Source organism: Dama dama, chromosome 18, assembly GCF_033118175.1.
Source record: "Dama dama isolate Ldn47 chromosome 18, ASM3311817v1, whole genome shotgun sequence".
In the NCBI taxonomy this organism is placed as follows: domain Eukaryota; kingdom Metazoa; phylum Chordata; class Mammalia; order Artiodactyla; family Cervidae; genus Dama; species Dama dama.
In genome coordinates, this window is record NC_083698.1 from 87,461,237 (window position 1) to 88,037,952 (window position 576,716).

Below are 576,716 nucleotides of genomic sequence, written 5' to 3' on the forward strand. Positions count from 1 at the left end.
AGCCCAAGAAAATTGGAATAGGTAGCCTATCCCTCTTCCAGGGGATCTTCCCGATTCAGGAATCAAACTGGGTTCTCCTGCATTGCAGGAGGATTCTTTACCAGCTGAACTATCGAATCCTCTGAACTCCAGTCTGCTTGGAAAGGCAACAAGTTGGTGGGGTCAAAATAGCAAAATTACAATGTGCAAGTAAGTCCTGCCTCCTAGTTTCTACATTCTTCCTCTCCTAAAGCACTCTCATCTTTCAACAACTTATGGAGGAGGAGATGAAAGGGGAAAGCTTGAAGTAGAAGGAAGCAGTACCCTTGGTAGGCACTCCAGAGCAAATGCCCAGCAAGGCAATAGTCCAAGGCTCTCACCAAGGTGCCATTTCTCCTTATGCCCTCACTGCAAGTTCTTCCTTATAGATCACTCCATGGGACCAATACTTTGTGCTGACTGTCATATTCTCGTCCACGTGTTTAGCTCTCCTTGGAGGCTCATCCTCCCCTAGGTAAAATGAAGATCAGGAGCTGTGCAGAACCCATAGGCAAACAAATCCCCAAGTTAACCGAATACTTTCTACGAACAACTTGACCATCGTATGGTATCCTGATATGTGAGCTGGGTACAGAGGCTGTGGGCCAGGTCCTGGGAATAGCCTGCCAACAAGGCCTCAACTGGGCAGCCAGGGGGCAGTGTTTGGCCACCTAGTACCTGATAGGGAGGCATCCCTTAGAGGGGGTAAAGGCTCAGAAAATGGGGTTGAACCTGGGACCAGCAGGCAATATTAAAGCAAATCACTCCCAGGCTCTAGAGTACACACGCCATCACTAGGGAACCTGCATGCCACAACTAGAGAAACCTGAGCGCCGCAGTGAAGACCCAGCACAGCCAAAATGAAAAATAATAATAAATTTTTAAAAAATCACTTCCAGGACTCCTAAACCCCTCAGTTATATTCAGCTCTGTCTTAACCCCAGGAGCTTAAAGGAGACTCCCTCTAATCACTACTTTCTAGGAACAGAAATTTTCTTGGGAGAGAAAGGACAATCAAGTTGGATAAAAGAGAAAAAAAAATGACCCAAGGTGCTAGATAACAGTTTCTGTAGGAGGAACAGAGAAAATTGTCATAGTGGCTTGAAACAATGACTCATCTAGCCCAGGATTTTGGTTCTAGGACTGAATAAAACAGGGATCCTTTGATGGAGAAAATAAAAGCTAAGTGAGTAAAGACCTTGTAAGGTAAGAAAGAAAGGGTGATAAGGTGAATGTTATTAAATGTTTCTAAAACGATGTCTTTGACAATGACCTTAGCCTTTGTGTGAGGTAGGATGGCCTTTAAGGGGCTTTCTAAAGCATGCTTCATGAATAGATTGACAGACGGACTGGGTTCTTGTATTTAGGACTCAGTAGACCTGGGTTGGGACTTTCCTGTGTGTCAGTGGCTCAGTCGTGTCTGATTCTTTGGGATCCCATGAACTGTAACCCACCAGGCTCCTCTGTCCATGGGGGTTCTCCAGGCCAGAATACTGGAGTGGGTTGCCATGCCTTCCTCCAAGGGAATCTTCCCAGCCCAGGGATCCAACCTACACCGCTTATATCTCCTGCATTGGCAGGCAGGTTCTTTACCCACTAAGCCACCTGGGAAGCCATGATGCCAATGCAGAGGGTGTGGTCTGCGAACTAAGATCTCACAGGACACATGCCCCGCCCCTGCCCCTGACAAAAAAAAAAAGACCTAGGTTGGAATCATATCCTCGGAGCTTCAGTTTTATTGCTTTCACAGTGGAAACATTTCCCCCATGGGAGATTATTATGGCAATTTAATGAGATAATATGATAGTATATAAAAATATCTAGTACTATACCATACCATCCTAAAGACTGAATAAAAGGTAGTGTTTATAATTTACTTAAGCACCAATAGAAGGGAAAATGGGGTTACTTAGTTACCAAAAATGATGAGCACGTGGCTATGCAGGCATTCTGAAGCGATGTGTAATAAAACCAGGCCTGAGCAAAAGCTCAAATAGCAAAGAGGTTTTTGCTGTTTTTCTGAGCTGTTGGTTTGTGATCACACAGAACTCTCTCATTTATTCTTTCTCACCCAGATGAATTCTGGCCTGGAGGCTAGAAAGGCATAATTGTCAATCATGCTGTTGCTGAAGAGAAGCAATTCCAGGGTACACTTTGGGTGTGTCGGCCAGCAGACAGGGCTGGTGGGATCAAGTCCTGCAGAGCAGCTACATCACTATTACCTGAATAAGTGATCACAGCTGCACTTCTGGGCAATCTTCTGTAGCATTCTTCAACCAGCACCAGCTATGGGGTATGGACCCTTAGAAAGGCACCCCCCAACCCACTTGTGAACGAGGCTGGGGGTGGGATGGCCTCTGTAAGGCTGCCTTCTTGGGAAAAGTTCATGAGTACCACTTACTTCCTACCCAGTCACAGTCTTTTGTAAGCATTTATTATGCTCCGGTACTGTGTTCTGACTCCTTTTCTCTCTTTTGCATTTCCTGGCCCTAAAAAGGTTATTTTTAAAAGTATATATATATAAATACATGTACATATATTTGGCCGTGCTGGGTCCTAGTTGTGGCATGCAGGATCTTCAGCTGCAGCATGTGGGATCTAGTTCCCTGATCAGGAATGGAACCTGTGTTCTCTGCATTGGGAGCGAGGAGTCCCAGGCACTGGGCCCCCAGGGACGTTTTTATACTGATAGGAGATGGAAGTTGAAAGTCTTAAGGAAAACAGTGCACAGGGTGGAATTTTTGTAAGGGTGGGGTGGGTTGTTTTTTTTTTAATCATTGTTTAAGGTTTTATTTTCTTTTCCTTTTTTTTTTTTTTGGCTGTGCTGAAGGACTTGTGGAATCTTAGTTCCCCAACCAGGGATTGAATCCAGGCCATTACAGTGAAAAGTGCCAAGTCCTAACCACTAGACCACCAGGGAGCTCCTAATTTTTTCTTAAGGGTCCATCAGCAGGTGGACTGGAAGATCCCTGGCACCTTGGGTAACCAAGGCATTATCCTGCTTCATGGCTTATTCTGTCTGGAGGGCCTGCACATCAGTGCCTTGGTTCCCGAGTTGCTTCCACAGTTGATGGGGTACCTTCAGGTCCTCACGTAACATATTCCTCAATCAGTCTCAAGGTTCTACACACCTGTCTCCACAGCTTCCTCCACATTTGCGGGCTGCACACCAGAATACTCGGTTTCTGTCTCTCTTCAACCTCAAGACCAACTTCCCCCAGCCACACTTTGGAGCCGTCGGAGATTTGAATAGAATCTTGTATTTTCATTTGGCCCCATGAGAGAGAAGCAATTTCAGGGGAATAAATAAGGAATTTAACTGAGCTCCAACATCCTCTGTCCATGGACCTGCGACCACCAATGACTCTGTACTTTATCTCTCACCTTGATTTGTTCAGGCCCTCTTGGCTAGGCCAAGGGTGCTTAATTATAAAAGGTTTATTTTTAGTTTGGGGGAAGAGACAAATTCATTTAGGAATATGGGGGAGTTATAAGCAAAAAGGAAGATAAATGGGAGGAAGAAAGAAAGGAGAAGGGAAGGGAATGCCTAGGGGAGTCTGTTTAGCTGTAAACATTAGGGTAACTGCACAGACCTTTCCACTTGTCTGTCATGGCTAGGAAGAAGAACTTGGTCTCACATCTTTACAAAAGAACTGGCTGGAAATCTAATTGCCTTGGAATTCCATGGGTAGTAACTTCCAGCAAGAGAAACCATCCTAATCCTTCCAGGGAAACACAAACAACAAGCTAGAAAAGTCTAAAGTTACAGTTGAAATGCACTGGCATCCTCTTGTTTGCCCTCCAATCTGGGAATCCAGAGTTCAGGAAAGACACTCCTCTTAATCCCCTTGTCCTGGCCACAGGAGCTGGATGGGAGTGGGGATGTTTATGCTTGCTTGGGAGCACAATGAGAAAGAGGAGGAACCATGCTTGAAACTGAACTTGGTTTGGAAACCAAAACCAAGTTTTGATTTTGGTCAAAGTGTGAGATGGGGAGAAAAGAGCAAGTGGGGAGCTGTTCTGCAGAGGTTCAGACTCAAACGAGTTAGTGGAATTAGGCTGCTTGAAGAATAAAGAGTTCTACTCTCATAGGGTCTTAGGGTTTTAATTTTATCATTTGGTACAATGAAGAGGGCTTCCCTTGTGGCTCAGCTGGTAAAGAATCCACCTGCAATGCAGGAGACCTGGGTTCGATTCCTGGGCTGGGAAGATCCCCTGGAGAAGGGAACGGCTACCCACTCCAGTATTCTGGCCTGGAGAATTCCATGGACTGTATAGTCCAAGAGGTCGCAAAGAGTCAGACATGACTGAGCAACTTTCACTTACAATGAAGAATTTCTAAACTCTGGGAACAGCAGAATATTCCAGGGTTAGACTCTCTCATTTTGGATTAGGAGAGCATTGAAATGGCTTCAATCCCAAAAGATGATGAGTCAAGGGCAGACAAACACAAGGATGTCACAGTACCTCCTGGAATTGTTGCTATTAATGTGGAAGGCAAAATAATAAAGCTTCCAAAAGGGTTGCGGTCCTTTAGTGGACCAGGACCTGGCGGTCTGGAGTCGACGATAAGAAAGTGAAAGAGAGAGCCAGAGGGAGAGAAAGAGAGAGAAAGAAAGAAAGACAGAAAGACTACAGGGACCCAAGCTCTGATAGAGCAAGGGTGCTTTATTAGCAGAAATGCAGGCTTATGTATCTTTAGTAAGATGATTACTCAGCTATTACACAGGATGAAATTTTATCAATAGCCACAATATGGATAGTCTAATACATACAAGGTCACTGACGCTGAAAAGAGTCACTGAAGGGGATTCATACATGTCTCATCCTGTGACCTCAGTCCTGGGAACAGCGTGCTGTTTCGCTCATTCCCAGAATAGGAACTGATAAGGAACAGCGAATCCTTGAGAAATGGCAACATATTGGATTCCTTAAAGTCAAACATCCCCTGATATAAAAGATAATACAGGAGAACACCTCTATGATCAAATACCAGTTACACATATTTTAAAATGCTCAGCTGCAGGTTTTCCCTCGTGGTCCAGTGGTTAAGAATCCATCTTGCAATGCAGGGGACACTGACTCAATCCCTGGTCCAGGAAGATCCCACACGCCCTGAGCTACCACTAAGCCAGGGCACAATTACTGAGCCTATGTTCTGGAGCCTGAGAGCTGCAACTACTGAAGCCCACACACCCTAGAGTCTGTGCTCTACAGGAGGAGAAGTCACTGCAATGAGAAGTCCGTGTACCACAACTAGAGAGTAACCCCTGCTCACCACAACTAGAGGACACCTACGCCCAGCAGTGAAGACAGACCCAGCACAGTCAAAAAAAAAAAAAAAAAATTAAAATTAAAAAAAAAAATAGAAAGCAGGCAGATGCAAATTAAGTCCATAGGAGATACTACTGCACATCCACAAAAATGGCTGGAATTTTATTTATTCATTTAAACTTTTTATTTCATATTAGAGAATAGGAATGGCTGGGATTTTAAAACATTGATAACATCAAATGCTGGTGAGGATTAATGGAATAATTAGGACTCTCATGTACTGCTGGAGGCAGTCTGAATTGGCCCATCCACTTTGGGAAAAAAGCTATCCACCAAAGTTAAGGTATTCATAACCTTTGACTCCTATGAATGAATGAATGAATGAATGAATGAAGTCGCTCAGTCGTGTCGTGACTCACAGTCCAGGTGTGACCCTGTGGACTGTAGCCTACCAGGCTCCTGTATCCATGGGATTCTCCAGGCAAGAATACTGGAGTGGGTTGCCATTTCCTTCTCCAGGGGATCTTCCCGACCCAGTGATTGAACCCGGGTCTCCCGCATTTTGGGCTGATGCTTTAACCTCTGAGCCACCAGGGAAGCCCCCTTGACTCCTATAGATTCCCCCAAAGAAACACATGTTCATGAGTGCTTATTTATAATAGCTAAAAACTAGATACAGTCCTGTTTCTGACACTACTGCTGTGTATTAAACCACTTCACACCTAGTGCATAAATCCATCACCATTTTATGATGGTTGTGGATTCTGTGGGTCAAGAGTTCAGAAAGAGCCTAGAGAGGATTGCTTATCTCAGCTTCGCCAAGTCTGTGGCTTCTGCAGGGAGACACAACGGCTGTGACTCAGTGGTGAGGGGGCTGGAATCATCTAAAGGCCTTATCCTCATACAACTAGACTGCCAGGGAATGCCCAAAATGGCACGGAAGACACACATATACGCATGCTTCTTGATTTCTTTTTGGAGGGGAGGGGACCATGATGCATGGCCTGTGGGATCTCACTTCCCCGACCAGGGAATGAACCTGGGTCACTGCAGTGAAAGCTGAGAATCCTAACCACTCAGCCCTCAGGGAACTCCCCTCCTACAGCGAGCTGTTGGTCAGGATCTCAGCTGGGGCTGTTGGCTAACGCACCTGAACACAGCCTCTTCATGGTGTAGTTTGGACTTTCACCCAGTTTGGCAACAAGTGCAAGCATCCCCAAAGAACAAGGTGGAAGTGCAAGGCATATTTTATGAAGTGACTTAAGAAGTCACTTTTGCTGCACTTAGTTGGTTAAGACAGAGCAACGGCCTTCAACAGGAGGGGACATAAATTCCACCTTTTATTTTTTTAAAAATTTTGGCCACACCTTAGTTCCCCAACCAGGGACTGAACCCATGCCCCCTGAGTTGGAAGGTAGAGTCTTAACCATTGGATCACCAGGGAAGTCCCAGATTCCACCTTTGAATGGGAGGAATGTTGAGGTCGCTTTATAAAAACAACATGTATGTTGAGAGATATTTCTGTGGCCTTCTTTGGAAAATGCTATCTGCTACAAGCCAACTATCCATCAACAGGAGAATGGATAAACTAAGTATGGTATGTTCATTATGAAGGAATACTATACAATGATGAAGATGGCAAACAACAGCCATATGAGATAGTGTGGCTGGATCTCACCAACATAGTGTTGAGCTAAAGAAGCCACATGAAGAAATACATAGCTTAATTCTAGTTATAAATTTTTAAAAACACAAGCAAAGCTATAAGTCTGTTTTGAGATACAGACTTAGGAAGAGCAGCAATTAGAAGGACAGTTTCTGAGAATGCTGGCCATTCATCCTGACTTGGGTGATAATTACATCACGAAGCAGTTCATAAAGAGCTGTACATTTTTGTTTGGGGCACTTTCTTGTGTCTTACATTTCACAATAAAAAGGGTAAGAAGTTGTGATCTTCTGGCACTGGAAACTAAGTTTATGTGAAAAGAATTTACTCTGAACTTTAGAAATGATACCTAGCAAACTAACAGAACATTAAACTCTGTCTCCATCTCTGTTAGTTTCTTTTTAACGTACCCGTGTCTTCCTACTTTGTTATAATCAACATGCAAAACTATTTTGTGTCCTGGTTTTTATGCTGTGCTATAAAGGTAGTTTACATACATGTCATTTTTTAAAGCTACATGGTATTTCATTGTTTACAAATCATAAGGTTTCTTAGCTATTTTCATATTGTTCAGACTATACGTAGCTTCAAATTCTCTAGATCATCACTGTTATCACTAAACTTATTAATAATTCCCTGGTGGTACAGTGGTTAAGACTGTGCTCCCAATGCAGGGGCCTGGGTTTTATCTCTGATCGGGAAGATCCTGCATGCCACATGAGGTGACCAAAAAAAAAAAAATCTAAGAACTCCCTAGATCCTAGACCTTGTAAATAGATCTCTTCATTCATCTTCTCACATCAACCTAATGATTAATGAGACAGGCATGACTTTTATTCCCTTTTTTACAGATGATAAAACTGACACTTATGTGAAGTAAACCTGTAAGTTTCACAAAGTATAGCTTCCACAACTATTCATACCTTGGCAAACACATTCCAGAGCACTTCCTCTAGACCTTTTGACACAATACTTGCCGTGGACTCCTCCCACCCTGCCCCAGGACATTTTTTCCCTTGTTTTTCAGTCGCTCAGTTGTGTCTGACTCTTTGTGACCCCATGGACTGCAGCACACCAGGTTTCCCTGTCCTTCACCATCTCCCCTCCTTCACCATTTTTCCCTTGGGATTTCCCAAAGTGGAATTGCCAGTTCAAAAGTTGTGAGCAATTTTAGGGTATTCCAGACTGTTCTCTAGAATCCAGATGGTTCTCTATACACCCTGAACTGATATTAGGAGGGTTCGGTAAAGGGTCAGGACCATGTCAAGTTTATTGATTCCTTGATTCCATTTTTAGAGCCTCTCTGTAGGAATTCCCTCACCAAAATGGTGTAGGCTAGGGAATACCTAAATATTATTCTCACACTTGACCTATTTAGAATATTTTAGAAGCTCTTCCTTTCCCTTTTCTTGACTGTTTTGGTTGACTATCAGTACCTTGGAGGAAATAATAGTGGGTTTTTTGTTTTTTGGCTGTACTGCACAGGTTGCAGAACTTAGTTCCCCAATCAGGGATTGAACCGGGGACCTCAGCAGTGAGAGCACCAAGTTCTAAGCACTGGACCACCACGGAATTTCCAAGAATTAGGTACTTTGACCACTCTTTTTTTAAGCAGATTTTTTTCTTTATAATGATTACTGTTTTCTACCACAGAAACTTTCACTGAGTTACCATCCAATAGTATTCCTTTAGGTTTGATGTGACCTTTTAGTAAGAAAAAGTCATGTTTCTGCATCTCTTATAAAATTCTACTGCAAATACTGCACATTATATTACTCATTGTTCTTTTCATAGTCATGTAATGACAACTTTCTAGAACTCAATGTCAAAGGAAAAGTTTGTCTCTTCCCATAAAATCATATATTTCCTTTGATCAGACAGTGAAAATTATACAGCCTAATGTATTTTTTTATTTCTGCCTTGGTTGCAAGTATCTCTAATGCAAATGTAAAGTTCAGCCATCATAATGATCCCCTTCTGAGTTTCCAATATTAAAATGTAAGGTTGCCCCCAAAATAAAGTAATAAGTTAATTAAAAAAAATAAAATGTAAGCCTCCAAAAGGCAGAGATTTTGTCTATTTTTTTCCTGTTGAAGGGGCAGACAGAGGGAAACAGCTCTAATGCTTTATATTGGGAAAGAGACTTTTTTTTTTTTTTAGAAAAAACATCACATAACTCTGTGGCTGTTTAGCCCATTTCCATTGCAGTATAAAGTAACATCCTATCCTCTGAAGTCCTCTTAAAAAAAGCAAACTGCTTTCCACCGAACCACAGGGTATAAAATAAAGTTAGAATTATCTTGCCTTCTCATAAAATCGTTTCTCATTGGTATTTACATCATTCACGAATACATAAAACAAAGACTTGGGATAAGAAGAAAAAGAGATTTTCTGGTTTTTGATGTCTCTGTGGTTTTGTGCAGAATGTGGCTGAAATAAGGTGTTATTTCACCTGAAACAGCAGTACCTTGGTGAATTAAGCTGGAAGAGGTCCAGAAAAGGGTGCCTGAGAAAAATGCCTGGACCATCCTGAAGTCCACCTTTCAGTACATGGGTTGCCCTTTTAAGGTGTCAGTTGAACTCTGGTCTCCTGCCTTAACTCCACCCCTATCCTTTCACTACCAGCAGATGACCTATTGGCCTAGACTTTGCTCATTGAACGCTGGCCGCCCCACCCCCATGCATCCAGCTACCCTCTGTCTGTTTCCCACTCTTCATCTTGCCCCGGCATTGCCCACCATCACCACTCATTCAGATCCTGACCTCTTGCTCTGCTTCTTCTTGGTTGCTCTGACCCCTCAGCTTTGACAGCTGACACTGGCTACCCTAGTGAGGCCATGCAAACCCACTCGAGAGACCCAGCCTTACTTAGTTTGGATCAGTTTCTGGCTATTCCAGGCCACTGCCCTCCGTGGGAAGGGCCTCATCTTCAATCTTGGGGTCACTGCTTCTATAGAGACCCATTCTGCCTTCTGAAGACATGATACCTTGTGATAAAGGTGTTACCACTGGCTGGAGCTTTCTTTATGCCTTTTTTCGTAGAGATATGAAGGTGGCAGGCAGGGTCCAAGGGGACACAACTGGACACTGGTTAAGGCCAAAGGCTGTAGCAGGAGTAAATCAGTACACAATTATCTGAGGCTACTGAGAATCCAGAGACATTGATTAATAGCTTTGGGGAGAATGAGATGAAGGTAGGTCACGCTATTAAATGACAATAAGACAGGTTGCAAAGTCGGTCCATTAACCAAAAGTTTACAACCATTGCCCAAATTACATGGCCGTATACACGCTTATTACACCTTTATAAATCCTTTATTATAAATTGACTTACTATATAGATAGGGAAAATTGGAAAGAGCAGATTATCTTTCTTGGATTGATATGAATTTTGTTCTGCTCTGTGAGATCTGAGAAATAATGTCTAAGTCCAAGCACTGGATACATTCTTTTCCTTTTCTTTCTTTTTAAAATAGAACTTGAGTTCTACTTCTAATGTTATAAACTTTTTGTTGTTTCTTTAGATTAAAAATAATGTTTTATGCTGTCATGCATTTTAATCAAGTTTGGTTTACATAAGGCATAGAGAAATAACTTAAAAACCTACATAGAAGATTCTGGTATTGGATATGACAGCAGGATTCAAGTTTAATCACCTAGACTAGTGCTGTGGGATATATTCATCACTAGCCTTGGGTGGCTATTTAAACTTAAAATAATTAAAGTTAAGTAACATTAAAAATCTAGTTCCTCAGTTGCAGTGGCCACATTTCAAGTGCTCACTGACCTCATGTGGTTGATGGCTACTGTGTAGGACAGAGCATATATAGAATGTCCATCACTGTACAAATTTCTTTTGGCCTGGGCTGACCCAGACAACTTGGGTTTGTGAAGTTTTCTTTCAAATAAACATGTAGTAAAACACTGCGGCCTCCCAGGTGGCTCAGTGGTAAAGAATCCACCTGCCAATAATGCAGGAGACGCGGGTTTGATCATTGGCCCAGAAAATCCCCTGCAGAAGGAAATGGCAACCCACTCCAATATTCTTGCCTGGAAAATCCCATGCACAGAGGAGCCTGGCTAGCTACAGTCCATAGGGTCACAAAGAGTCGGACACGACTGAGCACATACACCTAGTAAAACATTGTATTAGTCAGCTCAGGCTGTCATAATAAGATACCACAGACTGGGTGACTGGAGAAACAGAAATTTATTTTCTCACAGTTCTAGAGGCTGGAAGTCCAAGATTAAGGTGCCAGGGTTGGATTCCGGTGAGATTTCTCTTTCTGCCAGCTTCTTGCTATCTTCACATGGCCTTTCTTCTGTGCACTACCGGGGCTGGGGGAGAGAAAGAGAGAGATCTATTTCTCTTCCTGTTCTTATAAGGACACCACTCTATTGGACGAGGGAACCACTCTTCTGACCTCATTTAACTTGAATTATCTCCATAAAGGCCCTATCGCCAAATACAGTTAGGGGATTTGGGCTTCAACATATGAATCTGGGAGAAACACAAGCTTGTCTGTAACAAACTTTAAAAAGAAGGAGAAGGAAGAAGGGGAGAGAGGAGAGAGGGGAAGGAAAAGTAAGTCAGGGCCAGATGGTGAGGGCCTCATTGCTATGCGAAGGAGTTGAAAATCTGTCTGAAGCAGAAGGGGAACCTCTGTAAAGTTAAGGAGGGAGTCTACATGATTGAAATGTGTGTTTTAGAAAGAACAGCGAGCTAACAGTATGGAGGGTGGGTTGAAGTCTGAGGGTGGCTTGGAAGAATGGAGACAGGAAGTTACTCCAGTGTTGGAGTTTTCTCCTGTTTACCCAAAGGAAGCTTACTGGAGAGTGGAAAATGTTTTCTTTGAAACCTCTGGACCCTACAGGTGCAGATCCAGGGTGAGGGGGCAGGTTTGGCCCCCTTAGAAGCAGGCTAGCCAAACGGTTAGAGCAGACTAGGGTCAGAAAGTTCAGGGTTCAATCTTAACTCCATCCCTTATTCCCTATTGACTTAGAGTTGGTTCACTCAGCTTCTCTGAACATTGATGTCCTCCTTTGTTGAAGGGGATTGATTACACTATTTCATAGCATTGTTCTAAGGATTAAATTATGCAATGTAGGAAAAAACATTTAACACACAGCCTGTTTAGTGTTTAGTGCTCAATATATTTTGGCTATTACTACTACCAGGGATGTATTTCCTAAATTTACTCTCAAAGGAATATAGGAAATAGGGTTTTTGTTTGTTCAAATGAATCTTGTCTATCTCAAGATTCTCTGTGTGTGTCTGTGTGTCTATATGCGTATGTGTTCTCTACCACACAGCAGTCACCTTAAGGCTTTTGAAGTCACCATCCTGTATTGGTAGAGTGAACATGCGCTTCAGAGTCACAGGAACTAGTGTCAAATCCCTTCCCTGGTGGTCCAGTGGCTAAGACTCAGTACTTCCAATGCAAGGAGCCCAGGTTCAATCCCCAGTCTAGATCTGGAATCTAGATCCCAAATGCTGCAGCTAAGAGTTCTTAATGCCACAACTAAAGACTGATGATCCTGCATGGTGCAACCAAGATACAGGAGAGTTAAAAAAAAGAAAAATCCCTTGTCTACCACTTCTCTAGCCCTGTGACTGCAAGAGACACCTTACTGGAGTCTTAGAACTTCCCTGGTGGCTCAGATGGTAAAGCATCTGCCTGCAATGCGGGAGGCCTGGGTTCGATCCCAGGGTTGCGAAGATTCCCTGGAGAAGGAAATGGCAACCCACTCCAGTACTCTTGCCTGGAAAATTCCATGGATGGAGGAGCCTGGTAGGCTACAGTCCACGGGGTCACAAAGAGTCGGACATGACTGAGTCGACTTCACATTCTTTCTTTCAGTTCCTTATCAGTGAAATGAATATGATAATACTTTTCAGTCATTCATTTATCCACAGATATTTACTTATATTTACTGCAGAGTTGGGCTATAAAGAAAGCTGAGTGCTGAAGAACTGATGCTTTTGAACTGTGGTGTTGGAGAAGACTCTTGAGAGTCCCTTGGACTGCAAGGAGATCAAACCTGTCAATCCTAAAGGAGATCAGTCCTGAATACTCATTGGAAGGGCTGATGCTGAAGCTGAAACTCCAATACTTTGGCTACCTGATGTGAACAACTGACTCATTGGAAAAGACCCTGATGCTGGGAAAGATTGAAGACACGAGAAGGGAATGACAGGGGATGAAATGGTTGGATGTCATTACCGACTCGATGGACATGAGTTTGAGCAAGTTCCAGGAGTTGGTGATGGACAGGGAGGCCTGGCGTGCTGCAGTCCATGGGGTCACAAAGAGTCGGACACGACTGAGTGACTGAACTGAACTGAATTGAACAGCACCAGGCACTGGGCTGGGAATTCCACTGTAAGTATATCAGACACAGTCCGATGACATTTTTGAGGGGAAAGAGACAGTTATACTACAATCTTATAAGTGCTCTAACAGGTCAAATGTAGGAGAAAAGACAAAACTAATCCTGCCCAGAGGAACGGCATTCCTGTCAATGCCTTCCAAGGCTTGCCTTCTGGTTTTTAAGTGGTGAGTTGAAGGATGGGGAAGTGACAACCAGGTGAAGCAAGTCGGGGTGGGAAGGAGCAAAGTGGGGGTGGGAAGAGTGCTCCAGACAGACAGAGAAATAGGCACAAAGGCCCAGAGCCAAGGAGTGCCATCTTGCAAAGTCAGAACCAAGTTCACCTGTCCCGGGCAGACTGTGGAAGGGTAGAGCTGAGAGAAGGGCTGTAGAGAAATCGTGGGAGGGGCTGAGGGAGTAGAAAGACATGAATAGATCTGCATTTTAGAAATACGGCTTCAGCTGTAGCAGAAAGAATGGGTGGGCTGTAAGTAAAGGCAGGCTGGTGTCAGAGAGCTCTAGTAAAAGCCCAGTGCAGTGATCCAGGTGAAAATATGCCAGGCTGAAGCAACAGGTGATACATAATAATAATCATAGCAAATTTAACACATATATCCAGGAAGTGTTCTACGCATTCAGCATACACTAACACATACAATCCTCAAAACCAGAATAAAAGGCCAGTCCTATTAACATCTTTATTTTATAGAGGAGGAATCCATGGAATAGTCTGCTTAAGGTTATACAGTGTTGGGATCGAACCCAGGCAGTCTTGCTCTAGGCAGGGCTTCTTCTGTGCTATACTGTGCTGCCGAAGACCTAACAGATTTCTGAGATTGAGTAAGAATTAAGGAATGAGGTAGAGGGAGGAGTCACATAGATCTCCAGATCTCTGGCTTGCTACTGAGTAGCTTTTTGAGTCATTGTTTGGGCTGAAACATATACTAGGGGAAGAGCAGATTTGGGAGAAAAGATAACAAGTTGCTAGTGAGACATGTTGAAATGAATTTCTAATGTAACAGCCATGGGCAGATATTCAGAGTATCATTGTACATATGAGTCTGGAGCTCAAGAGAGAGTTATTATTACTAAATGTTTTATTTTCTGGTTGCACAGTGTAGCATGTGGGATCTTAGTTCCCTGACTAGGGATAGAACATGTACCTGCTGTGTTGGAAGCTTGGAGTCTTTACCACGGGACCACCAAGGAAATCTCAAGAGAGTTATCTGAACAGGAGTTGTATATTTGGGACTCATTAGCATGCAACCATGGGAATGGATTAGATTTCTTAGGAAGAATGTTTTGAACTAGAAAAGAAGATACTTTGAGAAGAAAGCGGAGGAACACCAGTATTAATGGGTAGGTAAAAGGAGAGTCACTTATAATGGCAATTAGGAGGAACAGTAAAGAGATGGGAGGAATATAGGGAACAAGGAAGGAAAGAGACATTTTGAGCAGTATGGTGTCAAATGGTATGGAGAGCTCAGCAAAGTGACCACCAAATGTGAAAAGTGTCCATTGAATATAGTTACAAGGAATTCAGTAGTGACCTTGGGGAGAAAAGTTTCAGTAAACTGATAAGAACAGTAGTCAGAGTGCAGGAGCCGGAAGACTGAATGCAGGGTGAGGATGTGGAGGCAACAAACACCAAGAATTTCAGGGACTTCCCTGGTGGTTCAGTGTTAAGACTCCCTGTTTTCATTGCAGGGGGCATTGGAACTAAGATCCCACATGCTGAATAGCGTGGTCAAAAAAAGGAGGGGGGAGAGTTTCACCAAGAAGATTTGCCTATGAAGGAAGAGAGCTATCTGGAGAGGGAGGTGGATTAAAGGAAAAAATTAATTTTTATTATGCTAGACATTTGAGAATATTTAAATATTAATGAGAAGAATCCAGGATAACCTGAGAGGCTGTGAAATCAGGAGAGGGAATTATCTGAGAACCCTTGAGAAAGTGGAGGGGGTAGATGCAGAACATAGATGGAGAGTTTAGCCTAAGCAGTAGGAAGTTTTTTCTTTGTAACAAGAGAGATTCAGAGAAGAATGAGAAGCAAAATTAGAGTTTGTGGTGGGAAACAGAGGGAGTTCTTGATGGCTTTTATTATCTCTTTGAAGTAGGAGGCCTTATCACTGTTACAGAGTGTGGGAGACAGTTGAGTCGAAGTTAAGAGGAAAACAGAGAAGGTTTAAAACAGATCAGGGATTTTTAGGGCATGGAAAATACTGTGTATGATACTATACTGATGGAGGGGTGGATGGATGTCCATTATACGTCTGTCCAAACTCACAGAATGTACAACACCAAGAGTGAATCCTAATAATGTAAACTATGGACTTGGAGTGATTATGATGTGTCAATGGAGGTTCATCAACTGTAACAAATGTACTTCTCTTGTGGGGATGTTGATAATTAGGGAGCACATGTGGGGGGCAGGGGATACATGACAAATCTCTGTCCTTTCCTCTCAATGGTGCTGTGAACCTAAAACTCCTCTAAAAAAATTAAGTCTTAATTCAACAACAACAATAACAAATCAGACTCATGGAGGTGGAGATCAACGTGACTGAGGAAACAGAAAAAATTCCCAGCAATGCATGAGGACCTATGAATTCACTATGGTAATAACCTGCACGTTTGTTCTAGTTAAGTGGTAGGTTTGGAGAAGACAGAGAGAGCTAGAATTGGAGTTTTGACAGCTGAGTTCAACAGAAGACAGTGGGGATTAGAGATGAGGATACTGGTAGGAGAGCGGCAAAAAGAATGGAGACCATCCAAAGGACCAGAAGAGAGCAGAAAAGAGCTGATATAAGGAGGATAGATGGGAATTCCTTGGCAGTCTAGTGGTTAGGATTTGGTGCTTTCACTGCCAGAGCCTGGGTTCAATCCCTGGTTGGGGAACTAAGATCCCACAAGCTGTGAGGTGAGGTTAAAAAAAAGAGACATTTAGGGTCTTCGAATTCTACTTAAAGAACAGTGTGTGATAGGTAGCCTCTAAGATGAACCCCTGTGATCCTACCTCATGGTATTCATGCCCTGGAGTAGTCTTCTCCTTTTGAGAGTGAGCTGGACCTAGTGACTTGTCTAACAAACAGAAGGTGATGGGATGTTACTTCTGAAATTAGTTTCAAAAAGACTCTTCCTGTCCTCTATGCTCTCTCACTCATTGGCTCTGATGCAAACCAGTTACCATGGTCTGCACCCTATGCAGAGACCCACGTAGCAAGGAAATGAGGGCGTGAATCCTGCCAACAGCTGCCTGAGTGATGTTAAAGTCAGATCCTCCCTTAGCCAGATAAGGGACCTTCAGATTAAGACCACAGCTTGTGTTGACACCTTGATTGCGGCCCCTTGAGGGAACTTGTGGCAAAGGCACCCAGCTAAACCCTGCTGAGATTCCTGACAAGCGCTACGAGATAAAACTAATACAGAATATAAGTAACTGAGAGAAGGGAAAAAGGACAGCAATTAACCATCAGAGATGGGAGTGTTTGAGGTTACAGTTTCAGCTATGTAGCTAAATAGATGCAGAGATCCAACTCAGTGAAGATAAGTTTCGAGGCCAGGGTACTGGATAAATCAGGTGCATAAATGTGGGAGTCATTCAGGATCACTGGGTGGAGAAGAGTGTGCACAAGGTGTCAGTTTCAATGAATGACAAGGGACACTGGGGCTCTTTGCCTCTTTGTCCTCTTTGGAGAGGAAACCTAGTGAGATGGAGAGTAATGAGCTGCCACAAAGTTTTTTTTTTTTTTTTGAAGACGATGGCAAATTAATAGTATGGAAGGAACACTAGGAATCTAGGAAGATGCTGAGCCCAAAACTGGACTCTGGGATAAGCGTGGGAGAATCACCTCTTCTCAAGAGCATAGGGGAGAACTGTCCTCAATGTAGGAACAAGTTTCAAGATTAACTGGCATGAAAGTAAGGTTCTTGTCCCCTCATCGTCGGCACTCGAGGAATATTAGCCGTCTCTCAACATTCAGGTAAACATGTATACGTCTTTGCTCTGCGCCTCCCTCTCCCCAATCTCTATGCAAAAGACTAGGGCTAGGTAAAGGGGTGGGTTCGGGTGGTTGGAGGCAGCGTGGCTCTTCCTTCACTCGGTCAACTGAGAGCGTGTTTAGCAAGGCTTTCCGTAACTTCACTGGCGCACAAGACATATAACCCCATAAGGGAGATTTATTCCTTTCACCAAAAAACATTAATCGAACGCCTAACATGTGTAAGACACCGGCTCCATAAAACACGAGCGAGGTATATTCCCGATTACCGGGGGGGGGGGGGGGGGGGGGGGGGGCGTTCGGTCACATTCGGTGTCAAGGCCAACACAGGTAGGTTTCACACCGTTTAGACGTTTCCAAGTTCTCCCCACACTTTTAGCTGAGGTAAAATGTCGAAAGTCGCTGTGCACCAGAACTGAGATCCCTCCAGAATTCGGCCTCGCTGTCTGGTGTTCCCAGCTCGCGCTTGCGAACCTGGGTGCGCCCCCCGGGAAAGCTAACGTCCACGTGGGCTCCCCAGCCGCCCGCGGGGCGGGGCGTAATGGGCGGGGCCAGGCCGGAGGGCGAAGCTGACCCCGCCCCTGGGGCTCCCAGGGCCCACTGCGCCCCGCGGCCAGATGCTGACGTGTCCTTTCCTTTCCACTACACCTCCCGACACCACCTACTGCCACTGCCCCGGAAGTCCCGCCTCATACTTAGCCCATCACTGCAAATCAGCTCTTTCAGCGCTTCCTGAAGCTCTTGACCGGTTTTGAGACTAAGGGGCGGGGCTCCGCAAGCAGGGTGCCTATTGGCTTGGGGCCCGGCGGGTTCTGGGCTCCAATTGGCCGGAGGGCGGTGGCGCTCTGGCACGCTTGCGCGGCGAGTAGAACGTGTGGCGGCGGTGGAGATCGCGTCTCTTTCGCTCCCAGTCCTGCTGCTGCTCCAGTGAGCGCCCAGCGCGTCCGTCCAGTCTATCGCCCACAGCTGGTCGCCCGCCCGCTCCTCTCCGCGGCGGCCTCTCACCAACACCGACACCCACATTGACACGTCCTAGCCGGCCACCGCCTTAATCGCTGGTTTTCCATCGCTACACATGGCCTCCTCCGCGCAGAGCGGCGGCTCCTCCGGGGGACCCGCGGTCCCCACCGTGCAACGGGGCATCGTCAAGATGGTGAGAGCGGGGCCCGGGACACCGATCTCACTGGCCGCCACCGTGCGGGAGTCTGGCGCTGGCTTCTTCCCCTACCGCCAGCTTGCACTCTCTCCCAGATCCTCTTTCCTCTGCCCATTCCTCACTTTTCACCCGATCTCGGAATCCCCTCCCTAGACGCCAGTCAACACGGACTCCCCTTTGGTACTTTGCCTCCGGGACACCCTGGCATTAGGGGGTCACAGTGATTTCCGTGATCGCTGCACTCAAGTCTCCTGGCTTTTTACCGGGACAGATCGATTACTGATTAGTTAACGGGGATTTGTTGGTATCAGTCCTCCGATTCAGCGTCCTTCTGTCCATTTTGGCATATGCGGAGTAGTTTGCAGTTTTTCGTAGATCCTAACGTCCGCTCTTCCGTGAAACTCTTGGAGTACTTGGCCTTCTTGAAGCTATTATGTTTCCATCGACGCTCAGTTACGCCAAGTTTTCTCGCTCTCTGGACCTCATTTCCCGTCTTTTCCCCTCCACCTCTTGTGTCAAGTCAGTAGTCCTGAGAGCTCTTCATATCTGTGCTCCCCCTCTCTTTGGCCCTCAGAGCCTTAGGCCGGTAGGAATCTTAGCGATCCTTGTTGTTCCTTCACTACGGATGAGACAGCTTTGAAGAGGACAAGTGACTTGCCTAAGATCATATGGTGGTTTGGGTTGGAGCCAGGACCCGAGCCTAAGTGTTCTGATTCCCAGCCCCCTGCTGTTACTGTAAATTCTGCCTGATTATATATCCCCTCACTCTCTACATTCTTGAATGGTGAATTTAAAACCTTGCAAGTTTCATTAAAAATTAACCCCCATCATTAATTTGTAATATAAATTCTCTTTATCATTTGTCCCCTCTGTTGGCCTCCCCTCAACATTCCCCAGGATTGGAAACTGACATTTCTTCGTTGTTACCAGGATTTCTGGTTGTGATGGCCGCAGGCTTATAGATTTCATTTCAGGCCGCAATTCTGACTTTTCCATGTGGTAATATTCTTTATGACACTTTGTCCCAAAGCTCTGCAGCCTTTTATAGTTGTAGAAAGTTTGAAAAACATTCTACTTTCTTGGCTCATTGTCTTTCACAGGATTATAATTTTTCCCAGCTTGTGTGTGAATTAGATTTCAAGATTTTTTTCCCCCTGATCCTCACACAGTCACTTCTTAAGCAGTATTCTACCTTCAACTGAGATTCATAGCCTTTTCAGTATTGCTTTTCCCACTTAATTATACATAAATGATTTATCAGAAACTGAATGAGGAGGGAATTTCCAGGGTCCACATAGTTTCACCTCTCTGAAATATTGACCTGACCTGTGAAAGGATTATCCTGAAGTGGCTCCTCTTAAATTAGCTTTTTCATTTGCGCTGATCTTTCCCTTCACCGTAGGAACAGAACAGTGCTTGGTGGTCTGGTAGTGGGATTGGCAGCACCAAGTGAATCTTGTCTGAGTTTTTTTCCTTTGCTAAGGCTTGAATTTTTCTTAAAGTCCCCTCTTATTTGTAGAGTGGGAGTGGAAAGGGGCTGATCATATTTTTGCTTCTATAAATGCTGGAGGTTTCCAGGGCATCTGGATTCTATGGGGTGACCATACCTGTCCGCAGATTACTCCCATGGATACTGAATATCAACAGTAACTTGTTTATTAAGGCTCATGTCTTGTGCTGAGTTCTCTACTTGTATTATCTCATTTATAATACTGAACAAGTGGATAGGATCATTGGCTACATTTTACAGATATGTAATCTGAGGTTTCGAAAGAATAGTTTACCCCAGGACAGGTACTTTTTAATTGGTAATGAGAGGCAGAGCTGGGACTTGAACCCAGACCCTGTTGGCCAAAGCACAGTCTTTTCAAAACATTCGTGGTTTGATGACTCTGACTCCAGGCAATGATTTTAACAGGGCAGGCCCAGTGATGCATGGCCGCAAAATTGCAGGAAAGTGAAGCTGACTGTAATTGAGCCTAGGAGAGATTAGATGTTATTCCTGTCTTGTCTGGGAGCTGCTGTTGCAGTAAGTGACTTTATTTGGTGCTTATGGTCCTTAACATAAGCAAAGGAATGTGGTGTGGAAGACACATTAGGGTGGGAGCAGGCTTTGAAGAAGGTGTTAAGAGTTGCCGCCACTGCTCTTTTTCTGTTTTCAAGCTGCAAAGGGGTGGGTGGGTGAGTTCCAGGCAGAGATTAGGGGAGGGAAGCCGGGTGAACTGCGGAGCCACTGGCAGATTTGTGCCAGGCTTCGAAGCCTGTCTGGAATGAAAAATTGACCCCTGGCAAATTGCTGTGTGTGAAGCTCTTCTGCTTAGCGAAGTTGTATTTTCCTGGAGAGTAATTGTTTCCAGTGGTACCAGGAACTGCTTTGTAAGAACTCTGTGAAGGAAGATGGAGCTCTATGACTGAGGGAGGTGAGGAGGAAGGAAATAGTTTGATGAATAGGCAAAGAGTAATTATCAGTGACTGCTTTTCTGCCTTTGGGTTGAGGGGCAGAAACTGACCAACCGGACTCGGACCTTTCAGGCTGAGCCCTCCGGATTTGTCTGGACTCAGGCTGAGCTGAAGGTTCGAAGTGGTCTTGGGTTGAAGTTTGCTGCAGTGAAGAGGAATACTCATTCTTCCTCTTTTGGGTAAAGAACGGGTTATAAGGCGATGGAAGGTGCATGTTTCTTCTGGTCTCTGCCTTGCCATCTTAGTAAGTCCTGCGTTCTTTTTTCTAAGATTGAAGCAGAAAGAACTTGGGACTCAAGTAGTAAAAAAATGTTTGCATTTGATGAATTTTTAAAAATAATGGTAGGGGCTGTGTCTGCTGTTGACAGTAAGAGCCAAGGGACAGAGTTGGTTCTGGAATATGTTGAAGGAGGAAGTGGGCAGTGAGTTGACACAATCATTGTGGGGCTCTTCTGTTAACTGAGAAGGCAGTGAGGATGATGGAAAAGCTGAAGGTGGATTTATATATTTTTTGAGTTGGGGTAAGACTGGCAAGTGTGTGGGCAGGTGAAATAGAACCTGGGAAAGTAAATGCCTGTGTCACATCAGATCTTTTCTCGAAACCCTGGAGGATTCTATCTCTGGGTTTCTTGGGTAATTTGCTAGACTTTCTTTAGCTGTCTCAGAATATTGTCAGCCCATGTTAAATAGAGGTTGGGCGAAGTCTCCGGGGTAGTGAGTGTGAAATTCAGTCACCCCACTTAGCAGCTACTTAGAGATGGCAATTTTCTCTCGTTTTGCTGACCCCATTTATTTCTGTCTTGGGGGACAGAGCCCTTTTTGAAGTCCTTAACTCTCCTATCTTACGTCTGAATATCTTTTCAAGGAGCACACAGCAGAGTGAATCTGCGGCAGTTCTTGAATCTTCGGTGCTCAGCAGAAGCAGTCATGGCAGCAGCCTATCTCATCCTCCTTATGGTGTGGAAGGCCAAATCCCAATTCCCATTTCACTCCATCCCATTTGAAAGGGGAAAGGAATCCCCCTGCTAATCTTTGGCTTTATGGTTAGAACCATGATCCTCACTAGATGACTTAAATCCCGGGGCACCTAAAGAAGAAGATGGCCATAACTTCCTCCCCTGACAGGAATTGTGCTGCCAGGCTGTTGGGAAGCGGGCTGTAGGCTTTTTGGTGAGGAGGTTAGTGGGAATTTCTCCAGTGTACAGCTTGTAGGAGTTGCTGTATGTAATTTAGATCATTGCAGCTAAATGTTTCTAGATTTCTGAGCTAAGAAGTACGTGTCTTCAGAGTATAGTGAGGATAGAGTGGTAGTCTGCTGATCTGTTCCTTCCTATGTGTACTTGGCTCATGCAGACTGTGAAAGAAAATTACCTTTCCTAAGCTACTTAAAATACCCTTATTCTGCCACTCAAAGGGACAAGGTAGGTGAATAACAGTATTTTACTAGGGTCATTTGCAAAGATTCCCAGGTGGCTTAGTGGTAAAGAATCTGCCTGCCAATGCAGGAGACACAGGTTTGATCGCTGGGTCAGGAAGATCCCCTGGAGAAGGAAATGGCCACCCACTCCAGTATTCTTGCCTGGGAAATCCGTGGACAGAGGAGCCTGGCGGGCTACAGTCTGTGGTATCGCAGAGAGTTGGACACAACTTAGTGACTGAGCACGCATTTGCAAAGCAGTAGGTGGAATAGGATGGAAGACTTTGCCCTCTAGTCTTAAAATTGTCTATTTCCCAGCAGGTTAGCATGAGTGAGTGAGTGAAAGTTGCTCAGACGTGTCTGGCTCTTTGCGACCCCGTGGACTGTACAGTCCATGGAATTCTCTAGGCAAGAATACTGGAGTGGGTAGCTTTTCCCTTCTCCAGGCGATCTTCCCAACCCAAGGATCCAACCCAGGTCTCCTGCATTGAAGGTGGATTCTTTGCCAGCTGAGCCACAAGGGAAGCCTGCAGGTGAGCATGGTAGCTTTCAATCAAAATTGTAAGTAAAGGGGCACCAAGTTTTTATTCTGTCTTAAAGACTTCCTGTCATTTTTCCAGTTTGAAAAAGAAGCATACATTTGGCTGTAGTCATGCTAACACTGGCCGCTGCCATGTACTAATGATAGAGATGATGCGCAATCATATTTCCTTTCTCCAACGAGTTTTATTGATCATCTGTGTCAAGCGCTGCCAGTGTATTGGAAAAACAGTGGTGAGAAAGTAAATCATATCCCTGCCCTTACAGTTTATGGAAGAGACAGACAAGTACATAAGAAATAAGCATATGAGAGCGATTTCCAGTAGGGGAATGGGACTGAGTAGTCGGGAGTAAGGGAAGGGGTGGCTCATTTAGATTGGAAGGCTTCCTTCAGCTGAGATCTGATGGACGTGAAAGAACCAGGCACAGAGGAAGAGTTCCCGGCAGAGGGAATAGCATGTGCAAAGATCGTAGGTATCCATTGGTGATTATCTTCAGAATATTTACAGTAGCTTTTCAATTTCTTGAAGTTCAGTGTTCCACATACATGGTATGGGTTTAACCTGAGCTGTTAATATATGTGTTTTAGGATAAGAAAAGGCAGAAAGGCAGCAGAGGTGGTGGTGGTTCTGGTATCCTGGTGAGATAAGTTGTTGTTTCATCACTCAGTCATGTCTGACTCTTATGACCACATGGACTGTTGCCTGCCAGGGAAGCCCTGGTCAGATCAGTAGCAGACATTAAGTCTACAGGATAAATATAATCAATAGGAGACTGACTTAAAACAAAATGCTTGCCCTTGGTCATGTTTCTTACAGGGCCAAGACCAGGGTTCTTTGACTTCCTACCAGTGAATCACGTGTATTCCCGAGGTCACCACCTTTCAGTGGATAGGACCTAGATGAGAAGATAAATGCCAAGAACAGGCTCAACAAGAGTTGCATAGCATCTAGAACCTGATAAAGTTTATGCTTCTGACATCATTTTATTGCTACCTGGAATGTAGTAGCCCTGGCCTCTGGCAACACTTTTAACCTAGCAAGCTGTAGGTAATAGTGATGTTGAAAAGCAGAGTAGCATGCTTGAGAGCTCAAAGTAATATTAGGTCAGGAAGGAAGGGCTCATGCAGTGTTGGGGACTCCTGAGGCTGCATTGTTCTCAGTGCTGGTGATAAGGAGGCAAATGATTTCGTGGTCTATGCCCAGTTTACTTGGAGAATGAAATTGGGGAAATACGTGAATATTTTAGTTTTCATTTGTTAAGTTCAAAAGAGAAAATTGGCCAGGTTTTTTGAATGCAGTTAAGGATTCTCTGGGCTTCCCAGGTGGAGCTGGTGGTAAAGAACCTGCCTGCCCGTGCAGGAGATGTAAGAGCCTCGGGTTCGATCCCTGGGTCAGGAACATCCCCTGGAGGAGGGCAAGGCAACCCACTCCAGTATTCTTACCTAGAGAATCCCATGGACAGAGGAGCCTGGCGGGTTAGGCTTAGTCCATAGGGTCGCACAGAGTCAGACATGACTGAAGTGACTTAGCATGTGTGCATTTAAGGAGGAACTAAGGCCTGTTGTGAAACTCACTTATCAGCATGGGCTGTCAAGCCAGCTGACAGGTATGATTCTAGCAGTGGGTACAGCAGTAGATATCCTTTGGAATCTGATGTTTAGATTTTATTTCATTTCTTCAAGGAAGAGAATAGCTGAAGATTTTAGGAAATTCTTTGCCTTCTCAGGGGCAAGGAATGAAGTAAAGGGATTCAGCTCTCACTGAGCTTATGTAGCTTTTTCTCCTATTTCTTTGGAAGTAGAGACCCACCCAGGTTTGTGGGTTTTTTTTTTAATATTTCTTTCTTTATTTGGCTGTGCCAGGTTTTAGTCGTGCACACAGGATTTTTTTTTTTTTTAATAATTTTACTTATTTATTTATGGTTGAGCTGGGTCTTTGTTGCTGCACAGGCTTTTCTCTAGGTGTGGAGAGTCGGGGTTACTCTCTAGTTGTGGTGTGCAGGCTTCTCATTTCTGTGGCTTCTCTTGTTGTGGAGCACTGGGTCTAGGGCGTGTGGGCTTCAGTACTTGCAGCACGTGGGCTCAGTAGTTGTGGCTTCCAGACTTGGGAGCACAGGCTCAAAATAATTGTGGTCCACAGGCTTAGTTGCTCCTCGGCATAGGGAGTGTTCCCAGAGCAGGGATCGAACCTGTGTCTTCTGCATTGGCAGGCTGGATTCTTTACCACTGAGCTATCAGGGACAGTCTCAAACAGGATCTTTAATTGCAGCATGTGTTAGTCGCTCAGTCGTGTCTGACTCTTTTCGACCCCATGGACTGTAGTCCACCAGGCTACTCTGTCCGTGGAATTCTCCAGACAAGAATACTGGATTTCCTTCTCCAGGAGATCTTCCCAACCCAGGGATTGAACCCAGGCCTCCTGCGTTGCATGCAGATTCTTTACTCTCTGAGCCACCAGGGAAGCCCTTAGTTGCAGCATGGGAAATCTTTAATTGCAGCCTGTGAGATCTAGTTCCCCGAGCAAGGATGGAACCCCTGGCCCCCTGCATTGGGAGCGTGGAGTCTTAGCTACTGGACCACAAGGGAAGTCCCAACACCTAGTTTTTTTGGTTTTTGTTTTTTCCCCACCCAGTTTCTGTTGCTATTCCTCTCTTGGGAGACCAACATATGCTTTGTTCTTACGGTAGAAATTGATGCAGAATCACAGGTTGTGCACATTTGATGCAGATGGAGTGTTGTGGGGTTTCACTTACTTTCAGTGAGACTCAATATGATAAATTAATGTTATGTTTTTCTCACTTAGCTCTAATATTTAGGGGAATAAAAAGAACAGTGGTTTCAGTTGGCATTTTTTAAAAATTAGGAAGTTAAGCGAATTACAGGAAAAATAAACCTAATGGCAATTTAGATGACGTTTTTCAGATGTTGTTTTTGAGATGTTCTGTCTCTGAGGTAAACTGGGCTGGCACAAATTTTCTCCATTTACGTGCTGTCTTTCTCCTCTTTATGAGGTGCTTCAAGTTCTCTTTATGTGGGAATTATTCTGCTGTGGTCTTGTAACACCAGCCTCATGTGTAATAAGGGGAATTGAGGAGATTGGGGAGTCTGTGGTTCGTTATTAAAGCCCATATATTGGATTGGCCAAAAAGTTCATTGGGGTTTCCCATGGCAGCTTATGGAAAAACCTGAACAAACTTTTTGGCCAACCCAGTATTAACATTGTCTCTGGGAAGTAGCCTGGTGGAGAAGAGAGGTCATCGCCCTGGGATTCAGGGGACACAGCTCTAGGCCAGCTGCTGCTGATCTCCCTATGGGCACTGGGGTAAGGTAGTACAGCTTTCAGGCTCTTTCTTTTTCTCTTAAATGAAGTGGTCGGACTCTGAGGCTCCTTGCAGTCCCCAAAGGCTGCAGTTGTATCAGAAACCCTATATTATGTGTCTTTTAGGCATGAATCAAAACTGAGGAATCTCATACCTTCTGCTAGTCTTCACTTTGAATTTATGCTTTCCTTGCGGGAGACATATTTTCTGTTCCCATTGCTTGTTTTATTTTTATTTATTGAGAAGGTAGATTAGTCGGAATATGATTTTCTAGTGTGGAAGACCAGAGTTAGAATTTGAATTAGAGTAAGTGACCAGTTACTGGAGTGGCTGGAGGGTGGGTAGAATTGGACCAGGGAGGCTCCTGGCTTCAGCCGTGGTGTCAGGGTAGACTAGTGGGAGTGGTTGCTTGGCACCCAGAGGAACGTGGTACCAGTGGGTTTTATTTACGCAGTCTCACCTCTGTTTCTGAACACCTTGCTGTTCTCCTGGGGCAGCAGGTCTAGACCTGAGAAAGGTGGGGATGATGAGGGCACTCTGGGAGTGTGTAGCTCACGGGGAGAGTTTATCCTGGCCCTTTTGTTTGGGTGAGTCTGGCGGGAGCTTGGGGCTTGGTTGGGTTCTGAGCTCTGGCTTTCACGCTCTGAGGCCAAAACCTCTTCCTTTAGATTATTCTCATTGTCCTGCAGATCTTTTCCACTTCTGTTTAATGTACAAGTATAGGAATCCTCTAAATCTATTCTTGGTAGTTCCTCACAGGGTTTCTTTTCTTTTGAGTTTATTTTTTATTGTAAGCTTTCTTACATTCTTTTCTGGGAGGAGATTTTGAGAGAGAGAGTGAGTTCCTAAGAGCCCAGTGATTTTCTAAACACATCCTTGCCTCAGGACCACCTGGAAGGTCGTTCTGAGGCACTGAATTAGAATCTGCACATGTGGCCTGAAAATCTGTATTTTTAAAAAGCCACTCCTAGGTGGCTTTCTCTCCTGAAAAGGGACCCTTTGGGATTGATCCAGGGGCTGGCATTTGAGACCCATTGATCTTATTTAACTCCTGTGCTGTATGTAGTTGAAGGGTCAGGACATAAAATGCAAAAGGAGTGTATGCTTTTGGGGCTAGTGCACTGGAATTGTATATGAGGGGAGATAGTAGCTTCTTTTTTTCTTTTTAGCACTTACTTGATGGCTCCCAGAACACTTTGCATTGCTTTTAATCTGTAGCTCAATATTGGGCTGATGTCCCCAGGAGTCCATTTACAGTGACTCTGAGAGCATATTCCTAGGTCAAAACTGACAACTGAGAAGTTGTTTTATGTGCCTGATTTAGGCCATATGCTCATTTTAACACTCATCTGCCACTTTTCCTTCTATTTGCATAGATTCCCCAGATCTTCCTATAATTTGGCACCAATACCTTGGCACATTATTACTGTGGAAGTCTTTTGTGTCATCCACAAGCATGAAGATTCTTTGTTCCTCACTTTCTGCCCTTTTAATCCCACAGAACCACACACGTGGGCTTTTTGTTGTGTCTATTTATATCCATCCTGTTTCTTGTTTATAAACCCCGTTCTTAACAAGAACACCAGTAAAACCCCAAATGACCTCTTTGGTGGTCTTGGTCTTTAGTTTTTATTCCACTAGCTTGCCAAATATGGAGATAAAATTTTCCTATCGTTCTCAAGCCTTTGGAGGCCTGAGGATGAAGGGTCACATTTGCAGTTCATTGATGGCCTTTCCTTCTCTTGACCAGCTTTTCTAGTTCATCCGAGAAATCCTTCCAAATGCTCAGGTGAGTGCCATCCAGTGTTAGTCATTTCACAATTGTCGATGTTTAAAATTTGGACTTAATGCTTGCTCTTAAGACTTCAAACAGTACAGAACTATGTAAAGTTGAATGCAAAAATCTTCCTCCCTACCCTCCTTATGAATTTTCTGCCATTCATTCTCATCCCTGTAAGTAAATGTACTTCCCAGTTTTTTTCATGCAGATTTATACACCCCCCCTCCATTTTTTTTTTAAAGAAACAGAAATGAGGTTATAATGAGTTCTGTAACTTCCTTTTTAAAATTAATTGTCAAAACTACTTTTCAGTGTCATGATTATACGTCTGTCTCATTCTTTAGCGTTTGAGGAGTGTTCTGTAGTTTGGGTGTATTTACTTACCCATTTTTTTCTCTGTTGATATGTCAGCATTCTTTGATACATCTTTGTGTTCTTGTGTTAGCATTTCCCTAAGACAGATTCCTGGAAGTACACTTCGTGTTTTTGGTGGCTGCAGGGGGTCTTTATTTAGACTTTGCCTTTTTATATCCTACAAGGATCATCTTAGATTCGATTGAGGGCAGAATGCAAAAATACTGGAATGGGTAGCCATTCCTTTCTCCAGGGGATCTTCCCAGGAATCTCACCCAGGTCTCCTGCATTGCGGGCAGATTCTTTACCATCTGAGCCACCAGGGAAGCCCAGCAACCTCCTTACACTAATTAATTGTTTCACAATTGGTAGTCTACTTCCCTGGTCAGTACCCTTGAAAACCACTGTCTTCTCCAGTGGAGGGCAGGGTTCAGCTCCTGGGGACCATTAAATCACCATTGTTTAATTGCTTCAAGGCCCCCCAGGGGTTTTAAGGTCTTGAACTTACAGGAGGGTTGGCTCTGAGGGCTCTAGCCGTGTCTACTCTCTCTGGGTTCTAGAAAGCTCCCTCACTAAGAAGTGTGCCAGTGCCCAACGACGGTGACAGGAGGAGGTCAGAGGCAAGGTCCTGTGAGAGGCCTGACTTTTTTTTCCCTACAGACTGGTATTAATACGTAGCTCTTCCTCGTCTTTCTTTTTTTCTACTTGGATTAGAAGGTGGGGGTGCTAGTGGTGGTGAATCTGACCACATCCTGCTCCGAGAAACCCGGCCATTTTTTAGAGTTCAGAGAGGCTGAGCCAGGGCCAGCTGATTTCAACCCCGGAAAGGGTTTACCTCCAGTTTCCTGGGTTTCAGGTGTGCATGTGTCCCTCTCGTGTTTTTAGCATATCCGAACACCGCCTCTACTTTTATTTAGTATGAAAATCTTTGGGACAATCAGTTGTCTTTAAAAATCATCATATTATTTTAACAGGAAATGGTTTCACCATTGAAAATGGGAAACCAGTGACAACTTGCTAGTTACTGCTTACTAGAAAGTACCTTCAGAAAAACCCCACAATGAAAACAAAATAGCGAGTGTTATTAAATTCTAACTAGGTTAAGCATTTTGCAGAAGACTCTGAAGGAAGTGTGTAACAGGTGGTAGAGATGTGTTGAAGGCTTCCTGCCTCTAAACTGAAACTGCATTTAATGGGAGGGATTAAAAGAGAATTGAAAAGAAGACAGGAGGCAGCTCTTATTTACATATGAATATTAAATGCTGGTACACGCAGGGATCATATACTACGGAAACCAGTTTTCCTTGTTTTGTTTTTTAAACAAGCCCACACTTTGGGAAACAGACACATAAATTGTCTCTGGAGACAGAACCGATCTGATTTTCCGGGGTGGCTGTGCCCACGTCATTAGTGTCACGGACTACTGGCCACAATACCTTGGGCAAGTCACTGACCCTTTACCTTCCAGCTTTGCCTGTAAATGAGCAGTGCTCGCCTCTTCCTGATAAGATGAAAGAAGGCGGTATTCCGACCACTGGCTGGAGTTGTTCCCAGCTCAGACGGGGGTGGAAATGGAACCAACTGAGGCAACATGAGGACAAGAGTGACACCCGGCAAGTTTTGTAATGTTAGTTAGTCGCTAAGTTGTGTTCGACTTTGTGACCCCATGGCCTGCAGCACACCAGGCTTCTCTCTCCTTCACTATCTCCTGGTGTTAGCTCAAATTCATGTCCATTCAGTTGGTGATGCTATCTAATCATCTCATCTTCGGCCACCCCCAGTTTGAAAGACTGGCTTTAATTTTAAGATCATATTTTTTCTATTATTATTGTTATTTTTTGATTAAAATGTCCTTTATTTTATAAACAATGTGATGGCATTTGCTTTCTTTCATGTCCTCGGCACAAATAAAAAACGGATAACATATCAGTCCCTAATTTTGGCCTAGCAGAAAGGTATGCACCAGTAAACGTCTAACCTTCTGAGCTTTGGAGCCATCATTCATGTAACTGTTAGGGAAGCTTAAACAGATTTAGGTAGTGCATGGAAAAGTGCAGTTGTATGTGTGAATATACCAGGTGGAGTTCAGTGGCACAGGTGAGGCTAGTCAGGCAGAAATGCACCTGGCAAAATTTTTAACTCCTTTGGCTCCTGCCCTCTCCTCCCTGCGACCCCCTAGCTTCTGGTACTTCAGAACTGGGCTGCATTCCATCTGCACCCCGCCCTCCCTTCTAAATGATCAAAACTTGATATATTTAGGAAAACTTTGCTACTATAATGTAAAACATTCCGTTTTCTTTGCCCCAGCATGGACTAGGTAATTCTAATTTGTCTGAGCATTTTCTGGTCCTCTTTTGGAGACTGGGAGAGAGGAACAGTGTGTGTAGGATCAGCATAAATTGGTTATTTGCAAGGAATATCGCCTTACCTGGCCTCCCACCTTTGTAATGACAGGGCAGCTTACATCCCAGTTTGCCTGGGGCTGTTGTCTTGGCATGACTGTCAGTAACACCCCATTTTCACTCTTCAGAGTGTCCCAATTTGAGTGATAAAATGTATGTTTAGGTGATAAAATGTACAACCCTTTTGGTAAGAAGGGTTAAGTCTGGGGGAAGGATTGGGTTGGCTTAGTTCAGAGAGGTCAAAATTAACTGAGAGTAGATGGTTCCATAAGTCGCTGGGTGGATGGCCCAAGGTGTGGGGTGTCTCCAGGCTTTTATGAAGCACAGGCAGCTTCGATTTGAGACCAGGCTGTGCGCCTCATGCTGGGTAAAGCTTTTTAGGCTGTTGAGATATTAGATGTCTGTCTCATTGAAATGCTGTTTAATAGAGGCAGGTAACCATGTTTTATGGTGGAAGGGGGAGCTCGTGAAGTGAAATACTGAAGCTTTTCTTGGAGAATGGATGGGTTGGAAAAATCAAATGTCATATTTCAGGCCAGTTTCTTTGCTTTAAACTTCTTTTCTGGGGAGATGGTGAAAGTGACAAGTCTTGACAGAGGCAGAGGAATAAAATGGGGGAGATAAAAGACAGCAGAAATGAGTAGGTCCAGGTGGGTATACTCAGATGTTCCTGAAGGCAGCTGCAAGCAACCTGCAGTCGAGGTACCAGTTGAAGGCAATGTGCCTAAAGGCCTGTTGGAAGTTTGTGGTAGAGAAAGGAATGAGAAGCGAGACGTTTAAGTCTATTTCCAGTCTCTAGAATGCAATGCTACAAACTTTTAAACTAGGAATTCTGTCCCAGGAGAGGGCGTTGCTTTATATACAGCCTTTAATACCAGGGGCATTTTTATTTTTGGCAACCACCCAAAACAGTGACTTACTTTGCCAAGTGTAATTTATCTGCTTACCTAATAGGACTGTCCCAGGTCTTCATGGAAAGTGCGGCTATCTTCCTTCCATTCCGTTCCCCTGTGTGTAGGTGAATGAGAGGGGAGACCTGGGTCCTGGGATCCCGCTGAGCTCTATTATTCTAGGTGCAGTAATTGCTTGTGTTGTTACTCCTGGCGGGTGAGCCCTTTCGACGCCTGGAAGCCAGGAGGCTGCCTCTGCTACTTAAAAGCCGAGTTATCTTATTAAACTCCTCTTATGAGAGCTTTAGACTCTCCCGAGACCTCCCGCAGGCTCTCCGTGGGGTCCAGGCCTGGCTCCCGGTTCAGCCCTCCTGCCTGCGTGTTAGTCTTCTCCCTGCCAGCAAGTCACACAGCCAGGCGGTGCTAGGCTGCTGCCATTGAATTCTTTGTTGTCCCCAGATTGGTGCTCTTAATGAGCGTACCTCCCTTACTCTCGTACCTCCCTTACTCTCGTATTGTAAGAAAATGTGCTTCTTTGATTATCAACAGAAGTGGAAAACCAGTGTAGAGAGAACAGTAAACTTGCGACTCAGATTATCTGAGTAACAGGGAAAATCGGGTTTTTGAAAGGAATTGATAGCACAGGGCTAAACGTAGTAAAGATGCCCCAGGAGTCTGAGCTGTCCATCAACTTGCTCATAAAATTTTTGTGCTTTATGTGTCAAAGACGTTCATTTATTTGGTAATACATTGGAAAGAGTATGCCCGCCCCCCTCCTCCCCAAAAAAGGGTGAAAGGAATCATGGAGTTGGGTTTTAGTGATAGTATAGGGTAAGTAGAATATTATTGCATTTTTTTTTTTTTTTTTTTGGCCTTGCGGTGTAGCATGCGGCATCTTAGTTTGCTGACCAGGGATCAAACTCATGCTCCCTGCTTTGGAAGCACAGAATCTTAACCATTGGATGGCCAGGGACGTCTCTGTTGTTGGTATTTTTAATGAAAATGGAGGGACAGTCTCTCCTGGGCAGTAATTGTAAGCAAATTCCAGATCATGGCCAAATGGCCGCCTGTTTCACTCCGTGAAGAGGTGTGCAAATCTATGCACTGCGGTGGAGGAGGGGGTGGGCTGGGGCCCCAGCATATGGTGGAGAAGGAGGGACCCCTTGTCGTGTGATCTCCAGCTGTGTTAGGGGATAAGGGACTTCATCACACACTCAGAGGGATTTTAATGGTAAGGAGAATTCTAGGATGGAACATTAATTTAGCAATAAAGGACCTGAAAAATTTATGGTAGATTTGTGACATCCACTTCTTTATTTTGACATCTCAAATTGACTATCAACATTTCAAATAGGAAAAGTTTCCAGAGAAGTTTGGACAATAAAATGGGAAAATTAACACCTTTCATGGATAGCAGAGAAGTTACCTGACTTCCCCAAGGGAGGTCAGGCTGGTAACAGCCAGCCCTGCACATAAGCCAAAATAAATGTATTAGCTCTTCTTACGAAACGGTTCATTCTGAACAGGATTGGGTATTATGCTCGATGACCTAGCATCCCTGTTGCTGTCAGTTGTAAGAAAAAAATGCACATGGCTTTATGGAAGCAAAACCCAAGGAGCAGTAAAGGCAATAATCTTTATTTCTCTCGGATGTTGCAAGAAGTCTGATGTTCTTTCACTTGGCTGTATCTGGTGCAGGTCTCCTGCCTCCTTTTTGATCGTGGGATTGTGGTTTGCTAGTTTGTATACTGTACTCATTGCTCATTGATGGCAGTGCTGTGAAGAGAAAGAAGAGATGACGTCAGCTATGGCCATTGAGGCTGGGAAAGCAGTAGCCGTGCCCTCTCCCATTTATTTCTTCATTCATTCGTTCATTTGGCTGTGCCAGGTCTTAGTTGCTGCCCTTGGGTCTTCGATCTTTGTTGCAGCATGTGGAATCTTCTTGTTGTGGCATGTGGGATATAGTTCCCCAGCCAGGGATTGAACTTGTGCCCCCTGCATTGGGAGCTCAGAGTGTTTGCCTCTGGACTTCCAAGGAAGCCCCTCTTCTCCTTTCTGAATGAGGAATCGTGGCTAGATTTCTCTCCTTCTTCTGAGCACTGGAATTGAGGAGAAGCAAAGAGAGCAAAAGGGTTGGGAGGGCGGGACGCACCGAGCCCAGTAACTGAGTTGTGCCTGGAGTGCACCCTCTCACCTGACAACCGGAGTTTCACCTCCATTCGTCTCTGTGGGTGGGAGGAAAGGTCTTTGTCATCAGAACACTTTTTCTTGAGCTTCCTTCACAGGAGACTTGTCTTTGGGGAGTTGCCTCCCATACCAGCAGTGCCAGCACATCGATTCAGAAGAAATAAGACTTTCAACCTTCCTGTCAGGTTTTCATAGCAATTCTGCAACGCAGAGTGGGCGGGTATGCAAAGTGTATCTGAACCACAAAAGGCATTGGTGATTTGAAACCCATGAGTAGGCTAAGGCCAGTTACCCTAGAAGTGTGTATTGAAGCATTTAAGAAAGCAATTGGTGACTTTTTAAAGTGCTTTAAAATTTCTCATAGTCCACAAACCAAATCTTTGGACTAGGGTTCCAGCCTGTTGTTGTTTGGTAAACGGTGTTACAGACTGCAATGTGGAAAATATTCAGAACACATACCCTTGGAATTTTTAGCCCCATTCATGACAGGCACTTGAATATCTCTAATACTTGGTGCACAAACAGTGCTTAGAACAGATCTTTACATCAAAGTCATAGAATCTAGAATTTGCTGTTTTCAGTGGCTGCATCGTGTTCTAATGGGGGCCCTGGCTGGGGAGGTGGAGTGGATTCTGAGCCCCTTGGAGAGGGCCGGGAGCTGCCTTGATTTTTTCTGTCTTCTTCACTGAGCACTTGCTACCCTGTCAGTGTGTTCTTTGCCTCCACTAATGTTTCTCTATGAGCTTCTTCTCTGGAGATAAGTGAAAACGTGTTACTGTCACTGCCATCAGTTTAGGCACTTAGATATGTTTTTGTTACCATGGTATTTGGATATTGGCTTTGGGATGTAAGTCTATCAAGAGATCTTTGTCTGTTAAACAAGAATAAATTAAAGAACCATGGAGAAGATAGTCCTAGAAGAGATGACAGCATTTGTTCGGAGTATCTCTTTGCAACAGGTAGGAAAAGGCCGAGGAAAGTGGGAGGACAATTGAATGATGAATAGTTAATTGGGAGATTTCGCAGTGTGGTCTGGGATATAGATTTGAGTGGTTTCTGTTGACAGTAGACCTGATAGCTCACAGGAAATAATCGAGTGGTTGGAAATGAGTTAGGTAAAACATTCTGAAAGGTAATAACAAGGGAAATTTGACATCTCATAATAAGAGGGCTGATGAAGAACGCAGGTTGAAGAAAATTTCCCAGAGGAAGCACGAATTTCTTAGGGGAGAATGAAATACTGCTGAAGACTGCTGGAGTTGCCTGAGAGAGGGCAGAGAGGGTGGACTAAGTTTTGAACTCTGGGAGGGGAGAATCTTGGAAGGGAGGGTTAGGTGAGGACCTGCTTGCCTGTAGGTCTTCCAGGGCCTGGAATGGGTGGTTCCCTGAAAGGCCTGAGAGAACTTTTGGTCTACCTGTTGTCATTTGGCAGAGAAACAGGAAAAACACCTTGAGTGCGGTGCATGCTCTCAAGAGCTTGGCTTTCATTAGCTTCAACAGAAATCCACTAAGCTATGAGCTGCTTAAGGACAAGGACTGTGTTTTAATTGTTTTTGTCTCTTCTTTCCAAAGTCTAGCACTTGATACTTGTGCTTGATACATACTGGGACCATTCATTTACTCAGGAAAAAAACACATACTGAATGCTTACTTTGTCTCTGTTCTTGTGCTGGGCTCCGGGGCTACCATGGTGAACAAGATAGATGGAGTCCTTGCCCAGAGAGAGCTTGCATGGAGGGGTGGAAAACTGCTACTGAACAATTCATTATGCTATTTAATGTGGTGGTGAATTCTATGGGAGAGGAAGACAGAGGCTCAGAGCATATGCAGCATCGAGCTGACCTAGTCTGGGGAAGGCCTCTCTGAATAAAAAGTTTGAGCCGAATTTGCTGGAGGACCTGTCTGAGCCAGGCAGATTCCCCAGGCAGAGTGGAGAATAAAGGGGTGGTGGTGGTGGATTAACCTGTGCGAATCCATCACCCAAGGATCTTGTTAAAACAGATTCTGAATCAGGAGGTTCAGGTAGGGTCTGAGCCTGCAGTATCAACAAGTTCTCAGGTGATTGCTGGTCTGTGAGTGCCTTCAGGAACTTTCTGTGCATCTTCCTTCTCCCCTTTCATTGTTACAGTTGAAAGTTGGTGGGTTTCAGCTGGGTCAGCACCCTCCCCTCCCCAAGCCCCCCACTCCACCCGATCTGTAGCCATGTTGGCTGCAGTGATATAACTTTTCAATGTACTCAAAGCATAGTTGTTTAGCTGTAGAATCTTATTGTTTGTGCCCTATCTCTGTGCTGGCTAAAAATACTCCTCTACTCCCTTGGCATCTTGATCCTGACAGCCTGCATTGTAGAGAAGGCCAGAGGTGTGGCAGGCAGAAGGAGGAAATTAGGATTTGGTAAGGACAAGAGAAAATAAAATCTAAACTCAGGATCTGGTGTCTTGCAAATTAACACATTTCTCTTGGTATTTCCCAAAGCATCTTTTCCTTTGTTTCTAGACTAGAGAGAAGGACCCAGGCGTCGTTTTTGACAATCAGATTCTTTTTTGATAATAAAGAAGGCCAACTCCCTGGGGAAAGGGATTACCATCAAGATTACAAGATTTTAAACCAAAAATACTTTGGCCACCTGATGCAAATAGCCAGCTCATTGGGAAAGACCCTGATGCTGGGAGAGATTGAGGGCAGGAGGAGAAGGGGGCAACAGAGGATGAGATGGTTGGATGATATCACTTAGCGACTGAACAACAACAAACCAAAAATATGTATGGTGCTCTTGCCTCTGAGAGAATGTTCACACGTTGTATCTCAAAACTTTTGAGACGTTAAGGGGTTTTCAGCTTTTCTGAATGTAAAACCTAATTAGATCACACATGCAGGTTTTTCAAATCCCCACTAGATAAACTCGCACTGGAAGTTTTAGGGCATCTCCCTAAAATTCAAGATCCTTTTTGGGGCCTATAGCCTTTTTGAACTGTGTGCTCAGAGGTTGGAATTCTGTGATTGGAACATGTCTAGCATTTTATTTCATTGGGGAGAGGAACATGAAGTGATGATGAATGGATCATGGGAAGATATGATCCTTCATTATTGCCATTATATGACAATAATGATTTTGTCACTGAACTCAACTTGGATCCGCTTTGCCACACAGCAAAGCCAGTTTACTGACTGGGTTGTGGTGAAGTACAGTGTTTGTATGTTGGGTGCCAAGCGAGATTGCTTGTGCTCAAAACACCTGAATTCTTTGATGGCTGCCAGGAAATGAATTTTTGTTTTTTAATTGGACTGTAGTTGGTTTACAACATTGTGTTGGCTTCAGGGGTAGAGTGAAGTGAATCAGTTACAGTGATGGATACACATGTATCCACTCTTTTTTAGATTCTTTTCCCATATAGGCTATTACAGAGTATTGAGTACAGTTCCCTGTACTATACAGTAGGTCCTTGGTAGTTATCTATTTTATGTATAGTAGTGTGTATCTGTCAATCCCAGTCTTCCAGTTTATCCCTCCCTCATTTGGGGTGAGGGCGTCATGGTGTATGACTTCTGATTGATTGGTGGTGAGGTAACATGGTGATGTGAGTTTTGACCATTGACCCTCTGGTGACAATCTACACAGCCTGTTGTCACCATACTCGACCCGGGTGAGGGTCTTAGCTTCTGCAAAACAACTCAAAGATGTGTGTCAGATGTTTCTATGTATTATCGCTTGAGGAGGAACTAGAATTCTGTTTTATCACTGAACTGTTGCGTTACTTTTCCTACTTAACTTTTTTTTGTTTCTGCACCCCCTCACTTCCCTAATGAGTAACTGCTGGTGCCTGCTGTTTGGAACTCCAGAAGGCCTAGGAGACCACTTTTGTGAAGGCCATACAGAGTCCTGCTCGATTTCAGTTTGACTTTCATTCTCTTAGTTGTGTGTGTAGAGGGAGGGGAGCAAGAGAGGTTTTCAGAACCACCAAGGAGATCTAGTTCTGGGGATTTGTTTTGTAATTGAGACTCTAAAGCGGCCGGTAGTATGTTTTCCACTTTTGAAAAAGGTGTTGAAATTTTAGTTTAAAATAATCTCAAACGTTCAGGAAAGTTGTGAGAATAGTGCAGGTGACTCTTGTGACCCTTTCACCCAGAGTCCCTGGTTGTCATAATCTCTTCTTTGTATTTATAAAATAGTCATCATGTTCTATAGGGGATTTCCGCGGTGGCTCAGTGGTAAAGAATCCACCAGCAATGCAGGAGCCGCCAGAGGGTTGGGAAGATCCCCTTGAGGAGGGCATGACCACCCACTCCAGTATTCTTGCCTGGAGAATCCTGTGGACAGAGGACCCACAGTCCATGGGGTCCCAAAGAGTCAGACACAACAGGATGCATGCACACATGCCTGCTCCATCAAGTCATCAGCACTAAGTTAGTGGATTTCGAACCATTGCTTCTCTGGGAAATACTGAGTTCGTTCCTATGAGCCTCTGGTCACTGCATTTTCATCAAGTGATAGATACATGATCTTGTGTTGGGCTTCTCTGATAGCTCAGTTGGTAAAGAATCCGCCTGCAATGCAGGAGACCCTGGTTTGATTCCTGGGTCAGGAAGATCCCCTGGAGAAAGGATAAGCTACCCACTCCAGTATTCTTGGGGCTTCCCTTGTGGCTCAGCTGGTAAAGAATCCGCCTGCAATGCGGGAGACCAGGGTTCGATCCCTGGGTTAGGAAGATCCCCTGGAGAAGGGAAAGGCTACCCACTCCAGTATTCCGGCCTGGTGAATTCCATGGACTGTAGAGTCCATGGGGTCCCAAAGAGTCAGACATGACTGAGCAACTTTTGATTTCACTTTTATTGTATTGTATGCTTCTGTTTAAAGTCTTCTTACTTAATATGTAGTGTTGATTCATTAACATGGAACATGGGAGCACTATGACTATGACTTGTACCTGAATGAAAATTGTCGAATATTTTCTCTGTAGGGCACATTACAGCAGCTTTCTTTGTGCCTAGGGAAACTTCAGGCACATGATGCCCGTGAGCCATTTTAAACAGCAAGATCACCACGCAGAAGCCCTGATGACTGCAGTAATTTTCCTTTAGCTTTAACAGTATGAGTGTTTGGTGTTTTAGTCACTCAGTCGTGTCCGACTTTTTGTGACCCCGTGGACTCTAGCCTGCCAGACTCCTCTGTTCATGGGATTTTCCAGGAGAGAATACTGGAGTGGGTTGCCATTTCTTTCTCCAGGGGATGTGTGTACTTGACCCTAAATGTTCGGTTGAGGGGTCAAAGTTCTGTGATGCGCAGATGATCACTTCTATGTTCTCCTTCTTGTTCAGTCGCTCAGTCGTGCCCAGCTCTTTGTGACCCCGTGGGCTGCAGCACTCCAGGCTTCTCTGTCCTTCCCCATCTCCTGTGCTTAGAGCTGGGTTGCTCAGTCGTGTTTGCCTCTCTGCGAACCCATGGACTGTATCCCGCAAGGCTCCTCTGTCCATGGGGATTCTCCAGGCAAGAGAATCCCGTGCCCTCCTCCAGGGGCTCTTCCCAACCCGGGACTGAACCCAGGTCTCCCACTTTGCAGGCGGATTCTTCACTCTCTGAGCCACCAGGGAGCTCACCATCTCCCAGAGTTTCTCAGACTCGTGTCCACGGAGTCCATGTGTCATCCAACCGTCTCATCCTCTGTTGCCCCCTTCTCCTCCCGCCCTCAATCTTTTCCAGCATCAAGGTCTTTTCCAGTCAGTCTGTTCTTTGCATCAGGTAGCCAGAGTATTGGAGCTTGGAGTCAGTTAATTTTTGGTTCTTCCTTTGATAATTTTCACACATGATGGTTACTCTGAAAAACTTGACAGCTGGAATGGATTTTTCGGGAATGACACTTTGCCTCTGCCTGCCACATAGTTCCTGCTGAGTTCTGATTTCTGAGTGACCCTGGTTCCTCGAGCACAGTGGAGCTCAGCGTGGGTGGTGAGGACTTGGCTCTGTAGAGGATCATCGTGGGGTTTCTGGCTTCTAGGAACCTGAGCCAGTTCCTTCCTGGTGAGGCTTTCTTTGTGCAAGTTACAGGCCTGGTGTTTTGTATGTGTTACCACTTTTTGGATGCATAATTCTCATAGCAAATGTTTAGTATTTGCGGTTTATTAGGAAGTGCACTGGGAGAAGTTGTGTTCTAGTCCTGACGTGCCACAGCTTTTTCATCTGTAAAATGAGTGCCTGCCCTGCAGAGCATTGTGAGGGTGGCAAGGGGTGGACAGTAGAGAAGGAAGGGAAGAGAGACTATTGTGTTCTTATTTCTTGAGTATCTGCTAGGTGTCAGCTACTGTGAGGCATCTCAGTAACCACAACCTGCAGAGAAGGTGGTGGTAATAGTGTCCTCACATGCAGATGAGGGAATATCACAGTGTTTCACTTAGGACTCCCTGATTTCACAGTCACGCTCATCTGAGGCTGTGATTGTCAAGACAACTTGGTCACGTTTGAAGCTCACTGGTGGCTCAGTGGTAAAAAAAACCCATCTGCCAATGCAGGAGACACAGGTCAGATCCCTGGGTCAAGAAGAGCCCCTTGGAGAAGGAAATGGCAGCCCACTCTAGTATCCTTGCCTGGGAAATCCCATGGACAGAGGACCCTGGCAGGCTACAGATAGTCCATGGGGTCTCAGAGTTGGACACGACTTAGTGACTAAACAACAATAACGATAGACATAAGATATGACATTTATTTATGATAATCTCTGAGAACAGAGGTTCAGAAATAACTTTCCTAGAGAGTGGAAATCTTAGGTGGTAAAGGAGGGGAGTGAGATCATGGGTCGTTTCCCTGATTCTTTCTGGTTGAATTCAGTGGTGGAAGAATTTCCATGAATTTGGTGTTTACTTTTAAATCCCAGGAGGAAATGTTTCTTTTTTTATGGTACATTTATTTTTTCCAATCTTTACTTCAGACTACACTTTGAGACGTTTCATTTCTTTCTTTTTTTAAAAAATTCTGTCCATGCCAAGCAGCTTGCAGGATCTCAGTTCCCCCGGCAGGAATTGAACCTGAGCCGCAGAAGTGAAACTGCTGAATTCTAACCACTAAACCACCAGGAAACTCCCGAACCATTTCTTATCACAATAATATTGGCTATTATTTATTGGGTCTTTTTGCCAGCTTCTGTGCCAAGGGCTTTATTCCCTTGTTTATTCCCTTTATTCCCTTGTTCCCATGACACCTCTCATGGATGTTCTGATATACTTATTAATGAGGAAATTGAGGCTAATAGAGCCAAGGAACTTTCAAAAATCACCACTGACGTGGATTTGATCCTGAAACTAAATTATTTTGTCGCTTACCACCACCCTTTCTCTGATTATAAAGATGAGCAGTCTGTGTAACTTGAAGTGGTCGTCCAGAATTTATTTTTGCTGTGCACATACCGTTTAGACTACCATAAAACTAGTTTTCATCTCACTCCCTGTCATAATGTTTTATATCAGAGGCTGGCAGGCTGACTCTGTGAAGGGCCAGGTAGTAAATACTTTAGCCTTTGCAGGCCATACGGACTCTGTAGCAACTACTCAGCTTTGGCGTTTCAGTGTGAAAGCAAGCAGATAGACAATTACATAAATGAATGAATGTGGCCATGTTCCAATAAAACTTTATTTATGGATGCTGAAATTTGAATTTTATACTCTTTTCATGTGTTACATAACATCTTTTTGATTCTTCTTCTTTTTGCTTTTAGCCATTTAAAAATGTAAACACCATTTTTAGCTCGTGGGTTGCGCAGGAACAGGCGGTAGGGCGGAATTGGCCGGTGGGCTGTAGTTTGCCGATCCTGCTCTTTCTCAGTCTGAAGTTTACTTCCTTTGTATCTCTTTTTGGGTGTTTTGTAAAATTGGGACTGTAAGCCTGCTTTCCCTGCATATGGCAGTGTTTAATAAGTGTTGGTTTGGTTTGGGGCAGCCAGCTCATGGAAGCTTTGCTGGCTTAGTGACAGGCTTAGTGACACCTGCTCGGCTGGCACACGGAAATGGAGATTTTTAACCGAGGAGAAGATTTAATCAGTAGGTCATCTCACCTACCGTTTTAACAGATAGCAGCTCCTCAAATGCTTGTTTCTACAAGTGACATAGTGGAACATCAGAATCAGACACTTCAGGTCTAGTCCTTGCCCTGCCATCAATTTCATTTTAAGCAAAAGTCACCTTTACCTGTCTCACATGCAGATTTTTCGTCTGTACAATAAAAGGACCTTGTTGAGATGCTCTCACTTAGCTGCTCTCTTGTTAGAGTCCCCTTTGAGATTTGAACTCGTTTCTTTTCAAACTGAGGTCCAGGTCTTGGTATAGCCGGCCCTGGAGCAGCTGTTTGAGATCATCTGTCCTGAATGAGTCTGTGCACCCAGTGCAAGTGAAGCAGGCTGCCGCAAGGCCACGGGCTTCCAGGGCATTGTGCCGGGCCCCTCTTATTTAGGTTTGCCTCTGGCTCTTGCCAGAAAAAAGAAAGCAGAAGCTGGCCGTGTTGGCATGTATGCTGGGAAAGACCTCCCAGGTCACAGGGCTTACAGTCTTCTGGGTTGCTTGCTCCTTGTCCAAATGACTTTTTAATTTTCAAGAAAGAGAGGCAACAGCTCTGGTTGCCAGGAATCTTTTTCCTGATAGGCTTTCTGAGATTTTTCTCCAAGTTAGTTTTTTTAAGTTCTACACGTGCCTTAATTCCATTTCTTTAGGTGTTTTTTGTTTCATTAATGTACACAACAATTCTTCCTCATCCCCTGAAGGCATTTTTAGGTGGAGAGGGCACCTTGTCTGGAGAAGAGTCACTGGCCTGCTCCTTTGTCCTCGAAGCAGCCTCTGGGTGGTGGCCCTGGCAAGCTTCCAAATGGCATTATGAACTGTTTAGTTCAGTGACCTTCTTGGTTCTTCTTTTTGTGCCACAGAGGGAAGGAGTTCATTCTACTTGTCTCGAAGAAAAAATTTGTATTGTTTTTGGTCATCTTTCTCCTTTTTCAGGCTTTGTAGATTTTACTAAAGTTTGGCTTCTTTCCTATGACTTCTACCTTGTTATTTCTCAAGGCTTTGAAAGTTTACAGTAGCCCTTCATTCTGTTGTGAGTCACCATGCCTGACTTCTGGGTCTGAGTCAGCTGACTATTGGTGTTGTTTAGCTAGGGGTCTAATCTTCCTGCAAGATATGGAAATACCTGTTTGGTGAAATAGACATTTTATGTCATATTAATGTACATCCATATTGAACCTTAGCAGTATTTTTAATTGAAATAAATATGAAAGTGAAAGTCACCCAGTTGTCTCTTGACTCTTTGTGACCCCCATGGACTATACAGTCCATGGAATTCTCCAGGCCAGAACACTGGAGTGGGTAAATGTTCCCTTCTCCAGGGGATCTTCTCAACCCAGGGATCGAACCCAGGTCTCCCACATTGCAGGCGGATTCTTTACCAACTGAGCCACAAGGGAAGCCCAAGAATGTTGCAGTGGGCAGCCTATCCCTTCTACAGGGGATCTTCCTGGCCCAGGAATTGAACAGGGGTCTCCTGCATTGCAGGCAGATTCTTTACCAGCTGAGCTACCAGGGAAGCCCAAATAAACACACACCCTAAAATGATTCACAAGACTTACAACTGTCTAATTCTAGAACATGTTTCATTGGTACTCAGAAGGAAAAGAAACCCTGGACTCACTAGCAGTCACTCCCTTTCTCTTCCTCCAGCCCTTGAGAACATTCATCTACTTTCCATCTCTATGGATTTGCCTATTCTGGACATTTTGTATGAATAGAATTATTCAGTATGTGGCTTTTTTGTCTTGACTTCTTTCACTTAGCATGTTTTCAAGATTTATCCATGCTTTAGCATCAATCAGTACCTTATTTCTTTTTTATTTCTGAATAATGTCCTATTTCATGGATATACCACATTTTGCTTATTCATTCTTCGCTTGATGGACATTTGGATTGTTTCTGCTCCTTTTGGCTCTTGTGGATAATGTTGCCCTGAACAGTTGTGTATAAGATATTGTGTGGATGTATGTTTTATTTTTCTCGGGCATGTACCTAGCAGTGGCATTGCTGGGTCATAGGATAATTCTTTGTTTGACTTTTGAGGGACTGCAAGAGTGTTTTCCAAAGTGACCGTATCACCAGCAGTGTATCAGGGTTCTAATTTTTCCACATTCTTGTCACCACTTGCTTTTGTCTGTCTTATTGATTATAGCCACCCTAGTCACTATGAAGTGATGATATGTCATTGTGGTTTTGATTTACATTTCCCTTATGGCTAATAATGTTGAGTATCTATTCATATGCTTAATGGCTGTTTGTATATCTTTTTTGAATAGAATCTGTTCAAATTCTTGCCCATTTTCAATTGTTGAATTACGATATTTCCTTATTCCAGATACTAGACCCTTATCAGATATGTTTTGTGAATATTGTCTTTTCGCTTTCTTGATAGTATCCAGTGAAGCATAATATTTTTGGTGTTTGTGCGTTCTAAGATGGTGTCATTGCCCAAGCCATTGCATTATCCACCATCACAATGTTTTCTTCTAAGAGCTTCATATTATATTTAGGTCTTTGATCCTTTGAGTTAACTTTTGTATTTGGTGTGAGGTGGAGATCCAGCTTCGTTCTTTTGCATTTGGATATCCAGTTTTCCTAGGGCTTCTCTGTTGGCTCAGTGGTAAAAAATCCACCTGCAATGCAGGAGACTCGGGTTCTGTCCTTTGGTCAGAAAGATGATCCCCTGGAGGAGGGCATGGCAGCCCGCTCTAGTATTCTTGCCTGGGAAATCCCATGGACAGAGGAGCCTAGTGGGCTATAGTCCTTAGAGTCACAAAAGAGTTGGACTAGACAACAATAACAGCAGTCCAATTTTACTGGTGTGATTTTTGTTGAAAGGTTCTTTCCCAGTTATCTGCGTACTTGTTTTGAAAATCAGTGACCATACATTTTTGAGTTTATTTTGGGCTTCTTTTTTGTAACATTTCGGTATTTGCCAGGTGACTGTCCTTACTCGTTTTTTTTTTTTTTTTTTTTCAAGATTTCTTTATTTTTTGCTGTGCTGGGTCCTCGTGACTGCGTGTAGGCTTTCTCTAGTTGCGGAGGGCGGGCTTCTCTTTGAGGAGGCTTTTCTTGTTGCAGTTCACAGGCTCTAGGGTGCATGGGCTCAGTAGTTGTGGTGCTCGGGTTTAGTTACTACGTGATGTGTGGGGGTCTCCCTGAACCAGGGTATTAAACCTGTGTCCCCTGCATTGCAAGGCGGATTCTTAACCAGTGGACCACCAGGGAAGTCCTATCCTTATTTATACTGGATCTTCAGATTGGCAGATATGACTGAGATATTCTTGTTATTTCTAAACAGGCAGATAAACCTGTTCAGCTTGTCCTCCTTGCAGAGCTAACAAGATACTCTCACCTAGTAAGATATGATCTTTAAGGGAAGATTTTTGCTCTTGGTGCTGTGAAAAAAAAAATTCTGGTTTTATTGATGTATTTATGGTTTTCTATGGGGCTTCCCTGGTAGCTCAGCTGGTAAAGAATCTGCTTGCAGTGCAGGAGACCTGGGTTCGATCCCTGGGTTGGGCCGATCCCCTGAAAGAGGGCATGGCAACCCACTCCAGTATTCTTGCCTGGAGAAGCCCCGTGGAGAGTGGAGAGTGCATCCATGGGGTCGCAAAGAGTCAGGCACGACTGAGCAACTAAGAACAGCATGTGGTTTTCTGTACCATCACTTTTTGCCCTAAGTGTAGTGTGGCTAGGTTTTTGTGTAAGAGATTTTCTGTCTTCTGGTGTTTGTGGTCTGGGGGTTTAAGTGTTAAACCAAGTCGTTTATCAGTATCTAGTGATGATTTAAGGTGGGATTGCTGTTGCTGAGCACAGCTTGTCACTGTTAGGTAACTCTCCTAGTAAACTCTTACTGGGTTTGATCCGTTTGAGTCCCCATTTTCCTTCTCAGCTGACTTGTTTCAGTCTTTGTCAGCCTCGGACTCGTGACCTGAAGCCAGGTCCTCTGAATCACACCACGTTTCTCTGTAACCTTTATTGGCAGAGCTGAGAACTGTCTAATTCATAACCTCAATCAAACTGACTCGTTGTGACAGCTGTTTTCACAAACCTCCTGGTGTATCAGGTAGGGCTAAGATCAGATCATTTCTCTAGAATATGTCATTTTATTAATATAATTGGATAAAGCAGTTACCATATGAATTGCTTTTTATGCCCTATAAATTAGCAATTAAGGATAATTACCACATCCATGAAAGTTTGCAACATGAATCAGTACAGCTTTGGCAGAACAATTACCCCTGACAGTTTCCTCTCAATCTTAACGTTATTCTTCTGAAATTAAAATTCTGAATAACAAACAGTATTTTACTTGTTTATTGTTTATCTGACTCCCCCCACTAGAATGTCTGCTCTCCAGGAGCAGACATTTTTGTCTGTTTTAGTTCACTCGAGGCATGTTACTTGCCTGGAACAATGCCTGGCATATAGAAGGCACTCAGTAAATTTGTGTTGAACGAATAAATGGATTAATCAATGGATAAAATTGTAAGTAATCAACTTAGATGTCAGATCTAGTGACTTATAGAAGAAAAATGACTTGTTTTCATGCCATATGAGATTCATGTTAAGTTTGATACATAGACCGTTGGTCTTTTTCATATTTCACTTAAAGACATTTAAAATATTTTCCCCCCAAAAGACATTTCCCTTGGCTTTATTCCTTAAGTAAACTTAGGCAAGAGAAGACCATTAAGTATTTTTATTGAGAAAGAACTTGAATAAAGACTTTTGACAAGTGAGACAGGTGGAGGGAATTGAAGAGTACTTGTAAGATGATGAAATGGAGAGAGCAAAAAAACGGAGATGGACTGTGTTTTGACCTATTTCAGTTTGCATAAATAATAGGAAGGAAACGAATTCTTTCGATGCAGACAGGTCTCTTCCTTCCATGATGGTCTGTAGACAGTCTTTTCCTATCTCTTCACTAAGGCTGTGGCCAGATGAATGACAGGGAGAGAGTTTCAGAGGAAAGATGTAGGCATGTTAGTCCTCTCCTCCTGGGGGAGCAGGAATAGCAGTGCCCGCCACAGGGAATATCTGCCCTTGGAAGGTTGACTTGCTGGTTGTTGCTTATGTTTGCACCTTCAGTAGTATTGGGTCGGCCAAAAAGTTCATTTGGAATTTCCCGTAAGAGCTTATAGAAAAACCTGACAAACTTTTTGGCCAACCCAATCGGTGTTGCACAGCCTATAAAGTCATCTCTCTCTAAGATTAATTCAAATGTGGACTGTTGCCTGAATGGCCTATTTGGTGCAGAGAAAGCAAGGAGGCTCTGAAGCAGTCTTCAGAATAGCTTTCAAGGTGAAAGGGGGGGAGTGTACAAAGGAGATTTTTCAAAATTCCTTCATATAAATTATTTACTAAAGCTCTTTATGGGGCTGGGATAATAGTTATAGACCCATTGTCCCCCAGGAGTCTCATTTACTAGATTGAGGGCGTTAGCGGCAACACCTTGCTGGTATTTAAGGAGAATAAGAGGGTACCTATCAGCCATTGTGTTCTTGAGCTTTTCAGCAGGCTTTGTCAGGCTTGAGAAATAAAGATTGTTTTTTAGCTGGGGTCAGTGCTCATTGCTCAGCCACGGCGAGCATCTAGCTGGGCTTTCCAAGACGTACTAGGTCTGCCGGGGGAGCTTTATGAGTTTTCGTGAAAACTTGACAAGAATCGAGGAGTCGGCCTTTGAGACAGGAGCTCTGCTCTGTACGCTGTGTGCTGCTCAGCCCTGTTGGAGACTGTACGTGGATGATTTCAAGGCAGGCATTCAACACTGTGCTGTTCATCTGCCCCTTGGTGAAGAATTGACTGTAAATGAGTCACTTCGAAGTTCTTTTCTTTCTTTGGCCCTTCTCATTTTAGGAACATTAGCCATCCTGTGCTGTGTATATCTGTTCTTTGGCTTTACTTTGTTTGAGGGCTTGTCTAATTTTTAGAGTGTCAGATCCCTGGGATGATGCCCAGGGCATGGGGTCTCAAGAAAGGCTGTTTTGTTGGAGGCTGTAAGGTTTTGATTGCTGGTAACACTCAATCACAGAGGATAAAAATGAAAAAATTACTTATAACTAGATAAGGAAGGCAGTCTTTTATTATGTGTGCCATGGTGTAGCCAGGGAGGTGTAGACCATGGTGTCGACCAAGGTCTGTGTGCTTAAGTTATTGGGGATAATGAGATGTTACTATTTTTTTTTTTAATTAGAATGTCTGTATTTTTCTGACAGAGTTTCTGTAAGAAAGTAGGATAGATTCATACAGTGGAATACTGTACAGCCACAAAAGTGAATAGTGTTTTGGCATGAATGGGTTTTACCAAAAAAGGGCAAAAGAAGCAAGTCAGTGATGGGTGTACATGCTGTCAACTCAGTGTATATAGAGATTAGAAACAGGAGATGAGGAAGCACCATATTGCATGGAAACATATACACAAATGGTAACACTGTAGAAAAGCAAGGGAGAGGTTATCACGGTAGTTAGAATAGAGGTGGTGGTCAGCAAAAGGGACTGCGAGTTAAGAGGGACATGGCATCCGAGGTCCTGCCAGTGTTCTAGTTCTTCTTTTGTAAATTTGGCTGCAGTGGGTCCCACTTGCAGCCAGGGGGGTCTTCACTAGTTGTGGCACTGGAGCTTAGCTGCCGCATAGCATGTGGGATCTTAAGTCGGAGATCAAACCCAGGTTCCCTGCATTGGAGGGTGGATTCTTCACCACTGGACCACCAGGGAAGTCCTCAGTGTTCTAGTTCTTAGCTTGGGTGATGGTTACTTAGTTGTTTCTTATTCTTTAAGATGTAATGGGTTGGCCAAAATGTTCGTTCAGGTATTTCCATAAAAAAAAAAACCTTATGGAAAAACTCGAAGGAACTTTCTGGCCAACCAAATGCACATGTGTCTAATGCAGTTCTTTATTTGTATTACTTGCCCACCATTTAGAGCGTGAGTTTGGAGAGGCGAGGGAGACAACTCAGCTAAGCAAATGACTATTGAAGTGGCTTCCCTTCCTATTCTTTCTTTTTTTCCTCTGAGTCAGCTTCTCTTCCAAGGACTGTTTCCTGTACAGAAAACTCCGTGGTCTAGTCTGCCATGAAGTTCTACACTGGCAGGGCTCTCCAGCCTTCTAACTATTTGTTCAGCAGCTATTTGTTTTGTTTTGTTTTGTTTTTTACTTTTTTTTTTTTTTATTATTATTTTTATTTTTTCCAGTGGGTTTTGTCATACATTGATATGAATCAGCCATGGATTTACATGTATTCCCAATCCCGATCCCCCCTCCCACCTCCCTCTCCACCCGATTCCTCTGGGTCTTCCCAGTGTACCAGGCCGGAGCACTTGTCTCGTGCATCCCACCTGGGCTGGTGATCTGTTTCACCATAGATAGCATACATGCTGTTCTTTTGAAATATCCCACCCTCACATTCTCCCACAAAGTTCAAAAGTCTGTTCTGTATTTCTGTGTCTCTTTTTCTGTTCTGCATATAGGGTTATCGTTATCACCTTTCTAAATTCCATATACATGTGTCAGTATGCTGTAATGTTCTTTATCTTTCTGGCTTACTTCACTCTGTATAATGGGCTCCAGCTTCATCCATCTCATTAGGACTGGTTCAAATGAATTCTTTTTAATGGCTGAGTAATATTCCATGGTGTATATGTACCACAGCTTCCTTATCCATTCATCTGCTGATGGGCATCTAGGTTGCTTCCATGTCCTGGCTATTATAAACAGTGCTGCGATGAACATTGGGGTGCACGTGTCTCTTTCAGATCTGGTTTCCTCAGTGTGTATGCCCAGAAGTGGGATTGCTGGGTCATATGGCAGTTCTATTTCCAGTTTTTTAAGAAATCTCCACACTGTTTTCCATAGCGGCTGTACTAGTTTGCATTCCCACCAACAGTGTAAGAGGGTTCCCTTTTCTCCACACCCTCTCCAGCATTTATTGCTTGTAGACTTTTGGATAGCAGTCATCCTGACTGGCGTGTAACCCAAAGCAGTCTATAGATTCAATGCAATCCCTATCAAGCTACCAACGGTATTTTTCACAGAACTAGACCAAAGAATTTCACAATTTGTATGGAAATACAAAAAACCTCGAATAGCCAAAGTAATCTTGAGAAAGAAGAATGGAGCTGGAGGAATCAACCTGCCTGACTTCAGACTCTACTACAAAGCCACAGTCATCAAGACAGTATGGTACTGGCACAAAGACAGAAATATAGATCAATGGAACAGAATAGAAAGCCCAGAGATAAATCCACGAACCTATGGACACCTTATCTTTGACAAAGGAGGCAAGGATATACAATGGAAAAAAGACAACCTCTTTAACAAGTGGTGCTGGGAAAACTGGTCAACCACTTGTAAAAGAATGAAACTAGAACACTTTCTAACACCATACACAAAAATAAACTCAAAATGGATTAAAGATCTAAATGTAAGACCAGAAACTATAAAACTCCTAGAGGAGAACATAGGCAAAACACTCTGACATAAATCACAGCAAGATCCTCTATGACCCACCTCCCAGAATATTGGAAATAAAAGCAAAACTAAACAAATGGGACCTAATGAAACTTAAAAGCTTTTGCACTACAAAGGAAACTATAAGTAAGGTGAAAAGACAGCCCTCAGATTGGGAGAAAATAATAGCAAATGAAGAAACAGACAAAGGATTAATCTCAAAAATATACAAGCAACTCTTGCAGCTCAATTCCAGAAAAATAAATGACCCAATCAAAAAATGGGCCAAAGAACTAAACAGACATTTCTCCAAAGAAGACATACAGACGGCTAACAAACACATGAAAAGATGCTCAACATCACTCATTATTATTTGTTTTGAAACGTGGGATTAAGCCTTTCAGCTCAAGCAAAGGCGCTGCTCAAGCCTCCCTGGTGATGAAATTGTGTGAAGAATTTGAATAGCTTGAGTGATGTTTGTCATTTTTGCTGTGTGCCTTTGCTTCTCTTCTGCCACGTGAAACCCTTTCTTCTTCCGCCCTGCAAATATTTTGAAGTGATCTTTAGAGCTCTTTGCATAGTTGCAAGTGGGTGGTATGCTAGACATCCTTCTTCAGAGAGAGGGAAGGAACTATTGGGCTTGGGAGCCTGAAGGTCCTTCTTGGATTGCCCTGTTTTCATCATGGAGGTCATGAGTTTTCTAGAGGCTCTCCTTTAGCCTCGACTGTGAGCACTGTGTTTCTCTTTTAGCCTTGACTCTGAGCACTGTCTGCAGAGGAAGTATTGAGTCCTGGACTCTGGCCCGCACTACTTGCACGTTAGCCCTGGGCACCTCGGGTCCTTCCGGCTGGTGTGGGTGGCGTGTCAAGGCTTCTTCCTTCAACATCCACTTTTCTCTGGCTTTCTTCCGTTGTTTGCCTTTCCCATCGTAGAACAGCTTGTATGGGTGGACACATTAGCTTCTTAATCATTGAAAAGAATACAAGTGGTGGTCTTGCTGGGATGAAATTACAAAGGCTCTCTCCATGACTCACATGCCTCTTCACCCTCCAATCTTTTCTGACTTTTCTACCATCTTGTTTAATTCTCATTTGTATTTCTGGGTCAGTCCCTTTAGAATCGAGCCCAAGGTTTTATGTAGGTATTTCTCTTAAAAAATTGAAAGTAATCTTGTTCATTCAGTCATTCAATAAATGTTTGAGTGCCGTGTACTGTTCTAGATGTTGGGGATACAGTAGTGGACCATATCTGTTATGGCGATGTTACCTTTCAATGGCTAAATTTTTCTGTTTCTCCCCAACCTAGGTGCTCTCAGGGTGCGCCATCATTGTCCGCGGGCAGCCTCGTGGGGGGCCTCCTCCTGAGAGGCAGATCAACCTTAGCAACATTCGCGCTGGAAACCTTGCCCGCAGGGCAGCTGCCGCACAACCCGATGCAAAAGACTCCCCGGACGAGGTAGGTGCTCTTCCTCACAAGCTGTGCTCTTCCTCACCTGCTGACAGTCCCGCCTCCTCCCCGACTGCACATTTGGGGTGCTTTCTTTTCTGTATGTTTGAGTATTTTATGTCACAGGACCAGTGATAGACCCACAGTGGCATGCCTCAGTTTGTGCATTCACTGCCTTTAATCCCAGTAACCCCCCTTCTCTTTTCCTCATATACTGTCCCATAAGTTTAGAGCCTTTCCAGGTTTATCAGCCTTTTCAGGTTTACCCTCTTTCTCTTAGAACAGGTTAGAATATTTCCTAGGTAGTCTCAGCTCTTTGAGGTTGGTATTGGTTATGGCCCAGCTCCTTTATTTATGTTTAAATCCTTTACCTTCAAAATTCAGAGGGATGCACAGCAAAAAATCTAGTTCATCTCCCTGGACACTACAGGTCTTGAGTCTCCAGAGACATTTACCATCCATATAAGCAGACATTTAAGGAAAAACATGTAGTTTTTTCATCTGTAATAAAAGGCATTTTGTTGGACTTAAGATAGTGAAACATTCTTCAGGAAATAGAGAAAAATCATCCCCAATTCTGTCATCAACAATTAGATTCTTGGGATAATGACTAAATAGAAGATCAGTTATTTTCCATTGGTCTTCTCTCAGTAAGCACAAGTATTGGAGATAACCGTACTGTATATCTCAGGGTTGTTCAGTGAGGATTAAACAAGACAGTGGAGAATACTTCACAGGGGCCTATAAGCTACTTAACAGATGTTAGCTGTGCTCATCTATATGTGCTCAGTCACTCAGTCGTGTCTGACTGTGCGACCCTATGGACCATATCCCACCAGGCTCCTTTGTCCATAGGATCTCCTAGACAATAATACTGGAGGGAGTTGCCATTTCCTCCTCCAAGGGATCCTCCTGATCCAGGGATCAAACCTGGGCCTCCTGCATTGCAGGCAGATTCTTTATGACTGAGCCACTGGGAGGTATGTGGTCATCACTGGTGCTGTTTAATTTCTGCAACTACAAACACTTCTCATACGGTTAGCCCAAGTACTGAAGAGTAAATCTCTCTCAGCACTTTGCAGATTTTGGCTGCTAAGTGCTTTTCTTGACCAGTGTTTTAATAGTTCTTTCCTTTCAGTTTTGTGTTGTGTAACAGCTTGCCTGCTTTGCACAGAAGAGTGTTGAGCCTGGTTGGCTAAAGCCAATCAAGCTTATTTCCCCAGAAGGAAGAAGCAGAGTCGCCTCTAGGAAAGAAGGGTTGGGTTTTCATTTCCTGTTTTGTGGGTGAGGATCGAGGCCAGTTGGAGCTGGTTCTAAAATCTCTTAGCTGTAGCCTGTGCAACAGTACAATGAAATCTTACCAGAACTATCCCAGCTGAAGGAACACCATGTAATCTGACCCCCATTCTCATTAGTTTCTTATATTTCTATAGCCAAGTTAGTGGGTTTTTTGTCTCTTCCAGACCAACTCAGTTTCTCCTAGCAACTCTTGAGAGGTCCCTGTGACATGAAGTGTTAGAATCCTGCAAAGTTCACCCTTTGTCAGCCACAGTCACTATTTCTCTGTCTAATGGTCTAGTCTCTCCCTGCCTTGCTGTGATATGATTTCCTCCTACCATGCCCTTGAAGTTTCTCTGCCTCAACTAAGGAGTGATGCCAACTAGTAACCCAATTATGAAAACACCCCCAGCTTTTATCGAGGACTAGAGATTCTGCCTTCTTAAAAATCTTTCTTCGCCGTTCTTGAAGCTTCATTGCAACTGCCATTGTTCTTTGTTCAGCTCTCAAAGTGTGCTTGGAATATTGAGAGAACAGTCTATCTGCCTTCATTTTCCTGTCCTCTAATCCTTTCACTGATACTGTTAGATCTTTTTGAAACACAATTTCATTTTTTCCCTGACTCAGTGTTACTCCCAGGTATTTCAGCGATTCCTCATCCCTGCTTGGATAAATGTAAATGCCTCAGCCTGGGATACAGTCCCTTCTGTAATTTGGCTTCTAGTCTTCTCTCACTGAACCCACTCTGGGATGTGAAGTCCCAACCCCGAGGAAGTATTTGGGTCTCCTAAAAGGCCACCCAAGTCCTGCCGACTCATGGCGTGGCTCAGGCTGCCCCTTCCATCGGGAGCTCCTTCTCCGTCTTGTGCCCTGGTGATCACCTATTGTCTGTTAAGATCTAGCCCCCTGAGAAGTCCCTCTTGACATCTCCTTTCATTATCCCCTTTTGGTGCTATCATCCTGTGCAGTGCTCCTGTGTCTCTCTACTAGATTGTCAGCTCCTCGAGGGGAAGGACCGTCTCTCATTATCAGTGTTTTTCTGCCTAGTCAGTGCCTGATGTGAAGCAGGTATCCAGGAGGAAGCGTTTCAGTGAATAACAAGGAGAAAGAACCTGAGCATCTCCTTTTGAGGATCAGTAGATTGTGGAACTTGGCAAGGCTTTCTCTCGGGCTTTCTATTGTTTTGGAGCAGGTCTAGTTTTTTTTAACATTCAGACAGAGTCAAGAATGTTTTTGCCCATTTGCTTCCCTTTGTATCACTGTCCCAAATATCATGCACTTGATTATTCTCTGCCTTCTTTCATATTTGCTTTCAAAGAAACTTAGCTCTCTCCTAAGTGCTGTGGCAATAAAAGCAGCTCTGCTCTGTGTCCCCAGCCATCACTGTCCAGTTCCAGGCTAATCCCTGGCGTTGCCTAGCTACTCTAGGCAGCCTGGATACTGCATTTACAGCTATTGTGGGAATTATATATTTATTTCTCACAGATTTATTGAGCTTTCATTATGTGTGAAGCTGTGCATTGGTTTCATGTGAAATACAGAAATGAACGTCGCAGTGGTCGTGCGTTCAGTGAAGCCTTTGAAAGTTGGGATGGTGAGGTGGCTGGGCCAGAGGGATTAATTACATACACAGGTGGTACAGTGGGATGATGGACTAGCTAGCTTTGAGGTCTTACATTGTTGTGGGATTTAGTGTTGTTTCAGTAGTTTAGGAGTCTACCTGGTGCAAAGAAAAAATGGGAATTAAAATTCCATTCATCACGGTAGACACCAGAACCTTGTGGTGGGTCTGGGAGAGCAAACTGCTAGATCACCTCTTACTGGGCATTCTGAAGGGAAGAGGCAGTTTTGAGAATCAGCCACTTAACAGCCATTGCTTTGTAGATGGAACTCTGGGACATCACTCGACTACATCACAGTGGTTCTTCTTATGGGGCCATTGTGGACCATGTGGATGAATGTGTGCATACTCAGTCATGTCCAACTCTTTGTGACCCCATGGACTGTAGCCCGTTAGACTCCTCTGTCCATGGGATTCTCCAGGCAGGAATACTGGAGTGGGTTGCTGTTTCCTACTCCAGGGGAATCTTCCTGAGCCAGGGATCGAACCTGCGTCTCCTGCACTGGCGGGTGGGTTCTTTACCACTGAGCCACCTGGGAAGTGGTGGGTGAATGCTTTGAGTCAGCTTCCCTATATGTAGGGTGGTTCAGGGAGGTGCTGTTGTGATGGCCTTCTCCATGGGGTGGCCTTCTGCTGACTGTCCACTGTGTGGACAGGACTGTCTCCTGGAGTGCTCTGTTGCATTGGGAGCAGTGATGTGGCCAGCTGCTTCCCTGAATATCCCAATTGCCTCTCTTCCTGGCCTGTACCTTGTCCAGTTATTGAATTTGCCCAACCCTGGATGGAATACAACTTGCAAAGGCTGGAAGATTAAAGGAGCTAGATCATTTTCCTTCCAGGATAAGTTATGTGTCCTTCTCAGGACCTCCGGTGTGGCTTTCTCTTACTGCCCAGTGACTGACCAGCTGTGAAACAAGTCCGAGAGACGGGTGCTCCTTCTGCAAGCCTTAAAAGCTTTTAGTAATTTTGCCTAGTTGGTAGAAATTGGAGGTTTCCCCACAGGGGTTAGCTATTTCTTTGTGAATTGACCCTTGATAAATGAATTTTTACCGAAGTCTTGGCTTCCTTTAGGGGCACTTTGTTTTGTCAGAGCTTTTCATTTGGGGAAGCAGTATATTACTGAACTTTGGGTATTAGTGTAGTACTCAAAACTGAAGCCTAAAAAAAAACCCACAAAAACTGAAGCCTAGACATTCGATCTATGGCTGAGGATGTTTTTAGAGTAAGTGAATCACTAAGGTGATAAAAATGTACAAGGCTCTGTTAATTGGTTTAGTACTTGTTTTTGTGATGTGGCTGGTGTTTGGGCTCATTATCAGTCATGAGACTCCCTTTGGTTACAGGTATCTGCTTCCATTATTATGGTGTGGGACAAAGGGTGGAAACAGGAGATAAAAATATAGTGAATTCCGAATTGCCTTTGAGTGGTTGGCTCTTTTGCTTATTGGTGCTTTGAGAAGAGTGTGTTAAATGAGTGAGTAGGCCTGTTTTTGTGTCTTGAAGAGCACTTACTCAGGATTAGTTCTTCCCAGAACTGTCCACAGTTGGTGTTGGCTGACAGTACTGGTTTTGTGAACACGGGCCCAGCAGGTTGGTGGACTGCCACCTTTAAATTGGCTTCTGGTTTCTGGGAAGTCATGGATGTTTTTCTTCTAGAAAAGCTTCTTGGCTCACCCTGTGGAATAATCTTCATGGACTGAGAAGGTAGGCAGACACTTCCTTTTCCAGTCAGTGTTGGACTGTTTTGCCTTTACTATGCAGAGCCCATGTTCTGGGGCTCCAGGAGGTAGTAGTGCGTGCATATTGTATACCACCCTGCCCTTTTATATGTTAACTGTTTCTGCCCGTGAACTTCTGCTGATCATGTCCTCCTTGAACTCTTACCCTCTCCTTCCTCATTTCTGTTCTAAGGAAACTTAGGGCACCGAGCTAGGTCCAGACTGTAAATTCAGGTGCTAGTCACCCCTGACTGCAACAGGGCTTCTTCAGAAGAGACATCTCCCTTTGTCTGTACCATCCCCAAAGTGATGAGGCAAAACCATCCTTTTGCACAGCATCTTAAAATCACATGGGGGCTCTATTTGTACCCACTGTGGATGTGTGGCTCAGCCCTGTGTCAGGGTCTTCAACGGGTGATAGGAAAGAATCACTGTTGTCAAGCTGATCCCTTATCAGGGCCTGTTACCAAATAAGAAGTAAACTGTAGTTCTGAATAGACAGTGATGGAGGTGGGGAAAGTCCTAGCGCTGGTGTCTGGGAAACCATGGTGCCTGTTTTTTGGGCTGGTGCAAGTTGCACCAACAATTAGACCTTGATTTTTCAGGAGCCCTCTAAGTGTGTGAGCTGGGCTGTGCGTTTCATTTTTACCTTCTTCTCAGGGCCTAGTGTGTTGCCGGGTTGTTGAAGGGGTGAAGTTGCTTGGTTGATGATTGTGCAGTGTGAAAACGGCCTGGCTCCTGATCTTGATGGTTCTGTCTTTCAGCCCTGGGCGTTTCCTGCTCGAGAGTTCCTTCGGAAGAAGCTGATTGGGAAAGAAGTATGCTTCACGATAGAAAACAAGACTCCACAGGGGCGAGAGTATGGCATGATCTACCTTGGAAAAGGTGAGTAGCAAGGGGGAAAGTTTCTCCCAAGATCAGTTTTCACCTGGTGGAGGTGGCTCTGGACGGTCGGCTGTGGGGTCTCACTGGGAGGGTGCAGAGCTTGGGGTACATAGGTGCAGAGGAACGGCCCTGATACACCTGCTCCTTGCTCACCCTGTGCCCGCTTTCCTGCCTTGGTTTAGGTGTGTGTGTACAATGTAGTATTCGTTTTCTCCATATGCGGGCCATCAGCCCATCAAACTCGTTGGCTCTGTGCTTCTAGGTCAGGGTGCTAATTGAATTCCTATAGATTTCCTATTGCATCTTCTATTTCCTTTATCTGTCTTGTGGCTTTTCTTCTCCTTTCTTTTCTCTTTAAGAAAATAGGATTTGTTTAGGGCTTGTGGTTTTTTTGCAGACCACATGATTTGTAATGGAGTGGAAAGAACACAGGTTTCGGAGTGGTATGATGTGGGTTCCTGGCTCTTCTACCGTGTACTGTACTTGTTTTTAGTCTCTATGTCATGTCTGACTCTTTGTGACCCCATGGACTGTAGCCCACCAGGGTCCTCTGTCCATGGGATTCTCCAGGCAGGAATACTGGAGTGGGTTGCTGTTTCCTTCTCCAAGGACAGAGTATGCACTCAGTAAATATGTTTGTGTGTGCACACACATACGCCTGTGGTGTAGCTGTTTAACTGTAGCTGCCATTTGAAATTTAATTTTATTTATTTATTTAATATTTTCAAATGCGCAGGATCTTTGTTGTTCCGTGGGCTTTCTCTAGTTGTGACGAGCAGGGGCTTTGTTGCGGTATACAGACGTCTCATTGAGGTAGTTTCTTTTGTTGCGGAGCACAGGCTCCAGAGTGAGAGCTCAGTAGTTGTGGCACGTGGGCTTGGTTGCTAAGGGGCACTGCCATTTAAAATTTAAAGTTGTGTTTAGAAATTGGCTTTCTAAACTGACCCACATGACAGAGTGGATATAATTTAGTGTGTTAATAATATACTGTTCGATTTGATAGAACCTGGCACATATGAGATGATTGGTAAGTATTTACTAAGAGTAATTTTGAAATTATCTTCATCTTTCAGTTTCAACTGCTTAATGGCTTAAAGTTTAATATTTTCACATGGATATTTTGACTGACTCTCAGTGCCAACTGCAATGAAACAGTGCTTTCGCTAATTAATTAGCGTTCATACATTTATCCTATTTTGTGGCTACTCTTTTTTTTTTTTGCTATATGTAGATGGATTGAAATATTCATTTAACTATAGTTGACTTACAGTATTATGTTTCAGGTATGTAGCTTCTGATTCTTTTCCATTATAGACTATGACAGGATATAGAATATAATTCCATGTGCTGTGCAGTAAATTCTAATTTACATGGCTACTGGGGTTTGTTTTTGGCTGTGCTGCACAGCTTGTGGGATCTTAGTTCTCTAAGCAGAGATTGAACTTGGGACCCTAGCAGTGAGAGTATGGGGGTGTAACTACTGGACCTCCAGGGAATTCTCCTGTGAATACTCTTTTTATGATGGAGGAGAATAATAGAATATGAGAATTTGTGGTTAACCTAGAACTTATTTTTTTTTTTTAAAGGGAGAGATGATTGATTAATCTCCAAATTGTGGGATAAATACAGTCACCCACCTATTCTGAATACCAGCCTCAATTGTGACTTGATCAAATTTGTACTTTGATTAGTAATAAGTGAGTAGCGTATCTTTGTCCTACAGATTCCCCATTTTCAGTACTCTATCCATCACATTTTGTTGCCTTCTCTTGGTCCAGAGAATTTTGTTTTTCTCCCTTTTGAAGGAGCAATCAACTCATTTAGAAATGAGCCAGCCAACAGCCCTTTCTGCTCTGTGCCAAGGAAGTAGAGCTATTGGGTTTGCTGTTAACCAACTGGTTTTATGGCCGTTCACCTTCATTGTACCTTGCCTTCATTCTTTCTACGCACTGACCTGTTGACACCTTACTGCTTAACTTTCCCCGTAATTGTGGAGTTCTTCCTTTTGACTTCCCACTCTGTGGGATTATTCCTGTTGCTCTGAAAGATTCAGTGTAATATTTATTGATGGCAGATAGCTGTGTGCGTCTGTGTCTGGCCTCAGCAGTCACTCCAGTGCAAAGGTTCTTGTGATTCGCTTTCATCTTCAGAACCTGAACTTTCTTTGTATGAACAGCATTCATCTCAGCCTTTTGTGTGTGTGGTAGAAAAAGGGGCGTACGATTTGCCTCAGAAATTTGGACAAGGCTAATGGCAGGGCATTTAGGTTGGGTTTGGGCCTAGTATGTAGACTTCTTGTTGCTTGCAGAATTCAATGAATGCATGGCATACTGAATATAAATCTTAGAGAATTTTATTCTACGCTGATGTTACCTATCAGCTAGACTGCTGTGTTTCAGTTTATCGAGGAGCTTGTTCTCTGCTATATTAAAGATTTTTATGTGGTGATTCCCTCATAGATGTCTTCTTTTATCGTTTTGGCTGACAAGCAGAGATTTAAGAATACACCGAGCCTAAAAGCTTTTTCAGTAGCATGGAAATGCAATTAATGGTCCTGGTGCCCAGGTGGAGCCTAATCGGGTTGTGTTTTTTGTTTCACTTCATTTTTCTTGCCTGCTCTGAAGGCTGCTGTGTGAGATTGGAAGTCTGGATTCTCTCCCTTGCATCTCTTTAGAACACGAGAGTGTGTTTATCAAATGATGTAGCTTGTCTTGGTGGCCTCCTGGAGCAGAGAATAGGACATCCTGAGAGGGACTGGACTCTGGTGTAAAATGTAAATGGGCCATGCTGAGTGCCTCTGCTGTCTGATTGTCCAGGTGTGGGGCTGCCTTTGCATTCTGTTGTTTTATTTTTTATTTTTATTTTTTGGATTCTGTTGTTTTAATTCCTGCTGTGTGCTTGGCACTGCACTTGACGATTTACACACATTGAATTCCCATGAGAACCCATCTAGTCAGGTTCTCTTCCCATTTTATAGGTGAGTATGTGTACTGAGGTGCTGAGAGAGCTGTGAAGTGGCAGCGTTTGTATTGGGCACCAGCCTCTCCTCCTTAGGTCAGTGTTATTTATCCTCTCCCTGGCTGCTACTTGAGCCTTGCTTTCCTGTCAGTCTCCTGGAGTTCCTGAGATTGCCTTTGGCTCGGGAGATACACTAAGAAATAAGTCCAGAGAAGATGTATCGACCTCTGGGTCCTAGAGATGAGACATTTTGAGGGAGAAGAGGTTTTTCTGAAAAACCCAACCCCAGCCTGCTGCCTTGTCCAGTTAGTGGATAACATTATTCCTTGAAGAGCTGAGGGTGAAAGTGGTCCCATTAGGAGCCTTTTTGCTATTGGAGATGGATTTAGACCCAAGATTCATGTCTCTTTTTTTTCCTTCTCAGATACCAATGGGGAAAACATTGCAGAATCGCTGGTTGCAGAGGGCTTGGCCACCCGGAGAGAAGGCATGAGAGCTAACAAGTGAGTCTGCGCTGCTCTCCTGACCCTCAGACTTCCTCCCCTCCACCGTGAGAGCTGGGGGAGTGGATTCTGCACTCGCTTTGATGCATTTTCATTCCTGCCCCCTGACATAAAATGGGTAACATCTGGGGTTCTCCTGGCTTCTAGAACATTCCTGCCCAGGTGTAGGTGTGTATTGTTCTGAGTGAGGAGGTTTCTCAGCATTCGTGAATGGCAGTTGGTATGTGTAATCAAAAACTTCTTTGCTTGGCGACAAAGAAGTGCTGTGCTTCATATCATAAGAGTCAGTAGGCTTGTTTCTTATACCCCTGATATTCGGTTCCAGAGTGTTTATCTATCCATCCCCAAATATTTGTTGAGCATGTATCCCAGGCTGTGTTCTAGGCACTGTGCATATAGCAGTGAACAAAGACACTTAGCTTCTAACAGTTTAACCGGGAGACAAACAACAAACCGATCAACAAATAGATGTACAATATTATATCAGGTATACAAGGAATAAGTAAAAGCAGAATAAAGCAGAGCGAATAAATAAAATTCAAAGCAACATCTGCTGCTTGGCATATAGGAAAACTGACAGGGGCTGAGTGGTTGTTTTCAGGGAAAATTTCTGTCTCTCCAAAGCCTCTTATGTCTGTTTTGGCTTATGGATCTGTAGATACTTAAGTAATAAGGTAAACGTATTTGTTGTTAATAGCAGTGTGAATTCGTTAGAAATGAGTATTAGGTTTATGGACTTCCAGGTGACTCAGATGGTAAAGAATCTGCCTACAATGCAGGAGACCCTGGTTTGATCCTTGCATTGGAAAGATCCCCTGGAGAAGGAAATGGCAGCCCACTCCAGTATTCTTGCCTGGGAAATTCCATGGCCAGAGGAGCCTGGTGGGCTACAGTCTGTGGGGTCACAAAGAATCAGACTGAGTGACTTCAATGTCAGGTTTATAGTGCATCTGTCAGGTTCAAGTTCACCAGTGTTGGCTCCTCAGAAGGATGGGGGTGCAGCTGGCTTTGTTTAGCACATTAAAAGTGCTAATCTGAAAAGTGCACATCGGAAAAGTGATAATCTGCATCAGTAATTTGGATGCTGTTTAGCTATTATTTTTTGGCCAAAATGGCTTATGGAATCTTAGTTCCCTGACCAAGGATTGAACCTGGGCCACAGCAGTGAAAGTGCCAAGTCCTGACTACGGAAGGTCAGGGAACTCCTGCTGTTTAAATCATTAAGTCCGTGCTGTATTACGACTGTAACTGTAGGAGAAGCTTTAGATAAATATTTGCGTGAACTATGCCAATGAGAGGGACGAGCAAAGGCCAACATGTACAATTTGCATCCTTCTTTGTGATCAAGTCATTCATCCTATAGTTCTCTGATCCTTTCCAACTCAAAAGAGTCGTTGGCTGGAGCTAATGATTGGAGTGTGAGTGAGCACGTGGGAGTTTGCTGAATTTTGACACTTGTCTTAGGTGCCGTGTATGGAAGCACGCTGAAGCTGTATTTTAAGGACAGTTGCTGGCATTTTTACCGTTGTAATGTTTTTTGGAATCCAGTTTGCAGCCAGAATGAAGAATTATAAAAAAGCCTACAGCAGTATTGTACCACCTCAACAAAGAAATCCCTCCAGGAGTCCTAGTCTTTTTTTACTCCAAAGTTGTCTTGACTTCTTTTCTCAGTTTCAATGTTTTTGCTTCTATCTCAAGCTACATTCCACCACTCCCCCCCCCCCCCCCGCCCCCGTCAAATTCTGACAGAAAATTTGGATCTCTGAAGATGATAATTGTCTCTATTTATTTTTTTCTTTTTTTAATGGGGAGGAGGGAAAGAGCCATACTGAAGACCTCTGGTTTGAGAAATTGTAGGTCGTGCTCCCTGTTGAAAATCCCTACCGATCAAGGTGGGAGGGTCAATTTCTCTAGATACCTGTTGATGGAACGAGGTGTTGACATTGTGGAAAGCCTTTCCAGTGTTCACTTCAGCTCAAATTCAGATGAGAGAGTGAAGAGTAGAGCCATTTCTGGGTTTGGTTGTTTTTGATGGCTTTTTTTTTTTTTTTGGAGGGGGAGGGGGTGAGTGGTCTATCTATTGGGTTTCTGCTCTTGTGCATAGTTTGGTTTCTTGTCTGATGAAAGAGTCTTCCATCTTCAAACTCCTTTTGCTTAGCTGGCCTTATGGCAAGTGTAAGTAGTGTTGGGGTGACACTGTCTGTAATAACGATATTCGTTCTGTATTCCCCAGTCCTGTTCTGCAGATGACAGGGAATAAGGGTGATTCTTAGTCACTTTTGCTGTACTGCATCTGGCTGAGGTCTGCCTGGATTCTAGTTCCTGAATCTGGGGTGGTTAAATGAAACTCTCCTACCTGGAGTGGCTCCCTTGTAAGCCACCAACTTGTTCTTTTGTAATCACTCATGGTGGCAGTACTGAGAAGAGTGGTCTGCAGATATTCTCATTAAATGCTGTTACAATTGAGTCTTTTATTGGAGGGAATCAATCTGGAATCTGGAAGTTGCACTCCAGATAGGTTTCTGGTTACAGGCCTGGGTCTGAAACAATTGCTTTGGTTTTTTCCAAGCAGAGAAGATGCTATAGAAACCCAGAATCAAAGATGACCCTGATATTTCTGTTGTGAACTCATTAACCACACTTATTTCTTCTTTTTCACGTCCCAGTCCTGAGCAGAACCGGCTTGCGGAATGTGAGGAGCAAGCGAAAGCAGCTAAGAAAGGGATGTGGAGTGAGGGGAACGGTTCACATACTATCCGGGACCTCAAGTATACCATTGAGAACCCAAGGCACTTCGTGGACTCCCACCACCAGAAACCTGTCAATGGTGAGGCTGTCGGGGAAAGACAGATATGACTCAGGGTGATTTCTCTCTATTTGCTGTCGAGCTCCTTGAGATTAATAAAGCAGATTCTACTTTAGTACCCATGGAGAATTGTTAAGGGTAGAGCAACACCATGGTATTTTGGAAGGGAGCTTTCATCCAGTTCATATAGGGATCAAATGTATTTTGCAGAGAATAGTCCTTTGCTGCTACAGAGTAGTAAATTGCTGGTAATTTTGCACATGGGGGATCTTCCTGTTTTCTCTAAAAAATGGCTATCTCTAAATACCACCTCTAAAACTTCAAGGTAGAAATATGTATTCTTTATATATCTAAACATTTATGCATGCACACACGCCCCCACACACACTATATAGTTCTCAGTTCTACTTTGAGACCTTATTAACTTGCAGACTCAGTAAAATAAAATGATTACCGATCCTGAATTATTGTTAGTTTTTGCCAGGCACTCAGTATACAGATGAGCAACCTGGCTTATGGCTAACAGAGCTTAGGTATGAGCCAAGAGGTCCCAGAAGGTTCAAAAGATGTACAGTTGGTTTGAACCAAATACTCCTGGAGTAGCTTGGGCAGGAGTCTGTGTGAACACTTGTGATCTGCCAGTGCTTCATCATCTCCCAGGGTGGGGATTTCTCGGGATTTGGGAAGAGGAACTGTGCTCCGGGCAGTTTGATGGGGGCGTTGCTTCTCCTTGGCACTTCCTGTGTCACTCAAGCCGTTCGTTCTGTCCCGCAGCTATCATCGAGCACGTGCGGGATGGCAGTGTGGTCAGGGCCCTGCTCCTGCCCGATTACTACCTGGTCACGGTCATGCTGTCAGGGATCAAGGTCAGCTCATACGCTGGGCTACGGGGTGGTTCCTGGAAGTGTTCAGTGTTGGGGGGACTTCATACATACCATTTCTTTTTAGTATGGGCCGTTAACATTGACTGGAGTACTTTAAACTTTGCAGTGGTGCAGTTCTATTTAGATCAAATAAGACTTTTTTAAGTACTCAGAGTCTGTTTGGAGTGGGCTGTGCAGAGATGGTTGAAACCTAGAGAGGAGGGGGTAGGAAGCCAGTCCATGGGATCACAAAGACTGAGTAACTAGGTATGCACACGCAAAGTTTGCCGAGTGTGTTGTCTTAATGTAAAATAACCATTTTGATTAAAAAAAAAAAAAATCAGGGACTTAAAGCGAGACACTGGTGAATCTCTTCTTTGCAAGGGGTCATTTTCAAGTGTAATTAATGATTTTCCCCATGTTGTCGTGAGTTTTATTTTGCTTTACCAAGAAGTCTAAGAGGATGATATTTCCAGTTGCTTTTTATCAGTGTGTTTTTAGGAGGGTTGGAAGACCTGATTAGACACCTTTCCCAGCCCAGCTTTGTGGGTTTGTGCTGTTTGGACTGTTCCCTGTGGGCTGAGCTTGCCCAGCACCCATGCACCCGCCTCACTTGTCCTTTAGTGCCCAACTTTTCGACGGGAAGCAGATGGAAGTGAAACACCAGAGCCTTTTGCTGCAGAAGCCAAATTTTTTACTGAGTCTCGACTGCTTCAGAGAGACGTCCAGATCATCCTGGAGAGCTGCCACAACCAGAACATTCTGGGTACAATCCTGCACCCGGTGAGTGAGCCTGGCAGACTGGACCATGCGGGGTGGGGGTCCCCTTGGGGTTTGAAGAGGTGCATTTGACTTCTGTTCTTCCTCTTTGTGTTTAGGAGCCATTGAAATATCTTGGTAGGGTTATCATCTACTGACTTTGAGACCTTTTTAGGAAGTTATCCGTTCTCTGATAGAATTGGACAGATTTGCAACTTTGTACTTTTAGAAAACTAATTTCAGTTGTGAGGAAGGATGCTTGCACTTATTTTCCCAGATGCTAGTCCTAAAGATTGCCAGTAAGAAAGGTAGGAGGTTGCCACATCAGTTAAGAAGTGGCAGTGGAACTTGTAGAATGGGATTGCTGAGGTTTGCAAGTAGGTTAGCTGTTTGGAGTACAGTAAGTCCCCTACAGAGGAAGGAGTTCAGTTCTCAGAGTGTATTTGTTAGGTCTAATTTGTTTGTAAGTACAACAAAGTTAGCCGTGGTACCCAAGTAACACAGTTGGCTATATGCTGCTGGCTTCTATGCTTCTTCCCAGATATGCTGGGCTTGAAATGAAGTTACTGTACTCCTGTACCTTGTACAGTAAAGTGCACAAAAGCGCAACTGCTTGTGGGGGATGCACGCACGTGACAGTGCACGCTGCACTCGTGAACTCACTTGCATGGCTGGACGTGCAAACGCACGTTCACATTGAAAGTTTGAAACTTGACGGTTCACACGTAGGGGACTTACTATATGGGTAGAACTGTCATGAGGAAACATTCCTTTGGAAAAACTGTGTCTCAGGCCTTATTCAGTTGCTGCCTAATGCTGCTTTTGAGTAGGAAGTAGGTTAAGATCTTGTAGTTCTGACTACTGGGAGTTTTACCCTAGTGTATACTTTGGTAGGTGGGATATTTTGGATGGGAAATTGCTTTTTAACACCCAAGTTTAAATAGATTGTCATTGTAACCCGTATCCAGTACCAGAATAAACTACCGTTCTTCTTTGGCTAGAGAATTCTTCCATGATGGCAGTTGTGGAAGGCTGGGAGGCTTGGTTTGGAATGTGCCAAGGTCATGTCTATTTCTTCTGAAGTGCTCGCTGTCTGCCGGGGCCCTGCCAGATGGCTCTGCGTCACTGTCGAATGTGAATTGTAATTCACGGGGCAAAATGTAACTGTAGTTATTCCCTTACTCAGCCTGTTCTTTGGCTCTCCCCTTATGAAAAGGGGAGTAAATGCTGATCTCAGGGAAGGAAATAAGAAGGTATAATCTCTACTGAAGATTAACATCCTCTGTCCACAAGAAGAGCTATTGAAATGCCGATTCCATTCAATGCCACTGACATTTATCCTACCCCTGTTAAGCGCGAGTTACTGTGTTGGGTGCTGTGGGGATATGAAGCCAGGGCTGTTGAAGGGAGTCACAGAACAGCATTTGCCCTCATAGGGCTGGTTTCTTCATGAGAGAAATGACTCTACTTCATTTTTTTTTTTTTTAACTACAAAATAGATTGTGGCTATGTTAATCATGTCAGAAGTCAAGAGAAACGGATTCCCTTGCAACAGAATCTAATCTGTGTCTGCCTTATTTTTTAGAACGGCAACATCACAGAGCTCCTCCTGAAGGAAGGTTTTGCCCGCTGTGTGGATTGGTCTATTGCAGTCTACACACGGGGTGCAGAAAAGCTGAGGGCAGCTGAGAGGTAAGGCCTGTCACGGAAGCCTTCTAGCCAAGGATCTTGGTGTAGGGGACTCCAGGGGAAGGAACCTCGGGATCTTCTCTCACCCAGCCACGTCAATGTACAGGACTGGGGAAATGCCAGAAGAAACTGGGATCTCGTAGAGGAGTGACTGGCTTACAATCTCTGGGTTCAGTCTAGTTCAGGGCTGTCTACTGATTTTTCACTCAAACATTGGTCACCTGATTTGCTTTATTAATGTTTTCATTTCACTTTTTTTTCCAAGCCTCTCGCTTAAATTTCAGGTTTTAGGCATTTGAAGTGAAATAAACTTGAGGCTTATTTGAGGGCAGTGAAATAACTTACCGGCTCCTTCCTGATGTGCAGGCTGGAGCCAAGTGTATGATGGAAAGACAGAGCCTGTGGGTCCCTAAATAGGACTATCCAATGTTGCTGCAAAGCCTGATGCCCTAATTTATCGAACTGTATGCTGGAGTTATAAATGCTAATACAACTGTAAGGTGTCGTGTTTTTGGCTGGGTACCCCGTAGTTAAAGCAGATGGAGCAGTAACTGATTTCTAGAAAAATGATAGTGGATATGCCAAAGATCAGTGGCCATTTCAGGTGTTTCCAGGTATAGGTGAACTTGAGTCTCCAGGTGGAAAAAAATGAAGCAGATAGATGAATAGAGATGATATCATATTCATAAAGTCACACCCACTACCTCCCAGGATACGTTTAGGTAGAAGGCCAGGACCACTGGTGCCATTCCACTCAAGCCTGTGTGGTTTATTTCAGAGTCATACAATTTATAGTTTTTTGCCTTTGAGGTGCACAACGAAGAGGTGTGTAAGAACATGAATTGAATTTCTCCTTTCTTAGGTCTCTTACAGCCTTCTCTACTTGTAAGCAGAAATACTTAGAACTGTTTGTAAAAATAGATTTTAATCTGGGCCATTTAATATGGCATACCTGACAAAGGTAGGTGCTTGGAAAAAACACAGTGATTGTATACATTGTTTAGTCTTTTTATGTTCCACAGTTAAATTCAAAAGATACAAAACGCGTATCGAGCACAGCTTTCCAAATATTTCTGATTATTTTGTGATGCTCAGTTTTTTTGTTGTTGTTGCCATTGTTCAGAAAATCCTGTAGGTCTATTTTTCTAAATTATTATTTTGGTTGATGATTCTTTTTGCATTCTTTAAGTTCCTTCCTCTCTTTGAAGAAAGTGAGTTACAGTGACAGTAGTTTCTACATGTTTTATAACATCTACAGGAGATTTTTAAGATGGCTCATCATTAAAAAACAGATTTAGACCAAGGAATGCAGATCATATTTCAATGATATGATTACTTGCCTACTGTTTTGCATGCTGTGTTAGAACTTGCTTGCATTGTCGGTAAATCTCTGTTGAGGTATTTCACGTGCTTTTACAACTACAACATGCTGTTTTTGTCTTTTCACATTTTAGCACTGCTTTGAAAAGTTGCAATACCATTTTCAGAAATAACAGTTTAATAGTTCCTTTGCCCTACATCCTTTTATTTCTAAATAAATACTTTGACAGTTTTTCACTGATAGAAAATATATGTGTGTGTGTGTGTGTATGTATATATGTAAATCTTTGCACATATTCCCTGTCCCTCTCTTACTGTGACTCAAGAAGTCTTTTCTGGGCTTTGTACTCTAAAACAAATGTTTACCAACATGATTTTTTAACTTTTGTTTAAATTCTATTGGATTATTGTCCATTTTTCTTCCTCATTAGATGCACTATAGTGACCATTTTGTTCATGTTTTCCACATGGGATTTGGGTAGCTAATAACCTTTTTATATATTTAAATATTTCCTTATACATTCATTTTATTTATTTTTTATTTTTTTATCTTTTGGCCACTCTGTAGCATATGGGATCTTAGTTCCCTGACTAGGAATTGAACCCATGTCCCCTGCACTGGCAGCATGGAGTCTTAACCACTGGACCAGGGGGAAGGTCACAGTGCTCTTTTATTTTTGAAGAATGTTTGTCTTTCATAATGAAACAATAAACTCAGAGCACAATGACTATGTCCTACTCAGTCTTTGTAGCATCACCGACTCAATGGATATGAGGTTGAGCAAACTCCGGGAGATACTGAAGGACAGGGAAGCCTGGTGTGCTGCAGTCCGTGGGGTCTCGAAGAGTCAGACTTGACTGAGTGAACAGCAACCTTTTTATAATTCAAATAGAAGTGAGCAGGCTTATGTCTTAAAAAATACTTTTGTTAGATGTGTGCGCTCTTCCCTCCCACTTAAGAGAGCTGTTCCTCTGTCACCCCAGCGCCTGGCATTTAGGGATCACTTGAGAGGTACTTGATACGCCAAAGAGCTAGTTAGCAAGATGGACTTCTACCTTCCAGGCTTGAGAAAGGGTGTATCCAGATCCCAGCCTGTCAGCCGTGGGTTTATGGCATATATGCATGTGGGATTGTTTCAGCTGCTGTATAGTTTTCCTTGTGGCGGTCACACTGTGTGCTGGTCTGATTAGCCTTTTCTCCTGGGTGCCTTGTCTGTGAGATAGGGTAGGGTTTTGTGCCGTTTGCTCCTGTGATGGTGGTGGATTCCGTCGCTGCCCTAGTCCCGCTGAGTGATCTGAATCCTTGCTTTGTTGCCAGGTTTGCCAAGGAGCGCAGGCTGAGAATATGGAGAGACTACGTGGCTCCCACTGCTAATTTGGACCAAAAGGACAAACAGTTTGTTGCCAAGGTGAGTCATTCTCAGCATCTGGCGCTGCACTGTGCACGCTGTCAGGCTAGTGATAATACAGAGATCTGAATAATCAGTCAAGGGCTGAAGCCTTTCTCTTGAAAGGCAAAGCACTGATGCGTGCATATGTGTGTGCCTGACTGCCTGCACGGGTGTGTTTGTTGTAAGGAACTTGGAAACTATAAGAACGTAAATTTCTGCTGTAGATTTGCATAACTTCATTAGAAATTCATGGGTTAAAATTGTGCACCTTGACCCTTTGAAATCTCTTATATGCTGGAGGTTCTCTCTGTCTGCTTAGCAAATGACGTTCTCTTAGATTGCTTTCTTTCTTTCTCACTTGCCTTTTTTTTTTTTTTTTTTTTTTCCTGCTTGTGCTGCGAGGCTTGCAGGATCTTAGTTCCCACCAGGACTTGAATCCCAGCCATGGCAGTGAAAGCGCTGAGTCCTAATGACTGGATCACCAGGGAACTCCCTCTCTTAGATTTCTTATGCCCAAGGGTATAAGACCTCAAATTTCTCTTCTTTCTGGTTTGAGACTCTTGTGGTTTTTTATTTTTTTCTAATGTGGAATGTGTTTGTGGTTTTGAATTTTTTCTATTGTGATGTGTTTTTCTGAGGGCTCTCCACTTTGCTGGGATGGATTTCTCTGAAGGGAACTGAACTACTGAATAGATTGTTTGGATCCAGCAGCAGTGCTGTAAAAGTGTTTTTTTTTAAAAAACTTCATCACGGGGTTTGGTACTTTGAGCGGTAGAACCTATAGTAGACCTCGCTTTCCCAAAATTGCTAATGTTTTTAACTTATTTTTACTTTTGGCAAGACATGCTGGAAGCTTTGTCATAATGGACTTAAAATAGTTAAATATCCATATCCTTGGACTGAGAAGTGACTGTCCTAAATGTCCAACGGTGAGTTTAAGGTGGAGAGCCACTAGGTGGCGCTGTCAGCCTGAAAAATTTTGGAATGCTTTCTCTCAGAATGGTAAAATTTTAACAAGTCTCCAAGGAATTGACTGGAGTTCTTCACTTTCTTTTTTATGATGCCCAAAGCAGTAGGTCACGGAGCGCTCAATCGGCCCCTTTCCTCTTCGAGTAGACGGTCTGTCTCTACTCCAGCTGTCGGGTTAACTGTAGTCGTGCCTTTCAGCGGACGTTAGTTGAAGGAGCTCCTGATTGGATTCTCCATATGTATCTTTCACATCTTGATGCAGATCAGAATGGACCGCTGCTTCTTTGTGTGAGAACCACACCAGCTTGGGAACTTGGACATAGCTGCTCTGCCGATTGGAATTTATTTGTGTTTATGTTTTCCTGTAATCTGTCCTAAGGCTATAGAAGGACATAGCTACACAAGGAAAGCATGACCATTCACTCACCAAGGAGGCAGGCCTTCCATTTTTCACCATCATCACAATTCCAGTGATACAGATGACTCTTGGGAGAGTCTCATTACACTGTCCTGTCCCTACCTGCCCCTCCTCAGTTGAAACTGAATTGGTAGAGAAACCTGGAAGATTTGGAAGGGTTTTGGGTCTTGGTTACTTGGGAAACTAAGGCTCTGCTGAAGAAAAATTCTTCATCTAAAGAATTAGATGATTGAGCCAGCGGCTTTACATTTATCCTGAGTATGATTTTATTGGTAACTTGAGAAAGGAGAGCTTTAGGACATATAGCACATTCCTTCTGTTTTGAAAAAATCCAGGATCTCAGGATCTATTTTTGTCTTTTTTTTGTTTTAAAACAAAGTGAGCCTTTTTTTTTTTTTAATTACAATGAAGTTTTATTTTTTACAATGCCAGAATAGAGGAGAATATCTCTATAAAAGCCATCTGATAAAGGATCCTGTAGTATCCTAAACATAAATTTAGGTCATTCAGATATAGGCCTATTCAGAGAGTAGAGAGAAAAAGGTTTTCACTGAATTTTTTAAATCCTTCAGGATTATTTTTGTTTTTAAAACAGGAAAAAGCACAAAAAGGAGGAAAAACACACTTACTAGATGAAATTACTATGAAAGAAAAAGTTGATCATACTGTCAATTGTGGGTGTTGGCAAACTGGCCCATGGGCCAAATATGGCCCACCATTGTTTTTGTGTGGTCTGTGAGCTAAGATTGGATTTTACATAGAAAGAAGGGTTTGTGGCACGTTGGAATTATATGAAATTCAAATTTCAGTGTCATGAGTAAATTGGAACATAGCCACGTCTCTTCGTTTACATATTGTCAGTTTTTGTGGTATTGTGGCAGAGGTGAGAAGTTGTGACAGAGACCATATGGCCTGCCAAGCCTAAAGTATTTGTTATCTGGCCCTTTACAGAAAAAGTCTGCTAACCTTTGACCTATACCAGTCCTCCTCAGAATGGTTTGATATGATATAAGGAACTTGAGCCAGAATGTAAATCAAGGCCTTGCTGCTTTCATCAAGAAGATCTTGCTATGGAAAAAATGTCAGCAATGTTCTCAGTGATGTAGTTGATTTATGTTCTGGTACAAGCGCCTTATCTCATTGTAGACTGGCAGTCACTTTTTGAATAGTACTGACTTGTATTCTTTTGTATATAATTTTTAAGTTGGTAATTTTTACTTTTAACATGTAGACATTTTTATTATTTTTTTTTTAAATTTTATTTATTTTTGGAGTTCTGATGTCAGTGACTTTATTACACCTGAATTTCCTTAACTTTGGACAAAAAGAGACATTGACTAATTTAGCAGGCTACATACAGTCTTACAGGCACATTGTCTTATAGGAATGTATCTAATACCAACCATAGCAGGTTAGATTAGTGAAGGATTTGACAAATTTTAACTCTAAATTTTTTGCGTGGACATTTTTAAAGAACTCTGTGGGCTTCTTAAGAGAAGTGTACTCTTTTATTTCACTCTCGCTTGAGGCAACCATTTTCAACTCTTGGCTAATCCACGTCTTTGAATAAAATCTTCAATTGCTTGCTCCTAATTTTTCAGGCATAACCCCTTTTTCTTCACACCATGGAAGATGAGGATTTGGTTTTTTCATACATGGGTCTACATGTACTTTTCTCCGTGCCTTCTAATAAGACTATATCATAACTCTGGATCAGTTAATATTCAGTGTTTACTTTGTAAATGCTAATCACTTCCGAGATATATAGCATGTTATGACTGCTTTTCATTTCCTGCATGATTTTTTGTTTTTCCTGGAGTTAATTTTTAAATTTTGTGTATATATCTTTTATGTACTTATTAATTCAACCCCCACGTTCTGTCATCTGTTTAAATCTTTTCTCAAGACATGATTCAGGTCATTATTTTTATCTTTTTCCATAGTACTTGCCTGGAGCCTTGTGGCCTGTAACAGTCTAGTTTAGTTTAGTTCTTCTTTTTCCTTTTATAAAGGTGTCTTCTTTGGATTTCTTTACCATTATCTTGAATTTTTCTTTGCCTCACTCCTGGATTGGTGCTATGTTTGCTGACTCTTATGGCTTCATTATGATTTACGACTTTGTTTTGGTGACACACATTCTGTTAGCTTCTTGGGAAAGAAGTGCTTAGAAGGTAGATTTTTTGAAACTGTTCATGTCTACTCTGTTATTACATTTGATAATTTAGATGGGTATAGAATTTTGTTAGAAGCTATTTTCTTTTAGAATTATGACAGCATTGCTCCACTTTTATTTGTTAAGAGTTTTTGTTTGTTTTCTTTCTTTCTTTATTTCTTTAGTGGCCTGAAATCATTCTGATCTCCCATCCCAGTGCTATGTTTTTTATTTCTATAAGCTCTTAGCAAATTCTTTATTCTGAAATTTCACAATGATGTGCTTTGCTTATCCATGTGTGATCATGTTGTGGTTTAAAAATGAAACCATATTAAAAATTAAATTTTAACTCTTTTGTTGTTGGTTTCCATCTAGTTTCTCTGCTGTTTTTCTAGAATTTCTGTTTGGATGTTTAACTTCAGGGACTAGTCCTAATTTTTTCTTACTATTTTCCATTTTTTTGTCTTTTCTTCTTTCTAGATATCTTCATGTTTATCTCTCATCTCTTCTATTAGATATTTTATCATGCTGTATTTTAATTTCTAAAAGCTTCCTTTGCTCCCTGAATGTTTCTCTTATTGCTATTAAAAAATAACATGTAATACTTATTTCAGAGATGAATATCATCTGTTAGGATTTCAGGAATTAATAATAATTTGTTAAAGATTTTTCTCTCCCTGTATAGTCTGTGTTCTCTTCAGTTGTTTTTAATTCTGTTTGGTTATTTTGATCTCTTATTTTCCATATTAGAGACTTTCTTTAGATATCTGGTAACCTTTGGTGGTCTCTCAAAGAACGAGGTATTCAGCACTGGTTTAGGAGCAGTATGGAATTTAGGTATTCAACACTGGTTTAGAAGCAGTATGGGATTTAGTGTCTCCATTTTGAAATCCAGGTGCTTCTTACATTTTAAAACAGTCCTAGTTTGGGGCCTTATTTTCATTCCCCCTTGAGATCCCTGATTTGATAGTTTCTCACTCTTGGTGAGTAGGGGAAGTCTGCAGTATAAGTCAGAAAGACTGTTTTCTTTTCTCACCACTAGCTCAAGATTTAGCTTTCCTGAGTCTGTAGAGTCAGTTACCACTCATTCCTCTGCTTTCCAGCTTCCAAGTTTTGTTGCTATATTCTTCTCTCTCATTATCTTTGTCCTTTCGGGCTTTGGCAAACAACAGGACAAAGCAAAATGAAAAAACCGCCCCTCAAACCTTTTATTTTTGTGTAGAAGTATTTAGGGAGGGTAACAAAGTAAATATATGAACTTTCTTTTTTGTTCCTTGTGTTCCATTGTAAGACTGCATCATAATTTATTTAACTAGTCCCCAGTAGGTCATTATTCATGTCATTTATCACTTTTCCATTATTTAATAAATGGAATAAATCTCTGCCTAAGTGGCAGTTATTTCCTTAGAAGTATTTTGGAGTATATTTGCCAAATAGCTCCCCAGACATTGGTAACTAGTGTATATCCCATGTGTGTTCATTTTAAAATATGTTGTTAGAACAGAGCTTGACCACAATTTTCTTAAAGGACCATAATAGTAAATATTTTAGTCTTTCTGGGCCATATAGTCTCTTTGCAACTGTACAGTTCTACCACTATAGCAAGAAATCAGCTATTGGTAATGCGTAATGAATGGGTGTGTCTGTGTTCCAAGGAAGCTTTATTTACAAGAGTAAGTGGTGGGCCCTTGGCCATAGTATGCCAAACTCTATTGTAGAACACAAGATGTCAGCATTAAATGTAAAAGGGAAGATGATTTCTTTTCCCAAGCTAGAACCCAGCGGCAGTTTTGTAGTTATTTTGCCTAATTTAAAACATTTGTTAATGACAAAACTACTCTTGCAAGGAAACCTAAAAAGGTCCTAAGGTGCCTTGGGCTTTCCTGAACATAGTCTGGCAGTCCTGCAAATTTTTGCTGAAGGATTCTGCTCTGAGGCTGGTGTGACCATAAGGCCTAAACAAATAGAGTGCCTACTGAAGAGAGGACCACTGTCTCCTAGGTATTAATTTATTCCCTGGTAGCTCGGCTGGTAGAATCTGCCTGCAATGCAGGTGACCCTTGTTAGATTCCTGGTTCAAGAAGATCCCCTGGAGAAGGACAGGCTACCTACTCCAGTATTTTTGGGCTTCTCTGGTGGCTCAGATAATAAAGAATCTGCCTACAATGCCGGAGACCTGGGTTCATAATTTTACAGAGAACAGCTAAATAGCTAAAAAGCCTGCTAAAGGTGACCTATGAACTCTAACTTTGTGCCCCTGGGACCCTCTGGGTGACTTCTGGAACTGATGCAAAGCTGGAGGTGGGAGTTGGCCAAGAGTCCTACTCCTGAGAAACTTGAAACTCAGCCAAGTGTTCTCTGGATACACGGGGCACTGCAAGACTGGTTTGTGTTCTCCTCCTCTTAGGGAAGGCAGTGCTAGGGAACATTCTCCTTGTCTCTCCAGGTTAGCAGAGAGACATGTTCACTTCACAGCGATTAGCTGAGCCTGCTTGAAACTTTTGTGCCTGTCGTGGCTTGCCAGTTTCCTGCTTGCCTTCCCTGTGGCGTTTTAGCTGATCTGTGCTGTTTGTAGCCATATGGTCCCTTGAGCACGTGGCTTGGCTTCCCTGTCCCTGCTGCTGAATGCTTGGGCCTTGCAGATTTCACAGACCTGAATAACACTTGGGGGTGGGGCGAGGGGGCTGGGTCTTCTCCCTGCCCAGCCTGGTTAGATAGAGGCAGCCAGCTTGGTTCTCTGTTCCAGCTGATTGCTTAACCAACAGAGCCCCGAACTAGGTGCTTTGAGAAGATGCAAAAGAATGAGAAGTGGTTTCTGTTTCAAGGAGCTTACCCTCTGGGGCTTCGACTGGGAGAACCCTTAGTTAGCTGTGTGATACTGTTGACTGTGTCCAGTTTTGGAGGTCAGGTTATAAGCTGTCCATGGGTGGGGCACCGGTACCTATTTGGTTTGACCCTGCTGATTTTTTGCTGTTCAAAAATGTCATGGCTTTGTATGGAGTTCATTACCATGTCTTCTCAGATGGTGGCTCAGTGGTAAAGAATCCTCCTGTTAAAGCAGGAGACGAAGGAGACGTGGGTTTGATCCTTGGGTTGGGAAGATCCCCTGGAGGAGGAAATGGCAACCCACTCCAGTATTCTTGCCTGGAGAATCCCATAGACAGAGGAGCCTGGCAGTCTATAGTCCACGGGGTTGTAAGGAGTCAGACACCACTGAGTGACTGAGCATGAGCTCAGATGAGCACAAAGATGGTTTTTAAGCAAGGATACTTAGTATTTTTGTCTAGACTTTTATGTTCTTGTTTGGTAATATGGAGAGAACAAAAATGACTAGCTACTCCCTTGATCTTTGGTTTGGTCACGTGGCTTTCAGATGAAAAAAAAGTTCTGGGGATGTTCTTTCTGGTTAGGAAGGTGGCCCTCTTAAACCAAAAAGAGGTCAAGACTTGGTTTGTTGCTTAAGTTAGCAAACTAATTTGCTGATGAGAAAATGGTTAATTTAGAAAACATTTGTAAACATTTACCTACTTTTAAAATTGAGACTTTTTTAGAACAGTTTTAAATTTACAGAAAAATTGGCAGATGCTACAGAGTTCCTACGTTAGTGGCCCCCCCCCCCCAGTTTCCCCTATTATTATCTGACAAGATTATGGCACATTGATTATAAGTAATTACTGGTATTGATACATTAACTGAAGTCTATACTTTAGTCAGATTTTCTTAGCTTTCCTCTGATGTCCGTTTTCTGTTCCAGAATCTCATCCTCAATAGCATGCTAAATTTAGTTGTCAGATCTTGTTAGGCTCCTCTTGGATTTGGTAGTTTCTCAGATTTTCTTTGCTTTTGATGACCTTGACAGTTACGAGGAGTGCAGGTCGGGTATTTTGTAGGCTACTCCTCTATGGGAATTCGTCTGATGCCTGGCTTCCTTTTAAGTACCTATTAGAGCATCCAGTTTGTTGACTCGGGCTTAGGTACCTAAGGGTATTGGCCTCAGCAGGTTGTGCTTCGTATCTTGTGAGGATGCAGGGTGGTAGCTGGGGTTTTCTGGGGGCTGTGTGGGGAGCCATGGTCATCGCTGAGATAGGGTGGGGTGCTCCTGATATCCCCCACTGCGGTGTTGCTTCACTGATGCTTCCAGGTTTAGCTTGGGGAGAACAGACCTGGCAGATGAAAGCTGGGGAAGCAGGAGAAGCAGCGATGTCCTGAGTTAGGAGAGTAAGAAGGGTGTTTGGTGTCCCCTTTCCAGTGGCCCCTTCAAGGGCGCCCACAGGTGGTGCCTGTAGAAGCCTTGTTTGAGCGGCTGTTCCTTTCCTTTCTGTCCGGTGCCGATCACCTCGGCCACGTGGGAGGACTGCGGGTTGTGTTCGGGGCTGTCCTGAGGGTCTTTCTGTGTCTCAGAGATGCTGCAGGTTTGAGAAGCTGAGCATCAGCAGCCCTTTGCTCAGCTCTGTAGACGGGCGCCGCAGATGGGGGGATGTGGCAGGAGGCCAGGGTGATGGCCAGATGTCCCCTGCCTCCGACAGCGCTCTGCCGTTCTCCTGACCTGTGGCAGCCCTTACCCTGCGCTGTGTTGTCATTAAGCCTCTCATTTTTCCTTTTGCAGTTGGGCTCTAAGAAATGCAGAGGGGATTGGGTTTAGGTCTTGCATCTGGAGTCCAGCTAGTGACCTTTTATTCTGTGTAGATTCTGCTCTTGGAACATGTGGTCAGTAGGGGTGTGTGTGTGTGGACTCGAGGTCAGTCATATGAGGAGGTGAGCGATGATGTGGGCATACTTCAAATTGCCCTGATGGAAAGCACCATCAGAAACATCACCGTTATAAATGTGGCCTTTGACGGTGCTGACAAGCAGGCTTTGGATGGTAATCCACTCTGCATTTTACTTATTGCACTGTGTGACTGTAACTGCTGTTTGATTGCTTCTTCCATGTCTCTGCCCAGGAGCTGCTTGTTCTCCGGACAGCTATGGCACAATTTACCCCATAAACCCCACTTCCATGCACACACGCGCAGATAGGCACACTCACCCCGCTTCTCCAGGAAGGCAGGCCTCGTTTAGCTGGCAGCGTCAGAGCACACAGTTCCTGAAGAGGAGGTTGCTAATCAGGGAGATGCCGAGCAGAGAGAGTCTGCTGCTGAGGCCTGAAATTTACAGCTCCGAGAAGCCGCTCGCTGCTGCTGCGGCTGCTAACACGTTATAAGGGGTGACGAATACCAGTAACTTGTCACCAGGGTATACTTCGAGCCTCACATTCTGTAATCAGAGGGTAAAGGTGTGAGCGCTATGATACTTTCCTTGGTTTTATTTCTCTGTGAGCATGAGTAGGGTGTAGAGAATGTCTAGATATTTCTCATGTCTTAATCATAGGAAGCTTCCCTATGTTTTCAGCAATGGACATTTTAATAGGAATTGATTTTGGAGGGAGAGGAAGGTGCAGCTTGATCCATCATTGAGATTTGGAAATCCCGTGATGTGTGTGCAGTTGAGATGTCTGTTGGGCCGTGGTTCTGTACCTCCTCTGGAGGGAGGAGCAGTACTGATTTGCTGTACTAGCTGTTGTGCTTGGTATGGCTTTATGGAATTTTTGGCTTGAAGGCGGGATAGCAGTATAACTGTGGATACCACGTGGTCCCCTCCCCTACCTCTCTCTGCTTTTAATCGAGGGGTCCCCGACCTCCGTGCCACGGACTAGTACCTCCTGTCAGATGAGCGGTGACATTAGATTAGAGATAAAGTATGCAACAAATGTAATGTGCTTGAATCATTCCAAAACCATCCCCCAACTCTTGATCTGTGGAAAAATTGTCTTCTACGAAACTGATCTTTGGCGCTGAAAAGGTTGGGGACCTCTGCATTAATCCATTTCATATACATGTGGGATTTTGAAGGATAGGGAAATCATTAGCTGAGGTCTTTCTCTTGTGGTCAGTTGGCCAAGCCACTGCTGCTGTCTTTAGGGAGTGAGAGAGATTCCATTATGGCAGGCATTTTTACTTTGGCATTAATGTGTCTAGATGGTAATGGTAGCAAGATATACTCTTTTTCTTTCAGTTACTGAATCCACATGCTTGGTTGTATCTTGGCTGTTTTTAGTTCTGCACTTAAATGATAGGGCTGCTGTAAGGGGGGGTCTTTGTTTTGGAGAGTTCCAAAACCACCCATACTAGGTAATCATTTCTGACCTTGGCTTCGTCCTCATGTGACCACACATCATGCTTTTGATTACCCTTGGGCTTCACTAAGGTTTTCTGGCCAGGTGAGTTTTGAGGCTCTGACTCTCTGGGCTTTAGTGTTAGCCTTTGTGTGATTCTCAACTCTAAAAAAAAAGGTTATAGCAGAATGGCTGTAGTTATCTGAGCCTGGTTTTTTGCTGCATTCAGGTTTTGCAAGTTAATCTTAGACCTAGTTGAAACTTGAAAATAATTACCCCCTCTCCTAATCTATGGGGCTTCCCCTGGTAGCTCAGAGGGTAAACCATCTGCCTGCAATGTGGGAGACCTGGGTTCAATCCCTGGGTCAGGAAGATCCCCTGGAGAAGGGAATGGCCACCCGCTCCAGTATTCTCACCTGGAGAATCCTATGGATGGAGGAGCCTGGTAGACTACAGTCCACGGGGTCACAAAGAGTCTCCTAATCTATAGAGCTCTTTCTCAGACCTTTACTACCCTTGTGGTCCCTAGCCTGTTTTTCTCTATACTGCTTCCATTACTAATGGTGTGAAAACCCCAGGTTATCTTCCCTATCCACCAGCGGTAGTCAGCCCTCCATGGACTTACAGCTTGATTCCAGCTGTCATCTTTCTTTTTTCATTCATTCTGTTTGATGGCGCTTTCCTCCTGCTATTTCCTGTCATGTATAATTTCTCACTTGGTTTTTGCTTTTTTGCTCCTTCTTCAGATTGTCCCTTAAATCACTCTTTTTTTTTTTTCCTGTGTGATTGGCTGGTTCTCAGGAAAAGATAGAGGCTAGCCATTTTTGCAGGAGTCTGCAAACGAGTGGGTATATTCTGTTGTAAAAGGTTGTGAGTCTTCCAGGGAATAGTTGGTGAAGGCTCCTTTAGGATTCTTAGCAGTGTGATACCCACCACAGCGAAGGAGACTCTAGCTCCTTTTGTTTCACATATAAAAGATGAGGGGACTTTTGCAAGCCTTCCCTCACGGTGGCAGCTGACCCTGTAATTTGTTCAGCTGCCTGTTTGCTCCTGATGGGGTCTGATTGAAGGCGGGGAGAGTGGGTTTTGATTCATCAGATGAAGTGGATGGTGACTGTGTTTTGTAGTCAATAGCTTCCTTGTAGTAAAGTGTTACTTACCAAAAACCCCAAATGGCCTTATAACAACAAGTTCTGAATAAAATCAGGTGAATTGTAGACTGCTGGCTGAATTATGAAGTCTGGTTATAACCCTGATGTACTCTGAGTGTGGTTTTGAGGAAATTTTATTCTGTGCACATTGGTGGGGTGTTCTGATAACCTCCACAGAGGAATATTAGTGCTTTTGCTGTTGAATAGATAGCCTCGAAAGCTTGGGAGTTAGTTACTAGCTGAGAGTGGGGTCCAGTGTTACTGTTTTGGGTTCCAAAACAGAGATGCCCATAGTAGTGCTCTGAAAAGGTGGCTTCCAGAGTAGTTGCTTCCAGAGTAGTGGCTTCCAGAGTAGTAAGTCATATCTTAGCAATCTAACGTTTCTGCCGGTGAGATCAACAACGGAACATCTCCTTTCACACGCTGAGATGACAATACTTTTTGCCCTTCACTTGCCTTTTGATTTTTCTGCTCTGTGTTGGGGTGTCCTATTTTGGTTTTTTCTCGTCTAGTGCTGGTACCTCCTAATCCAGCCCTTGCCTCTTTTCGTAGAATCATGTTGTGATAGGCATTTTGATTTTAACTTAGAACCTGTTTCAAGGAAAATCTTCAGTAGCACGTAGAGACTAGATTTCCAGTTCTTAAGCTTTGTAGTTCCCCACCAATCTTGGTCAGGGCAAAAGATAAAAAAGCTTGGCCATCTTTCTGAGTGATACAGATCGTGCCTTGCTGAGAAATCATCATATCTCTCAGGTCTGCTAATAATAGGATAGTTTCCTTCAACATTGTTGTACCGTAAAGAATGATGTTGGGTCTATCCCAATGGCTGTTGGTCTCAGCCTTCTTCCTGTGACCGGCGTGCCTTGCTCCTTAGCACACGTGCTGCGGGGTTTGGGCCGTTGAGGCATGTTTCAGCATTTCTGCCTTCTTGCCGCCCACAGGTGATGCAGGTGCTGAATGCCGACGCCATTGTCGTGAAGCTGAATTCCGGGGACTACAAGACCATCCACCTGTCCAGCATCAGACCACCGAGACTGGAGGGGGAGAATACACAGGTGAGACGAGAGAAGCAGCAGCACCTCTTTTCTGAAACCAAGAGGGAGGAGCTGGACGATCATTTAGATGTGGTTCGTGTATAGGCGAACACTAACAGACCAATGGTGTAAATCACAGAAGTATGATTTCCTAGTATTGGCAGCCTAGCCCCTGGGCAAGACTGTTTCTCTTGAACCACACTCACTGCTTTCCTTTGTTTTTGATGGGCCCCATTGGCATTCCTTCCTAAGGGGCTTGAGAGGAGGTAGGGTTGGTGTATGTTAGGTGGTGAATGAGTCTTGTTAACGAGATCTTATTCTCTGAAGATAAGGAGAGGAAAGGTCCGTGTCTCACGTGCATGATAGCAAGGCCTGTTCTGCTGGCCATTTTGATTTGCTCTGTGTTTTTGCTCTAGGAAGAAATAAATCTTGGTATGTATATATATATATATACTTACATATATATTGTCTGGGGTCAGTTACTCATCTTTTCCAAGTGGTGACTAGAATAATTAGTTGCACTGTTCTGTGCTATTTGCTGGGTCTTTGGGCAGCAGGGGTGCTTGGCTAGCCAATGTGTACGATTTTGGTATGTCAATTTGAGAAATTATGCTTAGGATGAAAACTGCAGGCAGTTTTGTTTTAAATTTTGTGGTCATTTTCTTTCTGTTGTTCCGACTTATAAGAGGTTGGGGAAAGGGATTGTGGTTGAACTTTTTTGTTTGTTAGGCTGTCTTGTTTCTGTAGACATTTTTTCCAGCCCCTGTTTTTGCCTCCTGATAGTTAAAGTGTGTGAGTGTGTGGATTGGTTGTAGAACTGGGTCCTCGGGGAGAGCCGGTGCCACAGGCAAATTAAACAGTGCGGTTGAACTTGGTGCCATGTGGTTTTGTAATGTATCCTTTTGTAGTTTTAGAGATGTGAAGTTTGCTTTTCTCATGTTTTCCACGTACCCGTGTCTCAGTGCATTCACGAGTTGAAATTCAGGCCCCGTTTTCATTTGTGTGAGAGTTTATAGGCAGCCCATAAGAGTAAAATAAAAATATTGTGATTGTCTTTTGAATCAAATCATGCATAAGAAATCCATACAGGATGGATTCTTTGAATGTCTGGCCAATCAGTTCATCTCCACCCCTCCCCTCCATCCTCCCAGCCTTTTTCCCCCCATAGAAAAGGCATTTTAATGCAGCAAACAGTATTGTGGTGAGCTTGAGAATTTAAATGCACGGAAGCTTAGAAATGCCAAAATAAGGTTCTCTCAGTAACTGTAGCTCTGCCTCATTGCACAGAGTAAATATACATCTCCAATTTTATCAGTGTTGGGAGTAGTCCACACTTCTGCATCTGTGCCATGCAGTTGGAATTAAGGTTCCCACAGCAACCACAACTTTGGAATTCTTGAACGTTAATTTTTGTGCCTGCATCATCAGCCAAAGCATTATGTTAAAGTAGATTCAGGAGCTGAATTTTAAGCAGTTTTTAGGGGTGTGGGGGTGTTACAGCAGGTTGGTGATGATAGACTACCACTGAGAAGTTTATGTTTTTTGTAGAATCCTTTGTAACTTCTCAAGGGGTAATGGATGGATTTCCCTTAGCCGAGTGGACGACGGAAAGTTGTTGGAATATATTTCCTAGTTTAGGCAGGGTCCTGTTATAAAATTTCTTGTTCTTTACCAAGGTAGGTTATCGCTTATTTCAAACTCCTGTTCATTCCTGAGATCTTCCTCCATTTTAAGAAAGCTTTAAGTGAGGCTCAGCTCTAAGAGTCAACATATAGCTTTTGAGTGAATTGAGGAATGAGTTCCCTTATTTGTTCATTAAATTCCTTTGGAAGATCTTAGTGAGGGTCACATAAGAGATGACTGTAACCCCCTTTGAGTACAGTGATGGAGGTGCTGTGCGGAGCCCTGTTGTGGTGGGTGCTGGGGAAGTCTTCTCGGGAACAGCTCCAAAGCCTCTTGAGCGCTCATGGATGAGAAGTAAGCAGGTGGGAGAGAGGGCCTCATAGACCAGCACTGTCTGATAGATGCATAATGCAAGCCACAGATGTGAGCTCTCTGTGTTATTTAAAATTGTCTAGTAGCTCTGTTTTAAAGAACATTAATTTTAATGCAGCTTATTTGACCTACTATATCCAAAACAGTATCATTTCAGCATTTATTGAATATAAAAAATTCATGAGATATTTAACTTTTATCTTAACTGTGTCTTAGAAATCTGGTGTATATTTTATACTTGGATCTCAGTTCATCCTAGCATATTTCTCGGGTTCAGGAGCCACAGGTGTGTAGTGACTATTGTAATGGACAGCACAGGTTGAGGAATTCTGATGAATAGGTTCATTGTCCTTGATCAGTCCTTTCCCTTTGTACCAGATGTTGTGCTGGGGAAGCCATGGGGAATAAACCCTCCTAAAACTACTCTCACGGAACTTTATAGTCTAGTAGGGGACATACGCACGTAAGTGTGTTTATGTTATGTGCTGTGGAAGAAAACGTTAGCGTTCATAGGAATGTATGATCTGGGAAGGCTTCTTAAGGCCTGAAGGCTGACTAGGAGTTAGCTAGGTAAAAAATGGAGAGAAGACAATTTCTGACCAAGACAGCAGCAATGACAAGAACCAGATGAGTTTGGTCCTAGGGAATGGGTGGCCACTGTGAATGGTGCATGTGTGGTGTGATGCTCCGTGGGCCGCAGGGCAGGGCAGGTAACACATGTTCTGTAAACATTCCCGGTACTCATGAAGAGAGACTGCGGGCCATGTGATCAACTGCCGGCAGTTTTGTATGATTGGAATAGAGGATACTTAATGCTGGGGTCGGGGTAGGGGAAAGCAGGGTAATAAGAAATGGGTTTGGGAGTTAGGCATGGGCCACAGGTTGAAAACATCTATGCCATGATTTTTATATTTCTTTTGCCTTGAAGAATTTTAAGGGACGACACCTTTCAGATTTGAGCGTGCTTGTGTTGGTGGCTTGCATTTATAAAACATGAAAGTAACTTTGCATCTATAAAGGAAAATCATGCTAGATGAAAACTGATCTGTAGTGATGGGTTCTGGTTTTGTTTTTGGTAAAACTCGCCTGGAGGCGAAAGGAGTGGAAAATGCAGGGTTGTGAGTGTGGCTCTAGCAGCCTCTACACTAGAGGAGTTAGGGTTCTTGCCTTTCTACTTCCCCTGGAACTCTCACAGTGAGGGGAAGAGACCTAATGCTTATGTTAGATTTACAGTATAGGTGTAGGAATAGGCGTCATCCAGGGATCCCAGCCAGGCTGTAAAGGAGTCCCTTTGGAGTCCTTGGTTTCCCTAGTGTTCTTTACTGTATACAACAGTTTTTGTTTTTTTTTTTTTTACTACAAGGGCAGTCCAGTCAAGTACTGAAGGCGTAGATGTCAGGACATCTGTGAGGCCACATTGTACCCTTATGCAAGTTAGAGAAGACCGCCCCTTGCTTCAGGCAACCTCAGGTCAGGGCACACGGCTTGGCAAATAGAGTGGAGGCTGGATTTCAGCTCCCATTTTCCCTCCGTCCCCCTGGCCAGGTGCCCTCGTTCACGGCACAGTGTGTACAAGACGATGTGGCTGTCCTAGTTAGAACAGCCCTGATGGACTCTCCAAAGGAAACGTCAAGGATGTGTTTTGGGAACTGGAGGATGGTCTCGTAGTTAACAGAAACAAAGGATGCTTGGCCATTGTTTGGAGATGACAGATGGACCATGGAGGGCATTGAATGAAACCCTTAGGAGATTGCCTTCTCTCGAAGTCTGGGACACTTTTGGGAGAGGGTGTCAGTGGCTTTGAAATAGAGAAAAAAGTAACCTGGCGGCTTGTTCTAAACAAAAGAGCAGAGTGGAGAAGGTGCAGATCAGGGAGTGGGAGGAAGAGAGGTAGGGGCCAGTCGCTTCGCAAGCTCGAGCTTCCTCACAGGCAGGCTGATGGCGTGCAGGGACTCCTGCTACGGACAGCCTCCTTCCTCCAGGTGTCCAGGTGATGACCCAAGGGGGTTTGTCCTTCAGGTGAGGATGGGGAGATGCTTCTAATGTTTATCTTCTCCATATCCTGAAAACTCACATGACATCAGCTCACACAGATCTTCTGAGACATCTCTATATTGTGACGATAGTAGTGCAAGTTGGATTTTCCTTTTTTTACATACCGAGACAAATTCATTTCTGTTACATTATACATGAAGGCAAGGAGGTTTTGCCCAAGGCTAACTGTACTTCCACTCCCCCCTTTTGGTTACTTTCTAATTGCAGCCAGAGGAAGGGCTCTGGACAGAACCTCATGATCAAAGGAACTGCTCTCCTTCTCTGCAGCTCCTTTCTGGTAGTACGGGGAACTCAGGAGTAGCCATGGCTCCCAGATTGTGGTTGGAGCTTGATTTGTTGCTGGAACACGTGACAGAGTTAGAAGCTAGAGGGTGTAGTGTCTCTCTGAGAAGGAGTACAGTGTCTGATGCTGTGGATTCTGTTCGTGTGGCACCAAAGTATTGGGTTATTCAGGGAAGATCCAGTGTTAGCTCTTTGGAGATGTAGCTCCTTGGCTGAGATCCTGTTTGGACATCGGTTTGTGGTACTCCTTTGGACCTGAACATGTATCAGGATTTCTCTAAAGGTGTGGTGTGCGTGTGCTAAGTCACACGGTTTTGTCCAACTCTTTATGACTCTATGGATTTTAGCCTGCCAGGCTCCTCTGTCCATGGAAATCTAGGCAAGAATACTGGAGTGGGTTGCCATTTCCTCCTCCAGGGGATCTTTCCAACCCCAGGATCAAACTTGCATCACTTACATTTCCTGCATCAGCAGGTGGGTTCTTTACCACTGTGCTACCTGGGAAGCCCTCTCTAAGGTGTAGTCTGTATTATCCAGTTGTTTGCCACAGAAATACAAGTGCTTAGTCTTGGAGAAAGGCTGTGGGTTTTCCAAGCTACTGCTTAAAGGAGATAACACATTGTGCAATCTCAGGACTTCCTAGAGAGCTTTCGACTTTGATCTGAAGCTGGAAAACCTAGTGCTCTATCGCCCAGGGCTGCTGCGGGCTTTGTGTTACAGTTGGAGTGTTAATGACAAAGGAAATACAGCCCCTGGGCATCCGATGAAGGGGCTGACTTATTTCCCCATGAAGTCCAATCGTGCGGTGCTATTGTAGCGGGCAATCACCCACACACACACACACACACACACACGCCCTCTGGGAAGTGGGGAAACCCTTCACACACACACACACACACACACACACACACACACACACACACACGCCCTCTGGGAAGTGGGGAAACCCTTCACACACACACACACACACACGCCCTCTGGGAAGTGGGGAAACCACACACACACACACACACACACACACACACACACACACACACACGCCCTCTGGGAAGTGGGGAAACCCTTCACACACACACACACACACACGCCCTCTGGGAAGTGGGGAAACCACACACACACACACACACACACACACACACACACACACGCCCTCTGGGAAGTGGGAAAACCCTTCACACACACACACACACACACCCCCTCTGGGATAGTGGGGAAACCCTTCACACACACACACACACATGCCCTCTGGGAAGTGGGGAAACCCTTTACACACACACACACACACACACACACACACACCCTCTGGGAAGTGGGGAAACCCTTCACACACACACACACACACACACACACGCCCTCTGGGAAGTGGGGAAACCCTTCCCTCATCTCCTGTGTGGTTTCCTGCTTTCAACTTGTATTGGTTTCCATCACCCTGTCTTTCAGCCTTTTCCCTTGAACTAACTTACCACATAAGTGTTCTTTCACAGCAGGGCTTCTAAATATTCAGACCTGGGCACTGTAGGATGAGTTTTGTTAAAGCTGCAGTCTGCCTCGTCTCCCAGAGTCACTGCTGCCTGTTGGGGGTTTGGTTTCCCAGGTCTGACCTCACTGGGTCTGCCCTGCAGGCAGGTGATGGGAGACCAGGGCTGCAGGCAGGCACGTTACTAGTGATGCCCTGCGATGCTTAAGGGCATTTCCTCAGAGGCAGGGTGGTTGGGTGGTAATATTCCCTTTTGCAGAACCCCAGGGTGCTTTGCTATTGAAACACGATTAAAAGTGGTTTCTCTACCTATTCCCTTTAGTTTAGATTTCTGAAGGCTCAAGCTTTTCCTGAGACCCTAAAACAGATGATGCTGCCTCTGAGATGCATACCAACAGGAAACTGTGGGACTACAGTCCCTGCATGGAGCAGGGGCAAACCAGTACACTGCGATCTCAGTGTGTGACTGGGAGCATAAGGCAAACAGCAGGTTGGGGAGGGACTCCATCCTGGCATTGAGCACCTTGGAGAAATGCAGAAGCTCTTTGAAATGGATCTAGCATCTCACTGGTTTCTAATGGAGAGATTTGGGGACTGCAGCAAAGTGATCAAAAGACACAGAATGTGTCAGAGCACCAGCAGAGGCATTCTGTACCTGTTTCAGATTTGTTTGATCTGAGTGTTTTTGAGAAGAACACTTGAAACTTCTTTGTTAGAGGACTGAAAATAAAATTACTATTAGGAGACGATGGCTTGGTCTTAGCTCGTCTATTTAAGATACCAGGATGTATGTATGCTGTTGTTTTTTAAACATCAATACCCGTTGCTTGGCTGGAGTGGTCACTGGGGTCAAGACATTTCATATTTGAGTGGAGATATATATACACACACACACATATTATATATTTTTATATATTATATATTTATATGTATTATTTATTTTTATATATTATATGTATTTCATATATATATTTGCACTGTCACTCAGTTGTGTTTGACTTTTTATGACCCTTTGGACTGTAGCCCACCTGGATCCTCTGTCCAGGGGATTTTTCAGCAAAAATACTGGAGTGGGTTGCCATTTCCTACTCCAGGGGATCTTTCTGACCCAGGGATTGAACCCATGTCTCCTGTGTCTCCTGCATTACATTCAGATTCTTGACCCACTGAGCCATCAGGGAAGCCCCATATATGTATTCCAGTTCAGTTCAGTTGCTCAGTCGTGTCCGACTCTTTGCGACCCAATGGACTGCAGCATGCCAGGCTTCCCTGTCCATCACCAACTCCTGGAGTTTACTCAAACTTGTATTTAGATAGAGCTATATCCAGAGTTTCCTAAAATGTACGTTCCACTGGTCTGTATAAGTGAATTATATCCTAGAGAAGACAACAAATGCCTATTTGCCTTTGATTTAGTTTTTTTCTATTACAAATTATATTTTCTTTAGTTCCTTGTAGTTAACACATCCCCTTTCCCATGATACTGCTTCTCCCCTGCAAATAATTTTTGGGTGAGTTTAACAGTCTCCTAGTGGATCTTGCTGGTTAATCTTTCCCCAAGCCATGTGCATTGATGTCTTTCAATCCATCTCTCTCTCTCTTCTCTCTTCATTTAATCATCACTATTACACACTTATATATTTTCAGTTTATCTAAGTCGTCCCAGCGCTGCTTTGTTCATATTTATTGCCTCTCTTCAGTCCTGTGAGCTGCGGTAATCTTCTGTTGTTTCCAGAGTTGACAGTCCCATCGTGTTTACTGTCCTGTGACCATTGAACACAGATGCTTTGCTGAGGTAACCCTCTTCCTTGCCCTGGTTCTTGAAATCCTCTTTAGGCCAGAAATGTCCATACACAGTCCTTCCCTTTCTCTGTATCCTCCTCTTCTGATGGTGTCTGTCCCAGCCCTCCTCCTGCTGTGAAGCCTAAACTCCACTGATGGCAGGAATGGTGTGGTTTTCTCGGCTTCCTCTCCCCTCTATTTCTAAAGCTTGCAGAGTGCTGTGGCTACTGGAGGCTTTTAACAGATGTTTAAATCGACATGTCTGCTGAGGCTGAAGACCTAATCCATACATTAGTTTTGAGTGGCATCATTTTTAGCAGTCCCAAACCATCGCTAATCTCCTTGACTGCTTCTGCTAGCCAGTGTATTGGTGTCGAAAGGCCCCAGGAGAGAGTTTTTGCAGTCAGGTTTCTCCTCCTTCCTAATTGGATTGCTTGTTTTGATGGTCACGTCACACATGGCTTGGTTTTCTGCGGGCACTTCCTCTTCCCCACTCCTGGTTTCAGTCTAGTTGCCGCCATTGGGGTGACGAGCCCTGCCTCTCTCTGAGCGGTGGTTTTCCTCATAATAGTATTTCATTAGTGCGGGGCAGATTGGGTTCAGGCCACCAGAGGGGTTAATTTCAGGATTTTAAGTGTTTTGCAGATTGGTCCCCAACTGACTTTCTTTTAACACGTCTCCTCTTAGTCAGGCTTTCCCAAATAATCCCTCTTTCATAGCAGTTCAGAGGTCTCGATTCATTGGAGTTTTGGGGTGCGCTTCCACCCGAGGGCCATCTTTTTCCTGTTATCGACCTTGTTGGTTGTCAGATTATTTCTTTGCATGGAACTAATTTTAAAATCAATTAGAGAAGCTTCCCCTTCATCTTTCTCTCTTTATTTATGAGATAGTGATTGCAGAGCTACCTACACTGTGTTTAGATAAATTACTTTTTTTCCATAACATTTATATTCAGGGCGAGCTTAGTGCAGCCATCCAGTGCCTTGCATTTCTGTAGGCCAAGGCTGTAGGTTTCATTCCTTGGTGGACTAATTAGCTTTATACTGGGAAAATTGTGTTCCGTTCAAAAACCCCAAACGTCCCAGTTCCTCATGTATTATAGGCACTGTGGATCTGGGAAATTATTTTGATTAGTAAGATGTTTGTAATTGTAGAAGCTGAGTCTCAGATCCTGACCAGCATATGCCTGGTGTGGTCACAAGGTGGACTTTAGATGGATGGTGGCTTGTGGATGAAGCAGCATCAGGTCATGTCACTGCTGGGGAAAAGGCTTTTCAGAACCGAAATGAGAAGGGAAAGCTGAAGGACACAGATGCTTGCTTTCCCCCCCTGCAAATGACAGGTCTATTGCTTAGGCATATTTTTAATGTCACTTTTCATTTCAGTCCTCCCTTGAAATCCATGGCCAGTTTATGGGTTGTTCACGTTTTATAGGCCTTCATCTCACTACCTCTTGTGATCCGAGCCTGGTTTTGACGGCCGTGTTGGTGGCCGCCTTGGCATAGTGCTGCTTCACCAGGAGGAGCTCTGTTCGGATTAGCTGTGGAGACATCCGAGACTTTGTGCTCCTTACTTTTTCACTTTTCTGCTAGAAGCCAGTGGATGTTGTCTCCTTTATCCTCGTCTCATTGTTTTGGGCCCTTCGTGAGGCTAAGCAGAAACATTCCCTTTCTGGGGCGTCTGCTGAGTCTCCGTGTTCAGATGTCAGTCCCAGAATTTGGTTCCTTTTGCGGTCCTACTGTTTCTGGTTAACCCACTGAAGGGATGCCTGAGCACACAGCCAAAATAGCAGTAGTTGCCAGCTCAGCCCCGGCCCAGAGCTTTCGATACTCACATGTTTGTGTAATGTCTCATTTCATTCTCACTAGCTCCTCATGGTTCATAATTGGGGCAGAATATACCGATACTGGACTTTCTGAGTTGCCCTCTCTACACTTCTAGGACATCTTCTGCATCATTACTAGGGGGCTGGTAGGAAGGCTTGGCTTTTTTTTTTTTTCTTTAAATGTGCTGTCGTCTTCTGTGAGATGGTCTGGAAACAGGAGAAAGCCACATCCTTTCATACAGAACTGCCTTCAGCGTCTGCGTATGCAGCTGGAGGTGCTTGTTTTAGAAAGCCTGCCGTGCACAAGCTGTTGGTGGATATCTACAGAGGGGCTGCTGGTGTGCCGCGGGCCCAGGCCAGCTCCCTCAGGCCTTGGCTAGAGCAGGAACCTACGGGTGGGGGAGCAGATGCACCGCCCACCCTAGTCTTGTTGGCCCCCTCTCCCTCTTAGTGTGACCTCTGAAGGAGCACGCTGTGTTCTGCATGGGATGGGTGGCAGCCAGCTCCCTTGGCTGGTTTTGGCCATTGGGATAGCCAGGACTATTAGGACAGTTTGTACCCTGGTGGCTCAGACTATGAAGAATGCGCCTGCAATGCAGGAGACCCGGGTTCCATCCCTGGGTTAGGAAGATCCCCTGGAGGAGGGAATGGCAACCAACTCCAGTATTCTTGCCTGGAGAATTCTATGGACAGAGGAGCCTGGCGGGTTACAGTCCGTGGGGTCACAAAGAGTCAGACACGACTGAGTGACTAACACTTTCATTCTATTCTTAACACTTTGTACTTTAACAGGAGGGAAACTTGACATTCACTCAAAGCAGCTTATTTCTTTCTTATTTCTTATAAAGCACAAAGAAGTCATCTCAGTCCCTTGCTGTTCCTTTCAGGGTGTAGTAAATGAACAGCTCAGCATTTTCTTCAGGAAAACATCTGGGTTCCTCCCTGGCCTTGACCAAGCTCTGCCTCAGTTCCCAAAATCCTCTGCTATGCCCGCCTCCTCGCTCTTAAGCCTTTTGGCTTCACCTCTTCTTCCCTCAGCCCCTTCTAACCCTCTTCTCGTGAGGAGTGAATGCTTCTTTCAGTCTAGATACTCCTGTTTGCAAGCTGAGTTACAGTCACTCTGGAGGTGCTTGGACTCCATAGTATCAACGTTCCAGAAAATGTAAGCTTCTCAGTTGAGAAGCCATAAGGCAGTTTCTGTCTGTAACACCCTTGGGTCCCTGGTTATTATTAGATATTCATAAAATTCCACAGGGGGAGAATGGTCATTGGGATTCTATTTGAGAGAGATGTCTCCATCCTAAAAGATACAGGTTAGTCCCAGGGTACCTGAGGTAGTAAATGGGACTTGACAAACTGAGAATTCAGTGCAATCAAATCCTACAGCCTTTCATCTCTCACCCTCATCGCCCAGGGAGAAATGAATTCCCAGGGCAGAAGCCGATGGTGTTGAATATCTCTGTCTTGGACTATAATTGAATGTGCGCAAGTGGGAACACGCTCTCCCCTTGCTCCTCTGGCCGCTCTGGAGACTGGTGGCCCGCGTTTCTGTGTGTCTCCCCGTTTACCTGCCCCCCACCCCCACCCCCCGCCCCTTCCTCAGCACTCTGTCTCCCTCTCTCCTCACCACAGGGTTCTCAAAAGTTCTAATGCAAGCTGGTGCCCTTTCTTTTGTTTGCTTTTGTGTTTTGACTTGGAAGTATTTCCGCAGGTATCTAAATGGTGCGAGTATAGATTTGTGCTCCTGCTAGTCTAGTTTCCCTTTGGATTTCTTTCAGTTACCTCTCCCAGTCCCTGCTGGGGTGCCTCCCATTTCCCCTACCACCACTGGAGCTCAGAGAGGGAGTTTGTAAACGTTTTTTAAAGATATATTTGACTGCGCCAAGCCCTAATTGTGATGCTGGGACCCTCTAGCTGTGGCACTCCGGGGCATGTGGGCTCACCGGTTGTGGTGTGTGGGCTTAGTTGCTGTTCGGCGTATGGGGTTTTAGTTCTCCGACGAGGCGCTGAACCCATATCCCCTGCTCTGCAAGGCAGATTCTTAACCACTAGATGACCAGGGAAGTAAACTTTGATTTGAATGATGATGTCACTCCAGGCACTGGCATCTTGGTCATTCTGTTACCATTGCTCACGCCTTCTAAGGAGCTCCTGGCTGTCCCTTGTATCGCCCTCGCCCTGAAATCCTCTGGGTGGGGTTTCGGATGCTGCATGAGCTGGCAGGGAATCCTCATTTACGTTCTACAGAGTTGAAGTTCACTGTCATCCTGTGGATGCCTTGCTTTGGGTTCAGCCTGAAGAAGCAGCATCTTTCACCTGAATTCATGACTTAAAATGTGAACAACCAGACTGGCTTGCCCTGGTTTTCTTGAGTAACCACATTTAAGCTGCTTATTCACTGTAATTTTAGGTTCTAGAAAACTTCATTGACTCAATTGAAAGCAGGCCAATATACCTCTGCTCCAAGAATTTACATAATTTATATCTTTGTTGGTCAGTTCTCTAAATTGATAGATGATGGATACTGATTGGAAATAGGCGCCTGATGGATCGCAGTCGAGTCTGCTTTTAAATGAGTGCTCAAGGCTGTGCAGGGTGCCTGCGGCAGGGCAAGAAAACATCCTTCTGACTTCCTTGTATTAAAAAGTTATTCATGGTACTTGTTAAAAAACAGTAAGGTACCCTCTATTCAGCACAATTGTGATAGGTGTAGGGACATACTCCAGTGGGGTTTTGCAGAGGAAGAGTGAGATTGGGCCCTGAATGCCATAAGAAGGGTGGGCGTTTATAATCAAGGCAAAGAATGGGGCTGGGGGATGGTGAGAAACCCAATCAGATCTCCAGGGTGATCAGATCTCAATAGGAGATCTGATTGTCCTAAAATAGGACAATGCAGGGGTGAACGCAGTGCCAAGAAGGCAGGGTCCAGTTGAGAAGAGAGCTCGGAGGAACCTGAGTAGTGTTTGGTCAAGGAGAGGATGGCATTCGTGATGTCAGGTTTCAACCTTGATAGAAGGTTTCAAAACCGCTGTAGAGGCTGTGGTTCACTTCTGGGGTGCCTATGGGAGGAAGCAGGCCTCAGACAGTGGAGCTTCAAGAGACTTTTCCCAGCAGCTCTCTCATCCCCTCTTCCATTGCCGTCTTGACCTCGCCCTCTCTCCAGCTTGGTCCTCGTTATTACTTTGGTGGTCTTTGGCTTTGGTGGTGGTCAGGACCATAAGAGGAAGCCAGAACCTAAGAAGGGAGTTTCCCCTTTTCTCCTTTTATTTTCAGTCCACACTATCTTCTCTGCTCAGTGACAACCTCCTGCCATGGCTAATTCGGGGATGTAGAGCCCCTCATGGTAGTAGAGGTAACTGAGCTCACTACAGCAGGAGACTTGAGGGTGTAAAATCTCAGGAAGCAGTTTTTGACTTGCCCACCCTCATGCTTGTATACCTTTAAGTGTTGAGGTGACGCTGACGTGACTTGGAGTTCAGAAGCTGGGGAGGAGGGACTCACTGCTATTTCTGGCTTCTGTTTAACCTTGGTCCATCTCTTCTACCTCTGCCCCCTTCCCTGCTAGGAGAATGATGTTCATATGTGTGGTTCAAAGGTATCCCCTGATGGGAAGTTCTACAAGGGCAAATCATTTGACTGTTAACTGTTAAATTCACTGCCAATATGGCTGCCAGTATTATTGCCTCTCATTTGCTACAGATGAGCTCTGGCCTTCTGGGTTTGCACAGGACTGCTCTGAGGACAAAGATTAAGTGGCTGTCTGTTAATGCCGTATCTTTTAATTGAACAGCCGACTTGCAGTGTGAATAGGGGTTTGCCACAGCCCTTCTCTTTCTGGTTTCCCTTCCTCCCCTCTCCCTCCAAGCCCTGGCTCAGAGGCAGAGGCATGTACCCTGCTGGTTCGCGCATGAAATCCAGGCTTTAATCCCAGAGTCAAGGCTAGACCAGTTTTCCCTACAGTGTGGTTTATAGGCTACCTGTGTTCGAATCTCTGTGGTTGGAGCCTGGAGTGTTCATTTTGCACAATTGCCAGGTGTTCTGTTGTATTTTAGGGTGACTCTGGTGTTCTAGAATGTTGCTCCTAGCAGGGGGAAAGTGGGGGTTTACTTCTCCAGGATTTTGGTCTCTGACAGTACTGTTTTTCTTCCCAGAGCCAGACTCAGACAGTCTGTAATATCTCTGCTCTTTTCCGGGTGAGCTTTTTTCTCCCCAGGTCTCAGAGCCAGCTGTGAACCAGATGTATCCCTTCTTAGCTTAGAACATCTCCTGAGGATTTCAGTGAAAGGAGATACGAGAGTTCCGCCTGAAGAAATTTGTCTGCCTCGGAGGGTGGAGCTCCCTGGGGAGCAGTGCAGTCTCTTAGGGTCTATGACGTACTCTTTGAGCTGATGTGTAGTTGCGGGGAGGCCTGTTGATGATTTCTGGGTGAACTTCATGGTAAAAACTGAAGAGGCTTATGAAGCGGTGCCCTGTTAGAGCTGGATTCACACCTTATATAAGGTGGAAGAAGGGGTGCCAAATAAAAAGTGTGCTTGCCTTCGACACGTGCAAGCAGCACGCAAACGAATGGGAGAAGATCCAGGTGTTTCCTGGCACGTACGGCGGAGTCAGGAGCTTGCTCACTGTTCAGGACGCAGCCATCACAAGATCCTGAAGAGCCTTCTGAATCATGACAGGCGCACGTTCGTTGTGGGGTTATGACAACCCTGTGTTAAGGCTGAGGAGGAGGCAAGCTTATTCCTTCTTTAAGGTCTTAGGGAAGGTCGTCTGCCCAGCTCAGCTTCTGTTTAGGGCTCCGCTCTGAGTTTTTCACGTTGAGAAGTGCTGTCTGTTAGACTGGTTAATTGATTCACACTAAAAGAACTCACAGAGATGTGGTCTGAAAGTCACTTTGTGGATGTATTCGTTCATGATACGAAGTCCAACTGCCAAGTAGACTGGAAGGTTCTTATGCGCCTGGGTGTTTTCCCTTTTGTAGGGAAGTCTGTTTATTGTCCCCAGAATTGGAAGTACAGGGGGTTGCTGGATCCTGAGGAAGACTCGGGGGCCCTGGGTGCCCGCGTGGCCCAGGCAGAGTGTGGGGGCACAGGGCCTTTGCTCGCTCCACCCCACCCCTGTGAGAGACAAGGAGAAGGAGACGTGGGAAGATTTGAGAACTGGCTCAAGGTGCCTTCCCCAGTAAGCAGAGGAACCAGAATCCCAACTGAGATCTGTTTTACTTGTCTTCAAGTGTGTGTCTTGAACTTTCATATTGGCCGGACAGGTTGGTGACCCTCTCCCTTACGTTGCGTGAACTTCCCTTCAAACTCTAGTTTTTTTCAGAATATCTGCCAGCTACCAGAAGCTGCAACTGGTTGTCTTTGCAACACAAGTTTTCTTATCTCAACTATTTTTACAAATGAAAATGTTTTCCTGCAACTGTTTTGGAAGTACCATAATGGATATCAAGAGAGATTTGAATTTACATTTCTGCTGAGTGTTTAACATCAGAGAAGTGGGTAAACTGGGTCACCTTAATGTTTTTGTCTTCCATGTGAAGTTTTTGTGGCAGTAATTTCACTATTTGAGAACAGTCAGGCCAGCTCTGTGAAGAGACTGGATTCTCCCTTTTTAATAAAGAGTATCAGTACTTGTCAACTTTGTATAGGTTTCTGAGCCCTTTGAACCTCTGCTTCTGGATCTTGCATTGTATGTGCTCAGTCGTGTCTGACTTTTTGCGACCCTCCATAGACTGTAGCCCGCCAGGCTCTTTGTCCATGGAATTTTGTAGGCAAGAATGCTTGAGTTGGTTGCCATTTTCTTCTCTAGGGTATCATCCCGACCCAAGAATTGAACTTGTGTCTATTGCGTCTCTTGCATTGGCAGCCGGATTATCTACCCCTGTGCCACCAGGGAAGCCACTCCACCTGTGGGCGTGCATGCCCCCCCCCCCACCCCCGCCCCAGCTCCTGGATACTTCATTATTTATACACCGTAACCCCATTAGATGGCTTAAGTTTCTGATTTCATTTTTACATACATTCCCTACCATAGACATTTTTTCCCTTGTTATCAATGAAACATACTCACTTTATAAATTTTGGAAAATTTTTAGAGAAGAAAATATAAATTATATCTCACCATCAAGAGGCAACAACACCACTGTTAATATCTCACAACCTTCTTAGCTGCTTCTGTGTTCATGTTTTGTAGCAGAACACTTCCCTTGGCCTTTAGATAATTTTCTAAAACATGATTTTTAGTGGCTGTGCTGTTTTAAAAAATGTGAATCTACCGTAATTTACCAGTTTCCACCAATTTTGTGAAGATAAGTTGTTTCTGATCTTTACAGTTATTCTCATTCATAAAAGAGAAAGTTTGCCTGGAGTAGAAAGCAGGAAAAGGTCCATTCAGAGCCGAGGCTGCTCTTGGGCGGGTTTTGCTGTAACACCGTGCAGGAGATTCCCACCGCAGACGAATTCCCAGAGGGGCTGATATTTCACCCCGTTGGCAGGAGACTCTAATCACCTAATTCCTTAACTGTGTGCTATTTAGAAGCAGGCTGCGGTCCAGGCCCTTTGTGTCTTATTGCCAGAAGGGTTCCCTTCCCACCCCACCAGCAACTGAACTTGCTGCTTCTGAAATAAAGCATGGAGTAGATGGTAAATCTTCTCCCGGGGACCACCGCTCTTTTCTGTTGCCCTGGCTGGGACGTGGGGAGACACTTTAATGGGAACACAAAGGCTCCCGCGGTAGCTTTGTGAGCGCGGCTGGCAATGTTTATTTGTTTCGTCCCATGTGCTGCTCTGTCAGTGACTTCCTTCCACTGTGCATGCCCTTGTGCATATTTGCACAATTACATTGTAGATTATTACACTGCAGCCTATTGTGATAAAAACGATTATCCCCAGGTAAATGTATAGGAAGCAGTTATATTTAACTAAGCTACAACAGCATCACTGACCGGTGGATATTATACTATTGCTAATTCAAAGCGATATTACCAACGCTTCTGGGCTTCTCAGGTGGCGCTAGTGGTAAAGGACCTGCCTACCAATGCAGGAGACGTGGGTTCAATCCCTGGGCTGGGGAGATCCCCTGGAGGAGGGCATGGCAACCCACTCCAATATTCTTGCCTGGAGAATCCCAGGGACAGAGGAGTCTGGTGGGCGACAGCCCATGGGGTCACAAAGAGCTGGACACAATGGAAGTGACTTAGCACACACGCAGCAATGCCGCCACCCTGAGGAGGGTGCTGCTCCTTCAAGGTTCCAGGAAAGGAGACACATGCAGGTTCTGCGCTGCTCCGCTGTCTCTGTGTGAAACCTCGGCACTGGCTACAGAGTCTTTCTGATCTGAAGAAGTGGTGTGTTTGCAGAGAGATCAGGCTCCAATCGCTGAGGTAATAAGCTACAGCCAACATCTCAGATACACTCTCAGGCAAAGGGCAGCCGTTGTCCCCCAGGCCCAGGTGTGCTTGCCACGTGCCTGTCCCTCCGCAGCTGAGCTGTTGTGTTTCTTTACTTGGCCAGAAACTCTGATTTGCTGCCTTGGGTGCATCAAGTGTATAATGCAGTGACCCAGAAGTTACTTCACATGGTTAACATCTGTATGTATAATCAGAAGACACTCAGAAGACAGTTCCTCTCAATTGTTCAAATGCACTTTTCTTGCATATTTTTGTGTGTGTGTGTTCTCTGAGGATCAGTACTTGCTATGGGCAAGTTTCTCCCCCACCCTCAAATCCCTGCCCCAAGACTGGTCCGTTGTTTACTCCCATGGGTCCTCTTGGCCAGGGACAGAACAGAGCGGTTTCTTTCAGGATCAGTTACTTGTCTGACCATCAGCAGAGGTCAGAGGACCCCAAATTAAAGTTGCATGTATTTACTATTTGCTGTTTATTTTTTCTTCATATCTCTCTATCCTTTTGAGATGATAAATCCTGGTCCAGGGAACAGAGGAGACCAGGGGAGGATGGAGGGATAAGAGCTGAGTTGCCAGTCTGTCGGAGGTGTCCTGTATGACACATGCTCCTCCCTCTTCCTTCCTCCACTTGATAAACTTTCTCCCTGTTTCCCTCCAGCTCTGGAGGGCTGCCGTAAAGAACGGTAGAGGGCTTTGGAAGGACACTTCCAGGCTTACTTGTGTCTGTGCACAGGAAGTGTGAGTGGAGAGATTTTAATTTGTGCACAGGTGTGTCGCTTGGAGTGACATTGGCTCCCCCTGGTTTGATGTTGATGAGCCTGAGAGTGGTGGGTTTGTGCTGAAATGAGGCTGCAGTTTCTTTCTGAGGGGAAAGAACAGGCCAGGCTGGTGATCATCTGTGATACGGTGTCATGTGTGTGGGTTCCTCCCTGTGGTCCTGAAGAAGAAATGAGTATATTGGCCATTTGAAAAAGTAATTTTAGCTCATAGACTCCGTGTCTCACTTGAGTAACTTTTGGAAAGTGTAATATTTTTCCCAAATCCCATTAAATGTTAGGCACTCTTTCTATATTCCCTTTACTGTCCTTTAACTGATTAGCGAAATATTTATGTGAACCCAGAAGGCTGATTTATTTATTTTATTGTCTTTTTTAATAACTTGCTTCTCCCCAGTGCTGGGTGCTTTCTGAGGGCCAGACAACCGCCATGATTTCTTTGGTAATAATCATCTGCCGGCCCCTGGCCTGCACCCTCTAGGGACAGCGTTGAGCTCTTCCGGATTTAATGAAGCCTCTAGCTGTCCCTCCCCCTGGGTAAGTGGTAATAAATCCACCCAAAATGCCCCCTCCAAAGGCCAGTAACTCATTGAATGTATACAGCTGATCAGTGGATAAGACTTAGCATCCTGACCCCACCCCCCATCCCCCGATCCCAGAAGGACCATGGAAGAGATGTAGAAATGAAAATGCCCTATAGCAGATTGGACCCAGACCTCTTGCTCTGGGGGCTTTTCTTGTCTGAGGTGTGAGAGTTTTTGCTACGATTAATTTCCTGGCCAAGATGTTCTGGAAATTCCTCAGCACCTGCCTCTGCCTGGGTAATTGCCGATAATCATGGTCTCTGAGATGCTGCTCTGGAAGGAGATGACGGATCTTGGGTTCCAAGTCCTGAAATCAGCGTGGTGAAAAGATTGGTGAGGAGCCTCTGGGTGGGAGACACCCTTCCCATGTACACGTAAGCCCTCCCTCCTACCCCTACCCACAATCCCCAGTGTCTGCTAGTCGCTAGCACAGCAGCAGCTTTTGGCAGATCCCTCTTGGTTGAGCCAGTGGTCAGGTTGCTGTCCATAATTAAATTCTTTTTGTTGCCTGCAAGCACAGATTTTAGGTGTTAAGATTCAGGGTAAAAGAGGTTTCTGCAATCTCTCCTGCTGTAAGGATAACTGGCTACATTTGTTTGTAATGGACACATGCTTGGAGGTGCCTCTGTGTTGGGGTCGGGGGGAGGGTGGAAATGGCTGGGGATCTTTTATTCATCAAGCATCTTTTGAAGGCAAAAGGCTAAGCAAAAAGAAGACCACAGCCTGGGTATTTTTTAAACACTGATTTTTTTTTTTTTTTTTAAGTGTTGATTTGGAATCATGGAAAGAAAAGCAAACACAGCTTGGAACACAGTAAAAGATTAATGAGAAACAAAGCCATGAACTCATCAGTGTCTCAACTCCACTAAATTACAGCACCAAAGAATCACAGTAACTCATCTGTGTGTCATGGAACAGAACCGATTATGGTCTGACTCTGTAGCAACACGGCTCAATCAGTAAAGCAATGCAGAGTGGAAATGTTAAGTGTCGATGCTGTTAATGCAGAGATTTTCAGCCCTTGACTGCACATCAGATCATCTAGGGATCTCTAAAAAACCTTATGTGCCCCAGGTCTACTGAGTCAAAATTTCCAAGAATGGGTCCCAGATAGCTTCTCTTTCCTCCTGCCCCCTTCCTTAAAGCTCTTCAAATGCTTCTGATGTGCCACTTGGGTTGAGTACCACCTTTTTTGTGTGTGGGTTTCCTGGGTGGCTGTCGTAGATGTGGGAATCTGGTGAGATGGATTCTGGGTGGGGGTCTTATGGTTAAAAGCAGTGGCATCTAACTCAAATAAATCTTGTAGCTGTAAATTTTGTTAAGTTTGCCTTAGGCATTGCTTGAAACAGTCATTTTTTTAACAGTTTGGGGAATTTTCAGTTATTTCATAGTAAAGATGTCGTAGCCACTCATTTCTTGAAAGTTGAAACATTTCCCTTCTGGAAAGCTCTTTCCCTATAAAACATTATTGCATATTCTGTCTCCTCTGGAGAGAGGGAGAGAAAATCATTATAGTTCTGATATTATTGTGATTTATAATGCACATATCTTTTAGTCTGTGTCCCTGTTTGGCTCGAAAGCTGCCTTTTGTTATGTTAATAAGGCGACTTTGGACTTCACCTGAGGATGGAGGGGGAGGAACATGCTGGAGGTTGGACCAATCACTAGTGTTCAATGATTTAATCATTCATGCCTGTTTAAGGAGGCCTGCATAAAAACTCAAAAGATTGGGTTTGGAGAGCTTCCGGGTCCTCGAACACTGGAGAGTAGAGATTGGTGAGGGCTTGGAGAGAGTATGGAGGCTCTGTGCCCTTTCCCCAGATTTTGTCCTGTGCATCTCTTCCATCTGGCTATTCTTGAGTTTTACCATGTTAATCTGGTCATCTAGTAAGTAAAGTATTTCTGGGTTCTATGGACTGCTCCAGCAAATTAATCAAATCTAAGAAAGTTGTTGGAACCTGTAGTTTGTAGCCATTCGGCAAGGAACACAGGTAAGAACCTGGACTTGTGATTGGCATCTGAAAGGTGGGGGTGGGGACGAAATCTTGGAGGACTTTTCCCTTAACCTACCTCCAGGTAGTGTCAGAATTGTGTTAAATTGTAGGACACTCAGCTGGTGTCAGAACATTGCTTGGTTCCATAGGGACTCCTCCACTTCCACCCCACCCCCTCCCTACACATTAAACTTGGCATAAGAGTGGTAATCATTAATAGTAGTAATGTCTGGCTTTTTTTTTTCTTGTGATTTGGGCCACTGGTTGCCTTAAAAGCAATAATGCATCCTGATTTGTTCACAATTTCAATTTATGTGGGAAACTTTAATTTTCCGTCAGGAATGCCTGTAACTTTTCAGATACTTACGTGTTTCACCCCAGAATTGGCTTATCCTGTGTATAACTTTCTCAAGAAATTAAGATGACTCTTTTAAATATTGAATGTGATTTTGTTACCAACCTGGCTCCTTGAACTGTTTCATCAAGAGAGGGTTAAGAGGCCAGACACATTTAGGGGCTCTTGCTGCAGCAGGAGGGAGCGAGAGCAAGAAACGGGTGTGCTTGCTTGCTTGCTGGGGCAGGTGGGTGGGTTGCTTGTTTCTTGAGGTGGGTTGAGGGCGAGCTGGTTCCTTAACTGGGGGGAGGATGGGGGAGGATGGGTCGCTTGTGCAGAAGGCTTACCTTGGGTGGTCTGTTGTCCACCCCTCGTGGTGCTGTGTGTAGGCACCCAGAGCTTTGGCACCTCCAGTGGTGGTGAGTTTGTGGCCTTTTGGTATCTTGTTCATAACTTGCCCCAGCTGCACACAGTTCATACATGCAGTTACTTTTAGTCCCTTATAGTTTCTTTGTATTCTATTGTTCAGGAGCCGTTTGTCTACGTGCGAGCAGTCAGGTAGAGGGTCAGGTAGAGGGTTCCAGGTCCTAGCCTGTCTCAATTTTTTTTTCCCCTTCTTTTTTGGTTTCTTCTTCTTTTGAAATGCCCCTTTCATTTTATCCTCTGTTTATTCTTTTTCTTTTTTTACTTTTTGGCTACACTGTACAGCAGGTGGGATCTTTGTTCCCAGACCAGGGCTTCCCAAGTGGCTTCTATGGTAAAGAAGCTGCCTGCAATGTGGGAGACCCGGGTTCCATCCCTGGGTCAGGAAGATCCTCTTGGAGTAGGAAATGGCGACCCCCTCCAGTACTCTTGCCTGGAGAGTCTCATGGACGGTATACACTTCTGAGTGACTAAACCCTTTCACCCTTTCTTTCTTCAGCCAGGTGAAATTGCAGCTTTAGCCCCTGGGCAGTCAGGGAATTCTCTGCTCTTTTTAACAATGTTAAAATTACCTATGGGACTTAAGGACAAAAAGGTCCAGGAGTGAACCAGAACCATCCCTCTCTGGGAACGCAGCGCAGGCTCTGTTGTCCCCACAAGTGACTCTTCTCAAGCAGATTGTAGATGCCTGAGCTTGTCGTTGTGCTTCTTGGCCAGCACTTATCCCCCTCGCCCTCACTTTTTAATGTTGCCTAAAGCTGTGTGTCTGTTATGGCCCTTATGAGAGACCATATTTTTCTTTTCTCTTCTGCAGGTGACTTTAAAAGACCACTTTGTTAAAATGGAACTCAGTAGATTTTTCCACTTTTGAACTTTGTTTGTAATAAATGATAACACTGTACTATTTAGGATTCTTTGGGGGGAGGACTTGGATATGTTTAAAGGCCGCACAATTAATTCCCGCAGTGTTTCCCCTGAGTCAGGTAAGGGATTCCTTATTGTTAAAACTAATACCCTGAAATTGCTGGGCTCTGTTGTCTTGTTCTCCATTGTTGTCAATTTGAATGCTACCCCTGTGGGGTTGGACAGTTTCCCAGATTGTCTTTCTGGTAATCTGAGCAGAAAGACTCACCACCTAGCTTTTCTTTAGCTGGAAGATAAGTCCTACAGGGACTTCAGAAAGGTATTCTTTCTGATTTTAGGCAAAGAGCTCTATCTGATAGGCATTTGGTGGCTGATGTGGCACGAAGGATGTTGTAACATTAGGGTCAGTGTGTGAAAGTGGGCACGACAGCTGGACTGAGCCCAGCCAGACCCACTGAGACCAGAGGACACGCTTTGCCTCCGAGATGTGTCTTTGGCTGATGTTTAAATTGCTTCAAATTAAAGGGTATTTCTCATTCGCCACTGTCATGTCACCAAAGGGCGGAATTAGTGTCATTTTCAGCAGCTTTGAGCTTCTGGAACTGTCACTCTCCCTGAGGGCCACTAGGGGTAGTAACTCGGCATTTCACATTCTGAAGAGGCAAGAAGCTTCTCTGGAGGACTTAGGAGACCTACCATTCCAGGTCCACTGAACCTACTCATCTGTGTTGCAATATTTTTCTTTCTTTCTTTCTTTTTTTTTTTAAACCCTGTAGTATGAAGTTCATATTAACTTGTCATACTTAAAAGAGCAGTTTGGCGGGGATGGGGTTGGGGGAGTGTGGCAAGCACCATGTACTGCTGTGTGTATGAAAGTGCTCTGCAAAGCATGCATCATAGGGCTGTTTGCAGTGATCAGTCATTTTCTAGTCATTCCTAGATCACCCACTAGTGATCTAGTCATTTTCTTCTGGTGGGTACTTAGTCCTTAATGTGAACAATGTATTGTGTTGGGGATGAGAGAGGGCTACAAGGTACAAGAGGGAGCCTCCACGGTCAGAAATTGACAGTCGGATAGTGGAAAGATTTCCAGCACAGGTTAAACAAGGCAGCATGTGCTCCCTGCCGGAAGGGATGCAAAGGAGACTCAAAGGAGAGAGAAATTAGGTTTGACCTGTTCTTTCCACTTGGGTTTAGGGGATGGTCCTGCTTGTGCCTCTCATGAGATGGAAACCCAAACAGAGGCCTGTCTCTGACAGGGATATGGCGCTAACACGTGTCACCCCACTCCACCCGATTTTATTTTTACTTCAGGGATTTCTGTTTAAACCTTTCAGGCAAATCCAGTATTGTAGGACCCAACCTCTCATCCAAACAATTATTTAACTTCCCTCTGGGGGAAAAGGAAGATGATGGACAGGAAAGATTGGTGCAGAACTTATTGCTAGGATTGGAACTAAATTACATGCTGGTCAGAAGCCCCACAGACTCATAAGGTGTTGATCATTTGTTGGATGTCTTCCACTTGAAGACGTGCTTTGCGGTGTCCAAGAACCTTAGTCTGTAAAGCGTTTTCCCATAAAACTCTGCTTTTTACCTAGACATTTTGTGAAGGCCACTCCTTAGGCAGCCTTTGTCGTCTTGCTGAATGTCAGCAAGCATTTACTGTCGCTACTCAGATGCCGGGGAGGAAGGTGATGTTATTACTTTCTAGCAAAATAGCCCCCGGCCTTTTGGTAGCTCTACATTGAAAGGTCAGCACCTCTCTCTCCTTCTCTTGTCTCCTCTGTCCTCACTGTCATCTTTATAACTTGTCCCTCTGGAAGCTGTTTTTGTGAAAAGCACCGGAGCCATATTTTACAGAGAATGTATTCAGTAAGTCTGAAGGTTGTTGTGTTGAGATGGTCACCTTGGTCCTCAGGAAGAAGTTGGTTATTTATGGTTTCTGGCTTTTGGAAGAAAGTATTGACTTTTGGTGTGGTGTTTTTTTCTTTTTTGCTCACTTTAACCATGTATGCCAGTCATTCCTGGACTATCTTACAGCTTGAGCATACTGTGATTTTGAGTGGTTTCCTTATTGAAATTGGCCAAGATAATCATGGTGGTTTGAGTGGGAGAAGTCTCACCTGCTGTTGAGGTTCCTTTTCATTTCGCAGGCCGTGCACCTGTCTTTTATCAACAGCTATGTAAATTGCACATAGGTACAAATATTTTTCAAATGTGTAATGATGCTGGTTTTAATGAAGAACTTGGAGTTGCCCTAAAAACCCTTTTAAATTACATTTGTATGTGGTGTTTTTTTACTGATAGTAGATTATAATCTTTCATGGTGGTGATTAAGTTATAAGTTTAGTCAAACATCTGTTTATTTGGCAAAGTGATCATGAATATTCCCTTTGCAATTAACGCTGATTTAGGGAAGATCTATATTTGTAATTAATAGATATTGAAGGTGTGCTAAATATACTTAGGCTCCTCTTCTTTCCTAGTTCCTCCATGTTCTTTTAATTCATTTTGTTCTTTTTTGTAACCTTACCTGTTCGTTTGCTTCCCTTTGTGTATTGAAGGTATAATATTAACTCATTATTGACCATCAGTGGCTGGTGAGTCTTCTTTTGGCCAGCCAAAATTCATTCTGTTATTTCACTAACACTTTGCGGCCTGTTGGATTCAGAGACACACCTATAAAGTCTTCAAATTTTCATGAAATGTTGTCTTCGATTCACTCTTTTGTAGAAGCAAAGGAGTGTTCTCCAGCACCGTGAGTTTCATTTTCACTTTCCTATCAGAATCAGTCACTGAGGTTTTTTTGACTTTTTGTTGGTCCAATATTCACATTGTCTGAATCAGAACTATATTCTGAAGAAGTATCATCTTCTGAGACACTAGTATAAATGTCGCTTGGACAGTAAGAAAGTATCTGCATAAAATTCACTGAATTCTTCACTCAAAATTTTGCAACGCATCATTTTTGAAAATGTAATGTTTTTAAGCAGAGTTGGAACAAAAACCTAACGGAGCAAACTGAATGATAATGACGATCAGAAGTTGTATCATGAACCCTTGATCACTTTTAAGCTCTAACAGCTTTGCAGAGTGATGTTAATTGTATCACTCTCTAAAAATACATTGATACATCTCCAGTCAGTGACATGTTTTTAAAAAATCAGTGTACTTTATGGTGAAATGTTCCTTTACTGAGTAAGTCAGTTTTTACCCTTGACCACCCCTGCATGACCGAGGTAGAGGTGTTGCACACACGGTGAGCATGAAGTAAATGTTATTGCTTGAGAAGACACTTTTGTCTGTCTCTTGGCCTGTCCTGCACAAGAAACACTTTGAATTAGGTTCTCATGTGAATCTGTAAGTGATGTGCTCATTCCCCCTTAGCTGTCCCGTCTTTTCTCTTGAAAGAATCACTGGTGTGTGATCAAGAAAATAATGTACTTGATAAAGTCCTTTGTTAGGTTATGACTTTAAATCTTGGTCCCCTTCCTCTAAATTCAGATGTATGGGTGGAGAAAGAGAAATGATTTCTGTGAAGTCCCAAATGGATAGTGGAAAGACAAGAGTTTGGAGAGAGAATAAATAGAACTCTTGCTTATTTAAAACAAAAAGCCTCACTCTGAATGGTAAGGATGGCTTCTTCAAGTAAATTCTAAGATAACCACAAGTGCAACTTTTTTCTCTAAGCCTTGTCTCTGTATCTTACAAATTATGTAGTCCCTGAGCAAGCTTTCCTTTTTTAAACTTGGTTACATTCATAAATTGATATTTAGGGAGATTAATTCCAAGAACCTTAAACTATAGAAAAATAGTACTGTTAATCCTTTAAATACCCTTGATAAGTAGAAAGATACTCATGGGAAGATGCAGTCACTCAGCTGTGTGAAGATTAGGGAAAAGGATGAAGACAAGGGACTTAATTTGTCCTATAGATTCAGGCTTTTCCCCCCATGTTTCCTTTAGTAGAAGCTTTAAGGATGTTGCTGTGTCTTATTTTCAGAATTTTAACTGCTTTGGCTACCAGAATCTTCTGTGTGATATGCCTCTTGTAGCATGCCATCAATGATTTGTAATGTTGCAGAGACATAGCTTCTTCTTAGCACAAGGATTGGTTGGTTTGGATTCCATTTTTTTTTATCTGTGAGGTTATGACTGATGTACTTCACTTTCTGTTCTCTTTCCAATGCCTGCTACAAATTTACCTAAAAGTGGTTTTTTATCTTCCTGTCTGGAGTGAGTAGCTCCATCATAGACATAGTTAGATCTGTGTTAACCCTTCCAAGTCCTGAAACCTTGCAGAGTCTGATCAGTAGTAATCCTGGGTGGCCTGAGCCACTAAGGGTCTGAAGAATGAGGGCGGCATCAGACCTAGGGGCCAGCAGCAGCGGCCCCGCATCCCCCCACCATAGCTCCTGTGTGTCTGGCCTCCCAGCAGGTGCTCAGAGGGTGTTCTCCACCATCACTGCCAAAGCTGTGATTGTGTGTGCACCTGAGTGTCGATGATGCTTTTTGTCATACCCTAGAGGCAAGTAGTAAAGTACCTGTGAGAAATGGTCATGGTAGAGAATTACACATTTTTTAAAAAAAGCCCTTTTTGTTTCAGAGCACAGTCTCTGCCTGCCATTGCAGTGCTTCGCAATTTTAGAAATAATTAAAAAACTGTCTAGTATTGGTCATAGAACTGTCTTAGAGAATCTGGCAGAGGTCTTCTTTTTCTTACACATTCCATTCAGCTCTTTCTCACCAGCTAACCTGACTTTGGAGCCCTCATGGTCTTACATCCATTTCCATAACAACCGGTTGTTGTCCCTTCAGCTGTAGGGATTGTGATTTGAGGTGGGAGGGAAATAGCAGGAACCAATGAAGGCTTAAATGAGAAATCGGTTTGTAATGTCACACATTCATCAGAGGAGGGCATGAGAGATGGAAAGGAAGAATGGAAACAGACATCCTGCTGGTGGAGTGAAGTCTCCCTCCTTCCTGATTTTCTGAGCCTTATTTCATTGGGAGATGCTTCTGACTGCCCTGTGTGGCTGCCCTTTTCTTTTCCTTGCATCCTTTGAACGCAGATGCTGTGAGTGTGGGGGTGCTTTAGGCTAGACAACTGATGGCTGGCTTCTGGTAGTACAAAAATACCTCTTGATGCGCTGGCTTCTGTGGCTTTGTTGATGTCCAGTCCCTTTTCCCCTCAGCTCCCAGCAGTGACTGGCCACTTTGAGCCTGTGATCAGTGAGTTGCAGAAATGGCTAACAGGCTGCTAATGTTCCATCTCAGAATCTCAGCCTGTGGTTGTAACATGTAACTCTAGGTAATCAATATGACTTAAGAGGCAAGGTGTGCTGTCTTCTTTACTAGTACATTTTGTTCTGTATTTTCTCTGGTCTTAAAAAATAACTCTCTTAAAAATGTCAGAATAATAAACACTTTATACCTTTGCATTCAGTACAGATAAAGTACCTTTTGTGTGTCTTGGGTGGCAGAGTTCATATAGAAATGGAGGGAAAATGTGATTACCAGAGCTGTTCTCCAGACTGGCCAACTTTTTCAAAGTGACAGACATTTCTGTTCCTTTGAAATTTGTAGACACATTGGAGTGCCCTCTGATTCAATGGCCAAGGTCCATGTGTCCTATGCTTTGGATAGGAGAGCACGTGTGCTATACAAAGGACTCTTAATGTGTAGGACTGCCCATGTAATTCCAGCCCTTGTCTTTCTGAGGAATCATGGACAGGAAATCATTCTTGCTTCTGTTTTTCATGCCTTCAGATCACAACACTCATACTCACAGGCCAGTTTGCATAATGCCTTGTTCCAGACATGCACGGTATTCCAAGGAATTGGCGTTGGGAATTGAGGGACATGTCTGTGGTCTTGTGTACTCTGGATATGACTTGCTCTAGCTACAGTCTAGGGACAAGGCAGTGGCACCCCACTCCAGTACTCTTGCCTGGAAAATCCCATGGACGGAGGAGCCTGGTAGGCTACAGCCCATGGGGTCACTAAGAGTCGGACACGACTGAGCGACTTCACTTTCACTTTTCACTTGCATGCATTGGAGAAGGAAATGGCACCCCACTCCAGTACTCTTGCCTGGGAAATCCCATGGACGGAGGAGCCTGGTAGGCTACAGCCCGTGGGGTCACTAAGAGTCAGACACGACTGAGCGACTTGACTTTCACTTTTCACTTGCATGCATTGGAGAAGGAAATGGCAACCCATTCCAGTATTCTTGCCTGGAGAATCCCAGGGATCGGAGCCTGGTGGGTTGCCGTCTATGGGGTCGCACAGAGTCGGACACAACTGATGTGACTTAACAGCAGCAACAGCTACAGTCTAGAGGGAAATTAAGAGTCAGATAATCCAGAAACTTGATGCTTGGCCTCTAAAATCCTTTAGAAAACTTTTTTTCCCCCTCTACTGACAGCAGCTATCAAGAGCCTGGCTGACACATTGGAAAATACTGAACATCATGGTTTGAGGAAATGATTCTTGCTTGTGTAGGCCCACAGCAGGGTGCTTTCGTACACGGACTAATTTTTCAGGACATGCCACTGTCGTGATTTTTAGCAGTGCTTTAGCTGAAGGCTGCTCATGCCTTTCCATTATCAATGTCACTGCTTTGTATTGTCACTTGGTCTTTCTCCTGTCTGTTTGCCTTTTATTTGACCAATGAAAGAAGAAACTGTTGTTTGACAATAGGGGAGAACAGTGTGTCTTGATGATAGTACAATTAATATATTTTTGTATGATGACCCAAATGTCGTTACTGTCCCCCACATCTTGCTCCTTTTGTGTGTATGTTTTGTTGCTTTGGATTAGAAAACACCTTGATCTTTTGATAAGTTTCTTAAGTGCCTAGGTATCAGTTGCCCAAGTCAGTGTGTGCTAACCTGTTTTTTCAAAATTAAAACAAATTTTATTGGAGTATAGTTGATTTACAATGTGTATTTCAGGTGAATGGCAAAGTGATTCAATTATACATACATCCACTCTTACGATTCTTTTCCATATGGTCATTACAGAGTATTGAGTAGAGTTCCCTGTGTCGAACAATAGGTCCTTGCTAGTTATCTAGGTAGCCTCTTCCTTTCACCTTGTTTCTGACTCAGTGGAAATTCAAGCTTGTGAAAACAGGACATCAGAGCGAGGTTTGGGCACTCGGAAGAGCCATTCCATCTTGGCTGACTGGGCCTGCAGTTCTTCTGCTCTCCTAGCCTGGTAATGTTCATTTTGTGACTTCTTGTCTCCTGCCTTCTGACTCCATGCAGACAGACCATAATGCTTAGCAATATGATTGCTCACACTCGGTCTTTGCACCTTTCTTTGATGTGCCTGAGGTGTGAAGCTGGTGTGCATGGCAGTACGCTTTCAGGACACCACTTTCCCTCTTTAGGTACTGGACCGTAACCTCCCCAGCCAGGTGTGTGTATCTTTTGTTTTGTTTTGTTTTTCATTTTTTTTTTCCAGGTGTGTGTTTCTTGCCTGGCACTTACTGTCTGATTTGATAGCCATGAAGTCTATTACTTCTCTGATATATGGCAGAAGTAATTTTAAAGTTAGTTTAGAGGTTTTCAAAAGATACCATAATTACATGTGTGAGAATTAAGCTTACCATACTTCATGAGACTAGGAAAGGGTTTAGAAGTCTTCCTCTAAATTATAATCTATTAATAGTTGACCAATAAGCTTAAACACAGTTTTAAAAACAAGTGTCTTATAAAACATTCCCACTTCAGTAGAATATAATATCACATACCTTCATGAATTAGTTGTTTAGAGATTGCTGTAATTGTTAAGAGGCAAGAGAAAGTGTTTCAAGATATGTTGAAAGAGGTGGGCTTAGAAGAAATGGGTGGGTAGGTGAGTGAAAGGTGCAAAGCATAAGTGGGTGCTGGGGCTAAAGTTTTTCTATGGAAATGGCATATAAATCATGAATGCACCTGGGAATCATGGAGGGGCTTTAAAAAATAAAGGGACAAAGCTGCAATGACAGAAAGAGCGTGATACAGCATCCCTCCTGTTTAGTTGCTCGGTTGTATCTGATTCTCTTTGCGACCCTGTGGCCTGTAGCCCACCAGGCTCCTCTGTCCATGGGATTTCCCAGGCAAGCATGCTGGAGTGGGCTGCCATGCCCTCCAGGGGACCTTCTCGGCCCGGGATTGAGCCTATGTCTCTTGAGTCTTCTGTGTTTGCAGGTGGAATCTACCACCTGAGCCATTGGGGGAGTCCAGCACCCCTCCTAACTAACTACAAATATCTGAGGAGGGCGGGAGGATATATAGACATGGGTGTAATAGATCTAAAAATCTTCCCTGTTAATTCAGATGTCTGTGTAGCTTTAAGAAGATAAGCCTGCCCAATGTTGCTTAGAACCAAAATTGAAAGCTCTTGATAGCTACCGTAAGGGTAGTTTGGGCTTCACTCTGTGGGCTGAAAAGCCTTTGAAGGTTTTTGAGCAGGTGTTGTGATAAGAGAGAAGAATGGGCATATCCAGAGTGCCTTTTATTTTTTAACTTTTTAAATTTTATTGGCTACACTACGCAGCATGTGGGATCCTAGCTTTCTGACCAGAAATTGAACCCATGCCCCCTACAGTGGAAGCACAGAGTCTTAACCACTGGACCACCAGGGAAGTCCCTCTGAGTGCCCTTCAGATGGAAGGAGGAGACACTCCAGTGGAGGGTCAGTGAGGTGGCTTTGGTGGTATGAACAATGAGGTATGGTGACTCTGAATTAGGTGGTAGACACAGGAAAGGAAAGGAGGCCAGAATGTTCATGCCAGGAAGAGGCAGCAAAGTTCAGTTGTTTGGTTAAACCTGGGGAAAGGGTGGTTAACTTGTAGCTCAGTGGATGTGAATTTGTCAATTGAGACTTCTGATTTTGCTCTGGGGTTATAAGTGTTCATTAATGAAATTAGGTGGATTAGTAGATGTGGAACTGGTTTGGGAGACTGGGTAACCCCAAGAAGTTCTGCTTCAGGTAAGTTGGCACACCCACAGGTGGGAATGTTCACAAAAGGGGTTTGAAATAAGTGAGGTGTAACTCAACAAAACATGTGATGACAAAAATGTTTGACTCCCCTGCATACAGGTTGGTTAATCCAGTAAAGGGTTACACATACTGCAGATGGTTCAAGCAGTGAATCCTGGAAAGGCTTGAAGGTTGGGTTGGAGAGGATTTAGAGGCACTCAAGGGCCTTCCCTTGTGGCTCAGCTGGTAAAGAATCTGCCTGCAGTGCGTGAGTTCTGGGTTCTATCCCTGGGTTGGGAATACCCCCGGAGAAGGGAAGGGCTATCCACTGTAGTATTCTGGCCTGGAGAATTCCATGGACTGTATATAGTCCATGGGGTCACAAAGAGTCGGACGTGAATGAGCGACTTTCACTTCACTTCAGAGGCACTCATGTGCCAGTTGCCAGGAATAGAAGGATGGAGAGCTAGGGGGAGTGATGAGGAAGATATGAGGAAACATAGGCCTGCAATCCTTTCTTTAAAAATCATTAGGGTCATATGTATTTGAACTCGGGAGCAAAGGTTTTATGGTCCAAATAATATTAATTCCATACTGCCCTCAGTGGGGTGTTGGATAATAATCCCACAATTAAACAGATTAATATCTGCAGTGAAACTTGTGTGTTCACACTAAATGGGATAAAAGACTTTAAAGTAACCTCACATCTGTTCAGGTGAAGTTTTGCAGCATGTAAGTTCAGGTTAGGTGAAGATTTACTATCAAATATGTTATAAAATGCAAATTTGGGCTTTCAGAGCCTCTTGGAGTTCACAGTAGTGAACAAGGGATTTTAGACCTGCAGTTTGAGGTTTACTGTGTTAGAGAATTCTGACAAGGAAAGGATATCACCACCACCATCTACCTTCTTACTGCACTGCCCCGCGCCCCCCCTCCCCCACCCCACCCCCCCAACCCAAAGCAGAAACAGGCAGAAAGTCAAAAGTACAAGGTAGGAAATAACCTCTTAAGAGATGAATTTGTACTGGTATCTTTGGACACCACACTGGGCTTCCCTTCAAGTTAGTCATCTTTCTGGGGTGTATATAATGGTAATAGGTAGTTACGTAGGTGGTGGGAGTCTTTTCGTTTACCAGTGACTTGGATGAGGGAGACCACTCTAGGCGCTTTATTGATGTTATAGAGGCCAATCTGAAGAATTAGCAACAAGATAAACAAACATCCGTTTTAAGTGGCTGCAGTGTTGTTTTTTGGCAGCATGTTCTGTCAAAGCTTGTTCAATCTCTCCTCTTTTGTTTTACCTCGACTTCCAGTCAGGAAGCATTTTCACAAGCATTTTTAGCTTCTGTAGGTGACTTTCATAGATCCTGGCTTGGCTGTGGTACTATACTATACTATACATTTGGTATAGTAGCCCGTGGGCTAGGACAGTCTTGTTGTTTAGTTGTTATGTCGTGTCTGACTCTTGCAGCCTCATGGACTGTGGTCCGCCAGGCCCCTCTGTCTGTGGGATTTCTCAGGCAGGAATACTGGAGTAGCCATTACCTTTTCCAGGGAATCTTCACAACCCAGGGAATGAACCTGAGTCTCCCACATTGGCTGACAGGTTCTTTACCACTGCGCCACCAGTGAAACCCCTCAGACAGTGCAGAGATCTGTGTTGTTGAGAAGATCAGATGAGGAGTGGAAGCTTGCCTTTTTGCCTGTGTACCACCCCCTTTTGTTTTCCTTGGTTTTATATTTATGTCTTGAGGGATGAGTTAGAATGGGGAAGGTTTTCAAAGGCAGACAAATTTATTGATTTTAGAAAATACAAAACTTAGTGGAAGGAACCTTGGGTTAGAGCCTCCTTTGATCTAGGGATGCTGTTTGTAGAGAGACAGGCCTCAGTGTCCTCGTTTGTTTGGAAGATGATGCTGTTGAGGTTCTGTGGAACTCACAGCAGTGTTTCTGCTCTGGCAAGTCCTTGGTGAGGACAGGCTTGGAAAAATCAGGAGTGTCCTTGCAGTTTTCCAGGATTGTCACGAACAAATGACCCCTTTGCATCCCTGGTTCCTCAGCACCCTCTGGGAACTGGCCTGGTCACAGGCAATTGGCTGTCCAAACAGTGTGTGCAGGTTTGCAGCCGGAGCGCTTAGCAAGGATGAGGCCCGGCGCTTTCCCGGCCGGCTGCCCGCGGGAGCATTACCCCGTGTGCAGCTGTCGCCTGCATCTCAAGTAGCAGCCGAGTGTGCGACCGACGCCAGCCCTGCTCGCCGTCCTTTCTGCTGGCTTCTCTGTGACTATCTGATCGATGGGGCCACGTGCTGGCGGGGATCCAGCTCGGCCAGGCATGTTGTGGGCTGTGGCCTGCAGCCTCGCCCCTTCTCATCTCCTCCTCTCTGTCAGCATCCTAGGAGACTGTGCCCCTAACAGAAGCAACGAGTTGATTCCGGCAGGGATTGTGGATGGGGCATGCTGGTCTCCATATAAATCGAGAGTGGGTTTTCCTTCAATTGTCTTGGTGTCTTGTGGTTTCTAAAAATGAGCGTGTAGAAATTTGGAGGGTAAACCCTGTGTGGTGAGTTAGTTGTAGAACCGTCCTCATGTTTAGGTTCACGAGCCATTCAGAGACACGCATTTATTAAGTACCTGTCGTGTGCCAGGCGTGGGAAATGTAAAGCGGAGCCAGCCCACTCCCTCAGGAGCCCCAGCCAGCTCCTGGCTGCCGGGCAGACTGCTCTGCTGTGTTCCTTGGTGGTTCCAGTGGTGAGCTCTGGGCTTCTACACACTGTTTCCTTGGGGGAAGCAGAAGGGGAATTGAGAGAGCATAAGGAAGGGGTTGGCACATTTTTTTTTTTCCCTGTAAAGGGGCTAAATAGTAAATATTTTTAGTAAATATTACGCTTTGCAGGCCATTCGGTTTCTGTCACAACTATTCAGTTCTGCTGTTGTCGCTGAAACCAGCCAGAGACACCACCTAAATGGTGGCCACGGCTAAGTTCCAACAGAACTTTGCTTACGAATACTGAAATCTGAATTTTGTATAATTTTCACTTGTCTCCAGATACTCCTCTTGGACTTTTCCCTGACAAATGTAAAAACCATTTTTAGCCTACCAGCCACACAAAAACAGATTAGCAGTGAGGCAATGTGGCCGGTGGGTGGAAGCTTGTCCACCAGCCCCTGGTGTAAAGTGTTGGGCTTTGGCCTCTAACTTGGCCTATTCTGCTTCCGCTGCTGTCTTGAGAGTTGCTCTTCAAGACAGCTGGCTTAGCATTGATCAGGTGCTTTTTTTTCCCCTCGCCCCACCTTAACTCTTGTTTATGTGGTTTGGCTGCTTGAAGACACACTTGGTATTGACCCAGTAGTCTTAACTCACTCTCAGCTTTGAGGGACAGGTAACATCCCTCTTCAGGGCTGCAGAGGGCCAGAGGTTCAGTGCCTCCTCCCGGATCACGAATTCCTATCACGTGTCTCAGCTCAGAGCTTCGTGTAGAAGAGACTGGGTTCAGAGCAATGCGTTTTAAATTCTTACAGGAGTACTTTGCACTTTCGGGAGGGTAATCAAAAGGGAGACTTTATAACAGCCATCCTGATAATAGAAAACAGTATTCTTGAATCTCTCGAAGAGCAGAGGTCGTGTACAACAGGCCCATAGGAGCCTTGGATGTTAGGAGCCAGATGTTGTGTGTAGGTGTGCTAGGCATGAAAATTGAGATGATGTTTTCTTGTTTTAAATTGAACTCCTTCAACTCCCAACCCTCTGCCTTCAACCAAATCCTTGCTTATTCTGATTATTGATGGTAGAACAGGACTGGGATGAGGGCAGGACAGCAGAGGCTCGTAGGATGTCTAGACATATAGTGCATCCTGTTTCTGATGTCTTCTGATTCTTTGGCAGAAAACCCAAAGTTTATAAGCAAAGTAGAATGGACCAGTCTGGTCTGTGCATTTTCCTTCCCTCAATGTCATCTTCGTTAAGGATTATCCTTCATTGTTGTTTGTTAAGATACCGTTTGTTGTATCCTGCCTTCTGAGGACTCTGAAAAATATTTTTGACATTGAAATGCACTTCAACTCTTATTTTCTCTTGAACTCGGCACAGCTAATGTAATTTTGTGCCAACCAAATCCTGCTAAAATGGTTACCACTTTGTTATACCTTACTTATCCAGATGACAGTGAGAAAGGAAAATTTTGACTGCTGAAGAGCTGAAATAGTTGTCTTCATAAAAATTAGCTTTCAGTAGAGCCACCTTGACAACTCAGCCTATTTGTTTATATTTTATTCACACTTAGCCCAAAGAAGATTATCAATTAGCAGTGAGTTGGATCTAACAGCCTTACAGCAAGATAGGAAGCAGAGAAAGATGAAACAGATACTAGATGCTCTGAATATGATGTGTCATTTTGTGCCACACTATTTTCTGTTTTGAGGATAGAAAATGATCTCACTGTTGGAACTGTATAGATTATCTTCTTGAGTGCAAATGGGGCTCCAGTTGAGGAGGTCAGATGGAGTAAAAGAATGTTGCCTTCCTAAAATGAGCCATCATTCTGTGGAAGATGTTTTTTTGCCTCTCTGGATGTTTTGTTGCCTTTCACTGTAGCGTCAGTATCCTGATGGGGACCAAATTTCCTATAGCTTTTATTTGGTCCACTTAAGCTAAGTTCTGTTTCAGTAACAAAAGCTCAGTAGCTTTCAATAATAGAGGTTTATTTCTCATTCATACGTCCATCCTAGGTAGGCTGTAGCTGTGAACCAGATCATTCATTATCTGGGATTTTACCAATATCATAGTGGAGCGAAAAGAGGAAATGGCAGTCAAGCACTGACTTCATGGCGATTTAACTGGCCCCCTCCACATTGAGCAGAACAGTCATGTATAAGCCCTCCTTGGGAAGGGCCCTCTAAGCCACATGGCCAAGTCTGATGGTGAGATGGGAGATGATTTTCTTCTCCCAGAGAGAAAAAGGCACTGTTTCAAAACACTACCACAGACTTGATGGATGACCAGATTTCTCCAGCCCCAGTGTGGAACCCCTAGTCCTTCACTTTGGGAAAACTATTTTTGGAGGAGGGCAGGGTTTATTTATTTATTTTTTTTTAAGATTTTATTATTTTGGCTACTCCATGCAGCATGTAGGATCTTAGTTCCCCAACCAGGGATCAAACCTGAGCCCCCTGCACTGGTGTAGCACAGAATCTTAACAACTTGACCAGGAAATCCCTGGGGAACGTTTTTGGCCTGCAAAACTTTTACCGGTCTGATGGGTCAGTAACGATAAGCATTAAAAGATAGTATTCAAGTTGTGGGTCTTATTTTTATTAGCCCTTTCACTTCCCAGAAAGCATTATTTCTTTTAGACCTGGATAAATGCCTCGGGGTCCACAGACTTGTTCTGATTTGCATAGCTGTCCTTAGCTCTGGGGCCGAGTTGTAGCAATGATCTCTGTAACCTATAAAAAAGCAATTGGAATATGGTCTTCCATCTGCCACCAATTTGTGTTCTGGGTAAATGATGCCAAGAGGTATACTCTGCACCTGACATCTACCTCCTTTCACCAGAAATACCCGAGTAGGTTCCTGCTAACTTTATTCAGTGCAGCATCGCCTGCCTTGGGTAGCACGGAGCCCAGTGGAGTGACAGCTAGATGCCTACCTGTATGCAGTTGCCCTATGGAGGTATGTGATGGAAGCGAAAGCAGAAAGACCTTCTGCTCTTCAGGTGGGGTTACGCATGCTCTGCCCCCCAATCTTTGCTGTAAAAGAATAACATTTGGTGGTTTCATATGAGCCAAGCATTTTAAAACCTCTTGTAAAATCTGACCATAGCGTTTACCCTTGCCAGACAGTCTGAAGATCAGAAACAGTCGAGTCTGTCTTGTCTTTTGAGAAATCCCAAGCAGTCCTTCCGATGCTGGGCAGCCTTAGGTGCTCTGGATCGGGGAGTGAAGTATAAAACCTCCTTGGCGGCTGGTGAAGAGTAGGCTGCGTGCAGACTTTCCGTGTCGGTGCCCTTCAGAATGTGCAGCAAGCGGCTGCAGACGCTGCTCTCTTTGATGCGGTGGCTCCGTCTGCGAGCGGAAGCTGCTGGTTTTCAGACCGGCTCCCTGTAGGATAATGAATTGTCATGCCTCTGCTGATTATCTAACAAGTTTGTACAACGTGTAACACAAGCTGACAAGACAAACAATTTTATTAATTTAAGCCTGCTGCTAATGGGATTGCAGCACTATATGAATGTAGGAGTATTAGACACACATACAAGAGTATCCAACCCCACAAATAGTCGTACGCTGCGTTCGGTAATGGGCAGAGTCTAGTCATTGAAAAATAAAGTTTGGTATTTCCATTTGTCCTTAATAAAATACTATTCATTTGAATGGTGAAATACTTAGGGATGTTCAGGGATTTATAGAGCTCAAATCAACGGCTCAAATGAGCCATCGTATCAGCCTTTGAAGTACGAGAGCTAATAGATGCCGGTGGGCAGTAGATAAACTTCTGGTTTTTACAAACCAATTACAAGTAGAGGAGCTTTTGTCGTAAATCTGTCTGAAGTTTTGGTCTTCAGCTGGGAGAGTGCTGGAGCCTATGGGGAGACAAGCTAGACTTTTACAGCCTCTGATCTGCAGTATTTTCATTTCAAATTCTCATATTCTTATATATAAACTTGACAATTTGAGGCCATTGAACCTTGGGTTGTTGGCTGGAATTGATTAACCGTGTTTATGAAAGGAATGCATCATCCAAAAGAGAGGGTTAGTTCAGGCAGATAAGAAAAGAGGTTTCCTATGAACTCTGTGTAATCTGATTTTTGGCTTCTGAGAGATGTGTTCCCAGCATGGAAAATGATCTGGCCTACGAACCAGGGAGTTTCAGACTCCGCCAGAGTACATGGTTGTGGGGATAATTTCAGCAAGCATCCTTCTATTTCAGAGACAATAAACGGGGGCCTTTCCTTTCAGGACCCTGGGTAAGGAGTGTAGCAGCAGAGCAGGTTCCCATCAGCCTCCCAACATCCAGACGTTTAGAGCACAGGCTATAAACTGTGCCAAGCTAATGCGGCAGGCAGTCAAGAATTTAGGGCGCTGGTATTTTAAAAAAATCACTTAAAAAATAGTAGTAAATCTAAAGCAGCGAGTGACTGAGGCTTTCTGCCCTAATTGTGTCAACTTTATATATCATTCTGTTTGGGGATTATCCAGTGTTTGCACCCCAACAATTGTGGTGTTGCTGCCTGTTCGTCCTCCTTGCCTCTCTCCCTGGTGCCTCCCTCACATCCGCTTTCGCAACAGCTTCTGTACTTCAGACCTGTGTATTGTCTTAAAGCAGATTGCCACAGGGCAGGGGGTGTTAGCAGGCAAGTTCTATAAGGGCATGTTGTATAATGTTAAAAAAAAAAAAAAAAAAAGGAACTAGAGAATCCTAGTTGATATTTCCTGTTTTGTCTTTATTCTTCTGAAGCAGAGGCTGTGTTCCCAGAGTGTCGAGCCTCTGGTTCTTCCAGCGTCCTTCCCCTGTCCCTTTGTATCTTAGGCCTGCATGTCTTCAATTTTTCTTACCACCAGTCTTTGTTTCAGCCATTCCTCTTGGGATTCTTCACCTGCAAGGCTCATCGCCTCTCGGGTACAGAGGCAGCATAAAACCTGGGCTCCTCCACCTTGTTTACTTGTCCCCAAACAGATTAGATACACAGCTTCATTTTCTAAGAGGTGGAATTGCCAGCTGCTACCAGAAATAACAATATTTGCCTAATGGTACAAATACCAAGTAGCTTTTGGATTCTGCTCCTGTTACCAAATCCAGACTCATGCTGCTCGCCATATGATAGGTCAGTAAACCAAGAGATAAGTTGTTGAGGCAAGAAACAGCGACTCTTTGGAAAGCCAGGAGACTTAGAAGATGGGTGGATTACTGTCCCGAAGAACTAGAATTCAGACTTCTTTTATACTAAAAAGGGAGAGGAGAAAGTCCTGGTTCTGGCCAGACTCTGGAGGGAATGTGTTCATTTCTTTCTTCTTGGAGCCATTCTTCATAGGTAGGCGTGGTCAGGATGTTTCTTGTGAACTAAACAAAGGCAAGTTAGCTTAACACTCATTACCTAGGAGGCAGGGTTCCCAGAGATGGCCCTACATATAATTTAAGAATAGGCAGCATCCCATAAGTCAGTGATTAACTTGTAGTAGGATACAAAGTTTCTTCCCTATTACATTCATAGTACTAATACACTTTTCTTCATTAAATTGTAAATGGTATTTACTTTGCCTATCTTTGCCATTTTCTGAAAAGAAACCTCTTTGAGGTTTAACACTCAGTCATGTGTATAAGGTGTAGTAAGTGTACAGCTTGATGAATTGTTAGGTAGGTATACACTCATGTATCTACTACCCGGATCACAGTATTTTAGCATCCCAGAAGGTGCCTATTCCCAGACCATGTGCTTTGTGTTAGGTAACTGCTGTTCTTAAGGACTTTCCGGATAGCTCAGTGGTAAAGAATCTGCCTGCCAGTGCAGCAGATGCAAGACACAACAGGTTTTGATCCCTGGATCGGGAAGATCCCCTGGAGAAATGGCTATCCAACCCAGTATCCTTGTGTGGGAGATCCCATGGACAGAGGAAGCTGGCAGGCTCCAAGGGGTCACGAAAGGGTCGAACACGACTGAGTGACTAAACAACAGCAAACCACTATTCTTATCATCATTGATTAGTTGTGCCTATCTGTTCTTGAACTTCACTAAATGGAATCATGCAGTTTGGGTTTGGCTTATTTTATGCAACATTGTGCCTATAAGATTTATGTGTATAATATTCCATTATATGAATTAGCTATAGTTTGTCTTTGAGGTCTATTATTGGACAGTTAGATTATTTCCAGCTTGGATCTATTATGATAAAATGCTGATGAACATTCTTGTATATGCCTTGGACATGCACATCTATTTTTCCTGTGTACCTAGTAATGCTTTTGTTTGATCACAGGGATGAATGTGAATGGATCTGAACTTTTTTGTTTTTTTTTACTCTACAGCTTCATTAACCTTCCCTGCTTATTTATTCCTTGAGAGACTTGATACTGAAGGGAAGAGGAGTGGACTTGAAAGGATTAGGCAAGTTGAATTAGGCTGGTGTCTGAAACCAGCCCACCACTAGTTCTGAGACATTAAGAGGATAACTAACTTTTCTGAGACATTAAGAGGATAACTAACTTTAAATCTGTTTCTGAATCTGTGAGATGGGTGTTACAGCGTCTAGTTGCTATGTAGTAAATGAGGTGGTGTAGTAAATGAGGAAAGATAATGCATTGTTGAGTTGCTTAGTTGTGTCCGGCTCTTTGCCACCCCGTGGACTGCAGCACTCCAGGCTTTCCTCTCCTTCACTATCTTCTGCAGTTGGCTCAAATTCATTCATTCAGAGATATTGCATAGGGGATATTTATTTAACACACATTCCTTTTTTTTTTTTTTTTTTTACTTTCTAGAGAAATCTGATTGCTCATAGCTAATGAAGAGGAAAATATTTGTTTGACTTTAGCACTATTAATTTTTAACTTTCCTAGCTTTGTCTTGGATAATCATCTCTGTGCAAACGTGACAATGATAAAAGTTAGTAAAGAGGCTAACATATAGCTTTTATGTAAGAAGTCTCAAAAGGCATCTTGCCATGTTTTGTCATCCTACCTTTTTGCTATTGTAAGAGACAAGCCTCTAAAATTTTAACCTAATTATTTATTCAGTAGTTCTTTTAAGTGCTACCTTTATGTCTAAAGGGCTTCCGTGGTATCTCAGAGGGTGAAGAATCTGCCTGCAACGCAGGAGACCCGGGTTCTATCCCTGGGGTCAGGAAGATTCCCGGGAGAAGGCAATGGCCACCCACTCCAATATTCTTGCCTGGAGAATTCCATGGACAGAGGAGCCTGGTGGGCTACAGCCCATGGGGTCACAAAGAGACACAACTCAGCTACTAATACTACAGTTTCACTTTAGAAATACAGTGAAAAGTGAAGTTACTCAGTCATATCCAACTCTTTGCAATCTCATGAACAGGCAAGGATACTGGAGTGGGTTGCCATTGCCTTCTCCGGGGTATCTTCCCGACCCCAGGGATTGAACCAGGGTCTCCTGCGTTGCAGGTAGATTCTTTATTGTCAGAGCCACCAGGAGTGGGACACGACTGAGCAACTAACACTTTTACCTTTTTATCTAACATTTTCCTCTTTTGGTTATTTCTTCCTACCTTCAAACATTGAGACTCTGTGTCCAGACATGTACTAATAGCTGACTTTGTAATAATATGGACTTGATGAACTACAAACTGCATTGTAATCATAAACTCTTCTGAACAAATTTGTATGTCATCACAGTGTTTTTATAGCACAATATAATTTTTAGAGCACATTTTAAAAGTACATAATGATTTCAAAGATAGATTTCATGTGATTGCTCTCCATGTATACCTTAACGAGGGCTTCTGGAAATCACTGTTTTCATCTTTTCTCCATATGGTTTTCTAGGCCACCTACCATTACCATTTTGATCTACTACCATTTTGGTCATCGTGTATAAGATTAGCATGGTGAAGAACTTGAATATTTTGCCTGCCTCTAATTACAGCTCACTGTCCCTTACTTTAAGTTAATCATCTCCAAACCCAAACAGTTTCTTCATGTGAGGGATGAAGAATTTGGAGGAGAAAAGTGCTTTTTAACATTTGTATGGAAGTTCCTTTATCAAGCAAATTCCTAGACTTAAGGGGTTAATAACTAATGTTGTCCATGCTTATCTGTCATTTGGCCAACTGTAGTTTTGTGGATTATTTTTGGTGAATTTCAAGGTGGAAAAGCTTTGGCCATCAGCTCATCTGCAGCCTTTTGCTTCCTCATTTAGCTGAGAAAGCGTCAACTAAGGGAGGAAAGCTAAACAAATAACGTGCTAAGGATAGATGTTGTACAGAGACATAGACATCTGAAATACGTAGTCATGCTTAAACTGTTCTTGTTACACTCAGGAGTCTCTTCCATTCTATTAGGTGCTCAAAGCTAAAGATTTTAAGTTCCAGGTTTGATTGCATTTCTTCATCTATGGGGTTTCCCAGGTGGTGCTATTGGTAAAGGTTCTGCCTGCCAGTGCAGGAGATGCGGGTTCAGTCCCTGGGTTAGGAAGAGCCCCTGGAGTGTAGGAGGTGGCCACCCACTCCAGTATTCTTGCCTGGAGAATTCCATGGACAGAGGAGCCTTGTGGGCTACAGTCCAAAGGGTTGCAAAGAGTCGGGCACCACTGAGCACTGCACCTGGTTCAAAACTAGCTTCTCTCTAGTCTTACTAGCTGTTTGAACTTATTCAACATCCATTTTCCCCTGAAAGCTGTTAAAATTAGCTTCAGCTCCCTGCCAGAAGCAAGTCTTCCTTTTACTCGTTCAAAGCCTTTGTGTGACTTTTTAAAAAAAAAAATACCCTATTTCAGTTTTTCTTTGAAGGCACAGATCTTGTGGAACAGGTATGTTTGATATAGGATACTGCAAATTCTTATACCTAGAAATGTTGTTGGTCAAATCTATTGAATGTTTTGAGCGCCCTCAAGACTCGTGTTCCAGAAATTGAAGATTCAGTTGGAGATCTTTGATGCTCAGAAGTATCTTGGAGTCTCTTGTATCTTGGAGTTCTTGTAGGAGTTCTTGTAGGATGGTAGAAAGCGGTTTGGTGTGAGAAGAAATCTAGATTCTCGTGATCTTCCACTTGCTTTGCGGTCGCAGGTGAAACCTGGCCTCATGGAGCTTGACTCCAATATCTGGCAATGGAAGGGTTTGGAGTAGAGTAGGGCAATGTCCTTAAGGACAGGTTGGTACCTACTCGTTTGCTAAGGCTTCCATAACGTACCACACACTAGATGGCTTAAATAATACATTTACTATCTCACCATTCTGAAGGCTTCAAGTTCCAGATCCAAGGTGGCACTGGGGTGGTTTCTTTTAGGCCTGGTTCCCTGGCTTGCAAGTGGCTGCCCTCCCGAATCCTCTTCATATGGTCATACCTCTGTATGTGTGGTCTGTCCTCACCTCTTAGGCTGCCACCAGTCAGATCAGGTGAGTGCCCTCACTATGTCCTCTCGTTTAACAGGTAATAGCTCCAAATATAGTCACATCCTGAGGTTCAACATGTGAATTTGCAGGGGAGAGATCTTAACTCATAACAGTCACGTCAGTGTATCAGGCAGCTTAGTCTGGCGGAGAAGATTTTGCCTTAGACCTTGTCTCCTGCTCAGACGGAGCTCCGTATTAGGCTAACACGTGATGCTGACTCTCATCCGCAGAAAGCTCGACCCTCTTAAGCAACTTCTAAATTGAACTCCTAGTGGTTTCCTGTTTGTAAAATCCTCTTTATTTTCAAGAAATAATTGTGAAAGAAATTGGATATGCAATGGCATAATATTCTTTGCTGTTGGGACCAAGCAGTCAGACTGGCTAAAGATGTGGATGGCTTCATAAAATGTGCATAATCTGTATCAGAGTTGTCACCTCTTAAAGCTCTATTTAAGGAAAGACTTGAAGAGCCAAGCTTTGTATCTGAAGATGTTCTCTGTAGGACAGTCTCTCAGAAAAAGCAGAAATCGTTTAGCCAGAAGTAGAGGCCCAGTTCAGTTCAGTCGCTCAGTCGTGTCCGACTTTTTGTGACCCCAGGAACCACAGCATGCCAGACCTCCCTGTCCATTACCAACTCCCGTAGTCCACCCAAACCCATGTCTATCGAGTCGGTGATGCCATCCAACCATCTCATCCTCTGTCGTCCCCTTCTCCTCCTGCCTTCAATCTTTCCCAGCATTAGGGTCTTTTCAAATGAGCTCTTCGAAGTAGAGGCTAGCTTATATAAATTCTTGAACATTAATGGTGTATTAAACTTTTTAATTGAATTATTATTTCAGTAAAGTCATAAGTGTACAGTTTGAATTTTTACATTTATATATAATTACACATTCTAATTCTGTATCTACCAAAAATTATAAAGATTATATTTCTGCTGGGAAAATTAGGATATGGTGTTAAGTTGATCAAAAAGGCATAGATCATTCTGTTTGTACTATTATAATTGTACAAAAATCTAAACTTAGGATGGGACTGAAAGGGAACTGTTTTTAGAGCAGGGTTAAACAGTCGTTTGGGGAAAAAGGAAAGTGGATGTTTTCATTTTGATTTTCTGTAAGGATTTCTTTTTACTAGATTTATCTATGCAGATGACACTCCTGTTTAAAAGAGTTTTGATAAGGCAGTTTCACATTGTGACTCTCCTGCATTGGGCCTTTTTTGTGGCATCAGCAACTAGATTAATCTTTCAAGTCCTTCTAAAAAAGTGGTTCTCAGCCTTTTTGCTTTGAAGACTCCTGTATATTAACAAAACTTTTTGAGGGCCCCCAAAACTATTGTTTCTGTATTTTATATCTATTGATACATTAAATACATATTAGCAGTGAAGACTGAGACATTTAAAAACATTTAAGTCATTAAAAATTCCGTTATATGTTAATATAAATTTTTATGAGAAATAACTGTTCTCTAAAAAATAAGGAGTTACACGTTACTGTTTTATGCAAATCTGTTTACTGTGTGACTTAATAGAAGACAGCTCGAATCCTATCAGCTGCTGCATTTTCATTGTTTTGATGTGTTGTTTTGGTTGAAGTGTTTGAAGAAATTCTCACCTCATGCACAAACAGTGGGAAAAGGAAGAAAGGAGGAGCCAGGAGTCTCTAGTTTACATTTTTGAGAACCGCTGCTCTAAAACAATGGTATTTCCAAAGTAGCATTGTAAATCCTGTTGAATGTACTACCTGAGCCTTGAGAAAATCTTCTGGCTTGAAGTGTGTGTGGCTACAAATTTTGTGAGGTACATTCAGTAAAGTAAGAGTATCATCTGGAAATCTATGTCTCTGACAGTCCACTTATTTTGTTCACTTACTATGAAAACTTAGATGAAAATAAGAGCCCTAAAGAACAAACACCTTCTCTAATTATGTTTAGGGAAGATAAGAGATCCCTGGAATTTTTAGCCTATCTCTGTTGTCAGAGAACAGAATACTGAATCTAAAGTCATGTGTCTTGTTCCTTGTTTAATATCTAATGGGAGCTTTTTTCATAAACATTTAAGACTCTGCCACTGTTAAGTTTTATAAATATATTACTGGCTCCCAAACATGTTCAGGTGACAAGCCTCCTAGAACTCATGGTACATAGGAATGTTTAATACTCTCATTTTGATTCAGGATAATTCTCCAGGTAGAGAACACATTATATATGTTATATAAAATCAAGCATATGTGTGCACCAAAGTATTCATTCTATTAATAGTAATTCACAGCAGTGTTAATTTAATGTTGGTTCATTGATTTATTGAGGTTTGACATTTGATAGTAGATGTTCTTCTTATCAAAGAAAAATGTGTGGACAAAAATCTCCAACTGAGACTACTACAGTTACTAACTTACTTTTTGGTAATGTTATTTTTAGTGGTGATGACACTTTTTCTACATTGTTTGAGAACAGTGAACACCCATATCCTAGAGAACCAGATTGAAACTTATTAAAATACAGTGTCAAGGCCTATTAAGTCAATTTGAAATAATGATAAAATTGCTTATGGGCTAAGACTTAATCCCAATCTGAAGACTGTGGCTTTTGCAACAGTAATGAAGGTAGCAGCTACCTTTCTACCTATTGAGATAAAGTGTTTCATTTCTCTTGCTAGAGTTCTCTCCCATCTTTTTGCCCATTTCCACATAAAACATGCTTTCACTTTGCTTTTGGTTATTAACTCCATGAGTCAGTGCAATGTGTGTGCGCATGTGTGAAGTCCTTTAGTAGGATGATTTGGCTTTCCATGGTCCTTTTCTCTGGATGCAACTTCACATCCTCATTGGGTTTCTGATATTGCTCTATTGCAGATGCTGCCGAGGGCTTCCTTTGCTCTGGGCTACCATCTTCAGTTTGCTTGGTGTAGAGTCAAATAACGAAACCAGACCAAAGCAGAACCTTGACATGCATGGAGCAGGCTGCAGTTTTATCAGAATGTCTTTTAATGTTTTTATATTTGAGATATTTTTCAGACATTTTGTCCTTATTTCTTTGTTGCATTTCTGTATGCAAGCGAAGAATTTGGGATGAGAAAACAATAATTTGTTGGTACCAGATGATGTTTCCAGGACTGGTTTGTAGGATCAGATGTGAGTTTTTCAAATTGGAACCTTTTCTAATGGGCCCCTGGGAAATGTCTCAGCTAAATTGCAGCAGTGACTGGTGAAGTCGATCGAGGTAAATTGCTCCCATTGCTGAGGGTTCAGAAACCAGGCAGTCGAAGCTAAAATTCCAGGGGAAATCGGGCAGAACTATTGCAGATGGTTTCCCCCTTGAATAGTGAAGGGGGTTGGTGTCACTATTGATGAATGAGAGGAGATTAAAGCCTGATTTTTTTTTTTTTTTTTGCAATGACTCGGTAGCCTGTTCCTTGGAAGGTTAAAGAGAAATTTATGAAAAGACCATCAGAATCAGTTAAGTGATTCTTCTCAATATTGGCTACAAATGTTAAAACACACCATGAACATATTGAACTCTGTTGCTTAATAGACAGGTACCACCCAGAAACTTGTGTATGCCCTCAGTGACCTGAGAGGTGGAGCGAGTCCTTAGGTTGTTGCTAGTTTCTAGGTGATGGTCAACTACTGAGCACTTCCGATTTGCCTTTAGGAAAATGAACCTGGTTGGTTTGGACTGGTTGTGGTGTTATTTGAGAATTGAGGTTATCAAGAAAGTATTTGTGATTGGTATTCTGAGGGTCTGGCTCATGTCTTTCCCACACACCTACTGTGTATTTGAGAAAGTCCTTCAAGTTCCCTGCAAAATGGGGAATAATAATACATCACAAAATTGTGTGATGCTATCAAGTCTTTTGTAATAAAACTCGGTGCTATAAACTGTCCATTGTGCCGAATCCCTGATAAGTGCAGAGAAACACTAAATTAAGGTCTGGCCTTAAATCCTTAAGCATTGAGAGGCCAAGGCCTTCCTGGGCTGTGGCTCATTCAGTTGATGGCAGGGTACATTGTGAATGTCTGGGAATGCAACTTTTTATGTGTTCTCTGTGCAGAGAATTTCTTATGTTTTAGTTCTTGGTTTCTTGGAAAATACTTCATAGACATTTTAGAAGCCCAGATCTTGTATTTTGCTAGGGGGATAAAGGACTTGATGACTTCCTTAGTTGATGAAAATTCTTTAACTGTCACTTATAAAGGCTGAACTTAATGTAATTTAGGTTTGCAGCTTACCAAGACCATAAGAACAGTTTTTTACTTGTTTTTCTTTTCTTACCTAAGTATGTGGGTGTTTAGTCAATGTTCTTATTTTAATATCACTTGGATGAACTTGGCATCATATAGTATATAACTAAAATTCATGTATAATGCCAAAGGTGGAAGTGGCCACGGAATTGCTGTGATGGTATCAACTTTTGGCCTTCAAGAGTTAAGGCTTTGGATTACTGATGAGTTGATTCTGGTTCCTGTGAACTCTCCTTCTACAGATCACTGCTTAATAGTCCCTGTCTTACTGCCTCCCAGAATTATTCTTGCCAAGAATTTGGTGCAAGTAAATATTTTCCTGTTTTCCTCACCACTCTGTCCATGTCTAATTTAGGCTGAGTTCCTCCAGGCTCTTGTGCCTATGTTCTGTGGTTTGTAAAGTGCTGTGTACTTTTATAGCCTCTATAAATAACAAAATATAGCTCATGGCAATAACACTGTGGCACCCTACACGTTTAAAGAGTGTGTGTAAGAGAGAAAGGGAGAGAGAGACACATTTATCTTGAGTAGAGAATGTCTGGCATGCAAACCTATTCATCTCATACAAATCTGTACTGCTTCTGATTTTTGTTCATTTATTAGTAAATGACATCCCTTTATCTTTGGGACATTTGATGGTGAAACTAGGTGTGATGCTAGTCCCTTCCTCTCTCTCTTTTTATCCTTTCCCTCTTTTAACATAACAAGGATGAGGAGAGAAAGGCTGTTTGCCAGCACGGTGAGATTTCCAACCAGATGCTTGTGTGCTACGGGCTTAGCTTTCTATCCTGGTCTTTCTGTTTTATTCTCCAGTGGATCGCTGCAGATGTCATCACATATTTGGGAGATGTGAAGCTAAAAGTCTATTTCTATTAGCCCTGTCAATATAGTTTGATAAAATGCAAATATCTTTAAAATGGTAGACTTCCAATTAAAAGGCTCCAGCAGGGAGTCTGTTTTGATAATGAAAGTGATTAAGAAGGTTCTATTTTTTCCATTGGTATGAATATTCAGCTAAAAGAGCATGGATTTCTCTCTGTAATTGGACTCTGCTAATGAAGTTCTAATAACTCTTAGGTTCTAATAATGATTCTAACAAATCTATTCACTATATTCAGTGAATAATACTGGACCAAGAAGACATAATATCCAGATGATGGTGGCATCGTACAGAGTTTTCATCACAACCATTTCCTCTTCTCCCTCATTCTAAGGAATGACTGGGAGTGTAGGGTTTTTCAGTGTTTGGAATTGCCTTCAAAACTTGGAATTTATAGGCCTACAGGTGTTGGTTTTGATGTGAGAAGGGAAGGGACAGTAAACACAGCCACAACTGATTATAAGACTAAGCTTTATCTGAAGACTAATTTCTAGAGCATTCAGTCTCTTCAGACCAGGTCTTCCTTGCATAGCCTCAAGCAACAACATGAAGAGGATTTTCTGGTAAAACTGGATTGAATAATTAGATATGCTATAATGTAATCTGAGACATGTTTTTTTATTTTATTGAGGTATAGTTGATTTACTGGGACATGTATTGAGCCAGCATAGTTATCCAAGATCGCTGCCTTATTTCTCTCTCAGCACCTCATCAACAGCCTGACACCCTTCATCTTTCCTTAATAGGGTCAGTGTTTGGGCTCTCTGTGATTTTCATAAGTCTGTCCTTTCACTCTCTGTTTTTCTACCTTTTCCTTTCATTGCTCATCCTCTGAGAGCCTGTTTGTTTGATATCAGTTTTCCCTCCTAACAAACTTGAGGCAGAGCATAACCTCTCTAGTACAAGAGGATTAAAAGGCATGGGCTTCCCTGGTGGCTCAGAGGTTAAAGCGTCTGCCTGCAATGTTGGAGACCCAGGTTTGATCCCTGGGTCCGGAAGATCCCCTGGAGAAGGAAATGGCAACCCACTCCAGTATTCTTGCCTGGGAAATCCCATGGACGGAGGAGCCTGGTGGGCTACAGTCCATGGGGTCGCAAAGAGTCGGACACGACTGAGCGACTTCACTTTCACTTTCAAGGGGCAAATAGCTGTCCTGGGCATGTTCAGTGACTCAGGATGCTTCCCCATTTGCTTTGTTTTGTTGTTGTTGTTGTTTGGTGAGGAGGCACGAAGAATTCAGCCGGTGGGGGGTGGGGGTGGGGATGGGCATCTTGGTCTATAATCCATAATCTCGTTTGATATGTTGCTTTGTTAGTGGCCCTCTGAGTGGCATGAACAAAGAGGTTTTTTATGTCTTTGATTTTGAGGAACAGTTTTTAAATGAAAGGATAAAACTAACTTAAAACTTTGTAGGTCATGAGTCTTTTGTAAGAAAGGATAGTCTTTCTCTTGTTTAAAACTTATAGAGATGGTATTTATATTCTCCACAGCCAGGAAAATAGGAATTTTTTTTTTTTAAATTTCAATTTGTCAGGAGACAATTGTTGTCTCTTACTGGGGACTATAAGTCTAAGGTCATAGTATGAGATAAAATATTGTATAGTGAAAATGACCTTTAAAAATCTCTTCTTCATTGTCATCTTGTACAAACAAAGCAGTGCTTTCAGAGTGGTCAGGACCAGTTTAAAATCAGTCTTTTCTGAGTGGAATTGGCAGGGAACAGGGATAGAAAGTAACGTTTAAAGTTATAGTTACCCCACTCCCACCCCACCCAACCCCTGTCTTTCTCTCTGAGAGAATACCAGCTATGCCGGTAAGTTAAATATGTTTCAGAGACAAATTCTTTGTCTTCATTGTACCTCTGGAGTTCATAAGGACCTGCCCCTGGAGAAATAAATCCCAGAAGATTCCATGAGGCGACTGAAGTGGGGATGGACAACGTCTTAGTGTACTGCTAGTGACAGCGTGCTAGACCGCAGCTGACGGTGGTCAAGAGAGATGCTTGGGTTGGTTTTCCGAGGCCCAGAAACATTGAGTAGAGTGTTTTGGAAAAGTGGCAGTGCTGCCCTCTGCTTTTTCGGGAGGGTAGGCTGTCTGCACAGGCCAGGCAAGTCTGCTCTTGTGTGCCCAAGGCAGGCTGTAAACGTGCTGTCAGCTCTGTTGGATGCTCTGTGCCATTATAGGGTGACTTTCTACCTAGGACTACTGATTGCTGACTTCTGAAGGCTGTCTTAGTTTCTCTCTAGCAACATATCCAACTGATTCTGGTTACTTATTTTAGGGGGCAGTCCCTCCCTGGTCATGCTTCCCTGGTGGCTCGGTGGTAAAGGATTCGTCTGCAATTCAGGAGATGTGGGTTCGATCCCTGGGTTGGGAAGACAGCCTGGAGAAGGCAGTGGGAACCCACTCCAGTATCCTTGCCTGGAGAATCCCATGGACAGCAGAGCCTGGTTGGCCACGTGGTCACAAGAGTCGGACATGACTTGGTGACTACATCACCACCATCACCCTCCCTGGTACTTGTTTTGTCAGGTATATCCCAGCCAGTTTCTATTTCTTGGCCAGGTCTGTTCATTCCATGCATCTTGTTACCGAAAGGGTCCTTTGAAATGTCTCTCCGTTTTTGCTTACATAATGTTGGCAGACTCTTAAAAAAAAAAACAAAAAAAAAACACTTTCTTTGTATATATGTATTTTAATATGGGATTCCATATGCATTCATCGTGTATCTTCTCTGTTCCTCTTCCATTGCAGAGGCAGCTGTATTAACTGGAACAGTGCCCTTCTGTAGCCCACTATTGCAGTGTGCATTGCTTAATCCTCTCCTGCTTTTTTAGACTCGCAGCCTCTAATGAATTAAATAGTTTTTGACTCTTCCTGATAAGGATATTTATGGGTCAGACTGGCAGAGTTCCACCGAAGCACATTAGTGTCTCCTTTGAGTGGAAGCATTTATACAGAGGTGTCCTTCTGTATGGAGGGAAACGGCAATGCTGTGGGACCTCTTGCTGCCTGGCCCTACTCGCCTCCCAGCTTTGTGTCACTCACCTTCATCGGCACGAAGGGTTCCAGGCAGTGGATACCAGGTCTCAAGCCCACAGAATTATTGTGTTCACTTATGCTTCATTCACTCATTGCCCAGGTATTTCTCTAGCAGTGCTACAGAACTTAAATATTGTTTTGATATCTTATTAGTTACTGAGGGGCAGGGGTGTTCAGAGATGTTTTTGAAAGTAAGTGGGGTGGGTTGAGTCAAGTTAAAATAGGAATAAAGACAATGCCAGGTAGAATAAAAATGTAACAGGAAAGGCACAAAAGCAAAGAACTAATGAAATTCAGAGCAAGAAAGATGTTTGAGAAATAGGTGCCTGATAATGTTATAACTGGTATTGATGATAAAGAGCACATACCATTTTGTATCTTTTTCCCGGTGCCAGGCAGTAGGTAAGAGTTTTCCTGCAGTAATTGATACCACACAAGCCAAAGTCCTATGAGGTGAAAGTTTTATTATCTTTATTTTTCATATGAGGAAACAGCTTGGTAAGAAATGTCATCTTGCTTGTGCAAGGTCAAATACCTGGTAAGTGGAACATTTGGGTATAGACTCCAGGCCTGACTCAAGGGCTGTACATTAACCACTACATCTTGCTGTTTAATTTTTTTTGTTTTTTGATGTTTCAATTCAGTGTTTTATCTAGGTCACCAGTTCTTTCCATTAAAAAAAAAAGTGTGGTGAAATGAATGTGTTGAGTAATTTGTGTTGTGCTGAATGCTTATTGCTATTTCATGCTATACACTTAATTGCTTCTATATGCTTATTGCTTAATTACATAAAATGCAGTAGTCCTTTTATCATCTTTCTGCAAAACTGCCCTTATTTATTATGACTTAGATTAAAAAAAAAGTGTGTGCTAATTTAATTTTGGTAGTCAGAGTTCTTTTTGGTAATGTTGTCTTTGTGAATGCACTGATGTCTCCTGGTCAAAGCGTGTGTCTGGTCAGAATGCAGCTCTTCAGTTGGAAGCATCAAACAGCTGTCCCTGTGCGGCGTCTTTTCCAGGCACCAGGTTGACATCTGGACTCAGTATTTTGGTGTAAGAGAAATGGTTCTTGCTAATCGTGTTGTCACAGATCATGCATCACACAGAGCTGGGGGCTGTGTGTTTCTGCCAATTGCCTTTCCATCATTATTCACCCCGAGTTAATGCAAAGGAAATGATCAGCTCAGGGGCCACCGGGTAATACTTGACATACACATGCTCTTGGTTTCCCAAAGGGCCAAATATAAGTTTATTTTCCCTAAATGGGTGTCAGTGATTTGGATGGGTGGTGTTCGGCTAAGCTAGTCAAGTGCCTTCTACGTCCTTTTCTATATGGTTGCCACAATATCATCTTAATTCTTAAAGGTCTATTTGCTGTTTGAGTGATTGTAATGGATACATAATGAATGTTCGGGGTAGGAATAACTGTGAACTCGTGTTTGCCAATACTTGACATTATTGGAAACACACTGCATTTCCTGAATTCTTAAAAGGTATCTCTCTGCCCATTCCCAAATTTTAACATCTGGCTTCAGGACGAAACTTCTAGTTATAACTGACGGCTTTGTCTTTAATGGTGTATAAAATAATGTGTCTTAAAATAATCAGGATCTGACATTGAATTAAACATGGTAGCTCTTCTATGCACCATTATTTTGTTCTAACCCCCACTGTCCTTTCTATTTCTGTTGACCTGGTAAATTGCTTAGTTTGTTTAGAACCCCGGAGTTCTGGTTCTGTCTGGCCTGGCCATTTGCTTAAAAAGATGTGTTATTCATTGTTCATCATTGGTGCTTTCCTACCCATTGGATAATGTATGTAGCACTTCAGAGTTCATGTGACATTTGAGGATTGTAGGTGATGGAAAAGATGGTGTCTAATTTAAATGCACCAGAAGCATAGTCTTCACAAATATAGTCAATGCAAAGGGACGTTAGAGGAGGGGAGTGGAGCAGAGCATATATTTCAGCGAAAACTCATTTAGATTTAATGCTGTTTACCTTCACCAAGAGAAAGGAAGAACAGTAGCTGTGTCCTTGAATCTTAGACTTAGACCTTGAGGGGACTTCCCTCACTCATCAGAGTTAGATTTGAGTAGCTCAGGCGCATGGCCCTTTTCCATGAGTGCAGAGGTTTGGTATTTCATCACCCGTTCTGTAAGACCACTTTCCTGTGCTTGCAAAACCTTTATAGTAGACAGTGGCCTTTGAACTCAGTTCTAGAGAGCCTTTTTTATTATATGTTTGTCTTTAAAGACAGTGGCCTTTGAATTCAGTTCTAGAGAGCCCTTTTTATTATATGTGTGTCTTTAAAACATTATGTTTTTAGATATTTTTCATTATTGATGGTGATTTTTAGGATAGGAAGAAATGGACTGTATTAGATCTAGTGCCTGCTTATACCAGATCTAGATCCATTCCTTAAACATTCACTGTATTGTGCTTAATATTAGAGGTCATCACAAACATTCCCCGTTTCTGTGTTGCCACAATGCTGATGCATGTTAAAAGGTTATGTAATAGAGGCTGTTTTGATATTGTTTACATGCTACCTAAAAATAAGCAAATTATGAAGCGTGCAGTTTTCCTTTTTTTAATTACGAAGTAATATACTAAACAGACGTCTTCCAGGCACTGTCTGGCAAGCAAATCATATGAACCGGAGGCATATGCTTCTGAAATCAGAATGAACCCTCGGTCATCCATCCGAGAGGTCACTTGAATATCAGACAATTTATAGCTTAATCTTCAATATCTTCCTTAGTGATATGATCAGTTTAATCCGTTTCAGTTAGTACATATATTTTACTGTTTAACAATGAAATGGTTTTCATTTGTAAATCTAAAGGATAGGAATCAAATTTTTATTATGTTCTGAATTATGCTAAGCTTATTTGATTTGTACACATTAGACACCGCACAGAAAAGAATGTTTGAACTACAGTAAAATCCTTTACTCTTAGCTCTATTAGAATGGAAGTGAACACTGTAACAAGTGTTGTGCCTAAGTGTGAATTAAGTGTACCAACACATGTTATATTAAAGATCATAAAACGCCTTTATGATGATGATGGGTTGAAAGGACAAGACCCCTTTAGAAGCAAATTGGTGTCTGACTTTACAAAGAAAAAAAATTAACGGTTTCATTTATTTCATTTCCACTTATAAAAATAGTCTCAGCACCCCCCCCCCCCCAATTCAAGCAGTATATTTGTGTATGAATATTCTTACTAATAAGAAGGGTTATAAATCAGGGATGTTTGTTGCAAATATTTTCCATTGAAAAAAATGAAATCAATTTAAAAATTATCAATCGATATAAATATTTTGTTAGCCATTTTGAGGTATTTTGATTCAGTGTGAAATGGCCACAGATATGTATATAGAAGTGAAAATATTACTTGCTACAGTAACCGAAATCTCACTCCTTCATTATTATCTACTTGAAGAGAATTTTACTGTTAGATATTTGCCCCCCTATTGTGTGTTAAGTTGTGACCCTCCCGCAAAAGATATGTTAAAGTTAGCACACTAAGAACCAACGACTGTGACATTGGATCTGTGAAGAGCCTAATTTCAAATGATCCGTTAGGATGAGGTCATATCTGGTGAGGCTGGGCCCTAGACCCATGAGAGGGTCAGACACACACAGATGCAAGAAAGCCCTATGGCAGAGCAAGGGTGATGCAGCTGCAAGCCAAGCATCGCCAGGGACTGCTGGCCGCCACCAGAAGCTGGGAAGAGGCAGGGAAAGAAGCTGTCCTGGAGCCTTTAGAGGGAGCATGGCCCTGCAGCACTCTGAGCTTTGGACTTTGGGCTCGGAACCAGGAGACAATAAGTTCATGTTGGTTGCCGCCATCAGTGTTGGGTAATTTTTATGTTAGCCCCAGAAAATGCATACCTGTGTCTCCTGCCTCTTTAAACATTTTATGTCTTGTGATGAAGAATTACTTTCCCTTTTTTTTTTTTTGGAACAAAAACTACACACTTGGCTTTTAAGTGAACGTCATGTCTGTCAAGGCATGTTAACCTGGAGTTTTGAAAGGTTGCTTTGAATGCTGAGCCTGGGCGAATCTCCAGACATTGTCCTCCGTCCTGTGTACAGGGTTCCCTTCTTGCCTCACCCTGGGAGCACTGTGGTTGCCCTGCTGCAGTTGCTCTGGTTTCCCTGTTTGCAACCCTTCTGAAGCAGCTTTCTCTTTCCCAAGCATCTTGGGATTCTAAGTGTGTAGCATGTAATGTAGAACAGAGTTATGTGGTCTGTTTCTGTTGTGTGACCTTTTCATATGATCACGGGCAGATCTCCCAGCTCTTGTTTCTAGAAAATAAGAATGGCTCTTTAGATAAACTCAGTGGGTTTACATTTTTTACAAAGGTAACTAAAACCTCTATATAAACTTTATCTCTGTAGATGCAAATTTGTAGTTGTGGCCAGTGTATACATGTTAGTTTATATTTTGATATTCATAACTGTTCATAAAACAGCTCTTTTCCTTCTGTTTTTACAAACAGCTTTATTGGGACATAATGGATATGGAGGAAAAGTGTGAAATTTGGAAAACTTTGAGAAATGCATATATACCCATGGAATCATCACTGCAGTCAAAATTGTGAACATACTCATTACCTGTCCCCTAACCCCCCAAGTTTCCTTGTACCTCTTCCTATCCCTTCCTATGTACCCTGCAAGCCTTTGATCTACTTTCTCTCATTATAGAATAGTTTCATTTTCTAGAGCTTATATAAATGGAATCATGTAGTATCTACTTTTTAATCTGGCTCCTTCACTCAGTTAAATTATCTAGAGATTCATCTGTATTGTAGTTTGTGTCAATAGTTCATCCTTTCTGTTGCTGAACATTATTCTACTGTGTGGATATACCATGGTTTCACATCCATTTACCTGTGGTGGTCATTAGGACTGTTTTCCGTTGCTTCTAGTTTTGGGCTCTTGACGTATAAAGCTACAATGGACATTTGTATATGAGTCTTTGTATGGGCATATATTTCCTTGTCTCCTGGATAAATACCCTGGAGTATAATGGTTGGGTCATTATGGTGATGGTAGGCACTGTTGCATGGAATGCTTTCCCATGGTTCGTTCCCTGGGCTGATTAATACTGTGCTTGACCCTGTGTGGATTTCAGAGGTCATTTCTCTGCTGCTGTCTTTTCCCTAGTCCTTTGTGCCAAGAGCTGTAGCTGCCATAATCTCCCCCAGACCGTCCTCACTAGAAACTCTAGGCATTAAGCAATTGTAGGAACTCATTTGTGTCCTGTCTGTCAGGGATCACTGTTCTTTGTCTGTTACCTATCTTATTGAAAACCCATGTTTTAGAATGTTTGGGGGTTTTTTGTTTTTGTTTTAAGCAGTAGGGTAGGTATGGTCCTTGTTTCATTTTTGGAAGTTGGACGTTTTTATTGAATTATGGCACTTTTAATTTTAAACACACATATATTCCATTAAACAAATATACTATTTTATAATTATGCCCATGTTCCAGATTTCTTTTTCGTAATAGCATTAAATATGTACTTTTCTCCCCATTTAGGATTATTTATTTTAGAAATACATCCACAAGGCGATATATTAATATGTAGGTATAACCTAGTTAGTAGGTTAAAGGGTATATATTTCAGAATGTACCCCGTAAACGTTTAAACTTTCCTACGTATAACCCAGTTTTTGTTTAGTCTCTGTTCTTTTTGCCTTAGATAAACAATTTTAGAATTGTTTTCATCCGCATGTAAGATTACTAGTAAGAATGTGTGTTTTCATATAATCTACATTTGATTTCCCTTCATGTAAATCATTCATCTCCTTGATTACTTTTTTTTGAACTACTTTTATTAAAATTTTTTTTTATTTTGTTGGAGTGTAGTTGCTTTACATTGTGGCGTTAGTTTCTGCTGTACAGAAAGGTGAATCTCCTTTGATTATTTTCAACGTAGAATTATTTAGTTGGTTATATGTCTGTATCTTCTTACATGGGTTTCAGATGGGTTTTATTGTTTTTCTATGTTTAGATACTTTTTCAGTACATTTTATTTTGTAAAAATACTGTTTAATTCTGTATCATTTTATGTCTTTCCCCAAGTGGGCTTAAATCATAAATCTTTCTCCATGCTATGTCATGTTTATTTGTTTAATGCTTAATTATGAGATACAGTGGGACATTTATTGTAATTCCTTGGTGAGATAACCAAAGTGCTTTTTAGAAATCAACTCTTTCGATAGAGGAGCGATTGGTGTCCCCACTCATTCTAGCCCAGCTCAAACTATATTTTTCAACCCCTGGAAACCTTGGCTTTTCACAATCTACTGCACTGAGACAGTTATACAGATATTCTGGAAACCTGCCAAGCTTCAAGAGCTTCTTAACGACAAAACACTGTTTTGTTTGATAGGTGTAGTGAAGAAATTAAGGGGAAGGACTATCACTGTGTCGTTTAGACATCTGAGCACAGTGGGTGGTCTGAAACAGTCGGTGTTTCTGTTTGGTTTTTGGACTCTACCTCTTTTTCTTTTCTTCTCGGTGTTGAGTCGCCAAGTCATGTCTGACTCTGAGACCCCATGGACTGCAGCACGCCAGGCTTCTCTCTCCTTCACTATATCCCGAAGTTTGCTCAAGCTGATGTCCATTGAGTCAGTGGTGCCGTCTCATCCTCTATTGTGCCCTTCTCTTGCCTTCAGTCTTTCCCAGCATCAGGGTCTTTTCCAGTGAGTAGGCTCTTCACAAAAGGTGGTTAGAGTATTGGAGCTTCAGCATCAGTCCTTCCAATGAATATTCACGGTTGATTTCCTTTAGGATTGACTGTTTTAATCTTTGCAGTCCAAGGGACTCGCAAATGTCTTCTCCAGCACCACAATTTGAGAACATCAATTCTTTAGCGCTCAACCTTCTTTATGGTCCAACTCTTACAACTGTACATGACTACTGGAAAAGCATAGCTTTGCCTCTACGGACCTTTGTTGGCAAAGTGATGTCTCTTTTTAATATGCTGTCTAGGTTTGCCATAGCTTTTCTTCCAAGGAGCAAGTGTCTTTTAATTTCATGGCTGCAGTCACCATCTGCAGTGATATTGGAGCCCAAGAAAATTAAATCTGCCACTGTTTCCACTTGTTCCTTATCTATTTGCCATGAAGTGATGGGACCAAATGCCATGGTCTTAGTTTTTCGGAATGTTGAACTTTAAACCAACTTTTTCACTGTCCTCTTTCACCCTCATCAAGAGGCTCTTTAGTTCTTCATTTTCTGCCATTAGAGTGGTATCATCTGCACATCTAAGGTTTTTTTTTTTCTATAATTTATTTAAAATTTGTATTGGGGTAAAGTTGATTAAAAGTGTTGTGCTAGAACAGTGGTATTCCTTAAAATCAAGAGTTCAAGGGCTTCCCCTGTGGTCCTGTCGTTAAGAATCTGCCTGCCAGTGCAGGGGACACGTGTTCAATCCCAAGATTGGGAAGATCCCACATGCCTTGAGACAGCTATACCCTTGTGCCACAACTACTGAGCCCATGCTCTAGTGCCCGAGAGCGGCAACTGTTGAGTCCATGCGCTGCAACTACAGAAGCTCAACCTCCCTGGAGCCTTGTGTTTCACAAGAGAAGCAACCACAATGAGAAGCCCATGCACCATAACTAGAGGGTAGCCCCCTTCTCAACTAGAGAAAGCCCTCTTGAGGCAGTAAAGACCCAGTGCGGCCAGTGATTAAATAAATTTTAAAAAGAGTTCAAGGCATTTATGGCCAGGCCACAGGGAGGAGGATGTTGGGGTGGCAGTCACTTTCCAGACGGACGAGTGCTTATTTGAACGTGGCTCCGTTTAAATCCAGCTCAGAATGGAAATTTCTGCTCAGGGACAGATTAATTTTTAGAATGTGTTGGCCTTTTATCCTTTGGGATCTGTGGGTTCAGGCAAAGCACATTCTTACTCTGTTGAACTTGGGTATATGTCTTCTGAGGATTTTGCATGCTCCCCTCCTGATTTTTAGCCTTTAAGCCCCTTTTTATCCTTGTTCACCAATAGTGGATTTTGTAACTGTACGATGTTATCTCCAGCAACCCAACTTGTTGAGAGGGATGTCACAGTCCTTGCAGCTTTGTTGTAAAATCAAGGCCCTCACTGCACTTTCTCATCTCTTAACACCTGCTTATAACAAGTGCATACATTCCCCTATAAAGAGGAAGTGATGCTTTCGTACGGCAGAAGTGGGGTTGAACTTTATTGCTGTTAGACTGATGTCTTAGCATTATATTCAAAATACCATCATGGCTTTAGCAAAAATAAATTCTGAAAAACTCCAAAGAAGAATTGATAAAGTTGTTTGACATGAGTGAGGATTTAGTAAAGGAAGCAACTTTTGGATCGATATTATTTAGCCTGTAGCACAGACTTAGGTGTCTGCATTTTACCTACTGACTAGGATACTTGTAAAAGCAAATTTGGGTGTCCATACTTGGGGACAGTGACAGGAATGGACAGTAAGTAAAGCATAGCTACCATACTGGATGATACCGGGACATTCTTGACTTCAAAAACACATAACCACAGTATACTTCCAGGGTAGAGTGTATTTCAGGATGCTGAAAGAGAAAAGCCCAATGTATGTCAACTTACAGAAGAAAATTGGTTGACTATTGAGATCCGTCCCCTCCTCCCGCCCTCCCCCAGCCCCCAATGGCTCAGTGGTAAAGAATCCACCTGCAATGCAGGAAACACAGATGTGGATTCAATCCCTGGACTGGGAAGACCCCTGGTGGAGGTCCCAGACTCTCCCTCCTGCCCAGCAGGGAGCAGGGGCAAAGCAGAAAGGGGGAGGGGGCAGCCCATAGGATGAGTCCAGAAAGACAGAGGGGGGCAGGGATTCCTGTGACACTTATTGCTAACCTCCTAGCCAAATGCGAAAGTCCTCAAGAGCTGGAGGCACTGTCTACCCTTCTCCCTGCCCAGATCACAAGACCAAATCCAGCTTAAGTCTACACTACCCCTCAGGTCGGAGCTTCCCAGGTGGTTCAGAATTCTCCTGCCAGTGCAGGAGATGCAAGAGATGTGGGTTCGATCCCTGGGTCGGGAATATCCACTGGAGAAGGAAATGTCAACCCACTCCAGTATTCTTGCCTGGAGAATTCCACGGTCAGAGGAGCCTGACGGGCAAGAGTCCATGGGGTCTCAAACAGTCTGGCATGACTGACTGACTGCACGCACACACTATACCAAAGACAGTTTTGACTATCACAGAACATAGTGAGTCTTCCAACATTTTATGGGAGGATAAAGACACTGTTTTTGTTGTCCATTCTCTGTTCCCCAAAGACCTTGCTGAGAAAAGGTACCTTCCTTTGTTCATAGCCATTCTTGCTCAGCCCTGTGGCTCTGTGACTTTTCTCAGAAGTTTGCCCTTGGTGTTGCAGCCTGTCCCTTACCCTCCATGTCGGGGCTGTGTGTGTGAGTCCCTCGGTTGTGCCCAACTCTCTGTGACTCCACCAGGCTCCTCTGCCCATGGGGTTTTCCAGGCAAGGATACTGGGGTGGTTTGCCATTTCCTTCATCAGGGGATCTTCCTGACCTAGAGATCAAACCTGGGTCTCTTGCACTGCAAGCAGATTCTTTACTGACTGAGCTACCAAGGAAGCCCCCATTTGGGGTTTCTTGACCCAAATTGGTCATGTTCGTCCACCCACTTGCCAATCCATTTTATGTGTGTCTTCAAATCACTTGCCTTGTCCTTGTTATATTGTTACAGTAACTTCTGAAATGAATGGTCTAGAAAGAGGACAATTTGCAGTCAGAATGATCTCGGTTTCAAGTCTGTGACTTGGCAATGACTAACCTCAGGTGAGGTATTCAGCACCTTTGAGCTCTGGCTTCTTTATCTGCAAAATGATGATGTTGAAATTTTGGTCTTTGTGAAAATTAAATGGAACTCGCATTGTCCTTATGTATTGCATATTCAAATATATGTAGTTATTAATTGTTCTTATCAAGCTTACGTAGTAGCTCTGGCTCACTTTGGATTGCTAAATAAGAAGGTGCCTCTGGCATTTCATTTTGTACATCCATCTCACTGAGAGCTGCTGACCACTTTCCTTAGGTCAGATGCTTGGTTTTTTTTTTTTTTTTTTCTTCCTGTTGAAAGACTTAGACTTATAATTTTGGCTTTCACTTTGAATGGCCTAGTCTCAAGTGTCATTTTAAGTTGATTTGTTATGCTAGTGCCTTAACATATAATGTGTCTCCTAATTAGCCCACATGTAATAAGGCCAGGTACCTGCCTACATACTTGCATGCAAAATATTCTGTGCAAAAAACCCTTGGCTCAGCTTCACACCATGAGGGAGATTGTGGCAGCCCATGAGGAAGTCTGGTCTCTGACTTGAATGGTGGTGACATGTTGCACTAGAGAACATCATGGAAGCCAGGGATCCATGGTGATGGGAATCATTTAAAATGGGTTTGAGCAGTGTGCTGTTGAACCGAACACCTTGTGAATAGTTCTGGTCTTAATTACATCTTGCCTCTACCGCTCTAATAGCCTCTTCACTGGCCTCCTTATCTCCAGTTGTCCCCCCTCTAATCCCGCTCTATATATGGCTGCTATGTTAATCTTCCTGAAACATACCTCTGATTCTGTCACTCTCTTTATCCTCAACTTTTTAAAAAGCTTCCCATTTCCTGGAGAAAAGGGCTGAACTTCTGAAATCTCATGATGTGGCCTAAATTTCCAAACTTTATATAACACTTGCTTTTAGAGTGGGTATTAACAGTGGGAAGTTGGAGATGTGTCCAGACATTGGGTGCACATCACTGGGGGATGTTTTTACTGGGTAGGGGGCTTAAAGTGCTAGATGGGATAGTCCTACCAATGATTTGGCTAGAACAACAGTGGAACATCCACTGAGCAGACGGCAGGACTTTTGAAAAACTCAGATCCATGTGTCAGAAGTAATCTCTCCTGCTCAGCTGCCACAGCACTTTACCCATGACTTATTTTATGGTGCCATTTTCTGTTTTGTGCTGTAGGCACATGCCTCGTCTCTCTAACTAGGATTCTAGCTCCTTTGAGGGTAGATTTCATGTTTGTGTCCCTAGTATATGCAGAAGGGTTCCTTGCGGGGCATGAACACTTGTTTTATTTAGTGGATGAAGTTTATTCCTGTTTGAAAGCAGTGATAAGTTCAGCAATTGCTGCTTGTTGCTTGAAAATCTTCAGTAAAAGGGGGTGAGGGAGTTGTGGTTTCTCATGTTTTATAATAATTCTCCTGATCACACTGATTAAAATGTGGTAGCTTCAAGACTTCACTGGCAATCCAGTGGCTACAACTCCACACTTTCAATGCAGGGAGTTCTGGCTTGATCCCTGGTTGGGGAGCTAAGATCTCACATGCTGCATTGTGGCATGATCAAAAGTTAGAAAGGAAAAAAAAATGTTTTTAATAAATTAAAATGTGGTAGCTTCTACTTGTGAATTCCAGCCAACACGTGAAACAGGATTGTTTCATCTTATAGTGAGTAGGATCGTATTCTTTGCAGGAAGCAGTAGGATGTGTGGCGGAGTCAGAATTCCTTTTACCAGTTACAATATTAGAGTATTAAAATTGTCAGTCTTGTTAAAATGCATGGGTCCAATCTCCCGATGTTAAAATTATTATTTTGTAACTCACTGAGCCTGACTTGTCTGAGGCAAGAATCTGAATCCCTATGGAAATATCTCAGCACTGTTGTATTTATTTTGTTAGTTTTTGACACCTCTAATTTGTATTTAGAATCACCTGCCTCTTCAAAGATGGCTTCCTTTGGTCATTTTTCTTCTTGACATAATGAAAGCGTATCCTTGTGTTCTCTGTTTAGGGTTTAACTCACTGATTATAATGACACCATTAGTCTTACCTCTAGCTAGAATTCTTTTCAGTGCCTTAACTGGCAGATGAGACAATGCAAAGAAGAAATCCTTAATTTTAGATCTATTTTTATCTAGTTTGGTCATTTAGAAGATCAGAGCGACAGGTGGTGTAGTTGATGAAGAATGAGTTTCACAGTGCAGGGGGATTTAGTATCCTAAGCTGCCCTATGGCTGAAAACTGAGTTCTTTATTTTTCTGGCAACATTTTATTTTATGAAGTTTTATGACCTCTTTGTTAGGCTGCACTGCAAAGAAACTGTAATACTGACTAGTCGGTGAGGGAGTTTACTAGGTTCATTCTGTTGGACATCAAGGAGTAAAACTAGGGCCAGTTATAGGGAAACATCATTAAGTTTAATACAAAAAAAAGAGCTTTCTAAGAAAGATGTTCAGTAGGGGTGGGCTGTCCCATGAAGTTATAGTTTCTTTTCATCAAATGCCTTGACACATGACCTGAATAACCAGATGGTAGGAACGTTGTGGAGGGGTTTTGACTGCATAGAAGGCTACATGATGTTTCATTTTGATTGCTTTTAATTATTAAAAGAAGAGAAAAGAAAATTAAATATAAGCTTTTATATATATAAACTTTATATGAATATATAACTTTTAAGTTCCCATCCAGCCCACAGGGCCTGTGATTCTGTGGCTTATAATTCATGAAAATAAGCCTGATTAAGTCCCCATAGAAACAATGCACCTGTCCTTATGTCTATATATATCCAAGACAAGTGCAGTGGGTGGTTCTTGATGAAGCTTGCTTATACCATGTGGCAATGATCCTGCCTTTTCTTTTTTCCTTCATTATGCTAATTAACATAATTGAGCCCGATACATTAAGAAAAATGGAAACTGGTTTACTGCCTGTGATATTTAGTTCTGTTTTTAATTGTAACTCATTCCAGTTATACCAAGTTGCTGGGGTGGAAGGGATAGCAGCGTTTGTGGTTCTTTAGGAATTAAGAAAACCAGGAAACCTTTTCTTTGGAAGTTTTCATTTGGAGTAGAAATCAGGGTCAGAACCTTATTTCATGATTTGACTTATAAATTCTACTTTTTATTCCAGGAATGACTTTTGGCTAGCCCTAGAGCAAATTAGCCATGTGCTTATATTTAATTTTCTTTTCTCTTCTTAATAATTAAAAGCAATCAAAATGAAACATCATTCCAATAATAATGAAAATGTTTGAAGTATGTTTCCATTTGTAATCTCACAAAATACATAACTACCTCGCTTATTCACAAGAAACATTTCACAGAGAGGAAGCCCAAGATACTGAAATTAGAGAATTATTTGCAGAACCAAGTCCACATCCCCATCTCCACTTAAGACAAGTTCCCACAAAACTGTCACGAGTTCCTTTCAGGTATTTTTGTGATCAACTGGCAAAATCTGTGATGCTGCTTAAAGGCTGTGCATCTTTAACAAAGGAGGCAGAGAACAGTTCCATGTCCTGCCTGGCAGGATCCTAAGTAACAGTCAATACCTTATTTACCTGTCTGATTTCCTGTTTCTTGATCGCTTCTCCCAGGCCAGGAAGATTAATTTAAACACACTGACTTCCTTTATGGTCGTCGAGGATGATTACTGTTGGAGTCTGATTGTTTTCCTGGGGTGGGAGGGAAGTTAATTTAAAAAGATCTTCATCAGAGTAGTAGTTTCAGTGATACATGTGTATGAGTTTAAAAACCAATACTGGGGCCCTGCATCTTGCCATGGGCCTGCAAGCTTGTGCCTGCGATTCTGATAAGATACTGGTCTTCAGAGGAGATGTGCAGTTCCTTTGAGGTTAAGCACTCTGAGCTGTTGAAAGATGGCTTATTTTTCTATTTAAACCTCATTCTGTCATAGGTTACAGTCCTTTGGGGGCAGATACGGGTTGTTAGTTTGCTGAAAATAGAACTTAATTGGCTACTGTACAAAGTACTGATTTTTAATTTGGCAAGAGAGTTGTAATTCAGTCAACCTATTAGGTCCTTAAGGTTGTATGGAAGTGAGAAAACATAACGAAAACCCCACCTGGAACTCTGCTCCTGCACAAACGCAAGAATATAGCCCTGTCTGTGTGATTGTGGGTTGTGCACAGTAGAGCTTCTGCCGGTTGTGTAGCTGGAGAAGCAGTGTCTGCCCCAGCCCTGAGGAGTGCCCACGACGTGTTCACTGAGTTTCTCAACTGCTGTCTGTTTACTTGCCGTGGAAGTGTGGAGGAATTGGACTGTCCCACAGATGTGGAATTATCTTCCTGATTTGGACTTTAGGGTTCCCTCTTTTGCTAAATAGGAAAGAGACCCATTGGGACAGTATAGTAATGTACATGGTCAGTGATTTTTCTCACGTATAATTCAACAGATATTGCAGAGGTATGAGTTCTTATGATAGGCTGCTGCTCATAGAAAACTAAGGAGGGATATCACTTCTGGCTCTGTTTCCTTTATTTTTTATTTTCTAAAAATTTTATTTATATACATTTTTGGCCATACCACACAGCATGTGGGATCTTAGTTTCCCCCACCAGGGATCGAACCCTCAAACTCTGCAGTGGAAGCATGGAGTCCTAACCACTGAACCGCCAGGGAACTCCTGGCTCTGATTCTTCTAAAGGGCGGTTACCTCCTCACCTTCTGAGGCTGCATGAAGCACTTTCCAGTGGATGCATAGAGTTGCTGTTGCCAGTGGACCTTGAACCAGATGTGCTTGCTGTTGCAGAAGTGAAGTCTTACAGCTGCTACCTAAACTCGTCAAGATCATTATTCCATCTACTTCAACCTTTTTAGATTTTTGAAGCCTTGTTAGATATGAACAGTTTTTGCCCAGAGGAACTGGCTTCTTCTCCCCGTTCGCTGATGAGACACAGGTCATCAGACAGGGATTTGCAGAAGGTTGGGTTTCTCCTTTCCCCTGATGAATATTTGTGTTCACAGAGAAACAGCAGCTGTAAGCACTGTTGTTTAGAGAGACTGTAGAGAAGATTGGGTGCTCTTAGGTTGATAATCAAGGTACTGACTCTGAAGAGTGGTGGTGGTAGGCCAAGCATACTTGTGTGTTTCTGGGGACTCTTCTAGTAACCGAACTTGGACGTCACCTGAGCCTTTCTTTGCTGCTTTGCTTTATGTGAGATTTCGTGAGAGTCATTTATCGTCAGTTATAATGTATTTATTGAGCACCTACTGTGCCCAGATCTTTTCATGCTCTGCCTTGAAGACTTCTTAAATTTTCCCTGATTATATGTGACATGCTGTGGTTTGGATAATTAGTGTTCATGAAGGTGCATGCATACACCAATTTTTTTGCTTTTTGTGTGTATGGAGAGGAACCACGTTAACGCAAAGCCTTCGGGTTCTTACCTAATGGCTTACCTTCTTACTTTATGGCTAATGGAACCACATCTAGACAGCATTCTAGGTATAAAGGGAACAGAAAGATACTGGCTTTTGAGTTTCTCTATGTGGGTCATAGCATAGTCAGCCAGGCACTTTATACATGGTAACTGATTTAAGCTCCAGAATACTGCCTCAGGTTTCCTCTAACCCTTGCTGTTGAAGTTTTCATTTTTTGTTTTATCCATTGCATTATCATCCATTGCCAAGCTTTTGGGCCCCAGTTTCAGATAACACTCTTCCGTCTTGTCTTTCCACGTTGCTGCTCAGTTGGTCTTTGTAAAATTCCAGTCACGTTCTTCGTTTTGTAAAATGGTAATGTTCTGGTCTCTCCCCTTCATTTCTCTGTTGCAGAAGTTAACATCTGTGCCTGGCAAACAGCGCCAGGCCCTGGCTGAGCTTTCCCCCCGGCTCCCTGTCCAGCGTTACCTCCGGTTTGAACTCCCCATTCTTTCCTACTGCTTCTCTTGTGTCTCTCCCTCTGGAAAACTAACTTGTCCTTCCAGTTTCAAAACTTGAGAAAATGCCTCACCTCTTCTGACGTTGTTTCTTAGAAAAGTGAACAACTAATTCCCAAAACTTTATATATTTGTGTGTGTGTGCAACACATATTTTTAATAATAATAAACAGTCCTTCAGTCTGGAATAGTTGACATTAAATTTGGTCAAATTCAGACTTGACATATTGTTGTCTTTTTTTTTTTTTGGAAAACTGGGGCAAAGTTCACCCCAAGCCCTAGTTTCTCAGACTTGTGTTTTTGAGTCACTTGTGTATGAGGTGAAATTGACAGAAAGGCTGGAAACAGTGAGGATGGGAATGAAGCAGGAAACATTTTCAAAGGTTCTGCTTACTGAAATATAGAATATTGGAAGAGCAGTGAGAGTGGAAAGAAGTGAAGAAACCTGCTAATCATGCAAAGGGGCTGACTTAAAGGAGGGCATTGTAATTGACCTGGTGGAAGGGAAGAAAGAGTTAAAAGGGAAACTAACTGGAGAATGAACAGCACTGAGAAAAACTGAGACATGAAGCCCTCCCCAAGATTGTCTAATGTCTACTTGAATTTTGTGAGCTGGTTCCTGATTATACAGAGATAGAAATGATATTGACTCATCTTGGGTATTCTGATGAGTGCTCTTCAAAGAGGAAGGAAAGACCATTCTCTATCCCGGTTTATTAGTTGGTGAGATGACATTCTTTAAGAAATATCACCCATGGTGGTCACTGGGGAATTTGAGCCATCTAAGCCTTTTGGCCTAAAAGTAATTTAACAAGTCAGTATCTTTCTGGATGACTGTAATTGCAAAACGTTCGATAGGCATGAAATTTAGTTAGCATTCTTGCTGTTGAATTGATTTTTAATGTTTATTTGCAAAACCGTAAATGTGTGTCCAAAGTCTTGAGTGCTTTCCCAGGGTTATCCATTGTACACTCCCCAGATATGAAATATCAATTGTACAGGCTAGCAAAATGGTATTTAATGGTGGCTGACAGGATAGTGTTTAAGGACAATATGTATTGGATACTTAAATTTTTCTATTATCTGACTCTTGGCACAGATCATTGAATTTAAGTTGTACTGAGATTGCAGAAGATCTGGCTGCCTTAATAACCCAAGCTGTGCAGCATGTTTATTTAATCTTAGGACCTTCCTGTGTCTTCTGCTTTCCAAGCATGTACAGAAGAAAATAAAACAATTTTGGTTCCTGTTTTCACATCTACTTGTATTAGGAAAGATGTCTCTTAAAAAATGGTAGGGACATTTTCAGGACACTTCTTGAAGCCTAGGGCACACCGGTTTTTTGTGATTTGTTGACATCAGTCATTTCTTCCCCCTCCTTCTCTACTGTTTGCCTTCTTTGATTATACCTCAAGACCCAAGGTTTCACCACATTTCAGTTTAAAATTTTGAGGCTAAATTTGGTCAAGCTACAGTTATAAAGGATGTTCTGTTTCATACCCATATCATTTTGTCTTGAATTTCATTTAAATTGATCACTGTATTTTAGGCATATGCAATGTCTTCTTAATGGCTTCTTGGATAAAATACATTGTTCAGTTAGAGAAGTAAATGAAATCATCTGGGTTACCAAGCATGACTCACTTAAAATCTCATTTGGAATAGTTTCTCTGTCCACCCTTTGTTAACCATATATCCTGCTGGTTCTGTAGTACTGGGACTTGCACAAGAGTTAAACCACGGAGATCTGGATTTGGGGTAACAGTCCCCACTGTCAATTCAAGGACTGTGGATGGATCTCTCTCCTTTCTGCTTTTTCTTTGATTTATTTTTGATTTTACTTTCATCCTTTGCTGTAGGTTTCTTAGCTGCTTGTTTATTTTTTCTTAGAAAAGTATGAGCATATGTGTTAAACTACAAGGAGTTTTGGAATGATTAAATGGATATGATATCATATACATAACCCATATGGGTTGTCTGAATAAGATTCCCCTTTATAATAGGCCAAAATTTGCATTTTTGCTTATAGTTTCTCCACCATATCTTTGCGAGGGTGCCTCTGGGACATACAGTAAGCTTCCCATCCTTGTCATGCGTCCATCTGCTCGCTGGAACCCTTCCTTACTTAGTCCTCTGTCCCACCACTCAGTTTTTAGGTTACAGTCTTGGTACAGAATGGCGGGGGGTACTATCTGTTACCATTGGATACTGTATAAACCTGTTGGAAAAAGGGTATAAAAAATTAAATCCTTCAATATTTTCTTCATCCCTATATTCTTTTTATGAACAGTTTAGCCCTGCTGATGCTAAATTAAATAATGATAATCTGTTAACTTTACAAGGACATAGTTTAAAGGCACTGGAAACACAAAGGGAAAAGGTATAGCTCTTTGTAATTTTTCTAGAATGCAGCAAATAAAATTGACTGGTAAACCAATTTGTTGTAGGAGCACTGGGGAAAAAATTGTAAATAAAATGATTTTTAAAGTTATAGAGGAGTCTTTTTAAATCACAAATAATCACTAATATTCTGTTATGTTGGGAGTTTTGTTTTCCTGCAGTAAATCAATGCTGCTTGATTTCAGTTTGGATCGATCAACAGGAAAGTGAAAGTGAAAGTTGCTCAGTCATGTCCGACTCTTTGCGACCCTGTGGATTATACAATTGTGAAATTCTCCAGGCCAGAATACTGGAGTGGGTAACCTTTGCCTTCTCCAGGGATCTTTCCAACCCAGGGATCGAACCCAGGTCTCCCGCATTGCAGGCAGATTCTTTACCAGCTGAGCCACAATATAGTCAGTTAAATATTTTCGGATAGGACAAAGTGTTAATTACCAAGTGAGAACACATTGCCACTTGGTAATTAATTCTCTATTCTTTGAAAATTGTTTCACGCCATAGCTTTATTGCTAAAACCTGTAATCTAAATATTTCCTGTGGATTAGGCTAGATTAAATTGTTATTTGTCCCATCTGTTCAAAATTCATGTAGAATGAGGTCCAATTATTTTGTAGTTAAATTCTCATTTTGCAGGTTGAATAAAGTTCTAGAAAAGACTGGAGAGATTGGAGGGGCCAGTGGAGTTTTTAGGGTTGTAGGGTGTGGTGATGGCGAATCAGTCCATTTGTCTTAAAACAACTGCCATTGTTTGTGGCTGTTTTAGCCACAGGGCCCCCCCGCCCCCCCCACATATTTGGTGGCAGGTGAGGGTGGGGCACAGGTTTGAGTCCTCTTCTCCCCAGAGTCTGGTTCTATCTGGCATTTTAGAGTAATAGCAGACATAATTGCCTTCTGATTTTTAAGGTTGTGTGGCTTTCTCGATAATAGTGGGAAAATGGTTATTCATTTGAGCGCTGTTGGTCAGTGTTGATGTTTTAATGTCTCACAAGTATTTCTGTTATCTGTCTGCTGATACCAGGGGCACCTCTACTCTTAAAGTTGGGGCTTCATTTATTTCCCTTCTCTCTGTTCTTTCCTGCTGCCCTGGCTCCCAATTTGGATTAACACTTAAACAGCTTAGGCCTCGAAGAAATAAGACATTTACACAATTGGAGATTTATTACTTTTGAATTTTTTAAAATGAACTTTAAAAGGGTTCTTTTATCTTTTTAAGGTTTCCCAGTATTTCCCATGTCTGAAGAGACTGACAGTTATCCTGGGGGAGGGGAGGGCAAAAGAAACTCCTCAGAACGTTCTGTGAAGAGATCAATCTTCTATTCCTTTCTGTGACCTGATTTGGTGAAGATATTTCCACCTCAAAGGAGGATCTTAAGAATACCATATATTCTCATTTTTAGGTGAATGGATGCAGCTTTGATGTTATCATGCTCTCGCTTGAATGTGAATGTTAAAACATGGCAAATTTTTGAGGAATCATAGCGAATTGATCTATTTTATGTAACATTTACAGGCTGATGGGCATTTAGAGATAGAAGGAATGTCATTTAGACCCGGCCACTTTTTTCCACCTTTTCTAACAAGAGGAAATGGAAGCCCAGAGAGATTAAGTAATTTTATTCAACAAACATTAATTGAATGTGTTCCATATGTCAGACCCAATCCCTGAAGCTAGGGGCTACAGAGATGAATAAGTTTAAGTCCCTGTTGGAAATAAAATGCATAGTTCTCAGATCGTACAGTTTGTAATTAGAAGGATAGGAAGTAGAATATTTATGAATCATTCCTAGTCAGATCTTTATATGTTAATTGTCAACTCTCTGTGCTTCCCCTTACCTTTAATTTATTAAATCATCCAATAAGGATGATTTGCACTTATTTACTTACTTTGTGGGGCTAAATCTGGGGTTTTCCCTAGGCCTCTTCGATTCTTTTAAAGTCTTCCACTCTTTCTTTAAGATGAGTAGACACTAGCCATCTCCATTTTATCAACTATTCAACCTGCAAAAGCTTACTGAAACTGACTCTTGCTGAAGTTTATTGCCACCCTGAGTGGCCACATTTTAGTCCTTACTGTGACTGTTTTGAATGTGCCGACTCTGTCTCCTCTTCTTAAACTCCATTCTCCCTTGGTTGCCCCAATTCTCCTGCCTCTCTTCCCTTTTCATTTTCCTTTTGTGTTTCCACTGCCACTTCTTAATTCCCTGAATAGGCCACACTTTCCCACCTCTCTGTAGCAGCTGGTCATCCTTCAGACTCGGCTCAGATCTCATCTCCTTGGGAAATGCTGCTAACCTTTTGAAGAACTGAGCCCTTTCCATTTCTTGGCTCTTCTTTTGCACCTTGTCTTTCTTTATGAATCCTGTAATTTGGTTTATAAATCGACCTTCTCCTTTTGAGATTTTTATTTGTCTTGATGGAGAACAGGGACAGTTTTACCTACAACTGGCACTTGATACTGCTTTTAAAACATACTTTTGCACAGAACGACTTCTGTAGCTCAGCCCACCGCGGTCCATCCCTCTTTTTCCAGTGCTCTACTGGGGTCTGTGTGCTAGGCCAGTACTTCGCTGCCAAGAAACAGTCTGTGGTGACCTGCTATTAATGGTAGATTTATAGTGCTATCAATTGTCAGTATATTAATTCACTTAAGATGCTTAAACATAACCCTTAGTTATACTCAGATCGATTGGCAAATCTTTTTTAAAAATTCATAAATTATACATGCATTAACTTGAGCCTAACTCTGATTAAATCTTAGTTCATAATTAGTGTGAGGTAACTAACAAATTTTTTACAGGTAAAATAAGTGGTTCTCAACACAGTAGTGATTTTCTTGCATAATGCATTGTTTCCACATTTTATTATAACCTAAACATTTATGACTCCGGTGTGCCAAGCAGCACCCCATCCTACCTGTGTATCGCAGTTAAACAAGAACATACAGATTAGTTTTCCCCAGTGCCTAATTCTCTGTGTCATGTGACCATGATAAGACTTTTAGACCTCTTAATAAAATGATCCGTTTGCCAAGATAAAATGTTTTTCTCGTTTCCCCATTTCATTTGGGTTGCTGACCTTTTATCCTTGGGTGTACACTTGTCCTTGATTAAAATTAGATCAATAAAGCTAAATCAAGGTAAAAAGAAGAACATCCTCAGTAGAGTAAGTGACCATATATTACCATTAAACTGTTCAGAAGGAAATACCAGGTGACTTTTTGGTTTTGTTTTTACTTAGAGCCTTTTATTTCTGATTTGTACTGATAACCAACCATATGCATTATACCTTGTTTTGTGAAAGTATGGCAATAGGGATGTAGATTTTTTTAAGCTGCTGGTTCCGAATTTTGTGTGTGTTTGTCTTTTCCAGTAACCTCTTGGTCTTGGGTGGCGTTCAAATCTCTAAGATTTATTAGGTGAACATTCTGTAGCTAAGTGGCAAGATGTTCTGGCTTCTCATTAGCAGTGACCCTGAGTAGTTTTCTCACATTCAGCAGCATTTGTTGAGGCTACCCAGCATCCCTGTCACCTAGCAGTGAGGCGGAGCTGGGGTGCTGGGTGAGGAGGTCGCCTTGTGAACGTCTCCACTGCGGGGGGGCTCTTTGTAAGGAGTGCTCAGGCCAACTGGTTTCTCTTTTCTTTTTGCATGTGAACTCTACTCCTGTAGCCAAGAGCTTATTGCTTGAAAGAAGACTTTTCTTTTGCTCTAAACTGGAGAGGCATCCTAGAGTCCTTAGATGCCTTGTAATAGAATTCAGTGGCCATGGATTTTGAAGTCAGTTAAGAGCCACTTAAACCGGAGGAGCCTGGCATGCTGCAGTCCATGTGGTTGCAGTCAGACACGTCTTAGCAACTGAATAGCAACAAGTTAGAGTTCGATTTTTGCCCCACCCATTTTCTACTGTTGTGGGCTTTGGTCTAAATCACACAGTACCTCTTTTCCTTCATCTGTTAAAAAAAAAAATTGTATTTGCTGACTGTTGGATTCTATTGAGGATTAAATGAGTACAGTGGAATTAAAATGATGAGTCAGATGCTGTTTTTAAGCTTAGTTTCTAATCACCTATGAGCTGTAAGAAGCATAGATACTGACTTGGGCCAGATGAACCATGAGAGAAAACAGGATATTTGAGAGAGCTCAGACGGTTTCCTTGGGATGGTGGGTGGCATTTGAGGATGCCCTTACAAAATGTTTGGCATTTCAGTAAGCAAAGTCTTTAGCACTGAGATAGCAGTCACATCCAGGCACTGGAAATAACATAAAAAGGGGAGTAGAAGATTTAGTCATGGGCTTGTTCAGGAAGGAAACAATTTGGAATACAGTTTTTGGGATCAGAAGTGGGCTAGCATGTTTGATTGTATCCATAACTAATACCTTCTTGTAGCTAAGTAAAGATCAGAATTCATATCTGAAAAGTCTCATGTTTACTTGGGTTTTGAATTTTTAATGTGCTATGGCTTCTTGCCACTTAAATCAGAATATTACCTTGATTGAATTCCACTTTTCTTTTCCTTATGGTTAAATAGCATAAAATTTACATTCTCAACCATTTAAGTGTACAGCTCAGAAGTGTTTAGGATATTCACATTGTTATGAGACAGATCTCCAAAACTTCATCTTGCAGAACTGAAGCCCTTGTACCCATTAATCAGTTCCTTTTCCCCTTCCCCTCAGTCTCTGGTAACCATTATAGGTCTACTTTTTTTGACAGTTGACTTTAAAAGAAGTTTCTGGAATTCACCTATAGCGTTGCATGATAAATTATATGACAGCAAATCTGGTGCTATTTATTTCTTTTTTCCGTCTGGCTATAGTGGAAAGATGACCTTTTGTGGGTGTTCTGTGAATTTGGCCACCCTCACTAACCCTCACATTGTGTATATGTGTTTCTTCATGCAATATGGTAGCCTCTCTGACACAGTGAAAGTTTTTACTTTTCCATCTTTTCCAGATATATGCTCGTTATGGTTGGTCTTTAAAATCATAAAATGATTCACTACTCAGGAGGGTCCAGCAAACTGTTGGGGAAAAAAAATAAAGTACATTGTTCTCTTACTGCTTAAATTCTCTATCTTGTAGACTCCATGGATTTGACACCTACTGGTTTGGAAGTCTTCCCTATGCTAATGTGATGCTTGTGCTGCCAGCTGTTAAGTATTGAGGCATTTCTCTTCATCAGCCGTTTTAGCTGTGGAAGCTCTTTGTGTGCACTCCAGCCATTTTTCTTGTGGGTTTGTGTGTGTGCACATGTGCACATTTTACATTGTAGGTGGTCCTGCTCTATGGGGATTGGCCAGGTAGATATCTGGAACAGGTAAGAGGCATTATTCTCTCAGGAGAGAGTTGATTATCAAGAGGTGGACTCTTCCTCTCTGGTTGCAGTTTTTGTTTAGTTATTTAGAGAGGGTGCTTTTGGCCATTATGGTAGTAAAGAAACCACAGCAGTTATTTTAACAAACAGCTTAACATAAAGAATTATTAACTAGGAATGGGAATACTAAAAAGGCAAAAAGAGAACCATAAGGGTTACATGGAGGTTTTAACAACACCACACAGGTACAACCTCTGGACACAAGTGTGAGATCGAAATGTGAGAACTCAGGCATTTGGAGGATGGACCCATTGGAAGCGGGACTCAGATCTCTGTTGAGCCGATGAAGGGTGGAAGGGGAACTCCGTGGACCTGGGACCCAAGCCTTCCAGGAGGGGCTGCCAGTTGATTGTTCTGGTGACTCTGAGAGGGTGTGTTGAGGATGTTTCTGGGAGTGTCGGGAAAACTGCAAGCTGGAATCAGTTGGTGCTGCTGGAACAAGCTGCCATTGCAGAGAACTGCTCTGGAGAAGCTGACTGAAATAGGAAAGAGTTTGTCCCTTCTTCCTCCTGTCCATTCTCCCTTTGACATCCCCTATTTGCAGAGCCTAACAGGGAATCAACCAGCTGGCAAAGCAGAAACAGGATTGGCAATTTTCCCACCCCACAGAGTGGAGTTTTTAAAAGGCTAGGTTTGGAACCTATTTTCCAAGCTGTTTGGACAGTGGCTTCACAACTGGCACAAACTATGTCCACCTTTGCTTGAGCTTCCCGGGAGATGGTGACTTTGGGTGGGCCTGCATTCCGTGCTGAAAAGGGACCCTTTCAGGTCTGAGGAGGGTTGCATGTAGAACCAGGTGGGTCAATTCTTTCTTGCTACCTCAGTGGTTGGGAGTTAGGTGAGAAAAACTAGTCTGAACTCTTTTGGGCCCTGCTCTGACATATGTTATGTGGGGCATGCTTTTTATCTGGACCCTTAACTTCTCAGTTGAGTAAAGCTGAAAAAAGTTCCAGCTTTATTGGTTGCTGAGGGGATTAAAAGTAATATGAAATGTAGAAAATTATGGTGGAGAGACAACCTTTTAAGGGTGTTAAGTCAGAAGCCCAGCTGTGGGAGAGAAAAGTGTGTGGTTATCAAAATTGGATGGTGACATGATTGACCTAAAAACATTAAATAGGCACAGTTAACGTGACATTACATAAAGCAGGCTTCCCAGATGGCGCTAGTAGTAAAGAAACCACCTGCCAGTGCAGGAGACATAAGAGATGCAGGTTTGATCCCTAGGTCAGGAAGATCCCCTGAAGGAGAGCATGGCAATCCACTCCAGTATTCTTGCCTGGAGAATCCCATGGACAGAAGAGCCTGGTGAACCACAGTCCATGGGGTTGCAAAGAGTCGGATATGACTGAAGTGACTTAGCATGTAGGCACTTAAAGCAGGACCTAAAACTGCCTTCTCACAGACCAAGGCCCTGGTCTCAGGTCCCCTGTCCGTCCACACGGAGACAAACAGCAGTGGGTGACAGCCCTTGGCATAGGGTGATACGCTCCTGCTCACACCCTTCTGCCCCCCACATTCTCCTGGCTGTTCTGGCAACCTGGTCACTTGTCTACTTGTTCCCTAGGCGCCAACACCTGGTGCACAACAACCCCATTATATTCCTGAGCCCGTTCCTTTCATTTGGGCGGAGGATAGTCTCTTGCCCAGGGGCAGCCTCTACCGGGTCTGGCTTCAGGTTTGTGAAGGTCCCCCTTCCTGCAGTCGGCCAAGCCATGGCATGTGTACATGGTGAAGTTGCCTTTGCACCTTGCTGCAGCTGTGCTGTTCACAATTCTGGTAACTTCCTTTGCCCATATTTCTTCATGGTGGTAGTAGGTGGCAGATGTTATATTTTTCTTATTGATGAGAGGTTACACAGTATGAGAGAGTCATCTTTGTTTAGAGTTAGAATGATACCTGTCCTAAAAAAAAAAAACCACAGGCCCCATTTTGCTGAGTATTTAAACACAGGCTGAGAGTACTTTGAATTTGTAGATAAAATATGTGGCGCTGGACCTGCAGCCTGATTCAGATGTGGGACTGATGCAGCAGGCAAGGCAGGAGCCCTGTCTACAGGGAGGCCTTAAGCCATGCACTTACATAATTCAGTCCTGTTTTTTTTCGAACTGCACTACAATGTATTGCACAAATTTGACTGGAAATCTGACTGAATTGGAGATTCCACTGGCATCAGCTAAATAATGGTGTCATACCCAGCATCATTGTCCCCTCCTGTGTTGTTCCAGGAAGAAACTTTAATAATTATTATTATTTTTTAACATGGTGAAGAAGGGAAGGCATTCACAAAGAAATATTTCTCTAACAAAACAGTGTTCTTTTCTGAATGGGCTCACCCGAGCCCGCGGTCTGTTGCAGAGAAGATTGCCTTCCTATTGCAAGAGATTTATTTTCTTTTCCTCCGGGACCTTCCCTCTCTTCTAGAACTGTGGGAGGGCCGGTGGCACATCGCCGCGTGCTGGATGTGTTTCATCTGGCCTGCAGCCTGTACTTTAAGTAACGGGGTTGTCTCTTCAGAGGGCACGGGCTCTCCATTTTTAGCCCGGGGATGAAGGGTGAGAAATAGGGAGACTTGTCCTCTGTTACTAGAAAACAAGATTCGGGGCCAACTGGTTAATTATGAGCTTCCAGTGAAAAGGAAAGATGTTCCACAGGGGCTGAGCAAGTTGAGATAGATTGGTTCCCATGACTTTCCAAGATCTCTTAGACCCCAGGCCTGCTCTGGTCCTTGAAGACCCCATTTTCCCTTCTGCTTTTAAACTCTGGTTTCTTATTCGTAGACCATTTTGTGTGTGTGTGTGTGTGTGTGTGTGTGTATCTTCTCCTATGTTAACATTGATTTATGTTTGCAATCCATCTTCAGAACTATTAGCTCTGTAGAAAGAAGGCCTTACTAGAGAGACACTAATTATTTTCATTCTCGGCTTCCTTTGCTCATTTGAGCAACACATGAAGAGTGCATCATTCAGCAGAACCTCACACCTTAGTACTGTCAGAGACTAGCCTTTTGAGGACAAAGGAACAACTCTACAATCTTTATCCTTTTCTTTTTCTTCCATCTTAACCACAAAAAATACTACCCAGGCAATTTAGGCTTGGTATAAACTCAGATTGGTGAATTAGTTAGGAAGGTAGGCTGCTGGTACTTTTGAGCCCACATTAAGGGCTTTTAATAGGCTTTTTATCCCTTTTAATAGTAGGGCTTCCCTGATGGCTCTGGCAGTAAGAGAATCTGCCTGCAGTGCGGAAGACTTGGGTTCCATCCCTGGGTTGGAAAGATCCCCTGGAGGAGGGCATGGCAGCCCACTCCAGTATTCTTGCCTGAAGAATTCCATGGGCAGAGGAGCCTGGTGGGCTACAGTCCGTGGGGTTGCAAAGATTTGGACACGACTGAGTGACTAACCCTTTCCCTTTTTTCATATTGTAGCATCCTATCATTATATGTAGTGTTGAATTCTCACAGTCTTTTTGTTTTTGTTTTTATAGTATCAGTTCAGCTTTACTTGAATTATTATATATGTTCTGTAAGGATAACCATCAGCTAATGGTAGTTTTGCAAGTGTGTTATTTCTCAGATCCCAAGTAATTGAATTATGTCAGATTTGTAGAGAGCAGAGGATTGCCTTGAAGTCTTAACCAGGTAAAAAGAAAACACTAAGTATTCAGATTTTGTCAAATAGCTTCCCCCCGCCGCCGACATAACACATAGAAACTATCAGGAGTACTGCTTTTGCATGACTGCTTGCTAAGAGCCTCGTTTTACGGCTGTACAGTGAGATACCTAGTATAGAGTCTTTTTAATCATTATTCAGGAATATACTTATCTTTATGTAATACTGAATCATTTCTGGTAATAGTTGCTGGAAGGGAGAGACATTAGAAATAGTTCACATTCAACTGGTGCTATATGAGAGACATTCATTACTAACAGTGATGTGAATCCACAGTGATACTGCCTCCTCCTTTTTTTTTTTTTTTTTTTAACGTTCTCTTTATGTACTGACCACTTCCACTTCTTCCCCTAATCAGAAGTGCAGTTTGAGTTTTTTAAAAAATAAATATTTTAGCAAGGCCTTTTTTGCATCCCCCATCTTATTCTCTGTGTTGGCACGTTCTAGGAAAATGGCACTATACTAGGCACTTCGTAGGTATTATTAAGATCAGTTCTCCTCTCACATAAATCTTCCTTCCTGTCTGGTAGGGAAGATAAGGCCTACAGGAATTAATTAAATTACAGTAATACAAGGAACAAAGTGATTAGTGCTGTAACTTCTGCTTATCTCTTCTGTTGCTTGATATTTTAGCATTTGTTAACATCTATGTTAGATGTTGTAAAATTTTAGTTAAGTAGCTTCTTAAGTTACACGTGTAGATCTGTTTTTTCCCCACAGGGTTCTTATTACCTGAAATATTCCTTGAATGTGAACTTAAGAGTTGCTTGATGATGTATTAGTACATAGGTTTAGTGCCTTCGTTATTCTGACTGGACTTTGAAGTCATTTCCCCCTGGGTTTTATGTGTTCTGTGTGACGCCAGGTTATTCTTAACTGGCTGACTCTTGGGAGGAAACTGAGGCAAGCCGGGAGCTGCTGGTGCAGAATCATTGTCGAGAGCCTGGGCGTCTGTTCATTCTCTGGGTGACAGCGAGCTGCCCATTTAACTCTTGATCATTTGTTGCCATCAAATGCTGGAGGAATGTTTGATTTCAAGTCCAGGACAGCACTTTCTGTCTGATTTCAGGAGTGCTGAACTTGAGCTTTGTTCTCTTCAAGGATCTGATGCCCTTTCTGTCTCATTATCCCAGTCTGCATCCTCACCATTCCTCCAACTTGCCCTTGGAGCAGATCTTTATTTTCAGAGTGCTGGCTGGGTGGGGGAAGTTTTTGTCCCCTGTGCTGGGAAAGGAAGATGGGCGGGGCTTTCTCACCTTTTTTTTCCTTCCTGGGTCTGGAGCCTCCTTGCAGCTGGTTGCATAGCTTCCTACTTGGGAGCCTTTGACTTGGGGCCTTGCGGTCTGTGCGGGGCAGTGTTGTTCTTTTCTCTTTTTCTCCTGGCCAGCAGAATTTGTAGCTGAGTGAAAATGTCAGTTGCTCAGTCGTGTCCTACTCTTTGAGATCCCATGGACTGTAGCCCACAAGAATTCTCCAGGCAAGAATACTGGAGTGGGTTGTCCTGCCCTCATCCAGGGGATCTTCCTGACCCAGGGATTGAACTTTGAACTCGCACATTCCAGAGAGATTCTTTACCATTGGAGCCACCAATAGCTGAGTGAAGGCACCCCGTATGGTTTGCTACTTGGATAATGGTTTTGGAGCCCTTACAGCCTTAACAGTATTTAAAATCTTGACAGGGTCTTGATGGTGAAAAAAAAAAAACCCTGATACTTGGCCTCTTCTGTCCCACCTCCCTCCCCTGTGCTTACTGCATCCACAGAATAAATAGCAAGAACTTCTGAAAATGTTATTAATTGGTATGTAATTGTGTAGGAGAGCCATCTCCAGAGACAGATGTTTTGCTCTTTGCATAATGGTCTTGCAAAGGGACTCTTCATTTGGGGAACGGCGCCTTCACTGGGACATGATGCTCACTGTGCTCTGTAGATGATCGGCAAATCCCTTCCTGGAACGTGAGGCTGCCGAAACCTGCTTTGCTTCTTTTTCCCTCTTCGGATGTTGCCCACAGACTGTGGTAACTGGGGCTGTTCCTCAGACTTGCCACTTGGTCTGCTGTCACTGTGGCTAGTGTAGGTGTAGACCGCTGGATGTCTGTACGCAGGGCGGAGAGAGGGCTGCCAGTCCTGCTGTTCCCTGGCATGGGCAGGTTGAGGAATATTTAGTAGCTGTGGTCAGAATCCTAATTCTGCTGGTTAACCTGACTTGAGGCATATTACTTAACCTTGAGCCTCACTTTCCTTGCTGTAATTTAAGTTCATAATCCATTTCATAACGAATGGACTCAGAAGCAGACCCAGTGTTTTTTGTCCTAGGTCTGATGAAGTGTAGGCAACTGTATAGAAACAGTGGGTCGAAGAGTATGAGAGAAGTGTAGTCAACTAAGGGTTCTGTAAAAGCAACAAGATGCTTCAGGGGCCCAGTGTCTTACATAATCTCACAGTTCAAAGTCCAGCCTTCTTCCATTCTCCCACCTGTAAATTTTTATAATCACATCTCAGTTTTGTTTTTTTTTTTTCCCTTCAGTTTTTATTTAACGTTCTTCTTTGCCTCCTTGGAGATATGTCTGAAATGTATTGCATTGTTGCGAACTCAGGACTTAGCCAGACCTCATCTTTTTAATAGACCCTATTTATGTTTAGGGGCTTCCCTGGTGTTTTTTACTCAGACAGTAAAAAACCTGCCTGCAGTGCAGAAGACCTGCATTCAGTCCCTGGATTGGGAAGATCCCTTGGAGGAGGGCATGGCAACCCACTCCAGTTTTCTTGCCTGGAGAATTACATGGACAGAGGAGCCTGGAGGGCTGCAGTCCGTGGGGTTGCAAAGAGTCGGACACAGCTGAGCAACTTAGCATGCAGCACACATTTACCTTTAAGAGGGATTTTTTAGGAGGAAGAAATAGAGTTAATTGGGCAAGAAAGCATCTTTTTCTTTGAAGCAACTCTTGGGGAGTATTGGTTACATGAGTCTTCTGTGTGTGCTCCTGTAGATAGTGTAGATATCTTCCGTTTGGTCAAGGTGGTTATGATTTTGACCCTTCCCCTATAGCTGCTGGCTGTAGATTTCCATCTAGTTAGATCTGTCTTTTATAAAAATGTGCTATTGTATGTGTTAAGGATAATAAATAGTGGATATCCCTGTGGATTCTGTCTCCTGGCTGCCAAGGGAATTGAAAGGCCCTTGATTGTAAATATGCCCAGGGCATGTGGTAATGTTCCTATTTTAAGTCTATAATTCAAATGGAAATCACAGCCTTTTGTTTATTAACAGAGCTTGTGTGGCGGGGCAATTGGGACTGGTCCATTTACCTTTTGAAATTTTATCCATTTAAATCGAATCGTGTCTGTTCTTATTTTAATTCAACAGTCTGTTTTAAGATCTTCATAGAGTATAATTCTGCTTGGCTACTTGTAGTGTATTTCAAGTCTACTTTTTAAAACAAACAAACAAACTTGTTTTTGACCCTGGTTATTTGAGAGCCCGTTGGTAGTTAAATTATTCCCTTCTGCCTCTTGGAAAAATACATCTGTGAAAGAATATTATTTAGAGAGAAGGGGTGGGGGAAAGGGAATTTAATGCATTTCTTATGAGGAAAGGGATGGCCAATTATTCTGCCTCTGAGTGAAATAAAAGTATGAGACATTGAGAGCCAAGGGAAAAGCTGACCAAACCAGGTGTGGAGTTTTCCTATCCCTAAACATTTTTTAGTCTAAAAAGGCCCTGACATTATAGAATAATATAGCAAACTTTCCTTCTTCTGCCTTGATGTTGTACCATGTTGCTCAGATCCTCCACTTTTTAAAGACACAGCCGTGCAGGTAAAGTGCCTGGGCACTCATCCTCGGCCCTGTTTCTTTCCTCTTCTGTTTCTTCCTCTGCCTATCCTGCATCAGTAACCAACCATTAACCTTCGTTTCAAGGTATTTTTGTATTTTGGCTGTTTACATAGCTCTAGGAATAATGTTGTTTTTTAGTCTGTATTTAAATCATTATCATTCTGCACCTTACTTTCCTGCTCAGTGTTTTTCAGATTTGTTTATTGTGTTGCTCTCATTTAGACTAACCGCTCTGTGTTCTGTTCTGTGATTGTACCATAAACATGAGCGCTGTCTTCCTTGTCTTGCATGAGCCAGGCTTCTCTTTGGTACATACCTACCTGTGAGAAGAATTTTCTGGGGCTTCCTTGGTAGCTCAGCTGGGAAAGAACCCGCCTGCAATGCAGGAGATCCCGGTGTGATTCCTGGGTCAGGAAGATCCCCTGGGAAAGGGATGGGCTACTCACTCCAGTAATTCTGGGCTTCCCTGGTGGCTCAGACAGCGAAGAATCTGCCTGCGGTGCAGACCTGAGTTTGGTCCCTGGGTTGGGAAGCTCCCCTGGAGGAGGGCATGGCAACCCACTCCAGTGTACTTGAATGGAGAATTCCCATGGATGGAGGAGCCTGGTGGGCTACAGTCCATGGGGTCGCAAAGAGTTGGACACGACTGAGCAACTAAGTAAAGCACAGCGAGGAGAATTTCCTAAGTATTAGGATGTATATCTCTAACTTCAGCCTCATAAGAGTGTAGCACCATGTGAACGTGCCATAGTGGCCGAACCATATTATATTCCCATCAGTGGTTACAGCATACCCATTCCCCTGCATCCTCATTTTTAGAGTTTGACAGTATAATCAATGTCCTATAGTATCTCAGCTTATGATGCCCTGATTATTAATGAAGTGATACCTTTCTTCATACACTGAATGTCTTGCTGCCGTTCTTTCGTGAAATGCCTGCTGATACCTTTTGGCCACTTTTTCTGTTGGATTGTTTCTCTTAATGATTCCAACAACTCTCACTACCACGCATGCCCACCTAACAGTATCTGCTTTAGTATCACTTTAGGGTGAATTATTGGAGCTCCTGTGAAAAGCCACCCCCTCCTTCCCTATGTAAAGACATTGCCTTAACAGTTCTATCCTCTTCATTCTGCATTATCACATACTTGCTTTCCATAGGAACTGTGCCTATCATTTCCTCCCTCTAATACCAGAAACCGAAACCCCTTCTTTTCACCCTGCTTCCTCTGCCAACTGCCACATAATGTCTTTGTGTTTTGTAGCAGAACTTTGTGAAGTATCACATCTCTTCCCATTCCCAGTTCCCGTCAGGCTTTCCTACTGCTTCACCATAATTAATCTTGCCAAGTTACGGATGACCCACACTTAGCTTAATCCAAGTGGATCTTAGTCACTTGCCTTGTGCATTGAAGCAGCTGGTCTTTCCCTCCTCAGTTCACTTTTTTTCCTTGACTTGGACGAAACATTGGTCCTTTGTCCTGCTGAGATCACTGATTGCTTCTTCTCAGTCTCCTGTTGTTCATTCCTTCACTTATTCCTTACAATTTAATGTTAAAATGCCCCAGTCCTCTGTGCTTCTCAGTCTCTTCGCTTTAAGTACCACCTATATGCTAACCAATCCCAAATGTAACTTACCAGCTCAGAGCTTTTCTCCAAACCCACACTGCCCACGCAACACCTCAGCTTGAGAGTTCAGCGTGCCCATAGTCGAACTCCTGTTCTTCCCCCGCTCCCTCTGCCTGTGGTCTTCCTCATCTCAGGTGATGACCCCGCCACCCCACCAGGTATTCCTTTACCTTTGCTCATGCTTGACTTCTCCCTTTTTTCTCTTCTCACATTCCATCTACCTGCTTTCAGAATATCCCCAGATTCTAACCACTTCTTACTCTCTCACTGCTCCTTCTTGATGTAACCTGCCGTAATTTCCCACCCGAGGTTAATGCCATTATCTCCTAATCAGTCTTCCTTTGTTTTCTCCTTTCTTTGCTTTAGTGTCTGTCCTGAGCACAGTGGCCAAATTAATTCCTTTAGATGTTAAATCAGACGTGTCTTTGTCTGTTGTTCTTCCCTCTTGCTCTGTGCTATAGCCACAGTGATGCCTCTGCTGTTCCTTCAACCCACCAGACATCTTCTAACTCAAGGCCTTTGCATTGGCTGTCCTCTCTGCCTTTCTCCAGATGACTGCATACCTCTTTTGAGTCTGTTAAAATGTAATGTGATAAGGGTAGGCCTCACTGAGAAGTTAATGCCTGTGGCTCAGTATTCCAGTTCTCTCTCACCTGGGTCTGCCTTTTCCTCTATCCGTTTCACTTTTCAGCTACTGAATCTGTGCTTTGGCTCGTCGGTTTGTTCATGATGCCTTTTCAGTAAAGAACTCTACAATTTTATTGGAGTCACATTTATTGATCTTTTCATGGTTTGTGTTTATTCAGCTTTGTTTTAAGAACTCCTCCAGGATCCTTGGGTTCTGTAAAATTTTTGGCTACAGCTTTTTGGCTGCAAGATGGGCTGGATAAAATTTAGGCCTGAGATGGGGCTGAGAATAAAGATCTTGATTAGTGTGTGTTAGTCACTTAGTTGTGTTAGGGATCCCTTCTGTTTCCTCCAGATGAGTGTTGACCAGAGACCTCATTTTAGGAAGGTAAGATCCTGAGCGTGGGGGAGGATGCCAGGCATGTCTTTGGATGCTGAGATGCTAATATTGGGCTTCTTTCCCCAGCCACGAAGAGGTAAAATGATTGAAGTTATCTATAATGTGAGTCATTGCCAGGCTTACATACAGAGTCACTTCCCAGGATGAACAGTGATTACAGCACATATTGGTTTGTGTATTATAAAAATCAAGCATTCTTTTCTATTTTTATTTATTTATTTATTTTTTAGAAAAAGCATTTCCATGTAGATTAGAATCTAAACTAGACAGTCCATTTTAGCAGGCAAGATTCAGCTAAAGTCTTGTTTTCTCAGAATACATTCCATACCTCAATTGCCTCTTAGAGATTTCAAAGGCTTTTATGTACCTGGTAATTTGGAGGAATTGCTTTTATTTTGTAGTTTCTTAGGGACTTCTAATATCTCTCTTGTAAGATGTTTACAGATGTCAATAGCTACTAGATCTGAAGGGTTAGAGTAACAAGATCATTCTGTTTTCACTTGTGATATCTTGTTTTCTGCTTGTGCTATTAGTTCTTTCCTAGGTTCATGAGAGACATATAATCAGACTCAAGTTGCCCTGTTTTTTATTGGGATGTCTGATGTACTGTTTTCTTCTTTTGAGAGTGTCTTGGCTCAGCCCAGTTCTGTCGAGCACCTTTCTTGTTGAGGCTGCCATGTTCACACATTTAGGTGTGTCTCATCCCATGGCCCTTATTTAAAACGCTTGTTGAAACTGTTTCTTACCATTCCTCGTTTTAGAGTTCCAGTCAAGTGACCTTGCCTTTAACCTCGGTGGTGTTTCAGAATAAGTAGGGTAAGCTTCTGATATCAGGTTCTATGGTATATCCTAAGGCTGTAGAAGGGAAATTTTGGTTGTTTTAAGTCATTAAAAAAAGCAAATGTTCACTTAGTAACCACATACCACCTCTCCGAGTAGATTGCCCTATATTGCTAGGAGAATAATATGAATCCATTGGGACCGGTTCGCTCCTGATGGCCGATTCTGATAATCATTGATTTTTGTCTTTATTTAAAATTCTGTTCGTTAGTGACACCTAGTATCTTCTGTCTAGCAATCTTTCTTACACTATCAATAGTGCTGTCATAAACTCTTACTTTAGGGCTTCTCAATAGTGACCCACTATAAGGAAAACTCAGTGTTAGGTTATTTCTTTAAAGAAGTTCATGTTTAGGGCTATACTTATTAGGCAGGAGACATGCCACCATATGACTTTGATCAGAGTTTAGAAATCCCCGTTGTTCCTGTGTAGATTCTCACACCTCAACTTGCAAAAGGGGTAAAGACTCACCTTCAATTCTGAAGGTGTCTTCACTTCTTTGAGGAGCACTGCAGTTATCCTGCTGCCTTTATTTATTTTTTAACCCAGAGAAATGAGAAGACAGTTGGTATATATGAAGCTCAAACCCAAAGAATTGTGCATATTCTCGGTGATATCAGTGAACTAAAATGTTTAAGTGATGTGTTCAGGAGGCCAAGTCTTGCTTTGGGTCTAGGGGGAGACCTCTATCTTGATGCCTTTGACTTCAGAATTGTCATTAGGATGAAAATGATAAGTGTTCTTAATTTGAGTGTAGTTGGCTGCTTAAGAGAACGTAATTTGAATACTATAAGTACAGAATGAATTATGTAGAGATCTTGTTGTGTCAGTTGTATAAGAGATGGCAAAGCAAACTTGAGCCCAGGTGGACTAATCATACAGAATGGGAAGCAATGACATGGCATCTGGGTTGGAAGTTAATTGCTTAATTTTCTCTTTTTTTCTGATTTTTTTCCCCTCCAAATATCTGTTCGAACAGTCCTATTCCTCTAGCATACTTGTTCTTGTATAACATTCTGCGTATTTCTTTTGTTAGTACCTCCAAGTATTTGAATATATATTATAAGGGAGGTACTATATATTTGGGTCTGGGGTCACAGAGGACAACAGATATGAACAGGGTTTCTGTTCTCATGGAACTCAAGGGGCTAGCAGGGGAGAAGCATTAGTCAAACCAACCAATCTAGTCAGCGTCTCCCAGTTTCTTATTCACATGGTCTAGTCCTGCATACCAGAGAAGGCAATGGCACCCCACTCCAATACTCTTGCCTGGAAAATCCCATGGAGGGAGGAGCCTGGTAGGCTGCAGCAGTCCATGGGGTCGCTAAGAGTTGGAGATGACTCAGCGACTTCACTTTCACTTTTCACTTCCATTCATTGGAGAAGGAAATGGCAACCCACTCCAGTGTTCTTGCCTGGAGAATCCCAGGGATGGGGGAGCCTGGTGGGCTGCCATCTGTGGTGTTGCACAGAGTCGGACATGACTGAAGTGACTTAGTAGCAGTCCTGCCTACCCTGTTCTACCCCACCCCCAAACTTCTTAGGTTCCTTCTCCTTTATCCCCTCTGTCCATTCCCCTGTCAGTTGCTGTTAATTCATTTCTTAAACTAGTTCTCATGTCTCTCAAGGTCCTGTCAGTTCCCAGTTCTGTTTCCTTTATCTGGACCCTCTCTCTTCATCTCAGTTGTTTTGCTCAAAGCACCTCTTTTGGGGGCAGTCTGAGCTCTAAGAAATAACGAAGGGAGGGATTGATTGCGTTATTTATGTGTTGAGATACTGTTTGTTCCTGCCTCTCTGCTTGTGCTTGTCTTGCTTTTTTCCCCATCTCTAGTTTTCTTCCTAGTTCATTCCTATCCTGCAAACTCATGTTAAGTCCCACCTTGTCAATGAAACATCTCCCGATTACTTCTTTCTTTCCACTTCCCTGAATTCTAATAGCACTTAGTCCCTCATCTGTATCACATAATTCAGCACTTATTCAAAACTGCTTCGTGTTACTTCACAGTTACAGGATTTCTTCTATTATTATTGTTAGGTTACAAGGATTTTAAGTCCAGGATTATAACATACATTTACATTGTGCTTTGTCTGGGGCTAATAGTTGGTACGTGCTTAATAAAGGCTTATGGAGTAATAGAATGAGATTTATAGTGTATCTGTAAATATTAGAAGGGCCCTGATAACTCAGTGAACTGCTTTTATGTTGCAGTTTATATAGCTATTTCCCTGTTGATGAACATTTAGGTTGTTTCCTGTTGCGTAAACAATTCATTGCTTATTTTTGAGCCTGTCATTTGTGAAAGGTAATTTTGTTCCCTGTAAAGCAACCAAATTCTTAATCACTCACTGTCTATCCAGCAGTTATTCAATATTTGTGATACTGGAAGATAGAGCCTCCTTCAGGTGCATTGTCTGTATCTTGTGCTCTTGGCTGTGTTCCTATGTCGGTTTTTGCTTTGATTTCCCATTCCTGATGTGATATTTTATTTTGCTTTAAGGATAAGAACAAGAAACTCCGTCCCCTCTATGACATTCCATACATGTTTGAAGCCCGGGAATTTCTGCGGAAGAAGCTCATTGGGAAGAAGGTAAGCGATGACAGAAACCTATTTGCGAATAGTTGTGTGTTGTTTTAAGCTGGGCCCTTGTGACGGAATCCCAGAGACCAGCAGATAGATGACTTGCCTCCCCCAAGTCAAGCGATTTTGCTTTGATAGAAAGAGAGGCGTGCCTCTGTCTCAGGAAGTGACATCCCTCGGGAGAAGTCTAAAATTGGGGCCCTGACCACAGTGTGATTGCCAAGGCGCTCACGGCGAGTTCTTTCCAGGGTCCAGGCTCAATTCCAGTTTCAGTAATTGCATATTGCCCTGAGCTCCATTCACTTGGCTCTCTACTTCTCTCTAGCCACCTCCATTAAAAGTTGGGGCTGTGGGATTTGCTGGGGAAAGAAGGTGGCTGCTCTGTACTGCCTTCCCTATTTCTGTGGAGAAGAGGGAGCCTGCCTTGGTGGGGAAGAGAGCATGGTTTCCTGGTGGTTCTTGGGGAGACTTTCTGGTGGAGCCCAGAGGCCCTCAGAGGGCATTTCCTTGGGTTGTCAGAGCAGAATGTTCTAGGAGCTTCAGAACTTGCCGTTCTGTTGAGTGGATCATTAACCTCTGACCTTCTGCTGACTTCCCTTCGACCTCCCCACCCTGCCTGTGCCGGGCATTTCTTTGTGTCCTGGCTAAAGAGAGGGAATGAGTTGGGAGTATTTCCTTCAGTAATTGAAAGTTGTGGAGAAGAACTGTGATTTGTCTTCTCCTTACTCCTTACTTTGTTTTGGTGGGAATTCTCCCAGGAAATTGTTATGTTTTTGGCCAGCTTTGGTTGTGGGTTCAGAAAGGTCAGGCCATTTGGTTCTAAGTCTGGCTTCAGCATGTTGAAGCCATATTAGCATTCTTTACCTCCATGCAGGTTTTTAAATGATGGGAGTTGTGAGAGGTTTGTCAAAGTAGTGTAAAAATAAATATAAGCCATTTTATTATATACCATAGTCACTAGAATGATAAATTATAACAAGAGATTTTGAAGCTGGGCATAAGATGAAATTGCTAATTTTGAGGTAGAGACACCAAACTGGATTCCCTAACATGAGTATTAAATCTCCTCAGGTTCCTTCAGAAAATAGGCTCATTTGTCATTGTATAAAACTTGACAGAATGTTGTATTCATTCATGAGGTGTAGTGCGAAGGATGGCTTTAAGCCTCTTTCAATTTCTAGATCTCCTGTTATCTGATCGAATGTCTAACATCTCTATTTCACCAAGTTGATACCATATCACTCATTTACTGGCTCATAAACAATGGCATAGAGACAAGCACGGAATCCCATTCCCCACCCCGCCAGCCCCCGTACGTACGCGTATCTATTGAAATCCATCCAAGAATCACATTGAAAGGGGTGGCAGTGCATAGTCACTTCGTGGGCAGCCAGTTGTGTGGCCTGTGTTACGGCCTCCACCTGCTTGGTTTGAATATTGCCCTCCCAATTCGATTCTGCTTCATCTCTGGGAGCATAGATCACAGCTCAGGGTAGCAGCTGCTGAATGGTTTTAGGTTAGTCCAGGGCCCTGCTCTCAAACACTGTGTGCCTGCTGGGCCTTTGTGAAGTCCTCCGTCTCAGGATAAAAGAACTAACCTCCGGTGTCAGATTTGGTGGCGATTCTTAAGCAATTAGTCTCCTTCTTGGTGGGAGAAACCTCATTTACTGGTGCCTCTGCATCAGAGTTGATTGGATTCTGTTGTGCTGAGCCCAAGTTTTGTCCCCCACGGTGACACTGTATAAATGATGAATACTGTATCCCCGCATAGGGAGAAGGACGAAGCTCAGCTCTGCTGGGCTAGAACACTCCTGATGCAAACTGCTTTTCCTGACTCGCCACCTGAAACCACTTGCCTGTCTTCTGGGCCCATCAGTTGCAACAGCAAACACCCATGTGCTCTGGAGTCTGGGAGCAGACAGGGCAGTGGCTGCCTCAAGGGGATAGCCCGCACATCATCACACATTTCTGCCAATTCCCTTCAGACCTCTACAGCTGTTGAGAGCAGCATGTAGTGATTAAGAGGCACCGAGAGGGTGCATGCGGGCCTGTGTGTGCCCGTGTGCACAGAAGCTGATTAGGGCTGCCTGTCACAGCTTAAGCAAGATAATGGAGGTAAAAATCATCTTCTCTGCCCAGACTATTATTTGACCATCCAAGAGAGTCTATAATAAGACAGTTTGGAGGGATTTCTAGAATGCAGAGAAATAAGATTGAAGGTGAAGCGGTGCAGTGCTTCGTTAGATTCAGTGGCCTCCATTTCAGTTATGGAAATGCACTTTGGTTCACTCCCCAGATTTAATTCTGGCTAATGCCTTAAAAAGTAACCAGGCACCTCTCTGAGTCTTGGTTTTATCATTTGTGAGCTGGGAATATTATTTGCCTTTCCTCTCATGGATGAGATTCCAGCATAAAACTAGTCATTCATGTTTTTCCAGATGCCTATTAAGATTTTGTTTTGATTAATGATACTGATTTCATGTAGAATCTAGCATAGCCTGACTTTTTCAGGTGAGGTCAAGAGGTGTGAATCGGTGGGCAGCTAATTTGCCCTTGCCCAGATTTGGGTGTTACCCTGATACCCACTTCCACAAAATGAGTATGCACTTATGTTAGAGTATATATTTGTGTGTGTGTTTGTGTTTTGTGTGGTTTGAGGAAGAGGTAGAATACGTGTATATCCTGGAAGAGTTTCAGAAGCTGTCTGAATTGCCACACTGCCTGGTCGAATGCCCTCCCCATCCCCTGTTTACCATCTGCCATCTGTGCATTCACTCAGATTTGACTCAGGGAATATGCATGGAGGAGAGAACTGTCTTACTAATTTCTTCTGAGGTTCTTCATGGTCCCAGTGTAGTGGACACATGGAATCCTTGGTAACTTCAGTATGTCCTGTAGTTTTCCAGAATGCCATCCTTACTTTGTGTAAGATGATGAGATTGTGATGCCCTTCTAAGAGAACCAGAGCTACAGTCCTGTTGTGATCGCAAGAACAGCTTCTTTCTCTGTGTATTTTTTTTCCTTAATATTTAGAGACTGTCAGCCCTGGGAAAGGAAGAGTTTGTATGTCGAAGTCATTTTGCTCCAGTGGAATAAGGTGATGGTAGCTGGGAATCTTCACTGGGAATTTCCCACAGCTATTTCATAGAATCTCTAAATATTTTTTAATCTGTTTAATACAGCATTTACAAATGACATGTGAATCACTGTAACTTCTATCCCTTGATTGTGGAATTTTTGTCACCATGGGAACCATTGCATTCAAAGTTGTAACTTGTTTGGACCATTGAAGGGTCATAAATGGTGGATGAAATGAAATTCCAAAAAGTAATGAAGCTTCAGCCCTGGCAGTAGGAAGATGCTCAGTCCAGGCTGTCCTGTCTCTAGAAGTTCTACCCCTACCCCGACCCTCCACCGGTTCATCTATTCCCTAAAGATTTTACCACTGTTTTTGTTGAATAAGTAAATTGTGGAATGAGACTCCTTTGTAAACCAGTAGCTGACTTTGTGTGCTTTTTATGTCATTAAATTTTGTTCTGTAAACTATGCAGACTCTTTTTAGGCACTCGAAATTAGGTAGTTTTCTTGATAAATGCAGACATTTAGAAAGTTATTGGGCTATAAATTAGGGAATTATTGCTTTAGATTGTTCTTTTTTTGGAAGCCTATTTTACTTGAGGGTCATGCTTTTTGGGGGTGTGGAGCTTTTGGGGGGTGGGTGGGAATGATTTCCGTGTGTGCCAGACTTAACAATTCCAGCAGGTTCAAGACCGAACCTCATGAAAAATCTGTTCTCACTTTTTAGAATGGTTGGTGTAGTATGTAAACGATATTATCTCTATTCTGAGTTAATGTGCTTTTATGAGCCAGGCTGGCAACCCAGGCACTGTTAATAGCCTTGCTTCTCTGGGATAAAATATTCTGAATGTCTAAGTCGACTATAGAAGATAGAGCTCATTTGTTCTTTGGTGGCTACCTGTGTGTGATTTTCATGCCATCCCAATATGTATGTAGCATGAACTAAAGACTTGTGTTTTAACAGTACTTTATATAATGCTCATTTTAGCTTAAAAAGTTAGAGCTGTCATTGAGTTGTTTCTTCCTGGTAAACACTGGATTTTGTTTTCACTTTTTAAAATCTTCACCTCTGCCCTGAAAGATATATGTATCATTCCTATTTTATAGACATGGAAACCGAAACTTACCCCAGATGTCCATGCTTTTAATGATGATTCTGATGATAAAGGGCATCCGGAAAGGCCTGCTTTCCTGTTGTGTGTACTGACTGATGTGAAGATGGCCAGGGTCGGGGTGCTTTGGGGGTACAACCGTTCTTGTGTATGACACCCTACCTGCTGTGAGAAGTTGATTTCTCTGCCGCCACAGCATACTTGTCCACAGATAGCCGCAGGTGGTCAGAGCACCAGGGATCAACCCTCTGAATGCCTTCAGCCCTCTAGACATTATCTCATGAGTCTTTGAGATGTCCCTGTGAAATGATGTTTCCTCAGATTGCTCCTCCGAGAAGCCCGTGTCAGATTACATGATCTTCTTCAGTTCCACAGACAATGTGAGGTCATAACAAACAGTGTTAAGCCAGTGTGGAGCTCGATTTTACTTTCTCTGCCATCTCCTGGCAGAGGTGAGGCTTCTGGGAGAAGGGAAAGGGCAGGTTACTTCTTTTTTTTTTTAATCTTCAGCAGGGCCCCCCCACCCCAGGTTGAGGAACACACTCAGTGCTCCAGCCGCTGTGTGAGCCCTGGACCCTGAGGAGACCCCGTGTAGCCTTCTCAGCCGAAGCAGCAAGCACTCGCCCTAGCCGGTGGGTGCTCTTCAAGGGCGTGGGGCTTCCTTGAGAATTCATTCACTTTTCTCACAGGCTGCGTTGCAAATATACTTTTGCTGTATGTTAACTTAATCCCCTGTGTTAAGTACAGAGCTGGCAGTCTGGGGATTCTTGTTCTTAATTACCTCTGATGCAGTTTAGCTTGGCTTTTATAAACATTTCCTTTGTCATCTCCACATTTTTCACTTCATATTAATGTGATTCACTCACGCCATGGAAAAGTCCTCTACATTAATGATCAAAACAGGCCCTAAGGTTGTGAATGCATTGTGATTTAAATTGACAGGTTTATGCGAGGTTGCTTGTCCTTGCCTTCTCAGTGCCAGCTGTTACCATCAGTGTGGCTGTAAATTTTTTGAATAAATGGCTGAAGATATTCACCAAATCGAGATGTTTTGAATTGGCTCGTGTTTTCTGACCATGCCTTTTCCGAGTAAGACTTCTCCCACTTAGATGGGACGGGAGCATGTCAGTGCACCACTGGAGACCAAGGGTCACTGGAGATGCCATTGACCTCTTGGCTGGACTCATCAGCTCTCTTGTCTGGTGTAGGTAATTAACAGAAATGACTGTAGAGTTTCTGGAAACTCAGTTGTTCCCAGCAAGGTAGCATTCTCCTGGCTGCCACTTGAGAGCTTTCTTGATGAGGTTTTGGTTTTGTTCTGTCTGTAGGTGGGGCAGAGCACCTTTGTGCTTTAGGGACCGTCAGGGTGTTGAGCTGAGCACGTAGCTCTTTGGTGAAGTGTGGTATTTGTATGAAGTATATTCTTATGCCTTCTTCAGAAAGGACATCTTATATAAATGAAGAAACCAGAAATTGAAACTGCATTCCTGGAAATTTCTTCTGTAGGCTCACCTGTGGGAAATGGTTTATTAGGCACCAGGATCCTCAAGATCTCCTGTCTCTGGGTACTGTTAGACCTTACTTGGTTTAGAGACCTTCTTCCCTGGACTCCCAGGTTGCTCGTAGGTTCTGGTAAGAGTCCTCACCTTTATAACTGATTCTCAATTGGCTTGTCTTAAGCCACCCACTCCTGATCTTTTCAACCAAGATTCTGAAATATCGTCCTTGGGGCTGGAACTTTCCATGCCTGTTCTCTGCAAACAGGGCTTTTATTTTAGGGGGAGATTTGTGCTGAATCAGCTCAGCTGTGTTTGGGGGTAGGGAGAGGACAGGCTTTTTTTCCCTACTTTAAAAATAACCCTTATGTGCCAAAAAACCCTATAAAATGTGCTGAATTGCAAATCTTCCAACTTCCTATACCTCCTGGTTTACAGCGAATAGCTTCTTTTGAGCTTGGGCTCAGTGATAATGTATAGAATATCTTACAGTGTGTGGAAGAGAGTAAAGTGAGACTACCCAGACGTGCTCTGTTGGGAAGCAAAGCCAACTCTTGTTATCTTTTCTCACAATATTTTTTCCCTAGTAGTTTCATCTTCTAAGGGTTTGTGTAGGGATAGTACATATAAATTTTCTAGGAAGAAAGGTTTTGGTATATTTGCAAAATCAGACATCATTCCAAAGTAGTGAGTCCAAATTTTAGGCATAGACTCTTTAGGATTTCTTTCTGTGGCCTCTGTTTTTGATGTGTCCAGAAAGTTAGGCTAATATTTCCAGTTGCTTGAGTATCTTTCCTAAGGACATGAACAACTTGTGGGTGTACAAAAGGGTAGTATGAACAATTGTCTGGTTCTAAGGTGGAAATTCCTCCAATTCGTTACAGTTGGGTGACTCAAGTGGTGTCTTAGGGCTTCATAATTGAGGTCATACGGTTGTGAACCCAAAGGCTATGCACTCCTTGTTTTAATGCATTTAAAATCTGAGCAAAGGTTTTGTTCTTACCGAATCAAGGTCTTTTGTTGATACCTAGAACTGCCTTCTTGCTTCCATTGACTAGTTATCTTTCCTCTGGCAAGCTTTCAGATATTCCTGTGTGTGTGCACAGTAGTGTCTGACTCTCTGATACCCCATGGACTGTAGCTTGCCGGGCTTCTCTGTCCATGGGATTCTCTAGGCAAGAATACTGGAGTGGGTTGCCATGCCCTCCTCCAGGGGATCTTCCTGGTCCAGGGATCAAACCTGCATCTCTTAGGTCTCCTGCATTGGCAGGCCGATAAGCACTGCAGTTCTACCCTATAAGGACTGCTGGCTTGGACAGTCTTTCCTGGTGATTTCATGATAATTGGTGTAGTGGGCTGAGTAGTGTCTCCTTAGAATTCATTTCCTTTTGGAACCTCAGAATGTGACTTTATTTGGAAATAGTTTTTAAAGATGTGATGGGTTACAGTGAGATCCTACTGGTTTAGGGTAAGGTCAAAACCCAAAGATCCATGCTCTCATCAGAAGAGGGTAAGACACAGACGGAAGGGCATAGGACAATGGAGATGGAGATGGAAGTGACGCAGAAGGGGCTAAGCCATGGAATGGCAGGGGGAGTGCCAGGAGCCCCCAGAAGCTGGGAAGAGGCTAGGATTTCAAACCCGAAGCTTCCCAGATTGTTACAGTCAGTTTCATTGTAAGCCAACCAGTTTGTGGTGCTTGGTTACAGCAACCCTAGCAAAGTAAAACAGTGAAAATGTAGGTTAGCCTCTTTATCTATCTGGCCAGTTGATTCCTGACTGGAGTTCTCGTTCTTTAGTTTTGTACTTTAGTGATAAGCTCCTTTGAAAAGTAATCCATCAGTTGGGGTTTTATGTTGATGTTCTTTCACCTCTGACCCTCTGCCTGTCTTGTATTTCTTACATTTTTTCTTTCCTTCCTTTCTTCTCCCAGGCTTTAATGCCTGTGATCTCCAGACCAGCTGACAGTTGATACAGAATAACCAATACTTGGGCTTCCCTGGTGTCTCAGTGGTAAAGAATCCATCTGCCAATGCAGGAGATGTGGGTTTGATCCCTGATCAGGGAAGATCTCTGGAGAAGGAAATGGCAACCCACTCCAGTATTCTTGCCTGAAGAACCCCATGGACAGAGGAGCCTGGCAGGCTACCCTCCCTGAGGTTGCAAAAGTCAGATACAACTTAGCGACTGAAAGATGACTACAACAACCATTACTTGAGCACATTTCTAGTGTTGTTGGCAGGCTCACCCGAAGACTTCTGCCTTGTTTCCCTTTCTTGAAGAATGAGTGCCGATGTCTATTTAAGAAGGCTGCTGTAGGCCCTTCTCTCGCCAGGCGTCCTCGTGTGAGTGACATCGTCTTTAAACCCTGCGTGGCAATCCCTGACGCACAGCCTTGATGCCCAGGGAAGACAGGGCGACCTGGAAGTCCAGCTACTTCCTTAAGATCATCCAACTTCTGGATGATTATCCAAAATGCTTCATTGTGGGAGCAGACAACGTGGGCTCCAAGCAGATGCAGCAGATCCGCATGTCTCTCCGCGGGAAGGCGGTGGTGCTGATGGGCAAGAACACGATGATGTGCAAGGCCATCCGAGGGCATCTGGAAAACAACCCAGCTCTGGAGAAACTGTTGCCTCACATCCGGGGGAACGTGGGCTTCGTGTTCACCAAGGAGGACCTTACTGAGATCAGGGACATGCTGCTGGCCAACAAGGTGCCAGCTGCCGCCCGTGCTGGTGCCATAGCGCCATGTGAAGTCACTGTGCCGGCCCAGAACACCGGTCTGGGGCCCGAGAAGACCTCCTTCTTCCAGGCTTTAGGCATCACCACCAAGATCTCCAGGGGCACCATTGAAATCCTGAGCGATGTGCAGCTGATTAAGACCGGAGACAAGGTGGGTGCCAGTGAAGCCACACTGCTGAACATGCCAAACATCTCCCCCGTCTCCTTTGGGCTGGTCATCCAGCAGGTGTTTGACAATGGCAGCATCTACAACCCTGAAGTGCTTGACATCACAGAGGAAACTCTGCATTCCCGCTTCTTGGAGGGTGTCCGCAATGTTGCCAGTGTATGCCTGCAGATTGGTTACCCGACTGTTGCATCTGTACCCCATTCTATCATCAATGGGTACAAGCGGGTCCTGGCTTTGTCTGTGGAGACTGATTACACCTTCCCACTTGCTGAAAAGGTCAAGGCCTTCTTGGCTGATCCATCTGCATTTGTGGCTGCTGCCCCCGTGGCTGCTGCCACTACTGCTGCCCCTGCCGCCGCCACCGCAGCCCCAGCCAAGGTTGAAGCAAAGGAAGAGTCGGAGGAGTCGGACGAGAATATCGGATTCGGTCTCTTTGACTGATCACCAGAAAGCAGCCAACCCGGCCAGCATTATTTGTGAAATGAGAAAATAAAGGCTTACTTCTCTTTAAAAAAAAAAAAAAAAAGAAGGCTGCTGTAGTCACAGGGCTTCCATCATTTCGACTTTGATCATTAGCATTTTGAAATATGGCACGCCCTGGGAGAAATCATTCTGGCAGGAGCTTTTGATGAACTATGCTCATCCCATTTAAGACTGATGAATAGGACATTAGGAATAATTAGCAGAGACCTGGTCTGCAGCGCCACATGAAACAGGTCACTTGCGTAGGTGTGTGCCACGAGAGCTGTGCCTGAGTTTCTCCTGGCACTATAGGAATCACAGTTTTTGTCTTCAATCTAGTCTTTTTGGACTGGATAATTTTTCTATGGCTTTGCCTTCCCTCCTCTTCTGGCTGTAAAAAGTGATTGGACTGGGCTGGGCTAATGAGCAGGTAGCCCTCTTCTGAAGACAAAGGTTGAATAGGCTTATTCTCTTTGACGACTTAGCCCCTAAAGCTTTGATCATGCCTCATCACTTGATAGTATAAGAAAGCCAGAAGAGGACGCCTGGTGAAATCAACTCATTTTTATTATTCAATAAATAGTTCTTGAGCAACTACTCCATACCACACCTTGTTCAAGACATTGGGGATGGAACCTTAGAAACACCTGTGCTCATGGAACTCATAGTCCAGAAAAGTCGCATGGTGGTTGGGTGCCTTTTGGGAGGTAAAATGTGAATAAAGTATCATCTCTGTCACAAGCTGCCTACAGTCTAACTGCGAGAAGGTTACATCAAAATGTGCAAAGTTGAATAAGAACAGATTTGAATATCTGGTGAGATAAGAAATGTGTCTCTTGGCAGGATTGGATTAATATTAATGTGAATTGTACAGATCATAGTTGTCTTTCAGAGACAGGAGAGGTCCCACCTGCTGTGTGACCTTATGCACTTAGTGGCTTCAGCGGCCTCTTACGTATGAATATTTCCACCCCTTGCTTCTTTCTCTGCCTTCAGATGTACTTCCAACTGCTGAACACTGGATCCTCAGATAGAGATGCCAGGAGATAGGTGTCAGCTATTAGGTCTAAAATGTAGTTTTTGGCTTCCATGTGGTTTTCTTCTGTGCCCACAAACCGCCTTGGTACCTTTTGGTGGTCTTAAATACTGTCACCACCCAGCCATCATCTCAAACTTTAGTATCGGCAATCTCCCCATCCCATTCTGCCACAGTTATCACTTCCAAATCTTCCTTTTCCCAGTGTTACCCATGGCTATGAGTCTGTGTGCTCCTTATCTCTCAGTTACTGCACTCTGTCTTAAGTGGTTCTGCTCCTTCTAGTTCTGCCATCTTTCACAGTGCTGTCAGAATTGTGGGCATTCTGTGGGCAGTCACAGACTAACCTCACAGACTCTCGTGTACCCAGATGCCTGCAGGAAAGCTCCTGCCTCCTTAAATGAAGAGAAAAGAAAACTGGTTGTGTATAAAATACCATAATGTCATTTAGGGATGTTTCCATTTCCAGTCTCACTTCCTACTCTACCCTCCATATGATACATCACAAAGAACTTCTCACCCTTGCATCGACGTGCCGAGCCCTTTCACAGCTTCCTGCCTTCACACTTCTTTTTCTGTAAGGATCTTAGCACGGTCCTCTATTCCTGGCTCCCTGTGTAATGTTGGGGCCCCTCCAACCTGTCATTCCCCTGTGCCGGTTTCTGGAGTATCCTTTCCCAGATCTGACCTCCCTCCCTCACCCCTATCGGGCAAAGAGCCTGTCTGACCTTTTCTTCAGCTCTCAGCTCCTGATGTCAGGAATCACATTAGGATCCCCCAGTAATAAGTCTCTACAGAAGCAGTGGAATTTGTCCTCCACCTGGCAGTTCTTAAAAATCGTAAGTCTTTGGATATAGAGAAGGGATGTAGAAAGCTCATCGCATAGCTCTGAGCTAGGCAGATGGTTTTTCTGTCACCTGTCTTCTTCAATTTCCTCATTCTAATATAGACCTCGAGCCCCACTCCAAAGAGACTTTAGGCGTAGCTCTGTCTGACAGATAAAAACCATGGCCTTACAAATAGGTAGGATGAGGATGTTTCTGGTGTGTTTTTCTGGATATGAGTTGTAGTTATTAACTGATGACTCCCCCTGACTGGCAGTGTGCTGGTTTTTCTGTGAGGCACCCCCCTCCCCGGGGGCTGTTCCTGAGGCAGCCGGAGCAGTCACTCCTTGGTTCAGGAGGTCTACTTTAGGGCTGTTTCTGCGTCCTTTTGAAACCTGTGCAGCATTTGTAATTTGTTCTCTTTAAAAAAACGATTTTTGACAGAGGGGCTTACTCAACTAGTAGGCAGTAAGTGAATATTTTTCACTTGAATCCTTCATTATGATTTTAAACCTCTAAATGACAGATGCTTGATGGCCCCTGACTGCTGCCTGCCGTGCTCATTCCCAGGGACGTGGGCTCGGTAATGTCCATCTTCCCCAACATAGTCCAGATGAATTGGAAATAAATAAGTCCCTGACTGGCTCCACTTGGCCATTTCTGCGGCGTATGGCTTGCCTTATAGCTTGGAAGGTTGCTGCTGAGCCTGGCTCCTCAGAGCCTGTCAGGCTAGACTTGGATATGGGGAGGAGGTGGGGAGGACTGTTGAGCAGGAGAGGCCAGTTGAGCATGGGATTTTCCTGCCGGGGGCCTGTAAACCTGTGACACCCCTTGAGTGAGTAAGTGAAGTCGCTCAGTCATGTCTGAGACTCTGCGACTCCCTGGAAGTAGCCTACCAGGCTCTGCCATCCATGGGATTTTCCAGGCAAGAATACTGGAGTGGGCTGCCATTTCCTTCTCCAGAGGATCTTCCCAACCCAGCGATCAAACCCGGGTCTCCTGCATTGCAGACAGATGCTTTACCGTCTGAGCCACCAAGGAAGCCAAGCTCATTGTAATATAGACCTTGAGGGAAAGGAGGAGAGGAGGGAAGTAAATAGTGGAGTGACCTGGGCCCTGATTAGGAATTGGTGAAATCTTGCCACATGCAGCTAGAGAGCTGCAGAAGCTTCTTTACTCTCCTAGTGAGTCTTAAGAGCTGAGAGATGCATCCCTAACCAACCATATGGTCTGCACATTCTCACAGCCTCTGTTTCTCCATTTGTAAAATGGGCATGGTTATTTCAGCAGCTGTGACTCCTCAGGTGTGCAGGTATAGGGAAGCGATGGAAGCAGCCCGCTGCATTAGGGATAACTTTTGGGGTAGGGCACAAAGGGTGGAGCCGTGTAAGCTCCTCAGGATGGAAATAGAAACTAGCACCTCAAGTGCCGCCCTGCAGCCGCATCCACGGTTGTCAGCCTGCATCACAATGAACAGGAGTGACCTCAGAGGCCGAGAGATACACAGCTGAAGATTGTGTGTTTTCAAATTCTTATCCTTGGGGTGAATTTCTTTCTTCCAGTCTGCCTTGTTTTCTTGATCTGTAATATACAAAGGAATCTGCCTTTGTAAGATCTTACTTAAGAATCCAGAAAGGATCATTGGTCATCCTGGTATCTCTGATGAGACTCTCTGACGTAATGGGCATCTCCTTCCTGGGTTGGCCAAAAAGTTCATTTGGGTTTTCCTGTGAATACAGTCAACCCAAATACCGATCACTGTGTAGGGGAAAGGGCAGGCTAATTTCCCTTGCCTGGGCCAGATGTGGGAAAACACCATTGCCTGGTACCCAGGGACGTGAAGTACACCTAGTCCTTGTTCACTTAACCCCATGACATTGGATTATGGTTCCTTTTATTTCCTTAATTTCCTTGTTGGCAAAGGGGGAATGAACATTTTTTTTGCCCTGTTTTTGCTGAATTGATTGATCTACTTGATCTTTTTATAGTCCTTAGAGTTTAATTTTTTGACACCAAAGACATATTTTACTTCAAATAACAATATAATGTGAATACCTGCAGTAGCCAAAACACAAGATTTGAGAGGTGCTTTTAAATGTGTGAAGATAAATCTCTACCCCCTATATGGCGTGGCTTTAATTATCCTTAACCTACCAGACTCCTGCTTCCATAAGAGAAAGCTCGGAGATTGAATTCATTCTTTTCCCCTCTATACTTATATTACTGTTCTGGTCAGAGTGTTTTTTCTGTCTTTTCATCTGAAATTTAAAGTTTAAACTGTTATGGTTGGGGTCACAGTTTTCCCAGTGGGGAAAGCACCTCTTTTCTCCCTTTTCTGGAACCTGTGTCTTCAGCTGATTGTTTCCCTCTATCATTTGTCAGCTTGCTACATTTGGGGAACATGGCTTTGGAAACCAAATGTGTCAGAATGACTGACCCCTTGAGGTGGCCCAGAGCCTTTTCACATTTTCTACTAGTTTCTTCCATTGCCAGTGGCGCTGCCAGCCATGGGGAAGAAAAGCTGTGTGTGATTTGAACTCCACAGCATGGGAGGGTTTTTGAAGATGAAAGACAAGGATAAGTTGTATTGCTGTTCTTCAGTACTGCTGGTTTGGTGGTCGCTAATCAGAGTTTCTGAAGGGAAAATGGTAATACGATCACTGAGTCTAGATTTATTGTGTCTCTCTTGCTGTTCTGAGAGTGAACATGGTATTGATAGCCTCTCATATTTTCTCCTTTTCACACACCTACTCCCTCTTCCTTTCCTTCTGTCTCTAACCTTCTGGTGGTTTCCTTCTTCCCGCCTGTTCTGCCTTCCATTTTCCATCCCCCTCCTCAGAGGTGCTCAGACCCACAACACGAACAGTTTCAGAATTCTAAGCTTGTAGTAGCTCTCCTGTTCCAGTTCACACGCCCATCTGCCGTGCTGTCTGACTTGGCCATTGCACTGGATCCCTGGGACCTTTCTGGCCTTAACAGGGAAAAAGTGATTTGCTAAATGTCATCTTTTCTTGTTTCTGTTCTTCCTCCCAGCAGCATGGAACTTGGTCGATGACCAAAGCTGACAAAGCATCAGCTTCTGTCTGAAAAAGTCCACTCGGTTTGCTTGGCGATTCCAGTTTCTCCCTGGGCTTGGGCCGTCTCAGATGAGCTTAGAATTTGACAGGCTAGGTGATGCTGTGTACATTTTAAATTGCCTGCTTGAACCGTCACTTGCTCTGTTTTTGGAAAAGGGAAAGCATGCATGAGGAAGAAACTGTTGGTCACCCCTTCTAGCCAGGATTGGGCCAGGGTATGTGTGTGCTTGCTAGGTGCTCCAGTGATAGGTCAGCTCGGTACTACCCTGAGCTCAAGATCTTGTGGATGCTTGGGTATTGTACTCGTTAAGAAAAGAGAAACTATTTGGTTGACACTGGGACCTGCTTCCAAATCTGGGAACTTGTGTCTTCTCTGCATGGTCCTCCTTCCTGCAGTTGATACTTGGATTTGTTTCTCCCCCGACTGCAAGCCGTTGTCCCTGTCCTCCACCCCTCTGTGTCCAGGTTGATTTGGGGGTTCTTTCTTCCTTTTCTTGCAGAGATTCCTCTTTGCATTGATATGTATCTATGGCAAGGCAAAGATACTTTTTAAATTTAATTTTTAAACAGCCAGGAAGCCATAATTTGAAACATTTTTTGGTTGTTTTATATAACATGTTCTTTACTTTTTTAAAAAATAGATGGAGGTTTCATTTTTAGAAAGGACGTATATGGATAAAGCCGTGCATCTTTTTTTATTCTCCTGAAGACTTTCAAAGTCAAATCAAGAAATTAAATCTTCTTTGTTGTTTCATTTGCTGAAACAGATATTTTGAAGTCATTTGGCAGGAAAGCCAATATGGAAACACAGGATATTTTTGACAAATTATTGTATAAAATAGGCAGACCCTTAAATTAGTTAACATATCTTTTAGGCATTTGTTGGAAAGTCAATAACATTGTTTTAAGTTTTTCTTGTGTGTGTGGGGGTGCGTTAGTCTTACTTTTTGTGTTAGTTGAGTAGGTAATACGTTTAAAAGTCAAAGTGCTGACAAAGGCTGTGTTAATCAAAGAGCTCCCTTCCACCCTGGTCCTTCAGCAGTTCAGTTTACCCCTTCAGAAGTAACTAGTATTATCATTTCCTTGTAAATCTTTTCCAGAGATATTTTAGGCCAGTATAGACAGATGTGTTTGTGGGTGTATATTCTTCAAATACTGGTATCATAAATAGTTAAAATTTTATATATATTGCCCAAAATGATATCTTTGCATTTGTATTTCATTTTTATGTACTTAAAAGTACTAAAGAGTTTTTGTTGTTATTCAACCTAGTTTTCTCTATGACCATAATTTTTCTACTTGAAAGTGTAATTATGAATTCAGCTAATATTGGGGAGAATGTCCATTCTGTATGACAGTGTATTTTGGTTTTGCTGCTTTGCTATAAATAACACATACTGCCTGTTTTATCAGTGACAAAAGCAACACTTATTCACACTAAAAAAAAATATTTCTGAAAGAAAAGTTAAAGCAAAAAGAAACTACCACCCAGGGTAGCATCTGTTAATACTTAAGTATGTATTATTCCAATCTTCTTTTTATGCATTTGGGTATTTGCATAATTTTCAACTTAGCTAATAATTATATGGTACTTAGTGTTTTGTAACCTTCAATATGATGGTTTCCCTGTATCATTTAAATAGACTCTTACACGAGGTACTTTTATTATTTAACATCAGTTGAGTATTTAGTCAATATCCTACTTTTGGCTATTTGTCGTGGTTTAGCATATGGACTTTTGGAAGCAAAAAGACGTGGGTTTGAATCTCTGGGGTGGCATTACCTAATTCAGTCCTGTCATGAGCATTAAATGAGGTAATATATGGAAAGTACTTACTGCAGTGCTCGGCACATTTTAAGAGCTCAATCGATAATAGCAAACTACTGAGTCAGGGCTTGGGAAAATGAAGAACAGGGAGCAGTATATAATACGACAAAATGTGAACTTGTTCTATTCTGTGTCCTGATAAGGTTGAATGAGAGAAAAGGAAGATGGCCATTCATTTTATTTTCTTTGGCCTCTGTTGGCTTGAAAACCAGTCTTAAGAAGATGACACTGAGTTGCTTTCCCTTCTTTTTAAGAAATCTTTTTGATCCCCAAGTGCCCAGTGGCCCTGGTTTGTATCTGCCTGACTCATGAGGAGGTGGGAGTGGGCCTGGGGAAGGAAGGGCCTGGGGAGAACTCTTCACATCCAGTTTGCTGCTTTTCTGAGATGCCTGGTACATTTTTTATAGCTTGATAATTTCCATGGGAACTGGCAGGAGATCTGATGAGAACTGAATTTTCTATGACCCAAAGTAAGCTAAATAAAGGACAAAGTATGCCCCAACCAGCATTTTTTTTGCCCCCCCAGTTTCTCTGAGAGTCTCAAACTTGAAATCCCAGATTGAAGTCTCTGTCTCCTGCACTTACCTATTCAAGAAACAGCTGTTTCATTGTCAGTTAGAAATAAATGTTTGATGTCCTGCTTTTCAACTCCCAAATGAATGCTTAGTTAATCTAACACTTTAAAATATTATTGCCACTTTGATTTACTTTTAAAAGGTTGAATTCGGAGATTGATTACATTTGTGATAATGCTATGAAACAGGTTCGTTCCTAACCCCGTAGGTAGCACATTTTAAGTACTTCACTGATGCTTCAGGTGATTTGTTATTCTTTGTATTATAGAGTGATTCTTCGTTTCTCAGAGCAATTAATAAGTTATCTTAATACTAAATAAGAGAACAAAATGAGGTAAAAATTTGGCGTTATTAAAAGATGTACGTAAACGGGTTATGAGTTCGTGTCATATTGTCATTTCTCCATAGTGTTACCCTTAAGGTTTCCACTGATTCTAAATGATGTCCTTTTTACAATAAAGTGCATATTAACCAAAATTGATCAAAAAGAATTAGGCCAGGTACATCCTCAGCTGTATTGTTATTTGTTGGTCTCTCTCCCCCTGCCCCACCTCACCCCCATTACAGGCCAGTTCTTCTAAGGACTAACTAATTTAGGGATAGGATTTACATTGGTTATATAGCCTAGAATGTAAATTCTGATCTACATTCATTTTTATTTGTGCTAGTCTTGTCATCACATAGTAGCACTCCCACTGCTAGGAAAAGATGGATTCCTATGCAGTTTGCACAGATAACAAATCTCCATCTGCATTCCCGTTGGTATTTTACCTGTTTGAGCAGTGGAGTGTCTTCGTTTCTAGTAGTTCTGCTCATCTTGCTACTGTTGATCATCTTATTTCCTTAGTTCTTCACTTGGCAAAGCTTTTCAGATCTCATTCTTGACCCTTCTTCTTTGAGAGGGACCCCACTGACTTTCTTCTCAGGTTAAGTATTTACCAAATATTTTCTCTGGTTTTTGGAATGTGGTACACAATCACTATAGACTTGTAAGTTACTTTTGAAAATGGGGAAGTAGGAACATGCAGGCACAAGTCAGTTGATTCTAAGCCTGCTGGAGAACTGGACCTGGGAAACCAGGCCTCTCCTGTTACCAGTGACACACAGGTTACGCTTTTGGTGAATGTGACTATTATCACTTGAGACCACACCGTAACTAAGATGATCTTTTGTTTTCCTTCTGTGATTTTTGTTTGATTATAAAAACAATGTATGTTTGTTATATTAAGTTTGGAAAGTATAAAAGAAAATTAAAAGTAATTCAAAGAACTGTTAGCATTTTGAGATTTTCTTTGATTCATATGTACACAGATTATAAATAAACCTATATGTCAATTTACAGCATAACCTGAACATTTCCTCACAAACTTAAATGAAATTTTTTGAAGTGATAGTTGCAGTGGTTATGTAATTTTATTTCATGATTGTGTGATAATTCACCAATTTGTGTTCATCTTAACTTTTTTGAACTATGGTGCTGTGGCTTTATGTTTTGATAAACATACTATACTGTATAATCAGCTAGATTCACTAGCATGAAAATCAGGCTTCTCCATGTGGGAGGATCTAAAGTTAAGGGCAAAAAAGCTTCTATTTATATATAATTTATATATAATTATAATTTGTATATAATGTCTATTCATTGATGTTGAGTGCTTTATTTACATAGGATTTGGCCATTTAAGAAGTATAATAGCTTCCCCCCTTTCAAGTCTCTTAGATTTTTCTCATTTAAAATCAGACATCTGTTTCTCGAGATTTTAATTATTGAATTTTGAACTTTTATTTTTTTTTCCATAGATTTCATTTAGTCTAGTTCTTAATGCTTAATTTTAACCTTCTATTATTCCCTTATTTTAGAGCAACTAAGCAATAGAATAGGTTTTTTTTTTTCTATATATATTCTTGCTTATAAATCAGCAGGAGATATGGCAATAAGCTGGATAGTTCTGGAGAAAACCAGAAACAATAACCAAAGTTGGAAGTCTTTCTCAGCGTTCTCATGGATTACTCCTTCAGCCACCTGCACTGTATCATGTATTTAAGGGTAGCTTCTCAGACTTGCAAGACCTTAGGCTTCTTAGACTGTAAATCTCTCCAGGCATATAACAGACCTAATTTACTGAAATGACTTTTTATTGTGGATTACTATTTTTGTAATTTCAACTCTTACTTGTAGGATTTAGTGGTTATAACTTTCATTGAATTGCTGTTTAAGTTTTGGTAATTCATGTAACTTCTCTGAATCTGCTTTTTCTTACATAGTGGTGTATGTTTGCCCTAGGTAATAACTGTGATTACTTTCATTTGGTTTAAAATAAAGTCATTCATTTTACTTTATGCCTTAAAAGCTCAGCTAACTAAGAGTTGGAATAAAAAAATAATCTCAATGTAATAAAAATTTTAATCATTAAAAGTAACTTACTACTGAGATATATCTTCCATTTTCAGTCTTTATAATAAACTAGCCTGTTCCAAATTGTATGAGTTAGCCGTTTTGTATTGCAGAAGAGACCCTTCTTGCATAATTTTTGGACAGATTATATAATCTTCCAGAATAACTGTCATGTTGCAAATGTTATTAATGTTATTAATTCCCCCTGCTCCACAGCCCAGACACCTCTAAGCAGTTAAAATACAGTCTCACAGTTCAAGAGAATCGAGAATGTGTATTTTTTTAAAAAAATTCTCACAGATAGATTACCAATATATTGTAGAATTATTAAAAATTGGTTATGGGAGTTGCTTGTTAGATCAGTGCCAGTTATTGGGTTGGCCAAAAAGTTTGTTTGGGGTTTTTTGTTACAGTTTATGGAAAAATCCAAGTGAATTTACTGGCCAACCCAATAATTTTTCTCTTTTCCCCCATCTGCTCCAGATTAGGGTATCTCTAACATGCCTGTCATTTCCTATTAACTATGGGATTTGTTTCCTAGACTTTTGAGCCTCATACTTACCATTGGATATTTTAGTGATTACTGTATTATGCTTATTGTGATATGTACTCAAAAGAATTTTTATCAGATGTCACTAGAATGCTCATTTTATTCAATGTTTCTGTTTCTAGCCTCTGTCCGTTACAACCATTTGTTACGCAGGATGTACGTATGAGTGGGTCACTTCATTTGATTCAAACATGCCTGTGCATCTTAGTGTATCTTTTACAGAGAAAATAGACAATATATTCAATATGTTATGGACCATCCTTTCTTTTTCACCTAAGGAACCTGAATTTTTTTTTAATATATGCATTACTGTTCTGTTTGATTTCATTCATATACATACATATATATGAAATTTAGCATGTATGTATTGCAGTTTTGTCTGCCCTTTTTGTAATGCAGTAAGTTTGATTTCTATTTCCTACACCTACTAGATGTTCTGAAATGTTTTGAATGAAATGAAATGTTTGGGCTTCAGACCATTCTTTTGAGATTATTCAAGAAGTCTCTCTTTGGGGTGGTTTGCCTAAAGATCTTGGCTACTGATTGCAATAAACTCTTGGCTATAGATGGATTCCTCAGTTGCTGATTTTCTAGTGTTTGGAGGTTGGTACTGTTGTGTGATCCAGGTGCTTCTATCAGGATTCTACATATGCTCACCAGGCATTTTCCTGTTACCCTCTAGACCTGCTAGAAGTTTTAGCTTAAAATTCTTTCCCACAGACTTGTCTAAACTTCTGTGGTGATGCTACAGTGGCAGAATATTGTTAAATATCCTCACGATATTCTTAGGCTGGTCTTTTGATGATCAGATTAGTAAATTTATAGCTCAGACAGTTATGTAATGACTAAACCAATTTTCCTATTTTGAGTTTATCTTATGTGCTAAAAGACATGGGGACTTTTCTTTAGTAGCAAAAGAATAAAAAAATCTTTCTGTGCTAAGTTATGGAGGAGGGCTCATTGGGTCTTTCTGTTTATTCCTGTCCTTCTGTGCTGTAGAATAATTCATCGTTCATTTTCCGCTGTGCAATTGGTGCAGGCTGGAGAGGAATTGGGTCAGCTGGTATGTAGACCATCACATAGAAACGAGCTCACGTGACCCATCAGAGAGTGATACATTGCTGTGGAAATCAAGGATGTATTCAAACAGGCTAAGTCATGAAGATCCGAGGATCCTTGAAACCGTGTTACAGTCTGGTTCATTGTGAGTGAGTGTGTGCAAGGAAACTGGAAAGCAAATGCAGCCAGTGGGAGGCTTAAAGCTTTACAGGGATTTCATACTTTGAAAGAATATTACCATAGATGGTATCTGCATCATTTTTGCCATTTTAAACAGTGCCTGAGTGCCTGTGCTGTTGTCCTGATCACATGATCTGTTGGGAAGAAGATTGCTTTCCTCAGAAATGGCTGGCTGGTTGTTTGTTTGGACCATCTCCCCAAGACTTAGGCCCTGAAAGATTTCTTCTTCCTCTTCATGAGAGAGTGGTGCTTTTTATTTTTTTTACATGGATTTGGTTGAAGTTCTCTGAACCAGACAGGTTGGGAGATTCAAATATTTCTTTTATGTGATTTGACTCCAACTGTTTAGTTATTTGTGTTAATGATAGTAGCTTTTCTGCATATGGCATCAGATAGAGCCTTTCTTTTCTCAGCTGATTCTCAGTTATATTTTCTTGTTATAAAAAATAAGATTATTTTTATCATTATAATGAGATTTTATTAAAGTGGTTCTCAGTGCACTTGCTGTTATGGCTGCAGTCTCAAAAGTATATTTTCATGGATAAACACAATATGGTATATGAACACACTATATACACTCTGCCATAGAAAGAAATAAAGTACTGACATATGGAGCAACCTGGGTGAACCTGAAAGCATAATACCACGTGAAAGATGTGAGACATGAAAGACCACTTATCTTATGTTTCCATTTAAAGGACATGTTCAAAACAAGCAAATGGGAAGAGGCAATAAGTAGATGGGTGATTGCCAGGGGTTGGGGAGTGAGTGCTCAGTGAGTAAAGGGTTTCTTTGGGATGACGAAAGTGTTCTGGAATTATAATGGTGGTGGTTGCACAGCATTGTGGATATAACAAAATTTATTAAATTGGTAAACTGTTGACTGTTGGCAGAATGGCTGCTGAATGAAGGACAAGGAGTAGTTGGTGTTTCCTTCTTGATGTTATTGCTGGTTGGCGTCTTATCCAGTGAGTTAAGTGTGGGTGAGAGTGGGGATGGGGGTGGCTGCTGAAATGTGTGAAGAGTCCCCTCATTAAGGGAAGCATCTACTTGTCTAGGGATTTGCTAATTCATAGAAGTGCTTTGGATAATTATCTTTATGTTCTCATTATTAATGGGAAAGCAAGACATTTGGTTCACATGCTTGATTGATTTCACATTTGTATGTTTGCTGTCTTTTGCTTAAGAAGGTAATTTCAGGTTTTGAAATTTTACTTTCTTTCTTTTTTGGAAACTAGTTCCCAATTTGTTGACTAGATGTGGCAACAGGCCTTAAACTGATATTTGCTGGTTCATATAGACCGAAGTTCTAGTAATAGGAGCAGTGACTGTGGAGGCAGTTTAGTGGTACACCCAACATGTTCTGTCATATTTCATCACCTTCAGATTATCTGCTGCTGTGAGGCAGTGTTTCATCACCGCTAGTTCTTAAACCCTTTGCTGATCTGTGTGTTATGTTAGGGGCTTCCCTGATGGCTCAGCGGTAAAGAACCCACCTGCATGTAGGAGATGTGGGTTTAATCCCTCAGTTGGGAAGATCCCCTGGAGAAGGGCACAGCAACCCACTCCAGTATTCTTGCCTGGAGAGTCCTGTGAACAGAGGAGCCTGGCGGGCTTCAGTCCATGGGGTAGTAAAGGGTTGGACATGACTGAAGTGAATGACCATGCACACACACATTATGTTAGAGCTAAAAATGGAAACCCCCTGGGTTGTCATCAGCCTTTATTGACTGTACCCTGATGATGATGGGAGAGAGAATGAATTTGGTTTATCGGAGTAGAAAATCTGTCTGTCTTCTCTACTAATGGGAAACAGGGTTGCAGGGCATGAATTGAGGATGGAGCACAGCCCTTCAATGAGTAGCTCTTGGATGTAGGAGTAGAGGAAGAACAGCAGGGGAAGTCTACTGTAAAATGTTGGTGCTTAGTCAGTGGTCAGTTGGTAAAGTGGTATTTCATGTCCTGCATCCTATGAGGCATCGTGTAGCAACCTCAGCTATAGGAATTGCTGCAGATAGTTCTAACAAACATGGACCAGTAGTATCAGACTTGTCTGTCAGTGATCAGCGTGCCAAAATGCAGTTCCTTGTTACGTGACAAGTAGGGAAAACATATGGCAGGCAGGTGGCGGCGGCAGCATCATTATCAGCGCACAGTGAGATTGGCAGTTCATTTGCAGATAGTGATGCCCACCTGCCATGGAAACAGCGCACCACTGGGCATCCGGAAGTGTCCTTCTAGCAGTGTTCTGCTGGCCCTGCATCATCCTTACTGGTTGGCCTGAGTGGTGACCCTGGAATCATCCTGGGAATTAGTCAGAAATAAATGTTCAACATTGAAATCTGGTTAGAGGAGGCCAGGTTTTTTTGTTGTTTTTTTTTTAATTACGTGTTTCTGTTGTCTATTTTATTCCATCTACCACTGGTTTATATTTTTAACTTACCTTTTTCTCCTTCAAATGTAATTTTAAATCTTAGAAATTTATGATGTGAAAAATTGAATACAAGGTTACAAGGTAAACCCTTGTAACAGTGTTAGGTAAGTTCCACCAGATTGTTTCTAAGTATGTCCCTGAATTCTCCCAAATGAGATTATAGCTACCATTGTGTCTTTGCTTTTTAAAATTTGAAAACGTTGCCATAGCAGAAGATACAGATCTCCCTTGTTTTCAACAGCTACAGCATATTTATCGAGACATGCTTGTAATAGGGAAAAAATGGCCATGCTTACTGCCAACTTGGAACTTGGGCTAGTGCGAGAGTTTGATCACAACTTGTAATTATGCATTTGTGTTAAACCACCATGAATGCAAAGGACAGAATGCTTGTACATACGTCTTTGTTTCTATAGAACTATATTCCCTGAAGTGAAATTGCCAGGTCAAAAGACACTGCATATTAAATATTAGTACAATTGCCAGTTTGACCTCAGAAGATGTACCCATTTAGGTTTCTGCCAACAGTAAAATTGTCGCTTAGAAATGCATATGAAACTGAATGTTGATTAGATAAGAGCATGGACAACAGGGATTAAATTCAACTGGAGAACTAGGTAGAGGTGGGGGATTATGGTGGAACACAGAAGTTTCCCAGAAGTGTAGACAGGCCTCCACAGAGAACTGCTTCTCATAGAGGGCTTCTGTCAGAGCACAAGACTTCCAAAATTGTGTGACAGTTTTATAGAAAGAGAGTGAGCTATAGACTACTACTCCATCCCTTTCTATAGCTGCCTCTAAGAATTGGTGACACAGGTCCATCTAGTTAGACTTGTGGTACCTAGGCATGCGGCATTAGTTGGCTGTCTTTAGGAAGCAGAAAAATAGCTATTTCATATCCTAGGAAGATAGAATGATTTGTCCTCCATGATCGAGGCTTCTACTCTGTTATTAATGGGTTTGGAGATGACTTCTAATGACTGCTGCCGGTGGGTAACCATCTATTTTCCTGGGAAAGTGATAGAAGTATGCTCTTGAATTCTTCAGAGATTCTGGAGTAGTCTGGGCTCTGCCTGGTTTATGTGGGTAGAATACCCCAAGTTTAAAAATATACACACACGCACATTTAATTGTTAGATGCACATTACATCAAATTTACCATCTTAACCATTTTAAAGTGTATAATTCAGTAGTGTTAGGATATTCTCATTCTCCTGCAATCAGTCTCCATCTTGCAAAACTGAAACTATACCCATTAAACAATGACTCCCTGTTCCCACCTGCCCCCAGCCCTAGGAACCCTGATGTACTTTTTTCTTGAAGTTTGACTACTCTAAGTACCTCATTTAAGTGGAATCATGCATTATTTCTTTTTTGTGTGTGTGACTGGCTTATATAATTTAGCACGACATCCTCAAGACTCATTCAAATCATAGCATATGTTAGACTTTCCTTCCTTTTTAAGGCTGAAAAATATTCCATTGACCACATTTTGTTTCTTCATCCGTGGATATTTGGATTCCTTCTCCCTTTTGATTCTTGCGAGTAGTGCTGCTGTGAATATAGGCTACAATCATTTCTGAGACCCTGGATTGAATATGCCCAAAACTGCTAGATCTTATGGTAATTCTATTTTTAATTTTTTTTTTTTAAGAACTCGAGAAATATCTTTGCTTTGTGTCTCTATATGAGTAATGGAAATTGAAGAATTGTGAGTCTGGGAGAGGAATTCTTTGTACAGCTGCTGAGAGGTAACTTCAGGAATCTAGGCTGTAACTGGTCCCTTTAACCTAGGTTTAAAATCCAGTGCTAACCACCTAATTTCCTAATATGTATTTGTAGGCTGGAGACTTGGCTGTGTGCATATACGAATACTGGGTTTTTGGTTTTTTTTTAAGGACCTAGATTTGAAGATGAACACAGATGCAATCAGGATGGTCTTTGATCAGTGTCTGTGTATAGTTTCAGACACCGACCTTAGGTGTTCCTGCTCTTTGCACTCTGTGCCTTTGATCAGGGAACTTCGTTTCATTTAGTAGGCCTCTATCTTATGTGTGCAATGCTGGAAGAGGAAGGTAGTCTAAAGGAAGGCTTATGATGGTAACACCTGACTATCTTGGAATCTTTTCTTAGCAACACAACCAAGAATAATTTATGTAACAGAAGAGCTATATCTTTGGGCTGTTTTTCTTTGTGCCATTGGCAGGTATTCCTTAAGAATTAGATTTTTTCTTTGTATTTCTCCTTTGAGGTCATGATACATTTCTCTTTGTCCAAGTTACCATTCTTTCACCTTTCATTAACTTACCTGAGTATATATTTGTTTCCTTGGTCTGAATGACTTCTAAATGCCACCCTGTGGGCATGCTGGAGAAATAGGTATGCCCTGAACTGTGGTGGACACAGGGTGGCTTTTCGGAACTGATTTTGCAATATCCAGCCCCCAGAGCATTAGGAATCGATCAGAACTCTTGCGCATACTTGAGCTTCAGTTTCTCAGTTTGGCTTTTTGGTGAGTGGCCTTTTCCTTTGTAGACTGGCACAGATTTGTGGAGAAAATATAATTTAACCTTTTTGTTTTTATCCATGTCTTAAAAGCATTCTTCTTTTCCTCCAGTAACATGACTGAGATGCCATTAAGCAAATACTCTTTCTTCATATCCCTGTGCTTCTCATCTTAGTTTTACTATAGCTGTTGTTTTCACGACTGGGTGACATTGTGTGTATTCTACACAAAGGCATGAGTATCTCTATATATTTGTGCTGCTTGTGTGGCTGGAACTCCTCCAGGGAGAGTTCTGGACGGAGTGATTTAATTTCCCCTGACTGCTGCTGACCTTGGAAATTTTGGACACGGATGACTGTGACTGACACTTGTATAGAGGAGAAAAAAGACCCACACTCACCCTTCACCCTCCAGAGGAAGGCAGTGGAGACGGTGGCTCTGAGGACAAGAAAGAAGAGACATGAAGGGGCCCCATGTGACAGTTTCCAGTAGTGTTTTGGGGGCCGTTGGCATTCTTGGGTGTGGATAGTGTGGTATGACAATTAGGTATCGGGATGAGTTATACCATGATGCGTAAGATAATGGTTAGAACACTGATGCAAACACAGGTTATGCTTCTCAGATGCATCTGTAGGTTTATAAGGACTTGGGAATCAAGAGCATTGATGAAAATACTTGTAACTGTGAGGTTACTTGCAAAGAGTGGTTTCTGTTCATCTCTGATCCTCCTCAGAGTTACTTGAAATATTTTCAACAGTCAGAACTTCCTCTCCTTGATGATTTTATATGTGCTTGTTATCTACCTTATACATAAACAGTGCCTCATTTCTGACCATGTTAATGTTCTGTTTTTGTCAGGGTGTTATCACTATTTCTAGAAATCATTGCCCCCAGCTCTAATGACCTCTTACATAAAATGTTTTCACATTTACTTGTGAATCTCATGCCTGGGTATGCTTCTAATTAAATATTTACCAAACTGAGTATTTATCAGGAAATAGTGATGTCCACTTAAATGAATGCCTAATGTCAGGTAGAGACTCTTAGCATCTCCACAGGCCCCATCTGAAGTTGGGTTTTACCTTTCCTCTCAAAACAGATGAATGCATCTGCCCATCCAACAAGGGGGTGGGAAGTAGTGGTTTCATTTTGTCAGAAACATCAAATAAGAGAACTCCTTGACTCTGTGCTCATCATAGAGGCTGGGAAGCCATGGAGGTTCATGTTCCATTGATGAAAATGAAATGTGCTCAAAATAGTTCTGACTCTGTGGGGAAGTTGGGAAGGGTGATTGTAGATCAGAGAAAGCAATATAAATACATGTGAATAAACAGCCAGCCTTAGCACCTAATTACAATGATTTTGAAGGGGGTGTTACCAAATACATCTAGGCTGGGTTGAAGAGGTAGGAGAGGATCATTGCTTATGTCTCCTTTTCTTTGCAACATCAATGTATAGTTTTTTGACAGTGTACTTGTGAAAATTCTTTTAATTTAAGACATGCCAGAGCTAAATGATGTCCTAGTGGGACACAGAGATTTCAGCTTTTGTCTGTGCTTATAAACATAAATGGTTCACATCTATCAGTTGCTCACTTTCTAATAACACCATACTCAACAGAGGCATTAGTCATAACTACAAAAGCAGGTGTTTCTTTACCATGAGTTTCTAGTTACCGTCTATTGAATACATTGGAAACATCAAGGTGAGGAATTCTAGACTTGGGTCAGCAAATCAAGGATAAAGTTCATCCACTGATTTCGTAGAGAAGTTACTCAAAAGTATCTTCCTCAAATATTGAACGGAATATATTCCACAATGACAGTTATAAATTGGAGGAATTTTCCTCCTTTGTGTACACATTTATTCACCCCTGAAATGTTTTTTAGAACCGAAAATTATATAAATACCTTGTCTTTCTAGTCTAATTAAATAATAGATTTTTTTTTTTTAGTCAGAAAATGAATGATAAACATTTTATTTTTTATACCATGTTTTTTCGTATTTGGTTTGAGTATTTACAAGGATTCCTAAGTATAAGATAACAAAAGTTCCTGGGAGAAACTAGAGAAGGATAGAACCACGAAAGGTAGGATCATGTTTAGAGGATTGAGGCTAAGACTCTGGTCCCTTAATGAACAGTCTGGGCATGTACAGTCCAGTATTGCAACTGCAGCTATAAGTGGCTGCACACTCGAAATATTGCTGGTCCAGACTGAGATGTGTTTTTCTTGCACAACACACACTGAATTTCGAAGTCTTTGTCAGTGAAAGAAAAGAAACCCAGTTCCTTAAGAAATACTGGTTATATGTTGATTTGATAATGTTTTGGGTGTTTTGAGTTAAATCAGAAATACTTTTAAAAACTGACTTTCTCTTTCTTTAATGTCACTGGTAGCTCAGCTGGTAAAGAATCCACCTGCAGTGCAGGAGACCCTGGTTTGATTCCTGGGTCAGGAAGATCCCCTGGGGAAGGGATAGGCTACCCACTCCAGTATTCTTGGGCTTCCCTGGTGGCTCAGATGGTAAAGAATCCGCCTGCAGTGTGGGAGACCTGGGTCTGATCCCTGGGTTGGGAAGACGCCCTGGAGGAGGGTATGGAAACCCACTCCAGTATTCTATCCTGGAGAATCCCCATGGACAGACGAGCCTGTTGGTCTATAGTCCATGGGGTTGCAAAGAGTTGGACACGACTGAGCGACCAGGCACAGCAGAGAGAATGTCAGTGTACCTATGTTGCTCTCATTTGTGACTCTTGTCGTCGTCGTCGCCTCCTGAACAACAGGGGTACATTTGACATCTCCTTGTGAAAGTTTAGCTTGTGTCCTAGTAGATAGCAGAGCTGGGAATCAGCGTGCCCAGAAGCAGGACCAAGAGACCCCTTGACAGTTTTGTTAGATGCTCATCCAATATCTAGATGAATGAGTGACTAAAATGTGTTTCAGATTTTAAGAAGATAATCTCTGATACTTTTAAAATAATTATGTACACTACTTGTTAGCAGGGAGAAAAGATCAAGAACGCATAAATTAAATACTGTCCTGTTATGCCCAGAGCAGATACCAACTTGGTTGCTCTCTGTTTGTTATCTTCCTGATTTTGTAAGGCAAAACACCTCTAGTAGCCTATTAGTTGAGATGATTCCCTACACTCTGCTTCAATTATCTTTGGTAAATACAGTCTCCACAACTAGTACCTGCCAATTAACCTGGAGAGTGTCTAAATAAGTACTAAATAGTGTATCATTCTTTAAAATAAGTCCTATTTATCTGTAAGTTGGGATGAATATGGATGAGGTACATACTCTTGTTTGCTGTGGCTCCTTAAGGAGAAAAGTGTATTTAATTGAGTGTTTCTGCCTAATGACTTAAAGTCAACATGTGCCTTATTTATGCATATATGTATGTGTGCATGTATTTATGTATTTACCTCACAGACACTTATCACCTACCATGTACCAGGCTCTCCTCCAAGAAAATCAGTATGTTTGTCTAAAAATAACTGACACATAGAGCTTATTATGAGTCAGGCCCTGCTCTAAATGTTTCATGTATATTAATGCATTTCTCTTCTAACAGTGAGATAGGTAGAGTTATCCATGTTCAACTGAAGCCAGAAGTGAGGTCACTTCTCCAAGTTCACAGAGCTCAGAGGTAGAACTGCTGGGAACCAAACCTGCAACCCTCCTGATAGCTCAGTTGGTAAAGAATCCGCCTGCAATACAGGAGACCCTGATTCAATTCCTGGGTTGGGAAGAACCCCTGGAGAAGGGATAGACTACCCACTCCGGTATTCTTAGGCTTCCCTTGTGGCTCAGCTGGTAAAGAATCTGCCTGCAATGTGGGAGACCTGGGTTCGATCCCTAGGTTGGGAAGATCCCCTAGAGAAGGGAAAGGCTAGCCACTCCAGTATTCTGGCCTGGAGAATTCCATGGACTGTAGAGTCCATGGGGTCCCAAAGAGTCAGATATGACTGAACAACTTTCACTTTCAAACCCGCAGCCAAGTGGCTCCCAGAGCCCATGCTCTTACCCAAGCTGTTGAAATATTTTGTTTTACTTACTTTTGTCTGCCTGCTGCCTTAACCAGACTTGCCCAGATGATGTGTTTTCTGTTTCCGTCTTGAGGATGACAGGTCACATGAGAGCGTTTTTCATGAGGTGGGGTATTTTTTTGAACATCTCTTTGTGGGTTTATGATTGGCCATGTGGAATAGTGGGTGGGATTATATAGTGATAGCCTCATGTAACAGCCCAGATTCAGGCTGTGGCCTGGAAATGTTAGGTATCTTTTATGCACAGGCCTTCAGATTATCATCAGCATCATAAAGTGTGCGGAGTTCTTTGGTGGTTTGACATTACTGAAGTATGATGATACTACTCACTCATCATCTAGTGAATTAGTTTCATGAAGAGTATCCACAGATTGAATTCCTTAGGTGTGACCTGAGTGTTTTCTGTTAATACTAAGCTGTTTTCAGACTTTATATGAGATTGGAATACAAATTTGGTTTTAAGTTCTCATCTTAATTCTCTGAACGGTCTTTGAAATTGTTTTCAAGGAGAATTCCACAATGGACCACGGAGGAATCAGATTGCCTGGTACCCTTTCTTTTTCTCTGAGAGTTTCTTTGGGGGAAAAAAAAAGTAATGTGCAGAATTACACTTTTCTTAATTTAAAGCTTTATCCCAAAATATCTTCAAAATATTTCTTCCCTCCTTCATGCTTTAATATATAGAACAGAATGGTCAACAGCTTGACCATGTGGTCCTAACCATCTCATTTAGTGTCCTTCAGAATTTTATGTCTGAAAGGGTTCCTGATTACATGTATCCATTCATCAAGAAAATATTCACTATATATGCTCCTACTGTATAAACCCTGTGATGCTATATAGCACACAGTGTCTGGCTAAATTGTCTTCTAGGATTCTTGAGTTCAGTGGTGCTCTAAAGTTCTAGTCTAGTGCTCTCATTTACCAAGTGAATTGCCTGAGAAAAGGGAGGCCCAGAGAGGTTGATGTGTGACTCATTCATAAGACAATGACAGGTGGAGTCAGCACGGAGCTGTGGACTCCTTGTGGGCCTTGCTGTAAGGAGGGCCAGACCCTGCCCTTGCGTCCCGTACATGTAAATTCTTGCATGTACCCAACGTTCCAGGAGCATCTTTGCTGGAAAAATGAAGGAAACGTTTGCATTAACCCAGTACTTCTTTTCAACTCATGCCATCCCATATGTAATCACCCACAAGCCCAAAATTCAGGTTGTGATTATTCAGATGAAGACTTTGATAAGATCTGCCATTGTTTAATTGAAACTGCTCTTTATAAAGTGATTGACAAGTCAGGGATGAGTATCTGGAGATGAGAAACTCCAAGGCAGGAGAGCAGAGCTCAGACTCCCCAGGAGAGGAACATAAATGCTAATTACACATTGACTTTAATTCCTGGTTTGTCATAGCTGTCTGCAGGTGTGCGTCTTGGCTGTGGGCTATTCTCAGGGCCTCATTTGTTTTTGAGATTTTCTTTAATAATGTTACCTCCCCCAATGAGCTCTTTAATCTCTGGCTTTCAGTTCTTTCTCTAGATAGAGGAAAAAATTAATTGGCAGGTGAATGTAGAATGTAGTTACTGGTTCTTTTGCTGATTGAAGAGGAAAGATTTGGGGGAGTGGGGTCTTTTCACTGATTTCCTTTCAAGACAGTTTGGGGATAGCATGCCTTTGGCTTGGAAGATGAGATGCGGAGCTCTTTGTTGCCAGCACACCCCTCACCACAGCCATCACCACCACCACTCACATGGCCTTCCTGGTGAATTAGCATGATTTCTGGGGAGAGCTGATGTTACTGTGTGCCATGTGCTTGCACTAATGAGCCGCTGCCCCACTCCCATCTCCTGAGGAGGAGGCCTGTCATTGGCAGATGCAAGGTAACCTTGAGATTCACTGAGTTTATTTTTAAGCGGGATGAATTATATTTTCCCCCTGCTAGTGGAACTGAGGACTTGAGCTTGTTACTAGATGGACTGGGTGAAAACACAAAAATAGGTGAACATCTCTACATACTTTTTGATTTGCCCCTTGATTGCCCCAAATTGGACCATGCCCACTGTTGGTGCGCTGCTGGGCCCTGAGTTACTTCATGTACTCCTGGGTGGGTACTCTTGAGGTTTAGCTCCTGTTTAGTGTTGATTTCCTGTGTGATTTTCGCCATAACTTCAAGTATCGCAGCCTCTTCCTTCTCCCAGAGGTTAATTATCTGCTGTTGCCAGAGGAGAGTTGCCAGAGAAGTTGGTCAGAATAGATAGCATGCATAGGACTCTTTCAGAGAAGGCAATGGCACCCCACTCCAGTACTCTTGCCTAGAAAATCCCAGGGATGGGGGAGCCTGGTGGGCTGCCGTCTATGGGGTCGCACAGAGTCAGACACGACTGAAGTGACTTAGCAGCAGCAGCAGCAGCAGAAGACTCTTTCCCTCCCAGGGATTGGAGTCAGCTGTGCTTCTGTGTGTGTTGACTGCCCATTCCTTGCCCTCTGGGCTCTAACAACTCTAATCAGCTGCATGTGGGGCAACTCTGAAAACCTCTTTGTTGGCGGTGATAGTTTTTCAGCCCTGCACCCACCCCTACTCCCTGTCTGTTCACATTCCTCACATTTATCCATCTCCTTAGCTTGGACAAAGTGATAAGGCTGAGCAGTAATATCAGTGTGGACCTCTGACCTGAGGAGTCCTCTTTATGATTTCTTCTGAGTTGTTGTATTATGACAGTACTTCTCATGAGAAAGATTTCCCTTGCCTTCTGTCCTTAATTGGCTTTCTCACTGATAGGGCTTCTTGTTGCTTTTAAAACGTGATGTAGGTAGAGTGAGTGATCTGACAGTCAGAATTTGGAGGCAGCTGTTCTTCTGAAAATTTCCATATTAATTTTTAAAATGGATTTTGGAGGAACAGGCAGTTTGAACGGATTTTGGTGGTGCTCACCAGCAGTGTGGTTGATGCTCATATATCGTGCTATCTTCAAGTAGCTCAGTGAGAACCAAAGCGGTTTTTAGGAAAGGTGGTTCTGGACTTTCGGGCTGTGAGGATGGCCTCAGGGTGCTTGCCTCCTCAGTACAGGTATATAAGCTCAGCCATGACCGAAGTCAAGTATATATGCCTTAATGCTGTGATGCAGGCTCTGTAGGTTTCCTGATGGACACGGCATGCCACTTTGTTTTGACACACAAACATGGTCATCTTGAAAGTTTTCATAAAGAAAAAGCATTGCTCCACGTGTTTGTGTCCCTATGTTTTGTATATACTAGGATTAGCCCAGTATTAAAGGTTCTTCTGGTCCAGTCCATCCTCCTCTCACCCCACCCCCGCAAAGTTCCCAAGTCCACCCCTATTGGTATTCAGTGTAGTCAGCTGTGTTGTTTTGATTCTTCTTGATGGTTCTTAACTTGGACCTTGAGAACTTATGGCAGACTGAAACTACATGTAGTTATTCTATTGAAGCATTTCATATTTTTAAACAGATTTTCAAAGCAGTCTGAAAAGGTTAGAGAGCTGCTTTACCAAAATGTCTAGGGATCCTCCAGGAATGTTCCAGATTTCTTCTCTGTCGACTGAAGTTTATGTGGGACCTTAAAGGTTCAGCCATTTGTCCTCTCTTGACATCAGTCATCTTTAAGGTTCTACAGCATCTTTTAGACTCAAAGTAGAATTGAGCAGAAAGTAAAGAGAATTTCCATGTCCCCGCCCCCACCTGCCCCCCCCCCCCCCCCCCCCCCCCGTCATGTACTTCCTCTTCTGTTATCAGTAGTCCCCCTCCAGAGTGGTAAATTTGTTATAATTGGTGAGCCTACCTAGACACATCATCATCCATGGTCCATCGTTTACTCGGGTTCACTCTTGGTGTTCTGCATTGTACGGATTTTGACAAATGTATAATGACATGTATCCATCATTATAGTATGATCCAGAATAGCTTCACTGCTGTCAAAATCCTGCCCCCACATCTGTTCATCCTGTCTCATCCTGCTAACCCCTGGCAATCACTGATCTTTTTACTGTCTCCCACATTTTTGCATTTTCCAGAATGTCACAGTTGGAATCATACAATAGATAGCTGTTCGATGGGCATTTTTCTCTTAGCAATGTGTATTTCAGATTCTTCCATGTCTCTTCATGGCTTGACAGTTCATTCTTTTTAAGTGCTGAATAGTATTCAGTTGTGTTCATGAACCACAGTTTCTTTACTCACTTACAGAAGAACATATTGGTTGCTTTCAAGTTTTGACATTTATGTATAAAGCTACCAGAAACATCCATGTGCAAGTTTTTGTGTGTGGACTTAAGTTTTTAACTGGTGGAACATATGGTAAAAGTTTGTTCTATACAAAACCATTGCTCAGAGTGGCTGTATTGTTTTGTATTCCCAGTAACGGTGAATGAGAATTCCATTTGTCCATACCCTCACCTCCATTTGTTGTCAGTGTTTTGAATTTTGGCTATTCTAATTGACATGTTAATAGTTGTCTTAGTTTGCATTTCCCCAATGACACGTGTGGGGCATATTTTCATATGCTTGTCATCTCTGTGTCTTCTTTGATAAGATATCCAAGTCTTTTACCCATTGTCACATTGAGATTTTGATTTTCTTACCGTGCAGGTTTAAGGGTTCTTCCTATATTTTGGATACTATAGTCCTTTATCTGAGCTGGCTTTTGGAGGTGTTTTCTCCAAATATGTGGTTCAACTTTCAGTTGTTTTTTAAAATCTTAGACCCACAAAGTCATACCGTGAGTGAGCTTTTTCAGCCAGCACACGGGGCTGCTAGTGAGCTGTGTTGCAAATTCTCAACCTTAATTACCTTGATTTCTTATTTTCAGGTCAATGTGACTGTGGACTACATTAGACCAGCCAGCCCAGCCACAGATACGGTGCCTGCCTTTTCAGAGCGTACCTGTGCCACCGTCACCATTGGAGGAATGTGAGTGTTCTGGCTGGTAGCAACTTGGCCATGGCTGGGAGTTCTCTTCTCATTCATATCTCTCCTCCCTTTCACCCCGATTTGCTTTCTGTCACTCTCAACACAGTGGCTTGTGATTGTTATATGCCTGTGTAGCACTTTGTTTGCAGAGTACTTCATAATTGCTCATTAGTTAATCATATACTTTCATTATTGTCATTATTTAAGATTTATTGGGTTCTGTGTGCTTGGCACTATGTAGCATTCATTATTACTATTAATAATGCCATTTATTGAGTGTCAATCAGGCCCTTAGGTACTATGCAAAATTAGAAAGATTCTGTGTGTATTAGTTTAGGAAGTTTAATTGTAGGCCAGAAAAAGAAGAGAGGTTAATTGGACATATTCTTTGAATAGACGTATGTAATCAGTAGATGACAGGGTCTTCATCTTGTGTTCCACCGGCTGTACCCTGGTTACGTTCCAGAGTCTCTTGGGAGCTTGGTTGACGAGCAGCCTTCCAAGGAGGTATCTGATGGAGGCAGGAGGAAGCCCGCTGGGCCATGCTTCCACAGTGAATATTAAAACAGTCAGTCAGTCCCCAGTAGCAATTCTTACTTTGCGTAAAATATGCCCGCATGCTAATTGTCTCCTTCTCTATTTAACAGTCTTAAATGGTGTTTGTTACCAAACTGGTATTTTGCTTTTGTTTTAAAAGGGGGCATGGTGGAAGGGAAGAAAAGAATAGGTTTCTCATCAAAACAGAGATTGTCTTATTGCAAGTACAATGGAGCCCATTGGGAGAAACACCTTTCTCTAAGCTATAGCCTGTCTCTGACAGGAAGGATATGGTAGCTAATGTGCTTTCCAGAAGCTCTCCTACCACATAGGAGCTTCTCCAGTCCACGTTCCAAACACCGCGTCCCCCCTCCCCCCCTTCCTGTTGTCACTTTTGGAAATAAGTATTTTTAGGTGCTGTTACCACTCTCATACCTGTCAATGTTGTTGATGTTCACACAGCAATCAGGGGTTTCACTTTTGCTGAGAGGAACTGAATATAGGATTTTGATGTCATTATCTTAACACCATCACAGGCGTTCGGTTATTTTTAGAAGCAGGTTCTTGAGAAATTAGATAATGTTTTCAGAATGGGGAAAACTGGGAAATATTTTGCTCATTCTTCTATCTGTCTAATTTGCAGTAATGGTTATTACCAATTTGTCACCAGTTCTTAGGAGCTCAATGCATGCTTTCCTCCTGTGGAGAGCTGGAAAGTGAGTATTCCCCTAGACAGATTTAAGACTTTTGCTGCCACAAACAAGGAGTCCTCTCCAATAACTGCTCCTTCTATCTACTGATGGTAAAGACAACACCACTACTGTCAAAATGCACATCTTTTTGGCAGATGGTTTCTATTCATGTTTATCTAATGACCCATTAGAGTGGAGGGTTTGTTTGTTTGTTTTTTTCTGGTTACCACAGAGGTATATTTTCAAAATTTATGCTGCTTAAAATTAGATATTCTGAAAGTGTTCTTGTAGGGAGTTAACCTTGACCTTTCTCTCTCCCTGTTGTCCTAAGATGGTATCTGATTTACCAAAGTCCTTACCTTGAATCAGATCAACCTAGCAGGGTACCTGGGGTGCCCTGCTATCCAGGGCATTCCAAATACTACTGTAGGAAAGTTGAGGTATGAATAATACCAATATCCAAATACTCAACTTAGATTTAAAAATTATATTGAAAGTCTCCTGATTTCAATAGTTTTTTGATAACATTGGCTGGAACAGAGGATTTATTTTTTATCCCAAATGTTTTAATTCCATTTTTAACATAATGAGTTAAATACACTGAGTTTCCTCATGGATTTGTTTCTACTAAACTAGCTGTCTTGAGTAAACTACTAGGCAGTAATTGGGAGAAATGTGAGGGTAGCCTAATATCATTAAGACCAAACTTCACTAGATAGGGCTTATTGCCTCTTTTATTCCCTGCTGTAGTCTCAGTGTTCAGCAGTTTGTAGGAGTTCAATAAATTTGTGAGTTATGCATTTACTATATTTCAGTGTCCCTTTATGAAATAAAATAGGGAGTGCTTAGATGTCTCATAACCTGGGACAGCTGTTTCTTCTGAGCTACACGTTGGCTTTAATCTGATAAGTATATACGTTAAAAAACTTGTATCTGATCCAAAAGTTTTCCCTGTTTATTTGGTTATTGGAAGGTCTGTGCCAAAAATAATGTGCTGTGCTTAGTCGCTCAGTCGTTTCTGACTCTTTGCAAACCCGTGGACTGTAGCCCACCAGGCTCTTCTGTCCATGGGGATTCTCCAGGCAAGAATACCGGAGTGGGTTGCCATGCCCTCCTCCAGGGGATCTTCTCAACCCAGGTCTTGAACCCAGGTCTCCCACATTGCAGGCAGATTCATTACCATCTGAGCTACCAGGGAAGCCCATGCCAAAGATAGGGTGACTCTAGAAAATGTATCTGATAGCATGCTTCTGATGTTTGGGTCTTCCTCAAAGCTTCTCTTTATTTTCCTGTGGCCTTGATTTTGTTTTCATTTTTCCCTCAATTTTCTCTGCTTAAATCATTCCAAATACTACTGTAGGAAAGTTGAGGTATGAATGATACCAATATCCAAATACTCACCTTAGATTCAGAATTTTATCAAATGCTTCCTGGTTTTAATAGTTATTTGAAAACATTGTCTAGAGCAGAGGATTTATTTTTTTTATCCCAAATGTTTTAATTCCATTTTTAACATAAAAATGTACTTACATTTCGAAATCTTTGATGTATGATATCCTGGTGGATTAAATAACTTCTTCTATGGAATGATGACTTAAAAATACTACTTATGGAACCCTAGATCTTTGTGATTTACATCTCCCTCTTCTTTTGGCACATTTTGTTGCCATTTAAAAGCCATGTAAAAACCTTTTGCAACAACTTGTTTTTGTAAAGGCTTGTTCCTTTTGTACTCATATTTCAATATTTAGTGAAGTACATAATAAAAATGACCAGTGTAAATCCGGGGACAGAAACAGATTGGGACAGAAGTGTACAGGTGTGTTCGAGTGGTCCTCAGTTACTAACTGGTGTCAGCCTGTGGGTTTTGAGGAGGTTGTAGAATGTGCAAAGGTTGCTGGGAGAGCTTGTCTAGTAATGCACCACGTCTGTTGTGACAGGCTTTAGACTTTATTCAGCTTTTAGAGATGCGGTAGAATTAAGAAAAGATCAGTGCTATGTCTGTCGTTACCTGTAGGCTCATACCCCTTCATATTGGCCTTTGTAGTGTCTAGAGGCTTTCTCTTTAGTCACAGGATCAGCTGTGAATCTCTGATTCTCCAGTAGCTTTTCTCAAACTGCTCAGTCTAGGGAAGGAGAAAGAAGAGGCAGACGAGATGGCCTCTTTGACGGTTATTTCAAAGGGGATATTTTTCAGTGGATTTCACATGCCCAAGTGTGTGAACTGGCCTTGTCCTCAGCAGGGTTCTGTCAGTTCTCCCATGTTTTCTTTTTTTTCCATGTTTTCTTTTGCTGTGTGGGACGGCATTGAGTTGCATGGCCTTTGGGAGGCCCCTCTTGTGAAACAGTCTTCAACTCCCTCTCTCTTGCCCTCTGGGGAACGAATAAAAATGAGGTTCATCATTCCTCTAATAGATTAAATTTTTTTTCTTGATTAGCTTCACTCAAGTTGGTGAAAAGTTGTTACCTTTTAATCAAAGCAGTTTAAATAAAAAATAAAAAGATCCAACTTTGAGTTGTTTCTTATTCTCTGGCTCCCAGGTTGGGAATTAGCTGATCCTTTTAGGCCTGGACTGTGACAGGAAGCTGTCAAGATGGCGCTTCCTGTTAATTACTTTTTATTGTATTTAAGACATTTAAATAACTCTTCTTGTGATTTAGTCTTCTGTGTAATTAGCTTCGGTGATTAAAATCTCATTCTTCCGTTATTGCCAGCGACTTCACGAAGAGCAGGTTTTGTGGGGTGACCTCTACTGTGCTGGACTTCACAATTGCTTTGAGCTCCAATTTGGCAAACCCATAGTATCTGTTAGCTGATTGCCCATGTCTTCTTATACATCACGTTTTCAAAATGAAAAAAAAAAAAAAGAAGTTAAAATTCTTTGGTCACATTTATAAAGGGGCACCTAAAAAACTAACTTGGGGTCCAGCTTCACACCTACACACTCATAATTACCACCACCACCCCATCCACCATCCATGGAAAATTGTCACGTATCCAGTAGGTACAGTGTCACTGAGGTATTGCCCCATTGCTTCTCATTATGTTTAAAAGTATTTCACAATAATAGGCAGACATTTTTCCATTTTGGAAAAGTGAAAGATGGCACAGAGATGGAAGTGTGGAATAAGAGCAGTGGGAAAATGCCTATTTTCTGCACAAGGTCAGTTTTTTGAGAGGTGATTTGAGTTTTATAACATTGATTTTTAAAACATTGTTGTAACCTCTGCTTCTGACTTCAAAGCTTTGCTCCCTGCTATGGCACTACTGTCCAGCTTAATGCCTGTGTGGGGTCCTTACTACCAGAGATGCTGTGGGACATCTTAGTTACCTCTTTTGAGTAATGACTGTCATCTAGTAGGTGTGAAGCCATGTTTATGAACTTCCTTTGAGGCTCTTTGATGTCTTCATAGATAGTTTGCCTTTATTATGTTTATTTAAATCAGATAATTACTTACAAGGAATCCAACTTCTTTTGCTTTTTTTTTTCATTTTCATTGGTTCCAGCTTGCAGGCATACTTCCTCAGCTGTTCTGTTAGTCACTGAACATGAGGTTAAGATATTCTCCTTCTAGAATAGTTCTTTTCTAATTTTAGTTCGTTTTTCTCGGCCATAGTAGGAAGCCGTGTCATACCACCCTTAATTTTTCGGGCTTGAGTTCTGTAGCTGTAAGGCTTTTGCTGTCTAGTCAAATCTTAAAACATACTAATGTCTGAGCTAGTTTAATACATTGGTGTGTCTTAAAACATACTAATGTTTTCTTAGCTAAACATGGCTGAAATCCCAATTTCTGTCCTAGTGTTCTTCCCCACCAGGTTGCCCACAGCGTCCTGAAGAGGTATTCTTTCAATAACCGACATAGTATTAATGTCATTGTCTCAGCCAGGAGATAGGATCTGGGTTGTAGCCACCTTTTCTCTGCACAGATTTATTGCTTACTGTTCATCTACTTTAGTGGATTCCCCTACTCCAACCTTTGCTTTGAAGGTGAAAGAAGACATCAGAAGAAACATTCCTTTTCTCCTCCCCCTGAACCCCCTAACACCTAAATCATAAACACTTAACCAACCTTCTCTTCTCAAAAGAGCACCTTAGATTGTTTTCTCAACCTCACAGGCTGCTTGATTTATATAACTGTGCTACTTCTGCCATGCGGAGTAGTGGAATTACGCCTGTTCACCATCCTGAAGACACTGGAAGCATCTGTGTCATTTGGCTTAGATTACTTTGGAAAGAATGGTTAAATAATTTCACATGTCTCCTGCTAGCTTGAGCACAGTCATCATTTTAAGAGAACAGCCCCATAAAGCACCATAAGAAGGAACTTGGTTTTTGCAAAGGGTTCAGGTGGGAGTCAGGAGAACACTGCAATTTTAGATGGATCTTACATTTTGTAGCCATATATATGTGGGACTATCATGCTGCTGAGCCTTTTTTTCTTTCTTTTTTCTTTTTTGCTTTAAAGCCCTGATGCTTTCAGATTACTGTATTACCCTCATCACTATATGGAAGTTCAATTAAGCTTTACATAATGGAGCACTTGGCTCTTATAAATCAGCCAAATCCTTTGCTGAGCAATGTGTGTTCTTGCACTTTTTTTCCCCCTCAACATCAGTTGAGTAGAATATCAAGTACTGGGTGACACTGTTTACTGAGCGGATCTTTAGGAAACTCCCTCATCAGTTTCACAAAGTATACCATCGAGTTTCCAAAGTATACCATGGGAGAAAATGAGGCTTTTCTCCAAATAAGAGGAGCTCATTCTCAGGGAGGAACATTCTGGAGTACTTAGAGAGATGGATAAAGGTATTCAAAACCATAAGTTAAAGGCCCTGTTTGGGAAAAGTAGGAGTGCTGTCCATTTCATTTCTGTGGGCCCTAAAAATAGCTCAGCGAGGGTCTGGTCCCAGACAGGAGATGAGTTGCTGCTCCTATCTGCTATGAACAGTAAATTTACCAGTTATTCATCAGATATTTGCTGAACAACTACTCTGTGTCAGGCACTGGGAATATAGCCGTGAGCATATCCCTGTGCTAAGTCCTCCTGGCTACACTTCATTCTTGGGAACCTTCTTGCCTCTGGTGGCTGAGACAACAAGAGTCCTTAAGGATATTCACTGACTTTGCTGCCTCCCAGAATCTTGCTTGGGTAGATTTTGACTTTAAGAAACACAAGTGACTTTATATAAACAATACCTGAAAAGGCTCTTTTCTATTCAGGTCTTGCCTGGGACTTTTAGCGAATTTACCACTCAGAAACAGATTAAAATGAAAGATAATCCCTCTTATATCTTTATTTTTAGTTGAGTCGATAACTGAACCTGTCAGTAGACAAAATGAAACGCTCAAGCAACTACCCATTGGAGGTGCTTTGCCCTTTTTCCCCTCACATCACCGTTCCTGACTCATTCGGCGCTGATGGACCTCTGCGAGTCTGGCAGTTCGTTATGACTGCCCCCTCTCTCCCTGCCCTTAAAGACCTGCTTATCTTATTCCTGCCTCACCTGGCAGAGGAGGACCCAATGTTAACTTCCTGACAGAGTCTGCTTCTCACTTTTGTGGATGGTTATCCTTATAACTCTATAAATCAGCACTCCTAGATTTAAAATTTTTTTCTATTTTTACTTTGTTCTAGTATTTGCACTATAATTTCTACCCTTTAACCCCTAGTTATCTAGTTATCTTATATTTGTTTTGTGTGTGTGCTCAGCTGTGTGTCTCTTTGCGACCCTGTGGACTGTAGCCCGCCAGACTCCTCTGTCCATGGGATTGCCCAGGCAAGAGTACTGGAGCAGGATGCCATTTCCTATTCCAGGGGATCTTCCCAGCACAGGAATCGAAACCACATCTCTTGCGTCTCCTACATTGGCAGGCAGATTCTTTAACACTGCACCACCTGGGTTTTACCAGTGGTAAACTTGATAATGTTCAGTTTCTGTTTCTGAGTAACTTTATATAGTATCTCTGTACTGCTCACTCTGAAAGATTTGGAAATTATAGTGGTTACACTTCTTTTTTTTTTTTTTTTTTTTGCTGTCACATCTCTCTTTTTTTTTTTTTTTTTTTTATTATTATTATTATTATTATTTTTTTCCAGTGGGTTTTGTCATACATTGATATGAATCAGCCATAGATTTACACGTATTCCCAAGTGGTTACACTTCTTTAAAGAGGTTTTATTTTTTGGTTTTATCAAGATGGGCTTCCCCAATGGCTCAGTGGATGAAAAATCCACATGCAATGCAGGAGATACAGGAGACGCAGGTTCAATCCCTGGGGTGGGAGATCTCCTGGAGGAGGAAAGGGCAACCTACTCCAGTATTCTTGCCTGCAAAGCCCCATGGACAGAGGAGCCTGGTGGGCTACAGTACAAAGGGTCACAAAGAGGCGGACATGACTGAGCAACAAAGCACACAGCTTAGCACTTACTCAGTTTCTCCTCTTTCAATGTAATTGTCTCCTGACCTTTGCTTGTAAGTTGATCATAAATACTTAAAACCTGTCTCCCATCTCCATAGCTGTTAGAATTGTGTGTTACTGTTGGAACAAAAGACACAGGGTGATTAGTCCTATAGAAAAGGAACTCTACCTTTAAATGCAAAGAGAAATGCTGAATTAGTTAAAGATCTGCTCAGTAAACACTGTCACCCAATACATTAATTCTGTGTCTGTATTTCCTTCTTCCATTTTACATTTCTTTATATGCAGTTGCCACTGTATCTCATGTCATTCTTTTTGTGGTTTTTCCTCTCGTTTGTTGAAGAACCTTGATTTTTCTCATGTGTTGGGTGGTCAAGTTTCTGAATTTCTGAATGTCTGAAATGTCTAAATATTTTTACATACATTTTTATTTGTTAGTGTTATTATAAAATTGTAGCTTGAAAATTGTTTGCCTAGAAACTTTGAAGGCATTGTGCTCTGTTGCTTCAACAATGTTTATAAGAAATCCAATTTCTGTTTCTTTACATGTAACTGCCCCCCACCCCCCATCCCCCCCCCCCCCCCCGGCTTTGGAATTGTTCTTACAGTTTCCCAGTAATTGGTTTTCTGAAATTTTATCAACATATTTCTATGTCTGTTTTTTTTTGCTTCATACTCAATTGTCTTTTCCACTCTGGACACCAAAACAATTTTTTTGTTGTTACTTCTTGAATTATTTTCTTTCTCTCTTTTGCTACATTGTATCTTATTCTTCATATATCTAACTTCTCTTCCAAATGTTTAAGACCTCCTTTGCATTTTTGTTCTATGTTCAAGAAGATGTCTTCATTTTTGCCTCTTGCTTAGTCAGCCAGCCATGTATATTGATTCATTTACATTCGTAATTATCTCTTGTTCGTTCATCTCACTCATTCATATACTCACTTGTTAGTTCATAGGCCCAGTATTTCAAGAGTGCCTGCTATGTACTAAGCACCAGGAATATATCATTGTTCTAAAATGGAAATGATTTGTATCCCATGAAATTTACATACTAGTCTCTTAATCAAACCCATTTTACTTTTTAATTGCAGCACTCACATTTAAATTTTCTGTTCTTTAAGTGCTCTATTTTAATAGCATCCTCTTCTTAGTCTATGAATATAATATTTTCTCTATCTCTGAGAATCTTATTTAAAAATTAAACACTTCTTCCAGCTTTCCCCCATGACTAAATGTTCTTTACTTTGTTCTTTTTCTAAGTCCTTAAGCATTGTGTGAACCTTGACCTATATTTATGAAGGAAGGATCAGGTTGGAGTTGGCACAGCTGTTCCTCTGAAGTTGTTTGTGTCTCGCAGACATCTCTGTCATAAAAAAGTCATAGGAGAGCAGAAAGTATCAGAGGAAGACTTCCTTATATGGTGCCTGAAAGTGGAGCTGGAATGCAGAGGAAGCAGGCAGATTGCAGATCCCACCAAAACTGTCAGAGCTTGGTGGCTTTCATCACCTGTTAGGGAGCCTTAGTGTATTTTCCTGGCCTATAAGGTTGAGGGGTGGGGAGCAGGGATAGGATGGGTCTGTGATGTGTTCAGCCACCTCTCTCTAAATGTTATGCCTCGGCTTAACTTTGAGGCTACACAATCCATCTAAATCACCTGCCCTCTGTTCTGCTAGAACACATGTTTCTTTGAAGTGAATTATCTTGTATGACATTGACAGTTTAGGGAAACACATTGGATATAAAGTAGAAGTCGTGTTGGTTTGTAAGTGACATTCCCAAATACATTGAAATATTGAAAGGGTAAGGGATAAACTCTTAGATTTAAAGGGAGAGCTTTAGAAGGTATAAAGACTTAAGAAAAACCTCAGTGTGAAGATGAGACGTTTACAGTAGGAACTTCCTTTAAGTCATGAGTGCTTTAGTGGCTTCAAGAACCTTTATGCTGTTCACCATGTTTAGCTCAGTAGCAGCCTGTCAGTGAGGTCGGAAAGGCTGTGAAGACACTTTTGCCAGTATTCAAACAGTGGATTAATGAAGGAAATTGGGCTTCCCAGGTGGTTCATTGCTTAAGAATACACCTGCCAATGCAGGAGACATGGGTCCGATCCCTAGGTCAGGAAGATCCCCTGGAGGAGGAAGTGACAACCCATCTCCATATTCTTGCCTGAGAAATCTCATGAATAAAGGAGCCTGGCAGGCTCCAGTCCATGGAGTCGCAAAGAGTCAGACAGGACTAAGCGCAAGCACAATGAAGAAGGCTACACTCTGCCTCAGACTTTGTCTCTATTGATAGCACAACATTGTAAATCAACTATACTTTTAAAATGGTCTCTGTTGAAAACAAAGCGCTATAGTCCCTCCTCTAGAGGTAGCATCAGAATGCCAGAGTTCAAGACTACTCAGCCTATAGAGATGTCCATTGTGCACCATTTTTATTAGGGTTGTTTTTGCTGGTGCTTAGGCTGTAAAGTTCCATAGGGTTTAAGGGGACCACCTGTAACCCTGTTTGCTCAGGAGTTTTGGTGCTTTTGTGGTATATGAACTGATCAGGATCACACAAACAAATATGTGCTGGAAAAAATGCCAAGTGCTTGCTGGTTAGGGTATTTCTCTTTTACCAAGGGTCAAAGCTCTCTGCTCCTAGCGCCTCGATGGGCATCGTAGAGATGTGTGGGGAAGAGGCGGCCTGGCCGGACCTGCTCTCCTGAACGCTGTTCCTGATCCATCGCTTGGATGATGTGCCCAGAACCTACTCACTGTGTGCTTCGTATGTGTCAGTAAAAGCCCTTGATGTGCTGTGCTTAGGTGCTCACTCGCGTCCGACTCTTTGAGACCCCATGAACTGTAGTCTGCCAGGCTCCTCTGTCCACGGGGCTTCTCCAGGCAAGAATCCTGGAGTGGGTTGCCTTGCCCACCTCAAGGGGATCTTCCCAGCTTAGGGATTAACCCAGGTCTCCCACATTGCAAGCAGATTCTTTATCGTCTGAACCACCAGGGAAGCCCTTGAGGCGCCCCCAGTTTGTCACCCATCTGATCCCATCTGTTTTCTGTCTTTCAGGATTTGTGCAAACTTTCTGATGTGCTGTTTACTCACGTTCTTATTCTCTGGCACCATTAGGGCTTTATTCTTGTGCATATATGTCTTTAGCATCCTTTCAGTGGGACCTTGTAAAGAATGTCATGTGGATGTAAGTTCTCAGTCTGCCATTCTGAACCCCTCTCAAGCATTCTTTCTTTCTTCCTTTGGAGAATGAAATTGATGTGATGAGGAGAAGGGGCATTCGACATGGTTACCAATGAGCACAAATTGTGTCTTTTAATACCATTTCTCAGCCCCTTTCTCTATACAGTTCTTGTGGCCAGCACAGTGCACAGTGGCAACGGAAATAGGAATGGATTTTTATCTTCCATGGTGATGCTGCTTAACAGGGATTTGCTCCAGTTCATACTGAATGACTTTTTTAAAGTAATAAAAATTGTAGTAGCATTTTCAAAAGTTTAAAAAATATGAAAGAATCACTCGTTACATAATCATGCTAACATAAGCCTTGTTTGAAGGGTGTGCCTTTTGAGTGCTGGTTATTTTTTAAGGATGTAATTTTGAACAGGAAACTTTGACCATTTGGCATATCGTTGGATGAAGGCTAGTTATTGCTGGATCTGAAGATTCTGTAGCTATTTTTTTAAAGTGGGCTTTGGAGGTAAACACAATTGAGATGAAAACTCGGTTCTATGCATGGCTGATTCATGTCACTGTATGGCAGAACCCACTACAATATTGTAAAGTAATTAGCCTCCAATTAAAATTAATTAATTTAAAAAAACTCGGCTCTATACCTCGATAGCTGCGCAGTCTTGGGCCATAGTTTTTCCTATGTGAGTTCTATACAATAATACTACACTTGTAGGGCTGTTGTGAGCATTAAATGTATCAATGCATTTAATGTTTAGCACAGTGACTAAGCCATAACAATCAAATACATCCATGGGTCCTAAGTCTGGCTTCCGAACTGGTCACTGGCCTAATTTCAGACCTAGTGGTCTCTTTTGTCCCCGCTGTCACCTCTTCTACGTCTCTGGCCATCTCTTTCACTCAACTTTTTCCTTTTTTAAAGGATTTTCATTGACTGCTTTTATGTTCCATCCTCTTCACAGTTCCCCCTCCTGCCCCTGGCCAAGCCCACCTACTTGATAATGTTGCTACCTCACAGATGTACTTGAATAAGATATAGAAAATGCCTAGTATGTGCTACATGCTCAGAGGCTTAACAACAAATCACCCATGGGATTATGATTAGATGTTGTTATCCTAGTCTGTTTCTTGTTTGTTGTTTAGGCTGTGCCACTCGGCACACAGGATCCTAGCTCCCCGACCAGGGATTGAACCCTTGCCCCTCCCTGCCCTGAGAGTGAGGAGTCTTAACCACTGAACCACCAGGGATGTCCCCTGAACCAGTCTGTTTTTATTGTTCCGTGGCAGATGCTTTGGTTTTAGACTTCTCTTTTTTCATCTTTTCAATTGCCACTAAATCATATCATTTTTCCTCTAAGCAGTGAATGTAAATATGTTTACCTAAGTAGTACTGTAAAAGAAGTAAAAGATATTCATGAGTAATTTTTAATGTTTCAGGGAGTTTAACATGCACTTACCATTGAGTAAGGACAATATATATTCCTTAGTAAAAGCAATTTATTGAATAATCTTTCAAACCAAGAGGTATTGCTAGCAAGCAGACTCCCTGGGTATACTTGCTTCATATACATATTTAGTTACCTATTTACTTCCTATCTGTCTATATGAGTCGTTTTAAAGGCAGAGGGCTATTGACTAAGTGTTTTAGGAGATGCTGCTATTCTCTATCCCTACATTGAAAATCTTACTGAAAGTCAGATTCTGTGTATTGCAGTGGGGGTTGGGGGATAGCTGCAGAATCTTAGTTCCCCTACCAGGGATTGAACCTGGGCCCTGAGCGGAGAAAGTGGGGAGTACTAACCTCTGGATCTCTAGGGAAGTTCCCTTTGTAGATCTTTCAGGGATCCACATCTCTGCTGTGATGCCTTTTTTAAGTTTTGTGCCATCATTGTGTTCACAACAAGTCGAACATGGAGGGATTTAACAAAAACCTGGACCTTGGAGGTCAGCACGCGTGGTAGAATTTGGAGACATTTAATGGCATGAGCTTCATAAAGGCCAAAGAAAACTTGAAACTGCCTTTCATCAAGTTTACAGTGTCAGTTTTCCATGGAGCCTTCTGGCTTTCTGATATATCTGTTTACATAACAGCTGTGATTCAGCTAACTATTGCCTTAATGTGATCTATTGTGTTAAAATCATGATTTATAAACATGTCATGTATCAGGTCATTAACAAGGGGAATTAATTATATTATTGTTCTTACACCATCTCGCCTCTTCCCAAAACAAAACCACCTTGACACTGACTACAAAATCACCTTTCTTTTTCTTTAAAGTAGGAAGCACCTATGTGAAGCACTCAAAGGCTTGTCACCACTTTCTTAGAAACCTGGCTTTGAAACTGTCTTCCATTGTGTGTCGCTTAGCACGGCCTGTGGCTACAGAGCGATCAGACCATTTAAGTGAGGCTTGATCGCAGAGACTCCGGAGTGGCTTACTGTATTTCAAAGTTGGGAACCAAAATAATCCCCTGTTCTCCCCAAGAGGAGGGAAGAAAAGGAAACCTTGAAACCCTGATTGTGTTGCTCGGTTCATTTGTTGCTTCTATTAAAATGAAGAATCCTTAAGTTAAAAAACAGTTTATCTTCTAATCCTTAGGAAAACATTGACCACCTGAAAATATTTTTGTTTAGACTTGGTTGCAGAGGTGGAAACTCATTTCTAGAGCCGTTACCCACTGCAGTTGTATACTTTGTTTATGCAGTGAAAGTCGAAAGCCGCTCCCACATTCAAGACCTTGTCCACACTGACTTTGGGCTTGGTCCAGTTGCTAATGGATTCCGGGGAACAAAACAGGACTTGCCTGTTCGTGTGGTGCCAGCTGGCTGGGTTATGGGCCATAAACCACAACGGAGCCGTTAGTAGAATTCTTACTCGGCCCATTTTTCCTTCCTGACCCATATGAAAGAACTTCCCTTGAGCCTCCACCCTGAGAAGCCACCTGTGCCAGAACAGTTTTTCTTCTAAATTATCTAGAAGAAGATAGTTATTCTTCCAGTTACCAGTGGCTGGGTTTTTCTTGTAGCAGACCGACAACCCTCCAGAATCTAGGGTATTATCTTGAACACCTTCCTCTAAACAAAGCATTTTCAATATATATCAGCAAATGCAAAAAAAAAAAGCAAAAACTACAGAGGATTTGAAAAAGGTTCTCCCCGTTGCCATTTTGGTCTTTACCGGACCTTGCGATTTGGCTGGTTCTCCTCGTGCTGTCGGAGCCGATCATTCCCAGTGCCATTATGTAATTTGCTGTCTTGGGTGCATGTTTGTGTGGGCGGGTGGTTTTGTTTTGTTTTTAAGTGGTGGTTAATGTCAGGCTAATAATAAACTGGATACGTAGGCCTGGTTTTGTCATAATGGCCACACATTTGCTTATTTGTCCCCTATCCCCCTGAGAAGTGGTGCCTACATCTTGGAGGGGGGGGCTCTTGTCATCACAGCTGCCTAGAAAATGCAGCACAGCGACTGGCAGCTCTGTCCTAAAGGGACAAACGTGAGGCGTCTTCTCCCTGGTTGCTGTCACAGCCAAGCCCTTGTCTTCCTGCGACCTGAATAGAGCCAATAGGAATGCCTTTGCTGTTCCCGAGCCGGTTCCAAAGTTTGGTCTGCTCTCTACCCACAGTGCTTAGATTCTGTATCTTTGTGAAATGCCAGGACCTTTGACACGTGACGCTTTATGAATCTGGGGGCCTTAAGCTGCATTCCATCATCCTTGGCCTCTTGAATTCTTGTAAAGAAGACTCTGTTAGTTGTCTGGGCTGGGTTTTGTTTTTTTTTTTTTTTCCCACACAAAACTGCATGATTGAACCACTTGGGACTCTTAAAAAATAATGGTATCCTATATTTTAAAAACCAGGTACTAATATTTATTGTATTAAAAATACCGATTTTTACCCCTAGAGATGCTGGTTTTCTTGGCCTGGAATGGGTATTCTGAATGGTGATTCTAATGTGCCGCCAGTATCAATAAGTTCTAGGAAAGGAAGGCCAGAGGAAACAGAAGTTTCCAAAACCAACATTCTCCTCTACTCTCAGCTAAGTTGTAGATACAGGTAATGGGAAGAATAAAAACAACACCGCACGTGTGTGTTTTCTCAGTTCACTTCACTCCCTAAGCTCAGCCTTTTCCCTCCATTAATTTCTGTTATACCAGCTCTGCTTCGAAAAAGTGCAGAATGGCAGAGTAATGTTGGGTCGAAGGGGATAATGGTTATTTCTAGCTCTGCCTCCAGCTTATTGAGTGACCTTGGCAAGTCATTCACTCTCTTTTCCTAAGGCCCTAATCTTGCCTTTTCTGAAGGAGAAAGTGGCATAAGCAGTATTGCTAATATTATGCCTCCTTCATGTACCTCTTCTTAGTAATGCAAAATTCCCTTAAACTTGTCCTCAGATTCCTAACAGAAGTTTAACAGGGAGTGTTAAAGCCTTGGCTTTAAGTCTTGGTATGAATTTGTCTTCGTGTGTAGCCCTCCCTGCTCAGCCTCCAGATCATAAATGCTGGGTTTACTTGGAAGTCTGTGGATTTGCGAAATCAGACTGTTAACTTCTAGTGGTCACTACTGACTGAGTGGTTTCATTGCTACTAGCTGCTGTGGTGTTTAGTCACTCAGTTGTGTCTGACTCTTATGTGACCCTATGGACTATAGCCCTCCAGGCTTCTCTGTCCTTAGAATTTTCCAGGCAAGAATACTAGAGTGGGTTGCTGTTTCGTCCTCCAGGGAATCTTCCTGACCCAGGGATCAAACCTGTGGCTTCTGCATTGCAGGCAGATTCTTGACCACAACTGACATGACCTTAAATTGTTTACCGTGGGAACAATATACAATATTGTGAGGTGATTAAACTTCTGATACTCCTTTTACACCTATCTCTAATTATCCAATTCAGAGATTTTTGTCTGCTTGGTGGCCGTTGTATTGTTTTAAAATTTTCCCCTTAACAGAAACTCTTAGGCAGTAAAGGGTATTAGTGTCTTTTGTTGGTGGTGATATTGTTGATACCTAACCAAAACTGTGTCTTTTAAATACTTTGGGGAACAAAAGAAAATAGAGTTGACTGTGTTCTATTTTGCGCGGTAGACTGACGTATCTGAAATTAATAATGTGTATTTAGATGACTGAGGCATAATTATTTGGCTGCATTTAATCCAAACTAATATCCTCAAGTGATTTGCTGTTTCTGTTGATGCCCTTCTTGATGTAACCCCACTTATGACCCTGACTGTTTTCCTTCACGCCTTACTATTTATAAACAGGGCTTGTACTCAACTAGTATTCACTTGTGTGACAAACTAGCCCGTACTATAATGTTAAATATTTTGAATATTACCCCTGCTTATAGCACACAAATGTTTGAGTCTGTTCTTAACCTTGGAAGACTTGTTTTCCAAATTTTGTTTCGTTGGCAAAGAGGAAAGAGTCAATGACTGGAAGTATTTGTTTTTGGGGGCTTGGGTAGTTTGAATTGGCACTGTCTTCCATACCTTGTTCTGCATTGTGTTTGAGAGGGTGTGGCTGAGAATCTCAGCCTGAGCTCGAGTAGAACTTGGGTGGTATGTGTTTTTCTTATAAATGCAATGTCCCAGGACAGATCCATAAAAAGTATATAGAAGTCCCTAGAGGCTGTGTTTTTCCCATCAGAAACTCAGGAAAATTGGAGTATATAGTTTGAACTGTGCCCATTCTGTTTTTCTTCTTTAGATCCTTACAGCATTAGTTGAGACCTTCCTTTTTGACATTGATAATGTTCAGCAATAAGACAGTGTTCATTGTGGGTTACAAGAGCATTCATTAGGGTCAGTGCTCATCTCCCTTCCTCTCCCTAGCCAGCTCTCTGCACAGTTTACCTTCCATTTTCATAGCTGAGTAATCTTTTTCTGGAAGGTACACTTTTTATGGCAGCTCCAAAAAGCATGAGCTGAAGGATGAGTTCACTTTGCCTAGAGTGTCCGGGACAGTGGGATTGAAAGCAGATTGGAGAATGAAATCGCGTATACTAAGTCAGTTCAGACTCATTGCAGCCCACCAAACTCCTCTGTCCACAGGATTTTCCAGGCAAGAATACAGGTAGCCATTTCCTCCTCCAGGGTATCTTCCCGACCCAGGGATTGGACACAGTCTCCTGTATTGGCAGGCGGATTCTTTACCACTAAGCCACCTGGGAAGCCCTCAGCGGACTGGGATTGTCCTAAAACTTCTCTAGAGTAAACTTGTTTCCAGGGCACGAGGCGATAGCAGCCTCACAGCCCACAGCCTCCCAAGAAAATCTAAGACGATTAAAGAGGTGAAACCTGACCAGGGTATCTGGAATCTCTTCTCCCTCTTGTTTAGGTCTTGAGGGTGTTACTCACTCCCGATTTTTGTTCATGTGATTTCAGGAGATGATGATTTCCCATTCATGACATAACTTATATGTCACCCCCTCTGTCTCCCCTGTAATAACAAAATTGCTGGGATAGCTGTCCAACCAGTTTAAAAAAAATCTGGTAATTCATTTCTAAATTGGAACTTGTTTCTTTCTAATCAGCCTTGTAATGTATTACAGACATCACTCTCTGCATTGGCTACAGAAGTGATTTAATGCTGGGTTTTTAATGACTCCTTCATTAATCCTGGTATTCTGGGATTTAACACCCGCTGGCCTTTGACCAGTGGAAATGATGAAAACTTAGATTTCATGCATATTGGATAACACTGGCCCGTTGCGGGAGCCATGAATCTTGCCACTGCAGCGGGTGCATGTGATATAGAGGCTGCAGCTGGGTGGGTACTCTCCCAGGCCACGCGCTGCTGCCCACGAGGTGAGCGCGACATCTCTATCAGCCCAGGGTGACCTCCTTTCAGGACAGCCGGGTTTGGAGTGGGAGCCTGTACTGGTGGCTCTATCCACCAGACAGGTCTCTGGATTTGAGAAGTAAGGCTCACCTTTTCAGCGTTTCCTCAAAGATGCTTCTTTGAGGAAAGCATCATATACCTTAACATGATAAGGTACATGTACCTTAATATCAGTCGTTTTTTTTTTCTTCTAGTAAAGCCCCAGAACTTTGCAGTTCAAGACTGATCGGGAAGGGGGATCGGGATGGGGAATACATGTAACTCCATGGCTGATTCATGTCAATGTATGACAAAACCCACTGCAATGTTGTGAAGTAATTAGCCTCCAACTAATAAAAATAAATGGGAAAAAAAAAAAAAAGACTGTCTAGTCCGGAAATTCCCCGATGGTCCAGTGGTTAAGACTCTGTGCTTCCACTGCAGGAGTCACAGGTTCGATCCCTGGTCAGGGAACTAGGATCCCACATGCAACAGCCAAAAAAACCCAAAAAGCTATCTAGTCCACCTCCCTCGTTTTATAAACAAAATGTCTGAGTTCAGGAGGAGTGGCAGAACTAGGCCACTGTTGAAGGTACCAGCAGCCAGAGTGATCCCACCGGTGCAGTGCTCGCTGCGTGCAGCAGAACCTCGGTGTTGTCATTTACTTACTTCCTCACAAGAGCTTCGTGAAGGGACCTTGCAGAGCAAGCCCAGGTCTCCACAGCTTCTCTCCCACCTCCTGCTGCTGTTGAAGGTACAGGTGCCCCTGTTGGTGGCTCTCCTCACTCTTGATGGAAGTGTTGGGAATGCTCTTTCGAAGAGATGGGCTAGTTTATTTGTGGTAGAATCTTGTGGGCAGACTGAACACCACGAGCAGGTGCCAGGCTCTTTTCTTCTCCCCACAGATCGCTGCTCAGGAGAGAGGATGTCACCTTATACTTGGCGTCTTCACAGGGGCTCTTGTATTATTACAAAGTGCTCCCTCAGTTTATTTGGAGCACATCAGTTAGCCGGCTGCAACGGCATGAAGGTCACATGGCAGCATTATTAAAAAAGGAGCCAGTAATTTTTTTTAACATGAATGAAGCAATTATTACAGTGAATATGACCCCCAAACTGTGAGAGCCGAGTGTCACAGGAATTACCCTCTTAAAGGTCACTTTAAAAAGCAGTGCTATAAGGCAGGAGAGACAGATTTTTTTTTTTTCTGTAAAGGACTAGATACTAATATTTCAGCTTTGATAGCTATGTGCTCTGCGTGGAAACTATTCAACTCTACCTTGGTAATCCTAAGGCAGCAAGACAATATGCAGACAGTTGGGTGTGGCTGTGTTCCAGTGCAACTTTAATCATACAGACAGACCTTGAGTTTGCATCCCCTATGCTATGGAGATATGAACAGATACTTCTAGAACAACTAGTAAACCCAGTCATCTGAATATTATGAAAATGCAGGAAGAATTTCTGAAGGCATAGAGCATGTTGAAAAAGTGAGATGGGTAAGATGAGAGAGAACTAGCTCAGAACTGTCTGTAGTGACAGTGTACGTTCTAATATTAAATACCTTTGTGCAGAGTATTGAGGGGGTAAAAAGTAGGGTTTTAACCAAAATAATACTTCTAAATTTAATAAGTTATAAATAAACAATTTCACTTATATCCAGAAACTTGATACAGATGCACAATCCCCTACCCAACCCCTCTTCACCAGCAAAAGCAGCCCTGGTATCACGTTAAGTGCAAGTACATTTTCTTGAAATGTTTTCTCTTAACTCTTACCGAGACTCAGATTATGTGGAAGTGGCTGTATTTGAAAATTGTTTTCTATACAGTCTCTTAAATTTCACTTCTGTCTGATTGAACTGTGGCTTTGCTGGCCACTGATGACAGTACAGTTCTCTCCCTGCCTTGGGTGCCCCGGGCAGCCATCCATCCACTCCTCGCTGAATGTTCTCTCCTAGGTGTTTGATCCTGTAAGCATGTCCTTGTTTTATCTGGAAGTCCAATTCTCATTCTTTAATGCTTCCTAAATCTTGCTATTTGGCACACTTGAACCTGGAGAACAATAGTCTTTTACTGTGCTACCCACTTAATTTCTTGGTTTCTTTTTCTTCCATCTGTCACTCTCACCAGATCAGCACTGACTTAACCTTGGCTTTGTCTTGGTTGAAGTTCTCAACCGGGTCTCATTTATGAAGGAAGGCACTGCCCGCATGAGTCGTTTTTGCTGGTCTCCTAGTGACAATTTTTCTTTCTTTTTTAGCTGCATCTGGAATAACAGCTGCATTCTCACTCCTGAATAAAATGGGTTAGCACAGCGTCTCATGGCAAAGCACCTGGACTCTTAGACAAGATTGGGGGTAAAATCCGGACCAGCTTCATTACCAGCAGGGTGGGAGGATCAATTTTTATATAAGGGGTGGGGATAGGACACGTGAATGAGGATGTGAACAAAACTGGCGTTGTAAGAGCACCACTTGTATCTGTTAAATGTAAGGGGTTAGATAATCCATCATTATGCTAATTCTCAGTAACAGATGGTGGAGAGTTCTGCCTCTCAACAGCAGTTTTCACCGTGGGGGAAATTAGCTTGCACCCAGATCAGCAGACAGGCAGGAATTCCATTGAAAGAGAAACGCTACTGGTGATTGCATTGGTGTGTCCCTCTGCACATGTGCTGAGTTCTTGTATTTCTCTCTAGTTTACATATTCTTGGCCAGACTTCTTTGCCCCTTTCTATAATGTAAAGAACTTGAAATGATTTCTTCCCATGCAGTTTATTTGAAAAGATCAATATTGGAAGTAGGTTAAGTAAATGTGTCTCAAAGCATTACTATGTCATATTTCTTGAGAGAAAAGATGCCATACAGATTATCAAAAACATTGCTGATCATCAGTCTTCATAATTGAACTTCAGAGATGACATGCTAAGTACTGTAAATGCCCCATCTTGCCTTGATATAACACTTAAAACAAACAAGCTCTAATTAAGCCCTCTGGCTTCATCTTGTCCAAGAGTTGCCTTGATCCTGCTATTTTCTGTCTGTAAATGATTTCTCTTTGGTGTTTTGTTAAGTCATAGCTTCACCTATCCTCTCTGTGCTAATGGCTTTCCACTTTTTATTTCTCATTGCTTATTCCTACTCCTGACTTAACCATGTACCTGCTTCTCATTTCCATTTGTACTGTCCTAGTCTCATTTCAACACCAACATGTTTAACACTAATGCTGATTTTAAAACTCACTTTCATACTCATCTGTATCCCAGAGTCACCTGTACAGCTTATTAATCAGCGGTGATCACCGCTCATACAAGATGTAGCTGGTTACAGGTGTGCTTTAAATTGTCAAGGTCATTCAGATTCAGTGGTTCACTGAATTTTTTTTAAGAAGTGGTACAGCCATCCTGGACTGGGAAGCCTAAAAGTCAGGGAGGGACCAGCCATCCATAGTTTTAGTTCCCACCAAGAGCTGAAATTAACAATGTTTGGTCCTGCCTTGGTGACCCATGGAGTTTTGGGAGAAAGCAGTTTAGTGATTAGGTGATGATTTAGTAAAATTCCCTTATCAGTTCTTTCCTATTTCTCTTGCTGTTGCTCTGCTTCGTGCAATCAACAACTTGGATCTATATTAACACAATAGCCTTCTAGAGATGCCTTTTCTAACGGCAGAGTTTCTGCTCTCCCATTTCTTCCTGCATAATACAGCTGGATTAATTTTCCATAAATGCTGTCTTTATGCTGTTAATTCACTACAAACAGCCATTTTAGATTTTAACAAACGTCTTCAGTCAAGCCCCCTACCTCCTTCTCTCTCACTTTCAGCTTACAAACTCATCTATTCTCTGGAGAAAGACACCGGCTTATCAGGAAAGTGCCTTTAATTCCTTAGTCTCTGAACCCCAAACTTGTCTTCCTCCTGCCTGCTTTATTATCTTCCCCTTTCCCATCTCTGCAAGATTTCACCGTCTTTCTTTCCAAACTCATTTTTCTACCCATGTGCCCTGAATTCTGTTTCTTTTGGTCTAAGGATTTTGTGCCCTTCAGTTCCCCCCAACCTCCCTTTTAAAAGCAATTCTTAAAAATTTGTCTTTAGTCTTACTACAATCTGCTTTTCTTATTCTTCCCTTCTCTTCATAGCCAAGTTAATTGAGTTGAAAGCAATTTTGACTCTGCGTCCATTCGCTATGCATTCTTTACCATCTGGCTTTGGCTACTCCATGGTGTTGAAGCTGAACCTGCCTAGAACACCAATGCTTCCCTCAGAGACACTTCTGAGTCTTTTATGTGCTCTCTCTGTAGTATTTAAAACATCACAGTCTTGTTCGGACTTTTCTCCCTCCTTTTCAGTACACGAGACTTGACTGAATTTCTTTCTATGATTCTGATTATTCTTCTCTGTCTGCTTTAGAGCTACTTAAATATTTGTGCTTCTTAAGCCTCTACCCTTGACCCTCTTCCTACCTTTACTCAGTCTCCCAGGTTGTCTGATTCATCCCCTGGCTTCAGTTTGCAGGTAGATGTTGCTAATCTACCTGAAATCTGTGTCTCCAGCCCAGTTCTTCCACCAGTATATCCAGCTTTTGACTGGGTGGACATCACCTTTTACTGAAGTTCAGTATGACTGAAATGGAGCTCACGATCTCCCCTTGAAAAGCTGTTTCTTTACTCAAATGATCACATCTTGATTGATGGTGCCACCTTTTACTTAGCCTTTTATGCCACAAATCAAAATGTCATCTTTATCACCTGTCTCCATAGCTGATTGCCTACAGGTATATCTCAGGTTCATTGCAGCCTTTCTCTCCTCACTGCCTGGTTGATGCTGTCAGTCTTCCTACTGGCCTTTCTGTTTCTAGTCTGAATCCCTTCTGATCCATTTTGCACACAGCTGTTGCAGTTTGCTTTCTGAAACAAATCTGATCTCCTGCTTAAAGTCTTCATTAATCATCCCACAGCCTTTTGGATTAATAGAAACCCATGAACTGACCCTAGCCTACCTCTCCATTTTTATATTTAATATGCCCTGGCTCTCATCCATTTCTGTAAAAATAATAATAATAAAAACAGAACACTATTCTTTTTTGTTACTGTTGCTGTTCAGTCACTCAGTCATGTCTGAGTCTTTGCAACCCCTGGACTGCAGCACAGCAGACTTCCCTGTCTGTCCGTCACTGTCTCCCAGAGTTGGCACAAACTCATGTCCATTGAGTCGGTGATGCCATTCGTCCTAAATTGTATTATTTTTGGCTGAGCTGGGTCTTCGCTGCTGTGAGCAGGGAATACTCTCTAGTTCTGATGCACAGGCTTCTCATTGCGGTAGCTTCTCGTTGTGGAACACAGGCTGTGGGCTCCAAGTCTTAGATGCCCCTAGGGTCATGCAGTCCTCCCGGAGCAGGGATCGAACCCACGTCCCCTGCATTGGCAGACAGATTCTTGCCTTTTATTTATTTTTGAACTGAAGGCTAATTGCTTTACAGAATTTTGTTGATTTCTGCCAAGCGTCAACATGAATCAGTCATAGGTATACATATGGCGGACAGATTCTTAACCATCACACCACCAGGGAAATCCCAAAACACATCCTTCTTGAAGTTAGTTTGCTCTGTGTGCTGGGAACATAATTTCCACTCACCAGCTCCGACTTGCCCTTTAGCTATTGACTTCTTAGTGAAACTTTACCTTTGCGAACCAGGCAGACCCAAGACCCCAGTTGAGCATCTGTGTATGTCCTTACTCAGGACACTATGCTTTCTTAATTACAAGGTTCACAGCATTTAGAATACTAAGTCACAGATACTTTGGATTTTAATTCCTAGTACATAATCCAGGAAGGTGGGAGGGAGACACGGCAGGAGACCATGTAGGTTTTCATGGGCCATTGATAGTACTTGGCTTGTACTTTGAACAGGACGGGAGACATTGAAGAGTTTTGAACAGAAGAGTGCTGTGGGTGTCTGAAAACTTTTTAACTTTAAAAGAAAAAAAAAGATTGTGAGATTTCTTTCTTTTTAAACATTTATTTTATTTTTATTTGGCTGCGCCAGGTCTTAGTTGAGGCATACAGAATCTTCAGTTGCAGCATGTGGAATCTAGTTGCCAAATCCAGGCCCCCTGCATTGGGAGCGTGGACTCATAGCCACTGGACCACCAGGGAAGCCGCCTTTTTAAAAATTTGATTTTGAAGAAATTATAGGTTCAAACAAGAGCCAGTCCCAGGTACCCTTTACCTAGTTCCCCTCAGTGGTTATGTCTTACACAATTACTGAACAAAAGCACAGATAGGACCTTTGGCCCTAGGACAGCATGTATGTCGGTCTCTTTTTTCCTGTGTGTGGATTCATGTAACCGCCTCCATAGTCAAGACTGACATCTCTTCAGTTATCACAAGATCTCCTTTGTGCTACTCCTCCTAAGCCTTTCCCCTCCCATCATCTGTGACAACCACTCATCTTTTTCCATCTCTATCATTTTGAGGTCCCTCTGAGTTGTTCTGTGTATCCATAGCTTTTCTAGTCTGTATATGGGAACTGGAGGCAGGCTGACTGGGTGGAAGGACTTGAGACCTGAGTTCTAGTGCAGTTCAGTCACTAAGTGCTATTTAATGTCTTAGTTCTCAGAGTAGCCACCTGTAAGATGAGGAAATTGGACTTTTCAGCTCTAAGCTCTATGATTATAACAAATGAAGTCTTCATGATTTTTTTTCCCCTGTCATAATGAGGTCCATTTTCCTTGTTAATACTTACTGTGCCATAATCTATAGTCTTTTGTATAGTGTTAAGCGCAGAAGGGCTATTCAAACATCTCATAATTGTTTTACTGACATACTGCTGCTACTTATACTCCTCAAGTATAAACTTGATACACCGAAGTAGTAGTAATACTTGGCAAACCATGTAAATATGAAGATTCTTCAATTTTTTTTCCCCCTATGTTTTGTAATAAGACACAGAAGTAAACCTCTAGCTCTCTATAATCTTGTGAGCCTCAGAGTTACAAGAAATGTGATAAATTGCCACTAAATGTCAAGTCTACTCTTGAGTCAGTTCTTTGAACACATTTCTACTAATGAGGTTGACCGGTTTCTTGCTGTTGATAAAAGTTCTTAGCCAAAGTAGAAGGTCCTAGACAGTACAGAATCTGCTGAACTTTAGTTTTGCTGGTAGAAAATAAACTTCGTATTTCTTACTTGTTCATCACTCCCTACTTTTTTTTATACTCTAGAACATTTAGGTAATACATTGTATCTTAAAGAAGTGATCAGCCTTGAAGAATCCTCTCAAGTTTGGGGAGCAGCCTAGACAAACCCTTCACCCCCATGTGTGCGCAGAGCATGTAGGGCACACAGTCCCCGGGGCAGGGATTGGAGACAGTTGCGCTTGTTGCCACAGTGCCTGACCACACTGCCTACGGCCACAACCAGAGATGTGTTTAAGCCCTATATGTGCTATGTGCTGAGTCACTTCAGTTGTGTCCAACTCTGCGACCCTGCAGACTGTCGCCCACAGGCTCCTCTGTCCATGGGATTCTCCAGGCAAGAATACTGAAGTGGGCTGCCATTTTCTTCCTCCAGGGGATCTTCCCAACCCAGGGATCAAACCCTAATCTCTTATGTCTCCTGTATTGGCAGGCAGGTTCTGTTTAATACCTATTGAAATGATACATAATCTGGTTGGCTTTGAATATTATCAGTTATGGCTGTATAAAGATATGTAAGACTATTGATAAGTAAAACCTAGCTCCCTTTAAAAATGACATTAGAATGTCTGAGCTGAAACATATTGCCTAGAGCATTTGGATCTACCTTCTCATTTTATAGATATGGAAACTGGTACAGGCTTAGCTCTTTTACAAGAGTTTAAATGGCCAGAGAGCTGGGTAAGAACCCAGGTCCTCTGGCTTGAATCACAGCTCTGTGCCATGGGTTCTTTATGAAACGAGCTCATAATTACTCTCTTTGGAGGGAGGAAGTGGGAAACATTAAGTGGCTTTCACTATTGAAAATAAATATAAATGCTATGTGTAATGTATCTTTGTTGATGAGGGAGAATTGGAGATAAACATTCATTTTTAACATTTTTGTTTTACGATATTCATCTTTTCCTGTGTTATTCAATCTCTTCACTCATTTTTTTATAACTTAGATGAGGATTTTTTCCTTATTAAAGTGTTGATGTGAGATGTGATAATTAGATCCTCCTTTTTAAAATTAACTGTGCCCCACTGAGTGTCTCTTTTAGAAAGTTGGTTTCCTCTTTGTGTATTTTGGAGCGCAAACAAACAATAAGCTAAAATCGAACATGTTTTGGGTACCTAATGCTAAGCAGTTTAGTGCCTCTGATCTGTTTTTTCCATTACGAAAATGAATTATTTCATTTTTGTTTAAGAACTTAAACTAGAAGAGTATCTTTCACTAATGATAGGCCCATTTCAGATTTACATTGTTCATTCATTCTTACCATCACCTCTCATCCATATATCTGAATATAGTAGTGTCTTTGTAAAAACAGAGATACATATTTTCCTAACTTTTAGAAATTTACCTTTCATATATTTTGCACTTTAATATTTTCGTAGATATTCCTAAACTGGTTTTTATTCTTCACTTGGAAAGGGGGGACGTAATTGCCTCTTAACATCCTTTTTTTTAACACGTAACTGTTTGGCTCTCAAACAAATACGTAAAGACCAATTATGCAGTGCAGTGTGGGATGACTCCAGTCAGCTTGTGTAGCAGGAGCCCTCCTAGGTCAATGAGTTGATTCAGGAGTCAGGGTGATGGCAGTGGAAAGAGTCATCTCTCCACCATCACTGAGGGAGAGAAGGCTCGAGAGGTTTTCACCTCACACCACTCAATGTTAATTTCTCAAAGGAAAGAGGAGGAAAGAAAAGGGATGAAGAAAACATGCTTATGCCTACAGCCAGCATTTATACCTTGTGTTGGAACATAGAGAAAGAAAAAAGTCCTCTGAATCCCCAAAAGGCAAGCAAATTATTATAATGAAATGTTTAATGTATATTTTAGCTAGGATTATTAGTATTAGAGTGATCAAATTTATAATATGATGTGGATGGATTATTTTTAGCATGCTGATAAATTTTTAATGCATATCTTGGATAATTCATGTGCACAATATATTTACTCCTATTTTATAGAAATGTAAAGGACAGCAGCATAGTAAAGGGATATAGGCTGAGAATTGGAAGGCTCTCAGATGCCCACTGAGATGGTGTTGCTCTGTTTCTTTAGACATCTCATTTCACAATTTTCAGGGTTTCTCTCAGGGTCTGTCTTCATCTATATATGGAGATTTGCAGATTAGTTTATCTCTATGGACTCTTTTTGCTCAAATTCTATGACTCAGTCAGTTATTACTTTTGTTTTCATCCAACCGCCCACAGAACCCCTGGGAACACTGAGAATGCAATCAGTCAGCTAGCCAATAAATATTTATTGAGTGCCTACTAAGTGTTTGGCTCTTTTTTGGACCAATAGGGAATATGATCTGGTTGGGAAGACAAGATACGTACACAAAGCAAGATAATAATCTGCAGCAGTAAAAGATAAGTGCCAAATGAATGGCCCAGCCAAAGGAATTGAGACGACGGACTGCAGTGCTTGACTGCTTGGATTAAAGCAGAAGATTGAAAGACTTTATAGAATCAGGTTAGAGAGGTATATGTGAGCTTTGTTGTAGAATGCTTCTTTACCTGCAGTTTATAGCAATGTAGTCAAAAAGAGAACTGGATTTAAAATTCTTAAAAATCTAGCTTCTAGTTTTGATTGCCACTTACTAACACACTAACAGGATTACTTGTAGCAAGCCTGAAACTGATTACTTTTTTTTTTTTTAAGAAATACATAATTATCACCTTTCTATTGCTATAGAAAGATTAGGTTGTGTGCCCACTCAGTTATGTCTGACTCTTCGCAAATCTATGGACTTTAGCCCTCCAGACTTCTCCGTCCATGGGATTCTTCAGGCAAGAATACTGGAGTGGGTTGCCATTTCCTCCTCCAGAGAGGTCTTCCCGACCCATGTCTCCTGCTTTGGGAGGCCGATACTTTATCACTGAGCCACCTGGGAAGCCCATCAGATTAGGTTAATGTGTGTTTAAAAGCATGGCCTGTAGCAGACACCCAGTAAATGGTCATTAAATCTAAAATCATTGCAAAAGTTCAAACAAGGTTTTTGTGGTTGTGGTAGATTGGAGCATGAAGATTAAAAGGATTCAACTGAAAGTGATCAGGATTGGAAAACTTTGCAAGGAGACCAGATTTGGGGGCGGGTTGCGGAGGGGTGTGGACAGGTAAGTTAGAAAGAGCAGGATAGAAAACAGTCATGGGAGAAACACTGGAGACTTGAGTTCAAAGTTTGGACAACTAATTTTATCTGGGAATGAATACAGATGTCAGCCTTAGGTGACTGGGAATCTGATGGTCCCACAATTAGAGATGTTAGGGAAATGAGCTGATTTGGTAGATTTCAGAAAAGCTTAATCTGGGGAAGTGAGTTTTATTTTTGAAATGCTGAGTTTTACATGGTGATGAGTCATGCAAATTCACATGTCCTGCAAATAGTTTGAAATGTAAATGTATGGCATATTTAGCAATGAGTGGACCAGTTTGGATATGAAATGCATATTTGTTAGACAGCTTGCTTATTTCAAGCTAGATCCTTGATTTAATTGATTATCTTAATTGTCTTTTTGGGGTCTAATTGTCTCCTGGGAAAGAAACATGGTTGTCCAGTAGAGCAAGTGTCACTTTGGGTATGTACCCCATGTTCTGTCCTGCAGGAGAAGGGAGATTCAGCTTAGTCCATGAAGCTTCTATGAAACAGACATTCTTCTTATTATTATGAGAGGTGGAGACTGGGGTAATACTTGAAGGCGGTGTTGTTTTCATTGCTCCTTACACTTAATACGCCTCTCATACCTCAACCAAGGTTCGTCACTGGACTAATAACCTCCTCTGATATTTTGCTGACTTGAAAGTACAGCAGTACTCAGAGAAGAGCTGGCATAATAGAGTATAATACCACAGTTTTTCTTGTCTTATAAAGCCATAACCAGGATATTGCTGAATAAATGGAGCTATCATATGAGAGGTGGCAATAAGATTACAGTACTGCAGAAATCCTGGGGGCAGAATAAAATTGTCTATTTAGTAAGCATAAGCATTGGGTGTTATGCCTTTTCCCCTTCCTTTTTAAAATTGTTTTGACCCATATTTCCAGCACTGTTCTCTCCCCTAACTAGTTAAGAAGTGAATTAGGTGTTTAATTCTCCTGTTTCCAAGTAGGTTTCTGTCTTCTTTTCTGTCCATTGGTGTTTTCAGGAGGTGAGGTTGGGTGAGCCCTCATGTAGGACTCGAGTGGGATAAGATAATGAGGACGTTAGGGCTCAGACACATAGTGGAGAAGAAAAATGGCTGTTCTTGGAAGGTCGAAGGAGAAGTCACATCTTCATCACCCACATTGTTACGCCCTGGTCCCTAAGTATCTTTGCTTTTCTTTTTTTCCCCAACTGAAGAGCGCTCTTGGTGTGCAGTAGGTCATGGCCCCTGAAGCTGGTTAGGCTTTTGCCCATGTCCAGGGGTAAGCCACCTATTGACACTGAGGGTTGGATGGATGTCTGTGTTGGGGATTCAAGGATTTATTTGTCCGTGAAGCAGTAGTTTTTTCATGGACTGATTCCCTTTCCCCTTTCTCTTTCATCTCCACTCTTCCCTCCCTTCTTCCTTTCATTTCTTTGTTTCTGCAAATCTTGTTTGTAGGTCTCCTTGGATTTCATTTTAATCATGCATCCTTCTGGATTCTTCCAGCTGGACTAAATCCATATCAGTCTTCATTGTTTTCTTTCCACATCACCCTCCCTACGAAGGAAGAATGATTAGGATTTATGAAAGTACAAAAATAGAGTCCTTGATCCTAAGAAGTCTTGATTTTCATATCTCAAGTCCAACCTCTAGAAAATGCTCTCATTGGTAGAACAGCTCTGTGTAGAACCTGTATGTATTCTGAATTAATTCTCACTAAATATGAGCTACTTATTGAGGGTGTTTTGTTTGAAAGGGTCCTTTTTTATATATTAGTGTATAGCCAATTATTGGAGAAGGAAATGGCAACCGACTCCAGTATTCTTGCCTGGAAAATCCCATGGACAGAGGAGCCTGGCAGGCTACAGTCCCTGAGGCACAGAGAGTCAGACACGACTTAGTGACAAAATGTCAGACATGACTTAGTGACTAAACAGCCATAGCCAGTAATGTTGCCGTAGTTTCAGGTGGACAGCAGAGGGACTCAGGCATACATGTGTTACATATGCATATGATCCATGTATCCATTTTCCCCCAAACTCCCTGCCCATTCAGGCTGCCACATAGCATTGAGCAGAGCTCCCTGTGCTGTGTAGTAGGTCCTTGTTGGTTATTCATTGTAAATCAGCAGTGTGGACATGTGAATCCCAAGCTCCCTAACTCTCCCTTTTCCCCACCCTTTTTTTGCTTGATTAGCTTCTAAAGCTGCTCAGATCAGCCCATTCTATACCTCCCTGCTCTTGAGTCCAGCTTCTGAGGTCCTGCTTCTTTGAGGATGGTGCCATGTTTCATGTTCATAACCACAGCTGGGCTGGTGGGTTGACAAAAGCAGTCACCTTTGGCTCTGTGTCTGGAGTGAATATATCCTGCCCTAAGACACTCGGTACCTAATGCCATGCTTGATAATAACTTTTTTCTCCTTCATTTCACTGTAGTTTCTAAAGCTGCTTCCTTTTTGGTTTTGATCTATGTTACGAGTTCTGGGAAAGTCCCTAGCCATCGTTCAGACCCTCTGGTGACTATCCCGGTGACAGGACTTGTTAAACAGAAAAGGGAACCATTAAGAGTAAAAAGACTCAAAAAATCTATTTTAGTTATTTTTAGAATTACATTAGTTCAAGGGGTGAGTGAAAAAATAGGGAAGACGGTGGGGGAGAGATTTGGGACACATATAAAGGAGGTTGTGCCACCTCAGATGTTTCTAATTACTGATGCTTCTAAAACAGAGTCTCCTGTCTACATATGCTGCTTGGTCATGTGGGAAGTGCCTCCTGGATATATTTTAAGGAAAAAAAAAAAAAGGAAGTGTCATTGTTTCAGATTCTGGGGAACTCAATCTGAAATCGGAGGATAAAAGACAGTTTACACGCTAGATGGGACAGGCATAGCTCGACCCCTTGTAGACACTGTTGTACTGGCTTTCGGCAGCTCCCTGTTGCTCTGTTGGGCTTTTTCCTAGTTTGAGGCCTGGGGAAGAAACAGCAGTCAGTAAAGATCCTTATTTATGGCCCATTGTCTGTAGATCCCTCTCACCCAGAATTCCACTCTCACCCTTTACAGTCTTATTTTGCGAGTCTATAAAAGCCAAGTCTGTCTTAAGCCTGAAATTGTCAAGTTCTTGCCTGGTGTGCATATTAGAGGTCTGAGTGTGAACTCATAGAGAAGGTTGGAGGGGAACCTGGCCTTGGGGCCTTTTAGCCATTAATCATCACCCCCCTTCTTCACCCTCTTAGACTGAGAAGCCCATGTTTTCTGTGTATATGAGCAGAGGTAGCCCTCGTACTGTGAAGAAAGGCACTCTGTCCAGTGCTTGCTTCCTGCCTCATCACCCAGTCTTGGGGTGATCTCTCCCTCCTTCCTGGTCTCTAACCAATTTGCAAAGAAAGACATCAGCTGCCCCCTTCCCTCCGTAGTTTCCCTGTGGTTCAGCCCCACATCACTGAGATGTGAGATGAGCCATCTGATATATTAGAAATAAATTGGGGAGCCCTGTCAGCCAGGGTGCTCCATCTCAGCACTTGTGAGGGAGTGCGTCCTTGTGGTGAAGTTCCAGCCAGTGTGGAAGGAAGTGGAGTCAGTTTCCCAGCTTAAGATACTGGAGCTTTTATGGGTCGTGGGTGACAAAGGCCTTGTCTCTATGCCTCATGCCTTGTTGGATCATATTCTCACAGTATATAGCCGTGGGGTGCATTGTACGCTCAGTTTATGAAATTCGACCCATGGGACCTTGAAGTTATTGTAGAAAAATCATACGGGGAATGCATGCATGTGTGTGCATGGATGTGCACACGTGAGACAGTACCTCTCCTAAAGGTGATGTGACTATTATAAATGAATTGAGCTGTTGTCTTTCAGCCGTTTCCTTTAGCCTTGACTCCATAATAGTTAAAGACATTTCTTTATGGGCTTACTTTATTCTGAATATGTGTCCACGTGTTCATTTGCCTCAAGGAAATACTCTGCTTTGTAATCTCCATGGACACCTCAGTGACTGATAAAATGTTGATGGTTTTTAAGTGGAAAATGTTAAGCTCAAATAGCTAGATAGAGATCTATGAGCCAGAGCCATTGAGAATTATCTGTTATCCCTACTCAGATGGAGAATGAAGTGTGTTTGTATGTGTGTGTGTAATGGTATTACGCCTTATGTGCACTCTTGAAATTTACTTATCCACTTACCCTAGCTTCTCTTTTGACAAGTAGCATATACCCTTTCAGTCAGCTCTCCCATGTGTTGTGCTTGGTCGTTCAGTCGTGTCTGACTCTTTGCAACCCTATGGACTGTAGCCTGCCAGACTCCTCTGTCCATGGCAGTTAGGACCAAATTGTGGAAGTCAAAGAAGGTGTAAGTGAGATGCTGTATGTGTATGCAGAGAAGATTATTCACGTAAGTAAAAGTATTGAGGATAATGGAAGGCAGGCTTCCCACAGTCAGAAGGGATGTACAGATAAGGAAAGGAAGAGAACTGCACGTGCCCTGAAGTGTGTTGAATGGGATTGTAGTATGTTTGTGAACTCATGGTGTGCTAAAAAGCTGATGCCAAGACAGGATGAAATAGACAAGAGGTTAATTGGGGAAAACATAGAAAATGGGAAGGGAGCTGGCGGAGGCTGTGAATGCTTAACCTCTGTGGGAAAGGGAAGGATGGAAGGTTGAGCTGGAAACATCTAATCTGGGGCTGTGGGCAGTTGTAAGAGTTCCAGCGAAGGTGAGGGGGCGTGCTCAAAGCCGCAGCTCCCTGTCAGAGCTCGCCCAGGTCTCTGAGCAGCAGGCCAGTTGTAGTGTCTCCATTGCACTCAGTCATTGGCTGGAAGCAGCTGGGGGAAAGCGTAGCTTTGGCGGAAACAGCGATGGGTTTCAGAGCATAGCAGCTGGGGCTGTCAGTCAGTTATGCTTCCTGCAGTCAGAGATCCAAGAGGCACGTTTTCATGACTGCCACACATGGTTTTCAATGGTTATAGATACAGAAATAAGCGTATGGAGATAAAAATGTAAGTGTGGACTACTTGGATAAATGGCTGGTTTCGGAGCTGCAGAAAACAGTGGAAGATGAGCCTGGAACACATTGTGGCCTGAAAGCAAGGAAGTGCTCGAAGGATGACAGGACACAGGAGCCAGCTTGACCCAGATCCCACTGGCCAAATTGGGAATAATTTCAGCATCAGAAACAGTTACAATTGTAGTGGATTATATGGCTCTTTAGATAAAATATTTCATGACCATAAACCTCTACAAATCAATAAATGAATAACTTGGGAGTTTAAAAGCTACACAGTTTTTCAATACCTGTTATAAAGAGGAAGAGAATAACTTCATAGGGGAGAAGCCTGGTAGACACTGCCTGAATCAAGTGATCAAAATTAACATCATCAGTAAATTACACATCATTTCAAAGGAGGCCACGGGAACAACATAGCATCACTTCTGTGACACATTCCTGCCAAAGATTCATAACTTGCCGCTGATCACAGAGACATCAGACAGTCCAAAATCACTGGCCTGTACTCGTGAGAAGTTTCAGGGCTGTGGTAGACTAAGAAAGATTGAGCTTCTCCAGACTGAGTAGACAGGGTAACAAAATAAAAAAACCTGATTTTGCTCTAGATCCACTTTCCCCTAAGTTCTCTATTGGAACAGTTGACAAAATATGTGTAGGGTTGTAGGTTAGATGGCAATAATGTGTCAACATCGATATCCTGGTTCAAGTCATTATTTACTGACTATGTCGGAAAATATCCTGATTTGTCGGAAATGCACATTAACGGTTTGGGGGATGGTGGTATAAACAGGTCATTTGCTCTCAAATGAATCAGGGATCAGCATGTTCTTTGTTATTGTACGTGCAATTTTTCTGTAAGATTGTTTTAAAATTACTTATCCCCTCCTTCCCCTACTTTTAAGTAACTAGTTAATTTTAGTCAGTTATCTGACCTTCTCTATATAGTATTGCTTCCAATCTTGGATTTGGGGTGTAGGGATTAGGGAAGGCAGGCAAAAGTGTGATCAAGTAATTATTGTGAGTGAAATCTATGTTTTAAGAATCCTGTTCTCATATATGGGCACAGCATACCTTTTCCAGATTGGCAGAATATAGTACCCCCTGGTTTCAAAAGTATCTTATAATGAGAAAGTAAATGCTTTCCACAACCTGCTAGCTGTGGAAACAAGTGGGCAGGGAGGATGTCAGGTACATGGAGACCTTTTGAGAAAGCTCAAGAGACCCATGTTGCTTGTGTTTTTCTCAGGAACATCTGATCCTGCATGGTGGAAACAATTCACTTCCCATATAACCTAAAATTCTCCTTGAGCTTGGAGAAGCATTTCAAGTCCAGCACTTATTCTGTTTCCAGCTGATACAGAGAGATGATTTCCTGTTAGACTTTCAAGACTGTTAGGTCCCTTTTTGTATGCTGATTGTGAATTATCCATTCGAGCCAGACATGTGTAATTGGAGTAGAATTACTGATACACTCAAGAAAGCAGAATTTATAAATTTGTCTAAAGCAGCATAATGTCATGGCACATAATTTAATGTTCTCTTTTCTTACTGGGCAACTAATCAGTACACCAGTGTCGAGTTCTGAGCCATCTTTGGCCAGGGGGAAATCTCCTGACCTTTCATTAGTGGCCCAAAGAAATGAATGAGAGAATCAAGTACACAGATCTCAGCTAATTCCATTTTATTTGTCTCCCTTTCATTCTCTTTAAATACAAGTCTTAGATAATGGGGAGGAGAATGACAAAAGCTGGAAAGGCATGTTGAAAGCTTTTGTTCTTAATTCTATGCTGGGCAAGCTTGGCTAATAAATGCTTAGGATAAGAAATAATGTTCCAGTGCTGTATTTCTCATACTTGGCTACAGAGCAAGAAAGACACAGCCCTTGCCCTCTTTGACCTCATCAGTTTGAGTTGGAAGATGGATGACAAATTAATTGTAATATAGTGTGATTTCATAGGGGAACACATACCAAGATGAAAATGCACGTGGTGTGATTCTCACACACCTGGCTCATGGGCGGGGCCCTGTAGTGATATCTGTCATTGTTTCCTGTGTTTTTACCCTCCATGCAGCTGAGCACTAACATTGCAGCCGTTCTCCAGTAAAAGTCTGTTGTTTAGGGAAAAGAAGCTAAGAAAACATGGATTGCACTGAAGCTTTGGAGAGAAGGGACAGGAGGTGATGGGCAGGTGGTGGAGTTTAGAATCTGAGGCCCTAACTGGTTTGCAGATATTTGCTGGCAGGATCCTGAGGGTGAGAAGCCCACAGGAGAGGAAAGGGTTGTGTCCTTGGTTCTGCTGGCCACGCAGGAACTCAGTTCGATACTGTGAATTGATTGGAGCAGCATTAACCAGGATGAATCATTAAACATTTGTGCTGTTTTGCTTTGTATTCTCCAGCTTTTCATATAGAAGCTTATTTGTGTGGGTTTTTCCCTCGCCTTCTCTGTCACTCCAGCTTTCTGCTCCAGACCCCACATATCGACTGTAAAATGTCAATGCTTTGTTATTCCAAACACAGCACCAAACACGTCTTAGTTGTTGTCCTGGCATTTCCAATCACTAAGCCCTCACAACCTGTTGCAGGTGGGCGTGTCCCAACCATGCCTCTGGCCTCTTGGTGGGCGGAGCCTCTCCCTGCCCTCTTGGGCCTTGGGCTGCTAACTTGGGGCTGCTGGCATTCTCCACCCTGCCAGACCCAGCTCGGTGATGATGACAGCGTTTGCCAGCACACTTATGCAGTGACTCAGGAGACAGGGTAGCCAGCAAAGCAGCCTCTTTGTGGGAGTGGATTTTGAGAAGTGCTAATTCCGTGGCAGTTTGGAGATATTAATATCGTGCTGGCAGTAGATAAACAGGCAGCAGAGGGGCACATAATGAGAAGAGAATCAGCCACAGCATCTTTTCCTTCTTTATCTCCCTGCACATATTCCCCCCTCTCTTTTTTTTCTTTTTTCTTTTAAAGTAAATCCCTGGGCCTCGATGAAGAGAACCCTTAAGTGGCTTGAGCATGCCCATAGACTGGTTTAGCCCAGCTCACAGCATCTCCATAGGCTGGGAGTCTGAGAGCACCAGAGTGCTGAGAGTTAACCGCCTTCCCCAGCAACACTAAATCATAGCATATGGTACAGTAGCCTATTCCTTACCATCCCTCCTCCCTAAAGGGCAGCTCACCAGATGGTCTGAGCGGGTCCTTTGGTGTACTTATGACAGACACAAAGAAAGACATAACTGCCGCTCTCCCCCAGTGATACCATGCCTCTTGTCTTGCAGTTACTTGGTACAGGTAACTTTTGAAAGTCTGTTTTTGCAGTTTCACTTTTGCCCATCGAAGTTCCCTTTTCGGGTTGGGGAGGAACTAGGCGAACATGCTTCATTAGCTGGCCGAGCATCATTTCCAGTGTATTCTTCTGAGTAGATGGAAGTCACTTACAGTAGCCCCACTATCTTATTCTAGTGAAGAGAACGTGCAGCACGTTGAAGATTTTTTTTTTTGAAGCCGGATTCTAATTTGAATATTCTGTGGTCCTAAAAGGACCGGAGTATTGCTTCAAAACTGGTCATCTGAGATTTTCTACTTTTTTACTTTGTTCCCTAGCTCATGCCGTTTTTAATGAAGATGTTTCTTTCCATCCCAACACCACCCCTCTGCCACCCCACATTTCCTTCCTGACCTCACCTCACCCAGGCCCCCTTGGAGTCAGCGGAGAGTCAGTGTCAAGGGTTCTAATGAGAAAAGACACACTCTTGAGTATTCCGTGAAACCAGCGTTTCTTAAGTTTGCCAAACTGGAGCACAGTATTTTCTAGTTCCAGTATAGGCTAGAAAAAAAGGGGATTTTGAGAAATTTAGGTCATGCTTTTATGTGCTTTGTTTTTTTATCTGTGTGCCTGGTATTTTAGAGCAGACTTTTCTTGAGGGTAGTGGCTTGTTTATACCATTCTGTAAATAGCCCTGCCTAATGTGGGCTTTTTACAGATATTTTCTGCCAGGTTTTATGTACGGATTGATATAGCATCTGACTGTACTAACCAGAAAAAATGCTGAGCCAGGGGACTTGGTTATTCCCCCTTTTTGTTTGGATTTCTAGCTTAGCAACTCATTGGTCTTGAACTCCCTTCCTCTGCCAGGATGCCTTAAGACCTCCAGGTGCTAACTGTTGTTATTGCTGTTGACTGAGCCCCGTATGCACCTCAAGTGCTCACTGACCTATCTTTTCTGTTGCAGAAACATTGCCGAGGCCCTTGTCAGCAAAGGTCTAGCCACAGTGATCAGATACCGGCAGGATGACGATCAGCGGTCCTCTCACTATGATGAACTGCTCGCCGCTGAGGCCAGGTGAGATGCCTAATTATTAAAGTGAATGCCTTGGGTCCCCCAGCCCCACTTTATTCTTTCCCACTCCTCTGCCTGCCCCTGAGCAGAATGTGATGGAAAGCAACGTGCTGAGAAAGCCCATATTCTTTTATGATTCTAGCTTTTCCTCAAGATAAAAGGGGCCTCACTTCATACTTGCAATCTAACCCGGGTTAAGCACACTGGGGCCTCTATTTTTTAAAATTTGCAAAATTTAGGCATATATTAGACATAATCTTCCCAGAAGATGCTGTAAAATGAACATATGAGTAAATACTATGTGGAATATTTTTATCTCCACCGTCCTTTCCTTCCCAGGAACAAACCGTGGAACCCTTCTTACTACGCAGGACATTTGCCTCAGGTTCATCCCTCCAGGGGCCTCTGCTCCCCAGCCCCTCCCACTTACCACCTCTAGACCTTTCGTCATGTACAAAAGAAATGAAAACATTTATTAGGAAATGAGTTTGGGTGTCACACTTCTGACAGCTGGCAGGAGAGCGTTTGTGAGAAGCCCCGTGACATTTTCCTTTTGTCCTTCATCCCTGTGGCTGGTCGCCCCAAGGACATGCATGCTGCTCAGCAGTATTTCTTAGCAGGGGCCTTCCTCAGGGCTCTTTCTCATGGGGCCTTCTGTCACTGGAACGGGACTGGGAGCAGAATAATTCCTCTAGCCTTCCCAGGAAACAGCAAGAGCTCAGTGCCCATTGCTGGATCCCTGTTCTGATCCAGAGCTCAGCAGACTGCTGGACTCTACCAAGATATACCCATTCTCTCAGAGCAGCTTCAGATACTTGTCTCATGCAGACACTCTCCTGTGACCTAGGAGTTTGTCCTAGAAGTCTGCTAGTTGCCAGCCTGTGCTCCACGGTTCAAGGAGGACTGGGTTTGAGCCCATGTTATCAGTACCTCAGATTTTGTCCCTGACATCACTTCTCTTGCTCTTTGGCCCATAACATTGACCTGATAGGAGGCATTTGCCTCTAACACCATGTGACATCCTGATGGATAGGGCATCTGTAGGATGTCACACGATGTCAGCTAAGAGAGCAACCTGTCAGCTCATTGCTATGGCTTTGTGGATTCTTTTCTTGTGGGATTTTCCCCGGAGGACCTGCCTAAGACTTCATTCTTAAGCACAAAGTTCAGTGTCTTTGGTTGTTGAATGTCAAGTGTAAAATAATATGACATGGACTTCCCTGGTACTCCAGTAGCTCCCCTCTGCTCCAGTGCAGGGGGCCCAGGTTCAGTCCCTGGTCAGGGGAACTAGATCCCACATGCTATAACTAAGACCCAGCACAACCAAATAAATACATTAAATATTAAAAAATACTAATACAATGTGTAGCCCATAACTGATGTTTCTCTTCAGTCCTCCCTCACTCCTTATGCTTCTCTCCCTGCCTGTATTATCATTAAGCCAGTGGGTTGAAAGGACCCATAGTGGGAAATGCAGCTCCACATTTCAAGTACTTTTGATGATCTCGCTATTCTAGGAAATGGGCAATGATTTGACTGTTCTTTATGTGGGATTCGGGGGTGGGTTCTTGCTGGGCATGCTCAGTTGGTCTGACGGTATCCTGAAGAAGCAGTCACGCCTTGCCAGCGTAGCAGGAACCCTTAGCCATTCCATGGGATCTTGAGTCCCATTTTCTGCTCTGCCTTCTCTCTGCCACTAGTGAATGTTTAACTCTGACAGGCAGGTAAGCATGAAAATAATTTGCCTAGCTGCTCCGGAAAGTGAGGCCACAGCAAGCTCTTATTATGCTGTCGGAAGTAGCTGTGTTGTGCTCTAATGTTTAATGAGTACGCAGAGTTGGTGAAATTTTTTAGGTTTTAAGAAGAAAACAGTCCGGTTCTCATTTTGAGCTGATGGAATGTAACAAGATGCTTGCCTGTTAAAGCAATGAGCTGCCTGGAGATAATTGTGTTGAGCCACCGCTTTCAGACCGATGGTGGAAAAACCAGCTTTGGGGCCATGGCCCTGTGGCAGGTTGACTAAGCAGAGAGCAACCAAGTGATTCCCCTGGCCGCTGAGGCACCGCCGTGAGGCAGTATGTACCTCACGATGTGTTAGAAGCGGCCCGTGTGACCTGCGAGTGAGTCCTCTTCAGGAGCAGTGCTATCCATGAGCCCCAGGAAGGCCACCCCTTACCATCTTCTAGATGCCAACCCCAGCGAGAAAGACAGGAACACCTGCCACATAGAAATGGTGGCCTTATAGCCTTTGAAGACTATTTTCAGTGCAGAATGCAAATACACACACACACACACACGCACACACACACACACACTTTTGGGGAAATGCTTGTCGACCTTACTGCAAGAGCAGCTCTTTTCTGAACACTGCTTTATCTAAGGTCGCACTCCGGCCCCTAGGAGACATTCCCTGTGTCACCTCAGCACTTCCTTGCTCATGTCATGTTACAACATGTCAGAGCGCTTTGTGCTTGCTGCCTCTGCCCCTTACCCTGCCTGTCTCGTGAATGTGTGTGATCTAGTTCCCGTGGATAAGCTGTATCTTTTTTTTCCCAATTGAACTCGGCCTTGTAATTTTATGTCCCTGTCCATGTGGTTCCTCCACCTCCCATCTGAGTGTCCTCTGCAGATCTCATTAGCAAGTTGTTTACTCCTTTCCTTGGCCCTGAATAGAACCCCTAAACAAGAATGGCTTTGCTGTTGACCCCCAGTCTTTCACCGCCTGGACTGTCACTTAACTGTCTTTTGTTTATCATCCTGCAGCCACTTTTTAATCTTCAGTGATTGTGTACTGAACCACGCCAATTTGAATTAATTTCCCAAGTAAAATTTCTGGAGGTACTGTATCTAATGCTTTGGCAAAGGCCGAATGAATAACATCTGCTGTGTTCAGGGCAAGTCACTCATCTTGGAACTCTTTGAATGAATAATAAGTGGGTGAAGGTAACATGGCAAGGCTAGCAGTCATCTTGAGTCACCCAAGGATGGTGATTCTGAGAGAATTCTCTGTCCCTGAGCCCCAGATCCCCGTTTTCCTCTCTGGTTGTCACTAGTGGTCTTGGCCATGGTGCCCAGTGCTCTTCCATTGACTTGGCTTCCCGGAGCGCTGCTCAACCATTAATCCTTTTAGAGAAACATTGTAAGCTTTGGGGAAAGGGCAGCCTGTTAATTCGGCTGACTCTTTGGGTCAGCACAGCTGCCTGCGCAGGAGCTGATGAGCCCTGCCGCCCCTGCTTCCTCTGTGAGGGGCTATGATCTGCCGACCTTTCTCAGATCATCTGATGGGAGCTCAGGGAGTGACGCGTCAGACGCACATCAGGAGAGCGGGTGAGACCGAAGAGGAAGAAGAATGCCAATTTGCAGTTCTCTATGCTTTCAAGCATATCCACCTGCCCGCCAGAAACGAGCTCACCGTACCCTCTGCAGCTCTGTTCTGTGTGCGCCTGACCCTCTGCGGCGCCTTCATTTGAATGGCACTTTGCTTTTGGGAAACCCTCAATACTCCTCAAACACAGGGCGCATCTTGAGGAACCCACATCTTTTTTTGTTTAAAGGACAAATGAACCCCTAATTCCCAGCAGGCGGCCTTCCTTTCTAGTTCACTTGTCTGTCATCGGCTGCCTCTTCCCTCCTTACCTTGTGTCCTGGCAAGATAAGGGTTTGGCACTTCTGTGTGTATTTTTGGGCCTCGCTTCTCTCGTGGGCTCCATTGAAAAGCCATTGGTTGTGTCCCAGCCTTGAGAGCTCCAGTGTGTGTCCTCAACATTTTTAGTAAAAAGAGCCTGGGTCCAGCTGACCCACACTTTCTGATGACCTCCTGAACTGGATGCCCTCTGTTAGGGACATCACGTGGTCTCTTTCGGCAAGTGTGTCTTTCCCTTCTGCACCATTCTAATTTTTCACTCCTATACTGACTTCTAGCACTTCTCATCCTTGTCTGACTTGAGTATTTCTTGGCCAGTGGGCTGGCTGCTTTGTTTATCTTGACCAAGTATTCTAAGCTGAAGGCAGAGCTCTCACTCCTGCTGGGAGTCACATATCCTTCTGAGGTATTTCCAAGATACTGGGTCATTCATTATAGGAACCCTTCTTATTTTCTAAAGTATTACACAGTCTCTCAAATTCTGTGTGTTTGATATAGCATGTCCTGTTTGATTTTAAACAGTACAGAATGTGAATTCCCCTAGCGTTCTACAGGTCTTCCTGCTGGACTTTTGTCGAACTCACTGTGGACACTAAAGATAAGCTGGTAACGCGTGGAGTCAAAGCCTGGCTGTGTGTCCTGTTTTCCTTGGACATCCCAACCTGTAGGATATCATCTGTCTGCATTCTCCTAAAGCTACTTAATATTAAAATGTAATATTTTAAGGTTTCCTGGAAACTTACTCTGTGGTTCATTGCAGGACAACACAGAAGTTGGGGCTTTATTCCTTTAAGGCACCTTTTAATTCTAAGGATTTTGTGATTTCAAGATAGGCTGTATATATTCCGAAAAGAAATTGATGCCCCAACTTGACAGTGGGAAAGCAATTGTATTGAACAACCTAGTGTCTGAGCAGATTTAAATGAATTTAGATTCATTCTGGACATCCATAATGAGGTTAAGGTTATCTCGGGAGAAGAGAAAAGGGCAGGCTCTTATCTTTTCCTGTTCTCTTCCTTGCCAGCTCACTGCAGATTAAGGAAATGGGGGGCCTGTCCTCCCGCTTGGTGAGGCAAGCATGAGCCTGCCCTGTCTCAGCGCTGTGTGGACTCCTTGTCCTCCCCAGCCCTGCAGGGAGTCCTGTTCCTGATTGCAACTTTGCTTTTCTTTAAAAACAAAAACAACTAGTGTTCCTGCCTTGCTAACTTCGGCATCTCTAGTCTCTCAGCCCTATAAATACCAGTCAGGGAAGGACAGAGGATGAGATGGTTGGATGGCATCACTGATTCATCGGCCATTAGTTTGAGCAAACTCCGACAGATAGTGAAGGACATGGAAGCCTGGTGGGCTGCAGTCCATGGGGTCGCAAAAAGTCAGACTCATCTTAGTGACTGGACAATAACAACATTAAAATCCTATCAACCCTCTCTTGCTTTTACCCATTGTGGTTGACAGCACCCTCCCTGTTGTGGAGTTCTCTCAGCTTGAACCTCCAGGAAATCTGTGTTGGCATTTCCATCACAGACTTTGATTAGAAGGCTATAACCTTAACTCTTTCCTAGGCCAACACCTGTAGTCATTATTAAGAGGGAAACTGTTTCAAGTAAAGATCTCTTTTGGTGATACAGTTACTGAGTCTGCAGTGGGCTTACTGACTTCCATGTAGCAGTGAATTGTAAATGTATTTTGCATGTCTGTTGAAGTACTTTCAATACCACTGGGAGAGAAATGTGCTTGAGCTCCTACTCCTGATACAGCCAGAGCAGCTCCACTTTTTTCCCCTTGATTTATAGAGGGATTTTCCCACAAAATTTAATAGGTGGAGGAAAAAAATGCCTTGTGCTTAGACAAACACAAAACGTTTTGATAAGGTATTTCCTATCTGTGCCTTCAATTTAACTGGCATTTTCAGTGCTGGTTATGAATGAAATGTGAAGAATTACTCACCAGTGCTTTTTTGCTTTCTATTGCTTTAATTGGAAGAGGTCATCATTGCTGGATTGACACAGTTTTGACTTGTGAAATGCTTTGGTATGAAGCAGATTTCATCTTTGTACCAATCCAGTGAGAAAACTGGTGTTGAGGTTGAATCTGTTTTTCGAAAATTTGAAACTAATATATCCTATCATGGTGTACAGACTGCATGAGTTAACCAGTTCTCAAAGAAAATGAATCATTCCTCTAGTGGGTACAGTTGTTCAGGCTGGTTTTCTCTCACACATGATGGCTTTGCTTTCATTCCTTTTCTTTGCCATTTTCTTTAGTGTATCCTGGATCCTAGGCATTGGGGATAATGGTGGTGAAGAAAAAAGATATCAGACTGGAGCCTTACAAAGCATGCAGTCTCGGAGGAACACACGTTAAATAATTGAATAGGACCTCTGGGTGTTGCTATTTTTCCTATTCTCATTTTCTTACCTGTTTTCTTAGCCCCTCCTCTTTTTTCCCTTTGCATCATTAACACTGCCCTCCTTACATCTTCTTTATTCCTTTTCTCATTTCTATTAAATTTTCCCAGGAGAACACCTCCCTGAAACTCATCTCCTCCATCCAGCCCGTGTTCTGCTCAGTCATTTAATGGCACAGCTTTAAATAAACCAAGATTTCACACTTTCAATCTAATGACCTAACCAAGTGAACATTCCCTTTGGATAAAACTAGATCCTACCGAATACTGCTGAAAACCAAAGCTTTGATTTGAAGTTTTTCTCTTCCCTTCCTGTGGCACCAGAGTGCAGCTGGAGTTGGGTAAATTGTCTGCTGCCCTCTTCACGTGGCTGTGTTACAGGATGCTGGTACAGGTTGGATGCCAGCTCGAGAAGGAGATTGGTCCTGCTCTTAAGTAACTGCTGCTTTTTCTCCGGTAACCCCAAACGTGCACACCCTACCAGATTGGGGCTTGCCTGTAGGTGGCACAACCATAGGTTGCTAATGATATTCAGCACACGTTAGTGTTGGGGGGTTTCACCATGGGGGAGTAGGGCACATCAGCTCCTGCAAGTGGATGTGGTAACAGGAAAATGCATTACAAGAGCGGGTGTGGGGAAGTGATTTGACGATACAGCTGAATGTGGGGAAATTTAGCTTTTCCCTTTCTTCAGAAGAGATGATGCACTCAACATCCAAATAGCAGTAATCAATCTGCATTTAAGGCAGCACAAATGGCCACTTCTGGAGAGCTGTATAATATCTCCATTTCCAAATAATTTTCTCTTTCAGGATATTAAGAGGATCTGTTCACTCTTCATCCTATCTTGCCTCCCGACTCCCAGTTCCAACCCATACGACTCAAGCTGTAACATTCTTCTCAATGATTAGTGTGAGAGGTTTGGGGTGAAGTCAGAACCTGTAAGCTTCAGCTCCTGTGTGTACACAAGGTGTGGGCAGTCAAATCATGAACTCATAGTAAGAAGCCCTCGTTGCCCAGTCTTTTCTGTAATTATTAATGTGCACTGATTGTATTCTTTCAGAGGAAGTTGTTCTTGACTAACATTTTTAATTAATTTGGTGTTCACTGCCCCTTCCCACCCAGCAGTGACCATTTATCTGCCCACAGCACCTCATCTGTTCCCACCATCTCATTGTTCTTTTGGCTAAAATGCTCTTGCTCCTCTCAGATAGCCCCTGAGTAATTGAGGTTTCAAAATAGTTCCAACATATTTCAAAATACATTTGAAGATTATCATACTGGGAATATAGTTTTAATCCCAAATAAATAAGTTGTAGCAATAAATTGATAACATTGCCATTTTTGAATGTCTCCTAACTTGATTCCCTAAGCCACTGGTTCTCACAGTCTGGTCCCCAGACCAGCAACATCATTTTCACCTGGGAGCTTGTTAAGAAATGTGAATTCTCAGGTCTTGCCCACGTCGTCCCACCCTAAACCTATGGAAACAGAAACGGGAATTCAGCCCCAGCCATCTCTTTTCACATGTCCTTCAGGTAATTCTAACACACTAAAATTTGAGAACCAGTGCCCTAAACAATTCTTAACTACTATTTTTTTTTTTTTTTTAAGAAAAAAAATCAAAATTGTGTCCTTTTTGCGGCACATTAATAAGTTAGTGGTTGGCATTGTAATCATTAAATAAAGGTAATAGAGACTGAGGCATGGATGGGATCAGCTTTGGATCTCTCTGGACGCCTGTCCTGGTGGCGCTTCCCCTGGCAGCCATACTTGTTTCTCAGCAAGCTTGTTGACTAGCTCTGTATTCCCTTTAACTCATCTTTCCCCTTCCTCATACCCTGCATATGTGACTCTTTAAACAGATTCCTTCTGAGTAGCCTCTACTGGCTCTTAGCTAATTTAGTGTGAAATCATTTTGAGAGTTGCTGTTCTCACGTGATTTGCCTCCTCTGTGGTATCAGGGGGCAGAGTGGTTGGGGAGCTGAGTCTCTATTATGGACGTCACTCTCCTACTTTTGCTGTAATCCTTGAAAATCTCTCAGGAGGACTGGAGTTCAAATAATTAATCACTGATACATCAATGCCCAGAATTTTATAGCTGCTTGTGAGAGAGAAATCTCCTTCAGAGCTTTCTTTCATTTGTAGATCTCTTTGCATCTTAAGTTTCCTGTAAATTCCCTCATGTGAATGTGATCTTCTACGCTGCCCCCAACTCCCCTCCTCCAACTCTGGGCCCAGAAGTTGAGTAGGCTTACTTCCCATGCCTCTTGCTTCTGTGTCAAGTTCAGAGAGCCAGATCTGTAGCAAATAGCAGTGAATCTTTTCCAACAGGTCCCTATAAATGTACTCACATTGGAAAAGCCATTTTCCCAGCAGTAAGTCTGTTGCATCTTTTGACTGAGTAAAAGGCATTAAATTTTTCTCTGATGTGTTGTTTTTACAGTAACAAATAGCAAGTGCATTGGAGGAGAAAACAAAAACGCATGGTCTGGTGGGGATGTGGATGAGCAAGTAAACAATTGTGAACATCGTGATGAGCATGGATATCCCAGTGGGCATGTGGGATGTGTGGGAACGAGCACCTAAATCGAAGGGTTTATCCACAAATAGAGTCCATGAACCAAGGCATGCTCTGTCCGGGTTGCCTGGGGAAAGGAGGTGAAAAATAGGAATGGTGTTTCACTGACCCATGATACAGCCATCCCAGTTGTATGAATTTATTCTAAGGAATAATTAGTAAGGGGCCTGACAGTTTAAGAGTTACTCCTTTGGTGTTATTTATAAGGCTGGAAATATTAAACTGGAATATTATAGTCACAGAGATACCCAGCAATAGACAGTTGTTAAATTATTGGATGTGCAATGCTTAGAAAATGATGTAATAAAACTAAAAACACAAGAAAGTGTTCGTTTAGTTACTGTTTCTGAGGGGGGAAAAAAACAATTGCTAAACTTTGCCCACAATTTTCTTTAAGTAGGCAGGTATGGTAAAGAATCTGCGTGCCAGTGCAGAAGACGCAAGAGATGCAGGTTCGATCCCTGGGTGGGGAAGATCCCCTGGAGGAGAGAATGGCAGCCCACTTCAGTATTCTTGCTGGAAAATTACATGGACAGGGAAGCCTGGTGGCCTATAGGCCGTGGAGTCACAGAGTCAGACACAACTGAGCAACAGTGCACACACACGTGTATCAACACTTAAAAATTATGTTAGTGGTGCTTTTGTCTTGAAATTGAATTATGGATTGTTCTTTCTTGTACTTTCTCTGTCCCTGTATTGCCTCTGTGATAAAGACATGAAAAAATTATAAGAGCCAGTGTCATTGAGACAGTTTTCAGTTGTCATTGCCTCTGATCTTCCCTTTCTGCAGCCTTGTCCCCACAAGGAGACTTGAGACTAACATTTCTACCGGGCACTACTAGTCCTGTGGCCCTAACCTGGGATAGCATTGTTTGCTTGTGTTTTCATGAATCTAATATTGCGCTGCCTGGTGGTTCTCTTCCACAAAGCTCAGTTTTCCCCTCTTAACCTGAGCACAGCAGATCGCTTGTCACAACTGGCACAACAGAAATACATCTTCATTTCTTTTTACATTAGTTTTAGATGAGGTTGCCCAGAGTTCCTTGTTATTTGCTCTACTGCCTCATAAGTCCGCCCACCTCCCCTTGACCGTAGGGCTCAATTTCCTCCTTTCCTGACTATGTACGCTCCATCTTTTCTGTCTTATCAGTGACTCTGATTTCATTGACAACGCAGCTGCATCGTCTTAGCGCACCCGCCCCACCATTGTGCACCTGTGCCTGCTCCGCATCTCATTTTCTGAGTGTCAGGACCTGGTTGCCTCCTCCAGGTGCCAAGGAACCAGTTAAAAAAGCTGAAGAAAGTGTTGCTTGCTGCTGTGTTTCACTGCTGTGTTTGTTTTAGTTGAAACTCTGTATTCATCAATGTGAGCTAAAAATACGTTGCAAGATCCTTTAGAAGTTTAGCAAGTTAACTGGCTCTTTGTTCTGCTTTTCCTCCTTTTCTGTTTGAATTCTTTCCCTCTCTCCACAGTTACATACTGTGTACTACCCAGTAGGTGCTTCTGACGGTCCTGCCACTCGGTCCTGTTTTATTGTTCATGGTAACTGGGGCTTTGCTCCCATCACTGCCTTTCAGATGGCCAGCCACCTCCTCTGGCTCTCAGGGACCTAAGGAGGGGAACACGAGGCTTCTGATCTTGATGCCCTTGTGTTTCTGCTCAGAGGCCAGGCTTTCAACTCTTCTGCCTTGCCCCGCTCCAAGTAACGAAACCAAGATGCCTGCAACCTGGAGCATATATCTTACCACAAATCTGCACTTCCAGGAGAGCCAACAAGCTCACTCTTCTGTGCTCTGTGCTCACTTTGGCATTATTCGGTCTCCAGTCTGAAATATCTTCACACTCTGTGTTAGTCAACGGACATTTGTTCAGGCACATTTTACCAGACACACGATAATTGAACTAGGTGAGCCTCAGTTTAAGACTATGTGAATATAGCTCTGTATTAAATACTGTAGCAAATATTAAGGCTAGAATTCAAACCCTCAAAGGGCCCATAGTCTAGAAATAGAAATAAAGTGAATGCATGATGCAGTTCAAAAATACTGCATTGCAATTTGTAACTGGATGCTCAACTGAGTTATGCACAGACATGTACCCATTCACATATATAATTCTACTGCTTCAGAGTAGTTCGTAGAGACTTCCAGTATTCAAACAGACCCCCACCTAGGACCCCCAATTTAGCAGTTTGTATGTGACAGCTGTTTTATGATTGGGATGAGGTGGTGGCTACAGATAAGCTGTAATTCTTTTTTTTTTCTCTAGTGTGGATCTGTGAATAACTTGCACGTAAGGGTCTGGAGAAAATGGACCCCACTGGATTAGAAGGAGTAATGTGGAAATCGTGGGAAGACAAATGGGCCCGTGAAAGCCAGGTTACACTTTCCCCTTGATGGCACAGGCTGGGGTCTCTGTTATGGGTATAAGCAGGGGAGCAAAGTGATGAACTGATTTTGTGAAGAAGTCATGGAGCAGTGGCATGCACTCTCAAAGGAGCCTGAGTGGATTTAGTTAAAATAGTCCTGATGTTATCTTGGAATAAATTGATGTGGGCCTGGCCCAAGAGGGTTACAGCAGAGCCAAGTGAGCACAATTAGGAAGGGAGAAAGGCTTGGCTGTAGGCAAAGACGCAGAGCAGAGTGAAGGGACAGCTTGGTTTCCTGGTTAACAAGACAGTGCTGTGAAAGGGGAATTGTCGGTCAGGGCCTCCTCATCTTGCCTTGTCGTTTTCCTGTACCTCTCTGTCGTCACTTTCCATCTCTTTGTTTCCTTTAGATCCCTTTTATGTATAACTGGTTCTTTCTGTGAAACTGTTGGAGTTCCCATTCCCCAGAAAAATTCACATATATAATTCTACTATTTCAGGTTGGTTCATAGATACTCCTAGCATTCTCCCTGAAGCTCACCTAATGTCACCAGGTAGAGAATTACTGGGACTTCCGTGGTGGTCCAGTGGTTAAGACACCATGCTTCCAATGTAGAGAGTTCTGGTTCATTCCTTGGTTGGGGAGCTTAATAAAATTCCACATACTGCACTGCATGGCCAAAAGATAAATTTTTTTAAAATCCCAAGAAAAGGGACTTCCCTGATGGTCTAGTAGCTAAGACTCCATGCCCCCAATGCAGGGGGCTTGGGTTCTAGCCCTCATCAGGGAACTAGATCCAGGATGCCATAACCAAGACCCCATGCAGCCAAATAAATAATTGAATTTTATTTTTAAAAAATTCCTCCTGTGGCAACTATTTTATGATTGGGTTAAGGCTGGCTCTAACCATACATTCTTTTAACTTTTTTGGTAAACTTACAAAAATATTGAGAATACCAGTCTACCGTTGTTGCGTTGAAATTAAGGTCATGGCCTCTTTGCCACACGATGAACTAATGATTCAGGATGTCAGTGGTGCTTAGGCTTGTGCCTTGGAGATGGAGGCTTTTTGCAAGGGGCCCCAGAACCGAAGAGCAAATTGTTTCTTTGTACAGAATGTTAGGTTCTAATCCTTTTATGCTAAGTAGTGGGCTAATCTCCCTTTTAACAACACCCATGTCTGCCTTTGCAGAGTTGATGGTTTTATCTTCTAATGGGAAAGCAGTAGCATCTCATACAGGAGAATTTTAAACTTGGCAAGAAGAGTTTTCTGCTGATCTGAATGGGGTTCCTGTCCCATGCTATAGCTTCTAGAAGCTTCTAGAAGCAACCTAAAAAGCAGAGTTTTTAATCCCTCTCCTTTACTGTTGCCTCTGTGCATGTGTACAGACGTTACTCACTTTTCCCGGCTGGCGATGATTTCTGTCCATTATTGACACTGCTGGTTGTTGGCATCTTTGTGCTGCGGCTGCTTGGAGAAGAAAGCCTCCGACAGGCACAGGCTGCGTTCTGCCCCACTCTTCCTTTCTCTCGGCCGGCCTGAGCTCCAGCCTGCCTTTGTGAGAAAGCAGCTATTAAGCAGACACAGCAGGCGAAGTTTAGAAGTCAGGAGTTTCATTCCTTGCCTAATGAAAAGGGATGTTGAGCTGTGGTTTCAGCCTGCAGGAAGCATGGGGAGAGGAGTCGCCGTTTGCTCGGTAGAGCGGGCATCGGTGGAAAGCAAACCCACTACCTTCTATACCCTCCCAGGTCTTAAAAGTCAGAGTGCCCCCAAACCTAGGCCACAGAGGCTGGCTTGTGTAAGATACGGAGATTGCCCTGCCGAGAAGTCATGACAAGGCAGCAGAAGCAGGATCTTGTTTTCATTTTCTGTATGTACAGCTGTTAGACAGGCATGTCATATATGTCCTTTGCCTCCTGAAAGAAAAAGGTACATAGTATATTCCTTTCGGGAACAGCACTGTGGTAAGTCTACCGCTCTTGTTGTTTGCTCCTCACTTCTTTGAGATAAGAGCAGGTATTTCTGCACTGGGTCGTTCCCCCAGATCCTCTCTCTAGAAGCCCTTGTGTCAGACTGATGGAGGTTTTCTGCGGATGGCTCACCCGGGGCCCTTTCTGCAGCAGTGGGCAAACCAGGACCAAAGCAACCGCAGCACAGGGCGGGAGACCTGGGTCTCCCTGAGCGGGCAGGAGACCATTTAGCAACTTTGTCAGTGAGCCCTCATGCTGGGCGGCCTGGGTCCAGTGTACCATTTACTCTTCAGAGGTTGCCCTGGGCAGGCAGCGTTTGTAGTTAGTATCTACAGATAATAATACAAAACTTTCACTTTTGTCTCTGTTTTGTTAAGAACTAACAATAAGAACTATTTCTCAGCTTAAGTATGATCTGTTGTTGTTTAGTCGCTCAGTCGTGTCCGATTCTTTGCGACCCCATGGACTGTAGCCTGCCAGGCTCCTCTGTCCACGGGATTTCCCAGGCAAGAATACTTTAGTGGGTTGCCATTTCCTTCTCCAGAGGATCTTCCTGACCCAAGGGTTGGACCTAGGTCTCCTGCATTTCAGATAGATTCTTTACCACTGAGCTACCTGGGAAGCCCTTAAATATGATATTGCCTCCTGAATATAAATGAAATTTACAAAATGTGCCTGAAATCTTATCTAACTTAGCAATTTTATCTAAAGTATGAAAAGAGGAAGTCTTTGAAGGTTTTTGCAAAATTAATGCCTCAATGCAACCAACTATCTAATAATAATCTTTTTAGGAACAAGGTAAGCAGCCTACTCAAACTCATGTCCATCACGTTAGTGATGCCATCCAACCATCTCTCCTCTGTCGTCCCTTCTCCTCCCACCCTCAGTCTTCCCCTGCATCAGGGTCTTTTCCAGTGAGTCGGTTTATCACATCAGGTGGCCAGAGTATTGGAGTTTCAGCTTCAGCATCAGTCCTTCCAGTGAATATTCAGGACTAATTTCCTTTAGGATGGACTGGTTGGATCTCCTTGCAGTCCAAGGGACTCTCAAGAGTCTTCTCCAACACCACAATTCAAAAGCATCATTCTTCATTGCTCAGCTTTCTTTATAGTGCAGCTCACACATCCATGCAGGACTACTGGAAAAACAATAGCCTTGACTAGACAGACCTTTGTTGGCAAAGTAATGTCTCTACTTTTTAATATGCTGTCTAGGTTTGTCATAGCTTTTCTTCCAGGGAGCAAGCATCTTTTAATTTCATGGCTGCAGTTACCATCTGCAGTGATTAATTCTGGTTTGTTTCAAATGTCATATGCATACTGTTATCCATATTTTCTGTTTGGGGTATGATGGTTTTTCCCCTTGGGTTAGTATGTTTAACCTTGGTTAAGTCCTAAATTTCTGCTTATGTCATAAAGCTCCTTTGGGATCACAGAGAGAAAGAAGAATTTTAGTTTACCACCTCACTGCTTTTACAAAGAACCTGTTTTCTGACTTACTGCCCAGACCCTATTCTTTTCTCCTCATAGTATATGAGGTGCTCTCCAGCCCCCAGGAGAGGCCAGGCATTCAGCGGTGTTCTCACATGAACCATCTGTTTACTGGGTAGGTCCATTTATTTTGGTTGTCCTGATTGTTAGAACAGGAGAAGGCTGTAGGCAATTTGTGCCCCCACAGGACCTGCAGAAAGCTAAGCATGCCTAGCCCTGAAGGGCGGCAACTTACAATTGGGGTGACGGTGAGCTTGTCTCACAGCAGGTTTGTTCCCAAGACTCCTCCTTCGAGTTTATGGTAGCAAGATGGGGAAAGCTTGTTGGTGGCAGGGGAGACTGTAGTAACATAACACCGTCCGGATACACACAGGGCTCAGGAGCTGAAAGAGTTGGAGCTACTATTGGAGTGGAGATCCCAGAGACCAGGGGCTAAACCTTGAGAATCAGCCCCCATCTGTGGTCATCATCAGATTCCCTGAATGATAAAGCACTGGACGAAAATTAAATGGAGGAATTCTGACCCACTTGGAATATCTAAAGCCCTTGCCTTGATTCACATTCAGGAGGAACTGTGGCGTTCAAGGAACTTGTAAATATTTTCTTTCCATTAACAGTTCAGAAGAGAGCGAGTTACAGTTTTTTTAAATTCTGTATTTTGATTTCTTACCCTCATCACGGAATGGAAACTGAGTAGAAAGGGAAGTGTTTTGTTTGTTGTTTCTGAACAGAAGGTGTTTCAGATAAGTTGAGTGAGAGATAGGTCCCCTGGGTGGAAAACTAGGCGAGTGATGAGGGCCACATTTGTAAGAAATGACTCTTCCACTTTGCACTCAGCAACTCCCACCCAGTTTGATTTGTGAATTGGATTTAGAAAATTAGGACTCGAGAGTAATACCTCTAGTTCTGGTTGTTTGTGGAGCCTGAGTGCAAGGAAGGCTGCAGTGTGGTCTGGGCAGTTTAACACTTTCTCTGGGATATGGAAACCCTAGAAAGTCTAGTTCATGAAGCAGACACATTCCTGAATCTTTCTCTGTCCCTAAACACAAGTGTTCCTTACATGGCAGTATGCACAAAGTGTTAATCACTCAGTCGTGCCTGACTGTTTGCAACCCGATGGACTATAGCCCGCTCTGTCCATGGGATTTCCCAGCAAGAATCCTGGAGTGGATTGCCATTTCTTCCTCTAAATATGTGCAAAGGTTTTAACTAATTGCTTAGTGCTGTACCACCACCTTTGAGTCTGCGGTCCTTCACTGTTACACTAGTGATCAGGTCCCTGAAGCTACCACTCAAGGGATTAGGATGCAAAAGGTGGGAGATTGGACCAATTCAAATAGGACACAACTGGACCAGTCCAATTAGGGTGCAAAAGGTGGTCAGATGTGTGTTGCAGGATCCCCTGCTAAACCCATTGTCATTACAACCTGAGAATGATTGAAAATGAGGCTTATTCTCAATTATGCACCTTTGCTAATTTCTTCCCAATCTATTTATTATTTATTGGCCATGCTGCACAGCTTGCATGATCTTAGTTACTCAACCAGGGATGTGAAAGCACTGCATTCGTACCACTGGACCGCCAAGAAACTCCCTTCTTCCCCAATATTAAAAAGACTTCTGTACAATATTGCTTCATTCAGGGCAATTTATCTTTTTACCTGGGAGAAACTTATTTCCATTAGAATTGGAATGCTAGGTACATATATTGCATTGAAAATGTTTCATGTGATTAAACCCAGAAAGAAACATTATTACTTCAAGAAACATTATTACTTCTGTTTTTTAGGGATGTGCTCTTCCAACTGATTCTTCTTTTATGCCTGAAACAATGCCTTTCATTTGGAGACAAGTTAGGGAGCTCTCTCTGATAACGTGGCAAACAGCTGGCCATAACTAGCAGCCAAGTCATGGTTGCTGGGCTTAGGGGAAGAGCAGACGTGTACCCTCCCCACCATGGAATGTTCTGGACAACACTAGCTACTCAGCAGTATGCCCTCTGTAGTCACACATGCCCAGTGAACTGACTGACCTCTCTTCTCGACCCCTTTCCCACCCTCCTTACCCCTTCCCACTGTGGTTTGTATTTTCATTGGGCTTTTTTTTTTTTCCTTTCTCTTTCTTTACAGAGCTATTAAGAATGGCAAAGGATTGCATAGCAAGAAGGAAGTGCCTATCCACCGGGTCGCAGACATATCTGGGGTGAGTTGTGTCGTTGAATGGAGCCATGAGACTTCGAGGCGCCAAGAGCTTGGCTGCTGCTTCACTGAAGGGCCTCCGCTTATGTGTTTTCTGTAGCCATTTGTTTTCAGGCACTGAATGTGAGTTTTTCCACGGCTTCTGCTAATGCCTCTGTAGAGATCCTGTTTTATTCTTTGGGAAAACAGAATTTAAACCAGGGCATAAAACCTCCCAGCTCTCCACCTGAATTTTTACTGAGTTGCTTTTCCTTTTTCTTATGATCATGAGTTAGAAGATATTTCTCTTGAGCTGTGTTAAAATGAAATTATCTTAAATAAAAAAAATTCCCTGTTTAATTCTGTGGCTGCCAAGTCTTAGTGGAAAAAAAAGTCAAATATAGATTTTCGGACAAGTTTAGGAATTAATCCTAATGAATAAGGCTGGAAGGGTGTGAGCGTCCTTTGAGCTAACAGATCTACTAGATGATAGAAAAGAAGAGGTGATGTAGATACTTTTGAGCTGCCTAAAGGCTGTGTCCAAATGACTATTTGTGCCTAGGATGTTAACTTGCATATTTAGGAGCTTCTGTGTCTGAATTAGATACCTTTGTTAGTTGAGACGGCTTATTCATTTATTCAGCAGGTGCCTACGGTGCCTGGAACTGTTCTCAACAGTGAGGATATAACAGTGAACAGGACAGATAAAGACAGATAAGGTCCCTACATGCAAGCACTGAAGAGAGACAGCGGTTGCCGGGGGGGCGACCGCTTGGAAGAGACATAGAGCAGCCCAAGGCGGTGGTGAGGGCTGAGTTTGATTTTGTTCAGGGGGCCAGGGAAGACCTGTTGGCTATCTGTTTCACCCTCTGTTCCTGGGACACACACCATCCAGTTCTGCTGCCGTCGTCACTAAGGGGTAAGGAGGGCTCCAGGTCCTGTGGAGAGAGAGCACGTAGCCCAGGGGACGTGACAGAGGAAGAGCTTGTCAGCTCAGCTTGGACAGCTTGCCCTGTGCACCAAGAAGAAAATACTGTTGTAAACAGAAGCTCAGCCAAGCCCACAGCAGTGACGAATTCCAGTGTATCTTGTTCTGTTGTGTTCCCAAGCCTGACTCAGGCTCTACCTGTGGTTCCCGGTGATGGCTTCTAAGCCCATCTGGCCAGCTCTCTATTGCCTGAGTGTGGTGTTACCCTGTGGCCTTCAGTCACTGGGATTCTGCTCAACTTTCCCTCTCTGTAGCAGTCACTGCATACTACAGATTGTACAGTGTGGCCTATATTAATTGGACTTCAGTCAAGATATCATGCCACTGTTTATCAAGTGAGGTACACTGTTACGTGTCCCTCATAGCTGAAGTCTGGGTTTTGAGCTGCAAGTGACTATGTTGTATCTATTGAGGCTCATGTTTCACAGGTGATTTTCCCTGCAAGCTGGTATCAGGCCAATTTTCTTTCTTGTTTACCATGCTGAGTAATTGTTCATGTATGTATTAATTTCTATCTGTATCTGCTGTGGCATTCTCAGCCCTATTTCTTTTAATATCATTCTTTTGGTCAAATCAAAGGTTAATTTTTGTTTTGATTTTTTTATCTGCAGGGGGGGAAGTGGTAAGATACCTATTTTGGAAAACATAGTGGTAGTGCTGTCTCCTACACTGAGAACAGATATGCCCACTCCAAAGCCCTTTGTTCAGCCCACACTCTGGGGCCATCCAGAAGCTGAATTGAGCCTTGAGATGGTGCTCTGTTTTGGCCTGCGGGGTTCATGTTCATGCTTAGATTTCCCACTGGGATCGAGGTGAGGCCCTTGACGGGTTTTTGAGGCAGAGTTACACTTGTTTTGGGATTATCCTCTTGGCATCCCCAGCGAAGTGTCCTAGCGATCTCTGATGCTATCTTTGAATCTCACGCCACCTCCTACCTTGATGTGTTTCCTTTGTGTGTGTTTTGTGTTTTGGTAGCCATGAATCTTAGGAAACTTGCCTTCATGATCCCCCCCTAAACTGTAGTTCATACATACCTTTATTCTCTTTTCTGCCTAGATATTGGAGAATCGGTTTGCTGTTACATTACTCAAAAATAAATGCAAGTCAAACTCCTCCACTTACCAAATAAATAAAAGAGGATAGCTGGATCACGTGGGAGAGTGAAAGTGAAAAAGCTGTTCAATTCAATAGATGTCAGAATGACCTTGTCCACCATCATCACACATTATTCAGTTTAGATTAAAGGTTTTTTTGGTGCCCTCTCTAACAGAAGAGTTTTGTCTCCCTTTTCTAACCTTCCCTTCTTGCTGTCACAGTATCATGTTCAGTATGTGTGTGTTGATTTCTCTTGAGCTATTTAAGTGTGATGTATGGGTCTCCAGTTTCCTGAAGTGTTCTGGCGCTGTTACTGAGGGACCTGTGGTCAGGTGGGGTCAGTCAGGTCAATGGTTTACATCCAGGTAAACTAACAAACATTGGAATAAAGGTCATCTAATACAAACATGTGTAATGGTTTCATTAAAGTTTGTAAAAAAATTTTTTTAAATCTTTGTGTCGCTCCCTCCCCTCATTGGCCACCCTCTCAGTTGCAGGCTGTGGTAAATGGCAGTGTTCATTGAGCCAACAATATATGCCGTATGCCACCACGATATTGACTATGAACTGATACTCGTGCATGACCTCTCACCCCACCCCAGGACACATCCTTGGAGGAGAAGAAGACATATGCTCTTAATATTTTGTTTTCTAAACACACTCAAGTAATATGCTCTGTGGAGGTGGTTATATATCATGATTGGGAGACAGATAACCCATAAACTTGTTCTAGTCTTAATGGCCTCCCACTCTTAGAGATGGGTTTCTACCCATTATTCTTATATCTTCTCTTCTGTTTTGTAAAAACGACTTCAACGGGTCAGGGTTGGAGTGCCCGAAGATACCTCCTGTGGAGAGTTAGCAAGTGCAAGACCTGCTGGGCTGACTCCCTGCTGTGGGGAGTTAAGTAGCCAGGTGTAGGAGTGAGTGGCTGACTCTCTGCTTGGGCAGGTGAGATGCTGGCCTCATCCTGTGGTGCTGAAGCAAGCAGGCCATTTCATGTGCATCCATCAGCTCTCCCCGGGACTGGACTGGACTGATCAATGTTGGCTACCAAACATGCTTTCTTACTTGGAGTTCTCTTGTCCCCAGTTGAGCTCTTACATGAGAGCTCATTACAGTTTTTCTCTTCTTTTTGACTTTTCAAGAATGTTACAATGGCTCCCCAGTGTTTAGGTTGTGTTGGGTTTTGATTTTTGTTAATGGAGATGATTTTTGACATCAATGTCAATGGAATGTGGTGTTTTTCATAAGGTTCATGGCCTCTATAATGCCAGGTGCATGAACCTACCTTTTGACTGGGGCTAGGATAAACTTGACTCTTCTGCATCTCTGTTCCTGTTTTTCAGGGTATCCACTAAGGGAAAAAAAATCTGAGAGTTTGGGTCCTGAAACAGTTGCTGGTTTCCTTTATTTCTGATTTTTGAAAGGTGAAGGAAATAGGCTATGACAAGCACCTGTCACCGTGGTCCTTGCTCCCTTGTCCATTTCCCCTCCAGGCCAGGACGGTTCTATGAGCATGAAACCCACTGAGAATCTGATCGACTTGGTGCTAGATCTGATTGCATTTGGAGAGTGGTTCTGTGGCGACTGCTTCCCTTCTTTCAACCCTGTTTTCATTATTCGTGCCTTTTCTTTCTCCCTGATCCTGTCTCCACTCCCCACCTCTCCGACACACAAAAAGTCAGAATGCGAGTTAGTGGAATGTAAGGCTGTTGCTTATCTCCGGGTTATTATTGTTTTTGCTGTAGCCTGCTCTGTAATAAATACAATCTCCCGCAGATATAACGTGCAAAACAGGCAATAAAATGTGGCTGGTGCATGGCTTACTGTTGTTCTGGTAAATCAGACAAATCAATTATAGTTCTGAGGTAGGAGAGAGCTCCCCGCTCCTCAGGTTGCAGCCCATGGTGCACTGGTTTCATCCTCTGCCTCCCTCACTGGCAGTGGGTGAGTCCTAGTGTCCACTGGACTGTCCCTCTGTCCGCTGTTGTGTGTCCTTTCCTCTCGGGTGCGTGTGGAGTTATGTGTGTTTGTTGACAACACCACGAGAGACTAGAGCCTCGTCCAGCATCCTGTCCACTCCAGCCACATTTCTAACAGCCCCAGAATGGGTCCGATTACTAGGATGGGCCAGTCCACCTCCTGAATGTCTTCTGCCTTTCCGTGGTGTGGAATCCTGACAACTCGGAAGCAGATTTTGCTGTTATTTATTCTGTTCTTCTGTCCTTTCTTGTATTCCCACAGGGCTCACTTCAAAATTGTCTTCTTTGCTCGCATTACATAGTCACTTCCTAGTAACCTCCTCTGGCCATGACTGGTTATTGTTGGAAATGCATACTATTACTAATATGAATGTGCTGAACTGTGGCCTGGAGTAGTCCAAAGACTGGCTCTGGGGGTGGGAAGTGGATGGGGTGGGGCGGTGTTAGGTTTTCAGGTCCTTATTTCTCCATTAAATTGTGAAGTAAAAGGCCTGCAGAGTTGGCCAGTGAGGGTCTCACATGTAAATACAGAGGATGGAAGTACTCCTTGAGAATAAATAACCAGGTGGGATGTTAAGTATGTCCTCCTAACCTCTACCTCCAGGTTCTTGGTTTTCAGAACCTTTTTCAACTTGAATAGCCCTGTTGTCTTGTCCTCAGGGTATTGGCAGCAGCCTTTCTGGTGGAGGCTTATGAGCTGTTATAGAAGTTGTCTTTTTTTTAGCTCCCAGTGGAGTTGGCCTCAGTGTAAGAGTTTTAAAATATTTTTGGCCAAAGAGATTTAAAATGTGGTTTGTCCAGCAAGTCTGGGGAAGTTGTACAGTCACACGGGGGCTTTATAACTTAGGTCTGTGTTAACCCGCAGTTTCCCCTGTGTGTATTCCGACTTGTTGTTTAGATTGCTGACTCCTGCTTCTGTGACTCTTAAGTTTCCGCTCAGCTTCTCATCACCAGTGGCTTGCTAGTACCAACACTCCTTTCTTGTCTGTTTTCATAGCTCTTCCCTCTTTTACTCTCCCTTAGCCTCTGAATAACCTCCTTAACATTCGCGGGTCCCTTTTGTGCTGACTGCACAAGGTCGCGGCCGAGGGCTCTGCCTGGGAGTTCGGTTGCTTAGCTCTCGAGCTCCCTTCACACCGTGTATTTGCTCCCCTGGGGAAATCCCAGAGGAACCTCGTCCTGCGAGAGCCAGCACCCTGGCTGCTGACCTTGCTGCTGGAAGCCGTATGTGCTCCGTAAGGTTGACATCCCCTCATGGGGAAGGCATGCTGCGCGCCAGTGCTGGGTTCTCACGTGCTCTTTGGCAGCTCTGGTTTTTGCCAGTTTAGGGGAAGATGCCGTTCTCTCTGTTCCACTCCTCCTCCTTCCCCACAGAAGGTTCTTGAACTCCTGTCACTCTAGTCGGACTGCAAGGTGCAGCTCATCGACCAGCAGTCTCCCAGCTCAGAAATGCGAGGCAGCCCTGCGGTCCAGGCAACTGCAGCAGCCGAGTGGCAGCCACACTGGGAGTCTCTTCCTTCCTCCCATCTACTGAGCCCCTTTCCTTTCTTCATCCGCCCCCCCTCCTCCTCTCCTGTTCTCGCCTGTCCTCCCCATCCTCCCATCTCTCCCCACAGCTCCCTTCTCCCCTCCCCTTCTGCAAGAGAGTTTGTAAGCAGACCTTGATTGTAGGGAATTTGGCTTCAGCTGGTCACCCTCCCTAATGGCCAAGGGCATCACTTTATGGCCTTTTGTCCATAGGTTTTGCAGCCCTAGGAGTCCTGGGTGGCCAGCTCTTGTTTTGTAAAGCTCTCCTATTCACACTCCCCAGAACTGCAGCAGTATCCGTCTCTTCTTCTAAAGAAACCCAAAAGCATTTATGCTTTCCATGGGAATAAGAGAGAAGTCTATCTTTCTTAGACTGAACGTGTTTCTGAATGAAATTGCAAAGAAATGGCTGGAATTTTAAAAAGATTGTATTTCAGCTTCTATCACAGTTAGTGGTTGTATTTAAGCACCTCCTTTTACAAATTTATTCCCATTTTCAACTGAGTTCTTCTATTGTCAATTTTTTTTTTGCACTGTCAGAGACTAAATGTAGGACATATTCTCTCACCTCTTTTATTTAGTTGGGAACATCACAAGAAATTGTTAGTAGACTTTGAAACTGGCAAGATGATTATTGAGTATCCTTTCAGTGGAATGCTGGGTGCTCCCTGGTAAACCCTTTGGGATTATCTGATTCTGTAGCCCCTTTGCTTCTATCTGGATTGTTTTGCATGCCTATGGAGAGAGAATTTCACTTGAAAACCTGATAAGGAAGCAAATGATTCCTGTTTGTCCAAATGTGGTCCTGCATGAAAGTGGAAGCATTAGTCACCAAGTCATGTCTGACTCTTTTGTGACCCCATGGACTGTTAACTCACCAGGCTCCTCTGTCCATCAAATTGTCCAGGCAAGAATACTGGAGTGGGTTGCCATTCCCTTCTCCAGGGGATCTTCCCAACCCAGGGATTGAACCCAAGTTTCCCCCATTGCAGGCAGATTCTTTACTTTCTGAGCCACCAGGGAAGCCCCTAGTCCTATACAGATAGTTAATTGCCACTCTGTAAAAGAAATGTTTTCATATTTCACATGTTTACTCTATAGTTTTGCTCTACAGTTTTGCATCTTTAGCAAATTCGGTTCAGCATTCCTAGTTGCCTATATATATGTGTGTGTGTTCAGTCACTCAGTCGTGTCCCACTCTTTGCGACCCCACGAACTGTAGCCCACCAGACTCCTCTGTCCATGAAATTCTCCAGGCAAGAATACTGGAGTGGGTTGCCATTCCCTTCTCCAGGATATATATCTATATCTATATATCTCCTCCAGACCCTGCTTTGAACCGCTTATAAAATCTTTCTGATTCCTTCATTAATAAGTGGATTAATAAAATTTTGACACATCTTCATTTTATATTTGTATAGAAGTCATGATTTTACTAGTTCAAAAATTATCCTTTAAGAGGGGAGGCAATTGTAAGAACAGGAGAGCAGCACCAGACTACTTATAACATGGTTTATATTGGCTCCTCTATACCTGAAAATGTGGAGTCATTTGGTTGTAGAAGTTCTTTTAAGAAATAAAGTTCTAAAGTGAATATGTCTCTTTCATCTGCAGAATTCCCCATTCCATGCCCCTGCCTTTCTGGGTCTGCTGTTTTCTTCACCAACAGGCTTTTGTGTTGGAAAATTCAGGTGTCTTAGTAAGTTGACATAGAAGGATTGGACATTGAGCACAGGGCCCTAGGTCTAGACATGTATTCCAGCTCTTAAATTCAGCACCTCTGAAGATATGTTTGATCAGGTGACTTGCCCAGAGGTGGAGCATTGTTAGAAACAGGTTTTTTGTTTGTTTGTTTGTTTTTTCTTGCTTCTTACAGTAAAATATCTTACTTCCAAAATAATCTAGACTTGATGTGCTCCTACAGTGAATTCGTTTTCAGGAAGTTTTTCTGCCACACATTTGTCTAGTTCCCTTCTGATTTCGTGTTTAACTGACTCCACTCAGAGGGATGCATACAAATGAGCTCTAAGAAACAGAGTCTTCCCTTTCATTTAAGTGGCCTGAGCTATAGTTTTTTTGTCTTTCTTCCTTTGTTCAAAGAAAGGAGAGAGGAAATTGAGGGAGTCCTGGAGCATTTCTTCCAAAGAAAAAATGTCATCTGTTTTCAGAGAGTTGCCTGTAGCATAGATTCTGCTTCCACTGATTCATGCTCTTCAGTTCTGTTTTCTGAGCGTATGGGGAGATTGTTCTGTGAGTCTGTTTCATGGGTCCAAATTGGCTGAATGAGCCCATTACAGGCCTGGCTAAATGAGTGTTCGGATATATAGGAGGCAGTTGATAAAATTCCTGATTCCCAGGTTCAGGTGTGTGATTGGGTTGTTCGATTTGTGCCATGACTGCCACGTGATGTGATAAAACCTGAAACGTTTCTGCCCAGCCATGGCTTCACTCTCCACTTCCCCATCATAACACTACTTAGCCCTAGATTGAACTCATTTTGTCCTGTGGCTATTGCTTATATAAACATCTCAAAGTAAGTCATTTTACTAACACAGACATTCTGCTTACTCGAGTTTTAAGGCTTTATTTAGCATGCTTCCACTTATTCCCTGCAGAATGTTCTACAGAATGTTGGACACTCCTCGCAGTGTTGACTTCCAGATAAATATCCTCGAATCAGACCTTAGGGCAACTTGGGAATTACCTAGTAATTTTGTGCCTCAATTCCTCATGAAAAGGGTATTCTCAGGAATAAATGATAGAATTTGTATTATAAGATTAGATTTGGGAGTGTTTGAATTTGGAGGAAGACCTGTGTTCGCTTGTAGGACATTACGGCAACATGCCTGGCTACTTCAACCACCGTAGAGAATATTTTCATATTCATTCTATTCCATTATTTCAAGTTGTCAGTCCGCTGACTCCAATTGCATTATTGATGAGCTCTTTTTGAGTAGCTGTCTCTTCTCTCCTGGCCACACACTCCTCCTTCTTCAGGCTCTTTCTCTTTTTCCTGGCAGTTTTCCCCTTTGATCTTCACTGGCTTCTCATCATGCCTTCCTTCAGCATTTACACAATCACTTATTGCCGTAATTTTGTATTTGTTAATATATTGATTGGTAACTGATCTTAGTTGACATATGTACAATGATCTTCCTCAGTAGTTGCTAAACTCCTGAGAAAATGATATCTTTTTTATATCTCTTTACAGAGCCTGATTTAGATTTGATTTACCAAGGGATGACATAAACAGAATGAAACTGTTTGAACGAATGTGACCCTCTAGATCCTAGATGTATGGTTAATTGTGCTGGTTAGTAACTAGAAGTGAGAGGCTGGAAGAAGGATGCAACAGGAAGGATGGCCTGTTTTCTAGAATACAGCAGCAGTATGGAGAACCTGGTTAGTAGCGTGAGCCCGAGTATTAGATCACCAAGTTCAGGTCTTGGCTCAGGCTTTTTATTACTTTGTCACCTTGAAGTTATTTAACCTCTCTGTGCCATAGCTTTCTCATCTGTAAAATGAATGTAATAAGGGCCCTTATTACCTCATTAGGTTGTGGTGTGCTTCAATGAGTTAATACATCCAAAGTATTTAGAACCATTGACCTAATGAGAGAGATCAATGGTTCATGTGGTAGTGGTGATTAAAAGGCGGGGCATTCTGCCTAGCATACGGAAGTTCCTTGAAAATGATCCATCCATCCTCATTGGTAATATTTGTATTGCAAACTTTTTATCTAGTTCAAGTCCCAAACTATAGTCCTTCTCTCTTGAGTTCTTTTACTGCCTCTTTCTCTCTCCTTGGCATTTAACATATGCTGTCTGGTTTGTGTTTTAGATGCATTTGACATGTTGAGTCATGAATGAATGATCAAACAATAAGTATTGAAAGCTTATTATAGTCCCTGGCTTCCTTTGTGGCTCAGACAATGAAGGATCTTCCTGAAATGCAAGAGAACCCCCGGGGTTCAATCCCTGGGTCCGGATGATCCCCTGGTGAAGAAAATGACAACCCACTCCAGTATTCTTGCCTGGGAAATTCCATGGATCGAGGAACCTGATGGTCTGCAGTCCGTGGGGTCCCAAGAGTCAGACACAACTGAAAGACTTAAACTTTTATTATATTCCAGGCACAGTGCTGGGTGTTGAGGATGCAACATTACAGAAGACAGGTGCAGTCCTTCTAGGTCATATGCAACTGGGTCTCTAATTAGAGTTGTAATAGAAGTATGAAAGTGTTTTAGCTCAGTTGTGTCTGACTCTTTGCAACCCCATGGACTGTAGCCTACCAGGCTCCTCTGTCCATGGAATTCTCTAGGCAAGAATACTGGAGTGGGTTGCCATTTCCTTCTCCAGAGAACCTTTCTGACCCAGGATTGAATCTGCGTCTCCTGCATCGCTGGCAGATTCTTTACCATCTGAGCCACCTGGGAAGTTATTGGCCTAACTTGAGACTTGCATCATCACAGTTGTACCTTCTTCCATGTGGTCAGAGACCATGTTTTAAGTGATTCTAAATTGAGGCCTAAAGAAGAAATTAGTTGGAGGTTTCATTCAGGGCTGAAGGATATAATTATGTACCAGAAGGTCCCGTGGTGGAAAGTGACACACAAGTGTAGTAATGAAGTCAGCATCTCTCACTTCATTCTGGCCACTCTGTGGAATGAACAGTAGCTTTAGTATCTTTACCTGGTTGGGGGAGGACTGAATGGTGGCTGGAACTAGGTTTTTGGCAGGGAATGAACAAAGATAAGTGTGAGATCTACTTTGATAGAAAAACTAGTAGAATTGCCATTGCCTGGATCTGGAGGTCACGGGTAGAGGATGAAAGGTGGGTGTCATGCGTGTGTATCCTAATGTCCAGCGCAAATAACTTGATGCTGCTTTTCCCGTATGATGATTTTCCTCCCAAATATATGCCACAAGGGTTTGCGATTCTAGACCTTTTAAAATTGAGGTAACCATGGACTGTTGAAATGGTCCAAGGCCAGAAAAGTGGATGGGCTTCATGCATGAGTTAGTCCTGTTGGGTGAGTGTACAAAATTACCCAGGGAATTAAGGAAGAAGAGGGGTCCCTAGGCCGAGCCCTTTATCTCCAAATTTTAAAGAATCTTTAAAGGGAATTTCCCAAGCTGTGAGGGGAAAAATCATAGAGACTAAAAAGTAAGAGCCTCATGACACTAGTGACAACCGTAATTATTAATACATATGCACCGTTGGAGACAGAAATGGCAATGATACGAGGTCCTTAGCTGAAAAAGAAATATCTTGACCAAAACCCTTGGTCTGAATTCTCTGCCATCACTCACATATTCTGGGGTACATAACATATTCTGAGGTACATGGTTTCCCCTGGTAGTATACAACCTGGGAGTCTCACATTGGGAACTTCAGTACAGTATCCTTATGCAAACACATCATATCCAAGTTGTAAAGTCACTGGTTGGGGGCAGCATGAAATCTGTATTTTTCTTTAGGAAGAATTACAACTCCCAAGTGTACCCCAAGACACAACATGTCTAGCAACTTTTAAGTTATTTTTCTTTAAGGATAGTTTCATTATTGTTTAGCCTGTTATTACACATTTTTCTTGTATATGTGGAATTCTGGTACTTTTTTTTTTTAATTTTTATTAGTTGGAGGCTAATTACTTTACAATATTGTAGTGGGTTTTGTCATGCATTGACATGAATCAGCCATGGATTTACATGTATTCCCCATCCCGATCCCCCCTCCCACCTCCCTCTCTACCCAATCCCTCTGGGTCTTCCCAGTGTACCAGGCCCGAGCACTTGTCTCATGCATCCCACCTGGGCTGGTGATCTGTTCCACTATAGATAATATACATGTTTCGATGCTGTAATTTATTTTTGGGTGCACTGGGTCTTTGTAATTGGACATGAGCTTTCTCCAGTTGCAGTGAGCATGGGCTACTCTCTGGTTGCAGTACATGGGGCTCTCATTTTGGGGGCTTCTCTTGTTGCGGAGCACAGGCGCTAGGATGTGTGGGCTTCAGTGGTTGCAGCTCAAGAGCTGCAGTAGTTGTGGCGCACTGGATTAGTTGCCTCTCAGCATGTGGAATCTTCCCGGGCCAGAGATTGAACCAATGTCCCCTGCACTGACAGGCAGATTCCTAACCACTGGACCGCCACACTTCTAGGTACTTTTAGTTAAATATCTCTGAGCCCAGAGTCATGCTCGTTACATCATACTGCTGACTTTACTAGGAACACATTTTTCTTATTCTCACATCGTGTTAACACGTGATTTTTGTTTTTCCATGTAATGTCAACACTCCTTTTGGCTCTCCACCACAATTATCTAAGTTAAACGTTCATTCCTCAGAAGAGCTTAGTTTGCTGTCATCAGTGCCATAAAGCTCTGTGCTTCAGATGCTGTTTTTGAAGGAGGATCATGTTTCTCACACAGTTTTAGGTTGGGACGTTTTCCAAATCAGTTTCCAGGCTTTATTACAGTGTCCATAATATTTATTTGTCTCAAAATATATGGAACAATTAGGAAGAACTAATTCACTCAAGAGAATGTTGACTCTTGGCTCTTAAATTATCTGACCAGAATAATTTGCAAGTTTATCTGGGCAAAATCAAATCAGCCCCTGAATGTTAATATATTTTCTTCTTTAAAAAACAAAAACTTTCATACTTCTTAACACAGGTTTTCTGTCAAAATTTTTGTTTTTAAGTGCCTCGAATATAAATAAGCCAAAGGAAGACAATCATCTCTACTAGTACTACCAGAAAATTTTCAGTAAGATTACATCTGTCATCAAAATATGGGGTTGTTTTCTTTCTTCATTTTCTCTTCTTTTCCTCCCTTCCCTTTTGTAAGTGATGGAAGGTTTTTTCAGAACTGAGACTTCCACTGTTGTATTCTTAACTGTGGAGTCAGTGCCTGGAACAGTGACACATAATGGGTGCTTCATTCCTTTTTCTACTTAATTATCTTCCACACGAATATTCCTCTTTTACCTTACTATCTACCTAGTATTGTCTTGCATGTTGTTGGATATTTAGTTTATTTGGATTATTTTTTCCTTTCACAAAAAAAAATCATTGGTTCCTTTAGCTAAATCATAGTCTGTAGTTAAGTTATTTTCTTAGAGCAATTCTACTTAGAGCAAAATAGATCCTTAGACTAAAGGTTAGCATGAGTGATTTAGCAGTATCATTATTTACCTATAAATCTTTATTGAGTAAAATGATTAAGTTTTAGTTTAATGCATTCTTATACACTGACCATTTTTGTCTTAATAATTTCTACCATAATGGATGTCCTTTTTCTCTGTTTCAAAAACTTGAATTTAACCTTCCAAATTTTATAATAGTTTCATTAATGCTTTGAAAATGCAAATATTATGTCCTCCACAGTGCTTTTTACTTAAATTTGTTGAACCTAAATTGGTATGTCTGCAAGCAGAGATAAATGTTCCAGGTAATGGGTTGGCCAAAAAGATTGTTAGGAAAAAACCTGAACCTTTTGGCCAACCCTATACTTTTAGGGGATGTTGAGATTATTTTAATCACCTAACCTTTATTTAACATTTATCTTCATTTTTTTATGTCCTAGGTTGCTTGATTTTTTTTTCTTTCCCCTCCTCCATCCTTTTCTGAAGTTGTGTTCTTGTCTCAGGTGGGGCAGAGTTTAGCATGGCATCAATTTCCTTGCCTCTGAGTTCTTGATTTGCCCATGAAATGAAAACTTGTGCTTCATAAGACCGTCTTTTAAATTCTTTACTCTGCACGTATTATTTTAATTATACCTCTCAAGCCATTTTGTGGTTCTATAATAAATTCTCACCTCTTGCATATAGAGAGTTCAGAAGTGATACAAATTGATCTAAATTTTTCTTTTAAATTGTGTTTCAGACCTGTGTGTTACTTTTTAATCATAGCCTCAGAATTGATAATTCAGAGTTACAGACACTGGCTGATGGGCTTTGTTCCATACTCACACTGTCACATCCCATGTATAAGCCATGTTTTTAGACCTTTCTCATGTCCTTTTTCTGGAAATGTACATGATGGTTATTGCAGTATTCCTATGATAACTTAGAATTCTTTTTTTCTTAGAAAAGTAACAGTAGCATTGTTAAAAAAACAAATGGCCCTTTTCTCATATTTCCGTTGGTTGTGTTTATCTTTAACAAGTTAAAATAGGAATACTACCGTTTAACTATTATCACTGTAATCATCTATTTGATATAAATTGGTTTTTCTACAATTTGGGTAAATTACTTGTTTTTTGAGAAATAACTAGCCTTAAAATAATGGGAAGATATACCTTCCCCTTTAAACATTTTTTGTTATAAATTGGTAACATTGCGACCCCATGGACTGTAGCCTACCAGGCTCCTCCGTCCATGGGATTTTCCAGGCAAGAGTACTGGAGTGGGTTGCCATTTCCTTCTGCAGAGGATCTTCCCCACCCAGAGCTCGAACCCGGGTCTCCCACATTGTAGGCAGACACTTTACCGTCTGAGCCACCAGGGAAGTCTCTTTTGTGTCCATATTCGTGAGCAAATATAACTGTTTCATAATAAAATCTTTCTTCATATCATAACTAAAGCACCCAGTGGTGTCAGAAACAGAGTATATTGCTGTGCTCATGGATTATGAAAAGAATTTATCTGTTGTTCAAAGTTCTCATGATTAGGATAGTCTTTTACCCAAATAAAATCTACAAAAGCAATCCTATGTTTACTTACCTGACCTAAGATAAAACATTTGCTCCAAAAAAGAATAGGATTTCTTTTTTAAAGGAAAAGGTTGTCAGGAGGAAGATTTTTAAGGAGGGAGACATGGATTCAGGAAATACAGCCTAGGAAAGGATGTGAAGGGAATTTCCAAGGTCAGCCCAGGACATCTGCTGTGTATCAGGCCCCACGGGCCACCGTTCATGCAGAGGTCAGTAGGAGGACTGCGTCACTCCAAGGAGAGCTGGAATTTAAAAAGTCATGATTTTAGAAACACGGAGTATCTTTGTGATTTGAGAAACACTGAATTCTTTAACCAAGGATTGTAATAGTCATCTGTCGAAGAGCTAGAGTCTGTAGAAATGGGGATGGGGTAGTTCGGGTGAAGTAGTGGGTGGGAAGAAGGTGGAGTTTATTTGTGAAAACCACAGACTATGAGCCATAACTCTGAGACAGTTGTGGATTGGCACACTGGAGCAGGGATGTGGCTTGGCACTGCCTTGGTTATCTACGCGAGGGAAAGAAGATTGAAATAGGAAGAGAGCAGGCTTCCTACGTAGGTGTAGACTCTACTCTCTTTGTCTGAGGCATAGAGATATCATCAACTGCACTTTCTATACACTAAACTTATAAGTAGATTTTTTTTTTTTTTTTTTGGGGGGGTCTTAGAGAATAACCAAAGGCATTGTATTTCCTGTTGGTGATCAAGTGCAGGTTTTTCCTCTCAAAGGCTGTGACTTCATTTCTAAAGTTTAAATTGAACGGTTCTTGCAGCATAATTTCAGCCAGTTAAGTTTGGGAAACTGAAAGTCATTTCAGTAAAAGAATTATCTTTGAGCCTATATAGAATGTTCATTTGATTGGGAATTGGGTATTATTTTATGCACGTTAAGCCAGATCACAGAATGATTTTATTTCAAGGTAGAAAAGAAATGTCAATAGACGTATGTACTTAGTACTCTTTTCATTGCTTGAGTAGAACATTTCCTCTGTATAGCCAATTGAGGATGGCATCATGCTTACTCTTAGCCATTGCCTGAGAACTGATACTTTCTTATGGTGCTTTTGGGAAATGTAAGTTTTTTTCTATGCTCTTCTAACCTTTTGCTTTCTCATTCAAACTATTTTCAGTTTAAATTTTTAAAAGTACTTCTAAGCATTGAATAGCTAAAGTGGTTTACCTACTGAGTACTGAATTTTGAACTTTTTATTCACTGTGAAATACTTATAAACTAGTTGATTAAGAAAATTTTCTTGAGTTAAAAATGAAAACTTGCATAGTCTACCTACCCAAGACATTTTTTTCTTGTTTATTTTTTATTGTTGTTGTTTTATTTTTATTTGAGCATAGTAACTTTACAATGTCGTGTTAGTTTCTGCTGTATAGCAAGGTGAATCATTTATATGTATATATATGTCCCCTCATTTTTAGATTTCCTTCCCATTTAAGTCACCACAGAACATTAAGTAGAGTTCCCTGTGGTTTTTTTTTTTTTTTTAATTTAGGTGTAAATGGACTTTTGATAAACATGGATATATGTAACCATCACCACAGTCAAGATAAAAGGCTTTCATCATTTCCCACCGCCCCCACACACAATTCTTCCATCCTCTTTGGAGTCAGTCCTCAGCCCTTCCTCTGGTCCATGGCCACCACTGATCTGTAATGTATCTTTTCAATTTAACCTTTGCAAGAATGTCATAGAAATGGAATCATGTATTTGAGATCCATCCATGTTTTTACCTCCTTTTTATTGCAGAGTAGTAGTCTATTGTGTGAGTGGACCACAATTTGCTTATCCAGTCCCCTGTTGAGGGAGATTTTGGCTAGGGGTGATGACAGATGAAGTTCTGACCATATTCTATGAGTCCTCTAATCTCTTTCTGGAACAGGATTTGACTTTCTTTTAATTGAGCTGCTATGATTGTTGTAATGCTGCTTTGCGTGTTTTCTTCCTAAACACGATTGTGTCTTTTCTTCTTAGCATTTGCCAAGTCCCACTTTCTTTTCTCAGTGTTGTACTTCATGGAACAGAAATAGATGGTGGGCAAGACCAACCCAATAAAAATATCCAGACACCTGTTTTTTTCAGGGTTGTAGAGGGCAGACATATTCTCGGTGTTTCACGTCTGGTGGTAGAAAAAATTTCCCCTCCATGTTGGGGATACAAAGAAAAGAAAGAAAGTTTAGCCACTCAGTCATATCCGACTCTTTGCAAACCCATGGACTGTAGCCTAGCAGGCTCCTCTGTCCATGGGATTTTCCAGGCAAGAGTACTGGAGTGGGTTGCCGTTTCCTTCTCCAGAGGATCTTTCTGACCCAGGGATTGAACCCGGGTCTCCCACATTGCAGGCAGACGCTTTACCGTCTGAGCCACCAGGGAAGTCCTTGGGGATACCGAGGAGGTCTCCTTCTTCCAGCGTGGGAAATGCACCCCACAGTCTCCTTCTGCCGTTTGGTCTCTGATTTTTAGGCTACCCTCCCTTACTATTTGGTGAAGAAGCAGAAGCAAGGAAGAAAACCGAAGGTCATGTTCTCTGAGTGTGCTACAGATTAGAATGCAGCCTCTCAAGTTTAGGGCTTTCTTCCAACATAGTGCTCCTGCAAATGTCCTCTTGATTCATTCCTCCCAGGAATGGAGCCCAGAGCCTGAAACATGGTTTCTCCTATGTTCCAACACTTTGAAGGCCTGAGTGAGGCACTGTGCCAGCTAACTAAACTCTGTGAGAAACTGTAAACCACAGACAACACTTAATGAGAGATTATTGATGGCCCAGCTGCAACACCTTTTTTATTGTTTTTGGTAGTGTGCGTGGCTTCTTGGATTTTTTTCCCAGCCAGAGTGGTTTTGTTTCTAGGGTTCTCTCCTGTGTTCACTTCATCGCTGGTAAACTTGACCTCACTGCTGTTTACACCCTTCACCAGCCCCCTTTACAGATGCTTCACCATGGAGCATGGCAGACCAGCCAGGGAAGGGGAACTTTGTGGTCATGTTGGAGCTGGGGGCATTCCCAGGTGTCCCCTCTCAGGGCTCCACTGATGTCAGGAGATTGTCTTGCTAGACAGCTGGTTCCTTGAAGGGAATCATAAATTTCCTCTGTGAATTGAAAAATCACTTGGGGCCCTGGAGCCTCTGGGTTGGGAGGGAGGGAATGTGGAGTGATGGAGGTCCTTTTTGCCTTTCTGGTCAGGAATGTGGTTATGCTCTGCCTGCTGTGTGATTGCAGAAGTGATTCTTCTGGGCTGGAGTGCCCTGACCGCAGAGATACCTACGATGAGAAGTTAGCACAGTACAGCTTAAAATGAGGGTGTGTGTTCGCTTCAGTAACCTTAGAACTGACTTCCATGTTCTCTTTTTTCTCTCTGTCTGTCCAATTGTACACACATACTTTGCTGCTTCAATATTAAGGTTAGTTGGACCCAAACCGCTTTATGCGCCTGAGTCCTTTAGCCTCAGGTCAGCCCTGCAGCTATAGGATTGTCAGCTCTTTTAGGCGGGGGAACCCTTCTGGTTTGCTGGAGTGGGCAGTTCAGGACGCAGTTGTACCTGCAGGAGGCTTCATCATGTTTGAGTTCTGTTTCCCAAGTGCTTGTGGAGTTGAATACCCCCATGGTACCATTAAAAGCTCTGCATGTATTTGTTTTTAGTTCTTTTTCCTATGATGTTAATCAAAGAGTGATTGTGATGATGAGAACTAATTAGTGAGTTTCATTATTAACAGTTCCCATCTGAGACTTGCACATGATAATCCTGAGTGGTTAATTGTTAACTAATAGGTTTACTTATTCCCATTTCCCTGTGCTGGTTTGTGTGCTGTAATGGCTGCCTCTCTCCAGTCCCAACGATGTTACGCCTTGTTGTTCAGTCACTCAGTCATGTCCGACGCTTTGTGACCCCATGGACTGTAGCCCCCCAGACTCCTCTGTCCGTGGAATCCTCCAGGCAAGAATACTGGAGTGGGTTGTCCTTCTCTAGGGGGTCTTCCTAACCCAGGGATCAAACTTATGTCTCCTGCATTGGCAGACGGATTCTTTACCACTGAGCCACCAGGGAAGCCCATGTTAAAGCCTACTCGGTGGCTATTTTCAGTGGAAAAATCATAGATTTCACTTTGCTGGCAACTACTGTAAACTGACAACCAAAATCCGTGTTCCAGAATTTAGAGAGATTGATTTGTGTTTAGTTCTGCTCTTGGAGGAGACTGGGGACCTACCTGTGTGAGTAGTGTTCTTGTGGCTCTCTGCCCTGTGACCGCCACGTAAGGGTTCTCCTTTCCTTGCTCTCCTCCCCACCCTGTCCCCCTCCACAACTTACCCACTCTCCCAAGCTTGGTAATTCACTATACTCAATTATTTCAAACATGTGTTTGCTTACACAGCAAAGTACTTTGTTAGAGGTAAGTTACAGTCTCACTGATGAAGGGGATCTTTTATAGGCATTGACACATGCACCCACATTTATAAGAGGTTTAGACTGACCATCAAAGTGAGGGCAGAGTAGGAGTGTGTGCTTAAGGTGTTTTTATAACCTTTCCCACTCTCTGAGGATCATCCTGCCTTTCTTCAGGTCCTTCAAAACCTCACTCCTATAAACTTGAGGTATAGATATTAACATCCTTTGAAATGAAGCCACCCCAGGCACATTTGTTGCATCATTACTTTCTCAATTTCAAGGTGCATTGAGGAAGCAGAAACATTCCTTAAAGAGATGCCATCCACAATAGCAGGTTAAATGTAGCTAATGCAACCTTAAATTAGCTTTTCTAGGAGGACAGAAAAATACTTAATATTTGGTTTGTTTTGGAGCACAGGTAATGTGAAAACTACCAGTGCAACAAAGAAGACTTACCTGGTCAGAATTACAGTTGCTTCTTGATTATTTACACTGGTGGAGGGGAATATTAGTACAGAAAACTATAGCTAATATAGCCACATGCATTCTCAAAGCCTTGAGACTGTGTAACTCAACTATGATAGCTGCAGCGAATAGATTCCCAGACCTCATGAAAACCAGCCTGAGGATGGTATACTCCACAGAAGGCTTGAGGATGAGGGTCTTTGTAACAGTATTTCTAAACAGAAATATTGATATTTAATAGTCTTACCTGTGCCTTAAGTTTCCATGTTGTTATTTCTTTAAATTTGAGGCCGTTAATCTTTATTTTAAAAAATATGTTTGGAGTTATAAGGAAATCTGTCATTTCACCAAGTCTTAGAAGGTCCTGCTTTGAATTATTGGAAGAGAATTTTGAATGTCATGTTAATGACATCCTTTCAACTTTATCATTTGGCTGCCCTTGAGATCCACCTGCCATCTTCAACTCTTCATTAGGGCCTAAACTGGGCTCTTATTATACTGGTTCTTGTAATCATGTTTTCTCTTATTTACCTATTGCTGAAACCTTTAGAAATGAGTATTGGAGCCTAGCACATTGCTGTACTTTCACAGGCTCTTAGGAAGGCAATCGTTTAGCCGTAACATTTAGTCCATTTTCTAGTAAGATAAGCAAAAGTCCTAAAATTTAAAAAAAAAAAAAATTGCATCGCTAAATTCACAGAGAATGACTTATAACTATATCACTTGAGGGAACCTGTCAGTCCGTCTTTCCAGTCTTTTCATTTGAGCCACTGAAACAAACGCTAAAGATTTCGAGAATTTTTGTATTGAAAAGGAACTTGCCAAGCAAAGGAAGAACTTGAGATGACAAAGAAAGACAGATAGCATTGTCTGCCTGTGACATGAGTTTTGAAAAAGCTGATGACATCTTTTGGTGATTGCATTCAATTTAATTGGCTTTATAAGAATTTTTTATTTCAAAAACTCTACCACCTTGGGCAAGATTTCCATCTTTTCCTTTAATGGATGGTCCATGGGCATATCACCTGCTCAAGAGAATCAGGAGATTCACATTTTGTCTCACAGTTTTACCTCTGGAAAGAGACATGGCCAATTCTCGTGTGCTTTTAAAATTTGCTTTCATGGCTTCGGTTGTCACAGCTGGCTTTTACTTCTCATCATCATAATCGGTGGCATGTCACATTCCCTTTGCTCTCTTCCCATGTATTTCTGGAATAGGATTAAATTGTAGGTTGAGATTTAGGAGGAGTGAGGAACATCCATTGTTTTATTTTTATCGGTCCATCTGTCTTTGTCTGTCTTACATGGCTAATAATAGGGCCCCTTCATGTCTCTCTGATTCTCTGAGTAAGTATCCCTTGATAAACTAGGTAATCATTTAGCAAAATAGAAGTTTGCTGCCATTTACTTTTTTAGTATTAACATTAGAGGTGTACATGTGTGTATGTGTGGTTTTATTCCCATAAGCATCTTTCTCTCAGATAAATACATCTAAGAGACAGTGATGAGCAAACGTCTGTTTTTGAAAAATATAGATTACTGTGGTCTCGAGGGAAAGGCCTTCTCTTTAGAGACCTTAAGTTGCCTCATGATTGGCGATAATCAATTTGATAATTGTTGTTGACTTATTGGCTCAGCCCAGGAATAACATTGCAGATTTAGACTAGCATGCACAAGGGTTTTAATCAGGTGGTGCCTTCCTTCCTGTGGAGCATTTGTCTTGCTTGGCTGTTCTGGACCTCAGCCAAGCGCCAGAAAAGCATCTTCACACTGTATATGGATAGAAGAGTGTGTGATTGTTTAAGTGTTCATTGGGGGAGTTTCCAACCCACTAAAGCTCATTGTTACCTTACCTTTTACCAATGCGCCCTTAGAAAAACATTGAGAATGGATGACTGTCTCTCCTTTTCTCCGAGAATCTGTTTAAAGAGAAGGATGACTCTCATTACTATAAATATTGCTTTCATCCCAGCCTACCTCACGGCTTCTGAATGAGAGGAGCCCCTTTGGCTGCTGTGAAGACTCTCAAATACTTGATGGCTTGTTAAATTTTCATTATCTAATGTGCATTAATTTAGGTACAATAGCTCTGTTGCTAGGAGCAGAGTTAGGAAGGAAGAGCTTGGCGAGTGCAGACGGCTTCTGTCGTCCGAGTTGGGCAAGTGTGCAAAGCTTGCTGTCCTCTGAGGGAGCTTGGGGCTCTGCTGGCCATGCTGCAAACCTCTGAAATTCATCCAGTGACTATTCCCCCAGCACATGCCACGTGATACCCGATGCTTGCTTACTCTGTCATCTGTTTAATTAGCTAGAGAGACTGAAAGGATTTGATGGCTCTCAGCTCCTCCAAAGCTGAGAGCTCTGAGGTTCAGAAGGTCCATGAGTTGGTACTCTTGAGGGTAGACGCTTGCACTTTGGGTTGATGCATGGGAAAAGTTTTTTTTAATCCCTATAAAGTTTCACATGCTTTTATCATTTCTGTAATTATTGGTGCTGACATGATGTGGTGTTTTCTGGTCCCCATGGATCACATCCTGCTATTGCAGGTTTCCTGGGCTGGGAACAGGAGCTGCATGCCCCGATCTCTCCTCATCTCTGGAAAGACAGAGAGCAGGGCTTAAAGCATTGGGTCCTCCCCACTGACCCCCTCTCCCCCAAAGCCTACACTCTCCTCCTTGTTAGGAAAACACAGCCTGTTAAAGACTGACAATGAACTGTTCTGTGTTTCCTGGAAAAGGGATTTAGGGGCTGTGTCAGGAACCTGGATGTTATGTTTTTTTTTTTTTTTTTTTTATAATTGAAAATAAAAGATTAGATTAAGCTTTGAAGATGGTAGGTCTTTTCCTTTAATTTTCTATAGGAGGGAAAAGAGCCCTTTTTCCTGTCCTGGATGAGTGAAATTCTCATTTCAAGCCACCATCCTAATTTCTTTAAAATTATTTATTTATTTATTTATGGCTGCACTGGGTCTGTTGCTGTGAGAGGACTTTCTCTAGTTGCAGTGAGCATGGGCTAATCTTCATGGCAATGTGCGGGCTTCTCATTGTGGTGGCTTCTCTAATTGCAGAGCACAGGCTCTAGGTACACGGGCTTCAGTAGTTGCAGCACTTAAGCTCAGTAGTTGTGGCTCTTGAGCTTAGTTACTCTGCAGCACGTGGAATCTCCTGGACCAGGGCTGGAACTCCTGTCCCCTGCATTGTCAGGCAGATTCTTATCCACTGCGCCACCAGGGAAGTCTCTTATATCGCTGAATGCTTTAGTAATGAAACAGAGGAGAGAAGAGAGTCATTGAGAATGCTCTAGAAGCTTTTGGTTAACTCTGTTTCTCCTGTGAATGTCACGTGGGTTTCCTGTTTTTGTCATAGTTTCAGAAATGTCTGATATTCTAAGGTTATTTACCCAACTTCCTGTGATCTGCCAGACTTTTTGCCCCAGACCAGAGAGAAAGAAACATTTACTTTGATTCCATTGTTTTTCTGATGGTTCTTCTTTTCTCCCCCAGGACACCCAAAAAGCAAAGCAGTTTCTGCCCTTCCTTCAGCGGGCAGGTCGTTCTGAAGCTGTGGTGGAGTATGTGTTCAGTGGTTCTCGTCTCAAGCTGTATTTGCCAAAGGAAACTTGCCTTATCACCTTCTTGCTTGCGGGTAAGTCTCCTGTGTTATGTGATGTTCTGGAAATTCTTCCTGGAGCTCAGGAGTCATCCCTGGAGGTCACATGCCCTCCTTCCCACTGGGTTTTCCATAGGACTTGGAGCCCATGTAGGTGCTTCAATCTCTGATGGAGACATGAACACAGAGCTCCTAGTCTGATCCTGCTGTTACTGCAGACCCAGCACTGGTTCCATCCTGCTTCTCATTCCTGCCAACCGCAGGATGTGGGCACATAGGACAGCGTATAAGACACATACCTGCTCACACCCTGAGTGAAGGGAATTCCAGACCTAAGACAGTGTTCATCATGGAGTGAGTGTTCATGGCTAGCGTCTGCCATTTGGGCTAGACCGCCCTGCTGTGTTTGTGAACCATTTTTAAAGTCTTTATTGAATTTGTTACATTATTAGTTCCATTTTACGTTCTGTTGTTTTGTTTGTTTGTTTGTTTGTTTGGCCGAGAGGCACAATGTGGGATCTTAGCTCTCTGACCAGGGATTGAACCTGCAGCCCCTGCACTGGAAGGCAGTCTTGACCACTGGACTGTCAGGAAAGTCCCAAGCCTTCCTCCTTTTCTTTGCTGACCAAATGTCCATCTTTCTTACCTTATCTTTTCTAATAATATTTCACAAGCCAGCAAGTCTATGTGTGAACCATGCTCTGTGAGCAGTATACATGTATGCATTCAAGGAGCAGATGGCTTCATTATTTCCCTGCTGGCAGGCAAGAAAATTATTTCCATCAGTACTTTGCAGAGCCTGTGGTCTTTGAGGGAGAGGGTCACCCCACACCTGTGCACACAAACTTTCACTCACTCCCAAAGGACATATCCCATTGTGTTTACCTGCTGCGCGCTGCCTTCTCTGGGGCTGTCCTGTTGCCTCAGCCCTACTTCTCTTGAATTCCTGAGTAGAATTTGCCACAGGGGAAGAGAACCAAGGGCCCCCTTTGCCTTCTCTGCCACATTGCCTCAGCCTCCCTTTTGTTGAAGGCATTGATAGTGTCTTCCCGAATTAGGGTCTCCTGCAGACCCCAGCTGAATGGATCGTTAGGTGTGATCAGTGACTCCCTAAGCACGTGGCCATGAAGCTCACAGTTGCTGCTTGGCCCTCATGGCTCCTTGAGTCTCCTGCAACATCTGATCACTGCCTGGCTCTACAGGCCTTCTGAAGGGGCCAGTGGATATATGATATACAGCTCAGGGGCAGCTCTAGAGAAGGAAGGCTGCAACAAAGCCACACCTCTCTGGAGGCCTATGCTTTCGTGTCTGCACATGTGTGCTGTAAGTGAACGGAGGGGCAGGACGGCAGTGTGTGCGAGTCCTTTCATGGAGCCGTTCATGTCCTTTTTATTAAGGTTCTCGTAGTGGAGGAGTTTCTTAGCAGTGAATTCTTGTTGTTACAGGGTTTGAGGTATGATATTCCACTCATTCTTTGCTCACTGCCTGCAAAACAAAAGCATCATTTTGGCAGCGTTGAGCTTGATCCCAGAGGTGTGAAAGAGAAACGGCATTATTCGTTCCCGGAAACTTGGCCACAGATCTATAGAGGAAAGAAAACATTGAGGTTCTGGCTTCCCAACATAAAACCACCTGAATGGAGCCTGCCCAGGGCTTTAGACCTGTCTTGGCTGGAGTATTCCTGCAGAACCTTTTGGTCGTACCTTGCTCAGACACAGGCAGCCTGATCACTTGGCCTTGGTGTCCACTGGTTCTCCTGTGTATTTGGCATTCTTCTAAGCTTAGCAATTCAAAAGGCATTGCTTGAGTTACCTTACATAGTGAAAGATAGATTACAGAAGCTAATACCTGCTAAAAATATAAGCTTTTACATTTTTCTCCTGCCATCCTCTATGCAGTTGTGTTATGCATCTTCTGATTTCTTTAGAATCCTGGCAGGGATACAGAACATTGAAGAGTCGTGAGAGAGAGAGGAGGCAGGGAGGCCTCAGTTTGAACCATGGCTCTGCTGTTTATGAGCAGGGGACTTCAGCGATGTTTGTTGTTGTTTTTCTTACTCTCGTCAAGCCTTGGTTTACACATTGGCTAACTGGAGAGCATTTCTTGCCTTTTAGGATTTTTGCGAGAGTTTAATGAGATGCATAAATGTTCAGAGCAGGCCTGCCATAAAGTAGATCATCAATAAATGTTTCCTTCCTGCCCTTTTCACAAAGACTTAGTGACTTCATAACCAGAGCTTTCCTTAACTCCGTGTGGAATGGCACAGTTGTGCACTGTGTGTATCTAGGAGATTCTGCTACCACATTAATTGAAATAAATCAAGAGAAGGAGCTGCCCCAGCTGCCTCCTGACTTAGCAGAACGCTCACTGAAAGAAGAGCTACTGGCTTTCCTCTTTGAGTTTGGAGCAAGGAACTCTGCATCCTGGTAAGACACAGGCCTAGGTCTTGAGATGCTCTAGAGGAGAGACAGGCACGTGAACAAACTGTAGTTTTGGGTGGTAGGCAAGAAAATAGAATTACTTACAAGACACAGAAGTAGCTAGCACAGAGGAGGGAGTGGTTGGTTGGGTGGAGGTCAGGGATTGTGTATCTGGGCTGTGTTTGAAAGGAGATATGAGTTTGTAATGTTGTAAGGACAGGATGAGGGGGGAAGAGAAGGAATATTCTAGGTAGAGGTACCAGCAGGTACAAAGATATAGAGGTACAGTATATTGTGATGTGTCCAGGGAACCATGAATCCTTTGGTACAGTGAAGAGTGGGGTGAGGCTGGAAATAGAGAAGGAAGCTAGTCTTCCATGGAACATGCTATGGACCCTCAGAGTTGTTTAAGATATGAGGAGCATGCCATGCTCACACTTGGTGTTAAGACAGTTTATCTTGGTAGATATGTTAGAATACATGAGGCTGGAGGCTGGGAGAGTGGTTAAGAAGCAAGAGGGACAGAGGCCCAAAATCTGGTGATAGAGAAGAGGAAAGGTTAGAAGAGTTTTTAACAGGAAGACTTCCTGTTCCGGGGGTCAAGGATAGGGGGTGACATTGAATATAGGAGAGAAAGTAAACTGGCCCAGGGCTTGAGTTTGGGGGCAGAGTTTGATGTCCACCAGCAAGGGCAACACTAAGAATAGGTTCTTGAAACAGATGATTAGATGGAGATGATTAGATGGAGAATCCTGAGAGAGCAGTCTTCTGGAAGCCAAGTGTTGGGTTTCACCTTAAAAGATCGAGTAGGTAAAAACTGTGGAATGATTTATACTACTGATCGATTACTAAGTCACAGATTTTTCTTCCTTTAATCAGGGTTGATTCAGCTAACAGATTACAGACTATTGGGGAGTAAATGTGGGTAAGAAGAAACAGAATTTAAAATAGACGGCTCTTCATAACAGTCTAACAGAATGGAAAAAGGAATGCAGAAAATTGAGTGCTAAAGGGTCAAGGGAACATTCTAAGGATGTCAGCATCTTGAGTACCTTTATAAAAACTGTAATTGTTAGGATCAGAGCAGAACATGACATGAATACTTAGAAAAGCTATTCAGTATACCTATTGTCTTCATAGTGCCAATTATAGAATGTAAAACTCAACGAAGTCTTCTTGGCTAGTGAGGACATTAAAGAGATGAAGTGAGATGATACCAGGACCTTGAGAATCACTGGTCTGAATTCTCACAAGCAGGAACTCAGAGGGGATGCAAGTCAGTCATCAGTCGGGCAGTGACCTAGTGGAAACAGATTGAATGAGAGGGAGAACAGGGCTGGAGATCCTAGAGAGAAGGGCCCTTCGGTTATCTGAGACCAACCCCAAAGCTGAATGTGAGTGTAAACAGACATGATACTCACAGCTTCCAGCTGCTCACCTGGACAGTGGTCCACATGACACAACTTGGTGACTCTCCGTGGAATGCGCCCTGCACCTGGTTAAAATGGAGTCTGCTGGAAATGACGTTATCGTTGTGATTCTCAAGGGAAAGTCGAGAGAATTGTTCAGCAGTCCCATATGTGCTGGTCTCATCACTCCCAGCCTCTTGGAGAGCCCTCTGGACTTCGAGGTGGGGTGGACACTTTCCACTTTCATGTGGCCTTTTTGGGGCAGACGGCCCCACAGCTTGATAGGGAGTGGCATTTGGCCCGAGCCAGCTGGCCTCTGTCACGGTTCCTGCACCCCTGTATGTGGAATGATTGCCTGGTCAGATGGGATAGCAGGTGGGGCTAGGCAGAGTCAGCTGTAGCTAACAGGTCAGCGCCTCCTGAGAGCGTTTGCCCTTCAGTCCTCCCAGCACCTGGCTCAGGTTTGGCCGCGGAGCAGGTGACCTTACCCCCTCAGAACTGACAGTGCTCAAGGTCCCCCACCTACTGTGGAGGCCGCCTCCTAGGAGCACTTATTTCAGTCTTCCAGGCAATCATGGGCAGTCCTTGTCCTGAGTTAACAAGGCCAACATTCCCTGGGCATTAAAAGCATTCCTTCTCTTCATCTAGCAGCATTTAGTGAGCTCCATACACTATCTCAGGGCTTCCCTGATAGCTCAGTTGGTAAAGAATCCGCCTGCAATGCAGGAGACCCCGGTCTGATTCCTGGGTGGGGAAGATCTGCGTGAGAAGGGATAGGCTACCCACTCCAGTACTCTTGGGCTTCCCTTGTGGCCCAGCTGGTAAAGAATTTGCCTGCAATGCAGGAGGCCTGGGTTCAATCCCTGGGTTGGGCAGATCCCCTGAAGAAGGGAAAGGCTACTCCCTCCAGTATTCTGGCCTGGAGAATTCCATGGACTCTGTAGTCCATGGGGTCTCAAAGAGTCAGACACAACTGAACGATTTTCACTTCACTTCATACACGATCTTCTCTTAGAACAAAAGCAGTCTGGTGGTGGTGGGTTAGTCACTCAGTCGTGTCAACTCTTGCAGCCCCATGAACTATATCTGTCCATGGGATTTCCCAGGCAAGAATACTGGAGCAGGTTGCCTTTTCCTTCTCCAGATCTTCCCAACCCAGGGATTGAGCCCAGGTCTCCTACATTGCAGGCAGATTCTTTATCCACTGAGCCACCAGGGAAACAAGTTTACTTTGTCTTTATTTTTAGTTCATTTTCACTTGTCCTGTGTGTCATCTTTACTTAGTACCTTGTCTAAAGGAACACTGAGGCACGTATTTGCAGATTGCATGGCCCATGTTTCACATTTTTATTTCAGAGCACCAGTGGGCTCTGGAGTGTCTTATTGCTGAGACCTTTGTATGACATTGCCTTATTTTGCATGACTTTCTTAGCTCTGGGCTGTCTGGGTCATGCTGAGGGCACAATTCAGGAAGTTGTCCTGTTGGCTAAGCATAGCAGGTATCAAAGTGTCATTAAATCAAATGTCTGAATGAGAAGAGAGTAATAATTTGAAATTTCAGTGCAAAATATTCTAAGAAGTCTTAATATCATCAGATAGTTGGACTCTTGTAACTCAGCAGTCCCCAGCCTTTTGGGCATCAAGGACCAGATTTGTGGAAGACACTTTTTCCATGGAAAGAGGGGAGGGGAGGTGGTTTTGACATGATTAAGGCATATTACATTTATTATGCATTTTCTTCCTATGACTGCTACATCAGCTCTACCTCAGATCATGAGGATTAGACCCCTGTATTTAACTCACTGATCCCACCTCATTTACATTTCCACAGTCTTAATGGTAGGGCAGCAACGTGTCCAAGGAATTGTGGACCAGGACAGGTTTGTCTGTGTGGTGGGCAGTGGATGGCGGTCACCTGGTGTGGAACTCACAGTACAAACCGTCTAGGATGCGGCAAGCCACCTGGCAGGGTGTTCCCACGTGGATCACAGCAGGCGACTTATAATTAACCAGTTACCTAGTCATATGAAACAAGACTAGGAAATGAGACTTTTCTTTGCCTGCCCTTTGGCATTTTTCAATTTTTTATTTTCTCTTTGATTACAAGTGTCCTCTTGAAACTGCCTCCCTTGTCATAAGGCAAGGAGGAGAGCCTCTAGAAGTCTGGGGTTTGATAAATGATGGTATGTGTGTGCCCGATGAGCTAAAGGTTGGCTGTATGTCCTTCCACCTTGAATGCCTTTGAACAAAGTACCACATTTCCTTCCCTCTGTAACGTCTCTTCTCCAGTCAGTCCTAATAGGACTATCAAGTGCCTGTTTCAGCAGAGCCAGAACTTTAACGAGAGAGGAGAGGGAAGGTGAACAGGAATATCGTCCTCAGGAATGGTGGATCCCCATTGATTACCAGTGCCTGACCAAGTTACACAATTAACGCCAGTGTATGTTTAAGTGAGAAATCCCACTCTGCTACCACAGAGGTGCTAATGAATCAGGCTGTTACTGTGGTTGTGTTTGCTAGGCTTCTATCCTTAATTAAGCAATTACAGGGTCTGCTGATACTTATGAATTCTTTTCAGATACTTTAATTGAATTGCAACTTAATGGATATTTGTAAAGTGGGGTAGTCTTTCTCTTGGGACTTGCCCATTTGGTTCTGTCTCCTCCGCCTACTTGTTTCCAGTTGGGTCCCATTACAGGAAATGGGCAGCTGGGCATGAGACTTTTCGAGGGCTGTTCTAGTTCTTCACTTTTAAAGATATTATTGTGAATTATATGAGTTATGTTGGTATCAGAAGGTCTTCAAGGGTCACTTGTAGTAATTAGCACAATAAACAGGTTTGGGGAGACTTTCTTAATGAGGCCAAGATTTTTATTACAAGTCCACTAAAAGAAAGGCATTCTCTGATAGGTTGTGGCTGATGATGAAATTAATGAGATAATTTCTGCCTTCTTGAACGCCTTGTAGTCTTACAGTTGAGACAGCCATGTGAAAAACTGCAACAGGGAAAAACAAAATAGAGTTGTGAAGAGTATAGGTGGCATGAGAGTGCAGAGGAAAGAACAATTAATTGAGGAATGGGAAAAACTTCCCAAGGGAGATGGCATTTGAGTGTCCAAGAGGATCTAGGACTTTTTTTTTTTTTTTTTACCTTTTTGGTCAGCTGTGTGCGATTCATTTAGGCAAAACAGCTTTGCCTATATTAGTTCTCAGGAAGAGTCACCTAAAGAAATGAATGGATTCATCCATCATTTTTCCCTCTGCTTTTGTCTGGGTGTATAAATCTCCTTCTTGGCCTTAGAGCGTTCAGAGCTCTGCCCTCAGCTCCCCATCTCTGCAGTCAAACCATCACCCATGATCATGTGGATGGAAGTGCAAGCCTACGATTACCGCCTGATTATCTTCCATCTTTAGATTGTGAATCATCCCCAGAATGAGCCTCCTCATGCTTGTGGGTCATTCAGTCACATGGCTATTTAATAATTTTTTTATGTCTACTGGGAACTTTGCTAGGAATATTGAAAAGTGTAAGATAAGGTTCCAGCCTTCTAGCAAAGTATTTGTATCTACCAAGGTACAAGATGCATATACATGAAGAGAAATGTATTTGTAAGAAGTTTAAGGGGAGGAGGAGCAACCCTTACCCTTTTATAAAATTATTGTTCTTCTGTGATTGTGTCAAAAAGATTAAGACAGTCCTGATTCATAGCCCAGAAATATGGGATCTGGGAAGGCAGTGAGCTGAGAGCTGGTTCAGCCGTGTTAGTGTGGGCCTGGAGTCTGATGTTCTGTCTGAGGACCACAATTTTAGGGTGGTCATCAGCAAACTTAAAAGGGTCAGAAGAGAGTGACCTGGGAAGTAATACCTTGGGAGGCCAGTACCTGAGGACTGGTAGAGGCATCAAAGGAGATATTCTCGACACAGTAGAGTGTCTCTGGGTAAAATAGGCAAGGATTCAATTATTTTTTAAGTAATCATTTCAAGTTTTTTTTTTTAATTGAGACATAGTAATAAATAAGGGGGCTTCCCAGGTGGCACAATGGTAAAGAATCTGCCTGCCAATGCAGGATATGCAAGAGACACGGGTTTGATCCCTTAGTGGGAAAAATCCCCTGGAGGAGGGCATGGCAACCCTCTCCAGTATTCTTGCCTGGAGGATTCCCTGGACAGAGGAGGCTGGTGGGCTACAATCCGTGGGGTCTCAGAGACAGGCACAACTGAGCATACAGCACAGTAATAAATAAAGACATCAATAAAAATAACATTTGTTCGGCATGGTTTAATGGCAGCCACAGACCTTGGAGCTAGAACATTTAAAGATGCATTCTTGCTCTCCTGCTTCCTAGTTAATTATTTCCATCAGACCAGCCTGCTTGTCTTGGTGTGATGCTGGGACCTAGAGGTGCAGGGAGCAGCAGGGCACATGTGGCAGCTCCCAGCCAGTCAGGCCAGAGACTCCAGCCGCTGAAGGAGAGAGGGTCCTAGGGGTGGCCCTGCCTTCTGTGGAGTCAGTCTGAGGGGTGCTGCAGCCTCCCATTTAGGATGTTCTGCCCTCACCGTCAGTTGGATTTCCTGTGCCAAGGAAAGAAAGATGCGGATTTTTATCTGTTTATCCTGGATAAGCCCATTGATTGCCTCTGGGTGGGTAGGTCAAAGGTAAGTGAAAAGAACCCTTACTTCCTCAGTAACCCTTAATTCTGCCTTTTAATGTCACCTTTTCCTCTTGCTGCCTTGGGGTCTCAATGTCTATCAGACAAGGGAAGAATGTCCTGCGGAGGTATCAGGCTATCCCTGCAGAGCTAATGAGAGCCAGTAGAGTGGAACAAAAGGGTCAGACCTGTGAGTTTTCCCCCAAGGAAACTCCATTTTTTCTATTCCTTCTCCTCGCCTCCTACTGGAAGGTTCTTTCTGAGTCTGTTAAAGCTTTTTTCGGCTGCCTTCCACCTGGTGGGCACGGTGGGGAGGGAATGGGAAGCTCACAGAACTCTAGTGGCTGTTCTTTGCTGGATTCTGTCCAACAGCAGCTCCTGTCTCTGGTTGTGCCCAGATGCCTTGGTTCTAATCCCATTCTTGCGGTGTCCCCAGAGAAATAAATCTCAGTGTGAATATTTCACGGCCATCTTCCCAGCCTGCTGGCATTTCCCACCAGCCCTGTAGTGGTGGTGGTGGCCAGCAGCAGTGCCCAGGACTGGACTGCCCACCACTCTCCCCACCCTGAGAGGGAGGGGTCTCTATTTGGCCAGCCTAAGAGTAGGAAATGACAGGACCTTGGATGCAGGAGAGGGAATGTAAATGGTGTGGTAATTTGAAATTAAAGGGAAATGCTTAGAAATCTGGTAATGGGCAGCCCTGGGGTGAACAGTGCTCACTGTGCCTGTAAGACTTAATCTTGGTTGCTATGGGAACCACCTCTCACATCCCCCTTTCAAACAGAGATATGACTGGATTTCTAAAAAGCAGAGAAGTACTTCCTCATGGAAAAGTGTCCTTGCCCCCAAGCCCCAGGTCTCTGCACACCTTGGGTTCTTTCCAGAAAGTTCTCCTGAGGCTTCCCCACACTAATGGGCTGGATTCGCCAGACCCCGTGCCTGGCTGTTTATGTAACAGCACTAATGGGGGCATTAGAACCCGTGGTATCCAATGGGGGCAGCCAGCCTATGTACACTCTTCTGGTGCCCTGGGAGGGGTGCCATGGGTTTCCACTTGACGGACAGGATAGGACCACTGGCCGCATCGTAAGGGGCTGTGAGGAACCCGGGCAGCTGGGCCTGGTCTCGGTGCCATGGGGTCGGTCCCAGAACCTGGTGTAGGGCTGCCAGACGCAGGCCTTCTAGGAGCAAGAACAGTCCACAGAAGTTCCTTTCATGTTCAGAAGACAGCTGAGATTCAACTGCATTCTCAGTCGTGGTTTTTCATCATTAGCGCTTTTCCCCATTTATTTAAATGACCCGCTTAATCCAGGCCTGGTAAGTTTTCAGGTTCTTTTAAACCGTCCTTTGCCTATGATAAAAATGGATGAGATCTACATCTGTCTTCAGTGACCTTTGGTTTCTAGACCTACAGCTCCCTGCAAAGTTGACTTCTGGGCTTCTAAGTGGGCTTTGTGGAAACTTTCTAAGTTTTTCAGATTCCCTGAAGTTTTTCCTTATTATACTCACACATTACAATAGTGGTCCTGAATAAACCCTAGTAACTCCCATGCTTACCTTCACTGTATGTAGGAAGATATTTAAATGGACTGGTTCGTCTACGGCGGGTGGAGAAGTTCTCATTTCACTGCCCTGGTGTGCCTGCTTTTCCTGAGCTTGTACATCTGCTAGTGATTTTTCTAGGGTTAATTTGGGTGTTTTTATTTTTAAATTGGAACATGGTGTCTGTCTCTTCTCTGTGTGTGTTTTGGATGCGGCCCCTGTGCTAGGCATGCGGTTATTAACTCCACTGATACACCAGTTCGCTCATTAGCATTTGCATTTTAAATTACAAGCTAGAGCAGACGACATTTATGCTATATTTGTACCTCTGCCTTCTTCATGAATGATGTCGTATGTGCAGAGACTGCAGAAATAACTCCTCTGGGGCCCTGAGGTATTTTAGTCTCTTCTTCAACAAACTATTTCTTCTTTACTCTTGATTCTCATTGTTTGATAGCAAATTGTTAAGTTCTTTTCCGAGTTTAGCTTTATTTGTGAGTGCTGCTGATTACGATGTGCTGATGATGGTCTCACCCTTCATATCAAAATAGACCTGCTCTGTGGAGTGGCCTCTTTCCTCTCACGTGATGGTCCTGGAGAGCAGTCTGCTTTGACTAGAGAGGAGAGAGTTTCTTCCCCATGGGTGGGTGGGGAGACGTGTTAACAGATATTTGTTCTTGCTCGTATTCAGGCTCACACCCCTCTTTTCTATCATTGATTAGTCAGAGGTTATTTTTTTTAACACCTGTTACTGCTTGGCGCTGCAAGGAGAAAGAGAGTAGGCTGAGAATACATGCCTTCAAGGAGCTTCTTTTTGCCAAGAAAGATTGATATTGCACTACAGAGCAACATGTACTTAGATGCCAGGAGTTATGTTCCCTTCAGGGAACGGTTTCTCTTAGCAGATGGAAATGTTAGCACCTAGATCACAAGATCTGAGTCAGAAGTGCCCAGATGTGGATTGGGGACCTGGGAGGGGAGCGTCCGAGGCCCAGCTCTGCCCCAGCCAAGCCTTGGCTGGTTTCTGACGGCAGACTGCGGGCGGGCAGGAAGCAAAGCACTGGTAGGTAGCTACGCACTCATGTCCTCCTGCTTCCTCTTTGTGATGACGAGCTTCAGTTCTCTGAAGGTCTGTCACAGGTACCCTTCCTCTTGATGAGTTCTGCTTTTAAAACACATCATGAAAAATCCAGGGAAGTCGCACTGGAAATAGTAAGTGTGCATTCTAGGTAATACATACAGAGGTAGGTAATGGTTCTTTAGCAATTTTATCTTTACCATCAACTCTTCTTTCAAAAGAAGTTTAAAAAGGTTGGAAGGTTGATGGGCATGACAGAGTTGATGAAGAACTATTACCTCCCTCTGCATTTCTTTACCCCCATGATGGTTTGTGTTCTGTGCATACTGTTAACAATGTCCTTCAGTGGCTGCCCTGAGCTCTGGGCTCCAAACATGGCCCTTTGAGCCTGAGTGGTTTCCCTCTGCCTCTGTAGTCTCCAGCTTCTTTTGATCACTGTGTCTGTTACCTGCAATATTGTTCTCCAGAAGCTAAGTCTGATAAGGCAAGTATAGATAAAGTGGAGGAGATGAGCAGGCCCCTGGAGGCTTTGGAGTGGTGAGCAGAGCAGGAGATCCACTGGCTGGGACACAGTGGGTCAGGTGAAGTTTCCTTGGGGTTGTATGGTGGCAGGCATCTCCATGGTACTCGGAGTGTTCAGAAGTCTCATGTGTAAATGCTTCTTGAGGATGCTCATGGAAACAGTGGAAGCAGACAGCTCAACTGAAGACCCACGGAGTCCCACAGACTCTCATGGTAACATCTGTCATCAGGGGAAGGCCTGCCTGCTGCTGCGGCTCCAGGGGAGGGGAGAGGGCTTGACTGCCCGCACTCCCCTAGCTGCTGAGCCATCCCCGCCCTCTCACGGTTCCCTGCACCTTCCTCCACTCTGTCGCTGGGTTCTGACAGAGACCTTGAATTAAGTGGGTTAGGAATAAACTGCTTGAATGCGCTTGTGCAGCTAGCTTCTCTCACCAGCTATCTGAAGTGCTTTTGGAAATACACGGGAGTCCTTTGTAAGCTGCTTTATAAGCTGTGAAGTCCATTGTTGCCACTCTTCACAGCCAGCGAATCTCTAACCTAAGTAAGGTGGACTTGGCCCCCGGCCAGGGCTAGGAATTGACACTGTCAGCAGCAGCAGCGCCGCCCATCAGAGTCACCAGCAGCTGTCGCAGGTTGGAGGATTTGCAGAAATTGAGATGGCTGTTCCCAGTTATTGGCACTTGCCTGGTGATGAATGACCGCGTCTGTGCGCAGCGGCTCTGTGTGCTTTCCTTCGGCCTTTTCTTCTCAGCCCCCGATTGTGGCGCCCGCTCAATGGCCCCGTTGTGGAGGAGGGCGCTGAATGGAGCGCCGAGTGGCCTGCCTCTCCCGCCATCCCCTCCCTCCATTGGCCTGAACCGAGCCAGTAAGAATAGCTCTTTGATCCCCTGAACTGGTTCTTGGGGCAGGAATTTCGTGGCACATAGTGCAGATGCCAAGGGGCTAAGAAGCTAAACTCCAGAGGCCAGAGAAATGAACTTCACCTGAAAGAGTGCCATGTGATCCCAACTTCGATTACTATGGGGTCCTTTGGCCTTAACCCACACATTTACACCAGAGTGGCCAGAGAAGGAAGACCAAAGATCAGTAAAGGTCTATCTTGATAAAGTCGTTCATGGGTAGCATGTTTATTTCTGATATGATTGCCCCAAGAGTGAAATTTATAGGGGTTTGGCACCACTTTTGTATAACTTCTTATCCCACAGTCATGCATATTCGTGTATGCATATGCTGCAACCGGGATTACAGTGCCATCTCCTTAGAGATTAAATTGCAAAGAAAGCTGGCATGAATGACCTCTTTTAAGAGACTTACACCCTCCCAACTCTAAGCTCTACTGTGATTCTCTCATGTTACCTTTTAATTTTCTCTACTTGCTACTCTCTGAAATTTTCTAGTATATTTACTCTTTTGTTTTTGGGTTGTTTTTTTTTTCTTTTTTTTCTTTTTTTGGTGACTCTATTACCAAGATGTAAGATGTTTGAAGGACAGGGACCTTGTCTCGTGACTGCAGAACCTCTAAGTAGAGCCCAGACAGTATGTGATTCGAGGTCAGCATTCACTGGACAGTTCTTGGGTGAATGAATGCACACTGGTTCTGGGCTAGCACTTAGTTTATCTGGAAGTTCTGAAAACAAAGCAACAACACTGTTACCCTGGAGAATGAGTGCTGGAGCCACAGCAGCACCAAAATGAAAAACAGGACCAAACTGGGTACCTGTCTAGAGAACTGAATTAAGGCTCAGAATTGCCCCACAAAGTCACATAACCTCTCTGGGCCTTGGACTTTTTCAAAGAGAGAGGGGATCAGATTAGGTTTCTCTAGGGTTCATTAGAGATTTGAATCTCTAATAATAATAATAGCCATAATGGGTATTATTTGTTGTTTAGTCACTAAGTCATGTCCAGTTCTTTTCTGACCGCATGACCTGCCAGGCTTCTCTCTTCATGGGATTTCCCAGGCAAGAATACTGGAATGGGTTGCCAGTTCCTTCTCCAGGGGATCTTCCTGACTGAGGGATCGAACCCACGTCTCCTGCATTGGAAGGTGAATTCTTTGTCACTGAGCCACGTGAGAAGCCCTTAACGAGTATTATACGCTTTGAATTAACTCAATCCTTACCATAGTATGGGCTTCCTTGATAGCTCAGTTGGTAAAGAATCCACCTGCAATGCAGGAGACCCCAGTTTGATTCCTAGGTTGGGAAGATCCACTGGAGAAAGGATAGGCTACCTTCTCCTGTATTCCTGGGCTTCCCTTGTGACTCAGCTGGTAAAGAATCTGTCTGCAATGCAGGAGACCTGGATTCTATCCCTGGGTTGGGCAGATCCCCTGGAGAAGGGAAAGGCTACCCACTCCAGTATTCTGGCCTGGAGAGTTCCATGGACTGTATAGAGTCGTACCCGACTGAGCGACTGTCATTCATAGTATTAGATGGATACCATTACAACCCCCATTTCATTGATGAGAAAACTGAAGCCTGGGAATGTTAACTTGGTAAACAAAGAGCAGAACACATTTTTTGTCCATATCATGTATACTGTCAGTTAGAATGCAGCACCCAGCTTGACACTGACTGTACTGAAGGTCTTAGCTCTTGTGTCTCCAGTCTTCCATCCTTTCATGTCATCTGTCTGCACTCTCTTGCTGGCTGGGAATCAACCAGATGCTGTCTTTCCTTGGGGATGACCGACAGCAAAGCGTAAGAAGGGAACAGTGGTGGCCTGTTCGGTAAATGCAGGAGCGTGGGTGTGAGATCTTGGTTGATGTATTAGAGTCTGGGTTTGTTTCTCGGCCCTGCCGGTGTCACCAGTAGGAACATGTCTAAGCCCAGAGCCTGGCTAGGACATGTGACTGGGGACGAGAGAGCAGGTCAGACCTGTGGGATGGGCTTATGAGCAGGGGCATTTATGGACAAATTAAACTTTAGCCCTGAGTAAGCAAAGTCCTAAGCCAGTTATTACTGCTCTGGCACTTCTAATGGGCCCTGTGCAACCCTTATAAATTATTCAGCTGCTTTATTAATAAAAGGCCAAGCAACTTGCCTGGTCCTGGCGATACTTAAGTAGAGCTCAGAACAGGTTAGAGGGGTAGCAGTACTTACCCACCCCCAAGGAACCCTCCTTTCTTATTTGGAGATGAAAGGGTTAAAGCAGAGTTTTGACAGATAATGCATAAAATTGGTGTTGAAATGTTAATATTGGAGATAGACAAAGGGCTTTCCTCTGAGGAGGTGCCTGCCAAGGTTCCCTGACTGCTGCATCTGATTCACGTTTCACAGAGTCTCTTGATTCTGGTGACTAAATGTCCCAGGATATCTAGCACTTAAGCATCAGAAGTTGTTGGGTTTTTCTTTAATAATTCTCATAATATTTTGTTTTATTATAATGTCAGATTTACAGAAATATTACCAGTTCTGCAAAGATCTTTTCCTTTTCCTTTGTTGAATCGTTGACATACTGCCCCATTTGCTATAGAATCAGGAAACTTGCCACGTTTCCCGTTACATCCATAAATGATGTAAAATAACTTTTTCCATCTCACACAGGATATACCATAAAATAATTTTTTTGTCTTATGTGGTCACTGAACTTGTTCCCTGATAGCAACTCTGATGCTGCCCCAGTTTGGAAGGTGTTCTCCAACAACTGTATGTACATCCTGGCTTTGCAAGGAATCCCCTGCTTTCAAGTGCTCCATTTAAAGTTTGGGCCAGGTGTCAAGCTGGTGCATCTTTTTAGTTCCAAAGATATCATTATAATAGCTTTGGGGGGGCTCTGTCAGCCTCAGATTTCTCCAGAGGTTACAGATCCCAGAAGCAGCACTTGGGGAGGTGGTCTGTAGCCCAGTCTGGGTGCCCCTGGGAAGGTGCCTGTCCCAGCAGGTCAGTATGTTTGTTCTCTGAGCCCCTGGAAACTATCAGGGCTTTCTAATCTTCCTTCATTTCAGATTTCAGTTTACAATGGACCTGATTAAAGCGAAGTGACTCATTCATACACACATCCAAGAGTGTCTGGGTTCTGTTTTCTTAAAGGTGTTCTGAGAATATCAGTGGTTTCTTAAGGAACCCTACATTTATCTGGACTCTGACCTGCTGCAGGGCACCACGGAAAGAAGACTCAAGGCTGAGGCTTCCCATCGTGCCCTGTAAATGCCTGACACTCCTGTTCAAGGGCCTGACGTCTTGTTTCACAGTACACAGAACAGAATTTCCAAAGAGGGATTTTTTTTTTCCCAGCTTTGTGCATTCTTGTCACCCTATTTGCTCTTCTGCACCCACTTCCACTATTATGCCTTTGTGACTTTTCATGAAAATGAATAATACCGTGTTGGTATTTGTGCTTGCCCTCATTGTCTCTTTCCCCTTCACTAGACTATATTTTCATCTATTGGTGAATGGCCTTGATTTTATAACAGCAAGAATTGTCCCAGTAATGTTACCACCATTATTGGCGTTTGTACCTAGTGAAGCACTTTGTCTGCATTGCTGTCTATGATCCTGTAGAGGACTTGACAAGACTGTTACCTTTTAGTACAACATGAAGTATTCAGTTTAGTAATGTTGGACTTGGAGGCCTAATTCTAGGTGGATAAAATGGGTGAAAAATGATTTAGAAATATTTTTAAAAACAGTCAGTCACTGGACAAGGAACGGGAAGACCTTGTCTCTTCCTCCAGACCCTAGTGCTGCCTCTCTGGCCTTTGACAGGCTCACTTAGGTGTCAGTCCTCACTTCTGTGACTCCCCTTGCCTGGTCACTTGTAGGCGCTACCTCCTGATTGTTAACTCCGGATTAGGGTCCCGGCTTGTGTGGCCTTGGATTATGTTCAATGAGAGCTGATGTTGTTTCTAGCCCTAAAATGCCATGACCTTGTGAACTCTCCCCGTTGCTCAGTAAGTTGAGTTGATTGGATTTTCGCCCTGACGTGAATGTGATCTGTCTGAGGAGGCAGTGACAGCTTAGAAGACATCTGGTGTCTTCCCTCAGTTCATCAGATAAACACTGTAATTGGATGGCAGGACCCAGTTTTAAAGTATCCTGTGCTTAAAGGTAAGCTAGCGAAGGGCTAATGTTAATCGATCTAGATCTTGGAAGAGTAATTAGGGCCCTAATGAGATGAGGACCACGTGCATCTAGGATGGCTCCAAGGAAGCTGAGAAGCTGCCTTGGACTTCCTTGGGGTAGGCTTCTTCTTAAGGGCACACCCTTTGCTCAAATTTCTCCCACGTGTTCATGTAGGACCTGGGCCCCTTGGTAGCCCAACTGTCTTATGTTCCTAGGTCAGTGGGATTCGAGATTTCTTGTGCTAAGCATTGGCTCATAAGGGGTTTGTTTTTCTTCACGTGCCCACTTTTTAGAGCTACAGGTCTAAACACATAAGCTGAGAAATACATAAGTTTCAAATGGTGTTGGAATGCTGGTTCGCCCACTTCACACATGCGGTATATTAAGGGTTCACCTTTAGCAGCAGCCCAATTAGTGACTGCTGATACTGCTGAAGGACGTCAGTGTGGGATTGTTAGCCGTTGCTATGAGAATCCTCACTTTTGCACCTCCTGACTCATTTTACACTGAACAGTGCATGTGTGCAGAGATCTGAACGGGAGGGCTGATGGGATGGGGAACTGGCAAGCACATGAAGATGTGTTCTCAAGTCCCTTTGAATGGTGCGTTCTCAGTGCTCATTCAGTTCCTCCACCTCCTGCCCTCATGGAAGCTTGTTTTCCCTAAATCCTTAAACAAATAAGTAAGATAGTTGACCTTTATTTGCAGCCAGCTTCAAAGCAGTTCATTTTTTTTTTCATTTATTTTTATTAGTTGGAGGTTAATTACTTTACGATATTGTAGTGGTTTTTGCCACACATTGACATGAATCAGCCATGGATTTACATGTGTTCCCCATCCTGAACCCCCCTCCCACCTCCCTCCCCAGCAGTTCAAGTTTAATCCTTAGCAGGAAGATTGCCTTTAATGAGCCAAGTTTAGAGGAGGTGGATCTTAATCTCTTAATGTTTTGGCAGATGAGATGTGTATGCACAGTGAGAAAATACAATTGCAGCTTTCTATTCTTACATCTGAAACGGAACCAGTCCCCCAACAGCATTTAGGAACCCCCAAAAACTGTGGGTTCCTCTTGTTGTCATTGATTCAGTTTTTTTGCATGTAGAAGCACCACTATAGCCTGTGTCCATGTATAGTCTTGCTTAGATTAAAAATAAAACAAACATCCTTTGCTCAACTCACTCAGAGGTCATCTGGACTTAATTTGAACTTCGCCTAGGGAAGAAATTCCCATTCCAGAGCAGGCTCCTTTGCCTGCTTCCCGAGCTCCCTGCTTTCTCAGGATTTGGCCCCAGCCTGGGGTGAAGTGCGGGTTAGATTCCCTCCGGAAGGAAAAGGTGCTTCCCTCAGCCTTTGTCAGCGCTAATTGCCAGCTGTGTTTAGTCCCTCTCTCACTTTGTTTTTCTTTCCCTGGTTGTCTGGTGGGCCTGGTTTTATGCTGAATAAAAGAGAAAGCCTGCTTGCTGATCCCTCCCCTTCCCTCTCAGCTGTCCTCTCACTGCACTGGGAAGAAATTATGGATTTGCGGTTGGGAGCGGAGGCTTTAGAGGGCCTGTCATCACCATGCCCCTGATGGGAGCCCACTGGCTCTGCCCACTTGCTGCTGCTGTTTCTTTAGAGTCACAGAAGGGTTCCTGGACACTTCCACATGGTGCTGAAACCCACTCCCAATAAGTTCTAGCATCCAGCCAGCTTCTCACACCAGCAGGTCTGGAAGAAGGTCAGAGACCTTACATTTCCGGTGATGTCAGCACTGCGTATTTACAGACTAATCTTGATTGGAAATGATCTAAATCACCTTTCCCTTTTTTTTTCCCCTTCCTCCTAGTCTTGGAAATTATGAAGTCTCCATTGCACACTCAAAGCCTTAGTGGCTATGAGAACAGGTTTAGGGAACTGGTCCCCATCTAGTCTACACTCAGGCTCCCCCACTTGCTAGATATATGTAGTTTCCCCATTAAAAAAAGAAAAAAGTGGGACTGAAAGGGTGTTAATTGTGTGATGAGCAACTCAGTGCTGTGAAGTGCTGCTAATCCAGTGAACAGCAAAGCCGGAAATGGCCATTCTGAGCCCAGACTTGATGGAATGATTTGGATTCTGTTCGCATAGATGCCATCATCTGGGGAGGCCTCAACCTGGAGGTGTCAAGGCAACACCTTCTTTCCCGCCCACAAGACTAAACTGGTCTTATCGTGGCGTTCCCTTTCCTCTGCTGGCATTAGCCCCAGCTTGCTGAGGGGTGTTGGGGATCCTGAGCCGAAATGGGTCTTTTATGCTGTAATACCTGTGTTTAGATCGTCTGTGTGGTACAGCAGAGTGGGGCAATTAGCTCTCAATGACGGGTCCCCAAGCAGTATATTCAGGAGCCATGGAAGTTCCCAATTAAATTTCAGCTGTATAAGTTACAGTCTCTTAACCTGGAGAGATACTCTGAAAAGGAATTCCCAGGACTTCCCTGGTGGCCCAGTGACTAAGTTTCTGTACTACCAATGTGGGGGTACCAGGTTCGATCACTGGTCAAGGAACTAGATCCCACATGGTGCAATAAAAGATCCTGCATGCTGCAACTAAGACCCGGCACAGCCAAATAAATATAATTTTTTCTTTTAAAGAAAGAAAAGGAATTCCTTCTAGGGGGTAAAGTTACATTGTTTGGGATAGAATGTGATGGTTAAAAGTGGAAGGTGGAAACGTGGGGCTGGCTTGGTTGAAGAATGTGCCCGAGTTCCTGGGGCCTTTCCCAAATCCTGGTCCCTTCCTTAGTAGTATGGGTGGGAACCTCAGCACATGCCTCAGCTTCTATCTTTTATTACTTAAAAAAGAAAAGAATGCTGCTTTCTCCTGCATGGGATTCCTTAGTTCTTATTTGGCCTTGTTTCAGGCCACGTGTTGGAAAATCCACATTAGTCACATCCATCTCTTCTCAGCTTCTGCCCTTTTCCCAGAGAACTTAACTGACTTCTGGACTAGGGTGAGCCCTTCCCCCTTGTAATGTGTTCCCAGAGTTCTCTGCCTTATGCCTAGAATACTGTCCAATGTAGACCTCCTCCAGTTGACTCGCAACTCCCAGACTCTTTGTTTGTCTCTTAACATGCTGAACACAGTCCCTGGCACATAGTAGACACTCCATAAATATCTGTTGACTAACTGCAAGAAACCTGAGCGCTGAAGAATTGATGCTTTTGAACTGTGGTGTTAGAGAAGCCTCTTAAGAGTCCCTTGGACTGCACGGAGATCCAACCAGTCCATCCTAAAGGAGATCAGTCCTGGGTGTTCATTGGAAGGACTGATGTTGAAGCTGAAACTCCAGTACTTTGGCCACCTAATGCGAAGAACTGACTCATTTGAAAAGACCCTGATGCTGGGAAAGATTGAAGGCAGGAAGAGAAGGGGACGACAGAGGGATGAGATGGTTGGATGGCATCACCAACTCAATGGACATGAGTTTGAGTAGACTCTGGGAGTTGGTGATGGACAGGGAGGCCTGGCGTGCTGTGTCCATGGGGTCGCAAAGAGTCGGACACGACTAAGCGACCGAACTGAACTGGAAATTCCACTTCCCTTCAGGAGCCACACATTCTTCAGTAAAAATTAGGGATCAGGAAGGTCACTTATGTTCTTACAGGTTCATCCTGGAGCAACTTGTATGTGTGTCTCTTTTGATACACACACTTCTAAGAAGCTCCTGGGCTTCTGTTCTGTAGTTGTACTACTGCCACACATTTGTAAACTTCTCTCGGGACCATACCCTACCTCCAGGAACCAGGAATGCACTTAAATAGAGATCGTCACTGATTTCTAAAGGGCAGGTAGCAGTTGCAGAAGGTGCAAATAGACGGAACCCACTTGGGGAACAGGAGAAAGCCAGCTTCACTGAGAAACTATTAGCTTTAGGCTGAAAATTAGCTTTGCTGTATCTTTTCAGACCCTTGGTCTTAACAGCCTCCGGAGATTCCCAAGTGGATCCATCAGCCTTTGAGGAGAGCAGCTCTGGTAGATTTTTATGGCTGTTTGCTTCAGCTTTGCATGCCAGTAACTCATTTGTGACATGACAGGCTACACCAATCCATGTTTTTTCTGAAGTTGCTTATCAAAATTGAAAGTGTCAGGTACCCAATATTTCGAGGCCAGTAATTAACTAGAACATTTTTATTTATGTAGATGCCTGTAAAACATCTTTATCGATATATCTTGACCTTTTTTTTTTCCCTAGTGTGGGTGATGGTAAGACAAGTAAGAAAAGCAGGTAGTTAGGAAAGAAGAAAGCATCTGTGTGATGAGATGTTTGACTCACTCTGGCACCCCACCCCACCCCCTCACCCCCAGCCTCTGAGGTCTGCTAATGGGAGCAGAGGGCCATGTGCTAGAATGTTCTCTCCCCTCCCGTTGAAGTTTTCCTCCCTCTGGCTTCACCTCCCACACACAGTTCTCATTCACGATTCCTTTTCCTGTCTTCTATAGTTTCAATTCCATTTCCTCTTTGTTTATCCAAGATAACTTTTATTTTTCTCTTGCCTTCTAGTAGGCGAGGAGGGCAGGCAGAATGCTTTCCATGGTGGGGCCTGAGAAACAGCACCTGTGCTCCGTGCTTTTACTTGGATTCTTCATTTACTCTCCCTTAACTCCGTCAGTCTGCCCTTACTTAATTTACCGCCATTATGTTCCTTTGGGGGATAGTAAGAGGAATTCCTGTAGCTCAAATGGTAAAGAATCTGCCTGCAATGCAGGAGACCAGTTTTCAATCCCTGGGTCGGGAAGATCCTCTGGAAAAGGAAATGGCAATCCACTGCCGTATTCTTGCCTGGCGGATTCTACGGACAGAGATTCTATGGCGGGCTACAGTCCGTGAGGTCAGAAAGAGTCAGACACAACTGAGCGACTAACACACAAGAGAAATACCAAGGAAAAGCTCTAAATGCTTTGAATCAAATGAAATTTTTTCCTCATCCTATCAGTGATTTCTTTTTCACTTAGATATAAAGCTGTTGCAAAACAAGTCTTGTTAATTTTCATGTATTCAGAGACTGCTTATCCAATTTGGCAATTATCACTTCCTTCCCCGCTCTCTCCTGCTGCTGCTCTTACCTTAGCCTTTTTACTGTTCCTTCTGCACCGGAGGGATGGAGAGGGGAATGGATAGAAATTTTCAACAGTGAATGTTGCTACTTACTGTTTAATTAGATTATTGTGAGGCCAAAACTGACAACAGTTGCATTTGGCAAATTGGATTGACTTCTAAAAATTCACTGACAAAGACTTCTTGGTCCTTTGGGTGAAGACAGATTGGCTGATTGATGGAGAGGACAGAGGGCAGCTAGGTGAGTGGCTTTTGACGCGATGAGTCTGGCACAACCTGTCTTCCTTCCTCATCCCTTCAGCAGATATTTATTGAATGTACACTGTGTTCTGGGGACACAGCAGTGAATAAGACAATGGCCCACCCTCCCAGACCAGCAGTGGGTTTCTGTCAAGAGGTGCCATGCTCCAGATCTCACTTGGAAAATACACATCTTCATTCCCCACAGAATGCAGCCCATGAGCCTCTTAAGAGCCTGAGCGTTTTTAACCTAGTCAGGAGGATCATCCATCCCTCCCTCGCTTCTGCTATATTTGCTCTTGTCCTCGATGAAGTAGTGGCTCTGCTGGTCTCACAAAGCGAGGCTTGAGACACACTCTGGGGAGATCCCTCTCACCCTGCAGTCTATTCTGTCTCCGCCTTTGTCTCTTTTCCCCTGGAATCTCAGTCTCCAGCCGTGTGACTACTCTCCAAGAGCTTTGTTATTTGTGTTGGCAGAAGTTCGGATCTGGAGAGCAATGCTTCTTATGGATTAATTGCCAAAGTAATTATATTGTAAAATAATATGCATGATTGATACTTAATATATCCCTCTCCTGGGAGCTGGAGAGCTTCACTGATTTGGAGAGATGAGCCAGTTGCTGGTTTAGGAGCAGAGCTTTGTATGAAAAGCCAAATTGATGGCCTGGGCTTAAAGACAGGAGTAGATGATGGGAGGTGGTTAAAGGATAACCAATGTAATCATGGAGTGTGTCGTCCTAAGAAGGCGTCCCCCGACATCATAAATCTTCAGGAGATGAGAGGCAGCAGGGTGAGATGGGGTATCCTGTTCTCCCACTCAGGCTTACTCAGAACGAGCCTTCCTGTGTCTGCAGTGGGGTCGTGTGGTTGAAGAATCTCCTCCCCTGCCCTCCAGACTCAAAAATAACCCTCCCCCCGCTCTTCGCTGCTGAGCAGGGCGCACGCAGCCTCTCCACATGACGAGAGCGCCTTATTTATTTGGGTGATCTGTGAGTTTACCTAACATGCCTCTTTAAGGCCCCCCTGAAAGCACTTTTTGGTCCATGATCATGTAAGGAAGCCCCCTAAATCCTGGGCCCAGTGGGCTGTTTAAGGATGTTCTTGCCGCTGGGTATTTATGGACAGCGGCTGGAGTTATGGCATTTATGTCTGTTGGTTAGGACACTGATATACATCTGCCGCATCTCCCATGGAGAGCTGCACCTTATCTCGAGAGAGAGCAGCTGGTGCATACCCATCACTCATGCTCCCTGCGGGGGGCGGGGGGACAAGCCACTTGGCCCCCTACCTGGGTGGGGCAGCGGATGAAGTGAGCTTCGTGGCACCTGCCAGGGAGACTTGGACGGAAAATCGTCAAGGAATTTTTTTTTTTAAGATTATTTATTTATTTGGCTGCACGGAGTCTTCGTTGGTTTGCACAAGCTTTCTCTAATTGTGGCAAGCAGGGCCTACTCCCTAGTTGTGGTTCTCGGGCTTCTCACTGTGGTGATTGTGGTGGCTTCTCTTGTTGCAGAGCATGGGTTCAAGGGCACGTGGGCTTCAGTGGTTGTGGCTCTCAGGCTCTGGAGCACAGGCGCAGTAGTTGTGGCCCGCAGGCTGAGTTGCTTCTCAGAATATGGGATCTTCCCAGACCACTGATGGAACCCACGTCTCATGCATAGGTAGGCAGATTCTTTGCCACTGAGCCACCAGGGAAGCCGCCATCAAAGATTTAAAGCCGGAGAGGGGACAGTACAGTGCTTAATAGCTTTCCTCAGGGAGGCATGTTTTAACCAGCTTCCTTTTTTTTTTTTAATGTATATATTTGTTTTTTAAAGAGAAGGTTGAGTGGTTTCCTTTTTCTGTTTTGTTGTTGTTTTAAAGAAATAACATGATTATTGACAGTTTTGTGAAAATAGAAAAATTAAGATGAGTAATAACTTCCATCATCCAGACAATCTCCAGACATTTGTGTGCAGCTCCTTTCCTGTTGCTTTCTTCACCGATTCCCTGCTGGCTCTGAGAGCCAGGAAAGACCTGGTATGATCTCCATGTCTTATGCAGGGGCCCTCACTAACTTGGATTAACTTGTCTGTTTCTCCATCCTTAAAATATAGGACTGGTAAATTTAAAGGAGATTAAAAATAGAAAAGTAAATGGAGAATGAGCTGGAGAAGAGACAGGCTGAGTTCTGTTGTTACATTGTCCTTGGTGCTGGCCCTTGGAAATTTGTGGTTGAGTAGAAATTTAAGGCTCTTTGTGAGCTTCTGAAACCTGGCCTTTCAGGACCAACATCCACTCCATTTCTTGGGCATAGCACCAGGAATCCATAGAGTGTCTAGAATTGATTTTTTCTAATGTTTCTTCCAGACAGGATCCCAGTCTCCTAATGGATCTTCCTGCTTGTGTTCTTGTAGTCCTTCTGGTCTGTCCACCCTATAACAGAGACTTGTCTAAAATGCACCTCTGCTCACATCATCCCCCTACTTATAATGTCTCAGTGGTTATTTTGCCTTCAGAATAAGGCATTTCAGGTTCTTCATGGTCTGAGCCCTGTTCATCTTTTTAGCTTTGCCTCCCTGCACCCCCACCAAGCCCTCCTCCTGACCAGAGGCATTTGAAGTGTTCAGAACCACATTCTGCTCCCTCAGCTTAGAGTGTCTGGCCCCTGCTCTCCTTTCATCATCACCCCTGGGAGTCCAGGTCTAGGTACGTGCTGTCAAGGAAACCTCGGTTTAGCATCCTGATGATCTGTGTACATGTCTGTATGTTCCCTGCCCATCTCTGTAAGCACAGTGCCTGGTGTGGAGCTGGCGTGCCATCCTTGTGTGCCAAACGAACCAAGCAGTGCACAAAGATTTGCATACGATCATCACCTGCCGGGTCTCTGCTCCCATCTCCTTCCTCCATGACCATGCAGGCTCCCTGAAATGCAGAGCCCAGGTACCCCACTTGCTCTGATCGTCCCACTGTGTGCACAAGAACTCTGGAGGGTACGTTAGGTGGCCTGGGAGTGGCAAGTGCACTAGAGGAGAATGGTCTGGTTGTGAAGCCAGATTCAAATTGTCAAGGCAGCAAATGAAGATGTGGTCATAGAACATCTGCAGGAGTTCGTGGGAGAAAGAGTAATCAGGAGGCGCTCCGAGGAAGGCCTGGAGCTTCAGCTGAGTCCTGAGGGCCGTTTCCTGGTCTGGCAGTGATGTTAGTGGCTTGCTGCTGGATTCAAGGTCGGGAGCAAACCTCGACAAGTCATCTCTTCCCCCTAGGCCTGGCTGCTCCACCGCACACACTTTGGTTCATGCGTATGCACGTGTGTGTGCATTAGGGGCAACCTCTCCCTGGCATGATCTCCCTTAGTTTTTACCGCATATCACTCATCACCTTCCATCACGCTGTGCAATTTCCTCGTTTAATATCCTTTCCCTTTACTTACCGTGCAAGTTTCAGGAAGGCAGGGATTTTCCCTCTGCTACCATAGAGTGAAACCTGGTACCTGGAATATTCCCTACTTTATAGTGGGCCTTTAATCATTAGGGAGCATTTCCCAGAACAAGGAAATCCTGTGTGAGGGGACATGTAGCAACTGAGTATTTACCAGTCCTTATTTGTTCTGTGGCCAGGGGAACTGGAAATGCGTAATTAAAATGCACGGTCCTATGGTTCTGTCCCCAGCTCTCCAAAGAAGTAAGTCCAGGTATGGATTTTCATCAACACAACCATACCGTGTGGTCCCTGCTACTTCTGAGCCAATGGAATAGAGATGTGAGTGGTAGGACCACACTGGCATGGTGCTTGGGGCCAGTGGTAGCACACTAGCTAGCATGCTCTACTGCTGAAGTTCTCAACATCCTGATGGAAACTTGTCCTGCTGGAGCCAGCACCATCCTTTGGAGGCCCTGGTCCTGTGTAGGTGGCGGTGGATTCGATGACCATGTCCTGTGACAATGCCTTTGATGAACTGGAACTTACTCCCTCGTCTGGTTCCTCTGATGCTGAAGCTGTTGTCTTGTTGATTCCAAACCCGGACTGCGGATAAACAGCCCCCTAAGTTCCTGTTTCTGACCAGTGTGTTCTGTGGAAGGCTACCATTTCTATTCCACTTGGTGTGTACCTTTTAAACAGCAACTGGATTGTGGGCTTGTGCTCATCAGTCTTGGCTGAATAGTAGAGGATCGTTCAGAAAAGGGTGGCTCAGGAGTCTTAGACTAGAATTGTGTGATGAGGGTAATGGCTGCAGCTAACTCGGTTGTGATTAGCAAGTGTTCAACTGCATAATCAGCTCATTTTCGAAGGTGGGGAGTGGACGTGAGGATATTTGGTGAACCCATAGACCCCAGGAAAATCTGCTGGAAGGCTAGTAGTGCTTGGCCAGTCCATACTGAAGGTTCACATTGCCTGTTGGAAGCTATCGTATCACGCTGTTCCTTGCCCCACCAGGGGTTGAAGTTGAAATGGTTAACTCTTCTGAATTACTTTAGTAGACACTTAATATTTACCGATACTGGTAGATGCTTCTTAAATAGTGAATTACCTGATTTAACATGCATGACAGTCTTATAATGCACTTGAAATGTGATTCCTGTTTCTCGGGTGAAGAACATGAGGCCTGAGGCCATCTGCACAGAATGAATCAGGGCGTATAGGGCACAGCCATACGTGGTGGCCCTAAGAGGCAGAACCAGGACTAACCCTACAGTCCTTCACTCTTCCTTTGAGGGTCAGGGCTGACAGGTATGACAATGAAAGTCCTGTAACACTAGGGTTCTGGTTCCCCATGGAGATTCAGGCCTCTGTGAAGCCCCTGGATACAGGTAACACATCGTCTTAGACCGACTACTATTCTGCCTTGTTTTCCTCCATTATTAAATATGCAGAGTGCATGCGCCTGCTCTCTGGCCCTCTGTCTGCTGCACTGAGAAAGGGGCACATGGGGCTCCCTGCAGCAGGAGCAGCAGTCGCCTCCCCTGCCTTCCCCCAGCCTGTGTTGTGTGTGTGGACGGGCGACCCAGACGCATCAGGCGTGAGTACCAGAATAGAACCAGTGACTTCTCAGCCACCTGGACTCTCCACACACATAGGAAATAGGACCAGAGTTGCAAGCTGAGAGTATGGGATGGAGAGAGAAAGGACCATGCCGCACACTGGCCAGTTGGCTGATTCAGTTCAGTCGCTCAGTCGTGTCTGACTCTTTGCGACCCCATGGACTGCAGCACGCCAGGCCTCCCTGTCCATCAGCAACGAAGGGCTTGCTCAAACTCGTCCATCAAGTTGGTGATGCCATCCAACCATCTCATCCTCTGTCGTCCCCTTCTCCTTCCGCCTTCAATCTTTCCCAGCATCAGGGTCTTTTCAAATGAGTCAGTTCTTCACATCAGGTGGCCAAAGTATTACAGTTCTAAGCCAGCCTTAAATTAACCAGTTAATAAAAATGAATATACTGTCGGAAGCTAGATTTGTGTGGGGCTTCTTGTTGTTAAATGGGCTGATTTAACGCCATCCAGGAATGGTGGAGATGGTAAGAGCGGTAGCCCGCGAGTTCAGGAGGAGGTGGGTGACGCCCTCCAGGCTGCTTCTCCAGGCGGTGCCATATGCCCTGTGTCTTTGTTCAGTGAGAAGATGGGATAAACAGTATCTAGACATCAGCTGCCAGGGGCCCTTGGGACTCTGCTTCATGTACATGGGGACACCACGTAGGAGTCTCGCCCCAGCAGGCTACATGGCAGTCATTTTTATGTACACACTTCTACACGTGTAGCTGTCCGTATGTTTATTCATCCCTGGATGCCATTCTTACAAGGGCTTCCCATTTCACTCAAAGTAAAACTGGAGTTCTTTGTGTGGCCTCCGAGCGTCCTGTCCACCCCTCCACAGTAAGTACATTTACAGCATGTACAATGGTGCCTGACACATTGTTGGTGCTTGGTAAATATTTGTTAATGAATGAATTCCAACGGATAGCCACAGTATTCTCCCATGATACAGAAATCTAGACCAGTGTGTTGGCAGTCATGTTGTGAGAGTAGATTTTCTTTTTATCTCGGTGCTGGCAAACATCAGCCAACAGGAGAGTTTGTTCATGTTCTCCCTCAAGTTCCTGTGCCCTCCAGTCTACTCAGGTGGAGAGGAAAGCAGAAATAGATCTGCTTTTCTCGCTGTGGCCCGTTTGTCTTCTGAAGCCAATGGGGTCAGAATAGAGGGGCCCACAGGGCCTTTGCTTCTGTCACTGTCCCCTTTCCCAGCCCTACATGACAGGATCTGGACCAGTATCACAGTTATTGGCACAGATGCCCTGTTTTTTTTCCACTTTCTAGAATGGATCTCCATTAAAGATTCCCAGTAAGTTGATGGTGTGGGACTGCCCAGTTGAGCATCTTTAAATGCCCTTAGCAGCATCCCTGCTTTCAGCCACTGCAACAGCAGAAGTGTTCCTCACATATGTTGCACTCCCTTTGGGGGTTAATCTGCTCCTGATTAAAACCACTAATCTCTAACAGAAGAAGAAAGAAAACATTCTATTATAGTTATCTAGAAAATGGGAGGATGTGCAGAAGTTTTGCTGTGTAACATAGCTTATTTTTTTTCTTTCTTTTTGTGAGGTTCCAGCTGAGGTTAAGTAAAGATGAATTAATAACGAAGTCAAATCAGCCTGGTTATATGACTTATTCTATTTAGCTATGTTCTACAGCCCCAAGGGTATCAGTTGCCAAGAAAATAGACATTAAATCTGATTTCACCATGATCCTTCTGTGTTGATCTGTGCAGAAAAATGGACCATGTTGCCATCTATATTCACATCTTCTGAGTTATATTTTAGGAGGGAGATTAGGGCCAGACTCTGAGAGTCTTTAAGGGATTATATCAGATGCTGCAGTGCTACAGTGAAATTGGAATGAAAGCTCAACTTCTGAGAGGTTCAATACCCGCCTGCTAGCTACCTAGGAACATCCTGGGATGGAGCTTAGGGGAAGCTCAAGGGAAGTTAGGTCCTACAGAAGAGTTTTCTAGCGCCAGATGTGTCCTTTCTTCCCAGATAGACTTGGGAGGTATAGGCAGAGGTGGCTCAGACCATAAAAAAGTCAGTTTTACTTCTTTCTGGCAAGAGGGAGGACGTTGATTAAGTGCATCCCTAGCCTTCGGACCATGTAAATCCTCTCACATGTGAGCCTCTAGGTTTTTCCACAGCCAAGCATTCTATCCAGATAGTTACTGAATTCATGGATAATGTTGATGCATAACTGTTTTTCAGAATTAAATCACCTACTTGGGTAACTGGGGAGCATGAAGTTTTAACATATCACCCAAGTATCTTAAGTATATTTCTAAAATCTTACTGTAGTTAATCAGTGGCCTTTTTTTTTCCTCATGCAGTATCTTCAAAGGGTGTTTTCTTACATTTTTTGTTTTCTTTCTTTTTAAACAAATGAAGCTACATGGTGGTGAGATCTGGATTCAGACATCTTCATTTTGAGCTACTTGAACAGCCAGCTGAAACATGAAACTAGAAGAAGCCTTAGGATGATAGCAAAAACAAATAAAAATTAAATTCTTTGAGTGTTTGCCACTGTACCAAACACGTGCAAAAAACCCTCCTTTGCAGGAAAGAAAGACCTAAAACCAACACAACCAAAATTTAAATACCACTTTTGCCATGTGAGATTGTCTAATCAGCCTCATTTTCCTCTATTGACATCATCATCTTCTGTTTGTTCTGATGCTTCATTTTTAGTATCTTTATGGGCTTATGAAAGCAGTAAGATTGCCTGGGTTGAAACAAGCTTCTCTACCATTTCCTATGTGTCCGTTCACCACCAAAATAAATCAACACAAATGCCAGTGTCCGCTCCTTACCAGGCCTTTGAGACCTACTGAAAAGGAAAAGAGTATATCTTATCAAGCTAGCTGAAATCGACAAGCAGGACACACTTTAACAACAGTTGTGTTGCCCTTTATAGAAAAAAAGGGCATCTCTCTTAGCATTACCTTTGAGAGCTGATTGACCTGACCATTCGTAGCATGTAACCTGTGTGTTCCAGAGATTTGATCCTATCAGCATATTAAGATCATCTTGCATAACTCCTAGAATTTGTTAAGGGAGTATCACAGTAGGATAACCACATTGGTGCACATTATTTATATACCTTTTCTCATCATTATTAAAAAGAAAAGGTAACTTCAGAGTTCTAATGTAAAACCAAAGTACACTTTGCATAAAGAAGTATGATGGGTTTTCTTACTACTTTGAATTGCTGGACTTGAAGGAAAATAGGGAATGGGAATGAATATAGCCAAATAAATTAAGCCTTGAAACCCAAATAGTGCTGTGTAAGCAAGCTGACGACAAATCAAACACACGTGTTTGCTGAAGAATACGTGATCTCAGTTGAGGCTGAACAAAACCAGCCTCTTTGTATATATGTGTATATTTCTCTTGACACGTGCAGAGACTTGTCATGTGTCCATTCCTGTGCCCTCAGATCTCTCTGGTGAAAAGTATCATTCATCCATGAAGCAGAAAGCTTGCAGAGTAAATTTTACCAAACAGCACAGAATAATCATAATCAAATGTTGACCAACAGTAGGTGGGACCTGGGTGGGTTTTTTAGCCTTAAGGATCCCCAGATTTCCGATGTTTGTTTTTTAATATGTGGTTCTCATTTCTTAACTTTGTTCTGGCTAGCCTATACCAGTACTGAAGGCCTGGTCATGGTGTGGGTCACAGTGATCAAACCCAGTGTATTCATTCTTTTCAGCCCTGTCTTCCAGGCAGCTTCTGATAGCCTTTCTGGAGCAAATGCTGAGAACTATCCACGTCTCATTTTACAGATGAGGAAACAGAGGCCCAAAGAAATGGAGCAGCCTTGTCACAGTCACAAGCTGCATTAGTCGTAAGGCAGGGACTTCTCCCCATGGACTTTGATCTTTGTGCCTTGCATTTTGGTGTAGTATGTTGTAAACTCACCTTTTTTGAACAGATTGCTCCCAACTCAGAGCCACAGCTTCCTGAAGCATCAGTTCAAATGACACTGTGATCTCTTGGAGTCTATAGAAAAGTTTGGAGTGGAGCATATCTTCCTCTTTAGAACCTCATGTCAAATCTGCAATTACTTTTTAGCTTATTCTAATGAGTGCATTCCATTTGATCTATTTTTCTCTAGGTTGTTCAACAGCCGTAGGCCAAAATCATTATGTTCTGACCTGAGCCAGGAGATGGAGGCAGCTAGGTTTGAAACTGAAATTCAGAGCATGTACAGGGCGCGCAGCATGTCGTTTGCTTAGGGTGAGTGTAGCTGAGGGTGGAGGGGAGGCCAAATGCATTTTTCCCAGCAGGAGGCAGTTGTGGCATTTGGGGTAGAACTTTTCCCTCCTTGCCTGGACTTCCCATGAATTGAAGGATGTTTAGCATCTTAACTCCCCCTCTGGAATGCCCTAGCACCCTCTCCCAGAGGAAACATTGAGCACATCAGTAAAGGACTCCCACGGTTTTCTAAATGCTCCCAGGTGGTGTTTGCACAATCCCTGAGTGAGAGATCTATTGGTTGGTAGCAGCCTTGGGAAAGGAAGATAGGAACATTGAAAAATAGTTCTCCTGCTTTAGGAGTTGGCAGTCTCTGCCCTGGTGGCTTAGTGGTAAAGAATCACCTGCCAATGGAGGAGGCAAGGGTTCAGTCCCTGGGTCAGGAAGATCCCCTGGAGGATGAAATGGCACCCCACTCCAGTAGTCTTGCTGGAATAATCCCATAGACAAAGGAGCCTGGTGGGCTGTAGTTCATGGGGTCTCAAAGAGTCGGACACGACTTAGCAACTAAAAAGCAGCAGCAGTCTGTTGTTCAGTAGGATCAGGATTTAACAGTGGCTTCAATGGAGAGGACTCCCATGCCACCCTGATGCCTTGTGCACAAGTTAGTGGCAGGGACGGGGGTGGTGGAGAAAAATGTGTTAAAATGACAATGGGGAAAATCAGCAAAGAATGTAATTTCTGCTTTCCTGTAACTATCACTTGTTGCTATCCATGCCTTTTCTTTCTGGGAACATGAATAACAGCAGCTTGATTTACTCCCTTCCTAAATTCCCAGCTGTTGTCTGTTCTTCATGCTTCACAAACCTCAGTGAGAAATAAGTCCTGGCATCTAGGAGATGCAGACCATTTCTTCCTAATCAGCACCCTATCCCTCCTGGCTGCTTCTTACTCCTGCCATGTTCTTTATAATCAAAAGTATTAGCGTTGTGTTTTATTTTTCTTGCAGTATCTTTTTACATACGAGTATGGTAACTCTGCATTTGCCTGGAAGCTAAAGTTCCTAAAAATATTTCCAAAAGGTCCAAGAGTGTTTTGGTGGTCATTGGATCTCCCATGAAGCACTGGTTTAGACCATGGTCAAATATACTAAAACTTTTCAGGATGATTATCCTCTAAAAGATTAAAAAAAAAAAAAGATAATAAAAGATAGCTTGTATAGTAATACATACTTTCCAGTGTTTTCATGTACTTTCCCTGCTGGGTGCTTATTACTACGCTGTGGGATCGGATGGGTTATAGTTCTCACTGTTTCACAAGTGAAAACATTGAGACTCAGAGAAGTTATTACTTGGCCAAGGTCACATGGCTTAATTAAAGGATGAAACTGGCACTTAGTCCTCCACCATTTCCTCCTCCTCCTTTTCAGGAACTGAGGGAGGAGACCAATTTGATTTGTCCTCTTTGGATGTCAGAACAATGTTTCTTTTTTTGAAAGAATATTTTAAGCTTTTCAATTCTGATCTTCCATTGAGACAAGTTCTTTATTCTTCTGCCAATGGAATGTGACCTCCTGTCAATCAAATATCTGTGTCCCCCTTTAACCCACTCTACTCTTGGTTTTGAAAGTTGTTTCAGTAGAACAGACCTGCAGTCCCTTTTGCCTGGTGTGTGTGTATAATGTGGAAGAGAGCCAGTTCCATGGTAGTAGGAAGTTAAAGATTTTTGCAAACTGCTGATGAGTTAGGAGTCCACTTTTTACTTTCAGTCCCCCTTTGGATGCCTCTGCAGAGGTTTGATGATTAGACGATGACAGAGGGAAGAAGAAAGCTGTAATAATGTTTTTCAAATAGATCATAATTTTAATTAGAAAGAAATCTGGCTGATAACATGAAAAGCTGTATTTAGATAGTAGATATGTACACAGTGTTAGAATAATTATTACCTTTTAGATTCTGTGAAATTATAAAAAAATCTGTTGGGAGAAAGAATGCATAGGAAGCAGTTGTGTGTTCTTAATAAGCCGGTTCCTTGGTTCATTTTCTAGCTTAGAAGTGAGTGCAGTAGGAAGAGCGGGCATTGTGCTTTCCAGGGATAACATATCAGCTCTCAAATGTCCTGACCCGGGCTGTGGTTCTCAGAAGAAACTCAGTGCCCTGCCAGGCACACCTGTAGAGTACTTCGCTCCTCCTCGCTACTCTGCCCAGCTTCAGGCCACCCTTTGTAGCCAGATTATTTCTCTGGCTTCACTTCTGAGTTGTTTCACCTCTGAGTTGTTTCGTTTGCCCTACGTTGTAGTTCAGTTTCTTTGCTATTTAGAGTAATCACCAACTGTTTTGTACGTCTTAGGGAGCTATAGGCCTTCTCTCCAAAAATGCCAGATACAGACGATGAGGAAAGGGGTATAACCTGACAAGGAAAGAGGAGAAACTTGAAAAAGCATTGTTACTCAAAATGCAAATAGTTTAGTATGACTAACGTGTCTCTTGTAAGAGGGACAGTGGTTTAAGATGAGTTTGGAAAGTGAGACTCCCCGTCTTTGAAGGGCCCTGTGTCTATGCTGCTTAGGTTGTATCTCAAAGAAAAGTCATAGGCATTCTCTATGAATGATAAATCTGAAGAAGGCTACCAGTTTTCTGAAAATACATGACCACACAGAGATTTTCATACAACTTCATTGGATGGGCAAGCCCTAGCCTAAGCCTGTCTTAGGGCTTCCCAGGTGGTACAGTGGTGAAGAGTCCTCCTGCCATACAGGAAATGACAGAGACTCAGGTTCGATCTCTGGGTTGGAAAGATCCCCTGGAGGAGGAAATGGCAACCCACTCCAGTATTCTTGCCTGGAAAATCCCCTGGACAGAGGAGCCTGATGGACTAAAGTCCATGGGATTGCAGAGGCAGACACCACTGAGCACAGACACATTCTTGAGACACACCCTGTCCCAGCCTCATCCTCCCCAGGTTAGTAATTCCTAAGATAGGTAATAGGAAGCAAGGAAGCAATGAATGGTGGATAATGCATCATCTTTTTTTTTTTTTTTAAGCTCTAGGAAAGATTATTACATAATAAAGCACACAAATCTTAAGTATATACCTTTATTAATTTTGTGTTTATAACAGTACATGTATAACTCCAGGTCACCACTACCCCAGTATGGAGATGCAGAACATTTCTCGAATCCCAGCAAGCTCTATAATGGCCTTCCCCTCAGAGATAACCACTATTTTGACTTCTGTCACCATCGATGAGTCTTGCCTCTCTTGGCCATCATACTTGGAGTTATGGTCTTATTTTACCCAACTTTATTTTACCCAGGTTTTGTCTGAGTTTCATCCATGTTATTAGATATAGCGAAAGTCCACAGAATCCCTTAAAAAGAGATTGGTTTTACCACAGTGCAAAGACTACAGTGGGGGAATCCACACTGAAGTCAGGAAGTGCGGTTGGGGGACGCCTGGACTTAGGCTACAAGGAAGGGATGAAGAGGAAAGAACAGATCTGGCTAGGAAGGTTCCGATGTAGAATTTTGCTGGTTATTTGATAATAGAGGATGGCAGAGAGAGGTCACTTTTCTGGCTTGTAAATAATAGGGTGTTTGCAAGGAGAAGGTTGTTAGGTCAGCTTTGAAACCTTGAATGTTAGACGCCTGTGGATTTTTGCAGGTCCAGATGAATTCGATAGAAAGGTCAGAAGTAAAGATGAAAACTGAGAGGCATCCACTTAGAATGGAATTTGAGGCACAGGGCGTGGATGTGATTGCCCAGGATTGGGGTTTCAAGGAGAAGGCAGCTGCAAAGGAGCAGGTTGAAGGAGCAGTCGAGAGAGGAGGTTCTGACTGCAGAGACTGAGGGAAACAATAGGGCACTGAGAGGAAGGGTTAACAGGGAAGCCCAGCCAGGCCCAGCAGGTGTCTCAAAGGCCTGAGGTGTGGCCTCGTGAGGTGTCCTGTGGCCCCTCTCCCCTCCCACTCCTCCTGTGACTGTGTCCTGTCTGTGTCTGTCATTCACCCTGAACCGTGTGAATGCTCAGAGGAGAGGCGCTGGGTCACTTCCCCTACTCATCACTTTCAAAAAATCTAAGAGTCAACCTTTTCCCTGGAAGTACTCGCAGAATGTCCCAGTTGCACGATTTCTAAGGCAGCCTGGAATGGGATGACCTTCCTGAGGGGCCCCTGAATCCCCTGGGGGTCTTTTCTTGCTGAGGGAGCCTGGGCCTGGGGACAGAGCTGGCCTCCAAGCCCGGGTGGTGCTGAGCCTGAGGGGCCGCGGGCAGCCGCATTCTGGGCACTCCCTCCTCTCAGCAGGCTGGGCAGCTCCTGCTGTTACATAAGACATGTGTGTTCTGACAGGGAAGAGCTGCCCGAGTGAGTGGTTAGCAAAAATGATGTGTGTGAAGTTATTTTGAGACCCCACAGGAGGGAATGGCAGCCCAGGCCGACAGTATTTTAAACCACATCACCCATCTACAAAGATTAATACGTTAGAGACTCAGAACACAGGTAACAGGGAAATAAGAACCTTTAGGGTCCTATCAGATTATTAATGCTGGCTCTCCTGGTCCACACAAGGTGACTTCAGTGGTTTAGACTGAATTCAGTGCCTCCAGATTTCCACCATATGTATTCTTTGATCCTGTCTGCCCCAAGGGCTGCAAGTGGCCATGGAGGCTTCTTTCCATGGGGTTGGCTTGGGTCACTGAACAGCAGCAGTTTGGTTATGTTCTCATTCACGCTATAGGATACCAATTGGCTTTATGATAGACAGAGGAAGGAACACCCTTTTTGTGGTCCCCAGAGTCATCATTTAGTGATTGAGCTCCTTGTGGTTCCAGGCTGGCTAGGAGAAATCCCTTGTTCCCCACCCAACGCATTCTCCTTTCTCCTGACACAAGCGAGAACAGCTGGCTAAGGTTGGGTGAAATACAGAATATAGAATTTTCCAGTTTAGTGACACGAGGGGAGACAGCCTCCATACGAAGCACTTCTCTTTGTTTTTGTTTTTCTCTTGGCTGTTATGCTAGGAAACTTGCCTCCTCACAACACCCCCACCTTCTTACCAACAGCTGTCCTCTTTGCCATTCAGGAGTCAGTGTCTCCCTTGATGGCTGCCCTAGGATGGAGAAGGCTTTCTCCTTTTCTGTCCCTGGGTCCACAGGTGTATAGCCGGAGAGTTCCTTGTGCCAGGACACCTGATTGCCTTCTGACCCCGAGGGGTCCATCTGTGCTGGAGGACTTGCTAGAGTATGGAGCAAGGGTCCAGAAAGGAAGAACCCAATCCAAGACTGTCGTTTTGTTGCATTTTTCAAATTTCTTTTTTAAAGTTTTTTTCTTTCTTTTTTTTTATGTTTTGGTTTTTTTGGCCAGGAGGCATGTGGGGTCTTAGCCCCCTGACCAGGAATTGAACCCACACCCCCTGTATTGGAAGGCAGTGCCTTAACCACTGCACCATCAGAGAAGTCCCTGTTATATATTTTAAGAGAACAAAGGATTATTTAATGACACAAACTATGGAAACAGAAAAATAGTCACATAAAACAGGCGACCACATGGTATACTGCATTTCAGAGCCCCCCAGATTCCTTACAAGAATGGGCCCTCTGGCATTTATTATAAACATAGGTGCCTTGTAACAAGCTTCTGATTCCCCAGCACTGGTCCTACCAGGCAGATATGGAAGGGGGCACACTTGAAGAAACAGCGCTAACACTTGGGTGTGTGTTTATGTGTGAGCAGGTACTTCTAACCCCATAGGAGCCGCTGTCCATGGTCTGAAAGTCGTCCACCAATGGCATTTCTTTCTGGTTGTGATCCCGGACAAGGCTGGCCTCCTGGGGAGTGAGGCTCAGATATGGTGACACGTGAACTGAGAACAGAGACAGCACAAACAAGCTGGCACTGTGAGTTTTCAGAATGATAGAAGGACCCTGTAGGCAGCCTAGGGCTTGGGAAGACATTGTCCAGGGCGGACACCGCAGAAGGGCAGCTCATATCTCCTTTCTCCCTGAAACAAAACTTGATTCTCACTTTCGCTTTGCTGAGGAATCCACCCATTCCTGTCTCTGGCCTCTACCCTTCACGCCTTCTCGCCGAGTGTCTGTGCCCATCCGCAGGTGGATGCTGCCCTGGTGTCACTTTCCCCGCAAACAGCAGTGTCTCAGGGTCGTTATGACCCCTGCAGCCTCCTTAGTACCTCCTTCCTCCACTTTGGGTCTGCCTCCCCCCACCCCTTTCCTCCCCTCTTTGCACCACTTTCCTTGGATGTGTGAGCACATACAAGTGTGTGCATGCGCGTGCACACCCCCCCTTGGTTGTCACAGCACCCAGTCATCATCGGGCAGCGTGCTTGATTGCGAGCTGTGTTGGGGAAATTGATCGTCCCCACCCACCCTAAAGACACCTCTGCCACTTCCTCGCCAGTGACTCGCAGCCTTGTTAGAAATGTGCACGATTCAGGGCAGGCTTCTCGTCCCGGGGCTTGTGGCACAAGCTGTCCCGCAGCTGTGAGTAATAAGCCCACTGGAGCAGCTTTCCTCTGCCTTGAAGACAGGCCCAGCCTGGTGACAGGTTAATATCTCCCACTCACTGCAAAAAATCAGGCAGCCTGTGTGTCAGGTCCCTGATTCTCTCCCTCCCTGCGCCCCCTCCTCCCCTGCTTTTCAGCTAAGCTTTGTATCCTGCGTCACAGCTCAGACCCGGGCGCTCTGCTGCCCCGTTGCCACACTGTGACAGGAGCTAAAGAGCCTCAATTAAGTGCCAGCCGTGCTGTCAGTGTCCCACTGGCCACAGTGATGGCTGCAGTCGTCGTTTCTGCAGGAATGCATCCATGGCAGGCACTGGATGCCGAAATCCTTTTCTTTCCCTCCGGTCTCCCAAACAGAGCAGATAATCACTTCAATAGAACTATCTTTCCCTGAATTCTACAAAGTGGATTCGAGGCAGTGGTTTGGATTTGCTATTCCTTTTTATCCCCGAGAGCCCCATGAATGAGAAAGGAAATGAATAGACGGCTTGTCACAACACCACCAGGGTCTCCATGGTGCCTGGGGTGACTGCTGCCAAGCAGAATGGACGCGGGCTGGAATGGAGGCCATAGAGGCTGCTGCCTTCCTCGGGATGGGCCCCACCACTCCCCACAGCCCCTTCGAGAGCTCCCACATCCCAGGAGTTCCTTCTGCACTGATGGAGCTGTCTCTTGCTGCAGCCTCCTGCCCAGAGGAAATGTCCTAACTCTGCCTGGTCATGGGGTGGGGGGGTGGGGGTGGGGGTGGTGCACAGTCTCTGCACACCCCTCCCCAATCAGTCCAACTTGGCAAGTTCACCTCCAGAGATGCCTCTCTGCAGCATGCAAGAAGGGCTGCTCCCAGTGAATGAGCCCCACTACCCCATCAAACCTCTCAATGAAGTCAGCTCTAAAGGTATTTCCTATTGGATGATGTAAGTTCCCTGGTGGCTCAGAAGGTAAAGAATCTGCCTGCAGTGCAGGAGACCTGGGTTTGATCCTTGGGTTGGGAAGATCCCCTGGAGAAGGGAACAGCAACCCATTCCAGTATTCTTGCCTGGAGAATCCCATGGACAGAGGAGCCTGGTAGGCTACAGTCCATGGGGTTGAAAAGAGTTGGACATGACTGACTACACTTTTACTTTCAAGGAATGTTAGAATGGTAGGAAGTCAAAAACCGACATCTTGTGAACACCTGGGGATGCTTAGTCTGGAGAAAATAAGACATGAGGATGAGAGAAAATAGATGTTTTACTGTCTTCATGTATTTGAAGGGCTGTCGAGTGGGTAATGGATGTTTCATATGGTCCCAGGGAGTTTGACCAGATTTTAGAAGGCCTAGAGTGTCTGGTTGTGAATTTCTGATTTTATATGGTAAACCCTTGGAAGCCACTGAAGAGTTTTGGGGAAATCAGTCAGGAAGGAAGAATCAGGATGGGGGAAATGGAGGGCAGGTAGGTAGATCAGAAGACTTGGCCAGAAGTGACAGGAGCCTGAACAAGCAGATTCAGGTTGAGGATTGAGAGGATCCCATGGTTTACATAAACAACTGTGGAGGTAGAATTAATGGGATTGATAAGATGTAGCAATCAGTAGGTTATGTGGATAAAGTAGGGACAGATCAAATATAGGTGAGAATTTTAGACTTAACAGGTTGCTAGTGGTGCAGTCGGACTAGGGGACAGTGAAAGAAGCGGAGGAGAGTTAGCAGGAAGATGAGGTTGAGTTTGACGGATTGACAGGATGGTCAAGGGGAGATGTCAGACACTCCTTGAGAGCTTAGAGGACAGTTCAGGCTTACCTGTCTGTGGGTTCCAGGTGATCACAGTGATGGAGAAGGTGAAAATGGGTGGGCTTTCCAAGGGAGGCTGCAGAGAGTGGAAAGGAAGGGGCCCAAGACGTAAGGGCAACAGCAGGAGACAAGACGAGCAGCCCAGAGAGAGGACCCAGGAGAAAGGAGGAAAGGGAAAGACCTTCACTGTAGGGCTGGCGCACAGTGTCGAGTACGTACAGAGATACAGTTACTTTTCCAAGAAGAGCAGACAGATGAAGTCTGAGTACCAGCAAGAAGTGTGAGAGTGAGAGTTTGCTGTCATGGGCTGGAAGGAAGCAGGTGTGGGGAACGGAGGAGGGCAGCTCTGGAAAGTTCACAGTTTTGAACAGGGTCTGAGGGAGCAGAGTGGGAATACAGGGGGAGACGGTGGATACTGGAGTGAAGACGTTCCTAGAACGGAGTGCGGGAGAGCCAGCGAGTGGGCGCACGCCCACGCTTGCTGTTGGCTACATCGGCTTCCCATGAGCCGTGTGTGCTGCTGGCTTCTTACCTCTTCAGCCACGTGACCATGGACTATTTTTAGTGTCTTTGTTTAGGATATCCTCATGCCATCACCTGTACTGATCCTCTGGTTCTGAGAAGTGAAACTCTGCCTTGTCTTGATTTTTTTTTTACCCAGTTTTACAACAGGCAAGAGTCAACCCACCTCTTCTGTAAAGGGCCAGATAGGAAACAGACACTGAAATTTGAATTGCATCCAGTGTTTCACATGTCACAGAATATTTCTTTTGCAACCATTCAGAAATGCAGACACCATTCTTAACTCATGGGTTGTACAAAAACAGGCGGTGGGTTGGACTTAGTCCTCAGGAAGCTGTCTGCTGACCCCTTTTTTGTGAAACTAAACAAAAAAAAAAGGTGAATGGTGGTCTTCATCCATAGCCCGGAATTCAAGCTACTTATCAGGATAGGATGTATTTCTGCATACAAGATCAGTCTGTGCTCTTTAAGAACCTTGGTTTCTCAGAATTCCTCTCTTTTTTGGCTTGTTTTCATTTCTGCCTTTAAGTATAAAGAGGGTGAGGTAGAGGTCTCTTCCTCACAGCATCTCAGCTCACAGTCTTATTCATTCTCCTTGCTCCAGGGGTCTTAGTATTCCTGCCAGTCGCTGGTTTTTCTCTTCTCCAGTTCCACTAGCTGAGCATACTAATCTCTAGACATGGGGCTTTCACTTGCCTCGGGAGAAGAAGCTCAGAGAAATTTTCTGTGAGTGGAAAGCTCAAGAAAGGCAGTGGTTTGAAAGTGTACTCCACACATCTCAGAAGCATTTTGTTCAAATAACAACACAGCTTGGTTTAGAAAAAGTCACTCTAAATTTATGCGAGTAAGCAGCTTTTACATTTGGCGGCCAGGTGTATGGCAGGATACCTCCTGGAAACTGGTACTGCAGGATCCACGTGCTCGTTTCCCGTGGCTTTCCCCCTTCCCTGGAGCTCATCTCTACCAGCCTGAACAGGAGATTCAGGTTGGTCTCTTTATCCACGAACAAGAAATTTAAAAGACCAACACGAGGATTTGGGGGTACCGAAAATGACATTTATGTTTTCGAAGTCTAAGTTTTGATTCAGAGATAAAGTTACATGTTTAAAATAAGTCAGAAAAAGCTAACGTTGAGGTTCTCATAGAAACCGACTCCCCCTCACCACTCAGACACGGGTTTGGGCTTGTTAGGTTCGGTCTCCATGGTGCCACGGTGTTACGTAAGCGCTGGAGTCATGTGGCTCTCTGGTCTCTGGAAAGACCATTGTGGGCCTAGCTCTTGACCTCAGATGCTTTGTTTTCTATGTAATGAGGTTGTGAGGTGGCTGTGTTGATAGGGATAATTAGGTGAAACCCAATGGAAAGCATTTTTAGAGGGCATGGTGGTTTCATTCTGCTCCTTGTTGGTGGTGATATTATTGCAGCTGCTGCTTGCAGCAAACCCCCAAATGAACATGTGTGTCAGGAAGCAGACAGCCTGCCATCTCCACCCTCCCCTTCACAAACACACCCCCAGAGAAAGCCTGGCTGGCTTGTTTACGGCCGTGCACTTGGCATGTCACGGGACGGGAACAGCCTCGTTTGTCAGTGAGTTTTTTCTCCCTTTAAAAAACAATCATCGTTTTCCATCTCTTGCTCTGCGGTGGGACAAATCATAAAAGGTTATTCTGATGCTGGCCCCATTATTATCTGCCACCCCAGCTCCATCTGAAAAAGCTCCTCTCCCTTTGGGGAATGATTCTTCGGTGTCTAAAGCCAATGATAAATCAAATTGGTGAAACCAGTTCTGCACCCTGCCTGTCCCAGCCATCCAGCGTGAGGCCTGTAAGCCATCCCTTCCTTGTCTCCTTCTCAGACAGCGGTCAGTGATTTAGCACCTAACACTCTCTCTCCTTAAAGTCCCAAAAGTAAGAGTTATAAGATTTAGTGGTAAACTCACCAAGCATTAACTAGTATGTTTGCAGGAACTTGGAAGAAGTCGTTGTTATTATAGGTTTGCTGAGTCTATTTTTACTCTCTGGTATTTGTTTGGCAGACAGTTATTGAGTATCTACTTTCTGGGGCTCCAGAGAGGAGTGGCATGTCCGTCCCCTCAGGTAACTGCAGAATGGGATCCACCAGTGATGGGCTCACAACCCATAGAGATGAGACTCAAAACGTCACCCTCTCCTAGTGCTCACATCGTGTGTAACTCTTGTGCCAGAGAAACTTGTTCTTCCCTATGGTGGGCCTCCCCCGACCCCTCCCTTTCTTCACGGGAAGCCAAAGCTCCCATCACATTGTGGAGACTGGATCTCATTGCTCCTGTTTGCCAATTAACTTCACTTTCTGGTCTCTTCAGTGAATGCATCAAACATGACCAAATCAAGCAGCCTACTAAAAGTCTCCCCCAAACAGTTGGAACTATGAACTGAAAACAGCTTCAGTCTCAGCTCTTGCCCAGTGCTGATTCCCCTGACTTCAATTACCTGAGGAGTGTGATCCCTTTAATTAGGATTCCTTCATTCTTCTTTTATCCCTTTCTTCTCATCACTGAAAGAGCCTTACCAGTGACATGTTCCAAAATTGGCCCAGAAGATGCTACCTCCCCTGAGGTAACAAAATAGCTGTTTAGAGAACAAGAGAGAGAATAAAGAATCTGAGACAATGCAAAATCCTCGTTCCTTTCTGACCCTTTCAGTACAAATTGAGGCCTTGTATGCTATCGAACTCTTAAGAACCAATGGTCTGTGGTTTGCCTAGCTCCTTGGGCCATTTTGGGACTGTGAAAACATATGACCAGCTGGTCCTAAGTGGGATGGTTTGCTGTTCTCAATTGTTAACTGACTCACTGATGACGTTTGCAACTTGGGGCCTCCAAACGATTTCTGCTTTATATCTTATGAGAGAGGACTATAAACAAGCTATTTGGTACATGAGATGTGTTACATTTCTTCTTCTTCTTCTTTTTTTAAACAGTTCTATTTATTTATTTATTTATTTATTTGGCCACACCACGAGGCACGTGGGCTCCTAATTCCCCAACCATAGATCACCTCCTGCCTTGGCAGGCAGAGTCTTGACCACTGGACCACTGGGAAAATCCCGAGACGTGTCTTTGTTTCTGCAATCCAGCCACGTGCAAGGGTTTGGCTTGGCATGCGGATTCAGATGATAACTACGTTCCTTACCATCAGGCAACTGGCCTATCTGCCTCTGTGTTTTGTGCTTAAGAGTTCTAGATTCTGTTTTTGATGCTTAGGGAGAGAGTAGAAAAATAAGAAAGTGTTAACTTTTCTTGGACTGCTGTGTCTTATTCTCTAAATATGGAGTTCACTGTCTTACTCTCTGGGTGACATGGGTTGTTTGTTATTGTTGTTCTTGGGGGTAAGGATGGCAGGGGAAAGCAGAGAAATGGAACTAATTGATTGTTAGTCGCTCAGTCATGTCTGACTCTTTGCAACCCCAGGGACTGTAGCCCACCAGGCTCCTCTGTCCATGGGATTCTCCAGGCCAGAATATTCGAGTGGCTAGCCATCCCCTTCTCCGGGGACTCTTCCCCACCCAGGGGGTCCTGCATTGGCAGGCAGGTTCTTTACTGTTTGCCACGAGGCAGGGAGTTATGAATTGGCCAACTGCAGCAGCAAGGACTCAGGCAGAGGTACCGGAGCGCAGTCAGTGTGACAGGCAGCTTATTTTGGCTTTCTGTCTGTGCCTTGTCCTTGACGTTCACTCAGGGGACTGTGTTTATATAGCAAGGAGGGAGAGTGTCCGTCCGTGGTCCTCTCTGGGAAGCTTGCAGCACTTCCCTGAGTGCTCACCCGGGTCTTAGAGTCGGGATGAAGATGCTCCAGGACGTGAGATGATCCAGTCCTCTGCTCCACCCAGCTGTCTGTGCCCTGGTTCTGCTTAGTTCCACTGTATCTGCTGGCCAGGCATGTGTCACATGCTAGCAGGTGAAGCCTGTTTTTATTCTGAAAGCCCCACCAGAACAGTCATTTTGTCTCCTCTGTGGTTTGACCAACAAAATTGGTTAAAATTTCAGGAAGCAGTATTTAAAGCAGAATATTTTGACTTAGATTTACTTAAGAAGTCTCTCCGTAAATGTAGAAAATAAAAGTCCCCTGGTCCAGGCTGCTTTCCCAGAAGCAGAGGGATGGCCTTCATGGCCACTTTTCAGCTTTAGGATCAAATAATTGCCTTTTCCTTTCAGGAAACTTATTTATAACCCCGTAGTCATCCCCACACTAAGTTTTTCCGATATTTCATCCAGATTTTCTTTCCCCTAATAATTACACCCCCTGTTTTCAGGCTGAGCATTTCCCCTCCTTTTTGTGTTTACACCTTTCAAATATTTGCAGATTGCTGTCGTGTCACCCTCTTAGTCACCGTTTAGCTGAGCTGTACGGATTTAGCACCTTTTATTTTTTCCTTTCAAGGCAGGCATCCCCGCCCCTGAGTCATCTCCCACTGCTCTCTAAGTGCGCTTCAGTTTTCTGCTCTTCCGTCTGGCCACATGACTGCCTGGAACTGAACAGGGGGTCACGGGTGGGCATTGTTTTCCTCCTCTGTTGCATCGGAAACCAAACACGATTGCGGTGCTCCAGCCTCAGGTCTCACTGACCTTGCTGGTCAGTTCAGTTCAGTCACTCAGTCGTGTCTGACTCTTTGTGACCCCATGGACTGCAGCACGCCAGGCTTCCCTGTCCATCACCAGCTCCCAGAGCTTGCTCAAACTCATGTCCGTTGAGTCAGTGATGCCATCCAACCATCTCATCCTCTGTCGTCCCCTTCACTTGCCTTTAGTGTTTCCCAGCATTAGCAGTGCTGGTCGGTGCTGCACATATCCCCTGTCCATTTAAATTTCTTTTCCCAAGTGTGCCGATTCAAAGACCAGTGGGGCAAATGAGTGTAGCTGTGTTTTCTTTTTGTCCTTCAAGAGTCACCATGGGAAAATTGGATATGTGTAGTTCGGGACCCTGTCAGCGCCTCACTGGTATTTGCTTAAGGTCTATTACCCTGACTGTTCATGAGCCATTTCCTTCTCTGTGTATGAACTTCTTTCTAGAAGTTCAGTTCAGTTCAGTCGCTCAGTCGTGTCCAACTCTTTGCAACCCCATGAACCACAGCACGCCAGGCCTCCCTGTCCATCACCAACTCCTGGAGTTCACCCAAACCCATGTCCATTGAGTCGGTGATGCCATCCAACCATCTCATCCTCTGTCATCCCCTTCTCCTCCTGTCCTCAATCTTCCCAGCATCAGGGTCTTTTCAAATGAGTCAGCTCTCTGCATCAGGTGGCCAAAGTATTGGAGTTTCAGCTTCAACATCAGTCCTTCCAATGAATTGTCAGGATTGATTTCCTTTAGGATGGATGGGTTGGATCTCCTTGCAGTCCAAGGGACTCTAAAGAGTCTTCTCCAACACCACAGTTCAAAAGCATCAATTCTTCAGCGCTCAGCTTTCTTTATATTCCAACTCTGACATCCATACACGACCACTGGAAAAACCATAGCCTTAACTAGACGGACCTTTGTTGACAAAGTAATGTCTCTGCTTTTCAATATGTTGTCTAGGTTGGTCATAACTTTCCTTCCAAGGGGTAAGCATCTTTTAATTTCATGACTGCAGTCACCATCTGCAGTGATTTTGGAGCCCAGAAAAATAAAGTCAGCCACTGTTTCACTAATATTTTATTCAGTCTTGATTGAGGAATTACAGCGCTGCTCTGTGCTAGGCAGTGTGTTAGATGCCTAAAAAAATAAAATTGGACTAAGACACAATCCGCAGTCACCTAGAGACAGACATCCTGGAGTGTGAAGTCAAGTGGGCCTTAGGAAACGTTACTACGAACAGAGCTAGTAGAAGTGATGGAATTCCAGTTGAGCTATTTCAGATCCTAAAAGATGATGCTGTGAAAGTGCTGCACCCAATATGTCAGCAAATTTGAAAAACTTAGCAGTGGCTACAGGACTGGAAAAGGTCAGTTTTCATTCCAATCCCAAAGAAAGACAATGCCAAAGAATGTTCAAAGTACCCTACAATTTCATTTATTTCACATGCTAGCAAGGTAGTGCTCAAAATCCTTTAAGTAATGCTTCAGTAGTATGTGAACTGAGAACTTCCAGATGTAAAAGCTGGATTTAGAAAAGGCAGAGGAGCCAGAGATCAAATTGCCAACATACACTGGATTATAGTAAAAGCAAAGGAATTCCAGAAAAACTTCTGCTTTTTACGCTAAAGCCTTGACTGTTTGGATCACAGCAAACTGTGAAAAATACTGAAAGAGATAGAAATACCAGACCACCTTACCTGCCTCCTGAGAAACCTGTATGCAGGTCAAGAAGGAACAATTAGAACTGGACATGGAACAACAAACTGCTTACAGATTAGGAAAGAGTACGTCAAGGCTGTATATTGTCACCCTGCTTATTTAAGCTAAGCACCGAAGAATTGATGCTTTTGAACTATGGTACTGGAGAAGACTCTTGGGAGTCCCTTGGACTGTAAGGAGATTCAACATCCTAAAGGAAATCGGTCCTGAATATTCATTGGAAGGACTGATACTGAAGCTGAAGTTCCAATACTTTGGCCACCTGATGCAAAGAGCTGATTGATTGGAAGAGACCTTGGTACTGGGAAAGATTGAGAGCAAGAGAAGAAGGAGAGCAACAGAGGACGAGATGGTTGGATGGCATCACCGTCATCAAAGGACATGAGTTTGAGCAAACTCAGGGAGATGGTGAAGGGCAGGGAAGCCTGGCGTGCTGCAGTTCATGGGGTCGCAGAGTCAGACACATCTTAGCGACTGAACAAAAAGACACAGTACCTACCCCAAGAAGCAATTTCACCTTAGTTTTATTTGGGTTGGAAATACCAAGTTCTCACATAGGCTTACGTGTGGTAGCAGTGAGAGGAGAGAGGAGATTTATGGGAACATCCAGTAAACTCTTAAACAGGAGCCAAGCTAAGACCGGATCTTCGGATTCTGGAACCCCTGAGGGCAGTCTTTGGTCAGAGGTGGTTCGCACCTCCCCGCTCCAGTGTTTGTGCTCCAGTGGTGAAGCAGCCCCCGCCCCTCCTTCCTCCTCCTGATGGCCTCATGTTCTGCGCGCTGCCCAGTTTCCAGAAAGAATCTTTCTCACCTGGTATCTTTTACTTCTCTTTAGACAGAGCTTGCTTCCCCTCTGCCATCTGCTATAAATTGACTATCCTTGAATCAGGTACAGGAGCAACTCTGCCCTCTCTCCCTCATTTCTCACCTCCTGCTCTGGCATCCGTCCCCAACTTGTGACCCGGGAGAGGACAGAAGCCAGGGGCATGTGCGGGAAAACAGCTGCCTGAGGCTGCCTCTTAGCAAGGGACGGGCCAGTGGCGAGCCCGTGATTGACTTGTCCAGTGCATCGTCCCAAGAGTCTCCTAGACAGAGGCGCACCTGCCTGCCGTAATCCAGATATGGCGTGTTACTGCATAACACCCAGCACCCTACAGACTGATGATAAATTCCGTCACCGACAGCATACTTCATACAATGGTGGGGAAGATGATATTGTCATGCTGCTAATTAGGCTTCATTCGGACAAAGTCTGTCTTTTTCATCATTGAGTTTTCACCTCCCAACCCAGTGCCTAACCCAGAGTAGGCAGTGATGCATATTTGTGAAATAGGGAGAGAAAAGGTCTGCCAGGGGATCTCGGCAAGTATCCAAAGGCAGAAGGCTCCATCCTTCCCCCCGTGATGTCCAATGCAGTAACAAACACACAGTAAACAAGTGATAAACACCATCGACCAATCCTTCCAATTGGTTACTGTTTCCACTAGAGTTCTGTTTCCAGCTGCAAATGCCGGGCTCTTGTTTGCTGGACTAAGCCATTGGGAAGCTGTCACTTCTAGCTGAGGCAAATTTGTGATACTTCCGTCACTTCAGTAAAGAAACAAGGCACGATGCTTTGAGCCCAGAGGCTTAATTATCATAAAATTCAACATGTAATGTAAAATATTCAAGCAATACATGACTCTCTCACATGGCCATCAACAGAATCTTATGTAGCCATTATCGTATCATTTACAACAATTTGTACTTCTTGCTCCAGAGCTGACTGACCGAAGTGTTTGTGTTAATTGACCTAGTTAGTCAATGTCTCTAAATGTATAATTTCTTTTTAATAGAATGCTCGTATATAAGCCCAGGATTTGACATATGAAAGGAGTCACCCTGTACTCCCAGAGTCGAACCTGACATGGGAAATCGCAGAAGGGCATGATGCAGACAGTAGGATTTCCTGGCCAGGAGAGAATTTTGGAGCTCCTTCATTTTACAGAGACCTTGAGTCTTGGAGATGTGTGATACACTGTCAGCAGCAGAATAGAAACCAGAAACGATGTGCCGATGGCTTGTGATGAATTTTCTCTTTCTCAAATGTACAGGATCAGGCAGATTCTCTTCTGGTTCTGTTTTTAAGTAATCTTGGTCAGCCTTCCTATCAGCGTAGAGAAGGTGTGAGGGATAATGGCTTTTCCCTTAGGCAGGTCTGTCTGTCAGGCTTTAAAGAGGTCAGGGAGCCTCTGGAGCAGAAGCAGGCATGTCTGGCCTGCCTCTCCTGTGTCTGCCCTTGGCAGAAGTCAGCTGTGAGGGCCCCATGGAGGTCTCTCTCTTCTCCATTCTGCCCTCCCCATTATAGGGAAGAAAATACTCAAGAATGTTTGGGATTTAAAAAAAATAAATGACAACAGTGTTTTCAGTATTCGAAGCTTGCCTGTGTCAGGGGTCAGCTTGGTGGCTGACCTGCACATGTGGCATTGGAAGCTCAGCAGAATTAATTGTGTCCTCATGAGTAGGCAGGGCAGCCCTGGGGCCTTAGTGGGGAAGAGCAGATAGTGGCGATTGAGCCCCAACCAGAATTGTAGCTCTGCCTGGCCTGCCTACCGAGAGCTTCCGGAACCCGATAACACGCGCTTCCTTCTCACCATCTGGGGCACTCACCTTTGTGGCATGTGGGCCGGCCCAGCTTGGCCTCTGCAGCCTCCGGGTCGCTGTCAAGGAACCCGGCCTTCTTTCCTGTGATATGTTTTCTTTAACCTTCTCTAAGTCCATTGCATCAGTAACAAAGCAGCACACCAGGGATGCCAGCCTGGCACCGAGGGGCATTTGAGTCAGAGGTACAGTGTGGACGGGCTTCCCTACTGGCCAGCCTCTCAGGAGGGGAGGGCGTAGCAGGATTCCCCTCGTTGGCTGCACGTGGCCTCCCCCTGCCTTCAGCAGCTACGTCTTATCTCTCCTACCTTACGACGTTACCTTGTTTGACTTACTCTGTTAGTGGGCCACATATTTCTTGTCCTGTCCTTGATCCCTTGGGACACGAAAGCCAAGTCCCAAAGCTGGTATGTAAGCACTTGGTGTAGCCTTTGACCTCTCAAAGAGGGCCGTCAGGCCACCCAGCCTTCTGTCTTCACACCTCAGTCTTCCCCAAGCCCTAGACCTTGCAGCTCCTCCCCCTCACCCCGAGGTTTTCAGTTAATTCAGTGTCGTAACTGTATCTCGTTTTCATTAATGAAATAGAGAAGGGAGACAGAGTATCACATGTAGTCACAGTTGACCACTCTTTTGTGGAAACTGTTGTATATATGTACATCCCCATATGTGAGTGGGGGGAGGAAATCATAATAAATGATAAAAGTTTGAAAAACACTCATCTACTCAGTCCATCTACAGAAGTAGCTTGGCTCATCAGGTTTCTAACATGGAGATAGTCAATGTTGTAAAAGCCCTTCCTGCTTTCCTAGCCCCAGCTGTGAGCCCTGGTCTGGTAATAGATTCCGCCTCACCCACCCACTCCCTGTTTTGCGATCCTGCCTGGGGCCCCCCTTGTATCTAGGGATCCCCCTGCCTCTGCTATCGAGGACCCCAGTGCCGCAGGCACGTCTGCCATACATGTCAGCTCCAGCTGTTGCTGCCGTCACCTGCCTGACACGAAGTGGAGTCCCCCAGTCCTGCACTCCTACTTGTCCAACACCGTCTGGCGACAGCAGTGCTTGACTCCAGAACTGGCCTTTTTCTCAGTAGCTTCAGCGGCTGACAATCTAGGGTTCAGATTGGCTACTTGGTGACTTGGGGACACATGTCAATTCATAGATAGTCAAGGATGCTCAGTAAATACTCACTCCCTCCCCCACCTTTATGCTCCTAGAACTTATACCTGGGTCCACCTGGGTTTCAGTGTTTGGTACTTGCTCCCACCGGATAGAACCTCTCTCTGTCCTATAGCATTAGCTAAGCCATCCTGACCCAGACCTCAGATATGACGTTGAGACACTTTTGCCTCAGAAGGGGTTACTTCAGAAGAGGCAGGTCAGAGTGAGGGACGAATCAGCCCAGGAGAAGGGAGTGAATGATAAAAGCAGCGAGGATATTCTTGTTCTCAGGCAACTTTCCCTTCTCTTACCCGCCTGCCTGATGGGAATTGATGTGCTGGGATGTGTTTACTTTTCCCATTTGAAGGGCAGGGAGACAGCCTAGTTCAGCTTTGTCCCCTTGAAGAGCTGGAGCCCAGCTCCTGGCAGGTGGAGGGGGTAGCAGAACTTAGGCCCGCCTTTGCCTCTGAGTCCACATGCAGTGGTTAAGGTGTGCTCACCACAGGCCCAAGAGTCTCTCCAGGAAGCTAATCTGAATCCATTTCAGCTTGACTTATTTGCCTCCCCAGGCTCAGTGGGCCATCCTGCCTCTCCAGTTAATCACTTGGTGATCTCCCAGGATTCAGAGAGGGATAACAGGGTGTTTTGCCCCCTTGAGATTTCAGAATACCCAGGCAAGGACAGGAAGAGAGTGGGGACATCTGGTCACCTAGAGTGACTCTGTGACACCGCAGCCCCGCCCACAGCACCCCAGCCACGTCCCATCCAAGAGTCACAAACAAACTGAACACTTGTTTTTGCGGTACTCTTGTTTCAGCAACAGTGTTTTACCTATGCTTATGTGGCCAGAATAGAATGGTTTATTTTCCTCTGATAATTACAATTTTTGCTTAGTGTACACATATAAAATGGGAAGGGTTTTTGGTTAATAACATTGTGAAAGTCATGGATAGGCTGGCTTTCATTTTTCTGGAGCCCTCATCTTCTCTCAAAGTGAATCTTAGGCTTTTTGGTCCCATGAGTTTATTGATGTCTTTTTCAAAAAATCAGTTCCACTTCTCCTTCATAGCCTGGCACTAAGGTGCAGGAAGGGAGAGAGGCAGCCCTGGTGACCTTCTGCCCAGGTGGCACTCGGGTAGGGCCTTCCGCATCCCATCTCTGCCTGAGTGGGGGAAGGATCCTGGCACCAGCTCCAGGTACTCCCCTGCTGTGGTTTCTCTCCTGGTGCTATGCTCCTTGTCCAGAGTTCTGTTTGACGTCGTGTGTTCCTTTTCTGAGGCCTGGAGGCTTGGAGAGAAAGCTCTGTTCTTGAGCTTCTGAAAACCTGGGGTATAAACTATTACCTTTCCTCTGAGCTCCTTGACCTTGAGTCTGTGTTGCGGCCAGAAACATGCGCAGCCACCTGGCTTCATCCGTAAGGGGTGTACCTTCTGTCCCAGCAGCGGTGGCCCCTGTTCTCCCAAAGGCTCCCAGCAGGTGACTGCCCTATGTCACCTCCCCGAGCCAGATCATCTGTCACTGTCCCTGAGGCTGTTTATAAATAAGAGGTCACACCTTCCAGCAGAACTGCCTTATTGCAGCAGGAGAGGCCAGCAGTGGTTTAGATATGGGCACTGAGTGTGTCCCGCCTCCCCATATTATGATTACTTTCCTTTCCTAGGTCTCTAACCTAGGTCACATTTTTGGCTTCGTAATTACAGCTGCAGTTTGAATTTTGGGGAAATCTAATTCAGACATCAAAATGTGACAGTAGTTCGTGGCCTGTCACAGGTGACCACCATCGATGATAAATATCTGCAACATCAATGATGGAAACAGAAAGAAAACGCAGTCTGCTTTGGTTAGTGAGCACCCATATTGTATACAGTGCTGTCCTTGAGTACACAGGCATGTGAAAGGGGAGATTTTGTCCTCAAGAATCTTGCAGGCTACTTTGTAGAATGAAAGATGACTGAGATTTTGAGCATGGGTAAATGTGTCCGTGATAATAATGATACAATAATAAGAGCTGAAATGTATTGAACCTTTCCATATGTCAGGCATGGTACTAAATATTTGCCGTAATAATCTCCCCTAATTCTGCCAACAGCCACGTGAAGTAGGTTTTACAAATAGGACAACTGAAGCTTTGAGTGGGCTCAGTCACTGGGCCATGGTCACAGATCTAATAAATGATAGCTAGGATGTGAATCCAGGTCTGTCTGGCTTCAGATACCTAATATTTCATCAAGATTCTGTTTTTTTTCTGTCTCCCATTCTGAATGAAATACTGATGGTACTGTTGTCCCAAATATAGCCAGCGGACAGAGGGGGAAGCTTATTTGAAGAGGAAAATGGCACCAAGTTAACACTTTTGAATTGGATGCGCAAGTCAGATAGTAAAGAGAAAATGTCTAGGCATCAGCCAGAACGGCTCTCAGGAGGCAGAATGGCTGGGGATATCAGTGTAATTTAGGTGAGAGAGCCATTTGTGTAAGTGATGGTTGAAGCGGCGAGACTATAGGCCCTTACAGAGCAAGGAGTCCAAGACAAGGATTCATCCCACATCTTGGTGGAGTGGGGGGTGTTTCCCGAATATCTTACTTGGAACTCCCCTGGTGATCTTAATAATTTCCAGACCCTGTGACCAAGATCCCCTTCTCTGCTGTTGCTGCCCTGATAGTGGTCATTTTTCCTACCTCAGGTGAACTAAACACCTCCCCTCCTGCCACTTTTCAGTCCTACCTCATGTCATGCATTATCATCTAGCACCTATCTGGCTATCACAAATTCTTCCTTTCTCCTGACACAGGTATCGAATGCCCCAGAGGAGCCCGGAACCTCCCAGGCTTGGTGCAGGAAGGGGAGCCATTCAGTGAGGAGGCAACACTTTTCACCAAGGAGCTGGTGCTGCAGCGAGAGGTAGAACATCTTCCAGTTGCTTCTTGGATGAGGAGGGCGGAGGGAGCGGGGCTCACTCAGTCTGGTGTTTTCCTGCAGTGTCGGAGATCAATCTGCCCCTTTCTCTGGCGCTCCGCCTTCCATGTCCATGATCCATTCCGTGTCTGCCCACATCCTGTTCCTGGAGCCCTGCTTCATTGACCAGCCACCCGCCAATTGCTCCTCACCCTGGGTGTCCTGGGATGCGGGGTGAACGTCGGCCTGCCCAGCCAGGATGCCGAGGCGCAGTGAGCTTTCAGCTCTGCAGTCTCCTCCTTGGTGAATCAGCCTAGAGCTGCCTGCCTCCAGCTGGATTTAGAAGCTTGACTAACCCTGTCAGGGGCCAATTTTCTTTGAACATTTATTTGTATCTTTGAGTAATTGCATTTTCTGTAGCGGGTTTTCTGACTTAATTTAATTGTATTTCTGTTTCTGCCTGTTGGGCTGGCTCTTGCAGGCCGGAGTGAGGCTCCTCAGCTGCCATGGTGCCCATCTACCTGCTAATTTCTATCAAGTCATAGTCAACAGATCCATCTTCTTTCCAGGAGTATGCCTGTCACTCATTCTGCTAGGGGGGCACAAAAAAGGAACAGTGGGGAGTGTGCTGGACTCAGGCTTAGGGTTTTAGATCTGCCTTTTTCCTTTTTTTTTTTTTTCCTAAGCAATCAAATCCACAGGATACCTCCTGCTTTAATGCAATATCATATTTCATAACAGTGAAAAAGATTATGGGGATCTTAGAGGTCATCTTGCTCATGGATCTTTGTAGATTCCTGGGAGCAGTAGTGTGGGCTTCTTTGGGATGTTAAGTGCTACAAATTTCTGTTTATAAGCTTTCACATCTCTCATTTTGATTTGAAATGTCAGTGAATATATTAAGGGGGGGGGTGCTTAACCTCCTTAATTGTCTCATCAGTATCACATTGCCCTCTATTTCATGTGTGGTCAGATGCATTTGTTCGTGAAGAAGCAGTCCTTATGTTGGTATGCAAGGTGTCTTTCCCCGCTGTTTTGCAACTGCACAGCGCAGGCTGAATTGTTATCAATTAAAGCTACCCCACCCCCCGCATGCCAGAGAAGTGTTCCCAGAATCCAAACACTCCTGTTGTCAGTAGCTGTTGACATTTTTGACCCTATAGGAATTGAGTTAAAGGGGCGGATATTTTAGAATTTCCCTCCTGCAATATCCCCTTTGAATAAGGAACTGCAGAACTGTTTCACGTTGGAATAAGCAGGTGAGTCTACTCAAGGTCATGACTTGAAGACTTCACATAGGGAGCAGGAACAAAGGTTGGTTGGTTGGTTATGCTTTGGATGGGGGAGGAAATCCGCTCACTGGGCTGCCTGAGACATTTATTGGTAACATCCTCATCACTTACTCTCTTAGTCACATTTCTGTTCATTTCTCACCAGTATCCTCTTCCTGTTGTTTCACGTCTTCTAAATCTGCTTTCCCTTTTCTTTTTCAACTCTTGTTTCGCCAGCCATTTTTCTTCTTGATCATGTTTCTGACCCACTGGTGATATCCAAAAGCACAAGGGGGTCAAAGAGAATACTGACCACTGAGAGGAGTGAGTGGCCCAAAGCTCTTTTACTGTCTCATGGTTATTATGACCTTACCTTTGTCTGTGTACTTGCTGATATTTGATTGTTGAAAAAGCTAAAGCTTCTTCCCCATCCTCTTTGGTGCCCCTGGCACATAAGTGAGTTTGCAGATCCTTAATCTTATCCATGGTTGATATTGATCTTTCTTAGTCGGAGTGTCCCAATCTTTCATACCTGTAAGTTGGGGATTCTTGATAGAGAAACATGGAGCCTTTCCACATTTTCTTAGCTGCTTGGATGATTGTTGGGCTGATGGGTTTGAAAGGTCTTTATCCAGAGGAAAGACAAGTATGGCCTAAACGGAGGATAACTTGGGATCCTGACTAAAGGAACCAGTTATAGCCAATTCTGGGCAGTTTCCTTCATAGTACATGAAAACTCCTTTCTGAACGGTATAGGAATGAAGAGAGGGTTTTGTTTTGTTATAGGCTTGTTCACTAACTTTTGGCTGTATAGTATCCTCATTTTTATTTCAGGAGTTGTCCTGGGGAGTGCTTCTCTTTGCCATCTTCCCTCTACCCCACAAGAATGTAGAAAAGCCCGATAGATTGGTCCTCAAGTGTAGAGATCCTTCCCACCCTTAGGAGAAGGGCCATGTGGTTGCCTGGGTGGCCAAGCATGGGACCACAGATGCGCACCACACGTAACTCTCACCTTCAGGGCAATGTCCACTGAAGACTTCGTTCCAGGAACTCTTCAGGGGCCAAACGCTGCTGTGATGGCCGCTGCTGAATGGGTTTTCTTTCCTTGTACCTGTTCCCTTGGTAATCACATTTAGCTCAGTAAAACAGGTGTGGTGATGTGATTGTCCTTGACCCTGCCACATCCCCCTTTTTTTATATATATATGTGTGTGTGTGTGTGTGTGTGTGTGTTTGTGTGTGTATATATATGTTTTATTATCATATTTTGGGCCAGGAGTTCTCCAGCCCCTGCCTACCTTCCCCAGTCACTACAAATCTGATCTCGGAAAGGAGCAGCACTCGGGTCTTTCGTTGATTTCACAGCACCTCCTGGGGCCCATGTGTGACCCCACAGAGGGAGGCATGGCCATCGAGCTGGACTTAGGAATCCAGAGACTGCCTTGAGAAGGATGTGAAGTAGCGGAGGGGCTGTGTAATAAACACCCGGGCAGGGAGCAGACAGAAAGCTCAAGTATGGGGCACCTGGCCCTGAAAAGTGTCTCCTTGTTCATGAGGTGCACTGTCTTAGCTTTGGGTCGATGGGGCAGGAAGTGCTGCCTGTCTCTTTCCCAGTTTCGGGTGGAGACAGACTTGCAGTTTTTGCATCCCATATCCTCTTGTGGAGCCTGCACTGTCACACACAAGACCCCTCTCATTTCAGCCAGCCCCCATTATCTTGAGACCTGAGCTCCCTACTTTGCCAAAGTGTGTTTTTACAATCACACACGTCAGGAGAGAGTGCCTGGTATTTTTGGCCATCACGCGGCTCATTTTCCTGAGTGTCTTCCTGCCACCTCTCATTGCTTTTCTGCTTTTTTTCCATCTTTCTTCATGGCCCTTCTCCTCAGCCATTGGTTCCTCTTGGCATTTGTTCCCTTCCCTGAGTCGGGACCCTGGCAGGACTGTTCAGGTCAATGGTCTGGGTATCCTGGTGGTGCTGCCAGCTTCAGGGTATTAACTATAGGCTAGACACCACATTGTTACCAGGTTCTCTTTGTAACCTGGAAGGCCACAGCAGCCCAGGAACTCTCAAAGGACTTCAGCTTTTCTTCCCAGCCTCGCTCATTTGGTGTAGAGCAAGGGTGGGCAAGCCCGGCCCACTGCCAGTTTGGTAAATAAAGCTTTATTGAAACACAGCCACACTAACCTTTTTACATACTGTCTATGGGTTCTTGCATGTTATAACAGCAAGGTTGAGTGGTTCCGACAGGATATATGGTCCACAAAGCCTAGAATATTCACTATCTGTCTTTTTATCAAAAATGTTTGCTGACTGTACTACACAGGTTTTGCTGGGTTGGGTTTAAATGGCTGGGTATAGCCCTGAAAATGGATTTGTTCTCATGTCCCCTGCCTTTGAGGCTGGACCACTTCTGGATCACACAACATGAGATCATTGTGTCCCACTGGACAGCATGTGCGTGGTGACACCCCCTCTGCCAGGCACCCCCCCGCCCCCCAAATACAGCTGCCTCTTTCAGGCAATTCCCTGCCACATTGCCAAGGACAGGAAGATCCGGTGTAATTTCCCAGATGGAGAATTGTGCCCGTTGCTAGCATCTTCCCAAAAGTAGTGGTGAGAGAGAGCATTAGATAACCAACCAGCTTAAAAGTGCAAACTCCGAGTTTTTCACACCCCAGTTATCATGTGGTCCTGGGTAAGTGATTCTTTTCTGCCTTGGCATTGCTGTCTAAAACATTGATCCAGTGATCCCAGGTCATCCTCTTCTTTCTGAAGCCCTTCCTGGGAGTTAAACAGTCGTTGGGGAATCTCTCCACACCTTTGTGTCAGAAGGCCAGCTAGCTAGCCCTCGCTCACTGATCCGCTGCTGCCGCTGCAGCAGGAGAACCTGCACTGTTAGAGAGGGAACCAGAAGGTATTATTAAAAGAGACCAGCACCACAGTTGAACCCTCTTCGCAGTTCCCGGCTATAGGAAGGCAGTTCCCGGGGGGATGGGGGCATCATTTCCAAGGCCTTTCTGAATGACCCCTTTGTCCTGAGCTCTCCGAAATTGCCCTTTGCTGCTGCCTGGAAAATGACATCTTCATGCTGGAGAGTGAGCCGAAAGCTCCGGCTGCTGCCCTGACCTATTTCCCTTCTTCCTGCCGGCATCCACAGGGAGGCTGTCCCCCTGGGGAGCTCATTCTGCAGTGGCCTGGGCTCAGTCCTGGATTCCCTCCCTCCCACTACCCCTGCTTTTTAAAAAAAAAAAAAATACAAAAATACACAGAAGCATCGCAAGCAACTGTTGCTGTTTGAAGAGCAAGTATTTATGTTTTAGAAAAATGTGGGCTCAGCATTGAATACTGGTGTCTTATTCACAGAGGGGTTTGTCTGGGAAAGAATACTTAATTAAAAGGAAAGTGGTTCCTTCTCCTTTGTTTTAGCACCAAATGTACTGCGTCAGATCAGAAAAAGGTAAACCGGTCTAAGCAGTTCACCGCTGATCAAAATAGTGTTTTCCCTCATGCCCTGTCTTTCCCCCAGAGTTCTTGGTACCTGCCCTCTCGTCCTTCCTTTCCCGTCTGTCCATGCAGGCCCCTTCCCTGTCCAGGAGACAAATGTGAGGAGGAACAGTAGCCACATTACTTGTCTGGATCAAAGCAATGAGGATGGTTCAAGCCACGGGAAGTCCACTAGGGTGGAGGACACCCACTGCTCTCCAGCTCTCACCAGTGTCTTGCCCCTTGGTAGCCCTCGCTGAGCTGGAAAGAATAACCTGCTGGAAAAACAAGCCAGCCATCCGGCAATGTTGCACTTATTTAGACAAAGACACCCTATTCTAGATTATCTTTACCACTGCCCAGGAAAGAGCAAAGACAGCAAGGCCAGCTTTCTAAACACCTCTGTTATCCCCCAAGGCATTAAAGGCTGATTGAAGGGTTGAGTCTTTTTCTCACCTCCCCCACATATTCTTGACAGTTCATCACCCACCAGGGGTCTTTCCTTTTTTTTTTTTCAATTAATTTAAGGCTATTTTCTTTGATAGGGGCTCAAGTAAAGATTTTCTGTCTTAATAGTGATCAATTTTGTATAGCATTTTCTAATGTAAAAGTGCTTTCTTATATAATACTTTGTTTTACTCTCACAGCAAACCTATAAGAAAAATATTATCCCCAGATTTACAATTCTAGAAACTGAGATGCAGAGTGAACTGCCGCTATTCACAGAGCTTATTGTAGGACAAATATCAATACCAAAATTCAAATGCCTGCATTCCCAAATGAGTGTTTTTTCTCCCCAGATTTTGCCAGTTTTGCTATTGTAAGGTGGTTATTCTTTTTAGCTATGTTGTATATTCCTCAGCCTTCAAATATCTGGAACTAATAAATTTGTAAAGGATCTGCCTGGAGGTCCAACACTGGTTGAGTGGTCAGAGTCTCTGAGTCTGACTCTAGGGGCTCACAACTGCAGAGGAGCCATGCCTTCCCGAATTACTGACTCTCCTCTTGTCATAGTTCTTACATCGCTTATCTGCTTGATTCCTGCTTCATCCTTTGTTTGGCCTTAGTGGGCCTTAATTTTTGTATAATTTCTCGCTCACCTGCCTTGCTTCATATTAGTTTGATCATGTATGTCCATATTTCTATTTTTAGCCTTTCTCAAAAGATGCATCATTTATAAATATGTAACTTCCCATTGCCTCTGGGATGAAGTTTAATCTCCTTAGTTTACATGTATCTGTGATAACCTCTGAACTTCAGGTATCTCCACTATTCGTTTCATAATCTGCACCTCATCACAACTGACATTATAATTCACGATTCCCCAAAAAAACGTGGGATATGGATTTCATTCCATATCTCCCATCCGTGAGGTCAACTTAAGCTCTCCACCCAGTGTATCAACCACCCCCTTCTCTTGCTCTCTTATTCCCAACTATCCATCCAGATATACCCTCTTCTCTCTCTTTAGCGCTCCCTGGATCTCTCAGGCTGGGCAGATGGCTTTCCTTCAGTCCCCAGAGTGCTGTGTCCATATAGACATCTGTCACGTACTGGCCAGTGATGTTGAAGTGATCTGTCTATGTTGGCCTCCCCACTAGATTGTTAGCTCCTCAAGGACAAGGAGCATGCTTTCTGCCTTTGTGTTCTTTGTATCTTGCCTCATGTGTAAGAGAATCTCAACTGATAAATGTTCATGAAATCAACTCATTGATTCCCTGTGACTTAGTTCTAGAGACTGGGAAGAAGGCCTGTTCTTGTCTGTTCTGGTTCTTCAGGAAAGCTAAGCTTAACATTTGTGGGGTGGAGAGGAGGTCTTTGGAGTATTGAGGTTGGACATACAGCTGCTAATTTAAGATCTTCTCATAGAAAAAGTCCATTACTCAGGCCTGACTGTGAGCTTTCTAGGGGACTCTGACCTCCTTTGGTCTCCCCGTCTTACAGATGGGGTAATGAGATAATGGTATTTGAGCGGTTTTTTGTTTGTTTTGTTTTTAATTCCAGTGTTCAAATAGAAAGCATTTGTCCTTCCCCACTATCCTAATAGATGCTGCTTGTCTCTTTCCCTCTCTGGTGGTTTCCATACTCTGCTTTTGTTGATCTAACTGAGGTGAAGGGTTTATTTTGAAGTTCAAATTTCTGTTCAGAGATAGGCTACAAGCACCATGTGAATACCAGGCTGCCCACTTACAGCCCCTTCATTTATGGGCTCCTGACTCTTGCCAAGTTATCTCTAAAAGCTCTAGGAGGAGGGCCCTCAATTCCCGTTCTAGTCCCATTCAATGAAAATGACATCAAAAATCAAAGAGGTGAGGCTAAATATAATGAAGAGCGTCACATTGCCCTTTTCTCCCTCCTCCCCGTGGCTACTGGTCTCCACACCCACCCCCAACGCCCCGTTGGCTTTTAAACTCCTTGGGAGCCAGTCACCAATTGCCTTCCCCAAGCAAACTCAGCAGCATGCGCTGATGGGAGCCGGCAGTGTGCTGGCTCCAGTGGGATTCCTCTCAGCAAAGCTGCTGGCTCAGCTGGCTGTTGTCTGTTTCCCTGTTCTTCTGCCTGGAACTTTCATAGCTAGTCAAGCATAGAATTGCATCCATTCTTCTGAAATAGCTGCTGGGCCTAATTCTTCATTGGCTTGGCCAAGATCCTATTACCTGTAATTATGTCATACAGCCCGACTGGTATAGGTTTGATAGGCCTCACTGCCCTCCAGAGACTAGTGTTTGCATCCCGGGCTGGATGTTGGGATTTGGGGGCAGAATAAAAGGTCTGCAAGAGATGCGGCCTCCTTATAGCCTCTATGTGCGATATATATATATATATATATATATATATATATATATATATATATATATATAGTGGGAAGGTCTCAAGGATGCCATTCTGTCTCAGGGGAGAAAATCCTTTTCAGCAGAGAGACTCTTCCTTTCCCTGGGTAACAGGTCCTTACTATGGTGGACTCTTCCTTGATAAACTTCTGTGTTTTTTCTGCCACTTTAGTTTGGTTTTTCTTAATATTCCTTCCAGCACAAGAAAATTAGAGGTGTAGACCTAACAAATTGTTTCCTCCATAGGTAGAAGCCTTGGCAATGCTAGGGCAGTCCCTGGCACTGGTTTTTCCTTTCCATCTTTAGTCGAACCCACATCAGTCCCAGAGTAAAGATGTGAAAGGCTCAAACATGACTTCCCCTTGCATCTTTCTGCTGCACTAGTCCATAGTCCTTACTTTGAACCTTATCTAAATTGAGGCTTGGAAGTGAGTTATAGTGAGCAGTGATTGCCACTGGAGAATGCATTTACTGGTTCGCTAACAGATTATCACTACAAACGTAAGGTCGTGAAAATCCTTCAAACAGCCTTGCTAAGCAGAACCCCTGCCACCTATGGTATTCGATACTATCTGCCTGCCTGACATAAAATGATGTTCTTTATGAGCCATCCCTGTGGAAGACGGCTATTGCCAGGCACGTTCAGCCTCCTGGTCTGCTTTCTGTAGAACTATGGAGAGCCTCTGGCCTGGAACAAATGGAGAATTGCTATCAGGAGGTAAGAGACTGCTGGACTCCTCAGAGGTAAAAGTGCCGAGTGAGCTGAGTGACATTTATTTTAATTTAGATTTCTCTTACCTCTTCAATCATCCTGGGGGTTCACTACTTCTAAGCTTTGGTTACAATTCTCTTTAAAAAAAAAAAAAGGTGGCATGGGGTGGGGGGGGAGTAACATTCTTAATGACAAAGGGCTAAAGAAAAGGGACTTGGAATTAGCATTTTTCAGGTGAAATCCCTTCTTATGAACTCTGTCCACTTCTTTCTGGAAGCCTCATTTGGGAAATAGTTCTATTTCATTCATATCTCTTGACTAGCACATTGTGTTCACTTTCCACACAAGAGATGGCCTCATGCAGACTTGCCCTGTCTGTTTCCAGAAGAACTTCACCTCAGACCCTGACACCTTGGCCCACGCCCATGTAGACCTGAGTGTGAGCCTTCAAGCTGGCATGTTCAGGGGTCTTCAGGCCTCACACCTCCCTGTTCTGTTTGTCCTAACTGTTCCCTGACGCACCCACTGCCTGAATGTTCATCATTTCCCCTTGGAATTATATGATTCAACTGATGCCATTTTAAAGTCCGTCTCCTCATAGACAATAGCAGGGCTGTCCACAGAGAGGAAGCAGCTTCTCTTCCTCTCCAGCAAATGTGGGTTGCATTTGATCTCCAGGTAGTATTAGTACTAACTTTCTAGCATTTCTCATTCGACTCCCCCCAGGGCATAGCCCTGACCGCTCTGGTGGATGAACCAACCTCAACACCACCCTCTTCTTGCCTTTAGCACGCCCACTCCCTGTGTCTATTGCCAAGGACTGGACGAGATCCCACGGGTTCCAAACCTGACTTTAGTGATGAACTTCCCACTTGCCGCTCCACCCGTGACCGTTTCTGGTCAGCTGAACTTAAATGGATTTTGAAAATGAAAGTGACCAATGGTCTGTTATGAAACGTGGTGGTGCATGAAATAAGATTATGAGCAAGCTTGAGAATTAACAGCAGAGATCCCCTAACCTGGTCTGAACAGCATGTCTCACATATTCAGCAAGGATAAGCTCATTCTTTAGACCCATCTCTTGAACACTGAAGGACATCTTTCCCTTCCTGGCCACTTAACAAAGACTGTTAGTAACATGTGCAGAGTCAGACCTCAGTGCTCATTTCAGCTTCACCATTTATTGTGTGACCTTGGACATGATCCATAGCCTCTCTAAAACCTGGGCAATCTCAGCAAGTAATAGAATTCAGTATTCAATAGAATTCTGGAACCCCAACGGTGCTCCTGGGGTTGTGCAGTGCAGCCATCCTACTAAACCTAAGCCCTTACTTATAACAAGGGTACCTCTCTGTAGGGTTACCATGGATATAATGAATATTTGCAGTGTGCCCAGCACTGGTGCCCTGGTAGATAGGAGATTCTCAGTGAGCAAAAGCTCACAACATCTTTTATATTGCTCACAAGAATTCTTACCGAGTTGAGCTAAATCTAGGATTGGAACCTCACTGAGGACAAACCACCATAGCCAAGGCAGGCAGGATGGACTGGACACAGGCCTGTGTGTTGGGAGCATTTAAGTAGAATCAGGGGTCAGCCAGTCTCTTTTTCTATAAAGAAGAGAAGAGTCTGGGTCTCTTTGCTACTGCTCCCACATCCTCCTGCACATTAGAACAACTTCTTCCAGGCAGCGTTGCGTGCAGTGGAAACACTAATGCTCAGAAGTCCTAAACCTGCAAACAGAGCCTCTTCTCAACTTGACTGTGGACCAAAGATAAGCCACCTGTCACCAGTGGGGGAAGCTAGGATTCCACATATGTCATATGGACATCTAAGAAGGAGTGACTTGAGGAACTGTGCCATGCACCCCGACTGCCATGGGGTATTTGGAGAGTGATCTGCCATGCTTTCTCTGTTTACACTGGACTCTGACCTTACTCATTTCCCAGTGTCACTGGGACTCGAAAATGAGGGCTCCCAGGATGACTTATTTAGAGCCTGGCTTGTCCATGCTTCCTTATGCTCTGATGTAGCAATGGTCTTTTTTGTCTCCATACCACCTTACCATGACCATAGTCATCTGACTGCCATGAGTTTATCTTTGATTTGGGTAAAGTTGGAAGGCTAGAGGAGGGTGTAATGCCAGGCAGGAGCTGTGAAGAAAGATCCAGGCATTATCCAGGATTGAAAGGGACAAGAAAAGGACCCACGACAAGTCCTTTGGGACATTAACAAAAGCTGTCCATTGAACCAGGAATGAGAAGTGAATGTGAAGCTGCACAGTGAAACTCATTTTTCATTCCAGGTTAGCCTAATGCCTTCCCCTTCTCCCTCTCCCTTCTCTTGATGCAGTGGATTTCCTTGTAACGATCACCAGAAAAGGATCTTGGCACTGAACGTATACCTAGAGGTGGAAGATCATGCAAATAAGACCAGCAGGTCCGTCCTTCCCTGCCAGAGCCTTCCATAGGCCACTGCACTTCAGAACCTCTCCAGTGCTTGCAGCGCTGGGCGGCCGTTGCTGCTCCAGTTAAATCAATCTAAAACTACTGACCCAGGGATTTTATGGCAGTACTGCAACCTTACATGAGGAGATGCAACACATAGTCCATTACCACTGATTGGATATGGATTTTTGGCCTGGCCAGTTGCCACTTGGTAATTTTAGAATAGGGTCACTTTCGGAGTTGGAAGATGCCTTGTAGAAGGATACTGGTGTTTGCTAAATAGTTGTTTCTTATCTTCATGCCCTCTTACAGCTCCTGCGGGTAGGGCCAGCGGTCTCTCTTGTCTGCCTAGAAGAGTTGGCCAGAGCTCATCCTTCATCGGCTTACAGGGCTGCAGACGTGGCCGTTTGTAAACGCCCAGGGTGCACTTAACCACCTCCTCCTCCTAATCTCAGCACTTCTACTCTAAACACATCAGCAGCTTTGTAACTTGCATTCTGTTTCGCTCTACGTTGTGGGCCTTCAGGTATTTGTGGGAGGAAGGTGGGGAGACTGGTGAACTGTGTTGTCATTGATTTCGGAATTATACAATCACAGCCTGAGTCACTGTCCCTGGAGAATCATGCCAAGAGCTCCCGGCAGGGCTCTCGCTGCTTTCACACGTGGCTTTTTATGGTTGGGTTCTGCTTTGTATCTGCCATGTGACTGCCTGCCAGCCTTGGTTTTTACTGTCTGCACAATGGGAACACTTAACCCTGTTCCACCTGGAGAATGCTGAAAGGCATGGGGTGGGGTTCCTGGGGAGCCCCCAGTTATTCCCATGTATGTAGAAAAGGGTTGCCAGGCCCCCAATGACATAATTACCCACAAGCTGAGGGTACTCTGTCACCTGGAGAGGGACCTATGATCATACAGTTTTTTCCCTCATCTGCCTCTGAACAGTTAGACCCAGTGGATAAAAGAAGAGAACTGTTGTTCCTGACCCTGAGGTCTAAATATCTTTGACCTCATTGAGCCAACCTTGGGTAGAATTTCCCTTTTCCCTCTGCCATGCTATCTGTCTGTTACATTGCCCCTTTCTTGACATGACTTTGGTTCCAGTAAGCACTGCTTCCTAAACAGCAGCTGTCCCCAAGTACTAAAGTGTTCTCAGTCTTCCTTAAAGCCAGCTAGTTGGTCCAAGTCCTGAGAATCAGACAGTCCGTGTGTGTCTTGCTGTTATGGGTTGATATGCCTGTCTGTGATACCAGCATGCCCTGTTTTCTGCTTCACGGGGGAAGACTATTCACATATAAATAACATCGTCAAGCCTGTCTGCACACAATCCCAGGATCCAGATCTAGCTTCTCACCTTCTGATCTTTTTGACACGTCTTTCAGCCCAGAGTGTTTCAAAGGTCAGGCTTGAACCCCAGAAGCCATCATTTTTGTCATTATCAAGTATGATAACATATGTAACATTATGTAACATGCAGACTAGTTTCAACTTTATCTGCTGCCTGTTTAGTTTTGTTTTGCCAGTTGACCCAGAGGTGGGGTTAGTACAGTGAAGCCAGAGTTTATTCTCGAAGCGTGAGACCTTGGGATCCGCAGTACCTCTCAACCTACAGACTTGAGACCTCCTGTCAGGAGGAGCCATGTGGCTTCCTGTGCCCTGATGAGGCCTACCAAGCATGTGAGGTGTAGACAGAGCCCCAAGGCCACTCTTTCGTGTCAGCCAGAGCACGGGGCCAGGCTTCTGCAGCAGTGCTGGAGTGAGGAGGGGCCCTTGTTGACACGTTTGCATGTGTCCTGAGCATCCATAATACCCCTTGACAGGAAGACCACCTCCAGGGAGGCCCTGCATTCTCCTGCTGCCCAGACTTCTTCCATCTGTCCTTCTTCTCTCTCTCCTTCACCACCACCCCCCCTCCTGGTGTTTCTGTAATTTGTACAGTATCGTTGAGAGGTATTGAAAAGATCAATAGCAATTCACCTTTTCCTTTATTGATTAAGGTGGCGGCAAGGAAAAATGGCAGGCAGTCCCAATTCATTTATCATGAGCAATCTTTCCTTCCAAGCCACCAGTGACCTCTTCTTCTGCCTGTTACTTTGCTGGTCTACAACTAGGGCCACTCTTGTTTCTGGACTGCTGGAACAGGAATGAGAGAACCACTGGACTCGGCTCCTGTAACCAAAGCTGGGTGGGGATGGAGACTGGCTTTGAGGGGTTGGCCACGTGTGCTGGACTCTGAGCGAGAACAACGTGGCAACAGCTGATGGACGTTGCTGCCTCACCTAGCAGTTTCCTCCCCTTGTTCTTCCAAAGGGCAGAGTCTGCCTTGATTATCCGTTTTTCTACAGAGTGTAAAATGAGTATATGGAGTAAAAGACTGCCAACTGGCTGTTTCTGCTGTAGAGGCAAAAGTCGGTCCTTCCATCTGTGAGCCTTCAGGTCATAACTTGGACTCAGCTTGGGGGAACTAGGCTGGTGGGGAGTGGGGGAGGAAGGGTTCTTAAGTTTAGGACGACTGTTTCCACCCCGGGTAAAGCACAGAGACAGCTCTCACCAGCTTCTTTCTTTAGTGTGTTGTTCTGTTCTTCTTCAGCGGAAACACCTACCTCACTTGGGGAAGGTGATGGAGACCACCCTACTCAACCCCCAAGTACTTATGACATCACCCACCTGGAGGGATGCCCCAGGGTCTTTAAATCCTTTAAGAGGGAGGCTGGCCCTGACTCCAGAGGCAGTGCTTGGCTCACCCAGCATCTTTTCCCCTTCTGTGTGGTGGTTGGAATTTTGTTGATTCTCCACCGCATACCCTTACACAGAATCATCTGTTGTCCACCATGCCTTGCACAGTCATTAAGCCCTCTCAGCCCCTCTGCAGCACGAGCTAGTTCCAGGACGTCCAGTCTGTAGAGTTTGGGCCACCAAGTGTTTGGAGCTGCCCCTACTCTGTGACCTCCACCACCCAGCAGAGGGATCCACTTACCTGGACGGGCCCTTCGTGGGCGGTGTGAAGCCAGTGTTGCCGTCAGACAATTCTCACTCTTTCGTGTCAGCCAGAGCATGGGGCCAGGCTTCTGCAGAGGAGCATTGCCGCCACGGTCGCACATCCTGAGTGCCTGCCCAGTGAGTTAAAGTCACTATTTGGGAGCCCCTCGCCCAGCGAGGAGATTTTGCTAGAAACCCAGTGCTGCTGTGTCTGTGTCAGGTGCCAGACCCAGAGAAGGCAGCCAGCTCTCCATGAAGCTGGTTAATGACAGGCGAAACTGCTGCAGGACGATTGTTCTTTTCCTGTGGATCATTAATAAACCGCCCTGGCCTGCACAGACAATTCCATCACCTTCCTTGGCTTCATCAGACAGGTCTCCCTTTCCGTCTAAAGCTTTCAAAACGGCTGGGGAGGAGCAGAGGAGGGGAAAGACGTTCCACTTAATGCACGTGTTTTTCTCCTAAGCTGGAAAACGGCCCCCTGCTTTCAGATGGTCTTGGCAGCCATGTATGGAGGGTTCAAGACTTGCCATGGGCGGGAAGTGCTAGTGGCTCAGCTCCTAATATTTGTAGCAAACTACAGAACAGGCCCAATTTGGAGACAAGGCAGCGAGTGCAGCAGATGGCAAATAGTCCTGCTCCACTGGGGCCCGAGATGGGCACCATCTTCTCACTTCAGCCAAGGCAGCCTCATTCCTGCTCTGCCAGAGTACCAAAAGCATTTCTGGTTTTTTAGAAACTTCTTTTTTAGGCAAAGATGGAAGAAGGCAGAGCAAACAAAATATGGGAAACTCAATCTAGTTAAAAACATTTCCCTGTCAAACAACCTAAAATAGAACTTTTCCTTTGTTAGTTAGGAATAATTTAGAATAGAAATCTACATTTCTCCATAGAGCATTGAGTGCAAAAATAAAAAATGGATTATAAATAGAAATAAGCATGACCCATTCCGCTTCCAAGGACTTGAGCGTACAGCATTCAGAATACTGAATTAGAGCATTTTATAGCTACGAGGCCTAGACATTACATTGTCCAATCCATAGGGTTCACAGTAGTTGAGAACTGAGGCCGGAAGAAGGTGATCACTTGGGCACATTCACACAGTAATTCATAGACCTGCTTTCTCCACGCTCTGATCACATTGCTCTCACCTGCACTTCTACAGTGCCTCCCAGACCACCTGTCCATCCCCTTGCAGTACAGATAACCTTGGAGACTATGACATTGGCGGCCTATAAAAGGGAGTTAGTTGTATGTGACAGGTAGACAGAAGAGGTAAACCCTGTGTGTTGTCTACACTCCATTATTTTAGTGAGAAAGGAACAAGGAGCTAAGTCAGGAGGAAGTCTTCCAGAGCCTCTGTGTTCTGTAAAGAAGACTCTCAGTAGACAGGGGTGCCCAGAGAGCGGCACACAGGAGGGGAAGGCCTGCCAGCAAGGGAAGAGACCAGGTACCGGACCCACCTGGAATTTTCCATCGCTTATCCTGACACGTGAATCATAGAAAAGCTATTTTCTTGCCAAAAACTATACTTCAGAAGAGCCCAAAATTAATTGGTTTGTTTACTAAGGTGATGGTTGGGGGTCAGATTTCCTAGCTGGATTGCCCTCGGGCTCCTTGGGGAACTAGGATTGCCCCTCAAGCTTGAGCTCTGTGTTCTGGTCACATTCAGCCTGGGCACAGGGTAGTGCCTGGCTGCTCTCCCAGCGTCCTGTGGTCTTAGACCTGCTCACTCTGTGCTCACAGTAGGCCGATCCAAAAGCCGTGTCCTGTCACCAGGGTCTGGGCTTCACCTCCCCCTTATAGCTGAGGCCAGTGACCCATCTTGGTAGCAGCGATGTCTGTTCATCTTTCATGGGGTTGTCAAGTGGGGGAGGAACAAATTACATTTTCCGGCAATTTAATTAACTCTGATTTTTTTTTACCCCCTCTTCTTCCAAAGCACAGCTAAATGGAGCTAAACATATACACAAGGGCTATATTTAGTCCTAATGGTGTGGTAGCGTAGGGAAGGCACAAACACAGAGGTTTATCTGCTACCTAGTAAACACAGGGAAGTGTCAGGGCTGGCGGATTCAATAGTAATAATGAGCATTTATATGGTGCAATGACAACTTCGATACAGGGCATAATTTTCTGGGGATTGCTATTAATTGTGCTTCTGCCTGTGAACGGCCCCCTGGTGAGGGGCTTTGAACACCACGCAGAGTTAAGCTATATTAAACATCAATTAAAACAGTGTAAAATAGAGTCGGAATAAAATATGCAAAGGTCAGAGTGGCTGTAAAAATGCAGGGGGGAGAGGGGAGAAAGGGGTTAGGGCCCGGGGAGCCTCATACACTAGTAGGTTCATGCTGCAAGTCGCGCTAAGCTTTCGAGTTTTCAGGTGTAGTAGGTTTGCTGGAGAGTGAATAATGGTACCTTCTGGCTTCCCCGAGTTCACTTCTTCCCCAGAAAGCCTTTCCCCAGAAAGGCTACTCATTGCAGCCCGTAAGATATGAGAGGAGACAGCCATGCAGTCCCCCAGCACTGTCCAGTAGAACTTTCTGTGAGTTTAGAACCGGTGCTTTCTGTCAGGTGTGACAGCCACTAGCCACTTCTGGGTACTGTATACTTGTGATGTACTTATTGCAACTGAGGCACAGGATCTTTAATGAAATTTAAATAGCCACATGGGGTTAGAGGCTGCCCATATTGGACAATGCAAGACTTTAGGCCATTTTTGCCCATACTCTCATACACTCAGGAAATGTTCGATTTGCACTCGTCTTCCTGACCAATTTGTACCTTCTACACCTCTCACTGTTTGTTTCCATTTTTCTTTTTTTTTTTTGACCCAGTCCTCCCATGCTTTTGACTTCAACTTCCAAATTCTCTCCTAAGGGTCACACACAATGCCAAGTAATGTGACAGGAAAACATCACCTGCATTAAACCAGACACCATAGCCTTGGCCTTGCCCCCTTTTCTGCTTGACAGCCCAGAGTCAAGCTAATACCAGACGTTTCCCGCTGTCCCAAGCAGAGAAGAGGGGAGTGGCTTTGGATCTCTGGCTGGAGATCAGATCTACGACACTGTCACCATCCCCCACTGACCATCTGATACAGTTGCTGAATCTGACCCTTGAGTTTCCCAGAACCTGCAGGGATTGCAGAATCCCCACATTATCAAGGGAACACCACCTGAGGTCCCTGTGGCACCTGAACTGTGAAAATACTATTTCCCATAGCTCTTTCAACACTTGTTGAATGCTTAGAACGTGCCCACTCATTGCGATAGTGGAACAGAGCACTAGACTTGTAATAAAAAATCCCAGGTTTAAGTCCCAGCTCCTCCATATACTAAATCTGTGACCTTGACAAGAGCCACTATACCTCCCTGGGACCTTATCTTCCCCAATAAAAAAGAGTCTGCTGGAGTGACCTGTAGGTGCTGGGAGGACCCAGAAGAAGAGGCCCTCATTGCCGTGAAGCCCTCCGCCTCCACTCCATTACCCCTTCGGGTGTTGAGCCTACATTTAAAGCACCCTTTTCCTGAGGCCAGCGAGAGAGGCCTTACCTGTGTCTGATTACCACTGACTCACACTGGGAGGTTGTCCAGCAGGACAGACACGCTCTGAGCCAGACTGGGTGGCATTCCCACCCACCACCCCCAACCCCAGTTGTCGTACTCCTGTGCAGTTTAGGAGGTCAATGGCAGTCCCCATGACTATGGGTTCGCCTCAGAGATGGTGTTTTAGCCTGCTGCAGAAGGCGGCAGAAGTTTCTTGGCTTAAGCAGTAGGTCCACCAAAAAAAAAAGAGGTTTGGGAGTTGCCTGATGTGTGCTGACCACCCTGGCCAGCTAGCTCGCCAGCCCCCTCCGCCCAGCAGTCACTAGTCACTGCTCCCGGTATTGTCCCCGGCCACCCAGAGCCCCTGTGGAGCTGCCAACACTGCATAGCTCACAAAGGGCCCTGTAGCATCTCTAATTGAGGAGCTGGTAAGCGGACGCCCTCAGTAGAGGTATTTTTAGCTGCAGTGATACAGCCTCATCTTTTTTCAGGATGTTTTGTTTAGGTTTTCTTTTTTTTTTTTTTTTTCCAATAAGTAAATTTGAAGATGTGGTCCCAATCCCCAGTGCCAGCACCCAAGAAGTTTTGGTGCACGCCCCTCACCACAGGCCTCATGACTCCTGTCTACGGTGAGGTGCTAAGGCTCAGAGTTTGCCCCGAGGCAAATACGAGGCCAATGAGCCTGAGTGCACAGAGAGGAGAGCTAGAATACAGGAGGCAAATGCAGGCTGGCCTGGGGCTGAGGGCCCCTGGGCAGCTGGAACAGCTCTCCTCCCACCTTTGGTGGGTCTGGGGAACCGAGTGAGTGGGCCTCTCAGTTACGGCAGCCTTGCCCTAAACAAGCAGTTCCGCTCTGTGGCAAGCTGACTGCCGAATGCTTTTGTTTTCCTTCCCTTCTTCATCCTGGTCTGTGACTTGTCACCGTTTCCTTGATTTTATTTATTTATTTTTATTTATATACCATGTGATGGGGGTTATAGGACTTTGGTGGAGCTTGCGTCACACCCCATGGATGGGTCCTGGGGAGGTGGGCAAGGGTAAGTTTCCCAGGTATATTAGGTGATACCATGGAATCATTTTGTTAATTGTATTAGGTGTGATAGTGGCACTGTAGTTATATAAGAAATGGCCATGTATTTTTGGGAGATGGACTGCTGAAGTATGGAAGGGCGAAATGACATCATGTCTTGAAGATGCTTTAAAATATTTCAGCAGAGAAAAGGAGGGGATAGCTGAACCGAATATGACAAGTTCAATAACTGTTGAACCTGGATGGCTGGTATATGGGAGTTCATGACAACTCTCTATTTTCAGTGTTTCAGATTTTTCAAATCAAAGGCTTTTTTTAATAATGAAAAAAATGTTTAATTAAAAAGCTCTCCAGGTGATTCTGATGTTCATTTCAGGCTGAGAACCAGTGGTTTAAACAATTAAATTTGGATCACTGCACCCTAGATCAGCTCTGACTTTGGATAACCTAAGACTGACCTTTCAGGATGAGTTCCCACCAGTAGTCTGAACCCCAGGCTCATGGCTAGGTGCGGAGCGGGGTGGGACAAAGGACAAGCCAACCCTGTGTCTGCAGTCAGAGTTCACGATGGGCAGCTGCCTTCTGTGTCTTTTGTACCGAAGGACCTCGTGTCTCCCAGCCTGAGCAGTGCTGCGCCCCGTGGCGTGCCTGCCGGCGCTCCCACACTCCACCCTGGGGCCCTCGCTCGCACACAGGAGACAGCAGACAGCTGCGTCGTGGCACACACCCCAGAGAGTCCGGCTCTCCTCGGTGTTCAGAACTGTAACCTAGTGGGATTTTGCTGAAGCTGGGCTGGGGGCGGAGGCTGAAACCTGCCCCCCTCCTCCTGCTCCCAGGAGTCCCCGTGTTCTCAGCCCTGCATGCAAGTCCGTGATGACTCTTGTGTCCTCAGTGCCTATGCTGACTCCCAAGCTGAATGTCGCGCTGGCTGCTCTGCAGGTGGGGCGAATAGCAGCTGGCTGCAGCCAAGCTAAATGGAGCTCCAGAGCTCAAACTAGAAGCTTCCATGTGACATTACCCAGCACAGCCTTGCTGAGATTCTGGCTCAGCACCTCTCTGTTCAGGGGCAGCCTTCACTGGAGGGGGGCCTCGTGATTTACACCTAAATGCTCAGCCAGTCTGTGTCGCTGAGGGAAGGCTACAGACCGCCAAGGTCACACAGCCCAGAACTTCGCTACCACTCATATTTACGGAGAGCCTGGGCATCCTCCTTTTGCTCCCGGGGGAATCCTTGACATAGTCCTTTCAGCAAATGCCAGCTTGAGAGAGGTGCAGAAGTCACCTCCTGCGTCTCTGTAGGAGGGCCTGGAGCATCTATTTTCCCTCTGAGGTCTGAGTCAGTACTCGTCCTGCCGGTGACCAGTGCTCCATCCCAAATTCCAGCGCGGGGAGCTCCTCCCTCATCCACACCAGACCAGCAGGCAGGCTCCGAGGCGCTGTTTGGGTGGGAGAAGGCGGCTGCTCTCCCTGACTCTGTGCTGCTCCCTACACACAGGTCCCCGGTCTCCACCTGCAGACCATTCATCGTAATTGTCTCCCCCGTTGTCCTGAGCTCCTCAAGGGCACGGCCCAAGTCTTTCATCTCCACTGTTCCCTGTCACCTGGCACGCTGCCGGCCGCTGGACTGACTCTAAGTGAACCACAGAAGGGCTTCAGCAGTCAGCGCCCGTTGGCCAAGGGTCAGAAGCCTAACGTTCAAAACAGTACTTTCTCCCTCATTTAGGCTTCTGAACCTAAACTGGGTGCTGACCTGGAACTCTGACTCGGTTTGTAGAGCAGCCTGTGACCAGGGAAGGTGTCTGTTCTCTTCCCACTTTCCTTCAGAATAAATGATATTCTCTCTGTGCCTCGGTTTCTCCCACTTGATACCCATGGGCCTCTGAGCAGTCTGTCCTCTCTCCCTCCTTACCAGGACCTCTGAGGAGGGCGACATGTTTGTAGAGAGGGTTTCCCTGTGTTTTGGGGGGGCCATCGGTTGAGTGATACCTAGCCTGGTGTTCTTGGAAGTTACCTCTCCTGAATCTGAAGGAAACCTCCGGGCCGCTTGGCTCTGCTTAAGCAAAACCACCTACAAGAGGAACCCTCTGGAGTTGGTGACAGGACTGACCTGTCCAAGTGCGCTCTCAAGATAGAGGGCTGTCAGCCCCGGCGTGCTCTCGAATCACCGGGATGTATCTTTAAAATATCATATATGTCTCCTCCATATCTGATCTAGGCGGAACGCTGGATGTTTTTTAACCGCTCTCTCGGTGCAGGTAACTTGTATTGGGGACCACCTACCCCTGTGTCGGAGGGTCTTCGCCATAAGGAGCAGTAACCGCCCTTGAACATCCACTGCCGGCCTCCCTCCCCGACCCCACACCACAGGAAGGTGAAGATCAGAAGGGGTGTTTGCTGCTTCTGGGCACCCCTGTCACTTTCCTTAACCGGTTCCGAGACACTGCTATCGTCCCAGATGGTGCGGTAAAGCCGCATCCCCACCCCCACCCCCCACCCCACGCAGAGCCCGGTGCTGCTCAACCTTGGAGGGCAGATAGGTATCTGCGGAAGGCAGGTCGATTGTATTTTAGAGGACAATCCAGAGCTGTCTTTGCAATTTGTTCAAATGAAGACTTTTTTTTTTTTAGCTTGAGGGAGTCTCACCTGGGTCATGCCCACCAGCTCCCAGGCATCACCTCCCCTCCCCACCATAGCTGGAGAGTCTGCCTCAGCTGTAAGAGGCAAGGCCAGACACCAGTTGAAAATCCCAGACAGCTTCCTCCCCTCCCTCCACATCTTGTCAGATATTTCAAGCTTTGAGTCCTTATTCGTGCTCTGCCTACTTGGCTGGCTGTTCTTGCACTTGAGCGGCTTGTTTGCCTGGACAGGTCCAAGCTGTCTGAGCCATCAGCAGCTGCACCTCCTCCCTCGCGCCTTCTGTCGGAGCCAACCTTGATTCACAGTAGTGCAGATGGCCCGGCCTTCTCCAGCAACGCCCGCCACTCCCAGCCCTCTCGTGCCCTGCTTTCCCAGAGATGAAGGGGCTGGGCCAGGCCTGGCCTGCAGGTCAACCTGGGGCTAGCAGGGAGACCACTGTCAGTTCATGCTTTGGCATATTAACCCAGACAACACACTAAAAAAAAAAAAAAATTTTTTTTTTTTTTTAAATCTGAACCACATCGGATAAGGATACATCAAGGTCTAAGTTCAGATAATGCAGGAAACACTTTGCAGCCTGCAGCAGAGCTAATCTGTTTTTGCAAATAGCCCTGGTTCTAGCTTCCTAACTCTGCTTGCTAACTGTTAGAGCTGAGAGAGAATCAGAGACAAGGGCAGGTGTCAGACATTAGTGTTCCCTCCTTCCCTCCCCTTCTCTCACTTTAAGGCAGACAGGGCTACTTCTCTACTGTGCCTTGCTTTCTCAGATGGGCTTCAGGTGCCAAAAGGCGGTGCCTTGTAACATACCACTGTCAGCAGTTCATTTCCTTTTTCCTTGTCCCTCTCCAAGAGAAATAAAGTGGCAGGTGACCAATGTGAGCGGAGTCGGGGGTGACCTTGGACATAAGAAAGACATGCATATCAGGGCTTGGGCGTCACTCTGCCTTCCTGCCGAGCTGCGGATGAGGCACAGGAATGGGGGTCCTATCTAGCAGGCTGGGCCTGGGTGAGACCCACAGCCATGCTTTCTGGCAGCAGCCTGCAGCAGGGTGGGGTGCTGGGGCCACAGGCTCCTCGCCCACTCGTGTGGCTTGGGACGAAGTGCAGATACACTGGCTCATTCGGGTGGTCTGTAAACCTAAGGGACACTAGCACCTACTGGAATGCCGTTGCTCCAGCAATACCAGTGTTCACAGGATTTACCCTGAGGCTCAGCTGCCACTCACATTTCCAAGCATGCTCCTCCATTGGAGAAACTGGCCCAGGTGAAAGTGGCTTCAACACAGCCTCCAAAGCCAGCCCTTTCATGAGGGAACATCAGGACTGAGATATATTATCCACTCTCCCTACAACTTGGGGTACTCTCCTAAGGACTGGGTATTTTTAATCCTTGATAAGGCTACAGTATCTTTATTGGCACCCAAGGACCAGTAAAGGAAATCAGTCCTGAATATTCATTGGAAGGGCTGAAGCTGAAACTCCAGTACTTTGGCCACCTGATACAAAGAACTGACTCTTTGGAAAAGACCCTGATGTTAGGAAAGATTGAAGGCGGGAGGAGAAGAGTCAACAGAGGATGAGATGGTTTGATGGCATCACCAACTCGATGGACATGAGTTTGAGTAAGCTCCGGGAGTTGGTGATGGACAGGGAAGCCTGGCATGCTGCAGTCCATGGGGTCCCAGAGTCAGACACGACTGAGCAACTGAACTGAAGGACCAGTAACGCAGAGACTGAGGCAGAGGCTGCCTGAAGAGGTATCTGCTTCTCTCCCCGCCATCAGAGCCAGTCATTTGGCGAGCACACTCATGCCCTAGTAAGCATGATACAGTGGATGGGGTGGAATTAAGGGGCCTTCGATAGTGAAGGACAAGGAGGCCTGGCATGCTGCAGTTCATGGAGTTGCAGAGTCGGACATGACTTAGCGACTAAATAACAGTTCCACTCCTAAGATCACGGTTGGGGTCTATTCTCTTCTATCCAATTTGATAAGGAAGGAAGGAAGATCTTTTACCTTTTACCAATACCAGGGAACCTTTTTATTTCTCTAAAGCCACAGGATAAGTATCACCAGACTGCTGGATTTCCTATTCTTCAAGACTGGCCCTGTCCTCTAGGGCTTCTGTCTTAGCACTGGGCGTTGCCTTCTCTTCCTGCTACAATTGCTGCTTGGCCTATTAGCCTCAGGAAACTTATCTCTTGGATCCATTCTCTTCAAGAGTCGCCACATTTTATCCACCTGCCTGCTCTCGTTTTTGATCCACCTATTGTCATCATTTAGAACCGCTGGTCTAAGTGACCCACAGGCACAATCCAGGCTCTTGAGATGGGTGTCTCCAAGGTCTGAAATTGACAGTATTTGTCTTAACCCTTAAAGTAATCTTGCTGTAGCCAAAAACCTTAGCCAGCAAACACCTCAGCAGATGCACTGCCCTCCACCCCACCCCACCGCCCTGGTGACGCAGGAGAACAACCCTGGAGCCACGGGGCGCAGTGTCTAGAGGGCAGCAGAGCTCCAGTGGGTACCGCCATCCCCTGGCTGGCAAGCCCCTTGTCACGTAACAGGTTCAGAGGCTTGGAGGTTTGGGTGGGGAGGTTCTGTCCTCCAACCTCACCGTGGCACTGCCTGTAAACCTGCCGAGCCAGGGCCCCCAGAGGGCTGCCTGCACGGCCCACGTCATCCGGGGGTCTGTGATGCCCTGATGTCCCGGGCCTGCGGGGGCTGCATAAGTACGGCTGTGAGCTGCCCGCTACATGGTCCCTGCTGCCCCAGCACAAGGCGACCCTCTCAGGCTCCATGCGTGGCATTCAGTACAGGTGTAGGCATGAGAGATGGCGCCCTTCTCTATGGGGACAGGTAGGGAAGAGATTTCCCAGCTGAGTCTTCCTGGGTCTCTGTTCCAATGAAAAAGAGACACCCTCCCCTCCCCCACTCTGCACACCTGATTCCGCCTCCGTCCATTTCCCAGCCGCAGCTCAACTCTTTACCCTCGTGGCATTCTGTAAGCTGGAGTGGTAAGGCCCGAACCTCCAGAAGGGAGATGAAATGACCTTGTCGGGTGACAGGAAACAGCATAGCCAGCATTGGTTTTGGGGTGTTGATTTCCACGTGTTAAGGTTTGAGTTGCTACTGAGCTCCCTCGCCCGTGTGTGTGACAGTCCGGCTCTGTATCCACCGCGATGCCCGAGCAGGGATGCGGTGTGGGGCGAGAGCTTTGCTGCTGTGCTCTGGCACCTGAGCACGTTTCCGTCTCCAGCATGGAGCTGCCAGTGGGAAACTGCTGAAGTGGCACTCTGGAGGATCCACCAGGGAGACCCCTCCATCTCCTGCCAAGCTAAACAAACCCTGCCTTGCCCTGTTCTGAATCACACCTCCCTGCAGATTCATTCCTCCTTCCCCAGCGCGGCTCGGGCACCGCCTTCCGGGAAAGTCCTGGGTGTCCGCAAGAGAGGCGTTGGAGGAGAACGGAACTGATGGAGGAAGGGGGAGTGCCGCTCAGTCATCTTTTAAGTAGAAAGGAAAAGGTCAACGGAGCCGCACGGGGCCACGGCCACATCAGTGTTGACTCTGCCTCGCTGCGGCAAAGGGGCTGGCTTACCGGGGTGAGCGGTGGGCACTGCCAACCCCACCCAGCTGCTGACAGCCAAGCACAAAGAAACGCATGCTCTATACACACAGATGGGTCTGAGTGTCAGCAGGAGCGCGTTTTTAGCCCTTGCCCAGGAAGGGCAGCCCACAACACAGTAATCTAATTAAATTTGCTTCTCTCCATGGCCCACATATTTGAAGAGGTTTGGGGGGAAATGAATCTGGCTGAGGAACATCACCCTGCCGCTCTGGCACTGCCCCAGAGCTGAGCCGCAGCACCATAAAGGGTCTCGCCATCCTGGTTACGGCCCAGGGCATCTGTCTGCACTGCAGGCTCTCTGGCCAGGCTGCCTGCTGGAAGCAGTCCGTCTCCATCACAGGGAAGCCACCAGGGGCAAAATAAGGGGACTCCCCACCCCCGACTCAAGACCTGCTGGCAGCAGCCTCGGCAGTACCTAGAGCCGTTTGTGGCATTAGCTTTCCCCACCAGCCTCAGAGTACGAGAAGAGAGAGGGCAAGACAAGAGGAACCCCACCCGCAGCGACACTGCGGCCTCAGTCATCACCCGTTTCAGTGTTAGCCCACATGCCTGGGCTTCTGCCCCGAACGTGATCGGTTTTTAAGGACCTGAAATGGACTCAGCTTTTTCGTATTACCCTGCTGTCTACCTCAGGTGCTGTCAGTTTTTGTTCATTATGCCTGAGCTTAACTCACACCCAGACCCCCATGACCTCCCACTGCCTCCCAGCCAGCCTTGCATTAAGTTTATCAACTCCTCGGGGCTTCCCTGGTGGCTCAGATGTAAAGAATCTGCCTGCAGTGCAGGAGATCTTCCCCTGGGTCGGAACGATCCCCTGGGTGAAGAGAATGGCTACCCATTCCAGTATTCTTGCATGGAGAATTCCATGGACAGAGGAGCCTAGAGGGCTGCAGTCCACGGGGTCACAAAGAGTCAGACAGGAGTTGCCTAAGCTTTTGCTTTCTCTTGTCTTCTCCCTCCTATCCAGTGTCTGCCCTTTCCTGTTAGCACTAACCTCTAGCCTGTCTCTCAGCCTTTCTTGTTCTAGGTCAGCAGCACCAAGCCGCGGAGAGGTACATTCTCTGGTGATCTTTCTGTCCCCCCTCCCAAGAGTATATTCTCCTGGCTGGTAATCTCTCCTGCGTAATGTGAATAGCAGCACCTCCGAGAGAAAGGGAATTTCTCTGGCACGGTTCAGCTCAACACCAGCAGAACACAGGCTGTTGCTTAGGAGTGGGAATCATTAGAGTCAGGCCATTATTGGAGGGGACCGGTCTCTAGGGGAGCCAGCAGAAATTACCGCTCCTTAATAGACAGAAACTCATTTGCTCAAAGCCCCCGCCCTCCTCTTTATTTCTCTGCATTCCCCACCTCCCTTCTCTTCCCAGCTTTGAAGTTGAGAAGAGAGGTAACTCCACCCGATCCAAGATGGCAAATTTCTGCTAAATTAACTTGGTTAAAAGAGATGCTTGGCTGCAAGCAGCTATATTTTAGAATGTTTCTGTTGGGACTTCACTTGAAACCATCATGAAGGAGACAGATTCTAATTAAATGTATGTGATAGAATTCTAGCCAGGGCCACTCTGTCGTTTCCCTAGAGAGGATTTGTTGAGATGGGGGAAGAGGCGTTCACTGGCTGCAGGCCCCCGAGTCAGCCCAGGCTGTCTGAGCTTTTCCTGTGAGGGTCTCTCCTTGCTTACAGTACCAGGGAAGACATCCCTGCTTCTCCAGTAGTCAACTTGACCTTGAACGGACCTCTGACATGATTGAGCTTCTTCAGAACTTCCTTCTACCTGTTCTTTACAGCTCTTCACTTTTATGGAGATGGGTAGGGTGGCCTCAGCCACAAATGCTCCTTCTAATTTGTGTGCTGACTCGGCAGCTGTCAGAACTCCCCTGCCCTGGAACACTCGTAGTTGAAGAGAAAGGGAAAGTTGCTGGATTTCTCAGTTCTAGTTGTTTGAGTGAAGTCAGGTGTGGGCACCATCTGGCTTAGAGTGTGAAGCCCAGATAAAGTACTGGCATGAAAGGCCTTCCCCTCCTCTCCCTGCTTCCCTGGGAGCAAAAAGTAAGGGACAGCACCAGTTTGCAGACTCCAGGGGGCACCGGTCACTTTGCAGCTTCTGTCAGTGGCGCCCCCTGCCGTTATGAGTCTCAGTAGCCCTGCCGGTGCTGGGCTGAGAACCCAGAGACCTGATCCCAGTACCACCAGCTCGCGGGCACTGGAAGTCACATCTCCCTGGGCTTCCTTTTCCTCACAAATAAAATAAAGAGGGTTCACCTAGATTTTCTGAATTAACTTGGGAACTCCCTTCACTGTCTCCACCTTCCTGAAGTCAGAAGCTGGAAACTCAGTCTGTCCTCAGTGGCCACTGCCCCTCCCAGGTCGACCAGCTGTGAGAACACAGAGGTGATGCAGAGGGGCCCTCGGCTGACATTGATGCCACTGGTCAGAGCAGGTGTGGGCTCAGAACAGGAATGCGGAAGAGGGATTAAGGAACGGGAAAGTTACTCTGCAGCCCGACAAGCTGAAACCAGAGGCACACGGAATAGGCCAAGTCCGGTCCTCTTTTGAGCTTCTTCTCCTCTGTGACTTCAAAACGTTTTTCCCTCGTACACGTGCGTATGACACACCCAGCAGCTGCCACTACTTTCCTCACAAGGGAAACCGAAAGAAATGCAGGCATGCTCTCTGAGCTATCTCAGTCTTGCCGTATCCCTCTAAGTCTCTTCTCCCCATTCCCCATTGAAAAACCGTCTTCCCTTCCCCTGGTTCCTTTAGCAGTCTCTTCCTCGGCCCTCCCTCCAATCTTAACTCCAGACTTCCCCAACTCATCCCCTTAAGAGATGAATGGGAAGAATACACTGTCGTGTCAGAAGGAAGCCATTGTCAATTCACACAGGCAGACGCTAATAGGATAAAGTATTATCCGACTTCCTTTAAGTCCAGAAATTAAGTCTTCTTGCAGTGGTAATAGATTATCACTGGAGTCACTGCAGCTGGGGGGCTGCGGGAACAGGCCGTCCATATCTGAGGCCTGGGCTCCAAGTCTGGTACTGTGATGGGCCTGCCGCGAGGGATGCGCTATGCATTCCTGCAGACAGGATGAGGGCACTATCCAGGGAACTGCCTCTAGCTCATTCAGTTCACCTCCAGGGTGGAACCTGAGTAGGAGGACCTGTCTGAGTGTCCTTAATTAACCTGGGTGAGTGGGTTGGGCCTTAAAGCCTGGGGAACAGTAGCCTGAGGCCAGGAAACCAAACTTTGCACAGGGAACAGTTCGTGTGCGAAAGCTCATCTCCGTCATCCTTGCTGACTCATGGAACGGGTAGAGTGGCTTATCTGGTGACTACATCCCCACCTGCACAGACAGGGAAACCAGGGTTGTGAAATGTAAGAAACTACAGATTAAGGACTTGCCTCAGAAGAGGAAACAGGACTGTGAAAAGGAAGAACGAGCCATTGGGCTTCTAGAATGGAAGGATCTTGCGGGGCATCTTTGGTCCTATCATGACAGACAGTTGTACACACACTGGGCGGGGTGGGGGGAGGTGTGTCAGGAGAAGGAATGGAGGGTGTGCATTTCATTAATGGGAGATACAAGCAGGTGAATGGATATTAAGAAAACAAGTAGATCAAGGGCTCTTCCTTTGGTATTTAGTAATTAATCTCAACTTTAGTAATGGCTCTGGTATTGTTTCTAGGAGCACAGAATGGATGAACCTGAAAAGCTAAGTACCACTTTGGTCCATCCAATCCCCACACCTGACGTTAGCGTGGCCTCTCAGTCTTACTCCTTCCCTACTACAGGTCCAAAAATCTTTACCGGGCTAAACTAGAGATGACAGCACCATCCTTTCAAATGCTACCTTCCTTGGCCAAGAGAGTCTCCTCTCTCAGGGCTATCCCCCACAGGCCCCGGCCTCGTCTCTCTGACTCACTGCCAGGGTCCACGTGCATCACCGTACTCGCAGTCGTCATGATTTTTATGGGGAAACATGATTTATATAACATCCCCCGCCGTATAATACTCTTGTTGTGGATAAACAGTGAGCTGCTATACCCGCTCTTCTTCTCTCCCATGACTGTACCTTCTTAGAAAGGAGGGAGCCTGTCAGGATCAGAATTTGATTACAGCCCTGAGGGAGGGGTTGCTCCCAGCAGTGGACAGCCTCCAGCATCTCCCGCCCCCCGCCCAGCAGTGGACAGCCTCCAGCATCGGGAACAGGACTGTCGTGGGTAGGTGGTTTGGCCCAAGTACTGACAGCAAAGCTGGCATGTTCCAGAGGATGAAACCTGTGATCATGCTAAAATCTAATTCTAGCCTCTCATTAGGAAATCAAATGCTTGCTTTCTTAGGCTTCTCTTAGAAAGTTGATCTCCCTGCCTTTCTTCTCCTCTGCTCCGTGCCATGAATTTCACACTGCCGGTCCTCCCCCCATCCAGGGTCCAGCCAGCCTTCTGTTTGTGAGGGCAGAGGAATCTCCCTGGCTTTCCTCCCGAACTGCATTGCAGCCCCTTAGCCTCTGTACCACATAGCTCCATTCCACTCTCACTTGCTCAGATTATGGTGCTTTTTCTCCTGTCCTATTTTCCTTTCCTCCAAGCCCCCCAAAACTGCTCTGAAGCCCCAACAGCCCACTCTGTGCTCCTTTCTCCTTCCTGATGCCTCCGTGGGCCCACCTCCCTTGGTAAAGCACCCCGATAAAGAAACAAGGTGATAGAAGACACTAGGGGGCTTATTACCCTCTTGGCAAAGGACCAGGGTTTCTGGTAGTACCTCCTATCCCAGCTCTCAGCTTGGGCACTATCACCACCAGCTATGGCACCTTTCCTCTCTCCTGACTCGCCAGAAGAAAAGGTAATCTGTTCCTGGGCTAAAACAGTGCCTTGGGTCATCTAAAGGGCTCATTAAAGAATAGCACACAAAGAAGAAAAGTAAACCCATCTTTGCCCACAGTGCTTGGGCTCTGTAGACAGTGCTGTGTGCTCCCCAAGACTTCTGGGTGACCATCCCTCCTCACTAGACTAGTTCAGCAGGCGTGTTCTCTCTTTGGACACAGATGAAGTTCAATAATAGAGGAGGTGATGGAGGCTGGGCAGTTGGTCTATCCCCTTATGTAATATCATCAAATTTTAATTCCTGCAACAACCTACGAAGTATTGAGGTAGACACCAATATTATTTCCATTTTAGAGATGAGGAAGATGAGTATTTGTCTGAAGTCACACAGCTAGTAAGTGATAGAGCTGGAACTCAGCCTGGGGAGACTGGCTCCAGAGTCTGTACTTGCAAGCACTATGCTGTATTGCTTTGCAGATATGTATATTTCACTCATCTGCTTCCTGAAGCCTTTATCCCTGCTCCAAGAAGCAATTCACTTCATCTCAATATAAAGCAAAGATGAAAACAACCTTAATCCACTGCCCAAACCATTCTTTCCCCCTCTGGGGGAAAGGGTGCTTTCTGAATGGATGGAAACCCAGAGAGGTGCTTTGAGCCAAAAGTGCCTTGCAGTTTAGCTGAGGCAGGATTTAGAAATGGCGTGAAGAGTGCCTGCATTAGCCGATGGCATGGAGCACAGAGTGCCAGCAGAGGAGATAAAATCAGACATATGTTTGGGTATAAATGTTCTCTTTTTCTCTTCCTTTTCTTCTCTGATTTTAAGCCCCTACTGCTTTGTTGCAGTAAAATGTTGGAGCCATAATTGTGGGCCCTGGCCCCTGAGGTAGTAGCCTGGGCTGAGTGAAGCCCACTTAGCCTTCTGTTAATCTCTACCCAGCTCTACTGAGGTGAGCCAGAGCTCTTCACTGTGAATAGCATGGACTCTGGACCTCTTCCCCATTAATAGGAATTGTCTTGAAGGGACCCTACTATTAATATGCTGCCCGCCCTCCCTCCTACCACCACCCCCATGCCCCACCAGCTTTGGTACATACTAACAGCCATGATAAAGTTGATGTCCCTAGGCCTTAGAAACTAGTTTGTCTCCTCTACCCTCACTGCCAATAGGATGCAGCTTTATGACCAAAGAGTCATAAAATGCCCTAGAGCAGATTATGGGAGTAGCAATCAGATCATGATTTTACAGCTGGGGCTAGGGCAGATGCAATGGAGAAGAGTTAAGGAGCCCCCCGCCTCCCCCAAACAGTCTCACTGTTCAGCCAAACAAGCAGAAACCACTGCACTGTGCATGAGTTTCTCTGAGAGGTGCTTTAAGACCTCTGTCAATCCTTTACTCTGCACAGCTCCCCAGGCCAAGGTTGGGAAGGACCAAGCCAGCGTTCCCACTGGGAGCACCCAGCCTTGTCTGCGTCACCTTTTACCTGGCAGTCGCCCTCTGTGGGATTCCTGTGGTTTCTGTCTGCCATTGAACTGAAGAATCAGGCAGTTATTTTGTGTAGTCCTGAGAATCCAACTCCTTAGTGAGCACACGTGGCCCTTGGGCCAGCTCTGGGTCCCCTCTGGTCAGAATTGTGCTCAGTAGAGCTGGTTCAAAGGAGACTGGACAGCTCCAAGAGGGAGGAGGAAAGAGCACAGTAGTATCTATAGGAAGGTCTCATTTTCATATTGGCCAGGAAGGAAATTTGTTCTTGGGAGCCTGAATGAGAAATCACATTGGTTTGGGGAATCAGGAGACCTAGCTTTCAATCCCACCTCTCCCCTAATTAGCAGTGTGACCTTGGACTATATCATTCAGATGCTCTGGGGCTCCGTTTCCTTGATTATAAAATGTGAAGGGATTAGACTACATGATTTTTCATGGCCTTTAAAAAATTCTGTCACGAAAACTCCCTAACTCCATATAATCAACAGCATTCTATGCCCTCTAACATGTTGCTATAACTCTTCCCCGCCCCAATCCAGCAAGCTGCCAACCCATGTTCCATTCTCAGGTAACAAACCCTACAGCTTGGCTAGGCCAAGGATGAGTCTCCTGCCCAGCATTAATGGCGGCACTTCCAGTGCTCAGGGGACCCCCCCCCCCCCTTCTCTGAAAAGTTGACCCAAGCGCCTGCTACAGAGGTGGGTGTACTCAACACCGTGGCAAAGGAGCGTTGCCACTCTAAAGGCTGAACCAGTGCCCAGGTCAGAGAGCAGGCCCAGTGAGCAAAGGAACCCCCCCCCCCCCCCCAACAACTCTAAGGACACTCAAGCCCGTGAACCATATCCGGTCTCCACAACATCCTCTGACGTTCCTTCAGGAAAGCACTTCTCCCTTAGATTCCAGAACCTGAATATGCCCCACCCCCAGGACAGGTGCGTTTGTTCTTAGGACTCTTCCCCAGGAATGTTTCAGGCCTGTGTCTTCACTTCTCTCCTCAGATGTCTATTCAGCCCCCAAGCCTTTGTCATTTCACAGCAACTGCATAGTTCCCTGACTGCCCAGAGAGTTGTCAGAAGAGCAGGGGTGGGAGGAAATGGGCTCCACACCCTCTGCTTCTGAGGCCGCTCCTTCCTTCACAATCACCTCTGAATGTGTACCCAGGAAGCTGTTCTAATAGACAGCCTGAGTTGTGCCTATGGCACTAGGAAAGGGGATGATTTCTTGCATTTTTTCAGCTGGTCCTCGCCAAGTCCCACCCTTTTTTCTGCTGCAGTTTTCTCTCTTTTTTATTGGGGGTAGGGTAGCAGAGGACAGGCAGAGGGAACGCATCTTTGTAGCCTAGAAACATGAATAGCAGTTTCTTAAAGTGTGAGCCCATGCATACATGCTGCCACAAACACGGATACCCAGAAATTTTGTATAAGCAAAATACACAGAGAAAGAGAGAGAGAGGAGGATTAAGAATTGGCCCTTTCTTAGCCAACTGCTGCAAAGTGCTGCCGCCTCTCTCCCTGTTCAGCGCCAGGGAGATCACACCCACTCAGTCCCGATTCCCTGCATTAGTATAAATACTGGCGCTTGAAGAGACGCAGGGTCCCAGTTCAGGCAGCCTGCCTGAATGACACTCCTCAGCTAAGCATCAGGAGACCAACACCCACCACCACCACCACCAAGAGACACGTTTGTTTATTTAGTACCCGGAGAATGGGAGCAGCCCAGCCAGAGGGATCTTTTAAGCCCAGCAGCATTATTGCAGTCCTCTTCAGTCCCGGTCCCCCAGGGTCCCCCCAGGAAAGCTGGTACTGTCTGACCAGCAGCTTCTGCTGAGGTGGCATTTAACTCCTGGCCAGGTCCCAGGAGCTGAGGCTGACCCATTTCCCCCGCTTTTCCAGGGCACAGGAAATTCGGTTCTACCCCCAACAGAGCCAGGGACTAACACACTTAGCTTGTGAAAGGTGCACTAGAATCGGGGTACTTTTATTTAAGCTAAGGAAAAGTGGTTGACAGCTTCAACGTGTTCCCATACTTTAAAAGAAATTGAACATGGTCCTCCCCTCCCCTTTATTCCTTTAAATAGAAATGATTCGGTCGATGCTTATAAGAAGCTATAGGTTCAGGGTCTTACTCAATTTAACCCTTTGGGGACATTGAATTAAAAATTGAACAATATTTATTAAAATACAAAAATACACTTTTCTCACATTACAATCAATGTTCTTTTGTTGGCGTTTCCCCACCCCCCACCCCACCCCCCTTTCAAATCTGAACCCTTTATTTCCTTTTAAAGCTAAAATAATAAGTAAAGTTACATCATTAAATGGACCAGCATAACAGAGATCTCTGCCTTCCCCACCCATGCCCACCCTTTCTCTTCCCCTCCTCCTGAGGCAGGCCTGGGAGAGGGAAGCCTTTCGCCCCACTGTGCTACATTCAACAGGACTCCACGGCCAACTCACTCTGTGCGCGTGTGCATCACTTTGTTCGAACTGTGGATTTCAGATCTCTTTTTCCAAAGCATCCTTGGTGAGGAAAGGCTTCATCAGTTTAAATGAGCCTGTGCCCTCTCTGTCTCTCCCTTTTCTTCTCTCCCCATCTTCTGCCCCCCTACCCATCACCACAGCCCATTGACATCAGCCGTAATAATCCCTAATGAATCAGCATTTAGAATAGTCACCAAATCACAAGCATGAGAAAAGCTTCCACTCCCCCAAGCCTCCCACTCCTGGCCTCTCCTCCCTTTCTCCACCTTAAAACAAACAAACCCTTTATAAAAGAAAATCATCAAATGCCATCATTGTCTAGTCATTTGCCAGATATTGGGAACAACAGGTGGACATGGCACTATGCTGATGTATGGCCTCCTGTGAATACCTTTTCTCTGTTGCTCCCCCCTCCCATCCCCCTCTGGTACCCCCACGCCCCCTTCAGGAGCCACCTCCTTCACCTGGGAAGCCCTGAATAGACACATGCCTTGCACAGAGTGGGTTAAGCCCAACTGCAGGAATCTGGTACAGTGTGAAAGCATCTGACTGTGAGCTACGCCAGCTCCCTTCCTTCTCTGCTCCTTCCTTCTGCACTCCATCAGGGCACGCGGTATCCCAGTGCACAAGCCAAAAAGACCTGTGCACAGGGGTGCACACCCTCAGTCCCTTGAGGGTTTTGTTTGAATTTCGGTGATTTTCCTGTTTAAAACACCGTGTTACAGATTTGTCTTCCCCCTTGGCCTCAGAAGAAAAATTTACTGCCTCTCAACATTCTAAGCACAGTACAAATTCCTAGTGCTTTTTTTTTGGGGGGGGGGGGGGTTGTTTAAATAAGGTAAATCTGCAAAGACAACTCTCAGCCTAAGAAAGATGTCTATAGAAATGGGTAGTCCTGGGTCCTATGAAGCATCTTCTAAAAAAAATGACAGATTCCATCTAACCCCACCCCACCCCTCAGCAGCCCGAGCCCTAACTCTTTAGGGATGTTTGTTGGTGTTTTAAGTTGGTTTTATCTTAGCAGTTTCAACCTTATACCAGAAATCCCTTCTGGCCACATAGCAAGTTGACTTGTGACTTCTGCCCCACAACATTCCCAAGGTACCCTCCCCTACACCCTTTAAATAGAACTTACAAGTTAGAAAATAGTTTTGTTTTGAGTTTTCTTTTTTAAATTTTAATATAATCTGTTTCTTTTACCAGCCCATAGATTTAATATATAAGCATATACAAGAAAAAGTCTCTCCCCGCTCTGTACAAAAGTTGCTGTCTTTGTGTGTGTGTGCATTCTATTGCATTTGTATAAGTTTTTTTTTGGGGGGGGGAGTCATATCTGAGTTTCCTGTACCTTGTCCTTGGTGTGGGTCTGAATGATATAAGGTTCAGAGATAGTGGTGACCGCGGGGTGGAGAGAGTTCCCCAAGCTGTTCTCTGTCCAGTGGGCCCCATGTGCTGGTTTGTAGGTGTTGTAGTTAATATGGTCATGAATTGTGGGCAGCACGACTGCCCCCTCACCTGATACACCGGCCGGAGCTGCTGTTGCTGCTGCGGGTGCCGCCGCTGGGATGTCATCATCCACCTGGATGATCTCTACTGTCCGGGCGGCTGTGACTGTACTCCTCTGCTGGTGCCGCTTGCGAAGTTTATAGAAGACAATCAACATGGCAGCAGCGAGCAGGGTCACTGCCACAAAGCAGCCAATGATGATCTTGGTGGTCTTCATGACTTCATCCAGGCTGGTCTGCATCTTGTCATTGGTGTCTGTCGCGGTCACTGCCACCTGCTTGGGCACACGGGTGGTCTGGATGAGCACCGTGGTAGAGGTGGTATAGGCCGGCTGGTAACCAGTGGACGTCGTAGGAACAGGCTTGTACTTGCGCGTTGTGTCCTCGGGCGAGATCTCGGTGGTCTCCACTGTGACCGTGGTGAAGAAGCTGTAGTTGGAGGTGTTGAGCTCGGCCGTGCTCACATTGAGGTAGGCCGAGGCATTGGAGTTGCCCGCCACATTGGTCACCATGCACGTGTATACCCCAGTGTCTGAGAGCAGCACGTAGGAAAAGTTCAAGGTGCCGTCGTTGAGGACGGAGATCCGTGGGTGGCGGGAGGCGTGGCTGAGCACTGTCCCATTGGGCAGCAACCACTTAACAGAGGACATGGGGGGAGTCCGACACTTAAGTTCCGCCATCCGACCCTCCGAGATATTGAGGTCCCGAGGGGCATCCATGATGAAGGGGGCGGAGCACTGGAAGGAGGCCTGGTCCACCTCCACCAGGTAGCGGCCTCGCATGTGCAAGGGAGCGTGGCAGCGGCCACAGCAGGTGGAATTGGTGGGTATGTACTCCCGAAGCCACCAGGCTAGCCAGAGAATGTCACAATCACAGTTCCAAGGATTGTGGTGTAGGTGCAACTCCACCAGGTACCTCAGGGGAGTGAAGAGGTCATGGGGCAAAGAAGAGAGGTTATTGTGGGCCAGGTTGAGTTCCACCAGCGAGGCCAGCCCATCAAAAGCATTCCGCTCAATCAGGCTGACCTGTGAGTTCATGACCCATAGCTTCTTGAGGGAGCCGAGGCCATGGAAGGAGCCAGGTCTGATCTCTGGGAAGTGGTTCCCCGACATCTCCAGCTCCTCCAGCCCCACGAGCGGGGTGAGGTTGGGCATGTCCTTAATGTTGCACATGCCCAAGTTCAGGTACTTGAGGTTGAACAGTCCCTCAAAGGCCCCCTCGGAGATGTACTCCAGCTTCTTGAGCTCCCCCAGGTCCAGGCGCATGAGGGAGGGCACCCGGTTGAAGGCATAAGAGGGGATGCTTTCTATGGGGTTGTTGCGCAGCCAGAGCTCCCGCAGCTTGGACAGGTATTCAAAGGCCCCGCTGGGGATGACCGTCAGCCAGTTGTCGAACAGCTCCAGAGTGTTGAGGCTGGCCAGGCCGTTGAAGGCCCCCACCTCGATCTGCCGGATGGAGTTCCTGCCCAGCTGCAAGACCTCCAGGTGGTGGAGGTGGCGGAAGGTGTCGGCCTGAATCATCTGGATATTGTTCTCCATGAGGTTGAGGTACCGGGTGTTGGAAGGAATCCCCTGAGGGACCTCGGAGAGGCCCCGGCGGGTGCACACTACCTTGCTGAACTGGTTACTGCACGAGCAGACGGATGGGCAGTTCTGGGGCCCGGCGGAGGCGGCAGCAGCGATGGCTGCACACAGAATCCACACTTGCGCCGTGAGGTAGACGACGGGGAGCAGGACGGCATTCCAGGTGTGGTGCACAGTTACCTGCCACAAGAGCTTCATGGTGTGGCACGTTCATAATTCACCATCGCCTGGGATTTTGGCTCGGAAAGGAGAACCAGCCCTACCCCGGCTTAAGTGAGCTAGGAGCTCCTCTTTCCATCTGGAGAAGGAGGTGGGGAGGGGGCAATTAGAGAGACGGAGCAGATCGGCCGGGAAGAAAAAAAAAATCATGCCAAAACTAGAGTGGCCCCTAGTCTACCAGCAACCCCCCCCCCCCCCCCCCGCCCCAGGCCAGCCCTCGGAAAGCTGGGACTTGCTCTCCCCCCGAGGCGACCATCCCCACCCCATCATTCGCTGTCACCTACCTCGGAAGGAAGGGAAGAACTGGCGTGGTGTCCTTAAGCGTTCTCCGCCGGAGCTGGCCACCTCGTTCCCATTCTCACTTCTTAGTTTTAATTAACAAAAGGGGGGAAGTCGAGGGGGCGGGGAGGTCAGAGGGGAGGGGAGGGGAGGGGAGGGGTGGGGTGGGGGGAGACAAAATGGCTTCTAGTAAATCCGGAGCCGGCGAGCGGAGCCGCGGAGTTGAGGCGCGCCGGGAGAGCCGAGGCCCGGCGGGCTATGCAGGTGCATGCCCCCCCCTCCGCCCGAGGCGGGGCGCCGCCAGCGTTTCCCGGCTTTGTCCTTGGACCCTGGCCCCGGCTCGCACCAGCCGAGGAGGATGCCGCTTCATCGCCGGAGTATGCCTCCGGCGCCCCCGGCCCGCTCCGGGGCTGCCACCCGGCGGGGAGTAAGAGGGCGCCCCGCAGCCTCCCAGGCCGTGCTCGCCGCCGCCGCCGCGCTGCCCCCTCTCCTGGTGTCGGCCGCTCCCGGCCCGAGGCAGCTGATGCAGTCGTTCGCTCGCGGTGCTGCGAGAGTTAAGAGGAGGTGTCCGCCGCTCCTTTGCCCCCTCCCTCTTCGACACACACCCCCTTCTCTCCTTGCCTCGTCTCTCAGGGGTTAAAAAGCCCCAAGCTGGGCTGAGTTTCCCAGTCCGCCGGCTGCTGGTGCAACGAGCAGTAATCCGTCCAGCCCCCCGAGGGGCAGCGGCGTGGGGGCAGCGCCGGGACCTGGTCCGCCGGCTGGAGGAGCGCGGCAGCGGCGGCGGCGATCGGGCCGCCCGGAACCGCAGGCCCTTTGGGGGAGTCCGGGGGCGCGGAATCGCCCGCCGCAGCCGGGCGCCCGGCGCACCGCCGGCTCTGGCTTTGTGCGGAGAGAGCGAGTTCGGGGCTCCGGCCCCCGGCGCCTTCAGCGGCTGCGCTGCCCGCGAGCTGCTGCTGCTGCTGCTGCAGCGGCCCCGGCGCTGGCGGCGGCGTGAGCAGCGGGGGTCGCGGCTGCGGGGAACGCTCCGGAGCCCGAGAACATAGTCCTTTCTCGCTAGCGGCGGCGGCGGCGGCGGCAGCAGCAGCAGCGGGGCCCCTGCGCGCGGCGCCCACCGTCTCCTCCTCGCGCCGGGCTCGCGGTGTTGCAGGCAGCAGCCACGCAGACTGCTCTCTCATCCTTTTGTCCTTCAGTCAGAACGTGAATGTACTGCTGACGCATACTGTTCTGGGGAGAAGATTAGCGTGATGCAGTGCTCTTATGTATTAACACCGCTCCCCCTCCGCTGCCTGCCCTCGAGGGGTTAACGCCGGCGCCTTCCAGCGCCGCGCCGCGCCGGCCCGCGCCGCACAGCCCCAAGCTCCGTGCCTCCGTCCGACTTCCTCTCTCCTTCCTTCCTTCCTTCCTTCCTCCCTGCCTTCCTCCTTCCTTCCTCTCTCCCCCACCACCCCCCACCCCCCGCCCCGGCCGTTTCCTCCCCGCCCCCTCTAGACGCGGGGAGCGGGCCGGGCGAGGGAGCCGGAGTGAGCGTCAAGTGAGGGGCCGCGCGCAAGTCGCAGGCGTTCGCAGCTATTTTGGTCCGATCGGAGGGAGCGGCCGGGAGGCCGCTGATAGGCTGGAGCGGCGCGGGGCTGCTGCGGAGGGACTGCGCGGGGGGGGCCCCCCGCCCCCGCCCCGCACCTTCGGGCTCTGGGTGCGGTGGGCTTACGGCCCCTGGAGCCGGAGGCGCGGCGGCCCGCCGCGGGGCTGCTGCTGTTGGCCGGCCTCCCGCCCCGACCGCGTCATCCTCACCCCCGCCGACTGCTGACGGGGCGACCTGCCGCTCGGCCGGGCTGCACGCTCGGAGTTAGGAGCTGCCCTGGGGTGGGGGGGCACGCGGGGGCGGCCAGGGCGCTGCTGCACAGATGCCGATTCGTCTTGTCCCCCCCGCCCCCCGCCTCCCTCGCACATTTCCTCACCTCTCCTCGGCTTTAACTGGGGCTTTAAATGATCTTTTTCTTAATGAGGGTTGCGGGGGAGGCAAACAGTGGAAGGAAAGACTAAGTGCGGGGAGCTAGGGGAATGACAACCTGGGACAGCACAACCACCAACGGGAAGGATCGAGGTGAACTCCCAGCCACCGCGGCACAACCAGTCGTTCATTCATGCAGAGGAGCCCCGGCTTCTCACTCTTGGAGCCCTGTGCCCTTTCCCCTCGCTGCACCCAGAGATTGGAGCGAGTGGGTCTTAAACCCTCTGCCCCAGGAGCTTCACCAGCTCTTCTTTGTTGCCTGGAGTGCCTGGGAAGAACTGCGTAGCAACCTGCCCGTACTTTTGGTGAGAGGAGATCCCGGGGCATTGGGTGGACCAGTATGGGAGAGGGAACAGAACTTGGTCGGCCTTTTCCCCCTGGAGAAAACGACTGCCCCTTTCTCTGCCTAGTGGGGGTGGGGCCATCTGTGGCTCAACCCTGGAAAGCCAGCTGGTAGAATATGGCATTGGTTTAGTGATGCTTACCCCCAGGCGCCTTTCCTTGTGCCCCGCCCCCCTCTGCCTTGGCAAGCTTGCTTTTCCACCACCTCCACGTGAGCTTTTGCTTAAGAAGAGGAGGTCCTGGATCTCTCAGTTCTCTTGGGTTGTGCCACACCCTTATCTCAGCATTCTCTGCTGCCCAGTAACCTGAAACCTCTTTAAATATTCCAGGGAATTTTTGACGTCCCTGAATGGAGTGAAAGTAGTTCCATTGTTGGCAAGTTGGGTTCCCCATTGTTTACCAACATTTTATTATGCATTTGCAGTCAAATAATAACGAGTTAATAGTTAATATGTGACCTAAAATCACATAGTAAAGTGGGGAGCCAGTCCTTGAACCCTGGCAGAGCTCAGATGTCTAGAACTTGGGTAGTAGAAGTGATTCTCCAGAGTTTTCTTCCAGTCAGTAAGAACTCAGGTTTCATTCATCTCCTTCAAGAGATATTTACTGGGATGTTTGTCTGCTGGCTAGATGGATGGATCTGTTCTTGTTTAATCTTCCTTTACCCAGTGACACAGTTGCCATAGTTGTCTCCATTTTATGGGTGGAGGTACTGAGCTCAGGCAAGCAAATAACATACTCAAGGTCATACACCCAGAAAGCAACAGAGCCAGCATCTCAATCCAGTCTTCAAATCCTGAGTTTGGTGTTTTCATCACTGTTAGAAAAATGTTCAGTATGTTCACTCTGCGTAGAGTTCATGGCAGAGGCAAGGTGGGGGAACAGTGCATAAAAAACTTCAGTGAGGGACTTCCTTGGCAGTCCATTGGTTAAGACTCCTAGCTGCCAATGCAGGGGGTCCCGGTTCCACCCCTGGGCTGGGAACTAATACCATATACTGTGCAGCACACCCAGAAGATAAAAGGAAAACAAAACTTCATTGAAGGGTATATGAGATGTGTGTAGCATGAAGGGAGAGAGAGGAGGGGCTGAGAAGGTAGATCCTTTATTTAACTTGTTTCAGTCGCAATTACTGTTAGGTTAGTGAAAAAATAATTGTGCTTTCAGACCTTGAATTTTAAATCATTATAACTAGGCTCAAATACATATTTATTAATCAAAATCGGAATCATTACAATCAAATTTTTACCAACAAGAAATAAATCCGTTTATTCCTGTAGAGTAAAAATCCATGCTTTGGGATTCGATGAACTCTTGGAAAGTATTTTCTGCCTCCTGCTGGTTGTGGAAGCGTTTTCCCTGCAAAAAGTTGTCAGGATGCCTAAAGAAGTGGTCGTTGATTGTCAAGAGGTTAGGTGAATATGGTGGATATGGCAAAACTTCATAGTCCAGTTTATTCAACTTTTGAAGCGTTGGTTGTGCTACATGAGGTTGGGTGTTGTCATGGAGAACTGAACCCTTTCTGTTGACCAATACCGGTTGCAGGCATTGTAGTTTTCGGTGCATCTCATCCATCTGCTGAGCGTATTTTCCAGATGTAATGGTTTCACCAGGATTCAGAAAGCTGTAGTGGATCACACTGGCAGCAGACCACCAAACAGTAACCATGACCTTTTTTTTGATGCAAATTTGGAGTGCTTCTCAGTTCAACCACTGAGCTGATCGTCACCATTTATCGCGTAAAATCCACTTTTTGTCATACAGCCTAATCTGAGAAGTCGTTTGTATTGTTGCATACGATAAGAGATGACACTTCAAACCCACGGTTGTTTTGATTTGTGGTCAGCTGGTGAGGCAGCCATTTACAGAGCTTTTCCATCTTTCCAATTTGCTTCAAATGCATGTGAAGCATTCTACATTCTACTGACTGTAGAATGGTCAATGTTGAGTTCTTCGGCAACTTTTGTGTAGTTGTAAACGGATCAGCTTCCATGATCCTCTCAGTTGGTCATCCTTTTCCGATGGCTGGCCACTGCACTCATCTTCAAGGCTCTTATATCCCTTGCAAAATGTCTTGAACCACCACTGCACTGTACATTCATTAGCAGTTCCTGGCCCAGTTGCATTGTTGATGTTGTGAGTTGTCTCCACTGCTTTATGACCCATTTTGAACTCAAACAAGAAAATGGCTTGAATTTGCTTTTTGTCTGACATCATTTCCCTAGTCTAAAATAAATATAAAATAACAGCAAGTAGTAACTCATCAGCAGAAAAAAAAAAATAATAAAGTGAGAAATGCACATTAAAATGATGTATAACATACATTTATTTAAGAATATATTCCAATAACAGCAAAATTCAGTAATGCAAAACTACAATTACTTTTGCACCAACCTAATGATCAAAGAAATGGAGATTAGTTCCATCTGGGTTGTTAGTGGCTCTGTTTGCTTTCTTAACTAAGCCCCATTTGCACATCATCAGCTTCAAGCAGGACGTGCGTGTGTGAATGGTAAGTCGCTTCAGTCGTGTCCAACTCTGTGCAACACTATGGACTGTAGCCTGCCAGGCTCTTCTGTCTGTAGGATTCTCCAGGCAAAAAAAGTGGAGTGGTTTGCCATGCCCTCTTCTAAGGGATCTTCCCAATCCAGGAGCAAACCTGCTACTCCTGCATTGGCAGCAGGTTCCCTACCACTAGTGCCACCTGGGAAGCCCTCAAGCTGGGCACTCCCGTCTTACTCACAGCTGTGAATCTGGCCTGTCAGGAATCCATGGAGGAGAATCAGAAATCTACTATTGAGAAGTTCCTCTTTTTGCCACAGCTGGCACTGAGCTGGTAGAGTTCCAGAGGAGACCCTAGCCCCGGGTCTGGATGGTCCACTGGAATACGGCTGCTCCTGCTCGAGAAAAGAGGAGCCTGCCTGGCTGATGTGAGCAAATTCAGGCCCCATGTGTTCAGCACCAGGCCCAGCAAATGTTGTGGAGGTGGATGGAAGGGTAGGATCAAACCAATGCTTAGTGATGAGGCAGTCTCCTGGTAAATATTTGTGAGTGATGTTGATGAGTATGCCCAAGCTTCTTGCAGCCCATGGAGTTCTAGATAGGATGGCTTTGCCCTTTGTAGGCCAGTGAGGCTAAGGGGGTGTCTTGGAAACTATCCACTGGACCAGGGAGGCTGTGGGGCCACGGCAGCACACACAGCCCCTTTGAACAGAAAGTGACACTGGAACCTCGAATCCTGTCCCTCGAGTATCATCTAGCCATCTGTCTGTTGCTCCTCACAGTCCCTGATTCTGACTGCTTCCTTGATTTGGAGTGGTGCCATCAGGGAATAAGAAGAGGAAGACTTACACTTGGAGATGAGAGAAGAAGAACTCCTATGCTGAGAGTGTTTTCACTGGTGGTTTCCCACAGAGAGACTGCTGTGGTAGAGCTGAAGAAGCCAGTCGGTGATCGGGCCAGGCTGTGTCAGCAGCTGGGTACCTGCACGAAGAGTAGGACACCTGAGTTCTAGTCCCCTTTCTGCCACTGATTAGACGTGTGACAAATCTTAACACAGGTCTAAACCTTAGTTTCTTCATTTCTAGAATTAAAGCAATGGACTAGAAAATTCCTTCCAGCTCTCATAGTCCATGATTCCCAGCCTTCCCCAGATATGAAGCTTTGTGAAGAAGGTTGATCCTTTGGGATTGTAGCCAAGTTTTGGATATGCGCCACGAAGTTGAGAAGCAGATGATTTCTTCAGTTGAATCTAAGAGATCCACAGTGCCAAAGCAGAGATCCAAAGCAGAGCAGACTGTATTTTCCCAGCTACTAAAAAGACTCATAGGTCACTGAGTGTTAAAGCTAAAAAGGATCTTGGAGATCATCTGGACTTAACCTCTCATTTAACAGATGTTATTAATGGAGTTCAGAGAGGCATAGTGACTTAGCTAGAGCCACACAACTAATTAATATCAGAGCCTGTGTCAATTCTGAGCTCAGCCCTTCAGTCAAGACGGCAGTGTGTGGCTAACTGGCATTTAAACCTGGGGCTTGAAGACACTTGCGAATGCCTGTCTTCTGTGCTTTCGTATGCAGGTGCTCTGGTTATACTTCGCTGGGCGGGGCTAACCATGGTCTTCCACAGAGCCATTCTGCGTGACTTTGGACCCCTAATAAAAACCACTACAATACTGTAATGAGCCTCCAACGAGTAAAAATAAATGGGAAAAAAAAAAAAATGAAGTGGAGGAAATGATCATCCAGGGGACTGGCTCTTAGGGGACCCGGGATACTTGCACGCTTGCTCAGTCGTGACTGACTCTCTGCCACCCCATGGACTGCAGCCTGCTAGGCTCCTCTGTCCATAGAATTTCCCCAGCAAGAATACTGAAGTGGGTTGTCATTTGCTTCTCCGGGGCATCTTCCCCACTGAGGCAGGGTTCAGTGCATCTTTTGCATCAGCAGGCGCAGATTCTTTACCACTAACCCCCCTGAGAAGCCCCCCAGGATAATTGAGCTCCTATAAAGCCCGCAGTAGACCACTCCCCAGCCTGACCTGCATCCCAGAGGCATTATCCTCAGCAGCCACTAGATGTCCATGCCTCGCAGGGTTTGCCAGGAGTGAGCAGGGTACTATCTTGCCTCCAGGAGGCTTTTGGGCCCCTTAAGGTAGGTCCTTCCGTGGCAGGAAGATCACATGTGTACACCCTGCACCTCTGGCTCCTGTTTGCAATACTGTCAGGCTGCCAAGCCCTACTCAAGCACCTTGTCTATTTTTATACATTTTATGCTGCCATTTTAACTAAGAAAAGAAAAAGCCCACAGAAGGAAAAGGGATTTGGAAAACAGGAGGAAAGAAAAATATGGAAGTTGACCTTCACAAAGGGAAAGACACCAGTCGATTGGTGAATTAGTGACAAGACATAAGAAATGGTCTGTAAGGACACAGTCACCTTCTTCTCCCTAAGGCAACAAATGTGTGTGTGTCTGTGTTTGCATCTTTCTCTCACTTCCACCAACCTGCACAGATATATATCCCTCAAGAATCAGTGGGTCATGAAGTTTCTGTTTAATGGATAAAGTCACCATTACAAAAAAGTAAGATTGTTTTTCTTGCCTGTGATCCTGTAGTGAGCCCATGGCCATGCCGTTACTACCCAGAATCATAAAGGGAATGGGTTTTATTCCTTGAGCCTGATGCTTCAAGGCAACACAACTGTTCTAGAATTACCCACTCTTCCCAGTGCCCTCAAAATCCACTGTCCCTTTCCCCCAAGAACTGTGTAGAAGGATGTAGGAAGAAAATGGACAAGAAAGCTTCTTCTGGCAGGTCCCATCCAGAGCGATTTGCAGAAAGCTTTAGAGAAGACAAGATGCTTCATAAGAATGGCAAAGAGCATGGAACGCCTCTTCCTCTTCTCTGAGGCTAGTTTCCTAGGACTTAGCATTTCTTTTTGGGCTGCCAGGTCTGAGGGAAGGGAGAAACCTCCCAATGCCCTCACTACTGCCTCGTGGAATAGACAGTTTGTGCCCATTCTAACTGCCATCATCAGTGTGGCCAGACAGCCTGGACAGGACCAGCCAAAAGCCTTGGAAATGTACTCTTGAGGTGCACTAGCCTGTTATAAGCCCTGTGGTTTATCCTTCCCTTTAATTGCCTTCGTGTGGCAATGACAGCAATGATGTTGACGGTACCATTGCCCAGAGCGTTGGTTGGTTTCCATGTTGATCATCACAACAGCTCTGCAATGGAGGTACCATTAGATTCCCCATTTTGCAGATGAATTTAGGAAGTTTTCTCAGAATTGCAGAATTAGTAAGTAACTTTATTGCTAGTAAGTGACTTTAAGGCTGACATAACAAATTACCACATATTTGGTGGTTTAGAAAATCAGAAATTTATTCTCTCACAGTTCTGGAGGCTAAAAGCGCAAAATCTGGAAGGGCCAGCCTCCCTTCAGTGGGCCTAGGGGGGAATCTGTGCCTGGCTTTTTGTCTGTTCCAGCCCCAGTGACCCTCCTATTCCTTGATTTGTGGCTGTATCACGTCCATCTCCTTGGTCATGTTGACTGCTCCTCTCCTGTCTGCCTCCTCTGACTTACAGGGACACTTGCCATAGAATTTGGGGCCCACCTGGACAAGCAAGGGTGGTGTCATTGCAAGAGCTTTAACTTAATCGCATCTGCAAAGACCCTTAGCTTAATTGCATCCGCAAAGACCCTTCTTTCACATCGGGTAGCATTTACAGGTTTTGGATTTGGGGCATGGGCATTATCTCTCTGGGGTTCATTCAGCTGACTGCAGTGACAGAGTCTGGTTTCAATCTCAAATCTATTCAGCATTCAAATTTTAAACCACTGTGATAATGTGATGTGCCACTTAGGAAGAGAAGGGGGAGGGTATATCTTGACCACCAGCAGGTAAGTCCTCTGTGTTCCCTGTGCTTGTGAAGGGGAAAGGAGAGCAGCCAAGTATGGGTGATGTGGTCATTGGGTCTTCCCATTGGAAAGGGAGCAGATTCCCTTAGTGCAACAGGAATTATCACGTGGACCAAGAGGAGGGGGCAGGTAGACCAGAGAAACTCACAAAGTCTGCCTTGATTCCTCCTTGTAATACTTTTCTCACTCTTTATATGGCCTATTGGTTTTTATTCCAAAGATCTTAGAACATCTAAGCATTTACCAGTAGTATTAGGAGTTACCACTTGGCACTGCTACAAAATTTGGCTCACTGTAGCTAAGTCACAGAAATGTTGAGTTTCACACTCATTGAAAATTTAAAAAAAAACCTAAAAATCAGAGCCCAGCAGATGTAAATGCAGATGTGGGAGTGAGAGTTATGAGTAAATGGCATTTCAAGTATCTCGAGCACAAATTGGATCCTTAACCGAGAGTCCATGCCTGCAGTTACACACAAATACACAATGGTTTTATAAATTTATTCAATTTATTCATGTTTTGGTTGGTGAAAGCCCACTTTATTTCCCCCAACTGAGTCCTAGAAAACATGTTAAATGAAAAAGGGAGAGAGAGAGAGAGAATGAATAAATGCATGTATGCATGCATACATACTGCTGGGTGTTTTACTGTAGTGGAGGTTATGAAAGTGTTCTGGAATCAGAGAAACCTGGGTTCAAATCATGGTTCTATTTGTCCACTTTGTATATGCTGTGTATATGAGTCACTTCTTTAAGCTTCAGGTTCTGCATGTGTATGGTGGGATTGACAACGTACTTAACTTTGTGGTATTATCTAACCAGAATCAAGGAAGGAAAATCCATCCGTCTTAGCTAATAGCAGTAGTAGTAGCATTAAAAATAAGGAAATAGTATAGAAGGGTAATATTTGTAACCACTGTCAGTTCTGAGAGAATCCTTTTTTTTCCCTTTCATTTTTTCCTCTCTGCTTTTGGTATTACCTCTAATTTAGGCCTTTCACTTCTTCATTTAAGATATCAGGTGTTTTACACTGTTTGTTTTTAACAGTTTTGAGATAATTTTAGACTTAGAGACAGGTTAAACATACTCAGATTATAGGTTGTGGTCTTCACCCAGCTTCCTCTTATGTCAACATTTTATATCACAGAATATTTACTCAAAACTAGAAGTTAAAGTGTTCAAGACAGATTTTTCCCTCTAAGTCTATTCTCTGCAGCCACCTAAACAATCTCTGTGACACTGTCAGATTATGTTACTGATTTGCTTGGAATGCTCCAGTATTCTTCCCCCTCAAAACTCAAATAAAAACCAAGGGACTTACCTGGCGGTCCAGTGGTTAAGACTCCTCACTCCCCATGCAGGGGCCTTGGATTCAGTCCCTGGTCAGTGAACTAAGATCCCGCATGCCACGTGGGCCAGAAACAAAAAAGAGGGAGACACACATGCCACAAACGTACACACACACGAACGGTGCGCCGTGGACCACAGGCCCTCAGCCACTGTGCCTCGGCTCTTTCCGCGCTCTCATGTTTCATCATCTTTCTGTTCGACCCCTGCCCTTCAGCTGTGCTGCTCTTGTTTCTTTTGGAATACTCTGAGCTGGTTCTCCCCTTTAGGAGGGAGAGTTATGAGCAAATGGCTTTTCAGGTATCTCCAGCACAAATTGGATCCTTAACCAAGAGCCCATGCCTGCAGTTATACACAAATATAACTGTTCTGTTCTGTCTGGAATGTTCCCCCACATCTTCAGGTGGTCAGCTTCTTCTTGAGCAGGTCTCTTGAGACTTTCCATGACTACCCTGTCTTTAGACTACTTTAGGAGCCCCACCAATCATAGTCACATCCCTGGATTTTACTCTCTTATTTGATATACCATTATCTGAAATTATCTTGTTTACTTGCACATGCCACAAAAGCAGAGAACTTCTCCATCTTGTTCCCAACACCTCGATCATAGTGGGGAATTAATTATTTCAGAAGGAAGAGGACTATTTTTTGGCCCTGGTGAATAGGAGTTCAGGCCTCTCTAATGGTGTATCAGAAACCCTAACCCTCCTCCATAAATCTTTGAAAAGATAGGTGTGAAACGACCAGTTTTTGTTTGTTTGTTTGTTTTAATAATGGGAAGTTTAAGGAAGATCCTAATGACCTTAAGGTTTCACCAGCCCTCAGTTTTTAAAATTCATAGCCCCTTGATGACTGATGAGCAGGAGTTTTATGGAAGCATCATCGAGGCTCACGGGCTCTTGGCAGTTGTGGGTATGTGAAGCGTGAGCAGAAGCGTGAGTGTAGGTACACAAATACGCTTCTTTGTGCTCATGGACGCATGTGCCTGTCATTTTCAAATTTGCTAAAGTGCATTTTCTCCAAAGGGAGTGAGGGCTGTTGGGCCTGAAATAGGGAACACCAGGACCGTAAGATCAAATGCTTTGAAAGTGGCTGTGCCAACGCTTTTTGCTAATTAAAGAATGTTAGGACAATCCACGAGCAGCAGTAAAGGGCGCCCCATTACCTCGCTTTATGGAGAGTCGGGTAAATTTAAAGGCAGCTATAAATATCCCACTGAGCGCCAGAGCAGTCAGTGGGCCCCTGACTGGGCCACGAGAGGAGCCCAGAGGTTCCTCCCAGGGTCCTTATCTCTGTGAGCTGTCAGTCCCCAGATTTTGCGTGGCTAAAGAACAAATAATTCCATCCACAGACTCTTAATTTAAAACACTGTGGGGGGGGCGGTGTGGAGAGGGGAGCAGACAGCTGTGTGGAGAGTCTGACTGGGAGCTTGGCCACCTGGGTCCTTCTTCAGCTTTGCTATTGACTTTCTGTCCCTTTCGCCTTGAGGAAAGATGATTTTTCTCATGTTGTGACTCCCATTTTCCTTGACCATGGGTGTGTCACAGGATTTGTTTAAAGAACAGTCACATGGCTTAGGTCTGTTCTCCAAGGAATATTCTAGGGCCCCTTGTGGAGCAAGCAGCTTCCTGCTTCAGAGGATACCTTATAGTTTAGAGAGAGTGAACAAGATCGGAACACAATTTTCTATACTTACCCTCGAACATTTCTGACTGAATTTAAGAAACATACTCACTTTGGAACATTTTCTGTGTTTTTAATCTGTTCAGTTTGGCTTGCAACCTGTTGTCCTTTTCTGCTGCGTCTTGTAGGTGCCTCATGGCCTCCCAGCCATTCTAATCCCCCCCGTTCATAGCATAGCACCAAGTTGGCACTGCCTTCTCTCTGCCAGGCTTCTTGATCTGTTCTTTAGTTTCTTTGTGGATCAGCATTTTTTGGCCATCAAGCTGCCTCACGCAACTCATTGTTTTCAGTTTTACGCTGTCAGCTTCAGCTATAGCTCGGGTTCTCTTCCTTGCGGCTGGTGTGGCCTCGGTTCATCATCCAGTACTGGTCTGGTGAGGTGGGTTCATTTGTCTCATCTAAGGAGCTTCTGAGGGAGACTTGGAGGATCCCAAATGAGAATGAAAATGCGGGCTTGAATTTTGTCTCTCGGTGGCTGTTGTGACCATCCTCAGCCTACCCCCTCTGTCAGCCAAAGGCCAGGCTCTTACCCTTAGAAGCCTCGCCTGGAGCCCACACCACTGGCTTCCCCATGAGTCATGGAACGACCGATGGGTGGGTTGGCTGACACCCAGGTTCCTGGAGGCCACCTTCCTTTTTCATTGCATGAGCCTGTTCAGGAGTGAGATCTCCCCAGCCCCCAGCCGGCTCTTAATCTGTGGTTGTAGATGCAGTTCTGACTGCACATGCTTCCAGTGGAAATCACCTTTACATCTAGAGGAACTAGGGGTGAGTGAATGTGAAGTAAGGGAAGCTAGGCCCTTTAGCTCTTCTAGCAGATGTGGAGGGAAGAATTCCCCCGTTTGTTGGTTGGTTCATCTGCCCATCCTAGCCATACTGTCTCTCTGTGTTTCACGTCTGGCCTCTCTCACACACAGTTCTGAATTTGGCCACAACGGATAGGTAGATTTGTTTGTTTTTACACAAGGGTAACAGGTCCACCTCATTCTCCTTTACCCCAGAATGCTACCCACCCTCCACCCCCGCACCTTGGCCAAGAATCGCTGTCTTTTCAGTTTTTCCTCGCTACCAGCCAGGAATGCTAAGCAGCATGCTCTTGGGAACCTGTCGTGTTGGTCTGCTTGAAACTATTTTTCTGAAGGACACCAGACTGAAATGGCTCTGCCTCTGATAAGAGGTGCTGAAGCCCCGCTTCTGTGGGACCACCAGCCGGGGATCTGGGCGTCTCCTACCGTGATGCCTGGAGGCCAGCCACCTGGCTAGAAGAGCCCCCATTCTGTATCTCTGTCTTGGTGTCTGGGGCCAGTTTGTGTGATAGCCCAGTGAAGCCGCTTGATTTGTATTCAGTGCACAAGCCCTTAAAAAAAAAAAAGTCTGAGAGGAGCCCTGCCAGCCAATAACTCTGAAAGGATTCTTTGTGTAAGTGAGCGGTCTCTGGGCTGGACACCCTTCCTGCTCCACCCCCCCTCAACTGGCCTCTCTGGCCTAGTGACTCGGTGGTGCTGTAGAACTGGCCTGTGGGGGTCGCTCCGCAAGGGGAGACCATCTTGGGATCCCAGGCGCACAGGGCAGCTTCATCTCCGTCCTTCCTGTCCTGGCATCTGACAGTCTGCCTCCCAGTGCCAGTCCATGGGATCCATTCAAGGCCATGTGTGCACACGAGCCAGTAAGTGAAAAAGAGAGAGAAGAATATGAAAAGACCAACCAACCAACAAGGCCGGGGCATTCTAATTCTTCCCTCTAGCGGAAACCTCCGAGAAGAAGATGGGGCCTGTGTCCAACACTCCACTCCAGTGGGGCCCTGCCCAACAGAGGGCAGGACCCTCTGTTGGCCTGAGCCTTCTGATTTCCTAACCGATTAAAGCAGTCTTTTCCTCCCACTGTCTGTAAAAGGACAGAAATGAGACCCCCTGCCCTGTACCCCCGGGAGCTACCGGGTAAACGTCTTCATCAAATTGAGACTAAGAGGAACTCCTGCTCTGATCGGAGCCCAGGCTAGCCTCTGGCCTTCAGCACCGCCATCTGCAAGCCTTCCCCATGTTCAGAGCAGCCTAAGGGATGGGCTTCCTGCCAGCTCCTCTCCATCTGAGTCTGTCTCTTTAAGAATGGTATTTGTTATTAATGAGTTTTCTAAACACGTAACCTTCACTTGCTTGCTTCGGTCAATAAGACCATTCTTGTTAAATACTGTTTTCTAGGAAGGAGAAGAGTTCAGTAGGTGTTGAGGGATTTTTCTTAAGACTCACATGGGAGCCTGGAGGACAGTGGTACTGGCACCAGAGGGCTGGGGGTTTCTCAGTCTTTGGGAGGGGTCTGACACATATATCTCTGTTAGGCTGCGTTAGTTTGTGAGAGAAGCCGAAAGGTGGCTGAGCTTTGGCCCATCGTGTGGCCCATCTCAGAGCTGCGCCTATCTCCCCATATTTCAGTGTCCCTGGGTTTCTCATTCTGGTTCCACCTTTGCCAGGGTTAGAAACCGCTTTGTCTTGTTTTTAAGATACTGCTCAAGGGCCTGATGGTCAACTGTTAGGACAAAAATGTCAAAACACATGGTTTCCCCATATTAGCCCGCTGAAATAATTGTACTTGTTCTAAACATTGTACTTATACTAAACTTAGAAGCTCTTCTGAAGGGTGCCCGTTAAATAGGACCGTGTAACCAGACAACTTTTAAAATCTGTTTCTTTAAAAAACCTCTAGGAAGGGCTGTGAGCCTGAGAGGGGCTGTGTCAGGGACCAAAGCTAACAGAGTAGGGTCTCCTGCACTGGCCCCAGCTCAGCTTATCCTTGGGAACGTTTGGTCCCCAAAAGAAACGGGGATGTGGCCCCACACAGTGACCCACCCACAGACTCAGTGCTGTCACATGGGGATTCGTGGACAAAAAAACCAGTGAAATATTTCCATTTGGCTGAAGGGAGGTTTTTCCCAGGCCACCTCCCATCTCCAGGGCCCCTCCACCTCACCAGGACCTGTGGCACTTGTGGTTGGTGTGTTAATCACTTCTCCACACAGCGCCGTCAAGGAGCTGTGTGGCCCTGATGGGTGGCACAGAAAGATTTATTCAGGCCCCATCCACCAAGGGACAGGCAGGCTCCCGAAGAGACAAACTCTGTGGACAAATACAGCCCTGCCTGTTTCAGAGATCTTTGTCCCCTAGAGCAGGTCAGGTGTGAGCAGAGACTCTGAAACCAGTGACTTGGAAGCTGGTTACCAAGGAATATTCTTCATGGGCCCTGTGCATGTACAACGTGCTTGTTTTTGTATGCCTTCCCAGTTCTCGCCTTGCTGGAATCATTTGTTGTTTTTCTCCCAAAGAAGGTAATAAAAGGGGTTTAGAATAAGGGATGGGCTGATCTTCCCTTGCTTCTAACCTCCCCCACCTTTCATTCCTCCTCTCCTACTCCCGGACTTACCATTTAAGAGAACCTTCGACAAGGAACTTGGGATGGCCTTGCTGTCGTCCTCAGGTATAACAGCCCATTTCCCTTCAGTCCTTCCTTTCTTTTTCCCCAGGGCTCACATGGAGTAGAAGGAACGAATCTGCTTCTGGATTGATGGGTCTCACTCAGTCACTGCATACATTGGTCTTGTGGCCTGCTAATGCCATTTGAGTTTCTAAAAGCCTTACTTTGCAAATCCACTTGTGTCCTGGGTTTAGCTTCTGATTACAGGATTAGCAGAGATTATACAGTCTGTCTGATGTCTTCTGCAAGCTTTATAGATTGGAAGCTAGAGGCGGAGATGGACTGATGGGGGAAAAGGGAAAAAAGAAAAGGGATCTCATGTAGAGAATTGGTGTGGTGTCAGTCCTGATATTTGAACAGAACCAGTTATGAATCTGGAAACCTAGATATTCTCTTCATATCTTGCTTTCCTACTCCACTTGTGTCCTCTTTTCTAGACTGACTTTTCCTCACCCTGACTCCTCCTCCTCTTCCCCACCCCAGTTGTTGCACCAGAATAGAGCTCTGAACCGATGCTGTGGGTGGCACCCTTTACCAAGAGCTTTCCTGACATCAGCCATTCCTATGGCCTCCACCTTGTCAGTTCTCATTAAATGGCAACTCTTCAATTGTACATTGAGCACCCTGAGACCCTGGGGGCGGGGGGGCGGAATGACAGAAATGGGTTTGGGACGCAGAACACCTGTGACTCAGAAACATTAGGGAGTGCTAGTTTTGTCGTGGAGATTAAAGAAGACACATTAACTATGGGAAAGGCACATAGGTCACTTTAGGCTATAGGTGTCTCATGCTGCAAGTAATAGACCAACTATGCTGGAGACCAACCTCACATAGAAGAAGGTCAGTCCCAAAGTAGGGTAGTTCCAGGGTGGGTTAGTTTAACTGAGATGCGGCCCCAGGTCAGCCTCAGGTACCTTAGTTCTTTTCCTCTTCTCTGTTGAGCCATTCCCTCAGCGTGACCACAGTTCTTTCTTGGCTGCAAGATGGTTGCCATGGCGCCAGGCTATGGCATGCCCACACACCAATCTCCAAAGTCAGGAGAAGCAGGAGTGTCTTATTTCTGCATCTCTTTTTAAAAGCAAAGAAGTCCTTCCCCACATGCCTCTCACCTGACTTCCTCTCCTATCTCACTGTCCAGATTTGGACAACAGTACTAAACTGTGGGACCAGGAAAGAGAACTCTGCTCCCCAGCCCCAGTTATGGACTAAGACCAGGTACTCAAAGGGTCCATGAATTTGGATGGGAGAAAATTATCTCTTTATTTTTATTAACCTCTAACTCAAAGTTAACATGTCCTTTGAATGTGAATGTAAGCCAAAAATCATAGTAAAACTAGCGTACCTATGATTTTATCATCAATGGAAATCACAAGTAATTTTATATCATGTTGCAGGAATTTCAACATTGTGTTGACTCTTTTCACTGCCTTGAGATTTTAGATGTCAGACCTACTCCTCAATCTTGTTATTTGGTGTGTTAATGAAGAAGTACATATATTGACTAAATCCTGACGTGGGTGGGTTTTGGTTTTTTTTTTTTTAATGTTGTAATAACTTTCAGTGTAATTGATTTCCTTTGTAATCCTATGTGTTTTAATTAATGTATCCAAAAATACTATTCTATAAAGAAGTGCATAGGTTTCCCTCAACTGTCAGCAAGTCCCAGGGCACAAAAAATAAGTTAGATCAGTTTGTGTTTTCCTGAGTCACATGCAGAAATCCCAGGGAAAAAGGGCAGAGACTTGCCAGCAGGGAGAAGGGGAAATGGCTATTGAGTGGCAGCCATCAGACCTTCCCACAGCCGGTGCCTATAGACTCAGGCAGCCAAAGTGCCACCAAGTGGTTCCAGCCCTGCTGTTGGCCAGCTGCATTTAATTTACAGCCGGATCTCCCGAACTTCAGGTGTCCATTATACCATCTATGTGCCATTGCCAAGTCCAGATATCCTCTATACTCTTATCTCCTTCATATTTTTCTTTAAATCACCCTGTTCTTTCTGAAACTATTTTAAAAGGAACTTTTTTAAATGGAAGCACATCACTGATCGTAAATGAAAGGAAATTTTAAAAATGAATACAGAGACTGCAGATGAGTGTTAGTGAATTCTGGCTAAATCCTCCTTGCCTGCGAGGCTCTGAGCCTGAAGTCCACTCTGTTTTTCTTAGAGATGCTAAAGGCAGGTTAGCAGTAAACCAGAACTGCTTCTTAACTCAGTTTGTGATCATCATTCCACGTCCTGTCACTGCCCCACCTAAAACAATTTAGTCCCTTGGAAAAAGCAGGGTGATGATAGACGCTTCATTTTCCAGCTGAGTGACTCTACCTGCAAAGGGAATGAGGTTAAGCCTGACTTAGTTTTCATGAACATGTCATCTCTTAATAATCACTTCTTTCTAAGAACTCACAAACTGCATTTCAACCACTGCTTCTGGGACTTGGTCCAGGACAGACTTAAAGCTCTCTTACCTGCAAGTTCATGGACTTCACCATCTTTCCTTTTCTTTGCTCCATGCTTTTGTCCCTTTTTAAAGGTCAGACTAGAATTTGCCTGTCTCCTTTCTGGCAGCATCTCATCTGTTCTTGGGGACCCATCAACTACCGGTGAATTGATGAGGCTTGATGTTACTCAGTGGGACTTGAGCAGGGAAGACATCAGTTTTGGAATCTAGTGGCAGAAGAGACAACCCCTCTTGGCAGAGCCCCAGAGCTCAGAGAGAAACAAATAGGGGAGCAGAGCCCTAAAATCAGAAGGCAAGGGCCTGTACCAGAATCATTTTGGCCCTGGTCCCAGCAGGCAAGGAACACACCAAGGGGATTGAAGTGGGTGTGCAACTTTGGGTGCAGAGCCAAGAGTTGGAATGGGAGTGTTTAAGAGCTGGAAGGAAGCTCAGAAGTCTAATCCCACCCCTCACACCCAGATGAAATCGCAAACCCAGTGAAGTTAAGTGATTTACCATAAAGTCATATAGCTAGCGGCAGAGATGAAATGAGAACCCCCTACCCTGAGCTATTTTCACTTTTTTTTTTAATTTACTTATGATTTATTTATTTGGCTGTGCCAGGTCTTGGTTGTGGCATATGGAATCTTTAGTTGCAGCACTCAAACTTTTAGCTGCAGCATGTGGGATCTAGTTCCCTGACCAGGGATCGAACCTGGGCCCCCTGCTTTGGGAACGTGGAGTCTTCGCCACTGGAGCACCAGGGAAGTCCCTACTTTCATTCAGTCTTTAAGTCTCTAAAAGCACACTGTCCTCCGTCCACTCACAGTGTGGAAGCAGATCTGCAGTCACTCTCCCACCCTCCCCTCCTCTACCCTCTCCTCCCCCTCTCCTTCCGCTTTCCTTGCGGGTCTTGTTTGACCCTTTTTCCCTGTTGCTCTGGTCCTCTCTCTTCCTGGCATATCTCCAGGCCCTCACCCTTGCCTGCAGTGCTGCTTCTCCCGAGCCCTCTCTCATTCCTGGGGCCTTCCAGGGCTGGTCTTGAAGCTGAAAGAGAGGATGCTTTTTCATGTCATGTCAACCTCTGTGCCCCCATCCACCTCTCCTTAATGTGATGGGGTTGCTGGTGGGCCTGTTTATGATGAGAGATGAGGAGGAGACCCCCACCCGAGAGGGTTTGGGGAGAGCACGCCTTCCATCTCCTCCTCTCTTACCTCCCCTGGAAAGATTCTAGCTGTCAAGTGTGGTGGGGCCTGGGGGCTGCGCTTCTCTTCTTTCCTGTTCATCTCCGGACCTCGGAGAACACAGGCAGCAGAAGCTCTGGGTGCACCGGGATGAGACCACAGCTGCAATTTCCCAGCCCTGAGTTAGAACCAGCAGTGATTTTTTTTTTTTTTTTTAATAATTTAGGCAACCCCGTGGTGAAGGACAGGCTGACACTTGCTGACCATGCTTTTACAGCCTTTTTCCTGGAACCGTTAGTCGTTTGCGTGTTTACACGCTGAGTGTGCCTTGTGGGCATGTTTGTGTGAGAGCCTGCACTGACATCCCTGGAGTAGGCCTTCTACAGAACGTCTCAACTGAGACACTTTTCTTAACGGTTTGAAACGGCAAATGTTATTGTCTTTGAGTTAAGTGGTTCAATTAACGCTGATTGGAAAGAGTGGGATGAACTGGGGAAACGCACTGGCTGTTTGTAACAGCCTCGGGAATGGAGGGAAGGAGAGAAGGTGTCACCGACTAAAACAGCTCCCAGGGGCTGGCCTGTCCCTCTGTGTGGCTGGAGGAGAGAGCTTCCGGGACCGATTTTGGGTTTGGGGTGCAAGTTGTTGTTGTTTAGTCAATAAGTCTTGTCTGACTCTTTTGCAACCCCATGAATTGTGGCGCACCAGGCTCCTCTGTCCTTGGGATTTCCCAGGCAAGAATATAGGACTGGATTGCCATTTCCTCCTCCAGAGGATCTTTCCAACCCAAGGATCGAACCTGAGTCTTCTGCATTGGCAGGCAGATTCTTTACCACTGAGCCACTAGGGAAGCCCTTTGGGGGCAAGAACAGGAAGTTGTTCGAGGAAGTAAGTGTATCATCTCTGCTGTTATAAGTGATCTTTCATTCTCCATATACAGTATTCGCCACTCTGAGGTGTGTCCCCTCTGCCGACTGGCTTGGCCCGATAGTCAGGATGCACACTGGTTTGCAGTCCTTCCAGCTCTCCACGTGGGTTCTTGTATGTCCGTCCTTCTGTCCACCAGAGACCTTGGAGAGAAGGTTAACTGCACCGCAAAGCAGAGCTTCCAGGCAGCTTCGGGGATTTCCATGGCACAGTCCTTCCTGGGGGTAGAGTTGGGGCCAGAAACCTTTCTTTGTGAGTCTGTGCCTTCCCCAGTCTTTCCTCTTTACCCCCTTTTCTCTGCTGCCCTAACACCAGCAGATCCAGCATCATTTCAAGCCCCAGAGCTTTTCATTCCATCTTCCCCTCCAGGTCAGAGTTTCCCGGCACCGTGGAGGGCTCAGTGATTGATCTGTCACTGTGCCTCATCCCCCAGAAGGTTTTCTCTTTCTGCTCTGGATAAAAGAAACAAGACCCGGCTGCTCCGGCCTTTCATCTCCCAGCCCTCACTCTCCCTGGCCCTTCCTCTCATAGCTACTCACTTCCCCAAGCTCCCCTGTTCCTCCAAGGCCTTCCAAGGAGGACAGGTTTCTCTTCAGTTGCCATCCTGACACAAGGCCCATCAGTTCCCCTCTTCCTTCCATTCCCTCTTGAGTCCACCATGGTTCCAAGCACCCTCTTCCTCTCGACTCACTCTGAAGACCAGAAGCCCAGAGCTTCCTGTCTGCCACCATGTTAGTACAACAGGATGGTGTGATTGTTGGCAATGAGGACTTAGGAATCAGAGGTCCACTTTTGAATTCCAGCCCGGTCACATACTAGCTGCATGGCCTTACAGAGAAGCACCTAACTCATCAACCTTTAGTTTCCTCTTCCATAAAACTGAGATGATATTAGTAAGCAGAGTTATAAGAGGAAAGTCACCCGAGAGCCCTGGAGCGCAGGAAGGGAGAGAATCAGTCAGGGAAACAGTGCTTCTCTGCAGGTGATGTGAAGGTAAAAGAGATTCTGGGCCGATGTCTTAGGGTCATTGAAAGAAAGCTTTACTAAAACCAGGGAGGCCATGGTAAACACACACATAGGAAAGGCTTGCCAGAGAGCACTGCATTCTGTATTTTCCAGAAGGATTAACCTCAGGGACACCTCTATCCCAGATAGATAGCCTCGGGTACCACATGGTTGGTCCCAGCCCATCTCCAAGAGAAGGCTGAATCAAGAGCTAGTGTGCATGCACATGTGAGACAGGCATGAACAGAAAGAGATGTTTATCCAGTTTTCACTCTTTTCTTTCTCTCTTTCCTCTTTTCTGTATGTGGAGGGTTCTTCTATTTGAATGCCCCTAAGGAAACAGACAATGTTTGCAAAAACCACTGTTCTCTGACCATCTTTAAAAAGACATTTTTATATCATGTTTAAACAGATTGAGTCAGAGTGATCCAGCAGATCCTGAAGAGAAAAGTCAAATGAAAAAAAAAAAAAAAGATAAGTCGAATGAGATTCCCCACACCTCACCATCTTCCACTCCCACCCCCCACCCCCATAAGCCACCGTCACATGGAGAAAAGGCCTCTGCAAGTTTCTCATTCACTGACTTGAGCAGTTCAGTTACTTCATCATAGCAAGGAGATCATTGCTACCAAACCATCCAGAAACAGGACCTTATAGCCATGTAACATTCAAGGAGCTGGACTCTGGGAGAGTCCCACATGCCCCTCAGATGCCATGGGAACAGACTTTGAACAAAAATCTATTTCAGCCTCCAGTTCCTGGCTCAATTTTTTTTTTTTTTTGGTCCTCTTTCACACCATTTCCCCATGGTCTTTGGGCCCAGGTCCCTCTTCCATTCATCATGTCTCCTGCAAATCCACTTTCTGTGCTGCTGCCAAGTTCCTTTTCTGCATTCCCACAGCCATCTACCTGTGACCCAGCCAGCCCTCCCCAGAGAGTTCCTATAATTATCTGAGAGAACCAGTGTTCCAAGAAGATAGGCAGAGCTGCCGATATGAGGGGCCCTAGGAGGGGACAGAGCCAAGTCAGCCCTCCCGAGCTGAGGAAGAGCATCATTGCTGAGATGTTTCTAAGCTCGTCTCTGCCTCATCTGCATTTTTAGTGTAGACTTGTGCCCCAGATCCACCTCTGGGTCCATGTAAGAGGCAGGAGCGTCACTCACCTGAAAGCTGAAATAGGAAAGCTCCCAGAGGGTGGTGTTCAGACCTGGTCCTTCCCTGCTTCTGCCTGCTGTGCTGTGCCTCCAGGGCTTCCCACGGGCTCCCACCACAGGGTTCTCCCTCTCAGCATGCTCAGACTGTAGCTCACCAGGCTCCTCAGTCCATGGAATTCTCCAGGCAAGAATGCTGGAGTAGATTGCCATTTCCTTCTCCAGGGAATCTTTCTGACCCAGGGACCAAAACCACGCCTCCTGCGTTGCAGACAGATTCTTTACCAGTGGGCCACCTGGAAAGCCCAAGTGGATTCACCAAATCCTTACTTATGGAGCATCTTGGAGCCACAGTGCAAGTTTCAGTTTCTGCTCCTGGGTCTGTCTGCCCTTCTTGAGATTTAGGGGAAAGCCCTGCAGGCTGACTTACCACATTTGAGATGCACAAGATTGTGTTCTGCTCGGACAGAAAATCAAGGTTCAAAATTTCTTACAAGTATGGAGAAAGATGGGCTGCAACTTACAAGGTGAAATGTAATTTACCAGTTGTAACAAATACAGAGTGCTTTTTTAAGTTCAAAGGAAAAAAAAAAGTCAGTTACACAATTACAAGATGAAGGTGACCTATCTTGATCGCAGTTCATTTGAAAACTACCCCAGGGCATTTTGTTTACTACAAACCGTGTACTAACAACAGTGTGAAATGATTGATAAAAATGGCTGCAATAGAGAACAGTGTGAATCAAAAAAGGTGATTATTTGGATGTGTTTAAGCAACTTCTGGGATTCTGTGTTCAGTTTTTAAGAGCATTTTTTATTAAGTTGAGGAGCATTCCTAGGAAGAGACCAGGTGGTATAGAGGGTGGGTGGGATCCAGGTGCAGGGAGTAATAGAAGTGAAGAAACAGAATAAATGTTAATAATATGAATGGCTGTCACATGCAGGGAGCAGGCACTTTTGGGGGGCTTGCTACACACCATGCTGGTCACTCACACCGGAGTCTTTTGTCACCTACTTCTCAGAGCAGCCTTCAGAGCTGAGAGGTGTTTGGGCTCAGGGAGCTTTCCCACAACTACCCACAGGTAAATAAGAAAAAGGGATCAGACTTGTTCCAGATTGCTCCAGACTCCAAATAAGAGGAAACACAGGCTGAATTTGAAAGACAACTTCTAAATAGTGGAATAGACTCTCTTTAAGAGAGTTCCCTGTTGGGGAATATTTTGCTAGAAGCGGACCATTTCCCGGGAGCGTGAGGAAGATGTCTGGATAGGGGAGGAGACTGAGATGACCTTTGGTTCAGATGGGGTGTTCTGTAATTTCCGTGGGCTGAGTGCAGCATCTGATACAGGGGGACTGCTGGGCATGGGAGCGGGGGCGGAGACTAGGAATGTCAGCTTGCCCTCTCTCCTGCTTTTGCTTTGCTTGGCCATTTATACCAGCCTTCACCTAGTGCCCCTTTTTGCTTGTCTTCCCACCCAAGAATGGGCATTTTGAGGAGGCTCCATTCTGCCTCCTCTCCCTCACTGGTATAGTCTGCTCTGCAGCAGCATCCCCCAAGGGGGGTGTGGCCATCCTGGCTCCAGACAGAACTGTCTTCCAAGCTGAGATGTTGACGAGGTCTGTGTATGTGTCTGCATGCTCACACTGCAGCCTGATCGATGCCTGTCAGAGCTCGGCATCAGAGTGACAGCTGCACGCCTGGCTGTTTGCTGAACACCACTCGTCCGTCAAGGGAAATCAGACGAAATCCATCTCCTTGTCCAAAGCCTGGCCTGATGAGCTGTGCCTGGAATGCCAGTCTTATATCCCACCCCACTTTGGGGCCTTTCCCAGTCCCCTGGGACTTCAGAGTTACAACAATGGGTCCCCTGGGGCAGGAGATTTATAGTCGGTGAAATGATGTGAAGAGACCAATCCCAGCCCCTACCCTTTAGGAACTTCCCATTTAGAGCTGGTGGCTGCTGTCTGGGCAGCACAGGTCTAATGCATACAGAATTGACCCACAGTTACCTTGAACTGATTGACATAAAAATAGGGCATAAATCAAATGGATTGGACTGAAAATGTTGCAGATGTGTTTTGAGCAGAGTTGTAGACAACGGGTGGGGAAGGGTCTCCTTAAAAGCTCTCATTAGAGAGGCAGTTATGGGGTTTTTAAGGCTTTCAAAGTGTTAAGGACAAGTTTTAGCGAAGGTTCTGTGTTTGTAAACCACGTGGGGCTGCACTGTCACCCTGTGTCTTGGCAGGAAGCTAGCTAGCAGCTCCTCTCTGCCCTCCCTAAGCCTGTACAAGCCAGTACCTGAAACTTCAAAAAGACCCTCTGTAGTCTGCCCCCCCTGCCACTCCAGCACTTCCATTTCCCAGGGCTGCTGGCCCTGAAGTGCAGAACTCTACCCTGCTCCCCACCTCCGTCCCAGGGCACTTTCCCCCTTGCCTGCCCTCCCATCAGGGGTCTGAATGACTCACAAGTGTCAAAGGAAGTGGTTGCAGGAAGTCAGTCACTTTAGAAGGCTATATATATATATATATTATTTTTTTCCCCCAGTAGCTAGAAGACTATGGAGCAGGAAATTGTTCAGAAGACAGAAGTGGGATGTCTGAATGGCAGTGGAAGGAGGTTTGCCCAGGAGCAAGAGGATGGAGCAGAGTGATGAGGGTAGAGAGGGGGAGGGTTGCAAAGCCCGCCAACAGAGGATGGGGACCCTGGATGAAGGGGAGCCTAGGGAGAAGCCAGCGTTTGAGTGGCTCCTGCTGCTGCCGGTCCTCCCAGGGCCTTTCCCACTCAGGAAGGATGCTCGGGTATTGCCCTCCTGGGGGTACACCCAAGGGAATCAGCCCCAGCTCAGGCCTCCTCGTCCGGAGCTGCTCTACTTCAGCTAGCCAAGCGCTCCTCCACCCCAGGCCTGGAGAGTACAGCAGTCAGAGCTTTATTGCCCACACACAGGAGCCGCTCTGCAATAAAAGAAAATAAACCAAGGTAATGGGAATGGCTGGTGCAGGGGGCAGGCCCCCGGAGAGCTGGGCCGGCCGCTGCCTGTCTTCCTTGCACCACTGAGCACCATTAAGGCTGCTGTCAGTAAGTCATCTGCAGTCCCCCTGGGCCTCCTTTCTGGGGCCAAGTGAGTGACCTCCGCCGTGGTCAGTCATAGCAGCAGCATATACACACTCGCATACTGGTTCAGGCTCCGCTGACCACTCCAGGGGCAGTAAGGCAAGGGCTGGAGAGAGGCGATTTTACCTCCTCATACAAACTGACCTCAAGAGAAACCTTGAGATTATAGCCCCTGCTGTCCTGTACGTGGGGTGTAAGTGCTTGGTAACCCAGAACTGGGGCTTCCCTGGTAGCTCAGCTAGTAAAGAACCTGCCTGCAATGCAGGAGACCCTGGTTCGATTCCTGGGTTGAGAAGATCCCCTGGTGGCTCAGATAGTAAAGAATCCACCTGCAGTGTGGGAGACCTGGGTTCAATCCCTGGGTTGGGAAGATCCCCTGGAGGAGGGCATGGCAACCCAGTATTCTGGCCTGGAGAATCCCCATGGACAGAGGAGCCTGGCGAGCTACAGTCAGTCCAGGGGGTCGCAAGGAGTCGGACAGTATATGAGAATGAAAGTTAAGGAGTAAATAGCTTTCTTATTAAAGTAAAAAAAAAAAGAAATTACTCAAAATTAAAAAAAAAAGAGTCGGACAAGATGGAGCATCTATGCACAGCAACCCAGAACTAGGTGCGCGAGATGGAGTCGAGGGACCCAGAAATGCCTGAGGGGAAGCAGAGGGAGGCCCCAGCACCTGGCCTGCTGTCCCCCAAGGTCCCTGCCTCACACGTACACTGTTCTCCACAGCAGATATTTATGCCTTGCACGGAGGTTGGCGTCAGCAGTGGTTCAGAGTCTCCAATAATTTTCCTTTTGTCATGCAGCGTGTCTGGCCCTTTGACCAGAGAGCTTTTAAATTCCTCCTTCCTAGCCCTCTTTCCTCACCCACTTCTCCCAGGCTCCCCCATCCCCGGCTAGATCCCAACTGGTTACTGAGTCTCAGCTTCTCCCCAACACAGTAGACACTAAATCTTCCCTGCCTGCCTCTCGACCCACCATCATTTCCCGAGCTCACCTACGCCCATGAATGCTTAATTTAAAACTTCTGCTGCCTTTTGGCAGCTTGTAATTCTGAGGCCGATTTCAGCCGAGGAGACAAAATGGGCTGATGAATGTATGCAGAAAGGTGAGCAGAAAACCATACACAGCGTCTCTGTGGTGTGGGGACAGGCTTTCTTAACCATTTACTTTAATAAGATGGATATCTACAGTGGAGAGTTATTCTAATAGGATGGATATCTGCCTGATCTATTGGCCTGCAGGATGGTTATGAGTTTTAAATTTCCTCATCTCTGCAGCAATAGATTCTCTGGGCTTTTCAATTATAAACTTAGTTTTCAGTTGGGGAAGCCAGAAGGATTTTGTTTCGGTCAGAGGACTAAAAAGGCAGCTTCAGTCGGGGGCTTAGGAGACAGTCGGGCAGGAAGGTGTGCCAGACTAACCTTATCCTTCATCTTACCTTCTCCACCACCCGCACCCTCCTGGACTCTAGCCTGACCACCTCCAGAGGCAGGCCCAAGAGAGTGGGTTCCGGCCCGGCCCATGGCTCTCCCAGTCGATGGGGGAGGTGGTGATGAGTTCCCCACTGCTGGGCTCATGCTGAGCAACCAACAGAGGAGAGATGCAGCGAATCCCAGAGGGTAATGAGCCCAGAACACCACTGACTGGAGTGCTCAGCATGGGATCATTGGGAAGATGAGCTTGGGCAGATCTGTGCCGGGGGAGTCTTGGCTTTCTTAACGACTTTCTTTCTCTCTACTGACACATCACCCCTCAGCCCACGAGCAGAGCAGACAGGGCCAGCAGGAAGATGGATTCCTGCTCTCTCCAGTCCACTTCGGGCCTTTCTCATCCTGCCTTCCTCGCCCGCCCCCAGCCCCTAATGGGCCTCCCACTCCCTGGGTCAAGGCTCCAGAAACCGCTTAGACTTCTGGGAGTGCCACGCTCCTGGAGGTCAGAGACTGTTCAGCCCACTGGTTAGTGGCGAGAGCTGGGCTCTGCATTTAGGCAGGGCTGGGTTCAAGTCTGTCTTCTGTACTTGCCAAATGACCTTAGATAATTTCTTTAACCTCTCTGAGCCTTCATTTCCTTATCAGAAAAGTGAGACTAAAAATAACCACTGCATAAAAAGGTGGTGAGGATTAACTAAGGCAACAGGCACGACTGTGAACCTAATTCAGTGTGTGGCACACGGCAGTTGCCCAGTAAATATTAATTCCCTCTTCCCTCAAATAAGGAACTATTGGCCTTTCCTTCAGATGTAGAAATGGAAACTGCAGTCCCTTCTTGCCTGGGGCATGTGTGATCCACCCCCTGTGCAGCCTGACTATCCGATAGAACCTGTGTGCAGGGCAATAACTAGAAAGGTATAGCCATAATGTGGCAGGTCCTCAGAGCAAGCCTCTGCCCCAGATACTATATGCAGGGACTGTATTTGGATTAGTAATAAAGGAAAGAAAGGCCTTGTTTCTCTTCAATAATCTTCCTCTTATGTCCTTTGAATCAAACAGCCTTAAAAGCCAAGGCAAATCAATAGATGAGTGCCAGTGATTGGCATCTGGATTTTCTTTTCATTTAATTCATTTACTAAACATCTACTGACTTTCCACTGTGTCAGGCGCTGGGCTAGGAATTGGGACCACAAAGTCAAGTAAGCTGTGTTTTTTGCCATCAAGGAGTTGGCAGGCTCAAGGGCTCAACAACTGAGTACAGGGTGATACGTGCTCTGCAACTCACAGGATTCTCTTAGAGTACAACCGGGGATTCCGGAAAGGAGTATTGCTTGGGCTGATTTTTTAAGGATAAGTAGGCATCGGCCAAGCCGAGGGTAGAAGAAGGACGTGGATTTCGGAGAAAGAGACCAGTGCATCAGTTAGGAATTGCAGTCAATTGCTGATATAGACCACATTTGCTTAAACAAGATTAAAGTTTACTTCTTTTTTTTTTATAAATTTATTTATTTTAATTGGAGGCTAATTACTTTACAATATTGTAGTGGATACATTGACATGAATCCACCATGGGTGTCCATGTCTTCCCCATCCTGAACCCCCCTCCCACCTCCCTCCCCATCCCATCCCTCAGGGTCATCCCAGTGCACCAGCCCTGAGCAGCCTGTCTCATGCATTGAACCTGGACAGGCGATCCGTTTCACATATGATAATATACATGTTTCAATGCTATTCTCTCAAATCTTCCCACCCTGGCCCTCTCCCACAGAGTCCAAAAGACTGTTCTATACATCTGTGTCTCTTTTGCTGTCTCACATATAGGATTATCTTTACCATCTTTCTAAGTTTTCTTCTTTCTTGTTAAAAAGAAAAAGTCCAGATATAGGCAGTCCTGAACAGGTACAGCAACTCCCAGTGTCAGCAGAGATCCAGGCCCCTTCATCGCCCTGCTCCACCCTCCTTAACACATGGATTCTTTTCCCGAGATCTGTGGTGGCCGTGGAGCTCCACGCATTCGTATCTTCCTTCCTGACAGGACACCAAGAGAAAGGGGGAAAGCCCAGCAAGAGCAGATTACTTTCTTAGAAATCCCTCTCAGAAGTCTCAGCTGATTCTCAGTGGTGTGACCAGTGAGAGAGGGGACAGTCTGTAAGCCTGTACTTAAAGGATGCTTGTTACTAAGAGGAAGGAAAGAGTAGAAATTAGGAAATGGAAATTGTGCCACAGACAGCGTGTGCCTGGGTACAGAGCCTCAACACTGCCTTGTTTGCTTACGGAACACATAGTATTGTCTGCTTGAATCAAGGAGTCCGAGTAGTAAGTGGAAGAGGAATTGGAGGTGGTAGGAGATGAACCTAGAGAAGCAAATCCACATTTTCCACCAGGTCTGAAGGCTTTGCTGGTTCAGCTGAAGGGGGCATCTGCCAGGGCACCAGGCTGGGCTCAGCACCTGCAGTCCAGACCCCCTCCTATCTCAAAGGAAAGCCCCCATGTGGCTCTAGAGGTCACACAAGGCCTGCCAGGGCTTGGCCCAAGCTAGAATGTATATTGGCCAAAGGCCCCTAATTTTTCCGTTAGAGAACTAGAGTTTGGTCACACTGTGACCTGGATACAATCAAAATGTGTTTTTGGGAGCTTCCCAGGCGGTCCAGTGGTTAAGACTCCATGCTTCCACTGCAGGGGTGCAATTTCCATGCCTGGTTTGGGAACTAAGATCCCACAAGCCTCCCGGGGCAGTGAAAAAAAAGTGTTTGTCTTCTCACTCCAAGTTCTTGACCCAATAGGAAGAGCCAACATTTATTGAGTGTTTACTGTGTATCGGACGTTATTCTGAGTGCTGCTTCATTTGAACCTCACGTTATCCTTATGAGTGAGTTATTCCATTTTGTTACTCCCAGGTTACAGTTTGGAGAAACTAAAACAGAGGCTTAAAATAACTCACCCAGGGTTACTAAATGGCAGAAGCTGAATTTGAACCCAGGTAGTCTGGGCTCCAGAGCTTCACTCGTAACCACGGGTCAGTTCTGCCAGTGGGTAAGGTCTCCTATAACAGGAGAGAATGCTGGGATCCAGGCAGATGGGTAAAGGCAGGACTAGGCACAGAGCATTTTGCTGTCTCTCTTGCAGGGAAGGAATGAACACTCAGGCTAACAGACCAAGCCTGGTCCGGGCTGGGACATGTGCTTTCGTCCCCTCCTCATGCATCCTGTCTCCCCAGTGCGTTCTGACTCCGGCCAGCATGGTCCATGAAGAGACGCTCCGTCTCATTTTTCTTCTTGCCTCCCAGCCATCACGACTGTGATGGGGTTTTGTGCATCCTCTTTAGGTTCTTGTCTTTGCTTTGCTTTCCTTTCTGCCTCCCTGAGAAAGTACAGCATCCACTCCTGACTTAGCTGTCCTAGACCTGTGTGTCAGGAGGGTTGGCCTCTCCCTCCAGGTCACCCTTGTGAGCTCTTCTCCTAGGCGGCGTGTACCTCTTCGTGGCCTCTGCTCTCTCCATCATCCCTTCTCTCTCCCCTCTTAATATCTGCTTGCACCTCCACTGACTTCAGCGTCCCTTTCTATTCTGAAATTCTACCCTCCTTCTGGCTCCTCCACTACCAGTCACCTGTTATTTCCATAAGTGTGGCCCAAGTCAGTCCACACACTAGCAGGTGTTTGCCCTGTCCTCACCTGTGATCCTCACCTCCCATCCTTTAATGCCCAGACCCTCCCCTCCAAGGAGAATGTCCTGACTCTCCAGCCCTCCAGAGCTGGCTTTTCTGAAATCCTCCAGTACCTGTTTGTGCTACGGCTGGATGGCCATGTAGCACTCTGTCTTGAGTTGCTGTGATGTGGCTTCACTGTGTCTTCTCCACTTAAGTTCTTTGAAGACAGAAGTTATTTTTTTTCCCCTCCATTTGGATCTACTGCAGTGCTTTTGGATCTAATACAGTGCTTTCCTATTTAGTAGATTCCAAATAACTATTTCTTGATCAGTTGATGACAATAATTCCTAAGTCTCTTTACACATCCTTAATGTTTGTTATCCATTTCGGTTCCTTCAGCATTTGTTTGTTTTCACATTTTGGAGAATCCTGATCACTTCCGGACTTTGTCATCTCTTGAATCAGCTCAGCTGGGCAGCCCTAGTCCTTCTCCAGCCCCACTGGATCTGTCCAGAGATGCAAGGCTGAAACACAGTGACCTCCCCTTGCAGGGTACCTTGTACCCCATTAGAGCTTAAACCTGTATTTTCTGCTGCCTGGCCTGGAAGCTGTCTTTGTGAGGGAAGCTCCCACAGCAACCAGGATATGGCCATGTAGAAGGTGCCACCAGAAACAACAGATTCTCCTCCGTCAAACACCTTCCAGCACTGTCTGGAATCCTGCTGCTCAGGACAGGCTGTGGGAACTGGGGGTCAGTTGAAAGGTAACAGGTCTACAGCCTCATTCAGAGACCATAGTGCAAAAGCTCATGGCTTGATGAGTCGAGCGGTTGATTCAGGACAGATCAAAAGTGAAAGTGTTAGTTGCTCAGTCATGTCCGACTTTTTGTGACCCCATGGACTGTTGCTCAAGCCCACCAGGCTCCTCTGTCTATGGGATTCTTCAGGCAGGAATGCTGGAGTGAGTAGCCATGCCCTTCTTCAGGGGATCTTCCCAACCCAGCGATCAAACCCAGGTTCTCCTGCATTGTAGGTGGATTCTCTACCATCTGAGCCACCAGGGAAGCCCGAAGGCGCTCAGATGGAGTTCTTTGTTAGGAGGAGTCAATCAGGGCAGACTTCCTGGAGCACAGAAGTGGTGTGAGGTCACCCCTTTACTGTCTGCAGAGACTTCCCAAAGCAGGTTGCCTTAGCATTCCTGTCCTGGGAAATGAACTGACATCTCTCTGAGTGGGCTCTGCCGCTCTGCGCCTCCCTTGGCTGCTCAGAGGTTGCTGCTTTTCTGGCTGTGATGCAGAGTCGTGGCCTCAGGGACAGGCAGGGCTACGGGAGGCCAGGTGGGGTCAGGCAGCTCACGCAGCAGGCAGATCAGCTGGGTCAGGGCCGCCGGTCCTTGGCAGGAAGTTAGAGGCCATGAGGTTGGGAGATGGGGTGTGAGCTCTGGCTCATATACTCACTAAGAAGGCACGAGCTGCTCAGAATCTCCTCCTAGCCTCCTTTTTCTCTCCAGCCTCCCTGAGGCATCCCTGTGAGAACAGGATTAAGACAGAGGATAGAGCTGGTCTTCCCCTTCCTTTCTGCTTCTCCTGACCTTCCCCCTCTCCGTTTCCCTACCCACTGGCTCCAGGTGGCAGCTCAGGAGCAGCGGGCCATTGAGAGCACCTACAAATAGCTTTAAAAGAAATCAGATTCTTAAATGGTATTTACACTGAGTGGCAGGGCAGGAGCCGTGAAGGTTTTTTCCGAGGGCGCTGCGGCGGAAAGTCCGTCCACAGTGGGAGAAGCCACGCTGGCAGCAGTAGCAGAAGCCTGACCTCCATCAGAGCAGCCTTCAGCAGGCAGTTAGGCTTAGGCAAAGGTCAGGCTCACTGTGCTTCTCCGAGTCAGACATTCTCTTTAAAACCTTAATTGTGACTTCTGGGAAATCTTAGCTGGAGAGAGTAAAGGTTTTCTTCTCCTGTCTCCACTTCAGAACACAGCTGTCTTGGAGGAGCGCTCCCCACATAGAGCAGAGAGCAGTTATCAGTGGAATTCTGCTTAGTCTGGCCAGACTGGGAGGTGGATCGGGGTGAATGAGGCTGCCATGGCCCCACTGAGGGGGACGCAGGATGGCTTCTCCCTGCCCCGGAACAGGGCACCATCAGCCTGGGCAAATGGTAGCTCTGGGAGGCTACCTGCCAGCTCCTGGGACCTCGTTAAGCTGAGTTGTACTGGGGACGTTTCGTTGAAATGGGAGAGAGAGAAATAATTGTGATTAATGGGACCCTGGCTCCCATGAAGAGGACAGAAAGTCATGTCAACAACAAGCTGCTGACCCATCCTACATATTGTCCTTTCCTGTCGCTCATATTTCATGCTCTCTTGCATCCGATCTCAATCTTGTGGCTTAGGAAACTTGCCGGAGTTGATGACAAGGCCCAGAACAGCATCACGAGGCTGTGCCAGTGGAGAAGGACTGTGGTCCCAATGTGGAGGAGCAGAGGGGTCAGAGTACTTGAACCGCCCGTGCTGGTCACTCCCAGCCTGCCTTAGAGCAGAGGCAACTGGGGCCCGGCTACAGACCATAACCCAGCAGACTCTAGATGCCAACTCCATCCCTGCCCGGGGAGTTCAGGAGGGCTTAGGGCCTATGAAAGCTCCACTCTGACGGTGTAAGCCATGCCATTTTTAAGTCATCATTCGCAGTGAGGAAGCTCAGCCTCACCCCACAGAAGAGGGCAGGGAGCAGGGTCATTAACCGGGCAGATCTGGGCTCTGGCGGGCTGCGTTTATCCCAGTCTGCAGCTGTATGCACCCACACCTTATAATGGGGGGCTTATACTCATGGGCTTTTCTTTGCATTACTGACTGGCCAGAGAGATCACAAGCCCTCCCAGTCCTACAAAGCAGTAATTCAGTTCCCCACGTGACAGCGGGGTGCGCACACAACAGAACAGCCCTCTCGCACCGGCACTGCCAGGACCCAAAGACTGCAGGTGCTGGGGTCTACAGCATCGCATGGGGTGTTATTTCTGTGTTACAAGAGGTAACGGCCAGATTTACTGACCATAAAGTTACAAGAAATTTGAACAGAGTTTGTGAATGTGTATCAGACGTCGGCAAGGTGCTCCAAAATGCCCAGATCTCTTCTCTACTGGGCCTGAGAGAGCAGCTCCTTAGTAGGGAGAGAGGACAGGGCTCTTTCTCTGAGGCCCGTCCAGGGGTGCAGGTCAGCAGGGCTGCTGGCCCCTACCTGGGTGGTCGCACACAGCACACACATGATGTGCTGCCTGGCAGGCTCAGCAGGCCAGGCCAGGCTTCGTGACTGGCAGGTGAAGGCAGGATGGATTTAAGGAAGGATACGGTGACTCCAGGGTTGGGGGACTGCCTGAAAGAAGCCCACAGGAGATGGTACCTTCTGAGCCAGCTGGATGGTGACGGAAACAGGAGGAGGAAAGGAAGGGGGGTGCGGGGCAGGGCATCTTCCTCTGGGGACAGTGCCTCCAGCTGTCCTTTCATGCCCTGGATCTGACATTCATCAGGAAGGATGGGCATTCTGTGTTTCTGTGAGATTGTTTGCCATTTCTCATATTGAGTTCAATGGAATGAGTAAACTGCCTGGTCCTTAGCTGCCAGTGTGGAATTTCTGTCTGTTCAGGTCCTTCTCTGTGGTGCCTTCTTCTGGCAAAAGTGATTGGTGTCTGTGGCCCCGTTGCCTAGAGACCAGGTGATGATGAAAGAGGAGAAGCCCCGTGTCCCCTTCCATCAGCGCACACACTCCTGTCCCAGCCCAGCCCAGTTCTGACGGCTCTGACGTGGCTGAATGAGGCGTTGGCTTCCCATCCACACCCCAAGTTCCTCCATTCCAACCGCCATTGACTTTCCTCGGGAGTATCCCTGCTCTCCTAGAAGGGCTGGAGACCTTGAGGGTTTCTCAGCCCTGTGCTCAGACGTTCCCTCAGCCTACCACGGCCCACCAGCCCACCCAGCCCCTGGCTTGGAGGATTTAGCCCCCGACAGTGGCCTGGGGCCTCACCCTGTCCTGTCCTTGTAGTTCCTCCTCTAGCTGTCTTCCATCTGCTTGGCTTCTCACCCCTGCCTTGCTCGGGGATGGAGGCCAGGAGTCGGGGGTGTGTAGGAGGCTGGGGAGGCACACACAGCTGCTGTCTGCCTGTGCTTCTGCCCAGATAGGGAGAGGCACCCGGCCTCGCTCCCGTTATAGTCAGTGCCGGCAGAGCAGGTGCGAAGCAGCCCCTTCTGCTCATGACGTCCAGTCCCTCTGAGTCATCACGGCCTAAAGCCGGTTTGAGCTCCTCTGTGAGTGGATGCGCTGTGGGAACGAACGCTGTGTGTCCTTAGAGGGGTTCTCGAAACAGGCCTTTTCCCATCAGTTGGGTGCCAGTGGACTTCTCCAAAGACAGGGGAGCGTTGGTGGTATAGTGGTGAGCATAGCTGCCTTCCAAAGACAGGGGAACTTTTCAGTCCCAGGAACTTCCCTTCTGCCAGTGACGTGGAGAAGCTAGGACATCTGTTGTGTGCCTACTGTGTGCCATGGACAGAGGAGCCTGTGGTCGCAAAGAGACATGTTTGAGAAACTGGACAACAACAAACCATTAATAAATGCCCACAATGAACCCTACAGTTAATATTGGTGTGGACAAAGTCCTGTGAGGAAAAGCATTAAGTATATAAAGGTGTGGTCCGAGTGTGTAGACGCTTGGTGGATGAGTTGAGTTGGAGCTCACTGATTTAGCAATAGGAAGAAGTCTTCTAGCCAGGGGGAGTGGCCTGCCCAGAGGCGTGGGACAAAGCACCTGTGTGAAGCTGGAGGTGGTTTGGCATGACTCGAGCCAAAATAATGAGGGCCAGAATGGTTGGAAGGTGAGACCAGCAACAACCCAGTTTTATAAGGAATTGATCCTCTACAGTGCTGAGGAATTTGAACTTTAGCAGAGAATTAAGGAAAGGATTTTGGCAAAGGAAAAAGTGATCCAATTTGTTTGTTGGGTTTCTTTGCGAAGTGACAACATCTATTGAGAATGTCCTATATGCCAAACTCCTCTTAAGTGTTTGATTTGGGTCAATTCATTTATTCTTTAATAAAACTCTTTGAGGTAACTGCCATTATGATGCCCATTTAACAAATAGGAGAAAACTTAGACCCAGAGAGGTTAAGTGACCCACTTGAGACCACCCAGCTGGTAAGGAGTAGAGCAGGATGTGAACCCCGATGGTCTGGCTAACCACGGAGCTGCACTGCCTGTGATAAGCAACGCCCTGCAGCATCGTCAAGGGGCCATTGGGAAGTGGCGAGGCTGGGGGCAGGGAGTGTTACCCCAAAGCCAGGACCTGAACTCAGGGAGTGGCAGGAAGGATAAAGAAGACGGGGAGAATTCAAGAGATGTTTATGAAGCAGGACCATTGTGACCTGGAGGTTGACTGTGAATGTAAAAGGAGTCCAGGATGATTTCTAAGCTGCTCGCTCTGAGTGAGATAAGAAACGCAGGTGGAAGTGCAGGTTTTATAGTGAAGATAGTGGATTCAGGATTGGGCTCGTTACATTTGAAATGTATATGGTGGAGGTGAGTCCTGAAGAGCAGTCTGGGCTGGAAATAGGAGCAATGGTGTCATATAACTCTGAGCCATGCAATACAGGGACTGTCTGTAGCTTCAGATGGCCCCCCAGGGAATGTCCATATTCACGGGGCGTGTTGATGGGAAAGAATTCACAACTGACACTAAGAAAGCGTGGAGAAGGTTGGGAGTCACAGAGGCCTTAAAAAAGAGCTTCGAAATAGAAGGCGGCAGTGCTTAGCTTTGTCAGATGCCTTAGAAGAAATTAATAAAATGGCAATTAAGAGATCTTGAGTGACCTTTGAAGTGATAATCACGTTGGACTGTCGATGGAGTGAGACAGCTGTGTGAGATGGAGGAGTGGATGGAGGTGAAGGGAAAGAGGTCCCTGGGTTCAGAGAGAAAGGTCGACTGGACAGGTGGGAGGTCAGAGCTAGGTTTTCTAAGAAGAGTGAGATTAGTAGACAAAGAGGTAGATGCAGATAGAAAGGGAGTCGGGTGGTGATTAGAGGAAAAGGTGACTGATAGAGACAGGTGCCCAAGAAAGCAAGAGACTGTGATCTACAGCCAGGTTCTCTTTGGTTTTTTTGTTTTTGTTTTTGTTTTGGCCACACTAAGGGCTTGCAGGATCTTAGTTTCCCAATCAGAGATTGACTCCCAGCCTTTGGCAGTGAGGGCACAGAGTCCTAACCACCGGACCTCCAGAAAATTCCCTAGAGCCAGATTCTTTTTCTCCAGGGTGGAAGGAAAAGAAATAATTACTAATACCACCATTCAGTTCAGTCTCTGAGTCATGTCTGACCCTTTATGACCCCATGGACTGCAGCATGTCAGGCTTCCCTGTCCATCACCAACTCCCGGAGCCTACACAAACTCATGCCCATTGTGTCAGTGATGCCATCCAACCATCAGGTCCTCTGTTGTCCCCTTCTCCTCCCACCTTCAATCTTTCCAAGCATCAGGGTCTTTTCTACTGAGTCAGTTCTTCACATCAGGTGGCCAAAGTATTGGAGTTTTAGCTTCAGCATCAATCCTTCCAATGAATATTCAGGACTGATCTCCTTTAGGATTGACTGGTTGGGTCTCCTTGCAGTCCAAGGGACTCTCAAGAGTCTTTTCCAACACCACAGTACAAAAGCATCAGTTCTTCAGTGCTCAGCTTTCTTTATAGTCCAACTCTCTCATCCATACATGACTATTGGAAAAACCATAGCTTTTTTTTTTTTTTTTAAACCATAGCTTTGACTAGACAGACCTTTGTTGGCAAAGTAATGTGTCTGCTTTTTAACATGCTGTCTAGGTTGATCATAGCTTTTCTTTCAAGGAGCAAGCATCTTTTAGTGACTGCAGTGACCATCTGCAGTGATTTTGGAGCCCAAAAATATGGAAAAGATCAGTTTTCATTCCAGTCCCAAAGAAAGGCAATGCCAAAGAATGTTCAAACTACCGCACAATTGCACTCATCTAACACGCTCAAAATTCTCCAAGCCAGGCTTCAGCAGTACGTGAACCATGAACTTCCAGATGTTCAAGCTGGCTTTAGAAAAGGCAGAAGAACCAGAGATCAAATTGCCAACATCTGCTGGATCATCGAAAAAGCAAGAGTTCCAGAAAGACATCTACTTCTGCTTTATTGACTACGCCATAGCCTTTGACTGTATGGATCTCAACAAACTGTGGAAAATTCTTAAAGAGATGGGAATACCAGACCACCTGACCTGCCTCCTGAGAAATCTGTATGCAGGTCAAGAAGCAACAGTTAGAACTGGACATGGAACAACAGACTGGTTCCAAATAGGGAAAGGAGTACGTCAAGGCTGTATACTGTCACCCTGCTTATTTAACTTATCAGCAGAGTACATCATGAGAAATGCCGGGCTAGATGAAGCACAAGCTGGAATCAAGATTGCCGGGAGAAATATCAATAACCTCAGCTACACAGATGACACAGATGACCCTTATGGCAGAAAGCAAAGAGGAACTGAAGAGCCTCTTGATAAAAGTGAAAGAGGAGAGTGAAAAAGCTGGCTTAAAATACAACATTTAAAAAACTAAAATCATGGCATCTGGTCCCATCACTTCATGGCAAATAAATGGGGAAACAATGAAAACAGTGACAGACTTTATTTTTTTGGGTAAAAATGCCACCATAGGTGCTTTATAAAAGCAAAGTGTGGGTCTGCACAGAAACCCACGGTGGTTCAGGTAAAGCCTGAGAGTTGAGATCCGCAAAGCAGAGTACACCTGCCCCCGAGCAGACCTTGGCATCAGGAAGGTGTAAGGGCCTACAAAGGCATAGCTGGCATTCAAATGTGACCTGATTTGGTTACCTTTGAGTCAGATTTGACAGCCTCAAACGGTTCCTCCATGGGTCAAGTGCATGCATGCTAAGTCGCTTCAGTCGTGTCTGACTCTTTGCGACCCCACGGATTGCAACCCTCCAGGCTCCTCTGTCCATGGGATTCTCCAGGCAAGAATACTGGAGTGGGTTGCCATGTCCTCCTCCAGGGGATCTTCCCAACCCCGGGATCAAACCGGTGTCCCCCTGCAGCTCTTGCATCGCAGGCAGATTCTTTACCGCTGAGCCACCATAGGTCATACACTAATTTCTCCTGAGGAAAGAGGCCATTCGACTTCTCACCCCTAGTTCAGTCCCTGCAGGGCACAGGTACAGCCTCAGGGACTCCGTCTGGGCTTGGGAGAACCCCTTGTGGCCCAGACCAAGGGGGGCCCCAGGTGCTGTCTGGAGACTCTGGATGAAGAGCGGTGCTCACTGCTCTTCTCCACATCACCGGGAGCATGAGGAGAAGCTGGACCGTTCAGGTGCACCCCACTTTCAGAAGGACTTCCAAAGCCAGCCTTGAGCTCAGGAAGCCTGTGGGAAAGGATGCCATTGGGGGTGCCCCGCACAGGGGTAGGGCCACCAATTCAGCCACACTCCCTGCGTGAACCTCAGGGAAGAGACAGTTAAATCGCCCTCCAGTCCGCAGCCCCGGGTTTTCCTGGGAAGATGAACAGTCTGCTTTTCTTATTGTCTGCACCAAAGGAACAGATTGCGTCAGTTTGTAAACTGTGTTACCGCTTGCAAAGGCCTGGAGTCAGCAGGTTTGCATTTCCCAGCAGACCGCAGGACGCTGATTGCCCTGGCTCCTCCTCTTCGCCTCAGGCATGACCAGGAATTGCCCCTGGCCCCCCACCTCTGGCATCCCATCCCTCACCCCTGAGGTATTCCCGGAGAGAGAGGAGGAAGCCCTGAGCTCCTAGCTGGGCCATCTCTCCCCGTGCTCAGGCCAACCCTCAATTTCCAGGAGTTTCCTGGCCACTGTGCCAACCCAGGCCTGATTTGCAGGCATTCCTAGGGTCTTGGCTTAGACCAGCACACAAATGTCAGAAACGAGATTTTCCAGAGAACAGTTGGCGCTGTGGGCTGGGCTTGAACGCGTCATCTGGTCTGCAGGTGTTGAGGGGCTGGGTGGTAACACCCTGGTAGGGACTGGAGCCCTGCTACTCCAGGAGCACAGGGAAGTTTGGGACGGACCCTCGGCCCAGGGGGCATTTCATAGGCACTGCCTCTGCGGCTCCCAGAGCGTTACATTATTAATTGCATCGTGTTAATGCTTATCATCTCTGAAAGACATCGGTGTGCGTGCGCGGCCACGAGTGGAGGGGACGAGTCGGCTGTGTTAAGCTGCTACTATATTAAGGTGAAGTGTCTCTTCAAGTTCACGGCTCTGGCAGCGGGAGCATATGACAGCAGTATGGGGGATGGTGGCAAGCCCGGCCGGCAGCGTGGCTGCCTGTGCGAGGCAGGAGAGGAGGCTCCGTGGCACTCAGATTGCTCCGGGTTTCTTCTCGCCTACCCTGCGGAAAGCTCTGGTTGGGATGCATGGGTGGGGAAGAGCTGGAGTGCCTTTCTTCCTCTCTCCCGCTCTCCACCTTCCCCTCTCCACAGGCTCCTCCCGGGTTGCCTGCAGGGCCTCCCCGCCGGCCCTTCTCTCCACGTAACCCCTTGTCTATCCGCTCTCAGCGCCTCCCAGTCATACCGGTGCACCACCAGTGCCGCCACCCCCAATCCCAGCTCATACCTTAGGAAGTTCTGAGCAGAGAAAGCCTTAAAAACCTGGTTCGGGGCTCACTGACACGTGGAGCAACTGGAGGAGGGTGCCCAGCCCAGAAGAGGCAGAGCTGGTCCCTGGAAGGCTGTTTAGTCCAAGGATTTTGCTTTGCACCTCTAAGCCTTCTCCCCATCCAAGCCTCTCTCCTCCTTTGTTCCCAGTTCCAGGCTTGTTGCCGATGGCCTTGGGGTTACAGAAAGCAGGGCTGGGACCAGCCAGCAAATGGGGAGGGTGGCGGCTTCTGCCTATCACTGGGGCCCCTGATGTCACCTCCCCAGAGGTAGCGCTGAGCACTCCTGCTCTGCCTTCAGGAGGAACATGCAGCCAGCATCCTCTCACCCTTCTGGTGTAGGAAGTCTTCCTTCCCAGATGCTCCAGAGCAGGGGTTCTCTGAGCTGCGGCCTACCTGGGATCGCCTGTCCTGCCTGAGGCAGCCACCTCCCTGGGGGGAGGGAGCGTCCCCGGCAGCTGTGTTCCAGGTATTCCGTGGCCTCCCAGCCTGTGGGGCTGAGGCTCAGTGATTTCCTCTGCTGCCTTGGGCCCTGTGCAGGAGAGAGGATGAGAGGCTCTTGGGGGAGACTACCTCTCTTCCATCCTCCCAATACACAAAAAGGGAAAGAGGGGTTATATGGGAGGGGAGACTCTCACCACTCCTGCATTTTGCCAGAAGTCCCCTCTGTGCTGTACCTCCTTGGGCTGCCCTGAGTCAGCACCCAGAGCACGCCACCCCAGCTGTGCGTCCTCCCCGGTTCCGTGTCTTCAAGTTCTTTTGCCCTGAGTGCCCCTGGCGGCCTTGTTGAAGCTCGCCTTTTCCTGGAGGCCACCCCCAGCACACTCCGCCCCCACCCTACCATGAAGAAGGCTACGGGAGGGGCCCTTGGTCTTCGCAGTGTCACCCCAAGACTCAGAGCCACTGGACATCCGTCTTGGCTCCTGGAGCAGGAGAGGCCGGACAGCAAATGAAGCCCCATGGCGGCTGGCATTTCCTCTGGTCTTCTAGCTGAGCTCTCGGGTGTTCTTCCCCAGACACGGACGTTACTTTCAGAAGGCTGATTGGCTGGGGAGGGCCTGGACAAGTGAGTCGTCCTCTCTGTAAGAACATCAGCCCCGCCTGCCTTCGCTCCTGTCACTTCCTGCGCACCCACCCCCTCACCTGGCTGGCCCCACATGGCTCCCCGGGGCAGACGGTGCCTCACTGCCTGGAGTGGGAGAATGACTCAGTCCCCTCCACCCGCTTGATTGAAGCAGCTCCTGTGTTAAGAAGCTGGACAGAATCCAGACGAGGAAAGAAGGGGACCAGTTGGGGTGGTAGGTTAGGGATTGAGAATATGTTTGTGGTGGGGGCCAAGATAATCCAACCATTAGGAAAAGGGCTATGAGCAACGAAACATGCACGCTGCCACTGTCGCCTTCCCTCCCTGGGTTGGAAGCCTGCCCCGCGCCTCCTCTTTTCTCCTCTCTCCTTCTCCCCTTCCCCACTCCCTGCAGCCGCAGCCAGGAAGGGTGAGACCACAGCCCGCCTGGGTGGGAACTGAGGTGTGTGTGCTGCCTGGGACAGGAGCACTTCCTCAGTAATTAGGAGATGTGCAAATTAACAGCCTGTGCCATTTGTATTAATTTGGTAAATAAACCAGAACAATTTCATTAGTGGCACGTTAATGTGCTCGGGAGCAGGAGGACATGTCCCACCGTGAGGCAGCAGGGCCCTCTGGCTACCCTGGCCCACAGACAGCCTGGGACCAGTGGGTCTAGCTGCTTTCCCTCTGGGCGTGGCTGGCCGGGCCACACCCCCTGATTCGCCCTTTGGTGGAGAAGGACTCCCCACCCCAACCCCAGCCCCAGCCCCGCCCACTCTGATTGACCGCCTCTTCCCTCACCTGCCTCTCTGAGTAAGAACCAAGGGAACTGGGCTCAGCCAAGCAGGGCTGCTGCTGGTTGTAACTGACCTGACTGCTGTCAGCTGGCCCTGAGCCGAAGGAAGTGGATGCTGTTGTACTTCACCAAAAACTCACGGTCGGAATTAGGATTTGAGCCCAGGTCTGTGTGACTGCAGGATTCATGCTCTTTCCACCACCTCCTGGCCCAGTCAGTACACCCAGCTCTGGGGCAGATTTAGAGAAGAAGCTTTGCTCCCATTGGAGCTGACAATCTGAGTGCATGCTAAGTTGCTTCAGTGTCCGACTCGTGACCCCATGGACTTTAGCCCTTGTCAGGCTTCTCTGTCCGTGGGATTGATTCTCCAGGCGAGAATACTGGAGTGAGTTGCCATGCCCTCCTCCTGGGAATGTTCCCAACCCAGGGATCAAACAAAAGTCTCATGTGTCCTGCATTGGCAGGCAGGTTCTTTACCACTAGCACCATTTTAGCTGGTGAATAGGGACATTTTGAAATTGAAATAACTGCTCCTTCCCAGGAAGTAAGTAATTGAAGAAGCATTTGTGTGTCAAGCACCCTTTTAAGTGTTTAACATACTTACATTGGCTCATTTAGTCATCAAAACACATCTTTTGAGTTAGGTACTATCACAATTCCAAGATAATTGATTCACCAGAAGTCAAACAGGTGGTGAGTAAATGTCTCTGTTCCGGAGTCCATGGTCTTAACTCTGGTCCCTGAGTGTCAGAGGGAGATATCCGGGCCAAGTGTTCAGTTCACTGCAGGCCAAGATTAGGGAAGCCATCACAGGAAGATGGTGTTGGATCTGGAAGAGCTCAGCTCCCAGGGCCTAGTTCAGAACTGCAAAATCCCCACCCACTCTGCCAGCATTGGGAGCAGAGGACGAGAGACGCCAGCAGGTGAGCAGAGCATCCAGGATGTCCAGTGTGGGTCTGCCCTTTAGACATCTAGGCTCTTGCTTCTGTCTTAACCAGAGTTATCACCAAGCCACCCCCTCCACGTGGCACTCCCTGCTCATAGCCTCTCCTCCCCCTAGCTCCATGTGCTCCTAGGTCCCAGCATTTGGCTTCAGTATGAGCGTTGAGGATGGGGAATGAGGAAAGCCATCATCTGTCCCTTGCTGACATTGCTTGTGTCCACGTGTACCCCGTGAGCCCCTTGCTATTATCACCTGCCTATATACACACCAAATGCCCACATGAAGTGCTGTGGCAGCCCATGGTGATCACCCAAGGCCTGACCTCCCTGATGTCAGTGCCGTTGCAGGAACCTCCCAAGCCAGTGGGCAGAGAGTCCAGGTCTCTTCCTGAAACACCCCAAGATGCCGAAGAGACAGGCAGCCATGTTGTCTAGCGCTTCTCACTTTACACCGCACTCCATGAGCAGTGTCTCACTAACACTTAGGGTAGCCAGAAAGAGACCAAAAGAGGTTTCTTGTGTACTTGACAAGAAAGAGCTTCCCCTAATTCCTATCTGCAGTTGGAGGCAACTTGCAGGAAATTTCTGCTTATAGTCTGTATACCAGAGATCAAACTGGTCAGTCCTAAAGGAAATCAACCCTGAATATTCATTGGAAGGACTGATGCTGAAGCTGAAGCTCCAGTACTTTGGCCACCTGATGGGAAGAAATGACTCACTGGAAAAGACCCTGATGCTGGGCAAGATTGAAGGCAGGAGGAGAAGGGGACGACAGAGGATGAGATGGTTGGATGGCATCACTGACTCGATGGAAATGAGTTTGAGCAAGCTCCAGGTGATGGACAGGAAAGCCTGGCGTGTTGCAAAGAGTTGGACACGACTTAGTGACTGAACAACAGCAACATCTGTGTATGGTCAGTCCTAATTATACGTGAGCCCATATTTTCTAATTCACTCACTTGCTAAAATTTGTTACCTCCGTCAGTACCCCTGCAACTTTTTGGATCATTTTTGAACTTGCATAGAGTAGCGAGTCTCCCGGGGAGTACATTTCCAGCTGAGGCTGCACGCGAGGTGGCTCTGCCTTCTTATTTCAGCTGTCATCCTGCAAACAAGTGTCCTACTCATGGTCTGCTTAGCACTGAGGTTTTCAGGGTTTCTGCACTTTATGTTGTAGTTAAAAATGGCCTCCAAGCCTAGTGCTGAAGTGCTGTCTAGTGCTCCTGAGAGCGGGACGGCTGTGATGTGCCTTAAGGAGAAAATCCGTGTGTTAGATAAGCTTTATTCAGGCATGAGTGACAGCGCTCTTGGCTGTGAGTTCAATGTTAATGAATCATCGGTATGTATTAAATACGGTGTCTTTAAACAGAAGCCCTCGTCGAAGCAGGTTAGGTATTGATAACTTGATAGAAATATGGCTGGAGTCTTGTAGGACCCTAACCCTGTGTTTCCCCAGGAGGCAGTGGTCCAGGATTCCCTAATTCCTTGTTCATGGTAACTTTATAGCGATAAGTACCACAGATAACTAGAGAGAGAGTATGTATATATATTTTTAATTAGGAGAAAAATACCAGAAATTTGATGAGTCTTAAGAGTAAGTCTTAAAGTTGAACAGAGAAATGGAGCTTTTCCAGATATGAAGAGCTGAAAGTGTTAGTCACTCAGTCATGTCCAACTCTTTGTGACCCCATGGACTATAGCCCGCCAGGCCCCTCTGTCCATGGAATTCTCCAGGCAAGAAAACTGGAGTGGTCGCCATTTCCTTCTCCAGGGGATCTTCCCGACCCAGGGATTGAACCTGGGTCTCCTGCATTGCAGGCAGATTCTTTACTGCCTGAGCCACCAGGGAAGACCATCACAGATATGGACCCATGTAATTTTATAGTCAAGTCACAAATTCTCAGCAGTGACTGTGAAAGAGAGACATGATGAAGGATGAACATGTAGACCAACCTGGGAGCGCCCGCTACACTCTCTGCTTGGTCCCCATGTAGAGTCAAGACTTCAGTCTTCACCCTGAACCCTCTGCGCATCTAGGCTGGGGCATGTCCAGCAAGGCCAGAAGCCCAGAGACCCAGGTGCAGCAGGAACACTGGCCCAGCCCCAACCCTCCTCTAAGACCAGCCTACCTTCCCTAAAGCCCCATTGTTTGAATGAGAAATTACTGTGGTGGCAGCAGCTATAATAAAAGGAGGAGCGGGGACCCACAGGCGACAGCTTTATCTCTCCCTCTACAGCCCAAGATGGATTGGGCAGCAGCACGGTGCCCAGGGCCAGAGATTTCTTTCCTCTGCAACTGGCTGGGCCCAGGGGCTTGTCAAGCCCAAGTTAGCGTATCGATTGCCGGCAGGGAGAGGCTGGGTACGTGTGAAGCCAGGGCTCACCTGCCAAGAGAGCCTGGCTGCTCCCCAGCGGTGTTGGCCCCAGGTGTGGCTGCTTAGTCACTCGCCGGCGTCTCCCCCTGGCAGGAACCTTGAGAGGCCGGCATCTGGTTTGTGGCCTCGGAGGGTGAGGTGTGAATTCGACGTTGGCGAGTAGGGTCTGAGCCTGGGCACCTGACAGGAGAGATGGATGGCACCTGTCTGGTCGCCTCTGCAGCTCATGTCTCAGGCCCTTACCTCCACCACAGGAATCTGGTGTGAGAGGAAGCCACGGGCTTCTTGTCACAGCTGCAGCCGCCCACCACAAGCCCTGGGGGCTGGAGGGAGGTCTTGTGCTTGATCAGGGCAGCCATCCTGGCTTTAGGAAAAGGACACCTGGCAACGAACACAGTGAAAGAGGACAAGAGGCGCTGGCGTGGGCCTGGGAACTGTACCAGTTTGACTTGTTTTCAGCTGGGCATGAGGAGGTGTTTCGGGAGCCCCCAAATGCAAAGAAGCCCTGTGGATTGGTGGTAGGAGCCAGCATCGGCACCCCCACTCTACCCATTGTCTCATGAGCCCCCAAACACAAGGCAGGCAGTCCTCTACTCCTCCCAGAAGTCGTGTGGGATCAGCTGCCGCTTGATCTTAGCATGCTTGATAAAGCGCAGCAAATGAAGAAGAGGTGGTCTTCCCATGTGTTCTCCTTCCATCCCTGTTCTCGTCTGAGTCCAACAAGCCTGCAGCCTCTTCCTCCACCATTAGCCCTCCCACTGTCGGGATGCCCAGTGCTGCAGCACCCAGGGCATTTGCAGGGTGGGAGAGCGCTCTTCAGGCAGTTTGTCACTCACTTCAGTGAATTTACTGGCCAGCCAGCTCTTGAGGCACCTGTGCTTTATCATGTACCATTTTGCCCACCTGTTCTCTGCCACACACACAAGTCCTCCCAATGAATTATTGCCAGGATTAGAGAAAGGGGAAACCAGTTTTGCCATCTACAGTTGCGGGTCCTCCCTTCCTCCAGCCCTCAGCAGCGTGGTGCCCGTGTGGGGTGGACAACACCCAACAAAGCCTGGCATTCCCACCCTGGCTCCACCAGGGAGGGGCAAGGTCCAGGGTCCTGGATGATGGTGGAGCCGGCCTTAACCCAGTGGACAGTGTGGGGAGGGGTCGGGTGGGGAGGTCAGGGGTGTGGCTGGAGGAAGGATGTTCTTGAGACAGGGCTGTGGGGAGAGGAGGGGAGGTGCCAAGGAGGCAGTGGAGAAAGAAGGCAAGCAGGGCAGCCTGGCCTCTGCTCTCAGCTCTGCCCCTTTCTGGCCCCACTGCCCCTGTGTCTCAGTTTCCCCACTAACAAAATCAAGTTGGATTAGATGAGTATAATACCTTCTTTTTCTAGCTCTAATAAACTCTTTGTATCCCCTTCTACAGTACACCCCCACTTCAGGCATTGTTGAACCTGCATTCCGCCTGAAAGGGTCACAGAGGGCTTCGTGTAGGAAGAGGGTGTTCGCAAATAGGAAGAACACCTGGCGGAGTCCTAACTCTGCCGGGAGAGATGCTGGGGACGCGACTCCCTGTGAGGAAACAGAGGCCGCTTGGGTGCGCAGAGGGAGGGCAGAGCGGGGAACCAAGAGCAGGACCAGGAAGGCGGGACCCCAGGTCCTTCCTATTCGTGTCCTCGGCAGCTGCCACTGGCTCTGGCCCAGGCTTCAGAGAACTCCCAGGTATTTAGACATTCATTTTATTGCTTAATCGAGCTTGAAGCCGTTTAAATGAATACAAGTTTTTACGTTTAGCAGTGAAGGTTTTTACAGGCCCCTTTAGCAGGGGAAGAGGTTGGGAGAGAAGCCGAGAAGGAATTCCTCCTGGGCCACTGCCTTCATGAGGCAGAGCGGCATCCATGCTGGGTCGGGGGTCCCTGGGCTCTGCAGGGATCCTGCCGGCTCTGGGGATCAGCCACTGTGCTCGGCCCCGAAGTCTGGGCTGATGGCAGTGAGCACACCCCTACAAAGGGGTAACCTCCAGCTGGAATCACCCCCTAACTACCCCTGCGCATCAGGGTGCTTTCTGCCCACCTGCCCCCTTCCCTCCTCTCCTCACCTGGCTCTCATCCCACTTTTATTGCCTTCATTAAGCATGACTTCATTCAGCTCTTGCAGGAAGAACATAGGTTCTCCCCTCCTTGGGGATTGCCTTGCTCTCCACTTCCACCCAAGGCTTGCCTATCTTCCTAGCAGAGCTGGGGCTCAGTGGGTGCTGAGGAGGAGTAGGTGTTGCCTGACTCACCCCTGACCTTTAGCTGTGTACACACACAAACACACACACAGCTCACTTAAAACTAAGGAGAGTCAAGTTTTCCCTAGTAGCTCTCTGCCAAGAGGAAGGGGAGGGGATTTGAGGCAAGGGGAGTTCTGACGTTGCTTTGTCAGTGACACATCTGTCAATGGTGAGTCTGGGGTGCAAGAAGCTGAAAAGCATAGCCCAGCTCACAGCACTGAGGTGAAGGGTTCTCAGACGCTCTCACCCGCTCGCGCACTGACTCACGTTGCAGCTGTTCCTGCCCGTGGGCTGACCATGGTGGCAGTGGCCCCGGGGCCGCCCTCCTCCCCTGCCCACCCCAGGCCCCCGCTGCTAGCTGACACCCCCCTTTCTGCTCCCTAGGTAGAGGTGGAGGTGGAGAGCATGGACAAGGCCGGCAACTTCATCGGCTGGCTGCACATCGACGGCGCCAACCTGTCCGTCTTGCTGGTGGAGCACGCGCTCTCCAAGGTCCACTTCACCGCCGAGCGCAGCGCCTACTACAAATCCCTGCTGTCTGCCGAGGAGGCCGCCAAGCAGAAGAAGGAGAAGGTAGGCTGTGGATCGGGGCCAGGGCCGGCGGGGAAGGAGCGGCTGCCCTCTCTCGCCCTCCCTTCCCCCAACACCAGCACTGCTGCCTCCATATGGCAGACAGAAGCGCTTCTGTCCCCCGTCAACTGAGTGACTCCGGCTGGTGTTGGTGTCAGACCCTACGCTGAGGCAGGCCCCGGACCCTCTCTGAGCGCCCCTGTCCACCACCCCGGCTCTGGTGGGCTTGATACCGGAAGCTGCCTAGACGATGACCTTGGAGCCCGGGGTCACCCGAGACCAGAGGCCTTCCTTCCCCCACCCTGACCCTCCAGTGCTCTCGGAGGGGCCGGGTGGCCTGCAGCCCACGTCTGAATTTCCTTCACATTGCCCTGCAGGGAAGCCCATTTTTGGAAGCTGCCCCAGGAGATGCATAAAGCTGTTAGGACAGCAGATTTACAGCCCATCAGTCTGGGCAGACACTGCATTGAAGAGACAAGGGGGGTGGGTTGGAAAGCAGCTTTTGGAAACAAATGGACGATTAAGGAACCCAGCGGTTTGGTGATGGGAGCCGGGCTCGGCAGCCCCCTGCCCCTACCCCCACAGCCTGTCGCCACTGACTTACGGCTCAGCCCCGATAATGGGGATAAATCAGCTGGCCACCAATTTGTCAGGGCTTCTCGGAGCTTGAGGAGGATTTCATGGGACAGCCGTGCTGAGCCATAAATTTGTTCCAGGAATAAATGTTTCCTTCCCCATGGGGCAGCCATCTGGCTTACAACTCGCCTCTCAGAGCCAAGGCCCAGACACCTGCCAAAAGGAGTGGGGGGCCCCGGGGCCCAGAAGCCTCTGGCTCCTCCCACCTCTCCTCTGAGAGAGCATCACACTTCCCCCAGGGGCCAGGCACCAGGTGCCGGAGGACTTCTGGGATCTTTGTGTCTCTTGGTCTCATCCCCTAGGATTAGGACAGGTGATCGACCCTACTAGAGCTGGAAGGACTCCAGGGAGAGGTGGCTCCACAGGCCAAGACAGGTGGAAAAGACTGCCCACGTCTTGGAGGGGCGAGCAGGCCACCACGGGGCCTCTGGGGAGGATTCCACTTCTGTCCCAGTTCTGCTTCCATTACAGCTCCCATTATAGCCTGTCTCCCTAGAGTGATGGGGAAGCAGGCAGCCTCGGCTCCTACAATGGAGGCACTTCCTCTTGGGTTTCCTTTCTGTGACAGCTTAACTTAAGACTGACACCCCCTGTGTCCTCTGCTCGCTGCAGGGAATGGAGGAGAGGTGGTGCAAAGGTGGAACGAGTTAACAGCTGTGGGACATTTCAGCAAGCACCCGCCTCTAAGGCCCAGATTCTGAAAGTATCTCTGCTCCCCTGGCCCTACTCCCTGGCTACTCGGCACCTGAGCCTGGAAGCCATCTCTTCAGATCTGAGTAGCCTTCTGCCGTCTGAGAGTAGAGACCCCAGAGGGACCGAGGAAAGGACAGAGAAGGGAATCTGGCCGAAGCGTGGTCCCTTGCTTAGGTGCTGAACCAGGCATCACTATTTACTACACAGTGGATTTGTCTGGAAGAACCCAAGTCATCATTTCTCTGGTGCCACGTGATGGTGCTGAGGAGTAATTACCAGTGATTAATTACTTACACAGGCTGCGTGGTTTTATTCCAGTCCAATTAAAATGCAGCACACCACTCTCAGTGCGAGGGCCCGCCTGCCTCCTGGGGCCCTCCTGCACATCCCCTCCTCCTTGAGGCCTGGGGGAACCTAGCCCGAGCTCCCTCCTCCTGGTGGGGCTGCTCTCTGGGAACAGCGTGGGCAGAGCCTTGGAGCAGCCCTCCGAGTTAGCTGGACTCAGACGGGAGAATCTGGTGGTCAGCTGGGCAGCAGTAAACTTCATATCTGAAGTGTCCCCAGGACGCCCAGCCTGGCACTGCCAGTGACCCAATGAGAGCTGCCTTAGCTGTCGGGAGACGACGCATCTGGGGTTAAGAGATCATCATGGTCCCTGTGGGCTGAGAAAGCCAATACCGAGAGATTTTGTGAAACCAGGGCACACAGAAGTCTTGGGTGGGTGTGATTATGTGCCTGTGAGAAGGTCTGAATGAGGAACCCCAACAATGCTGTGTTCCCCACTCTGAGAATTTAGCTACCTCCCTGCAAGACCTGATCCCCCTGCGCCTTGCCGTCTCCTCTCCTTAGTGAAGAGGCTAGTCTGTAGGAGGCTGGTGCAGGGTTCCCCCTCCCCCTCCTCTCAGGATCCTGGGCAGGTCTAAGGGCCAGAGAGGGAGCCTCAGAGGGCAGCTGTCTGTCCCCCATACCCCCTGCCCCACTCGTACCTCGGCAGGGCCCTTGACAGGCCTGGATTGGCCATCGATTGGCTTTTATTGAGCTTAGCTTCCCACTGCGGGCTTGCAGGCCTTCACCACCCTGGCCGCACGCCAGCCCCTCCTCTGGTATTAAATAGGATTTAGAAAGGAAAGGTTCCATGCAGTGGAACCTCGGGTCCACATGGCCCGCAGCCTGCCAGTAGGAGGACCCAGGGCTCCCCCGGGAGGAAGTGCAGGGGGGTGGAGGGTGGACGGGGGCAGGGTGAGGACAGAATAGACTGCCTCTCCTCTGCTGCTAAGCTGGCCCCGGGGTGCAGGGGATCTGAGCAGGACAGGAGGTGGCTGACCCAGCAGTGCGGAGCAGGGGAGGGAGGGGGCTCCCTGCCCACTGGCCCCCGGGATCTGTAGCCAGGGTCACAGAGGGTGTCTGGCTGACGTGTGTGCCCCTCCCTGCCCAGGTTCTGCAGAGAGACAACCGCAGTCGGAGTGGGCCCAGCTCGCCCTTGTTCTGAGGGTGGGGACCTGCCCTCCAGCTGACTGACTCCTTCCCACCACAAAGCCACCTGACTGGGCCACACTCACCAGCTTCTGCAGGGACCCCGCAGGGCTCTGTGACTGAGGGCCAGGCCTGCCCTCTTAGAAATGGAGCGCTCCGTCTGAGGAGCAGCCCCCTTTCTTCTGGCCTGGGGCAGCCTCAGGCTTCCAGTGTGTTCTCACCCCCGGAGGCGGCAGTGACCTCTGCTCCCTGCCTGCCTGCTGCCCTGTGAGCTGAGGGACCCCATAGGACGGGCCTCTGTCTGCCTCCTGGTAGGAAAGGGGCCCGAGGACCACCCCGAGGCTCTGTCTGCATCATCCCTGACCTCCACCCCGCTGCCCCCTGAACCTGCCAGGGAAGACGCGCCACCTTCTCTCTCCAGGAGGAAACCTGACGCTGTCGCCTGAGGCACCTTGGCTTGAGGAGTTTCTACTCTCAGCCCTGTTCCCATTCTGTCCACGAGGCGGAGGAGCCTCCCTCCCCTCCAGCCGAGGGGTTAGGATGGGGGCCGGCTCAGGAGCCAGCGCAGGGGCCCCGGGAAAGGCAGGGAACAAGAGCAGAGGGAGGCCCTGACTTGGTCTGCGGCGGTAGGGGCACAGTCTGGATAGTGGTGCTGGTGGGGATGGCGCAGAGGATAGACTGCTGGGCCAGGAATGCCTCTGGCAAGTCTCCACCACTCCCTGGCAGCCTCCCCCCCGGGCTCAGAAAGTCCCTGTTGCTCATTCCAGTTCCCGGGCCCAGGCCTCTCCCTCCAGTGGAAGGACACGCACTCGTGCCACATTAGAGGCAGGACCATGGTTTCAACGGGTGTCGTCCAGAGTGGTTCAGTAGTTCCAGCTTTCATATGCTGCTTGGTGCACCGCCCCACCATGCCCCAGCAGTCTGTGTGTGGCAGAAGGGTCACGTGGCCCAACTGCCACCTCTTGCAGGGGAAGAAAAGGAGACTCAGAGAAGGCATGTGACTTGACTGAGGTCACACAGCAAATTAAAGGGGAAAATGAAAGGACCAGAGTCCACAACTCCCACCTACGTCTTTTCCCACTGTTCATTGCTGCCTTTTGTGTTCAGGGGCCCAGGCGATGCCAAAATTCCCCTTGAAGGGCTCTAGGGCCCGGCCCCCTGTGTTCAAATCCTGGTTCTACTATGTCTAGCAAGCCTGTGTGCCTCGGTTTCTTCATTTGTAAAATCGGGGGTAATGTTGATCCCTTTTGAAAAGGTTGCTGTGAGGATTAGATGAGCTAGTACTTGGGTAATGTTTAGTGCGGCCCCGAGTGAGCATATAAGGTTTGGGCTAATAACTTCTGTCACCGCCCACCCGAGTCCTGTATGTGTGGGACCCAGTGTGTGGTCCAGGCCCCCGGACTCCCCCAGCCCCTTTCTGCCGCCCGGCTGGAAAGCCATCTCCCTCCCTTGCTCTGACAGGCCTCACTACTGGGATAATCTCCTGGCCGCGGGATTGGACTTGACGCGCTGTCACCCCGCATCAGCTTCTGAGCACTGCAGCCCTGACAGTGCAGGGCTGGGGGAGGGAGGGAGAGGGAACGGTGGAGGGCGGCGGCCCAGCTTCCGAACCGGGGTCAGAGCAGCCTCCGTGAGGTGCGGAGGACGGGCATCCTCGCACAGTGGCGGCCCTCCCCTCCGCGGCCAGCGCCGTTGCTTGGAGAGCCTCAGGAGCGCTCGTGGCCTTGTGATGGTGGGAGGGCCTGGGGCGTTCAGTGGCCCTCACAGGGGGTGAGGGAAGGGGACAGGGACTGGTCACCACCACAGGGCCAAGGGGCTCACGCCTGCGTGTGTGAGAGTCGCCGGGAGTCTTGAGTTTTGATTCCCTTTCCCTGGGACCCTTAGCGCACATCCTGATGGGCAGGCAGGGAGGGGTACCCTGGCACCTTCATTCCCAGGAAGATCCCCAGTTGTTCTGGACACCTCAGAGTTTGGGAGCTGCTGGACTGGAAGTTCCCCCACCCCCATGTCTGCCCTCCAGGGGCTCAGACCAGCATGATGCAACATCACCCCCACACTCACTCACCCCCACACTCGTCCCCAGAGCAGTGGTTCCCCCTGCCCAGAGCCCCTTTCCTGGCGTCCTTTCTGACTTCACTTCCTGAACCCCTCACCTCCCCTCTGCTGACCACACGTGCAGGTCTGGGCCCACTACGAGGAGCAGCCCGTGGAGGAGGTGATGCCTGTGCTGGAGGAGAAGGAGCGCTCGGCCAGCTACAAGCCAGTGTTTGTGACGGAGATCACCGATGACCTGCACTTCTATGTGCAGGATGTGGAGACAGGTGAGCACACCCCTGGCCCTGTTTCCATCACCTCACGGCTACTGGCGTGGGGCTGGCCCACCTCAGGGCCCCCCTGTTCAGGCAGGGGGCGGGACCCAGGCTTCCAGGGGCCTCCCTGCCTAGCTTGCGGCTGCTGCCCACCTCCCAGGCCCCTGAGCGGCGCTCTGGGCCCAAGGTCATATTCTCAGCCGCAACGGAGGTGGCGAGGCTAAGCGGTCCTCTGAGGACTGGTGAGGTCACCAGTCCTGTCTGGGTGGTGCTCTGAGACTCTGAGGTCATTGTTTTCCTCCCAGACACCCCTGGCGGAGCTAGGCAGGAGGATGGTGCCCTCGGAGCCCATCAGGAAGCAATGGACAGATTATCTCCACGTGGCTGGGAAGCACACGCCGGCTCTGCTCAGCGCCTCTGCCCTTCAGCCTCCCCCAGGAGGGCAGGGTGGGGGCAGCCCGGGCTTGTCTCTGCTGGGGTTTCTCCTCCTCCAGAGGTTCCTGTAAGCCCAGAGTGGTGACCAGTTGCCATGGAAACAGGCGGCACTCTAGGGGAAATCATCCCCAGGAAGTCTTTCTGAAAGACCCTCCTTCTCCATCCTCCCTCTTCTCCTGCCCTCCGGTGCTGTGCACTGAGGCCAGGGTCCTCACCCGCCGTCCTGCCCGCCCCCCGCTCTCAGCAGAGACCTCAGGTTTCCAGAGGAGCGAGGGCAGCAGGGCCGGCTCTCACGGCAACCGCACTGGGACCCCTCTGGCCCAGCTCCCCACCTCCACTACCTTTTCTCTGTCCATTCCTGACCTCCCTTCTCTCGTTTGCCACCCTGTGCGGGGAAACATTTTAGTTAAGATCAGAGGAGAAAGCTCTTTAAGCTACTTCTTGGTCGAGGAAACCAGGTCTTTGCAAGGCGGAGGGCGCGGGAGATGTCAGTGACATTGAGGGTGACAGAGTGTGGCTCTCCCTGCCCTCCTCGGCCCCACCCCCAGGACCACTCCAGTGGTCGGCAACCTCGTGTCAGCCACTTCCCCACCAACGATACTGCCCAGGTAGCTGCGTTTGTGGCAATGTCACTTCACTGGGGAGACTGACCATTCTGAACCTTGGGCTGGCGGGGCTGAGATGAGCTGCTGAGCCTGCAGGGTTAGGTTCTCTCGTGGTCAGCAGCATTCCTGGTGAGAGGGGCCCGGCCACTGCCTGGGGAATGAAGCCAGGAGGAAACCTTCAGGTCTGAACGGTGGCCCAGGTAGGAATGAGAGCTACTTCTGAGCCCAGGAGCCAGCAAGAAGGCCCTCCGGGAGCTTAGGGAAAGGGAACTCAAAGGAGACCCTGCCCAGGGAACCCCGGCTCCCACAGGCTCTACCTGGCCTCTGGGTCCTGCCAGGTAGGACTCGCTTTGAGTAAGAACAGGTGCTGGGGTCTCCAGGGGACAGAGCTTGAGGCTGAGTTCAAGGCCTCCATGTAGCCTCTGTGACCTCAGAGGCTTCCTGTATCGGTTCCGCACCCCGCCTGGCTGTCGGTGACAGCTCTTGGAAGCCAGAACACTGCACCAAGCGGCAGCCAAGGCAGATAACAAGGAGAAAAAGGGAACTTGGGGAGAACCACGTATTGTTGGAAGATTGGAGGAGCAAGTGACGTGCTGCATGGCACGCCACCTGGATGGCTGTGAGCTCCAGAGAAAACCCTGCCCTCCATCAAATCCATGAACAGGAACCTGGGCATACACAGCCTCCCTCTCCTGAAACCCTTCGCCCCTCTGGGAGGCAGGGACATCCTCTGGCCGTTTTTCCCTTCTCTTAATTAAAGCCAGCCTTCGGGAAGGATCTGGTGAAGTAATGAATGCATTGCTATTGGCCCTCCGTGACCAACCAGGCTCTGTCTAAGGACCTCCCAGAAGGCTTTGCTATTCGCAGAGCTGTTGCCTTGGAGCAAAATAATAATAATAATAGAGCAAGTATAACAAGATCTCATCTCTGTAGAGGAGGCTTCTAAGTCCCTGAAATTTTACTGTCTGGGCAAGAAATGCAGGCGCAGGAGAACAGAGGGTTTACTGCCAGGCAGGGGGAGGGCAGCTGCTTCTAAAAAGTCCCTGAAACCATCTTGTGAAGGCCAGGGCAGGGCCCGAGTGTGGACAGGCGCAAACCTGCAGACCCCTCTTCAACACAATGCAGTTGCAAGCACCCTACACGGCCGGAGCTTTACAAGGTCTCAAGAGAGGCGACAGAACCAAGTGAGCTGTGGTCTGTGCCCTGAAGGAGCTCACGGTGCAGTGGCAGAAACACAAACCAGACGGGGAATGGATAAGGCCCCCTGTGACAAGTGTGCCGATGGCTAACATGTGTCAGGCTCCTGTAACAGGGCGGCCCCGGGCCCTGAGGGTGGGGAGGAATCCCTCACTGCCACCACACACACCCCCACCTCGCACTCCAGCACCCTCCCCCTGGAAAGCGAAGCTGGTGGAAAAAGGCTGGGTGTAGAGCTTGAATCAGAGCCAGAGGGATGTAAAGGAGAAGCCACTGGGACTAACGCTTAGCAAGAGGGTGGTGACGGGATGCGGCAGGAGGGGGCCCCTGAGAAGACCTTGGGGTTGCCACACCCAGGGACAGATCAACCGCAGGGTGGATGACCCAGGGAGAATGGTTCAGGAAAGAAAAGGCAAGGAAGGGTCCCACCCCACCCCCCCACCCCTGTGGAGGAGGGCAGTGAGTTGGCTGGGAGGGTGGAACCACTGGCAGCGCTTGGAGGTTCAGTTCCGCACGTGTCTCTAGACGCGTCATGTCAGAGCGGCCACATCTGAACAGGCTGAGACTGGGCCCCGCTCCTGGAATCGCTCCCATCTTTCACAGCCCAGATTCTGAGGTCCTTTCCTTGTGCAGGGTCGTAGGGGGCCCCCTCCTTCAGCTCCACTGTTGTCCCTGGGTGACTTGGCAGAGAGTAGCTACTGTCTGTCACCGCTTCTGTAGCCCAAGCCAGGGCCAACCCTGGTAGGAATGGAGAAGGCAGGTTGGCCTGGGCCTTGCTTGGTGTCCACTCACTTTCTCCACCTCCTAAACCAAAGCCCAGGAACATTCCCTGCACATCCCCAGGTACAGCCAAGAGTGGAAGGCTGGGTTCTTCTTAGGCCTGAAATGTCTGCGAAATATCTTGAACCTCCTCGAGCAGGGACCAAAGAGAACTTCCCTGCAGGATTGGGGCAAGCCAGTGCTGTGGGCACCCTGCAGCAGTCCACATCCTGCCCAGTCCCCGGGCTCGTCTTCCACCCAGCCCCATCTAGAGATGAGGCTCCAGGGAATGTGGTACCCAGGTCTCACTCCCTCTTCCTCCCCACAGGCACCCAACTGGAGAAGCTGATGGAGAACATGCGCAATGACATTGCCAGCCACCCTCCCGTCGAGGGCTCCTACGCCCCCCGCCGGGGCGAATTCTGCATCGCCAAATTCGTAGACGGAGAATGGTAAGCCACCTGAACCCGAGCAAGGCAGAGTCTTAAGCAGGAGCAAGAGGAGGTCTGTCTCCAGGGCCCCAGCCTGCCAAAGCACCAGCCAGACTTGAGGCATTCGCCATATCGGCCTGCTTTCCACAGAGTGGTCGCTCTTGACCTTGGCCAACTCTCCAGAGTGGTCCTCTATGTTGCCCATTTGCAACAGTGTAACCCACAGTTTTTCTGCAGTCGGCCTTTAAGGTACAGGAGTATCTCTCCTCTCTCCTGGGCTCTTCTATTGGGGGTGCCCTGGCTGGCTGCAGCTCTCCATCCAGCACCCCATCACCCCACACAGGAAAGAAGATATCAGGAGGGTCAGGGGTGGTGAGGGGAGACGCTGGTTCCTTTGAGCCCAGACCAGCCACCACCGTCCACCCCAGCTGTCTGGTACAGAAGTAGCAGCACTCCCAGGCTGCAGGAAGGTCACTTACGTCTGATCTACCAAGGATAGGGCCCATGGCCTTCCCAGGGTGACGAAGTGACTTGGATGCATTCCCTACTGCGGCCTCCCAGACAGATCTGCCGGCTAATTACAGCTGCTGTTTAGTGTGCTGGGTTTAAACAGCAGACATCAATCTAGTCATTAGTCTTGTTGCTTTATGCCCCAAGGACACATTAATCTGCTCCACATGCTCCCCTCTCCCTCCCTCTGCTCCCAGCTATGCTCTGATTCCATTAGATGGGGTCCTGGTGGAGTCCAAAATCTGGCCCCCTGTGACACCCACGGGTGTTCATTCTGAGCCCTGGGCGGGGAAACACTGCACCCCCTGGCCTGCCATCGCTTGAAGCTCTGGGGAGTCCGGGCTCCTCGAGGCTGTCGCTTGAGCCCTGCCCGTGATGCCATTGCAGGTACCGCGCCCGAGTGGAGAAAGTCGAGTCTCCTGCCAAAGTACACGTCTTCTACATCGACTACGGCAACGTGAGTGCGGGGTCGAAGGTGGGCGAGCAGCCTGGGAGGGGCCCCTCAATACACCGGCCCCTAGGTCAAGTCCATCTGAGCTTTAGACCTCCCCCTCCCTCCCTGACAGATGGGGAACCTGTGGGCCTCTCTGCTGCTCGTCTGACTGGCCCGAGTCCTGAGGGACTAGGCAACACCAGCGTCTTGGCTCAGAGGCCTTGAGCACTGAGCGCTCTCCTGTCCAGGCCCAGTCACAGCCCCAGTTTCTCTCCTGCCCAAACTCTGAAGAGGGGGCCGTGAAGTCCTGCCCTCTACACCCCGTCTCCTGGTCCACAAGGTGCCTGGGTACTGATCCCCAGCGCATCCCAAACCAGGCTTGCTGAGAAGGGACTGGTGCCCCCAGGAGAAATGCCCCTTGGACTGGGCCTGGGAGTGTGTTGACCATTCCCCGCAGCAAGCAGGAGAGAAAGCTGTCCTTCAGAGCCGTGCTGCTCCTGAGGACTGGTGGGGAACGGGGGCGGGAGGGGAGCCGTGAACAGAAAGCCCAGAGCCCTGGCCAGCCCACCACCCAGGAATACACAGAGGAAAGGATCTTGCTAACTGGGGCTGCCCTGCGCATCTGGGCAAGGACCCTGATCTTAGAGTGCTCTCCCAGCCAGGGACCCCTGCCCCCCAACCCCGCCCCGGCCTGTGGGAAAGTGGTCAGGGAGCCGGTGTCATGGTGGGAAGGCATTGGGAAAAGTGGATCAGGTGGGCTGCGTCAGTGGGAGCCACCAGCTGGGGCACCACCAGGCCCTGCCTCCCTGGCTTTGCTGACCCTGCAGGCCTGTGCTTGTGGAAACGGGTCCTTGGGTGTGGGAGGGAGCTGAGTTAGAGTGCTCAGGAGCCTGGCCACACAAGTTGTCCCCCGAGAGCAAGGGGGCTTCCAGTGTGTGACGCCGCTGGCCCGGTGTGTCCTCTGCAGAGGGAGATCCTGCCGTCCACCCGCCTGGGCACCCTGCCGCCTGCCTTCAGCACCCGCGTGCTACCAGCTCAAGCCACGGAGTATGCCTTTGCCTTCATCCAGGTGCCCCAAGATGTGAGTCTCCACCCCTTTCTTCCTCCCAAAGGGGACCGTCCCCTGACACATGACCACTGCTGCGGCCCCAGCACGTACTCAAGGGAACTAAATGCAAAGCCCTCCTGGGTCCCACCCTCCACCCCCTCGCCCACTCTAACGGGGCTGCGCCCCTACTGTGGCCCCGGCTTGGGGCCTCTGCCTCTAGCCTGCTGGGCTCTGGGCTGCAGTTGTCTACCAGTACTCCTTCCAGCCTCAGACCGTGCCAGCAGAAGTGACTGTCCCCAAACAGATCTGCCCCGGTCACACCTCTGCCAGAAATCCTCCCCTGGGGCCGCCCTAGCTGGTGGGAGGGGGTGGAGACAGTGATGACGGTCTGTTAATCACGGGGAGAGGGGCGTGGCCAGGGAGGACCGAGTCAAGGCAAGGCGGCCTTGGAGCATCTGAGCCGGCTCTTAAGGAGCCATGCTCAGGGTTGGGGAGGGGAACCTGGTAGGGAAGGGCACACTGGGTGAAGACTAGTCTGCCAGCTATAGGCAGTGGCAGGAGGTGAGTCGGGCCCTTGTCTGCCCTGGCAGGGAGGTGATTCTTTGTATCATAGGTGGGAGGGACGGGGGGAGCTGAGTGGGGAGTGAGGTGATGCTGGCACGTCTAGGCAGACTTCCTGGAGGTCCGGGACCTGGGGCCCTCGGGCCCTCGCAGCTCTTGGCTGGCACCAGCCTCTCACGCTGACCTGGGTGTGTGCCCGCCGCAGGAGGATGCTCGAACTGACGCGGTGGACAGCGTGGTGCGGGACATCCAGAACACGCAGTGCCTGCTCAACGTGGAGCACCTGAGTGCCGGCTGCCCGCACGTCACCCTGCAGTTTGCTGACTCCAAGGGGGACGTGGGGCTGGGCTTGGTGAAGGAGGGGCTAGTCATGGTGGAGGTGCGCAAGGAGAAGCAGTTCCAGAAAGTGGTACGTGCTGTGGGGGGCGGGACAGAAATGGTCCATGCTGTAGGGGTGGAGCGGCCCCTGGCGTCCCCCGCCACTAGTGTCCCAGAGGAGGGTGGGTGCCCCCGGGAGCCAGGGAGGGAGCAGGAGCCCACCATCCTGCTGCTCCTGCAGGGGGAAGATAATGGATTTGGGTTTGTTGGGGTTTTTTTAAAAAGTTAATTACTTCCCAAATTAATTGGCTGACGGTTTGGCTAAAAACTGCAGCTGCAAACTGGAGCAGAAAGTTTCGCAGAAAGTTTCCCTTTGTCCATCCCCCCTGGTGACAGGCCAGGAAGCTGTGCCAGGGGTGGCGCAGAGAGGCTCACAGCCCAGCGTGCTGTCTCTCCTATCTTCACATCCTCCTCTCCAAGCCCATCAGCAGCTCCCAGCACTCAGTGCCGCCTGAGCCACTTACCCAAAAGACTGCCACAACCCCCTCCAGCCTGTGGGGAGCTGGACCTGAGTCCCACCTCCCTCGTTCATGAGACATATGGCCCTGGGGATCAACCATTGGACACTTGAGTCTCCCGTTCATGAAGTGAGAAGAGTGCAACCAGTCTGACTGCTCCCTAGGATGGACCACGAGCATGGGGGCTGCCAGCTAGGGAACCACCTTGTACAGCTCAGTGGTAGATCATTAGAGCCAGGCTTCTCCCACTCAGCAGTGTTCCCATCCCAGTTCCCCAGCCTCTCCCCACGACATGCCAGCCTCCAGGGACAGGCCAGGCTGGTGGGAAGCCCCCTTGCCCTTCTGCAGCACCCAGCTCCCCCGCCCTCCTGAGTTGGAGGGACTCAAGCGGTAGAGTTGAAACCAACATTCTCTCTCCACTAGACCTTGCTTCCCCCTTCTCCCTGCTCTTTTGCCTTTCCTCTCTCCCCACGTGAAGAAGGGTGGTTGGTGGGTCTGTGGCTCTGGTTATGCAGGTTGATAATTTATTTGGAACAAGACTTCACTGTGGATCACTCCTGTGTCTTGTCTGGACAGGAGGGGCCTGACCCCTAGTCTCCCCACAGTTTCTCGGATCCTCCTAGGAGTTAGCTTAAGTTTCACTATAAACTTGGAGATCTTAGTTAAAAAAAAAAAAAAAAAAACCTGGAGATCTCAGTGTCCCTCATGGAACTACCCATAATGTTTCTGATGTCTGTGTGAGTGTAAAGTCACTTCAGTCGTGTCCAACCCTGCAATTCTATGGACTGCAGCCCACCGGGCTCCTCTGTTCATGGGATTCTCCAGGCAAGAATATGGTGTCAAGAAACACCTAATGTGTTTGTTCATTCACTTACTCATTCTTTCTGTAAATGTTTACTGAGGATCTGCAGATCTCTGAATAAGAGACATTCCTGCCCCCATGGAACTTGCATTCAAGCATGAGTTGGCAAAGAATAAAATAAGTCAACAAAATTAGACATCAGACGATGAGTGCAACGGAAAAAGAGAAAGTAGAAGTAAAGGGAACCAGGAATGTGGGGGAGTGGTCATAATTTTTTAAAGGGGGTTATATGAGGTCTCATTAAGAAGGTGACTCTTAACCAGAGGCTTGAGCAGGCGGGACAGGTAGCCAGGTGGACAGGGGAGAGAAGCATGTTTCAGGCGATTGGAACAGCCAGTGCAGAGTCTGGAAACAGCAAGGAGAAGGCGACTCTGCACTTGGATTTTCCTCGGAGGGAGCTGGGAACCCCTTGAGTAGGGGAGTGATGTGACCTGACCTGAGCCTCTGCCAGGCCCCTCTGGCCGCTCAGCTGCAAGTACCCGCACCTTGACCATCCATCCCGTTGTTTTCTTGTCCCCCGCAGATCACAGAATACCTGAACGCCCAGGAGTCAGCCAAGAGCGCCAGGGTGAGTTTTCGCCTCAGGAGCCCCAGAGGGTGCTGGGAGAGGGGCTTTGGCCATCTGGGTTCCAGCCTGCCCTGCCTTCCCTGACGAGCCATTTGCTGTTTTCTCACAGCTGAACCTGTGGCGCTACGGAGACTTCCGAGCTGATGACGCAGATGAGTTTGGCTACAGCCGCTAAGGAGGGCACCGGGTCTGACCCCCAGCACCGCTCACGCCAGCACCCCTTCCTCTGCCGGGAGGGTGTTTTCAGCTCCAGACCTCAAATCGGGGGCATAGATTGGGTCCAGCTTTGCTTCAGTGTCTGGGAATGTTTCGTAGGGCGGCATCTGGGCAGGGGGTGGGGAGAGCCCCCCTGCCACGGCTTTCAGGGGGCAGGCATTGTCTTCCAAGAGGACAGGCACTGCCCTCCGCTGTCTCTCCCAGCTGATTTTGTTTCTCTTTGGAGGTTTGTGGGGTTTTTGTTCTTTTTTTTTTTTTTTTTTAATTGTCCTCAAATCAGGAAGAAACATGAAAGACTTTGTCCTAATGGGGGCTTAATCCTGGCCCCGAGGCCGGCTGCCGACTGGTACCCCACGTCCGTCCCAGACCGCCCTTCTCCCTGGCTCTCTGTCCAGCTGTTGATTATGTGATTTTTCTGATACGTCCATTCTCAAATGCCAGCGTGTCCACATCTGCCCCTTTGCCCAGCCCTCCCTATTTCTGTATTTAAAGCTTTTGAGGCCCAATAAAATAGTACATGCTGTCTGCAGCTCTTATTGGTGATGGTGGAGCCCAGAGCCCAGAATCTCAACAGCTCCAGCCAGGAGGGACCTGGACACTCAAATGACCCCCAAGGTCTAATCCATGTGCCTGACCAGCTCCCTGAAAACAGCCAGTCACAGGAAGCAGGGCAGTCCTTGGGAGCAACTCCTGGGGCCTGGTGGGTACACCTGGCACCATGGCCGTCGTGCAGAAGCCTGCAGGTCTTCTCTTTTGACTCATCTACACATGACTGCTCTCAAGAACCTCAGCAGCTCAGCATACAGTGCCCAGGCGAGAGATTGCTGGGCCTTTCCTTTGGCCGGACCCACCAGCGCCCCCCAAAGGACCAGCAGGGTCTCACTGAGGGAAGTGAGGCGAGTTCTGGCTTCCTGCTGCAGCGGAAGGAAAGGCTAATGCCCAGACAGACTGGCACAGTGCACTGAGGTTGAGGCCCCTGGCCTCCACCCGGATCCCTCCAGTGTCCACTGGAGAACGAGGGGCTCTGAGAGGGGTCAGGGCCCAGGCTGAGGAGAGCCAGTCTCTCAAGGTTAGCTCTGGCTCTGTTTGACTTGACAGGGTGCCCACAACCCCAGACTACTCCTAGGCCCTGAGGGGGCACCCTGAGAGTGGCTGCTGCAATGTGTGTGGTGAGATGCCCCCGTGCTTCTTGGGGTGAGAAAGCAAGTGTGCACGTGTTGTGGAGCTCATCGCTCCAGCACCCATGGTGTCCAGGGAACCTGCCTATTCCCCCAAACTCCAGACCCCCATCCCTGTGGCCCTGACCTTCCTAGGCACGTACTCACATGGTGGCCTGTCTTCTTGGCAGCCCCACTTTTCTGCTTCACATTCTGATCTGGGGTGATGCTTCAAGCTGCCATGTATTAAGATTGGTCCTTTCTTTGGTCAAGTCTTTGGGGAAAGTCAGAGGAGGTGACTTTGTTGGGGGGTGGGGGAGACGCTTTGTGGGGCCTGGCTGGCCAGCTCTCATTTCTCAATGAGGTCTGGGTCCCCAGAAAATTCTGGCTCCTGGCAATTCTGCTCCACACTCACCTATTCAGGCCCAGGGTTCGTGTGGGGTTCTGCCCAGGACTCCTGTCTTCCTCTTCTTGGGGTGACTCTAGTTAAGGAGATAGGTGAGGGAGAAGAACCAAGGGCAGGGTGGGGAGGGCTGTCCCAGGCAGTGCTGCAGCCAGAACCCCTGCACCCCCTCCTCCCTGAAAGACTTGCAGGCTCTGCCTGCCACCTCTCTGGGTTGGACTGTCTTTGATCCTCAGATCAGAACCTCTTCATGGTCCAGTAAACCATTTCCCATGGCTCCAGACAGCCCCGCTGGGGGCCCGAGAAGGCTGCAGGAACACAGGTGATGAACAGTCTGCCCTCTGTCCTTGCTCCCGGAGAAGCTGTTCTAACCCCTGCAGGCAGGCCCACTCTAACCGTGGTCTCTCATCTTTATCCATCGAGGAGACTGGTCAGAGAGAAGAGAATGCCCATTTCACCCATTTTGCTCCCTTCTGGTGGGGCCCAGAGGTAGTCACTGTATTCATGAACACAGTTGGCAAAGGGGCAAGATGCCAGCCTACTCTTTTAGTGAAAGGGTCTAAAATCATGTCTCTGTCTTCACAGTTTCCTTGGTTACATTTGTGCCCAAGGATAAACCCTCCATGGTTCTCCAGCTGAAACGATGCCTGAGTCTTCCCCCTTCTTACTTTCTTGCTCCAAGGCTGATTTAGACAAAGGTCAGAGTACTCACCAGGCCGGAGGCCCTGCTACTACTGGTTTTGGCCCCAGCTCCGTGTTCTCTTTACCACGGCAATTGAGTTCTGAGGTCTGTCCTGGCCAGCAGGGCTGGGACTAGGGTGTGGTGAGCCAGGCACCTAAAGTACAGAATTTAAGGAGGCCCTCAGAGTGTGCAGGTGCCTTGGCATATTTTCTTTTCATCCCCCGTTGAGGCCAGTCAGCATGAGCACTTGCACAAATAGCACCAAAAAAAAAAAAAAAATCTCCAAGGTCCTTCTCCCACTAGAGGTGCAAAACATGCTCCTTGATGTTGGCTCATAAGCCCTGCCTCCCCATCCACCTTCCTAGTTGAGCAACAGAATTTTCTGAGCGCCTGTCATCCATCCATCCACCAAACACAGGTTAAGACCCAGCAGCTCCGGCACAGCCCCGGGTCTGCCGAGTGCCAAGGCCACCTCCACAGGCTCTCAACATGTGGTCTTAAGTGCTCAGGAGGCAGCAGATGCTGAAACACCAGTAACAAGCCTCAGCAGTGGCCTCACCCCAGGACAAAGCTGAGGCCTCCGCCTAGTGTTTAGGGAGGTGTCACAGAGGAGGAGGAAGGCAGAGTCGGGCTAATGGATGGCAGGATAGCAGAGCTGCTAGTCCGGGCAATCTGAGAAGTTTCCCAGACTCAGAACTGATGCTGCAGACTCCAGGGTTTAGGTAGCCACTGGGAAGAATTCCTGACGCCGAAGAACCCTCCCCGGCAACCCTCACCCACCTCCTCCCTGCCAGTGGACAGAACCAGTAGGGCAGGCAGGCAGACAGTGGAGAAAGGGTTCACACAACTGCCTCCACTTTATTTATTGGTTTGATTATTTCTGCGTCCCAGGAAGAGAGGCAATGGACCCCTTTTCTTACTTTATCCCATGTTGGGAAGCAACAGGGAGGGGCTAGAAAACTGGTGCCTCAAGAGTGGTTATTGATGTCCTAATTACAAGAGGATGCTAATTTAATTTGAACCTAATTACAGTGTACTACCCTGGGTGGCATGTGTTTTAATAATTAGCGTCCTTCAGATGCGTAGGAGTATAATAATATTTACACTGGGTTGGCCAGCAGCCTGGGGAGGCGGGCTGGGGGCCCATACGCCACCCTCCCCCCGGACAGCTTGGCTGCTAGCAGGTGGGGAAGATGGCACATGAGTCCTGGTTGGCTAGGATCTTGTCAGCCTTCCCGGGAAACATGGTTGGGCCTCATCGCCAGCCTCTTGCTTGACCCAGCGGGTCGCCCCACTCTGCGGGGAGCCAGGCTTGAAGTCTGGGAGGCATTACAACCAGCAGCGGTCACGTCCCTCCCCCACCTCACACTGCCACAAAGACAGGGCCAATTTCTGGTTTTCCTGGTGGCTCAGACAGTAAAGAATCTGCCTGCGGTGCAGGAGACCTGGGTTCAATCCCTAGGTGAGGAAGATTCCCTGGAGAAAGGAATGGCAACCCACTCCAGTATTCTTGCCCAGAGAATCCCATGGATAGAGGAACCTGGCAGGCTGCAGTCCGTGGGGTTGCAAGAGTCGGACACGACTGAACGACTAACACTCACACATGCTGACTACTTGGGCCTATCCGAAGGAAGGGCTTGTTTAGAGGAGAGGAAGGAGAACCACGTGGTTTTTCTTCTCTTTTTATTGAAATACACCTTCAGAAAGGTGCACAGATGATCATTGTGCAGCTCAGATTTTCACAAAGTGAACACAGCGATACAAGCACACAAAACCTAGAACGTCACCAGCCCCTCGTAAGCTTGCCCTTCAGTCACTGTCTCCCCCAGAGGCAACCCTCTGTTTCATCCCAAGGGATGAGTTTTGATGGTGTTGCATGTTTGTTTTTTGCCTGGTTTTGATTTTTTATGTAATTGGAGCCCTGCAGTATGTGTCCTCATGTGCCTGCCTTCTCTCGCTCAGCTCATCTGGGAGGTTCATCCTGGTTACGTTAGCTGTGGTGTGTGCGTCTCATTTCTGTACGCTCTGTTGTCTGAAGATACCACTCTTTGGTGGTTATAAAGGAGTCAGATGCTCAGCAATCTGCTAGAGCCAGAGCTCTGCCAGTTCCCAAAGGGAAATCTGCTCATCCTCATTATGCAACTGGGGGAACGGGAGGCGACACATTAGAGAAAGAGGAGCACGATGGCAGGGCAGGGCCGGTCCATCCACCATGGACCCAGAGCAGTGTGGTTGCCAGTGTGGTCCCATGCCCAGCCTCTCAGAGCCCTCAGCGGTGGGGAAAGGTTCTATTAGCAAATTCTAGAAGCCAAGCAGGAAAACCAGGGGTCTGAGAGATGTTGGGAGGGAACTTCGGTGTCTCTACCTAGACGTCACGCTAGGCCAGTGCTTCTCTTAAGTGTGGCTGGCAGACCAGCGATCTCAGAATCACCCCGGTTGCTTGCTAAAATGTAGCTTCCAAGAATAATGCCAGGATTCTATTGGGAATGGGGGTGGGGTGAGTGAGCTCATTTCCTCATCTATCATCTCAGGAAGACAGTGAGGAACACTGTAACATTTGAAGTTGATAAAACAAGGAACTGGCCTATTGTTTAGCAGTAAGATGGTAACCAATGGAAGATCTAAAATAGATGATGAAAAGCGGTTACCTGCCTTTAGGTAGCATTACTGGGGGTGGGGTGTGTACCTTTATTAATCCGTGTGTGCTATCCTGTCACCATCAATAAGCATTTCTCTTTTTTTAATTCACTCTCCGGTAAATACACATGTATCACTTCTCATTCCAGTCAACTCCTGTGGGCCAGGGCCTGGGAATCTGCACTTCTGATGAGCTTCCTAGGTGACTCTGAGTTCTCAAGTTCAAGAATCAGCTATCACTGTCCAAACTCATCTTATGAGAAAGGAGACAGAGTAACTCACCCAAGGTCACCCAGTTTTATTAATGGCATGGCCAGAAATAGAAAACAGGTCCCCTGACCCAGGCCTGTGATTTTTCTCTACATCATGGCTTTCACCTTGGTGGGTGCCCGTCTCAGTGGGCCTGGCTGTCAGAGGCCTGGGGGCAAGCTGGGGACCCAGCTTAGCTGACGTAGGCCGGGGGCCCGGAGCACTTCTAACTGCAGTGCGTTTATAAACCTACTGCTTGCACACGGTTGCTGCTCACGTGCCCTGCCAGCATCAGTGTCTGAGTTGTTTTCTCAGAAGGGAAGCCATTCAGAGCCCCTTGAACATCCAGGCCTTCAGCATCTACTGAGAACCTGCCAGTTCCAGGCACTGTTTTAAGGGCTAGGATACAAAGAGTACCAAGCCCTAGCCTTGTGGGATTACGGTCTAGAGGACAGTAGGTCCTGGGTGGTAGACTTAGCTAACTTCACCGAGGTAGAGGTCTTAAGGTGCTCTGGTGTTCACTTGTCAGGTTGACCGAGTGCATGCCTCGTGTGCCAGCTGTTCCCTCCTGGCCTGGGGCCAGGGGCTGCTTGCACAAGTAAGAGCCCCCACCAGGAGTCATGTGCAGGAGTGGTCACGGCAGTTTTGTTCCTACCTCAAATCACCGGGCACAGCAGACACCACCAAGGCACATGCGCGCCACCGAGGCGTATTCAGCAATGAAATGAATGACTGTGCTGACAACAACATGGGTAAACTTGGGAAACAGTAAAGCAGGCACTTCTCAGGGGACTTCCTACCATATGATGCAGTTATTCTAAAGTTCAAAACTCAAGTGATACGTTGCTTACATGGGTGAGTATGTTAAGTGATCATAAGATTTATGGGATGTTTTTAAGAGTGTAAAGGGACATTTCTTACATTTGGACCACCAGCGTAAACTAGCGCTTTATTGAGCAGTCTGGGACACACTGACACCTTTGATGTTACATAATAAAACACCAAAACAAAGGGATGAGAAGCAGAAGTCTGGATAAGGGTCACTTTCAGGGGGGCAGGGAACTCCGGTGGTGGGATGAAGAAAGATGTCAGAGATGTAAGCTACTGGGAATGTCCCAGGTCTTGGTCAGGGAGGTAGGTTCATAGATGTTATTAATGAGGTGGCATGGGAGCTCAAAAGAGAGAAAGCTGAATTTGTTCCTAAAAGTTAGGTGGTGTCATGGTGGGAAAAACCTCAAAAAGGAGCACTTCCCTCTGCCAGGGAAAGTTGTGGAAGGTTTCAAGGATGAAGTGATGGAGAGTGGTGGGTCCAGTGAAGGCAACACACTGCATAGGGAAGCCTGCCTGCCTGGATTCCAGGGTTGTGTACGGCCACAAAACTAAAGACCAGCTAAGGCTCCCACCACCACTTCCAGGAAAGAGCCTGCATAAGACACCTGACTTCACAGTCCCTGGGTAACTTCAAGCTGAGATAGAACGTTGAGTAAGATGTGCATACATCATAAGTGTACGATTCATGGATATTTACAGGTCTATACATCCCGGAAAACATCACTCAGACTAGAAGGTCAGCATACCCAAAGTTTCCCTATGCCCCTCCCTCCCTGGCTAGGTTTTTACCTCTGTCACCAGAGTTTTGGCTGTTCTTGGTGCCAAAAGACATATTTTGATACATAGTCTTTTTTGCCAGAGTGACCAAGCACACTTAAGCGTGTCTAACTTTGCAACTCCATGGACTGTAGCCCGCCAGGCTCCTCTGTCCATGGGGATTCTCCAAGCAAGAATGCTGGAGTGGGTAGCCATGCCCTCCTTCCAGGGGATCTTCCCGAGCCAGGAATCAAACCCAAGTCTCCTGCATTGTAGGCAGATTCTTTACCAGTGGAGCTACCAGGCAAGCCCCACCACGCTGCTTCAGGACCTTGGACAAGGCCAGCGGGAGGTCTCCGCCCCTGCTACATGAGATCTCTGCTGCCTCCCTGGCAGTACAGATTCATCATTGCCCCTGCTTGACGGAGTCATTATTCTAGGCCCCGGGCCCAGGTGCTGTGCTTTGGGATTGGGTGACATTGGGGCGGTTCAGTGAGCAGACAGCCTCAATGCATAGTCATCTGGGTGCCCAGGCCTGAGAAGCCACCTCCCCCTCTACCTCCAGGCAGTTCTGGATCCACATTTCTGGATCACCTGGCCTGGAGCAGGCCAGGTGAGCATGCCTGGGGCCAGAGCCCATGTCCTCAGTTGTCCCCATGGAAGGAGAGGCCTGAGTCATGGTGAATGTAAGCGGTATGCTGCTAGGCTCTGGGATGTAGTCACAGGCCCAGCTCGCCTGTTGGTCAGGTGTGTCTCTGAGCCTCTGAGGCTTCACGGTGGAGGATATGGCAGTTTGCACAGCAGTCCTTCCATCAGCTGCAGGCGCCCGCCCTGCCTGCATCACCACCCCAGGCTGCCCTCTGTCCAGCCTGTCCTCAGCCAGTGTGGTTCAGAGTCTGGGTTTCAAAGGGTTTCTTGTGGAGCCTTAGGCTCAGCAAGCTAATTAACCTCTCTGACGTTGTTTCCTCATCTGTCAACTGAAGATAAAAACATTAAAGTTTCTGCATCTGAAGTTGCTATCAGAATTCAGTGACGGGTTTTTTTTTTTTTTTTTTTTTTTTTTTTTATGCAGGCCCCGAGCTGACCCAGGGTTCAATAACAGCCATTGTCACTGGGCAGCAGAGACACAGCACCAGCAGGCTTTCTGTTACCCGGGTAGCCAGCGCCTGACTAAAGCAGGAATCTGTTTAGGTGAAAGGAATTCATGATGATGCTACAAAACGCAGGCACATGGAGCCCTCCTGCTCATAAGAACATTGTGGGGTTCAGGCCAGACAGGAGCCAGAGGTGTCTGAGGAGGGGTGGGGAGCTGAGGTCACTTGGCTGAGCCCCTGGGTTTTCTCCAGTTTGCAGAGTGGCAGGAGGTGGGAGTCATGTACGCTTGGACAGTTTGGTGCCTGGGGACCAGGCCTGCAGCCGAGTCAAGACAGCCCCCGTGTACTGCACCCTTACGTACTGATGACCCAGCGGCCCACAGCACAGTGCCTGACCTCATGGACTTCAGCAGGTGTATTCCCATACTCAGCTGGGCCTGAGGGATGCCACATCCAGCTGAAACTTAATGTGGCCACCTGCCCTCATACCTGAGACCTGGGCTTAGCAGGCAGAAGGAAAAGGTCACGGTGCGGGGTCGGGGAGGGGGGGCGGTGGCGGTGTGGGGAGATGTCTTGGAAGCCAGTATGATCAGTAGACCTAATAACCTGCTGCAGACAATGACTGCTCCCCGCTGATGTGGGTAAGTGGGGCGGAGTGCGTGGAGAGGTGCTGCCCCGCTGCCAGCAGGTAGCCCAGCACCCCAAGTTACAGGCGCCCCCCGAGCCGGAGGAGCAGCAGCTGCACTCCCGTCTCAGAGCTGCCGCGGGAATTCCATTCCCCATCACTCCGGTGGGGCCTGCCTCCAGGACTGGGCAGAGGCCTCGCTGGCTGTGGAAGAAGGGTGCTGGGGTCTCAGGCTCCTTCTGGAGAGCAAAGCCAGGGCAGGGCTCTGCAGAAGGAAGGAGCTGACAGGGCTCAAGCCGAGGGCACCAGGCCAGGCAGGAAATGTCAACACCCACATGGGGGTGCTTCCTAGACTCCGCACCCCGCCTCAGGTCCACTGAAATCCTGAGGTCAGAGGGGCGCATTCTGGGATGCCACAGTGCGTGACTGGGGTGGGGGGGCATTCCCACCTGACGTGACAGAGCCTACGAGAGGTCAGTGCCTGGCCCAGAGTTATACAGGGTGTGAGAGCACCAGAAGTCACACAGAGGCCCACCATGGTGGCCACTTACAAGATCTTGTTCCCTAGGGAGGGGAGTTGTGTGGGCAAGACCTGGGTCCGGGGCTGGATTTCACCCCTCCAACTGTGAACATCTGGCAAGGGCAGTTTGTAGAGAGGGCTCCCCAGGGACAGCAGTGTACCAGTCTGGGCAGTTGAGTGGGAGTCTGGGCACAGTGGGCATCACTGGGGACTGGCCTGGCCTCCTTGTCTCATCTGGCCTGATCTGTAAAGGGCAGCTCCCAGGGAGCGGCCCAAGGCAAAGATCTCAAATGGGGCCGCGTCTGATCAATTGATATTGGCTCCCTGGGGTGCAATGTAGAAAAGGATTCTGAGGTCATGCCAGAAAGTCAGCTCCAATTATTGATGTCTACCAAGAGTATAGAAAGAGAGGATGGTCATGCGTGTCCCATATATGTGCTATCTTTGTCTTGGTGCTTTATGGGGAGTGGCTTCTGGGATCCTTTGACCCCATCAAAGCAAGGGACACTTCCATAACATTCTTGACAGCAGGCATCAGATCCTGCTAGAACAGAAGCCTGGAAACTCCCTCTCAGAGAGTGGTGCCCAACCCAGTCCATTCTTACCCTTTTACTGTGATGCATTCCAATTGCAAAGAATGTGTTGCAATTTAATAAACATAATTTAAGCACCTACTGTGTGCTGATCCCTAAAGACCCACAGCTAAGTCCGTCAAATTCCTTGCCCTACCAGGTGAGTATCATCTGCAGATACTTGAATCTGGTCAACTCTGACTCTTTGGAAAAGACCCTGATGCTGGGAAAGATTGAAGGCAGGAGGAAAGGGGGGCAACAGAGGACAAAATGGTTGGATGGCATCACTGACTCCATGGACATGAGTTTGAGCAAACTCCGTGAGATAGTGAAGGACAGGGAAACCTGGCATACTGCAGTCCATGGGGTCGCAAAGAGTCAGACACAGCTTAGCAACTGAACAACAACAACTACTGCAAGACCAGTTTTCTTGGGGAGGGAGCTCTGAAGCAGTGGGAAGAGGTGAGGCCCACACCTGGAAGCTTTGAGCTATGGGCCTCTCCTAAGACAAACCTTCCATTTCCCACTTGCGGGGGGTGGTGGTGGTGGTAGGACTTTCAGGTCAGCAGTCCCAGAACAGCACTTCTCAAACTTGAACATGCTTGTGACACATCTGGGGGTCTTACTAAAATGCAGGTTCTGATCCAGTGGATCTGGGGCAAGGTCAAAAGTCTGCATTCCTCACAAGCTCCCAGGAGGTGCTGAGGCAGTAGGATCTGGGGGGAGCAAGCCCTCCCCACCCCCCAGAGCTGTCTCGTTCCCCACAAAGGGCACTAAGGAGGTGAGCAAAGCCTGAGTTTGGGGACAGGGAGTGAACACGATTCATGTTACCTAGAACCAGAAATCTGAGGGAAGGAGCCACACCCCTGCACGGCTCTGCAGGACAACCTGACCTAGGGAAGACTCTACCCTAGGAGTGCCAGGGGCAACGCTGAGGGTGCTGGTGGGCTCCTCTAGACTGGACAGCCCCACTATGATCATGATGTCGGTAACAGCCAGCCACACATGTGCCGGGCACTGGGCTACACACTGATGGGTAGGTCCTAGGAAGGAAGGACTTCTGGTCTCTATTGCAGAGACTCTGGAAGACAGGCCATGCATTATTCACTTGTGCCTCCCTATGCCCAGCATAGTGTCTCAGTAGCAGGTATTTGATAAATGATTAATGAATGAATGACTAAAGTGCAGCTCAGCCCAGGCAGAGGGTACTGTATGGGACCACATCCAGAAGGAAGATGGAAAATAAGATCAGAACCCTCAGGATGCCATATCAATCCCTCACCCCTGTTACCTTCTCACTAGGCCCTGGGAGGACTCACTCTGAACAGGGTGGCCTGGGAATCTGTGGCCAGCCTTTACTTCTTGTTTAGTTGGTAGGTCATGTTCGACTCTTCATGACCCCATGGACTGTAGCCCACTAGGCTCTTCTGTCCAAGGTTTTCTCCAGGCAAGATTACTGGAGTGGGTTGCCATTTCCTTCTCCAGGGGATCTTCCTGACCCAAGGATTGAAGCCACCTCTCCTGCATTGGCAGGCAGCTTCTTTACCACTGAGCCACCTAGGAAGCCCTGGTCAGCCTTCACTTGTTGAGAAATGAGAAATCTGTATTGCTCTAGGTTGACGATTCCCGAGTTCTTTTGGGAAAATTCTGGATCCAGATCCACCATGCTGAGGGAGCAGGGCAGGACCAGGGAAAGTTTAGGGCTGGTCAGGATCCCATTATCCAAATGGTAAAATACATAGACCTCTTCCCTTGTGGCAGCTCTGTGCCAAGCATAGCACATGCTTGCATCCCAAGGCCACCTTGCTGTGGTCCAAGGTCGTATCCTGGCTCAAAGGCGGAGACCAAGGTAAGACAACCCAGCCAATCACGCCCAAACTTGGGAGAAAGCGTCCTCTAGGAGTCAAGGTGAGGCAGTTGGGAGGCAGGACCTGGAGGTGGGCAGGCAGATGCAGTGGGGTGATGGTAGCCCACACCCTATTGTCGGTGAGAAGCAGCCAGGAGGAGGACATGAGTGGTGGTTCTTCCAAGCTACTGGCTTGCAAGCGCTGGTCTGGTTTGTGTGGAAGCTTCTCCGTGCCTTCAACATTGAAATTCCATAGAGCCTCAGAATGGATAGTCATCGTCCCATTTTACAGATGAAAGAAATTGAGAACCAGGGAGAGGAAGTAACTTGTCCTAGGTTGCTGAACTAGTTAGCTGCAGAGCCAGAGGTGAGACCCGATGTTCGGCATTCTGCATGTGCACCCATACTCCTTCCCCTCCACCTACCACCAACTCTCCCACTCCCTGCATTTCCACCCTGGGTCTGGGTGTCCTGACCACCTCCCATCCCCATCTGCAGATGAGTGCTCCACCTGGGCCCATGCACACACCTGGCTGGTCACGTGCCGGTGTTCGCCTGTGCCAGGCGGAGCAATGGAGGAGCCGCCAGGGCTCACAGACACAGTGGCACCTGGACGCCTCGTCCCTTGCAGACATCTTGGGCCCCACTCAGGTCAAGCAGAGGAGGGTAACAGGTCCAGGGGTGGGGGCCGTGCCTTGATCCACCCAGCCAGGTGTGTCCAGGATGCTGGTCAGGCACAGTGGGGCCCGGCCCACCCAACCGCAGTGTGGTGCTCTGGGAGGCTGGGCCACTCTCAGAATGCAATCTCCACCGGGCCCCAGTATTCCTGGGTTGGCCCTTGACCCCAGCCCCAGAGAGACCCACCATCTCTTGGTTCCTCCACCAGCCCCCCAGCCCCCACCCCAGCTCTCTGTGCACTTCTGATATTGTTCTGCCTCTCCCCTCTCTCACCATATCCTTCACCTCTGTCCCAGGAATGGTGATGCAGGCAACCAGTAGTCACTGTCCAACTCCCACTCCCAACTCTCAGTAACCCCTCCCATCCATCAGGGTGGCAGAGACACAAGTGATTAGAGGAGTTCTAAAAATATGGTTCCCAGATCAGCAGCAGCTGCAGCATTTGGGAGCTGGTCAAAAATGCCAGCTCTCAGGCCTGGCCACAGACCAACTGGCCGAAAGGTGGAGCCCAGCAGGAAAACAAAGTTTGCTCTTTGCAGAGAGGAGGTGGGCAACCAGGATTTTCTCCAGGGGGCTGGGGCAGTCATGCATCTCTCAAAGTAAGTACTCCTGTGAGTTGTCCAGTGGGGAGGGAACGCAGGCCAAGGGATTTGATGTGGAAAAGATCAAAGTTCTCAAGAGGAAGCTTTATGGGAGGTGGGTTCCAACTACAGTGAGGGGACAGACGCATATGCCATGTGGATCAGGTGGGTGGAGCTGAGACAGACACCAGTCCCCTCGGCTACATTCCACAGGCAGGTGGCAGAGGTGGGGACACACTGCACCTTCCCTCTGATCAGGTGGGAGGGATGCGGCCCCTCCCTACTTCCTGCCTTCCTGGAGGGCTTCAAATGAGTATGAACCTGCACCCCACCACACTCCCAATCGTGGCATCACATGGAGCCTGAGGTTGTTTGATGGCATTTTGGGGTGCCCCAGAACCTTGCCTCCATGCAGTGATGGCTGTTATTTATGCCCAGGCCTTGCTCTGCTCTCAGGGAGAATATATCATCATAAATTGGCATGCCATGGCAAACAATTAAAAGAGAAAAATAAACCTCCGTGCAATCTCAGGGTGCTCGGAAATGAGGAATTACAAGGTGGTGGCATGACAAAATTATATAAAAATCTATTTTTACATCACAATAATGTGCTTTTATACGGGTAGTAATTTCTGGATGTGCAATAAAGTGGCTTTTACATCAGGCAGAATCAGAGTTTATAGGCAGTCGGTGCTTTTATCTGGGAACATATAACTCACCCGTCCCCACATCATCCATCCTGCAGGCAGCAGGCCTCATCTTCCCCAGCACCATTGGTACTGAGGAAATAGTTAGGCAATTAGAGTGTCATCCCTCTATCCTCCCTGCCCCCACCGTGATCTCCCAACAACATTTTCCAGCTTCTGTCATTGACTCCTTCCCAAAGATGGGACAAGCCACAGGTCCAGGAGAGGGGAGTGGAGGGGCCCAACAGATGCTGACCACTGTCTCCACTGGGCCAGAAAGGAGCCCAGTGCTTAGAGAAAACACAGGACCAGTAAGCCCTCCACAGACACTGAGGGTCTGCTATGCTGGTATTGTTCAGTCACTCAGTCATGTCTGACTCTGTGACCCCATGGACTGCAGCACACCAGGCTTCCCTGTCCTCCACCATCTCCTGGAGCTTGCACAAACTCATGTCCATTGAGTCAGTGATGCCGTCCAATCATCTCGTCCTCTGTCATCCCCTTCTCCTCCTGCCTTCGATCTCTCCCAGCATCAGAGTCTTTTCTAATGAGTCAACTCTTTGCATCACGTGGCCAAAATATTGGAGCTTCAACTTCAGTATCAGTCCTTCCAATGAATATATTCAGGATTGATTTCCTTTAGGATTGACTGGTTTGATCTCCTTGCAATCCAAGGGACTCTCAAGAGTCTTCAACACCACAGTTCAAAAGCATCAATTCTCCCACACTCAGCTTTCTTTATGATCAAACTCTCACATCCATACATGACTACTGGAGAAACCATAGCTTGACTATATAGACCTTTGTCAGCAAAGTACTGTCTCTGGTTTTTAATATGCTGTCCAGGTTTGTCATAGCTTTTCTTCCAAGGAGCAAGCGTCTTTTAATTTCATGGCTGTAGTCACCATCTGCAGTGATTTTGGAGTCCAAGAAAATAAAGGGTCTGCTATGGCCCTGTACTGAAAGCCTAGGACCTGCACTTGACTTGGAGAGCTCACAGTGACAGTCAGGATGCAGGCAGGGAGGTGAGAGCTAGGGCAGGTAAACACAGGAACAGTTGGGGGTGGGGTGGGGCATGGCAGTGACGGGAGGCTTCCACTGGACAGAAAGGCAAGGGAGACAGCTGAAGGTATGAAGATAACTGTGTCCTAGAGGACAGGTCCCAGTCCAGGCAATGTCTTTATCCCGGGTGTTGAGACAGGCATCTGAGAGGAGCTGGTAGCTGTCCACAAGCAGAGTGCTGAAACTGTCTTTCGGTATCATCTGGTCTAACCCAACATTCTATGACCCTGGCAGGAAGCAGGTGACACATTCTGTTCAGTAAAGGTGTATACACAAAGGTATATGGGCAGAGTTTAGTGAAATCAACAAGGGATGGTGCAGGACCCCAACACTGGCAAGAGGGGGGAGTTTTAACCACGACCTGGAGGACAGGGGCAGGGGAAGTTAATGGAACCCTGAGAGTCACTGGATAAAAAAATCCATCACACAGGGGACCGGACTTGCCATCACCTGAAAAGCTGAGTATAGAAGGAAGCTTGAAGGGAACAGACAGATTTGGGTGGGAGAGAGAGCCTACTTCCCTCTCCTCCCGCCCTCCGGTCTCTGGCCAGTGCCTCTCAATGGCCATCCCCAACCAGCAGCCAGAGACTAAGGGAGCCTGTTGGTGCTGCCCAGATGGGTCAGCCTCAGGGCAGAGAGCAGAGTGGAGAGGGGCAGAGAGAAGATGTCATTCATTTGCATCCAGCCCTGGCACCTACCGGGAATTATCGGACAGGCTGATAATTTGGCCAAAATGTGAAAGTGAAAGTCGTTCAGTCATGTCCAACTCTTTGCAACCTCATGATATACAGTCCATGTCATTCTCCAGGCCAGAATCCTGGAGTGGGTAGCCATTCCCTTCTCCAAGGGATCTTCCCAACCCGGGGATTGAACCCAGGTCTCCCACATTACAGGCGGATTCTTTACCAGCTGAGCCACCAGGGAAGCCCAAGAATACTGGAGCGGGTAACCTATCCCTTCTCCAGTGGGTCATCCCGACCCAGGAATCAAACCTGGGTCTCCAATGTAGCAGTGTATCAGTGACTATGACTACCATTTCTAGGCATCGAATCTTTCAGTTTTTCTCTTCTCACATTCTTTGTTTCACCAGAATCTACACTCAGCATCAGCCTCGACACTCTGACCTGACACCACATACAGAACCTATATGATATGGTGGAAAGGAATTCCATACAGTAGTATAGGTGGGCTACAGGCCAAAGTGGCTATTCTGGCAAGTGAAATGGAAGTCCTGAGGCAAACCCAGGTTCCATCATTTCTGCTCCTGGAATGTTGCCCCTCCAAGAATCCTCACATGGGGACAGGTGTGAGGATGCTCGTGGCAGCATTCCTTGTGGTGGGAGACAGAGGGCTGATTCCTGGGAGGCTGCTTGGGCAAAATGCACTGGCAGCAAGCCTCGGGCCCTCTGCAATAGCAAGAAAATCGCTCTTCACAGAAACTTGTAAGAGTCTTAAAAGCAGTGCTGAGAAGAAAAAGCGAGAAAGAGAATGAGATCCATAATTCTGAAGCACTCAAATAAGATTAAAAATACATGCACACCGAAAAAAGCCGTTTTGCAAGCACTTTTCCATTTTAGGATGGTTGGCTTTGGAAGGAGAGGGAGTGGCATTGACAGGGGAAAAATCAACAGCACCCTAAATCAGAGAAGTCAGCAGGGACTCTGGAGCCAGAACACCTGGGCTGGAAGCAAAGCAGTTTTGTTGTGTGACCTGGCATGTTACTCGGCCACTTCATCTTTTTTCTTTCTTTCTTTTTTCTCTTGGCTGTGCTGAGTCTGGGTCTCCCAGGCAGCACTAGTGGTGAAGAATTCGTCTGCCATTGCAGAAGATGTCAGAGACATGGGTTTGATCACTGGGTCAGGAAGATACCCTGGAGAAGGGAATGGCAACCCACTCCAGTATTCTTGCCTGAAGAATCCCATTCTTCAGAGGAGCCTGTCGGACTGCAGTCCATGGGGTCACAAAGAGTTGGACATGACTTAAACGATTTAGCAGGCAAGCACTGGGTCTTCATTTGGGCATATAGGATCTTTCCATTGCAACATGCAAAATCTTTGTTGTGGCATGTGGGATTTATTAATAGTTCCCTAACCAGGGATCCGGGGGTTTCTCTGATGGCTCAGCAGTAAAGAATCCTCCTCCAATGCAGGAGATGTGGGTTGGGTCCCTGGGTCAGGAAGATCCCCTGGAGGAGGAAATCCCCACTCCAGTAATTCTTGCCTGGAGAATCCCATGGACTGAGGAGCCCGATGGGTTACGCATAGGGTTGCACAGAGTCAGTCATGACTGAGAACACATATATCAGGGAACCAACCCAGGTCCCCTGCATTGGGAGTGTGGAGTCTTGGCCACTGGACCACCAGGGAAGTTCCTGCTCCATCTTTTAAATCAGAAGAAATGGTAACACCTCAATCCTGAGGTGCATTTATGAGAACAGCTACTGGTCCAACAAGACCTGTTCTGGGCAGGAGTGTCCACAACGTGGTCAGAATATGCAGGCTGGGGAGCCACTCTGGTTGCTTGGAGGTGGCCCCACAGGGGACAGTGTCCAGAGCACTGATAAAGTTTCTCAAAGAAGGACATGGCTCACCACCTATGGCGGGATAACAAGCCATCATTATGGATTCTTTGATTCCTTTCTCTGCCTCTTCTCCCCTAAAATGCAAAATATGCCCCCTACCCCATTTTGTTGTTAGCAGTCATTAACAGTTTCTGTCATTAACTCCTGAGTTGGTTTGAATTTGTTGATAGAATTAGTTCCCCATCACCTGAAAAGCTGAGAAAAGATGGCCTTAGGGAACAAGCCATATGCGGGCTGTGTTCTGATGGGAGAAAGCAGAATGAGCTCCTGGGGTGTGTGATTGCCAAGGGCAACCACACAAAGCCGGTAGGATGCTAGATTGGTGGGGGGTGGGACGGATGCTGGGCTCTCCGTGAAAGGCACCTCAGTCTGAGGGTCTATGATGGAGGCAGGAGGGGTGAAGACAGCCATCTGAGTTTTGCCAGGAGCTGCCCCGGGACCCCGAGATGTCAGTTCATACTTCCACTTCATCCAGTCGGGGCAGGGCCAGGCTTGCAGCATCTCAATGGGTGTATGCCTGAAGGTGTCCCTATTTCCCACCCTTCTCTCTTCCCCCCCTTCCCCTCCAGGGGACTGCACATTCTATAAGGTTCAGATTTCTTTAATTCAATTCACTTTCTTCCTGGCTCTCCACTTTTTCTGGCTTCAGGGAGGAGGAGAAGAGCTTGCTGTGAGCTTTTCCTCCCCACTCAGGGCTCAGACACTGGCCAGACTCCTCATTTGCTCCAGGATGAGGAGGTAAATGAGCAGCCCAGCAAAGGACAAACAGCTTCATCTAGCAGCCTAGTGCCCTGTGACCCTGTCACACAGCAGCCAGGGACGAGAACTAAGACACATCTCCACGAGGACTTGGCTGCAGCAGATTGAATAGTGTCCCCCAGAGGGTATATCCAAGTCCAACCCCCTCCCCCACAAACCTGTGAAGGTGACCTTATCTGGAAGGAGTCCTTGCAGATGTCATTAAGTTTGTACTTGAATTAAGGACCGATTGCAGGATGAGATCATCTGGATTCAGGGTGGGCCCTAAATCTTCTAGGAGAAAGGAGAGGGAGGTTTGAGACAGAGACACAGGGAGAAGGCAGTGTGGGAGGGGAAAAGCACCTTCCCTCCACCCTTCTGCGTTCTTAGCTGAGAGCCTTGCACTCAAAGACAGATTTTTTAACATTTTACTGTTTTGTTTTGTTTTTTTAATTTAAATGGTATTTTCTATGGGGGTATAGCCGATTAACAATATTGTGATAGTTGAAGGTAAACATCGAAGGACTCAGTCATACATAAATATGTGTCCATTCTCCTCCAAACCCCTCCCCCCCATGCAGGGTGTCACATAACATTGAGCAGAGTTCCCTGTGCTAGACAGCAGGTCCTTGTTAGTTTTCCATTTTAAATATGGCAGTGTATACACGTCCATCCCATCCCTAAATATCCCTTCCCTAAATATGTCCATCCTAAATATCCCTTCCCCCACCATCTGTCCCCTTGCCCCGCAACTATAAATTCATTCTCTAAGTCTATGAGTCTTCAAAGACAGATTAACAAGAGAAAAGCAAATGGAAGTTTATGAAGATATATACCTCATATTCATGAGGGCAGGAGGAGAAGCGGGTGACAGGATGAGATGGTTGGACGGCATTACTCATTCAATGGACTTTAGTCTGAGCAAACTCTGGGAGATGGTGAAGGACAGGGAAGCCTGGCGTGCTGCAGTCCATGGGGTTGCAAAGAGTCAGACATGATGTAGCAATTGAACAACAGCAAAAATACCACCTCATGTACACAAGGGAGATACCCGGGAGGAAATGAGTAACTCCCCTGATGTGGCTTTGGAATTCAGGATTCAATACCATTTAATGGGAAAGAGCAGCAGGGAGGTCAAATAATATTTAGGAAAGATGAAAGGGGCCTCAGAAGAAGAGACGGGAGTATGGTTGTTTGTGACACAGTCTGTCTGCCTGTCATGTCACTTCTAGTTTCCACCTGTGATGAGAGTCAGTCACCCTTGGTTGATGAAACCCTTGGGGAGGGGACTGATGGCAACAGAGCTTCTTTGGGAGGCTCTGTCTTTAGGCAGATGAAGGAAGTTCAAGGAAACCCTTTTCCCACATTTGCTGTTTCTCAGTTGCCTACAGTTTAAAGTAATCAATACCGCAGAGCGGTATGTTTAGAGTGACATATCCTGAACATCTACAGGTGTTGTAGCCACGCGTTCTGGGGAACAAACTCACTCAGAAGGACAATGCAGATAGTGGAGTGCAGTTTATTACACCGGCGGGCCCAGGGCAGAGTCTCCTCTTGGCCAAGGGCCCCGACCAGTTTTTGTGAAAACCTTATATACCCTAAGTGTACTTGCTCAAACCCACCTCCTCAAATTCCTTGAAACTAGTCTGGACAAGGTAAAAGAGAGATCCAATCAAAGTTAACCCATGATTCATGTGTCACAAGACTAGATAAACAGTGGATATTTATCAATAGGCCTGTGGTCATATCCCGATAAACATAATGGAATCTGCCACTTTGTTCTGTTACAGAGATAACAAGCATGTTCTTTTAGGCGACAGAGGGTCCAAGTACAAGTCCTAAGGCTCTTTTAACCGGCAGTCTGGTTTTCCATTGGGATGCCATTTCTATAGACATGGGGCACAGAGTTCAGAGTCCACTGGGAGGGTGACCATGCGTGTAGCCTGATGTTCGCAGCCTGGCCTACGATGGAGTCCAGCTCTGTCTGTTTCCTCCTTCACAGGCAGATTTTGGGGCTGCCTTTCAGCGAGCAGAGATTGGAGCTATCTATGCCAGCACAAACTGGGGAGCACCGGCAGCCACAGGGGCTAGAAGAGGCTAGGACTTTCGCCGGGAACTTTCCCTTAGAGGGAACACGAAGCCCTGTGGACTTGGCAGAAACGGGAAAGTGAGGCTGCACGCCACCTCAGCCCTCCTTGCCCATGAAGGGCTGGCCCCACACGGCACCAGCTGGCACCCTGCCTCCCAGCTGATGCCCTTGCTGCGTGGTGCCCGCCCCGGGATCCCCGGCTGGCCCCACCCTGCTGCCTCTCCTTGGCCTCAGCCAGGGGAGAGGAGGCAGCGCGCACCGCGTTCCCCGCGGTGATTTCATGCCCCATAAAACGGGCGATCAAAAATAATAGACACACAGCAGTCTGCCCGGGGCCTGCCTACTGCAGCGGGGAGCGCTGAGGTCGCTGCGTGGAAAATCAACCCGTTCCCAGCCCTGGTGGGGAGAAAGAACAGCGAGAGGCAGGAGCTACAGAGCCCCAGCTAGTAAATGGGCTGAAAATCAGCAGCCTGTCCCCGCGGCAGCCATGCCCTCCTTTCCCACCGCTGGGAGGTGGGTTTCCAATCTCCAGACAGCTGTCTGTCCACCCCCACACAGATGATGGGGAAAACGACTGAGAGGGGGAGCCCAGGCAGAGGGGTGAGAAAGAGAAGGTGGGGGGTTCTGGGCTCCGGGGGCTCCCAGGGGACCCTAGATGGCTCTTCGACAGCTCTGAGCCTCCGGCCATCACCTCTGAGCACCCGTGTCGGAGCTGGGTGCCTAAGAAGTCCACTGGTGATGAAGGTCCTGCGGCTGTCTGTCCGCACTTGAGTGAGCCCTGGGCGCCAGGCTCTTCTAAGAGCCTTCAGCAGAGTCCAGCTGTACTCCTGTGCCTCTCAAGAATGAGCTGCTCTTTTATTTTCAAGCAAAGAATAAACATTTGAACAAGGAATTGGGTGAACGAGGGTTCTGCAAACCATCCCCCTGGGGTCAGGGGCTGGGACATGGATTTATCTCGGTGATGCTGCCACTGATGAAATGCATTTCAATAATGTGTGTTTTGAAATGGAGGGGAAAGGAGAGCCCCACAGAAATACTCCTTATGTCTCCTTTTCATCACACGCTACATGGAGCCCCTCTGTCCCCTCCCGCCTTGGGACCATGCTCCCACTGCCCAGCACGGGCTCCAGCTGGCCCTGGGTTCCCCCACATGTCTTACTTGGAGAACTGCCAAACTCTTCCAGCATTTTCCTGCCTTTAACTTCCTGTCCTCTTTAAGTCCACTCTACAGCCTAAAAAAAATGTCAAGGGCTTCTCGAACAGCTTGGCCTAATCCTTCTCTATCTGGAGCTGACCTAATCCTTCACCCATGCATCTTGCTCCTCAGGAAACTAGACACCCCAGTCACTTCATCTCCCTGTGCCTCTACTAAAGGCAGTTCCCACTTTCCAGAACATTCCTTTTCACTTTCACTGTCTCTTGAAATCCTACTAACTTTCCAAAGCCCAGCTCACATGTTGCCTTTATTCTCAATTCACCCCGGAGAAAAAATGGTCACTTCTCCTTCTGTCACTCTGGACAGTTTCTATCACAGAGCCTCCATTTCTCATTCCAGTGACTGTCTTGTGTATCTTCCCTGCCAAATGGCTAGATGCCAAGGTCCTGACCAAGAACAGTGCCTGGCACATAATCGGCATCTAGGACATGCAGCCGAACTGCGGTAACCTGTAGCATGCATGTGTGGCTCAGTCGCTCAGTTGGGTCCACCTCTTTGTGACCCCATGGTCTGTAGCCTGCCAGGCACCTCTGTCCATAGAATTTTCCAGACAAGAATAATGGCGTGGGTTGTCATTTCCTACTCCTGGGGAACTTCCCAACCCAGAGATTGAACCTGAGTCTCTTCCATCTCCTGCACTGGCAAGTGGATTCTGGACCACTGTGCCACCTGGGAAGTCAGTAACCTATAGACCCAGGTTGTAAATGACTTTTGTTTCCACTGAGATTTTTTTAAGTGCTTTGTTACACAGCTTCATAGCTTCATTATGCCAAGAGCTGACTGAGACAACTGGGTCCAGAGAGACTGGAGCAGTTATGGGACTGAGCATGTAGCCTTGGCAGAGAGCTATTCCATAGGCAGGATGAGTGACGGAGTGCTACTGTTAGGTTAAGCTTACTGTTAATGCGGTGATAAAGAGTCAGACCTCCCAGGTTCAAGTCCTGGTTCTGCCACTTGCGGCTATGTGTGTGTCTCTGAGCAAGTGACTCATTTTCATCATCTATAAAATAGGGATGACAATAGACTCTGTCTCATGGGGTTGTTATGAGGAGCAGTGGGTCGATGCCAAGCTCAGTGCATAGCAGGTGGCGACGGCTTCTCGGGTTTGACAACTCGAGGTTGATGACTCGAATTTGACTAATTATAAATGATTGTCATCTGTCCCTCATTGCTGGTCTGGCTTGCTGGCCCTCTGCCTGGTTCCACACAGCAGGCGCTGTATCTGTCAAGAGGACGCCACGGAAGGAGAGAGACAGCTTTTCTCTGCCACTGTCCGTGGTTCCCCTTGAACTTTGATGTTTTACGAGCGGCTGGCAGCAGCCTGTGCCCTGCCTTCCATCAGAAGAACTGAGCGTGTCTCCGGCTCCTGTCATGGACCTCTCACCGCGGAGAGAGAATAAGTCACGGCTCAGAAAGGCAGAGGCCGATGAAAGCAAGGGGTGGAGGTGGTGCTGACGGTGATGACTTCACCTTCCTGGCTCATGTGAGTCATTGCTGACCCCGCTACCAGGACCCCTAGCTTCTCCAGATGGACAAGAGTGTTGAAGTCTCCATGTCACCTCCCTGTTTGTCACATCAGCAGACAGTCATTGCACCACATCCCCAGGAAGCAGGGGACTCTGGCAAAGCCCCTGCATTCCAGAAGCCTCCAGTCTGGTTGGGGTAGCCAGAGGGACACCGGAAATAGCCAAGCAAGTCAGCGCATCAGGTACCAACAGGACCCTCAAAGCCGCCCAGCAGAAGATCCCACGAGGAAGGGACACCAGAATCTTCCAGTGAATACCTGAGAGGGGCTGGACGGATGGCAAGGGCTTAGATAAATGGAGACTAGGGTGGACGGAGGCATCTCGGGCACCCTGTTCCAAACCCTGCCCCCCACCCCGCAATGTGGAATCTGCAACTGTCTCAGTGCCCCCACAGCAGCTGTTCCCTCATCCCAGGAGGGGCAGGAGCTCACCAGAGCCTCCTTCCAGGCTTGGCTGGAAATGGTCCTCAAATGGAGACACTCCCTCCCAGGCTGCCATTTCCCAGCGCTCCCAACACCCCAAAGCCAGAAATAGGGGGCGGGGGAGGAATCAAGTCCTGCAGACATCTGGCGTCTCCAGGCTCGGGGGCTGGCGTGAACAGCGGACTCAGAGCTCCTGGGATTCCTACCCCCACTGTGGCCGCTGCAGGAGATGGGCTGATGGCAGAAAGGATGGTGGGCAGGACAGCAGAGAACAGAGGCCTGAGCTGACCCGACTGTGGCCTGGAGCAGGCCGCCGCCATCACCACATCATCGTGTCCCCATCTGGCGATGGGGAGACCACCGTCTTCCTTTCCCAGCAGGACCAGAGCTATAAAAGAGAAAGGCTGGGATGGGATACATGGTGGAGGTGAAGGTACAGGAGGAGGGTTGTTTATGGTAAATTTGAAGGTAGGGTAACTGTCTCTTCTAGAAAGAATTCCAAGCTCATAGACCCCTCCAACAGAAGCAGAAACCTCCAGCCCCATCTGCACTCCACCACTGGAAGCCCAGAGACCAGCATAATAATAATAATAATAGCAAATACAGAGCATTCACTGTGTGCTAAGCCCTGTTGCAAGTCCTTCATGTGCATTCGCTCATTTTCCCTATTATGTAGGTTCCATTATACTCCATTTTGAAGAAGAGGAGGCTGAGGCACAGAGAGAAAACTTGTCCGAGATCACACAGCTGGTGAGCCACGAGGTTGAATTTGGACCTGGCCACATTTGTAACCCCTCTCTTTTGCTGACTCTCCTCCTCAAAGGGCCTTGGAGAATCTCTTTGGCCCTGAACTGGGAAGATGGACATGTGGCAAGTCCCCAGGGTGTTCCATGAAGCAGTTTGCTCTGGTGGTGCTCAGTAGAATCCGCGCCCCCAAAGTGACTTGGGGCAGGGGTTCGGGGGGCGGGCAGGGAACAGGGACAAGTGAGATATCCTGAGGTGAACTAAATGGACTGAAACCAAGAGATGCACACGGAGCTGAGAGCAAATGAGAGGCCAGAGATGGGGCTGGAAGTGGCTCTTTTTAAGATTATTTTGAAGACAAGGAAAGAGAAGGGCCTGGAGAGACGGATCGATAGGAAACAGCGTGTGGGCTCCAAGCAGGGCCCAGTGCCCTGCAGAGGCCTTGGCTCCCCCATTCAGCAGCCGTAGCACCACCAACCTTGAGGGGGAGACAGGCGGGCTGGGGAATGAGTGGGGTCGGTGATGGGTCACGAAGAGCCACTTTCTGACCAGGACAGGTGATGCGCCAGGTAAGCACCCTGAGTGCCCCCAGGCGCTGGCCGGGCAGGGGCTGCAGGAGCGGCATTGGCCACCACTCAGGAATGGAGCTTCCCCTGTGGCTCAGCTGGTAAAGAATCCACCTGCAATGTGGGAGACCTGGGTTCGATCCCCGGGTTGGGAAGATCCCCTGGAGAAGGGAAAGGCAGCCCACTCCAGTATTCTGGCCTGGAGAATTCCATGGACTATATAGTCCATGGGGTCACAAAGAGTCGGACACGACTGAGTGACTTGCACTTTCACTTTCAGGAATGGACATTGCCAAGGACATGAGCCCTCCCTCCTGCCTACGGTACTGGGCTGGCAGGGAGGAGACCCCGGAAGGGGGACGCAGGGCAGCACCAGGGACAATGCAGCCGGTGGGTCCTGATCTCAGACATGGAGAGTAGGGCCTGGGGCTCCGAGGCTCACTGGCTCCCGTGTCTGGTGGTTGATGCTGGCAGAGGCTGGGATCTCCGTCAGCACCCACACGTGGCCTTTCTCTGTGGCCTTTCTGCTCGTGAGTCAGTTTGGGCTTTTTTTACAGCACGGCAGCCTCCGGGCAGTCAGACTGCTCCTGTGGCAGCTGAAGACTTCCCGAGTGAGAACTCAGTTCACCCAGTGAAGCAAAAGCTTCATCGTTCTTTCTGATCGAGCCTTGGAAGCCACATAACATCACTCCCACCGTCCTCACCCAATACCATCTTGCAGCCTCGCCTGCCCCATGGGGCACTAAGGGTCAAGGGCAGGGGTCGTGGGTCCCCCACCCCATCTGGGAGGGGAGATAGCCTTGCGGCCATCCCAGAAAGGGCAGTCAGCCAACCCTCGTAGACTTTTCATGACCTGAGTTCCCCCAAAGTCCTCCCTTCCCCAGGTATATCAAGGAGAGTCCCAAAGTTACTCTGTGTTGAAGTGTCACATGGGAAATTACCTCTGCGTGCAGCCAGACTAGCTTCCCAGAGCTCACAGGACAGAGAGGCTCACAGACCGGATGAAGATTCTTGAATCACATGGCTTATTAAATCAATTAAAAACACACCGTGAGAAGCAAGGGCAAAGAGCTGGGTAAGTCAGCATGCTTAGGCTGGGGTGCCCGCAGGTGCAAGAAGCACAGTTCTGAGTATGACTGCCCATGTCCACATGTCCTGCTTGCCCCTGCGGCAGCAGCCTTGTCACTGATGGTGACGGGAGGATGGGTCGGGTAAGCCAAGAGGCTCCGTGCCCGGCACCGATGCTTCCTTACTCTATCAGAGAGGTGCAGAGGCAAGGCCTGTACCAATTAGCCTGGGGAGAAGCTGTTCATTTTTTTTTTTCTAAAGATTCAAGCCCACTTGGCACTTTATTTAGATTATTAAAGGTATTTTCCGCAGTAGGAGTTAATATAAGTTAGCATCTGGGTTATTTGAACTTACTAATTTTCCTGGGCATAGCACACATGGAGCCAGAATGAGTGTTGCCAGTGGGTGGCCAGTTTAAGACCTTGTGAATATTGAGCATGTTGGGAGTGTCATAGACATTTAGTGTATCATGGATATCCATGCCTAACTGTTTTTTTTTTTATCTTTCTTTATCTATCAGTAATACTCTTGTTTGTTCCATTCTTTGTCTCTCAATTCACATACACAGATTCTGTATACTTTAAAATGTTTCACCAGCTGTTTGCTTTGATAGTCAATTTTTTAAAAAATCAGAATTGGATATTCTTAAAAGATCCAGCCAACGCATGTTACACACATTCGTTCTGGAAAAGGCCCCTCTGGGCGTCTTGGCTCAGTTCTCATCTGACTTCTGATGCATGGCTGCCTCTCAGGCCAGCCGCTGCTCTTCTGCATCTCTAGGCCCCACTGGTGACTATGGCTGCGGACCTCACCCCAGCCTTAGGACGGGGTCACTCTTCTGCCCTATGACTCTTCCTCCGAAACCTGGAAAGACTTGCCAACTACCATTAAAAGTGGCTCTCCTTGGTGCCCACAGACTCTAACCTGCTCAGGGTGGGCTAGCTCCCTGACTATGCCCCATATCTCAGAGACCAGCTCTCTGCCACCCTAAAAATGTTCCATGCAGAGCTAGGTTTGACTCAACAGAAACCACCCCACTCTCAGACCTGCCTTGTTTCTTATGGGACCAGCCGTACCTTTTGCAGGCAACCTGAGAAGGCTGCGGTTAGCCTTGTCCTGACAAGACCATCCTGACAGTCCAGCCACATCCTTCCAGAGCCTGATGTATGTGGTTACTTTCTTGCATGTGGTCACCAACCATCCATCCCAGGTGAGCGGGTGAAGTCCATCCTGGTTCTGATCTAGGTCTTCCCTTCAATGGGAGGTGGAGAGCGTTGGGCCTGCCCGCCTCCTCCGCCAATCACATCCCTGTTTCTGCTCCTCATCTCCAATGAGCAAATGCTTCTGGTTTTTGTTTCTATGTTTTTTGGGAGGCGGGGGTTGGCTGTGCTGGGTCTTTTTTGAGACATTCAGACTCTTGTGGCTAGCAGTCATCTTCTAGTTGTGGCTCACAGACTCTGAAGCTTGCAGGCTTGGTAGTTGCGGTACATGGGCTTAGCTGCCCCACGACATGAGATCTTAGTTCCCCGACCAGGGACTGAACCCACATATCCTGCATTGGAAGGCAGATTCTTAGCCACTGGACTACCAGGGGAGTCCAGCAGATGCTTCTGTTTAATTCAGTTGCTTGTTGTGGAGCATCTAGTAGGTAGTGCCAGGCAGTATTCTAGGCTCTGGTGATTCAGCAGTAAACTAAACAGGTAAAATCCCTGCCCTCAAGGCCTTTGTATTCTAGTGGAGGGGACACACAAGACCCGCATCAATATATTAGAAGGTGCCCAGTGCAAGGTCGGGAGCTGGGCACTAATCCAAGGGTAAAGGTGGAGATTGTGGAGGAGGGGAGTGAGGCTACCATTTTAAATATGACGGACAGTAAAGATCTCACTGAGAAGGTGAGATTTACGTTGAATCCTGAAGTACAGGAGAGAGCTTATCATGTGAATGCTGGGAAAGGCATTCTGGGCAGAGGGAGAAGCTAGTGCAAAGGCCTGGAGACTTTGGACAGAAACAACAATATCTTCTAGGTTATAGATTTTTTAAAAAATCTCTTTGCCCCTGCAAGGGCAGGTTCTTCCAAAGATGAGATGAGGGAGGACCAATCCTCGGACCAAGCCTCCATCAGGTTAGGTCTTTGGGTCATCAAGACACCACCCACTCAACCCTCCAATGGGGGGCAGGCTGTTGTCTCACCCACATGATTACAGGACTTCTGCAAGGACTCACTGAAGAACACAGGGACATCTGGTCCCAAAGACAAAGCCAGGTTTCCACCCTCCAACGCAGAAATTGCTTTTAACACTAAAAGAACAATCTTCCTAACATTCCACGTTTTACATCCAGTCTTTCTGATCACTTTTTTGCACTTATTTAAGTTTTTGAAGCCAGTATATCTGTGAAACTCTTTTAGGAATGATTATTATCACCCTATTTTGCCATCAGGGCTTCCCTGATGGCTCAGATGGTAAAGAATCTGCCTGCAATGGAGGAGACGGGGGTTCCATCCCTGGGTCGGGAAGATCCCCTGGAGAAGAAAATGGCAACCCACTCCAGTGTCCTTGCCTGGAAAATCCCATGGATGGAGGAGCCTGGCAGGCTGCAGGCCATTGGGTTACAAAGAGTCAGACATGACTGAGCGACTCCACTTCACTTCTTCACTTCATTTTGCCTTTGGGGAACTGAGGTTCAGAGAGGGCAATTTGCATGTACAAGGACACACAGCCAGCCCCTGTGCTGGGCTTCTTTGTCCAAAACAACTTGGCCTCTGAGCCTCGGGTGGCTCATCTGAGAACGAGAAGGACGCTGTTTCCCAGCAGGGTGTGGGGAGGAATAAATGAAAAGTGAGATGAGCGGCACGTAGCAGACACTTAGCAAATTGTTACTATTGTTACTGCTCTCACTCTGGGTAGAAAAGGGGGCTCTGGGTCTGTCAGGGGTGTCAGTCCCCTACCCCCACCTCAGTCTGGTCTGGGGGGTCCCCAGGGGACACACAGGGCATTTTGTGGGGTGCAGGAAAGGGAGAGGGGGGTCTCAGATAGGGGCTGGGCTCCTCTGGGCTCTCTATTTTTCATCTTCCTTTTCTTTACCAGCTGCAATAATTTAACAACCCTGGGAGTGAAAAAAGATAGCTGGGGAAGCAAATGCGGAATAGCTTAAATTAAAATTAAATTGAAATAAATTAAATTAAATGGGCAACTTTCTGGTGCTCATCTCTCAGGCCAAATTATTGTGGAGCACTCAGGCTGCAGAGGAGATGGCCTTGGGGTGGATTCTAGCGCTTCCTGGTGGCCGAGCAGGGTGGCCGTGGCTGCCCACCTGCCCTTCTGGGGCTGCTGCCTCTGGCGACTCCTCCTGGGTGAGGGAGGTGCTGGAGGAGCCCAAAAAGTCAGAGGTGCAAGGCTGGCCTTGCCACTCCTATTTCCTTCATCCTGTCTGCTTCCACCATTAAGTACCAGGTAAAGGAGAGACTCGGGCTTCCCAGGTGGCTCAGTGGTAAAGCGTCCGCCTGCCAAGCTGGAGATGTGGTTGAAGCCCTGAGTTGGGAAGATCTGGAGAAGGAAATGGCAACCCACTCCAATCTTCTTGCCTGGGAAATCCCAATGACAGAGGAGCCTGGCAGGCTACAGTCCATGGGATCGCAAAAATGTTGGACAAAACTTAGGGACTAAACAACAAAGGTGAGACTTGTATCCAAGACTAATGATCCCCAGCTCCAGGTCCCTTCACTGGAGAAGTGCATCTCTGATTAGCAGCGGAGGGGCTTAGAACAATACCAGGTCTGCAATAAGCTTGACTCCCTGGGTTTCTAAGGCCTAACAGCCTGGGATGTGATGGAGCCCAGCTACTCTGGGCCCTTCAGCTGTCCCTTGTCTCCCAGGCCACCACGGTCACTTCAGACCAAACCAAACCAGAGTCCAGGCCAGGCCCTGGGCTCATGGACTTGAGTTCCTTCAGCTTCCCATCAAATTCTACCACCCCAGGGTCCAAGGTTAGAAGAAAATTTGCCACAAGCAGAGTTTCTTTCAAGTCTCGGTTCTGAGTGAAAAATGCATGTGCATTTTGCATTCTGTCTCATGGTAAATTCATGTTTATTTTAATGTGTAACATTTTCCAATATTTACCAATAAGTAAAACTGACATGCCCAGAGGCTGTGCCACTTCATCCTGGTTCTTCCAGGCACAAGGCCTGGCAGCGCCTGAATGAGAACCAGCCTCCCTGTCCCTCTGCAGCTCCCACCCCCAGACACCCCAGGCTGGAATCCTAGAAGGTGGGAAGATCCCAACAACAAAATCGAGGGTATTTACAACATAGATGAACCTTGAAGGTTATGGTAGGTGAATGCCAGTCACAAAAGGACAAATACTGAATGATTCCACTCATGAGATACTTAGACCAGTGAAATTTATAGAAACAGAGAGTGGTTGCCAGGCAGCTGGAGGTGGGAATAGGGAATTATTCTTTCCTAAGTGCAGGGACTCAGATTTGCAAGATAAGGAAGTTCTAGAAATGGATGGCACAACAGTGTAAATGTCCCTAAAACCACTGTGTTGTTGTTTGGTCGCTCAGTCGGGTTTGACTCTTTGAGACCCTGTGAACTCTTGCCCAACAGGCTCCTCTGTCCATGGAGTTTTCCAGTAGGAATACTGGAATGGGTTGCCATTTCCTCCTCCAGGGGATCTTCCCAAATCGGGGGCTGAACCCACATCTCCTGTGTCTCCTGCATTGACAGGCGGATTCTTTACCACTGAGCCACCAGGGAAGCCCCTAAAACCACTGCGCTGTACACTTAAACATGGTTAGGATGTTAACATTTATGTATTTTTTTAATCACAATTTAAAAAACAAAAAATGAAAGCATCAAAGGTCAGAAAGAGTAACAGACTAGGGTCTCACCTCAGGTTAGGGGCAGGGACCCCAAGCTCCCCAGGCCCCTGGCCTCCTGGGTTGTCCCCAAATGAGGCTGAAAAGAGACCAGGAAAGCTGGCATTCCAATCTCTGCATTTTACAGATGAGGAAATTAAGGCCCGGGGACGGGGAGCCACCTCTGCAAGCTGCAGAGTTGAGTGAGCCCCGCAGGGGTGATTTCCAAGGGTTGGCTGAGGTCTCTTCTGGAGATCCAGCAGCTAGAAGGATGCTGGGTGAGTCAAGCCAAGCTCCACCTGCTTCCCCCTTTTAAAAGGTGCAGATAACCCTTGTCCCCTCGCTAGGCTGCAAGGAAGATGATTAATTAATTAACCTTCCTTAAGGGCTCAGGCACAGGCTAATGGGCAATAGGCCTTCTCATTGTTATTTTTAATCAGACTTTGCAATTTTATAGCTCCCATCACCCAGGGCTATCAGTGTCTCTTGAAGTTAATTAAGCCTGCTAGGGATCGACTCAGAGGGAGGAGGATGAGAGGACTGGGTTTGGGGGTAGAGGGGGGCAAATTCTGATTCCCCTCAGGGCTCAGGCCTGGGGCCCACTTTAGGGGGTGGGCGGGTGTGTGTGAAGACCCGCCTCTGCTGGGCTCCACGGTCACATGACCGAGCCTGGGAGGACGCAGGGAATGGGTGGGATTGAAGGCAGCCAGGGGTCCCCGGCTCCTGGGGCAGGAGCTCCTGCTCTCACTTTACCTCGCTGAGCAGTGGGGAGAATTAGGAACTAGGGATGATTAACCGAGCTTCTCTTGCTCCATGTGACTTTCATTCTGCCAGGGGCACCCATGTGTGCAGCACCCCTTCCTCTCACTCCCCCTTTCCTCATTTCATCTGACAACAAAGACCTCTTGGGTGTGTCAGGTCTGTCCCTGCAGTTAAGAGACAAATGAGCAGCCCAAGCATAGTCCACCTCTCACTGAGAGGACAGTGGCCCGTGGTGGCCTGTGCTCCTGTCTGGGATGAACAGCTGTGAAGGTTCTGGGGATAATGGAGACTCAGGGAGGGGGGACCCTGCTAACAGGCACTGCAACCACTGTGTGGGCTGCCAGGGCCCCCGAGCAGCTCAGGGGCCCATGAGACCCGCAACGAGGGTCCCCGACCCCTCCGAGCTGGCAGCAAAGCAGGCCCAGCACATGGGGCAGAGATGGTGCCATCACCCCAAGCCCAACCTGGAGCCCCCACTATGGAAGCAGTAGCAGGAAGGAGATGCTACAGACTTAGGGTGTCTGGTACTGAACAGACTGCCAGGGAATTGGGAACCCAGGGCACAGTGGCTATGAATCCAACCATCCAGGCAGGGCCTCCAGCTCCCACACCTACAATCAGAGCTCCATTGTCTCAGTTGCCAGACACAGCAGGTAACCCTGGAGATCACTGGCAGGGAGAATCCAGGTGTGTGAGCTGTGGAAATCAGGACAGCTTAGGAACGTATAAGATCCTGTGGGCAGACAGAGGCTATGTAGCCTCTTAAAACAGGCCTTGTCATGTCAGGATGTCCAAGGATCCTGTTCCCCAGCTCTGTCTACTCTGGGATCCCATAGGCCCAGCCCTTAAGGGAGAGCTGGGAGGAGCCTTTTGTGAAGACAGCACAAGGATTCACTGAAAACCATTGGCCTGAGAGCCATATATATTTGGCCTGAGACCCATACGGGTTTGCTATCAACTGAACACAATCATTTCTAAAGAAAGACAATGTCAAAGAATGCTCAAACTGCTGAACAATTGCACTCATCTCACACGCTAGTAAAGTAATACTCAAAATTCTCCAATCCAGGCTTTAACAATACGCGAGCCGTGAACTTCCAGATGTTCAAGCTGGTTTTAGAAAAGGCAGAGGAGCCAGAGATCAAATTGCCAACATCCATTGGATCATTGAAAAAGCAAAAGAGTTCCAGAAAAACATCTATTTCTGCTTAGCTGGGAAAGATTGAGGGCAGGAGAAGGGGACGACAGAGGATGAGATGGTTGGATGGCGTCACCAACTCAATGGACATGAGTTTGGGTAAATTCCAGGAGTTGGTGATGGACAGGGAGGCCTGGCGTGCTGCAGTTCGTGGGGTCGCAAAGAGTCGGACACGACTGAGCGACTGAACTGAACTGAACTGAACTGAACTGCTTTATTGACTATGCCAAAGCCTTTGATTGTGTGGATCACAATAAACTGTGGAAAATTCTGAAAGAGGTGGGAATACCAGACCACCTGACCTGTTTCTTGAGAAATCTGTATGCAGTTCAGGAAGCAATGGTTAGAACTGGACATGGAGCAACAGACTGGTTCCAAATAGGAAAAGGAGTATTTCAAGGCTGTATATTGTCACCCTGCTTATTTAACTTATATGCAGAGTACATCATGAGAAAAGCAGGGCTGGATGAAGCACAAGCTGGAATCAAGACAGCCGGGAGAAATATCAATAACCTCAGATATGCAGATGACACCACCCTTATAAGCAGAAAGTGAAGAACTAAAGAACCTCTTGATAAAAGTGAAAGAGGAGAGTGAAAAAGTTGGCTTAAAGCTCAACATTCAGAAAACTAAGATCATGGCATCTGGTCCCATCACTTCATGACAAATAGATGGAGAAACTGTGGGAGACTTTATTTTTGGGGGGCTCCAAAATCACTGCATATGGTGACTGCAGCCATGAAATTAAAAGACGCTTACTCCTTGGAAGGAAAGTTATGACCAACCTAGACAACATATTAAAAAGCCAACCTTTGCCAACAAAGGTCAATCTAGTCAAGGCTATGGTTTTTCCAGTAGTCATGTATGGATGTGAGAGTTGGACTATAAAGAAAGCTGAGTGCCGAAGAATTGATGCTTTTGAACTGTGGTGTTGAAGAAGACTCTTGAGAGTTCCTTGGAGTGCAAGGAGATCCAACCAGTCCATCCTAAAGGAAATTAGTCCTAAATATACATTGGAAGGACTGATGTTGAAGCTGAAACTCCAATACTGTGGCCACCTGATGCAAAGAGCTGACTCATTTGAAATATTTTGATGCTGGGAGAGATTGAAGGCAGGAGGAGAAGGGGACGACAGAGGACAAGATGATTGGATGGCATCACCAACTCAATGGACATGAGTTTGAGTGGACTCCAAGAGTTGGTGATGGACAGGGAGGCCTGGTGTGCTGCAGTCCATGGGGTCACAAAGAGTCGGACACGACTGAGCGACTGAACTGAACTGACTGAATACAATCATTCTCAAAATGCTATGGACAATACTCAAACCATTCTGATATACAGGTATATTCCTTATTATTTAGAATTTGAATTAATTTCAATTACAAATCAATACATGAATCTAGTGACCTTAAAAATTATTAAAATAAATTGAAACTGACCTAGCTCTTCTGTTCCTTCCCATGTCCAGAGTGAGCCACTATCACGATTTGGGTGTGGGTCCTTAAGATTAAGAAGAATTTTTTCCTACCCATTAGAGAGACCACAAAAAAGAAAAATGGGAGAGTGTTTTTAAAAATATATAAATGGGGGACTTTCCTGATGGTCCAGTGGTTAAGACTTGGTGCCTCTACTGCAGGAGGCACAGATTCGATCTTAATTGGGGAACTGCATACCACACAGCATGGCCAAAAAACAAAAACAAAACAAATTATATATATGTATACACACACACATATGTTGCTTCAGTCGTATCTGACTCTTGGCAACCTGTGGACCTGTAGCCTGCCAGGCTCCACTATCCACGGGCTTCTCCAACCAAGAATACTGAAGTGGGTTGCCATGCCCTCCTCCGGGGGATCTTCCCCACCCAGGGATTGAATCTGTGTCTCTTGCATCTCCTACATTGGCAGGTAAATTCTTTACCACTAGCACCACCTGGGAATCCCTATATACATATAGGACCCCCACAAAAGTATGATACTCAAAGAAATGACCAGAGCAGGCAGCTTTTATACCTTTTAAACAAAGAAACAATAAACTTGTGAAGAATTGACAAGACAAAGGAGCTTGGACTTGGGGTCATAAATTGCTGAAGAAGTAACACAGTTTGTTTTTTTAGTGTTCTCAACCCTAGATTCCCTATCTCTGGTGATAAGGGTGCCTTCTGCCCTGCTGGTACAGGGAAGGTACCTTTCACGTGGGAGATTTATCTCCTGCTTTTCAGAGAGATAAAGGAGGGTCAGAGTGTCCTTCTTACACCAGCTGTTTCTCAAGTTCCTTTAATTCAAAACAATCAATATGCCAAAGTGGTGTGTTTGGGGGGTGACATTCTGAAAACCTTACTTCTGCAACTGGCTTTTTCACTTAGTAATATTTTTCGTATTTAAACATAGTTTCACATTTAAACATAGTTCATTCCTTTCGGCTGTAATGTAGTCTTCTATCCTAAGAAAATATCACATTTTATTGCTGTATACGACTTGATATTTCAAATCTACCTCAAAGATCATTCCTGTGCATGCCTGTGTGCACATGTGGGGGCGTTTCCTTACGTGTCTGTCTCTCTAGTGCCAACACAGAAGCAAAATCACTGGTAATAGGATATGAACATTTTCCATTGTATTTATTTATTCATTTGGCTGAACTGGGTCTTAGTTGTGTCAATCTTTGTTGTGGAATGTGGAATCTAGTCCTCTGACCAAGGATGGAGCCCAGATCCCTCCCCTGTATTGAGAGTGTGGCTTCTTAGCTACTAAACATAGCTCAGTTGGTAAAGAATCCGCCTGCAATGCTGGAGACCCCAGCTCGATTCCTGGGTCAGGCAGATCCACTGGAGAAGGGATAGACTACCCACTCCAGTATTCTAGGGCTTCCCTTGTGGCTCTGCTGGTAAAGAATCCACCTGCAATGCGGGAGACCTGGGTTTAATCCCTGGGTTGGGAATATCCATCTGCAATTTGGGAGACCTGGGTTCGATCCCAGGGTTGGGAAGATCCCCTGGATAAGGGAAAGGCTACCCACTCCAATATTCTGGCCTGGAGAATTCTATGGACTATATAGTCCGTGGGCTCACAAAGAGTCGGACACGTCTGAGCAACTTTCACTTCACTTCACTTCAAACCACCAGAGAAGTCCCCATTTTCCATTTTAAATAGATACTATCACATCACTCTCTAAAGGGCTGTACCAATCAACACCCATCCCCCAGCAGTTATATGGGCATGCCCACTTCCACACACCCTCACTAGCACTTGATATTATAAAGAAATTTTTTTCCAAGCTGGTGATTGAAAATACTGTGCAGTTTTGATTCATATTTCCTTGATTACTCCGGGGATGAACATCATTTGTTGATCAGCATTTATATTTTCTCTTCTGTGAATTGTGTACTTATATCCATTGTTCATTGTTTTCTATTGGGTGGTTTTCCCTTTTATTCTATTGATTTATAGATATTCTATGAGTGCTAGATTTTAATTCCTTTTCTATATTTAAATACTATCCTATTTCTATTTAAATATAGAATATATTATTCTATTTCTATTTACAATGTTTGCCATCAATATGTTGATTGACTTTTAAATGTGTTTGTGGTATCTTGTATCCTGTACAAATTTTAAATTTTATTTGTAAAATTTCCTTTATGGAGAAATTTCCTGTATGATTTGATGTGTAGAATTTTTGTCATCTTTAAATAAGCTTTCCCTGCTATAAAGTAAAAAAGATCATCTAAAATTTATTCTAATAATTGTAAAACTTTTCTTTTTGCATTTAGGTTTTTAACTCACTTGGAGCATATTTTTATGGCAAAAATGTACCCACATATAACCACATTTCCCTGTGTCCTCTGCATATAGAGCCTCCATGGGACCCAGCTCTTGCAGAAGCAAGCAAAATCTGGGGGGAAGCTTGGGGAAAAGTTTTGCTTTTCTCTATGGGCACTGCTCTTTCCTCTTTTTTACTTTTTTTTTTTTTTTTCGCTGCCCAGAATTTAAGTATGTTGTCCTTTCACTAGAATTTCAGAATTTGTTTGTCAAGTTTCGCAAAAAATCTGGTTGGAAGTTGAACTGAGATTTCTATCAACTTTGAGTAACAGAGACAATGGAAACTTAATATAATAGAAATTTTAGTTTTGCCTAATAGGTAAATTCACAGGAATGCAGACCAAAGCTGGTGCAAAGAGCCCATGATGTCAACATGAAACTGAGCTTTTTTCCTCTCTACTTTTGTTAGTGTGTGGTTTTTATGCTCTTGGACACAGGATGTGCTGTACTCCCAGGGACGGTATCTTTTTTAAAAAACAAAATTTTATTTATTTCTTTATTTTTGGCTATGCTGGGTCTTCCTTGCTGCACAGACTTTCTCTAGTTGTAGAGAACAGGAGCTACTCTCTAGCTGCAGTGCATGGGCTTCTCATTGTGGTGGCTTCTCATGTTGCAAAGCACGGGCTCCAGGACATGGGTTCAGTAGTTGTGGCATATGGGCTGAGCTGCTCAGCGACATGTGGGATCTTCTCAGACCAGGGATTGAACCTGTGTCCCCTGCATTGGCAGGCAGATTCTTTACCACTGGACCACCAGGGAAGTCCTGGGATGGCATCTTAACAGCAACATGAACTCTAAAGCATCTAGCATAAACCTAATAAAAAGTGTCCAAGTCCCGGATGGAGCCTTCTCACCACAAACATGATATGGCTTTCTTTTATTCAACTCTTTTCTTGCAAATTCTTCTGGAACAATCCTACTTGGTCATCAGTTCAGTTCAGTCGCTCAGTCATGTCCGACTCTTTGTGACCCCATGGACTACAGCACACCAGGCCTCCCTGTCCATCACCAGCTCCTGGAGTTTACCCAAACTCATGTCCATTGAGTCGGTGATGCCATCCAGCCATCTCATCCTCTGTCGTTCCCTTCTCCTCCTGCCTTCAATCTTTCCTAGCATCAGGGCCTTTTCCAAGGAGTCAGCTCTTAGCATCAGGTGGCCAAAATACTGGAGTTTCAGCTTCAACATCAGTCCTTCCAATGAATATTCGGGACTGATTTCCTTTAGGGTGGACTGGTTGGATCTCCTTGCATTCCAAGGGACTCTCAAGAGTCTTATTCAACACCACAGTTCAAAAGCATCAATTCTTCTGCGCTCAGCTTTCTTTATAGTCCAACTCTCACTTCCCTACATGACTACTGGAAAAACCATAGCCTTGACTAGATGGACAAGTAATATCCAAAGTTGACAAAGTAATATCTCTGCTTTTTAATATGCTATCTAGGGTGGTCATAACTTTCCTTCCAAGGAGTAAGTGTCTTTTAATTTAATGGCTGTAATCACCATCTGCGGACATCTATGTTAGGAGCCATTAATTTATACCAAGGTGTCTAAGTACAGTCAACATCACAGAATTCTTTCTAATTTTCATTTTTGTATTTAACTTTTCTCCATCTGTGAGAAGTCTGAATTCCATCATTCTCAACATATTTGCTTATGTGATCAGTTCTCATATGTAACCAACCTCCTATTGATACTGACATATCGTAGAAAGAGAGAGAGAGAGAGAGGTTTTCTAAGTCTGTCTGCAGAGAGGGTCTGGGAGCAACACAATCCAAAATCAAAGAGAAAACATGGAGGGCCCAGCTCTTGGGTTCTAAATGCCCCTGTCCCCCAAAAGGAGCCATAGTTCCTTGGAGAAATGGCTGATTCCACGTCTAAGGCAAGAAAAGCACAAGATGAGCCTGAAAGATCTTGAACCAGAAGGTAAGGATGTGCTTAAAACATGACAAAGGGACACAGAGGCCAGCCTGAAGTGAGTGCTCACAGGTCAAGTCAGGGGCGATATGAATATTAGATAATAATAACAACCAATTTTTGTTATTATCACTCAGTGAATAAGGTAGGAATCCGTGAGCTTATGATGATAGAAGAGAGGGAGAGACACACAGACAGAGGGAGAAACAGAGACAGAGAAACAGACAGGGCTGGAGAGACAGGGCAGGGGGCAGGGAAGAATAGAGATGAGATAGTTTTTCTTTATAATAGAATTCCAACTAATAAATACAGAAGGAAGGTTGGAGTAAGAAAATTTGGCAACCTTCATAGTAATAACAAACGCAACCAAGAAATACTGATGGATGCTAAAGCTAGTGAGTGAACAGGATATTACAGAGTTCAAAACGCTTATTGATTACCAAGAGGGAGAGCAGCTTTCAGTGGAGAAATCTGGCCGTCACTACCTCAACTAACAAGGTTAACATCATCAATAATGAGACAAATTGAAATCATGTACCACCCGCCAGGACTCAGTGAGAAGAATGTAGCATCAGTTCGGTTAATACTTCTGCCAAAGATGCATAACCTGAATCTAATCATGAGAAAACATCAGCCAAATCCGAGCTGAGGGATGTCTACCAAATAATAGGACTGTGATCTTCAAAACTGTCAAGGTCCTGTAGGTAAAGAAAGACCGGGGAACTGTTGTAGACTGAAGGTTACATGACAACTAAGTGAAATGCACGATCTTGGATTGAATCCTTCTGATAGAAAAGACATTATTGAGAGGATCAGTGAAGCTTGGAGTCTACAGATTTGGTGGCAGTGATGTATCCATAATATTAATTGCATCCTCATTTTTCTGGTGTGTTGTAGGAGAATGCCCTTGTTTGTAGGAAAGGATTCCTGAGTGATGGGGCATCAGGAATACCAGCAACTTTCATTCAAACAGTTCAAGAAAAAGAGTTTTTAATATTTTTCTTGCACCTTTTCTCTAAGTTTGAAATATTTGAGGGGAAAAAAAAAGAGAGAGAGAAAGGGAACAACAAGCAAAAACACCAAAAAGAATACAGATGAGAAAGCCAACAGACAAATGCAGAAAGTGGGCTATTGTATAAGACAGCTGACTGGGTGTTTTCAAAGTCAATGAGATGGAAAATAAAAAGGCAGAATTCAGAGGGAGGGGATAATTAGACAAAAGAGAGTTAAGAGACACAAGAAACCAGTGTGGATCCTGGTTCTAACAAAACAGTTCTGAAAAGACATTTTAAAGACAACCAAGGATGCTGTACATCTGAAACTAACCCAACATTGTTAATCAACTATACTCCAAAATTTAAAAAAAGTAAAAAAAAAAAAAAAAAAAGACAATTAGGGAAATTTGAATGAGGACTGAATGTCAGATATTACCAGCTAATTCTTGCTAATACTCTAGATGTGAAACGGCCACTGTGATTATATAAGAAAATATACCTTTTCCCCCAAACACACACGGAAATAAAAGAACTTGAGGTCTGGAGTTGGCTTTAAAATACTTCAGAAATAGGGGGTAGACCAATCAAGAGGAGAAAAACCTTTGATAATTATTGAATCTGGATGTGGATGTTGTATTAGATAGCTCAGGCTGTCATAACAAACTACCACAGGGTTAAACAGCAGAAATTTATCTTTTTAAAGTTGCAGAGGCTAGAAGTCCACGGTTAAGGTGTTGGCAGATGTGACTTCTTCTGGGGCTGTTCTCCTTGGCTTGCAGGTGGCTGCCTCCTCACAGCTCTCCCCTTGGTCTGTATTCTCTGTCCTAATCTGCTCTTTGTATAAGGACACCAGTCATATTGAACTGGAGCCACCTAGATGATTTCATTTTACCTTAATTACCTCTTTAAAGCCCCGAGCTCCAGATAGGTTACATTCTGATGTCCTGAGAGTTAGGACCTCAACAGATGAATTTAGAGGGAATACAATTTCAATCTCTAACAGGTGTATGTAGTTTATTGTATCATTCTCTCACTCGGGTGAATGTTTGATTTTTCATAATAAACATTTTTCATCATAAAAATAAATGCAGAAAAAGTAAGCAAAGAGAACCCCCCACAGATGTATCTTTCGAGGAATTTTGCTGCAGAAGACATTAGAGAAATGAGATCATGTCTGGAAGTAAATATGAGGTAAAGGGAGTAATTTTTTCTTTAAAAATGATTCTTTTTTTTTTTTTTAAAGTTACTTATTTTTAGTTGGAGGATAATTGCTTTACAATATTGTGTTGGTTTCTGCCATACATCAACATGAATCAGCTCTAGGCATACACATCTCCTCCCTTTGGGACCTCCCTCCCACCTCCCCCTGACCCCCTCGCACCCCTCTAGGTTGTCACAGAGCGCCAGGTTTGAACTCCCTGCATCACACAGCAAATTCCCACTGGTGTCTGTTTTAAACATGGTAATGTATATGTTTCAATGCTACTCTCTATTCATCCCACCCTCTCCATCCCCCTGGTGGCTCAGAGGGTAAAGCATCTGCCTGCAGTGCGGGAGACCTGGGTTTGATTCCTGATTTGGGAAGGTCCCCTGGAGAAGGAAATGGCAACCCACTCCACTCTGGCCTGGAAAATCCCATGGACGGAGGAGCCTGGTAGGCTACAGTCCACGGGGTCGTCCAAGAGTCAGACACGACTGAGCAGCTTCACTTTCTTTTCTCCTTCCCCCACTCTGTCCGCAAGTCTTTACGTCTGTGTTTCCATTGCTGCTCTGCAAATAGGTTCCTCAGTATCATCTTTCTAGAGACCATATATATGCATTAGTATACAATATTTGTTTTTCTCTTTGATTTACTTCACTATGTTTAATAGGGTCTAGTTCATCCACCTCATTAGAACTGACTCAAATGCGTTCCTTTTTATGCCTGAGTAGTGTATATATGTACCACAAATTCTCTATCCTAAAATGGTTCTTTTATTATAGCATATTTGTATGCTAATAGGAAGGATCCGATGTACCAACAGAGGCGAGAAAGGACAATTGCAAAACAAAGTCTGGGAGCTGGCAAAGGCGTTGGAATATTCTGATAGGAGCAGAGGTCCTGCCCACTGCTGGGGAATGTGGAAATCCTCTTCCAGTTGATTATGCTTACTCAGTGAAATAAGAAGCAGGGGTACCCACCAGTTAAGAGTGAGACTTGTGGCTGCCAAGAGGGAGAGGGGTGGGGGGGGGAAGGGTGGGGAGTCTGGGGTTGGCAGATGCAAACTGCTATACACAGGATGGTTGAAAAGCAAGGTCCTACTGTATAGCCCAGGGAACTATATTCAATATCCTGTGATAAACCATGATAGAAAAGAATATGAAAAGAATGTATATATGTGTAACTGAATCATTTTTCTGTACAGCAGAAATTAACACAACATCCGTAAATCAACTATACTTCAATAAAACTTAAAAAACTCAAAGAGAAAAATAAATAAAAGCCATCATAAAATTATTGTTTTGAAAAAGAGTGAGCAAGAGTTGGAAATTTGAGGAGAGGACTGAAGATATGAACTGTTTAGCTGGAGAGTGGAGAGTGAATTGAACAAGGAAATGGAGAAGGAATGCCAGGGATTAGGGAGCCCCTCTTTGTGGGTCAGGAATATGGTTTGCAAATATTTTCCCCCAATCTATAGCTTGTGTGTTCATCCTTTTAATAGCTTTTTCTTACAGCAACAGTTTTTAATTCCAGTGAAGGCCAAGTTGTTAATTGTTCTAGTTATGAAGCCTCCTTAGTTTCCTCCTAGGGTCAAGCTTAAGAAATTTTTGCTAAGCCCTAAATCCTAAAGACTTTCTCCTGCTTTTCCCTAAAACTTTTAGTTTTACATTTTGCAATTCTGTCTGTGATTTGTTTTGAGTTAATTTAAAAAATTTTTATTTATATTTTTGGTTGCACTGGGTCTTCATCGACGCTTGTGGGCTTTCTCTAGTTGCGGTGAGTGGGGGCAACTCTTCACTGTGGTGCATGAGCTTCTCTTGTGGAGCACAGGCTCGAGGTGTCCAGGTTTCAGTAACTGCAGCTTCAGTAATTGCAGCACACGGGTTTCAGTTGTTCCGATACTCGGGCTCAGTACTTGTGGTGCCCGGGCTTAGTTGCTCCATGGCATGTTGAATCTTCCTGGACCAGGGATGGAACCTGGGTCCCCTGCATTGGCAGCCAGATTTGTACCCACTGTACCACCAGGAAAGTCATTTTGAGTTTTTTTTTTTTTTTTTTGTATGATGTGTGAGACAGCTCAAAGTTCATTTTTTGGTCTGTGCACCAGCACCAGTTGTTGAAAAGACACAATTTCCTTTCCTTCGCTGAATTGTTTTTGTATATTTTTGTAAAAAATCAGCCCAGTATCTTTGTCTTGGGTCTATTTTTGTATTCTCTATTTTGTTCCATTGATCTATGTGTCTATCCCTTTGGCAATAACACAAGGTATTGATTTAGAACCTTACTATCAGGTAGGGTGATTTCTCCCAATTTACTATTCTTTTTTAAGATTGTGTTAGCTATTCTAGGGCTCGTGTACTTCTAGATAAACTTTAGAATAAGCTTGTCTATGTCTGCAAGCAAAAATCTTACTGAGATTTTGATCAAATGATAGAAATTGCATTAAACTTATAGAGCAGTTTGGGGAGAATTGACATCTTCATTATGTTGAGTCTTCCCATCTTTGAACACGGTATCCCCCTGCCCCCTCAAGTATTTAGGTTTTCTTTGATTTCTTTCATCAGCATTTCTTCATATTAATGGGATGTAGGTGGGGCAGATGTAAGTGTTTGTCTGATATCTTGAACTGGAAGTCTGGTGTCAATTTTTAAGTCTGATTACTAAAATATTGGTGAAGACCTTGGACAACTTTCACGAAGAGGTTCAGACTGGATTGTTCTAGAGTCACTCATTTTCGCTGACACTTCTCTGCGTGCTCTTATATTCCATTCTGGGGTGACACCTCCTTCTGGCCAGCTCCTTGGGTTATGAGTTGCTTAGAGTTCACTACAGAGTCTTTGCCGTTTGCATTGCTATGGAGACTCCCCTTCCTTCCAGCGTGTTCTGCACCTCTGCTCTTGTTTACTGATTCTTGGGGGTAATCACTTCTTTCCACATGTTGGCCTCACAGCTTTCTAATGTTGGTGTACAATTCAGGGATAGTACATTCACAATATTGTGCAACATCACCACCATCTAGTTACTGGATATTTTTATTACCCCAAAAGAAAACCCCCAAACCATTTAAGCATTCACTCCCTGCTTCCCCTTCCCCTCAGCTCCTGGTAGTCACTAATATGCTGTCTGTCTCTATAGATTTGCCTCTTATAATTATTTCATACAAGTGGATCACACAATATGTGACCATTTTGTGTCTGGCTTCTTTCATTTAGCATATTTTCTTGGCTCATGCATATTGTAGTAGGGCTTCCCAGGTGGCTCAGTGGTAAACAATCCATCTGCCATTGCAGGAGACACAAGAGATGTGGGTTCGATCCCTGGGTTGGGAAGATCCCTTGTAGAAGGAAATGACAACCTGCTCCAGTATTCTTGCCTGGGAAATCCCATGGACAGAGGAGCCTGGTGGGCTACAGTCCATGGGGTTGCAAAGAGTCGAACACGACAGAGCATACACACACGCATGCATGCATGTTGTAGTAGGTATTGGTACTTCATTCCTTTTTAAAAAATTAGTATTACTATTATTTTTGGCTGCACCATGTGGTATGTGGGATCTTAGTTCTCTGACCAGGGAGCGAACCTGCAACCTCTGCACTGCAAGCACAGAGTCTTAACCTCTGGACCACCAGGGAAGTTCCAATACTTCATTCTTTTTAATGGATGAGAAATTTCCATTGTATGGACGTATTACATTTTGTTTACCCATTCATCAATTGAAGGGCCTTTCAGTTGTTTCTACTTTTGGATATTATAAACAGTGTTTCTGTGGACATTCACATACAAGTTTTTGTGTGGACATATGTTTTTAATTTTTTGAGTATATACCTAGGAGTAAAATGACCGGGTCATACAGTAATTCTATGTTTAACTAAGGAACCACAAAATTGTTTTCCACACTGCAACCATTTTACATTCCCACCAGCAATGTATAAAGGTGCAAATTTTTCTATACCCTAACTGACACTTGTCATTTCCCTTTTTCTTTCTTTCTTTTTTTTATATATAGACATCCTTACTGGATGTGAAGTGGTACCTTGTTGTGGTTTTGGCTTTATTTCCCTATTGACTCATGATATTGAACTTCTTTCTATATGCTTCTTGGCCAATTGTATATCTCCTTTCCTGAAATGTCTATTCAACTTTTTGCCCATTTTAAAATTGGGTTGTCTTTTTATTTTGAGTTGCAAGAGTTTTTAATATATTTTGTATAGAAGATCTTTTTCAGATTGATGATTCAGATTAAAGATCTGTGCATTTTTTGCTTTCTTGATCGCGTCCTTTGATGCACAAAAATTTTGGTGAAGTTCAATTTGTTAATTTTTGCTGTTAATTGCTTGTATTTTGGGTGTCATATCTAAGAAATCATTGTTAAACCCAGTCATAAAGATTTACCTGTATGTTTGCTTCTAAGAGTTTTACACCTTTAGGTCTTACTTTTAGTTCTTTCCTCCATTTTCAGTTGATTTTTATGTACTCTATGAAGTAAGGGTAAATTTCTTTTTTTTTTTTTTTGGCTTGTGGATTGTCAGTTTTCCCACTACCATCTGCTGAAGAGACGGTATTGTGTTTAGTCACTCAGTCGTGTCCGACTCTTTGTAGCCCACCAGGTTCCTCTGTCCATGGAATTTTCCAGGCAAGAATACTGGAGTGGTTTTCTTTTCCTACTTTAGGTTATCTTCCTGACCCTGGGGTTGAACCCGAGTCTCTTGCATCTCCTGCATTATTTCCCTATTGAATGGCCTTGGTACCCTTGTCAGAAATCAACTGACCACAGATGTGTGGGTTTATTTCTAGACTCTAATTCTATGCCATTGGTCTATGTGTCTATCCTTATGCCACCTGTTTTAATTATTGTAGCTTTGTTGTAAACTTTGAAACCAGCATTCTGAATCTTCCAACTTTTTCGTTCTTTTTCAAGATGTCTTGGCTTTGAGGGTCTCTTGCAGACCTGCCTGAATTTTAGAATCAGTTTTTACATTTCTGGGGGAAAAAAAAGCCATTTAGATTTTGATACTGATTTTATTAAATCTGAAGACTACTTGAGGAGTATTGTTATCTTAATAATATCCGATTTTCAGTCTTCTGATCCATGAATATAGATGTCTTTCCATTTATTTATGCCTTTAATTATTCAACTTGGGGCTTCCCTGTTCTCATCCATTTCACACTCGGTCTTATGAGCAGCATCTGCTTTCCTTTCCCATATGCCATTAAAGAGCTTTTCTTTTTTACTTCTTGAATTTTCACTTCACTTTTTTTTAAATTCTACCAATTGTATTAGAAATTCATTGGCGCTAATAAGATTTGGTCTGCTTAAAACTTTTTTTTAACTATAAAAAGGGAAGGGTTTGTCAGTTATTACAGTTTACCGTGAAACTGTTTAACCTCCAAGTCTCGCGCCTTGAGGAATGAGTCGGATTGATGGAGTGGAAGAGAAATGTTAGGAAACAGAGTGCCCCAGGCGTGGCATTTGGGGTGAATAAGGACATTGGAATGGCCGCCTCTCTCTCTTCCCTCTGCATGTTTCTCCCCCTGGGCCAGAGCTTAAGTTGGTACTAAAAATCTGTTCCTTTATAGGTTCAACAGACTTTTCAAGGTCATATGTAAAACAGTTCATATGGAGAAAATACATTCTGCATTCCACAAAAGGACCAACCAACATATAAAACAGTGGGAAGTCTATCCCTTTTACTAGGGGGAATGCTCATCTGCATTCCTGGATGTGTGAGGAAGGCTCCCTTGGTACAACTGTTGGCTTTTCTAACACCCCTTTACTCACTTTTCCTCCTGGGCATGAGCTCTTCTCAGCCGGGAATGAGTAAGCAAGTCTGCCTTCCTTTGGGTCTCAGTGAGTGATTCTTTTTCTTCTCAGACTGAACTGAGTCCGGAAACTTAGGCTTGATCATCAGGAAAGGTGACATTTTATTTCTCCATCTCCTTGCTGCTGTCTTTTTCTTTTTAAAGATTTATTTATTATTAATTTGACCATGGAGGCTTTTTGTTGCTGTGCTCAGGCTGTCTCTAGTTGCAGCAAGCAGGGGCTACTCTTCACTGCTGTGTGGGCTTCCCATTAAGGTGGCCTCTCTTGCGGCAGAGCACGGGTCCAGGCACTTGGGCTTCAGCAGTTGCAGCACGTGGGCTCTATGGTTTCGGCTTGTAGGCTCTAGGCCACTGGCTCAGTAGATGTGGCGCACGGGTTTACTTGCTCCATAGTATGTAGGATCTTCTCGAGCCAGATCAAACTAGTGTTCCTTGCATTGCAAGGCGGGTTCTCAACCATTGGACCACCAAAAAAGCTCCACTGCTGTCTTATTTTTCAATTCTCTAGAACCTAGTCAGAGAAGAGAAATGCTGTTTATTGGACTTTCTCAAAATCTTGTTGAAGATGGCTGGTTTTCAGTGTCCCACCAAATCCTGGATCAGATCTAACTAGGAAGGGAGTCTTAAAAAAGAAAACTTTGTTCTACTTCACAAAACTATGGCCTGGCAAGGGCCCAGACATCATTAAGGTGAGTCTAAATGTGTGCACATAATCATTTATTCATAATCGCATCAGCAGAAGATTGAATGTTTCCACCTGTTCACACAGGAATTTTATTATTTGCAAAGATTCCTTTCCCAGGCTTTTCTGGACTCGCCAAGGAGTGTCCTGGCCTGATTACGAATCAGTCTTCAGCATCACTCGTCCTTTCTCTGAAGCCTGCCACAGCCCTCCCCAGCTGCTGCCTTTGCCAATTCCATCTCAGCCAGACAACTGCCCCTGTCTCTGCTGTCCCTGTGGGTGGTGCCAGGGTTCTGTGGTCGCTGGTCTGGCGGCCGGACAGAGCTGCCCCTGGGCTGAGCTGCAGCAAGTGGTGCCAGGGACCCTCGGCCATAGACTTGGGGAGGCTCTCTGGGTGGGAGGAGAGGGCTCTCTGGTGGGTACATTGGATTGGGCTTAAGTTCTGAGGAATCCAAGTCAGTGAACCGTTCATCCCAAAGCCCTCATTCTCTCCAGGGCACACTCACACCCCCAGGGTAGATAAAACAGGGTAAGTTCTAGTGCAAGCAGCCACATGGCCCCTCCTGGTGTTGATGCCCATAGCTGATCTGGCTGGCTGGACCAAACTCCCTTCTCCCTTAGAGAGACCTGTGTATAAGGCCCCCACAGTCCCTGGCTACACCGTGGTCTCATCCAGCAGCCCCCTCTGCCAAGCCCACGTACTGTGACCGTGTGTCTCAGCCCCACACAGCAAGCACCCCAGCTCAGACAAGGTCAAGTCGATTTGCTTTAAAAGGTGCCTCAGCCCTCATGTAAATGTGAACTCAAATGCATACTGGGGATAGGATGGGGTGGGGAATGTCTACTGTGGAGAACCTTACTATGTAAACAACCATCCTGCTAACTAGAGCTTTACCAGCATCCCTGATTGTTCTTAATGTGAGTCTTAAAAGGCCAGATGAGAGCATATACGGATGAGGGCATGAGACCTTCAAAGCAGGAGCCTCATTTTAGGGTTGTGTTTAGAAAAGACCCTGTCTTCAGAGCTGACACAAGCTGCTTCTGGAACCTCCTCAAGTCAAGAGTGGACTTGAGATGTTTACTCTGGAATGGGGGGAGGGGTCTGAGTGGGCCCTGGACCGTGGGCCCCCTGGTTCCACCGCCCGCCTGAGCCAACTGGAGCCCAGGAGGGTGAGCTGGAGGCTGCATTTGAAAAGAGCCCATTCACAGCAGCTATGGGGTTTGCCACCCGCTTCCGGGGTGGGCTGAGGGAACAAGGCGTGGGAAGGAACTTTGGGAACCCAGGGGAATTTGGCCAGGCCGTCGCCCCCAGCCCTCCGCTGGCTTGGAGGCAGTCTCACTTCTGCCCGGGGTGAGACACGCCCGTCCCAAGTCAAGGGGACCCGGGCGGCACTGCGCAGTGCCCCCGAGGCTCCACGAGGGGGCGCGCGAGCTCAGTGTCTGCGGCGCGGTGAGCCTGAGAGGCGACCGGAGAACCGCAGAGGTGACCCGGTTCCCGCGCCTGGTTGGGGCCCCTGCAAACCACGCATCTCGGGAGAATGGGCTTTACCTCGGAGGCACAGCAGGTCCTTAAGAAGTTTTTGTTGATTGAGTGAGTTAGCTATAAACCCAATCACACTGAGGATTTTGAGCTTTAGCTTGCTGTATCCTACTTAATTTCATCCCCAGACGAGGAAAATTCTTTTTACATAGTAAAGGAGGCCTGCTGAAAGAGGGCAGTGCAAGCCCAGACGGTCTTATGCGGTCCGTTTGGGAGAAAAATGATTGAAGAAGCGAGGTGGGATGAGGCGGCTGGGCTGCGCTGGACTGGGGCGCGGGAGCAGTTGTCCCACTGGCCCTATGTGAACTGTTTCTGCTCAAAGCCTCAGCTAGGTTGGACCCAAGCCCCGGGGGAATTTCCTTGCCCTGGTTGATCCATTTCCTGGGAGTGTTTCAGGTTAAGAACAGCACCCCAGGGCCAGAGGCAAGGTACGCTGGTGCCAGGGGAGGGCATCATTCTTCAAGCCTTCCCAGGGACTCTTCTCCTGTGAGACACACCCCACACGCCCTTCCTCAGACTTGGGCCTTTTCTGCCTGCTTATCCTTCTGTGGGACTTGGGCATCACTTCTCCAGGAGTGTCCTTAACCAGCTCTCCCTGACACTCTGTCTGGGTGAGGGCCCCTCTTCTAAGCTGAGGTGACAGTGGGGGATGGGCAGTTCTACAGACCCAAGTTCAAATCCTTGTTAACAGCTGGGTGATTCGGAGCAAGTTACTTAATCCTCTTTTTTAAAAAAATAATTAACTAATTGATTATTTTTTGACTTCACTGAATCTGTGTTGCTGCGCTCGGCCTCCTAGCAGGGGCCACTCTGCATTGCAGTGCGCGAGCTTCTTATGGCGGTGGCTTCTCTTGTTGTGAAGCACGGGCTCTAGGCACGCAGGCTTCAGTCGTTGCAGCACACGGGCTCAGTAGTTGTGGCTCGCCTGCTCTACAGCATGGACTCAGTAGTTGTGGCGCAGGATCCTAGTTGCCCTGTATTAGTTGCTCAGTCGTGCCTGACTCTTTGCGACCCCCCCATGGACTGCAGCACGCCAGGCTTCCCTGTCCACCACCAACTCCCGGGCTCACTCAAACTCATGTTTATCAAGTCGGTGATGCCATCCAACCACCTCATCCCCCGTCGTCCCCTTTTCCTCCTCCCTTCAATCTTTCCCAGCATCAGGGTCTTTCCCAATGAGTCAGTTCTTTGAATCAGGTGGCCAAAGTATTGGGGCTTCAGCTACAACATCAGTCCTTCCAATGAATATTCAGGATTGATTTCCTTTAGGGTGGACTGGTTGGATCTCCTTGCAATCCAAGGGACTCTTAAGAGTCTTCTTCAACACCACAGTTCAAAAAGATCAGTTCTTCAGCGCTCAGCTTTCTTTTTGGTTCAACTCTCACATCCATACATGACTACTTGAAAAACCATAACTCTGGTTGGTTTGGTCCATAGACGGACCTTTATTAGCAAAGTAATATCTCCGCTTTTTAATATGCTGCCTAGGTTGGTCATAGCTTTTCTTCCAAGGAGCAAGCATCTTTTAATTTCATGGCTGCAGTCACTATCTGCAGTGATTTTGGAGCCCAAAATATAAAGTCTCTCACTGTTTCCATTGTTTCCCCCATCTATTTGTCATGAAGTGATGAGACCAGACGCCATGATCTTAGTTTTCTGAATATTGAGCTTTAAGCCAACTTTTTCACTCTCCTCTTTCACTTTCATCAAGAGGCTTTTTAGTTCTTCACTTTCTGCCGTAAGAGTGGTGTCATCTGCATATCTGAGGTTATTGATATTTCTCCCGGCAATCTTGATTCCAACTTGTGTTTCATCCAGCCCAGCATTTCGCATGATGTACTCAGCATATAAGTTAAATAAGCAGGGTGACAATATTCAGCCTTGACGTTCTCCTTTCCTGGTTTGGAACCAGTCTGTTGTTCCATGTTCAGTTCTAACTGTTGCTTCTTGACTTGCATACAGATTTCTCAGGAGGCAAGTAAGGTGGTCTGGTATTCCCATCTCTTTCAGAATTTTCCACAGTTTATTGTGATCCACACAGTCAAAGGCTTTGGCATAGTCAACAAGGCAGAAGTAGCTGTTTTTTTTGGAATTCTCTTGCTTTTTCTATGACCCAACAGATGTTGGCAAGTTGATCTCTGGTTCCTCTGCCTTTTCTAAAACCAGCTTGAACATCTGGAAGTTTATGGTTCACGTTGAAGCCTGGCTTGGAGAATTTTGATCATTACTTTACTAACATGTGAGATGAGTTCAATTGTGTGGTAGTTTGTGGTAGTTTGAACATTATTTGGCATTGCCTTTTTTGGGATTGGAATGAAAACTGACCTTTTCCAGTCTTGTGGCCACTGCTGGGCTTTCCGAATTTGCTGACATACTGAGTGCAACACTTTCACAGCATCATCTTTTAGGATTTGAAATAGCTCGACTGGAATTCCATCACCTCCACTAGCTTTGTTCATAGTGATGCTTCCTAAGGCCCACTTGACTTCGCATTCCAGGGTATCTGGCTCTAGGTGAGTGATCACACCATCATGGTTATCTGAGTCATGAAGATCTTTTCCTCGTAGCTCAGCTTGTAATCTTCCCAGACCAGGAATCAAACCCCTATCCTCTGCAATGGCACATGCTAAGTTGCTTCAGTCATGTCCAACTCTTTGTGATCCCACGGACTGTAACCCACCAGGTTCCTCTATCCATGGAATTCTCCAGGCAAGAATACCTTGCCATTTCCTCCTCCAGGGAATCTTCCCAACCCAGGGATCAAACCCCTGTCTCTTATGTCTCCTGCGTTGGCAGACAGGTTCTTTACCACTAGTGCCCCCTGGGAAGCCCCCTGCATTGGCAAGCAGGTTCTTATCCACTGCGCCACCAGGCAGTCCCTATTTAATCCTCCTTTTCTTCCCAGTTACACCATTAAATGGGACCTATCTACCACAAGAGTAGCTGTGAGACACTCTAAGACCTTAGAACCAGAACTGGCACATCTTAACTAACCTCAGCTGGGACTGCTGTGGTATCTTTTCTTTGTGGCGGAGTAGGTCACCGTCTCATTATCAGTAGGTGTCAGCCCTTCAAAGGCAGTGGCCGCTTTACTCATCTGGAGCAGCGCCTGCACCCAGAGCCAGGCTCATGTGTGCTTACTGGAGACAGTATGTCCTCCCTGGGACCAGGCTGCCCTGGGCAGGACCTCTCACATCTCCCACCCACTCCCCTTTCTCAGAGGCTCTCTGGGTCCTTGCTGAGGTCCCGGAATGACTCCTTGCTTCTCCCTTCTCTCTGCCCCAAGCCAGCTGCGCAGCCTACAGCCCATCAGCTCATCTGTCTCCAGAGGCACTCTTGGCCCAGCCTTGCGAGCAGCTCCCGGTCTCTGCATGCAGATGGTCCCCTCAGCAGGGGACCCACACCCAGGAGGGCTGCTCCCTTATCACTCGCCTCACCTCACCCAGGCTCTGCTGCTGACCCCTTGCTCCACTTTAAAAAACAAAACTTTGTGCTTATTATTTTAAGTAGTTGCGGCAGCAGGATCTTTGATCTTCACTGCGGCATGCCGAATCTTCAGTTTTGGCATGCATACTCTTAGTTTCATCAAGTGGGATTGAGTTCCCTGACCAGGGATTGAACCCAGGGCCCCTGCATTGGGAGCAAGGAGGGAAGTCCCCTTGCTCCACTTCAGAGTGAATCTTGTGGAGGACCCAGTTCTCTGCTCCCTGCACACTCTGAAGCACATGACTCTCAGATAAGTCTGAACATCGGTGTTGCCAGAAGTGGGAGATAGCTGCACCATAGGGTTGGGTCAGAGAGCCAAGCTAGGCCCCAGAATGGACTCTGTTCTCTAGCACCCTTATACCCTGGCTTCAGCCTGCATCCTGGAAGCACAAGAGTCTTGCTGAAATGAAATCCCATACCTGGCTTTACTTTCTCTGTAGCACTTATTACCACCTGACGTATTATAGATTGTATTTATTGTCCATTCATTCCCATTAACATTCCCCGCAAATGTGAGGGCAATGATTTATTGGAAGATTTAGTTAGGAGCTGAGGTTTCCAGGTGTGCCAGGTAGAGACTGTAACAACAAGAAGTGCCAAAGAGAGAGAGGGGGAAAACCCGATGAACCTTTCTATTGAAAATTATAAAACACATGAGGAATTTTAATGCTAAAAAAGACAACAAAAGCAATGAATCAAGACAGTTCTTTGCAGTTGGCATTAATTTATAGACTAGTTTCTTTTTAATTTATTTATTAATTGAAGGATAATTGCTTTACAAAATTTTGTTGTTGACAGTTTTTTAAGAATAAATGTGTTGAAGGAGCTCAAGAAGATGGTTGAAAGGATAACACTTATTAAATAAAAATTTTAAAAAAGAACAATACATTCTAATAGGTAAAAGTGAGTCAAGAAGTAGACATCTTGGAAATGAGAAAAAAAATTAGCCATTAAAAAATGTGATAGGATAGATTCCACAATTGAAACAAAGGCAATATTAGTGAATTTGAAGATAGTACAAAAGAAATAGCTTAGGATGCAGCAGAGAATGAAGAGATTTAAATAAAGGTTAATTAAGGTATACGTATGATAAGAGGCTCCAGTGCATGAAAATAGAAGTCCCAGAAGGCAAGAAGGGAGAAGTAATATCTAGAGAAAGAAAGCTGAGAATTTCCTAGATTGAAGTGGACATAAGTGCGTTCAAGGTGCCAAACAAGGTTAATAAAAATGGGTCCACACCTAGACACACTGTACTGAAACTTAGAACATGAAGAATAGCAAGAAATCAGAAAATCCATTGTCTTAGTCCTCTTAGGCTGCTAGAATACATTACCATAGACTGAATAGATATTTCTTTCTCACAATTCTGGGCCCATTTGGAAGTCTGAGATCAGGGTGCCAGAATGGTTAGGTAAGGGCTCTCTTCTAGGTCACAGAACTTATTATATACTGATATGGTGGAAGAGGCAAGAGATATCTCTGAAGTATCTAAGTCCCTAAGAGTCCTCCTGCCAATGCAGGAGAGATGGTGTCCATCTTTGGGTCAGGAAGATCCCCTGGAGAAGGAAATGGCAAAACCATTCTAGTATTCCTGCCTGGGAAATCTTGTGGACAGAGGAGCCTGGTAGGCTATGGTCCATGGGGTCGCAAAGAGTCAAATAAAACTTAGCAACTAAACAGCAGCAATCCCATTTGTGAGGGCTCCAACCTCATGATATAAGTACCTCCCCAAGAACCAACTTTCAAATACCATCACCTTTGGGGGTTAGAATTTCAACATATGCCTCACAACATTCAGACCACAGCAGCTATTATGAAGAAAAGATAAAATACACCTAAAGGCATGTCCGTTAGACTGTCAGCTGACTTCCCATCAACAGCAATGTCTGCCAGAAGACAATGGACATGAATTCTTTAAAGCTGTGAGTTTATCTGCAGCTACATTATCATGCAGCAACAAAGACAAAATAAAGATATTTCCAGACACACAAAGTTAAAGAGAATTTACCTCCTACAGCTATTCACCACAAGAAAAAGTAATTCAGCAAGAAAAAAAGTGAACCTAGAAGGAAGACATGGGATGTGATAAACAATGGTGAGCACAGACATCAGTAAAATGTATTAGTGAAGTTAGTGAACTTTAAAAACAAAATTTGGGGGACTTAAAAAGAGTGAAACAAACTTTATAAAACAATAAAGTCATAGAGAAGAGTGGTGTTCAGTGGTGGTTAAAATAAACTAATGGGCTTCTGTTTGAGATTAGAAATATGGAATTTTTGACATGGCTAGAATAATTTATAATTTAAAATGCATATTAAAATATAAAGATAATTATTAAAAGAAAAGAAATACAATTCTTATTGTGTTAATCTGCTCAGGCTGCTGTAATAAAATACCATAGACTAAGTGTCTGAAACAGTAGAAATTTATTTTCTGACAGTTCTGGAAGTTGAGAGTCCAAGATCAAGGTGCCAGCATGGTTGGGTTCTGCTGAGACCTTCCTCCTCTGCTTTCACACAACCGTTTCCTTGCTGCATCCTCATATGACCTTTCCTCTGCGTTAAGACGAAGAGATAAAATAGAAAACATGGAAGTCAAAAAGTAAGCCCACATTTAAGGGGACAGGAATTAGCCTTTTGAATGGTGAAGTGTTGAAGAACACATGGATGTTCCCTCCACCACATTGGGAGTGACTTTTTTCTTTTTAATGCACCCTGCTCAGGAAAAATAAAGATTGATGTCTTTCATCAGTTTTAGAAAATTCTCAAAAAAATTAAAAAATTTAAAAAAAAAGAAAATTCTCAGCTAGTATCTCTTCTGTTCTCCTCTATTTTATTTTCTCCTCTTGAACTCTTGTCAGATATAAACCAAATTCTTTCAAATCTCTTAATCTTTTCCATAGTTTCTATGTTCTAGTCTGTGCTGAATTATTGGGTAACATCTTCATATTTCTCTTCCAGCTCACTAATGTTCTCTTCAACCAAGTCTTTAATTGGGTCTAATCTGCTATTCACCCCACTCTAACTCTTTAATTTTAAAATCATATTTTTCATTTCTAAAAGTGCTATGTGCTTATCAGTACTTGTAACTCTTCCCAATTTTGATAGTCTTTCAATGCTGGCCTATTTTCATGACTCAGTCTCTCATTTCTTTATATACTTGTTACACAGTTACATTATCTAATGATTCCAATACCCAGTATCCTTAAGTACCTAACTCAATTGTTGGTTTTTCTCTTGATTTTCATTAATGGGAGTTCTTCCTTGTGTCTCCGGAGATCTTTTACTGTGAGTTCACATTGAGAGATATTAATCTGTGGAAATCTTCGGGCCTTAATTGAAGATGACTTTCTCTAAGGAAGATTTGCATTTGCTTTTTCTGGATGCCAAGGCATGTCCAACCCAGGGCTGTGGGCACTTTAGTCATCTTTCAAAGGTCGAGCTTATTGCAAGGGGGTTGGGTTCAGCTCCTCCCGTTACTGGCTGAAACTTTAGTCTTACAAAGTTTATCTTGTTGCACAAGATACGTGGACATTGGCACTCAAGGCCATCCCATCTTTCCTGTGTGCTTATAATTTCACACTTTGGTTTCAGCCTATTTGGTCCCCTAAAGGTTTCCCTTGCTTCTTGCAATCCCAGCTGTGCAATAAGAACCATTTTGGCAAGATAATTATGACTGTGGCCCCAAGTCTTGTCACAGCATCTAGGCTGCCTCTTCTAGAAGTCCCAGAAATTAAAACAAACAAACAAACAACTTTTTATTTATTTTGGCTCTGCCAGGTCTTGGTTGCAGCATGTGAGATCTTTAGTTGTGGTATTCAAGATCTAGTTCCCTAATCAGGGATCGAACCTGGATCCCCTGCACTGGGACAGAGTCTTAGCCACTGGACCACCAGCAAAGTCCTCCAGAAATTCTTTACCATGAAAATATCCTGAAAAATAAATAGAATTAATAAAAGAACTCAGAAATGCTAAAAGAGGTCAACTTAGAAAAATTCATACTATTTCTATACATATGTAATAACCAATTAGAAAATACAATAAAAAAGTAATTCACAATGCAATAAACTTTGAGATACCTAGGAATAAATCTAACAAGACATGCAAGACCTTTATGGAGAAAAATGACAAATTATTGAAGGATATAAAAGAAGATCTGAATAAAGGGAGATTTTTTTTTAATGTTCATGGATAATATTCATAGGTTGGAAGATACTATCATAAAGATGTCATCTCTTCTGAATTTAATCTATAAATTCAATGCAGTACAAATGAAATTTCCTCTGAATTTTTTCTTTTTTTTTTTGTGGAACTTGACAAGCCTATTCTAATGTTAATGTGGAAGACCTCCCCTGCCTGAAAAAAAAAAAGACAAAAAAAAAAAAACCACCCAGAAGAAGAGCTAAAGCAATTGTGAAGAGGCATAACAAGGGGCAAGGGGTGAAGGGGACTTTCCATAAAAGATATGAAGTTTTACTATAAAGTTATAGTAAGACAGTGAGGCATTAGCCCAGAGACAGAAAAGTATCTCCATAGCTCAGAATAGGCTAGAGTCCAGAAAATAAACCCTCTCGTGTTTGGAAACCTGATAAATGAGCGAGGTTTCCCACATTAGTGGGAAAGAGAAGAACTATTTAATAAATGATGCTGGGACAAATTATTATCTTTATGGGATAATCGATCTTCACAGATACCATACAAAAATTCTATGTTGACTTCAATGTGAAAAGCAAAACTTCATAATTCTTGGAAATACAATAAAGTACCTTTGATCTCCACTTAGGAAGGGAAGGACTTCATTTTTTTAAGGAGGGTGTTTGAAACAAGACACAAAACCTCCCATTTACAAAAAATGATAAATTCAGCCTCATTAAAATTTAAAACTTTTGTACAACAAAAGATACTATGAACACAATTAGAGACAAGACAGATTTTTTTTTTGCAATGCAAATAACCAACAATGAGTTAGCATCTAGAATATATTTTTAAAGTCCTACAAATCAATTTCTTAAAAAGACAGAATTTAAAAATGGCACATGATGCAAATAGGCATTTCACAGAAGTGGAAGCCCAAGAGGTCGCTATGCAGTCTGAAAAATGGCTTGATGTCAAAGCTAATCAGGAAATTGCATATTAAATGCACATCTTAACCTTGTCAGATATTAAACATTTAATATTACTGCATGTTTACACTTTTAGGTATGTAAACTGGTATAATCTCTTTTCAAGAGCAATTTGGCAAAATCTAGCAGAGCTTAGGGGTAAATCCTTAGAGCCAACAATTTTATTCACAGGCATATTCCCTAGGGTAATCATTATGCATATGCATAAAAGACTGTAAACAGGAATGCTCACCCCAGCACTGTTTGTAACAATGAAAAAAACGGAATCACAGGAGAATGGATAAATCGTGATGTATCCTTATAACCGAGTACAGTGAAGCAGTTAAAGTAAATGAACAAGAGCTACATATATCAATACAGATGCCCCTAACAGTGTCTAAATCATACAAGTTGCAGAAGGATGCATGCTGTCTGATGCCTTTTATGAAAATTTTAAAATATGCAAAGTGATTCTCTATATTGTTTATGGTTATGGTTACACCATAAATCTGTAGGGAAAGTATAAAAACATGGATGAAAAGTAAGTACAACAAAATGTTAAAAATGGAAAAAGTGAGTATTTGATGAAGTGGGCACATGGGTGTCTTATTATTCTCTTGTCTCATTTTTTAAAATACTTGATTTTTTTCTTTAAAAAGCACTCCTCCACTGTGTGTGGGATGGACGAGAAGGGATCAAAACCCGTTGGTGGCTCTTGCAGTGGCAGGGGTGAGAGGCGGCGGGTGACTACAGGAGAAGGTGTGGAGAGAGGATGGCTTCAGATTTATCCCTGAGGATACGGGCTCCTGGTTGCTTGTTTTGTTTTGTCTTATCCTGAACAACTATGTGGCTAAGTAAAAAACTGAAAAGTCTGACAAGTTGAGGAGTTGTCAGTGAAGTGAGGAAATGGCACCCTTGTGCATTGCTGGCCTGGGTCAGTGGCTTTTTTGGCACAGTGGTGGTAGCTCCACTGAGGTCAAACATATGTGGAGGGAGGCTCATGCCAGGCTATTCGTGTGGCAGCAATCCCAGTGTCCAACCAAAGAAGGATGGATAAGTAGGTTGCGGTAAAGATACTCTCTGGGAATCCTATGATACTTGCCTGAGGTCTTTGCCAAAGTGATGCTTAAAATTTTGAGAAGCTTTCTTGCACAGCAAAGGAAACCATCAACAAAATGAAAAGATAATCTATAGTATGGGGGAAAAATATTTGCAAATCGTAATTGATAAGGATTTTATATCCAAAATATATAAAGAACTCATACAACTCAATAGCCAAAATATTCCAATGGAAAAATGGCCAGAGGAAACGAATATATGTCTTTCCAAAGAAGACATAAAAATGGCCAACGGATACATGGAAAGATGCTCAACATCAGCAGGGAAATGCAAATCAAAACCACAATGAGATATCACCCCACATCTGTTAGAATGGCTGTCATCAAAAAGTCAAGAGATAAGTGTTGGCAGGATATGGAGAAAAGAGATGCATTGTGCCCTGTTGATGAGAATGTAAATTAATGCAGCCACTATGGAAAACAGTACAGAGCTTCCTCAAAAATTAAAAATAGGACAACCATATGATCAAGCAAACCCACTTCTGGGTATATATCCAAAAGAAATAAAAACAGAATTTCAAAGAGACATTTGCACTCCCATGTTCATTGCAGCTTTATTCACAATAGCCAAGACACAGAAACAACCTAAATGTCTGAGAATGTGATTTAGTCACTAAGTCATATCTGACTCTTGCAACCCCACGGACTATACCTGCCAGACTCCTCCATCCATGCAATTCTCCAGGCAAGAATACTGGAGTGAGTTACCATTTCCTTCTCCAGGGGGAGTATATATCAGAGTATTATCCAACCATTTGGGACAACATGAATATACCTTGAGGGCATTTGCCAAGCGAAATGTCAGAGAGAGAAGGACAGACATTGAATGGTATCACTTATATGTGGAATTAAAAAAAAAAAAGTCGGGGCTTTCCTGGTGACCCAGTGGTAAAGAATCCATCTGCCCATGCAGAAGACACGAGTTAGATCCCTGGTTAGGGAAGATCCCACATGCCGCAGAGCAACTAAGCCCATGCGCCCCAACTATCAAGCCTGGGTTCTAGAACCCCAAAGCCACAACTACTGAAGCCCGTGTGCCCTAGAGCCTGTACTCCACAACAAGAGAGGCCACCACAATGAGAAGCCCGAGCACCGCCAACTAGAGTAGCCCCCGCTCTCCACAACTAGAGAAAAGCCCCAGCAGCCACAAGGACCCAGCGCAGCCAATGAATAAATAAAATTACTTAAGAAAAAAAGTCAAACTCATAGAAACAAAGGGTAGGAAAAGTGGTTGCCAGGGGCTGGTAGGTGGGGGAAATAGGGAGAAATTGATCAAAGGGTGCAAGCTTTCAGCTCTAAGATGAATCAAGTCTGAGCTATGACGTATAACATGGGACTATAGCTGATAACACTGTACTGTATAGTTGAAATTTGCTAAGAGTAGAAATTAAATGTTCTTGCCAAATAAAAAGGATAAATGTGTGAGGTGATGGATGTGTTCATTAACTAGACGGGGGGAATCCTTTCACAATATACACATATATCAAACCATCATGACATGCACTTTAAATATCTTACAATTCTATTTGTCAATTATACCGCAATAGAGCTGCAAAAAAAAGAGGAAAATGATCCATTTTCCTGTGGCTTGAAATGCAAATACAAGTGTACAGTCATTTGTCATCTGACTCTTCTTGTGATACCTTTGGTCTTACAGACTTTTTTTTTAATTTCTACATAGCTGAATTTACCAATCTTTTTCTTTTATGGCAGCTAGGTTTTGTTCTGTGGTTTAAAAGACCTTCTTCACTTTGAGATTACAAAAACTCCTTCTATGGTTTAAAAAAAAGAAGAAAGAAGTTAGATCAATATATATCAACAGGGTGGTGTTTATGCTTAGTTGCTAGGTAGTGTCTGACTCTTTGCGACCCCATGGACTATACCCAACTTGGCCCCTCTGTCCCTCGGATTATCCAGGCAAGAATACTGGAGTGGGTTGCCATTTTCTCCTCCAGGGAATCTTCCTGCATCTCCTGCATTGGTAGGCAGATTCTTTATCACTGAGCCACCTGGGAAGCCATCAACATAGTAAATCTCAAATAATAATATTGAGTGAAAAAAGCAAGATGTTGAATGAAAGGTGCAGTATAACACTGATTTATGTAAATGAAAACTGCAAAGTAAAGTTATATATTTTCTGTGGATACAATTATGTACATAAATTGCATTTTTAACAAGTGGAAGGAAATTACCAAATTCAATATAGTGTTTCTCCTGGTGGTGGAAAGGGATTAGGATGTTGTGGTGGTAGACGTCAAGAGAGACATTAGCTTTATTTTTTTTTTAATATAATTTATTTATTTATTTGTGACTATGCAGAGTCTTCAGTGCTGCACACGGGCTTTCTCTAGTTGCAGAGAGCTGGAATTACTCTCTAGCTGCCCTGCGGCATGTGGAATCTTCCCGGTTGTTGTTCAGTTGCTCAATCATGTCTGACTGCGACCCCATGGGCTGCAGCACGCCAGGGAAGGCCCCATGCTTACCCTCCGGTGAATGTGGGTACTGGCAGCTTGGCAGGGTGAAGATAGTGTTGGCTGCTGCCAGGAGCCCAAACTTTTGAGTAAGGTCACTTGGGTTCAATTTTTTACTCTGCCTCCAAGTAATTATTTCAATCATATCAATGAAGTTGCCTGAGCCTCAGTCTTCTCATCTGTAAAATGGAGATAATGGTGCTTACCTTGCAGAGGTTCTAGTGAGCACTGACCTAGTTCTGCAGATCTTGAACTGGTTCCATTTGATCCTCCAAATACCCCTCCCTAGCTTTACCCCTTTCAAGAATCCATGCCCCTTTTCTGGGGCTTGAGGAGTGTGGAAAGTTTGGAGAGGAGGCTGTGTTTCCACACATGGAAAGCCAAGGGTAGATTGGGCAAAGCATTGCCTCTGCTGGCAGTCACCAGCCAGGCTGAATGCTGGCAAAAAGAGCAGCGAAGGGAGGTCTGAGTGTAGGTGGACGCAATACTGTTAAAATGAATGGGAGGCACTCTGGGACAATGACTCAGCTTCCACCAGGTCCTGGGGTTTCAGATAATCCTCCTTGCAGTGTCTTTGGCCAAGTCTTCCCCCGAGCTCTTTTCAGGCAAAGGCCTCCTTTTCTTAGGAAACTGCCCTCTCAGGAAACCCCTTCTCCCTCCTCAATTATTTCATAAAAACACTTGATGGCTCATTAACTGAGAGTATGAGTCGATCCCTCTCTGGGAAGACGGACACCTCCTGGCAAAGAACTGGAAGGCAAAGGGAAGATGATGATCTGAATCTGTGGCCACAGGAACTGACACCTTACCTCACCTGGCACAATACAGGTGCTGGTAGACGATACCAAGCATGCTTCCCCCTCCCCGACACATTGGATAAGCAAGTGATATTAATAGGTAGACTCCAGTAGCTAAGACTCCGAGCTCCCAATGCAGGGGGCCTGGATTCAGTCCCTGGTCTGGGAACTAGGTCCCACATGCCACAAAAGTGCAGCCAAATAAATAAATAAAAATAAATATTAAAAAATAGGCAGCTAACAAATTGGGGAACTGCTGACTTAAAGTTAAGCAAGTCTACTGTGGGAATTATCTGAGCCTTTAAAGTCTATTGCTCCTTGTGACTTCCCAGGGAGAAATTTACATGGGAGGCCAGTTCACAGTTCCTTAAACTTCCTGCACTGTAGGTAGGGCTCTTGTTCAAGGTCCTGTGAAACCATATCTGAGAACACTGTTTCAGAAATAGATTGCATAATTGGATTACAGTAATTCTGAATAATTCATTATCAAAAGGATGATGATGATTCTGCCTAATGAAGCCTTGGCTTTTAAACTATGGCTGCAAGTGTGAGGGTCTCCCTAGCCCAAAGCACCTGAGTGTTCATTGGAAGGACTGATGAAGCTGAAACTCCAGTACTTTGGCCACCTGATGCAAAGAGCTGACTCATTGGAAAAGACCCTGATGCTGGGAAAGATTGAAGGCAGGAGGAGAAGGGGACGACAGAGGATGAGATGGTTGGATGGCATCACCGACTCACTGGACATGAGTTGGAGTGAACTCCGGGAGCTGGTGATGGACTGGGAGGCCTGGCTGCCGCAGTCCATGGGGTCGCAAAGAGTCAGACATGACTGAGCAGCTGTACTGAGCTGAACTGGGGATGGATGTACTTTGGGCTTCCCTGGTGGCTCAGATGGTAAAGAATCTGCCTGCAATGCAGGAGACCCTTGTTCAATCCCTGGGTCGGGAAGATCCTCTGGAGAAGGGAATGGCAATCCACTCCAGCATTCCTGCCTAGGGAATTCCATGGACAGAGAAGCCTGGTGGGCTACAGTCCATGGGGTTGCAAAGAGTCAGACATGACTGAATATGCACACACACACAGGATAGATGAGTGATGGTTAACCACGGGAGAAGGGGGCAGGGTCCCCATATTTTAGTTACCTGGGGAACTGCAGCCCATACAACCTCTTTCTCCCCATCTGTCTGAGGTCTGTGTTCTCCGTACATGCTCCCCTGAATTCTAACTTGGTGCTCTCAAGTCTTGCTGCTCAAGACACATGTGGTCTTTTCACCACAATACAGCTTCTCACCTGGGCATTTTTTTTTTTTAAAGCATTTCTTATTTCTTGGGTGAGGTAGATTAAACTTCGTCAGATTTGAGAAAGAGTGATTGTGCTTGGCTAGTGAGAGGATGTATTCAGATAAAGATAAAAGAGAAAATTGTTTCATGAACCCCATGAGGGGATTTTGCTCGAAAGCTTAACTTCTAACTTGTTGATTATGATTGCAAACCAGGATTTTTAAAATTAAACTTTTGATTTTGAGATAACTGTAGATTGAAGGGCGCTTGTAAGAAATGACACAGAGAGATCCAGTGTGCCCTTTATCTTGTAGCACAAAATCACAACCGGGAACATGACATCGATACAACCTACCAATCTTATTGTGATTTCCCCTGCTTCACATATTCTCCTATGTGTGTATTTATTTCTACACAGCTTCATCACTTGTGTATGTTTGTGTATCCACCACCACCATCAAGATACGGAGCAGTTCTAACATCCCAAGGATGTCCTTCTCCTACAACTGCAATCAGGGGGGCTTCAAGTGTGAAACGAGAGAGACTAAAGACAGGGTGCGTGCAGGGAAAGGAAAAAAATAGAGGTAAGACCCTAGGTGACAAAATACGAAATATGTACTTGCTTTCTGCCCCATTTCCTGGAGCAGAGTTCCTAAACCCCTCAAATTTTCTGTGTGTGTGTTTTTTTTTTTTTTTTTTTGGTCTAAGGAGGCAACTCCTGGTGGGTTCTTGGGTGGGGGCTTGTTGTAAGAAAAACCAAGCCAGGATTAGAAGCTTAGATCTTTCAGTCCTGCCTCCCCTACTCCCAGGAGAGAAGTGGGGCAAAGATTGAATTAATAGCTGATCAAACCTGTATGATGAAACCTCCTTAAAAACCCCTAAGTACGGGGTACAGAGAGCTTCCAGGTTGGTGAGCACATCCACGTTCTAGGAGGTGGAGGATGCACCCCAAATCCATGGAGACAGAGCTCCTTTGTTTGGGAACCTTCCACACCTCTTCCTATGGACTGCTTCATCTAGCCGTCCCTCTGTATTGCTTGTGATAAACCAGTAAACATTAAGTGTTTCCCTGGAGATCTATGAGCCATCATGATAAAGTATGAAACTTGAGGAAGGGGCATGAGGACCCCCTACTGATGTAGGAGATAGATGTACTCCAGGTTAGACATTTACAACTGGCCTCCTGTTTACATTTCATGGGGCACGAAGAAGTGGGCTTCAGGCTGCATCCTTACAACTGTTAGCATTTTCTGAGACAAGAGATAGGTGTGCTCCAGTTAAGGCATTTACAATCGGCCTCCTGTTTGCCCTCTGAAATGGAAGTAACAACAGAAACAGGGTAAATAACCAGTGTTTGTCTCATAAACATGTCAAGGTAGCCATGGCAAGGACAAAGAGGGGCAAAACTCGGTTTGAATAAAGGATTAAGGGATCTCCGTTCTCCCCTCTTTGGGGACAAGGGAGACATTACACATAGGCAGAAAGGTGCCATGTGGGCCAAAAGTCAGGGGATAACACCAGGCCATAATGAATCTTGCCCCTCCCAGAAGCCTTCGCTTTGAGATCCATCTTGGCTGATGGGTTTGTATGCACTCAGGGGAGGGTCTCAGGGTAGGTCAGGCATGGAAAAAAGAAATCAGATAATTGGCTAAATGTAGACAAAGACCCAGAAGAACTGACCTATATAAATGACTTAACCACCTTTTTTCTTCTCCTCACTAGGGTGGATGCCCTCACCCTTTCTCTCTGACTGTGCATCTCTGCCTTGTTTCTGTCTTAACTAAACAAACCATTTCTCTGTATGCTCTCCCACTTGTTGTTATGCTGTCTCTAATAATAAACTGTACCTGCCTTTATTGTTTCTGCCTCCATGATAAATGCATTTTTCACTGAGGGCAAAGATCCAGGGGCAAATAGCTTCTAGCCACTAGCCCTTGCTGGTCTGGTGGCTAGGATTCCTGGTTCTCATCCAAGCTACTCAGCTTCAATTCCTGGGCAGGGAATTAAGATATCGTTTCATGCCATGGCTCACTGCCACCTTGTTGAGACCCCTATGTTTTCAGACACCCCTGGTGTCTGAAAGTGGGGGCAATATAATGGGACTGAGCCCCATCCCCATGGAAGCTGGGTCAAGTGCAGGTAGTTAATGTCAGGACTGAATTGCAGAGAACTCAGTTGGTGTCCAGAGAGTTGGAGAACCGGTCATTGTTGGGGGACCCAATACATCTGGTGTTAGAAGTATTGCATGTCCAGAAGAAACAGTGGTTTTCTTCATCCTAGAAGACTCAGGTGGCTGCAATGGGAGAGGGACTTCATGGAAAGAACAGAGGAGTTTAAAGGGAATTTTCAGAAAGTTCTGACATGCAATGAGTGATTCAACCTTTCATTCGCACCCTCCTCCCCTCCCCCCCCCCCCAAAAAAAAAAAACCACTAAAGACTCTCCCATTGATTCCTTCAGAGTTAGATATTTTTGGGAAGGGAGTGTTGAGATATCGGATCAAGTAGGAATCTAATCAGGGTCACATGAAATCTCTTCTGATTCTCATCACTGCCTAGACAGGGATGGGCATGAGATACTATCTCCATATTTGAGAGAAGAAAAAAGACTGGACCAGGACTTCCCCGGTAGCCCAGTGGTTAAGGATCTGTAATGCAGGGGATGTGCATTTGAGCCCTGGTCAGGGAACTAAGATCCCACATGACTCAGAACAACTGAGCCTGTGTACTCTGGAGCCCAAGCACCACAACCGAAGAACTGGTGTGGTACAACAAAAGATCTCACATGACACAGTGAAGACCTGATGCAGCCAAATATATAAATTAATTAGTTAATTTTTTAAAAGTTTGAACAGAAGTGACCTCACAGGGTCACACAGCTTGTAAGCTGCAGGCTCTGGGAAAGTCTCGGTGTGGACAGGCCCTACCTCCTGGGTTCCAAATCGCATCTGGTGAGTGTATCAAGACTCAGACTTGCAGATTCCTATGGTCCAGTGGTTAGGACTTGCCACTTTCACCACTGAGGGCTCAGGTTCAATCACTGGTCAGGGAACTAGTAATAAGATCCCACAAGCCTCCACTTCCCCCAGATCCGCTCCTTCCCTGTGGTCCTCAGTGAATTCCAGGCCTCTGTGACCCCTCTCCTTTCTCACCCCACATCTCACTCATCAGCGTGTCCTGAGCCTCAATCCCTAACATGCATCTCACCCCAGCATCCTCACCATCTCCACTGCAACCACCCAAGTCAAGCCCTCTTCACCTCCTGATGGAATATTTTGCAAAAGCCTCCAAAACAGTTTTTCTGCTTCCATAGTCGTCCAGCACGAGTGATGTAAATCAAGCTTTGGCCAACAATAGCCTGCAGGCCAAATCTGGTTTGTGAGCTAAAAATGATTTTTACATTATTAAATGGTCGGGAAAAAACCCCAAAGAATAATATTTTGTGACACGTGAAAATACGGAATTCAGATTTTATGGCCCATATGTGAAGTTTTATTGGCATACAGCCACGCTCATTCCTTTATGTACTGACTGTGGCTCTGCCATCACAGAGCAAAACACTGCACAGAAATATCACGGCCTACACAGGCCAAAACCTTCACGGAAAACGTGTTCTGACGTCACCTCTTTCCCAGCCTCCTCTGTGGGCTTCCTCCTCCCCTCAGAGTGAAACTTGAAGTTCCAGAGTCCCCTGCCCGCCTCTCTGAGCCCTTTTCTTTCCCTTGTGTCCACCATTATCACACTCCGGGCATGTTGGCTTTGGTGGGCCCCCACCTGGGCACCCACCCTCGCTCCCACAAGCACTGCTGCCCATTTACTGTCTTTGCTAAGATCTTTCCCCCTCAGGCCTCTGAATTGCTGTTTCTCTGTCTGGAATGTTCTTCTGCTCTTTGCATGACTGACTCCTTTTCTCCAGATCTCTGCTCAAGTGTCATCTCTTCCAAGAGGTCTTTCTTGTCTACTCCTTCACCCATTACTCCGTTTCATTGCGTGTCTATTTCCTTCATTGCACTTTTGTCTATTACTTCCTGTCACCCCCACCATGACATAAATTTCATCTGGGCAGAGCACATATTAGACGCTCAATGATTATTTGCAAATGAATGAATGAATGAGTAGCTTTTCTTGGCGCAAGAGTTGTGTGTCCATTTCCCTAGCAGGGTGACAGCCATCTCATGGATTGAGATAATTCCCATAAACTTCTCCCCAGCATTTTGTTCTCCTCTTGGATCCATTGCTGTTGTTAACCATTATGAGTCTATTTTCCTAAAATGTTGGGTCTTTCTGCAAGAAACCAAGGAGACAGCTGGCACTTAGCCAGTTTAGGGAAGAACTGCATGTCCTTCTCAGCAGGTAAAGGAAGTCTTTCTTCTACTATCAAGAGACCCAATCCATAAAAAAGATTTATCTGTAAACATCCAAGTCCGGTGACTGGCACTCTCATAAAAGGTTTCAATTCACTTCTTTTTCTCCGTAACGGGAAACAACCTCAGCTCAACAACCTTGGTAACAGGAAGCAACCTCAGGAACACAAGATTGCTGGGGGTTGTGAATACATGAAAAGTACAGGGACTGAGCAGGATTGCCTAGGCTATAAATAAATAAATAAAATCTCCAAATTTTAGTGTGTGAAGACAACACGTTTATTTCCTGCTCGCCTCCATCATGGTTGGCAGGGACCATTGGATGTAGTCACTTAGGAATCTGGGTCGGTGGGGCGCTTTGCTACCAGCCAGGGTTGGTCTCAGGGGCTTAGTCCCCAAACACAAGGGACAGGAAGGGCAGTCTATCCTGTGCCTGAAAGGGGTGGGGGTGATTGATGAACAACTGTAAGGACAACCACAGGCTTCCCAGGCGGCTGAGATGGTAAAGAATCTGCCCGCAATGCGGGAGACTCAGATTTGATCTCTGGGTCGGGAAGATCCCCTGGGGAAGAGAACCCACTCCAATATTCTTGCTTGGGAAATCCCATGGACAAGAGAAGCCTGGTGGGCTACACTCCATGGGTCAAAAAAAGTCGGACACAACTGAGCGAATAACACACAATGACAACCACAGGAGGATGAAAAGAACATTTTCTCTTTAAAGGCAAAATGAGACCAGGGAAGAGGGCAAGAAAGATAGGAGCTGAGAAAGAAGGGCTTCAGAGGCTCCTAAAGGCATATCAGCGAGACTAACAACTCTGGTCACACTCCTGTATTCACCTGAGCTGTAAATTTCTGTGTCATCTATTGTCATGGCATTTGAAAAGCTGATTATGCACTCTTATGGAGCTCTTCAAAGACTCTTTACTCTTAAACATTTATAGCACCCTTCCAAATGAGTGAGTTACAGCAATCCTCCTCAGGTGAAAGTATTCTCCAAGCTCTTGCTTCTGTAAGCAGATGCATGTAATCCTCAGGGACACACACAAAGGCATGAACTCTGACCAGGCTCAATTGCTCACAGAATCTCACACACACCTCACAGCAAGGGCTGAATCAATACAAGATGACTCATCTGACCCTAAAATGTGATTTCCGTTTATAGCCAACCCTTCCCGTGGAGCAGGAAACTTCTTCGATGACAGAGATGTTCCACCTGCCAATGCAGGAGACATAAGAGACACAAGTTTGATCCCTGGGTCGGGAAGATCCCCTGGAGGAGGACAAGGCAACCCACTCCAGTATTCTTGCCTGGGGAATTCCATGGACAGAGGAACCTGGTGGACGACAGTCCACAGTGTCGAAAAGAGTCAGACATGACTGAAGCGACTTAGGATGTTCTATATCTGTGCAGTCCAATGTGGTAGGCAGGCACTGGCCGAATGTGGCTCTTGAGCATTTGAAACATGGTTAATGTGACTGATGTGTGTGTCTGCTCAATAGCTCAGTCGTGTCCAACTCTTTGCGATCCCATGGACTGTAGCCCACCAGGTCCTCTGTCCATGGAATTTTCCAGGCAAGAATACTGGAGTGGGGTGCTATCTTCCACTCCAGGGTATCTTCCTGACCCAGGGATCGAATCTGTATCTCCTGTATTAGCAGGCGGATTCTTTACCATTTAGCGCCACGTGGTAGTGCTTTATGGGAAGCACAGTGTGACTAAGGTGCTGAATTTTAAATTGTATTTAGTTTAAAATTGTTTTAATTTGAAAAGCCACATAGCCACACAAGGCTAGCAGCTGCTGTATTGAACAGCATAGCTTTGGAGTAAAAAGGAGAACCGTAGCTTTGTATTCAGCTCCCATCTTGGCTATGCCAAGAAAAAGGCAGCTATGCTGTGAAAGACCAATATAAATGCTAGTCATGATGCGTTCGATTCTATTATCTCTTTCTGACTCATACTGTCTTGCACATGGTCTCCTATTCAGGGAAGATGTCTAGACTGTTCCTTGTACAAGAGTGGCCTCTAACTGGAAGGGGTGCTTGGTGGTGGACCACTGACCAAAGGCTATCTACAGGCTGCCTAGAGCCCTGGAAGGTGGCCTGTCTGGAGTCTCTGAAGGAGCAGCAGTGATTGACTCAGCCTATCAGGATGCCTCCCTTGGAATTTTAAAAGGTTTGGCCAATCAGCAGAGAGAGGAGGCGGGAGAAAGCAAGCCAGGAGAGACAAAGACACCAAGGTTCAGAGAGCTGGGTTCTCCGACAGCCAGCCTGTTCTAACCCCAGTTGCCAGTCATATATATGCTTAAACAAGCAAGCAAAAAATTACCCTTTCCTTTCCTTTAAGGTGGACTGAATGACTGTTTTTTCTTTACTTAAAAGAAATTCAGTAACTAAAAATTCCTCTAAGGAGGGGTTTCTCAACCTGGGTACCATTGACATCTGAGGCCAGAGAATTCTTTGTTCAGGGGTGCTGTCTTGCACCTTGTAGGACGTTTAAGAGCATCCCTGGCTCATTCTCACTAGATGCCGTAACATGGCCTGCCCACCCCCACCAGTCGGCATTACCAAAAATGTCTCCAGACGTCGCCAAATGTCTCCTGGTGGGTGGGGGCATGGGGCGGGGGCAAGAATCTCCATTCTCCACCCCCTTGAGAATCGCCTCTCCAAATGTATCCCAAGTCCACCTCCTCTGGCCTCCTTGAGGACAAAAAGATAAAAACGGCAGTTTATTCCTAGCAACTCCCAGCTCTCCCTCCCTCTCTTCTCCAGGCTAAATAAAGATAGCTTTTTTAGTCTTTTTCCTAGAGTCTGTTTCACAGATATTGATGGCGACATCTAAAGATGAGACCGAGACCATTTGGTGGAGAGGAACTCTGTTCCCTTAGCTCTCCCTATTTATGGAGACAGTGGGCAGACACAGCTGTGCAACCCTGGGACAGTGACAGCTCCCTGGTCAAGGAAGGGGCATCTCCAAGCTCAGTGCTCCGTCCAGCCCTTTCTGCCCACGAGCTGATTAAGATCTGCTGAGCCAACATGCTGCTGATTTGCGAAAAAAGAGGAAACGCTCTTTCAAGGCCCTCAGCTTTTGTCTCTTCACATCCCTTTGAATATTCCAACCCTTTGGTGGGAGTCTCTCCCCTTGGTATTCTCACAGACACCTCAAACTCAGTCAAATGAAGTTCTTTATCTTCCTCCACTGTTTTCTATTGTGTCCATCTAGTTTCCTGAGTCAGAAGCCTGAGAGTCATCCTCTGAAATGATGTGAAAGGAAGAGAGTGCTAGAAGAATCTGGAGAGGGAGACAGTAGCTAACTCAGGGAGGGTTTTTTTGCGCTGTACTAAGGCTTTTCGATGCTGATGGCTGCCTCCCCTTTCCCATCAGCCAGTTCCTCATTCACCTCTCACAGTGTGAGCTGGATTTTTTTCTTTTGGCCTTGTGTGCAGCATGTGGGATCTTGGCTTCCCAACCAGGAAGTGGAAGCATGGAGTCTTAACCACTGGACCACCAGGGAAATCCCTAGATATCTCTTGAAAGCTTTCATCATATTCACAAGTCCCATCCACGGGGAGGGGTTTATACAGGGTGTACAGACCAGCAGGGTCAGAAACCTTGGGGCCACCTTAGAATTCTGCCAACCATAGACAATAAGTCTGTACTCTCCTACCCCATTTTGAAAATGTTTAAAAATATATATATTTTCTCCAATTGACTCCATTTTCAACTTCACCATTTAAGAAAATGAGGCAATGGCAGAAATTGTTAGCTCTTTCCCAGTGCCCAAATTTCTCTTCTTTCATAGAAATAAAATTCATTTCTACCACAGGGGGTATCACTAGCTGGGTACAAGGCTACTTAGAAAATAAAGACCACTCTCCCTAGCTTCCCTTGCAAGTAGATGTGGCCACAGACCACTTTCCAGATAACGGAATATAAGTAAAAGTGATGAGTGGAGCTACAAGAAACCTCCCTCACGGAGCCTCTGGCTCTTTCCTTCCGCCCATTTTTCATTCCTTTCTCCATGTGAATGCTAGAACCCAAGTGGTTCCAGCTGGTACCATGAGAATAAAGACCATGCCCCAGGACGGTAGATGAGTGAGCTGTCAGGAGCCTGGGGCTCCAAGGCCTTTGTGAACCAGAGCTGCCTTCCCAGATTTGAACTGCACACCACTGGGCTTTCAACTGGTAGAGAAATAAACTCCCATTTTGTTTAAGCCATTGTTGATTTGAGTTGTCTGATACCCAGAGTTAAATATAATCCTAACCAACACAGGGGTTTATTTCCTTAGTCCCGCTAGACTTGACAACTTAAATTTATTTTTTCTTCTTTCGATCCCTTTAAACTCCTATGTCCACGAAGTTCCTAACTCCTGTTGATTCTTCCTTTGCGCTTCACCTCACACTCATCCCTTCTTTTCAATGTCTACTGACAGTTCTGATTCCAGACTTTTCTCTGGACTCCATCTCCCTCCCTCCCATCAAGGCTGCATAAGTCCCAGACTCACATTCATCATGTCAGTCCTCAAATTCAAACCCCCAAACCTAGGCTCCTCTTGTGCTTATTAGGATAAGGTCCCAAAGAGTCTTGAAACCCTTTCAACATGGAGCTCCCACCATTTTTATTATTTTATTTTTTTACTTTCTGGCTGTACCACATGGCATTCGGGATCTTAGTTCCAGGCAAGCGCGGAGTCTTAACATGCTGGACCGCTAGGGAAGTCTCCGCCAACCACTTTAGTTTCTCTTCCCTCTAATTCAGATCTTCCTCAACAACCAGGAGAGTCCCCAGAACAACCCAGTTTGTCTTTGCTTTATGCTGGAGATCTTCAGCCCTGGCTGTATTAAATCATCTGGAGCCACTGAAAACAACCAGCGCCATGTGTCAGCGTTGTTCAACGCATGAAAACATTATCTCAAGTGAGCCACAAAGCAGCCTCATGAGATGTAGGCACTGGCATTGTCACCATCCTACTGATGAGGAAACAAGAAACTTAGGAACTTTAGGACATCATTTCTAGTCAGGTGGCCAGTGAGTGTGGAGGCAGGACTCCAACAGAGAGGGCTGCCCTCTAAACTGCTCCTGTGTGGTCCCTACAACTACAGTACAGAGTATTACAGATGAAAAATGGTTTCTGATGGCATGGCACATAATTGATGGCCAACAAATCACAAAGTACAAATGAAAATTTTAAAAAATACAAATGCCAGGGGATTCTCTGGCAGTCCAGTGGTGAGGACTCTGCACTTTGACTGCCAAGGGCACAGGTTCAATTCCCTGGCCAGAGAACTAGGATCTAGCAAGCTGTGTGGTGCCACCAATAATAATAATAGCAACAATAATAAATACAGATTCCAAACCTCCAGCCTAGACTAGTGGAATCTGTCTCTTGGGATTAGGGTCTGAGCACTTTTGTGTCATCTTTAGGTTGAGCCCAGGTTTATCACAGGGTGATGATTCCAAGGTGAGCTGGGGTTGAGACCCATTGCTTTACATAGTTGCTCCTGCCTATCTGTCTTCCTCTCATTCTCTCTCACCACCCCCAGGTTCTACTTACCTTCTGAGATTCAATCCAAGTCTTTCCTCCCTTTGTGGAGCTAGCCAGCTTTCTCCAGCCGGAGTGCTACCTTTTTGAAATGTTAGTTGCCAAACATATCCACACCAGCTGAGCTGGCACCTCTTCTGCCTCTAGGTTGAATCCAGCTCTTGGCTTCATGCCACTGGATCCTTGGCAGGTTTTTCCAAATTTAATCATTTGCTGCTCAGCTTTTTCCACCTTTGCCCAAAAAAGCAACAAGCATAATCACCCCTCTATCAGTAACAAGATCCAAACTTAGGGTCTTGCAAAGTCGTAACCTTGGCTCAGTGCTCCCCTCTCGGGGATTGAAAGCTAGGGAGATGTAGGGAGATGGTGATTAAGGGGCAGGACCCCCAGCGCAGTAGAAGAGAGGAATGTGGGTGGGGCCTTTCCAGGACTCTCAGGTGCAGAGCTGGAGGTTGGTAAGATGAGGGGGTGCTGGTGCCTCTAGGGGAGAGGTTGGACTCACAGACTGGAAAATCTTGAGAGCAAAGCTTGGGTAGGATGTGGGATAAAATCCAGTGGTCAAGGAACAGAATCTGAGAGGGCAACAATTTGAGCAAAAATGACGCTGGGCCACTGGAGGTTGTTGAGGACTGAATGAATGGATCTTCACCTGCGTTGTTGGGAAGAATTTAGAGGGCTGTGGCATCCTTGCTTGCTGCAGGAGACTGCTAGGCAAGAGAGGCTAAGAAGGCATCAGATGAGGGGCCTGTTGGGGAAGAGAGGGCCTAGTCAGACAGAGGCCAAATTCCAAGAGAGTAGTGCATTCTGCCACCTACACCTCCCCCCTCACCCCCAAGTTCAGGGGGCACAGGGCTCTTGTTGGCTGTGTCAATTTTCACTGAAGTCATGGGTGTGACCAGGTCTCCCTGTCTGTCCTGATAATCTTGCTTGATTATCTCCTTCCACCAGGCTATGAAGCAGGTGGTAAAAAGAGTCCCAGGGAAGGGGCATCACTTGTCTTGAGATACAGGGGGACTTAATGGCAGTGATGGAATTAGAAGCCAGCTCTAATTCCCAGCCCAGGGGTCTTTACTCTTGACTCTGTTGCCAAGGTAGTCACTTTACCCTTTGAGGGCTCAGAACGAGGCCTCTGGTGGGAGTGGCGGGACTAGACGCCTCTTCTCCTGGTGGACCTGTGTTCCACAGGAGTCCCAGGTCTTCTCTGACCGAACCTGTTCTCGGAGACTAAGTGGGGGCTGAGTGGGACAGAGAGCAGCCTCCGGGGAGACAGTCTGGCAGGCTCTTCCCTACACCATTGGCCTTTCCGGTCCCACTGCCATCAGCTGCACACAGTGAGGTCAGCCACTGTTCTTTTGGGTCCTATGGGAGGCCTGGTGTGAAGATCAGCTCAGCAATGAAACCTGCTGTCCACGTGATGAGTTTCCCGATTCAATCAGGCTCGGGATGGAGGGAGAAGTCAAGGTCTATTCCAGAACATGACTGTATTGGACAGGCCAAAGTGCTCAATGCATCAAAGGACCCTTTCCAAGAGACTCCCCATTCCTACTGCTCTGCCAAGGGCAGCCCCACCCTCACTGGATCCTACTCCAGTCTAGTGGGGTGGTCTGAGTCCAGGGTCCTAGAAGACAAGGGTTGTAGATCTCTGGACATCCCAAGAGCCCAGAGATGACCCGGGGCAGACACTCTGGCTGACCAGGGACCCAGGCTAACCTGAGTCATTCAGGTTCTCTGCTTCTTAATAATTTGAACTAGAGCTGCAGACAGAGGGCCAGGAAGCAGGGATAAGTGAGCTGCTGAGCAGCCTTAGAGGCGGCACTCCAACCTGCAGTCTTGGAGCTCCTGCTGCCTCGGGGCTACAAGACAGCCCAGGCAGTCAGAGAGACCCCTGGAGCCAAATAGCCCTCCAGGCTCCCCTGTGTTTCCGGGTCTACCAGGAATGAACACACACAGAACATCCCAGCCACCTTATTACCAGGCATCTCTTCACAACACAGTCGGTCACTGGAGGCAACCTGAGTGAGTCTCTGTCACTAGATGGCCCCTGTGATGGGCGTGGAGACACACTCAAGGGGGGTTGCATCTAGGAGGCCAAATGGGGGTGTCGTGGCCCCTCCCTGCACAGAGTACTCCTCTACTCCCCACCTGGGAGGACCAGAGTGTTCCACGAGAAGACCCCAGATGTGCTGACTAGGATGCAGAGCTGAGAGTCTGGGGAAGAACTGCAGCTAGGAAGGACCACAAGCAGAGCCAGTCATAGGCCTGCAGGTGTGCGTGGAGGGGCTGGCTGCAGCAGGGCGCCTTCCTCACCCACAGTCTCCAGTTTATCATTGTTCTCTGAGCAGCAAATGCTGCTGTGGGTCCAGATGAGCCCGGGGTCTGTCCCATCACTGCAAGACCCTGGCTTTTGTTTCAAACAGCTGACTGGGTAGATTGTGACTCTGACCCAGGGGGGTTTCTTCTTTCCATCACCTCCCCCTCATACTCCCAGGTTGCCAGACAGATTCTGAACTTCCTCCCAGGGTAGAAGAAAAGCAGGACAGGTGCTCTGCCACGGCCTCCCTCCTCAGGTCTGGGTGGAGTGGGGCATCTCCCGACCAGATTGCTGAGGTTTCTCTCAGCCCAGATCTGCAGAGATACCACCATCAGCATCAGTGTCCACCTCAAGTCAGGCCCTCGGCTAAGAAATGGTGAACAGACCTGCAGCGTTGAGTTCAACGAACATCTCCTGAGCATCTACTGCATGCCCAGGGTGGGCACAGCTGGGCAATGTGAGCCATGGAGAGATGGGCAAGACCCAGTTCTGACTCTGAGAAGTGAAAACCAAGCAGGGAGGTATAGAATTTACAGAGAGAATGGTAATTCAGGGCAGAATATGATCAAAGCCATTACAATCTTTTCCAACTGATTCAGGGACTAAGGAGAGTTGAATGCATATCCCTGGGGACAGAGAGGCCTGCATGGAAGAGTTAGCATTTGACCTCGGTCTAGGGGACTGGGGGCTTTCCTGGTGGCTCAGATGGTAAAGCAATTGCTTGCAATGTGGGAGACCTGGGTTCGATCCCTGAGTTGGGAAGATCCCCTGGAGAAGGAAATGGAACCCACTCTAGTACTCTTGCCTGGAAAATTCCATGGATGAAGGAGCCTGGTAGGCTACCGTCCATAGGGTTGCAAAGAGTCATACACGACTGAGTGACTTCACTTTCTTTCTTTCTTGGGTACGGGGGTAGACTTTGATGTGGAAAGAGAGATGGAAATAGGCTGAAGCAGAAGATTCCCCAAAGAAGGACTGTCAGTCATTGGGTTACCAGTAATTAATGTCAGCTGCTGTGCCAGGCACTGTACCAGGAGGGCCTGGGGAACAGTATGCCGCATGGCCCTCCCATGGTCAGTGGGGAACCAGACAGGCAGACGATGACCCTAGGCCAGTGGGACAGGAGCTGTGGGTGAGGAGGCAGGGGCGAGGGGGTCCCAGACCATGTAGCCTTGGTGCATGGTCTGCTGGGAGTTAAGCCTCAAGAAAGGGAATCAGAGCCAGACCATGTTGCCCCACTCCCACCCCACCCCCAGCCATCACCACTCTACTGAACTTGAATCTGAAAGCACTGCATGCATGCTAAGTCACTGCAGTCATGTCTGACTCTTTGTGACCTTATGGACTGTAGCCCACCAAGCGCCTCTGTCCTTAGGGATTCTCCAGGCAAGAATAGTGGAGTGGGTTGCCCTGCCCTCCTCCAGGCAATAGAACTCAGGTCTATTGCATAGACAGGTGGATTTTTAACCACTAGTGCCTCCTGGGAAGCCCCTGAAGGCATTAGAAACCTACTTTTCAACTTTGGTCCCCAAGCTGACAACATGAAGGAAAAGACCAAAGAGGCCAACCTTTTGGGGCTGGAACACTTCATGGCGCTGTTTACCCACTGTCCTTTGACCAGTTTTCCCCCAAAGATATCACCAGGAAGTGTATCTATTGGGGAGCATGGGTTCACTCCCTACTGAGAAAACACCACCCACAGGAGGACCAAGAATAGAGTGTAGGTCATTTCTCCAGCACATTCTCGGGATCATCTCTTGTCATCTTCACAGCAGACTCTGGAGTGAGGTTTACGACCGGCTTTTCCAGATGGAGCCACCGAAGCATCTCGGGGAGGGAAAGGCATGGGCAGAGGCAGACACAGCTCACACGGGGCCTGTCTTCTCCAAAGCTTGCTCTTTGATCTGGTTCCTGTTTGATAGGTACGTCTGGGTTTGTCCACCAAGGTTAGCGCGCTGGTTGTCTGTTTATCACCTCTGTGGTCAACGGAAACAAAGTCAAGAGGGGATACCTCGGGTCAGGGCGCTATTGCAGAGCCATTCCTTCCCACCAACCACCCCATCCCGGTGCTGCGGAAGAGAGGGCTGTGTGAGCCAAGTCACTGCCCTGAGCTCTGCGCACAGCCGAGGAGGACACACAGCATCTGGGGGACGTGTCTCCAAATCCCAGGCACCGCCCCCCGCCCGCCACTCCCCGCCCTGCCCCGCCAAGCCGCGGATAGCAAAGGCGAGAGAAGCCCAGGGTGCAATGAATCAGAATGAAAGGACCTCTGTGCGACCTCTGGGAGGAAGGGGAAGTCTGAGCCGTCTCAAAAGACCCTCCCTCCCTGCTCCCCAGCTTACACTTAGGTGCCCTTGGGAGCCCGCCGAGCCCGCTCCGCCCAAAGGGCGCAGCCTTTGCGCTCTGAGCTCCCGGGCCCTGCGCACCGCCTCCCTCCCCGCCTCCGCCCCAGGGCTAAGCGCTTGCTATTTCGGTCGGGGTGGGGAGCGATCTCATCCTCGCAGAGGTTGAGTCAACAGCCCCGTCACGGGAGGACGGAGAGCTTAGTAAAGAGCCTCTGAAGATGGGTGCTCACGTTTCTGTGTGTCTCGGGCTCCGCCGAGAGCGGGAGCGAGGTGAAGCTCAGAAAAGTCTTTTTGCTCCCCAGCACAAATGACTGTGGAGTCTGTGACAGCAAACCCGACCAGTTCTTCCGTCCGAGATCAGTTCTCTCCCGATGCCAGAGAGTACCGGGCCGCCAAACTGTGGTTTGGCGGCGAGCTGGATCCCTGCAGGGTTTCTCCTCTCTCGGGGTCCGGGAGCCGCCGTGTGGTCGGGGGACGAAAGGGGGGGGGGGTCGGAAAACGCAGGGCTTTCTCGCGGGCTGTCCGAGAAAGGAGCCCCTCCCGCTCGGGTCTGTAGAGGTGGGTGGGGACGGGCATGTGGTGGGAGTTTGTCCCTCCGCCAGCCCCGCGGGACGGATGGCTGGGCGGCGGGAGGGAGGTCGTCCTTCAAACCCAGCAGAGCTGGAGGCCCTGGCCTGGGCCTATCTTTTGCCCCGGGGATCTGGTCACACACCCCAGCAAGTCCCTGAAAGAGCCTGCATTCAAGGAGCGTCTGCCCGAGGTAGATAGACCCAAGTGTGTTGTGCACTGCGTGCGTGCGTGTGTGCACTCCGTGTGTGTGCAAGGCGAGAGGGTCTCGGCGTCCCCCGCACTCTCTCTCCGGGATTCTATATTTTGCCATCCTTTGTTCTCAAAATAGGCGGCGAGCCTGCTCTCCTCTGCGCTCAGAACCGGTGGGGGCCGTAGCGAGCTCGCTGGCGCGCGCAGAGTTAGCAACAGGGTTACAAACAGTCTCTCCCTGCTCCCCCGGCCTGAATTAATGTGTTACTATTTTGGGCGCGCCAGTGTTTCCAGGGGAAACCTAATGACGCAATGACGTCAATGCAGGTCAGCAGCAGACTCTCCGGGAGGGCGGGCGGGCTCCCGGCTTTCAGGCTCCGCGCAGTCTACGGGCGGCAGGGCGCAGACGAGGTGGCGAAGGCGGCGGGCGCGGGGGCGAGGGAACCCCGGGCGGGACCGGGAACCAGAGGGCGCTCCCTCCTAGCGCCCGGACCCGGGTAACTTCCCATCGCCGGGCACGGAGTTTCCTTGCTGCCCACGGACAGGAGGCGGCTTGGAGGGCAAGCGGGGTAACCCCCCACGCCCACCCCACCTTTATCCAGGGGGAGCCAGAGGAGCCAGCAGGTTCGGACTCACTGAGAGGGCTCCACGCGGGGCCTCCCACGCACAGGTACGCGCAGGTCCTCAGGGTGTCCCCAGCATGGGGGAGGGAGACATTCACACTCATTCCTGTCCACACTCCTCTTGTGTTCTGGCACCTTAACTGGGAGTCTGGGGTCTGAGACCTAGCCCCTCCTCCTGTCTCCCCCACATTTCTGAGCCTAGGAGCCGCCTCTCTGCTACTCTCCAGCACCTTATCGGGTGGCAGGCTAGAACTGGGGCTTCTCCGCCGCTGGGCCTCCCTTAGAAGCGCCATCTGAGACCAGGAGACTAGGTGGAGAGGGACGACCAGGCCAGACGTGGGGGTGTGAGACTGGGGTGGGAGCCTCAAGAGCCTGGAGGGGGAGCCGGTGCCCCTGTGCAGCGTGTATGGTACTGCTGGCGTGTACTTGGTGTGTGCGTGTTCTGGGAGCACGTCGTGTGTCCATGAGGTGTGTATGGCTGCTCTCATGGAAGCCTGCTGGGCGAACGTGTCAGTGGCATAAGTGTGAGAACAACTCAGGCGCTCCTCCTTGACCTGCAGCCGGGGTACCTGTCAGGAGTGTAGGGGGCCAGCGAGGGACCAGCCCGGGTCCAGGGTCTTTTCCCCCCAGCTCATCTGCCACGGCTGGCCAGGTCGCACCCTATTCCCAGCCAGGCTGTGGCCCGTTTTGGCCCGACCTGGCTGTAGCTTCGTCTGGAAGCACACTTCTCAAAGCTCAACCTGCCTTCTTGGTCGAACTCACTTGTGCCCTCCTCTCCTTGGAGCGTGAGTGGAAGGGGGAATTCATTTCCATCCACCCCTCCCCACCCGGACAAGGCTTAGGCTTGCTAACTGCTCCGCTCGGCGGCAGACCTCATTTTCAGCACCGGAGTCCGGACAGCTCCACGCCCGCCCTGGCGCCGCCTCTTTCCTCCCAGAACTGGGTGCTGGGCCTGGGAATGAGACTCCCTGCCTGGGCCTTTCTGGCTTCTAACTTAACTCCTAGATCTTCCCACCTCACTGCCCCCAACACACACATGAGTCTGGCCTTTGCTTCCCTTTCCCAGATCTCAGTCTGGAAGCTCGGAGGTGTAAAACCAGCCGGCAAAATCTCCAGAGCTGACTTGCCAGGTGTCTCTGCATTGAAGTCAGGCTTCCTCCAAGGGATAGTGATTCTGAACAGAGGCTGCTAAGGCCTTGCTGCAAGTTCCCCGTTCCCACCTCAGTTTATTAAAATTAAGTAAATAAAGCCAGATTCCTTCCCTGAAAAGGCAAACCAGCCTTCAGAAGGCATTGTCAGGGTTTAGAATTTTCTGGATTCTCAAAACACAATTCATGGCCTCTGTTATCCCTTCCTGGGGCTTCCCAGGTGGCACTAGTGGTAAATAACCCACCCGTTAATGCAGGAGACATAAAAGATTTGAGTTCGATCCCTGGGTTGGGAAGATCCCCTGGAGGAGGGCATGGTAACCCACTCTGGTGTTCTTGCCTGGAGAATCTGTGGACAGATGAGCCTGGAGGGCTACAGTCCATGGGGTTGCAAAAAGTCGGACATGACGGAAGTGACTTAACTTGTTTTTCCTCCCCAGACATTTTTATAGCCCCGCCCATTCCTGTTTTCCTGAATCTGGGCCTCGGCTAGTGGAGGGGCAGTGAGGCTGAGTCCTGCCCACCTCTCTACCTCCCCTGGTAGTCAGTGTTCAGCTGAACGTCATGCCTTTGGAGCTCTAGATGGAGCAATGTCTGCAGGAGTTCTCCCCAGAGCTATGTCCTGGACTTCCCCAGAGGCCCCAAAAGTTATTTTTGTGGTTGGAGAATTCTATGTAGCTCACACTCGCTGCACTGGCCACATAGAGACCTACGAGAGAGCCCGCACTCCACACCACTCTCCAAGTGGAATCCAGGACACAGTCATTCTACCTGTGGTTCCCTCCACTCCTGGTTTCCTTTGGCTGATGAAAACACCAGAGGTAGTACTGGAATGTTGTCTCAGACACCTCTCTCCATTTGCTCAGGTGTCTCCTTACTGTCATCCCAACTCCTCCAAGAAGAGCAGATTCAGAAATGGATGAGGGAAACCAAGAAGTCACCTCTGTCCATCCTGCCCCACCCCACCCTATTTCAGAGACCTTTGGCAAGGCTGGGGACCATGAACCTCTTCCTCTACCTGGAAATGAGAACATTCTTCCTCCCTAGACATCCTCCTCTCTCAGATAGCAGAGATTAGGCCCACCTTGTCAGAGCTGACGCGGGGGCAGATCCAGGTGTTGTCTGTGTCCTACTGAGCCTGTAGCTCTAGAGGAGATCTGGGCTCACAGAGGAGGGTGCCTCTTTACAGAAGCTCTGGGACTTGGAGTGAAGCGTACACACTGCCAGCAGGAAATGACCTTTTCTCTGAAGAAACTATTGTTCCACTTGCTTCCGAGCTATCAGAGAGAGGAGAGAAAAGAAATCCCAGGCTAGGGACAGGGAAGGAGGGACAGTGACCCCAGTCCAGTGGCTTCCTTCTCACAGGGTAGAAGCCCAAAGCCAGCTCCTATGGCATCCTGAGTTTCCCCAGGTCTCAGGGGGAATCAGGAAAGGACTGTTATTCCAGAAGAATTAATTTTCATGATAAAGCTGTGGGTGGTGAGGGAGGTTGCAGTGTGGGCAACACGTGCAAACCACAAGGGTATATGGCTTCCACTGAAGGACAGTGCCCCCTACCCTTCACCCCAGGATTTCTGCAGCTCAAACTTGGTCCTCTGGGCCACCATCTGCCAAGCCCCACTCCTGGCTACTTTCCAGGATGCTCTGGCTTCCTAGCTTCCTTCTGCAGAGTTAGGTAACATGTGGCTGTGGCCTCAGGGGAATGCTGGCCAACGTCAGGCAGATAGATGTTTACCCAGTGGACCTGAGCCTGGCTTGTCCACTTGTGGGCACAATAGGGACCTGGGGAGGAGAGCCAGGGAAGGTGAGTGGTCCCAGCCCACAGGAAGCCTACATGTGACATTGCACTGGGTGAGGGGGAGGGCCCAGGTCTCTGAGATTGTCCTTGCCTGATCAAAGTCATCAGTGGCCAGAGGAGCTTCGGTTCCACTCCCCAACCCTTCACCCTGCCTTCACTCCAACACTCCCGCCAGGTACTCAGCAGGAAGCTGGACTGACTCAGCACCATTCCCTGCGTTAGCATGAGGCCAAGACTTGTTTAAGTAACTCTTTGTGCCCAGCCTCATTTTCTCCATCTGCATAATGGGATTAGCTAAAGCAGGGATGATCCCCACAGCTCGAGAGTCCTGACAGTCAGTAGCATCTGAAATCAGAGACAGCCAGCTCCTAAAATACCTGGGTTCCTGAGAGGCTCAGGCTGCTGGTAGCTTTCCTGCCTCCTGGCCAGGGTCTCGGCCTCTCCCTGTGAATGGAAGCCCAGGTCCTATCAGAGCAGCTAGAATGCAAGAACTCACTGCTACTAGTGAGGTGCCCATAGGAAGCATGTGTGAAGAACAGCTCTGGGCTGGCCAAAGTCACACAGCTCTAACCCTCAACTCAGGGCTCTAGCTGGGAGCCCCCATCCCCACCCCCCAAACAAAGAATAGGAGAGCAAAGTGGAAATGGTCCTAGAGTTTAGTCTTGGGGCCAAGAAGCCCAGGGTATTCCCTTCCATAAGGAATCACATAGGGGTATCCTGATCACCTCACTATCCATCAGTGGGACCCTTGGGCTCAGCAGGGACAGAGACAAGGTCCAGGTAAGTTGGGACAAGGTCACTGCTCTCCTCCCTATGTGGAGCTTCCCAGGAAACATGGATCTCTTCCCCAAGGCTGACATTTGGATTCTGCAGCCCTCAGAAGGAAGACAAGGAGGGTGTCTCCTCAGTCAACAGGAGCAACACGCATGCACAGTTCGTCTGTTTCCCCAGAGGCTCCAGGTACAAGGTTGGCACTGACAGTGGGTTCTGAGTGACCTTGAACTAGTCGTGTCTCTGCACAGCATGAGAACAGAGATGTAGCATCTGCCCCAGCCCCTCACAGGCAGTAGTTAGTCTGATGAGTACAGTGAAGACGCATGTGTCAGTGGGGCAAGGGAGGGTATGGGTGGAGGACTGTAGACCCTAAGAGCCCAAGAAAACCCCAGAAAGCTGTCTCCCCAAATGCTGTCTGGCCAAGTTCTGTTGTCAGAGTCTCGGCTTCTCTCTGTGCGTGGAAGCTGAGCACCGCCGTTCAGGAATACAAGAAAATACAAATGCACTAAATATGATGAGATGGTTGGGCATACAACACCTGGCAATGCACAGACGAGACTGGCAGCAGTTCTTTAGTCACAAACACTCACAGGCTGCAGTGGGGGTAGGGGAGGACACCGCATACCTTGCAGGGCCACGTGACAGCCACACCAGGCTTGCCCTCCGGAGCTGCCCTTGGGAGCAGAGCGAGCCAGCAGGGACTGTGTAGTATAAGCTTTACAGTAATAAGAGGGCGCATGCATGTGGGCTAAGTCGCTTCAGTCGTGTCTGACTCTTTGCAACCCCAGGGACTGTAGCCCACCAGGCTCCTCTGTCCATGGGATTCTCTAGGCAAGAATACTGGAGTGGGTAGCCATGCCCTCCTCCAGGGAATCTTTCTGACCCAGGGATCGAACCCATGTCTCTTACATCTCCTGCATTGACGGGGGTGGGGGGTGGGGTTATTTACCACGAGAGCCACCTGGGAAGCCCAATAAGAGGTTGGGTGCCCCTGATTCTTGTGGGAAGTCGTGATTGACTTATTTGAATAATTTCTAATTCAAATGGTGGTCCAGGGAACCCCGCCATCTCCAGGTGCCCAGGAAGGCCCTTTCCCTTTTTAGGACAAGATTCTCAGCTGCTTTGCTTCTAGTTGGGTGGTAACCAGAGAGGACTGAAGGCCCTCTTTATTTCCTCTTGATCCTACACTGTGGAGCTAGGGAGTGGATTCGCACAATGTCATTGGCATTTTTACCCTGGTAGTCAGGATGGGGACAATGTATGGGGCTGGGGTGACCATGCTGATATGGAGGCCTGGCTCTCAGCCCAGCTCCTCACTCACCGTGTGGCTTTGGGCAAACCTGTCCCTCTCTGGTCTCAGACGTCTCCACGGGAAGCAGAAAGTGTTGGTTGAATTTGAATGCTCTTTCTGTTTTGTTGTGCTGTGAGCCTCAAAGATTCTAACTGTGAAATACAAGGCTCCATGCTCACAGGTAGAGGCATTTGAAGGCTGGAGGTGGGAGGGCATTTTTGTCCCCTTAGAGTTGGGGTGAGTGATGGTGACTTAGTTCCTTGGGGTGAATAGATTCTGGGATGCTGGGAGTGTAGGTCAAGACCCTCCCCCAGCCTTTAGCCCAATTAGGGTCTCACGTGTCCCAGGAAATTGGGCTTTTCCCAGAAGAGGCCTATTTACAGAAGACGTGCTAGATACTAGATGTGCTAGAAGAGTTTGTGTGGTTTGGCTGTTGAGAAAACCAAAGCAGAAAGCTGTCTGGTTTTCAGAACATGGAAGCCCCCAGCCCAGACCTAACTAAAACAGATAGGCCTTCCCATCCAGGCCTGTCTCACAGGAGCACTTGCTGTTCCTTTTACTTCCTCTTTCCCTTCCTGGAGGCTTGCTGGATTTATCTCTGCCTGCAGTGCAGGAGACCCAGGTTCAGGACCCTGGGTCAGGAAGATCACCTGGAGAAGGGAATGGCCACCCACTTCAGTTTTCTTGCTTGGAGATTTCCATGGACAAGAGGAGCCTGGCGGGCTGCAGTCCATGGGGTCACAAAGAGTCAGACACAACTGAGAGAACAACACACAGGCAATTTCAAGATTCCCTGGTACTGAGAACCCAGAGCCTATTCCTAGCCCTTCTTCACACCTTGGAGCTCTGGGTTTCTGCTGCTTCCAGAGACAGAAGTGTGCCGGCTTGGTCCAAGGCCTTTGTACGTGTATATATGATGCTAATAAAATGGAAAATGATAATCATAGCAGCTGAGGAAGCTAAGCCCAAGCTCAGGCAGCCAGGGGTGGGGAGTGCTGGTAGGAGGCCAGGCTTGAACCTGCTCTTTTTGTGTTCATTTTACACCCTTCCCTCAGCATCAGCATAGATTTGCAGAGACAGCTCATCAGAAAGGAGCCTGTGCAGACCCGCAGGCTCCCTGCTATGGGTCAGGTGGCCGCGCCGCGGTGAGTGCGGAGATGCCCTGTCTCTTCGCAGGGCCAACCAGCCCACTGTGCAGCATCCAGGCTGCAGGCCAGAATGCCTCGCAGGGGTCGTGTTTGATTCCACCTCTCAGCCTTCCGACGAATGCAGGTCCCTGGGACGTCCCTGGTGGCCTGGGCTGCTCTTGAACCATCTGCTTCCTAACCAGACCTGCCAGAGACTGCCCCCAGCCATGGGCCTCCGAAGCCAAGCTGATAGGTGGGAACGCAAGTGGTGACCACATATGAGAGACGTGCAGACAAGCTCCTGTGTGGCCATTTTCCCCCATTTCATTTCCCTTTCCACTCCAGAATACTTAAAAATTGGGGAAGAGAATAACACAAAAGCATGTACACTACCATAAAATAGATATCTATAAAATAGATAACCAATGGGAATTTTCTGTATTGAGTTCTGTATTGAGTTCTCAGGGAACTCAAATTGGAGCCCTGTAACAAGCAAGAGGGGTAGGAAGGGGTGAGAGGTGAGAGGGAAGTTCAAGAGGGAGGGGACACATGTACACCTATGGCTGACTCATGTTGATGTATGACAGAGGCCAACACAGTATTGTGAAGCAATTTTCCTTCAATTAAAAATAAATGAGTTTGGGGAAAAGGAAAAAAATTAAAATTGGGGCAAGGAGGGCACACATTTTTAATCTCATTTTAGTGATGAGGCTGAATTAACTGCTCCAAAATTATACATCACTGGAGAGCCAAGACTGGGGTCTGACTTCACACCTATTCTGCATCCTGGACTCCTTATCCCTCCAACCTGCAGCTGTTCCTCAGAGCCAGAGTCTGAAAACAATGAATTGCAACCCTGGCTGCATATTACAATCACCCAAGGGCTTTAAAAACATTCAGGTCCAAACCCCAGAGATTCTGATTTAATTGACCTGGGTGGGTCCCAGGCTTCAGTAGGTGATTAAAAGCTCCCCAGCTGCTTCTAACAGGCACCCAGGACTCTGAGTCATCATAGGCAAACTCAGAGGTGGCTCAGGGTAGGAGTTCCCTGGCTTTTCTGCACATTGGAATCATCTGGGAATCTTTAATAATATTGCTGCCTGGCTCCCTCCCACAGACATTCTGATCTAGTGTGGCATGCACCCTGGGCATCCGGATTTTTTTTTTAAAAAAGCTCTCCAGGTGATTCTAATAGTCAACAAGTTTAGAAACCATTGGCATAGGCTAAGACCCAGATCCTCAACACGTGGTCTGTGGACAGCAGCCTCAGGATCACCTAGGAGCTTGTTAGCAATGCAGAATCTCAGAATCTCTGGACCTGCTGAATCAGAATCTGCATTTTTAACAAGATTTCCAGGTGATTTGTATGCACAGTCAAATCTGGCCTATGGAATGACAAAAAGGCAGATGAAGGCATAATTTTTTAATCAACCCATCTGCTCATTCATTTATTCAGTCATTATACTGATAATCTAAGAGCGCTGGCTGTGTGCTAGCACTGTGCCGAGCACTGCTTATTCAAAGATGAATAAGGCTAGGGATGCGGTGAGAACGGAGCTGTCAGAACCTGAGGGCAATGCCAGCACCCATGGAAGCGGAAAGGATGTACCGTGTGAGTGGGAACAAGCACTAGTGCCCTTCACTCTCTGGAGAGCAAAGGGCGCATCTTATGAGGCAGGCGGGTTCAGGGGCTATGGATCTCAGGATGGCTGAGTGGATGTGGGTGCACAGGATAGAGAAGGGGTCCTGTGCCCTCCAAGGAGCCTCAGCTTGAGCTGTGGGCAATGAGGTGCCTATGGAGGCTGTAGGTAAGACAGAGGAGAGTGTCCTGACTCAGATGGGTCTTCTAAAGGGAGCTGTGAAAGATTAAGTGGAAGGACTGGAGTGGAAGAAATCTGGCGGCCGTGGAGACCAACTGGAACATAGAAAGAGGTCCAATGATGAGGGGGTGGCTGAAAGGATGGAGAAGAGGGCCAGGTTTGGGAGAGCATTCTGAGGGAGGATCGGCAGGACTTAGGGGCAGGTTGCATGTGGGCTGGAAGGGAGAGAAGTTGAGCATGGCTTCCGTGTGTGCAGTTTAGGCATCCAGGTGAAGGTGGCCCCATCAGTTGAGGTGAAGAAACCAGGAAGCTGGGTGAGTTTGAACAGGCTGAGAGGTGACTGTGTGTTTGAGACTGGAGCTAAGGAGACAGGCTGAGGCTGGCTGGGGGTCTGGGACTCAACAGTGCCCAACGGTCATTGAAGGCATACGAATGAGTGAGATAATTTAAAGACAAAGGAAGTGGGGAGGGAGAGACAGAATACTGGGGCCTGACAGTTTGAGGGGAGATTGGAGGAGGAGGAGAAAGGAGGGGGGCAGGAAGGAGGTGGAAGAGTGGGAAGGAGCCAGTAAAGACAGGCTGGCAAGAATGAATCAGAAAAGGAAAAAGAACACCAAGATAGAGGACTCCTGAAAATAACAAAACATTCTTGTGGAGTAAAATGCTGCAGAGAATTCTGGAGATGAAGACTGAAAGCTAGAGTTGGGAGTTAGATCATTAGTGACTCAATGGTCTCAGTGGCACACGGGTAGAGGGACCAGGTCGTAGTGGGTCTAGGGGGTTGAGAAAGAGGACACAGAAAGTGGAGATTCATCTCCATCATTGGTGGGAAGAGGGAGGGGGAGATAGAGCAGTAGTTTAAAAAAGATGTAGGACAGAGGGGTTTCTGTATCCTGTTTAGGTTGGAGAAGATGAGCCCATTTCTTTTTTTTTTTTTTCATTTTTTATTTTATTGGGGTGTACTTGCACTACTGTGTTGTTCTGGTTTCCACTGTGCAATAAAGTGAATCAGCCATACGTATACATGTATCTCCTCCATCTTGAGCCTCCCCCCATCCCCCCACTAGATGATCACAGAGCACCAAGCTGAGTTCCCTGTGATGCTGCGGCTTCCCACTAGCTAGCTACTTACACACGGTTTCACATACATGTCAATCCCAATCTTCCAGTTCATCCTACTTCCCCTTCCCCAGCCCCACCTTCACAAGTCTGTTCACTGTGTCTGCATCTCTATTCCCACCCTTGGTAATAGGTTCATCTGTACCATTTCTCTAGAGTCCATATATATGCATTCATATACAATATTTGTTTGAACCCACTTCTGAGTTAAGAGGAAAGAATTAAAAGTGGTTAAAGCTAGCAGGGAGAGAAAATAACTGTCTTCTACCTGGGAGGGGGAGATGCAGTTCAGACCAGAGAGGGAGGAATTCATCTTGGAGAAGAGAGGGATGTTAAAGCAGTTCCTGTGAGTGTTTTCTGTGTTCCCTGGCCGGGGCAAGTTACCTACGGACAGCCAGCGGGGAGGGCTGGGCTGAGCAACCTCAGGAGCCCCGAGAAGTTCTAGGAGCAGGAGAGAAGCGGCAGAGCCAGTCAGCTAGGAATCTTTATGTGTTGAAACACACACTCCTATATTATAATTGTGTCATTTTAATTTTTGTATGTGAATTAGAGAAATGTATTGGGTTTTTTTTATTGAATGAAAGATTCTTTAAATTTGGTAGTGCTTTATAACTTTCAAAAGTTTCACATACATGATTTCATGTAATCCCATGAGTGTGTGCGTGCTAAGTCGCTTCTGTCGGGTCCGACTCTTTGAGACCCTATGGGCTGTAGCCCATCAGCCTCCTCTGTCCTTGGCAATTCTCCAGGCAAGAATATTGGAGTGTGTTGCTATGCCCTCTTCCAGGGGATCTTCCCGACCCAGGGTCGAACCCATGTCTCTTATGACTTCTGTATTGGCAGGTGGGTTCTTTACCACAAGCGCCACCAGGGAAGTCCATGTAATCCTATAATAACCCCTTTTTTCCTTCACCCCTATCTTGCCCCTCCCCTTCTCCCTCTTACCACTGGTAACCACTTGTTTGTTCTCTATGAGTCTGCTTCATTTTTGTTAATATTCACTAGTTTGCTATGTTTTTTAGATTCTACATATTAGTGATTGTATAGTATTTGTCTTTGATTACTTCACTTAGCACGATACCCTCAGAGTCCATCCACATTGCTGCAAATGGCAAAATTTCATTTTTTCTAAATATAAATTTATTTATTTTAATTGGAGGCTAATTACTTTACCATATTGTAGTGGTTTTGCCATACATTGACATGAATCTGCCATGGGTGTACATGTGTTCCCCATCCTGAACCTCCCTCCCACCAAAATTTCATTTTTTTAATAGCTGAGTAGTATTCCATTTTGTGTCTGCATGTGTGCATCTGTACCATATTGTCTTTATCCATTCATCTCTTGATGGAAAGTTAGGTTGCTTCCTTACCTTGGCAATTGTAAATAATGCTGCTACGAACATTGGCGTGTATGTATCGTTTCAAATTAGTGTTTTTGTTCTTTTCAGATATATTCAGGAGTGAAATCGCTGAGTTATATGGTTGTTCTATTTTTAGTTTTTTAAGAACCCTGCATACTGTTTTCCACAGTGGCTATACCAATTTACATTGTATGCATTTTCTAAAAATATTTTAAAAGTAGTTTTACTCTTTAAAATGCTCTTTACTCTTTAAAATACTATACTACTGTTTTAGTATACTATAATAAAGAGGATATTATCAACTATTTACTATAAAAGAGAGTGTTTTAACTCTAGTAGAATTAAGAAAGAATCTAGTCTAATCTCTCAAGCAGTGAGAGATCTCTCTCTCTACAGTAACTCTAATAGCTGGTTGCCTAGATCTGCTTGACCATTTCCAGGGCAAGGAATTCATCTCCTCTCCAATGATCTATTCCATCAGCTGAGAAATGAAGAGGCTTGCATGTAAGGCTTGCATGTATGGAGTTGAACCTTTCATTGAATAACTCCCCGTACCTCACCAGTCCAACTTATGTCCTCTGAGGCCACAAAGAAAGTGTCAGTCCTCTGGCATGAGATCTCTTTGATATTTGCGTGTGGCCAGAAACCCCATGCATATCCCCTTCTGGCCCTTCACTCTCTTCTCTTCTCCAGACAAAATGTCTGCAGGCCCCCATCATTCTGTATGCGACACTTTGCTCTCCTGGCCATCAGACACTCTATTAAGTATGAGGGCTTCAGAGAGACCAGTAGGTTCCATTCTGCTTGGGAGGTACTTTACAGGCTGCTGACCTATGACATTCACTGTGCTCAGCTCTGGGGACCCAAAAATGATTGAGAAATAGCTTAGCCACATGAAGTGACACATGGAACAGAGTCCTAGCTCCCTTCTTTCTCAAGACACCTCTAGACTTATAGGAAGGGGATATTCTATTTTAAAAAATACAAAGATTTCCCTGGTGATCCAGAGGTTAAGACTCCATGCTTTCAATTCAGGGGTCACGGGTTTGATCCCCAGTCAGGGAACCAAGATCCCATATGCTATATGACACGGCCAAAAAAATAAAAAGTAATTTAAAAATACAATGATGAGGAGAGGCCATCAGCAGATGAGAGGTTTCCACAAAATTCTAGAAGACTAAGAGCAGCTGGAGGTCTGGAACAGTTATATAGAAGAGTGGAGAAAGCATCGGCTTAGAGAACTCAGAGGAGGGACAGTAGATGAGAAGGGGCTGATGTGCCCCCGAGAACCCCTGAGAACTGGTCCCCACAGGGCCGGGCATGGCAGAAGGCAAGAATGAGATCTGGTGCCAGAGTAGGGAGATTATTTGAACGTCTGCTTATGTAACTGTCAACACATACCACCAGATTACCAGGTCTCCAGCCCTCACTCACATGATTGGAGGTTCCTTCTAGGAAAACTGAGTGGCCCCAGAAAATAGGCATGTGAAGATCCCCAGAGAACAGCCAGCTCCCGCTGAGAACCCAAGAGCCAAACTCAGCTACTGAGGAAACCCCCAACGCACACACCAACTCCCACATGACATTTCAGTGTCTTGTTTTTCAATATATGAATAGACACAGCCAAAGATAACTCACCCCCCAAGGAGAGTCTCCACCATAATGAGGCTGAGGGAAACACAGAGAAAGAAGACCCCTGAGGAAATGGAAATAACCAAAGAACAGAAAAGAATTCAAACAAAACAAGCACAGCCTCTAATTAATGTCCGCAGAGACAGTACCAAAGGGGAAAACTCAGAGGACAAGAAAGTGCTCTTGGAAATGAAAACATTTTAAGAATGGCTGCCAAAATAAAATATTCAGTTAAATTAAAGATAAAATTACAAAAATTTCCTGGAAAGCAGAAGATGAAGATTCAATAGCATTCGAAGATGAAGTTGAGGAAATAACCCAGAAAGCAGAATAGCAGGACAGATGAAAAAGATAATAGAAATGAAAAGAAAATCAATTTGGTAGGTTCACATGGGACTAACAGGAGTTCCAGAAAGAGAGAACAAAGAACTCTGAGGGGAAGAAACTATCAAATCAATAACACAAGAAAATTACCAACCCTGAAGTTTAGAGGTCTTTATAAAGAATAAAATCAGCAGTGTATGTCAACCTAAAATTTCAGTGTATCAGGAACAAAGAGAATAACCCAAAAATGTTCAGAGAGAAAATATAAAAGCCCATGAACATTACAGAGGTAAGAGAATTCTTTTTTTTTCCTTCAAGAGACTCCAAAATGCAGAGGAACTAGAACTTCAAAATTCAGAGAGAAGGTAATTTCAACTTAGAATTCAATACCTGACAAATTATCTTCTAGCACAGAATAAAGACATTTTAAAGATTATATAAGGGCCCAGACAGTAAAGAAGCTACTGGCAATGCAGGAGACCTGGGTTTGATCCCTGGGTTGGGACTATCCCATGGAGAAGGGAATGGTTACCCACTCCAGTCTTCTTGCCTGGAGAATTCCATGGACAGAGGAGCCTGGGGGCTACAGTCCATGGGGTCACAAAGAGTTGGACATGACTGAGTGACGAACACGTTCACTTTCAACACATCAGTTAAGCAAGTTGTTAATAATGTACTCCTCAAAATAAAGGCAGAAGCAAAGAAAGGTGGACAGCAAATTTCAGAAGCAGTGGCTCCAATCTGGAGAGCAACTGGGAGATGTCTCCAGCTAATAGCTGAGCCTGGGGAGCTGCTATGCTGTCCAGTTGGGAGCCCAAGAAGAGAGGGTTCTTGGCAGGGGGTTTTTCAAAATTAAAGTAACTGAGGCAGCAGAGCTTCTGCATAAAGCGTAAGACTTATATAAAGCATGGAGAACTGTTTGAAGGAGATCATGGGAAAAAATAAAATAGAGCCAATTAGCAAGTCCTGGAAAAGCAGAAAAACCTACACACACAAAGTTTAAACCTTGTATGCTAATTGATTCTGCTGTGGCCATGTTTGCATAGTCACCATAATGTAAACACTAATTAACCAAAGATGGTGATAGACCAGGAGAGGTAAGATGTGGGCAGTGTAATACAAGGGAACCCTCATCTGTTATATAAGAAGTACATCTGCGGGTAAGCATCTATTCCTATACTCATGAGCCATTTTTATTTCCTCTTCTGTTTTGTGTTTTGATTATTTTTCTGTTTATTTCAAACCAAATTCTTCATCTAGCTTGATGATAAAACCATAGAAGAAGTCCCACTAGGGTAAGGAGCAGTTAGATGAAGTGTTAACTAAAGCAGTTAAATAAGAGAAAGAAATGAAGCACCAAATTAGAAAACAGGAAGTAAAATTGTATCCTTAATGTAAAATGATGTGATTGCATAACTTGAAAACCCAAGAGAATCAATGGAAAAAATTGCAAATAGAAAGAATTCTATAGGATTGCTGATGCAAAATTAATATGGCAAATTGACAGCATTCCTCAATAAAACAGTCAGAAGTTTAAAAATGCAACAGAGAGGAAAACCAGTTGTAATAGCAATAAAGGGCAAGATCCATTATGAAGAATTTTGAGACTTTGTTCAGTAATGTGATAGAACTCATCAAATGGAGATGAAAAACTCCTTGGGTTGGAAAATGTTGATCTTAAGTATAATGATGTTAATTCTTCTTAAATTATGCAATATCTAGATAATACCTACATAATTATTTCCTGAAATCAGACAAGCTTAATTCTCAAGTTGATATGGAAAAATAAACATGCATGAAGAACCAGGAAATTCTCATAAAGAGGAGTTGTGAGAAGAGGGCAGTTCTACTGTATGTGAAAACATAATTAAAATAGAGAGGTACTGGACAATACTTGGTCAGACCAATATGACAGGATAAAGAGCTCAGAAAAAGGCACAAATTTTTATGGGACTTTAGAATATCATAAAATGGCATTTCATATCAGAGAGGAAAAACAGATTACTCAGTAAATCGGTCTGGGCACATCTGGAGACATATCTGGGGAAAAAGTGGACTCCAGCTCACTCTTTACTTCAAAATAATGGAACAAGTATGTAAAAGTTAAAACTGAAGCTATAAAGGTACTAGAAGAAAATATGGAGTATCAGTTCAGTTGCTCAGTTGTGTCCAACTCTTTGTGACCCCATGGACTGCAGCACGCCAGGCCTCCCTGTCCATCACCAACTCCTGGAGTTTATAATATTAATATATAAATATATGGTCTTAGAGTAGGGGAGAACTGTGTGCTTATGAAGCTTTATTCAACAAAACACTAGTTAAATCAACTACTTAAAAATATATCCCTGCATTGGAAAAAAGCACAAGATTAAACAATAAATGATAAATTGCTAAAAGATATTTGTAGACATATGGCAAACAATGTCTACTTTTTTCTATAGAAAGAACCACTACAAATCAATACAAAAAATGAAAAATCCCACTGAAAAATAGGTAAGGGATGTGAATAAATATCAGAGATAAAGAAAAATTCATTGCTCTTGTACAGATAAAAAGATACTCAATCTCATAATGAGGGAGCTGCAAGTAAAGATTACAATGAGATGTCATTTTTCATCCTTCAAAACTCAACAAAGATGGAAAACAGAATAGTGTATTGGCAAGGATGGAGAGCATTCATGCATTATTGGTGGGAGACTAAATTGGTACAAACCAATATCTACTGTCAAGTAGAAAAGCAAGGATAGAATAGTGTGTAGAGCATGTTACCTGTCATTTACATTTAAAAAAGTAAACACATATACTTTATACAAATGTAAAGGGGCTTTGAAAGAAAGCACAAGATATAAGTCTCCTTTCTTCCTCCTTCCCTTCTTTTTTTTTTAAAAATTTTTATTTGTTTATTTATTTTTGGCTGCGCTGTCTTTGTTGCTCTGCACAGGCTTTCTCTAGTTGTGGCGAGTGGAGGCTACTCTCTAGTTGTGGTGTGTGGGCTTCTCATTGTGGTGTCTTCTCTTGTTGCAGAGCACCAGCTCCAGGGCTAAGGCTCAGTAGTTGTGGGCCATGGGCTTTGTTGCTCCGCAGCATGTGGAATCTTCCCGGACCAGGGGTCAAACCTGTGTCTCCTGCGTTGGCAGGCCGATTCTTAACCACTGGACCAGGAAAGTCCGCTCCCTCCATTCTCCTTCCTTCCTTTTTTTCTTTCCTCCCTTTAAAAAGAAATAGAAATAATTTTATGTTTTTCTAATTATAAAAGTATTCATTGCTTCTTATAAACAAGAATCTGAAAAATAGAGTTTTGTTAAAAAGAAAGCAAAACCATCTTCAGCCTTATCAGAAAAATCACAGTGAATATTTTGTTGTATATTCTTTCAGATATTTTTCCTGATGTATATTTTTGAAATATTATCCCACCTTTCACATTATTTTCAGTCTGATGTTTCTCACTCAACAGCATCTTCCTTTGGAATGGTCAAAATTTGTATTGCTTTCTCAGAGAAATGTTATGTATTACGGACATTTATCTTTGTGTGTCATAGGGCAAATATTTTCCTAGTTCAGATTTCTAATTTGTATGATGTTTAAAACTTTTTTTTTTTTGACCTCTCGGAGTGGTAAGTGGGTTTTTCGTTCCCCAACTAGGGATTGAACTCATACCCCCTGCATTGGGAGTGTGAGTTCGTGCACAGTCACTCAGTCATGTCTGACTCTTTGTGACCCTATGGACTGTAGCCCACCAGTCTCCTCTGCCCATAGCATTTTTCAGGCAAGAATACTGAAGTGGGTTGACGTTTCCTCCTCCAGGGGATATCCCCGACCTAGGGATCAAAACTGCATCTCCTGCATTGGCAGGCAGATTCTTTGCCGCTGAGTCACCTGGGAAGCTGCACGGAGGCTTAACCACTGGACTACCAGGAAAGTCCCCAAACTTTTTATTTGGGGGGATTTTCAAATGTACATAAAAGAAGGCAGAATAGTGTAATAAGCCTCGGCATATCCATCACCCAGCTTCAGCCATTATTAAAATATAGCCAATTTTGTTTCATCTATATCCCTTCCACTTCCCTCCTATTATTTTGAAGCAAATCTCAGACATCCCATCATTTTATCTGTAAACATTTTGGCAATGTAGTGATTTTGACATATGGAAAATTTCAATGTTTCAGTAAATCAAATCAAATCAGAAGACAATAGTCTTTGTGAAATCCCAGCATGATTTCTTGAACAGCATATTCTTTCCCCCACTGACTTGAAATGCCAGTTGGGTTTTCTGTTCTCTTCCTTTGATCCGTCTGCTTAATCTGACACCAATACTTTACTGCTGCAGTTACTATAGGTTTAAAATATATTTGTTCATATTTGATATGACAAGCGTCAGGGGATGCTCTAATTCAGTCTTTTTTTTTTCTCCCCCAAATTTTCTTATGTATTTCTTCACATTTATTCATCCAGATTAATGTCAGATTTATTTTATCAACTTCAACTCAAAAACTCAATTGAGATTTTGATTGCAGTTAGGGGAAATATATGGTGAATTTGAAGAAGATTGACATTTATACAATATCAAGTCTTCTTATCTTAAAACCAAATATGTCCCTCTATTTATTTGAATTGTTCAGTAAAGTGTGAAAGCTTCTCTTTATGAGGTCCTGCACTTTTCCTGTTAAGATTCTTTCCCTATATTTTGTATTTCAGTTGCTATTATGAATGCAAGTCCTTTTCCCATTGTAATTTCCATAACATCTTACAGAAAACCCAAAAGAACTTTTTGGTCAGCCCAATATATTCTAACTGATTGTTATCATTATATAGGAAAGCTAATAGTTTTTCTGTGTTTCTTTTGTAACTACCTGCCTTAATCAACTTATTAATTATGATAATCTTCACTTGATCCTTGGATTTTCTATGGAGTTCATCAGGTTTTGATTCTTCCTTTCCAATAATTATATCACTTTTCCTTTTTCTTTTATAATGGCATTGACTAGACCTTACTCCCACGCAATCTTTCATGATAGCTCAAATCAAGGACGTCTTTGTGCAGTTATAGGGTAGTATTTTATCGTTAAGCATGACACTTGCTCCTGATTTAGATTTGTTCTTTATCCTTCTTTGGAATTATCACTCTATTCCCAGTGTACTGTTTTTTTTTTATTTAATATATACTATATTTTATCAAGTGCTTTTTGGGCATCTATCAAATGGTCATGATTTTTCTCCTTCAATCTCTGTTCCTGAGATAAATTGCACTGATAGATTTTTAAGATTGATAATCTTTGAACTCCTGGAATAACCTTTGCTTTGTCATTTATACTATTATATTTATTACTCTTCCACTGGACTCTATTTGTAATATTTTATTTTTCCCATTAATGTTGGTACATGACACTAAAAATTACTCTTTCAAAAAACTTAGCTGAGGAATAAAGAGGCAAACATAGGGAAAGGACATGTGGATACAGGGTGGGAATGGGAGAGTGGGACTTCGAGTTGCACTCACACATATACACTACCTGTGCAAAATAAATAGCTAGTGGGAAGCTGTGGTATAGCAAGGAGCTCAGCTCGGTGCTCTGTGATGACCTAGAGGGGTGGGATGGGGGTGGGGATGGGAGGGAGGCTCAAGAGGGAAGAGATTGCGTATGCATATGGCTGATTCACTTTGTTGTAGAGCAGAAGCTGACACAACATTGTAAAGCAATGATTTTTGTTGTTGCTGTTCAGTGGCCCAGTCGTGTCCGACTCTTTGCGACCCCATGGACTGCAGCACACCAGGCCTCCCTGACCCTCACCATCTCCCCAAATTTGCCCAAGTTCATGTCCATTGCATCAGTGATGCCATCCAGCCATCTCAACCTCTGACACCCTCTTCTCCTTCTGCCTTCAATCTTTCCCAACATCAGGGACTTTTGCAAACAATTATACTCCAATTAAAAAAAAAAAAAAGCTTAGCTGAGAAGGGCAGGAAAGAGGAACCAAAGCTGTAGAGACCCAAGGATGCATGTGTTTTGAGCATATCAGTAAGTCTGGGGGGCATGGCCAGGAGAGAGGAAACCTCTGAGGATGTAAGAGGAAGAGGATGTGACTATGGAACAGGAGCCTGTGGAGGGGGCAGACCGTGGGACGAGCACACCTGGGGCTGGGTGGCCGTGAGCAGGAGAAGGGGTCATGTGAGAGAGGCCACAGCAGTTGAGGCCAGTCACAGCTGGAGGCCTCGGTTGTCATGGAGCCAATGAAGCGTGGTTGCCCTCCCAGGTTGGTGGGTGAGGGCTGGAGGCACATTGGGAAGCTAAGAGAGCGGCTGAGAGAAATGGGGCAAATCAAGATTGTCACGCATGCCAGGGCCTCACTGAGGTCAGAGACCTTGACTTTGGGGGGCTTCAGTTTGCAAGGTGATACAATGATTTTTTTCCTAGGACACTATGGGCCAGTGGGGAGTCAGTGGAGGGAAGGCAGTTTCTGATGGGTTGTTGAGTGTGGAAGGCAGCTGGCAGGGCCATGGAGGTAGCAGGTCCCACACACTGACAGTGGGGATCATAAGACCTGTAAGGACACACACGACATGCAGACCTCTCCATGAGGTGGCTAGCACAGGTTGTCTTTTTCAAAATTTCCACCTTGAGGCAAAATTTTCCATTTCTGCCCTGTCACAAAACAAGCAGAAAGCACCATGGCTTAAGCCAGATGAGTTATGTAACTGATTTCATGCCCTGCCACGTTTCTGACAGTTACAAAAAGTCTGTACTGTTGGGACATTGTGTTGGGACCACAGGAAGAATGTTCTACTGCGGGGCAAAAGCTGAGCAGGGGAGGGGTTCAGGTGGCCGGCCCAGCCCTGCTGCTCTGATCCCCTGGGAGAAAGCGGTCTGGTGGGGACAGGGCAGCTGGGAGCTGGCCAAGGGTGTGAGTGCCTGAGGGGCGCTAGAGGTAAGACCTGGAGAGCAGGCAGCACAGGGCCCCCGAGGCTGGCCTGGTGAATGGGCCTCCTGCTTGGATCTCGAGGTCGCCCTCAGATGATGTTGGGGCTTGGGAGACAGGGAGCTAAACAGTGTCCAGGGAGTTGGGAGGTGAGAGCGTGGTTGGAAGGCAGGTCCTGCAGAGGAAAAGTAGGAATGTTTGGAAAGTTGCAGTGGGGAGCGAGACGGCCATGGAGCCTGGGGGGCCCAGAGAGGGGCATGACCCACTGGAGACCATCCCTCATCCCCACCCCGCCCACCCAGCTAATAAGCAGCAGGGCTGGGATACACACCCAGGTCTGTGACTCCCTGAGGGACAGCAGGCATCCTTCTGGACTGGCCTGTAGACACTGCTGTCCCCATGCCACAAGACCCGGTCAGAGTTGGCCGTCCCTCCTGAAGGTGGCCACTGGGTGGCTAGGTTAAAAGTCTCCAACCCTGAATGCGCCGACGCGGCCAGGGCGCACAATGATGGAGCGCCCTTCTGGGACCCAGGGGCTCTGCCTCCATGCGGGAGCGGCTCAACTGTCTCTCCTGCCTGGTGGGTTCTTTGGGGGCTGCCCCCTCCCAGATGAAAGAGGATGTAGTGAGTGTGGGATTTGGCTCTGGATGGACACACTTCTGACTGCTGGCTCTGGGTCCTTGGGCAAGTGGCCATCTAAGCTTCAGATTTCTTGGGCTTTCCTGGTGACTCAGACAGTAAAGAATCCGCCTGCAAGGCAGAAGAAGCGGGTTCGATCCCTGGGTCAGGAAAATCCCCTGGAGGAGGAAATGGCAACCCACTCCAGTATTCTTGCTGGGATAGTCCCATGGACAGAGGAGCCTGGTGGGTAGGAGCCTGGTGGGCTGCAGTCCATGGGGTCTCAAAGAGTCAGACACAACTGAGCAACTAAACTTTCACTTTTTGCCTGAGAAGAGTGGGTGCAGGACTTAATCTAGAATGCATACTTTCCTGGTCAGTTGCTGTTATGCTGAAAGGAGAGAATCCACGTGTTACCAGTTGAATGCCCCAGGTTCTCCCAGGAACTGACTCTTTGAGGGTGAGTAGCAGACGGGAGGTTTATTAGGGAGCACTCTTAGGACTCTGTGGGAAGGGGAGGAGCCCCTCATAACCGAGTCAGTTAGCCTCTATGGTGTGCCTTGGGAAGGAGAGGGGCCTGGGCAAGGTGACCCTCCTCAATCAGGAAGAGTTCCAGAAGAGGGATGTGAGTTCTCAGGATGGCGGCACTCCCCACAGCTGGGGGAATAAGTCCATCAGCTATGAAGCCAGTCCTGGGCTCAGCCCCTGTGTGGATTGATTGCTCTGGGGGAACCATGAACTCCCTAATATCATGAAAAAGTGGGCATCCCTTCTAAGGCAAATCTACCTTTTTTTTATCAGCTCCCCAAAGGGGTCTCTAACCCGTTTTTAAGGAATGATTATCTTGCTAGGGTCACGTTCTAAATGGAGAAGAGGATTTCCTTGACCATCCCACTCCACACTCTGCCTCTCCCCACCTGGTCATGTCTGGGAAGCCCTCTCTGGAATCCTTTCCCTCAGTCCCCTTCTCTAATCCAGTAACCACCACACCAGTCCAAGTGCTAACCTTCAGAGGGAGTGGACTTTGGTGCTGAACATCCGGATTTAAACACTTTCCCTGCCACTCACCCTGTTGTGTGGCCTTGAGCAAGCTTCTTGACCTCTGTGAGTCTTAGTTTCCTCACCTGGGACATAGGAATAATTGTACTTATGTAATGGTCACGTTCTAGAGATGGACTCTAGAATGTAGAGCTCCACTGCACAGTGCATAGAACAGGGTAGGTGATTCATAACAAAAATCATTTTCCAGGGTTCAATCACACTTTCTTGTCTATCAGCCTCTCCTTGCATAACTGATGGATGCCTCAAAGCCAGAGGGGTTCAGATAGGAGCTAGATGTCACAGTCCCCGCGTTGGGGCTGGAGCCCTGGCAGGCACTCTTGCTCCTGAGAAAATGCCCGATCAGTAGGAGCCCCAGGTTACATCTGAGGAGCCCTTGAGCATTCACAAAGGGCATTCCCACCCTGCTCTGATAGTCGCGTTAGGCAGTGGACAAAGCAACGATGACACTTAGTGTCCCAGGGGTAGAATGGCCTTCCTCAAGGTAAACCCAACTCCCCAAGGTCACAGAGCTAGTGAGCAGCCAAGCTCGCTTCCTCCCTGGATTGGTTACCAGGGAGGTGTTGGCGCCAGACTCGCTGCCTGGGTTCCGATCCTGGCGGGCTCTGCCCCTTGCTGGCTGTGGCACCCTGGGGACTTTTTTCACCTCTAACAGCAGAGAAAACAATAACCCTTCTCTCACAGGCAGACATGGGGGCAAATGTTGTGTCTGGAGCAGTGTCTGCTCTTGTCTAAGTGTGAGCTGCTTGTGGAAAGGTCACGGTTTGGAGCACACTTTCTGGGATTGAGGGGGTTTCCCTTATAGCTCAGTTGGTGCAGGAGACCCTGGTTTGATTCCTGGGTCAGAAAAATTCACTGGAGAAGGGATAGGCTACCCACTCCAGTATTTGTGGGCTTCCCTTGTAGCTCAGCTGGTGAAGAATCTGCCTGCAATGCGGGAGACCCTGGTTCGATCCCTGGGTTGGGAAGTTCCCCTAGAGAAGGGAAAGGCTTACCCACTCCAGTTTTCTGGCCTGGAGAATTCCGTAGACTGTATAGTCCATGGGGTCGCAAAGACACGACTGAGCGACTTTCACTTCTGGGATTGGAGCTCTGTCACCCTCCTTTTCCCACCACTCACCATATTCTCTGTTTCTCCTCAACATGTGTTGGTATTTTCAAGGGACTCCGCCTGAGGCCTGAGCGTCATACCTACTCTTTCAAAAACCTTACTTTTTCTTCTGTTGTCAATCACTTCCCTTAAGCCACCTGCCTCTTCCCCATGACTATAAACAGCAACAGCTCCCCTCGCCTCCTCAGCTGCTGCCCTCTTTCTGCTTTCTTTCCCTTGAACTGTAAACGTCTAAAAAAATAAAATATCTCGGGCTGTGGCCTTCCCCACGCACTTCTCAAGTACTGACTGTGGGCTCTGCCGGGTTTATTTCCTGGAAGCTGCTCTCTGAGGTCACGTGGCTGCTGAGAGGGCGGCCAGGCCCTGCTGAGGCTCTTGCTTTCCCCCCTTCCCTCCCTCCCTCCTTCTTCCCCTCGCACTCACTCAGCCCAGGTCATTTTCCCAGACTAACTCCCAGATCACCAGCCTTCTCCAGCTTTCTGGGGCCTGCCCAGTCCCCTCTTCCTCCTCAGCCTCAAGTCAGGGCACTGCTCTTAGATCTGTAGTTTCTTAGATCTGTGGGTGGATGTTTTTTCACCAAATGAGGGGGATTTTCAGCTTTTATTCCTGAAAAATATTCCTTTCTGCCCAATTCTCTCTCTCTCCTTTTTCCTTCTGACTCTTTTATGTTAAATTACCTGATATCGTCCCATGGGTCAGCGAGTCTCTTGACTTTTTAAAAATCCATTTTTAAAGTTCCTTTCTAAAATCATGTTTCTCTGTGGGCTTCAGATGGGATAATTTCTATTGATCTATTTTCAAGTTCAATGACCCTTTCTTCTGCCGACTCCAATCTGATGTTTTAAGTTTACCCAGTGAATTTTTTATTTTAGATCTTGTAGCTTTGAGTTCTGAAATTTCCATTTGGATCTCTTTTATAGTTTCTGTTTTCTACTGAAATGTGTACATCTGTTCACTCATTATGACTATCTTTTCTTTTTAACCAGGTCCCCCAATAACAGAGATGTTAGAATTAAAAGATAGAAAATTGTAAACAACTATCATAAATATGTTTAGGTGTTTAAAAAGAAAAGATATTCATAATCAGTGAACAGGTGTAGACATTTCAGCAAAAAATAGAAACTATAAAAGAGATCCAAATGGAAATTTCAGAACTCAAAGCTACAAGATCTGAAATAAAATAAATATTTTATTTATTTCCTTATTTGGCTGTGACCAGGTCTTAGTTGTGACTTTCGGGATCTAGTTCCCTGACCAGGAATCGAAACTGGGCCCCCTGCATTGGGAGCACAGAGTGGTAAAATCCAGGTGGTTCAGTGGTAAAGAATCTGCCTGTCAATGCAGGAGACATAGGAGAGGCGGGTTCGACCCCTGGGTTGGGCAGATCCCCTAGAGAAGGAAATGGCAACCCACTCCAGAATTCTTGCCTGGAGAAACCATGGACAGAGGAGATTTGCAGGCTATAGTCCATGGGGTTGCAAGGAGCCAGACAGGACTGAGAGACTCAGCACACATGCACAAATATATCGGTATATAAATGTAAAAGCCCTGTCGCCAAATATAGTCACATTCTGAGGTATGGGGGTTAGAGCTCCAGTGTGTGAATTTGGAGTGGGGGTCCAATTCAGCCCCTAACAGTTATCCTGCCCCTCAGAGTCTTGCCTCTTCAGCAGCACAGCACTCTGACCTCTGCCTTGTGGTAAGTGCCACAGCTCCCCACAACTTGGACATACCCTTGGCCACTATGAGCCCCAGACCCTCTCCGAGGGCCCCTCCAGGCAGGTCCAGCAGCACAACGCCCTGAAGCTCTCCTCCTTGGGTGTAATATGCCCACCTGCTGTGCCATTTACTGTGCTTCTTGAAGTGAAGTGAAAGTCGCTCAGTCGTGTCCCGACTCTTTGTGACCCCACGGACTGTAGCCTGCCAGGCTCCTCCATCCATGGAATTCTCCAGGCAAGAATACTGGGGTGGGTAGCCATTCCCTTCTCCAGGGGACCTTCCCAACCCAGGGATTGAACCCAGGTCTCCTGCACTGCAGGCAGATTCTTTGCCGACTGAGTCAGCAGGGAGCCCACCGTATTTCTTGCTCCCCCTAAATCCAGAGGGTGATGCTTCCAGACCTGGTCTCCAGGAAAGAGGGTTTTCTCTGCACATATGATTATCTGACCTTTGGGAAAAGTTCTTTCTCCTGGAGGTCAGATCCTGGAGATCCCCCAGGGAATTATGGCAGCTTTCAGCTTTTAAGGCCCTCTTTTCAGAATCCAACTCTGCGGATCCAGCGAGTTCAGTTGGTGGAGTAGGGGTGGGAAGTTGGGTTTCTATTAGCATCAGAAAGAAACAAATCAGGAAACTCTAAGATTATTAATAGAATGAAATTCTATAAACTGCAGTACCTCAATTCACCCACCATTCAGAATATACAATAGTTATTTTTATCTAAATTATTTCCTGAACAAGAATAAGATTCAGATGTTAAACAACTGTTACTCTATTTAGTTTCATTTTATGGTTAATGAAACTATGAGGACAATATGAACTTACAATGGATCTGGAAAATATTATTACTGAGCAGATAAAAAGAATGGTCTATAAATTAATGAGTAACACTTGAATAAGGAATGTTTCTATTTTAACATGAAAAAGGGAAAATGTAAATATGAAATGGAGAAAATTACAAGGGACAGCATGTCACCAAGCAGGTGACAAATCGCACAACATGAAGCTAAAATGCCAAAAGATACAGAAAGAGTGATTCAGCTAGTGATGAAATCACAATGTAAAGATGCCTAATTTTAGCAGGAGTTCTATTACACAGCAATGGATTGGATGCATGTATGAAGAGCCTGCCTCCTCCAGCTCTTGGGGAGGGAAGGTCAGCTAGGGTAACAGCAGTTGTAATAGGAAAACATGGCTGGTCCCCCTCCCACCTGTCCCTCCTTTCTTATCTTCCTTCTTTAATTCCTCCTTTCCTTCATCCCATCAACACTAACAGTGGCTGCTGGGTATACATCAGCTAACAAGACAGGCAAGATTTCTATCCTTACGGATTTATAGTCCAGAGGAATAGGCAGACATTAAACAAACAAACAAATCATTCTAATAACTATATATTTGCAAAAGGAGATTAAGTGCTGGGAAGATGCTGAGTGGACTTCATTTGGGTGCTCAGGGAAGGTCTCTCAGAGGGATTGCCCATGAAGCAGGGCATTATCCAATTGAAGAGGGAGGGATGATGTTCCTGGCAGAGGGGACAGCAAGGGCAAGGGGCCCCAGATGAGCTCAGAATGTTCTAGGAGCTGGAAGAATGCCAGGAGCATGCGGAGAGAGGGAAAGACATGAGGAAATAGGGAAGCTGGGCAGGGCAGGTGATCACGCGTGATTTAATGATAAAGGTGATAACATTTAGAGATTTCTTTAAGGAGAGGAAGGACAGGAGCAGACTTGTACTAAAAAATTAATAATAATAATAATTAATTAATAATAATAATCCAGAGGGACATGTAGACGTGGAGTGAGAAGGTAGGAGGCTGCTGTGGCCAAGGTCACCAGTGCAGAGGGTCTTCTATAGGGCAGAGGCAGCACAGAAAGGGTGGGAGTGGGTGGATTCGAAATACATTCGGGGTTTGAACATGAGACATCTAAGAAATAAGGGGTGAGGAAGTGCAGGTGCCCATGGTGGCCTCTGTTTTGTGCAGAACAGCCAAGAGGTAGGAGCACCCTCTCCTTCGTGTGTCTGAAACTCTCTTGTTTTACAATTAAGGGGCATTAGCGCTGGCCTTTGGGAGGAAGCATGCGAAGTCCCTAAGGTCATTCTGTCAGTTGGCAGAGAGAGCTAGAACTGGAACCCAGGGATCTACCTGTGCCCAGCGCCCACCCCTCAGCAGTACTGGGCACAGATCTCCACTGAGTTCCCTGCCCCGAGCTTGGGGTCGGGGTATTCCACAGTCTCAAGAGACCCCAGCCCATCCACTCCCCACCATCACCCCCATGCAGCCCTGCCTCTCTCCCAGGCTGGACATCACCCCAGGCCCTGCAGCCTACAGGATAACCGCCCCCCCGCCCCAATGCGGGCCTGCCCTGCAGACCCCCCTCCACCCAGCCCAGGCAGCAGGGACAGTGCCAGGCAGGCCTCCACACGCCAGCCTGGAGCACAGCGGCCGCGTCCACATGCCCGCCTCCCTTCCTCCTGCTCTGTTTCTCCTCCCTGGGCAGTCTCCAGCTTCTATTTCTGCCTCCCTCTGTCCCTTCTGCCCTTCACTTATCACGGTCATTATCAAGTCCTACACCTTGAGAGCTAAAAGTGACCCTCTACACGGGGGGTCCTCAACTTCTGATTATTAAATTGGACTTCAGGTCACTTCCCACCTGAGTTTGCCCCTGGGTCCTCACCACGCTGACCCCTCTCCTCGCTCCCAGATGACCTATACGTTGTCCGCTCCTGACTCTTATATCCTCATAAATCTGCTGCATCCATGCCGCCTTCCATCTCTCTGGGTCAGGTCCCTCCTATTACCTCTCCTCGGAACTGTTGCAAAGCGTCTAACCTCTCCCCCCGACCAGCAGCCTCTCCCTCTGCCAATCAATTTCATCAGCTTTTCCTGTTCCAAAACCTTCAGAATTCTTTTCCCATTTAGGTTGTTACATACTATTGAGCAGAGTTCTCTGTGCTAAACAGTAGGTCCTTGTTCGTTATCTCTTTTTTGGCTCCACTATGCAGCCTGTGGGGTCTTAGCTCCTTGACCAGGGGTTGCAACCATGACCCCTGACGTGGGAGCATGAATCTGAACCACCGGACTTTCAGGGAAGTCCCTGGTTATCCATTTTAAATATAACATATGTAGAACTGAATCACTTTACTATATATCTGAAACCAACACAACACTGTTAATCAACTACACTCCAGTATAAGAATATATATATGTATATATAAATGGGCTTCCCAGGTGGTGCTAGTGGTAAAGAACCTGCCTGCCAATGTAGGAGATGTCAGAGACGTGAGTTCGATCCCTGGGTAGGGAAGATCCCCTGGAGGAGGGGGTGGCAACCTACTTCAGTATTCTTGCCTAGAGAATGCCACGGACGGAGGGAACCTGGCGGGCCACAGTCTATAGCGTCGCACAGAGTCAGACACGACTTAAGTGACTTAGCATGCACACGCATATATACAAACAACTTTCAGAAGGTGCCCATTGCCTGCTGGAGGAAATACCTGACACTGAGGCTGAGCTTTGGCCATTTGACCTTTTATTTGTCAAATGGCCATTTGACCTTTTCTCACTCCTCCCCATCCTTCACAAACCACCCCACCCCCACCCCCAATCTGTTTCCACTTGGAGCCTTTGCTTCAGCCAGTCTCTCTCTCCACCTCCGAGTCCCAGAAGTTCAAACCCCTCCTGCTCCCCGGGGCAGCTCCCTTCTGAGCTGGGAGCTCCTGGTGGGTAGGGACTGTGGTGGGCTCGCCCCCGCCTCCCAGCATCCTGCGCAGGGGTGGCATGTGGCAGGCACTTACTGACATCTGCCAAGTGAACAGCCAGGGGTCTAGCGAGTGACCCTGAGACACACACGGGACCAGGATTAGGGAACCCAGAAAAGTGCCGGGAAGAGGTGGAACTGATGCGCTGAGCGAGGAGTTCAGTAAGGAAAGAGGAGGAGAGGATGGAGAAACAGCAGGTGGAGGGGGCAGAGGGTAGGGGGAGAGACAGCGTCCTTGGGAAGAGCAGAGGGGCTGGGGCTCAGACGGGGGACGGTGTCTGGATCTGGTGAGGTTGGTCCTGCCTGGACAGATGGTGTGCCAGGCAGAAAAGCTGGGGAAACAGAGGGAGCCCTGGCCTCACCCCACACCTATGGACAGGTCCCTCTCCCCTCCCACCAGCAGGGGCGTGGCCGGAGGAAAGCGCTTCTGAGAACCCGGTCCTGCCTGTGTGGGAGGGAAGGGCTGGAAGCTGGGGGGCAGCCTGAGGCCCTCTTCCCTTGTGCCATCCCATGGTTTATGCCTTCCAGATCCCAAGAGGTACATGGGGAAGGTGAGGATCTCAGCAAAGCACACAGCTGTTGCGAGAGCAGTGCAGGGCCAGGATCAGAGCCTCCCGGCCAATGCTGGGGCATCAGCAGGGGTGCACAGAGATGAAGAATCAGAGAAGCCTATGGAGGCACAACCTGCTGCTGCCCAGAAGTGGGGGCGGCAAAGGGGGAGTCATAGTTGACCTGGATGGGATCACTAAGGGCTGAGCATGGAAGGAGAGGAGGGGAGGGGGCACCTGGTTGACTCTGGTGCTGGGAGCTCGGGGCCCCCAGGGAACCCTGGATCTGGGGTGGGGAGAACGGGGTGGAGGGCCCCCGGGAGCAGTCCGAGCTCTGACAGGCTGCGGGTGATTCTCCGCTCCTGTGAACACTCTGAAGCAGCCCCAGGCCCCAGTCCTCAGGATGCAAATGAATTACCACCAGGTATGGAGTCCAGAAGGCAGGGCGGGGCCGAGCATCGAGGAGGGGGAGGCTGGGCCAGGCCAGTGTCTCTGGGTGGTCCCTGCTGACAAGCCCGTGTTGGGAGCTGGGGAGGCATGAGCACCCTCTCTCTGGCAGGTTCCAGATGCGTCCTTGACTCATTCAGGAAAAGCACAGAACAAATCATACTATCTTGAGCTCTTCCATGGACCACAGGCCAAAGCTGTCTGTTCTGCAGATGTGTGATGCTGAACCGACTATGTCTCCCTCCACTCCTCAGCACTTATGACCTCTGGGGGCGGAGTGGGGCGGGGGTCTGGGGTGGTAGAGTCCTCCAGGTAAGACAGGTGAGACCCAGGCCAGGCCAGCTCAGGCACTTATGGGAGGCTTTGCTGACTCCCCTCATTAGGGAAGCAGGAGGGCGCTGAGATGTGGGTGCTTCACTGCCACCTCCGTAAAGCAGCTCATTTGATACATGCAAGGGAGGTTTTACAGGCTAAGCCAGCTGGCACTTGACCCCTGACTTCACCATAACCATGTCATCTGCTGAAACAGAGGGCATTGTCAGAACACACCAGGGACCATGCCTGCAAGTTCACAGTTGTCTGGCCTCAGAGATCTCATCTGACAACTCTCATCCAAGCCCCTCTTCTTGGGGTTCCAGGCATTTGTAATTCTGGGGGGTGGTTCCTGACAGGACCTGGGTGCATGGATGCCCCCACCCCAGCTCTGTAACTGAACCCCAAATCACAGCAGGAGACCAAAACCCTCCAAGGTCAAAGAGAATACAGGGAGGCATGGACCATGAAAAGGAGACATGCAGGCTCAAACAGCCCTCGCCTGAGGATCCTCCCAGCCCTGCCAGCCTCCCCGCCAAATGGACCAGGTAAGATTTAGGTTGTGACACTGAGTAGGGGGAGGAAGGGGTTACTGAGGTTCTCGCTGCCCGCTTGCTTCCTGGCTCTCAGCTCTCTCCTCCCCCCTCCTCCCTCTCCCCAGGTCCTGGCCACATCTCCTATCAGAAGGCCACCTGCAAGCTGAGCCCTCGGAGGACAGCGCCTTCCCCTTCTGCCTGCCCTCCCGCCCCGGCAGGGCTTCCGGCCCCTTTGGATCTTTTTGCGGTCTGGGCTTGCTGTTCCTCTCTACAGTAGTCAGGAAGCCCTTACCCCAAAAAGTATCTGCGGGAGGCCTTGTCTACAGAGGGCACGCCCCGGAGGGCTCCCGGTGGGTCACATACCAAACCCACGGACATGGAGTGAAGCCATCAACCTAGCCGTCCCGTAGAGGGGCAGTGTGACCTAAGGGCGAGTGCTGAGCTCCACCACTGGACTGTCAGTCAATTACCAGTGCAGGAAGTCTGCGGGAGATTCCACGAGGTAAGAAGAAACAGGAGTGGCTCAGTTAATGTGGTGCAGGTTGTGTGATGCCCTGGCCCCAGCCATCTGTCCTGTCTGGAGACCACCTCCCTCTAAGCTGCTTTTGGAGAATTACCTCTCCTACGCTGTGGGCACTCTGGTGGGACTGTCACTTGAGGCATCTCACATTTCCCTGCCCACTGTCCCAAGACAGGCCTGGGAATTGAAATTCCATGGGGAGGGATATGAGATTGGGAACGAAACGTCGATGCTGATTGAGTGGCAGCTCTGCTGGTGGGAAGACTGTGAGCTGGTGTTTCTGGAGTCCCCTGAATTGCCTGGCGCCCGCCCTTCCCCAGCCTGGACCCTCAACTGCCCCCCTTCATCTTATGAACCACTCCCAAATCCCTCCAATAAAGTGCTTTATTGCTTTAGTTAAGCCATCAGCAGAGTTACTTGCCTCAAGATCCAGAGACCCCTAGAGACAGGAGGTGGGATTGCTTACCTTGCAGAGGAGGCGGGGCAGGCCCTGGGGGAGCTGCCTGGGGACCCTGGGGGACCATCCTGAGAGGGGGTGTGGGGGGCTCCCCTTGTGTCAGCCCCCAGGGCACAGGGGACAGAACAGAAGACACAGATCACATACACGGCTTGGGTTAGGGTCCCAGTAAACATTCCTGGAAGGTGAAAACAATGTTGGGATGCAGGACAGAGAAGGACCTACGTAATATGCAGAAATGTGACATACAGATAAATAGGGTCCTCAGGACTTCCCTGGGGGTTCAGTGGCTGGGACTCCGAGCTCCCAATGCAGGGGGCCCAGGTTCCATCCCTGGTGGGGGAACTGGATCCCACATGCTGCAACAAAAGGTCCTGAGTGCTACAATTAAGGCCTGGTGCAGACAAATAAATAATTTAGAAAAAAGATAAATAGGGTCCTCATTTTCTAACCGGGGGACAGGATGGGTTATGACAACCACAGGTGGCTGTGGATTGCAGTCCCTCCCACCGGCTGTGGGTTTCTGGGGACGGCTTCTGTGGCTGCAATGAGCACAGGCCTCGCTGTCATGCTCCATCACTCAGAGAAGTCCCGAGGCACCCTCCATCCGGGAAAGGCTCGCTCCCCGGCCCCTCTGTACCTAAAATCCTACCTCCAGGGGCCCTGGCTGGCTGCTGTGCCCGGGCAGCCGACAGTGAGGGGCACGTGTCAGGCCTCCCTAGGCCCATAACCCTTAGAGGCCACACCAGAACCACAGCCTACAAAACAGCTGGAAGTTTCCCTCCCCATGCAGAAGCCACTAGAGGCAAGTCGGAGACGTCCGGTGAGCTGGAGTTTGACCCACACTGAGATCAAAGGTGCAGGAGGAACCTGAATGAGGCTCGGTGTTCACTGGGAGGGGGAGAAGGCTTAAGGAAGGCAGGCTTGGGTCCCGGAGCAATTAACTGTAGGTGTGTGAGGTCACCCACCCAAACACAGTCAGACATCAGTGGGAAATGACAGGATGGAGACAAAGCCTGCAGGGCTAACTAGTGCCTGTGACTGCCAGAGCTCCTGCCCCGGGTGCCATCCTGATCCCCCAACCCCGGCCACCTGCAGAGGAGGTCATGCCCTGCCACCTGCCTGTGGGCTCGCTGGTGGGGAATGCATATGCAGCTCAAGGGTGGCATCGTGTGGTCATTTTGAGGTAGTGCACCCCCACAGCCTCCCAAGAGCTCCAACCATGGGTCACTCTCCCAGCTCTAAGTCCGACTCTGTTCTAGGAGGGCAAGGCCTATAGACCTTGCCCACAGAATCGGAGTTCTTGGAGGTGCTGTCCTGAGGGGCTCAGAGCCTGCGAGGGGTGGTGTAGAGGAAAAAGAGATGGAGTAAGAGAGGGAGGTGGGGGGAAAGGTTACTGGGTGGAAGAAGCCCCTCAGGGAGGGTGTCTGCCCCCCAGGCTGCTCTCCTGGGTCTAGGCCACCTTTCAGAGTGGGTTTCTGGGTCCACATCACAGGCATTTGACTGTCCTTGCCCCTTCACTTGAGCCCCTCAGGCTGCAACTCAGATCCTTGCACCCTAGGGAAGCTGCTCCCAGGGAATAGAGTGGACCCCAGGGAGAGGGAGGATTCAGAGAAGACTTCTGTTTCTGATGTGAATGAAAGAATCTAAACTGCAGAATGGATCGGATCTGGATTTACATCTCAGGTCCTCGCCATACGAGCTGTGTCACCTCCTTCACCCTCCCTGTGAGTACCTGTGGCCTCATCAGTGACCCCGCTACGATGCCCACCTTGCAGGGGCATGAAGAGGAGTCAGTGCCAGTACAGTGAGTGGTCAAAACCATGGAGGAGAAGGTCCCTGACTCTGAGTCTAGGGGTGTCAGCTCTGGGGAGTATCTGCCCGGCTGCCCGAGCGTTGCTGTGTCTTTCTGCTTTTGTGTGTTTGTGTTCATTTGGCAGCAAGCTGTTTGATTGAAAACAGCCACGTGTGCATGCCCCCCACCTAATGCACCCCAACAGACAGGAGGCGTGCTAAGGGCCCGAGGGCTGTGGCCAGCGTTGAAGCAAGTCCAGAGGCGCCAGGAGCTGGGAGGGAATGGGGGCAATGGGAGGGGCACGGCTGCCAGAGCGGGAGGGGCCAAGGCTGAGTCTTAGGGAGAGGGAGGAGGGGGAGGGAAGACGGTACAGAAGGGGCAAAAGAAAGTCAAGAAAGGAAGGGAAGAAAGGGGGAGAGTTCATGGCAACATGGGAAGTCTCTCCAGGAGGCCAGGGTCCCCCTCTTTGGGGGCTGGCACTGATGGAGTGTCCCTGCACCGGTCCTTCTCTGGGCCTCGGCTTCTGCCTCCAAAAACCAGAGGAAGTTGGATTCCTTCTCTTAGCTACCATTGCTCCCCTCCAAGGCCCACCAGCTCTCCTGGAGCATGGGAGCCGTGAGGGCACTGGAGGAACTTGGGGGCGCACCAGCCAAGGGGTCGGGGGCGGGGGGGGGGGGCGGGTGGAGGGGGTAGAGGGGGGGCGCTGAGATAAACTCTGGGAGAAAGAGTCAGAGAAATTAACAGCAATGAAACCTATAGGTTTCCCCAAAGTACAGTTTGAATAGAAATGTCAACCACACCTGGAGTTATTATACCTTGTAATCCTAATGACATCTAATCCTATATACCAACTTGATAATATCATGAGCATGTATGGCAATACCACTGCATGTTAATCCTGCCTTCTTCCGGAGAAAAGAGCTTCCTCCTTCCAAAAGAGCTTCCTCCTCCCAACAGCATCTGCCGAGCTGCCTTTGTTCTCCCCAGAGGCGGCCTCATCCCTGCTGAGCCTGGGGAGGGACAGTGGGAGGACAAGAGCACTCCCAGAAGACTGCAGTTGTTTCACCAGGAGGGAGGGGACAGTTGTCATTTGGTTTATGCCTAATCTGGCTGGAACCCGAGTCCCTGAGAGTTGCTGAGCCCCCACCTTCAGCCTCTCTGTTCCAGACTCGCTTTTCCCCACCCTTCCTCTGTATCCTTTTCTTCTCTTATTCTTCCTTCCCATCTCCCTCCCTTCTTTTTTTCCTGGCATCTATGGCATGTTTTGCCAAGGACACCCTCAGACATGGTTCTGTCCTTCGAGAGCCCCCAGGGACTAGCCCATCTCCCCCTGCGGGGCTCTGTCCCCCAGCTGTGGGGTCTGGGGTGGGGAGGGGGAGCAGACCATTGCCTGAGGTGGGAGAAGCATGGTTAGTGGTCTGTGGACAGGGGGATTTCAGGATAGGGGACAGAACATCTGGGCCAGTGTACCCCTTATGATGGACCCTGGGCTTGGCTTATCTGAAGGGGAGCCCATGACGGTCCCCAGGGTATAAAGCTTCCTTTGCTATCAGAGCAGGAAATCTCCTGGGCTCTTTTAATTTTTTTGGTCACACAGCATGTGGAATCTTAGTTCCCTGACCAGGGATCAAACCAGCATGTGGGATCTTAGTTCCCTGACCAGGGATCAAACCCTCCCTCCTGCATTGAAAGCATAGTCTTAACCACTGGACCACCAGGTCCCTGGGCTCCTTTTAAGGAAGTGGGATTTTTAAGGTCAAAGTTGCAGAGTTATTCACACAATCCAGGAATCCCATCCCAACCTCCATGCCCCTGTGCTCAGCCTTCTAGAACCATGATTCCGGAAGCCTGGTCTCCCTGGACCAGCAGCTTCAGTGCCACCTGGGATCTTATTAGAAATGCAGATTCTCAGGTCCCATTACAAAAACGTGCTGAGATGGTTTGCATCACCTTGGGAGAAAGAAAAGTGCCCATCCCCTCCCTAATTCCACATTTAGTGACAGTCAAGTTGGGAGTTTGAAATCAGCTGTGATTGGAATATTTACACCATGGGAACTGGCAAGCACTGCAAATCAGTGCCTATTATCCCTTCAGAGAGCAGCTTCCAGCACACCACTGGGCCCCATCCAGACCTACTGAGTCAGAAACTCTAGAGGTGTCTAGAGTTTGAATAAGCAGTCTAGGTTTGACTAAGCTTTCCAGGTGACTCTGATACACATCCAAGTTTAAGAAGCCCTCAGTAGGAAAAAAAAAAGAAGCCCTCAGTGGGATCATGAATCTTGAGTTTGGGATAGAAAAGGAAGATGTTGGGACTTCCCTTGGGGTCCAGTGGCTAGGACTCTGCACTCCAAAAAGAGGGGGCCTGGGTATGATCCCTGGTCTGGGAACTAGATCTCACATGCTGCAACTAAAGAGTTTGAAAGCTACCACAAAGATCAAAGATCTCATCAAATGCTGCAACTAAGACTCAGTGCAAACAAATAAATAAATAAAAATATTAAAAAAGAAACAAAGGAAGAAAGAAAAGGGGGATGTTGAGGGTGACCAAGGAGTAGCATTCCCAAAGTAGAACACCTTGGGAAAGGTAAAGAAAGGAGAAAGTAAACCAGACCTTGAGCCTTCCCTCCAGGCAGAAGGGCAGAAGGCTTTTAGCAGGAAGCCCTCCTGTGCAGCTGGGTGCAGCCTGCCTGCAGCAGTCCGCCCCCTCCAGGTATCTGGATGAGGGAACCACGCCTGAGATCAGGAGGGGCCAGAATAACTGGCTGGAAAAGTGCGTCTCTTGATATTTCCACAACAACAAAAGCACATTTATGAGCATGTTGTCAGAGATACAAGGAAAGGAAGTCTTGGGAAATTTTTTTCAGATACAAGATAAAAATGGAAAATCACAGTACCATACTCATTACTGCTCATGTCAATGGGTGCAAAATGCCATGGGAATTTTCTTTGTCCAACTTTTAAATATTTCAAACTTACAGAAAAATATAAGGGGGTAATACAACAAAATCCTTGCACCTACTCCCAGAAATAGCAAAGTTGAACATTTTTCCACAGCCATATCAGATCAGTAAAAAAAAAAAAAAAAGAAAAAACTTTTGTTTGGCAAAAGTTTTGGCAAAGTTCCCTTTGCACCACTTTTCCTCCCTCTAAAAAATAGCAACTGTCCTGAGACCAATGGATTTTCTTTTCACATATGTGTTCATACTTTACTACATATGAATTACTCATATATCACACCCTGCAATGCTTTGAGTGCTTCTTAATTTACATAAGTGGTGTCACACTGAATGTATCATTCTGGAACCTGCTTTTTTTTTTGTTTAATCTAACATTACATTTCCAAGATCTACTCTAGTTGATGGGTGGAGACCTAGTTCATTCATTTTGATCGATAAATAACATTACACTGTACAAATAGATCACAATTTATCAACTTACCTACTGATACTGATTTAGGTTGCTTCCAATTTTTCACTACCACAAAGGATTCTGTGGTGAACATCCTTGAACTTGTTTCTCTAGGACACTTCCCTAGAAATGGTCCTGCCACTCTAGGGAGGGTGCATTCCCAGTGACACTCACATTGCTCAACTGCTCACTAGCTTGGCTGAACTGGTTGACGCTTCCACAGGTGTGGATATGATATATCCCAGAAGACCCTTTATTCAGTATGCTCTTGGATTGTGCTCTTTTCTGAACAAAAAACCCATTCTAAGAGTTTTCTCTAGTTCATTCCTGACCTTTCTTCTCTTAACTTTACTCTCCTTTGAAGTCTTAAATTCTTCAGTCATCAGTTCTCCTTCCAGTAGACTTTTCCAAGATCTGAACCTAGTGGCTCACAAGGCGTGACCAGTATGTGTGTTATAAGGTGGAGTGGTGTGTGTGTGTGTATGGCTGTGTTTGCAGCTTTGTACCAAAGCCAGCAAGAAGGACTGAAAAGGGCAAGACTTCCCACAACATTTTTTCAATAATCCATCAAAACTGAGGGGTGGGGGGTACCCGCTGTGATGGAGAATCCTCTCTTCCTCCATCCCTCCCTCTTACTTGGCATGGGTGGGGGGAGAGTTGTCCCAGGATGTCACCCTACTACGCATCTGCCCAGCTGTCCATGTTGTTGTTTAGTCTCAAAGTTGTGTCCGACTCTTTGCAACCCCATGGACCATAGCCCACCAGGCTCCTCTGTCCATAGGATTTCCCAGGCAAGAACACTGGAGTGAGTTGCCGTTTCCTCCTTCGGGGGATCTTCCCCACCCAGGGATCTAACTCGAATTTCCTGCTTGGCAGGCAGATTCTTTATCACTGAACCACCTGGGAGCTCCAGCTCTCCTACTCCCACCCAACTCCAAATACTTCTTTAAGCCACACGAACCCACCAGAGAGGGGAAGAAGTGTGCTTTTCTGGGGAGGGGCAGCTCCATTTAGGGGAAAGGGTTGATTTCTTGGCCCTGAGCCTAAGGGCCAAGGGCCCTTCATGCCAAGGGCTGCCTCTTGCATCTGGGCCTGTGGGATTAGGAGAGCTGCCAAAATCCTAGACTGGGAGTGAGAGTGGACAGCCTGGATCTTGGTCACTGACCCTGGGGCCATTCGGAACTGCTCTGGTTCCTTTCCTTCCAGGCCCTGAAGCAGGCAGTCTGCAAGGCCTCGGAAGTAGACTTGAGAAAGGGACACCACAAAATCGCCTGCCTCAAACTAAAGGCCTTTCAAGAGACAAGAACCCAAAGTGAATTAAAAAATACAATTCACAGTTAAGTGGGAATAGGGAGAGCAGGAATTCAAGGACTATTTCTGGATGAGACATTTCTTCCCCAACACTTGAGGTGCAGCCACAGGAGTTTGTTGTAGGGGGAATTTGTCCTTTCTCAAAAAGATGAAGCCTGAAACCCTTGGCTTCCTTGTTCCAGGGATTCTTTTTGGCCTTAAGCAGCCCACTCTCCTGGGCAACAGGTGGCTTTCTTCATGCTGGAGGACAGGAGGCCTACCCCTATTGGCAAGGCATTCCCACTGGAGTCCTTACCTTTGAGCCCCGCCCACCAACCAATGAGGACCCACAGAGGTGACGTGACCACATCCTGTTTCCCAGCCCAGTGGAGGAGGATGGGACCAGCTGGGGAAAAGAGCCAATGTAAGTGACGGATGCCACGACCATGTTGGTAAAGAAGTGGAAGGCAGATGAGTCAGCAGCAAGTTTAAGCAATGAAACAATTGCACCACGGGGTGTTTCTTAAATTCTTGTCTACTTTTAGAAAGTATGCAATGCCATTTGGTTGAGCCTCTCAGTTCTGAAATAGCTACAGAAAATGTTAAAAATGTTGTGGGTGAAGATGTGCACACATCCACCTCTCCTAAAACAGCAGTTAACAATTGCACTGTGTGTCTCGCAGCAAATCTTTTAACCCAATTGTTCCTTAGTTTCCTCATCTGTAACAGATGAAAGTTGTCTCTGGAAATTCCTTTCAGTCTAACATTCCATGATTTGATATTATGCTCACATTCTTAATGCTCAGGCTGGGTCCACACAATGCCAAGGCCACTAGCCAATTCAGTTAGCGTGGACAAAATGTTCTCTCCCATCAATTCCTTGGCACCATATAGATAAAACAACCAGTTAATTGACACAATTTTTCATTTCACAACAGGTTGGTCTGGCATCATCTTGACCAGTAATTCATCCACGGTGGTGTCCTGACATGCTGCATATCTCAAGCAGTTATGAGGTGTGTCATAGGCAATTTGCTATTAATAATTAACTATTGAGATTTTCAAACAATTTGATTCACTTTTTAAACAATTAGAACAGATCCAACATATCCCTGTGATGATGCTCCTGTCAGTCACTTGCGTTCTGATATGCCTCCCTGGCTAAAAGAAGAAAGGGTGGAGTTACAGCTGCCAGCCAGGGATTGCGTGTGGCCCTGAGCTGATGGCAATACCCATGGGAGGGTGTCACGTGTCATGCATGTGAGTGTTGCCCATCACCTGCAACACGGCGTTTGACCTTGACTGATGGAGACCCTTGATACATAGTGAGACATCAAGTCACTGGAGACTCAGGCCCTGGAGCAATCTGATCCAGATGTGAGCTGCTGCCAGCATCCTATGATTCTGCTGTAAGTCAATAAAGTGTTGAAGAAAGCACATAATGAAGGGCCTGTTCATTATGCCAGTCTCTTATTCCAGAAAAGCAGGGTTTCATCATAATCTGTTCACAGTTGGGGGAAGGGAAGGAGTATGAAGTAGTGATTATTGAGCATGTAGGTGCCAAGTACTGTGTCACACACTCATGGCGGGTTTGAATGCTACTTGCCATGTATACTTCCCGGTCTCTGCTGTCCAATGGGATCGCGCTTCCTCCCCCTTATGGTTTGGAATCTTCACGTAAAATTCTGGCCAGTGAGTAGTGGGTAGAAGCAAAGTGTGTCGATTCAATGCCAGGGCATTTAATTGCTAGTTTTAGACCCTCCAGAGAGCCCTCTCCCCCTACCATGGGGACTGGCAACAGTCCAGTGGCTGTTACATCTTCAGCGAGAGTCCTGGGGGACTACAGCGCAGGGCCCCCCGCCAACTGTGATGCATGTGAATAAGGCATCACATGTGAGGATAAAGCAAAACTCGGTTGTCAGAAGTCACTAAGATTTGGGGGTCGCTCATTATTGCAGCACGACCTAATTTTGTGCTGGCTGGAGCAATGTTTTATATAGCATAGTACCGGAGAGGGAAAATGTGAGCTTTAGAGTCAAAAAGACCGAGGCTGGAATCTTAGCTTACTGACCTTGAGCAAATTCATAACTTTTCTGAGTTTCTTCATCTATAAAATGGTAGTTATGATTCTTATCATGATCTTGCCATTAGGTTTGGAAACAGTATTTATCAAATACCTAGGATTGGCATGTAGTAGATGGTTGACCATAATTATTTTTAATTTCATTTATTTCTCAAAATAAGCCTGTAAGTAAAGAGAGATCATGGGAGTGTAAGAGAAAGGACAATTCATTATTGATGTTTTAAATGACTTTATATGCTATGGACAACATGGACCAGGGACCCCAAGGGTAAGTGGACCTGTGGAGTCATCTGTGCCTATCCCCTCCCACCCCCTCCCACCCCCCTACCCCCGAGCTCAGAGAGGCTCTTTCTAGAAAAGAGAGGAGGCCCCCAGGATACCATTTACAATTCAGTCTTTCTATTGCCAGAGGAAAGATGAATTCCACTTACAGAAGTGATTATCGATACCATCAGCATATAAAGTAAGAATATAGCAGCGGAGTGGGCTAGTATCCTTGTTAGTTTCACAGAAGCTTGTTATCTTTCCAGGCAAGGGCCAGCTGAGATTTATCCCAAAGGCCCAATGAGCTAAACACTTCTGTTAAATCAGCTTATTAGTAGTATCATGCCCACTTCAACTGGCTCACCCAGGATAAGAAAAAGTTTGTGGAAAGTAGAGAGGAAGGGAGAGGAGGCCATGCATGAGACAGGGGTAACTGGGGAGCCCTTTGCCTCTCCTGCTCCCCACCATGCCTGGCCTGATAGAGCAGCAGGGGCACAGCCAGGGAAGGAGGTGGGGAACCCATCCCTTCCTCCCCACCTCAGTCACTCTGGAAACCATCACATTCCAGGGCTAATGCTTGCTGCAACTCCCAGTTACATGTAACTCCACCAAAGTGGAGCATGTTAAACCTTCAAGCCTTGTTTTCTCCACTGTCTGCTCCCAGACCTCTGTTTTCCTCTGAAATGCCACATTGTGGCCATGAACTTGGAATTACAAATACTCAGTGACCTGCCCCATAAACGCCTCGGTTCTGCCTCTCTTTGGGATGGAAGCTGCTTAGACACATTCACACACATGGAATGCAGACAGCCACACTCAGGGCCCAAGGAGAACTTGACCACCACTTCGACTACTTGGTTAGCAGTAGGTCAGGCAGGAAATACTGGTTGAGGTCCCCCCACAGCCTTAGTTGAATGAAAAATAAATGTCCAGTTCCAGACAAAGTACCACAGGCTGGGGCAGCTCTTGGTTGCGGTGAGTGGGCTTCTCCTTGCGGTGGTTTCTCTGGTTGCGTAGCACAGGCTCTAGAGCTTGGGTTCAGTAGTTGTGGCACCTGGGTTTACTTTCTCTGAGGCATGGGGATCTTCCCGGATTAGGGATCAGACCCATGCCTCCTGCATTGGCAGGCAAATTGTTGACCACTGGACCACCAAGGAAGTCCTCTTGGTGAACTTTCGACTTCTCCCAGGCAGATCAAGGCCCCGTGAAAATTCCCATGGCCAGTAAGGTGACTGATCCCCAGAAACCTTCTAAGTTGGGGTGGTTTAGCAAAAGCATGTGTTAGATGTACATGGATCTGTGCTCAGGGGATTACAGCGTGATGAGAATGGAAATAAGATTGTGGGATTGGGTCCTACTCCAGGGGATCTTCCTGACCCAGGGATTGAACCTGAGTATCTTGCTTCTCCTGAATTGGCAGGCGGGTTCTTTACTGCTGTACCACCTGGGAAGCTCCAAGGTATGCATGGCTTCTTGCAAAGTCATTCCTTTCATTGGAAAAAATGTTCTAAAGATAGGACCAGAGAAACCAATTTTGTGCATGGAAAGATCATAGCCCTCTGGATCCCGAGACAGCTATGAGAACTCAAAAAAAGGGGAAAAAAAAAAAAAAAGGAATATTGATAGAAACTTAGATCAGATAAGGGGCTGTAGCTTCAGTCCCCATGTCAAGATGGTACATGTAAAAACTTTAGCTGAGGTGAAAATTAAATGTTGGGTTTTATAGAGCTGCAAAGAGTCTGTAGTAACATGCTATTTATATATGTGTGTGTGTGTATATATATATATATATATATATATATATATGTCTTTATTGAATTCTCAGTGGGGCAGTGGTCTCTCAGGGGTGTGACTTCCGGAGAGCAGTCTTCAGCCCCCAGGTCTGGCAGAGAGGGGCAGATACCTGGGGTTGACCTGACTGTGTCCCATGCTGTGGGGGCTGCCACAGAAGGGACACAGAACTTTGAATCATCTACATGGGAGACTGAATTGTACCCTTCAAAATCCAGTGTTAAAGCCCTAGGTCCTAATGTGACTGTATATGGCGACAGGACCTTTCATGAGGTGATTAAAGTTAAATAAGGTCATAAGGGTGGGGCCCTAAGCCAACAGAGCGGGTGGAAGAGACATCAGGATGTGTGAACACAGAGAAAAGGCCATGCGAGGACACAGCCAGAAGGCGGCCGCCTCAGTTCTTGCTGGACATCTATCTTGCCAGCACCTTGATCTTAGCCTTCCAGCCTCCAGAATTGTAAGAATATAAATTTCTGTATTTAAGCCACTTGGTCTGTGGTATTGTTTTGGCAGGTCTTGCCAACTGTTGCAGTCTACAATGCAGATTGCTTGTTTTCTGTTGTCTGTTTGTTGATCAATTTTGCAGAATAAGACACCTTTCCACAATTCTTCAGACCCTCTTCGTCCTGCTCGAGATTCTGAGTGGTCCCACTCACCCAAGTGTGAAGCCAAAGGGTAGAGCCCTGTAGACTGAGTCCGAACCTTGGCAGGTGACTACATTAAGGAGACTGAGATTGAACATGGGGAGAACTTGCTTGTTAACCCCTAGTTGTGGGAGAGTGAGCAAATCCTCATCCTTCTGTGCCTCAGTGTCCTCATCTGTAAAATGGGAGCAAAAATACTATCCTCCCTCATAAGATTATGATGAGGATGAAACGAGATAACGTAATGATTAACACATGGCGTGATGCTCAGCGAGGAATTCCTCTCAGGACAGGTAGCCTGGGTGCAGCCTGGGTGGGACACATGTCTGCTCGCCCTGGCTCTGGTGGGCAGAGGAGCCCAGGGGAGGGCGCGCCGAGAGAGCATGGTCTTGGCTCTCCAGGAGACCAGCAGTGTCCAGGAGGAAGTCATCTTACTAGGGCAGCTGCTCTTGACATCAGCACCTGTCCCCAGTGGAAATTTCTCTCTCCTGACTGTTTCCAAATAGGAGGAGACCATCCTCCTCGGGAGAACCCTGTGCATCTTAATTAATAAGGTAATGAAGAAAAGCCTTCACCAAAAACCTGGCTCCCAGCAAACACTCAATAAATGTTAATGATTCCTATCTACACGTGGCCCACAGGCAGTTTCCACGCCACCCCTCCATGGAGCTGTGGCCTCAAGATTAAGGCATAATGTGGACCCTTTGGATCAGACCGGCATTAGGTAACTTTATTAACCAAGTTGGCTCAGCTGTTCTAAGGCGAAAAGCTCTGATGGTGTCAAAGGTTTCCCCAGGCCTTTCCCAAATGTCCCTGGAAGGCTGAACTTCCCACGACCCCCACCAGGACACAGCAAAGCCCAACAGTGATCCTTCCTGATGCTCTGGGCCTTGTCACCCTGCCTGCTGAGGGGCAACTGAGCCCCGTGACTTTACTGAACTCCTGTCCTCTCAACTCCCCACTCTCGTGTCCTCCCCCATGAGCGAGAGCTCTTGTGACCTGGGAGAGAGTCGAAACCAACACCAGTCCTGGGCTGAGAGTTAGATTTGCAGGAGGATTGGGAGCTGCAGGAAACAGCGCAACTTACAGGTGGTCTGAACCCCGGGGAGTTCACCTCACTGAGTCAGACTCGATGGGCTGACAGTCTGGCCAGGGTGCTTTGTATCTGACTCCCAAAGGGCTCTCCCTAAAGTGACTGCCAGCTCCTCCAGCGCTTTTCTATTTTAGCATCCCCTGGGATCATGCTGAGCACACAGGGACGCTCAGATAGAAATCTTTTTCTGTCTTTGTGTCCGCTTTTCATTAAAAAGGCTTTAAAAATCATGTTCTGGCATGGACTGCTTTGTACCTACAAGAGAGCCAGCTTTGCAGAATCAGGCGACATTAGGGGTCAGCTTACAGTCTCACTTTGTCAGGACCTGGTTGGTAAGGGATCTTTCGATGGAGATTGGTGATAACAAACTCAGCAAAGAGCTGAGTCTTGAGGAAGGGATTCAGGTGAGGAAAATTCTCCTGCTGACTCAGAAAAAGGCAGACACAAGTTTTGAACATTCTGGAAACATCACACTTTTGTATAATTTACTCTTTCTTTCCACGAGGAAGCAGGGATGAGACAAAGAAACCTACAAGAAACTGACTCTTTCTTCTGAGAAATTGTAAGAGGTCAGGAGGGGGTTCTTAATTAAAGAGGAGAGATCAGGGCTGGAGAAAAGCTACACACCAGGACTCAAAAGATCTAACCAGATTTGGCAAACACGTAAGACAGAAGGTTCAGAGTCAATGAATGCTACTCAAGCCTGAGGAAGACCAAGATTAAATTAAATAAAGGGGCTTGAGGCTTCAGGGCACAGCTCTCCCAACACTGCTTGCCTGAGGTCCCAGCTCCCTTCGCTCCGTGGCTGCTCTCCTAATGTGGAGATTGCTTCTGGGCTGGAAAGTGGGGACATAGACAGTCAGGAGACACCTGTTAACCAGCCAAGCTCATGACCCTCCCTAGTCAAATGGGAATAACACCGTCCACCTCTCCTGTGCTCTGGCCTATGGCAGGATGGGCAGAAAACTGTAGGGAGAGTGCCTGGTGAGTGCTATTCAACTATGAGGTGCTGTCACTCAAGATTCGTTCATGTTGCAGACTCACTTTCTGCTGAGAACGGTGCTGGGTGGTGGGAAGCTAGGGATGACAGATGCATTCTGTCTTCAAGAGGTTCCCCATCTAGTGGGTGAGACAAAGGGTGAAAGTTGCTCAGTCATATCCGACTCTTTGCAACCCCATGGACTATACAGTCCATGGAATTCTCTAGGCCAGAATACTGGAGTGGGTGGCCTTTCTCTTCTCCAGGGGATCTTCCCAACCCAGGGATCAAACCCAGGTCTCCCAAGTTGCAGGCAGATTCTTTTACCAGGGTGTGAATCACAAGGTGTGAAGAGTGCTCTAATAGATGCATGTCCAGGGTGAGATGGGAGCACAAAAGAGGGACTCCCTCTTCATCCCAGAGAGGCGGGGAAGGCTTCCTGCAGGAGGTGACGTCACTGAAGAATGAGTTGTGTTTAGCCAGATGAAGAAAGATGGGGAGGATGTTCCAGACAGAGGGACCTGAGGTGCAAGGGCTTAGGGGCGTGGGAGAGTTTACATGTTGGAACCAGGCTCACAACCAAGTGTGGAGCCAGGAGAATGAAGAATAGTGGACCAGGTGCAGCCTGGAGCATGTGGCAAAGCAGGTAGAGACTGCTCCCCGGTTCCCTAGGCACTGGGCCCTTCAACACATCATTCTAGCCTCAGTGGGTGACCCTCCCTCTCTGCTGACACTGCCTATAACTAAGAAACTGCCAGACTTATCTCTGGCCACAACTTGCAAGGTGGGATCCCATGGAAACCTCCCATCTGCACCATGAACAAGAACATGGACCACATGGGACAGAAGCAGAGACACAGCAAAACTTGCTCAGGGACACACAGGGGTGTAGAATCTAGGATTCCCCTCTGCATTTTCTAGCATAAATATGAGGCCACACGCTCACAGACATGCCCTAAAGATGCAAGGTCCTGCTCAGAATTTGCCAACAGAAAATAAGCCTGGTCCCACCACCTGCATCTCAGAACTATCCCTCCCCGACCTGTACCCACAACCTGCCCAGAGCCACCCAATGAGCCCTCAGCCGGTCGGTCACCTCTCCCTGCATCCATCCCCTCAACCCCATAGCCCCCCTCTCCTGGGATGGTTCTGCCCGATCATTTGCAATGTGAACACTCAGGGCTTGGAAAGACTAAGCGGCAATTGTGCTGTGCTTTGCAACCTGCCCCTCACTCCTCAATAATTCTTTTTTTTTTTTCTTTTCTGGAGAACACTTAGCAGGAAAAGCTTATTTATGAAGTCCCTAAAGATCTGAACTTTCCGCAGAATTGGCTGCAGCTTCTAGTGGGTTAGAGTCTAATTGGAGTGGAGCAGAAGCCAGGATCTGTGCTGAGGAGGAGGAGAGAGGCATGAAGCCACAGCCCAGGAGTCACCCCTGGCTGGGGTCCCCAACCCACCCTCCTGCCCAGCAGGGAGCAGGGAGAAAGCAGAATGGGGGAAGGGCAGCGCACAGAATGAGTCTGGAAAGACAGAGCGGTCAGGGGATTCGTGTGACACTTATTATTGCTAACATCTAGCCAAATCTGAAACTCCCCAAGAGCTGGAAGCACTGTCCACCCTTCTTCCTGTCCAGGTCGCAAGACCAAATCCAGCTTAAGTCTACACTACCTCTCAGGTCGGGGCTTCCCAGGTGGTTCAGTGGTAAAAGAACCCACCTGCCAATGCAGGAAATGCAAGAGATGTGGGTTCGATCCCTGGGTCAGGAAGATTCCCCTGGAGAAGGAAATGGCAACCCACTCCAGTATTCTTGCCTGGAGAATCCCATGCACAGAGGAGCCTGGTGGGCTGCTGTCCATGGGGTCGCAAAGAGTCAGACACATGTATGTGTTGAGCAACTGAGCACACACAAACGCACCCCTTAGGTCTTGAGCCGACAACACTCCCTCAAGTTAAACATTCTCATCACTCCCCAGCAGGCTCTGCGGGAGGGCCAGTGTTCTGTAAGTGTAAATAGAAATTCAAAATAAGAAGCTTAACTCTCTCTGTTGAAAATAATAGAAGAGACTTTTCCACCTCACCTCACTCTCTTTTCTTAGAGCATTTACTTTAGAAAACTTGTAATTGGAAGTGCTTTCTCAGTCTCTTGGAAATGTATGTAAATTTTTTCAAAAGCCAAATAAGCCTCTTGCTGGCTTTACTACCCAGGCATGTCTTTCTCAAAGACCCGGGAATCATTCATTTCTTTGAAATGGAATCATCCCAGAAGTGCCCCGTCTCCTAGATTCCATGAGAGAATAGGACCCTAACTTCGGCTTCCATTGCAAAACTAGCTCTTGCCATAAAGAGATGAGTTTACTTTTCTTTGGGGTAAAGGCAGTTAGCCAACACAGGTGGCCACTGCAATAAATGAATCTAGGATGAACTACGTGTGACCAATGGTGCTGTCAAGTTCTCTCCCCCGATGGGTGGCTGCTGCTCGTTTAGAGAAAAGACGAGTGATTTCTTTCCATCTTTGCACTCTCTGAGCGGATCACCTCACATTCTGGTTTAATGATAATTCAATAGTGAAGTTGTTTTTCTTTACTACCTCTGGAGAGAGGTTTGCCAGGTTGGGAGGAGAGTTTGTTTCAAACTCTGGGTCCCCAGAAATCCCCACGCTCTCCTAAAGGGAGTTCATGGCAGTGTTCTGCCCAGGCTTTGCCCGAGGAGGGAGGGCAGGGAGTGGAGAGGAGAGAAGTACGCAGGCTCTGCCAAGGTCACAACCAGCACGGATTCGGGAGCCTGGACGTCACCTAGAAGAGCCAGGCCCCGTTCCACCCTGGACTGGCCGCGTGTTTCCCAGCCCCCAGCCTGCCCTCACAGGGCTCCTGGCCCCGGGTTCACCTTGCTCTTTCATGCACTGGGTGTTAAAGTTCTTTTGTTTTCCCCGTCAGCATAGCAATCCTATTCCGCAGCTCTTTTCCGCTTTGCATACAAAAGCCGGTGTATAATAGACTGCACAGATTCCATTGCTGTCCGTCTGCTGAGTCTCCTTTGTCCCATAGTCAACCTCATTCATCTGGACCCCATTCATGACGATTTTTTAATATCACTTTTCTAGGCAGAGACTAAAGTGCACTTTGCTTTCTCCATGAAGAAAGAATCTGTCAAGTAAATTTGTCAAGGAATTTGCTGGAAAGCATTTAATTGATTTGAGAGCAGGAATTCTTTCTGAGCATTTAACGACGTCTTTGCATACTGATTGTTGGATGCTGATTCTTTTTCTCCTTGTCTTCCCTCCCCAGAGCTAGCTGAGAAGCTAGCAAAGGAGAGGTACCTTTCACCTGGTCTCTGCCCTGGTCAGATTGGGATTGCTAGCTGCTTCCCCAGGCCATTTGGTTCCAGTCTTTGGAGTCCAGTTCTCAACACTGGCTACACTTTTAACACCTGGGGAGTTTTAAAAGTATATATGCTGGGGCTTCCTTGGTGGCTCAGTTGTAAAGAATCTGCCTGCCAGTTCAGGAGACATGGGTTTGATCCCTGATCTGGAAGGATCCCATGTGTTGCGGAGCAACTAAGCTTGGGCACCGCAACTATTGAGCTTGTGGTCTAGGGCCTGAGAGCCATAACTATTGAGCTCATGTGCTGCCCACACACTCTAGAACCTGTGCTCAAAAGCAAGAGAAGCCACCACAATAAGAAGCCAGCACACCACAACTAGAGAGTAGTCCCTGCTCGCCGCAACTGGAAAAAAAAACCTGCACATCAACAAAGACCCAGCATAACCAAAAAAGTGAATATATAAATTTTTAAAAAAGAGTATATGCTGATGCGTGGATCCCACCCCAGCATCTCTGCCTTCATTGATCTGTAGTGGAGCCAGGGCAGCATCTGTCTTAGAGGATCCTGGGTGACCCTGAGGTGAATGGAGAGGAGCTCTGTAACCTGGGTCAGATTTCTCCCTCCCTGTGACAGCTGAGAGGCAGCACCGCCTGGGCCCCTCCTCCCCTACCCTGGCTGCTCATTTAAGCACCTGAGGAGCTTTTTAAAAATACAGATGCCTGGCACTGAGCCTAGTGATTCTGATTTTATTAGGCTGGAGTGGAGACTTGGGCACCAAGAGCCTCTGGTGTGCACTCACGATGAGAACCACCCAGACAGGGGAGTGAGCCCTGGCTTCTGAGACTGACCAGAACTAGAATCGGGGCTCTGCTGGGCAACTTTGAGCAAATTAATCAACTTCTCTGAGCCTCAACCTTCTCATTCCCAACCCTGGAATTGTTACCCACGTTAAAGGGTTGACTGTAGCCTACACGTGTAGAGTCTTCCTCCACCCTCCTGGTACGGCAGGGGTTAAAGGGGTTAAATAATGCTCCCTTGTGCAAATTTACTATCAGTAATTAACCATGCTACCAATAAAAATTCAAATTTTATTAATAAAAGAGTGCTGCTTTAGGGTTGAGAGAAAGAGGATGCCAGAGCCTGCCCATCCTGCCAGTCTTTAGTAAGTCAGCAGCTTCTTATCTCATAAAACCCTGTTCAGGGCACTGGCACTTCTGAATCAAATTTTAGTTCATTAAAATCTCCCTGGAACTCCCAAGGGGAACTCTCTGCATATGTTTAAAGCTCTGCACGCTAGATGTTATTGTAAAGAAGTGAATGCTTTTCTGTTAGAAATAATCACATTTGTATCATAATATAAATATGCAGTGACTGAGCTCAGAAAGAGAGCCTCAGACTTGAAATCAGATCAGATGGATTCTCGATCACTGTATGCCTTTGGCCAATGCCCTTCACCTCTCTTGGCTTCCACTGGCTCACCTAAATTTTAGATGGAGATTCTAAAAATTGGGGTTGAAAATAGTGCTGCTGCTACAAAGGGCGTTAGATTCTGAAGCTCATCTCTCATGCCGGTATCTACAGGCAGAAGATGTGGTCTCAAAGTACCACAGAGAGTCACTTCGAGGCTTTAAAAGAACCTCCTTTTCCGAAGGGCACCCTTCCATCCAACTTTCTGAACCTGCTATTGGTACCGCACTCTGCCAGATGTAGAGAAGGATGAAGATAAAATAGCTGTGGATTCTGTCTGCCAGCCCTCAAATAGATTGTGGTTGGGAGGTTCAGATAAGTTATGCATGTAACTGACTCTAATGCAGAGTAGAAAAGATGTCCAGCTGGGGGTCAGGGCAGGCTTGCTAGAGAAGGTAGTATTTTAACTGTGCCTTGAGGAGAAGAATTTAGGTAATGGGGCAGGAAATAGCAAGAATGCTGAGGAACCCAGGATGTGAATGGAGAGTGTGTGAGTAGAGGGAGCAGGAACAGAATCCCCGGGAAACAGAGGCGAAAGGCGAGCAGGCAGTTCCTGGGGGTCTTGGATTTCTTTAGGGTGTTCCTAGAGGTGAAATCGCCAGTCGAAAGGAATGTGTATTTTAAAGCCTTAGGTATACACTGCTCAAGTGGCCTATGGAAAGGGTGCTCAATGTACACTTCTAAGTCAGCGAGATGCCAGAAACTGATCTAAACATGGGGGACGAGGAGGTGTAGGGGCTGTGAGTTGGGGTGCAGGCTGTCAAGTCAGTTTAATCAATATTTATGGATCACTGGGCTGGGTGTGGGGGTGCAGAGACAAACATACACATCACTGCTCTTGGGGAGCTCAGTCTGGCAGGACAGACAGACCACAGTCCGGCACTGTGGGCAACCCCGGGGCTCCCTTGAAAGCTACAAGCAGGTTTTTGTGTGGAAGAGTGTCCTTTCTGGGATTTTCCTCTTTGAGGCACCTCGCTTACCTCCGCAGAGTTACATACCTGGTTCCACCTGTTCTCATCAGGTTACCTGCTCTCCAAGGGGTGGCTCAAGGTTTCTACCGAGGTCCTTACCCCAGCCACCACCCTTCAGCCTTGGGGGAATTTCCAAGATGCTTGTTGGCATCTGCCCAGCTCCTTGCAGGTGACTCCCTTCCCTGCACCACAGGTAAGACAGCCACCATTGGGAGTCTCAGCTGGACAGTCTTTGCAATAGGCATCCAAGGCCTTAAAATATACATACCTGTTGACCCAGCTTTTCTAAATGAGCCTAAGGAACTAAGCATGAATATTTGATTTATTTACAAGATTAGGCATGAGAACATTGTTCATGAGAAAAAAAAAAAAACAGTGAAAACAATCTAAATTTTCAACCATAGGAAATTGTTTAAATAATTTATGGCACAGTTGTACATTGCCAGCATTATAAATTACATGGCAAAAGCATATTTAATAATATGAAATGAAAGTTGAAGACAATTGAAAATATCACATTGCAAAATGGTATTACTTTATGATTCTATTTATGATAGAAAAAAGTATTTATGTATATATACACAAACACACACACACAGACACACACATCTATTAGAAAGGGAAATAACAACCCTCTCCAGCATTCTTGCCTGGGAATCCTATGGACAGAGGAGCCTGGTGGGCTACAGTCCATGGGGTCAAAAAGAGTCAGACACAACTGAGCAACTGAGCACACACACATACGCATCTACAGAGACACAAAGAAAAGAGAAGAGCTATGCATAAAAACAAAATATTAGTAATTTCAGGATAGTGAATTATAAGAAATTTAAAGCATCTTCTCTGGATGTTGTCTACAAGAATGTTCAGTACTTACATTATAAGAATAAATGATACTCTACTTCTTTCTTTTTATTTATTTATTTGGCAGCATTGCCCATGAAGAATCTTAGTACCCTGACCAGGGATTGAACCTGTACTCCCTGCAACGGAAGCATGGAGTCTTAACCATTTGCCCACCAGGGAAGTCCCAAAGATACCCTGTTTATTAAAGTGACATCTTCCCAGACACAGGGCAATGGGCAGTGTCTCTCATCTGAGATATACCCAGGCAGGAGCTGGGAACTAGGGGCTGGGTGCTGGGGAACCACACTGCTTGGGAGCTGGCCTGGCCCAAGAGGGTCCTCCAGACCTCCAGGTGCCTAGGATTCAGCCAGGCAGGTGCCACACAGCAACCTCTGCTTATGCAACACATTGCAGGAAAAATGCTCTTGGAAGTCTGGCCTCAGCCCTGGGCAAACAGATCTGCCCACTCCTTGGCCTCATTACAGGCCATGATGGGACAAACCAGGACTCAGGCCTGGTGGTTGCATAAAAGAAGGATAAATGGATGGAGCTTCCAGTCATTGCATTCCACTCCACTGAGCAGGCGTATTCAAACTTCCCCTCCCTGACTGCTCAGCCCATACAAGCCAGGAGCCTTCTTCAGGAAGACTTCCAGACTAACCCCACCATGCAGTGTACCCTGAATGTCCCCTTCTCTAATTAATAACTAACATTTGTAGAGTGACTACCAGCTGCTTTACTTGTAACAATCTGAATACCCTGATGATAACGGTGTGAGAAGGTACTATAAGGATCTCACTACCAATGAGGAAATAGAGGCAGAGAGAAACTCATTCCCTAAAGTCATGTCTGACTCTTGCGACCCTATGGACTGTAGCCTGCCAGGCTCCTCTGTTCATGGAATTCTCCAGGCAGGAATACTGGGGTGGGTTGCCATTCCCTTTTCCAGGGAATCTTCCCGACCCAGGGATTGAACCCAGATCTCCTGCATTTCAGGCTGATTCTTTACCATCTGAGGCACCAGGGAAGCCCCTTCCCTAATGTCACAGGCTCCTAGATCTCAAGTCCAGGATTCAAACTCAGACGGTGTGACCCCAGAGCCACCCCTCAGAGATACCACACCTTATAGCCTCTCTGGCAGATGACTGATGTTACAGTCATGTTTCCATGATTTTGAGTTGCTCCCAGATTTTTCCTGGAAGACTGAATTCCTCCAGGGTCACCGAGAAGGTGCTGGATACCATGTTACTATTCTAACTGCAGGAGAAGTAGGGGTAGCCTATGGAGCTTGCTTCCAGCTGCTGCCACCACATCTACAGGTGACTGGGCAAGTCGTCTGATAAAACACCTTTAGGGACAAAACTGGGCTGGTGACTTGGGAAGCCTTGGAATGCATTAGATCTCGGTTTTCTGTAGCATTGAAGGCTTCTTGCTACTTCTCCACAGCATCTTCCCAAATGCCCGTTCAGCCCCGGGTACCTGGGGAGGGTCCAACTCTACGCAGGATCATGGCCCGCGTCCTTCCACTCCAGTGGGGAAGACAGATTAGGACAGAGAAAGAGCATGCAGCCCAGAGGCTGAGCCTCTTGGAGTCAGTCTCTTGGCTGTCATCTCTTTCTTCAGAGATTCCAGGCTGGATTCCAGGCCGGGATGTAAGAAGCCATTACCAAGTCTGGGCAAATCAGCACAACCGTATTAACAAATTATCTCCACATGGTGGAATTAGAAATGACTTTTTGTCATAGCTTTGCTTCTTTGCATTTTCTAATTTTCTGAAATGAACATGATTACTTGGGCAATTAAGTCATTAAAGGGAGCAAAAGTCACTGTCCTTGTTCTGTTCTTCGCAGGACTCTTTCCCCAGCCGTCTGTAGACAGCTATCTCAAGGTGCCCTCTACTATATGTGGCTTCCTCAAAGCCCCTTCTGTCCTTCACATCAACAAATTCCCATCACTGCCCTCTTCTTCCACACCCTCCACTGCACACTAATCTACTCAAAACCTTGCAAATGACATAGTGTTTCACAGGCCTGAGGCTGCTGGTCCCCCAAACCCTGGTTTCATGAGAAGTCATCTTTCCTGTCTTTGAAGAGGATGCCTAGAACCATGTCTCCACCTGGAATTCAGCCTCAATTAACTGCTGGACATCTGCAACCAGAGGTTCTAAACAACCACACTAGCAACACACCTTTAGTCCCACTCTTATTGCCACCCCCCACATGCAAACACCTCCTCAGTTTCTATCTCTGCCAGGGACACCATCACTGAGCTCTAGGTAGAAAAGCTGATGGAACTTTGACAGATGCTTAGTTTCTCCCCAGAAAAAAATTCAGTTAATAAGGCTGCTGTTCTTTTATTCAAAGTGTCTCTTGGGTCTTTCCTTCTTCTGTCTCCTCACTCATGCTCCTGGACTATGGCTGAGGTGTGGGACTAAATCTTCCTCATTTTTAAAAACATCTTTCATTTTATTATTTATTTTTGGCTGTGCTGGGTCTTCCTTGCTGCATGGGCTTTTCTCTAGTTGTGGCGAGTAAGGGCTACTCTCTAGCCGGTGGCTTCTTTTGTTGTGGAGCAGAGGCTTCAGTAGTTGCGGGTGCTGGATGCTAGAGAACAGGCTCAATAGCTGTGGTGTTCTGGCTTAGTTGCTTTGCAGCATGTGGAATCTTCCTGGATCAGGGATTGAACCCATGTCCCCTGCACTGGCAGGCAGATTCTTAACCTCTGCGCCACCAGGGAAACCCAAATCTTACTCACCAGGATCTAGCGTAGTCCTCAGCACACAGTATACTCTCAGTGTATCCTTTCCTGGTTGAATGAATGAATAAATGGGTATAAAAGAAATCTTTTATAACTTAAATCTTTTAGTTTTTCCCTGCAATCTTTCTTATATTGCTCTCCAGTTGAATCTCCCCAAATGGTGACTTGACCATGTGATTCCCCTCTGGTGCCTTCAATGGTTCCCATTCTCTGCAAGGGGAGAGAATTCTCTCTTCAAAGTCCAGCCCCGCTAGAGACACAGACGTAGAGAACAAATATATGAATACCAAGGGGGAAGGCGTGGGAGTGAGATGAATTGGGAGATTGGGATTGACATATATACACTATCAATGCTACGTATAAAATAGATAACTTATGAGAACTGACTGTATACAGCACAGGAAACTCTACTAAGTGCTCTGGGGTGATCTAAATGGGAAGGAAATCCAAAAAAGAGGGGATTTAGGTACACATATAGCGGATTCACCTTGCTATACATCAGGAACTAAAACAACATTGTAAAGCAGCTATACTCCAATAAAAAATAATTTTAAAAAATCCAGCCCCTCTTTCCTTTTCTTTATAAAGAATTTGCTGTCTTGTGCCCTGGGCTCTCCTCCAGCTATGATCCTGTGGAAGCCAGTGGACCTCGGGTGGGCCGTCTGTCCATCCCGGGCACTGCTGGGCAGCCTGGCTCCTTGGCCCTGCTGTGCTTTGTCAAACTGGAGTCTTCAGCTCAGCTGAAGGTGTCAGAGGTGTGTGATCATGAAGTCTCTGTGGTTTATAGTCAGGGTTTATTCCAGGAATGTTTATTGAGGGCCCACTATGTGCCAGACACTGCTAAAAGCATTTGCTCAAAGCTTCATTTAACCATTTCTAGAGTCCTTCCTATGTTTCAGACCCTGGGCTAGAATTGAGCAGACCCAGTCTTGACTCTCATGAAACTTACATTCTCATGACAAAGATAAAATCATTGACAAATTAGTAATTAACTGATTGTAGTTTTTGATTCATGCTATGTAGAAAGCAACACGGTGCTCTGACAGATGGCAACAGGGAGGACATCAGTCATTAGCAGAAGTAACTCAGACCATTCATGCATCTGATAGGCATTTATGGACCCCCTACTATGTATCAGGAGCTGTGCCAGGGGCAGGCAACAGTGAGGTGAATAAGATACAGTCTTTGCCCTTAGGGAGCTCACCCCTGAGAAGCCACATACATACCAGGAGAACCAATCCAGTCCACCCACCCACCCATTCCCACCTTCACACAAATATTTAACTTAGAGAAAAATAGCCCATTATTTGACTGAATTATCCTGTTACTTTTTTAGTCCAATCTATAAGCTTGTATAGGTCCTCCTCACTGTGGGTTGAAAGGCACATTTCACACAAGAGAAGGTGCCTGGGATTGCCTAAGATCAGAACAGAAATCTAACCTTTGTCTGCCTTTTTCCTCCTTCAACAGGGCACCAGTAGTGACTCTGCAAAGCATAGAGCTCTGTGAGGACACCTTCAGACCCCAGCGCACCCACGTGAGCCTGCAGCTTGTGACTGATCTCAGTGCAAAACCACAGGGGCCATGGTAGCTGGGAACTGCAGTCTCTAATGATGCCACTTGCTGGGCCTGTCCCTTGACCACGCTGAATTGCAGGCTCTCATCCATAACAGGGAAATAAGACCCATTTTATCTCTTTCTGTGGGTTACTGTCAATCAAAAACCATGAAAGTGCTTTGAAAAAGAAAAAGCAATATTCAAATTCAAAGGGTTAGAATTACCGTTTTTATTTTAACTGTGAGGGTTTTCAAGGTTCAAACAAAAAGGATTTTAAAGTTTTACTATTTAATAATGAAGTCAAGTGTATTAGAAGTTTGATAAAACACCATAGTTGAGTATGCTGTTTAATCACTAAGTCATGTCCGACTCTTTGTGACCCCATGGACTGTAACCCACCGGACCCCTCTGTCCATAGGCTTTCCCAGGCAAGAATACTGGTGTGGGTTGCCATTTCCTTCTCCAGGGGATCTTCCCAACCGTGGGGATTGAATCTGGGTCTCCTGCTTGGAAGGCAGATTCTTTACCACTGAGCCACCGGGGAAGTATAGCAAGCACTGTTCACTGTATACACAAGATCCATTTCTCCTCTTCTTCTGAGCTCACAGAACCCCCATTTTTTTCAGGAAAGAACAAAGCTTCCTTTCATCTGTTTTGATCTCCCCCAGACCCAGGGGATTATGATTTGTCTTATCAGTCATGGCAATCACCTTCCATTTGGCCAGTGATGGGTTTAAGGAGATTTCCCAGTTCCAGTCAGTGAGAAATAAGGGAAACTGTGACTTCTCTTTCGCAACTTGAAATACAATCTCAAAAGAAGAAAATCGGGGGACTTCCCGGTGGTCCAGTGGTTAAGACTCTGAGCTTCCACTGCAGGGGGACACAGATTCGATCCCTAGTCCGGGAACTAAGATCCCATATGCCACATGGCTTGGTGGAAAAAAAAAAAACAGAGAAAATCTTTTGCCTCTGCCCTGCCCTTCGTGAGGCCCTGGTGCCTGGAGGAGTAGCTTCTGTCTCCCAACAGTGAAGCAATGAGCACAAGGGCACAATGGAAGAACAGAGAATCAGAAGAAACAGGATTCTTGATGATGAATCCAAGCTACTGCAACCGTCCTCCTCCAGTTATAAGAGACAATGAAATGCCCTTAATGTTTGAGTCAGTGTTACTTGCTGCCAACTGCGTATATAAACCAGTACAATCTCTGATGAACGTAGCTTGACAATGTATTTCTATTTTGAATGTACGTACCCTTGAATTCAACAATTCTATTTATCAAGAAATCTCCCACAAATATACTCACACTGTGCTCAAATAGGTACTTTTGAGTCTATTAATTAACAACATTATGTATCTAACAATATGGTTAGACTGATTATGGTGCATCTGTAAAATGAAATATATGCTGACTCTAAAAAGACTGGCACAACCCTGTGTATTGGTAAGAAATTGTATTCTGGATATATTAGGTGAAAGAAGTGAGATTAATAATGGTTGAAATTGGGCAATAGTACATGGACATTTGTAATGCCATTTTTCCTTATAAGTGTATTGTGGAGATTTTTCCAAAATTAAAAAAAAAATGTAGAGGCAAGGGGCAAGAACATTAGTGTGAATAATATGACATTGTTTAAATGCTCTTAAATATACATATTTTAAATTAATTAATTTATTTTTTGCTATGCTGGGTCTTCATTGCAATGTGCAAGTTTCTCACTGTGGTAGCTTCTCTTGTCATGGAGCATAGGCTTCAGGTGCCCAGGGCCTCAGTAGTTGCAACACACAAGCTCTAGAGCTTGGGCTTGGAAGTCATGTCACATGGCCTTTGTTGCTCCCAGCATGTGGAATCCTCCTCAACCCAGGACCGAACCCACGTCCCTGCACTGGCAGGCGGATTCTCATCCACTGTACCACCAAGGAAGTCCTGCACACTTTTTTTTTAAGGAAATGTGTATATGAAGAACAGAAAAAGAATATCCATGGAAGGACACACCATAGACTGAAAAGAACAACTACTTGTAGGGAAAAAAGGAGGACTAGGGAGAGACTGAGTTTTCATATCTTTGTTCTTTTGAATTTTTTAAAAAATAATACATTATTCTAACACAACATTGCAACATTGTAAAGCAATTATACTTCAATTAAAAAATTAAAAGTAAAAATACTTTATTATATAATATATAATTATAATATATAAAATATATTGTATAATATAAATATAATTATATTATATAAACATATGAATAATAATATATAATAATTTATTTAAAAATAATTATTAACCAACACAAAATGTAAAAAATAGGTAGGTGATGGGTAGATAGGCAGACAGGCAGTCCACACCCTCACACTGTGGTCTCAAGTGCTACTTGGTGTTCAGGCAATAACTCTGGTCCCAATCTGACCTCTGACCCTTAAAAAGGTGATGGTAAGACAAGTAACCTGAGGCTGTCAAGGCCCCTGCCTGTGAGCTAAGTCTCTGCTTAGAATCAAGTTACGAAGATGTTGTGGACAAGAAAAATTTGGTGGTAGTGGATGCTACTGTCTCTATATGAAAAACAACACAAAACACCATTTCCAGCGGGGGGCTGGGGGGGGGGAGATTTTCTTCAAAATGTAATTTCATTGTAGACACTTCTTTAAAAGAAACATTTCTTTGTTGGACAGTGCTGGGTCTTAGTTTCAGCATGCAGGATGTTTAGTTACAGCATGAGAACTCTTAGCTCCGGCATGTGGGACCCAGTTCAGTTCTCTGACCAGGTATTGAACCTGGGGCCCCTGCATTTGGAAGCAGGGAGTCTTAGCCACTGGACCACCAGGGAAGTCCCCTGTAGATGCTTTTATGAAAAGCAAAAAAGCACAAAGAAGAGCTTAAAGATTCCTGATCCTACTCCCAGTAGTGATAATGTATATTTTGGTGTGAGAGTGTGTGTATTGATTGGCATGTGTGTGATCAGAAAATACATACCATTTTATAACCTGATTCTTTCCAGCTCACAAAATAAAGTTATTTTCCTACAGCATTAAATATTATTTTACAACATAATTTTTAATGTGTGCATATTGCTGCTATGTGATTTTCAATAACTTACTAATTTCCTATGCTGAACATTTAGTTGTTGTCCCACCTTTTTAGTGGCCATGTAATTATAAATCATGGTCAATGCTAACAATTTCTGATTTTACAAACATATAGTACAATATCCTTCCTTTCTTCAATAGATAACTATTAAAAGCAAAACAACCAGACTCAAACAAACAAAGTAATTATAAAATATCTTTTAAAAGATATTGGGTAAAATTCAAATGCACACTAGCTCATGATGTTAAAGAATTACTCTTGTGTGGTAATGGTCTTCTGATAGAGAAAGAAATGCTTCCTTATTTTTCAGAGATAAACACTGAAGTATTTAAGGATGAAACGCCATGATGTTTGTAATTTGCTTTAGAATATTTTAGCCAAAAAAATTAATGATGCAAATATGCAAAAATAGTACATTAAGCCTAAATTTGCCATTTTCATTTAAAAATATATCTTAAAAATGAAATTCTTCGCGCAAGGCACCAGGCTATCAATGTGGGATACAGATGTGAACAAAACGGACCCCTGTGGGACTCGGAGGAGCACACAGATTTTGGGGGAGCATGTTCCCGTTAGGAAGTCTCCGATGCAATACGACCGGTGCCTCCAGGACCTGCGCGAGCCTGACTTTCCTCATCCCCTCCACACCATCATCAAGGCAGGTGTGATTTTTCCAGGCCAGGAGCACGCCCGGTCGCTCTCGCCAACCCCGGGTTTCCCCGGGCGCCCAGAGCCGTCGGGTCCCGCCGCCCAGCGGAGCTGGATGCTCCGGCCTCACTGTCGGGGCGCCACCGCTCCCAGCCGGCTCAGAGGAACCCCTCACCGCTACCCTGTCCCAGGCGGCCGTTCCCCGAGGCCCGAGGGGCAGATCCTGGGGCCACCTCGAGGATTTCTCACACCTCCCCAGCCGCCCCCAGCTTTTCAGGCGATACCGGAGGGTGGGCGTGGGGCTCCTGGCGCATCCGAGACCCTCCCTGGAGGCCCTGACACGCGGCCGCCCGGCCCGACGCTGCCCCGCCGCCCCGCAGGGCGGGAGCTGGCGCTGCGGGTGCGCCCCGGCCTGCAGGGCAGTTGCGCAAGTTGAGCTTCGGCGGCTATAAGAGGGGCGGGCAGGCATGGAGCCCCGGAGGGATCGAGGAATCGCGGCGCCCAGCAGCGGCGAGGTAAGTGCCCGGCGCTCTCCTTTCTCCTTCTCCGCCGGTCTTTCTTGGCAGGCCACCCAGCCCAGCCCACCCGGGACCCTGGGGAAACTGAGGCGGGCGAAGGGCAGGGCGGACGGCTTGGTTCTGGATTGGGGTAACTTTGCACCAGAGTTCTAACCGGTGGGAAGGCAGCTGGGAGCCGGGGAACGCTAGCTTTGCGGCTGGGCTGTGCCGGCCCTCGGGGCAGCAATCAGCGCTCCAGGAGCCAGCCTGGGCCCCAGGAGACTGCCAGAGCCTCCAGCCCTGCCTTTGACATGCTTTAGAAATGGCCTTGAGCACACCCCCAAAGATCGGGATACCCCGCCCCCATGTGCAGGGGACGTGCGTTGAGTTTCTGAGGAGTGTGAGTTCTGAGGGTGTACAAGGAGTCTTGTTCTGTGGGTGAGAATTCAGGCACCATTTTCCAGCAGGGTTCCTGACTTGTGAATGCGAAGGACTGTATAAAACCCAGGCGATAGGATGGAGATGAGGAAGTAGGGGTGAGCAGAAAAACTGGGAGAACCTGAATCTCCCAAAGAAATTATGAAAGATCTCACTGCATCTGGCCTCAAAGTCATGAGAATTGCCTTTTACACTATGGATAAAATAGGGTTCCTTTGGGGCGACCAAACAGGGGATCCTGGGAAAGACCTGTTAAACTTTTCCCAATATAACCATTTCTGTAGCCAAAACTGATAAATGCACACTATTGGCAGGTGGGCCCCCGGGTGACACCTACCAGGCCTGCCATCTCTCCTGGCTTGGTTTCAATTTCATGGTGGATGGGTTTGCCTTCACACTCCAGTTTCTATAGCTTAAAGATGTGGCACTTTGGAAAAGTGAATTCTTAAATACAGTTTTTGATCCAAGTGACACTTGATGGTGGCCTGGTTGTCATTTGAGAATAGCAGCCTTGGAGGGGATGGGAAGATAGTCTGCAGGGGAGGCGAGGCAGAGGGCAGGGACTGGAAGGCACCACCCCAGGTGCAAGAGCTCAAAGACTCCCCAGGCTGTCCTCTGTCCAGGCTCTGGTGTTTGCTCTGTAGAGCCTAAGGTGGCAGTGCAGTGGGTAGCTAGGACCAGGTGGGACAGAGGATATCCAGTCTCTTCCCACCAGGACAGTGTGCAGAACCATATCGCTCTCACTCTAATGCCCTCCTGAGCAGGAAGGTCTTGCTGATCTTTTCTCTCATGTAGGCAGGGGGAGAAGGCATGAGAAAAGCAGTGGGTATGACTCGGTTCTTTCCTTTTCAAGCAGTTGAGGACATTGGGCAGAGGGGAACGTTTCCATGTTGGCCAAAGGAGCATCCCTCTCACATTTTGTACATCTTATGCCCAAAATAACTCTTCTTGGTATTTGGGGGAAATATTTTCCTCCCCCTCCATTCCAGGAAATGGCTCCAAGTGCCAAGGACAGAGCCAAGGAGATTGCAATGAATTCCTGCCCGTCAGCCGCAGGCGGATGCCTCTCGCATCTGAGTGGCCTGTGCAGGGTGTGGAGGTGACCGCTTGGGAGAACCTGGGTCTTTGTCCCCGCTCTGGCCTAGATGCCACTTAGGGGGACGTGGTGGTGGTGGTCAGTGGGAGTCAGAGAGAGATTAGGGCTCCAGGGATGGGGAATCCTCATGGTGTGTGTATCCTTCAACCACATGCATGTAATTGAAAGGAAAACCGAGCCAATTTCTCCTGCAGTCAGTCAGCCAGTAGGCCCTGTTCCCACCAGCAGCAGGAGTCCAGCGGTGACAACTCCCTCCTGGCCTGCCAGCGAGAGCCTTGGAATTCTTCTTTGTCCACACAGTTGTCTCAGAGAAGTAGAAAGAGAGGATGTTTCGGCTTAAAAACAACACACCTGCCGCCTGGACCCACGGAATCCTTTGCACTTCATGTGTGACAACAGATGTGCCTTGCTTCTCAGCAAACGGCATTTTACAGTCTTTCCTGCTCCATTCCTCAGCTCTCTGGAATGATCGGTGTCGATGCTGATAGCTCATCCATCCCACAGAAGATTTCATTCCCATCTGTGCATACACTGAGTTTGTACTCTGGGGTACTCCAGACTGGGTGTGCTAAGGAAGAAGTAGAGAAGCCCCAGAGAAGACAGGCTGGGCAGAGCAGAGACCTCTGGGAAGGGCAGGAGGCCGAGAGCGCAGTAGGAGCAGCCAGGCTGAGTGGGACCAAGCCAGGGAGTATCTGGGACAATAGTTAAGATGGAACAGAATTCAGGAAGCTGAAGGGAATAGGGGCCCATGTGATGCTAGAGGACACCTGTGCGGTGCAGGAAGCCATGAAAAGGAGATCAGGATTCTGCAGCATATTCTGTCTTCATTAAGAACGCTTCTTAGGAATTCCTGCTGAGCAAAACTGAATTCTAGATAGACTTTAAAATGGGAGCAGCCTAACCATCTAGAGGTAGGTTAGCTTCATTAGATAATGAAAACCAGAGATGGGAAATATTTCATTCATTCATTCCACAAATATTCAGTGAGGACCTACTCTGTGCCAAGGCCTTGGGGGAGATGCTAAACAAGTGACATATCCACCACTCCTGGACCCAGCAGACATCAATAACTGATCACGGCACCTTGTCCCTCTCATACTGGAGGGAGCTTTAGATTCCTCTCCACTCAGCACTCCAAGAAACCACTAAAAACTGATCTGAGTTGACACAGGAATTGAAACCTATTTTTTGTTTCTGATGAGATTAAATCTAAGGGTAGTTTCTGATGAACAGAAAAACTATAACCCTTGCACCCACATTCTGGCTACCAATTAAGTATGTTAACCTAATTTCTCAACCAGGCTCCTACTTGCAAATAAGAGAAAATCACTCATGCTAGCTCTGTGTTTTCAACTGTATATTGCAACCAACATTTAAAACCAGAATGGAGACTCTCCAGTGTGCGTCACCCATAGTGAAGATGAATTTCATTTCCTGACACTTGTTTTTCTTACAGATGTGTATCTATATGTCTCCTGGATGAAAAAATATATATTCAGAAAGTTGAAAACCACTCAAGTGAGCAGTATATGTGAAAGATTATCTCACCCTTAAGGCTAAGGACAGGGCGAGCCTAGAACCAACAAGGACAGGAACCAGAAAGAAGGTCAAGAAAAAGCACAAGCATTGACCATAATCCACACGTCCCCCTCCCCCAAGTGGGTAGATGGACCCTGGTCTCTCTTAACTACTCCATGCATGTGATGTCAGCCATAGCTACACTTGAGTTGCTGAGTCTTCATCAGAAGCAAACGGGACTCCTCAGAGCATACTTTAAATTCCTGGGAGAGATGTTAACTGACCCAGTCAGGACGTGGAGGAGGAAAGGGAAGAGAAAAGAGTATTCTGCTTCTCTTGCCCACTATTGTTCACGCAAACATCGCCTCCAGGATTTGTGTGTGTGTGTGTGTGTGTGTGTGTGTCCTGCACAGGGCAGATCCCCCAGAAGGTCCCGACCACCCATAGAATCAAGCCCAGGACCTTCTAGCTCTCCAGCCTCACATACACTACTCTTCTACCATATTGAATTCTCTCAAACCCACCCGTGTATCCCAGTTCCACACTGTCCCCTTGGCCTGGAATGCCCTGCTTGCTTCCCTCCCCCTGGGGAACTCCTGTCCTTCAGGTCTCAGGGCAAAGCTATCTCAGCTGCCCAGAGTCAGTCCTTTTCCCTATCCTCCCCCAGTTCCAGGTTCCTTCCCTTATAACTTTCACCAGATTGTATTAAAATGAGTTGTTTAAGCTTCTGTCTGTTCCACTGGATTCTGAAGAACTCAGAGGACCCAGACTTCTCTGTCTCCATCCCTTGTCCTTTCTCCATCCCCAAGTCCCTTCCTACTTAGAGTTAGGGAGAAAGGAATGAAGGAAGGCTGAGAGGGAAGAATTCAAGGGAGCCAACAGGCAAGATTTCTACAGGGAGAGAGAGGGCATAGACTGCCCAGAGCTTTTCCCTTAAAATGAATAGTAAATACCACATTCAGTTCAGTTCAGTTCAGTCGCTCAGTCATGTCCAACTATTTGCCACCCCATGAACCACAGCATGCCAGGCCTCCCTGTCCATCACCAACTCCCAGAGTTTACCCAAACTCATGTCCATTGAGTTGGCGATGCCATCCAACCATATCATCCTCTGTCAAATACCACATTACCTGAATTTAATTCTCACTAACAAACCAAAGATCACTGGAGTTGTTGTTCAGTTGCTCAGTTGTATCTGACTCTTTGTGACCCCATGGACCGCAGCACACCAGGCTTCCCTGTCTTTCACCATCTCCCAGAGCTTGCTCAAACTCAAGTCCATTGAGTCAGTGATGCCCTCCAACCATCTCATCCTCTGTCCTTATCTTTCCCAGCATCGAGGTCTTTTCCAATGAGTCAGCTCTTCACATCAGGTGGCCAAAGTATTAGAGCTTCAGCTTCAGCATCAGTCCTTCCAATGAATATTCAGGGTTGATTTCCTTTAGGATTGACTGGTTTGATCTCTTTGCAGTCCAAGGGACTCTCAAGAGAGATTACTGGAGAGAGGGGTATAAAAACCTGCTGGCTGGAGAAGAAGGAAGAGAGAAAGCTGTTCCGGGCCCCTTGCTTACCTCTGGTACCTTCTACAGGGAGAAGGCAGAGGAGTTTGCATAGCTCAAAGCTAGTGGCCTTTGCCAGCAAATATTTGTGACCTGGAGCTTTCCTTATCTCCCCCACCACTCTCTCCACTGCTGGAAGCTGGGGCAGGCCTGCCCTGGGCCCAGCTAAACTTCATGTGTGTATGTGTGTGTGTGATCTAGAGAAACACCTCCTGGCTTGACATGGAGGCCCCCACTTGGCCTGCTGCATCCCCCAGGACAAGAGGGAAGGTGAGGGAGCTTATGTCTGGGGGCCACCAGCTTCTTGAGGAACCAGGAGGCAAGCTTGTCTGTGGAGAAGGGGGTGCTTCAGGGAAATGCCAAGTGGGGGAACAAGGCCTGCAGTCAACCCCAGATGAACAGAGGGGGGCCAGTGTCCAGGACCCAGGTGAAGTCAGAGTAGGGGTCATAGGGGGGTCTCAACCTCATAGGCAAGGTTACACGAGCCTCTTCCATTAGCCTCAAGACTTTTTCTGTGATTACATTTCATTTTCCTGTGCTCTGCTGGGGGTAGAGGGTGGAACTCATTCACTAGTTTTTCTCTTTTCTTCCCCAGTGCCTCCTTGGCAGGGGATGCTGGTATACCTGATGGGGCGTGGTCAGGTCTTAATTCAAGGAGAAGAAAGGCAGTCTGCAGCACAGGTTAGCTGGCAGGGCATCTAGAGGATGCACAGAACAGAGTGGGTGGTGGGGGAGCCAGCGGAGTGGAGGGGAGACCTCAAGGTGGAGAGCAAGCCTCCCCCTTCATGAGCTGCACACACAGTCCAGCCACCCCCTACCCTCTCCCAGTAGTGACCCCTTCCTCTCCAGGCTCAACATTTCAGCAGTTCTTCTGAGAAAATGACAGCTCCTTAAACGTTTAAAACTTCTAAAGGGAAAAGGCTTTGCAGCCCAGGCAGAAGGCTGACACTTGCCTTTTTCCCTCATGACTCCTCCCACCTCCACTCTCTACTCACTCTCGTCAGTAGCTCCAGCCAGAACTCCTGGGTCTGTGTCTGAAGTACCCCCTCCCCTTTTTTTTCCTGAACTGAGACCCATCCCCCAGTTCCAGCTGTCAGCTGGACAGGCCCATCTGAGGTCCCACCAATACTAGTGAATCAGCGTGAACGCTTGTTCATCAAACCTCTCCTCATGCCTTTCCCAATTTCCAGCTGCCCCCTTCTTGTCACCTGGGCTGCAAGCCTAAGCCTGGAATGATCAGAGTGCCTCACTTCCACAGAAAGAAGCCTGGCCTCCCTGCCTGGCATTCACAGCTCCACCCCTCCCATCACACCTCCCATGCCAGCTGGGAGCCACCATTTTCCGAACCCTCTGCTGGGGCTTCCCCGCTCCTCCACCTTCACAAACACAATCCCACTCCACCATTCTCAGTGTGTGTTAGTCGTTCAGTCGTGTCTGGCTCTTTGTGACCCATGGACTGTAGCTTGCCAGGCTCCTTTCTCCATGGAATTCTCCAGGCAAGAATACTGGAGTGGTTGCCATTCCCTTCTCTAGGGGATCTTCCCGATGCAGGGATTAAACGCAGGTCTCCTGCATTGCAGGCAGATTCTTTACCATCTGAGCCACCAGGGAAGCCCCCACATTCTCAGGGCCCTTATTAAATGCCACCTCCTCCAAGATGCTTCCTCCGTTCCCTCACTGGAAATAACAGTGACAACGGCTAACATGTATTGGGATTGACCATGTGCCAGGCACAGAGCAAGCGTTTTCCATCACGTAACAGTTACGGGTGGGAATTATGATTTGTTTCATCCCCATTTTACAGCTAAGCAAACTGAATCTCCAAGAGATCAGCAAACTTTCCCAAGGCCCTATGCTCCAACTGAAACCTAGCTCTGCTGAGCTCTAGAGCTCATAGTTTTACTCATGACTCCCTCCCTTGAGTTATCCAAGGCATTTTATTTCTTTAAACATTCTTCCTTGCATTGTATTGATAGTTAATTAGGTAAGTTCTGAAACCTGTTGTTGAAGAGCATAACAGTTTTGTTCTTTACTTTTAACAAATAATATATGTAAGTAGTTGACAATGCTGAATACTGTGGTGTACTACCTGGACTTCCTGGGAAAACCACCAGTTCAGCCCCAACCATCCCCACTCCTGATCCCACTTTCCTGTGGTCGCATGTCTCTTTCATCTCTGCCTCTGGCCCACAGTGGGCCATCCATACATGTTAGATGTCAACCATCAAATAGATGCTGAGTAACTATTATGCTTCCAGTAGTCATGTATGGATTGAGAGCTGGGCCTTAAAGAAGACAGCACTGAAGAACTGATGCTTTTGAACTGTGGTCCTGGAGAAGGCTCTTTAGAGTCCCTTGGACAGCAAGGAGATCAAACCAGTCAATCCTAAAGGAAATCAACCTTGACTATTTATTGAAAAGACCGATGTTGAAGCTGAAGCTCCAATAATTTGGCCACACGATGAAAAGAATCAACTCATTGGAAAAGACTGATGCTGGGAAAGACTGAAGGCAAAAGGAGAAGGAGGAGACAGAGGATGAGATGGTTGGATGGCAACACTGATTCAATGGACATGAATTTGAGCAAACTCTGGGAGATAGTGAGGGATGGGAAGCCTGGCCTGCTGCAGTCCAAGGGGGCTCAAAGAGTCAGACACAACTCAGTGATTGAACAACAACAGCAAAACTATTATGTGTCCAGCACTGTGCTCAGGGAAGGTGTAATTGCTGTCCTGCTCTTACCAGAC

The 576,716-nt window shown here is 45.9% G+C and overlaps 3 protein-coding genes across 3 annotated transcripts; 2 read left to right on the forward strand and 1 right to left on the reverse strand.

Annotated features, from left to right (window-relative positions):
* The first annotated feature begins 18,197 nt into the window (after positions 1–18,197).
* SND1 (staphylococcal nuclease and tudor domain containing 1) lies at positions 18,198–432,677 on the forward strand. The gene is made up of 24 exons (XM_061165737.1): positions 18,198–18,481; positions 51,633–51,782; positions 57,155–57,275; positions 60,658–60,736; positions 63,403–63,563; positions 64,317–64,408; positions 65,030–65,188; positions 66,750–66,856; positions 69,492–69,582; positions 81,350–81,463; positions 169,449–169,538; positions 203,925–204,025; positions 241,232–241,342; positions 257,931–258,003; positions 280,648–280,789; positions 333,682–333,791; positions 418,391–418,579; positions 423,558–423,699; positions 427,012–427,135; positions 428,012–428,081; positions 429,025–429,138; positions 429,872–430,075; positions 431,888–431,932; positions 432,042–432,677. The coding sequence occupies exons 1-24, from the start codon at positions 18,404–18,406 to the stop codon at positions 432,105–432,107; spliced, it is 2,733 nt and encodes a 910-aa protein (XP_061021720.1). The 5' UTR covers positions 18,198–18,403; the 3' UTR covers positions 432,108–432,677.
* LOC133072452 (large ribosomal subunit protein uL10-like) lies at positions 177,525–178,658 on the forward strand. The gene has a single exon (XM_061165731.1). It carries the CDS (start codon positions 177,614–177,616, stop codon positions 178,568–178,570), a length of 957 nt encoding a protein of 318 aa, XP_061021714.1. The 5' UTR covers positions 177,525–177,613; the 3' UTR covers positions 178,571–178,658.
* On the reverse strand, positions 368,353–370,857 carry LRRC4 (leucine rich repeat containing 4). Its single transcript, XM_061165733.1, has 2 exons — positions 370,735–370,857; positions 368,353–370,529 (listed from the first exon to the last, which is right to left on the reverse strand). Exon 2 carries the CDS (start codon positions 370,427–370,429, stop codon positions 368,471–368,473), a length of 1,959 nt encoding a protein of 652 aa, XP_061021716.1. The 5' UTR covers positions 370,430–370,529; positions 370,735–370,857; the 3' UTR covers positions 368,353–368,470.
* Positions 432,678–576,716: the final 144,039 nt, after the last annotated feature.

Coding starts and splice junctions, on each gene's coding strand:
- LRRC4 (XM_061165733.1), bottom strand. CDS start 370,429: ATGAAGCTCTTGTGGCAGGTAACTGTGCACCACACCTGGAATGCCGTC.
- SND1 (XM_061165737.1), top strand. CDS start 18,404: ATGGCCTCCTCCGCGCAGAGCGGCGGCTCCTCCGGGGGACCCGCGGTC. Junction 280,790..333,681: donor TATCACCTTCTTGCTTGCGG/GTAAGTCTCCTG, acceptor CTCCTGACACAG/GTATCGAATGCCCCAGAGGA. Junction 429,139..429,871: donor TCATCCAGGTGCCCCAAGAT/GTGAGTCTCCAC, acceptor TGCCCGCCGCAG/GAGGATGCTCGAACTGACGC.
- LOC133072452 (XM_061165731.1), top strand. CDS start 177,614: ATGCCCAGGGAAGACAGGGCGACCTGGAAGTCCAGCTACTTCCTTAAG.